The 466,063-nt window shown below is 41.0% G+C and overlaps 5 protein-coding genes, 2 long non-coding RNA genes and 1 other non-coding gene across 23 annotated transcripts; 4 read left to right on the top strand and 4 right to left on the bottom strand.

The window, feature by feature from the left end:
* Positions 1–423: 423 nt before the first annotated feature.
* TIAL1 (TIA1 cytotoxic granule associated RNA binding protein like 1) lies at positions 424–18,727 on the bottom strand. 8 transcript variants are annotated; one of them, XM_037011206.2, is made up of 14 exons: positions 18,220–18,711; positions 16,041–16,109; positions 11,594–11,690; positions 7,889–8,020; positions 6,783–6,932; positions 6,488–6,542; positions 6,242–6,329; positions 4,275–4,350; positions 3,123–3,231; positions 2,724–2,819; positions 2,524–2,608; positions 2,169–2,292; positions 1,690–1,829; positions 424–800 (listed from the first exon to the last, which is right to left on the bottom strand). In XM_037011206.2, the coding sequence occupies exons 1-14, from the start codon at positions 18,249–18,251 to the stop codon at positions 674–676; spliced, it is 1,380 nt and encodes a 459-aa protein (XP_036867101.1). In that variant the 5' UTR covers positions 18,252–18,711; the 3' UTR covers positions 424–673. The 8 variants fall into 8 exon arrangements, with proteins under 8 accessions (XP_036867101.1, XP_036867102.1, XP_036867103.1 ...); XM_037011207.2 differs by lacking the exon at positions 16,041–16,109 and having other exon boundaries at positions 18,220–18,708; XM_037011208.2 differs by lacking the exon at positions 7,889–8,020 and having other exon boundaries at positions 18,220–18,707.
* Positions 18,728–26,758: 8,031 nt separating this feature from the next.
* LOC108396058 (uncharacterized) lies at positions 26,759–36,299 on the bottom strand. The gene is made up of 4 exons (XR_001852845.3): positions 36,009–36,299; positions 31,843–32,004; positions 31,332–31,463; positions 26,759–26,896 (listed from the first exon to the last, which is right to left on the bottom strand). It is a non-coding gene; the product is annotated as an uncharacterized lncRNA (long non-coding RNA).
* Positions 36,300–53,071: 16,772 nt separating this feature from the next.
* Positions 53,072–73,993, top strand: BAG3 (BAG cochaperone 3). 2 transcript variants are annotated; one of them, XM_037011118.2, is made up of 4 exons: positions 53,072–53,553; positions 67,822–68,151; positions 69,536–69,940; positions 72,640–73,993. In XM_037011118.2, exons 1-4 carry the CDS (start codon positions 53,368–53,370, stop codon positions 73,450–73,452), a joined length of 1,734 nt encoding a protein of 577 aa, XP_036867013.2. In that variant the 5' UTR covers positions 53,072–53,367; the 3' UTR covers positions 73,453–73,993. The 2 variants fall into 2 exon arrangements, with proteins under 2 accessions (XP_036867013.2, XP_036867011.2); XM_037011116.2 differs by having other exon boundaries at positions 53,074–53,553; positions 72,637–73,993.
* On the bottom strand, positions 70,709–116,239 carry LOC108406696 (uncharacterized). Of its 3 annotated transcripts, XR_005059372.2 has the most exons (4): positions 115,795–116,239; positions 114,991–115,145; positions 96,593–96,693; positions 70,709–70,848 (listed from the first exon to the last, which is right to left on the bottom strand). It is a non-coding gene; the product is annotated as an uncharacterized lncRNA (long non-coding RNA). The 3 variants fall into 3 exon arrangements; XR_012132987.1 differs by lacking the exon at positions 96,593–96,693 and having other exon boundaries at positions 70,710–70,848; XR_012132988.1 differs by lacking the exons at positions 70,709–70,848; positions 96,593–96,693 and adding an exon at positions 110,544–114,383.
* Positions 116,240–116,399: 160 nt separating this feature from the next.
* On the top strand, positions 116,400–212,245 carry INPP5F (inositol polyphosphate-5-phosphatase F). 2 transcript variants are annotated; one of them, XM_073240307.1, is made up of 20 exons: positions 116,400–116,646; positions 143,760–143,840; positions 163,176–163,312; positions 169,700–169,828; positions 170,050–170,217; positions 170,331–170,387; positions 172,395–172,593; positions 173,135–173,314; positions 174,197–174,264; positions 177,596–177,720; positions 178,500–178,577; positions 179,486–179,606; positions 181,945–182,073; positions 187,496–187,613; positions 189,114–189,312; positions 195,504–195,575; positions 196,596–196,669; positions 197,090–197,218; positions 207,760–207,847; positions 209,953–212,245. In XM_073240307.1, the coding sequence occupies exons 1-20, from the start codon at positions 116,550–116,552 to the stop codon at positions 211,100–211,102; spliced, it is 3,399 nt and encodes a 1,132-aa protein (XP_073096408.1). In that variant the 5' UTR covers positions 116,400–116,549; the 3' UTR covers positions 211,103–212,245. The 2 variants fall into 2 exon arrangements, with proteins under 2 accessions (XP_073096408.1, XP_073096410.1); XM_073240309.1 differs by lacking the exons at positions 116,400–116,646; positions 163,176–163,312.
* Positions 212,246–212,890: 645 nt separating this feature from the next.
* Positions 212,891–256,537, bottom strand: MCMBP (minichromosome maintenance complex binding protein). 2 transcript variants are annotated; one of them, XM_037011255.2, is made up of 16 exons: positions 256,183–256,534; positions 241,047–241,132; positions 240,132–240,272; positions 239,956–239,997; positions 237,329–237,430; positions 234,479–234,623; positions 229,215–229,363; positions 227,738–227,838; positions 224,748–224,926; positions 224,302–224,425; positions 222,863–222,980; positions 219,916–220,081; positions 218,990–219,123; positions 217,897–218,061; positions 215,088–215,176; positions 212,891–214,690 (listed from the first exon to the last, which is right to left on the bottom strand). In XM_037011255.2, exons 1-16 carry the CDS (start codon positions 256,238–256,240, stop codon positions 214,564–214,566), a joined length of 1,926 nt encoding a protein of 641 aa, XP_036867150.1. In that variant the 5' UTR covers positions 256,241–256,534; the 3' UTR covers positions 212,891–214,563. The 2 variants fall into 2 exon arrangements, 1 of the variants encoding a protein (XP_036867150.1); XR_012132986.1 differs by lacking the exons at positions 212,891–214,690; positions 215,088–215,176 and adding an exon at positions 218,664–218,852 and having other exon boundaries at positions 217,896–218,061; positions 256,183–256,537.
* Positions 256,538–263,201: 6,664 nt separating this feature from the next.
* On the top strand, positions 263,202–309,576 carry SEC23IP (SEC23 interacting protein). 4 transcript variants are annotated; one of them, XM_037011153.2, is made up of 19 exons: positions 263,202–264,991; positions 269,086–269,618; positions 271,543–271,765; positions 272,561–272,754; positions 275,987–276,076; positions 279,475–279,595; positions 280,691–280,780; positions 281,629–281,770; positions 282,974–283,182; positions 283,673–283,791; positions 284,179–284,331; positions 286,589–286,684; positions 291,137–291,334; positions 295,414–295,569; positions 295,946–296,048; positions 297,233–297,418; positions 298,061–298,220; positions 298,754–298,855; positions 308,085–309,576. In XM_037011153.2, the coding sequence occupies exons 1-18, from the start codon at positions 264,829–264,831 to the stop codon at positions 298,833–298,835; spliced, it is 3,018 nt and encodes a 1,005-aa protein (XP_036867048.2). In that variant the 5' UTR covers positions 263,202–264,828; the 3' UTR covers positions 298,836–298,855; positions 308,085–309,576. The 4 variants fall into 4 exon arrangements, with proteins under 4 accessions (XP_036867048.2, XP_036867046.2, XP_036867047.2 ...); XM_037011151.2 differs by having other exon boundaries at positions 263,207–264,991; positions 298,058–298,220; positions 308,089–309,576; XM_037011152.2 differs by having other exon boundaries at positions 263,207–264,991; positions 298,058–298,220; positions 308,067–309,576.
* A 117,170-nt stretch (positions 309,577–426,746) lies between these two features.
* On the top strand, positions 426,747–426,855 carry LOC118971185 (U6 spliceosomal RNA). The gene has a single exon (XR_005059518.1). It is a non-coding gene; the product is annotated as a U6 spliceosomal RNA (small nuclear RNA).
* The last annotated feature ends 39,208 nt before the right edge of the window (positions 426,856–466,063 follow it).

Genomic DNA, 466,063 nt, shown 5'->3' with positions numbered 1-466,063 from the left:
TTAATAATCAACACTTCTTAAAGTTTTAAAAATATGTCAATGTGGACCACCGACATTCGCTCAAATAACTCAATGCTGTTCCTTATTTAAGTTGCAAAAATTCTTTATCAGTCTGGCTTCAGTTTCTTTAGGCATAAAGAAAGCAAATATTTCCTCCAAAGCGACTCCAAAATCATGCATTTCTTCTCAGTATCTCTTTTTCCTGCGGACTTCAAATGTGGTCCACCTCGGGGGTAGGGAAGGGGAGTATCAAGGTTCAGGATGAACTTATATGTGATTCCCAGTTTTCACGATTCTCCCTTTTTTGCTCTTTTAAAAACACAGTGAGTTAAAATACTGAACAGCAAGGTAAAAATGGAATAGTATCTAAGAATCAAAATGTATTACCCATTTCTCCTATTATATCAAAATTTGTAGTCAGAATTGTCTTTATTGACTTTATTTTAGTTTTTGTACACAAAGAAAAATCATGTTCATATCCATCATGAACAAAACTTAAAAAGGCAGAACTAGAAGACATGTGTCCTTCACCAAAGCAAAGCTGTGCTAAAGGTTCCAAACATTTCAATTTTTAAAATAAATATTTTCATTTTCCGATGTCTACTTTCATGTCTTCAGAGTGTCACAGGAAACTGAAGCTATCATGAATTACAATTTTGTTTAGAGTCCCAGCTCACTGTGTTTGGTAACTTGCCATACCATATCCAGCTTGGTTAGGAGGAGGTATTACAGGGGGAGGAGCTTGTCCCTGGGGAGGTTGAGCACCAAATCCGCCCATCCAAGCAGCAGAAGGTGGTTGACTTGGAAGAAAGAAAAACATCGTCAGCAAACATGAAGAAAAAATTATCTATACAGTTATACAAAACTCACAGCTGAGCCTAATTATAGATGAGAAATCAACATATCTACAACAGAATGAAGAAATGATACATATTCACGAATGCAGAATACATATTACAGTACCAGTCTCAAATTTTGTTAAGATGAGTATTACCTCAAAACTTATTTTTAAAAAATGACAAATGATTCAACACGTTATATTGAATTCAAATGATTCAACCCACCGTGGGTGTCTGTGTGTGTGTGTGTGTGTGTGTGTGTGTGTGTGTGTGTGTGTGTGTGTGTGTGTGTGTGTGTGTGTGTGTGTGTGTGTGTGTATCACAAAGTATTACCGATTTTTAAGAAATTAAAAAAACACAAGTTCCTGTCACAAACAGAAGGAAACAGTGAAGAAAATAAGGGTCTGAGCAAGCCTGGGGGAAATGTGCAAGGACCAACCCACTCTTATCAACCAAGGGAACAAAAGCAAGCTATTTTGCATCAGATAAATCTCTCAAGACTTCTCACGTGAGCCAACAGGCATAAATCATTAAATTTCTGTACATATCTAGATGAAGATCTTTCTCATGGAAAAACAAAGAAGTAGCTAAAACAGTGTATCAGAAATGTAAAGTAATTCTACCAACTGCCAGTAGAGACAATAGAGACATACCAAATGTTATTCCAACCTCCCTTTTCACCTAGATAATAAAAATTTTTAGCTTCATAAATTACTTTTCACAAGGTTTCTAAACTGCTTATAGTACCAAATAATTAAATAATTTAGAGTCTCCCTAGGAAAACACACTTCTTAATTGTTTTTGTCAGAACCGTATCTGTTTCTAAACTGGAAAAACCCAAACAACTTACTCTACTCCAAATCCTTGTTGATTCCATGGTTGCCCATATACTCCATAAGGCGGTACTTGCCACCCATTGGCCATATACTGTCCATACTGTTGTGGGTTTCCATAAACTTGGCTCCACTGGCCCCACTGACTATAGTCGACCTAGGAAAAAGCAAATTTCTATTTTAGGGAATAAGAAAGAAACACAGTATTTGAAGAAAGTCAGAGACAAGAAGAGAAAAACTAAGTAAGCACCCTTATGTGAATAGGACTCTGTTATTTATCATTGTCTAAGTTTATTGGGGTGGTGACACACCTGTGAAAAGAAAGTATTAAGATTCAGTTAATACCACAAAATAATCACTTTTGAAACAGCATTAATACAATCAAATGAAAGCAGCTATATGCTGTATTTTGTTCTTGTTTATTTTACATTTCTAAAGCTTTTATGTAGATCTGTAAGATGGAAACCTTAAAAGGTGCTGTGAAAAATCGAATTACCTGTTGGAAGTTTTTAGTCATATCAGGAGATTCTTTACCCCAATAGCATTTAACCACATGTCCTTCGATCGTAGTGCCATTCACTGAAACAATGGCATGGGCAGCACTTTCATGGGTTGAAAATCTAAGAGAAAGATAATAAGGTTTTTTGTCTTTTTTTTAAAGAAGTTATATGTAAGTACAGAAACATAGTAAAAAATAACTGTTAGTTGATATAATGTACATTTTGTAGATAAAGTTCTACCCTGCAAAGAAATACTAAAATAACAAAACTCTGATACCTGTGGGGATCACAAATATAACTGCAAGAAATGGATCAAACGGAAGACTCGTAATATTACAGGTAGAGTTTTACCTGACAAATGAATAGCCCTTCTCTGGAAAAACTCTTATTTCCATAATTTGTCCAAATGGTGAGAATGTCTGTCTCATAAGCTGATCTGAAAACAAAAACATACATATACAGTATCAAAGGCTCATGTTTATCATGACATTGACACTCAAGAGTGATGAAGCTCGGAAAGAAGGGGAGGAGAAAACCAAATACCATACTACCTGTTAACCCAGAAGCAATTCCACCACAGTACACAGTACAATTTTTTGGACTTGACTGGTTTACTACATCTTCAAATCTCAACTGCTTAGTGTTATCTATATGCAGAAAGAAAACAAAATGTTGATAGTTGCAGTGTTAGAAAATAATAGTATAAAGACATGCCTCACTGGGGGGAGAGAAGAGAATTTTTTCCTTGATGATATGATCTATAAAATTAGCTGGGTCACAGCTTTAAAATATATTTATATCAATGTCCAATTATTTTCAGACAATTAAATTTGAGATGAAATGTGTCCTGCAATTCTAATAAAGTTTAAATTTTAAGAAATCAAACCTATACTAATTACATGATTTTGTGAAGTATCCATACTTTAAAAATTTAAGTAGACGTATCTTACTTTCTTGTGTACTTTTAGGTGCAGGTGGTTTACGAGTGGCCCAGTTGGTTCTGATTTGACGACCACCCAACCACTGACCTCCCATATGCACAATTGCATTTTCTGCATCCTATGGAGACAAAAGGAAAAGAAAGAGTCATTACAAGCACAGAAAATAGTGGCATAAGACTCAGGATAAGATGAAATGAAATGCTGGCATTGATGAATCCAATAAATAAATTTACTAAGCATCCTATCCAAAACTGAGTATCACAAGAAAAAAGATTTAAACTTAAGTGATGCATATAAGCTATTTTAATTTATAGATTTCAAAATATAGGAGAGTACCATCAAGGGTAATTCATCATTAATTCAAATATGTAAGGAAAAATCACAATCCCACTAATTACCAAAAAAAAAAAGAAAGCAGAAATACCAGTTGTTTCCAAATACCTTACTTTTATGTAAGTTCACGGAATATACAAAAACTCTGTAACATCAGTCTAAATCACCTACCTCTGAAAATCTACATTCTAGTAGCAACTGATTATAACTGACACAAGATTAAAAACTCATTTGTGACTATATGGATTTGCAATGAATCTAAGCAAAGAATATCACTCCTCCCCCTTTATCTTACTGCTCCAATAAAATGCAGGTAATTTAAGTTGCTGAAATTGTTCTGAAATGCTAATATCAAAGCCCACTTTACTATTTGATGTTACAGTCAATGCAAATGCTTAATATGGCACCTCTTTCTTATAGAATATATGCAAAAATCAAGATGATTGCTTACATGTTTATTTATGTGATTTCCTATAGTCATTAATATCCTGACTATGAAAGTATGGATAATAATTAAAAAGTTAAAACTGAGATATTCATGGTTAAGACTAAACCTCCAAATTCTGTGATTTTTCCTAGGCTTAATCTTTATTCCTAACATATCTTACCTTCACCAATGCACAAATCCAACTTGAACATTCTTCCTTATAATCAGCCTATCTTTTCCCTACTTTTTATTTCCAAGTTTATAAAAAAAATGAAGTTTACTATTAATACACACAAAATTACATAAAAACTGTTTCTAGTTAACATCTAAGAACATTCAAGTTTCAGATTAATTAATGACTACATTTTGTATTAAATTTAAACTGAGTTGAAAGAACGTACCAGTTTGTTATAAAAAGATACAAAACCATAGCCTTTGGATTTTCCAGTTGCCATGTCTTTAACTACTCGGGCATCCCTGTGAAAAGAAGCACAGCTAAATGAGGGAAGTAAGAGTCATCCTCAAAATAAAAACTAAAAGGAACCACACACACTGTATTGTGAGCATTTTTTTTAAATAAAATTTCAGTTAGCCCTAATTAACTACAGCCATTCCTGAACTCTCCCTAACGCTTCTTTACCTGTTAGAAAAAAGCAGTAGGACAAAAACATGTAATAAACATGCAACCTAATCAAATAGCCTGTGCTTTCTAAACTAAATGCTCAAATTTGAAGATTAATAGGAACAATAGTTTCCTTTTCTAATATTCTATTGTCTAGTGTCCTCTAAGGTTTACTGATTCTATAAATTACTGTAACAATGCTAACTACTTTACCATGCAATCTCTAAATAGTTAAATGTCTTCTGCCTAGTGATACAAAATATATGAAATATTAAAAAATTGAAAAAGAGGAAAAAATAGGAATTAAAAAGGCATACATGGCCTGTTAACAGATTTCTTTATTTTTCTTGGTCAATTCTCTACCATCATTTTGGAGTTTGGGCAGCTGTAAATTTTGAAAAATTGACATTTTCAGAAATTTAAGAAAGGAGAATAAAAAACTAACAACAATGCTAAGCACACCAGTACGAAAACAACAAATTTACACAGAAATTTTAGTGAGTAAGTTAAAATGATTGGAAATATAGAACTCCACTGAATATAGAATGTTAAAATGTAAATACTAAAATATGTATATATAAATAATGTATAATAAGAATAAATAGAAATGAGAAAAAAATCTACAACTGAGTTCCAGTGTGCACAGTTCCTTGCAGTTAGCCTTCAAGATCCTGTCCATTCTTATGAGCAATTCTGCAAAATAACCAGAATGCTATTACTTTTAATTGTGACTTGGACTTTAGAAAAACTGCAGGTCTCAGGTATAAATAAAGATTGAAAAACAGCAACCTGTATTATTTTTATACTGATTTTTAAAACAGTACTACTTACCACATTTAGAGATTAAAAAGCAAAGCAAATATCAAAATAGAAAATTAAGAATTAAATCTTTCTTTCAAATACGTTAAATCTATATAGAACAACAAATTATATAGAGAAAAATATTGTTGTTCTCAGTTGAAACATATTCCTGTAAAGTAATACTAAAACATTTAATTTACATCTACAGGAAACATAAAATGAACGGATTTTAATCAGAAAGACAAATTGTAATAAACACTTTATAGAACTTGCAACCACTTTTAATTTTCCAATATATTTGATCAAGTAACATACAGTGAAATTTGAGCATAAATTCTGTTAGAACAACATTTGGGCCCCAACTAGCAGAATCAAGTACCACTAACAAAAAAACATCTACTAATTAATCTCATATTTATGGTTCAGACAATGAAACATTTTAACACTGTAATATTAGTACTACTTTTCCGCTAAAATATCAAATCATTTATCATTACAATTAAACATTACATTTTCAACTTAACCACAATATACCCAAAGATTTACTACTCACACCCCCACTCATAAGTTCATCCTATGAAAGTTTTATACACAATATAAATCATATTCATTTTTGGTTAATCCATTATCTTTAACCACCAGACTTTGAAAACATTTGACAATAAATTGTACTTTATAAGAGGTTTTACCACCCAAACATGTGCTTCAAAGATAACAAACAGAATCACTCAAAATTTTTTAACATATTATACACAAGATCAAATGAAAACAAGACCCCAAAACACTGAAATGACATTAACATTTTCAACAACACCTACTAATAAAAATTAAAAAAAACAAACAAAAAAAATCACACTAGGGAAAGAAAATCTTAATTCTGATACAAGTTAATCATATGCAATTTTGCCTACTGCTACTGAGTAGAGTATTGATTATGATACTTACGATATTTTACCAAAGGGGGCAAATGCTGATTTGATATCTTCTGTTGTAATTTCTGGACTCAAATCCCCAACAAACACATGGAAGTGATCTGAAATCAAAGCATTTGGTAATCAAATACTTAAGAAGTCAGGTACTAAGCCTTTTTTAGGCAACACTAAAGGAAGAAAAAACCCTATTTAATAGCTGGTATTGCTGCCAGGATAATTTCAGAATGCTTCCACAGTAAAATGCAGCAGGAGTACTTACTGGAAGTATCTTTTTTCTGGCTACTTGGTGTTGTTGCCCAGTTTACTTTGACCTCCTAAAAATAAAGATTATATTTAATACAATTATTAGGCATGCCACTGTGAATCCTAACACTTACCATTTATTAAATCACTTATCAAGCAGGATAGTATTTGTAAAAACGCTAGGCTGAATAAAGCAAAACCATCACTCGGCAGAGCTGAGTATTTGTTTGAAAACTTGCTAAGAAAGAATTTAAACTAATTTGACATGCAAATATATATACTCGTAAGGTACCATCATTTTATCATCTTACCTTTCCCAAAATTTTTCTCCCATTCATAGCAGCTAATGCAGCAGCTGCATCTCTGTGTTCATAAAATTCCACAAAGCAATATGGGTCATTGCTTGTATGCTGCAAAACAGAAAATCCAACAGAAGAGTTGACCCTTCTGCTATCGGGTTGCTGAGAAGAAAATCCAGGAAAAAACATTACTGATAGCTAGGAATATACAAGGTGAGACTGCATACGTTTACGAAAGCCTAACACTTTAAAAATATGATTTACAGCTATACCTGACTTTGCAACTCAGAATACTCAAACAGAACTATCAAAGCAGTAGAGACTATCAGTATCATATCAAAAGTGAATTCTGATGATGGTAAATATAAAAGAGAAGTCTATATTAAACCAAACAAAACCTCAAGTTCAGATTTGAGAGATAAGGACCACTCCTTACCACTGTTCTTCTCTCCCACCATTATTTTCAAAAGGATGAATTCTATTTATGCATCATAATCCTTCATAAACTGTATCCCATGACTATAAAAAATACAGAAATGAACCAACTTTACAAACTTTACTCCTGATTGAAGCTAGGATTAGTACTATATTTGATGAGATGAGAGTTGGTATTTATTTTCTGGATAAGGAAGGAATGAAAATGAAAAGGGAAAAATTTCAGATTTATAACCAGCTATTGAAACGAATTCCATCTTACAAAATACCGTAATGTACTATTCTATGTATTTTGTATTACCAGAAAAATATACAGTGATCAAGAAAAGAGTTTCTAAGTGTGTCTGAATAAATAAGTGTGTCTAGGACAGAGCTAGAATTTTATGTAACAAAAAATACCAATGTAAGATCTTTATTAAATACATTCTACAACATTATGCTTGACAGTAGTTGTCAGATATATTTATAAAGATGGTGAGAAAGTAGTACTACCTCAGTTACAGCAACTTTATCACCCAACAACAAAAAATGGAAATGAATTTTAACAAATTACAACCTATGCTGAAAGAGCTACACAACTGTACAAATGTATTTTCTATATAAATTTAAAAACATTCATCACTATTCAATGTAAAATGCCCTAAAAAATAATATTTAAAATGTGCAATTCCAGTTAGACTTACAAGGGATAAAAATACCAGATAAACTAAAGATCTTTTCAACAACCACTGTTTTTCATTCCAGGAAACTTTTAGAAGAAAAATCCAAAATAAGACGTCTAAAAGAATAGTGGCGAAGCAACCAGAAGGCATTTCCTTGAGGGGAAAAAAAGTGTGATCATTAATACTGACAAAACTATGGACTCTAATACAAAATCCTATTGTTGTAGCCACGTGAACACTGTTCTTAATAGGTAGAGAAAGGAAACAGAGGAAAAGACTCCGAACAAAAATATGCACTTAAATTCCTCTTGCAAAAGTTTTAACATTTACCAGTAGCATTCATTGAAGAAAGAATTAAAGGCAAATAATAAGCTAAAAATGTGCTAGTCAATTTTCCCTTTTACTCCTACCTTTTCTGCCCCTAAGGAAAACAACGGTAACTGTAACAAAACAGTGGATTCACATGACGACGGTCAACATGCATACTAGAGCATGCCAACCTCAAGCTTACCTAAGAAGTAGACCAAACCCCAATGTGCACACATACATGTGTATGCACATACACACACACACATGCACACACTGAATTTCATCTTATTTTATTTAGGACTCCCATCCCAACTTTCAAGAGGTATCAAAATATTTTTAACTTTTGCCTTAAAATCGATAATATGCATTTATAGTGTATCAGCAAAACTAGAGTCTAAGAAAAATAGTATCTAAACAATCATAAAACTAAGGAGAAAAAAGGATTTTTCATACTGAAATTTATGAAAGGAAAATAAATGGCTAGTCTGTACTAGAGGTTCATGCCCTTTGGAAGGTTCCCACTTACACCACAATCAAGTGACACTTCAAAAATCAACTGTGTCCTTACCTTAGTGTTGTCATTAATTTTTCTTGGATGGCATAAATGCCAAGACAGAAAAATATGAGATTTTACAACTTTCACAAGTTCAAATGTAGGAGTTACATAGAATATGAAAAAATTACAAAAATTTCTTACAAATTCCTCTACCCCTCAAATGGCTCACAGTGCGCAAGAGTTTTTTTAAAATATGCTAAAACAAATCTATCAAACGTTTCTTAATTTTCTAGTGACTCTTTCCATGTTCTCACTTTCCATTCTTTCCTAAACCCAGTCTAGTCGGCTTCCAACCCAACCAGGTCACAACTTTGTGTTGAGCTCACTACCTCTCTGCCACCTCTGTGATCCCTTTTCTGTCCTCATCTTAACTTTCAAGCATAATTCAACAGCTGACACCTCTCCTCCTCTAAATATTCTCCTTTAGATCCCACCATACTCTCATTTTCTGGTTTCCTCACTGAAGGATTTTTCAGAAGGCAGTCCCTGACCCTTAACTCAAACTCTAAACGTCACTCTAAGTGTTGAGATGCTCCACGGCTCCTACCGAGGCCCCTCTACTCTTCTCGGTAGGCACTCTCTCTAGATCCAGGAACTAGAGCTCACCTAGTCACAGGGCTTCAAACACCACCGCCAGCTGGTATCATCAGCACCGGTCTCTCTGGAGTTCGGAGCTCATTTATCCAGCTGCCTACATATAATACCCGTTTAGCTGTCTAATGTGCCTTTTAAATAAACATCACCTAAATAGAACTCCTTATTCCCATCACGCCTCAAGTCCATCCTGTGTTCCCTGTCTGTCATGTCCATTTTAAGAAATAAATAGCATTACCATCCACACAATTGCAAACAAGAATCTTAGGGTCCTTCCTGATGTCTTTCTTTCCCTTATGTCCCACAGCAAATCTAGTCTTACTGATTCCACCTCCAAAATATATCCAAAATGTATCTACCTCTATTTCCATGGCTACCACTCCAAAGAACAAGTCCCCATCATCTCTTATCTAGACTAGTGAAATAATCCCAGGTATTTTCCCTCCTTTCACTCTTGCTTCCTACAATACATTCTCCCCAACATTCTCCAAATAAAGTAATCACAAAATGCCAATCAGAGTACCTCATCACCCTGCTTAAAACCCCACTGCAACCAGAGTAAAATACAGTCTTCTCATGGCCCATACTGTCCTATACAATAATGAACCCTGCCTACCTCTTTAGATTCATTTCCCACCACTCTCTTCTACTCACTAGGCCCCTGCCATCCTGTTCTTTGGTGCCACACACACACTAACTCATTACCAACTTAAGGCCTTTGTATTTGCTGTTCCCTCTACCTCCAGCTCTTAATGTAGACGGCACCATCTTGTTATTCCTGTCTCAGCTCAGAGATGCTACATCTTCCCTTTCCAATTAGCATATATAGCACCAACCCTCCAATCATCACCACAGAACTACTTTGTTCTTTCCATAGCTCTTACCCCTATCTGGAAGTATTCTGTTTCCTTATTTACTAACAATACTCTCACTAGTATGTAATCTCATAGAGTCTCCTTTGTCTAGCTCTCCATTATAGCCTCAGTGCTTTGAATAGTGTTTACCACAAAATGTTTGATTAACGAAAGAATGAATGAATAAGCAAAGAAAGGAAGGAAAAGAGAGGTAATACACCAGAACAAAATGGTTATCATTAGTTAGGAAAGAAGATAAAAAAAGCCAATTTGCTTTACAGGCTTCTAACAGTGCCCCTCAGTCGCAGGATGTAAAACAAACTCCCTGGCGCAGTTTCTTGTCACAGCCGAACACTCCTGCCTCATCTCCTGGCATCTCTTATGATTAATCCCATTTGAAACTCCAACCATGCCAGTTTCTGTCTTTCTCTCTTTCTTCACAAGCACTCCCACTCTGTCTACCAGGCTGGATCCACATTCTTCTCCCTGTACCTGGAATCCCTTCTTCCCCACATTCCTTTCTAGTCTCTGTATTATTATCCTTTCAGTTTCAACCTAGACACTAATTCCTCCAAGAAGCCTCCCTTGAACCAAGACTGGGCCTGTGCTCCAACAGCACCTGAAGTCATCTGCTTCCACAGCATTTATTATCCTATATCACTAGTGCCTGTTAACTCCTGTCTCCTCATTAGACTGACAACTTCTGTGGGGCTAAGAACTGTCTTATTCACCATTGTACCCCCAGCACTTATCATAGTAAATAGTCCAAAAAAACCAAAAAAAAAAAAACCAAAAAACCCCAAAAATGTCAACAAGTAAGCAAACAAAAAGGAAAAAGAGAACAAACTGAATATGAGTCACTGGGCAGTGCTACATAGCCTTAGCTAGTAAAGTATAAAAAGTAAGTTTTCTTAGGGAAAAAAGGGAAAACAAAATTACTAACCTAACAATTTAAATTCCCATCTACATAAAGCTGCTCAGTCATTAGCATTTACTAAACATGCACAAAATGCATGGTGCTACACTATGTACTTCAGAATCTGATTTTTTTTTAACACCAATTCCTGTAAGTGCATGCTATCTGAATCCATAACATTCTTACTGCAATTGTATGAAATACCATCTAGTTTTTCAACAGTTAGAGATAAACATTTAACAACCTTCTACAAGCAGAATCACTTGCTAACTACATCATGAAGAATGACCATTTGAGAATACAGCACAGGAACTCTGTCCTCTCAAATCATCTCCATTGCTAAACCTAGCTTGAAGCCAAATCAGTCAACACAACAAACATGCATCTCTCCATCAGAATAACTTGAGGCTTAAAATATTTAAAAATGATACTAATCAACTCATATATCTCAAAATGTTAACATCATGCTGTTAGCACGTGGAACTGCAAGATCTTACCTCCGTTATCATTTTACAGCTTTTACAAGGTCCAATCTGACTGAATAACTGTAGTATAAGGACTTCTGTCACATCTCTGGAGAGGTTACCTACATATCTGTTCAAGAAGGAAAAAAAAAACATTATCAGCAACTTTCCTTCAGCTGTTAAACTCTAACGTGTTATCACTTAAATCACCATTTATCCTAATTTAACTTCCTCTGTCTTTAATAACATTTTTCCAATTAAGCCTAAAACTATGAAAGTAAGACTAACCCCTATTTGGGAAAAAGCAACTGTTGTTAGGTCACTGAAGTACCACTCCAAAAGGCTTTATAAAGAACAAATAAATGTGACCTTGCATACCCCAAAAGCATATTATTCTGTACCCTATATATAATTTTCTATGTAAAATAATAAACAATATTTGTTAGAATAAACCTAATAAAAACTTAAAAAGCAGTCGCAAGATTAACGGCAATTCCTCGACAATTCAGTATAATGTACACACACAGTACCACAAATATTTATCTACTAAAACACCTGATCATAAAGGAGCATTAGACACAAGGGGATTTTATCTTAGCACCGCACCACCGGCCTCCAAACAAAGCGATTACATGGACAAAGAACAGAATTAGAGTAAAGTTATAGCAAAACACACCGAAATTGGAGAGTTTTGTCTTGTCTTACTAAATAAGATTGTTACCAATGATTCACCTTCACTGTTTTGTTTTAGGAGAGCAGGGTAAAAGAAAAAATTTCCTAGTCTAAAATGCACCAGAATCAACAAGATTCATCTTTATGAAGACAACAAAGCAAATATAAAGATTTCTTTAGAAATTCAGAGAAAATTTAAGACAAATCCAGGTATTCTTTTGACTATACATATTTAAAGATTTTGGATTGTTTAAAATTACAAACTGAATACATGTATTTTGTATAAGAAATTTAAAATACAAATTCAAAAGAAAACACCATCACCCAGGTTTCTCTTGTACCATGGATTTATCTTAATTTAGCTTAATAAACTGCCGAACTTCTCCATCTTTCTGGTACTCGGTGTAGAATTCCTAAAACTTGCATCTGCTATGAACAACCCCATAAACCAAACAACACTTGTAAAATTTAACATCATTTCTTCTGAAAAGTAAAAACACGTTAGGTTTTATTTTCCTAACTATAATATGTAACATCTGGAAACTGAGTGCTGAGAACAAAATTAGGCTTGCCTCTATGGTTACCATATTAAATACATAACTGATCTAAGATGGAACACTGTAAAAGGAAAAATACACTGAGAAAGGTATGGCTAAGTGTTTAAAAAAATTATCTGATTGAGAATGAGTAGCATTTTTCCAGTTCAGCTAAAATTTCATTGCAGTGAGAACTAATAACTTTAATTCACAGGCTCTAAAACTGAAACACAAGTCCAACATTACTAAGACTAAACCAGTGACAAACTGGGTTAGGTCCATTCTGTCGTCATCTTGTCTTTACAACTAACGTAAAGCAGACCCACCCGTTGGTAGGCCATGTATTGACATATGCTTTTTCCAGCAGTAGTGAAAGATTACAGCATAATGAGGTAGCCAGACAACTGCCTATCCTTTTTTAACTTACAGGCGTTTATAAGTCTGTATGCACAGCAAATCTATCTATAAAGAAAACCAACAAGTGATCCTGGTATCCTAAATGTTATATTCATCTAAACTGAAGTGCTCACTTCTAAGAGAATAGAAGAGGAATGGATAAAAATAATTTTCACATATTGAAGCTAACCAGTAAGAAAGTTAAAGTAGAATTATCATTAATATAACAAATTTTAAATGATTTAAATAGTTTTAAATTTGTATTACTGCTTAAGCATCAATTTCTTCAGGAAAAACTGCATGGGCATTAATTACTTTCCATACCTCCAACAGCCATAATTAGAGCTGTTACTACTTAATAGAATTTTTATTCTAAGTCAGCCTATTTCCAATCAGTTACAGATTTAGAAGGCTTTCTAGAGGCCTATTTAGATATATTAATTTACATTTCAAGCATTGATACTAAAGAGCAAATGTTAATCCAAGTTTAGAATGTCATCCAATACTTACAGAAAAATCCAGTTTTAAGGTTTCCTATTTTTCAAATATCTCCACTTAAAGTTCAGAGGCAAAGCAGCAAACTAAATTCCAAAAAGTAATGTTAAAAAGCCCTTCCATAACAACATGTAAAACATCTTAATTTACCAGGACAAAAATGTTATCATTCACTGTATAACTCCACCCATTATACCCAAATCTCAGGTTGCCCTTTCCTTTACTGAGTCTGTAGTTCATTTATTTACATATTTCTTCATCTATTAATACGTAACAGATAAACATTTTACAGCCCTTAAAATAATGCCGTATATAGCTTAAGTACTTTTACATTATAAAATTATCTACAAAATAAATACTAACAAAAATATTTGAGACAAATGTTGAACACTCAACTTGGTAAGAATATCATCTCTTGGTAGTATACTGAAATGTTGTTTTTTTCTGAATTATAGTTTCTATACTTCACTTTCTGCTCTGGTTATGAACAGTCAACATATATCATTGCTCCATGTTTAAGTATAAAATTTCTACCTGAAGACACATACAAAATAACAAGAAGACAAATGGCTCAAAATCTTGTATTGAGAGATCAATTCAAAGAATAAACACTTGGGGAATTCTAAAACAATTTTTAACTCCAGACTTAAAAAAAAGGCATACCTTAGGTCTATTTTGTCTTCTAAGAATAGGAACTGTAGGAACTAAAGCATTGAATACAGAAAATGATGTCTTTATCCCAACATCAGGCTTAAAACCCAATCTGAGAACTAGAAATTGGCAGTTTCACAGTAGGCAAAAGGTCACATTGCCGAACTGCTTCCCATGTCCAACTGTGCAGACTTTCAAGTTGGGAACATCAAGCCTTCCAGAAGACTCATCCCACTTTTCAGCTCTGACTGTGCTCTCGGATGAGGGGCCCCACCAAGGCTGAAATTACCACCACTTTTACACAAGATACCATAGATAAATTTCTGTAAAAGTAACATTTTTGCTTTTGTTCTTGGTAAGTTCCTATGTAAGAAGATATTCTGCAACACTTCTCAACAGGCCTCTAATGAACGGACCAATTTGTCAATATTTCATTTTAGGAAGAAACTGAGTGGAGGAAAGGTGCAGGAGGTACACGTGAACAAACTACGTAAGGGATATTGACACACATATTTTAAAGAAACAGAGACTGTGATTAAATTGAATGAGGGGCTTGATTACACACACAATATAGCCAAATCCACGTTGAGCCAGTCAATTTTATAACGATTTAATAGTATTTTCTTCAGCTATAGCTCTTAAATGTGCAGATTATATTCAAAATTACTGATTTACATCCTCTACTTGAGTATCAGGAAAAAAGAACAGCCTTAAAGGATGGCATTGCGTAACATGGTAAAATCCCAGATCCGAAATTCCTCCTCATATTGGCACATCAATAGATTAAGAAAACAAAACTAGACTACAATAGAACCCCACTATAGTTTAGTGTTGTATCATAGACCAGCTATATCATGGATCAAATCACTGTACTCAAAACTACCCACAACACAAATCTGAAATGTGAGTCCTACAAATCAGGCAGTCCATTTGCAGCACTAGTACTACAACAGCATGATCTCGTTTGTTTTTTTAGACCACAAGTTACTCAATGTTTATTACCTCAAAATAAATGTCAAATGAGAACAAAGAACATCAGAAAACAGACCTTTAAACAACTGTATGACAAACTTGAGGCTCAACATCAAACAAATTCTATGCCACTTTAAATACCATTAAATAAATAAGTAATACTGTAGGTAATGAATATTTAAAAACCTACCTAGGCTACAAACACCATACTGTTTTCTGATGACAGAACCATGTCTTAGCTTGTGTGTGTCTGCAGGAAAAAAACCTCACTAGTAACACACAGGCATTTTAAGGAAACAGTTTGAGATAAGCTTTTTAAGAGTACATTCTTTTAAAACATACTAGCCACTTGAAAGCCTAATCCATACATCACAATGTAAAATAAAAGGATCTCCATAAACAAAACAAAACCCTAGTAACTATCTATCAACCTCTAGTCATGTTCAAAGTTTTCATCATGTTACTTGTATCTAAAAGAACCCCTTGAGGAGAAATGTAAAATGAATACTAAAAAAAAAAGAAAAAAATTACTATGCATTATTAAAATCTGACCCAAAAAATCTCAATGGTAAAACATTTGCTTTTATCTCAAAATTTTACATTTGAAGATTTAAAAATAATACATAAAAATCAACAGACCGAACCATGTACAACAGTTATGTCTGCCTATAATTTCAAATCAATCAGGACGTTTTAAAAAAAGGACTTAATACTGATTTAATGAATAGAAGTAAAATCACTGTAAAATATTTGAGTACCTCTTATGTTCCAGGCAGTGAACTAAGTGCTGCAGGGGGTAAGACCTAGGAAGATGTAGCAGTTCTTGTCTACAAAAAAAGAAGAAAAAAAAAAAAAACCCTTCCCATGGAGAAGAGCGGGAGAAGGAAAAAGGAAGACAGAATAATAAACATGTACTGACATACAGGTACAAGCTCAAGACGTTTCTTTACTCATATGTATATATGTCGTATTTCTAGTCAACTACAACCATAGACGACTTAAGTGTACTTCGGAGAAAAGAATAGGAGATTGGAGAAAGCAGAGGCAAGAAATAAATGACAACGTTAGTTTTATTAGTCTACTGGAGAAGGTCTAAGTCTGATGGAGATGAAGACAGGGCAGATGCAAAGACAGTTAAATGAATTGAAGGTACTAGCACAGCAAAACCATGAATTCCTCTTCATAAAGAATAAATAAATACACATAATTAGAAATGTGCCATGAGAATGTACCAATATTCAGTACCTGTACGATGCAGCGATGATTTCAGATTTTTAGATACAATGTAACGTTCACCCTTGTTAAATACACGGTAGCTAGGCGCTAAAGCTAAATCCAGCTTTCCCAGATGCTCCCATCGAAGTACACATCGCCAACTAAACTACCAAGCCTTCGCTTCAACATATGTTAAAAGGACAAATTTCAAGATTGTCCCAATTCTCTCTTCTGGGAGAAGAAGGCAGAAGAAACAGAAGACAGCACGAACATAAATAGAAAAGTTCTACTAAACAGGCTTTTCATTCAAGTATTGATGTGCTTACGTTGGCCTCAAATTGTCAAAACTGAATGGCAAATATTTTAGCGAGGCAGAGTAATAGGTATAAAAAGAATGCAAGACCCCCCTAAGAAACAAAAGTAAAAAACCAAAGCTGTATCAATATTAAGCGGATATCTATCTTCCTTAAGAGCGGACTTTCTTCGGTAATAGAGACGAGAGGCTGGGCAAGCTTCCTCAGTACCGTACGTACCATCCACCTTCATCTATTCCCCAAAAAGTAATTTCCCCATCAGACAGCACAGCCAAGTGAACTTCGATCACAACACCGGGCAGAGGCAAGAGAAAACAAAGCCATCTGACTCCTTGTACTCGAGGCAGGCGTGTTGAGCTGCGAGAGGCCAGAAAAACCCAAGGTGCCCAACTTAAACATTTAATTATAAATTACTCAGACTTTTTTAAATGCAGGGAAAAGAAAGGAGTGCCACACAGTCAGGAAAGGAATGCAAATGCTGAGTCATCACTCTTCTTTAGGAAACGAAGGAAATTCGAAAAAGCGGTTCGAAGATGAAATTCATTCATTAGATTGGGCTTCAGGTAAAAAGCAAGGGCAGGGTAGAAGAAAACGTGTTCAAAAGACACACACCGAATAGCGGACAGAGACATCACTTCATCCAACCCTGAAGGTCTCGACGCACGGAATAGGAGGAGGTAACACCAAAAGAGCGAAAACAGTTTAACAACTGGTTGTCAGTTTGGTGTAGGTAGCGCCCCAAGTAAACTTCGTTATCCAAGAAGGGAAAGATGCTCTAGCGGCAAGAGGCATCCCTTTAGCACTTCAAAAGCAGCGGGCGCGCGCCAAGTGTCTCTGACAGCGTGGGCGGGGGCACGTGGGGCAGAAAGAGAGCAGGGGCTTGAATGGTGGAACAGTGTCCGGCTTCCTCGGAGAGCTCGGCTTGGGGGAAGAGCAGGGAGTGACTGGGGCTGGGGAAGTGGAGGGCGTGGGTGCTAATTTCTCGGGGCCCGCAGGGGATGCGGCTGCAGTCCCACCCCCAAGGCCACCCCTATCAGGCCCTGCCCCCGTGGGGACCGGCAGCTCCCGGCCCGGCCCAGGGCCCCTAAAGCAGAGAGAGCGCTCGAGCTCTCCCGGGCCTGACAGCCTCCGCCGAGCAGAAACCGGCCTAGGAAGGGTATGCAAAGAAGGGCGCGAGAAGAAGGTCGAAACAAGCCCCAGACCCCAGGGAGTGACTGTGTTTGGGGGAAGGGAGAGCCTCCTAACCGAGGAAAAAGGGACAGATGAGGAATGCACTTTCCGTCCGCGCCACCCCGGCCAGGGAGCCGCCGGGAGTCCCAGTCCCGGTCCCGCTCGCCCGCTCCCTCCCTCAGCGTCCCGGGGTGCCCGGGCCTCTCGGCGCCTGGCACCCTCCGTCTCGGGTACTCACAGAGTTCGGGGCTGTCCGTCGTCTTCCATCATGGTGGGTGCGACGGAGCGATCCCGGGACAAGGGGGAGGGCAGGGCTGGGGAGGGGAGGGGGCGGGGAGGAAGGGGGGGGGGCTCCGGGCACCGGCTGGGGACAGAGGAAAAGGTACCGAACCCTGCTCTCGGGCTCTCTCCCCCCAGCCCGCTCCGGACACTGCGCTCCAACCAGGAGGAGCGAGAGGAGGAGGAGGATGAACAAAATGGCCACCGCCACCAGCCAGGCAGGAAACGGGAAGAGCGCAGGCGCGGCCCGCCAGGTCACCGCTCTGGCCAGCGGCGACGGCCTGTGAAGGGGATAACTGAGAGGGGTGGGGGGGGAATAGGCCGCTAAGGAAGCCCTGCGCCTGGTCACGGCGGATCACGTCGTCGCTGTGCGCCTGCTGCCGACCCAAGCCCAGCCAGAACAAGAAGAGGTCGAATGAAAAGAGAACCGCTGTGAAGCTGAAGTCTCTGGGAATTGTGGTCCTGGAAATGAGAGAGGAAATCACTTCACCAGAGGGCTTCTGGGAACTGTAGTTCGGAGGTGACGGCCGGCACCCGCGCAGTGCTGGACCGCGAAAAAGAGACTTTTGGGTAGTGTAGTTGTACGTGGGGACGTGCGGCGACCAGGAAGTCAAAATGCTGGGAGGGGAGGGGGAAAGGTGAAAAGCGACGTTAAAAGGCGGGGAAACGGGGTGTGGAACACGCTGTCGGGGACGTAAACTACAGGTCCCAGAGTGCCTCGCGCTGGGGGCTGTCCTGGGACTGCTCCAGGCATTTTAATGCTCTTCAGTTGGCTTAGCCTGAGCGGCAGCTCCGCCTCTCTCCACGCTGAGAGCGGTTTCTTTGACTGCGGCTGAAGCAGTGCTCTGCCTCCGCGTGGTGTCCGAACCCGCAGGGCCTTTACTGCCCTCCTCTGTTAATCAGAACGGCTGGCCTGTGGTCATCAGCCGCCCAACCCGCGCGACGGGTCGGAGGTGCTGAGACGAACTTAGAGGGCGGGCTGAGCTGGTCTGTGCTCTTGCCAGGGCCCCTCAGGCTTCCTTCCCAAGGGCTAGCCATCCTTTGGGCGCGTTTTCCCGCAGATAGGTATTCCTAGCCTATATATAGGCTCCTTGTAGATTGCTTTACAAGTTTCAAAGGTTTCCCCAATCCATTATGTCGTCGGATAAGGGAGTCAGAAGAACAGTCCTCCGTTAAAATGACTCACTGAGTGTATGTAAGGTGCGGTGATAATGCCCTTCTGCCTCCCTATTTAATATTAGAGTGAAAAAAAATCTTTGAGCAGATGTGTGCAGGGACATAAGGTTGTGTTTACAGACATCCCGTCATGTGGATTGAATGAAGCCTTGCTTGACGATGGGGAAAGCCATGTTCAAACTGGCTTCATACCCAGGAAAATATTTTCACCCAATTGTTGTTTGGCAGCTGCATCTGGGGAAGCCTCTCTTGGCGCACTAGGTGAAACCTCACCCTGCATGGGGGAGGGTTCTTGACTGTGATGAAGAAAGAATTCTGGAACAGGTCAGGTCAGAGGAGCGTAAGTGAGGAAGGAATTCATTAAAGCAAGAGTAGCAGCAGCCACGCAGGCAGCAGAGAGCAGGGAAGAACAGAGGGAGGAAAGCTCACTCACTGAACTGCACAGCATAGGGCAAATCCCTTGCCAACTCCTGAAGCCAGGGTTACCTGGCGTCCAGTGCCTGCTTGAATCTGCACTGTGTGGGAACTAAGCCTTTACTGTGCCAGGATTTGGGGGAGCAGCAGAGCACTGGATGGAGTGAGATTATGTTCTGAGAAGTTCCCAAAGGGGGTTTTCGGGCAGGTGACTAAAGAGCATGATCTTACTTAAAGCTGCTGTCCTGTCTGGGTCACCCAAGTGAAGGGAAGTTGCAAGTCTGAATCAGAGATCTCAGTAGCCTTTCCCTGCTTGTCTGAAGTAGGACAGAGAGAGTGAAGACTTGTGCTTAAATCTAGAAAATTGAATGAAATAGCAAAGTAACAAAGACACTTACCACTGGAAGAGCTCAGAGACAACACAATAAGTTGAGTAGCAAGACGTATTTATTTAAGGCATATTACACACTTGAGGGAAGGGGAGTGCAGGCAGCCTCAGAGAGGAGGCACACTTTAAGCCTGGGATTCATGTCTTTTAAAGGTTTCAACATGGGGCAAAGGGCCGGGGTGGTAGGCTTGACATGTGGTCTCATGATGTCTATCTCTGGTGAGAGACATCATGTCACCATCCATAGTCAGCCCTCTAGATAGTCTGCAAGATAAACTTAACACAAGGAATTTATTGATCCTGTTCTTCTCTAAGATAGTTGTGACTCTCCAGTGGTGGGAACGTGCCATGTAGGACTGCTCGCCCTGCCTTGAGGTAGGGTCAGTTGTTGGCTAGTCACCACAGAACATGTTAGGAGTCTGACCTCCTAACTCTCTGGTTTTTAAAATGGAATCTTAACCTTAAGATGGAGTTCCTCCTGTTCTTACTGTTTGTATCTCAGCATTTTTCATCACAGCAGGAAAAATTAATCATGATGCTTGTCCCATGTCCCTGCCCTGCTCACACCCACGGTGCCCAGTGTGCTTTCCCCCCACCGCTAAGCATCTTTAGGAGAACGTTGTTGAGTCTGTCCCTGCTCTTGTAGCTTCGTGAAGGGTGGTGGTGAAGAAAGGTTTTCCAGCTGTTGCCTGAGCTTACGCATCCCAGTTAAGCAGCACCTTAGGGGCTGGTTCTGCAACATGTATGGGGGACCCACTGTGCACGTAGTTGTGCTGTCGGCACCACTGGATCCTAATCCTAATACCATAATAAGGGGAGTCAACCCCACAATAAAAGGAGTTTTATCATGTTGCTGTGTGGGGAGAGGAGGATATCAACTTGGAAGGTTTCGCAGAGCCCATGGCAAGGGAGTTGAACCCCGCAAAAGTCAGTGGGAACAGCAAAAGGGCACAGAGGCTTGCATACAGGCTAGCCAGGATCCATGGCTAACAGACAAGGAGGAGACTTAAAAAATGCATATTGCTAAGTGAGAGAAGCCAGCCTGCAAAGGTTACACTGTATGATTCCAACTATGTGATGTTCTGGAAAGATGAAACTATAGAAACAGTAAAAAGATGAATGGTTGGTTCGGGGCAGTTTAGATAATCAATGGAGCACAGGGCATTTTTTACAGCGGTGAAACTGTTCTGTGTGATTTGGACCCAATAGAATGTACAACACAGAGTGAATTCTAATGTAAAAAACTATGGACTTCAGTTAATAATGTATCAGCAGTGGTTCATCAATCACAACAAATTACCATATAAATGCAAGATAGTAATAATATGGGAAACTGGTGTGGTAGGGAAGAGGTATGGAGTGCTACTTTCTGCACAATTTTTTCTATAAACCTAAAACTGCTCTAAAAAGTAAAATCTGTTACACAAATGAAAAAAATATGCCTATGTATGTATGCTCTTGAGACTTTTTTCACCTAGTGTAGCAAGGGCAAAATTCAGCCATGTTTTATGTATTTAGTTCATACATTTCCACTTTTGTATGGTACTCTAGTGTGTGACTATACCACATTTTGTCCTGATTTCTCAGTGATGGGCATTTGGGTTGCTTCCAGGTTTTTACTGTTGTGAACAGTACAGCCATGAACATTTTTGTACGTGTCTCCAGCTATAAATGAGCAACAGCTGTCTTTGGTGTTCTTGGGTTTATGCATAAAATACTGTTGGGTCACAGGCCATTTCAATTTTAAAAGGTAATATCAAATAAGTTTTCAAAGTCAATACATGGATTTGCACTCCTATTTGCATTATGTAGGTCTTATGAATGGTTCCACATTCTTCAATGCTTGTTTTAGTCAGACTTTCTACATTTTTACCAATAGAAGTGTTAGCTCAATGTGGTTTTAATTTTCATTTACCTAATCAATAAGATTGAACATCTCTTCATATTTTATTAGCCATATGTGTCTCTTTTTCTGAAAAATGCCTAACATCTTTTGCCTATTTTTCTATTAGGCTGTATTTGCTTTTCTTGTTGAGTTTAAGGAATTCTTGTATAAATCCTTTCTCGGTTATTTACATGGCAAGTATCTTCTCCCAGTTTGTAACTTGTTTCTCTTTTTAAATGCCTTTAATGAACAAAGTTCTTAATTTTGAAGTAATCAAATCTATTTACTGTATGTGTCCACATGTATGTCTTGTTTAAGAAATATTTCCTTAAGTCTAAATTACAGATGCTAAAAGTAGACCCATAGAGTCTACTAAAACTTTTAGACCTGTTTGACATTTAAGCCACCTGGAGTTAAATTTTGTATACATGTCAATCCAATTTCATGTTTTTCCATATGGATAACCATGATTTTAAACCCCACTTACTGAACAGCACCCCCCCTTTCCCAACTGGTCTGACATGCTCCCTCTGTCATTGTGCAGTTTGGGTCCTCTAAGAAGAAGACACCAAGATGGAATTAGATGTGCAAGAGGTTCACTGAAGGAAACTCATGTGAAGAATGAAAGGAGGAAGGAACTGGAACAGGCCAGGCTGCGCACAGCACAGACTGGACTCCTGTGGAAAGACAGAAGGAAGGATGGAGGGTTGGCTGACAATCGCCTCACACTTGGTGCTTAGCGGAATCCCATGGGGGCAGAAATGGCCCAGCTCCAGGGCCCCCGCCATCTCAGTCACTGGCTGAAAGCATCCCCAGAGAGAGCATGGTCTCTGCATGAGTGCTGCAGTGGATATCGAGTCGTCTTCTATCCTGGAGAAGATCTGGAGGCTGTCCACTAACTATACTCCTTGAAGCAGGTCCTCCTTGAGTAGGGCACCTTCACGGCCATCAGTGTTACGTGCCAGGTTCCATATATGCACAGGTGTGTTTCTGGGCATGCTATTCTGTTCCATTGGCCAACTTCTCTGCGACTGTGCCAGTATGGAACTGTACCTTCACAGCAAGTTCTAATCCTGGTAAGGTTAGTTTTCTCCTCCTTGCCTTTCTTTAGAACCATCCTGGGTATTCTTGATCCTTTACTCTTCCATTTGTATTCCAAGGTGTTAAGCAGAGGAGTAATATCAGGTCTGTATTGTAGCAGGCTAACTAAAGCGGCTGTGGGGATTATTTATAGGGATGAAAGATTTCAGGCTGAGAGAGCTTCTCAGACATAATTTCAATAGTCCAGGCAAGAGATAGGAGGTAGAGATTGAGTGGATATAGGTGGAAACAATGAGAAAAGACAGAATATTATGGGTACAAGTAACAGGGAGGCAGAGAGGTAGAATAAAGGCAAAACTGAGATAATTCCCATGTTAATGGCTTGGTTGTCTACACAGACTGTGGGCCTTTCACTGAGTTAGAAATTCAGGAGGAAAAACAAATGTGGGGAAAAGTCAGTTGGATTTTGTATTTGCTGTTGGGCACATAGTTAAAGCTACCCAATGTACAAATGGATATGGAAGTCTGGAGCTGATGTAGAGGCCAGACTGGCTTTGGAAGTAAGAAATCTGGAGGTGTAACTGAAGTCTTAGTATGAGAGTATCACCTAGGAAGGGTAAATAAGATAAGAGGGCTGAGAACATGAGAGGACACTACATAAGGAGAAGTCAGAGGAAGGGGAACTATCTCAAAAGACTGACAAGTACTAATCAAAAGGAAAGGCTACTATCCTTCAGATGGGTACTGTCAAAAACCAAAAGACAGAAACAGAAATCACAAGTGCTGGCAAGGCTGTGGAGAAATTGGAACCCTTGTGCACTGTTGATGAGAAGGTAAAATGGTACAGCTACTGCAGAAAAGAGTATAGTGATTCCTCAAAATTAAAAATAGAATTCACATACAATCCAGCACTCCCATTGCTGGGTGTATATCCACAAATCCACAAGAACTGAAAGCAGGGCCTCAATGAGATACTTTACATGTTCACAACAGCATTATTCACAAGAGCCAAAAGGCAAAAGCAACCCAAGGGTCCATCAATGGATGGGTGGGTAAGCAAAAGGTGGTCCTCACATACAATAGAATATTATTCAGCCTTAGAAAGGAAGAACTTCTGGCAACATGCTACAATATGGAGGAACCTTGAAGACGTAATGCTAAGTGGAATAGGCCAGTCACAAAGGACGAATACTGTGTGATTCCACTTATATAAGGTATGTAGAAGAGTCAAATTCAGAAAGACAGAAGGTAGAATGGTGGCTGCTGTGCGCTGGGGAAGGTGGGAATGGAGAGTTACTGTTTAATAGGAACAGGGTATCAGTGTAGGAAGATGAAAAAGTTCTGGAGATGGATAGTGGTGACGGTTACAGAACCCTGTACTATACTAAAAAATGGTTAAGAGTACTGGTAAAGTTTATGTTACGTGTATTTTACCACAATCATTTAAAAGGCTGTGAGAGATTTCTTCAAGAAGTTGAAATGTATTGAATACCTCAATTGTTTGATCTCACTGAAAGGAGAGCAAACAACTGCAGGCGAATTGAGGGATGCGCTGATAAAAACATATATAGCCCATTCAACAGAAAAGAAGACATTTACCAACTCCTTAAAAAGCAAGTTGTATAGGAAAGAAAAGTACTTATTTTGTATTATTTGGCTCAGCTGTGCATAGCATTTACATGGTCAGAATAAGAAAAACATTAAATATTGATTTAGCCAAAATCATAATATAACACATATTGGGGGATCAAAGGACAGAAAATGTGTTAGTGCAGGAGACAAGGAGAAAAAGAAATAAATTTTTTTATCTCCCACCATGGAAGTCGACAGATAATACCTAAAATTGAGAAACCAGGAAGGGGCAATACAGTCACAGTATTTAAAGATAGGGAGGTAAACACTAAAACTTCATTTAAGAGTTGGAAGTGGAGAGATTCTAGGGAAAACAAGAAATGAGAGTTTCCGAGAGGAAAATTTCTGGTTTTCCTAAAATCCCTAGAAGAGGAGTTGACTACAAAATGGTATGGGGAGATTTTGGGGTGTGATGGAACTGTTTTATAGCTTGGTTCTTTGACAGTTCCATTGTATGTAAATTATACCTTCATAAACTATTTTAAAAACTGAATAGACATTCATGTAGAGAAAATTATTTTATTAAAAAACAGTATGGTAACAAAGCTGCTTATTGCAATATATTAATGATATGTAGAGATTGACAACAATTTTGCAATATAATAATTATCTTAAAAATGATATGCCTAGTACCAAATGATTTCACTCATTTGTGGAGAAAACAACAAAGCTAAACTGAAGGAACAAAACAGCAGCAGACTCACAGACTCCAAGAAGGGACTAGTGGTTACAAAAGGAAAGAGTTGGGGAGGGAGAAGGGGAATAAGGGGCATTATAATCAGCACACACAGTATAGGTAGGTCTCAGGGAAGGCAGTACAGCACAGAAGACAAGTGCTGACTCCATAGCATCTTACTACGCCAATGGGCAGTGACTGCGACGGGGTGGGGGGGACTTGATAATATGGGTGAATGCTGAAGCCACAATGTTGCTCATGTGAAACCTTCATAAGGTTGTGTATCAATGATACCTTAATTTTTAAAAAATGGTATGTCTATTAAAGTTTAGATATCTAGCCTACATAAACTAAATGTTTTGATTTTTTTATTTAAATATTAAGAACTTTATAACAAAAATAAAAAAACACCAATAAACTGAGACTGATGAAAACAAAAAAACTATATTGTTACATGCAGCTGTAGTTGATTTTCACTGCTGTATAATATTCCATTGTGTGACCACTGCAATGAATTCATTTTTCTATTGTGCATTTTTATGCTATTATGAATGGTGTTACTATGAATAATAAAGTGTTATTTAATAAAGTATCTTTTTCGTGAAAATCTGCCATTATCCCCGTTGCCCACAGGGTAAAATCCAAGAGGACCTATGTGGCTGCATCAGTAGGTTGTCCTGGGTTTTGTATTCTGTCTGGGTTCAGTCAATGGGAAACACTGGCTGGGCTTGCCCAATAAAATACAGGACACCCAGTTTAAATGTGAAGTTCAGATAAACAACAACTTTTCAGCATAAGTTTTTCCCATGTAATCTGGCAACCCTCATACTAGCATGAAAGAGGAAAGAAAGGGTAGTATTTATCCTCTCAACTTCCTGCCTGCTGAGGGCTACAATAGGCTGGCTATGTCCCCAAAATCTTGTCCAGCAACCCTCAATATACAGCTCACCAAGTTCAAGTAATTGGTCCTTGCTCCGTCAGGCCTAAAAGTGGTAGTAAATAGCTCCCAGCTATTATTAGTACTTGGGTACTGTACCAACACCTCCTTGTTGCTGTTACTAAACTCTGCCCACACTTCTGTAAATAGATCCTTGATTCAGTTCTTTTCAATTCCCCACTTTGTATTATCCAGGTCCTGCTGGACATAGATGAGGGCGTTCCTGGCTCCTTGAGACCGATATGCCCAGATCTTTTCTTTCTTGGCATTCCCTCAGCAACTTGTACATACCCTTGCAACTCCGGGAGAGGCCAGAACGGGGTCCTCTCTCTCAGGCTTGATGTGTCAGATCCAGGTAAGATCCAGACCCTCTGATTCTTTCTCTTCTGTTAGGTGGTCACTATTATCTCCTTTGGGGCAGTAAAACAAAAATGTCCCCAGGAATTCACAGCTTCCTATCTGCTCTGTGCCTGTGGTACAGAAGGGGCTGGGGAGGGTAGGAGGGGAGGGAGGGAGAAGGGGATTAAGGAACATTATAATTAGCACACACAATATAGGTAGGTCACGGGGAGGGCAGTATAGCATGGAGAAGACAAGTAGTGACTCTGTCATCTGAGGCTAAGAGCCCTTAGACTCTGATATCTCAGGAAACCTTTCTTTCTGAGTAAGTCCAGCTCTTGCAGCTGAAGGGTATGGCTTTCAATTCTACTGTGTTAGATAAATGTTTGAAAAATCTACTTAGGGCTCTGTGAACTTCTGTGACAGTCCTGGCCTCTGACACACTCTCCCCTGAAACGATAAACATTACTGTTCTTATGGATGAGGGCTACAACACAATAAGAAAATACCGGGATAGAATAAAACCTCAGTTTATCTCCAAATTTTATCCCACTGCATGGTACCTAGTATAGTGAGTTCAGTGCAATTGTGCTTAAGAAAGACTGCAAAAGAGAGTTAATAGTAATTAAAAGTTATCTTTATTGAACATGTCCTCTGGGCTGAGCACCATGCAAACAATCCCAGTGTTCCTCCAGCCTGCAGGGCACTGAGTCTTGCTTCAGCTCCCACTGTTCTACCATGGGCTCTGATGCCCAGGCTGGCAGGAGGCAGCTACAGTCCTCCTTTGTCCACTGGCCAAAAGGGGGCCACTAGAGGGAGTTGGAAGGTGGAAGAGAGAAGGGACTTGTTCCTACCTATTGGCTTGCTGATCTCCCCTTCCACCTGCCTTCTCTGGCAACAGATGGTTCCAATTTCCAACTCCTTCCCACATTCCCTGCGTAGCCAGGTGGCACCCACTCTTCAGACGACTGAGCCCCGGCTCCATAAGGGCCCTCCTCCAAGCCCCAGAGGCAACAGCAGGGGCTGGGAGCCCCCTCCTCTAAACTTGTGATGGATCGTCACACCAGTGCCCTGTTGAATCATACCGTCCAAGCCCTCATGTAGTGAGTGCCTTCCGCCGTGCCCCGGCCAGCCTGGGGGATCTGCTTTGGTCAACGGGACACAAACAGGAAGCAGAGGCTGGATGAGCATTTGTGCTTTGGGGCGCCTTCTCTTGGACTATTGCTGCCATCATATGGGGGAGCCCAGTTCAGCTTCCTTGAGGAGGAAAGAGACAGAGAGAGGCCAACCCACGCAGATGTCCCCGTCTACCTTCCCACGAAGACTGCATCATGAAAGACCCCGGGTGAGACCAGCAGCAGAACTGTCTTTCCAACCCAGAGAATGCTAAGCCTCTAAGCTTTGGGGGGGATTTGTGAAGCAGCAATGGATGACTTGAAGCAGTTCTGATCATCCCTACCTCTTCCCACCACCAAAGGGAAGGTGGCTGCTTCCTGCAGTTAGTATCTGTACCCTTAAAATAACCGTTTTGTGTTTTCAGCCCTCAGGCTTAACATGTTTAGCAGCTTCCCCCCCATTCTGTCTGTTAAATCTGTGATTTCCGTTTTCCTGACCAGACCCTGACTGATACAATACTATCACATCCATTTTATAGATGAGAAAACTGAGGTTCAGAGAACTTAAGAAATATGCCAAGGGATGCCCTTCTATACTTCATACTCACATTAGTAATCTTCAGCAATAGATAACTGTACCATGTAATAAACTGGTTGTTATAAATTATCATGACCATTGAAGTTGGTGTCACTTTAGGACAGGCTCTGCTCAACCCGGGCGGCCTCCAGCTCGTGGGCCAGCAGGGGGAGCTCTGTTCCCAAGGCCCCGGACAGCCGCGGGTGGACCCCACAGGGAAAATGAGCATAACAATTCCTTTCTTGACCAAAAGGTCTGGGCAAGCACTTCATCACAGGAGACGGCAGGCTCCTTGATGGGAAGGGAAAAGAAGCGATGTAACATTTATTAAGCCCTAAGAACTGCGTCAATTTAAATTTTAAAATACTAAACGGGAGCTGCCCTGTTTGAAGTGGATTGTCCTCCAGGAGAAGGAACTCCGGGCCCCTTCCTGTCTTCCTGCCACCCTGCGCCCGATGCCACCCCAAGGTTAAGAGGAGTTTCTCTGCACTGGGACACACTGACCAGCGGACAGAGCTCCTGAGTACGCAGACCTTGGTGCCAGCGGGGCCCTCTTTCTGTGAATGGTGTCCGCAGTAAGAACGCGCACGCCTGCCCCCTCCCCGGGAGCAGGGCGCCTGGCCTTCCTCCCTTCCTCTCCAAGCCCGGCCCCAACTGCACTCGGGTACAGGGGCTTCTTTGCTCTTGCTCTCTGGGAACCTCCTCCTGAGGATGATGGGCCTGTGGGAGACAAACCGTTGCTCCCATCACAGCGGCAAATCTGAGACTCCAATCTGAGCTCCGGGGTAGTAAATACTAGACCTCAGAGCCTAGCAGGCCTCACAGCCCAACCAGCCTGGGCCAAGGGGGCAGCACCAGTCCCGCCCACTGACCTCCCTCCCTGCCCTGCGGTTGGGGGCGAACAATCAACGATCCCTTGGCCTCCCAGCTACCTATCACTGCCGCCTGTTTTGGAACTAGGTCTCGGTAGAAGTGGGCCAAAGGTAGAATTTGGGCATTCCTGACTTCGCCTAGTGAAAATGCCATTTTAAAACATGATGTTGTACAGAACAAAAAGGTTCCTTCAGTATGAGAGAATATATCTGTAAATGACATATCTGGCAAGGGGTTAACATCCAAAATATATAAAGAACTTACACACCTCAACACCCAAAAAGCAAATAACCCAATTAACAAATGGGCAGAGGATATGAAGAGACAGTTCTCCAAAGAAGAAATTCAGATGGCCAACAGACACATGAAAAGATGCTCCACATCACTAATCATCAGGGAAATACAAATTAAAACCACAATGAGATATCACCTCACACCAGTAAGGATGACGAGCATCAAAAAGACAAAGAACAACAAATGCTGGCAACGATGTGGAGAAAGGGGAACCCTCCTACACTGCTGGTGGGAATGTAAGCTAGTGCAACCATTATGGAAAGCAATATGGAGGTTCCTCAAAAAACTAAAAATAGAAATACCATTTGACCCGGGAATCCCACTGCTCGGAATTTACCCAAAGAATACAACTTCTCAGATTCAAAAAGACATATGCACCCCTATGTTTATCACAGCACTATTTACAATAGCCAAGATATGGAAGCAACCTAAGTGTCCATCTGTAGATGAATGGATAAAGATGTGGTACATATACGCAATGGAATACTATTTGGCCATAAGAAAGAAACAAATCCTACCATTTGCATCAACACGGATGGAGCTGGAGGACATTATGCTCAGTGAAATAAGCTGGGCAGAGAGAGTCAAATGCCAAATAATTTCCCTCACTTGTGGAGTATAACAATGAAACAAAACTGAAGGAACAAAATAGCAGCAGACTCAGACTCCAAGAATGAACTAGTGGTTACCAAAGGGGAGGGGTGTGGGAGGGCAGGTGGGGAGGGAGGGAGAAGGGGGATTGAGGGGTATTATGTTTAGTGCACATGGTGTGGGGGATCACGGGGGGAACAGTGTAGCACAGAGAAGGGACATAGTGGATCTGTGGCATCTTGCTGCACTGATGGACAGTGACTGCATTGGGTTATGGGTGGGGACTTGATAATATGGGTAAATGTAGTAACCACATTGTTTTTTCATGTGAAACCTTCATAAGAGTGTATATCAATCATACCTTAATAAAAAAATATATATAAAAAAACATGATGTTATATGTAACCATACTCAAGAATACATACAACATGACATTGCAAAAAATAATAAATTAACTCTAAGGAACCCGCTATCCAACCTAAGAATTAGTACATTACCCGTCCGGTGGGTGTCTAAGTATATGCTCCTCCTCTGGTCCCATCTCCCACCAGAGGTAACTTAAACTAGGCTCGGTGTATGCCTCCATTCCCTTCTTATTTCAAATAAACTTATCACAGTTGTATGTTCTTTAATTACACTGACACTTTTTAAAAACCTCAGACCCTTAATTTGGATTTGTCTTATTGTTTCCTCTCAACTGGATTCAGGCAAAATATTTTTGGTAGGAATCCGGTGCAGGTGATGCTGTGTCCTCGGTGTATCACATCAGAGCTACATGGTGTTGGTTTGTCCCATTATTCCTCAAATTAAGTCTGACGACTTGGTGAAAATAATGTCCACCAGGTTTCTCCACTGGAAAGATATCTTTTCCCCTTTGAAATTAATAAGCCATTTGTGAGGTAATAATTGGAGTCCCCGTAAATATTCACTTCCTCAACATGGTTTTACCAATGGTTTTAGCATCTATTGATGATTGTTGTCTGAATCGGTTAGTACTAATAGTATTTCCAGAATGTTCTGGTAACCTCTTTTTTCACCAATCCTCCTGCTCTCAATATTTGATTTGAAGTAATACACTTTTATCCCCTGTTAATAAGCATTATGCAGTCAAAAAGCTTGTTCTCTTATTTCACCTGTTTAGTGCACTTCTTCTCAGCATTTTGAAGGGACTGCTCCTTTCTGGCTTCTATGGTTGGGGGTGGGAAGCCTCCTGGTAGTCAGTTTTCATTCCTTTGTAAGTCTGACTTTCCTCAAGAAAAGGGAGCCTGGATTTGAAAAAGAAATGAAACTCTAAAAAATGAAAAACATAATTGTTTAAACACAATGGGCAGATTCAACACCACATTTGACACAGATACTGAGAAAAATGAGTGTGTTGGAGATAAATTGGAAGAAATTCCTCAGCATGTGCAAGAAGGAAAAGGGGATGAGACCTATGAAAGAAGTCATGAGGTATGGGCAAAAGAATAAACATCTAACATTAAGTGAAGTCTGGGAGATAACAGAAAGCAAGACTGAGAAGCAATACAGCTAAAAAGAAGTGGCTGTGACTTTTCTAGAATTTGCAAGACATGAATCCTTAGAGGTAGGTATGCTAGTTTGCTAGGGCCGCGTTGACAGTACCACAGACGGGTGGGGCTTTACCAGCAATTTCATCTTCTCACAGTTCTGGAGGCTGGAAGTCCGAGATCACGGTGTCAGTAGGACTGGTTTCCTCTGAGCCTCTCTCCTTGGCTTACACATGTGTTCTCCCTGTGTTTTCACAGGGTCTTCCCTGTGTGTGTGTCTGTGTCCTGATCTCCACTCCTGTAAGACATCAGGGTCCACCCTAAGGACCTCATTTAACTTACTCACCTCTTTAAAGATGTCTCCAAATAGAGTCACCTTCTAAGGAACTGGGGCTTAGGACCTCCACACATGTACTTTTTTGGGGGAGGACACAGCTCAGCCCATACAAACAGGCATCACAATATATACCAGGTATGACGAATAAAAAGAAGTCCACATCCCAACACAATACAGTGAAATTGCTGAATGCCAAAGACAAAGAGAGGGACTTGAAAGCAATCAGGGAAATGCCACACTTTGCTAAACTGTAGAATGGCTGCCATCAGGCATCCTCAAATCCAGCTTTTAAAAGCTGCCAAAGCTCAATCCCTACCTTCTCTCTCCAAGAGCTCTTGCCCTGAGATCTGCCTTCTCTGACCCCTGACTTTCTTTGACCTCTGACCTTGGCACTGATGTGGCCAAGTGTGTGATGTGGGCTTTCTGTTCACCTGCAGCAGAAGGGTGCTAGGAAATGTCATCAGGTAGAGCCAGGCCTTAAATCTCTCTACACAGACCAGAAAAAACAAAAACTCTTTTGGATTACACCTCCAGTTTGGAAAACATATGTGTACTGGGTAGCCAAAGCTGGTAAATGCGATCTGAGTAGTGTCAGTGTGGGAGATGGCGTCCGTCTGTATTCCTGGCTGGAGAAAGGAAGGTGGCATGGACAGTAGATGGTTTACAGCTTTGCCAGGGGTCCTGAAGGCAGGTGTCTGTGGTGCTGACACAGTCGTCCCTGCCACCAGTGACTCTAGCGCTCACGGTCACCAATGCTGGAGGCCCCAGACATCTGCCTGTGTGTTAGGCCAGTGCCCAGTGGATGACTGGTGAGCAGGCTGAGGGAACCCCCGGAGAATCCCTGGAGCCCGGAGCCTGGAGCAGTCTCCAGCCTACTGGAGGGGATTCACAACTGAGCTGTACAACTGCTGCTGCAGCCGCTGCCTCCCTCGGCCATCTCTTGCGTGGGAAACAGCCACCACCTCTCTGCTGGCCTCCTTTTTTTCAATGCATTTTTCATATAACAGTCAAGTGATCTTTTGAAAAAAATCAGAATCAGACTCCATTGCTGTTTTGCCTAAAATCTTCTGTAGCCTCCGCAGCATTGAGAACAAAATCCACTCCTTGCTGCCGTCAATACAAACCTGCAAGATAATGGGCCCCATCGATGGAGCTGCTTCTCTTCCTCTTCTCTATGATCTAGCCGTCTGGGCTTTTCTCAATCCTTGAAACCTATTGAGCTCTCTTCCACCCGCAAGGCCTTTGTCCTTGTTCCCCCTTTTCCCTAGAATGGCCCTTCTCAGCTCATCCAGGAACTGGGCCCTCCTCACATCTCAAATCTCAGCTCCCTTATCTCCTCCCTCACCTCCTATGGAAAGTGGATTCCCTGGGTACTATTTCATCATTGTTTATTTCCTACTTGATGCCAATCATAAGCTCTATTTATTTTGTTTCCTTGCTTGTTTATGTCAGTCTCCCCAAGCAGAATCTAACACGTAGAGACCCTGTCCTATCCTGTTGTCACCTGTGTCTCTAACTCCCAGCACAGTGCCTGGTGCATTCAGTCAGCTTCACATGCCAGATGCTATCCAACCTGGGCCCCTGGGCCTTTAGCAGAATTCTTTACTTATGCTCCAAGGGACCCCAAAGCTCAACAGAACCACCAGAACTGCACCTCTGGCCCAATCCAGTCCAGCTCTCAACCATCTAGTCTACTTTCAAAATTTGAATTGACCCCAGGAACCAAAAGAAGTTGAAATGCAGAGCTAGCAACAGTTTACCTCCATAAATTCGACTCCCTGTTGCTCATGGTATTAAGTCTGGTTTCAGGCACTTCCACTTCAATTAACACTTGGCACACTTCAAAATACCTCTGAACAGCAGGACGCTGATTGAATTCAAGGTGCCAGGAAGCCGAATGGAAAAATAGTAGTAAAACCACTGGTCCTTTTATATTGTAGTTAAAAGCTTGAGCAAACAACTATTACACCTCCTTCAATGTTCTATTCTGTTTCAAATTAATCTGTAATAAGTATGGCAACCACATCGCTTTTAACCTGTCCCATTAGGCACATCCAGTCTGGCCACAGTGCTTTTGATTTGAGGTTCCAGTTTGTCTCTCAGCAGCCTCTTGGTATACAATGTGGGTCAAGTTTATAAAATTTGCAAACGTTTCAAAGGATGAATGAATTATCCAAATGGTTGTTTGCATGTATTTTTGAATATAAAACCTCCAAACAAATTATATATTTTAAATGCTTTCCTTGGGTCATATCAAGCATGGTACTCCCATTCATCTCCAGTTATTTAAAAAGAACAGTGGAAAATCAATATGCATCACTATGGAGACATGCCCAAGATTAAGTGAAAACACAAAGTTGAAGAACATCAAGTATAACACCTCTCTGTGTGCATGTTTATGTAAATATATTTTCTTGTGAGCACAGAATGTTTCTGGAAGGAGATCCTGAGTCATCTCTGAAAGTAGAATGGCTATGATGATAAGTGTAACACGTGTCAGGTGCTTGTTCTCTGCCAGGCATTGCAGCAAGCATTTTTCTAATGACTTTATTTAATCTCCATAATGACCCCAAGAGGAAGATATTACTGTTATCTCTCATTTACAGATTAGGAAACTGAGGCCAGGAGAAGTAAACTAAGGTTGTCCTTTGGGGACAACCTACTCTGGTTTCCTAAGCATGTGATTATGGACGAGCTGACCCCACGGCCCACCATGGGTGACACTGATGAAGGCCTCCAAACCGAAGGCAGCCACTGTCCCCCAAGTAACCTAAACAATTCAAGATTAGCCACTGACTGCAACATTTCATTCAGCAGCACCTGTATAAAACCCATTATTATTAAACACTCAACATGATGCCAGACCTTACACGGATACCTCATTTGACACCCACAGCAACCCATGATCTCCTTCTCTCCATTTTAACAACAAAGGATCTGGCACTTTGTGAAATTCAGTAGTTTAAGTCCCAGAACAAACTGCAAGGTTAGGACCTGAACTTGAGTCTGCTGGCCCCCTGTTAACTCCTGCTCTGGATTCCTGAGGGTAAGTGGGTGGCAGCCAGGTGTCGCAGGTCTCATATATTCATCCCTCCCTTACTAAGCATTCTTCACCCTAATTGTGTAGGACAAGAAAATGAAAAGGTGCAAGGCTCCTGCCTAATGAGCCAGCCTCTGCCTGCTCCCAAGTCTTCCACTCTGGAGGAATGTTGAGCAAAGCAGCATCTGTTGTCAGATAGTCCTGACGCCACCTGCTTAATGGCCTCTGAAATTGCCCTGAATCATTCCTGTCACCTTCAGCTGAGACCTTCCTGGGTTGATTAGTGTGACCTGGAGTTTTCCCCAGGGCTGTGGAGCCTCAGTGTCCATGGACTGGCCGTCCCGCCACCCACCGAGCCCTAATTCTCGTGCTCAAGCCCCATTGCATGATAAAGATGGAAAAGCGAGTGCTTGGCCTCTGCACATCTTACAGGGCTCATCTCGCTCTGAATCGCATGCCCCAGAAATATGGTGTCTTGAAAACAAGCCCCTGCAGCAGTTCCTAAAGAACGTCCTGATGCCAAAAATGATGGTGATGAGCAAAAATGGACCCAGTTAGTCTCCTCCCTTCCTCGCACTTGAATACCAGGATGCCTGGAGTCATGCACACACACATGAACATGCACACACACACACACAGACACACACACACATGCACCCTGTACGGACCTTTGGTCTTGACTTGCTCTTCTCCTTGTTGAAATGCCCTTCCCCTCTTTCTTTACACCACTATTACTTACACTTGGAGATTCGTCTGGGATATCACATCCTCAACCCTGAGCTGGGCCAATGCTTCACATCACCAGGGTTTAACTGCCTATTACAGAGTTCCTAGCCTGTTACATTGAACTGTGGCTCCCCCTTAGGACTGCAAGGTTTTGAGGAAAGGGCCCAGGCTCGGGTCTCCTGTGGCTGCTCAGTCTCACCTAATGTCCAGCGTGCCGCAGGTGCCCGGGGCAGGTTCGTCGCTCTCGCTTTGCCCAGCCTCCAGGTGGCCTCTTTGTCTCATGGCGAGGTTCCCATTGTGCAGACTCATTACATCAGTCCCAGGGCTTGTAAATTTGCCGCGTATCAGAGGTTCATCTGCAAGAAGCTGGAATTGAAACAGTTTCTAGGATGGAAAAATCACTTCTAATATTTAATTTCCAAGCTTGCGTGCTGGATCATTCAAGCTGATTACAGGAAACGGTCGGAGTGCTAATGCTCCCTGTGCTGAATCCAGATGGGTGTGTTTACAAAGCTGAGAACCGTTAATCCGGTCTTCTGCCCCGGAAATGCCTGGCATTCACTTTGGAGGAAAGTAGAAAAATAGGGTAGTACAGCCAGCGAGGCTCAATTATATTTTTCTTAGAGAATGTTTTTTCAAAGCAAAGCGGAGAGGAGGTGGTCCGCCAATTCTGACCTGGAGCTATTGGGGGACCTTTGTCATTCTGGAGAGAGTGTGAAACCATTGTTGATTTTAGGAGTCCAGAAGAAGGATTTTGAATAGTCAGTCTTGAGCACCATCACAAGGCTGGTCAAGTGTGGAGAGGGCCTGAATGCTGACAGGTACATGCCAGCAGGAAGGAGCAGAGGTCTGAACGTGTGCTCCTCCAAAGGATATAAATGAGACTGTGTATGTGGTCAAATGACAAGAAGCACAGGTCACACATTTACTGAGCCTTGGCTTCTTGCCAAACGTTATGCTAAAAACTCTATATTCCTTACATCATTTAATCCAATGACTATTTGAGGTAGACACCAATACTGTCCCCTTTCATAGCTGAGGAAACCAAGAGGCAGGGGAGAGCTCCAAAGCAGCAGGCCTCCTGTGTGTCTGCAAACACTTTTGCAACTTTAAACAATTTTTAAAACCCCACTATGGGGGTAATGCCACCAGCCCTGCCCCAGGGCAGCCACTCTGTCCCATGTACTGAGAATTCAAGTTCCTCCACTGGAAGGTCAGCAGGTGTTCCCCTGGCAGAAGTAGGACGGCAGCTGCTCTTTTGCCCCAAGCAAACACTCTTCCACACAGTGCTCACAACAGCGAAGACAACAGGTTCAACAGCTGGAGTGACTTGCCCACCTGGCCCCAGCTCTCTGAGATTCTGTCTTCAGGTTTAAGTGCAGTGAGCAACCAGGGAGAGGAGTAGAGCTTTTTGAAGAGCTGCGGTGGCCCTGGCATGAACATATTTCTGGGCATCCCTTAGCACCTTCCCTCGGATGCTAGGAACACAGCAAGGAGGGGAAGAGTTCCTCTTTGTTGGTCAAGAATGCCCCCTCCTGAGGCTGGCTCCAGAGCGCTGAGCCCTCCCCACACCCAACTCAGTCTTGTGACTCGAGCCCACGGACCCCCTTGCAGATGCTGTTTGCGGAGCTCTCTAATTAGTTAATGAACTATCCGAATGACATTTCTCTAGTCTTTCAACCAGCCCCATCCTCAGGGTGGTAATTGTATTTGAGGTTATTTTAAAACATTATTGTATCCAAATGGAGTTTACATCAGCAGACAGCATGGTTGTAATGCTGCTATCCCTGGTGTTTCTCAGTCGTGCTATAAACTGCCTGGTGAGTCGTGCAAAGATGGCTTCTCCAGCGGCTTCCCTCTCCCCGACCCCAGCAGGGCTTCTGTGCCAGAAAGCACCACACGTCTAAGAGGGGACGTGGTCAAAGTAACTTGTGGCCAGAGTCCAGTTGGCCCTGGTTTAGAACAGACTGTTTTCAGAAGAGGTTCTCCATGAATTTGCTCATCATCTTTAGATGTGAACTAAATTTTCCTTATCTTTATAAGAAAACATTCTGACACTAATCTTAGAGGTCTACCTTCCCTCACCACCTTTTTTGGAAATATTGAGTGATACGGTTAAAAGCATGGGTGTGGCCTTCCAAACATCTAACCTCTATTTATTTGCCTGTAAAATGGGGAATCATCACAGTGAAGTAATGAGAGTAGGTATTTTCAGGCTTACCATGTGTCAGGCACTGTTCCAAGTATTTCACGTGAATTGTCTCCTATGATTCTTCTCAGTAACTCTGTGAGATACTATTATTAGGTACTGTACCGAGGTACTATTCTGGTCCTCACTTTTCATGTCAGGAAACTGAGTCACAGGAGGGTCAGTAACCTCCAGGATCACTTTCCTGCAAGTAACGGGGGCAGGCTCCAAATTCCGGAGACTTATTCTGGAACCTGCACACTGACTACTTAGCCTCCTTTGCTTTTCTCGCGAGGTTGTGAGCATTCAGGGGGATTCACTGAACAGATAGTGGCTGTGCGCCGGGTGTTAGGGATAAGGACAAAGCTCTGCCCTTGTGGAGATAATATCCTAGCTGGGAGGAATATGCATTTACAGCTTTTAGCGCATCTCAGGACAAGGCTGCACCCTGTCCCAAGTGTTAGTCCCTTAGAACTTTCTGCATAATATTTTGGCTATTTATGTACACATTTTAATGCTCCTACTAGATTATAAATTCCCTGAAGGTAAGATGAATCTCTGCTTCTTTTCTACATTTTTTTCTAAATCCTTATTCATAGTGAATACTTGTTGAATAAGCAAACCTGTTATCCTATATATATGAGAAAGAACTGCAAAAAGTTATCTATCCATGTACTAATTCAAAAGTTTTCTCAATGTAAAGTTAATCTATAGCTGTAAGTATATCTGAGATGTACAGTTACATATCCATGTCAATGCTAAGAGGAACAGATGAGATGTGTATGGAAAGTTCTTTGAAAACTGTAACATACCAAACATAGTAACACATTACTGGTATTTATAGTACAAATAGAGAGAGGGGTTCTTTCTCTTCTTCTATGCCTCCAGTAGAACAGATGATAATCCCAGGGCACAAATGGCCTAAGCATGTGGATGAGAACCCAGCAACCACACAAGGCTGCAGGGAGTAGATGGCAAGTATTTGCACACAAGTCAACAGAAATTTTTATTGTAAAGAAACAAAAAGGACACAAAAGCAAAAATGAACAAGTGTGACTACATCAAACCAAAAACCTTCTGTATGGCAAAGGACAACTTACAGTATGGGAGAATATATTTATAAATGGGGTTAATATCCAAAATATATAAAGAACTCATACAACAAATTCATACAACTCAACACCAAAAAAGCAAATAACCCAATTAAAAAATGCGCAGAGGACCTGAACAGACATTTTTCTAAAGAAATGCAGATGGCCAACAGGCATATGAAAAGATGCTCCACATCACTAATTATCAGGGAAATGCAAATAAAAACACAATGAGATATCACCTCACACCTGTCAGAATGACCACTATTCAAAAGACAAGAAATGACAAATGTTGGCAAGGATGTGGAGAAAAGGGAACCCTCCTACAAGGCTGGTGGGAATGTAAATTGGTGCAACCACTATGGGAAGCAGTATGGAGCTTCCTCAAAAAAACAAAAATAGAAATATCATTTGACCCAGGAATTCCACTCCTAGGAATTTACCCAAAGAAAAAACAAACTCTCTAATTTGAAAAGACATATGCACCCCTATATTTATTGCCACATTATTTACAATAGTCAAGATATGGAAGCAACCAAAGTGTCCATCAATAGATGAATGGATAAAGAAGAGGTGGTACATATACACAATGGAATATTATTCAGCCATAAAAAAGACAGAAATCCTGTCATTTGCAACAACATGGATGGACCTACAGGGTATTATGGTCAGTGAAATAAGCCAGGCAGAAGAGGACAAATACCACATGATTTCACTTACATGTAGAATCTAAAATCAAAACAAAACAAAATGAAGAAAATAGCAATGGACTCATAGACTCTGAGAAGTGACAGCTGGTTACCATGGAGGAGGGGGTGCAGTGGGTGAGTGGGATGGATGAGGGGGATAAAGAGGCACAAAATCTCAATCATAATATGAGTTGGTCCCAGGGATGGAAGTGCAGCATGGAGAATATAATGAATGATTCTGTAACATCTATGTTGACAGATAGTGACTACACTAGTTGGGGTAAGGATTTAATAATGTGTGTAACTGTTGAATCACTGTGTTGCATACTTGAAGCCAATCTAATATTGTATATCAGCTACACTTCAATAAAAAAGGCAATTAGTTATCTACTCCTGCATAACATATTACCAAAATTTAGTGACTTAAAACAACAGAAAACATTTATTATCTCACCGTTTCTGTAGGTCAGGAATTTGGCAGCTTGGCTAGATGGTTTTGGCTCAGTGTCTCATGCATTCAAGATGCCTACCAGTGTGCAGTCATCCAAAGGCTGGACTGGGGCCGGAGGATTCACTTCCCAGGAAGCTCAGTAACAAATTGGGGCTGGTTGTTGGTGAGACGCCTCAGCTCCTCCCCGTATGGGCCTCTCCACAAAGCTGCCCGATTGTTTTCACAATGTGGTGACTGGCTTCCTCCAGCGGGAGTGATTCAAGAGACAAAGGTAGAATCTGCAATGATTTATATTCTCTCGAAGTCACACACCCTCTCTTCCGCAGTCTCTAGTGGTCACGCGAGTCAGCCTGATTCAATGCGGGAGGGGACTATACAGGGCGAGTACCAGAGCGCGATGATCATGGAGGTCATCTTGAAGGCTGGCTACCACAAAGGGCAACAGGGCTCAGAAACCAAGAACAGTGACTGCAGCCCAGCAGGCCTCCTGGAGACATGAACAGAGGGCATCCTGGAGCCAAAGCAGCTCTGGGCACTTTCGTGGCAGGCGTCCCTAAGTCTTCACTCCTGGCCTTTCTCCTTCATCCCCAGGTTACTCAGCCTCACCCCTCCTGTCTTCCGCCAGTTCTTTCCATGTTTCTTACTCCACATTCCTAAAAGCAGAGCTGGTTGGCCCAGTTCATCTTTTCCCCAGGTCATCACAGGTCACATGGCAGCCTGTGGGTTGGATTCTGGGGGTAGCCCATACATTTGGGGGAGTCAAGGTTCACATAGTCCAAAACAGAGACACCTTAGCACAGCGCTGTGGTCAGGACAGTCTCGCTGAGATGAGAGTGGGGGGACAGAGCTCAGGAAGTGCAATCGGCCCAGTGAGCTATTTGTTGTTCACCAGGCCTTGTGCTGGATGGAGAGGCCACAGGTGGGGAGAAAGAAGAGAAATGAAGACAAATAAGTTGACCCCTGGCCTCTTTGTTTAGAGAGGACAGCACCCATACCAAATAATGATGATATGTGTATAAAAGGCTGCCAGCATCTTGAAGGATGAGGTGGACAGAATCAGATGAGAGAAGGGAGAATGGCTTTTCCAGCCGGAAGGAAGGAACCCGCATGGGTCATTTGGAAGGAAAGGGAGACTCTGTAGTGGGACCAGAAGGCAGGGTGGATGGGAGGAAAGCTGGCCAGGTGACATGACACCTTGACGGGTTTGGCAGTTGCAAAGGAGAGCTTGGGCTCTTCCTCTAGGGCAGTGGTAAGTTCTTGAAGGTTCTGAGACAGGAATGAGGACTGTGGGTGGTTCCAGGTGACAACCCAACAGCAACCCTGGAAGGGAGGTGGGGTCCAAGGCTTCGTTTGAAGGTTTGATGAGCACATGAGTATCCTTCCCCTCCTGGCTCTAGTTCCCAAGGGGCTGGGTGTGATTTGAGGAAAGCTGAAGTCTCCATTACAAACAGATGTCCGTGCTTATGAGCAACTAATGACTGCTCCTTCTCTGGTTTCCTTTCATAGCAATCCCTCCAGATAGAACACCACAGACAGCCAAATTAAGCAATGCTGTATTCAACACCAAGAAGGCTATATCTGCACAATGAAAAGATGTCATTAGGAGCCTGAGAAAAGTCTCCCAGTGGACTCCTCATCCTCCCACAAACAACTTCCTAAGCAACTCAGAAAAGTAGTGTCTGGGAAATAACCCCTTTTCAGTAGTTCAGGCCTTACCAGGGAGCAGGTTGCAGCAGACTCATGAGTCCTACCTAAGTTGAAGTATGTCAGCCACTGGTTTTATTATTTAAATGCATTAGGGCCAATCTGAAGTCTTACCATGTTTATAGAGTGACTTAAGAGGCACAAGCAAGCTTCTGGGCTTCCACTTGGAGAAATGAATTGCTTCAGTGAAGCCTGGCCTTAGGTAGGGGGCCCCTGGAAGCTGGATAGCCTGTGGCAAAGAGCCTGAATTCTTTTGCCAGCCTGCCTGGGCTTATATCCTGGCTCAGACATTTTCTGTGTTGTGACCTTGAGTAAGTTACTTGATGGAAGAGGGCTAGGGAATCTTTCTAAATGCTCTTTTAGAAGGCACTAATCCCATTCATGAGGACTCCATCCTCATGATTTAAGTACCTCCCAAAGGCCCCCATCAACAATCACCATCACCTTTGGGAGTTAGGATTTCACCTTATGAATTTGAGGCGGGACACAAATAATTAGACCACAGCAGAGATGATAACACTAACACCTCCTCATTAGGCTGCTTGTGAGGATTACGTGGACATTATGAGAGCCTGACATACGTAGAAAGCTCCATATAACTGTTCACTATTAGAGGCTGGTCATCTAGTCCCCTCTCTGTTAATATGGCTGGTGATGGGGCACTCACTCTTAGTTGTTAGCAAGTTCTTCCCTATCTCAGTCTTAATTCCCTCTCCTTAAAAGTTCCCACCCATTTGTGAGATTTTCATTTTTTTCCATTACTTCTACATTTTCCAACTTCTTTGGAGCGCATATAAATTATTTTTGTAATTAGAAGAAAAACAATAACTTTTTAAAAATTCTAACTGCAAGATCTAGTTCTGCCCTTTATATTAACAAGAAAGAAAAAGAAAAAGAGCCCCACTTGCTGACCTCCTCTCCCACATTAGATTGGAGACTGAGTCCAGCACCAGCTCAGCTTGGCCTCCCTCATCTTTAGCACATCTGCCTTCTATTTGCACGGTTGGCTGCCACTAACTAGCGAATGCCTTTGCCAACTTTCAAATGCACCTTTCCCAGCTGTGGGCCTGGAATACCATATGGCCTCCCAGGGAGCCACCAGGCCTGTCCCATAAGGTACAGGCTTCCTCACTAGCCTGTCCATACCAAGGCAAATGCCACCTGCTCCAGTTCTTGAGTTGGTCTTGGCATCTTGTGGTCAATCAATAGCATGGCATAACTGTATGGGTAATCCATAGGTTTTGAATAAAATTAACCTTGGAAACAGAAGTTTGGAAAATCGTAACAGGATTTCCGAGGTGCAAATGGGTTAAGCACTAGTCTACACCCTGTAAGATCAACTCCAAAGAAAAAGCTGGATTAAGACTTGTTGGATGCAATGCTTTGTTTACAATGAGTTTAAAATTTAAAACATATTTTCAAACAAGAACATATTGTTTATGTACTTAAAAATTATTAACACTAAAGAAGTCTCAAGCATAAACAAAAGGAATGGCTCTGATTATTCCTCTCTATTAACTGAGAATAATGCCTCTTTTTGTTAGTGAAAAGTGATAAAAACTAAACCAGTTTGGCCTGTCAGGGTGAATAGCTGCTGCCCCATAGAAGAATGTGATCTTTAAAGACAAACAACAACCAAAAAAATCATTAAACTAAGGAGGCTGAGTTTCCAGAGGAATCCAAGGAAAAAAATGAAAAAGGCCTTTAAATTTAACAACCCCTTTTTTATAAAATGAAATTGCTCCAAAGAAATGCTCTCAGAGGTTTCCTCACCACAGCCTTGGAAGGAGAGAGAAAAACGTGTATTCAAGCACAGCAACAACAAGAAAGATTGTGTCTGGCAGCCAAGTCAGGAAAAGCTTTGATTCTAGAACTTTCTCTAATCAGCTAGCTTCTCCTGGAAGGCAGGGAAACCCTGTACCTCTCTGCTTTATCTTTGTATTTCATTCCCTAATACATAGTAGCAGGGCTCAGTAAATATGAGGATCCTGGTTCAAGAGGAAGAAAAGATCTGGTAACACAGCAAATAATAATGTATCATATTTTACAGTTAATGGTGACTTAATGTTATTTCATTCACATCTCATCTCTGGCAGTGAGACTACAGATGTTCCATTTTTTATTTTTCTGCATCATCTGAATTGTTTTCTAGTATGTATTTTGAAGTGGAAAATAATAAAATTATTTTGGCATATGAAGAAAGTAATTCTCATAATCATCGCCAATTTCTCGATCCCTTTTGGAATAAGATAGGGAATTAATTCTGCCATAGATTATAATTCAATAGAGGGACAAAGTGAATTCATCATTCCATAAATATTTACTCAACATTGGCTTGTGTTAACAGATCTAGGTAGGCATGGGGGATACGTGTGGTCAAAAACTACCAGCTTTTGGCCTAAGAGGAAGACAGGTGTTCAACACATACTCTCACTAACAAGTGCCCAGTTGCAACTATGGCAGCTGCCATGGGAAAGGCACCTGGTGCTGGGATCCTGTGTTTCCGAGACTGGTCCCCTGCTTGGGTCTCGCTCCATGTGTTTGCTCTTGTTTCCCCTCCCACAAGGCCCTTCCTTTTTCTTCTGTATATTTAAACAGGACCTTATTCAGAATCCTGTGTAAGTCTCCAGTTCCTGCTCAAGGACACACTGACTGCAGGGGCACCGACTTCCTCCCTCCCCTCATCACCTCTCTCGATCAGTGCTAAGTCACATAGTCACATACTGCCTTGAGGATCATAGCAGCTGCAATATACAGGGTTCTCCAGAGGAACAGAGCCGCAAGAGTGTAATATATAAACAGTTGGCCCTTGAACAAGGCCCTTGAACTACCCACCCCCTGCATAGTCAAAAATCTGCATATAACTGTTAACTCCCCCAAAACTTACATATTAATAGCTTACTGTTGACCAGAGCCTCACTGATAGAATAGACAATCAATTAACAGGTATTTTGTATGTTATATGTATCAGATACAGATTTTTACAATAAAGTAAGCTACAGAAAAGAAAATGTTTTTTCAAATTGTTGCCAATCTCCAAAAAATTTTCCAATACATTTATTAAAAAAAATCTGTGCATAAGTGGACCACGTAGTTCAAACCTGTGTTGTTTGAGGGTCAACTATACATATGGGGGCAGGGGTGGTTTGAGGGATTTATTTTAAAAGATCGGCTCACATGGCTATGGAGGTACAAGTACAAAATCTGCAGGATAAAGCAGCAGGCTGGGGACCCAGGGAAGAGTTGTGGTCTGAGTCCAAAGGCAGTCTACTGGCAGAATTTCCTTTTGCTTAGTGGACATCCGTCTATGTTCTCTTAAGGCCTTCCACTGATTGGATGTGGCCCACCCACGTTGTAGCTGTAGATCAAAGTTCACTGATTGAAACCTTAATCTCACCTGAAAAGCATCTTTACAGAAACATCCAGATATTGGTTGACCACAGGTGTGCGCACAGTGGCCAAATGGACACATAACATCAACCATCACAGTAGTTGTATTTCTCTAATTAGAGTCTACTGTCTTAGAAAGCAAAGTCACCTTACATGTTTGAATCCTCCCACATGGCCTAGCTCAGAGATTACTGTCAGGAGGCGTTCAATAAATCCCTGAAGAGTATGAGAATAGAGCAGTGAGGCATGACCGACCCACTGGAAGTAACCTCATGCACCATGTGGAAACAACAGAGGACATGTGACCAACACTTGCTTACTCTCCAGAGGGCAAACCACATGGCAGCAGAGACCCCAAATGCACAACCCTGAACCTTTCTCCATTCTGAAAATGATCTTCAGCCATAATCAGTCATGCCTTCCTAGATAATAAAAGATTTAGATAGGAATGTACTCTTTGGAGTTTGAATTTAGCATAGTGGAGCAGGAAAAGAAAAGAAAAAGTACACCACAAAAGCATGCTGTGGCCTACGAGACATTTCTGACCCTGGTCTCAGACCATCTTTTAATGACATATGTGCCTGTTTCAAGCTTCATCTTTCTCCCAAGTCTATTACTAATCCTATGCAACAAGCCCCCATATCTTACCACCCCCTAACCAAGCTTAAATGAGTCTTTTAAGAGATAAACCCACCTCAGAGGAGGGGCCTAGTGCTCTCTCAGTCAATTCACAGTCCAAGCTCAAATTTGCAATTCTAAACCCAGAATCTCATTTCCAGGCTTCTCCTTGGTCCCTAAGCTGGCTGCTGGCCAGGCTGGAGGAGGAGGGAGGCCTGGGCCAGAAATCTCAAGCGACTCGAGAGGTGACAGGTCCTCAAGCCATTTTTCAATGTCAGTCCCTGTCTCATGTGACCCGCAATTATCTGGTGCCCTTTTCAAATTCCCTCTTTTGCATCTGTAAAAATCCTTCTCATTCCTCCGCAGTCCCAGTAGAAAAACAGGCACAGGATAGGTATCGGCTAGTCAAAGAAAAGGAATACCAAAAGTCTCTTAAACATAGGAAAAGATGCTCAATTACATTCACAGTAATAAAAATGCAAATTAAAAGTACAAGAAGATAACAGATTGGCAAATATCAGAACGTTAGTTAGATGTTGTAGTCCGGTAAGACTGTGAGCACTGCTGGTACAAACTTAACCTTCCCTGACCTCTTTTTAGAGCAGTTTGGCAAAACATCTCAAATTTTAAAATGCACTGGTCTGATGACCAAGCACTTCCATTTCCAAGTATTAATAGATGTACATTCATGCAAAATGACGTGTGCCCAAGAATATACATTGTGGCATTGTAATAGCAGAAGACTGGGAACTATCTAAATGTTTATTAATAGAGGACCAGTTTCATAAATTATAGACTATTACACAGCCGCTTAAAGGAATATGGAAGGACTGATAAGGAAAATTCCTCGGGGTACTGTTCTATGAAAAGAGTAAGGATTTCACCAATACACATGGTGTGCTAGCATTTGTGAGTGGGCAAAATGTGCCCATCTCTGTTAGTAAATGCATGGAGGACCCTTGCAAGAATATCCAGTAACCTGGGAATACTGGTTGCCTCTAGCGCAGGGACCTGGGGAGGCTTGGAAACATCTAAGAAAAGGATTTATTTTTCACTGAGTAGCCCTCAGGGAAACTACGACCTACAAAATTCATATGTGGAAGTCCTAACCCTTGGTATCTCAACATGTGACTGTATTTGGAAATACAGTCATTGTAGATGTAATTAAGATGAGGTCATACAGGAGTACGGTGGGACTCTATCCAAAAGACATGCATCCTTACGCAAAGGGGAAATTCGGACACAGACAGGACACAGGTAAACCACTGTGTGAAGATGCAGGTGGAGACTGAAGTGATTCTCTGCAAACCATGAGAAGCCAGGAGAGAGGCACGCAAGAGATTTTCCCCTTGCAGTCCTTAGAAGGTACCAACCCTGCAGACACCTCAATCTTGGACTTCAAGCACCAAGAACTATGACACAATACATTTTTATCATTCGAAACCACCCAGGCTGCGGTACTTGGCTACAGCAGCCCTAGCAAATGAATATAGTAGCATCCTTTGGGGCCTTTTGAGTTCTGTAGCATGCACGTATATTACTCATCTAAATAAAAATATTTTTTTTCTACACAAATGTCCATTCCTCCCTGAAGCCTTCCCAGATTCACCAGGCTGGGTTGATTGCTCTGTCTTTGGGGCTCCGGGAACATTTTATCTCTGCAACAGTATTTACCCTGCTATAATTTAAGGGGCCAAGCCTACATTTCATTCATCATTACGATCGTAGAGACTGGCTGGCAACTGTTTGCTGGAGTGAATGAATGAATGAATAGCCAGGCATTATTCACCCTCTTCCTGCATTTCCATCACTATTTATTGATTTTTGGCTTGATAAGCTATCAATTCATTTATGTTTAGTGAGAGTAAGTGACTAGAACCAGATCCTAAGATTTGGAAGATTATGATTGGTGGGAGTAAAAAACATTTAAAAACACATTTAAGTTTCACTGCAAATGAGGTGAGAGCTTGGTACTTCCCAGGGGAAAGAGGTTCACAAACAGGAAGAAGGTTGATTTTTGCTGGTAGAGAGATGAGGAATCAAGAAAGGCTTCCTCCTTGCCCTGCTATGCTTGTTGAGGGAGTAATGAAACAATGTGTGAGTCATGCTCCAAATGGTGGTTCTTGTGGATTACCGCAGCAACATTTCAGTTGGGCAATATTGACAGTATGGCTGCTGTATTTGTTTCCTAGGCCTGCCTTAACTACTGCAAACTGGTTGTCTTACAACAGGAATGTACCGTCTATTCCAGAGGCTGGAAATTGGAAATCAAGGTGTCAGCAGGCCATGCTTTCTCAGACCCTAGGAGAGGATCCTGCCTCCCCTGTTCCCTCTTCTGCTGTTTGCAGGCAATCCTTGGCTCATAGACGCATCACGCCATTCTCCGCCTCTGCCATCATTCTCTGTGTGTGTGTCTCTGTGTCCCCAATTTCCTCTCCTTATAAGGATACCAGTCGTCAGATTAGGGCCTACCCTAATCCAGTATGACTTCATCTTAACTTTATTACATCTGCAAAGCACGGTCACATTCTGAGGCTCTAGGTGGATATAAGCTTTGGGGGAACGCTGTCCAACCTAGTATGGCTGCTCAGCTAGAATTCACTGAGGATGGAGAAGCAGCAAAGCAAAGAAGCATTGAACCTTACAGCTAAGCACAGGCCGTGGATTCAGACAGGCTTGGCTTCAAATCTTGGTTCTACCTGCTGGTAAGCCATGTGAACTTGGGCAGGTTACTTGTCATCTCTAAGCCTGTTTCCTCATCCATGCAGTAGGTTTAATGCCTTTTATGGGTGCTGGGGGAAATAAATAAGATCAGATCCTGACCTGCTTAGCACAGAGCCTGATATTTTAAAAAAATATTTTAACAGTGGAGTTTCCATTTCCACAGCTTCTGCCATCCTTTCAGAGAAGAACAGAGACAGTTAAAAAACATAACAGGAAAATTTATGATTAAAGGCCCAGGTGCCTGGTACAGGATGTACCTGCCACAGGAGGTCAGAGAGCACAGGGCAGCTGGACTCAAGCAGGCAGACTTTAACTTTTAATAACAAACAGATGCACAGTTAGTGCTGAAATCCGAAACTCTGCAGATAAGCCGTATTGATTTTCCCTCTTGCTCTCCACCAGGATCTATTTCTAGAACTCAGGTCTCCATAGATAACCGGACCAGATATCTCCCATTTCCCTCTCTGTGGCCCCTCTGTACCGATGCACTTGACCATCAGGACATTAGAGAGAGCCACAGCTTCCATCCACGTGGTCCTGGTCTCCCCTTGTCTACGCTGATCGTGGTAGAAGGGTCTCCTTGGGAAGGGTTGGCTGGTGAAACTGCATGACCCTCTGTGTTGATCTCTGATAACATCTCAAAGGTAAACAAAAATGACTTGGGATGACCAGCATTTTGCATAGATCAGAGAGAACTGGCTCTTCTCCTGTGCCAGCTCATGTGTGCTATTAGAAATGGATTAAATTATCCAGACACAGAAATCTTTTGCGTGACATTTGCATTGAGAACTCACCGTTAGAGCTGGGCTTGACTCCCCTCTCAGTGACCTATGCTGTGAGTCCGTTAGGCCCATCCACAGCATTGGCAGGGCTCACTTGTGATCTTCCACAGCAGCCTGCGTTTGTCCTTGTTTCATCAGCATTGCAAAAAATTATGTGCACAAAGTTTTGTTTCTGAATTGTAGCTAAAAAATTTTTTTCTGTGGTGACCAGTGGGACTAAGCCATTAACTCACTCATTATATTTATTGAATGTTTGGTTAATAGCATGGGCTCTAGAATCAATTGCCTAGATTCAAGCCCCCCTCTACGAATCATGAGCTTTTTAACACGGAGCAAGTTGAATCATGAGCTTTTTAACACGGAACAAGTTACTTAGCATCTCTAAAGCTTAACTGCTTCATCTGCAAAGGGAGAAGCATAGTAAGATGCTGAGAGGATTGTTCCAGATTTGGTTCCTCGGGAAGCAAACTGTGAGATGCAGGCTAGCAAGCAAGACCGTATGAGGGAGTTTTAATAGCAGCGCCAGCGAAAGGGAGAACAGGGAGCAAAAATGGGCACAGGGAGAAGTTGAGCTGTGATGCAGTCCCAAAGAAAGTAGCAGCCAACCTCAGAGGGCGCCCTGGAGCTGGGGAACACTTTAGCCCCATCCTGAGTTGGACCATCCTTATGCCCATTGGTGGATTTGTCACTGGATACAGGTTAATCCTGGAAGGAGGTGTGACCACAGCAAGGCAGTTTTCTTCAGTTGAGCCAGTCCCCAAAGGACAACGGAGATTGGTCTTCCTGCAGTGCTCCTAGTATCTGGCGGAATAAGTCCTTCATTCCACCACAAAGGTTAAATGAGATAATCTAAATAAAAGCCCATTAACATAGTACCTGGCATGCAGTAAACGCTTAACAAACAGTAGCCACTAAATCGTTGTTTTTATAACTGTTATTTTCAGATGCTATGTTAGAGGCTGGGGTCACAATGGTGATGAAGATTCTGCTCCTGCCCTCAAGAAAGTCAGTCCATAAACAAATCAGACCATCGAACAAACAGTTGCAATGCTGGGCACTTGATAGGGTGGCACAGGATTTGTATGGGAACATTTAGAAAGGACACATGGCCCAGACTAGGACAGTGAAGGAGAGTGACACCAGGAGAGGAGGAAGAGTAGGCGGGGCAAGGTGGGTGGTGGTGGAGGTGGGGGAGAAGGTGAAAGGAGCAGCATGTGTAGATAAGAGAAAGCACAGTGTGTGCACGACACTGCTCAGCAGGGCCGGCAGGGAGTGTGCACCAGGGAGGGGAAGGAAGGGTCTTGTGTACCAGGCCAAGGAGTGCAGACTTGGTTATAGAAAGGGCAATAGGGAGCCATTAAATCAGTTTAAGGAGAGAAAGGACATGGTCCGTTTGTGCTTGAAAAGTCACTCTGGATGCCATGTGGACAGTAGGTTGAATGTGGACGAGATTAGAGGCTGTTACCAGGATTCTGATGAGAGATAAGGGTAATCAGGCCCAGCCCAAGGCACCCTAAGAGTGAGCAGAGTCAAGGAATACTGAGGAGGTGGGATCTACAGACGTGGGGACGATTGGATGGTGAGGGAGAAAGGGAGATTCACGGTCATGTTTGAGTTTATGATCTGGGCAAATGAACTCCAGAAGGCCTGGTGTCTTAGTCCATTTGGGCTGCTATGACAGAATACCATAGACTGAAGTTTATTTCTCACAATTCTGGAGGCTGGGGAAGTCCAGGACCAAGGCACCAGGAGATCTGGGCCCCCTGTCCTGGTTAACAAATGGCAGTCTTTTCACTACATTTTCACATGGCAGAAGGAGGGAGGGAGCTCTCTGGGGTCTTTTTTTCTGAGAGTACCAATCCCATTCCTGAGGGCTCCACCCTCAGGACCTATTCACCTCTTAAAGGCCACACCTCCAAATAGCATCACCCTGGGGAGCAGGCTTCAACATATGAATTGAGGGGGTGGACACATTCAGTCTATAGCACCTGGGGAATAAGTGTCCTAAGACCTAGAGGAAAAAACCACCAAAGGGGGACATGCTCATTATTCAGTATGACTCAAAGGAGCTTCTTCTAGCCATTGTTCCAAAACTTACAGCTCCATTTTAGACAAACCCATGTGAAGTCCTGATGGGAGTACAACTCTCAGCAGCTACATTAATCCCAGAGAAATCAGTTTTCTCCTTGAGTCTATCAAGAAAAAAAAACAAAGCCAGCAAAGAATGCTCTCCGTGTTTAAATTGTAGTTGTGGAAAACAATTGAGCAAAGGGAGAAGACAGAAACAAAATTTTACTTTGGATTCAAACTTCAATAAACAAAAACACTGAATATCGTTAGTAGGCTCAGCCCTGTGCTCAGGGTTTCAGATTTAAGGAAAAATAAGACACTGACCGGTGAACTTGAGGGTCCAGCTCCTTATATCTAATGGTAAATTAGTGCAATGGTTTTTGGGTTTATACATCTGTCTCTTTTGTGTTTGGTGACCTGAGTCAGTCTCTGGAACTTAATCACCTGTTTTCACAAAACTAAGTGTTTGTACTTCATAGCTGATGAGTAGACCTATGCAAGTGGGAATCATTCCATTGGAAATAATCGGCCCACCTTACTAGCATTTTCTCCAAAAGGATTGTATTACGAGATCAGGAAGAGACAAAAGGTGTTGTCTCTGAGGGCTCGAGGGTATTCTCCGAATTTGAGTCAGAAAATTGGGCCCAATGTTAGTCCAAAGCAACTTCTCAAACTGTTTCTGGAGAAGGGAATGAGTCTGCATGCCTAAGGATTTAAAATAGAATCTCCCAAACACATTCTCTCTCTCCCAGAGGAACTGGGGTGGTTGGTTGAAGTTACAAGTGCAACCATCACTGAATCAACCAACGAAAAAAATCCCATGATTCTATACGGACCCTACTTCTTAAATGAAGGTCAAGAGTTAAGACAGCAGGAATCAACCTCTACCATAAAAAAGACCAAAGGAATGTGAGTTTTCTTTAAAGTTGTTCACTACAATGATGGTTTCTATATTTGAGGTATGAGATTCAGGACTATAAAACCATGGGCTCATGCAATATTCCTTCTCTAGGTTTCAAGAGGAAGACAGGTGAGTTTCCATTTGCACTTCCATTTTCTCCCCGGCTTCCTTACGGTGTCAGATCAACATTCCAGAGCTCCTTTCGGAGGGCCCTCAAGCCATGAAGGAAGTAATTAAAATGTAACTAAGGGGCGCCAGTACCCCCGAGAATTAGTGTGTGGGCCGAGAATAAGTATGTGGGGGAACAAAAATGAGGTGGGAGAGACGAGTTTAAAACCAACGACTCTGAAGGCTGACGATGACTCCATACGAAGGGGCGGCAGCAGGCACCCCGCCCGCGGACTCCCGGTCCCACACCAACACAGTTCCAAGAGGGGCTCCGAGTCTGAAGACGGAAGCCGCCCCGGGCCCACAGACGACGCCCCGGGACCCCGCGGGTACACCCGCGCCCTGCGGCGACCTCCGCCCGGGGACACCCGCCCTGCAGAAGTGGGAGAAGGTGGAAGGGGCGGGGCCTGGCGTAGGCCCCGCCCCGCCCCGATTATAGCCCATGACTCAGGGCGGAGCTCCGCATCGAGCCCGTGTCGCCGCCAACTTCCCTGGATGGGACCAGAAGTTTCTAGCCGGCCAGTTGCTACCTCCCTTTATCTCCTCCTTCCCCGTTGGCAGCGGGGAGGCTATTTCCAGACACTTCCAGCCCTCTCCGGCCACGTCACCGCCTCCTTCAATTCATAAAGGTGCCCGGCGCCGGCTTCCCGGACACGTCGGCGGCGCGCAGGGCTTTCGCTCCGGCGGCGACAGGCGAGTGACTCGGCGCCTGGAGGCCCAGCACCCCGAGCTCCGCACCTCGCGCCCCGGCGGCCGCCCCTCCGGGCCCACCCCGAGCCAGCATGAGCGCCGCCACCCACTCGCCCATGGTGCCGATGGCGTCCGGCAGCGGCGCCGGTGACCGCGACCCCCTGCCCCCCGGCTGGGAAATCAAGATCGACCCGCAGACCGGCTGGCCCTTCTTCGTGGACCACAATAGCCGCACCACGACGTGGAACGACCCGCGCGTGCCCCCCGAGGGCCCCAAGGTGAGCCGGGCGCGCCCCGCGCCCCGGCCGGCAGCCCCCTCGGCCGTGAGCGGCGGGGCGGGGCGGGAGGGGCCGGCTGCACTGGGCCAGGCCGCGGGGACGCGAGGCGCCGGTTGCCCTCCGACCGAGCCCGCCCTGCCGGGCCGAGGGCGAGAAAGGCCGCCTGGGGCGCACGGGCCTCCGGGGATGCCAGCTCCCGGGGGGCGCCCTTCCCAGCCGCCTGTCCCTGCCCGCCCTTGGCCGGCGTCGGGGCGAAGCGGAGGCCCCCGCAGGGGACGACCCTTCCCTGGTCGCCTGTGGTTTCCGGGGGTCGGCCCGGCAAGTTCGACCTGGCGCCACTCCACCGGTTCGATTCAAGGGTCCGCGCCCGGGAGGGGTGGCCGGCCGGGTCAGCACCGAGGCCCAGGCGGGCCCCGCCGCGGTCTCTGTCGGCGCGCGGCTTCCCGAGCCGGGGGCCTGATTTCCCTGTGCTGCTGGCGCCCCGGCAGACGCCAGGGGTCATTGGCAAGCTTGGGTGCTGGTCTGTCAGGAATTTACCTCCTAAAGTTCTTCAACTTGGTTAAGGGGTATTTTGACTTTACTCTTATGTCTCGGACACAGAGTGACTCAGGAAACTAATGTTAATATATTCCCTTTTCGCATCTGTATTATTGTTTGAAACGGTTTTCAGTAAGAATATATTAGAGTATAACTACTTGAACACAAGATGCCCTTCTCCCAGGCAATTTCTAAAGATGTAAGACCCATAGTTGGCCATTACCTTAAGACATTGCCTCACACTGGCGAGAAAGAGAATGAATTCTTTTTAAACGCCGTGCATTCCCTTCTTTGTTATGGTATTAAAATACCTAGGATTTGTTTTTATTACACAAATAACTGAGTAATAATGCATTTATGAATACACCAGAGTGTGCCTTATTTACATATATGCAAGGATATATACTTAGCCTTAGGGGCATGAAAATTTGAAAATATAAATTTGGAATCAGTGTTAATTTTTAAAATTGTAACTAATAGTACTCTTGCAATTTTCAGTCAACTTGAGTGCTTTCAAAATAAAAATCTTGGCAAAAAAAATATACTTTGAGGGTAATGTTACGCTACCCAGACAGATATAAAAGGCATAAAGAGCTGGTAAGTTATTTTGAAGATTTTAAAATTCACAAAATTAAAAATGTTTTATAAATTGTTATTTAAGGAATATCTGTATTATTCCCCTTCAGTTGTGTGGTTTTGAAAAAAATACATTGATAAAACTCTGGAGCCCTACAGTGAGACACTGAACATTGAGCAACTTGTATTTATAAGAAATTAATTGTATATTTATATGTGGAATTTAGTAGGAGAGGTTGTAATTAGCTGGGATAGGCATAATTATATATACTTTTTTGTGTTCAGCTTATTATTCCGTGAAATTGAAGCGCATTTCAAACCAGTTCTGTTGCTGCGGTCTGCATGAAAGTAGATGTTTAGTGTGGGATAGAACTATCATGTGGCCTCCTTCCTCTAGAGAAAGGACCGTCAGAATCCGCTGGCACCCTTTGTTGTGAGTGAACATCAAGTTTGAACATATCCACTGGGCATTTTGTGTTTCATGTGAAACTCACCCAGTGGGTGGAGATCTTGGTACACCCATCCAGTGGCTGGGTTAGGCTGTGGTTTCATAAAACTTTTTGAGGAGGGGGCGGGGGAAGCAGGTTGAGTTGCTATTATTCTCAACAAATAAAAAATAAGAGCTACTAAATCAGAAGTCTGACCCTGGAATAGCTACTTTGAAAATTTAGCAGTCAGGATTTTAAAAGCCCTTAAAGATCTTTTTAGCTCAACTTCTTTATTTTACTAAGAGACCCAGAGAGTTCAAATGGGTTTCCAAAAGTGACTTGGCTAGCACTAAATAGCAGAGAAAACAACACCAGAAAGTCTCCTAAAAGGCAGTGTATCTGTTCAGAAGAAAGTAGAGGTGTCTTGAAGTTTTATGAAGCTGTAAAGCATGCAGGCTGGAATACTTGATTGACTATGGCCTCCTGGCCACCAGGTATTGGGTGCCTGATCTCTGCTGTGATAACTTGCATGGTGAGGACTGGATGTGATCAACTCAAGAAGTTAGTTCTCTTTACCAAATTAACTACTTGATATTGTCAGCATGGCACCAAAAACCATAAAGAGAAAACCCACATCCAATTCATTATCTCTTTGGGTTTCATTGCCTTCAAACATGTGCTTTAATACACAACACTTGGGTGACTAAATCAGTTTCACTTACATGAATTACACCTTACTTCAGACTAAATACAATAGAAAATCCTCCAGTATTATTTTATATTAGAAATGGGTTTCTTAATGCATTGTGAGGAAAGGACCCTGGCATAAAACAAAGGGCAATTTTGGAGGAGCTGAGCTGGAGGACTCTGAGTATCCTCACCTCCGAGAGGAGATGCTGTCAATCAGTAAAGAGCTATTTATTGAGCAGGAAAAACAGAGGAAACCCCTTTTGGGGGGAAGACACCTTCCAGGTGTTTACAGTCTAACCATGTTAGGGAAGCAATGGCTTTCACAGAAGGGAAGGGACTGAAGTTTGTGTTTTCTTTAGCCTATACTCGTTTCACAGTTGATCGTCCCACATCCCCCTGAAGGTGGTTAGAGTGACTGTTTATGCCCAGTTTTACAGAGGAGGCAAGGGAAAGCCAAGTGTCTTGCCCTTCTGCACAGAGGCAGGACAGCTAGTGGCAAAGACACTGGGCTTTCTGCGGCACCACTCTCAGCTGCTGAGCCTGCCCACCTGCAGTCTTCTGAAATATAAGTTTTCTGCACACCTGGGCTTCTGGCTGATCTCCTGGGCAAGTTCATTGCTGTCCAGGCCCCTTCCCTGACAGACAGGTGGATGATTGCTTTGGAGTTTGGGATGCACAGCTGCTCCTCTCAGCTCCCCTCACTGACTCAACAGAGGCCATGTACTGAGGAGTATGGCGCAGAGCTGCTCCCTCCCCAGCCTCCCTGGGACTCTCTTCCCTCGGGAGCCGGTGCTGCTGCAGCTCTGCAGATCTTGGAGTCCCTGGAACGGATTGCCAGCTGTGTCATCTCCCTACCTGCTCCACCCCCCATGTTGAATCCGAATTGCTCAGGGTAGGACCCAGTATCTGTATGTCAAAAAAGCTTCCCTGATGATTCTGATTCTGTTAGACACGTCTGGGAGTCACTGGTGGATGGCGATCCCATTTCATAGAGAGGGGAACTGTGACTCTGTAGGCCTTCCTGTAGTAGGCCCTGGAATCCCTCTAGTGGTGCCTGCTTAATGTCTGACCCGCAGAGCCTTTGCCTAACTCCCCTTCCCCCCATTTTCCTTCTTGGTGAAACTCCCAGGTGCCTGGCTTCTGGGAGGGTTCACATAGGGGGAGTGGGGAGGGATGGAGTCTGGCGGGGTGGCAGAGCCGGGCTGGGGAGGTGACCAGACTCAGGGTGGTCCTGAGGCTCTCCTGTACCCCAGAGTGAGCTAGCGCATTTCCTTCCTGCAGAGCCCTCCCAAGCAGAAGCTCACCATAATAACTGGACAGATTATACTGAAGTCCTGTGAAGGGGAGGTAGAGACACCCTTTCAGAGGAAATTGGAAGTGTTTTGAGTTGTGTTGAAGTGGATTCTGCTTCAGGTTCAGAGCCTCCTGCCTTTTCTCAAAGATGAGATCATTTTGCCCGTTGCAGATCGATGCAGGCTCTTGTGCCTCTTAGCAGAATCAAGAGCACAGTCAGGAAATGAGTGGCCATTCTCTCCTTTGTATTTCCAGCACATTGCAGTTAAAGCAGAGCAAAATCCTGTGGGACTGACGAACAGAGATTTGTTGTAGAGTGGCTGAAGAGCGTGGCCAGATGCCTTAGGAGTCCAGTTCATCCAAGACCTTCTTTTTCCCCTCTAAAGAACAGTCTGTGTTTGGCCTATGCAAGAACTGAGCATCATTTGTCCCCTGTTTTGCAGAGTAAATTTGCTCTTTACGAGGGTAGAGTCGGTCAGTACACAAGCACTGTGGCGGCTTTTGACGTTAGCCAGGGCCAGGGAAGACTTAGCTGCTTGATGCTGTTAGGGCTGGTTGTGAGTCAGAAAGCTTCATACCACCCATGAGACTTGATTAGCCCTGTCCTAATTTCTGTAATGACACACAGTTGCCTTATATAAACCACTTTACATGTTTATTACTTCCAATTGACATTTTTAAATGATCTGATGTTTATCATAAAAAATTATGCATTATAGTGTACAATCCAAACCTACTCTTTCTTTACATTTTTGCTATTTTAATGCTACTCTTAAACATTTAATACACCTTATGTAGAAAAAGTAGGAGGGGAAGACAAAGGCCTTGCTTATTAGGAACCTCTCAGGACCCTCAGTGCTGATGAACACCAAAGAAACTTCTATCAATCTGATGAATTCTTCAGCCCTTCCAGCTGCCCATGGCTCATTAATCAAGTCTTTACCCCCCAGGATCCTTTTCGGCCTCAGATCTCAGATTCAACTATATGTTTGAGGCTGAGCTCCAAATCCCCCTCCTCTTGCAGATGTGGAAGTTGATCCCCACCCTTTGCTTGGCATTGTGTGACTGTGTGAAATATCTGGTGTTATTAAGTCCTTGCATATGTCTGATGATTTCTTCAGGGGCCTTCGCAGCTTTTCAGGAAGCCAAGCAGCTTGCAAAAGCTTAATCAGAATTTCTTTAGGAAGAAATGGACCTAATATTTTATCTGCCAACATATACATACATACATTTATGGATATATGTATACATACATGAATCTATATATGCCAAACATTGGTGAGTGCTTTTACAAATATTACCTCTCTAAATTCTCTAAACAACTAAGATAGAAACTATCAAGTGCATCTTATGCCTGAGAAAACCTCTTGGAGAGGGGATGTTCCTGGCCTGAGGCCTGCCAGCTCGGGCAGAGAGATTGTTGTAGCCAGAGGTTTACCCCCACGGTGGGGGGCCTGGAGGGGTAACAGATTGGTCTCCAGTGGGCCTGGCTGCATTTCAAAACTTCTTTATGCTCAGAGCTCACCAAGCACAGCCCTGGTAATAAACAGCCTTAAGCCCATCTTAGTATAGTTGATGAGAAATGTTGCCTCGTTTCCTGAATCTGGGTCTGAATTTAGGAGATGGGCCAAACTCTTCATTCCTTCTCTTCCCATCTGAAATTTACTGGGTGCCTCTCTCTGCAAGTCATGGTGTTAAATGCCATCTGGAGGACAGCTCTGCCTCTTTCAGTGCCATTTGCCACGAAAGTATTCCTGCATCTGCGCTCCCTGGTTGGAAGTAGGCTGTCCCTGCTCTGGACTGCATGTTAATTTGAGTCTTTCTTATAAAAGGCAACATTTTTCTGCTTTGTCTTACAAAGGGGGTTACATCCCTATGGGCTGAGAATTCCAGGGGCAGATTGGTGCCTGGCAGGGTCAACAGGCTCCATAAAAATCAAATGATTCTGTGCAGAGAGGAGTAAAACCTGGGCCTGGGCTCTGGAGTGGACAGGCTGGTTAAAGAAAAGCCGCATCATTGAAGTGCAGACTCCAGCTGAGTGCGGGTGTGCTGCCAGAAACCTTCCGGTGGCTCCTCAGCACCTCAGTGTTGCCCTGGGCTCCAGATGACTCCCCAGGAGCGAGTTCCTTTTTACTGCATTTCTGAATGGCCTCTTCTCCACCAAGGACTTCAGTATTGACTCCCTAAGTTCATCCTCATGATTTGGAGAAGCTTTTTTTTGTCCCCACCAGTAACACAGGCATCTGGGAGCAGGCCTGTTGGAGAGGTTGGGAGCTGGCAGCAACCACACGCAGCTAGTCCGCAGCCGGGTGGAGAGCAGTCCCCGCACTATGAAAGGAGTTTCTTATTTTTCTTTCCTGTGTGGCTGGCAGTAAGGTCAGGCACTGCGTAGTGAATCTTATCGTTCATTGTCAATTCAGAGAAGCCCAGAATCGCAAATGGCTTTCTGCCTACGTCAGAAGCCAGTAAACAGTGTGGCTGCTCAAGAGCGCCAGCACGGAGCTGTGTCCCCAGTGACTGAGGTGAGACTTCCACTGAAAATTCCTTCACATCCTGCTGGAGAACAGACATTTCCTATTTCAAAATAACTCTCTCAGCATTCATTGCTGAGGTAGAATTGTAGTTTTTTTCAGTTATTTAAAAAATTCCTCTTGGACACTGAATAAATGAATGAAAGAAAGAATGAATTAATAGTTTAAAATCGAAACAGCAGGAGGCCAGGAAGGAACATGTGTGTGCAGAAGACAAGGCAACCGTATACCACTCCGGAATCCTCTGGACTAGCCCCACAGACCCAGAGCATCATAGGTCTGGGTCTTCTCCCTCCAGAGGCCCATGCTGGGCGGTGTGGAGCCTTGGGGCTGTGGTGACTCAGAAGTGAGCCCAGCCCTGCCTCAGCCAGGTGGTGACTCAGCAGCAGGCGCTGGCTCCCTGGCCCAGAGCACACGAACTGAATGTTCCAGGTCTTAAGCCTCAGCCCAGCTCGACTGGGTGAAACTGAATGCTTTCACTCCTGCTGCGTTTTGCTTTAGGAAGATGAAGAGTTTGAAGACATTAGCCACAAACAGTTGTTATCACACAGTGTATAGGTGTGGCAGGAATAGTGGAAGGGCTAACATTATTTGCAGCCTTGGCATCAGACACATCTGGGTTCTAGTGATCTCAGTTAAATCACTCCCCTCCCTGAGCCTCAGTCTCACCTTCTGTAAAGTGGTCGTACAGTACTATCCGGCTGTGATGATCAGGACCTGACCTGAAGAGTGTGTGCGATCTGTGGAAACAGTCAGCCTCCACTAACAAGCGGGAGGGGCTTCGCAGGCATTTGGCTTTCTGACGCGGTAGATCCCTCTGCCTGGACCTGAGTCTCCTGGCTCCCAGTCTTGTTTCTCAGAGCAAGGCCTCCTCTTATCCCCATTGTATCCTTTTTGTACACTTCAGCTGACTCTGCTTTGACCAGCATCCAGGTGCCCTCAGCACCCTTCTCTGGGGGTTCCTGTGTCCTTCGTAACTCAGAGACACAGCATGGGGATCTAATGAAGGCTGCCAGACATTTTGGAGCCTCAGTCAGACCTGCAGCCCACAGCCCCAAACCCTGTAGACACATCCCCATCCCGTCCCAAGACAGGTGCGGCGTGGGGGAATAAGGGGTGGGACGGGCGTTTCCTGCAGTCTGCTGCATGGGGCTCCGTGTTTCCCCTGAATCCTGGCTCCTTGAGGGGAGGGTCTCTCTCTGGCCTGAGGATAGTGCCAGGCAGGAATTAAGTGATGAGTTGGTATTGGGGGGAAACTGAGCCACGTTAATGAGAGGCTGGGCAACTACACAGCTGTTCTGTGTCCAGCTGTAAGCGGTGGAAATATCAACCTCAGTGGAAGGAGAGTGTGGTTTTCTGATTGCCACTGTTCTCTTTGGGGGGCTGTGGTTGTCAGCAGAAAGCTTTGAGTGGCTCTTTAGGGTGGAGAGGAGAGCCCCCTGGGAAAGTCCCCCAAGGCAGCCACCATCAGTCAGACGAGGTCTTTGCTTTTGGGAAATTATGTTTTGAATGAAATGGATGTCTAGTGGGACACTGCACCCTGTCACCAACAAACACTTGCATGGTTGGTGTCTAGCAGATGGAGGAGCCACATGATGGATAGTGTTCCACCTTAGTGTGAGACAAGTCCTTGAGAAGCCCATGGGAATGTGCCAGGAGGACGCCTGCACCTAACTTCCGACAGTTTGCTTACTGATAAGGAAGTTTCAGGTACTTTTGTCTGTGATTCGTGGCTTTAGATTGATCAAAGCAAGTGTCCCTACTCTTTTTTTTTTTCCTGAAGAGGAAGTAGGCTTTCCCTGAAGCCATGAATCCAGGAGCTGGGAGTCTGGTAACTGGGGTTCTCTGCCTGATTCTGCAGTAACTTCCCGTGTGACCTGGGGCCACATATGCTGTATGGAATCCTTGAGGAGGGTCCCAGGGGCTGGGGGCCTGGGAAGGCTGGGTGCTGACTTTGAACTCTAGGCACTCCCTCCAGCAGGGGAGAAACTGCTGCAGTTGGCGGGGCTGGCCTGGAGATGGTTTCCACTCCTGGGTGGGGGATGTGCTGAGGATGTTGGTGACACACCAGGAGATATTCTGCCAGGTAGATCCTCCTGCTCAGCCTGGCTTGGCTTTTCTCACGAGGTCCCTGGCGTGTGTGCAAGGAGACACCGTCAGTGCAAGCTGGGTGTTGATTCGCAGTGGAGAGCTTGTCCACAGTGCAGGCATCTTCAGAGCATCTTGACTGGGGCCTGGTGGAGGCAGAGGGCAGTTAAGCACTCAGCCCCCAGAGTTTTGGGCTGTGTTCACTTCCAGGTTGTGAAACAGTAGGTATAGTTCTCTGCTGAAAAGTGGCATGGTTGCTAAATCATGGTTCTAAGACTCTGAGATAAAGGGGCTCCTAACTCTAACAGGCTTATTCCCAACCTGTTGAGACACTGAGGAATTAGGCCATGTAAACAATGGGTCCAGCCAACTGTTGCTGAGAAAAGTTGGGTCCATCAGTAGCTATTTGTGGAATGAAGGAACGTGTTTATGTAGGGCACAGTGCAGCTCCGAGTTTACAAAGACTCTCATGCCTTGCTTCACTTAAATCTTGCAGAAATTCCTGGGAGCTGTGGGGATTTTTACAGCTGGGGAAACTGAGTATTAGTTTGAGTAACAAGGAGTCCTGTCCGAGGGCACATAGCTAGTGAGCAGCAGAGCTGGACTGGAGCCCAGGGTGGCAGCTTGAAGACTAGCAGGGCTCATGCTGGTTCATTTCTGCTTGTTTGGACATGGCTTGAAAGAGAAGCAATGTTGAGTTTCATCCTCTAAAGTCAAATTTTCCCCAGTCGGGGTGCCCATCTCTGTAATCCAGGATAAAGTAGATAATAATAATAATGGGCCTATCAGGTAAAGCCTCCAACCCCTTGTGACTAGACTGCTTACAGAGTTTGTGGTCAGCACGATTCTTGCCTTGCCAGGAGAGCTGTAAAACAGACTTTTCGCTTATTTCTCAGAATTTACCCAGTGTCCATTATGTGCCCAAAACAGGGCTTGGGTCCGGGGGAGAGGCCCTTTATCACACACAATCCAGTGGGAGCTGAAGGGATTTTGAGTTTGGCCTTGGGGATGCAAATGGCTGTTTTTATATTAAGTTGGCAATAATACTTAATTCATTTTGATGGCCTATAATAACAGACAGAAAATTTTAGCAGGACATAGAAGCTCAACTATTTGCACTTCAGAAAGCAGTTTTTCTTTTGTTTCTTGCCTGATAGAGGTGAGCCAAGCCACTTAATTTGTTTATTTTTATTAGGTATTATTGTATACACTCTTAATGAAGGTTTCACATGAAAAACAATGTGGTTACTACATTCACCCATATTATCGAGTCCCCCCTATACCCCATTGCAGTCACTGTCCATCAGTGTGATAAGATGCCACAGAGTCACTATTTGCCTTCTCTGTGCTGCACTGTCTTCCCCCTGATCCCCCACAGCATGTGTACTAATCATAATGCCCCTCAATCCCATCTCCCTCCCTCCCCACCCCTCCCCTTCGGTAACTGCTAGTCCCTTCTTGGAGTCTGTGAGTCTGCTGTTGTTTGGTTCCTTCAGTTTTCAAGCCACTTAATTTTGATGCAGGTCTCAGGTGTATGGGGAGCTCCAGGGTTCCTGTTTTTCCCTCCATCTTCTTTTCTTCATTTTAGAAGTTTTGAAGTGTCATTAGTAAAAGTTAGCACCTGACTGGTGGGAAGGTTCTTCCGGCCTAAAAACCCAGTTAATAGAACCTACGTCCTACTTAAGACTCCAAGCTGTCAGGTGGAAGTGCTGTGGGATGGCCCTAACCTTTGCTGCTGGTTCCCTTCATTCAGACCACACAGGTGGGAGCTGTGGTTTGTAGGTATTGAACTCACTTTTTTAAGAGTGCTGTCAGTGGGGCTGAAGTTGGGGGCATGCAGGGCAGTTATCAGGGATCACAGGCAACTCGGTGTACAGGAAACCGATTGTGGTTGGGTCTAGGCAAACACTTCTCCCAACTGTCCCCAAAGCAGCTGAGGCCAGGAACGTGCAACACCCAGCCCAGTGGTTGGCCTACGCCTTGTGGGTGCCCAAGAACTGTTGTTACGCCCTGCTTTTAAGGCACAAGGAGTTCTTTGAGGGGGTCAGAATCTTCCGCCCCTTCATTTGGGGAGTCAAACTTTGGAGGTACCTTGAGTTCTAATGATTCTGGTATGATTTAACTGAATGCGTTAAGATTGGTCATTTTTAGATTTCCATGACATCAACTTTTCCTTGCTTTTGAGCTTTATGTAGATGTTTAGAGCTGAAAGGGCTTGGAAATCAGAGACCACGAAGAATGTCAGAGCTGGAGGGAACTTCATATAGATCGGCGTTTCTCTGTGGCACTGGCTGGGTGTCCCCGCACACCTTTCTTGAATCAGACTTTCTTGGGATCGGGTTAAGAGCCTGCATTTTTTTTTTTTGCATTTTCTGGGTGCTCCTGATGCTCCCCCAGAGTCTGGGAACCACTGCTTTACAGAACATCAGGGCTTCCCCATCATTTTACATCAGAGGAGATGAAGGTCTGGAGAGGGGATGTGAGCTGCTTACATAGCACATGTATTTAGGGGCAGATGTAGAATGAGGACCAAGGGCAGCTCTTTCCCCGTCTCCTAGCTGTCCCCTTAGCTCCCACATTATTGAAAACCAGTAGCAAGTTTAAACATGCTCTGAAGCAAGCAAGACCTGTGTAAGCTCAAGGGCTCACCCAAGCTCAGAACCTGACCCCAGGCTTCTCTAATAATAATATCCTGTACTTATTAGGGCAGATTTTGGCTCATCTCTGGTGATTTTTCCTGTTTTTTTATCCTGGCCATCTCATGGAGTTGTCTTGTGCCCTGAGATACGCTTCAGAGGATGTACATATAGGGCATAAGCAAGGAAGAAAAATGAATTCATTTTACAAATTAATGCGGTAAGATCAGCAGTAAAAGTCAAGACACTGGCTCTCACTTCCTGACTGGATTTTGTGTATATGGACTCTTGATGTCTGCCCAAAGATAAGGATGAGCTGAATGCACAGAAAAGAATTCCTTTAATGTCATCACTACTCCTTAAGAAGCTGCAGGCAGGCTGTCAGGAGGAGGTGAGGATCTGCAGTTGTCGGCTTGGTCACTGTCATCGTGCCTCTGTTCCTGGTATGAGATCACACAGCCACCCCACCCCCACCCCGTCCCCACAGAGGGGGAAGCCCAGATTGCAAGTCCTGGTGGCAACCCCTTCTCACTGTTGCTGCTTCCTGCCCCCCACCCCCAGACACCCCTTCCATTCTTCCTCCTCCTGCTTGGCTTCTAGGCTGACCCTTCCTTCCCATGCCCTTGGTCCCTACTTTGGCCTGACTTCTCCCATTTCCAGACATGTCCTAGTTTCTCCATTCTCTTCTTCCTATCTTCTGAAGCATCTTGTCAGCAACGCAGGACAGTGGACTTCAAGCCTCCCTTGGGCCTCCCTGGAGGACTTCTGGGCCCAGCCTTACCTTCTTCAGCTCCGCACTTGCCTTCAAATGCCGCCCCAGCCCCACTGCCACTCTGCCTCCACGCCCCCGCCTACAGGGAGCACAGGCTTTCCTCCGCTGACATGTCGTGGCACTTCTTCAAGAGCCAGGTCAGATACCTGCTCCAGAAAGCAGTCCGCTCTGGCCGTCTCTTGGGCAGGCAGACCTGCTCTTCCTTCCTCCCTCCTTCCCTCCCTTCTCACTTTTTCTTTCTCTTTCAAGTGAGGTATGAACTATATTCAGTGAGATACATAAAGTGAACTGCTCTTGGTGAGCAGCCCCAGTGCCGCTGGACACGGGGGCTTTCCCCAGGAGGACCTAGGCCTCAGCCAGGCCTGTCTGAGGTTTCCAGGCCCTGGGAAGGCCTGAGGAGGAGGCACAGCTAACAGCTGGCTGTGTGGGGCTGGGGGTGTTGGCAGCCCTCACGTGGTAAACCCAGGAATCCAGGAAGTGTGGGTAGAGTGTGGCAGGGGCAGGGCAGTGTGAGAGTTCTCGGGAAGTGAGTCTCTGATTTGTACAAAGGTTTGCCACCATCCAGAAAAAGATAGAGCATCTCCATCCCTTGAGAAAGTTCTTTGAAAACCCTTCTTTATCACTACCGTTTCCTCTGGGGTCAACCACCAGTCTGGCTGCTGTCATCTTCAGTTCAGTTTGTTCTTCAGCTTTGATCCCTTTGACACTTTGAGGTCTGGGTAGCATAGCCACGTGCCTGTGTAGGGAGGGAACTCACATGTGTAGTGGCCTTCAGGGCATCCTTCTTAGCTGAGGATTCATAAAAACTCACGACAGTCCTGCGAAGGGGTTATAGCTAGCTCCATTTCCTAGGTTAGGGAAATGAGGCCCACAGATGACGAGGACTCTCCCAGATCACAGAACTGAGACTAACAGAGGTCAGAAGGCACTGGCATCCCATCCGGGATAGCCCCGGTCTAGCTGGAAAAGCCCATGCGGCTCCCCTTGCCGGGCCTCTCCTGCTTCCCAGGTAGCTTTGCTTCCCATTTGCTTCATGCAGCTTTAAACACTCTCCAAAGACCCTGGCTGGCAGCACCCAGCACCTAGCTTGCAGGGCATTTACCAGGGGGTACATGGTGGCCGAGGGCTTGCTAACTGCTCTGTTTGAGGACTGCACAGAGCCAGTGAGGCTTTTGGGTGCAGCCGCAAGGGAACATGGAGCCCTTAGGTGGCCAGCAGAGAAGACATCCCAGGACTCGTCCAGGCCCCCGCTTTCAGATGAGAAGAGTGAGTGAATAAAATGCTCATAACGGTGTGTAATGAACAGCACTGAGTAGCACAGGGCTTCTTCGGTGCCTCTTGCTGCCTTCCTTTTGGTGCCTGTCTGACAGCAGGAATTTGGTTCTGAAAATGAGGCCTGGACCCACTCCCTGCTCTTGGGTGACCTGAGAGTGAAGCAGGCTAAAATAATGCCACCGCCCTGAGCACGTGGGTCTTCTAATCTGAGAGTGGCTGTCTGCTGGTGTCCCCAAGGACACGGTGACACCCTTGCCTCTACTGGGTGTATGCCTGAGGCCTTTGTGGGGCAGGGTCTCAGCGGAGAGCAGCAGTTGATGGGTCTGAAGGAAAGAGCTAAATTCCAGGGTCAGCCTCCTGGTGCACACAAACCTAGAAACAAGGCAAAATTTCAGTGGACCATCACTCAGATCGCAGATGAGCCCTTTGCTTTCCTTACTGGTGATTTTGCAGCAGTGGGAATTATACCCTCAAGCTCATAGATTCTCAGTCTTTAGCATTTGTTTGCAGTTCAGAAAGATGCCTCCTTAAGGAAGGATCACTGTCCTTAATTCCACCTACTTGGATGGGTGAGGTAGCTCAGTTCCTTAACTCCTGCCTCTCCAAAAGGACCCTCTAGTGCTCAGGAGATTGTCAGGATTGAAGGCCCTGGGGGCCCTGACTTCAGTTACCCAGTCTCTGCTTGGTGGGAAATGACATTGCCCTGTGAGTGGCTGACCAGCCTTGTTGTCTGAAACAAGATCTTTCCCTGTGGTACATCTGGAACTTGGCCTTCTCAAGGGTCCCAAAATAGCCAGGCTGCAGAAGGGGAACCTCATGAAAGGGACCCCAGCTGCCCCTCGCCTGAGCAGGCTTTGTTGGCATTCTCAGACCAGCATAACTACTCCCTGGGTTTTGTTCCCATCCTGTGCTGCTTCTGCATTCCTTGTGTATCTCCCTGTCTCACAGCTTGTTCTGAAGATATTTCTGGGGAGGCAGCCTCCCCCCACTGCCCCTTTTCCACAAAGATTTCCAAGCTGTGGTCTGTGTTTGGTCCAGTATCACTCTGTATTGTTAGGAAGTAGAGGACCTTTTAGGAAGCAGAGAAACTGGCTCTCATGTAGTGATTTGGAATTGAATCATCCTTGCACCTTCTGATCTGGGTCTTTGAAGATTTGGAAGACAGTCATAGCTCTCCTACATAGGCTGCTCAGTTGTCACCCAGTAAAGAAACCTGTCTGACCAGTCTGGGAAATTGGGACCTCTTTGTGCTGAATGGATACTGTGGCTCACTTGCTTTCTCTGGGCAAAACAGCAACCGCTGGAGGGGGAGGGTTATCTGATTGACACCGAGGCCCATAAACCCTCGGAAAGATGGGAGTGCTCAGCACCATGTTTTTTCTTTTTTGAGGGTATTTCCATCCCAGTTTCTAACCAGTCTGTTTCTCCTCTTTTTATTTTAGGGAACTTCGTCCTCTGCAAATGGCCCTTCCCGGGAGGGCTCCAAGCTGCTGCCCACTAGGGAAGGCCACACAGTGTACCCCCAGCTCCGACCAGGCTACATTCCCATTCCTGTCCTCCATGAAGGCGCTGACAGCCGGCAGCCCCACTCTTTCTTTGCCTATCCCCAGCCTGGGACGCAGCGATTCCGAACCGAGGCAGCCACAGACGCTCCTCAGAGGTCCCAGTCACCTCTGCGGGGTGTGGCGGAAGCTACCCAGCCGGATAAACAGTGTAGGCAGGTGGGGGCAGCAGCTGCAGTGGCCCAGCCCCCAGCCTCCCACGGACCTGAGGTAAGGAGAAGCCTCACTCACAGCCAGTGGGGAGTGACCTGGGAGTGCAGGCTGGCCCCAGACCCTGATGCCAAGGGCCCTGGGCCAAGCTGATAAAATGCAAGGTATTTGGACCTGGCCTGCAGCATCAGAGGTCACCCGGTGGAGACAGCTGGACAGCCCATGTTGTTCCCAAGTGTTTCACAGGTGTGTTTTTTAAGTGGGCAAGGATCATGGCTTATTTTTGTAGTTAGGGAATTTGGGGGATCAGAGTATATAAACAGCTTCATCCAAATGCATAAGGCAGAAGTGGCTTCACTAAGACTGGAAACGTGGCCTTCCCGCTTCTAATCTGATGCTCCTTACTCTCACTGGGCTTTCTGTTCCACAACCACAGAGTTTCATGTTATTTCGTTCAGTTTAATACTTCGGATAGGTATGAACTGCTTGGAGCTGTGTTGGTATGAAAATGGGACAGCATACCTGTCCTCCAGTGTTCCGTGGTCTAAAAGGAAATCCAAAAGCACTTGCTTTATGGGAAGTCACTTGCTTTATGATAGGATTTAAAGCCTGAACCAACACTTTAGGCACCTTCTAAAGAATAGTTCTTAATCCAGCTCTTAGCCGAGATTTGAGGGCTCGTGGACCCCAGTAGGGTCCCTGCACATTAGGCTCTCTTGGTTTTCCTGTCTGCAGACCTCTGTGTCTGCTTGCACTCACAGTGGGGATTGCCTCGCTAGTCTCTATTCTGGATCTGTTTAGCTCCACTTCTTTCTGGGGGGTGAAAAATAGTTAATGGGGTGCTTTTCATTTCTTAGAGAAGCAGTACCTATATTTGTTAGGTTTTTGTTGTGAAATCAAAAGGCACATATCAGTCAGAGAAATCTTAACACATTTGGGTCAACAGGGTCCTTAGAAGGTAGGAGGAAACACCCTCGTGATTTTCTAGGTAGAAAGAACGTGGTTCCAAAAGGGAAAGGGGCCTGGCCTGCCTCAGGCCACACAGTGGACACAGCTCCCAGCGTCCCGCTGGGTTCTCTGCATCAGGGAAAGGGTTAAGGAAGAAGAAATGAGGTGATGGGCAGTGACAACAAATATAGCATATTGAGCACTTCCTGTGTGTGGCTCATGCTAAAGCACATACACAGGTTACTTTACTTAACCTTCAGGCCAGCTCATTGAGGGAAGGGCCATTCTTTTCCGTATTTCTAGATGAGGCTCTGAAAGCTGGTAAGAACTTGAACCCAGAGCTCCCAGTCTAACACTGTCTTTTGAAAACGGAAAGGTTTACGGATGGGAGGTTCTACTGAACACACTACTCTGAGCAGGCACATAACAGAGGTAGGTGGGAGTGCCGGGGCAGAGGGTCGTTCATGGGGCCATGCATCTCCCTTATATCTTGCAGCGATCCCAGTCTCCAGCTGCCTCAGACTGCTCATCCTCATCCTCCTCGGCCAGCCTGCCCTCTTCTTCTGGCAGGAGCAGCCTGGGTAGTCACCAGCTTCCCCGGGGCTACATCCCCATCCCAGTGATACATGAGCAGAATGTCACCCGGCCGGCAGCCCAGCCCTCCCTCCACCAAGCCCAGAAGACCCACTACCCAGCTCAGCAGGGTGAATACCAGACCCACCAGCCTGTGTACCACAGGATCCAAGGTGATGACTGGGAGCCCCGGTCCCTGCCGACAGCGTCCCCGTTCCGGTCACCCGTCCGGAGCGTGTCCAGCCGGGAGGGCTCTCCAGCCAGAAGCAGCACACCTGTGCACTCCCCATCACCCCTCCGTGTGCATGCTGTGGTTGACAGGCCTCAGGTATGGAAGCTGGCCTCAGCATACTGACTCTGTGGCATCTCTCCCAGGGCTGAGATGCTCTGTGCAGGTGCTCTGGGTTCCTCTGTCAGTCATAACCAGTTCACACGCATGCAGCTGGGAAAGGTGACATCTAGGAAGTGGCAGGTCGTCAGCAGAAATGCAGGACCAGGAGTGTGAACCTTCAGCACTTTCTACAGCTTTTGCTAATTTTCCACTGCACCTGCCTTAGGGGCAGAACACCAACCACCACGAAGGGAAACAGCTAGGCAGCATTTATCTTGCAGCGATCTCAGGTGTCCCAGTGCCCACCATACTATTTCAGGGCCCTTCAAACTCCCCTGCCCCAGTCACAGCTCATCTCCAGTCTCCCACGCAGCCCATCTCCTTCCTCAATGATACCCCATCTCCACTGTGCCAGCCCATTCTGCTCTGACCGCCTCTGTGCCTTCGCTTCTGCTGAACCCACTCCCTGTGAAATGCCCTCAGAGTCCACGTTCTCCCCATACCCTGAAGGACAGGCCAGTCCCTTGAAACCTGCACATCCTTCTCATGGCACCTCCTGTGAGACCCTTAGAGTTCAAGTTCAGCATGTGATCATCTGTGCATTTCAGAAGTGTTGTATCTTACCTCATCAGCTCATTCTTGATGACAGGGAGCACATCTAAACACCTTTCTCCTCCTCTGTTAGAGGTCTGTGTTACCTGGCAGATGACAAGCCAGTGGCCTGGGTAGCTGGGGAACAGGCCTGCTCATCCTTTAGTGGCATCCTGCGGGGCACAGCCTGGAGGAGGAGGTCATCTAGTGCAGCAGCTTGGAGCTTAGCAGCGGAGCACTCGGCAGCCCTGGGTCTCTTTGGTTGCGGCTTGAGCAGTTGAATTCTCTGCCGCAGTTTTTAGAAGGAAAACCCCCTGTAGAGAAATGCAAAGTATCTTTTTATTGCAAATGGTGATACTGTCCAGGGCCCTGAACCCTCCTTTTACTGTTTTTAGTGGGGGTTTTTACTTGGAAATAATTTCAGTCTTACAGAGGCGTTATAAGCATCATACAAAGAAATCCAGTATACCCTTCATCTAGATTCACTGCTAACATTCTGCTACATTTGCTCTGTTATTTCTCTCTATATATATTATTATTTGAGATTTAGTTGTAGATAATGCCCCTTTACCTCTAAATATTTCAGCACATAGTTTCCTAAGAAAAAGACCTTCTCATTCATAATCACAGGAGAATTATCAGATTCAGGAAATGTAACATTATGACCTCATACACAGTCCCTTTTCAGATCTCCTTTATAGCAGTTTCTGTCTGTCTCAGGATCTAACCTAGGATCATGAGCACTGCATTAGAGTTCATTTCTCTTTAGTCTCTTTCAGTCTGGAACAGTTCTCAGCCTTTCTTTGCTTTCATGACCTTGACATTTTTTAAGATTACAGACTATACAACAACTCCTAAGCGCTTCTAAAGTCATTTCTTACTCAGCCACTGTCATCAAACCCAAAGTGGGTACATGTGGCTGGTGCATGTGTGGTAGGGGCCACACTTGGAGGTGTCTAGGTTGGCAAGAGATTTGATGAAAAAGGTTATTGGTGTTCAGATAGCAGGTATAACCAGATCCATACTTGAGCTCAGTAATCCTAGGAGAGAAGTGCCCGTTTGCAGAGGCATTTACCCTCATGTCTTGTCCATCTATTTCCCATGACCAGTAAAACAATATTTAATCCTATTTCTTCTTCCCATCACCTTGTTTGCTTGTGGTGCCTTCCCTTTTAAAAGCTTGTTCGAGAATCCCTTTTTGGTTGTACCTACCTGAACATTGTAGTAGAATTTGGTTTTTTAAATTGGGAATACTTTAGAAATAATGTAGTATAACTCTTATTTTCTAATGGATGAAATTAGGGTATGTTTCATCACCCCTGAATATCCCAAAGTTTTTTTAAGGAGTTTGAGATACTTAAATGATGGAAGAGCTAAGATGCTTGAGTTTTAAGAATAGCTCATTTTTAAAAATATGGCTAGTAGCTTAGAATCACATTAAAGAGTATCTCAGCCTGTGCAGCCAGAAGTCACTGTAGAGATGCACAGCTGGGCATTGGCTCTGGCACAGGTGTGCCCAGCAAAAACTCTTACAGGGTTAACTGTTTTGGGCATCTTGCTTATTCTCAAAAAATACATCAGTACAGGCAGAAACCACTAGGCTGTCATAGGTTTAAAAAAAATAAAAGATCTTAACTTCTCTGAAACAGGAGAGCAGAGACTGTCCACACAGTGTAAGGAAGGGGACAAGTGGCAGTTTTTCCCCCATGGCTGCATCACCTGTGAGTCTGCGTCACCCAGGACTTTGCCTTGAGCTAAATTAGCTCAGCAGTCAGCATGAGTTTTTGGTATTTTCATTTTTTAAAATGACACTGATTTTCTTTTCATTGCCTTAAGAATACCACATACAGAAAAATTCAGTGAGAGATAATAGACTGGTAGACCAAAGTGATGAATGGAAGCACATAAATGGCTTGGTCACATACATGATTAATACATTTTTATTTTCTCACAGCTGTTGGTTGACTCAGAAAGACTTTTATACTGTTAAACTTTAAAAAAGCCATTTCCCAGTTTTCTTTTTAGTCTGTACTAGCTATAAACAATTGCCTATGATTGTCAGCCATTATTAAAGATATATTTGTATCCTTGCCTCTTTTCAGCAGCCCATGACCCATCAAGAATCTTCACCTGTTCCCCAACCTGAAAACAAACCAGAGAGCAAGCCAGGCCCAGTTGGACCAGATCTCTTTCCTGGACACATCCCAATTCAGGTGATGCGCAAGGAGGCGGATGCGCAACCTATTTCCCAGAAGCCTCCACCTCCCGCTGAGAAAGTAGAAGTAAAGGTTCCCTCTGCCCCAGTTCCTTGTCCTCCCAGCCCTGCCCCTTCTGCTGTCCCTTCATCTCCCAAGAATGTGGCTGCAGAAGAGAGGGCAGCCCCCAGCCCTGCCCCTGCAGAAGCCCCACCCACAAAACCAGGAGAAGCTGAGGTGCCCCCAAAACATCCAGGTGTGCTGAAAGTGGAAGCCATCCTGCAGAATGTGCAAGGGCTGGAGCAGGCTGTGGACAACTTTGAAGGCAAGAAGACGGACAAAAAGTACCTGATGATAGAAGAGTATCTGACCAAAGAGCTACTGGCCCTGGATTCAGTAGACCCTGAAGGGCGAGCTGATGTCCGTCAGGCCAGGAGAGATGGTGTCAGGAAGGTCCAGACCATCTTGGAAAAACTGGAGCAGAAAGCAATAGATGTCCCAGGTCAGGTCCAGGTTTATGAACTCCAGCCTCGCTCCCTTGAAACTGATCAGCCCTTGCAGGAAATCATGGAGATGGGTGCCATGGCAGCAGACAAGAGTAAGAAAAGTGCTGGAAATGGAGAAGATCCCAAAGCTGAGGCCCAACAGCCAGAAGCCAAAGCAGCACCAACTCTCAACCCCAGCAGCACGACAGACACAGCTGGTAACGCAGCAGCACCATAGTCTCGCTCAGGAAAGCTCAGGCCCAGAGACTGAGAACTGACTGCGCTTTAGGGAATAGAAAGTTGCATGCATTTCAGAACTTCAAGTCAGTTGGTTTTTACTATTTGTAGCCGCTTGGTACGCAGTAACTTGAGTGGAGGCAAACCGCACTAATAAAAGGGTGAGAAGGAAAAGGATGCTTTTCTTCTGTATTCTTATTCTATACAAAGAGATTGCTTCTTTCAAAAGTTTAACCCCATCGCTTGTCAATTTGGGGCCCTCTCTGCATAGCCACCATATGTTAGCCATTGTGAGCCATCTTCCTGTAGCTCTGGACTGAAGGAATTTTTTGGCTGGTAGATGGGGAATCGAATTCTCATCACATGAATATGAAACATTTTTCAGAAATGTTGCTGTTTTAATGGGATGATTTTCTACATCTCATAGCTAAAGTACCTAACCTTAGATAGGATAGGATAAAAGGTGTAAGGAGCCAGGGGAATATCTGTATGTGGATGACTTTAATGCTACATTAAAAAAAATAAAGTAATATAACTCAAAATTTTTTGTGTGCTTTCTAGAATTTCAGAGCAGCGGCCAATGTTGTGTCTCACTGCCTTCAGTAAAACTAAATGTAAGATGCATTTATGAGCCTGCTTTGGGATTCGTAACATCTCTACCGGCCCAGCTTGTGCGAGAATGAGTCTTGGTTGCTTTTCAGTCACAGATTGCAGCTGGAACCTGGGAAGACTCAGGGTTGGGATTCAGGTGGTGGGGATGTGCTCACTGCACGTCCTCAGTCCGCCCCATCTGGGATCCCACTTGGGCACTGTCTCCGCTCCACTGCAGGCCATCCTCACCAAGGGGCTGAAATGGTTCAAAGATGCACAGGGAAATGGGTTCCTGGTCTTGCCCAAGGCTGGTCAAAGCGCTCTGTGGAGTCCAGGTCACTGGGGTTTGGGAATACGTCTGTGAGTCTTAAGGTCGTCTTTATCTGACACTGAGTCACCAAACCTGTCCAGGTTTATCTTCCCAGTGGGTTCCTAGAAACCACGGGCTAGGGATCTGATGCACTGCAGAGCCACTGGGTGGAAGAAGATCCTTGATTTGCCATTGCTTTTAAAAGCTTGGAAAGGACCAAGTGCCAGAATGTGCTAGATTTTGGTTTTTAACTGCTTTCTGAATGAACCTGAGAATGAAAAGGAAGTGGAAGATAGGCTGAGATCTTGGAATTCCCAGGAAGCATGCTGACTTAGAGGCCCCAAGCTGAATTCCTCATGACTGTATTGAGTTTAATATTGGTGCCTGACGAGGCTGCACAAAAATACACACTGGTGTGCTTGCCACTCTTAGCTTGCTGAGAAAGGCTGAAGTCATTCGGATGGGAATCTGTCAGCATCATTCCTGGGTGAACTCATTGGGGAGTACAAGCTGACTGCTTAAAGATACATCACAGATTCTAGAAACATGGATGTGTTAACAGGAGAAACTACTTGGACTATTTTAAATGAACTAAAGATAAAGAATGTGACCATTTCTTTTTGACTTGGACATCTATTCTCAGTGGACCTCAAGATTAAGGCTCCTTGAGTGGTTATGAATTAGCTTGGTGTGGTTTTTATCACTAAACATCAATAGGAAGCCCTTTACAGTAGTTAGAATATTTTCAATCATTCAAATTACATGGTACATGGATTTCAGGGCCAAAGTTATGTGGCCTGTATCAGTGGTTCCTGGGCCTTTCAGGGGACAACAGGCTGAACGTAGAGCTGGCTGCAAGTCTTTTACTAATAATGTAACTGTTTGCCTCTGTAGGAGTCAGGGGACAGATACCCACTGACTGCCCATGTCAGGGCTTTGGCTTATGTAATCATCCTTATGCCCTTCAGAGAGCATCATAGTTTAGAACAGAGGCTTGAATCAGAACTCCTGGGTTCAAATCACAGCTTCATGTAATAGCTCTGGACCCAAGGGTAGGTCCGTTCTGACACCTCCTCATTCCCACATTCTTGTCCAGACCTGGGCACAGAGGTGGCCAGGAGGCCCTTAAAATCCCTTCGACTTAAGATCTTATGATTCTAAGGATAAACTGACACTGAGAAAGAAACATCATTAGTTGAGAGTTAACAGTCAGCTCTTGCCTACTATCTTTTGTAGTCCCCAGATGTGTAAGTGTGGGCAAGGTGTTTCTCTCTTTGGGCCTTTTTGTCCCCACCCATGAAAGGTGGGCATCGACCAGGGGCCCTTAGTTGTCTAAGTGGTTGTGAGTTCGCACCTCTTACTGTCCGGGACTCTGAGCTTGGTATTTCTCACTCCTGGTGCGACCACGCAGCAGGGAGCTCCATTACATGTGGTGCATTCCTGTAACTCCCGTGTGAGCGTGGCCGCTGTGCCCACTGTTCTGTAACGTTAGACACACGTAGTCATATGCCAAGGGAAAGCATCCAGGGGCGCAGTTATTTTGGGATGTGCTGGAGCCTGTGGGAAAATGCTGGAACATGTCTGAGTCACTCAGGCAAATACCTTTCTTTCCATGTTCCAGCGTGTTTTGAACTTTCAGGCAGCACAAAAAAAAGCTCAAGCAAGCATACACACCCTTTGTGCTTTGGCTTGCCTGTCCTGAGCGGCACTCCCATCCCTAGGCTGTGCCATCACATCCTCTGAGCTCTGGACAGCTGGAGTGCGGAAGGGTGAGAGCCAGAGCTGGATTAGGCCCCTGGAGGCCCTAAGCATGGAGAAAATGGCAGTACCTCTCCTTATATGTAATTCAAAATAAAAACAATAGTAAGCCCCAAATAAGCACAAGGATTATCTGAACTTGCCATGTTCTACTTTGTTGCTGAAGAGTTAAAAGTTAAATTCTGCGTGTATGCTGGGGTGTGTCCTCGCTTTCCTGGTTGTCAGGCTGCCCAGTTCGGAACCAGTGGTGACCAGGAAGAGCTTCCTTCAGTCCCCGGGGATGCACTGAGCAGGGTGAGCAGGGGCCAAGATCCGAGGGGAGAGCTGGAGAAGCTGGCAGCGGCACCGTGCTGCTTGCAGAGGAAGGGAGGGGAAGGCAGGCACCGGTCCTGTGGACTCAGAACAATGGGGCCAGAGTTCCCAGTGCCACTGGAAACCAGCCTGAAGGGGGTGCGAGAGCGTATTGGAAAAAGCACCCCTGGTAGAAGGGGCCTTTTTCCAGAACACTCCTTTCCTGGTCCTTGCCTGCCCTGGGCAGAGCTGAGCCCTGATGTCCTGCATTGCCCACATGGAGGCTGTGCTTTTCTCAGCAGCCCCATCGCTGAGAAAGACATCTCCTCCTGTCCAGAGAGAAATCCTGCCACCAGCTCCTCTCCCATTCTCCTCCACTTCATCTCTCTGTCTTTCCCAGCTGGGTCCTTCCCTCCTCCTTAGCCTATGAAAAGTGCAGACCAAAAGGAAACCTGTCCTCACTCCTCAATTTATCCCCTTTATTATCAAATATCTTTAAAGAGCCAAAATCCCCACCTGGCCTCCCATGAGCTTCTCTGCCCGCTCCTGGGGGTGCCGTGCTTCAGGGCTATTGCCAGGGCTGCTCCCCCACAGCTGCGGCCCCCCCCCCCGACTCAGTGTACACACATTCTTACACTTCCACACTCCCTTCCTCAGCCACTGCTCTGTTCGCCCTGTGATGGTCAAGATTTATGTGTCACCTTGGCAAAGTGACGGGATGCAGACATTTAATCAGACCCTAGTCTGGGAATCATGGATGGGTTAAACATTTCACAATTACTCGACCTTAAATAGCATAGATTATCATCAATAATGGGGGCAGGCCTCATCCAATCAGTTGAAGACTAAGAGCAAGAACATGATTTTTTGGAAAAGAAGAAATTTGGCCTCAAGACTGTAGCATCAGTTCCTGCCTGAGTTTCTAGCCTACCAGCCTGAGTTAGAACTTGCCTGTCCCCACAATCGTGTGAGCCAAGTCCTTAAAGTAAATCTCTTAAAAAATATAATACACAATAGAACAAAAAGGTACCCTACAGTATGGGAGAATATATTTGTAAATGACAGATCCGATAAAGGCTTGACATCCAAAATATATAAAGAGCTCACGCACCTCAACAAACAAAAAGCAAATAATCCAATTAAAAAATGGGCAGAGGAGCCGAACAGGCAGTTCTCCAAAGAAGAAATTCAGATGGCCAACAGACACATGAAAAGATGCTCCACATCGCTAGTCATCAGAGAAATGCAAATTAAAACCACAATGAGCTATCACCTCACACCAGTAAGGATGGCCACCATCCAAAAGACAAACAACAACAAATGTTGGCGAGTTTGTGGAGAAAAGGGAACCCTCCTACACTGCTGGTGGGAATGTAAATTAGTTCAACCATTGTGGAAAGCAGTATGAAGGTTCCTCAAAATGCTCAAAATAGACATACTATTTGACCCAGGAATTCCACTTCTAGGAATTTACCCTAAGAATGCAGCAGCCCAGTTTGAAAAAGACAGATGCACCCCTATGTTTATCGCAGCACTATTTTTCAATAGCCAAGAAATGGAAACAACCTAAGTGTCCATCAGTAGATGAATGGATAAAGAAGAGGTGGTACATACACACAATGGAATATTATTCAGCCATAAGAAGAAAACAAATCCTACCATTTGCAACAACACAGATGGAGCTAGAGGGTAGTATGCTCAGTGAAATAAGCCAGGCGGAGAAAGACAAGTACCAAATGATTTCACTCATCTGTGGAGTATAAGAACAAAGGAAAACTGAAGGAACAAAACAGCAGCAGAATCACAGAACCCAAGAATGGACTAACAGTTACCAAAGGGAAAGGGACTGGGGAGGATGGGTGTATAGGGAGGGATAAGGGGGGGGAAGAAGAAAGGGGGTATTATGATTAGCATGTATAATGTGGGGGATGGGGGAAAGGGGAGGGCTGTGCAACACAGAGAAGACAAGTAGTGATTCTACAACATGTTACTATGCTGATGGGCAGTGACTGTAATGGGGTTTGTGGGGGGTACTTGGTGAAGGGGAGAGTCTAGTAAACATAATGTTCTTCATGTAACTGCAGATTAATGATAACAACAACAACAACAAAATATATATATATATGTGTGTATATATAACACACACACAGTGTGTTTCTCTGGAGAACCCTGACTGATACATACTGTTTATGCTCTCAGAGGAGCAGCAGCTTCCACTTCCCAGACCCCTGCCCCTCTGGGTCTGTGTCTGGTATCCTCTCTCTCCTGAACTTACCAAACTTACGTGCACCATTGCCTACAGGGCACAGGGGCAGATGAATATTCACCTACTATCCAACAGGAACTCAAGTTCAAATTCTGGGGTTTCCTCAGCACTGAGTCCGCTCTGTCACAGCACAGGCTATCCATAGGTGCAATCTCAGATGCCCACAGAGGCCACCAGGTGGAGGAACGGCAGCCAGCAGCCGCAGTGGGGGATAGGGCAGGAAGCACAGAAGGCCTGCTCTCAGCCCCAGCCAGGGGCTGCGCCTACGGGGACATGGGTCCACTGTTGTAAGAGCTTTCCAATGTTTAAGAAAAGCCAGAATCTGTCTGTTCATGTGAAATCTCTCAGTTTAAACATTTGTTTAATGTTTTCAAAGCCCTACCAGGCCCAACAAAACCCAACGGCAGGCCAGATTTGGCCTTCAGGCTGCCAGTTAGCAAGTTCCAAATCCCGCAGAGCTGTCTGTCTCCAGTCTTTCTGTCCTTCTGTCCACTTTGAGTTAAGAGAGTGAGGACTGTGGCCAGGCTGCCTTCCACTCTGCTGTCCCCATTTGGGGCGCAGTGCATGAATGGGAAAAATGGGGCACCAGAGAGAGGACTTGGCTTCCTGCTCCCATTCTCTCCCTCCTGCTGAAATTCTTCTTTATTGCCCCACCGCACCCAAGGCTCTCATCCTGTCACTCAAAGGCCACCAGCGGCCCCCTGTGGCATCTAGTTCACAGCCCCCAGCCCCTGACCACTGGCTCTGAAGAAGTCTGTGAGCCCCCGGGCTCCCTTGTCTCAACAGAACTCACTCCAATCCCTCCTCCTCCTTCCCCAGCCACGCTGTTCGCAGGCACTGTAAGGGTGCCAGCTGAGAGTCGCTCCTGACGTCAGACAGGCTGCGTTCCAGCCTGTTTCCTCACTCAGTAACTCTGCGACTTTCAGCAAGTTCTTAATCTTTCTGAGTTCAGTCTCTCTCCTAGTTTCCTAATTAACTGGTGACAATAAGAGTACCTAACTATACATGATTAACACCTTTAATCTGAGGACAACTTGCCCAAGACAGTCAGTGACAGGGAGTACTGTGTCTACCAATCTCCCCTTCATACCACCCTGTGACAAAGGGGAGAGGGCCAAGGAACAGGTCCAGGGTGCTGGTCCTTCTGCTCTCCAACCTCAAGATGCTACCTGGGCAGAGTCCAGGGCGCAGTCACCCATCACTCCCTGCCATCACTACCCATCTCTGTGACCTGCTCAAGTCTGGATGACATGTTTCTATAGTGCGTTCCTGGCAGGGATTTTATGGGTGCAAGGAACAGGGAGCAGAGCCCCCTAAAAGGACCTCAAGCAATTGGGTTTACTGCAGAGATCTCTGAGCCCTGGAACCCAGGAAATGGCCAGGCCATAGGTCTTGAGGGGAGCAGGAGCTGGAGGGAGGCACCAGTCCAGTGGCCCAGGTCTGGCATTGAACTAAACTGCCAGCCCTTCCTGAACTGCCCTGCTCTCCTCTCGCCACTCATGATTAGGACAAAATCGGGGCCCATGGTGCTATCAGGTTGGTACCTCACTCAAGTTGGTATCAGGTTACCACACTCAAGTTGGTAAGCACGGGCCATTCCAGAGATGGGGCCTTCAGGGAACATGACCTTGGCAGAGGGAGACTAGGAAGCAGTGTGGCTCCAGAGAGCTGGAACCTGCTGTTGTATCCCAGAGGAACAGAGAGGGGGCAGTAAGAGCACAGACCTTTAGTGCTCCCGGCGCTTGGCACGTCACTATGGCAGTCACCCTTTGGAGCCCCTCGGCAGTATATATATGGTAATGAGTAAGAGGGAAAGTCCAACTTGAAGACTGAGACACAGAAAGGATGACACTTTATACACTTCTAAACAAGATATAAGGAAAGCCAATCCTAAGTGGTGGGGTCTGAGCAGTGTGGGAGCCAGGTCCTGCCTGTCCTACAGCCTTAAAGGATATGTGCTGAGCCTCATGAAACGCCATCTGCCCCCCTTCCTAGCATTCCCCCGGTACAGGAAGGGTGGGACAGAATTGGCAAACCTCCAGCAAAAAGGACTAGGTTGGAAATCACACAGAAATTCAAAGTGGACAGCTCCAGGAATGTCTATAATAGGGCTCTTTAGGAGCTGCAGATTTTTGGAACTTCTTAGCTTCAAATGACCACTGCAGTGTGGGAACAACATGGACAGTGGAGTTAACCCTCAAGTGAGGGAGGCTTTGTTGGAGCTGATTCCTTGCATTCTGGAGGACAAAGATGTGCTTCTGCCAGCCTATGGCTGTGTGAGGCAGAGAGTTCTAGAAAGTCATAGCAGACTAGAGATGGTGGCAACTGCTTTGGTAGCAGTGAAATCATACAGCGTTAGAGGGCCTTATCACCTACCTCCTTCAGTCCCTCTCTAGAGACACAGCTTCTGTGCACTCGGCCTCTGGCTCACACAGCCTCTCCATGCCACATGGGGTCTGTATCCGAACCTTTCAGCTTCCTCTCCCACTGTTCACTGTTTCATTTACTACAAACCTATATATTTTTAACTTCAGCCTTATTGAGCTGTTACAATTCACATACCATACAATTAACCCATTTAAAGCATACAGTTCAATGTTTTTAGTATAGCACAGGCATCTCCACAATCACTATTTGGAACATTTTCATCACCCCAAAAAGAAACCCCATATTCATTAGCATTAGCTCCCTATTACCCCCAACCCTCCCCTTGACAACCACTAATCTACTTTCTGTGTCTATAGATTTGCCTATTTTGGCCATTTCATAATAACAGAATCATATAATATGTGGTCTTTTGTGACTGGCTTCTTTTCATTTAGTGCAATGCTTTCAACTTTCACCATGTTGTATTACCTAAGAGTACTTTGCTCCATTTTATTGCTGAAAAACATTTACTGTGTGGATAGGCCACATTTTACTTATCCATTCATCACCTGATGGACATTTGGGTTGTTTCCACTTTTTGGCTATTAGGGATAATGCTGCTATGAACATGCATGTACAAATGTTTGTGTGGATGTATGTTTTCATTTCAGTTGGATGAATAGCAGTGGGATTCCTGGGTCATATGGTAAGTTTATGCTTTAACTTCATAAGACATTTTCAAGCTCATATGGTAACTCTATGTTTAACTTTTTGAGGAACTGCAAGACTGTTTTCCAAAGTGACTACCATTTGACCTTCCCACCAGTAGTGTAGGGAGGTTCTAATTTCTTCACATCTCATTCTCTACATATCTTTGTTAAAATGTTTAAGAGTATAGATTTGACTCACAGCTCATCTCTTAGCACCAGGTGATAGAGTTCACTCTCTCATGTATTGTCTGCCTTGGGTCAGGAACCCCTGGTCAAATCAGCTAAGGCCAGAGCAATGAAACAGAAAATCAAAACATGGCTGTTGAATGCCCGTCCCTTCAGCAGAGCCTCTGGCGAAGAGAAGAGGTCTTGACATGATTCCCTGAAGGCAGAGGACTTGAGGATGATACCAGCTTCATCCCAGGGGCATATATGCACAAAGAGGGTGCTGACTAAAGAACGAAAAAGGTACTGATTTTCTTGGGACTCTAACGCAAATCAGGAAACCTTGTAACTAGTCATCTGCTTCAGCCAACATTTTGGGGTCCACATACAGTCAGGTCTCTAATTTTTCCAACTAGTTGCTGGAGCACCTGCATGGCCTTATGAGTGAAAAGTCCAGTGTCTCCACTGCAAGACCTCTTGCTTCCTCCTTGAGTTGTCCCAGAACCTCAGGTTAGTGGGAGTCAATCCTGCCGTAGGTGTGGCAGAGAAAGAGAACAGCAGATGTGACTTGTTCACCAGCTAGCGCTTCAGAGGCACCCTTAGCGTTTCTGTTGAAAGTGGGCTCTTCCTTGTTGGGTGGACACTAGCTTCTTTTACAGAGACCTGCCTGGATCCCTGAGGCTGCATTACAGGCTCCAAGTTCAAACATCTCTTAGATCACGTTGATACATCCAGCAGTTGGATCCAGAGCTTCCTCCTCAGCTATACCCTGTGCAGAAACCAGCATGTGGTCCCCAGGAAGAGTCAGCCCAGGCTTGAGGCCCAGGAGCAATGGACCTTTGCAGTTCACTGAATTGCAAACTCACACACCTATTAGTATAAGCAGATAAACACTTAGCATAAAAATACAGTTGCTGGGAGGAGTAATAAGAGGATGTGCAAACTATGTTCTGCTAACAAAGGAGTCTGCCAACCCATGCCATTTGTCAAGTAGCAAAACCAGGAGGGGCCCTGAGACGCCTTCCCCTGGGCTGTGCATTGGCCTTTTACATCCTCTAGTCAGGATGCTCTGGAGCTGGTTAGCACCGTAACAAGACTCTTCTGAACACCTGAACAAGAGTTAGCCAACTTTAACAGAACACGGCAGAATATAGTCAACTCATTTTTACCTGCAAAATTTCACCCTTGGGCCCCCAGGTATCTCCTCCAGGAACCCTCCCTACGCTCCCCACCACCTCCCAACCATCCCCTGCACTCCTGGCCCCCAGTTCAGATTCCTCTCCTGGAGTTGCCCTTGGGGCTTTTGATACTCTTTTTGACCCTATGTCTATCCCAGCAGGGTCTCCTGTCCTTGAATCTCTGAGAGGAAGGACTGGATCTGGAGATTTTGCCCCCAACAGGTTCCTGACTTTAGACAAGTTCATACTCTTTCCTCCTGACAACCGGATTTGCTTATCAAAAGGTATTAAGGGAGGGGGGCAGGCTTCATCAGCTCTTTAAAAAAACTTTATGCCACTTTCCAGTCAGGGCAATGAATACCCACTTGCCTTACATTTTCATAACTAAAATCATCCACTCAAAGATTCTTGCTTGAATAATGAAAGTTCTAAGATGACCTGGGGTCCACCCTCTGGCATAGAAGCAGCTGGCATAATTTGGACAGTTCTCCCAATAGATGCCCAGGTATATTAACATTTTTCTGAGACAATTTTGATGAATTATTGGGCCATGAATTTCTCTTAGACAAAAAAAGACAGAAAGATGACTACCCCAAATACATTTTTAAACCCTCAGGATTTAAAAATACTAAAACTATGAGAACTCTTCCATTTTGATTTTTTGTTCATTATATTTCAGCCTGCTGATCAAGATATCAGAAAATATATGGTCTAAAAATAAAATATTTCATAATCATTTCTTGAACAGTTTTAAGGATAAATTTTCTCAGAATGACAAGAAAAAGAGAAGAAAAAGGGAGGGGAGGGGAGGAAGGAAGTGGGTCCCAAGAATAACTGATCATTAATTAGTACAAAATTAATTAGTGATGGTTGAATAATATAAATGTGATTTTTTTGTGTGATTCATTTTTTTGGAATGTGAAACTCAAAATCTTCCTTTAGAGCTAAAGCTTTACCAAAGCTATCTGAAGGCTTGAGATATCCAGGGGGATTAATTAATGAGTTACAGGTTAAGGCTGGCAGCCTCTGGCCTTGCTGACTGTGGCTGCTAAATTAGGCCCTGGAGCCCTGAGGTTCGGGGTCTTCAGCCCAGCATCCCGCGAGCGCACTGCGTGTTTTAGCAAGCCGCTTCCCCTTGGACTCAGGAAATTCTGCTTCCGCGCTGTGATTCTCAGTGAAGGACTCAAGCGCGCCAATTTTTAAATCTGAGGTGAGGGGTTTTCACCTCATTGACCAGTAGGGGGCAACTCGTGACTGTGCCTTCCATTTTTACCCCAGCCCAGACAAATCCTTTCCTGTTTTCTCAGGAAGTCAGTCATTCCTATGATCGTTGACTCCATTTCAGAAGGAATCCCTCCTTTTGCTGTTTTTTTATTTCTTATAATATGTGATACACTGACAGAGACTAGGGCCCTTTTTGAAGACCAAGTAAAAGAAGCAAGTACAGGATGTTAGATGAGAACACAACAGCATTCATTCACTCTTTCATTCCATGAATAAATGAGACACCCCCTTTTTCTAAAAGGGGAGGTTTCTTTCTAAATGGGGAGATTTGTGAATCAGGAATAATGTCATTTACAATCTGATTAGCATCCTATTCTAATAATGGGAACTGACCCCACCATCTGAGATCTGGCCTAGTCACATCTCAGTTGGTTTTCCGGCAACGTAAGCCAGACTGTGGGGGAAAAAGGCAAATGTCAGCATTTTAATGCCACATTTATTTTTTCATAGGGGGCAGAATCAAAATAGCGTTAACGGGAAAAATAGAATTTCCTTGTATGAAACTGGACTTTTTATCCTTGTATGAGAAAGGAAAAATTAATGATGAAGCATGTTTGTTTCTCAGATAACTAGGAAAAAAACCCACCTATCCACTTATTACAGAGCTATTGCTGGTGGCAGTAATTATGGGAAGTCAGAGTGCCCACCATCATTCATCCTCTTGGGACTACAGCTGCCCCTCTCCATGCAGAGGAGGCAAGGGGTGGGCAGAGGAACTGAACATCATGCGTCAAGCCTGCATCCAGAGGACAACAAAAGAGTTCTTAGAAGCAACTTTTTCCTTCTGTGGAGAGAGGAGGTCCTAGTAGGCAGACTGGCAGCACAAGCCTCCCGTCAAGAGCAGCTAGAAACGCTGGACAACACGTAAGACATGTGTATGAAGGTGGACTACCGAGGAGGTGAGGGTTTGAGGGCCAAGACCCTGGAGGTAAGGCTTAGCAGAGAGATGAGCAGTTGCCATTCTCGAGAGACAGAGAAACTTCCAGCGTCTTATGCTAAGGAGACAAAAATTGGAGTTCAAGGAGGAGGAACCCAAGTAAACACCTTAGGCCTTCATCTGGGACTTCCAGAGAACTACACCCAAGGAGAAGGGGTGAAAATAGAGAAACCCCCATAAAGATTGAAAGCCAACTGCAATCAGCTCAATTTTTGATTGGATTAAGGCAAGGTTTCTCAGCCTATTGTCACTTGGGGCCAGCTAATTCTCTGTTGTGGGGACTGTCTGTCTCCACCGTAGGATGCTTTGCAGTGTCCCTGACCTTTACCTGACAGATGTCAGCAGCAGCCCCCTCCCAAACTCTGACAACCAAAACATCAAATGTCTCCTGGTAGGCAAAATCACCTTTGGTTTAAAACCAGAGTTTAAGGATATCTGCCCAGACCCTAACTGCCTGCCAGAGCAAAAATAAATCTTACCATCACACAGAACCTCAAATTATATCTATATTTTCATGCATGATATCTAGTACCTAATAAATAACATTGCTTCCAAATAGATGATCAAGTTGACAGACATAAAAAGAAATGGACACACCACAATCAAAGCAGGCTATTTTAGGATATTCTCAGGAGTTAATGGAATAAGTAGAAAAAAATTCAACCAGGTTTGGACAGTAGGGTTAAACTGTGAAGAAGGGAGAATTTCAGCAGGGAAAGAGTAAGACATCAGGTCTGGTTGCTTCAGAGAAGGTACTGGGAGAAAGGGGGGCTGTTACCATGTGATGTATAACAAGAAATAAGGTATTTGGTCTTAATCCCTGGCACAGAGTTAGTTTTTATTAAACACTTGGAATTTCCTAAGTGAGGAGAGTGATAAAAAGTGCCTTTTGTTATGTTAATGAGTGACTTTTTGACAGCTGCTAAGTCACCTAAGGCTGGGGGATGACTCCAGAGGAACTAACCCTGTGATTCGAGGGGTAGAACTTTCAATCCCCATCCCCAGACCTCTGAGGAGGGCAGAAGGGCTAGAAATTGCATTCAGTCTCTAATGGCCAATGATTTTATCACTGTACCTACATAATGAAGCCTCCGGAAAAACTCAAAAGGATGGAGTTGGAGGGTTTTCCACTTAGTTGAACACATGGAGTTTCAGGAGCGCGGCCCACTTGGAGAGGGTGTGGCAGCCCTGTGCCCTTTCCCCATACCTTGCCTTATGCATCTCCTCCAGCCGGCTGTTCCATCTGGCTATTCCTGGCTGTTACTGCTTTTATAATAAACCAGTAGTCTAGTAAGTAAAATATTTCTCTGAGTTTTGTGAGCTGCTCTAGGAAACTAATTGAACCCAAAGAGGAGTCATGGGAAGCTCTGATCTATGGCCAGTTGGTAGGAGGCATGGGTGACAACCTGGACTTTTGATTGGCATCTGAAGTGGGGTTGGGGAGGAAGTCTTGTGTGACTGAGCCCTTAACCTGTGAGATCCGATGGCTGTCTCCAGGTAGAGTGTCTGAATCGAGTTGAATTGTAGGACACCCAGCTGGTGTCAGAGAATTGCTTGGTGGTGTAGGAAAAAACCCACACACATGAGAATTAGGTGCAGGAGAATAGGGGCGATGAGGAGAAACAGACAGAGATGGAGACAAAAGGAGTCTCTTTGGGGCCCCGCTTTCTGGAGGTCTGCTGTAAGACCTCTTCACCATGGCTGGTACAAGGGAGTTACTTAAGTGCAGACACTTCTGTTGTCCTTGACTCTAAAGACCACACTGGTGGCTCTGTGAGCCCCACCTGCACCTTCAGTCCACAGCTGTGGACCCCATCATAGCTCAGTGATGTTTGGGTTATCAGCTAGTAAGGCAGGTGAAGGCAGGTAAGCACGTTCTGATCAACTGGGTGGGGGACTCACAGAGCGGCAGCTGAAGTCCTCCTCCTCCACCCCTGCCATTGGGGTGCCACCAGGTGTCACCAGCCTTAGTCCTTGGAAGGCAGTAGGACTATGGGAGACAATAGGACTAAATAAACATCTGTTTCCTGCCCTCACCCCCAACATTTGGGCAAGAAGCACCCCTACACACAAGAGGGGCCTGTACCATCCGGGTTATGCATGTATTAATGAATGATAACTGCCTTAAGGTGGACATTATTCTACTTGCTGCTACACAGAGAGCACAAGAGTGGGATATAGAGATGGGTAACCCTATCTTTTGCCTTCAGGGAGCTCCTCACAGCCTCGAAGGCATGAGGAGGTGAGTGGCAATAAACAAGTAAACCAGTAGTTTGATGCACATGCAATGCATGACAGAATGTGACTTTGCTAATAGGTGCAGATATAATCAGGACTTTTACAGGTGGTTCATGGAGAGAGAGGATAGTAAGTTAGGGGAATCTAGTTTAGACTTTGGGGGTCTTCTGAGGGAGCAGGAGTAACATGAACCAGAAAAGTCTGCAGGTGAAAAAGCATAAAGTACATTCAAGGAAAATTTTATTCAACAACTTGTTCCAATGACAAACTAACCAGGATATACATAATTCATCATTTTTGCACCTTGTTTACAAATATATATGTTTTACATATATATATGTACATGTGTGCAGGTATATATATTATACATATATATGTGTATAATATATATGTATACATCAATGTATTGTGTATATATATATATACATACACACACACATATATTCTAATTTTAGAAGTAATGTGCTTTCATTGCATACATTTCAGAAGACAAAAAATATATATAAACAAAAAACTCTTTCATAATGTTAACACCCAGGGATAATCACTACTATTGGCCTCATATTTCCTTTCATTATTTCTTTCTATGCATGAATACTTTACAAAATTAGTAGGTGACAGACGAGAAGGTGAATGAGAGCACTTATGCTGAACATCTGTGTATATCTTATGTTAGTACTCTCAGGTCTGGGAAATATATGTCGAAGTATAAATAGGGATTTTCTCTGGACATGAAATACAGAAAACTTTTGTTTTCTAAGTCCTACATTTCTACATTCTTTGAACTTTTGGGGAAAACTATGGGTTTCCTTTGTAACCTGAATAAATAAAGATAAATAGCAATGTCTTTAGCATCAATTCCTCATTCCTTGTTTAATATCACATATACAAGTAAACATTGCTATTTATTCCCCAACTCATCTATTAAACCCAGTATTTATAATGTTTAAGTAAGCTTATCATAGAGCATAAATTTTAGAGGATAACAGCTAGAAACAGCCAGAATACAGCCAATTCTACCTTTGAAGCTCTACTAGAGCCAGGTGCTGCTCAAGTACAATGGTAAGTAATCACCCAGAGTGGTCAAATGCCATAAGGCAGTGACTTAGCAAGTCTGTGAGGCATTTGACATGACACATGATACATGGAACCAAGCTGCTAACTCTTGCTACAGTGGTTTGGTGAATTAGGACAGCACAGTCATGTGTTTCCTGTCTTACCCGAAGACTGATCAGAAGGAGCAGCTGAGAGGAGCCCCACTCTGTTCTGGGGAGCAGAGCCCAGGGCACCAGAGGCAGTGACACTGAGCTCATGGGCTGTGTTGGAGGATGACCTCACTATCCACCTCTTCTGACACCTTGCTTTATCTGTTATCCCATCAATCTTGTGTGTCCAACTTCTCTCTCTTGATTTTCCCAACAGCAGTAAAATATCTTTAGGATGCTGTCATCACTCTTTCCATTGTCTCTCCTCCCTTGCAAAACCAAATTTCGTGAAGGAATTGTCTACACTTTACCACCTCTGCTTTCTTAGTTGCTGTTTTGCTCAAGTTTCTTTGGAATAGAGACCCACCTGGCTGGCTCAAGGGAGCTGCTGCTTTTAAGAATACACTGGAAATCATGTGGAAATCCAGAGATAAGACACAGAAGCACAACTGGGCTCATAGAAACTTGGAATGGGGACTGTAAGCCCATCAAGATCACATGCTCCATGTCTTCCCTCCACTCCTCTCTCTGTTTCTCTCTGACCATCTCTTCCATTCTCTCCCCTCTCCTCTTCTAGCACCAGCTATCCTCAGGATCGTTAGCCCAGATCCCACTGTCAAGAGACTGATGCCCACGAAAGATGGAATTTAAATAGCCTGGTAGTTTCTTCTTGAGGAGACAAGTCATAGGTCCCTGGCCTCACATTATAGGATACAGCTATTTAGGGCCATAGAATCATGGACAAGACATCCTCCCTTAGAAGGGCTGTGGAGGGGAGAGCAGACCATGAGAAGTATCTTTGTTTTCCTCCCATTCATTCTTTAACCCAAGGCAATTGGCTTATGTTCTCAGCAGCCTGGAAGCTGCTCTCTCTGAGGTCATAAACATCTTTGTTCTCGAAGTCAATGGATGGTTTCATTTCTTTCCATATATGAGTGTTCAGAGGCTTTTGAAACTGTTGGCTTCTGCTCTTTCTGCTGTGACTGCCATGAAGTTTACATTCTTTTAGTTCTACTTTTCTGATGGCTTCTATTGAGCCTGCCTTGTGGGCACCTGTTTCTCTGCCTCTCCTTTCAAAGCTGGCCTTTTTCCTCTGAGCCCAGATTTTCCTTTCTTCTCCAAAATCTTTCTGTCCTTTCTATTCCTTCTCTAGACATCTTGTTCTCCCACATGGCTGCAATCATCCACTCTATACTAAGGTTCCAACTTACTATATCTGCCCACCTTCCTCCCAGACCTCTTCACCAAATGGACAGGTCCACCTGGATGTCCCACATGAACCTCAGAGTCACTGTGTGCACACTTGAACTCACCACCTTCTCCCTCAAATTTTCTTCTCCCTTGATGTTTTCTACTTCAGCAGCTAGCACCAGTCATTCATTCATGCCAGAAACTGAGCATCACATTCAATGTCCACCTGTCTGTCACTCTCCATACCCAACCAAATACCAAACATAAAAGAATCGACTATAATTTCTTAATATTTCAAAAACCCACTGGCCCACTTTCTATGCATCTCTTTTTTCTTTTGCTTCCTGCCAGTACCATCATTCCTGGGACCATTCAAACAGCCTCCTTCCTGGGCTCCACCATCAGTTTCCCATCCCTTCAGTCAGTCACCCCCAAGCCTCAACAACCATCCACCCAGCCAGGCCTGCCCCATCCTTATCCCAATCTACTCCTCCCTTACATCATATTTTTGAAGCAAATCCCATATATGCTGTCATCTCATTCATAAATATTTCAGTAGGATTTCTAAAAGATAAAGATTTTTAAAATACCATTATCATTACCTAGAAGAGTTAATAATAATTCCTTAATATCATTAAGTAGCTTGTGTTCAGATTTCCAATTTCCTCATAAATGTCCTAAGTTTTTTAAACAGTAGGGTCTAAATAAGGTCAGTACATTGTGATGTGTTCAAATGTATTTTAATCTGTTGGTTCTCCTTCTGTCTCATTCTTCTTGCAGTTTGTTCACAGAAACAAAAGCAGAAACATGTTGTCTGCCCTGTGGAGTTTCCCAGAGTCTAAGTTTTATTGATTGACTCTCCATGTGTCATTTAACTAGATCCTCAGCCTTCTGTATTACCTAAAAATTGGTAAGTAGACTTAAAGAATATTTTAGATTGGGCTGCCACAGAAAAATACTATGGATTAACCAATAGAAATTTATTTCTCACCATTCTGGAGGCTGCAAAGTCTAAGAGCAGGGTGCCAGCACGGTCAGGTTTTATAAGGGCTCTCTTCCTGGCTTGGAGACAACTGCCTTCTTGCTGTGTCCTCACATGGTGGGGAGAGAGCTCTATCTCCCTTTCTCTCCTGATAAGAATACTAATCTCATCATGGGAGCCACATCCTCACATCCTCATCTAAACCTAATCACCTCCTAAAGGTCCCAACACCATCACACTGAGGCTTAGAGTTTCAACACAGGAATTATGAGGGGACAAAACATTCAGTCTGTAACAGAGAATATCTTTTTTATTAACAGCATTGTATCAGATTCTTAATTCACTGGGTCTTGAGGTTAATTGATTTTCCTTAGCAGTTTAAACTTACCAGACAAGTAAAATGTTTCTAAATCTGATTATGTTCTCCCCCACTTAAAATCCTTCAAAAATTCCCCATTTTTCGTAGGCTAAAGTTCAAATGAGTGATCATGTGATTATTCCCTGGCCACTGTGATTGGCCAAGGGGAGAATATGTGAACAAAGCAGGGCCAATCAGAGCCCTTTAGCAGCTTTTTCTGCTGGAGCTTCTGGGAATCTCTTTGGCTCTTGGTTGACTCCCCATTGGTGCCCAGAGGATTCCTCTGTGGATTCTCATTTCTCTGGAAAGACTTATGCCAACACAGTGGTTCTTAGTCCTGGCTGCACAGCCAGAGAGACAAAAAAAAAATGCAAGCCCATGAAAGAAGTGAAACACAAACACTCAGACCATAGCAGATACTTTTCTCCAAATTAATCAGTCTTGACAAACTGCCCTGCTCCTGCCCACCTGTCTAGGAACTTCTTCCTCCACTCACTATGCCACAAACAAAATGACCTATAGACAGAGAGAATTAAAGATGGTGGCATGAGAGGTGAGACAGAGAACTCCTCCCCAAACCACATATAATACAGAAATATAGTTAATACAACTAATCCTAAAAGAGCAACAGGAAAGAAGGCTGCATCAGACTGCATACACATGGAGAACAGAGCAGACCTCACGAAACAGGACACCAGGACCACTCCTCTGCGACCCCTCACATCACTCCAGGGAATGAGAAGCTCCAGAGACTAGAGATTCTGGGCACCAGAGGGTGCCACATACAAATATGAAACATCAAAGGAACCCAGTTCAAACCAAAATCCCATGAACCCCAGAAAAAGGCCCAAATGAAACTGAACTCACCAATCTTCTGAAAGAGAGTTTGAAATAAGAATCATAAACCCTAGAAAATGAACTAAGATACGATATGAAGAAGAACTTCCAACATCAGCACTCTCTGGAAGACTCATACCAGAAGATGATCATCGAAAAACCTCCACAAAGATCCAGGTGATGCTGCAGTTGTAGCTGCATTCATCCCACCGTTTCCTGGACTTGCCATTGGAATGAAGAAGGAGATATCTAAGCTGGCCTGTGCATACAGTAAAACAACAAATTTGACTGGATCTATACTGTTGGAACTCAACCAAGAATTAGGAGAAGTACAAGTTGTAGCACTCCAAAATCTTACGACTACAGACTATTTACAGTTAAAAGAACATATGGGATGTGAACAGTTCCCAGGAATGGGTTGTTTTAATTTGTCTGATTTCTCTCAGACTGTCCAAGTACAGTTGGACAATATCCATCATATCATAGACAAATTTTCACAAATGCCTAGGGTGCCTAACTGGTTTTCTTGGCTTCACTGGAGATGGCTGGTAATTATAGATCTGCTTTGGTTATGTAACTGTATTCCTATTATGTTAATGTGTGTGTGCAATTTAGTTAGTAGTTTAAAACCTGTACATGCTTAAGTTACTCTACAAGAAGATATGTCAAAGAAATAATCAATCCTCCCATGTTTTCTTCCATCTGCTACCTCTATAGCTTTTCTTCTTCCTTCCTAATTACAACCCTTAAATAGAATTCGTGCCTCATATCGAATTTACTGAGTATCATAATTCCTCCAAGTGGTAAAGATACCTCAAGACAAATTCTGGGCATAAAAGCCACAGGGCATAAATCTGCAAAGAAGTAAAAAGCTAACCTTTTCAAACAATATGGCTTCTCTCTCACTTAACAACTTTACATCTCCCTGTATGGCCCCGGAAGATGACTGGTTAGCCAGAGACGGGTAAGATTCCTCAAGGGAGGAACAACCTAAGACAGGCACAGTCGCAGGGGGGCCATCAGGTGAGAAATTGGGGATCAACAGTGGTGAAGCTTAGAACCTCACCCCCACTGTTTTGAGAGAAATCTTCTGCATCTGTGGATGTTTTAATGCCCTTGTCTAGCTTGGATTAACACATAGTCTACAGGCACACACCTGATCATCTACAATTGCTCTCTTACAACACTAAACTATGTTTTCTACCTTTATCTTGCATCTACCTACCACTTCAGCATTTTATTAAAAATAAAAATAATAATAATAATAAAGGGAGAAATGAGGGACCCACATATAAATCAAGTATAAAAATCAAATGAATATTCATATTTGACCTGATTGTTTATGGTTCATAATGTGTGATCAAAACCGAAAGTTTCTGTGATGACTGCCCTTGTACTGTTCACCATGTAAGAACTTATTCACTATGTAAGAATTCGTTCACCATGTAAGAACTTGTTCGTTATGCTTCAGAAGATTGGAGACTGACGAGAATTAGGTTTGAGATGGATTAATGATTGTGCATTGAGCATTGACTCCCCTATACAGAATTTTATTGTTGTTAACAACCATTTGATCAATAAATATGAGAGATGCCCTTTAAAAAAAAAAAAAAGAATCATAAACATGCTCAAGGAGGTACAGAAAAATATTCAAGAACTCAGGGAGGAATTTAGGACAGAGATTCAATCATTAAGAAATTCCATATCTGAACTGGAACATACAACAGAGGGATTTAAAAGCAGATTAGATGTAGTAGAAGGCCTGGTAAATAGAATAGAAATTAGAGACGAGGAATACAAAGAAGCTGAGGCACAGAGAGAAAAAAGGATCTCTAGGAGTGAAAGAATATTGAGAGAACTGTGTGACCAATCCAAATGGAACAATATTCACATTATAGGGGTACCAGAAGAAGAAGAGAGAGAAAAAGGGATAGAAAGTATTTTTGAGGAGGTAATTGCTGAAAATTTCCCCAATCTGGGGAAGGAGATGGTCTCTCAAGCCATGGAGGTACACACATCTCTCAACACAAGGGACCCAAAGAAGACAACATCAAGACATATAATAATTAAAATGGCAAAGATCAAGGATAAAGACAGACTTTTAAAAGCAGCTAGAGAGAGAAAACAAGATAACATACAAAGGAAAACCCATCAGGCTATCATCAGACTTCCCAGTAGAAACCTTACAGGCCAGAAGGGAGTGGCATGATGTATTTAATGCAAAGAGGGCCTGGAAACAAGAACACTTTATCTGGAAAGATTATCATTTAAATTTGAAGGAGGGATTAAATAATTTTCAGATAAGCAAATGCTGAGAGAATTTACCTCCCACAAACCACCTCTACAGTGTATTTTGGAGGGACTGCTATAGATGGAAGTGTTCCTAAGGCTAAACAGCTGTCATCAGGAGAAATAAAACCACAGTAAAGATAGTAGAACAAATTACTAAGCAGATGCAAAATCAAATGAACTACCCCCAAAGTCAATCAAGGGTTAGACAAAGAGTACAAATATGATACCTAATATATAAAGAATGGAGGAGGAAGAAAAAGGAGAGAAAAAAAAAAGAACCTTTAGGTTGTGTTTGTAATTGCATACTAAGTCCGTTAAATTAGACTCTTAGATAGTAAGGAAGTTAATCTTGAACCTTGGTAACCATGAATCTAAAGCCTACAATGGCAATAAGTACATATCTATCAATAATCGCCCTAAATGTAAATGGACCAAATGCATCAATCAAGACACAGAGTTACTAAATAGATAAAAAAACAAGACCTGTCTATATGCTGGCTACAAGAGACTTGCTTCAAACCCAAAGACATCCACAAACTAAAAGTGAAGGGTTGGAAAAATATTTTATGGAAATAATAGGGAAAAAAAAGCAGGAGTTGCAGTACTTGTATCAGACAAAATAGACTTCAAAACAAAGAAAATAACAAGAGACAAAGAAGAACATTACAAAATGATAAAAGGGTCAGTCCAACAAGAGGATATAACCATTATAAATATCTGTGCACCCCAAATAGGAGCACCTACAGGGAAATAGAATGCAATGCATTCATTTTTGGAGACTTCAACCACTAATTCCAAAGGGAAGATGTACTGGACAAAAAATAAGCAAGGAGACAGAGGCACTGAACAACACATTAGAACAGATGGACCTAACAGACAGCTACACAACATTCCACCCAAAAGCAGCAGGATACACATTCTTCTCAAGTACACATGGAACATTTTCAAGAATAGATCATATACTAGGTCACAAAAAGACCTTCAGTAAATTAAAAAAGACAGAAATTGTACCAACCAGCTTTTCAGACCACAAAGGTATGAAACTAGAAATAAATTATAAAAAGAAAACAAAAAAGCCCACAAATACATGGAGGCTTAACAATATGCTCCTAAATAATCAATGGATCAATGACCAATAAAAAGAGAAATCAAGCAATGTATAGAGACAAACGAAAACAATAATTCAACACTGCAAAAATCTGTGGGACGCAGTGAAGGCCATGCTAAGAGGGAAGTATATTGCAATACAGGTCTACCTCAGGAAAGAAAAACAATTCTGTATGAACAGTCTAAACTCACAATTAATGAAACTAGAAAAAGAAGAACAAATGTGGCCCAAAGTCAGTAGAAGGAGGGACATAATAAAGATTAGAGCAGAAATAAATAAAATGAAGAAAGGGCAACCCTCCTACACTGCTGGTGGGAATGTAAACTAGTTTAACCATTGTGGAAAGCAATATGGAGGTTCCTCAAAAAACTAAAATAGAAATACCATTTGACCCAGGAATTCCACTTCTTGGAATTACCCAAAGAATACAACTTCTCAGATTCAAAAAGACATATGCACCCCTATGTTTCTCGCAGAACTATTTACAATAGCCAAGATATGGAAGCAACCTAAGTGTACACCAGTAGATGAATGGATAAAGAAGAGGTGGTACATATACACAATGGAATACTATTCAGCCATAAGAAAGAAACAAATCCTACCATTTGCAACAAGATGGGTGCAGCTAGAGGGTATTATGCTCAGTGAAATAAGTCAGGCAGAGAAAGACAAATACCAAATGATTTCCCTCATTTGTGGAACAAAATAGCAGCAGACTCAGAGACTCCAAGAAGGGACTAGTGGTTACCAAAGGGGAGGGCTTGGGGAGGGTGGGTGGGAGGGAGGGAGAAGGGAATTGTGGGGTATTTTGATTATACACATGGTGTGGGGGGATCATGGGGAAGACAGTGTAGCACAGAGAAGACAAGTAGGGACTCTGTGGCAACTTACTACACCGATGGACAGTGATTGCAATGGGGCATGGGGGGGACTTGATAATAAGGGTGAATGTAATAACCACATTGTTTTTCTTGTGAAACCTTCATATGAGTGTGTATCAATGGTACCTTAATAAAAAAATTAAGTAATTTCTCTAACAAAATAGAACAAAACAACTAAACAAAATGACCTACAGACAATTGTGGACTTGACATGCTCTTTCTTGGCTCCTTGCCTTTGTACATCCTCTTCTTCATCCCAGGAACATCCTCCCCAACTGGCAAATATCTGGAAGCTTAAACAGAAACAGATAAATTTTAGTTCCTCTTGAGACCCGGGATGTAAGGAAGAAGAGTCCTGCTTCTCTCTGCATTTGGGAGAATGTCAGAGACACATTCCCACTACCCTTCTCTCCTTTAACTGCTCCTCCATCAGTGGGTGGGGTTGCTGGTCTTAAAGGCGGGACCCCGCGCTCCACCCTCTTTCACTTCCTGAGTTCACACAGGATGCTCTTGTGTGGTTAACGCTCCTTGATGGGAGGCGGGTGGGGGCTCCCAGGATGGGGAAGTGGGGATCTGTCATTCTCTTTCCCAGCATCTGCACTGTAACTAGGGGGTAGGTCTAGTGACTTTTGCCTGTGGGTCTTATGCATTTAGTTCAGTGGAGAGAGAGGAAGACTATGTCTCCCTAAGTGTAGGTTTAAGCATGTTCAAATCTAGCTTTTACTGGAGCTTTGCATGAAGGTTGGATTTCAGCTTCCCATTTGGCTAGAAATCCTTGGACGTAGATTCTACTGGTTGTGGAATCACCACCGTGGAGAGGGTGAGGGTGAGTTACTATCTCACCAACTCACTTGGCCCTCTCCAAATATTTGACAGATAAATGAGTGTACTGATTATGGACCCCTGCCTCTTCCCTCCTCGGAAATAACTACTGTTTACTGAGTACCTTCCAGAGCTGCACACGGATACCTCACTGCAGTCTCCAAACAACCCTGTCAAATATGCATCATTGTTTCTATTTTATAAAGGAGGAAATCCTGTACACCAATACCCTATTAACTATCCTAAGGCAAATCTGTGCTTTAAAAAGTAGCACCTGCCCACCCTACCCCCCACTGCCCCATTCCTCAGAAATTCTCTGCACAGTCTCTGGTCAGTCTTCATTCCAGCCTACTTCAGGGCAGCTCAGAACCCCAGGCACCTCTGATCTGTGTCACTGATCTTGCTGAGGCTTTTAACCTCCTGCCTTAGTTCCTGCGTTCATTCAATCACAAATATTTATTAAGCACCTACTGTGTGCTGGGTACTGAGCCAAGTGCTGGGGCCGGTGATCAAGAGAGATGTGATCCCTGCCCTTAACAAGTTTTCCTTTACTAGGTCAACAGACTTGAACAAGCACAGAGAGTGCTACAGAGGAGAACGTGGGTTGCATGGTGTGAGACACAGGGAGAGAACCTAATTTGGGAGCCAGGGAAGGCTTTCCTGAAAAAGAGATCAATTTAAGCTAAGGTCCCATTGTGCTTGCTTAGGCCACCTTACAGCCTGAAACGCCCTTCCCACTGGTTTTCTTTACTTCCCCTTCCATCATTCAACATCTAGGTCCAGTAAAATCTCTAGAAGTCTTCCCTTGATCTTTTTGTTAAAACATAAAATATTAGGAAGTTGAAAAAAAAAACTTTAGAATTAATTCCATCATAAGGGTAGAGACTGTTACTTGTCTCCCAACATCTTTTCTCCTGCTTGTCCTTGGCAACAGAAACCTAAATTTTAGCTGAGCTTTTGGCCACCCAGAGTAAAGATTATTTCTTCACATCCTTTGTGCTGAATGTCGCTTTTGGATAAAGGTGGAGGTAATGGGTTTTACAAGGTGTGTACTTAAAAGGGGTGTGAGTGCCTTTTTCTCTCTTTCCCATTCTACTAGGAAGACTGGAGATCCATCTTGGGCCGTGATGATGAGGACCACCTTCTTGGAATCATGCAAAGGAAGCTGGGAGTAGCCTGGGTCCTGGATGCCTGGAGAAATATTTTAATAGTTTCCTGGAGCTGCCATAACAATCATCACTAACTGTGTGACTTAAAACAACAGAAACTTATTCTCTCACAGTTCTGGAGACTAGAAGTCTGAAATCAAGGTGAAGGTCATGCTCCCTCTGAAGACCCTAAGCACGAATCCTTCCCTGCATCTTCCAGCTTCTGCTGGCTTGTAGTTGCATCTGTCTAATTTCTGCTTCCATGTCCACATGACCTTCTTCTCTGTCTCCTCTTCTTATAAAGATGCCAGTTATTGGATTTAGGGCCTGTCCTAAATCAAGGATGATTTCTCTTGAGATCCTTCACTAATTACATCCACAAGGACCCTATTTACAAATAAGGTTACATTCTGAGGTTCCATGTGGACATGAATTTTTGGGAGACATTATTCAACCCATTACACCTATTATACAAATTCTGAAGTGCCTATATGCAGCTGCTCAAAGGAGGGGAAAAGACTGTTCTCTCTTGTTTATGCTATTATTATTTTGGGTCTTTGAATCCACCCCTAACCATTCAAGCCATTCATCAGGGCATGCCCTGTGCAGTCTGCTGGTGAGTGCTTGTGGGTGACTGCCAGCCCTGCTCATGACAGGGGCTGCAGGGTGGTGGGACCCTCCCCCAGGGACCATATTATTGAACTATGAATAGGCACTTGTCTCAAGCTAAGCTAATAACATCTCAATCAACATTGATTAGACACAATGCATGGAGCATTTATGATGCTTCAAGAACTGTGAAGACTGTGGGGACACAACATTTGACAAACATGGTCCCACTCTAGTTAATGGAAACATCATCTTTCCTCTGTTGATTATGACTTAGTTGACCTATGACCTTAATGTTTTATTATTAAATTGTGCCCACAAGGGACATTTGTGAGTATACCACAATTGAGTTGTATAACTTCACTTCCTTTTTGTTTATTAACAATTTTACAGGTTCCCTATTTTTCTTTTCTTCTTTTCTTTGTATTTCTCTTTTTTAGTCAAATTAAATAACATGGATGCCACATTTCACAGACTTTTACGAAATCTGCCACCCACCCAGGAATGACTTCTCAAAAATTTTAAACACCAGAATAAATCCTCTAAATCTGTTCTTGATGACCTAGAGCCTATGATTTGACATTATTGTACAGCATAAGAGATCAGCAAGCAGGGGAGGGATATGAACATTTCCTATATGAATGTGGAATTAGGTACAAAGAAGGAATCAGTGCTGTGTCAAGACAATCAAGACATCTGGATTCTAGGGCTGGGTACTTCCACAAATTACTGCATTAATTTAGGCAAATTCCTTAAATTCCCTGGGCCTTGGCCCTTAATCTGTAAAATGATGCTGTGAAACTAACTGAAAGTCTCTTTTATGATTCTAGAGAAAACCACAAGGAAAAGAGAGTCAAACATCTGGGGCAGTTAGGAAACTATTTGGAGAAAGAAAAAAGAAAATAAAGGAAAAGGAAAATTCCAAGGGTAAAGAAGGTAATATAAAATAATTCAGAACAGTAGAAAGTGAAGGGGTAAAGTAACACAAGGTTAAAAGGAGGAAATGGAACATTAAATGTTCTTTTGCAATTGAAAAGATAAATCATATGAAATTTCATATTAAAGCCTGAAGAGAAAAAAGAAATTTGGTTATTTATATTGCTCTTGCATTAAGATGAAATCTTCAGGAGTTATTATCCCTTGCCTCTATAGGGTTTAGTAATTACAAAAAAAAGGAAGAGCTGATATCTTGTCAAAATTAGCACATAGTAGTTATTGAGTGAATAAATGTTTTTTAAGGAAAAGGTAGAAAAGAATGCTGTGGGGTAAAATGACACAAGGGGGGATCACTCAGGAATGAATCACTCAGTTTTGCTGGTTTTCCTTCAGACTTTGAATGATTACATTTCATGATTTCCTCCAGCCTTGCAACAACGCATGCTACAGACGAGGGGAATAATGCTTAGCTCACAGTCACCTGACTGACAGGACAATGGGCCTCTGTTGTGGGGTGTTGTATGAGTGGCTTATTCGGATTCTATTGGTGGGTCAGAGGCAGCACTGCACAGAGACAGCAGCTCCTAAACAAACCATTGCTTAGTACAGAGTGAAGGAAGGAAGCTTATTCTATTTCTGGCTTTTCGCACCCCATCCTGTTCCCACCTCTAGCCCCAGTTGTCTTGCTGTTGAGGTCAGAAGTATGCTGCATCTGTCTGTAGTTGATCCTTTACCCTCTTAGGGCCTGTGAGACCTTGGCAAGTTCCTTTTGTGGTCTGTCTCCATCATTCAAGTCCCTAAATGAGGATGGTTGTGTCCATTATATTAAGTAGCCTGATGGTGCCTACCGGTCTTATGAAGAATGGAAACTAAAAAAGGTTAATTATTCTTATTATGTTTTTCCCACTATAGACATTCTTCTTTCCTTCTAAAGAATAGATGAATTGTTTAGAGATGAATTTGTTAGAGCATTTTGGAAGAAGTTTCCCTTGAAAAACATTGTTACCAGCTTTAGGGATGGGAATGTGAAAATTTTGTAATGGAAAAGTCATGAGACATTATAGATAGATTGTGTAGGACAACACATTTCAAGTCATAGAATCATGAATCTAGAGAGAGCTTTTTCAGAAAGAGACTCTGGGCCATTTCACGGGTAAACACGGTATTATCTCCCTTTTTGCTCAGAGAGACATGGCCTTTGGTGGTTTTGAATATTTTTACCTCTAGATAGCAATATCTTGTTCTTACATTGACTGTTGTGGGTTTAACTGTATCCCCCTCAAAACAAATGTGCAAGTCTTTACCCCAGTACTTGTGACCTTACATGGAAATAGGGCTTTTGCAAGTTAAGATGGGGTCATACTGGAGCCCTAATCCAATGTCTGGTGTCTTTATAATAAGAGGAAGATCTGGACATGGACACCTAGTAACAATGGAGACAGAAATTGGAGTGATGTGTCTATAAGCCAAGAATTGCCAGCAACCACCAGACGCTGGAAGAGGCAAGGAAGGATTCTCTCCTAAAGTCTTTCAAGGGAACGTGGACCTGCAAGCCCTTGATTTTGTACTTCTAGATCTCAAAACTGTGAAAGAATAAATTTATATTGTTTTAAGCCCCTCAGTGTGTGATAATGTGTTGTAGCAGCCCTAGGAAACTAACACACTGACCAAATGATCACATCTCCTGTACCCTCCCTTATTTCAGTCTGTGGAATAGGACTAATTCTTGTGCTTAATAGCATTGAGATTTCTGATGGAAATTTTAAATATAATTCTTAACACATAGCATTTTTATATTAAAACAAAAAATATTTGGATGAGGACACTTTCCGATGACTGAGTTGGGAAGATCCTGGGAAGAAGAGAGACACTCTCTTGAAGTCCTCTTCCAAGCTGCCCCATTCAGGACTGGAGATACTGCTAGGAGAACCCGAGCACCACCCACATTATCCGTAACCAGTATTGATATTTACTTCCTGCTGTCTCAGAATAAAAATATGGCTTTTAATTATTTTGAGCTCTACAGAGGCTGCTGTGGAAGATCAGAGGTAGCATTATTACCTTCCTTGGCCTCCTGTTTATTTTTCTTAATAGACTTTCCGTGCTTCAGATCTCATTATATTTTTTCCCTCAAGACATCTTGTTTGGTACCTGACAGTAATTCTTGTTCTGACGTCATCAGTGATTCTACACCTACACAAAGGTGTTATTTTTCCAATATTCTATCAGGGACTCAGCTACTTATCTCAATCCATTCAAAGACTTGTTGCAAAGAAGGCTATTTTGGTTTAATATATTCTCTTACTTATTAGGTTGTGGAGATAAGTGTAAATGGAATGCATACTTGGAACTGTGGGTTTATTATAATTTGTGAAATTGATATAAACCCTGTTGGCCCCCTGCTTTCTGTTATTTGCATCTCTCACTACTACATCGAGTCACATAGAACCTGTAACTGACACTGAGCTGAGACCTGAAAAACATCGTTGCTTAATTATATCATTATTAGTGATAAGCTCTCTGGTCTCATACTTTCTAACTCCAAAAAAGGTATTGTTTTGCCTGTTGAAAGAGGGATGCTTTGTCCCAGTATTGGGGACTTTTGCGTGCTTATTTCCAGCTTCAGTGTTTAACCCTTCTCTAGAGCATTATCAATGTTCTTTTTCCTTAAACCCTAGAGAAAAACATGAAAAGCTGTTTGGTTTTATTTTTCTATGCACACACCCTTTGGCTCTCATTCTGTCTCTGAAATTTAAACTGTTTTATTGCCCACTGTTGATGTTTTTTTTTTTTTGTGACTTAAGAAGACAACATTTTCTCACATTAGGTGTTAGTTGTTATTGAGGTTTTTAAGATTTTTTTTTAAACCCATGATTAGTCTTAGTCATTCTTGCTCATTCAGATGCTTGGTGCTATTTTAAGCATACAGAAAACCTGTTGTTTTCAATTAGGTTAATAATGGAACTAATTTTTCAACTGTTTTTTTCCATTTCCTCAGTTAATAAAATATTTGCCATCTGTGTCTAAGATGATCATTTTTCATGGGTACTCTCATTTACCCAAGAACTTACTGAATGTATCTATCATGGGTAGATTGTTGCAAGTATCTGGTTTAGGTGTGCCTATATTATTTCACATTGTGCTTGGAGAAAAGGTTCTACGTCTTGTAGGATGGACCCCAAGGATGGGCAGGGGATGATGGGAAGAGAGAAGGGTAGGTGGACTGATGATGAGATATTTGGCTGGTGCTATTGGCTGAACTGTCTCCCCCAAAATTCTTATATTGAATTTCTCAGACTATGACTATATTTGGAGATAGGGCCTTTCAACAGGTATTAAAGTACAAAAATTAGGTAGGCCCTAATCCCATATGACCAGTGTCCTTATAAGAGGAGGGGATTAGGACACAGACAACACATGACAGAGAGACAATCGTGTGAGGGCACAGCGAGGTGGCGGCCAAATGCAAGGAGAGAGGCCTCAGAAGAAATCAACCCTGATAACACCTTGACCTTGGAATTCCAGTCCCCAGAACTGTGAGGAAATATCTGTTGTCTAAGCCACCCAATCAGTGGCCCTTTGTTGTGGCAGTCTGACCTGCTAATACAGTCCTTCCCTGCCTTGAAGCTCAGCTGGAGGGGCAGTGGGAAGGGGTGGGTAAAACTGCAGTATTTCCAGAATCTCTCTCCAGGCCTTAGTTCATCTCCATATCAATAGGTGTTTCCAAGGGGTGGAGAGAAGTACATCTCCATATGAATAGGTGATTATAAGGGTGGGGGGGGAGCCAGGGCATACCAGGACCAGGATGGGGTCCCTTTTCACAGTCTGGTCGTGAGAGATACGGGTGAGCAGAAGTGGACAACTGCTTGTAAGCAACAGATTTGTCCTACTTTGTTTCTTCCTTTGACTGATTTTGGCTTCAAAGGTAACTTGCCCTGGGCTGGGAACATATTTGCCCCCTGGAGTTGTTACAGTGGGGCATGGATGGAGGAGAAGGGTGCATGGCGGAACCATTGGTGTGGAGGTCTACTTGGTACAACTCTGAAAGCTCTAGGCTGGCTGGCAGAGATGGGACCCTTCTTGAAGGGAGGAAGGGGAAGCAGTGTGGGTAACAACGCAGACTCCTGGAACAGATGGAGACAGCTGTGAGGAGTCACATGTGAATGGTTTGGTTGCTGTTGTTCGGGGAGCATTGTGTATTTCCCTCAGTCCTTGGCCCCGCCATGACAAAGAATTGGAGGGCAGAGACACAGTAGTGAAGCAGAGTAAAAGTTTTATTTAAAGTTACTTAAAGAGAGAAAAAGTACAGGCCACCTTAGCAAGGAGAGGCACCCTGAAAGGTTTGGAGAGAAAGTTTAATATTAAAAGGTTACACACTTAGAAAGTGCGGGCGACAGCAGAGAGAGGAGCACCCCGAAAGGTTGGGGGGTCCCCCTTTTAAGGATTCTTTAGGAATATGACTAAGGGCTGGGGGTGTAGACTTATTAAGTGGTCTTTGAATACTTAGAATTAACTTAACACAAGGAAGTTCCTGCTCTGATTTCTCCCTGGGATACCGGCATCTTGGTCTGGGAGCATATCAGACTGCCTGTCCAGCCCACAAGGTGGGCTGAGTTATTGTCTGTTTTCTAAAGAGTAAGTTAAGTATCTTCTCATTTTCCTGGGTATTAAAAGACAATCTTTGAGATGGAATCCTTTCTGCCTTTTACTATGTTGTTTATTACTGGGCCTGTATGATTAACACACTAAAGACGGGCTATACTGAGGTACCCTCCTTTATCTGGGGAATATTCAAACATTCCAGGAGAAGTTGCTCCTGGCTTTTTGAGCTTTAATTAATTAATTTTGGGTCTTTTTAGTGGACTTTCCTGGTCTTTTTCTCTTTCCACCCTGCTTATATCTATTTTCCTGCCTAACACTGTCATACTTGATTCCCTGATGGCTGATGTTTTACATTTCCTTAAGAGTAAATAAATATGTAGTCTCTAGCAACAAAAGGAAACAATTCAGTTCTCTTGTTCAGACATCTATTACTCTTTATATGGCTTTTGCTTTCTGAGTGACATGAGGAATTGGCTTACTAAGAGGGGCAGGAAAAGAAAATCAGGCCATCCAAAGAGACCTACAAATCTCCCTTGGGCAAGAGTACTTGGTTTAATTATGTTCCCCTCCAAAACTGATGTCCCTGAGAAATCTGTGATTGTGAGCTTATTTGGAAACAAGGCTTATTGCAGATGTAATCAGTTGTTAAGATGATGTCATACTGGATTAGGGTGGGCCCTAAATCCAATATGACTAGAGTCCTTATAAGAAGAACAGAAGAGACCACAGACACAGAGGCAGAAAGGCCGTGTGACAATGGGGGCGAAGACTGGAGTGATGCAGCTGCAAGCCAAGAAATGTCAAGGACTGCCAGAAGTCATAGAAGCTAGGGAAGAGGCAAGGAGGGATCCTTCCCCACAGCCTTCAGAGAGGGCATGGGCCCTGCTAATACCTTTGCTTAGGACTTCTAGCCTCTGGAATTGCGTGAGAATAGGTTTCCGTGGTTGCAAGGCACCCAGTTTGTGGGACCTGATTTCAGTAGCTCCAGGAAGCTGATACAGGAAGTGAGCTGGGCAGGGACAAGCACAGTGCTTGACAAGTGCTCTGTGGCTTCTACATGCCCTACAGTAGCTACACGTCCCAGTGAGAGATACCAATCCTGTGGGATTATGTAAGTGGTAAAAGTGTCTGGCACTGGCCTTCAGAAATAGTTCTCCCCTTCCTTTCAAACACATGGTAAATGGAAACCACTGACTCAAGTTCCATGAGGACATCTTGAAGGTATCTATTGTCTCAAATAAGATAATACATATAAGGAGCACTAGAAAATGTCTCATAAACTGTGACTTGACTGTAATACTTCTAGTGTAAAGAATCTTCTACATTCTGAAACATCAGAATAGCTGCTTTGGGATGCAAAACCAGCTACCTTTTGAGAAATCTTTCCCTTCATGAGAAGAATTATCATTTAGCTGCAGGTACAGGAAGGTAAGTAATATTTTCTTAAATATTTTCTTAAACCTTTCAGATGTTGACATGAAATATGAATCCTTGGTTTTCATATTTAATGTATGGTATGTTTGTCTTTTCTGCCAGAGGTATCACATGAAGATTGGTGAGGTGTATACTTGAAGCTGATTGAAATAGCATCATTCATAGGCAGGGAATTATTGTGGGGGTAGGTGATGTGGAGAGAATCTTGCTGGATTGGAAATTCCAAGGTTGGGTTCTATCAGACATTTGCTGCCTGTTCCTAGGCAAGTTGCTGCACCTTACTGAGTCCCATCAGGCTAGATTATTGCTGGAGTCCTCTATTATCCCCCAGCCCAGGGAAAGGGATGGCCGTTGGTCCCTTACTGGGTTGAAAAGTGTCCCCCCAAAGAATATGTCCAAGTCCCCAACACTCAGTGCCTGTGAATAGGAAACAGGAAATGGGTCTTTCAGATGTAATTAACTTAAAGCGCTCTCAATGAGATCATCATGGATTAGGGTGGGCCCTAAATCCAATCACCTAATCCTTTTAAGAGACAGAAAAGGAGAAGATATGCAGAGACACAGTAAGGAAGGTAGGCCATGTGTAGATCCCTGAAGGAGAGAGGCAGAGGGAGACTGCAGGGATGCAGCCAGGAGCCAAGAATCATAGAAGGCACCAGAAGGTAGGAGAGAGGCACGGAACAGATTCTCCTCCCCGCCTCCACAAGGAGGCGGATGACAACACCTTGATTTTATACTTCTGGCCTCCAGAACTGTGACAGAAAAATTTCTGTTGTTTAAGTCACCAAGTTCATGGTAATCTGTATGGCAGAGTTTGGGAGGGCCCTGGCACAATAGATCCTCTCCACTAGGGAGCACAAGTAATCACAGCTGCAGCTGATGATCAGCAGGTGCTGCTGCCCATCGCCGCCAATCTTTGCCAGCCCAAACACCTGCAGAATTCCAATGGAGGCTGCATTAGTTTCCTGGGGTGACTTAAAACAACACACTTTTCTCTCTTACTGTTCGGAAGCTACAAAGATCAGACTCACTGGTCCAAAATCAAGGTGTCAGCAGGGTCCTGCTCCCTCCAGAAGCTCTAGGACAGAAATAGTTCCTCGCCTTGAGCTGCTCGTGGCTGCCAGCATTCTTGGGCTTGTGGACGTATCACTTCCACCTTTGAGTCTCTGTTCTGTCTTCAGATCACCTTCTCTGTGAGTGTAAAATATCCTCCATCCTTTTTATTTTTAAATTGAGATATAATTTATGTATAACACCGTATTAGTTCAGGTGTACACTAATGATTTGATATAGGTGTATACTAGGAAATGATCATAATAAGTTTAATGTTCATCACCATATAATTACACTTTTTTTTTTTAATAAGAACTTTTAAGATTCCTCAGCCTTCTTCTTATAAGGCTACATAGGATTGTATTTAGAGACCACCTGAATAATTCAGGATGGAATCCTTAATTTTATCTGCAAAGACACTTTTTTCATATAAGGTAACATTTACAGGCTCCAGGCATTAGGGTCTGATACCTTTGAGGGCCTTTGTTCAGCAGCTACATGGGTTTCAACTGCGCTTGAATCAAAATGTCAGTTAAGCAACTTAAAACAGTCCAAGAGGCTGGAGGTTTTGCCTCCATCTAACTTACTTTTCCTCATCCACTGGGAGGGAAAGGCCTCTCAGTTCAGGCCTTCAGAGAATATACTGGATGGACACTAGCAGTCTCTTCAGTTCTATACTCCCAATTTTTTAGTCTGTTTTTTGCCCTCTTTTAATCCCCTTCCCAGTCTGATGTCTCCCAATCTCTATTTTGAAAATTCCAACCCTTCCAACAGAGTGGGACCTGCCCTCTCTCTCCCCAAGTATTTACCTTCAGGCATCAGAGGTACCTGAAGATGTTTGCCTGTTGGCTTTGAGTGAGAGTGTGTATGTGTGTGTGTGTGTGTCTAGTGGACAGTGAGCTTGGGTTCCTATGAGTTGATGGGGGACTGCAGTGCCTTGCTTGCTTCCAGGGAGTTCCCAGACCAGGAATAGCAGCAGACAGGTTCCTTCTGAATCACCCAAGGCAAGCACACCTTGCCACAAGGAGTGTTACATTTCCTCCAAAGACAACATAGTCTAATATTAATATCTACATGATGAAAACACTTTCTTCCTATTGATAGTACTTTGGAATCACTCCTGGAAATACTATAACCCTAGCATTATTGAATCAAAGAAGTCTTCCTGGCTCCACTTTAACTGTATGGGTTCCTCAGTAACTGGGAATAGCTCTGAGTCATTTGGGATGAATGGTGCTATAATGGACATGTTATTTCTGATCTCCAAATTTATCCCTTGATAGAAGTGACTGAGTAAGAGAGAGAGAGAGAGAGAAAGAGTGTGTGTGTGTGTGTTCACCCAGCTACATGACTGTTGACCCAGATACATGAATCGTGGATTGGAGGTATCAGGAAGAATATCTGAGTTTAGAAAGGGGAGGGGCTAAAATGACACACAGTGTGATCACAGAGGGAAGGACAAACTAAGAGGAGACAAAGGGCAGGCACAAAACTCTCCTGGAATGTGAAAGCACAGAATGTTCTTTTATGCTAGTGTTGGAAGAAATGTTTGTGGCACCTGAAGCTTTTTAAACTATGGAGGGTCCTCTTCAGAAAGAAGAATACAAAATCACAAAGACAGAAATAGGCCCAGGGCTTTGAAAGAAATCCAAGTCTTGAAGCTTAAGTTTCTTAGCCTCAGGGTGAATCCTTTGTCCCTGACTGGGAATCAAGGACAACAGCTACCTTCTGGTTATATGATTAATGTCTATTACTATTCCACACTGATGTGATCTGAGCTAAAAGCATCTGAATCGTAAAGTGAACGTAACATATATACACACATATATGTGTATTTAGAATGTTAGGAATCTAATAATCTTGAGACCTACAAGGGAAAACTTTACACAAAAACTAGACTTTTAAACAATTATGAAATAACATTCCTATAACACTTTATAATTTAGGATACTTTTTCAAAGATCTGACTTTATGTAATCTGAACAAGAAACTTGTGAAAAAATTGTATATTTTATCCAAATTTTACATAAGGGAAACTGACCTTGGAGATTTGGGAGATTTCGCAAAGTACATGTGGTTTATGTTAATAGGAGAGGTGGCCAAGACCCAGGGCTTGGCACTGGTCAGCACTGATGGGGGGTTGGTGGTGGGTAAACACTTCTGCTTACCAGCGCTGGGGTAGGCAGTGGGAGAACAAGACAGGAGAGATCTTCTCAACAGCCTGCCTCTCACACTAATCCTTCCTGTCTCTCTCCATCCCCTGTGGATTTCTCAGCTCCAACCTGGACAGGCAGAACAACAAGTAATTTGCTCCAAATAGGCCAGTCAACAGAAAACAAGGGATTGGTGTTGCTTTGGGAAATGTCTTCAGATCCAGAGCAGATTATCTGCATCCCCAGAATTCACTGTCCTCCTCTGAGCCAGACACTCGAGTTCTAATGATGATAAGGGAAGAAAAGTCCAGTGCTAGTCCTCGGCCTTTGAATGTAAGGGCTCAAATAAAATTGTTTATAGGGCATTCAAAATGAAAATAGTCTTGGTGAATCCCAGGGGAGAAATATGCTCAAGCTGAAAAATGGGATAGACTGTTAATGTCTGAGCGTCCCCAGCCTGTCTCCTACCCCCACAGCTGGAGAGCTTTTCTCCTTACCCTCAGAGGGCCAGGCCTTTCCAGGGGAAACAGCCCTGGTGCACTGTCAGATTTCACAGCAAAGAGCTAAAAAAAGGGGAGGGTGTCTGGAGAGGAGAGGTATGGGAGTATCTGTGCTGTATGAGGACAATGGTGAGAGAAAGATTGAAAAGCCTACAGAGGCTTTATAGTATTTGAGAAATATAAAGGGCTGGCAGTTCCCTTTAATTTTTTAATTGCATGGGATGGATTTTTTTACTTCAGGGCTGCCCTGGACTGAGTCCTTTGGGTTGTAGCTTTGTAAGCATAACCCCTGCAACCTAGAATCTCTACTTGATTAAGTCCTCAACAGAAGATCAATTGTGAGGAATGACGTACACTTGCATGCAACTGAAATGTCGGCATCCTGCCATAGTGGAGAAGCAGTAACAGCATCTCCATCCTAAAATTAGAGAGCCAGATTTTGAAAATATATTTGCCACATCTGCAGCTGGTCTCTGGTTACCCATCAGGAGCCACCTTAAAAACATAATCCTGGAGACTTCGCAAATCACATTCCATAGCTTACTGCCCCAGCTATGTACCCCCTCCCCCTACCTGTCCAGTCAGGGGCCACACACCCTTCAGGCTCACTGAAGGATTGCTGTTAATACTGAGAGAAAAGGATGAGCAGTATTAGGATAACCAAAACCCTGCATTTCCTTGTCACTACATGCTGCTCTCAAAAAATGGTGAAGCACTGAGAGGTGTTATTTTTCTTTAACCAGGAGATGAAACAATAAGTTTAAATTCTAGTGGGCAGCTTTTCTAAGGATACACCATGTTTGCACAGGAGCAACCCCCACCCATTGTTTTCTGGTGCAGTACAAAATATTCTTTGAAAAATCGCTAACACGATTATCCAACAGAAGGCATTTTTGACAATTTATTGATTTAAGATGGTACAGGCCCCAAGTCATCCGCCTGAGACCTGGAATCAGCAGAGAGCAAGAAAAGCCACTGCTATTGCCATGGCTTAGAAAAGATGCTAAAGAAAAAACCCTGCTCCTTATACTCAATCTAAAAGAGTATATAGTGCAGAAAAATGGCTTATATACTTAACTATACCTTGCTTTGATAGCATTTTAAGGTGTTGGGAAAGCTCAAAAATATTAAGCAGTGTATGAAGAATAAAAAGAGCTATGCCTTGGACTCCTGACTTATAAAGACAAAAGGTCCTTGATATTTGGGTAATAAATTACCTAAAAATATGTTTGTGTGTGTGGTAGAAGAATGAGTTCTACACACACACACACACACACACACACACACACACATAAATTTAACTAGGTTTTTAAAAAATTTAAAGCATTAAAAGCACATTGTTCAAAAATTCATATGGAAATACCAAAGACCCCAAATAGCCAAAGCAATCCTGAGAAGGAAGAATAAAGTTGGGGGGTATCTCGCTCCCCAACTTCAAGCTCTACTACAAAGCCACAGTAATCAAGACAATTTGGTACTGGCACAAGAACAGACCCACAGACCAGTGGAACAAAGTAGAGACTCCAGACATTAACCCAAATATATATGGTCAATTAATATACGATAAAGGAACCATGAATATACAATGGGGAAATGACAGTCCCTTCAACAGATGGTGCTGGCAAAACTGGACAGCTACATGTAAGAGAATGAAACTGGATCACTGTGTAATCCCATACACAAAAGTAAATTCAAAATGGATCAAAGACCTGAATGTAAGTCATGAAACCAGAAAACTCTTAGAAAAAAGCATAGGCAAAAATCTCTTGGACATAAACATGAGCGACTTCTTCATGAACATATCTCCCCGGGCAAGGGAAACAAAAGCAAAAATGAACAAGTGGGACTACATCAAGCTGAAAAGCTTCTGTCCAGCAAAGGACACCATCAGTAGAACAAAAAGGTACCCTACAGTATGGGAGAATATATTTATAAATGACAGATCCGATAAAGGCTTGACATCCAAAATGTATAAATGTAAAAACCTCAACAAACAAAAAGCAAATAATCCAATTAAAAAATGGACAGAGGAGCTGAACAGACAGTTCTCCAAAGAAGAAATTCAGATGGCCAACAGACACATGAAAACATGCTCCACATCGCTAGTTATCAGAGAAATGCAAATTAAAACTGCAATGAGATATCTCCTCATACCAGTAAGGATAGCTACCATCCAAAAGACAGACAAAAACAAATGTTGGCGAGGTTGTGGAGAAAGGGGAACCCTCCTGTACTGCTGGTGGGAATGTAAATTAGTTCAACCACTATGGAAAGCAGTATGGAGGCTCCTCAAAAAGCTCAAAATAGAAATACCATTTGACTCAGGAATTCCACTTTTAGGAATTTACCCTAAGGATGCAGCAGCCCAGTATGAAAAAGATAGATGCACCCCTATGTTTATCGCTGCACTATTTACAATAGCCAAGAAATGGAAGCAACCTAAGTGTCCATCAGTAGATGAATGGATAAAGAAGAGGTGGTATATATAACAAATGGAATACTATTCAGCTACAGAAAAAAAGCAGATCCTACCATTTGCAACAACATGGATGGAGCTAGAAGGTATTATGCTAAGTGAAATAAGCCAGGCGAAGAAAGACAAATTCCAAATGATTTCACTCATATGTGGAGAATAAGAACAAAGAAAAACTGAAGGAACAAAATAGCAGCAGAATCACAGAACCCAAGAATGGACTAACAGTTACCAAAGGGAAAGAGACTGAGGAGGATGGGTGGAAAGGGAGGGATAAGGGCAGGGAAAAAGAAAGGGGGCATTACAATTAGCATCTATAATGTGGGGGAGGGGCAAGGGGGGTGCTGTGCTGCACAAAGAAGACAAGTAGTGATTCTACAACATCTTACTTTGCTGATGGACAGTTACTGTAATGGGGTTTGTCAGGGGGATTTGGTGAAGGGGGGACCCTAGTAAATATAATGTTCTTCATGTAATTGTAGATTAATGATAACAAAATAATAAAAGAAAAAAAAGCAAAAAAAAGCACATGGTTTAAAAAAAAAAGTCAACAGTGTACAGGAATATAAAGTGAAAAGGAAAAGTTTCTACCCTCCATGGTTCTTGCTTCACTTCCACTGCCACACCCTGACCCCTCCATTTTCATTCCCAGGGGTAACCCCACTTTGTTATGTTTTGTTTCAGAAATGTTCTGGGCTTATAAAAACATAGTATCTCTCCCAGTCTCCCCTTTTAAAAACCCAAATGGGATACTTTAAAACACTATGCTGCAGGTTGGACTTTTCTATTTAAAAATATACCTTGGACATTTTTTTCAAATTAGCTTATTTAGAACTAATTTTTTAAACTACTTTTTTGGTTTTTAATTGAACAGTAAATGCATAACAGAGGAAGTGAGAGACAACAGGCTTTAGACAAATATGAAATTACTACTGTAAAAGGCTAACTACATTCCCTCAGGAAGGAGATTAGATGCAAAAAATTCCATTTTCTCCCTCTCACATATGATAGAATTATTATAGCTGGTTAAAACAATAACTTGGGTCTGTGACAATTTTATCATGCCATACAACTAAAAAGCCAGTACTTTTTAATCCTCTGCAGTATAGAAATGAAGGAAAGATGGTCTTCTCCATTGAACAAAGTGATGTCTTTCTTTTAGACCAATGTGACACTTTCCTGAGTGGTTTTCCCTTTTTGTTCTGATTCTTCTCAAATAGGCGGTTTCAGCCCAGGCAAGGTCACTGTAGATTCCCTACAATGTCACAGTGCTCCGAAATGGTTGCTACAATTTCCAATTGTCCTTAAGTTAAGGAAAGAGGTAGGGCAAGTTTACCAGCAGACAAATCCATGACAAATGGGCTAATGATTGGTCAAATGTAAAAAGCTGGCTTGCAAGTCTCTTGGGCCCTTAACTGCCCTGACTGCTGATGTATGAAATTAGCAGCCTCCTGGCAGGCAGGATACCTATTTAAAAAATTCCCCCTTTGGGGGACTTCTCATACACAAACAAGACGGAAGAAAGTTCTCATAGACAAAACAACACAAAGACTGTGGACAAGTGGACAGGAGATGATGTTAAAAGTCAAATTTCACCAGAAGATACTGGAGTCTAATCAGAACCTGCAAATCTGAGTCAAACCTGACATTGAAGGCCAAATGGATAATCAGAGTTGAGTCATTTGCCATCATTATTTGTGTAGGTGTAAATATGTGCACACATTTCCTCACATTCATTGATTTTAGGGCTGGAAGTGATCATCTCTCTTAATAAATATATAAACAGACTAAAAGAGATTATGTAATGACTGAGATCACACAAAACTGGCTAGAACCTAGCTCTCTGGTGAATACAGTTAGTGTAAATATGCCATATATGTAAAAGATGATATATCATATGCATTATGGTCATTCATGTTTGAAAAAAACAGCATCACATGAACTTTCTACTAAAACCTGAGTAAAACCATTCAAGGGCAGGAAGGCCTTGAATTAGGAAGCTGGAAGAGAGTGATGAATGTGTCAGGTAGCCTCAAAGCCAACGGGACGTCAGCCAGGGAGTGGAGATGCCGCAAGGTCGGGGGCACCTGGCAGGCGAGCAGGGTCTGAGGTTCAGGAAGTCTATATAACAGGATCAAGGCCAGGCAGCTGTGGCAGGAGACTGGGGACATGATGTCACCTAGGTCCGAGTATTTACTCTCTTCACTCATTCTGCTCAGCCAGGCCAGGGCTCTGACTACTCCAAAGCCAAGCCTGCATTTAGGGGAAGAGGGAAAGAACAGTGTGTGTCTGGGTCAGAAAGATTCTAGAAGCATCTTTCCTTCAGGTTTTCTCTTTCCTAAGGACTCTCCTTGTTAACTGTGGATTTATAGGTAACCAACTCCATACAATAGTATTAGTTAATGATTGCTGGTTTCTGCTAAGCTGCTTGCTGTCAGGCAGATTTTTCCAATTAATTTCATTTAAAATAGTGGTGCTTAATCCTGGCTGCACATTAAAACCGTCAGGGGAGTTGAGAAAAAAAATACTGATGCCAGAGTCCCACCTCAATCTGGGTTAATTGGTCTGGGCCTAAGTATTGCTATGTTTGAAAAACTCCCCAGGTGATTCTAACAGGTAGCTAGGATTGGAACTAGCGATTCAGAACATCAGGGAAAGTTTTAATTGTCTAATGAATTGTTTTAACAGTTAAAGTAGCATTGTTTACTCCACATCTGGCATGAGTCATTAAAAAGTATTGAAATAATTTTCAGAACATACTGTCTTAGGATTTTCTCATTATCCATTTTTGCTAAGTAAAATCAACATATGGCAGAATTCAGTAATAAATGAAACTGATGGTTCCACTGAACCTCATTACCTTATCTCCATTATCTTCTGTGTCCAAGTCACATCACAAAGATTTGACACAGTAATCATGCCTCTTGACCTTAATGTTGATGTGTTTGAACAGCCTAGAAGGCATGGTACTTAGAGGAGATTCCAGGACATTTTGTCATCATGGGACTTTCTGTGCTGTGGAAATTCAACCAAGAAATCAGTGTGGGCTAGAATAATTAGTAATGTGGAATTCCTGCTTTCCTCTCACTTTTATTTTATCAGGTTAAAAGCACTGCCTCTCTTGTCTCCTAACCTCATCTATTTTTTTCCTTTCCTTTCCTGTTAAGGTATTAGAGAATATAGGAGTAGAAAGACTCACTGATTTATAAAACTGGAAGTATAATTAAAAATCATTCGGTTCAACCACCATCTGAGACCAGAGACAGTCTCAAGATCACATAACTAGGTAATATCCGGAGCTGGTTTTGGACCTGGGTGGCAGACTCCCAAGCCCCGTTCTGTTCAAGATGCCACCTGGTCTTTCAAGGTAGAAAGCTCAAATGTACTCGGGAGGGATTCGTCCTTGCACAACAGGTTCTCCAGCCATCTTATCCTTATTAGAGTAGATCCTTCCACTTCATTATTAACTTATTTTACAGACTTCTCAGACTCATCCTGCTCAATTCGGGACACAATATCTTCTGAACTTTGCTCACTTCTCCCTGCTATTTAGAACCCTGTGCAATATTTTTGTATTTTCTATTGTTATATGCTCCTAGTTGATGTGCATTTATTGAATGCCTGCTGTTGTTAAAAACGTCATAAGGGTTCTAAGGGGAAATACCCGAACAGATGATGCCGCCAGTCGGTGGAGAGCCTGGTTGGGGCTAGACCTGCCGCAGCCCGGCCTCTTCGGTCGCATTTCCCGGCTCGCCCAGTCTGGGTCTCTGCGGGCAGCTCAGGCCCGGGGAGGAGGGCGCTTCAGGCTGGACTTAGGCAGTGGGCCGGGCTTTCCTCGGGGCAGGTGAAGGAACGGCTAACCCTTCAGCGCAGGAGGGGAGGCCCTACGAAGGGGCTTCTGCTCCAGAGGCCGCACGGGAGGAGGGCGGACGGCCTGGCTCAGCCGTGCCCGGGTTCCGCCAGCGGCCTCTCAGGGTGGAGAGGTGGGCCCGGCCGGCGGGGTCGACGGGGCGGAGAGGAGGAGCCCAGGGGAGGGGCCAGGAGGAGGGCCCGGGAGAAGCTGCAGGCTAAGCCTGCGGGAAAGGGCAGGAAGGGGCGCGGACCGGAAGAGGCGGGAGGAGGGGCCTGGAGCAGCCGGGAGAGGAGCCAGCCAGGGGCGGGGGCCGGGGCGGGGCCGGGCCGGAGGCGGTGGGCCGGGCAAGGGGAGGAGCCGGGAGAGGCCCCCAAGGCCGCCGCCGCCGTCGCCCGGGCGCGTTCTCCGGCGCGCCGGGCTTTCCCTTCGCCAGCTGCTCCCCGAGGCGCGGGCTCTGGTGGCCCCGGGCGACCAAGACCGCCCGCGCGCCGCCGCCGGAGCCGCGGTGCCGCGGAGGCGCGGGCGCGCCCGGGCCGTCGCCGCCTCCCTCGGCGCCCGGGGCCGGCATGGAGCTCTTCCAAGCCAAGGACCACTACATCCTGCAGCAGGGCGAGCGCGCGCTGTGGTGCAGCCGCCGCGACGGCAGCCTCCAGCTGCGACCGGGTGAGGCCGGCGGCGCGGGCCCGCGGGGCCGGGCCGGGCGGGGGGCGCGGAGGGGGCGCGGCTAGGGCGGGCGGGCGGCGGGTACGGGCGCGCGAACTGTCATCATTCCCCGAAGCGAGGGGGCTCGCCTCGGCCCGACCCCTCCGCGGGGATAAAGGGCCGGCGCCCCTCGTTGCCAGCAGCGCGCCTCCGCCTCGGGGTCTGCTCTGCTGCCCTGGGGAGCGGTCCCGACCCGCGCCGGCGCCCACCGGAAAGTTCGGGCGAGGCGCGCCAGGCCTTAGAGGCCTCTTCAACCCTGGAGTGGCCTCCGGCAAGTCCTTCGCGATAAGTTCTGGGTTCGAATCCCGGTCTCGGGCCAGAGTGATCGCGCCAGTTCTGTGGGAAGTCCTGCCGGAGCTACACTCTCTGTGACATCTTTATGTTTCTGGTCCCTTATTATTAAAGGCGTGACTTCATGCTGGTCACTTAATAGGAACCCTATTTAGGTGCCTTCTCTTTCATTTTATTCTTACAGTTAAACTGCATTGTAATGTAAACTTTCAGCATTTTTGTGTGCCTCGGTATTGTGCGATACAGGGTGTTTGCGGATCCATATCTGAGTGTCTTGTAAGCTGGTGTGAGATGCGTTAGGAAACAATTAGTTTGCGTTAGGAAAACTAATGGTTAGTAAAATAGAGAGTCGCTGCCTTCAGAGAGCTGCCAGTCCGGGGCGGTTTCCGTTATGAGGCCTCTCCCTCCCCTTTCAGATCGCCAGTCCTTTTTCCTGATCACCGCAGCGATCTTTCACTTTAGAAGTGAGAGAATAGGGTTCTTCAAATAAATGGCCATATCATTTCAAATTTATTTGTGATTCTTCTGTGTAATCTAGATACCCTGCGGGTCTGGCCAATCCATGGTATAAATTGAAAAGTATAAAAGGTCTAAATGAGCTTTTCTTATGAGAGCAATTATTGTTTATAGGATGGTTTCCAAGGATCTTTTCCTTAATATGTAATTCCCAATCCCACAACAACCTTACAAACTAGGTAGTGCTATTCTCTTTTCAGGTGAGGAGACAGGTGTAAAAGGTTGACTAACTTGCTCAAGGTCACAGGGAGTAGAGGTTTGCTAGTGTCTAGAACAATGAAGGAGAACTTAACCAATTTTTTGTAGATTTTTGGTGTATTTTCTTGCTATTACATTTTATATCCTCTGTTCGGAATGGAGGAGAAACTACTACACCCAGATAAGGTTCTTGATGATTTTAGGACAAAAGTTGTTGGAGATAGGCTAATTTTGGCCAGTCTTCTCTTTTCTTTTTCCTGATTTGACCATTTGCCTACCCCTGCCCCCAGTTTGAGTAGGGAACTCAAGTGCAGCTTGAAGTTAGATTGCAAGATTCCCCAGGCTGTCAAAAGAGTCAACTCTTCAGTTTGTAAGGGGTTAAGCATTACAGATAAGGGGTTAAACTTAAAATCATCTCCAGCTCATCAGACCACACTTTTCTGTGCCTCTTTCCTCAGTTTAAAAGGAGAGTTGGGCTTCTTAGTCCTTGTTTGTAATGAAAATGCATTTAAAATAATACCATTTTTTAAAATGTTCAGTGCCTGTCTTGGAGGACAAGAGTTAGTGTGTTCATAAAAACTCAGGAAATCGCTAGGAAGTCACCTGTGTATTTGGGCAGAGAATTGAGACACATATAAATAGGGTGGACTTGGTTGACTCCATTTCTAGGGCTAGTCTCTCTTTTCTCTCAGCTTTTAAGATGGACGGAAATGAACCAAGCTGGTGGAATTGAATGGAATGAGGTGAGGTCACAGGAATCCTGAATAGGAGGGGTCTTAAATAGATTATTTGTCATTCTGCTGGTTTGTGTTGGTTTATTGATGGGAAACTCCAATCCCACTGATTGCTTGGGGATAAATTACTCCCCTCAAGTGAAGTAAGTCAACATCATTGGATGCTGGCTAGTGGAGGGATGCTTAAACCTATACTTTTGAGCTAAAGAGCGTGGATGAGCTTTAGGCTTAAGCCTTCCAGAAATATTCACAAAGTAACCAGGGCCTAGATTTTGGATTAAGTCATGTGTTTTGAATGACTGTTTATCTGTTCAAAGTCCAGATCAGAAGGCAAATTTAAAAACTTTTTTTCTGAAGAAAATGATTGTAGTCTTTGCAGTTAAAGTTTATCTCACTTAGGGGTTAGCAGACCACAGTCTGAAATACACCAAAAATCTAGGAGGAAGAGGCCATTATGTTTCAGAAGTAACAGCTTGTTTTGAGCTTCAGTGTTCAAGTGTAGCCAGTGAATGAAGAATCCCATGCACTTGACTTTACGAAATGGTTTTTCTGATCCAGTACTCAAGATCCTTTCTAAAGAACGTCTATCAATAATGGTTCTTTAATTAGATAAGTGCTTTTCAGATCTTTTTCTATAGCATTTAAAATTCTCTTCATTTTATTGAATCTTTTTCCTCTGCTTTTGTGAAAGTTTTGCTATTGTTTGTAATGACAGCATTTAAAATCTTACGTGGTGTCCTATTGGTTATTCAACTGAATAGATTACTGACCAGGTCTTATTTTCCAAAGGACAGTATTATAAAACCAAAAAAGCCTGCTGACATTAATGGTTTTTGCCTGTACTGAGAAATTGAAGCAAGATTTTTCTTTTTCCTAGAGACATCAGTAGAATCAGTATTGATATTTAAGTTTTAAAAGACCATTTCCTTAGCCTGGAATGTTTGTTACTGTCAGCTCCTTTTCCTGCCTCGTTTATTTGGGAGGACCCAGCTCACCCTGTGCTCACCCTAGCTCACATTCCTGGGGCAAGATTTTTGGTCATCTGTATTTTGTTCCAGGTGCTTTATAAACTTAGTACACACTTTGGGTGTAGCCCTTACTACATCATATAATAATAGTTTGCTTGCTTCTTCCCCAGTGGAGAGTACATCCTCCAAGGTAAGGACTACACTTACCTTGGGATCTCTGGGCTTAGGAGGAAGAAGGCATTTTTGGTTGAGTTGAGAGAAATTAAATTGAAGTCCAAGTGTTGTCTCAGTAATATGACTGCCATAAACATAGATTGTTGTGTTATGCTTATTACTCATTTTGGATCCTGATTTGAATATCTTCTAATTGGGGTGGAAAATCTCTGTCCATCTGGGTGAGAAAATAAATATGAGGAAAGGTGCATTTCCACTTGTGTTATTTTCTATCTGGTTTAGCATCACCTTTTTTTTTTTGAATCTCTGAGGTAGTATTCCTTATTTTTTTCAACATTGTTTAATGTTTTTCAACTTCTTCTAGCTAAACAGTTGAGTTATTATATTTTTCTAATGTTTCTGTTTCTTCAAGGGTACTGAGTAGACTATTTATACACAGGCTTTTTCGTGGATGCTCATGTCTTGCAAGGGAATGACTATTAGAGAAAAATAATCAGGTTGTTTATTTTATTCTCTACCAGGGAAAATGTTAAACAGTGTAAACATTCAGTAATCTCCTGAGAAAGGAGTTTTACTATGAGAATAAGGACTGTAATTTAAAGATGTAAAAATGTAAAAAGAAATATAATACAGTCCACTGTTGGCAAAGGGTGATGTGATCTTATCTCTTCAGTCTTAAAATTACTTCCACTAGTCACTGTGGCTTTGTCTGATATGATGGTGTTATATAACTTATTGCTGTCTATTCCTTCATTCTATTCTGAGCCCAAATGACCACAAAAAGATGGCAAAGCATCTGTCATCTGTGCAACATTCATAAGCATGTAAACTATACAGAGAGATGATAACTCTGAATGATGAATACCTAGTGAACAGTGCTTTGAAGGGGATACTAGCTATTGGTTAAAATTTGTAGAAACATAGAAGAGTGTTCCTTTTCTTCTAGTTATTTTTTGATAGTGGAATTATTTTTATGAACTTTTTTGAATGAGAAATTATGGTTATGGAATTGAAATCCACATAGAACATTTATCTCTTTTCAAGAATCATTTATTAAACAATATTTAGTTCAGAGTTTTGTGTCATTTGCTATTTACCTTGAAAAAAAGATTTTGAACTTTACCTTTTTTAAAAATCATGTTTGCCAAAAAAATTCACAAATGACAATGACAAAATATAACAGCTTTTAAAAATTTTATTTCATTAAAGTATAGTTGATGTACTATACTGGTTTCAGATATAGAACATATAGTGATTTGACAATTATGTATATTACTAAATGCTCACCACTACAATTATGTATATTACTAAATGCTCACCACTACAAGTATAGTTACCATCTGTTCTCATAGGAAGATGCTACAATAGTATTGACTATATTCCCTATGCTGTACTTTCATCCCCATTTTTAAAAAGTTTTAGGTACATTTATTTTTTGATTTTTTTATTGCTCTACAGTCTTAGTTTCAAATATACAATGATTAATTTATAATTAGAAGTTTATAACTCTGTCCTCTTTACCTATTTCACACCCCCTCCCCCTCTCCCCGCCAACTACCCCCCATATGGCAACACCAGTCTATTTTCTGTGTTTATGAGTCTATTTCTGTTTCATTTGATCATTTATAACCACGTGTAAGTGAAATCATATGGTATTTGTCTTTCTCTGTCTTATTTCACTTAGCATAATACCCTCTAATTCTACCCATGTTGTCACAAATTGCAAGATTTTATTTTTCTCTATGTTATGGCTAATATTCCATTGCATATATGTACCACATTTTATCCATTTATCTACCGATGGATGCTTAGGTTGCTTCCATATGTTGGCTGTTGTAAGTCATACTGTAGTAAACTCAGGAGTGCATATATCTTTTTGAATTAGTGATTTTGTTTTCTTCAGGTAAATTCCCAGAAATAACTAGGTTGTATGGTATTTCAATTAAAAATTTTTGAGACACCTCATACTGTCTTCCATAGTGGCCGCCCGATTTATATTCCCACCAGTAGTGTGCAAGAGTTTCCTTTTCTCTATATCCTCATTGACACTTCTTATTTCTTATCTTTTTGATAATAGCCATTCTGCCTGGTGTGAAGTGGTATCTCATTGTGGTTTTGACTTGCTTTATTTATTTATTTATTTATTTATCTATCTATCAATCAATCAATCAATTAATTATTTTGGTGTCATTAATATACAGTTGCATGAGCAACATTGTGGTTACTCGATTCCCCCCCTTATCAAGTCCCCCCCACATACCCCATTACAGTCACTGCTCCATCAGCATAGTAAGATGCTATAGGGTCACTGCTTGTCTTCTCTGTGCTATACTGCCTTCCCCGAGCCTCTCCCCCTACATTATGTGTGATAATTGAAATGCCCCTTATTCCCCTTATCCCTCACTTCCACCCATCCTCCCCAGTCCCTTTCCCTTTGGTAACTGTTAGTCCATTCTTGGGTTCTGTGAATCTGCTGCTGTTTTGTTCCTTCAGTTTTTTCTTTGTTCTTATACTCCACAGAAGAGTGAAATCATTTGGTACTTGTCTTTCTCCACCTGGCTTATTTCACTGAGCATAATACCCTCTAGCTCCATCCATGTTGCAAATGGTAGGATTTGTTTTCTTCTTATGGCTGAATAATATTCCATTGTGTATATGTACCACATCTTCTTTATCCATTCATCTACTGATGGGCACTTAGGTTGCTTCCATTTCCTGGCTGTTGTAAATAGTGCTGCGATAAACATAGGGGTGCATATGTCTTTTTCAAACTGGGCTCCTGCATTCATACGGTAAATGCCTAACAGTGGAATTCCTGGATCAAATGGTATTTCTGTTTTGAGTTTTTTGAAGAACCTCCATGTTGCTTTCCACAATGGTTGTACTAATTTACATTTCCACCAGCAGTACAGGAGGGTTCCCCTTTCTCCACATCCTCACCAACATTTGTTATTGTTTCTTTTGGATGGTGGCCATCCTAACTGGTGTGAGGTGATACCTCATTGTGGTTTTAATATGCATTTCTCTGATAACTAGTGGTGTGGAGCATCTTTTCATGTGTCTGTTGGCCATCTGAATTTCTTCTTTGGAGAACTGTCTATTCAGCTCCTCTGCCCAGTTTTTAATTGGTTTATTTGCTTTATGTTTGTTGAGGAGCCTGAGCTCTTTGTATATTTTGAATGTCAACCCCTTATCGGATATGTCATTTATGAATATATTCTCCCATACCGTAGGATGCCTTTTTGTTCTACTGATGGTGTCCTTTGCTGTACAGAAGCTTTTTAGTTTGATATAGTCCCACTTGTTCATTTTTGCTTTTGTTTCCCATGCCCGTGGAGATATGTTCATGTTTATATTCAAGAAAGTTTTGCTTATGTTTTTTTCTAAGAGTTTTATGGTTTCATGACTTACATTCAGGTCTTTGATCCATTTTGAGTTTACTTTTGTATATGGGGTTAGACAGTAATCCAGTTTCATTCTCTTACATATAACTGTCCGATTTTGCCCACACCAGCTGTTGAAGAGGATGTCATTTCCCCATTGTATATCCATGGCTCCTTTATTGTATATTAACTGACCATATATATTTGGGTTAATGTCTGGAGTCTCTAATCTGTTCCACTGGTCTGTGGGTCTGTTCTTGTGCCAGTACCAAATTGTCTTGATTACTGTGGCTTTGTAGTAGAGCTTGAAGTTGGGGAGCGAGATCCCTCCCACTTTATTCTTCCTTCTCAGGATTGCTTTGGCTATTCGGGGTCTTTTGTGGTTCCATATGAATTTTTGAACTGTTTGTCCCAGTTCATTGAAGAATGCTCTTGGTATTTTGATAGGGATTGCGTTAGGCAAGATTGCCATTTTGACAATACTAATTCTTCCTACCCAAGTTCATGGGATGAATTTCCATTTATTAGTGTCCTCCTTAATTTCTCTTAAGAGTATCTAACAGTTTTCAGGGTCTTTCACTTCCTTGGTTAGGTTTATTCCTAGGTATTTTATTCTTTTTGATGCAATTGTGAATGGAATTGTTTTCCTGATTTCTCTTTCTGCTAGTTCATTGTTAGGGTATAGGAATGTAACAGATTTCTGTGTATTAAGTTTGTTTCCTGCAACTTTGCTGAATTACAATAGATCTAGTAGTTTTGGAGTGGATTCTTTAAGGTTTTTTATGTACAATATCATTATCATCTGCAAACAGGGACAGTTTGACTTCTTTCTTACCAATCTGGATGCCTTGACTTGCATTTTTAACAGGACATTAAAATTTTTTTTATCTCCAGCAGCCCCCACCTCCTGCAATGGCATATTAATTTAAAAAGTAATTATTAAATATATTGCAAAAACCTTTTAAGCCATTTTTGTTGTTGAATAACCAGATTTTTTCCTGGTGTCTTTAGTCCATGGGTTCTTTTAAATGGCTTAACTAGTTTTATAACTGTGAACTGCTTTTTACCCCATATATTATATTTCTGACAAGGTAACAGTTGGATTGATTGTATATTTATTTTTATGAACATTTATTTTATGCATGCAAATTAGAAAGGACTCATCTTTTAAAGTCTCCCCTGCCATTTTATTTTTCAGAACCAGACATTGTCCTAAGCCTTTTATATGTACTGTTTTATTTCATCCCCACAGTAAACCCCAGGAGTAAGGCTGTATTATTCTGATTTTACAAGTGCGGATATTGAGGCATAAAGAAGTAATTTGTGCAAATTCAGAGTAAGGGAGCCAGGCTTCTAACACTGTATGGGATTCCAAAGCTGTTTCCTTAATATTGACAAAACTGTCCTGTATATCTTTCTACCCACCCTCTTGACTACAGAGTTATAGAATGTATAATTTTGTGGGTCATATCTGAAATGTATTTTTAGTTATCATAATCTTTACAGTGCAGCCCATGTAAACAATAAAATAGCCTCTCAAATGTCAATGCACGCATGTTGAGGATGGATATATATAGGCAGAAAGGCTGATAATGGGACTGCTGGTTGGTTTTTTGATGCCACACCTGCCCTGACTCCTTTCTTACAAAATTAGTTATATAGTTACAGGGTGTATTGTTTTATAACAGATCGACTAGATGTTTTTCCAGTTACAGTCAGTTTATCAGGTTCCTTAAGTTTTTTAAAACAATTTTGTTATCATTAATCTACAATTACATGAAGAATAGTATGTTTACTAGGGTCCCCTCTTCACCGAGTCCCCCCCCAAAACGCCATTACAGTCACTGTCCATCAGCGTAGTAAGATGCTGTAGAATCCCTACTCATCTTCTCTGTGTTGTACAGCCCTCCCCGTGTGCACCCTGCCCCACATTACACATGCTAATCATAATGCCCCCTTTCTTTTTCCCTGCCCTTATCCCTCCTTTCCCACCCCTCCTCCTCAGTCCCTTTCCCTTTGATAACTGTTAGTCCATTCTTGGGTTCTGTGATTGTGCTGCTGTTTTGTTCCTTCAATTTTTCTTTGTTCTTATTCTCCACATATGAGTGAAATCATTTGGTACTTGTCTCTCTCCACCTGGCTTATTTCACTGAGCATAATACTCTCTAGTTCCATCCATGTTGTTGCAAATGGTAGGATTTGTTTTCTTCTTATGGCTGAATAATATTCCATTGTGTATGTGTACCACATCTTCTTTATCCATTCATCTACTGATGGACACTTAGGTTGCTTCCATTTCTTGGCTGTTATAAATAGTGCTGTGATAAACATTATAGGGGTGCATCTATCGTTTTCAAACTGGGCTCCTGCATTCATAGGTTAAATTCCTAGAAGTGGAATTCCTGGGTCAAATGGTATGTCTGTTTTGAGCTTTTTGAGGAACCTCCATACTGCTTTCCATAGTGGTTGAACTAATTTACATTCCCACAAGCAGTACAGGAGGGTTCCCCTTTCTCCACAACCTCACCAACATTTGTTTTGTTTTTCTTTTGGATGGTAGCCATCCTTACTGGTGTGAGGTGATATCTCATTGTGTTTTTAATATGCATTTCTCTGATAACTAGTGATGTGGAGCATGTTTTCATGTGTCTGTTGGCCATCTGAATTTCTTCTTTGGAGAACTGTCTGTTCAGCTCCTATGTCCATTTTTTAATTGGATTATTTGCTTTTTGTTTGTTGAGGTGCGTGAGCTCTTTATATATTTTGGATGTCAAACCTTTGTCGGATCTGTCATTTATGAATATATTCTCCCATGCTGTAGGGTACCTTTTTTTTCTACTGATGGTGTCCTTTGCTGTACAGAAGCTTTTTAGTTTGATACAGTCCCATTTGTTCATTTTTGCTTTTGTTTCCCTTGCCTGGGGAGATATGTTCATGAAGAAGTTGCTCATGTTTATGTCCAAGAGATTTTTGCTTATTTTTTTTTCTAAGAGTTTTCTGGTTTCATGGCTTACATTCAGGTCTTTGATCCATTTCGAATTTACTTTTATGTATGGGATTAGACAGTGATCCAGTTTCATTCTCTTACGTGTAGCTGTCCAGTTTTGCCAGCACCGTCTGTTGAAGAGACTGTCATTTCCCTGTTGAATGTCCATGGCTCCTTTATCATATATTAATTGACCATATATATTTGGGTTAATGTCTGGAGTCTCTACTTTGTTCCACTGGTCTGTGGCTCTGTTCTTGTGCCAGTACCAAATTGTCTTGATCACTGTGGCTTTGTAGTAGAGCTTGAAGTTGGGGAGCGAGATCCCTCCCACTTTATTCTTCCTTCTCAGGATTGCATTGGCTTTTTGGGGTCTTTTGTGTTTCCATATATGAATTTTTGAACTATTTGTCCCAGTTCATTGAAGAATGCTGTTGGTGATTTGATAGGGATTGCACCAAATCTGTATATTGCTTTGGGCCAGATGGCCATTTTGATGATATTAATTCTTCCTAGCCAAGAGCATGGGATGAGTTTCCATTTGTTAGTGTCCTCTTTAATTTCTCTTAGGAGTGTCTTATAGTTTTCAGGGTATAGGTCTTTCACTTTCTTGGTTAGATTTATTCCTAGGTATTTTTTTCTTTTTGATGCAATTGTGAATGGAATTGTTTTCCTGATTTCTCTTTCTATTAGTTCATTGTTAGTGTATAGGAAAGCCACAGATTTCTGTGTGTTAATTTTGTATCCTGCAACTTTGCTGTATTCCGATACCTGTTCTAGTACTTTTGGAGTGGAGTCTTTAGGGTTTTTTATGTGCAATATCATGTCATCTGCACATAGTGACAGTTTGACTTCTTTACCAATCTGGATTCCTTGTATTTCTTTGTTTTGTCTGGTTGCCGTGGCTAGGACCTCCAGCACTATGTTGAATAACAGTGGGGAGAGTGGGCATCCCTGTCTTGTTCCCGATCTCAGAGGAAAAGCTTTCAGTTTCTCGCTGTTCAGTATTATGTTGGCTGTGGGTTTATCATATATGGCCTTTATTATGTTGAGGTACTTGCCCTCTATATCCATTTTGTTGAGAGTTTTTATCATGAATAGATGTTGAATTTTGTCACATGCTTTTTCAGCATCTATGGAGATGATCATGTGGTTTTTGTCCTTCTTTTTTGTTGATGTGGTGGCTGATGTTGATGGATTTTTGAATGTTGTACCATCCTTGCATCCCTAGGATGAATCCCACTTGGTCGTGGTGTATGATCCTTTTGATATATTTTTGAATTCGGTTTGCTAATATTTTGTTGAGTATTTTTGCATCTGCGTTCATCAGGGATATTGGTCTGTAATTTTCTCTTTTGGTGGGGTCTTTGCCTGGTTTTGGTATTAGGGTGATGTTGGCTTCATAGAATGAGTTTGGGAGTATTCCCTCCTCTTCTATTTTTTGGAAAACTTTAAGGAGAATGCATATTATGTCTTCTCTGTATGTCTGATAAAATTCTGAGGTAAATCCATCTGGCCCAGGGGTTTTGTTCTTGGGTAGTTTTTTAATTGCCACTTCAATTTCTTTGCTCGTAATCGCTTTGTTTAAATTTTGTGTGTCTTCCTTGGTCAGTCTTGGAAGGTTGTATTTTTCTAGGAAGTTGTCCATTTCTTCTAGGTTTTCCAGCTTGTTGGCATATAGGTTTTCATAGTATTCTCTAATAATTCTTTGTATTTCTGTGGGGTCTGTCGTGATTTTTCCTTTCTTGTTTCTGATTCTGTTGATGTGTTTGATTCTCTTTTTTTCTTAATAAGTTTGGCTAGAGGTTTATCTATTTTGTTAATTTTCTCAAAGAACCAGCTCTTGGTTTCATTGATTTTTTCTATTGTTTTATTCTTCTCAATTATACTTATTTCTTCTCTGATCTTTATTATGTCCCTCCTTCTGGTCCCTTCAGGCCTCATTTGTTTTTATTTTTCCAATTTTGATAATTATGACTTTAGACTGTTCATTTGGGATTGTTCTTTCTTCCTTAAGTGTGCCTGGATTGCTATGTACTTTCCTGTTAAGACTGCTTTCGCTGTGTCCCACAGAAGTTGGGGCTTTGTGTTGTTGTCATTTGTTTCCATATATTCTTTGATCTCTATTTTAATTTGTTCGTTGATCCATTGATTATTTAGGAGCATGTTGTTAAGCCTCCATGTGTTTGTGAGCCTTTTTGTTTTCTTTGTACAATTTATTTTTAGTTTTATGCCTTTGTAGTCTGAGAAGTTGATTGGTAGAATTTCAATCTTTTTGAATTTTCTGAGGCTCTTTTTGTGGCCTAGTATGTGGTCTCTTCTGAGAAATGTTCCATGTGCACTGGAGAAGAATGTGTATCCTGCTGCTTTTGGGTGTAGAGTTCTGTAGATGTCTGTTAAGTCCATCTGTTCTAGTGTGTTGTTCAGTGCCTCTGTGTCCTTACTTATTTTCTGTCTGGTAGATCTGTCCCTTGGAGTGAGTGGTGTGTTGAAGTCTCCTAGAACGAATGCATTGCATTCTATTTCCTCCTTTAATTCTGTTAGTATTTGTTTCACACATATTGGTGCTCCTGTATTGGGTGCATATATATTTATAATGGTTATATCCTCTTGTTGGACTGCCCTTTATCATTATGTAATGTCCTTCTTTATCTCTTGTTACTTTCTTTGTTTTGAAGTCTATTTTGTCTGATACTAGTACTGCAACACCTGCTTTTTTCTCCTTGTTTGCATGAAATATCTTTTTCCATCTCTGGACTTTTAGTCTGTGCATGTCTTTGGGTTTGAGGTGAGTCTCTTGTAAACAGCATATAGATGGGTCTTGATTTTTTATCCATTCTATTATTCTGTGTCTTTTGATTGTTGCATTCAGTCCATTTATATTTAGGGTGATTATTGAAAGATACGTACTTATTGCCATTGCAAGCTTTAATTTTCTGGTTACCAAAGGTTCATGGTTATCTTCTTTAGTATCTTACTGTCTAACTTAACTTGCTTATTGAGTTATTATAAACACTGTCTGGTGATTCCTTATTTCTCTCCCCTCTTTTTCCTCCTCCTCCATTCTTTGTATGTTGGTTGTTTTATTCTGTGCTCCTTTGTGTTTTCTTTAACTGCTTTTGTGGGTAGTTGATTTTATTTTTTGCCTTTAGTTAGTATTTGGTTGGTCTGCTTTCTTTGCTGTGATTTTATTTTCTCTGGTGACATCTATTTAGTCTTAGGAGTGCTCCTGTCTAGAATAGTCCCTCTAAAATACCCTGTAGAGGTGGTTTGTGGGAGGGAAATTCCTTCAGCTTTTGCTTGTCTGGGAATTATTTAATCCCTCCTTCATATTTAAATGACAATTGTGCTGGATACAGTATTCTTGGTTCAAGGCCCTTCTATTTCATTGCATTAAATATGTCATGCCATTCTCTTCTGGCCTGTAAGGTTTCTGTTGAGAAGTCTGATGGTAGCCTGATGTGTTTCCTTTGTAGGTGACCTTTTTCCTCTCTCTAGCTGCCTTTAAAATTCTGTCCTTGTGCTTGATCTTTGCCATTTTAATTATTATGTGTCTTGGTGTTGTCCTCGTTGGGTCCCTTCTGTTGGGAGTTTTGTGTACTTCCGTCATCTGATCGATGATTTCCTCCTGCAGTTTGGGGAAGTTTTCAGGCATTATTTCTTCGAAGACACTTTCCATCCCTTTTTCTCTTTCTTCTTCTGCTGGTATACTTATAATGCGGATATTATTCCTTTTGGATTGGTCCCACAGTTCTCTTAATATTGTTTCATTCCTGGAGATCCTTTTCTCTCTCTCTGCGTCAGCTTCTCTGTGTTCCTGTTCTCTGGTTTCTATTCCATCAATGGCCTCTTGCATCTTATCCATTCTGTTTATAAATCCTTCCAGAGATTGTTTCATTTCTGCAATCTCCCTCCGGACTTCATCCCTTAGCTCTTGCATATTTCTCTGAAGATCCGTCAGCATGGTTATGACCTTTATTTTGAATTCTTTTTCAGAGAGATTGGTTTGGTCTGTCTCCCCAGATTCCTTCTCAGGGGGGGATGTCTGGGTTAGTTTGGTTTCTATCAAATTCGTCTGCCTTTTCATGGTGATAGAGGTAGTTTTGGGGAGCTGGTGTGTGTGTCGGCTGGTAGAACATCCCTTCTTGCTGGTTTGTGGCCTTCCTCTCATGGGAGAACAGCGATCCCTAGCTGTTTGTGCTGGGCAGGTGCGCGCAGACAGGACGTCTGATTCTTGCCCTGCCGCTGTGGAGTAAGCTCCGCGGTTACTGTGGGCGTGGCTGGCCTCAGGCTGCTGCTCCAATATGGCGGAGCCATGTCGGCGGGGAAACGGGCTGGAGGCTGTTTATTGCCGTGAGGGGCCTCCAAGCTGCGCTGCTGCCCAGGGGGTTAGGGCGCCCGGAGTTCCTTGGGATTCCCAGCTGCTGGGCTAAGTTTCCCAGGGCGCTTCCGTCCAGTTTTTGGGTCCCTGTCCCTTTAAGACTTTCAAAAAGCACTCGCTTTTCTTTGTCCTGGGGGTGCTGGCTGCGGGGACCCGCTCACAGGTCTTACTGTCCGGTTTCCCTACTTTCCAGCACCCCACGCACTGTGTGTCTGCGCTCTGGTGCGGATGGCTAGGGCTGGGTGTTCAGCAGTCCCGGGCTCCCACTCCCTCCCTGCTCGGACTCCTCTCCACTGGCTGGGAGCTGGGGGGAGGGGCGCTCGGGTCCCGCCGGGCTGCGGCTTGTATCTTACCCCCTTCGTGAGGCGCTGGGTTCTCGCAGGTGTGGATGTAGTCTGACTGTTGTCCTGTGTTTTCTGGTCTCTCTTTTAGGAATAGTTGTATTTGTTGTATTTTCAAAAATATATATGGTTTTGGGAGGAGATTTCTCCTGCGCCGCCATCTTGGCTCCGCCTCCTGGTTCCTTAAGTTTTTAGAACATCTGAAGTTTGGTAAGGGAACAGATACAATGTAGATCTTTGAGGAAAAACATTGATATGTACTAGATGGGTACTGTTTCAGCCAAGCATGAGCAACCTGAAGCCTTTCCCAGTCTAGTCTAAGAACCCTGGATCTAATTTCACAGCATCCTTTCAGAACTCATAGAGCAGAGAGGGAATGAAGAAGAGAAGTCTTCAGGGTAAAACCAAGTTCAGAGAGGAGTTCTGAAACCTTTGTAGTGTCAGTGGCTCATAGATGCTTATTTCTGACCAGGCTTTAGCCAGCAGAGGCCAAGACTTGCCAAAGGCTGGCCTCAGAAGAGAGACAGTATCAAGGCCTAGGGTAGGGTGTTCAGGTGTCAGTAACCAGGGTGCCCTGACACTTGGTCTTCCAGGATTGGTTGCCGTTCCAGGGTGCCCAGCAGTGTGGCTCACCCTTGCCTACCTGCTCAGCCCAACTCAGCCTCACAAGTAGAACAAGATGTAGATTCCCTGACATGTCCCTAGCAGTTGGCCCACAGCAGCTCTTCTGTTAATTAAAAAAAAATAAAGTATTGTATGAATTGAGATAATTCTAGTCCCTGCTCGGCCCCGTGTACCTTGAGAGGTAAAGGGTTTGCTGGTAGGATTAAATGGAGGATATATGAACAGAAGACTACACTGACTATATTGCCAACTAAAAAAACCATGCTGATTTCTCATTATTTTATTCAGTAAAGGGGGAGAACCTGTTAAGTCTGTGGGATCCTGTAAATCTTCATTTTGAATGAAAATAAATGGGACTGAAAGACATTTTTATGTTTCTTGAGCTGGCCCTTATGTGAAAAAAAGTGGTGTGTTACTGTTTTTGGACCTTGTGATTTGTGACCCAATTAGCTGATGTATTTGCAGAAAGACAGTAGACAATTGGAAGATCAAACTAGTTTGCTGTTCTGTTCTTATCTGTGCATTCTCACCACCGTCGTCTAACCTTGGGATGGTTTTATGGGGATTTAAATGTGTTACTTCTTTAGAAGCTGTATTGCTTTCTGTGAATCGTTTTATAAACTGTTCCATTTCTGGTCAAATGTCTTAAAATATAACATTTTAAAAATCTAGTCTTGCAAACACAAGTGAGAAGTAACAGCAATATCATAGAATCTCTAACAAATAATTACATGTTGGCTCATCTAAGTCATAATCATTGTGTCAACTGTCCAAAATTGAGCTGAGAAGAATGTTTGGATTAGAGTATGTTTAACAAAATAAAGAAATATTTTCATACTATCAGTAGCTGTTGATAATAAGTAACGTATATATAGTATTCTAAAATTGAGGATAAACACTGAACATTTAGCACTATAATACTATCACAACACACACTGGTAGTATTTTAATTAAATCCCATGCTCTGTTAGGGTTGACTCTTTTTCTGGTTGCAGTGAGACCCTTAAAGGAACTGCTCTCATTCACAAAAAAAGCATGCACACCTGCCTGCTTTCTTTGGTAAGACTGGTTGAGTGAAATGTGGGTTGATTTTAGGTCAGTGTTCCTTGTTGTTTTTCTTTTAAGTTACTTCATTTTAATTTCAGATTCTTTCAAGTTTAATCTTGCATTTCTTTAACTTGGTAGTGGAATATTTAAAAGTACTTTCATTTTTATGAATCTTTGAAACTGCTTTTCATTTACTTGAACTTCAAATTCCACAGTTTCTGCGATGCTCTATTTATATGATTTGAAACAGTCGTAACATCTAACTGAAATGTTGGGAAATTTTAAACGTTGCCATAATGCTTTTAATTTTAGTAATTTGTGTGTGTAATATTAATGATGCGTCACCATATTGTTACTCAGTGCTTTTATGCCAGATACAAGCATTCTTCTCCCTTCCTATTTCCAGCATAAGATATTCTAGCCTCCAGGGAACAGCTGTTGTGGGCAGACCAGTGAGATCAGCAGAGTAACAGTTTGCTAGTCTCCCTTCCAAGCAGTTATGCTTCTTAACCTCTAGGATTCATCTCTAGTAGCTTTTATATTTATCCCCCTTTGCACCTTTCAAATACAGATCTTCCTTGATGTACAGAGTTACGACCCTGTAATAAGATGAAAATATCGTAAGTTGAAAATGCATTTAATAGAGCTAACATCATAGCTTAGCCCAGCCTTCTTTAAATGTGCTCACTACAGTAGCCTACAGTTGGGCAAAGCTATCTAACTCAAAGCTTATTTATAATAAAGTGTTGAATATCTCATGCAATTTATTGTCTGCTGTGTTGAAAGTGAAAAGCAGAATGGTCGTAAGTGTACTCGTTGTGACCATCATGATTGTGTGTGGCTGTCTTGTAGCTGCTACCGCTGGCCACATAGCAACACTGAATATTACTAACCTGGGAAAAGATCCAAATTCAAAATTCAAAGTATGGTTTCTACTAAATGTGCATTGTTTTTACACCATAGTGAAGTGGAAAAATTGTAATTCAGAGACTGTTAATTTCAAAGAAGCAGCCCCATCTCCCCCCATGTAATTTAGTATTCTATTTCTTTCTCCTTACAAATTTTATCAAGTCTGAAATTCTGTGGTCATTTATTCTTTCAGTAAACTTTTATTGAAGACCTGTCTGCTGCACTTTGCATTAAAATAAAAAGATGGATAAAACACTGTCTACCCTAGCCAAGGATATGGGCCAATGATGGAGAGAGGCTTAAACAGGTTTTAGAGTGACAAACACTGCAGTAAAGCTGGGTCTTGAAGTTCGAGGTCTCGGTGTTTTTTAAAGGTGGTGAAAATTATTTTTCTTCCCAATAAAGTAAATGGGAAGAAAGTTGCTTCCATCTTAAATAGTTCTTGATTATTTCTCTCTGTAAAGTGGGAAGCCCTGGAAGAAACTGGCTGTATGCACTATTGGAGTTTTATGGACTTTTTTTGTCTTGCCAGAAATAATTCTTTGTATGCACAATGCCTTCATTCTAACTGGGTACTGAAAAAAGAAAAGTTTATGAGAATGAATAAAGCCTAACTAGGCAGACTGAAATAGTACAGATCTGCTCCCCCAACACCCGCACCCCACAGGACACTGCTGTGGCTTTGTTTGATCTAGGAGCAGTTCCTCCTTTGAGGCCAGTTAACATGGCGAATTGGGTTTGAAGGCAGAGCTTCTGTTGGTGAGGACCTAGGGGGCCAGAGTGATTATACAAACAATCGTAGACGGAAGAGATTAAGTTAGTTTTGAACAGTGTTCAGGAAAAGCTAGGGAATTATTTAAACTCCAGCTGGGAGAAAGGTTGTGTCTTTTTAATAAACAAAGTGCTAATTTTATGCATCTTGGTTAAGAACTTCAAAATAAGGAAAGGAAAAATAGCAATTGTTAGCTCATCTCTGCTCTGATTTAGCTCTGAGAGCCTATTTCTGAAAGCTCTATGAGAGAACAGTTTTGGGGATCACAGAAAGTGAGGGGTAGATAGTAAACACATTGCTGTTTCTTGGATGATGCATTATGAATTTATTATGCAAGGATTTATCAGATCCTTGTTTGAATTGGTTATATTTTCAGCTTTTTAAGGTAATGAGTTTGGGAAGTTGTAATTTAAGCTGTACTTCCCTTCATTTATTCCCAAGCCATGTCTTTTAAATATGTTTCTCCTATCCTGATACTCTGAGTGTTCTGTGAAGTCCACACCTTTTATAATTTTATACATTTCCACCAGGTTTTCCTGGGTTTAATTACACTGTCTGACCTTTCACAAAAATTTGTTTTTCTGGGTGTCTTCTGCTCTTTTTGAGTTGCATTGGGTCTTTCTTGAGATGTAACAACTAGGACTTTATGCTTCATATAGAGACTCATACTTTTTTTTTTCATAGTTTTTTAATTAAAAGAAATTTTTTTATTAAAGTATAGTTGACCTAAAAGTACATTAATTTCAAATGTACAACATAATGATTCAACATTATACGTTATAAAATGCTCAGCACAGTAAGTGTAGTTATCTATCACCGTACAGTTATTACAATAGTACTGACTGTATTCCTTATGCTGTACCATTCATCCCTGTGACTAATTTATTTTATTTTATTTTATTTTTTTATTATGGTATCATTAATATACAATCACATGAGCAACATTGTGGTTACTAGATTTCCCCCATTAGCAAGTCCCCACCACATACCCCGTTACAGTCACTGTCCATAAGCATAGTAAGATGCTATAGTCACTTCTTGTCTTCTTTGTGAGATTCATAATTTTTAGTGTGGTTATTATGGAGTTAAAAAATTTCTAATATCCTTCATGATCAAAATTCTGTGGCTGTCTTACTGCACTGTAATTCGATCTCTGTTTTAATAAGAAAAGTCTAGGAATTCTTAAGATCCCTTTTCCAGATAGTTTATCTCATTTTTAAAGTATTCATAGGGTTTCTTTTTAAAAAAAAAAAGTACAGTTCTTTATATTAACTTAGACCAGCTTTTATGCCAACTCACTCTATATGGGATCTTTAGGCAGTTTATGGTTCTTTATTATATGAGACAGTTTAAAGTTGTACGTGGCACAGGCATCATCTTTGAGTCAGACTGATAGGATGAAACTAAGCTACTAATGCAGGTTCCACCCAGTAACCTATAACCACTTAGACCAGTCATTCTCAGCCTGCCTGTACATTAGAATCACTTAAGAGAGATTTAGAACATGCCTATGCCAGGGCCCTACCCTAATAGGGCAGGGGCCCAGGTATCAGTATTTTCTAAAGCTCCCAAATGATGGTAAGTGGCATCCAGGATCTGACATCTGTTGGAATTCACACTGGGAAGTCATCAGCTGTTAGAATTTATAAGTTTATATAAGCTCTCTAGCTTGTTGAATGCTGGAAAATTATTACCATTAGAGTTCAAAGAGATGTGTATCAAACTTTGCATTTGTAAGATGGCACCTGAATGAAATTATTCCTTAACCTGTTTAAGGATTAAATTACTGGCCTGATTAAATTCTCAGAACTGAAGCATGGATGAGTAACAATTGGAACTTTCACATCCTCATTTAGAAACCTTTTCCTCATCTGTTTTAATTTGGTGATTTGTCTTTTCAGAACAAGAATATTCTTTGTCTTTAGCAGGAAGTGAAACTTGGGTCTGATTATATATACCCTAGCACCTTTTTTTTTTTTTTAAGACACAAATGAAAGTGCCTATAAATTTCAGCAGCCATGCACAACCCAGACTTGTTCTTGGGCTGAGGGAGTGCAGTCACTCTTGGAATGAATGACTCATGCACTCGGCAAGTGTTTGCTGTGTATCAGGAAGGTGAGGGCATATGAAAATAGAAGCCATGTACTGCCAAATGAATTTGAAATAAGAGTGGAAATGTTGACCTCTTTCAGTTGGTCAGTTGAGCTTATGACAAAACACTTATGTCTTTGGGTGTATGTTACTTTTAATTATTTCACTAATTAGATTTTGGCATTATTTAAAAAATACTATACTCTTGTAATTGGTAAGCAACTCTTTACTAGATAACTGAAAATCCTAGAATCTAAAACCTATTTGCAAATTTCAAATGTTTTTCATTTGAATTTGTATGCCACATTGGAATATACTTTTTCACACTGGAAAGATTAGAAACAATATATTTGTTGGAGCAGATCAATTAATTACATGGCTGTCATTTTCTCTGCCTTTCCAGTGCCTTCTGCCTCCAGGGTAGCCATTAATATTGGTGACAGGGTGTCCGTTACTAAATGTAGTAGCTCTCTCTGTGTGGCTGTCTTGTAACTGCCACATGTCATCTACACATTTCCTCTATACCAACAGCCTCTCCTAATGCCAGCTTGTTTTATTTCTTTAGAGAAGAATAACAGATTAAAAAAAAATGCACACACATTTTGAAGTGTCTCATGTGTGCAAGGTACCGTACCAGGCAGTAAAGTCACAGCAGTTCAAAAAGACTCTTCTTGTTCCAGTTATATTACCTGCTTCAGGTTTTTCTTTATTGTCTGGGTTTCTTGTCTCTCTATTGGGAAGAAAAGCCATGTGCAGCTGTTGGAGGTTTTAAGGTAAAGTTTCCTAGAATTTTTAGGTAAGTGAGAAAGCACACATTTAACATTTATTGTATTTAAATGCTTTTACTACTAAAAGTGCCATATAGCAAAGACTGGTATTTTGGGGCTTCCTTTAAAAACAGCAAAAACTTAAGATGCTGGTCTCATTAAAAGTCAATGAAGACAAGCAATTGTAGGAGAAATCCATTTTTTCAATTTACTTTTTCATGCTTACTTTTACTCATTTATTCATTTTGTTTAGTAACTATTAAATGAGTGCCTACTGTCCGTGGTAAACAAAATAGACATAGAAGTAAATAGAGAGGTTGAGACTTAAAAGTCTTTTAATTGGCTAGCTGAAACTTTACACATAATCATTAGTAAAATAGGAGTTATTTCTATCTTTATCCATGTTTTCTGTTTATTGTGCTTTTTTTTTTTTTTACTTTCATCTCTTTCTTGTCTTCCATTGGATAGCTTGAATTTTTGTCAGGTGTCTTTTCTTTGCTGATTAAAAGTTACACATTCTGTTTATATTCTTTTATAGTTTCTCCAGACTTAATACCCTTTACATATTATTTTTTTATTAAGGTATCATTGATATACACTTTTGTGAAGGTTTCACAAGAAAAACAATGTGGTTATTACATTGACCATTATTATCAAGTCCGTCCCCATACCCCATTGCAGTCACTGTCCATCAGTGTAGTAAGATGCCACAGAGTCCCTGTTTTCTCTGAGCTACACTGTCTTCCCCATGACCCCACACATACCATGTGCACCAATCATGATACTCCACAATCCTATTCTCCCTCCCTCGACACCCAGCGTTTACTTATTTTTACATACATAACTAATATCTACCTATACCTGCATCTTCCATGTATATTTTTACCTCCCTTTAGACTCAGCCTCTTCTAGCTTCTTCTCTCCCATATAGAGGATTCGGGGCAGGGGAGGAAGCTGGCAGTTCACTTGATGTTACTTGGACCTGAATTGAGGACCTGAGACTGGATGCCTGGTTTTGAGCCACATCAGATCTAAAGATCTGTTTCATATTTTGAGGAAACAGAATTCTGAGGGCATATTTAGGCAATGAGAGATTTTCATAAACTATTACTCTGAGAAGGCTTTCAGGAATTATGGTTCTACCATAAGATTTAATAAGAAAAAAACATTAAAGTTTTTCTCTTTCATCCTTTTTCTTTTTTTAAAGCCAAATGCAAACCATTGGAATAAAAATCCATGGAGATTTTTGAGTGGTAGGAATCGGGAATTTTAAATGCATATAGGTTTCCCAGTTTGAGCTAAACATTTATGTGCCCAGATTTTGTGCTAGGAACTTTCACACATTTCTCTCATTTAATCCTCATTTTAAAAAACCCTGTAAGTTAGATGGAACTCCCCCTTGTAAAAGCCAAAGCCGAGAAGGGTTGCAGACTGCAATAGAGCTGAATACAGGCCATGCCCCCATCACAGCCACATCTCTTGACTATCCAGCCTTCCCGTTCCAGAGTCAGCCCCAGGTCACTCTGTGCACACTCCTGTCTGTCACCTGGATCTGTGGCTTATTTTCTCATGTTCATCCTTTACACACTGTTTCCCATGTTCAGTGTCAAATGTGCACCTGCCCTGACTGGAAGGAATGGCTCCTGAATTTCCTCTCTTGTCTCCTGAATTGGTCCCTGTGTCTTCAGCCTTGTTCTTACAACTCTCCCTACCTTTTACCTTGGGCCCCACGGTACCAAACTGTCTAGAGTCCTCGTTGCATTCAATAAATATTTGCTTGCCTGTTATGTGTTAATAAGCTACCTGCTAGATGTGGGGCAGACAAGAGCTTTCGTCATAATCCAGATGGGGAAATTTTGTCCTGCCCAAGGATAGTGTGGCATTGAAGATGGAGAGAAATTAAACATTCAGCAGATACTGAGGAGAAAGCATCAATAGGACTTGGTGAGGAATAAAAGCATTTTGGATGTCTCCTGGGTTCTGGCTTGTGCAGCTGGAATGATGTTGGGAGCTGAAAGCCCCATATAAATGTAAAATGAGAGTATTACACCCAAGAACATTTAGTAGGGAAATTTAGAGTGTTAGAGATATGTTAGAAAGAGCCCTGGACTGAGAGTGCAAAATGGTGTTTTGATTTTGACAAGCTATGTAGCATTGGGTAGTAACTTTATCTCTGTCAGCCCTGAGGTCTTTGTCTCACATGCATCAGATGACTTTAATTTTGCCACTTCAGATTAGTGAAACCTTTGAATGTGATTTAGTGCAAATTAGCTGACTTCAGCTTGCCTCTCCATTCCTGTACCATTCGCCCATTTGTCCATTCAGCATTTTGGAGCCTGCTGTGTACATGCACTGGAGACATAAAACTAAATGTGATGAGGTCTCAATAAGCTTCCTGCTCAGTTAGGGAGACAGACAAGTAAATAATTAGATGCACTGCACCAAAATAAGGTGCCATGATAGAAATATGAGCAGAGTTTGGGAGGGCCACAAAAGCGAGTGGTTTCTACTGAATGGGTGGAGTGGGGAATGTGTCAGGGAACAGCAGTGACTGGAATGAAAAGCAGGCAGAAGTGGGTGGGGAGCAGCATTCCAGACCCAGCCTGTGCACACTCCTGGATGACTGAAAGAATAGGATACTGGGGGGAGGGAGGTTGGAGGAGGTTGGACAGGACCAGCCCGTGCAGGGCCTTATAAATCTTTTCAAGGAATTTAAACTTCATCCCTAAGCCTGTGGGGAGTAGGAGAAGTAATACAATCGGATTAGCAATGTTCCTGTTTATCCCTTTGTAATGCTTAATGTGTTTCTTTCACAATATTAATGATAGACAAATGACTTTATGGCAAAGAGCATTCTTTGAAATAAAAGCAGTTATTACATCCTGATAAATAGAGCAGTTCACCAGGGAGATACAATAATCCTGAATCTATATGTTTGATAAGTCTCAAAACATATAAAGAAAAAATCTGGAAAAAAATGGAAAAAAATATACAAAGCATGAGACTTAAAAATCAGCCTTCTCTCAAAAGTTAATTAAATAGTCAGAAATGTTAGCAAGTACCTATAGATGATGAACAAAATAACCACAAAGTTGGTGTAATGATCCCTCGCCCCAAAGTTAGTGTGTTCAGATGTTTAAGGTCCATAAAAACAAACACTTTTTAAATCGTGACTTGGTGACTGCATGCATAGGTGTATGTGTCAGAAAGGAAAGTTTCGTGGTATTTTTCCTCTTGGTACAATTTTCCTGGTTTATTCTCTTTCATTGCTGGTAGTGCTGATCTCATTTACAGAATTGATTTCATGACCCATTAATGGACTGACACCCCTTTTCTTGAAAAATCTGAGTTTAAAAAAATATACATGCTTTTCAAGCACACTTTAGAAACTGACTTTCTGGATTCCCCCTTCCCCCCAAGTCAAGCCCCGGGTGCCCCTCTGCGGCCCTTCTGTCCTTCCCCTGCTAATGCTTCGACTCTTGTTTTTACTGAGTCTAGGCTCTCGAAAGCATTCATCTGCTTCTCTTCTCCATTCCTCCATAGCCTTTCATCTTTTCTTCCAGACTTAGAGGAAAGCGGTATCCTTTATTGCCAAGGCTAATTTTTACACCTGTGGTTTTGATTTTATCGTCTTCTGTTTTCTTGTCCTCTAATACCTCCTTTGGTTCTTACATCTAGTTATTTCTCCTTGATCATCCCATCATGACCTCAGCCATAATGGGTTTAACTGCTTCTCTCTGTGTGGCTCAAAGATTATCAGTGACTATTAATTTTAGTCATCAGAACACAAAACCTGGTCATCTGGATAGCTTCTCCTAGTTTATTTTTTAAGTTAAAATTCTGTTTTAATGAATGGCTGAAGCATTCACAAGGTTCAAAATTCCAAATATAAAAAAGGGTGTTGAGTTAGGAGGTTCTCACCCACCTGCCTCCCCGCTGCTGCCGTACCCCATCCTTTCTGCCTTGCTCCCTCCTGCTCCTCTTGGCCATGTCCTCATCTTCTCCCACTCAGGAGAGAATAGATGTTTCAGTGTCAATTTTTTTACTGTCTTCTTGTCCTTTATATAGATTCCTTTGAGGGGTTTTGTGTTAATCTCCTGTGCGTTCTCCACCTACCACCCCGCCACTCCCCAAGCTAGGGTAGCTCCAAGTCCTTTCAAGCCCAGATACATATAAACATTCTAGCTCCTTTCTCTTCCCTCAGCCTCCACCTCCTTTTAGTGCTGTCACCTGACCCCTGGCTGCAGTCTTGTTTTACTTATGACATGATCTGCCTGCCATGGTCTCCAGGAACGGCAGGTGCATTAGTCTTTAATTCATCTCTCTCCACAATTGGCCTCAGTTTACTTTTTCCCGTCTTAGTAATTAGATATCCACTGTACGCTTTGGTCTTCTGTTGCAGACTGTTTGCTCCTTTATTTGTGTGTCTTCTTAGCCTGATACAGTGCCTGGTTCCTGGCAGGTACTTGGTAAGTGTTTCTCTCATGAAGGGACACATTCCAGAACAATGCACTTGCCTCTGCATTTTTTTCACACTACTTTCCTTATGTTTGAAGTTCCATTTCTTCTGTGTAGCTGTGTGACCTTGACTGCTTTAGCTCTGACTTTTTCTTCCTCCTCCATATTCCTAGAGCTCATTTGGTACCCAAGGGGTAGTCTTACAACTGTGGTCTGAGTCCAGGGTTACAACTTGGCCTGCCTGATACAGGGATTTTGGTTCACTGTTTCAAAAGAAATCAGGGTGTTTTTAGTTTGTACACTAACATGAATTCTAGTGAAATTACACTTAGATTTTTTAAAATTGACAAAGACGTACAATTAATAGTTAACTGATACTGGGTAAACAACTTTTTAAGCATAAAGGTAAAACAGATTTGTATAAAAATTAAAAATGGAAAATTTTGCAAGCATGTCAAAGAGTTGATTTCCTTAATATAAAAGTAACTCAAATCAATAAGGAATGTAAAGAAGAATGGTTATGATATGAATAAGAAAATCATAGAAAAAACACAAGTAGCCAATTTTATATTTAATTTTGTCAGCAATGAAGAGAAACATATTTAGGCAATGAGTGCCATCAAATAAGCAAAGTTAAATTCTAAATGATGGCAAGACTTTAAGCATTTTCATATGCTTCTGGCAGAAATCTAACTTGGTATATAACCTTGGTAGAAAGCAATTTGGTAATACTTGGAAGCTTTAAAATTTTGTTTCACCTACTAATTTCATTAGGAATCTGTCCTAAAGCTATTAATTATAGAGGTGAATAAAATATTTGCATGACAATTGTCATTCATCACAGTACTTTTATCGTAGGGGAAAACTGGAAATCACATGCCCAAGAGTGAGGAAGTGCTTCCTTTCATGGAAAATTATGCAGCCGTGAAGTTTTAAGTTTAAAGAATATTTTAAAGACATGAGAAAATACTCATGAGATGTTATAAGAAAAATTTGGCATATAATGTGATATTTGCAGTATTGCAATCAGGTATGCACACAAACATCTTACCTGAAATACAGCAAAATAATGTTATTCCTGAGGTGTGGGATAGGAGTGATGAAATACTTTTCCCAGTTTTACACGGTATTGCTTTTATAAAACAATGCATGTTATTTAAAATGGAAATATTGTTTTATTGAATTAGTTCTAGTAAGGTCCTGAGGGAGGTACTGTAGCAGAATGGTTGAGAGCCCAGGTGAGTCATGCAGACCTGGCTTTGAACGGCAGCTCTGCCGCTGACCCACTGTATGACCATGTAACTTTTCTACGGCTCCCTTTCTTCATCTGTAGAATAGGACTTCTAAAACATGACTCAGAGCTGTAAGGATTAGAAATGATAATATGTAGTACCGGCTTTTAAAAAAATTAATTATCTTACTTTGATTCTTGTATTAAAAACAAAGAGAAGCCAACTTTATTTTTGCCTCCCACTGAGTATATCATTAACAAAAAAGACGTTCAAGATATAATAGTCAAAACTCAAATGAATTTGGAGACTATTAAGTCTGTAATTACCCCATGAATTACAGATTGATTTAAAATTTTACTAAAATAAAATCTAAGTGGTAATTAAAATGTAATTTTAGTTTTCTGTCAAGAGAAATATGTTCTCATTCTTGCTCATCTTGTCCAGCTATTGAATGACAACTAATGTACATTTATTTCCATGTATACATAACAGCCTTTTGCAACTTGGGTTCCACAAGGGAATTAAGCTCTAATGTCCTCAGGCATCCATTGTGTATACTGAAATAACTTCTTGCCTATTCATCTAGAATGGTACCAGTTATGTGCCATCATTGGGAGAATTGAGAAAACAGTCACTCAAAAATCATTCTGTTTTGTGGTTCAGGTAAGGAATCCCTATTGGGATACCTGGCACATAGTAGGTGCTAAGTAAATAGAGACGGTTCCTGTTGTTTTGGCTATAGAAGTCACATAAAAGAGCATTGGCTTTCTGGGTTTGCTTGGTTTAAGCTTCTTTGGGAAAGGGTTCTTTTCAGAGTGTGCTCCAGTAAGTGGACATCCCTGTGGCAACTTCCCAGGCCTTGTTGGGACTGGCTATGGCAGTAGGATGGCAGGTAACTCCTCTTTGCCCTCTTGTAGTGTAGCAGCCTCTTTCTTCCACTGCAGGGCGCCAAAGTACTGCCTCCGTCTATGCAGTTTCAGACTATTGGGTTCTCTCCCTGTAACTGTTCTTTTATCAGAAGCCTTATTCAGTCCTCGGATTTAAGACTTTCTCACACGTTGCTTTATAGTAATGTATCAGTTCTCAATGTTCGTAAGTGCCCTTTGGGACATTGATAATTTTTTAATACACTGCTAAAGATACTGTTTTAATAAGGTTTTCTGATGAATATTTTCTCATGACTGCTTCTTATTTTGTTTTAGCTACTGATCTACTTCTTGCCTGGAATCCCATTTGTTTGGGATTGGTAGAAGGTGTTATTGGGAAAATTCAACTTCATTCAGGTATGTTTCTGTGAACTCCTTCAGTTTGTCAAATTTAATGTGGCACTGTGATGTCCTTTCTTTGAGGATAAATATAGATTCTATATGGCTTTGATTCCTTTGCCTTAACTTTGAGTCGGCCTAAAATGGATGTATTGCCATGTAAGTTTCATGAAATACAAATCTTTAGAAAAAGGGAGGTAATATTACAACCTTTTCTTCCTCTTTAAAAAGAAAACATATTGAATGCATACTGTAGTATATCAGGAACTACGCTAGTTGGTAGAACACAGTGAGAAAGAAGTGACCCATTCTCACCCTTATGGAGCTTACAGTTTAGGAGGGAAGACATACATCGGTAAGTAATCACTGAAATAAATGTATAATTGACAATTGTGGTAGGTGCTCTGATGGAAAGATACAGCAACTACACTGATTTCAAGGGAGAGGATGGGAATAAAACTGCAGAAGTCGGCATGTGGCAGATCATGACTGGTCGGATTGGGTCAGCTGTCCTTTCCTGATCCAGTCAATTCTGGCTGGGAAAAGTACGGGTCTCTTGCTGCACAGTGTTGTCTTCCAGGCACCCTTCCCAGGCAGCAAACGGATGGAAGGCCTAGGTTGTGCACCAGGCCCTCTCTTGGAAGGACAGGCACCTGTGCCGGGGTTCAGAGGGAGTTTTGTTGGTGAGAGAATTGATGTGATATAGTCAAGTTCCAGAAAATCCTGAAAAGGGCTTAATATAAGCACTATATACCTGCTTTTCCTTTAGCATCCATTTTAGTATGAGCCACGAACTACAGGAAGCCTTACCGTTATTACCATGTAGTTGGGGGCACAGTTACTCTGTACTGTGCCTGTTTTTATTCTTTCAGAATAAAATTATCGAGCATTTAGGAGCTATATTGATTTTGGTATATTATAAAGCACGTATTGCTGGAGACAATCTAGTTTTCCTTTGCTAGATTCTTTGGTTGTTTTTAAAATTTGATTTTGTTACGAAATATTTTAGATACAAAAAAGTTGTTTATCACAGATGTATGGTATACGTTATGCAAAACACACATCTGCCAGCCAAATTAAGAAATGAAACATGAACAGTGTCTTTGGAAACCTGTGGCCTTTTCCAAGTGTGCTTGCTTCTTCCCCTTCAAGAGAACATACTTTGAATTTGTATTTATCATTCCCTTGATTTGCACTATTGCTTTATTACATATGTATCCCTAAACAATATATTGCTGAGGTGTGTTTTGGGGAATTTTTAATATAAATGATATTAAGCTGTTTGTATTTTTATACTTTTTTTCTCCCCAGATATTTTTGAGATTTACCCATGTTGATATATGAAATTTTAGTTACTGATTTTCACTTTTGTATGAATATATACATTTTTTCCTTTTTCCTGTCACTGGGTAGTTTTTTAATTCTTTTAATATAAGAAGAAAAGCATTTAGACGTGTAACCATGCAAAGTATTTTAGTAACACTCTCCTACCTGTCCACATTTACTTGCATATATTTTAAATTCATTTATATGCTGACAGGATAATTTCATAGCTGAGTGTTCTGAGCTAAAATGCATTTTATGTTATTTAAATGAAGCACAGGAAACTTTTGAGTGATTTTTCTTCAGTTTTAGTCACATCTTGGAGCAGTGAATAATTCACTGAAATGAGTCAGGAGACCTGTATTCAAGCTTTATTTATTAGCTTTGAGATATAGAGGAAGTTATTTAACATCTGTTTGATTTATCTCTTACTTTATCATGAGTAAAAGTAAGTTTGTGCCTTAAAACAGCAATGTATAATATCTAATGATCTGTGGACTGACTGTGAGCAGCCCTCCCTCCCTTTCCTTCTGTTGACTGGCCTCCTGGGGCTGGAGGTTTGCCTGGGGCATTTTGGTTGTCCTTCCTGTGGCATCTCTGTCCATGTGTCTCATCCCCCAGAGCCTCTCATTGGGTTCCCTCTCTTCCCTTCCCTCTGTCTCTCCCTTCTCTTCCCCTCTCCCTCTCTCTCTCCCGTCCTCTCCCCTTCTTTCCCTCCCTTCCTCCCTCTCCTGGATACATGGACGTCCTTTCAGGGTGGTGTCTGGGTGCAAGGAAGACAAGTCCCAGTGTGCAGGGGCTTATCAAGCCTCTGCTGTGTCACCGAGCTTGCCAGTACCCATTGGCCAAGGAAGTCACATAGACAAGCCCGGAGCCAGTGTGGGAGGGGACTTCACAGGGCTTGCATGGCAGGAGGCCAGTGCCTTGGGGCCACAGTGCATTTAAGCCTCTACTTTGTAAGCTGTAAAATGAGTGAAATTGCCTGCCATCTTTTCTCTCCTGTAGGGTATTGTCTCAATGAGATACCTGAAGGCACTTGATAAATTACCACTATCTTATCAAGGCTTTTCAGGTTGTGAATGTAGACTATCACGTAATGCAAAACAAATCTTTATTAGGAACCCAAGGGACCAAAACCAAGAAATAGAAGTTTAACAGGCTCTAAGTTTACACTTTGGGGACAGGTGGTCTCTGAGTACCACTTCTCCCTCTGTGTCTCCTCTTTTGGCTCTGTCTGTTTCTGTGTATGTAGGACAAAATTCCTGCTCTTAGATGGTGCCTGCAGCCCTCCAACGAACATCTGATGTCCCCTACAATCACCAGACTGACTAGCCATCAAGGATTGAGTAGTACGTCTAATTCAGATCCTTAGGAGAGAGACTCATATGGCCACTTTGGGCTAAGGGCCTTCCTGGTCACAGAGTTCAAACATGTTCTAGAAGCCCACCCCTCTAGGTAGGAGGGGCAGCCAGAGCAGCCCCAAAAGTTACCTTCCACGGCACTTACAAATATAAGTTACTAGCATGGGAGTGTGTGGCCCAGTGCTGGTGTGGGCATGTAGGAGGCTGTGAAGTATGATCGCCTCCTGCGGTTGGCCTCTGTTTACATGCACTTCCCTTCCTTGCACCGGTTGCCTTTCTGTGGACCAAAAACAAATGGTTAGCAGTCAGTGGGGGTACCTATTGAAGAGAATATTTTGGAAGAGGGACAGGTGGGGAATAAACTGGAGAAACAATATAAACTAAAAAGCAAGGAAAGTGTCTTAAATTTTACTAATCTCTGGACTTTTCATTTTCTCTTGTCACATCACTAGCAAGTTTGACTCTTAAGAAAGGCAGTGGTCAGGAAGCAAAAGGAAACCATTCCTGGGCCCCCTCTGCCTTCCTCCGTCGCCCTCACAGAGAACTGCAGCCCCCTCACCGTGCATCTCTGTCCAAGCTCCTGGTCCTTCCCATCCGTCTTCCTCTCTTGCTTGCCCGTTCTGCACCCTCTGTCCCAGGTGCCTCAGCCCTCCCCTCCCTGTGCTCCATTAAACCTTTGCTCTGGCCACACATCAGCTTGTCCGATGGGAGGCGTGCTCCTGGGAGGTGTTAGAACTGACGAGACTTAAGGTGTGCCCCTCCGGGTGCAGAGGGTGAGGGGAATAAAACATCCGTACTTAAATTCCTTCTCACTCCTGTTTCCCTCCTACTTATTCTCTACATATTAATGCACAAGTTTTTATTCTCACCTAGTGAGATGGGAACATAAGTTTATTTGAACAGATGTCATTGACAGTCTAAAACACAGCGTGGGTGAGCTATGCCCTGTACCTGTCACTGAACTCTGAGCTCTGTGGCATGTAAGCGGGTGTGACACAGGAACTGTATGAGTTTGCTTGGGCTGTCACAGCAAAGGGCCACATACTGGGGGCTTACACAGCAGTTACTTCCTCACCGTTCTGGAGGCTGACAGTCCGAGGTCAAGGTGTTGCCAGGCTTGGTTTCTTCTGAGGCCTCTCTCCTGGGCTTGTGGATGGCTGTCTTCGCCCTGTGTCTTCACTGGCTTCACTGTCTTTTCTCTGCTGTGTCTGTGTCCGAATTTCCTCACAAGGACGCCAGTCATAGTGGATTAGGGCCCACCCTAATGATCTCATTTTAACTTAATTACCTCTTTAAAGACTCTTGTCTTTAAAGTAGGGTCACATTATGGGGTACTGGGGGTTAGGACTCCAATATATGAATTTTGAGGGGACTTATAAGAGGAACCTAATGTCCGTCCACTGGAGTGTTTATTACAAAAGCAGGTCAAAGAGAATTCCTGCTGTTGCTTCCTACCCGTATTTCCTGGTGTGCTAGGCCATTTATCAAGTATCATTGACTAGGCACCTGGCCCAGAGGGGAACTAATCCTGAAGATCAAACAGATGCTTTGGGTCAGTTTATTCATCTAAGCATCAGTTGCAACTATACGACAAAGATAACACCTGCTTGACATACTTATTGTGGGATTTAATAAAATTCACATAAAGTACTTAGCATGGTTCCTGGTAATAGTAAACATTGAATAGATGTTGGCTATTGTTTTTTTACCTTGGGGTCAGATATTCCACTAAAGAACCACTTAAACTCTAGCAATATAATTTTGAACAAATTTTTACTTGGGCTTTTTTTTCCAAAAATGTTAATATTTGCTGAAACTGTAATGATATTAACATGTCACTAAAAGACTACATGGTGGGAGTCTATAGAAAGAAATGATTTTAGTAGTATGGTAATAGCATTAGTGGAGGCTATATTTCACAATTCATGTGCCCCTTTAAAAAAATGTATGGTGGAAGAATTTAAAGTATTGTTTAGTTGTGGAATCCTTTGATTCCTTCCTTTTTAGCAAGCTCTGCCAGAGAAGGGTTCTGCTGACCCTGGTGCCTAGGAAATACCCTTTGAGTACCCTTCGCCTTTCTTTGGTTTGGAAGGCCTCTTCCTTAGACATTTGCAGACAGGTGGACTATCAGCAAGGGTGTAATGTAGTTTACCTCTTGACAGCTTGGGTGCATCTGCCTTTGATTTGATCTGTTGGGATTCATTAATATGAGGAACAGCAAGTAAAGGGGACCTGTAATGTGCTAAATAAATGAAAGAAGAGTAAAGCTCCATGAAACATCAATATTCTTTATCCTTTGTGAGTCTAGGAGGAAGTAAGAATGATAGGTTCTTATCACAATTGTAACTGCACATTTTTTGTCCTTCTCTCTTTTGTCTGTCCCCTCTGAAGGATAAGCTTTAAGAAGACAGGGCTGTCTCTGCCCACTGCTGTGTCCTGCTGTGCTGGCCCATAGCAGGGGCTATTCAGAAATATTCAGCAAACCCTTATTAATTTAACACATACTTACGGAGTGCCTCCTGAGTGCCAAGGCCTGCACTCAGTGCTGGGAGCTGCAGGGTTAACAAAACATGAAGCTTGCAGGAGTGTACACTTGAATCCAAGACATAGACATTAATTACCAGATCACACAGTTTTATCACTAAACTTCAGCTTCTGAAGACAAGCATGGGATGTTGTAAAGCACATAACAGAAGGGCCTAATGGACAGGGGTGCGGGCAGTGGGGTCCTGTATGGAATGTATCCCTGAGGAAGTGATGTCTTAGTTGAGGCCTCAAAAATGAGTAAGATCATGTGGACAGGGCTGGGGTGAGAGACAGGGAGTGAGAGGTGAGATGCTTCTTGGCAGAGTAAGCAGCTGTGTGAAAGGCCCACACTATTCATGTGTTTTCTCTATTTTCTGTTTAATGTTGGGGAGATCTCTGTATCTTCACACAGATCTGTATGGAAAGATTGCTTTCGGTCAGAGACTTTAAATGGATCACTAAAACTCTTTAAATTAAAATCTGATCTGAAGATTGAGACAAGGATAAGCTCAGGATAAGAAGTATCAATATAAAAAGCAAAAATATGTATATTCCATGATACGTTCAGAAGTAATTTGAAAACTGAGGAATCTTGATGAATTTGGCAATAGAAGCTCTTGGTTTAGGGATTAAGTGAATTACTGCTCACAGTATTGAACAGCCATGGACAATTCACCGCAGTAGCTCCTAGTCATTAAAATAGTACTCACCATCTGCTGTTTCTCTACTTTTGAAGTGGTGAAGGTATCTCAGTCATTAAAATGGTAAAATGTATTATGCACATGATTTCAAAACTGTGACATCAGTCTGCTGCTGTCTGTGGAGACTTTGCTATGGCACTAATGACATGAAGTATTTTATATAGTTGAGTAATGAGTGGATTGAGTGTCTCTAGCCCTGCTTTAGTACTTTCCTAAAAAGCCATTAGGAAATCCAATCTTCAAGGATGCTGGAGAAGAGAGAAGCCTGGCAGGGCCTCTGCAGAGCTCTCAGCCTCTGCTGGAGGCCTAGTTCTTGGGGCACACCGTTTAGTCACTGCTCTGTTTAAATAACAAATTTAATTTTTATGTACAGTTAATTGCATTGTGAGAGAAGTAGGCCTTTATTGTCTACTGACAAACTCACCTTATTAAAAACATGTAAAGATTGTGATGACAGTTACACAACTATAAATTTATTAAAATGATGTTGTTACTTAAAATGGGCAAATTTTATGGCACATAGATTATATCTCAGTGAAGCCATTATAAACATTTAAGTCAGAAGATAACTTTTGTTGTGGTCTGTTACCATTACTTCTGATTTTATCTTAATTAAAAGATTAAATACAACACAGGAGCTTGGGGTGTAAATGTCAGCCTCTTCCCCAAGTTGAAAACCCAAGTACAACTTTTGGATCCCCAAAAACTTAACTACTAATAGCCTCTTGTTGAATGGAATTCTTATTGATGTCATCACTAGTCAACTATTTTGTGTTATATAGATTATATACTTTCTACTTTCTTACACTAAAGAAAGCCAGGATGGGTGAATATTGTAACCCCAATGTTGCTCACTGAAATCTTCATAAGATTATATATCAATGATACCTTAATAAAAAATGAAAAATGAACAACAAAAAAAAAAGGCCAGGGAGAAGATGTTTTCTCTAATTTGCAGATCTCCAAAAAATTTTCCAATGTATTTATTGAAAAAAATCTGTGTATAGGTGGATCTACACAGTTCAAACCTGTACTGTTCAAGGGTCAACTGTACATCTATCTTTTGGTACTTATACGTAATTTTTTTCATATACTAAAGTTGTTTTGAGGGAGATATTCTAAAGAAACAGTATTATTTGCAGCATAACATTTCTACCCAAATAGGAATGATTTAAAATGTAATTCAAATACAGTCCTTTAATATTCATTTTATCATTCATGAGACTCTTAGAATTATTCATTTTAGTGATAAGACTTTTATCGATGACTAGGTTCCTGGGTAGTAGCCCTGAAAAGATTTCAGTGCTTATAGTTTAGTGGGCCTATTCTGTTAATGGCTTTGGGTCTTGGAAGCAGGCGACTGAGTGGTGTGGGAAACTCCTTCCTCTGGCATCTTCTTGCTCTTTTTTGCTTCCTTCTCCTTCCCTTTACTCTCTCCTTGGGGACATAGGTGCTGAAAGGCCCCTATGTTCTCTGCTCCCTTTGGCCTGTTGCATCACTGTATGCCTCAGATTTTCCCATCACTTCCGTTTCCTCAATCTGATCTCCCGTTTCCTTGGTGCAGATGGTTCCACCTCCCTGCTAGGAGCAGTGCTTGAACTAGACATGTGAATGTGACCCACAGTTCCAAGCTCTCCAAATACTCGTCAGACTAAGCATGCTTCTTATTTTTTTAACACATCTCTAACTGGCGGATTTATATTCAGACACAGATACTTTAGAGACAGGCTGGCTTGCCCCTTAGGCCATTCCATCATCATGCCATTTTCTATTTATAAACCCATTTGCTCTTAAACTCCAGCTGTGTTCTCAGTGTTTCCTATGGCAATGATATTAAAAGTTTTTAGCTTCAGAGAGAGAAGAGGATTGCTGTGGTGAGGGGGCTAGTACTTGTGGGCCATGTATGGAGGTACTTTCCGCATTTATTTTCTCCCTTACATTCCTTCTGAACTTCCTCTCCTTTGGAGCACTTTGAAGTGATTACCGTCAGATTATTGTGAGGTCTAATTGTGTTTAAGGAAAGAGATCCTTGATAAATATAGTAAGTCCTCATTACTTAGACATGGCCAGTACTAGCCATCTGAGTAGAAATGAAAGTTTTTCATTTAATTGACTTGGTTACCAGGTTTGTTACAGCCTGTGGGTCCCCCTCACCTGGGGCCAGTAGCCTCCAGCCTTGAGACATACTTAATCTCTTCTCGATGCAGTAATTTATCTGTAGGATGATAAACCTGTTCCATGGATAAAAATCTCAATTATACTTAGTATGCTTAATATACTTAGTTATAGTTAGTAAGTAGGAAAGTATGAACTATATTAGTTTTCAAGAAACATAAGAAAACATCTTAGCATTTTAGGGGGTAAGCTATAGTTATGTGGAAGATGTACTTTTTTTTTTAAGGTATCATTGATATACAATCTAATGAAGGTTTCACATGAGCAACATTGTGGTTATTACAGTCACCCATATTATCAAGTCCCCCCCACACCCCATTGCAGTCACTGTCCATCTGTACAGTAAGATCCTGTAGAGTCATTACATGTCTTCTCTATGCTAAACTGCCTTCCCCGTGACACCCCTACGTTATTATGTGTGCTAATCATAATGCCCCTTAATCCCCTTCTCCCTCCCTCCTCACCCAGCCTACCCAAACCCATCTCTTCTGTAACCACTAGTCCCTTCTTGGAGTCTGTGAGTCTGCTGCTGTTTTGTTCCTTCAGTTTTGCTTTGTTGTTATATTCCACAAATGCGTGAAATCATTTGATACTTGTCTTTCTCCGCCTGGTTTATTTCACTGAGCATAATCCCCTCTAGCTCCATCCATGTTGTTGCAACTGGTAGGATTTGTGTTCTTCTTATGGCTGAATAATATTCCATTGTGTTTATGTACCATATTGGAAGATGTACTTTTATATAGAAATGAATTTTGCCAATGATACTTTGTAAGATAGACTTTTCTAGTTTTCTAAAACTATTACAGATATAAAACTTTATATTTTTATAGAGTATGAGTTTATTTTATTTTATTTTATTTTATTTTATTTTATTTTTATTTTTATTTTATTTATTTTATTTTATTTTATTTTATTTTATTTTATTTTATTTTATTTTATATTTTATTTTATTTTATGGGAGGTCATTATTAGGGATTTAAATTCATCTTAAGTGTCATATAGAGTAAGCTGAAATGCTTCTGATATCACCACTTGTTATTTTTGAAATGGAGCCTATTAAAAGTACCTCTTGGCCTGCATGCTCTCCTTATGAGTCATTGTTAATTTTTATAAATCCAGATTTAGGAAACTTTAGTAGGCAAAAGAGCAGCCAGTCAAGAAACATTGAGTAGCTACTCTGTATGAAAGATGAACAAATTAATAATTGGCTCTTTAGTTGCTGAGAGTATTAGAAGCTCAGTGTGATGTGCTTTTAGCTGCCAGATACCTGACATAGAAAACCAGCAGGGTGTTGTGGTGTTATAGTATTACTTTTAATTCCACTTGATGTATGATTCTCCATGGAATACATTCAGGGTTATATAGTGCTCCATTCCCATGGGGTGGGCAGGGGTCAGCATTTCTCTTAATGAAATTAAAAATAGAAATGGTTTAAATATAAAACAAAGTTATATTAAACTTACGAATTCATATTTTTACTAGAAATTTAAATACATGTATAGGTTTGCATAAAACCTGCTTTATAAAAGATTCAAATTCATATTCATTTAAAAGTGCTAAATGGCCAATTAATAGCTTTGTAACTCTGGGGGGAAAAAACCCGGGGCAAAATACCTTTGAAACTGAAATCAGTCAAAGGGAGAAATAAAGTTTAAGAAACCCATTTATTGCTTACAAGTAGTTGTCCTGCATCTCTCTCGACCAGGCTCCAGCCAAAGAGGCAAGCTTCCCTCAACCTCTCTCCGGTCCAGATGCTTGCCCAAGTAATTGCCTGTTGATGTGGAGATGAACTACCTCTATCCACCCCTTGGAAACACCTGTCAGTATGGAGATACACTAAAGCCAGGCGAAAGATTCTGGAAATATTGCAATTTTACCCTCATGGCTTATGCAGTGAATACCAATAAAGTGGATTTTATGCACATATGGGGCTGAATTTAAATTCCTGTCAAAGTTTTGTGTGTTTTTTTTTTAAAAAGGCAGGATCCTTCAAATGGGAACATAATTTATCTTGAGATAAGCCAGTAAGGTACCCCAATTATTAGATTGTCTAGAATGTATAGTGTGTTAATATTATATTATGGATTGTTCAAAGATACATCATTTAAAAAAATGAGATCAAGAGAAACTAGAGATTTCACTTCTGACAGCAGTAGACAAGCAATATTTGAAGAGATAATTGCCAAGAATTTTCCAAAACCAACTATAAGTACAAGTCAGTTTCAAGAAGTACTTTGAACCAGAAGGAGAAAAATTAATAAAGAAAATCATACTTAGGCACTTAGTAATAAGACTGATGAAAACTAAAGACAAAGAAAACATCCTAAAAGCACACAGTTCTTCAGGCAAAGGGGAAATTATTCCAGATGGGGATGTGGAGATGTAGGAAGCAATGGAGATGCACAGGAAGGGCAAGTATTTTGGTAAATTTAAATAGATTTTGGCTTTTCATAGGATTTAAAATTAACATAGAATTAAAATACACAACAATAATTGTAAAACAGTTTAAGAGAGATTGGTGTTCTAAGGTGTTTTCACTGCCCAGGAACTGGTGAAAGTACTAATATACCTTGGGCTTTCTTAAGTTAGGGTTTATGTATCATCCCCTACAATGTAACCACTAACAGAATAATAAAAGACTGTAAAAAGTTAATAAGCCATGCAAATGCTAATGTTGCCGGGTAGCTGCCTCTGGGGAGGTCTCTCCTGCTCACTAGGTGAGGCAGGAGGAGAAACCTCAACCTGGACCAGGGAGGGTTCTTGACTCTGGATGAGAAAGAATTCTCAAACTGGTCAGATGAGTGTAGGTAAGGAAGGAGTTCCTTAAAGCAAGAGCAGCAGGGAAAGGCAGCTGCCCTGCAGGCAGCAGAGAACAGGAAAGAGCCAAGGCAAAGACGGTAAGGTCTCGGCCTAGGGCAGATTCTCTTGCCACCTCCTGAAGCCAGGGTCACCTGGCATCCTTTGTCTGCTTGGATCTGCAGGGCATGGGGATTAGCTCTCAACACCCCAGGATTTGGGGGAGCCACGGAGCACGGGATGGAGTGAGATTATGTTTTGAGAACTTCCCAAAGAAAGATTTTCAGGCAGGCTACTAAGAGCAGCTCACACAGCTGTAGTTCTGTCTGGGTCACCCAGGTGATGGAAACATGTAGGTCCAAATCTGAGCTCTTAGCAGCCCCTTCCTACTTATCAGGAGTAAAGCAGAGACAGAAATAGCAAAGAGACAAAATGCAATAATTTGAGCAGTGAGAAAGCTTTATTTGAAAGTACACCCTTAAGGGAAAGTGCAGACGTCCTCAGGAGGAGCACTGAAGGTTTGGGGATTCTGTCTTTAAGACTTTCAAGAGTGGGGTGAAGGGCAGAGGGGGGTTGTTGGTTGTACGGTTGACTTGTGGTCTCAAGATGCTTATCTCTGGTGAGAGACACCATGTCTCCTTTCCTTTATTATCAGTCGTCCAGCTAATCCTGCTAAATAAACCCAACACAAGGAATTTATTTATCCTGTTCTTCTCCAAGATAGTAGTTACCCTTAAGTAGTGGGGATATATCAGTTAAGACTGCTTACCCTGCCTTAAGATAGGCTGTTGGGTTATTGTCTGATTACCAGAGACTCTCTGCTTTTTATTGTCTTATTTTATTGTCTTATTTCTCAACTCTCTGCTTTCTAAAATGGAATCTTAGCCTTAGGATGGAGTCCCTTCTGTTCTTACCATACTGTTTATATCTCAGCATTTTTCATCATAGGCAGGAAAAGTTAATCATGATGCTTGTCCCATGTGTCTGCCCTGCCTCATTAACCTAATGTAAACTAGTATATCAAAGCCGACTTGAAAGTAAGAAGTGTAGAGAGGTACACGTTTCAAAAATAACAAAAGATTCAAGTCACCAGAACATGGAACAACTCTGAATTTGTATGCGCTGAGAGATGGCCTCAGTACACAGAAAGAGCAGTGAGTCATTTGTCTTCAGTTTATTGTTCAGACCGTCAGTCTGAAATGACAGAGAAACATTTAAGTTTTCTTATTAGCTTGACGTAGAAGAAAGGAAAGGTGAGTCTACTATAATCTCCTTTCCTAATTCTCTTTTAACTTCTTGACCAACGTATCTCCATTCTCTGATTGCATACGCCTCTGTGGCTTTCTGAGGCATCATCTTCAGAAGCCCCTCAAGAGTGTAGATATTTGAATGTTGTATTACAGACAACTTTGGAGTATATAGTAACACCTGTGTCTTTGGGTTCGTATTTATTGGCAAGTGGATGTGATTATATATTCTGTGCTGGCTCCTTCATTCACGGTGGACCATGACTGTGAGCGATAAGGCAGCGGGGTGGTCTCCACCTCACCATTTCCCAGCCTCTCCTCCATGGGCCCTCCAGGAGCAGTGGACCTAGGAGAGGAGAAGAGAGTGCTTTGTTCTCAGGAATGTAGTTGGCTGTTTGGGGCAAGATAAAGGAGGTAAACATGTAAGAGTTGATTGCAGACCCACCTTCTCTTTTTATTTTTACCTTTGGTCATATGTGAATGTTTAGAGAGATACAGTATGAGAAACTGGCAGGTGTCCAAAAAAGCAGTGGAAACAGGACCTACAGAATAAGTTATGGTTGTGTGCTACAAAAAATTAAGTCTTTTCTTTTTTCTCTTGAAAAATTTCTGCTGAACCCATTTGGGGTAGAAACAGTCTTTGGAAAAAGGTGAGCCAGAAGAAAAAAGATCAGGAAAGCAAAATCTGTACCACACAGGTATTTCATTGACTTAAAGTGTCTGGCACATAAATATGTGCTGTGTCATGCGTATTTCTATCAGTGGGAGCTCTGAATTGAATCTCAGGTTCCCCAGATGAACCAGCATGCCCTGGTCCCCTGCAGAGCCTGTTGGTGGTGAATGGGATGCTCTGAAGGCTGGTGGCTGTTGGGACACTGGGTAGGAAACCTCCTTTTTTGTGGTGGATTGTGGGTTGTATTTGTTCCCAGACCTATTTTACTTGCTATTTTAAGTACACAGTCTAATTAGATATTAAATAAATCCATCAACTCCTAAGTGCAAAAGGAAAGACTTCTTGTTTCTATGAAAGCTAAATTGGATGCTTTTCAAAGAGTACATAAAGCTGTGTTGCATTAAAATGAATTAAAGACAACAATGAATACCCACCAGTGGCTCATTCTCAAAAACAAAGTTCTCAGGAAATCAGTGTACATTTGAATGTTTCATATGAAAAAAATTACCTTTAAAAAAAAGTCATTTTTTTAAGCCCTCAAAATTAAAATGACCAATGCCAAGAATGGTAACCAATTGCTCATTTCTGCTAATCTTACATGAGTGAACTCACGAAGTGCAGTTTGGATTAGATTTAAAGAATTTCCATTGAACGGGGAATAAGGGTCAAAGGGAACTGTAGTTTCATCTGTAATGTTTACATTTTTAAACAAATGAAATGTATTCATATATTCCTTATATAATTAACATTAATAGGAATGACTGCTGGACACTCGGATCAAATACTTATCTTTTCTGTATGTTGGTAGGATGGATGCTGAGAAATGTGTAGATGCAGTTACTTCCTAGAGGTGAAGTCATGAGTAGAGAGGAAAAAATTAGTTTTTCCAAAATTGGATGAAAAAAAATTTTTTTCAATGAAAATGTTTATCCTGCAATTGTTTAATCCCTTCCAAGTCAGTCAGTGGTATAGGACAAGCAGTTGAATCTTTTCCAGGTTATTGTTTCAGCTTGCCCTAGTGGTCATAATTTCAAGATAATCACTTCCTAAGCATTTTTCTTATCTTGTTGAGGAAGTCAGATTTCCATGTATGTCTTTTCCTGGAGGAGCCAGGGTTACAAAACCGACCTTTTTCTCATTCTAATATATTTAAAAAGTTGAAAAAAATCTTCATGCTAAGGACCTTGCCAGACTACGTTACCTTTAATTTTTGGTCATACCACATGCCCAGATCTTAGTGTGGCAGGTTTACTTGAGCCAAGTTCCTTTCTGGTGGTGATATAAATTAAATTAATACAATAGCTTGGGTTGGTGCTTTTAATTTTTTTATTACAGAATTATTCTTGATGGATAATGGGATTGCTAAACAATAATGATATTGTACATTTGCATTTTTCTTATATTAAAACTCAGACTATGAAAACTATATTTGGATCATTTAACACTGTAACTAACATGCTCGTTCTTTCCAGACTTCTGAGCATTGTTGTGTTTTCACTTAAGGCAAATAATTACAAAAATAGAGATTGCTGTTATTTCCCATAAAGTTTTTCATTTGTTTGTTTTGTTTTCTGGAGTCAGTGATTTTTTTGCCTGGAAATAATCTCAGTGTCCAATTCAAAGTTCTCCTTTTCTTTCCATTGTGATAATTACTCCTTTGAACACTACTCCATACACTTCTCCAGATGCTGTTTACATCTTTTCACTAATGTTGATACATTTCAAGAATTAATAGACTTAGATTAATCTCTGTCTTTGGCAGAAAATATACTTTTTAATTTTTTATTCTCTGCTAGGTAAGACTCCTAACAAGTTCTTGTTCTTTATAAGCTTTTTTATTGAGATGTAATTCACATGCCATAAAACTCAACCTTTTAAAATAAATGGACAATTCACTGGTTTTAGTATAATCACAAGGTTGTACAACCGTCACTACTCTCTTAATTCCAGAACATTTTCATTATCCCTACCTACTTAGATTATAACTAATAGATATCTATCTGCATATCAGTTACACACTTAGTTTTTTCTTTTTTATCAATGTGTGAGAATGAAAACTGTAAGACAGGAAACTACATATTAAAAGACTTTTGAAACATTCTAAATCAATGCTTTGTAAATCTGATTAGAAGTCAATTATAAAAAAACAATTTTATCCATGGCCCCTATACTCCCCGCTGCTCAATTATTTCAGATTATTTCAGATTCCAGATATCATATTTATCCGCAAATGCTTCAGTGTGTATTTTAACACATCTGTTAACACACCTTCTGTTCCCTGACTTTATCATGATTTAGTAGATGCCCATGTTTACATGGGTCTGTGTCTGTCTTCTCGCTCTGTTCTACTATTCCTTTGTCTGTTCCTATACCAGTAGCACATTGTCTCATTTCCAGTAGCTTTACAGTATGTTTTGCTGGCTGGTAAACATTACTTAGTAATGATAACATGGATTGTAAAAGTTATTGTTTAATCCTTATAGCTACTCTCTGAGGTAGGCAGTTTTATCCTTTTCTATAGACAAGGAAACCCAGAATCAGAGCAGTTATATGTTGTGCTGCGAAGTACATGGCAAATAAGCGGTAGAGTTAGAATTTGAGTCTTGAGTTCTGACCTCAAAGTCTAGAACATAGAAGACTCCAGAACAGGGAAGGCTGCTGTTTATAAAATTGTTTATCTGTTGTTTGAGATCATTTACATTATATTTCCTCAGATTTAATCATCATTACTCGCCAGGTATACTGAACTGTAATCTGTATTGTTTTAAAAGAAGCACTTCAATTTTTCATGGTTTTTTCCTCTGAGTATTTCACTAAACTCTAAAAACGTGTATTTTATTTTAAAATATATTTGAGTTCATAAGTTGAATTTCAATATTGGCAATACCAATGTTTTTAATGGAAAAAAAGGATACCTTTTGGTTTCCCAAGGAAGTTTATGTGTTTCAAACCTCTGTGTTTAAAATTAATACTATATTTTGGTACTATGCCATTAGATGGTTCATTTGAAAGACCATTTATTACATTTGATTATGCACATTATCAATTTTTTTGTCATTGCTGTAATTTATTATAATCATAGTTCCCAATGTTAATGTAAAATGAATCCAAAGTAAACTGCAACAAGAAGACATAAACTTAGGGAGAGGGTGTCCTGCTGTTGGCTGGTCAACTGCCAGCTCTAAATGGTTCAGTGTGAAATAGAAATTACTCCTGGAGGTTAAGAAACCTGTGGTAAGGATTTCTTTTTTTTTTATTTTAATTTTTTATTAAGGTATGATTGATATACACTCTTAATGAAGGTTTCACATGAAAAAACAATGTGGTTACTACATTTACCCATATTATCAAGTCCTCACCCATACCCCAATGCAGTCACTGTCCATCAGTGCAGCAAGATGCTGCAGATTGATTATGTGCCTTCTCTGTGCTTCACTGTACTCCCCATGAGCCCCCACACCACGTGTACTAAACATAATACCCTCAATCCCCTTCTCCCTCCCTCCCCACCCGCCCTTCCACACCCCTCCCCTTTGGTAACCACTAGTTCATTCTTGGAATCTCTGTGAGTCGGCTGCCATTTTGTTCCTTCAGTTTTGCTTCATTGTTATACTCCACAAATGAGGGAAATCATTTGGCATTTGTCTTTCTCTGCCTGGCTTATTTCACTGAGCGTAATACCCTCTAGCTCCATCCATGTTGTTGCAAATGGTAGGATTTGTTTCTTTCTTATGGCTGAATAGTATTCCATTGTGTATATGTACCACATCTTCTTTATCATTCATCTACTGATGGACACTTAGGTTGCTTCCATATTTTGGCTATTGTCAATAGTTCTGCGAGAAACATTTTTTTTAAAATTTTTTAATTTTGGTATCATTAATCTACAATTACATGAAGAACATTATGTTTACTAGGCTCCCCTCCTTCACCAAGTCCCCCCCCCCCCATACCCCTTCACAGTCACTGTCCATCAGCGTAGTAAGATGCTGTAAAATCACTACTTGTCTGCTCTGTGTTGCACAGCCCTCCCCGCACCCCCCACGCACTATACATGCTAATCGTAATGCCCCCTTTCTTTTTCCCCACCCTTGTCCCTCCCTCCCTTCCCACCCATCCTCCCCAGTCCCTTTCCCTTTGGTAACTATTAGTCCATTCTTCGGTTCTGTGATTCTGCTGCTGTTTTGTTCCTTCAGTTTTCCTTTGTTCTTATGCTCCACATATGAGTGAAATCATTTGGTACTTGTCTTTCTCTGCCTGGCTTATTTCACTGAGCAAAATACCCTCTAGCTCCATCCATGTTGTTGCAAATGGTAGGATCTGTTTTTTCTTATAGAAGTTGTGTTTTTTGGGTAAATTCCAAGCAGTGGGCTTTCTGGGTCAAATGGTATTTCTATTTTTAGTGTTTTTAGGAACCTCCATATTGCTTTCCACAATGGTTGAACTAGCTTACATTCCCACCAGTAGTGTAGGAGGGTTCCCCTTTTCTCCACATCGTCGCTAGCATTTGTTGTTCTTAGTCTTTTTGATGCTGGCCATCCTTACTGGTGTGAGGTGATATCTCATTGTGGTTTTAATTTGCATTTCCCTGATGATTAGTGAAAGGATTTCTTTTTATTAAAAAAAAAAGTACTTATATTCAACAGTGTACTTATGTGTTATGTGCTTTATTTATTATGTGTTAAGTTTATTATATGTTGGGTGCTTGGCAACCTTGATCCATGCCTGACATACTTCCAGCACATGGTAGGTCCTTGGTTAATGTTTAATGATAATAATGAAATGACGTGTAGAAGCCTTGAAACTTTGGAGTAAATTTCCACCTTACTTTATGAACAATTATGAAAACTCTTTCAAACTCCTGTATTTATAAAATGGCTTAAGAACATCTTCAAAGCACTGTCTCTAAAATGAGAGTTGATTAATATGTAGGGGAAAAAATAGAGGAAATTGAAATACTATATATCTTTTAAAAAAGCATTTTTTTCATATGGGGAATTATATATCCATCATGTTATTTTTCTGTACTTATAATATCCTGAAACACTATTTCAATTATTTTTATTTTGGGTACTAATTAGGTAGTATTTTTTTAAGGATATAACCTTATAAACTGAAAAATTGCTTTTACATGTTGCCTTTCTTAGACTATTTCTCATTTAATTAAAAATATTTCATGAGAAGTAAAAATTTGGATTGGAAACATAACTTTTGGGCCTCTGGATGTTTTTTTTCCTTTTCTCCTGTATTTATTAAAGATTTCTTTCATTTGTTTACCATCTCCACACCCCCTTCCCTTTCTCCTCAATGTATTTATTTGCTCAGTCCTAGTGTACACATAAAGTAATCTGGAATTACTAACCCCTGCCCTCCTGAAAAAACAAATTCACTAACTGGAGTATAATATTGTATATAATTCTTTTTGTCTTTGCCCCTACAAAATAGTGTTTCTAAATAAAGTTATTGGGGTGAGTTCCCCCGATCCCATCCTGTTTCCTACAGTGTTTGTAGCAGAGTTGGATTCTCTGCCTTTGTGGTTGATTTGACTAATTTCTTTATTTTTGACAAGATGTGAAACCATACCATGGTTCTAAGAGACAGCACTATACAAAAGGGTGTACTCAGAGAACTGGCATTTCTTCTGATCCCTTTTATCATTCCCTCTTCCCCATTCTTCTATCCCATTTCTGCCTACCTTCTGTAGGTAGCTGATCTCATTTCTAATTTATCTGCCCTCTTGTTTTTTTGTACAAATGAGCAGATATATGCATGTCTTTTCATATCTTCTTTCTTACATAAAGGATGGCATACCCTAGATATTCTTTTGTATTTTGATTTAATGTATCTTATTATATGTCCTTATATATCCATATTTGATCCTTATTATGTTATATTGATAGTATAACCAGCTTATCCACTTAAATAAATCCAGGAATCACTCCTTTCAGTTCATAGAACACTTCTAGTTCTTTTTTATAGCTGCATAGTACTCCACCAAGTAGATGTGCAAAAGTTTATTCAACCATTTTCCTATGTCTGGGCAGTCAAGTTGTTTGCAGTATTTTGCAATTACAAAATGTTGCAGTAAGTAGACTTAAGTGTATATACTTTTATGTTGCTGGGTATCTTCAGGGTGAATTCACAAGAGTAGGATTGCTAGGTTAAAAGGTAAGTGCTTATGTTTTATCATTAGGTATCACTAAATTTCTCTCCAGAGAACTTGTATGCATTTGTATTCCCAAAAGCCCTAAACAAGAGTGCCTGTTTCCCCACAGATTTGCCAGTCAGTGTGTTGTCATACTTTATGTTCCCCAGTCTAATGGGGTGGGAATGGTATCACTACATTTTAATTTGCATTTCTCTAATTATAAGTGAGATAGAACATCTTTTTCAGTATTTAAGGCCATCTTTATATCTTTGTCACATGCTTTACTTCAAAAGGTTATGTCTAATGCATATTTTGTTGTTGTTAGATCATCTACCTTCAGCGTGCCAGGACTCTATGTATCACTTTATAGATACCAGGCATTACTTTGACTTTTCTCTTTCAGATCTTCCATGGTGGCTTATTTTAATTCGGCAGAAAGCATTGGTGGGCAAACTTCCAGGAGACCATGAGGTCTGTAAAATTACCAAAATTGCTGTGCTATCACTTTCTGAAATGGAACCTCAGGATCTTGAGCTGGAGGTAAGGGGAAGTCTCAGGAAATTTTATAGAAACTTGATATTATAATCACAAATACGAGGATTTGGTTTAATAGACTAGAATCATAAAATTTTAGAGCTGGCAATCATCTTTAAAGGAATTTAGTCCTGTGGTTTTCCAGCTTCATTTTAGTAGTGGAGCCTTTGTTTCAAAAGTTGTGAAATCGAACATGTAAGATGCATAAAAGGAGAGCTGCTTTGTTTGAGGTGGGGATGGGGGCAGAGGGATCTTTGGGGCCCTGCCCACTTGGCCTGTATTGGAAATAAAGTATCTTCTGTTTCCAGGGGCCATAGGACTCTGCACAGCATAGTTTGAAAACTATAATTTTTGGAGGGGAGAGGAGAGTCAAGAAGGCAAGATACAACTTTTCCTGTATCTTCTTCTATCTGTATTTCCTGAAAATTTTTAAGCATGTATTTCTTTTGTAATATTTTAAAGTTTTTTTTTTTTTTTAAAGAAGGTAAACCACTAATCTTTTTATTTATGCAGGAGGAAACCAAGCCCACAATAGAGTGGTTTAAGGCCTAAATAATGAGCTTGCCCAGGGCCAGTGTTTTTCACCACCGTGTACTGCTGCTGCCTGGTGAACATAACCCATGAAAGTATTTGTAGCATGTCTGCTGTTGGTGTGGGATGTGGCATCAATGATATCATCACTCTGCCATAGTCCTAGCCTGTTTGGATTACTGTGTGGTGTGCTAGGCAGGTCCTAAGGGTTACATGGATTGTTATATTTAATCCTTCGGGCCACTCTAGAAGGTAGGCACTGTACGATCCATGTTATACAGATGAACAAAGGAGGCCTGACAAGGGTTAAGTCACAGCTGGCATGTGGTGGGGTCCGAACCTGGACTCAGGCCATCTGGTCCTATGTCACTCTGCTGAGCTGTCTCCTTGTTACCTGAACACCAGGTAATAGGAACATAGTACCTACCAGCCCTCAACTCAGTACTTGTTTTACCAGGCTGAGTTCTTGAAGGGGAAGTTTGGGGATAGGGTTAAATTGTTTAAAATAGATGTTCTTTGTTTTGAAAAAAACAGCCCTTAAAGTTTTATAGGCTTCTGTTTCATGCCTGCATATTTTATTTGCTATATCTTGTTGCCTTACTAGATAACCATTTTCCAGAGTTAGTTTCTCATTAGATATCTGTTTAAAATTGTAGCTCCAGATGAAGATAGATAGATGCCAACTTTTAAAGTAAAAACATTTACTCTCCTTTTCTTAAGCACCAACATCATCCCTAATCTTGGTTGTGAAATGTAAGTTGCTAGAATAATAGAAGAATTAGTGGGGCACCCTGGGGCTTGTGGTGATGGTGTTCTTTTTGTGTATTAAGGTTGTGAGAAGGGCCTGTGCACAAACTGCATACAACTGTCTGGGCTTCTGGAAAAGGGAAGGTGATTCCTCTGTCAATGTCTTATGTTGTAATCCCAAGAGCTCTGTCTAAACAAAGCATGTTAGGACTGTAAGGGATTTTAGGAAGTAATTTTCTCTATCTCTGTTTTATGGTAGGAATGAATTTAATGTTTTAAAAAATAGTGGTGTATACTTTCTTTTTTAAAGTTAACTATATGGGCAATTCAAAAATATTCTTTGAAAATGTTTCCATATTTAATTTTAAATTACTATTTAGAAAAATCTGTTCAGAGATAGAGACTTCTGGGTAAGATGAGGTCATGCTTTGAGAACTGTGATAAGATCACAGTCCTTATCTGAAACCTTTTTTGGGGGGTCTAATTGTTTTAGTGCCCTTTAATCCCCTTCTCCCTCCCCACCCACCGTTCCTGAACTCCTCCCCTTTGGTAACCAGTAGTTCCTTCTTGGAGTCTGTGAATGCTGCTGTTTTAACACATTCATATTTTTAAAGAATCATATGAATATGCATACTAAGGGAGGTAAATGATGACTATCAATAGCAGTTAGGGCATATTTTGCTATTAAATGAATTTGTACAAACTTTTTTAAAAAAATTTTATTTTGGTATCATTAATCTACAATTACATGAAGGACATTATGTTTACTAGGCTCTCCCCTTCACCAAGTCCCCCCCACATCCCCGTTCACAGTCACTGTCCATCAACATAGTAAGATGCTGTAAAATCATTACAATTTGTACAAACTTAAAAATAAACTTTCAGGTTTGAGTTTTTTTGGATTTTGGAATTGTTGATGAGGAACTTGATATATTGAACGCATATCAGCTCAAGTCCTTGCCCAGGAAGAGGATAGATTTATAAGAAAAGAAAAAAATAAGACATTGCCAGGCCTTAGAGAGGAGAAACATTTTCATGGACCGTAAATGGTAGATCGAACTGCGGCCATAGGCCTCCTAGGTTCTGGTTCCAGAAGCAAGTAATGGGAGAAGATTTGGCCTCTATGCTGTGAAGGGAACTAAAGGGGCTACATGTGGGCCTGGAGTCATGCGCAGGACTGGAAGCATGTTGCTGGGTGGGATACCCTAGCTCATAAAAGGAGGCCATTGGGTTGCCTGCTCTAAGTGGACAATTATGTGTAAAGAATTCTCTTAAGCCGTTAGCACTTCCCTTGAAAATCTGTGGTCTGGGCAAAAGAAAAGGATCTGAATGAACATAATAGCAGTCAGCAAGGAGTAGTTGGGGTTGGCACGGGAGATACTAAGAAGGAGAATTGTGGAAGATGACTCCGACGTTCTTGTGTAAGTAATCCAGTGGTTGTGCAGTCATTGCCTAAACTTGGTCATATCAGAGAAGGAACAAGATCTTGGAAGCAGATGTTTATCAGTTTTGGAGATGCTGAGTTTGCAGGACTAGTGTATCAGTATTGGGGAAATGTTATATTCTTGGGCTATGAGCTCAGAGCAAAAGACTGGAGTTAGCAATGTGGAGCTAACAGAGTGGTAGTTAAAATGAGGGAAGAGGATGAAATTTTCTAGACAGTATGAAGGACAGGAAGAAAGCTGTTGGGAACCGTCATCACTAGAGACAGAAAGAAATACCAACGGAAGAAGACTGACAAAGAGGCCGGGGAGGAACGCAGAGAGATTGGTGTCATGGAGATCAGAGGGAGGGGCAGCAGGAAGAGACCATTCGTAGAGATAAGGTTTATCCTCTTCAGAGCTGAGTGAGCTCTGAGGTCGAGTGTTTCCTCGCCCCAACCAGTTTCCTTGAGCCTTTGCTCCGCGCTACTCCAGCAGACTACAGCCCTCCCAGTTCCAGGGACTGCACTGTACCTGTTAACTCACGGAGGAGATTCCAGGGTTGAGGAATGGATTAAAAAAGAAAAAAGATTCTGTTAATGTTGAACGGTATTAAAGGTGGTAGAAAAGGGGTTTCTAGAGAGAGAGAGGGAGAGGTTGAAACAGAGGAGAAGGGGTGCATGATGGGTCAAGGGCCTGGTCCTAGAGGAGACCCAGTGGGAAACCAGCTGTGTAGAGAAAAATGACTCCCAGGCTTCTGAGATGAGGAATGCGGACTAGAGTGCTGCTGTGAGATTACTTCCAGATGCTTAGGTCTTTAGGACTGTCATATGTATTCCTGGAGGGCGCGGGGGAGGGGTGGGGAGTTTTGCTGGCTTGAATGCTCTTAAGGAATAACTGTGTCTAACAGATGCATAATATCCTGTTTTGAATATTAAAATTGCAACAATCTAGAACTGGGTTTGGGGCATATTTTCATTTTTTAAAGAAAGTGTTAGTAACTGCAATGGGGTATGGGTGGGGACTTGATAATATGGGATAATATGGGTGAATGTAGTAACATTGTTTTTTCATATGAAACCTTCATAAGAGTGTATAACAATAATACCTTAATAAAAAAAATAAAGAAAAAAATAAGAAAGTTAGTAATACGTCTAGATATTCTGTATAAAAATTGCTACCCAACTATTGCTCACAGGAGGGCATCCTTTTATAATTGCCAGTGATTCTGCACCAATAGAGGTGGGGCTGAGTAACAAACGTTCATGCAAGAAGGGGAGTGATGGTTCTTCCAGGACTAATATGTCCCTGTGTGAATCTGGAGGTTACCACTTATATCTGTAGCATAAGAACCCATTCACTCACTTAACAAATACTTATTGAGCCTACGTGTGCCAGGTATTGCTAAGGTACCGGAGATGTGAGTCAGTACAACAGAGATCTCTGCCATTATGGAGCGTAATCATAGTAGGGGGAACAGCCAGTAACCACCAACATACGAACTGTGGTATGCATTATGTTCCAAGGCAATAAATACTCTGGAAATAAAGGTGAGCACAGTAAAGCTTGGGGGGATGCCCAGGGCTGGAGACTGTGGTAAGGTATCTGGGGAGAGGGTGTCTGGGTAGAGAGAAGCACTAGAACAGAGGCCCTGATGTGAAAGCATTTGTGACATGGGGACAAGCAGCAAGAAAGCAAGTGTGGGCAGAGTAGGGTAAGCAAAGGGAGGAAAGAGTAGGAGAGAACCGCAGTGGAAGGGAGATGAGGTCTAGTTTGGGACATGTTGAGTTTGAGGTGCCTGGTGGAAATCCAAGTGGCAGTGTTGGGATTCGTGAGTCTAGAATTTGCGGAGAGTACTGGGCCAGAAAGATTTTGGGAGGGAAGGGTTGGCATATAGATGGTATTTGAAGCCATGTGATGCTGGAAAATCACTGAGGGAGTGAATGTAGATAAAGGGGTCAGAGACTGAGCCTTGGGGTGCCAAGACACCCAGGAGTCAAATGGTCAGAAAAGAACCAGTAAAAGAGATAAAGAAGGAGTGAGCAGTGGAGCAAGTGAATACAAGTAGCTGGGAGAAGGAGGGAGTGATGGACAGAATCAGATGCTACTGAGAAGTTGAGATGAGGACCAAGTATCCACCATTGAGTTTAGCACAGCAGAGGTCACAGGTCACACTGAAGATAGCAGTGCGGGTGGAGTGGCATGGAGACAACACCAAATGGGAATGGGCTGGGGAGAGAGAATGGGAGGGGACGGGTGGGAGGCAGTGAAGAATATGACTAGGACACTAGCTGATGGAAGAGGCGGCCTCAAGCAAAGTTTTAGAGAGAAAAGTCAGTATGTTTCTATGCTGATGGGAACGGGCTGGCAGAAAGAGGAAAGAGGAAGAATTGCTGGTGCAGCCCATGGCTTAATTCTTCTCTCCTTCCCCAGCAACTCACCATGGAGCTGGTTTTGCTTATTTGAAGGAAAATTAAGTTAGCTCAGTTTTAGCAGGGCAACTAAAAACTTCATCTTTAGTTCCCCTGCGTTCACTGGTAGGATAGGCATAGTGTAAAGTTGTAATATATACATGAAAGTTATGGGAATTGAATTTCTGATAGCCATAATTTTGAAAAGTCATAAAAATCTCTGATTCCATTACATCTGAATACTTGGTTTTATCTTTAGTTTCCATTTCCAGTTTTTCCCCAGCTTTATTGAGGTATCATTGACAAATAAAATTGTCCTCACTTCCAAATTTGAGTACAATTTATAATCAAAACTTGAACTAGGTTTTGTTCTCATTAAGCCTTTTGATCTGATAATAGTTATTTTGTTAGTAAGACACTAATAATAATCATAGAATAACTGTTACCTCTTAACAGGAGTCTACCACTTAGTATAGCAATAAAATTAGTGTGTTGAAAAATGGAATTAGTCTGCATTTGGTTAATAGAATCCTTGTGTACTTTTCAAAATAATTGCTTAGTGTGTTAATACATGAAATTCTATGTAAAATCCTTGACTTTAACCAGGTAGTCTTAGGATCTCTGTGCCTTTCTCTTGTCTTAACATGTTCCCTTCCTCTTCCTCACCTTTGTCAGTTGGACTGTACATTTCCTGCAGCCCCTACTTACTGCTTCTTCAAATTTAACAAATCTCTGGACCCAAAGTATGTTTTTATGCTGATTTCATTAGCGTGTGTGAGGATAGGAGGAGAGAGGTTGAAATGTCCAACTTTTGAGATTCCCAGTAGAACTTGACATCTTAACTTCCCTTGACATCTTAACCAAACACTCCATCAACTAGCATGAATATTTAGCATAGAGAACTGTAAAGTAGTGCCCCTGAAGCATAGTAGGTGTGTATTTTGCAGTATTTTAAATCTTAGATGCCAAATTTCAGAGGATTAATAAACCAGACCATTTTATTTTTAGTTATATTAGATAAGAACTTAGCATGATTATGATCCTACCCTGAATTTTCTACCTGTAAATTCTAAGTATACACTGTCCTATAGTCTTTGCTCATCCTCTCTTTTAATCCTTAAAACCACAGTGTGTGTACTTGGTCCTTTTACTAACCTTAAGGGTTTTGTTTTGTTTTTTAACCACAATACATAAGCAGTAGCATTCACTTCTGCTCTCATAGTTGAACATTTGTAACAAGCATTTAATGATAACAAATTCTTTTTCTCTTCCTAATTTTGTAGCTCTGTAAGAAGCATCATTTTGGAATTAACAAACCAGAGAAGATTATACCATCTCCTGAAGACTCAAAGTTTCTACTGAAGACCTTTACGCATATTAAATCCAATGTGTCTGCTCCTAATAAAAAAAAGGTAAGAGTTTAATTGATATGGGCTTGGAATTCATCTTTGATTAGTTTTAAATTGAGGGGTAATTTTCCTGCCTGTAAACTTATTTTCAAACCACTTGTCATGTTAAAGCACTGTCTGCATATCCTTGGAATTATTTTCACTTCTCTCCTAGGAAGTTGTGTATTATTCACATGATGCTTTACATTTAGTTTCTGCAGTAATGGTTGATTCATTTCTTATAGGTCAAGGAAAATAAGGAAAAGGAGAAATTGGAGAGAAGATTACTTGAGGAGTTGCTGAAGATGTTCATGGACTCAGAATCCTTTTACTACAGCCTGACATATGATCTGACCAATTCGGTGCAGAGGCAGCACTCGGGGGAAGAGGCCCCCCGGCCCCTCTGGCAGAAGGTACCCCTCCCAGCTCAGAGCAGGGTCTGCCCTCTAGAACAGTTTATGGGCCTGTTTGGCTTCCATAGGAAAACTCAGCATGTTTCTGAACTGTTTATTCTCTACTTTTTCAGGTTGATGACCGATTTTTTTGGAATAAATATATGATGCAAGATCTTACTGAGATTGGTGTGAGTAGTGGTTCCTAAAATATCCTGAGGCAGTCACAGTTGTCAAGAAATGTTTTTATCTTGTATTAAAATAAATTGAAATATAATATTTTCCCTTTTAGAATGGGAATCACTTTGCTGGGAAAACCAAGGCATTATTTTTAAGGCAGTTCACTGTTCCCCTGTCCAGCCACAGGCCTGTCTTTTTAGCAGGTTTCCATATGGTACTAGAAATCTAAGGCTGTGGAATTAATGTCCACAGAGTTTTGTTTGTATCCACTGGAAATGTTGAAACCTAGTTTTCCTTTAATGATACCAGTCATTAGCTTACCTGTTTCCTCATCTGGGAATTGGAGTAGACAGATCTCTGAGTACATCCAGTACTGCCAGTATTTGAATCAGGAAAGACAGGGATTATGATGAGATTGTTTTATGAGGTTTGCTCTGCTTTAATGATTACTTTGCCCTTTACTCGGTCACTTAATGTCATAGCTTATGATTGTCCCAGGACAGTTCATTAGTCAGTCAACAAATATTTGTGGAAGGCCTGCTATGAGCCAGTTATTGTTTTAGACACAAAGTGGACAAGTAGCTGAATAGGGTGACATATTTTTCTTAACCTTTCAGAAGTTGCAAACCTTTTTTTCTTCTTGCTGTTTCTCCCCCTTGGTAGTATAAATGATTTTGACTGTCTCTGATGGTATCTGGGTGTCTGTCATGCCTCTGCTGAGAGTGAGGCATGAAAATGTTCTCACTTCTCTTTATGATGCTGATCAAACCGTCATCACCAAAGCTCAGTGATAGGGGAGGAAAATAAAGGTGTGTACAGTGCGTATTTGTCCTGTTTGTTGACATACTAAGTTCTAATATGTTTTGCCGAATTTTTGTCAGCCACTTGGCATTGCCATTTAAAACTGACGACTTGCAATAAAGGTAGCATTTGGCAGCACATTTTTCTCTGTTCCTGTCAAGAGTTTTGCATTCATTGCCAGCACAAAAATACCAATAAGAATGCGGATAAGAATAATGAATGCAAATAGACCCTTCACTTCACTATTTTCAACTCTAACCACCTTCCTAAGCTCTTATCTGCAGCCTCCATCAAACAAAACAGAACTGTGAGGTAGGACCTGGAGTATAGGGCTCTGGAAGAGGAGGTAGATTTGAAATTGACGCTGATAGGCAGTCTCGATAGATGCTGTTGTGGAGACGGGAGAGACAGGGATCAGGAACAGCTCTCTCTCCAGCGCCTGGCTTCATGCAGTCAGTTGAGGAATCGGTATACTGTCTTAGTCTGAAAGACATAGAAGATTAAATCTCTAACTTTAATACTCTCCTGATTATGTTGGATGAGTTCTTAAAATAAGATGTTTAGGGCAAGGATTTTTTTTTTGGCTCACTTACTACTGGATTTAAGCTTGCTGAAGCAAGTTTTCTTCCAAACTTAGAAAATGACTAGAATTCTATGTTTCGTAATAAAGCGATAAAAGTTGGTTGTATTTCATTAAAACCTTAATACAATTGGGAATTGAAAATCAACCTGTAGATTAATTTTTTTCTATACCAACAGGAATAATAATAATAGCTATATTAAGTACTTACTAGAAGGCAGGCACTAGGCTAAACACTTTTTACATTTTACTCAATCATCACAACCTTATGAGGCCATAGTTTTTCCTATTTCTCAAAGCAGAATGTCAGGCATGGTGAGGTTAGGTGATTCACTGGATTGAGTAAGCTGTGGAGCTTGAATTTGTACCCAGGCAGTCTGGCTTCTATGCTGTGGTCCCTCTCAGACAGCTCTTTTTGAATGGTCACCATGAAAGAAAGGATTCTCCCCTCCACCCACGCTTTCCCTCCCTCCCTTCACTCACTCCTTAATGTTCCCCAGTAATCAGAGCACATGGTTAAAGAATGGGAAGTTTCTGCTCTAATAAACTGACAAATGGATACTAGCTACCGTTTGGGCTTAAGAAAGCACTGGTGCTGTACAGAATAGGATCAACATGGTGTTTATATTGTTTTCAGACACCAGATGTGGACTTTTGGATTACCCCCATTATCCAAGGTTTTGTGCAGATTGAAGAACTTGTGGTTAATTATAATGAATCATCTGACGATGAGAAAAGCAGCCCAGAGACTCCCCCTCAGGAGTCCACCTGTGTAGATGACATTCATCCACGATTTCTAGTGGCTCTCATTTCACGCCGAAGTAGGCACAGAGCAGGTGAGTAGAGGGATATAATAGTGTGAAAATCAACTCCAGGCAAGAGTCGGGGACATCCACAGATGTGTTGAAATGCTAACAACAATAATGGATTCAGAAACACGGTTGGCTTCAAAGTACCCGATGACTCTAAATAGTGTTGTGGTGATTGGGGACCAATTTTTGGAGAGACGTGAATGAGAGAGAGTGAGCAGAAGGAGAAAGAAAAGGAAGTCTGTATATGGAGAAGAGAAGAAAGACACTTGGGGTGTGCTTCTAAGTACCGTTGTTCTTACGACGGCCTGTATTACAGTAATAAATCCTTCCTGAGTGTTTGCACCTTTGGGAAAACTCCACTTTTTCAGATCACAGGAATTACCTTAGCTTCACCTTTTAAAAAGCACTGATGCATACAGTTAGGGTTCTGGGTAAGGTGATACTGTTACTGCACACTGGATTCCTAAGATAATCCTGAGAGACATAGAATTGGTTAAGAAGCGTATCTAGTCAGACTAAGTACTTAAAACAAAAATTGTTGTTTTCTTTTTTAATTTCCTTTTAGGAATGCGTTATAAACGAAGAGGAGTAGATAAAAACGGAAATGTTGCAAATTATGTGGAGACTGAGCAGTTAATTCATGTTCATAATCATACCTTGTCATTTATTCAAACACGAGGCTCTGTGCCTGTCTTTTGGAGCCAGGTTGGGTATCGATATAATCCAAGACCTCGGCTGGACAAAAGTAAGCATGTCAATTACTTGGCTTACAAATGATTTCAGAGAGAATATTTTTTAAAATATTGGATACTTTATAGATATGGATTTGCTTTGCCAAATACTTTATTTAAAATAACAACTCATACAGGATTTAATAGTGATATAATAATCACAAAAGAGTAATTATGGTTGTCAAAAATTTAAGTATTTTTAACAATAAAAACTTCCCTGACAATTGAATAAAACATTATCTCATAGATTTTAAATTGTGGTTTCTTTAAAGAATACTTTACATTAAATGCTTAATTTTGGAAAAGGGTAAATGTAGCCAATATTTGTAAAAAGAGAAAATATCTTAACAAGATAATATCTACAAGAAATAGATAAGATGGCTTTACTCAAATGTCTTGCTGTGAAAGGTTTGCTGTATTAAATATTGAAACTTAATTTCTTCTAGTATTATCACTTTAGCACTGGTGTAGCTAAGCCATGTCAATCTAATTAAAATACTAAATGAGGTAGATTTTAAAAGTTGTTTCCAGAATATTTCTTTCTCAAAACTTATATTTGTGAGAATTCTGTTAAACTTCAGTTTGTAGTATCCTTGTTTCAGAGGGGTTTTTATTCTTTTATTATAAACCACATGACACCTTTCTGACAAGTAGGCTGGATTATAAATGACAAATGTAATTTCACAGTTTGAACTTGCGGTGGGTTTCACTTTAGGCTAATTGGGGGGAAAAGATCTCTGGCTTAGAATTTCATTTTAAAGTACTGGTTTTAGACAAGCTTTGTTACATTTGGGCTGCCAATAAGTTATTTAAAAGTAAGAATAAAGAAGGAATAGACCCTAATTTCTGTCATAAACATGGGAAGGAAAAATAGATTTTGTGTCACTTCTTTGTAGGTGAAAAGGACACTGTTGCCTATTTCTGTGCCCATTTCGAAGAACAACTGAAAATTTACAAAAAACAGGTGGGCTTTGATCTGTAATAATGGAATGTTCCTTCATATTTAGAACTGGTTGTATATCTCTTTCTTTAAATTTAATGAAAGGACTATGTACTGTTAATGATTAAGCAAAATGGCAATTGTCATGAAGTGAGAGAGCACATATAAGCCAATAGTATTCTTGACATTCTTTAATTATCATTACTGAGTCAGCTCCTTTAGACTGTTTTTAGATAAGAGATTAGTCTATTGTCAATTAGTTATTACAGTCTAAGAAGAATGGGAGTAAGAAATAAAAGGCATCACAAACCATCTACAGTTCCCCCTCCTGAGATAACAATTTGATATGTATCTTTCAATATCTTTTTTATTTGCCCATCTTTCTTATATATTCATACATGTATATATTTGTAGGAATATGATCATGTAAACCAAAATCAATTAAGAACTGTTGGGCAATTAAGAACAAGTGCAATAAGATGACCAGATTTCAGATAGAAGATTAATATAGAGTAATCAGTGACTCTTATTCATTAGCAATGACTGGTCTAAACATGTAATGCCATGGAATACATTTTTCTAACAGCAAAATAAAGTAGAATAGGAAGAAATAACCTAAATTCTAATAAACATACAAAAAAGATAGCATGTGTGTGGGGTGGGGTGGGGAGAAGAATTCCTGAAGAACAAAAAAGGAAACCTAAATGAATGGAGGGAAAATATCATGTTCCTGGCAGGGAAGACTCAATATTGAATAGATTTTAGTTCTTCCAAAATCAATATATAAATTTTGTGCCATTTTAAATTCCAAGCAGGAAATTAAAAGGCAAACCACCTAAAAATCATAAGGCTTGGTAATAAGAAATAAAGGCAGGTATTGGGGAATTGAGAGTTCTTATACATGGCTAGAGGGAGTCTAAGTTGGGATAGCCATTTTGAGTGGTATTACTTGTCAAAATAAAATATGCTTATTCTGTTAACCCTGGAGTTTTGCTTTTTAATACCTATCCTACATACCATATACAAAAATCAATTCCAGATTGGCTATATTCCATGTCTTACACATTCAGACTGGTCATTGCTGTCAGATAAGAGCCACTGATTATTACAAGTATCATTACAGAGAATAAATCACAATTTAAACACCTGGTCACTGTAAAAGTTGAAATAAGACTGAGTTGTGTAAAGGAAGAAGCAGAAATAACCTCCTTGCCACCCTCATCTCTTCGCCATATTGACTTTTAAGACCTGTTTGTGCACATCCTTTCAATAGGTATGTGTACTGAGCAGACACATCCTTGTTGCTAGCTGTACTCTTAATGTCCGTCTGTCCATTCTTCCCCGGGTGATTGCTGTCTGGGAGGCAGGCCCACTGGCAGTCTGACTGTTGCGGTGGCCCTGCTGTTGCTTTAGCCAGTGGTTGGTTTAGATATTTGCTTGTGTATGTTTATGGGCAGTTTGGCCAATGACGTATGATGGGAGGGCAGTCCTCTGGGAGGCTTCTGGGAAAGATTTCCTGCTCTAATAAAAAGAGATACAGGAACCAGCAGGAACCGTCTGTAGTGGTTGTGTCTGGATTTGATGCGGTGCTATAGCTGTTTCAAGGTCATGAAAGAACTAGCCTGTGTGTTACACCAATGTGCTGAGGATGGCAGACCAAAAAGGTGTAAAGAACTGGTATGAGTAACCACTGAAGTAAGCAGTTCTGGACCCCCAGACTTCTTGTTCTGAGTCAGTGATTTGTCGTTTGCAGTGAAAGCCATCCTGAGACATGCTTATGTACACATTCGAAATTTAAGTCAAAAAAGGGCTGTACCATATGTACAGTTCAGCTGTTTCCACTTAGTATCTCATTAAATAAATATCTAATCATTTTACCACTGATGGGCCTTTAAGGTTTAGTTTTTGCTATAATAAACAGTCTCCAGAAAACATCCTTTGGGTCACTTATGTAGTTTCTAGAATAAATTTCTAGAAGTGAAATGGCTCAATCAAATGGTATATCATTGAAAGTTGATGCCGACTACTCTGTTGCTCCCAAAAAGATCGTACCAGTTTCCACTCTCAGCAGCAGTGGGAGTCAGTGACCATTTCTCCATATATTCTCCAATGCTGCCTATATTTAGTAGTCAGTTTTTGCCTGTGCATAGGTAAAAACTAGTTTTCTGTTTTAAAATTTTATTTCATATTTTCTCTTGTGACTTTCCTCTGTATCCTTTACCCTTTTTTCTTACTGAATTTATTAGCACTCTATGCATTTTTGGTTTTTATGTTGCAAGTATATTGCCCTAGGTAGGCCTTTGTTTTTTGTTGTCTTTGACTGTTTACATGATCATTTGGTGTGGAGGTTTTAAATTTTTTGATTGTCACGCCTGTCCATCTTTTAGGTCCTCTTGTTTTTGTGTTGTGCTTATTAGAAAGTCATGTCCCATCCTACAGTTGTGGAAACATCATTTGAAATGTTGTAGCTTTTTTATAACTTGATGAAAAAATATTTAGGTCATTAATGCATGTAGATGTGAAGAGCTAAAGTAAGCTTTTTCCCCACTCTATAGACATATCACAGTACCATTTATAGACTAGTCTGTATTTCTCCCAGAATAAGTTGTCATACCTTAGATTCTTCAGTGTACATAGGTCTATTTCTAGGCTGTCAGTCCTGTCCTGCTGAGTCTTTCACTTTTTGCTACACGAGTACGAGTATCACAGTTTTAATTGTTACAGATTTGGAATATGTTTTGCTCTCCAGTGGGGCAAGTCCTCCTTTATTATTGTTCAATTTCAAAAATTTGCCCATATATTTATCCTTCCAGAAAAATTTTACAATTGCCAAGTCCATAGAAAGATCCTGATTGAATTTTGATTAGGATTTCTTCCCAATAGGGAAGTTGACTATATAGTTTAATCTGTGGAGATTTGACATCGTTGAAATATTGATTCTTGCCGTTTAGCACTATGGTATGTCTCTCCATTTATTCGGGTTTTCTTTTATGCATTTCAGCCAAGTTTTACAGTATCCAGTATGCAAGTCTTGTATATTTCTTAAAAATTATTCTAGATATTTTAAATATTAGCTATTATAAAGGACCTTGTTTTCATTATGTATTCTGATTGGTTGTTACAAATATATAATGTATTAAAAAGTTGCCAATGCCATTGATATAAATGGTTCTCATAAACCTAAATTTAACAAATGAAAATTTAGTTTTATAGAGAGAAGATTGATGCTTGAGTGGATTAATTTCTAAGCATGGATATAAAATATTTCTAAGACATAATTCCAAATAACACCATTAAAAATCATGAGTCTAGCATCTGATTAAATGGAGTTTTTTTTCCCCCTTTCCTCTTCCAGGTTATTATTAACTTGGTAGACCAGGCAGGAAGAGAGAAGATTATCGGTGATGCATTCCTGAAGCAGGTGTTGCTCTTTAACCATTCACACCTCACCTATGTCTCATTTGACTTCCATGAGCACTGGTAAGGGGCTTCCTGAGGTGAGCTTCGATCAGCTCCAGTGTTAATGGCCTATGCAGCCACAGGGGCCTTAGTTCTCTTCTCCTTATTGGGAAGAAACATCTCTTTTGCTCGTCAGTTTTAGAAAGGGAGGGAGTGTCATTTTTTACTTTTAATTTTCATTTGGGCTTTATTTTGGCTAAAAATATAAATGAATTGTCCCTGAAATATTGACAGTCTTTCTGTTCAAAAATGACTTGGAGACTTAGAGTTCCATTTTCCCTTAACCATTCAGTTAAAGAGCTTCTGGACCTTTCCTTTCTGCTTGAGTCTGAGGCTGGCAGAAGTGATAGAGTCCCCTTAAGAATCATCCGTTGGCTTGTCTTCATAGTCTATTAGTAATAGTTCTTTCTCCATGAATAAACTTTGCTAGAGTTGGCTCTGGAAAAACAATAGTTGGTGAGTCTTTTTGATGGTAACTTTAGCTTGTGTGTATTCTGAAAGCAAGGTTCTTTTGTCATAATCCTGGCTCTCATGTGGGTTCATTTACTTCGATATTGAAAATTTGTTGGGGAAAGCAGCTTCTGATAACCTGTGATGTATTTCAGTGTATTGTTAAGTATATCTTATTTCACTTTTTGCTACTAATGCAGATGAGTTATAAACATATAATTGTATTTTATAGTAGTATTAGCCTCATGTACTTAGAGTAATAATTTAATTTTTCCAAGCTTCCTTAAATACCATGTAAATTAAAAAAAATACTATTAAAGATTTTTTTCTTTCTTTTGGCATTTTTTTAGCCGAGGAATGAAGTTTGAGAATGTTCAAACACTAACTGATGCCATTTATGACATTATTCTTGACATGAAGTGGTGTTGGTAGGTATTTCATAACAGGTCAGTTTGACAGACTCATGATTTGTGAAATCATATGTATTTGTCTAGAACCGCTAAACATGAAAATAATTTTGCAGCAAGCTGAGAAAGCATTTTTATTTTTCATGTTTTGCTTCCCAGTTCCTATTATTTTTAAGAGAGAGTGTTGGTCACTAGGCAGTGCTAGCTTTGAACAGGGAAAAGGCACCGGATGTTCAGGCAAAATGGAGTGAAGTGCTCTGTGACTATTCTTTACTTCTGTCTAGTGGTCTGCATTTCCTCTGTCTCCTCTTTCTCACTGCCCCTAATATGGGAAGGTGCGCTTTAGACACTTGGTCTTAGTGTTCAAGCATTTCAAGATCATTAGAGAAAGAAAATGATTCTCAGAGTATAGGTGGGAGACATAGGAAGAAGAAATTGGTTTAAAGGACAGGAGAGAACATTTGATCAGACTTCAGGGCCACAGGTGGCCAGAGAAATGAGATGAGCAAGGAGTGCTGCCTGCCCCTTCAGGGCGTGGAGAAGTGGGTTTGTTCAAGCCAGTTTACATGCACTGCTTCTTCGAGTCAAAAAGGAGGGACAGGTTCGTGTTTTAAATGTGTGGAAAAGCACAACTTGGGGTGATGGCAGCTTGCCCAGTAGTCAGTCCTGTGACTTGGGCAAGTCGCTCTTTCTGCACCTTGGTTTGTTTTGTTTTTTTTTTCCCAAAATGATGACAAAAAATATCTTCCTTGTCAAACTATTATGTAAATCAACAACAGCATCTACGAAGGACTCAATAATGCCTGCCATGTAATGATATTACAAGCAAATTGATAGCCAGCACTGCTGTTATTATTGTTAAGATTCTGGTTTTTGGAAACTTAAAACTATTTCATATTGTAAAATAATCACATATTATTTTGGAAAAGGGTTGATCAAGCTGGAGTAATATGTAAACAAGAAGGGATTTTTCGTGTTAATTGCATGGACTGCCTGGATCGCACCAATGTAGTTCAAGCTGCCATTGCACGAGTGGTCATGGAACAGCAGGTAATTTGTAGTACATTAGATTATAAATAATCCCTTTCTAAAGTTTTTTCACGTATAAACAAATAACTGAAATTTTTGTTCAATAGAGCATTTATAGCATACAAATATCTTCATTGCTTATTAAAACCTGGAAAGCACAACTTTCATTAAAAAGTTGAATCAAGTAGCATTTTCTAAATTATCATTTCAAAAATATGAGGTCCAACATTTAAAAATTTATTGGGTGGCAGTGTGCCTTCATTTACCTTTTTTCTCTCAGCCCCAAACTCTTCCTTCTGTGATTGGGTCTGGGAGACTGTGTATCACATTTCTCCTGGGTCTCTCAGTAGGAGGTGCTAACGGAAAACCATGGGGCTGGAGGAAGAGAAGGGACAGGCTTCTTTCCCTGTGTTACCTTCCTGTGGGCAGCCCCCTCTCTGGGGCTGTCGGTTTCTTCGGCACCACAGACCCACCCTCTTCCCTTTATGCCCCAATTGGTGGCAACTGCTTCCTGTACTCATCATGTCTGCTACTCAGTGTCCTCTTTTGGATCATTCAGCCCTCTAACACCTGAGTAACAAATTTTCTAGGAAAGTCCTATCGCAGTTTCTGTTTTGTTTTTTTTTTTGTTTTTTTTTATAGAACCTAGCAACCATCCTTAGAGGATGTGAGTCTGCTCCTTCTAATGTCACTTTGCAGCAGCCAGGCTTCTGAGTCCAAAGCCGTGGCTGTACCACATACTGGGTGCTGACCCCATGTAAAAAACTCAATCCCTCTAAATTTTTGTCTCCTCATCTTTAAATAGAGGTCTAGATACTGACTACATAAAGTTGTTATGAGGAGTAAATGAGACAATTTATGTAAAAAATCTGTTAAAACCCTGGCCCTAGCACAGAGTTAACAATTATTGGGCACTTAACTGTTCTGCTTATTGTTTCATTGTGCTTTTTTGCTAGTTTTACTTCATAGGCAAATTTAAAGACAAATATAGAGTGAGGCTACATACTAAAAATTACACCAAAACAGTATAAATGTTTCATTCTATTTATTTACCTGAAGCAATTCATAAGACTGTCTCTCAAGTGTTGTTTTATTTTGAAAAAGTCTGAAACACCATTTCTTTTTTTTCTTTTCTTTCTTTCTTTTTTTTTTTTTTGAGAGGACATCTCTCATATTTATTGATCAAATGGTTGTTAACAACAATAAAATTCTGTATAGGGGAGTCAGTGCTCAATGCACAATCACTAATCCACCCCAAGCCTAATTCTTGTCAGTCTCCAGTCTTCTGAAGCATAACGAACAAGTTCTTACATAGTGAATAAGTTCTTACATGGTGAACAGTACAAGGGCAGTCATCACAGAAACTTTCGGTTTTGATCATGCATTATGAACTATAAACAATCAGGTCAAATATGAATATTCGTTTGATTTTTATACTTGATTTATATGTGGATCCTACATTTCTCCCTTTATTATTATTATTATTTTAAATAAAATGCTGAAGTGGTAGATAGATGCAAGGTAAAGGTAGAAAACATACTTTAGTATTGTAAGAGAGCAAATGTAGATGATCAGGTGTGTGCCTGTAGACTATGTGTTAATCCAAGCTAGACAAGGGCATTAAAACATCCACGGATACAGCAGTTTTCTCTCAGAACAAGGGGGGAGAGGTTCTAAGCCTCACCTCTGTTGATCCCCAATTTCTCACCTGATGGCCCCCCTGCGACTGTGCCTGTCTTAGGTTGTTCCTCCCTTGAGGAATCTTACCCGTCTCTGGCTAACCAGTCATCTTCCGGGGCCATACAGGGAGATGTAAAGTTGGTAAGTGAGAGAGAAGCCATATTGTTTGAAAAGGTTAGCTTTTTACTTCTTTGCAATTTATGCCCTGTGGCTTCTATGCCCAGCATTTGTCTTGAGGTATCTTTACCACTTGGAGGAATTATGATACTCGATAAATTCGATATGAGGCATGAATTCTATTTAAGGGTTGTAATTAGAAAGGAAGAAGAAAAGCTATAGAGATAGTAGACGGAAGAAAACATGTGAGGATTGATTATTTCTTTGACATATCTTCTTGTAGAGTAACTTCAGCATATATAGGTTTTAAACTACTAATTAAATTGCGCACACACATTAACATAATAGGAATACAGTTACATAACCAAAGCAGATCTATAATTACCAGCCATCTCCAGTGAAGCCAAGAAAACCAGTTAGGCACCCTAGGCATTTGTGAAACACCATTTCTTTTAAGAGTCCTAATACATATATGAACATGCTTCCTTTTTCTGCAGTATACATTTTATGTTATAGTTTGCTGGCTTCCTATGTAGTTAATCTACCAATATGTACATTTTAGCTGAAGAAATTAGGTGTGATGCCCCCAGAACAGCCACTACCAGTGAAATGCAATCGGATCTATCAGATAATGTGGGCCAATAACGGAGACTCCATCAGCAGGCAGTATGCTGGGACAGCAGCTCTGAAGGTAAATGCCTGTAGCAAGCATTAGTGGATCATTCTTTGGGACACAGAATGTGGTTTAAAACCAACTTTGCTTTTGAGAGAAAGGTATGTGGGCTACAGGTGGTAGGTTTATACAGTTGACTCCTTTCTGGAATGTTTGGCTAAGGTATGGGTCACATATTGAAATTGCTTCTGGGGCCAGGTAATGTGCCTCAATCAGGCCACTCATTAGATTAAAGGGAGAGATGGATATGTGTGGACCTACGTAAGAGCTTATGTTGTCTTGGGAGGGTGCTGTTCTGCTGCTTCCTTGTGGGGATGAAGGCCCAGTGTTGCTAGATCGCTCAGTTTTTCAAGAGAATTTAGAAATCTGGAATTTTATGTGAACTACTTGGTTTAAAAAACTTTATATGAATGTTAATGGGATTTGGTTGCTAATTTGCCTCCTTTGAATGTGAATTCCAACCCTACTTCTTACTAGCTCTGTGACATTGGGCAAGTCACTTAACCTCTCTGTGTTCATCTCTTCATCTGTAAAACAGGATTAGTACAAGGCTCACTTCAAAAAAATTGTCATGTAATCATAGGAGTTAATGCACATGAGGGCTTAAACCATTGCCTGGCACATAGTAAATGGTAAAGAAATGCTTTATTATCTTTTTGTGGTTGTAGTAAATAGTCTTTTGAGGATCTTCTAGAACTAATCTTCACAGAATTTAAATGTAAAATATAGTCACTGGTCACTAAATACTCCCTCTTTGGGCAATTGGACATGGTCTAATTAGTTTAAATTAGGTCTATGTTAATTTTACTTCAAGGTAATAGTTCATCTCAAGATATTTCTTAAAATAAATTGTACTGTTAAGGAAACTGAACTTTAGACGTCTGTGTATATAAATTATTGTTTAAGGAGAAATAACTTCTGCACTCACCATTGGAACACCTAAATATATAACACAGATACTAGCAGAACTAAAAGGAGAAATAAACCACAATACAGTAATAGGGGGGACTTTAATACACCTTTTTTCAACAATGGATAGATCATGTAGGCAGAAAATCAGGAAACAGTGAACTTGAACAACACTATAGACCAAGTGGATCTAACAGACAGAAAGAACATTCCATCCAACAACAAAATACACATTCTTCAGAAGTGCAAATGAAACATTTTCCAGGATAGATCGTATGTTAGGCCACAAAACAAGTCTCAACAAGTTCAAGAAGATAGTAATTATATCTGGTATATTTTCTGACTGCAGTGGTATGAAACTAGAAATCAATAATAGGAGGAAAATTGGAAAATACACAAAGTGTGGAGGTGAAACAACACATTCTCGAACCACAAATGGATCAAAGAAGAAATCAAAAGGAAATGAAAAAATATTTTGAAACAAATGAAATGGAAGTACAATATACCAAAACTTATAAGACACAGCAAAAGCAATTCCTTTTTTTATTTTTATTAAAGCATTGATATATAATCTTATGATGGTTTCACATACACAAAACAGTGATTCAGCATTCACCCATATTATCAAGCCCTCACCCCCTCCATTGTGGTCACTGTCTATCAACATAGTAAGATGTTACAGTTATTAATTGTATTCTCTGCTGTAATACTGTCCCAGTGAACTATGTTGTGATTGTGAATTATAGTGCCCCTTAATCCCCTTCTCCCTCCCCACCCACCATCTCCAACCCTTCCCCTTTGGTAACCATTAGTCCCTTCTCAGTGTTTATGAGTCTGCAGCAAAAGCAATTCTAAGATGAAAGTTTATAGCTATAAATGCCTATATTAAGAAAAAAGAAAGATCTCAAACAACCTAACATTGCAACTGAAGGAACTAGGAGAAAAAAAGGAAACTAAGCCCAAAGTTAACAGAAATAAGGAAATAATAAAGATTAGAGCGGAAATAGATAAAATAGAAAATAAGAAAACAATAGAAAGATCAGCAAAACTAAGAGTTGGTTTTTTGAAGAAATAAAATTGATAAACCTTTAGCTAGACTAAACAAGAAGAAAAGAGCACTCAAAATTATGAGACATTACAACCAATAGCACAGAAATACATAGGATCATAAGAGACTACTCTGAACAATTATATGCCCAACATATTGGACAATTTAGAAGAAATGGATAAATTCCGAGAAACATACAATCTACCAAGACCGAATCATGAAGAAATAGAACATCTAAGCAGACCAATGAATGAGTAAGGAGATTGAATCAGTAACAAAAACCTCTCAAGTAGAAAATTCCAGTACCAGATGGTTTCACTGGTGAATTTCACCAAACATTTAAAGAAGTAACATCAAATCCAAAAAATAAAAATGAAAAAAAAAAGAGGAGGAGGGAACACTCCCAAATTCATTTTATGAGACCCAGTTCAGCATACACAAATCAATAAATGTGATATACCACATTGATGGAGTGAAAGATAAAGATCATATGATCATCTCAATAAATGCAGAAAAAATATTTGGCAAAATTCATCATCCTTTCGTGATAAAAAACTTAAGAAACTGGGTATAGAAGGAACATGCCTCAACATAATAAAGTCTATGTATGACAGACCCCCAGCTAACATCATACTCAATGGTGAAAGGCTAAAAATTTTCCTCTAAGAACAGGAACAATACAAGGGTGCCTTTTCTCACCATCTTATTCATCATAGTGCCAGAAGTTCTAGTCAGAGCAATCAGGCAAGAAAAAGAAATTAAAATCATCCAAATTGGAAATTTGGAAAGGAAGAAGTAAAACTGTAGATGACATGATCTTTTATATATAGAAAATCCTAAAGACTCCACCAGAAAACTGCTAGAATATATGAATTCAGTAAAATTGCATCATGCAAAATCAACATACAAAAACCAGTTGTATTTCTCTATGCTAACAACAGCTTACATGAAAAATAAAATCCCACTTAAAATATCATCAAAAACAATAAAATTAGGAGTATTTTAATCAAGATGGTGAAAGATCTTCAAACTGAAAACTGTAAGACATTGGTGAAAGAAATTAAGATGAATAAATGGAAAGACAGCCTGTGTTCATGGATTGGGGAAATTAATATTGTTAAAATTATATTACCCAACACTGTAGATTCAGTGTAATCTCTGCCAAAATTCCAGTGGCATTTTTCACAGAAATAGATAAAACAATCCTAGAATTTGTATGGAACCACAAAATCCCTGATAGCCAAACAATCCTGAGAAAGAACAAAACTGGAAGCACCATGCTCCCTGATTTCAAAGTATATTACAAAGCTATAGTAATCAAAACAATCTGGTGCTGGCATAGAAACAGACATACAGACTGAAGGAATTAAACCAAGAGCCCAGAAATAAATTCGTATTTGACAAGGGAGTCAAGAATACCCAATTAGGGAAAGCATAGTCTCTTTAGTAAATGTTTTGGGAAAATTGGATATTCACGTGCAAAAGAATTAAGTTGAACTCTTATGTTACATGACTCACAAAATTAATTAAAATGGATTAATGACTTAAATATAAAACCTGAAACTTTATAGTTTTTTTTTATAAGAAAACATAGTGGAAAAGCTGTGACATTGCTCTTGGCAATGATTTTTTTTGGATATGACACCAAAAGGATAAGGCAGAAAAGTAAAAATAAACAAATGGGACTACATCAAATGAGAAAGCTCCTGCACAGCAAAAGAAACCAACAAAGTAGGCAACCTACAGATGGGAGAGAATATTGGCAAGCCGTGTATCTGATAAGGGGTTAGTATGTATACAACTCAATAGCAAAACAAACAAATAATGTGATCAAAAAGTGGGCAAAGGACTTGAAGACATTTTTCCAAAGGAAGAGACACAAATGGCCAACACACGAAAAGTTGCTCAACATCAGCAATCGTGAGAGACATGGAAAGCAAAACCATAATGAGCTATCACCTCATACCCATTAGAATGACTTATCAAAAAAGACGAGATAAAAGGTGTCGGCAAGGATGTGGAGAAAAGGGAACCCTTGCGCACTGTTGGTGGGAATGTAACTGGCATGGCCATTATGGAAACTGAAAATTCCTCAAGAGGTTAAAAATAGAAGTACCATATCATCCAGCAATCCCATTTATGGGTATATATCTGAAGGAAATCAGATGCATCCCCATGTTCACTGCAGCATTGTTCACAATAGCCAAGACATTGGAAACAACCTTAGTGTTCAGTGACAGATCAATGGCTAAAGAAAGTGTGTGTGTGTTGGAATATTATTCAGCTATAAAAAAAGGAAATCCTACCGTTTGCAAATACATGGGTGAAACCTTGAGGGCAAGTGAGATAAGCCACACAGAGAAAGATAAATATTGCATGATCTCACTTACATGTGGAATCTAAGGAAGTCATCTCATACAAACAGAAGGGATTGGTGGTTAATGGCAGGTGGAAGAAAATGGGGAGGTGTTGGTCAAAGAGTACAAACTTTAGTTAAAAGATGAAAAAGTTCTGACGATCTAATGCACATTATTGTGACTATAGTTAACAACAATGTATTATATACCTGAAATCTGCTAAGAGAGTAGACCTTACATGGGAACTGTGTGGTGATGTGAAGTGATTACATTAAGATTAACATAATACATGCATACATCGAATCATCCCACTGTATACCTTGAACTTACATAATGCTGCTCATCAATTATAACTCAATAAAGCTAGAAAAAATGCTTTTTCTCCTTTGATATTAAACTTGTTTGGACTCAGCATTCAGGTGTCTTGTGTAATAGATTCTTGTTGCAAAATTATATTTCCTGTGAGTGATTTAATAGTTGGCAAAATGTTCTTCCTAAATTACCAGTTTTAGGACAAGGCCTTTTTCTGAGATTGCCTTGGATTGAAATAGTGGGATTGGGATGGAGAAAAAAAAGACTATGTTTTCCTTGCCTTAAGTATAAGTCACTGCCTCTCTAGGGACTTGCTTTGACACCTTTGTTGTGAAAAGCAAAGAAACAACTTAAATCTTCACTGGATCATTGTACGCTGAGTATAATGTGCAGTGAGGCACAGAAAGCTCTGCACTCTCTACACACATCCACATCCACAAGTTAAATCCTATAAATTATAATAAACTCTAGGAAATTGTCCATATTTTCACGTATCAGAAATTTGTGGGTTTTGAATATCATACCAGTTTGAGACTTGAAAATCTTTTTGGTGTTTGCTATATAAGTTGTGACCAATAAATTCTACAAATACTACAGATTGCCAAATAAAGCACCATCTAACTGTGAAGATGCCACAGACGGCAGGTTTAATTATTTGACATCCTTGGGTCAGTGTCAAATACTGGTAGATACTTTACATTATTTAGAAGTTATAAAAGCCTGTATAATTCCAGTATTGAAACGAAAGCCTACATTGACTTTGGAAACTTTATTGTGTTTGGATAAATTGTCAAAATGACTTTTCCCTTGACAGGGTGACTTTACAAGGACAGGAGAAAGGAAGTTAGCAGGAGTTATGAAAGATGGAGTTAACTCAGCAAATAGGTATTACCTGAATCGATTTAAGGATGCTTATAGGCAGGCTGTTATAGGTAAGAATCATAAATGTCTTTCTTTAAAGTGTGTTATTCCTTCTGTGACTAACATTTTATAGAAACCAATTTCATTAAGGGAGTTTGTGTTTTATAATATATTTGTGTTTCTGTATTGAGCATCTTACCCATTAAATCAAATTCAAAGTTTTCAAGATTAGAATTTGACAGATTTTTTAAGGCCAGAGCAACAAAAGAAACCACTCATTTCCATATGTTCGTCAGCTTACTATTCATGTAACAGAAGACAGGGTTGAAGCTTCTGAAGTATGGAATAAGGTAAAACCTCATCAACTAGAAGTCCCACATTCTATTTGTTTTTCCATTGCTCAGGACTGCAAGATGTTTAACAAGATGATTTTCTTTCCCCATATGACATTTTTCATAAGTTCTTGCTGTGTACAAACACATAATCCTTTCCTATAAGCATGAATTAACTTGATACAGGGTATCAGATTTAGAGATTATCCTAACCAATTCTTACTATTTAGAAAAGGAAATGCAGGCTAGTTTGCCCAGCGGATTCACGCAGTGAATTCATGAAAGTATTACCTATGGAATTAAAGTAAATGTAGAGTGTTCTGATTTAGTATTCAGTGTAAGTGTTCAAATGTAATACCTTTTCCTATGGTCTTTAAGAATATCTTTAAAATCTTATTTTTAACCTGAGTAGTTATCATACACGAAATAGTGCAGCCTAGACACAGGCCAGTTAGGAATTTGAGAAGTCAGGGGTAAGGAAGTTGGGTTCATGTGCCACACACATAAGGTGTTTTTTGACTGGAAAATTGGATTTTAACAGTTTACTTAGGATAAGATATTTTTCTTCTGTTGGTTGATTTAGGGACAGTTATGTCATGAAGGACCCAGGTTCTGTCCCTCTCGGTTTGGCCTCACACAGCATCAGCTTCATCTTAGTCCTGAAGCTGGCGCTCTTCGCAGGCGAGAAGGCCAGTAGCAGTCTGGGTTTGTAGTCTCCCCTTGTAGGGCGGTTGGCAGGTCTCTCCCAGAAGCCTCCTCCAGTCTCACTGTCCCAGACAACTACAGGGCGTGGGATCATGATGATTTGTTAAGGCTTGAGCCACCTGTCACACCAGGAAGAAATTAGTTCTGTTCAGATACTTTGCTCATTTTAAAATTGGCTTGTCTTTTTATTGAGTTGTGGTAATTCTTTATATATCCTGGGAACAAATCCCTTATCAGGTAGATGATTTGTAAATATTCCCTTCCATTCTGTGGGTTGTCTTGTTCACTTTTGTGATATTGCCCTTTGAAGCACATACAAAAAATTAATTGGGTGCTGTCCAGTTTGTCTGTTTTTTTCTTTTAGTTGCTTGTAATTTTTGTGTCATATCTTAACAAATATGCCTAATCCAAGGCCACAAGATTTATACCTGTGTTTCCTTAAGAGTGCTCTTGTTTTAGGTCTTATATTCTCTTTTGTTTAAAAATGTGTTAGTAAGCTAAGATGATGATAGATATTAATAATTTCTACTCTAGATTTGATGCAAGGCATCCCAGTGACAGAAGATCTGTATTCCATATTTACCAAGGAGAAGGAGCACGAAGCTCTGCATAAGGAAAATCAGAGAAGCCACCAGGAACTAATCAGCCAGCTTTTACAAAGTTACATGAAGTTACTGCTGCCTGATAATGAGAAGTTCCATGGGGGCTGGGCCCTCATTGACTGTGACCCCAGGTAAGCTGGAGTGGTGTCCTGGTAACGATGTGCTTAACTTTCTCCTGTTGCCCTTGTGATGAATGCTAGTAGTTGTCCATAAAGCTGTGGGCAGGATGTGTATTGCGTGGCAGTTTTCAGATACAGGGCTGCTTCTAAGGCAAGCTGACTCAGGTATTCATCTTGGGTGCAAAATCGAGGAGGCACTAAAAACTCGGTAATAAATATTTTAATGCAGTATTTGATTTGAAAAAAAATGTAGAACTGTCATTCACAGCTGACTGTGTGTTCTCCCTACAGAATCTGGGTTTATCCTATTAACACACGTAAGTGAGCACAGTGAGAGGTGCAGAGATGCTAGTTACTCTGACAGGTTGTGAAGTGGTCCTGGTCTTTTATAAAAAGAATAGGCCAACTAATATAAAAATCATCCAGTGTCAAGTGGTTCTTCATAATGCACAACAGGATCTATATCCATCTGATTGAACACGTGCTTTTAGGCCAACATCTAAAATGATCTTCAATATTATGAATGAGAAACATTTCAGGAAATTCTAGACAAACCTCTGAGTATAAAAGGTTCTGTTTGGATTTTTATCTCATTTTACATTTCATGTATTTTTAATAAAGGCATATAACAAGTTTGAAAGAACGAGTTAATGCAAGGTAGCATTTACATACATTAAAATGAAATAAAAAACAATATTGACTGCAGGTTCATAGGGAAACCTATGACTTTAATTTCATGGATTATTTTGCTTTGTTAGTACTGAATGTATGGATGTGAATTGTAGACTCTTAAAATTTAAGAGATGAGGCTTTTCTTGCAATTTAGCAGAAAATTTCTATGCTCTTATAAGCCATTTGGTAAAATGTTTTGATTCACATACCTTAGGTTTTTTAAAAATAGCAGCAGCTCAACTTAATGCAGCACCAAAAAAGGTAATACTTTTAATTCCCATTCAGAGATAACTGCAGGCAGTACACCTGCATTTTGCTTGAGTTTTAACTTTGCACTTAAATTATTAAGTGTCATCTTCCTTAGATCAGGTATTTTTATTTCTACTTTGGAGGTAACTGAATAGGGAATGACCAAAAGGCTTAGTTCTAAAGCTGATAACCATTATGTAAGGTCACATTACATCTGATTTAATTTACAGTCCTATAATTCTTGTGTGAAGTTGGTGTTCTGGGTTAGGAGTTTGAGAAAAATGTAGTGTGTATTTATGTATGCTGTTTAAAGCTTGCAACAAAATTTAGGCAAGCACACTTGTTAAGAGTCAGAAGTTTCTTGCACTTAAGAAAAAGATAAATGAAAACACTCAGACTTCTGGCAACTGGACTTACTGGGACAACATAGATTGCTGGTACTATATTGTACCAAAATACTGCTGAAACAAGACTAGTCTTCTAGGACCCAGTCTTTAAGAAATCCTTGTTGGGTAGTTAGATTCCCAAATTGAGATTCCCAAATTCCCAGCTTCCAAGTGCCTATTTCAGAAATATAGTTGTGCTTCAGTTTTCTCTTTTCCTCATTAACATGATGAAATACTTCTCTTTCTAATTGATTTTTTGACTTCTACCCCTCTGTAGTGCCCAGCAATTGCACTCCTCATTTTTCTTTAATTCTGCACTATAAAGTTTGGCTTTCTGATACCAGGGAGTCAGTGATTGTCTTCTCTTCTCTTCTCTGGTTAAAGCTCCTGATGAAGAATAGCTTACATCATCAGTAACATATGCCAGACAGCATCCTTCCCTTTGCTCACTGGGCCCTTTTGGGTTATACAGATGAGGGGCATATTGCAAAAAAGCAGAGCCCATTCTTCCTTTACTGCAAGTTAAACTTTGAAATTCAAGTGCATTATGAGGTTTTCAGTAAGTGGTGCTTCCCATTAAGATTATCAGTGTCTGTTTCCAAATAGTCTCACATTTCCTGATGAGTGATGACACCTTTTTTTGCTTCCATTTCTGTGCTATTAAGTGCGTTCTGTACCTATTGCTGCCTTGTCTATATGTCTTAACCTGGCCCAGCATTTGTGTGTCTAGTGGTCATGGCTTGTGGGCTGTTTGTTACAGAACCTTTTTGGACAGTCTGTCAGCTGAGCCAGGGAGATGGACCCAGAGAGGGCGGTCCCTAATGGAGGACAGCCAGAGGTTGTTTGGGAATGGCGGTGGGGCTCAGACCTCCAGCCAGCCAGCCAGCGGTAGGTGTGGCACCATCAACAGTCCACACCTGCCTGCCTCCGCCATGTACTCCTGGGCTGTGTATGTGGTTTTTTTTTTAAACCTTTGAGATGAAATCCATATACAATTCAGTGGTTTTTAGAATATTCAGAGTTGTGAGGCCATAACCACAGTCAATTTTAGAACATTTTTATTACCACAAAAAGAAGCCTCAGACTCTTTAGCCGTCACTCCCCTATCCACCAACACCCCCAGTGTTAAGCAACTGCTACTTTGTGTTTCTCTAGATTTGCCTCTTCTGGAAATTGCCTATCAGTGGAATCGTATGTGGCCTTTTGTGACTGGTTTCATTCACTTAGCATAATATTTTCATGGTTCATGCACATTGTGCATATATCAGAACTTCATTCTTTTTTGTAGCTGAGTAATATTTCATTGTGTGGATATACCACATTTTGTTTATCCATCTGTTGATGGGCATTTAAGTTGTTTATGGGTATTCTGGGCATTGTAAATACTTATGGTGTGAATACTTGTGTGCACGTTTTTGTTTGGACATCTGTTTTTCTTTTTGGGTATATGCCTAGGAGTAGAAATTGCTGGATCATGCATAATGCTATGTTTAACTTTTGAGAAAGTACCATTTTACGTTCCCACCAGCCATGTATGAGGGTTCCAATTTTTCCATGTCTTCACCAACACTTATTTTCTGTTTTTAAAATTGTAGTCATGCTAGTGGGTGTGAAGTGGTATGTCACTGTGGTTTTGATTTGTGTTTTCCTAGTGACAGTGTTGAGGATTTGTGTGTGTATGAGGTTGTTGGCCATTCATGTATTTTCCTTAGAAAAATGTCTTCAAATCTTTTACCCATTTTTAGAAATTGGTCTGTGTGTCATTGTTGTTACACATTTTTGTAAATAAAGCTTTTCAGGGCCCACAAGTGGATAGAGCTGCTAAGTGGGATAGGGTTGTACAAGTGCAGGAGCGAATCCTGTCCTTACTTCAAGTGTTACATTTTGTTCATCATATTTTTGCATCAATTTTGATTTTTTAAAAAATATTGCACCAAATTATCTCCATAGCTGAGTTTTTTGGTACCCCCCTAAGTTTTGTGTTGGAGACCAGTCAGTGCCTGCCTCACCTCACTGCAGTCCCAAGCCTGTTGAAGTATCTGGCAGAAAAGCAGTTAAAGCGAGCAGTTTACAAACACGCAGGCCTACACAGGGCAGCAAGAATGCCTGGTTCCTTCCCTGGGCCTCCCAAAGGCCCAGCTGGAACTGTCCAGCGCGGCTCTGGCTGGAGTGCCGTGGCCCCGCGTGGCGTGCACTCGGTGGCTGCCCTCTTTCTGTTCAGACGCGAGCACGTCTCCTTCCGGGTGTCCTCGCCTGCAGCCAGCCACTGGCGCCCACAGGCCGGACCTCTCCGGCTCTGTTGAGTCCTCCCCAGTCTCTCCCTTGCAGCCGCCTTGCCGCGGGAAAAGCTGGCTTGAATGACAGTGATCAGCCCCTGCTGCGGCACCGCGGCTGGAAGAGGAGCCTCAGATCAAAGGAGTCGGACGTACTGTCCTGGTGCGCCTCAGCATCTCCGCAAAGCTCACTGTTTTGTCCAACTCTGTATTTAACCCACTTTTCTACACCGGGAATAGATGACCACTTCTCTCTGCATCGTAGTTTAGTGAGTGTTTTACAGCCGTGTTGTTAGGCATGTCATAGTGCAGGGGACCTGTTTGTCTCGGTGCTGCAGCCGCCCACCCGTGTGCCCTCGAGCAGTAGGGAGCATCCCTCAGGAAGGGGCATGCGCGCTCCTTGGAACCAGCGGGCCGCCCCCCCTACTCCCCTGCGGAGGCTCGGCACGCATGCGCACTTGGCAAGTGCCGCGGCAGCGTGGGCGGCCTGCCGCGTTGCGAGCGGGGCGGGGCTTGGTGCGGCTGCGCTGCAGTCGCTGCAGTGAGCAGTGAGCGCGGGCTTGGGTGCAAGTGGCGCTGACTGGCTGCCACTCCTAGACGGACGACAGACGGACGGACTGACAATGCCGCGCTCCCACAGGCCCCCGCCGTCGGCCCAGCGGCCCGCCAACGCCACGGGCAATGCCGCGGGCAGCACCGCCGAGCCCAAGCCTGAGGGTGGCAGCCTGGCCACGACTTTCAAGATTTTTCTCCTTTTTGCAGGACTTATGGTTAAAGTTCCTGTGGGGTTGTATTTTTCGTGTAAACTACTCCTTTTCCAGAGTCTCCTGTTAATGTCGGCTGACGACAGTGGCTTTTACGCGACGATCGTCGCAGTGGTGGGGCTGCACGTGGTGCTGGCCGTGTTTGTCTTCATCGTGTGGAAGGAGGGCTTGCCTGACTGGCAGGAGACCAAGGACGAGTAGGGCGGCCTCCCCAGAGCTGCCGCGGGCCGGGCGCACCGGGGTCCTCCTCTTCCTGTGGTGGTGAAAACGCGCCTCCTTTTTGTTGGCGGGCGGGGAGGGCCGCCAAGTCCGGGGCAGCCGAGGCTTCAGCACCGGCGCGGGAGGGGTTGAGGGGGGCATTTTGCGGACCGCCTGTTCCATGCCAAGTGCTTTTTCCTTTCGGACATAACGTTTGTGACTGAGGATCACGTTTGATGTAAATATCGATGCCAAAATATGAAGCTCGGTTGAAGTAACACTAATCAGTAGGAGTAGAATTTACTTCATAGTAGTCTGTGTGTCGTGACGTGATTTTTGTGGCTCGGCTCAAGCGACAGTTTTCAGTGCACGTAAGTATTGCCGTGCAAAGCCACCTGCCGGTTCCCGGTGTTGTTCCGTGTCGGCCCCCGTGACGCTGCCGGCTTCGTTGAATTTCTGGTTTTCTTTTCCCTGTTGATTGATTGGTCCGTACTCATCTATGTGTTGTCGGGTCTCGGCATCTTAGCATTCGTTGTATTTTTTGGTATATTACTTGAGGTGACAACTGAGGCGAATTTGTTATTTGAAATTACGACCGTCAGTCAAGTCGCAGCAAGGTGCCGCCGATGTAAAATGCCGCAGTTTCATTTTGGTAAAATATCCTCTGCAAGTACGCGTTAAATAATGACATCATTCTGACGCAGATGGTACCTGACTTAAATTCCTTCTACAAGTGGTTTCCCCCCACTGCTTTCCATTTGTTTTTCGGTAGCATTTTAATAAGTCTTGGCAAATAGGTCTGAATTCCTCATACAGTGGAATTTCGAGACCAATTATAAGAACGTAGGCTGATTTTCACCTTTTCATTGGAAAGGCTGTTACTCATGTTGGATGGATATTAGATTTGAGTTTTATTTGAATTCAGATTCTGCCTGTGCTATCTGTTGATTAGTAATCTTAGAAAGATATATATTTTACTGTAGTTTTTGATTTAATAGCTCAAAACTACTGGTTTAGTTTCTAACCCTTATTCTGATAGTTTTAGAGTAGAGGTAAAATATGGCAAAACGTACTTAGAATAAGGAAATGCTTACTTGTTCCTTAAAAGTCAAGTAAATTAACCTATAGTAAGAAAAATGTAAAGTAGCTTGGGGCTTGGTTCCAATTTTGCACATAAATGTTAACATTTATATAAAATTCTTTCAAAGGATGCTTTCCATATGAACGTAAAAATGTCTGAATATGCAATGTCATTTTGAAGATTTAGTTGTGATATAATTAGAGAATATCTCCATTTTCAGCCTCACATTTTCTTTTTTTCCCAGCCCCCACCAGTCCCCTCCCTACCTCCCCACCTCCCCTCCCTGCACCCCCAGAGTTACCCATTTCCCCTGAGTCCTCCCCTCCTGGGTCACCTCTCTGAGAAGGGACTGCTCCTCACCTGCAGCCCCTCCCTCCACCTACCCACCCCCTTCCCTGAGTTCCTTTTTTTTTTTTTAATTGCTAAATGGATAGATTGTATACATTTCACTTAATCTTATTTTATTTCTCCTCCCATCCCAGCCAGTCTTTTATCTAAGTGGCTGTACTGTAGAAATAAGCTTGGCAAAAATGCAGATGCAAATGAAATTATTTAATTCCCTCTTGTCATACCTGTTTAGCCTCATTGATGCTACTCACAGAGATGTGGATGTGCTCTTACTGCTTTCTAACTCTGCCTACTACGTGGCCTAGTAAGTTGCTTATTGATTTAAAGCTTTTAATTTTAAGTTTGAGTAAATTTCCTTTTTAGAATTCATAACACAAAAAGCTTAAGAATCTGGCTTTATTATATATTTTAAGAAACTTTATTAAACCCCTTATACACTTACTTAATGGTTACATCATTGACTTCCTTTTATCAATATGAAAATGTAATTTGAGTTATAATCAGTGTGTTTATATGATACTGTTAGCATTTAGTGGTAGTTCCTATGTATATCTCCCACGTTTTCAGGTGCTCCATTTGTTTTTACTGTTATTGACCATATATCCGTATTTATATTACTGTGCCATAGTTATATGTCCCCCTTATTAGGCATTGAAATACTTAGATATTTTTGTTATTATGAATGATACAGCTGTCTCTGTGTAGATAATCGTGTGTACATGTGCACGCACTTCTCTTTTGTTGTAGGGTATGATGAATTATATGGCTTTTGTGGTTTATTGCCACCTTTCTAGGAAGACTACCAATAAACAATGCTGCTGGCAGAAATACAAGTACTTCTCATAGCCTTACCAGAACTGAGAGGTTTTTTTTCCTAAGTAAATATGCACTTTCTTTTTGGCCTTGGTTGAAGAATCATTTTTTAGTCTTTGGCGCAGGTGCCCATTGGTACTGATCATATAGATTTTTCATTATTGGTCTTAAATATCAAGATTTTTCTGCTGTGTTACATAGCTTCACAAATACATAGCTTCAGTGTGTGTGTATGTGTTTTCATTTTAGGTTTGTTTTTATTTCACAAAAGTTTTTATAAATCTGATTTTTGCTTTGTAATTTATTTTAGTGTGAGATCTATAAACTGATTTTCCTTTTCTATTGAACTATGTATGTGATGTTTCATCTAGTTTTCAAAATATTTATGTTTAACTCTACCCCAGAATGTATTGTGCCATGGAAGATTTTTAGCTGTGTAGTAGATGGTACTATTATATCTAATCTAGAAATATACTTTTTATTTTAATCCTGTTTTTATCCCTTTATCTAGTTATGATGATGAAGTTGATAAAGTAAACCAATATCAACGACTAAGTCTAGAAGACCTGGAAAAAATAGAAATAGGTAAATTTTAACATACTAACCAAATCATAGAAAGCAAGTTGTGGTCTTTTTCCTAGAGTGTATCAAATTATTATAACCAATATAACATTTTATTAGAACCACAAAGGGATATTCTTTTCTTAGGATTCTTCTATTTTTGAGAGATTGGTGATGGATATAGTCTAATAATAACTGTATTTCTTTTATTACCTTATGAAGATTAACCCAGGGAGTAACAAAGTGTAAATATTTGAGACTGAAGAATTTTTATTTATAGTCTCATCAAATGAAATTGTCATAAGCTTATATTTTATGTCCTTTTGTTTAGATTATGAAGAATGTGCTAAATACCTAATTGATAAATGTATGTTGGTCTTTTGAAGATACAGATGGAAGTGAATATTACAGGAAAAATTTACACATACTCATTTTGGTCTTTAGGTCCTGAACCCACTCTTTTTGGTAAGCCAAAGTTCTCATGCATGCGACTGCACTATAGATACAAAGAAGCAAGTGGCTATTTCCATACACTGAGAGCTGTGATGCGCAATCCAGAAGAGGATGGAAAAGGTAATGGAGAGAGATGAAAATATTCAGTGATGACTTCTTACCTGCTTTTTTTAAGTCCAAGGGGCATTGTGGATGGCACATACCATTTCTAACAAAATGATCCACGGACACAGCTTTGTGATTTGAGACCTTGAAGTAGATTTTGTTCCCAGCTACACAAGATTATTTGACCCCATGTAGTTTAGGGTAAGGGAATCTATAATGGGAATTCTGAGTGTTTGGCCATATGGATGCCAGGGCTTTTCCCACCACAAATGCCACTCGTGGATAGTAGTCAGAGACCATGGCTGTTGCTTTGGTATCTAGCACAGTGTTTGGACAAGTAAGAGTTAGAATAAACTTGTAACTCCAGCTGACTTGGTGCTTTAGCTCTTTATTTACTCTTTCATTAAAATTTGTTTTAGAACATTTTTCTTTAGTGGTGAAGGTAATGAACAAGTAGCAGATTTCTGTAAATTGCAGCAAATAAATGTATTTAATTAATTATTTATTTATTTATTTTGGTATCATTAATCTACAATGACATGAAGAACATTATGTTTACTAGGCCCCCCCCCTTCACCAAGTCCCCCACACAAACCCCTTCACAGTCACTATCCATCAGTGTAGTAAGATGCTGTAAAATCACTACTTGTCTTCTCTGTGTTACACAGCCCTCCCCGTGCCGCGCACCCCCCACTATACTAATGCTAATCGTAATGCCCCCTTTCTTTTTCCCCACCCTTGTCCCTCCCTTCCCACCCATCACCCCCAGTCCCTTTCCCTTTGGTAACTGTTAGTCCATTCTTGGGTTCTGTGAGTCTGCTGCTGTTTTCTTCCTTCAGTTTTCCTTTGTTCTTATACTCCACATATGAGTGAAATCATTTGGTACTTGTCTTTCTCTGCCTGGCTTATTTCAGTGAGCATCATACCCTCTAGCTCCATCCATGTTGTTGCTAATGGTAGGATCTGTTTTTTTCTTATGGCTGAGTAATATTCCATTGTGTATATGTACCACCTCTTCTTTATCCATTCATCTACTGATGGACACTTAGGTCACTTCCATTTCTTGGCTATTGTAAATAGTGCAGCGATAAACGTAGGGGTGTGTCTGTCTTTTTCAAACTGGAGTGCTGCATTCTTAGGGTAAATTCCTAGAAGTAGAATTCCTGGGTCAAATGGTATTTCTATTTTGAGCATTTTGAGGAACCTCCATACTGCTCTCCACAATGGTTGAACTAATTTACATTCCCACCAGCAGTGTAGGAGGGTTCCCCTTTCTCCACAACCTCATCAACATTTGTTGTTGTTTGTCTTTTGCATGGTATCCATCCTTACTGGTGTGAGGTGATATCTCATTGTGGTTTTAATTTGCATTTCTCTGATGACAAGCGATGTGGAGCATCTTTTCATGTGTCTGTTGGCCATCTGAATTTCTTCTTTAGAGAACTGCCTGTTCAGCTCTTCTGCCCATTTTTTAATTTGCTTTTTGTTTGTTGAGGTGTGTGAGCTCTTTATATATTTTGGATGTCAACCCTTTATCGGATCTGTCATTTATGAATATATTCTCCCATACTGTAGGATACCTTTTTGTTCTATTGGTGGTGTCCTTTACTGTACAGAAACTTTTCAGCTTGATATAGTCCCACTTGTTCATTTTTGCTTTTGTTTCCCTTGCCCGGGGAGATAAGTTCAAGAAGAGGTCACTCATGTTTATGTCTAAGAGTAAGAGATTTTTGCCTATGTTTTTTTCTAAGAGCTTTCTGGTTTCATGACTTACATTCAGGTCTTTGATCCATTTCTAATTTACTTTTGTGTATGGGGTTAGACAGTGATCCAGTTTCATTCTCCTACATGTAGCTGTCCAGTTTTGCCAGCACCATCTGTTGAAGAGACTGTCATTTTGTCAGTGTATGTCCATGGCTCCTTTATTGAATATTAGTTGACCATATATGTTTGGGTTAATGTCTGGAGTCTCTATTCTGTTCCATTGGTCTGTAGCTCTGTTCTTGTGCCAGTACCAAATTGTCTTGATTACTATGGCTTTGTAGTAGAGCTTGAAGTTGGGGAGTGAGATCCCCCCCACTTTATTCTTCCTTCTCAGGATTGCTTTAGCTGTTCGGGGTGTTTGGTGTTTCCATATGAATTTTTGAACTATTTATTCCAGTTCATTGAAGAATGCTGTTGGTAATTTGACAGGGATTGCATCAAATCTGTATATTGTTTTGGGCAGGATGGCCATTTTGACAATATTAATTCTTCCTAGCAATGTGTATTTAATTTTTTTTTTTTACAATTGATGAAAAGTATTTATTTCTTCAGTACTCACTGAGCAACTGTTAAAATATTCAGTAAAGTAGGTGCTAAATAACCTGATGCTGATTCCAAAGTCCCTTCTTCTGATATGTTAGTAGATAGGTGGAGCCATCTACTTGGCTTTTTTTTTTTGAGAGGGCATCTCTCATATTTATTGATCAAATGATTGTTAACAACAATAGAATTCTGTAGAGGGGACTCAATGCACAATCATTAATCAACTCCAAGCCTAATTCTCAACAGTCTCCAATCTTCTGAAGCATAACGAACAAGTTCTTACATGGTGAACAAGTTCTTACATAGTGAATAAGTTCTTACATGGTGAACAGTACAAGGGCAGTCATCACAGAAACTTTCAGTTTTGATCACGCATTATGAACTATAAACAATCAGGTCAAATATGAATATTCATTTGATTTTTATACTTGATTTATATGTGAATCCCACATTTCTCCCTTATTATTATTATTATTATTATTTTTAATAAAATGCTGAAGTGGTAGGTGGATGCAAGATAAAGGTAGAAAACATAGTTTAGTGCTGTAAGAGGGGAAATGTAGATGATCAGGTGTGTGCTTCTAGACTAAGTATTAATCCAAGCTAGACAATGGCAACAAGACATCCACAGATGCAGATTTCTCTCAAAACAGGGGGGTGAGGTTCTAAGCCTCACCACTGTTGATCCCCAATTTCTCACGTGATGGCCCCCCTGCGACTGTGCCTGTCTTAGGTTGTTCCTCCCTTGAGGAATCTTACCCGTCTCTGGCCAACCAGTCATCTTCTGGGGCCATACAGGGAAATGTAAAGTTGGTAAGTGAGAGAGAAGCAATATTGCTTGAAAAGGTTAGGTTTTTACTTTGCAGATTTATGCCCTGTGGCTTCTATGCCCAGCATTTGTCTTGAGGTATCTTTACCAGTTGGAGGAATTATGATGCTCGGTAATTTTGATATGAGGCTTGAATTCTACTTAAGGGTTGTAATTAGGAAGGAAGAAGAAAAGCTATAGAACTAGCTGATGGGAGAAAACATGGGAAGATTGATTATTTCTTTCACATATCTTCTTGTAGTGTAACATAAGCATGTATAGGTTTTAAACAACTAATTAAATTGCATGCACACATTAACATAATAGGAATACAGCTACATAACCAAAGCAGACCTACAATTACCAGCCATATCCAGTGAAACCAAAAAAACCAGTTAGGCACCCTAGGCATTTGTGAAAACTTATCAGTGATATGATGGATATTGTCTAACTGAATTTGAATAGTTTGAGAAAAATCAGACAAATTAAAACAACACATTCCTGGCAACTGTTCACATCCCATATGTTCTTTTAACAGTAGATAGTCTGTAGTCGCAAGATTTTGGAGCGCTGCAACTTGCACTTCTCCTAATTCTTGGTTGAGTTCCAACAGTATAGATCCAGTCAAATCTGTTGTTTTACTGTATGCACAGGCCAGCTTAGATATCTCCTTCTTCATTCCAATGGCAAGTCCAGGATCTGGTGGGATGAATGCAGCTACAACTGCAACAGCGCTAGGATCTTTATTGAAGTATTTTGATGATCATCTTCTGGAACGAGTCTTCCAGAGAATGTTGATATTGGAAGTTCTTTTTCATATCATATCTTAATTCTTTTTCTGGGTAGCCAAATTAGGCTTTAATCCTCTGTTTAAACACAAACAAACCCTTTGCCCACACTTTGATATGTTCTTTATACCACTGTGAAGAACTTATTGGAGATGACCACACAGGAACTGCTTTTTTTTTTTTAAGAGAGAGGAATATTATCAGAAAAATGTGTTTCCATAGCTGATCATCTGACACCCTTTAAGTGATCAAAATTAAGGATACTTAAAGCATGCATTAATCGTTGATTTACAGTTAGTTTTATCCCATCATGGAGTAATCCCCCTTTTCTTTCCTTTTTTTTTATCATTAATCTACAATTACATGAAAAATATTATGTTTACTAGGCTCTCCCCTATACCAGATCCTCCCCACAAACCCCTTTACAGTCACTGTCCATCAGCATAGCAAAATGTTGTAGAATCACTACTTGTCTTCTCTGTGTTGTACAGCCCTCCCCTTTCTCCCACTCCCCCCATTATGTATGCTAATCATAATACCCCCTTTCTTCTCCACCCCCCACCCCTTATCCCTCCCTACCCACCCATCCTCCCCAGTCCCTTTCCCTTTGGTACCTGTTAGTCCATTGTTGGGTTCTGTGATTCTGCTGCTGTTTTGTTCCTTCAGTTTTTCCTTTGTCCTTATACTCCACATATGAGTGAAATCATTTGGTATTTCTCTTTCTCGGCTTGGCTTATTTCACTTAGCATAATACCCTCTAGCTCCATCCATGTTGTTGCAAATGGTAGGATTTCTTTTCTTCTTACAGCTGAGTAATATTCCATTGTGTATGTGTACCACATTTTCTTTATCCATTCATCTACTGATGGACACTTAGGTTGCTTCCAGTTCTTGGCTATTGTAAATAGTGCTGCGATAAACATAGGGGTGCATCTTTTTCCAAACTTGAGTGCTGCGTTCTTAGGGTAAATTCCTAGGAGTGGAATTCCTGGGTCAAATGGTATTTCTATTTTGAGCGTTTTGAAGAACCTCCATACTGCTTTCCACAATGGTTGAACTAATTTACATTCCCACCAGCAGTGTAGGAGGGTTCCCCTTTTCCACAACCTCGCCAACATTTGTTGTTGTTTGTCTTTTGGATGGTAGCCATCCTTACTGGTGTGAGGTGATATGGTTTTAATTTGCATATCTCTGATAATTAGTGATGTGGAGCATCTTTTCATGTGTCTGTTGGCCATCTGTATTTCTTTTTTGGAAAACTGTTCAGTTCCTCTGCCCATTTTTTAATTGGGTTATTTGTTTTTTGTTTGTTGAGGTGGGTGAGCTCTTTATATATTTTGGACATCAAGCCTTTATCGGATCTGTCATTTTCTGTCATACTGTAGGGTACCTTTTTGTTCTATTGATGGTGTCTATTGCTATACAGAAGCCTTTCAGCTTAATATAGTCCCACTTGGTCATTTTTGCTGTTGTTCTCCTTACCCGGGAGATATGTTCAAGAAGAGGTCACTCATGTTTATGTCTAAGAGGTTTTTGCCTATGTTTTTTTCTAAGAGTTTTATGGTTTCATGACTTACATTCACGTCTTTGATCCATTTTGAGTTTACCTTTGTATATGGGGTGAGACAATGGTCCAGTTTCATTCTCCTACATGTAGCTGTCCAATTTTGCCAGCACCATCTGTTGAAGAGAGTGTCATTTCGCCATTGTATGTCCATGGCTCCTTTATCAAATATTAATTGACTGCATATGTTTGGGTTAATGTCTGGAGTCTCTAATCTGTTCCGCTGGTCTGTGGCTCTGTTCTTGTGCCAGTACCAAATTGTCTTGATTACTATGGCCTTGTAGTAGAGCTTGAAGTTGGGGAGTGAGATCCCCCCTACTTTATTCTTCTTTCTCAGGATTGCTTTGGCTATTTGGGGTCTTTGGTGTTTCCATATGAATTTTTGAACTATTTGTTCCAGTTCGTTGAAGAATGTTGCTGGTAATTTGATAGGGATTGCATCAAATCTGTATTTTTTTTGGGCAGAATGGCCATTTTGACGATATTAATTCTTCCTAGCCATGAGAATGGGGTGAGTTTCCATTTGTTAGTGCCCCCTTTAATTTCTCTTAAGAGTGACTTGTAGTTTTCAGGGTATAGGTCTTTCACTTCTTTGGTTAGGTTTATTCCTAGGTATTTTATTCTTTTTGATGCAATTGTGAATGGAGTTGTTTTCCTCATTTCTCTTTCTATTGGTTCATTGTTAGTATATAGGAAAGCCACAGATTTCTGTGTGTTAATTTTGTATCCTGCAACTTTGCTGTATTCCGATATCAGTTCTAGTAGTTTTGGAGTGGAGTCTTTGGGGTTTTTTATGTACAATATCATGTCATCTGCAAATAGTGACAGTTTAACTTTTTCTTTACCAGTCTGGATTCCTTGTATTTTTTTGTTTTGTCTGATTGCCATGGCTAGGACCTCCAGTACTCTGTTAAATAACAGTGGGTAGAGTGGGCATCCCTGTCTGGTTCCTGATCTCAGAGGAAAAGCTTTCAGCTCCTTGCTGTTCACTATAATGTTGGCTGTGGGTTTATCATATATGGCCTTTATGATGTTGAGGTACTTGCCCTCTATACCCATTTTGTTGAGAGTTTTTATCATGAATAGATGTTGAATTTTGTCGAATGCTTTTTCAGCATCTATGGAGATGATCATGTGGTTTTTGTCTTTCTTTTCGTTGATGTGGTGGATGATGTTGATGGGTTTTTGAATGTTGAACCATCCTGCATCCCTGGGATGAATCCCACTTGGTCATGGTATATGATCCTTTTGATATATTTTTGAATTCAGTTTGCTAATATTTTATTGAGTATTTTTGCATCTACATTCATCGGGGATGTTGGTCTGTAATTTTCTTTTTTGGTGGGGTCTTTGCCTGGTTTTGGTATTAGGGTGATGTTGGCTTCATAGAATGAGTTTGGGACTCATTTTCTATTTTTTAGAAAACTCCCTCCTTTTCTATTTTTTGGAAAACTTTAAGGAGAATAGGTATTATGTCTTCTCTGTATGTCTTATAAAATTCCGAGGTAAATCCATCTGGCCTGCGGGTTTTGTTCTTGGGTAGTTTTTGATTACCGTTACAATTTCTTTGCTCGTAATTGGTTTGTTTAACTTTTGTGTTTCTTCCTTGGTCAGTCTTGGAAGGTTGTATATTTCTAGGAAGTTGTCCATTTCTTCTAGGTTTTCCAGCTTGTTGGCATATAGGTTTTCATAGTAGTCTTTAATAATTCTTTGTATTTCTGTGGTGTCTGTTATGACATTCAGATTTTGTGGTTCTATTGATTTGTGTTGATTCTCTTTTTCTCTTAATAAGTTTGGGTAGAGGCTTATCCATTTTGTTTATTTTCTCAAAGAACCAGCTCTTGGTTTCATTGATTTTTGCTATTGTTTTATTCTTTTCAATTTTGTTTATTTCTTCTCTAATCTTTATTATGTCCCTCCTTCTGCTGACTTTAGGCCTCATTTGTTTTTCTTTTTCCAGTTTCGATAATTGTGATGTTAGACTATTCATTTGGGATTGTTCTTCCTTCTTCAAGTGTGCCTGGATCGCTATATACTTTCCTCTTAAGACTGCTTTCACTGCGTCCCACAAAAGTTGGGGCTTTGTGTTGTTGTTGTCATTTGTTTCCATATATTCCTTGATCTCTATTTTAATTTGTTTGTTGATCCATTGATTATTTAGGAGCATGTTGTTAAGCCTCCATGTGTTTGTGAGCCTTTTTGTTTTCTTTGTAGAATTGATTTCTAGTTTTATACCTTTGTGGTCTGAAAAGTTGGTTGGTAGAATTTCAATATTTTGGAATTTACTGAGGCTCTTTTTGTGGGCTAGTATGTGGTTTATTCTGTAGAATGTTCCATGTGCACTTGAGAAGAATGTATATCCTGTTGCTTTTGGATGTAGAGTTCTGTAGATGTCTATTAGGTCCATCTGTTCCAGTGTGTTGTTCAGTGCCTCCGTGTCCTTACTTATTTTCTGCCTGGTGGATCTATCCTTTGGGGTGAGTGGTGTGTTGAAGTCTCCTAAAATGAATGCATTGCAGTCTATTTCCCCCTTTAGTTCTATTAGTATTTGTTACACATATGCTGGTGCTCCTGTGTTGGGTGCATATATATTTAGAATGGTTATATCCTCTTGTTGGACTGAGCCCTTTATCATTATGTAGTGTCCTTCTTTATCTCTTGTTACTTTGTTTGTTTTGATGTCTATTTTGTCTGATATTAGTACTGCAACCCCTGCTTTCTTTTCTCTGTTGTTTGCCTGAAATATGTTTTTCTATCCCTTGACTTTTAGTCTGTGCATGTCTTTGGGTTTGAGGTGAGTTTCTCACCCCAAAGGATAGATCCACCGGGCAGAAAATAAGTAAGGACACGGAGGCACTGAACAACACACTAGAACAGATGGACCTAATAGACATCTATAGAACTCTACATCCAAAAGCAACAGGATATACATTCTTCTCATGATATAGATGGGTCTTGCTTTTTTATCCATTCTATTACTCTGTGTCTTTGATTGGTGCATTCAGTCTATTTACATTTAGGGTGACTATTGAAAGATATGTACTTGTTGCCATTGCAGGCTTTAGATTCGTGGTTACCAAAGGTTCAAGGTTAACTTCTTTAGTATCTTACTGCCTAACTTAGCTTGCTTATTGAGCTGTTATATACACTGTCTGGAGATTCTTTTCTTCTCTCCCTTCTTATTCCTCCTCCTCCATTCTTCATATGTTGTGTGTTTTTTTCTGTGCTCTTTTTAGGGGTGCTCCCATCTAGAGCAGTCCCTGTAAGATGGCCCTGTAGAGGTGGTTTGTGGGAGGCAAATTCCCTCAACTTTTGCTTGTCTGGGAATTGTTTAATCCCTTCTTCATATTTAAATGGTAATCGTGCTGGATACAGTATCCTTGGTTCAAGGCCCTTCTGTTTCATTGCATTAAATATATCATGCCCTTCTCTTATGGCCTGTAAGGTTTCTGTCGAGAAGTCTGATGATAGCCTGATGGGTTTTCCTTTATAGGTGACCTTTTTCTCTCTAGCTGCCTTTAAAACTCTCTCCTTGTCCTTGATCTTTGCCATTTTAATTATTTTGTGTCTTGGTGTTGTCTTCCTTGGAACCTTTCTGTTGGGAGTTCTGTGTATTTCCGTGGTCTGTTCGATTATTTCCTCCCCCAGTTTAGGGAAGTTTTCAGCAATTATTTCTTCAAAGACACTTTCTATCCCTTCTTCTCTCTCTTCTTCTTCTGGTACCCCTATAATACGGATATTGTTCCTTTTGGATTGGTCACACAGTTCTCTTAATATTGTTTCATTCCTGGAGATCCTTTTATCTCTCTCTATGTCAGCTTCTATGCATTCCTGCTCTCTGGTTTCTATTCCATCAATGGCCTCTTGTGTCTTATCCATTCTGCTTATAAATCCTTCCAGAATTTGTTTCACTTCTGTGATCTCCTTCCTGACATCTGTGATATCCCTCTCGACTTCATCCTTTAGCTCTTTCATATTTCTCTGCATCTCTGTCAGCATGTTTATGATTTTTATTTTGAATTCTTTTTCAGTAAGACTGGTTAGGTCTGCCGCTTTCTCTGGTGTTGTCTCTGTCATCTTGGTTTGCCTTTAATTTTGCCTTTTCATGGTGATAGAGATAGTTTGCAGAGCTGGGACGAGTGACGGCTGGAAGAACTTTCCTTCTTGTTGGTTTGTGGCCTTCCTCTCCTGGGAGAACAGCGACCTCTAGTGGCTTGTGCTGGGCAGCTGCGCGCAGACAGGGCTTCTGCTTCCTGCCCGGCTGCTATGGAATTTATCTCTGCTGTTGCTGTGGGCGTGGCTTGCCTTGGGCTGTCGCTCCAATATGGTGGATCTGCGTTGGAGGGGGAGCGGCTGGGAGGCTATTTATCTCCATGAGGGGCCTCCATGCTCCCTGCTGCCCAGGGGGTTAGAGTCCCCAGAGATCCCCAGTTTCCCTGCCTTTGGACTAAGTGTCCCGGGGCACTTCAGTCTGGTTTTGGGGTGTCTGTCCCTCTAAGACTTCCAAAAAGCACTCGCAAAAAAAAAAAAAAAGATTAAAAAGTAATTTAAAAAAACAACAAAAAAAGCCGCTCCCGTTTCTTTGTTCTCTGGCGTCAGCCTCAGGCACCTGCTCACCGGTCCTGCCACCCTGTTTCCCTAGTATCGAGGACCCCACACATGCACTGTGTCTGCGCTCTGGTGCGGATGGCTGGGGCTGGGTGCTTAGCAGTCCCGGACTCCTTCTCCCTCCTGCTCAGATCTCTCTCCTCCCACCGGGAGCTGGGGGGAGGGGTGCTCGGGTCCTGCGGGGCCGGGGCTTGTATCTTACCCCCTTCGGGAGGCGCTGTGTTCTCGCAGGTGTGGATGTGGTCTGGATGTTGTCCTATGTCCTCTGGTCTCTATTTTAGGAAGAGTTGTCTTTGTTATATTTTCATAAATGTATGTGGTTTTGGGAGAAGATTTCCGCTGCTCTACTCACGCCGCCATCTTGGCTCCCTCTCTGTATTTAATTTTAAGACCACAAATTTCATTTAGTATCTGAGTTAGAGCTGCTATTTTTTTAGTGTGTTTTTGGAGAAATTTTTGAGCAGTTATATTTGAGTTTCAGATACCCTTCAGTGCATCGCAGAGATGCTACAGATCACCAAGCAAGCCATGGGATTAGATGTACCAATAATCGAGAAAAAACTTGAGAGGTGAGTATACTGCTTTGATTTTCTCTCACAAGTAAAGGCATTATCATCCAAAATCTTATCCTATTTAAAATTATTTTCAAGGAGGAGGAGGTGGGGGGCAAGGGGAAGGAACCACATTATGATAATTAATATGTTGGTATTTAGGGAGGGGGAGGTATCACATTTCTGTGAATCAAAAATAATACTTTCTGTTTAAATTATGGCCACAAGCTATGTATTTTAAAACAAATATACTCAAGAGACGAATAATTCATATTTAAGTAAATAAACAACCAACATATTTTAAACACTAGGTTTTTGAATTTTCGAAAAGAATGCCCATAAACATTTCTTATCATTTAAAATTTATAGCTTTTTCCATCTAATGAGCAGGTTTCATAGTCCACATTCTATTAAAGAGAGCCAGTCATCTAAAGAACAGCATTCTCTTTGTTAGTAGAGACTTTAATGTCTGTTTCACTAGTCTTGTAACATCATAATTTTTATGAAATAGTCTCATGACCAGCAATACTGTATGACTGGCCAGAATCAAATGTTTGTACTGAGATATGTGACAAATAGCACTGACTTTTTCTCATAGCTCTCGTGAGGGGTGCCAAAAGGAAAAACAGAGTTTAATTATGTTAAATGTAACCAAGCTTTTTAGAAAAATTATGGTAACCCATAGAAAACTGAATTCACCTCCATCTGAATTTAGTCGAATTGGAATGTTTATAGACCGCTTTAGGTGAGATGCAGTAGGTTCCCATTTATAGTCAGCATTGCCTTTGCTGGCTGTTGAGGTTGTAGTTTGGTAGACCTGCACTCCCCCAAATGGTAGCCACTTACTGCATGTGACTGGACTCTTTAAAATGTGGCTACTATAGCAGTTCCCCCTTTGCCACGGTTTCAGTTACCCCTGTCAACCAGAGTCCAGATGCAGATGGTCCTACTTCTGATGTATTATTGTCAGGAGGTCAATAAGAGCCTTATGCTGTATCACAGTGCCTACCTCATTCACCTCCCTTCATCTCACCACATAGGAATTTTATCTCACATCGTCACACAAAGGGTGAGTACAGTACAAAAGTATTTTGAGAGACACCACATTCACATAACATAGTACATTGTTGTAATTTTTGTTAGTAGTTATTGTTGTTAATCTTTTACTGGGCCTAATTTGTGAGTTAAACTTTATCATAGTTGTTTAAGTATAGGAAAAGCATAGTGTACAGAGGGCCCAGCGTTATTCAGTTCCAGGAACCCACTGGAGGTCCTTGAAAAAATCCTTGCAGTTAAGGGGAGAGGAGTACTGTCAGTCTGAATTTTGGTGTGGGTTTTTGAAACAAATTTATTCTAATACACAAGACCCAGGCTGGGGCCCATCCTTTCTCCACCGCCTCCGCCTCTGAGTACCAGGGAGAAGCAGTTGAAGGAAACATGCAGTAACAATGATCAGTTACAAAAGTTTGATCCAAAAGAACTCAACAAAATTAATGCAGTTATTGTGAAGAGCATCACCCATCACTGAGTAGAATTAGGATATTGCAGACACAGTGTTTCCATAGGGTGGCTCTTGAGGGCACCAGGTGGCCTGTTTGAGGAAGACGAGGACAGAGTACATGGTAGGAGACATCTGTGGCCTACTTGCTGGACTTAGAAGCAGCCCAGCCAGTTCCCACGCAGTACCTGGGGATGACTCAGCAGCATCCTGAACAAAGGCTCCCGCTGCCTGTTGCAATACTATACTCATTGACTGTCTCAAAGACTTACAACAAAAAAAGAGTAAGATAGCTCAAAAAAGGAAAAAGATAGCTCAGTCGTCTTTTAATATTGATATATGTACATAAGAGATGATAACATTTTTGTATGTATTGGCTATGTAAAGTACTACCAAAATTTCACATTTTTTAATGTGGCTGCTAGAAAATTTTAAATTACATATATAGCTCATATATTTATTTCTATTGGACAGTACTGTTTTAGCATCAATTCTAAGGAGTTATCTGAATTTATTAATTAGCAATGCACTGTTTTCAAAGAAATTAGGGCTGAATTTCATTTTAATAATTGGAGTGATATATTGGATTCTATGGGAACTAACTTTTTTCTCCTTTGATTTGTAGGAAGAGCAGTAAACCTCATGAAGACATCATTGGCATCAGATCTAAAAACCAAGGCTCTTTGGCCCAGGGAAAAAAATTTTTAATGAGCAAATTTTCATCGCTAAATCAAAAAGTGAAACAGACCAAATCCAATGTAAATATTGGCAATCTACGAAAGCTAGGAAACTTTACGAAACCTGAAATGAAAGTTAACTTTCTAAAACCGAACTTAAAAGTAAATCTTTGGAAATCAGATAGTAGCCTTGAAACCATGGAAAACACAGGTGTGATGGATAATAAAGTCCAGGGAGAGTCTGATGGGGAAATGTCTTCAGATAATGACTCATACCATTCTGATGAATTCCTTACAAATTCCAAGTCTGATGAAGAAAAGCAGCTAGGTAATTCTTTAGAGAACGTAGCGCCAGTGGACTATGTTCTTCCTAGTTGTGGTATTATTGCTTCAGCACCTCGACTAGGCAGTCGATCCCAGTCCATTGGCAGCACTGATACCAGCATTCACGGTCCTTCGGAGGTTGCTCTTGCTCATGGAAGTGGCCTTGGAAAAGACCATGAGTCTCCTTTGAAGAAAAGTCCTTCTGCTGACAGCCTGTTGACGGGCTTTTTCAAGCCCATGGATGTTTACTGCCACAGATTTGTGCAAGATGCACAAAACAAAATGACCCATCTATCAGAAACCATGTCTGTTTCTCAGCAGGCTAGTGAGGAAGGAAATCAAATGACCAATCAAGTTTCTAATGAAGAAAGCCAATCTGAGTCAACAGAACAGGTACCTTCTCGGCCGTCTCAGTTAGATGTGTCTTTTTCTGCAACAGGCCCACAGTTTTTGTCTGTTGAACCGGTGCATTCAGTCTTATCTCAAAAGACCCCCAGCTCCACACCCAGCATGCATGAATCGGAGACTGGGCTTCGTGTGACTCCTTCTCCTTCAGAGAGCGCCAGCAGCAGGGCCGCCTCTCCCTTTGCAAAGATTCGAAGTTCCATGGTCCAAGTTGCCAGTATTACCCAAGCTGGGTTAACACAGGGGATAAACTTTGCAGTGGCAAAGGTTCAGAAGAGCCCTGCTGAACCTGAAGTGGTTAATGAAGTCCAGCACAATGAACTTAAAAATATGTTTACACAATGCCAGACACGAATAATTCAGATTTAGGTTTTAGCCACAAAGAATCCTCCTGTGGCTTTTATTTAATCCAAAAAAAAGGTTTCATGTATTGGGCTATTTTAACCTGTACTGTCTTTGAACCTAGGGATCACAAATCCTGTTCATTGGGGAAAGGTTTTAGAGGGAGTCTGAACTTAATCAGATTTCCAGAATTGGGAACGAGGTAACAGAAGTGCTTCATCCTAGAATGTGTGAACCTAAGTAGCTTATACACTACGGAGCAATTTGTTTCTTTGAAAGTAATAGAAATAGATGACTTTGGTTTATAATAACCTGAACCTTTTTTGGAGCGGGGTGGGTGGGTGGAGTGTGTGAAATTTGATGCATAACAGATGGACATGTGTACATTTAGGGGATTAGCATTTTTCATAATTTTTGTTCTACTTGTCAGTTTGTTTCTGGGTATAACCCTCTACAAGGTAAATACATTTAGTTTTTAGTGACTTCCAAGTGTTACTAGTACAGAGAAGCATCTGAGTATAAAAACTTGGTTTAGTTTTGTTGTCTTAATCATTCCCTATGAAGAGTTAAGAGGGTTATTGGCACTACATTCAAGAAAGTATGCCTATTTGATCCTAAATTCCCCTATATTGTTTACACAGTTCTAAAATGTCCTGTCACCTTGTATATTCCAAAGTCTAGGACCATTAAGACTTCTTAGTCATAAAACCTGAGGTATTAGATGTGAATACCAGCACATATTTAATTTTGCTCTTTTCAGGAATGTACACTTATTAGAATACTAGTAAATCTTTAAAGATGTCTTCAGGCTGTTAATTTTTTACAGGGGGCATTCCTTAACGTCTTATATAGACTGTCGTACAACTACTGAAAATACAGTCTGATGCACATTTGTGCTAAAACTGATTTTATTACTGTAACCCTGACCACTGACCAAGGCCTCTCCTATAATCCATAGAAGAAGAAAAATTTGCACACTTTATTCCAAGTAAGTATTTGGTTTGTCTGGTATCTTTAGAGCCTTACTCTGTTGAAGTAATTCTCAGCCAAACATTATGTCTCTTGTAAATTTGATAAGTATTTCCACTTTTGTTATTTATTAGTGGTATCTTTTTTTTTTTGAGGTGTCTAATCTTGTGACTATTTAAAATAAAGTAATTATAATTTAAAGTGACAGTGTGTATGAGAATTTCTTGAATATCATTTTAAGATAAGGGTTTGACTTTTAAATCAAAGAATTCATAAGCAAGTTTGTTACAATTGAACACTTGGTCCCAGTCTAATACTTTTGAAGTTAAGTTAAAAGTGTTAAAATGTATCACAAACTATTAAATTTTAAAACCCAAGCGTTGAAACTGAATGCTTTACTCTGATCTTTACCAGCTTTTCTTCTGAGTCCTGAAAATATCAAGGGAAATAAGAGAATATAAACCAAGATCATGTGATAAAATGTTTTTAAGCTCCATAGTAATTAATTCCAAAGAGGTTCTTGAAAACTGAAATAAATGTGATGTTTAATTCCAATCAGGGTAATGACACATCTGTTCAGTTTCCTGGTTATTCAAACAGGATTAACATCACATTACATCAACAAATGTAATGTCTGAGTATGTAGGCAGGAGGGATAAAGGGTTTCTGAAGCCCAGAATTCCTCTCCTACCTGAGTAGGGTTTTCAGGAGGAGGACGCTGCAGTACCACCTCCCATACGTAAGTTTACCTATTATTGGTTTTCCATCAAGAGGACACAGGATCTTTTTCCACACAGATTACATGGGGTGAGTCTTTAATTCATGAAAAACAGCCCAAAGAACTAGTAATTTGGAAGTTTTATTTATTCGAAAGAGGGTTTTATGTTCAAGGGAACTTTTCTGCAAGCCCAAACAAATTATGTAATTCTTTGGCAAATTACAGTTCACATTGGCACAATAAACACATGGTAACAACTATCTACTCTGATGAATTTTATTCTCACAAACTCAGTTGAGCCTTTATTTCTGAAAGTTTAAGGAATATCTGGTCTAACAGTTGTAAAAATGAAAACCAGTTAGAATTCTAAATATAAACATATTTACATTAGTTTATAAAAATAGATTTGCATTTAGGAAAAGTTAAACTAGTTTTTACTTCATTAGGCATAATAAATTCCTCAAATTTTAAAGCTGACCCTGTTTCCTTGGTTATCAATGTCAATTTAGGCCTGGGGTCAGGGGGTGATTTATGGATAATTTAACTGATTTCTATTGTTTCCAAATAGGTAAGTTACTAAAGAAATTTATATATAACCGTGATAGCTTAAAGAAGTAATGTTCTAACCTCTCCAAAGATTCCTGATGCCACAGTTATACTACTGTACTTTCATTAGTTTGATTTCTAGCTATGGGTAACAGTATTTTTGCTCCTTTAAAAACTTCTGTTAAAATTGTCAATGGTCTGGGGAAAAACCTTTACTTACAATTTTATGGGCATTCCTGGGCTAGCAGACAATGTTAGTTGATCCTGACATATCTGGAACTAATTGATAAATAGTTCAAAATACAACCATCAAAGCAAGTAAATGACATTTATTAGGAAAAGAAAACTTTTTTTCCTAAATAAGGCATTTAAAAAAAATTAACTATTTTGCTCTCTTATGTGGGCAAAACAACTCCACAGGGCAGCATTCCCTTAAGTGAGTCCCATAAAACAGTGGTTCCCAAATGCACTGGGAAAAATGAGAAAGGACAATGAGTGTTCTTTCCAAAAGCTACATTTATTCCATTTAAAGGACTACCCTTGTTCTGAGATTGTCCTTTTATGGAAAAAAAAAAAATGATAACATTTCTTTCTTTCAGATTACTTGGCAAAATAAATTGGCAGCCCTGTCCCAAAATTTTTTGGAAATTTTACTGGTCTGTGAAATTCAAAAGTTTGGGAACCACTGACTAGTTTTGCAGATTGTTAACAACTGTTAAATGGGGAAAAGCTTCTGTGGTCACATTTGGGAAATAATACAGAATCTCACATGGTCATGTGAATTAGTGGCAAGTATACCCCATTCCCCAAACCTGAACCACTGAATATTCAGATCTACTATTAATTGTAAAGACTCAAAAATCTGAAGTGAACAACTCTTAGTTCAGAATTTCAACAATTTTCTTCAAATGAAGTTGATATTAGCATTTCAACAGTCTGGCCTATGACTTAATTGAAGCTAAGGAAATGGTATAATCAGCAACATTATCAATATTAAACCTTTAATATCAAATACATTTTTGTACATTGTTACTAATTTATATTACTATAAAACAAACTTCAAAAGCTCCATAAAATCAGTAAGGTAAAAGCCCTTACTGAATATTATATAAACTTCAGATGTTACCAGGATGGATTTCAGGAAAAGTCATTGGTGTTTGATACAAATTATCTACAAAACAATGTGGTATAAATGATATTTGAATTTTACAGTAATGTGGCTACAATCTGTCCATCTTTCACAGGAATCAGCTCTTTAAAGTTCATTTCCATTCATACATTTCTGCTGCTGAAGCCTGGTTCTTCTTAAAGACTCCAGCTGTTTTGCTCTTATCCACCGTTCTCTTGACAGCGTTGTCTGACCAGCACTCAGAGACAGAAACCTGGTTTGAAATACAGAAACAAAGTCAAGTCTACACCTAAGATGATCTCTTTTCTCTCTTTTTTAAGACCTAGGAATTCTGGGAGACAGGACCGTCTGGTAGCTACACACAAGTGAAGTGCCAAGTTAAGAGTTCTACAAAGGACTCTTTTATTGAGAGTCAAGTCTGGAGGATGACTTACTCTTTGAAGCTTAGAGAAGCACTGGTATGGCTGCTCCGTGGAAGTGATCCCCCCGCCAAATACAATTCCCCCCAAGTGAGCTATTTCACAAGGCATTTTATTTAAAAGGAAAGAGTTCCTTTCCAGTTGTAGAAGTCTGCCTCAGTTACTCCTAAATAGATTAGAAGGTTCATAAATAACTGGCTGAAGAAGCAGGCTTGGACGCATACCACTCACCGAGCTACCACGAGCAGCTGGTGAAGATCGTCAGCAGTGATGCTCTGGGGATCGTTCTTGCGCATCTCCACAAAGTCATCTTCAACTGCCTTTATCAAAAGAGCAAATGGACTTTAAAACTGTTCCTGATGAGCAGACACTTAATATTTTGTAGGGAAAAGAAACTAACATGGTTCCTTGACTGATGGAAAAAATGAAGTCAGCCTTGCCTCTTAGACAAATGAGACAATGTGGGTTAAGGGACTGAGAGCCACACTTCACACAGATCAGTAATACTACTGATGAAAGTATTCTAAACGAAATAACAAAACTCAGATTTGTTTCAGAGGGCCAGGAAAATAGGTAAGTCAGCAACTTGTATAGCAAAAATGATGCCTTAAACAGGGAAGAGTGACATCAAAAACGGCAGAGTAAGGACCTCTGAAAATTCTCTTCTCCATTGTAGGGAATGAGAACACAAGCAAAAATGATCAAAATCAGCTTCTTCAAAAGTCAAGAAATTAACCGGACAGTTGTAGCAATCCCAGGAGCATGTATTCAAGACAGTAAGAACTTTGAGCTTTGAGGCATTTTAAAACATGCCCTATTCCACCACTCCTCCAAGCAACTCTGAAAACAGCCTGGCAAACACTGGAGAGGGTACTGGCTAGAGCTCTTTCTAAGCACCATTCCCAGAGAACTGTCAACATTTGATTGATTGGTGTGGAAGAATCTGCGAGGTTGTCTTTTATTTTACCTGACTGGGAGCCTGTCCAGAGCTCCAGTGTAAACAGCCTCTTCCCCTAGAACATTTATCAAAAGTAATCAGAAGCAATTATTGATCATCTTGGCTGCCTCAGGCATTAAATGAAAAGAAAAACTAGGGAATGAAATGTCTATAGGAGGCTTTGAAAGCTACACACACACACACACACACACACACTCTCTCTCTCTCTTTCTCTCTCTCTCCCCCCTAGGAATTTAAAGGCCACCCACATGCACGGGCCTGTGTGTATGCTCTGAGGATCTAAGAAAGACTTAAGGTCTCTCCTTTGAATAACCCTGAGGCTCTGTGCAAAATTAAAGTGAAAGCTAGAGCATAGTTATAAACTGCATGGCTGAGTTTCAAAGGCTTGCCCCAACATGGTAACAGGGCCTTTTGGCTTAGATTGGGAGACTTAACTGCTTCCAGACATCTATGGAAATTAAATTTCTATGTAATTACTGATTGGCCACTAAGCTAACAGACACTTCAGTCCCTGCATACTCCAAAGAATAGAATACAGAATTCATAAAAGTCACCAAACAAGCAACAAGAGCAAACAGCAGTAACACACCTTAGGAAGTGGGGAGAATTGGCCAGAGCAGAGTTGCCACATCATATTACTTAACAGGTCTGGCTTTCAACACAAAAATTAGGACACATACAAAGCAACAAGAACATACGGCCCCCTTCACTGGGAAAACAGTTAATAGGAGCCATCCTTGAGGAAACCCAAATACTGGACTTACTAGACAACAACTTTAAACCAGTTTTTCTATATACATTCAAATAACTAAATGACACCACATATAAAGAACTAAAAGAAAGTATGAGAATGATGTCTCATCAAATAGAAAATATCAATAGAGGCAGAAATTATTTAAAAAACATATTTCTAAATGAAATAAACTCACTAGAAAAGCTCAAGAGCATATTTGAGCACAAAGAGGAAAGATTCTGCAAAACGGAAGATGGGTGGGCTGATCTTACTCAGCCTCTGGAACAGAAAGCAAAAAGACTGAGGAAACCTGAACAGAGACCCTAAAACGTGAGCCACCATCAGATGCACCAACATCCATACATGGGAGTGACCAAGGGAAGGGAGAAATGAGCAGAAAGAAACTAAAGAAATAATGGCCAAAAACTTGCAAAGTATTTCCTGAAACCTTACCCCAGGTGTGCAATAATCTCTATATCCAAGAATCTCAACAAAGTCCAAGTGAGATGAGCTTAAGAGATCCACACCTAGATACACCACAGTTAAACTGTCAAAAGCTAAAGAATCTTGAAACAAAACAAAAATGCCTCCTTGTGTACAAAGAATCCTCTCACCAGAAACTAGCTGACTTCTCATCAAAAGAGGTTAGAAGGTAGTTGTAGGACATACTGAAAGTGCTGAAAGAAAAAGCTTATAAACCAAGAATTCCACACCCAGCAAAACTAGTCTTCATAAATGAAGGAGAAATTAAGACATTGCCAGATAGGAAACACTTTAAAGAGACCTGCCCTGCAAGAAATACCAAAGACAGTCCTTCAGGCTGAAATGAAAGGGGGACATGGTAAATGGAATCCATGTAAAGATCACTGGTAACAGTAACAACAGAGGGGAATGTGAAAAGCAGCATAATGTTTTTTTCTTTGTGCTTTTAAAGACAAACAGCATAAAGTAACCATTATAAATGTACTTATGGACACATACCAAGATACAGTCTGTATTATGATAAAGCACAAAGTGGGGGAGAAGGAATAGAATGATAAAGCAGAAACTTTTCTGTGTATGTTGTGATGACATTAGAATTAATTCTAAATAAACTGTTGTAGTTTTTTAAGACGTGAACGGTAGTCCCAAGGACAAATACCAAAAACGAAAAGACATGGAAATTAAAACTGTACACTAGAAATATCTATTTCACACAAAAGAAGACAATAATGGAGGAACAGAGGAACAAAAAAAGACCTAAGATACATAGAAAACAAAGAGCAAAATTACTTTATCAGTAATTACAGTAAATGTAAATTGATCAAACACTCAAAGCAGGGAAATCCTTTAATTATATCCCCAATTACCTTGGTTATTTCATCAGATATGCTATAATCCAGGAACCTCAAAAGGGTCAGATAGATGCGGAATTTATTCAGCACGGAAGGCAGCACTGCCGAGAGCAGGCTGTTCATGTGCTCCTCCATGTTTGGTGGGATGAGCTGTGGCTGTAAGTGGATCTGGCAGTCTGCCTAAAAAGAGAGACAGCACACGGTATTTTCCAAATTCTTCAGTTAATCTAAATGTCAGGAGGATGTATGACCTCTATCAGCCCCTGAGGGAATTAGAAAACACTACTTATTATTGAGGAGAGATTGCTATTTAACATTAATTTACATGCAATCTAACTCCAGCAGTAATTATAAAAGTTAGCCTTTTCTTGATTACTTATGTTTCCTCAACAGTATCAGTAAACATATAAAAAGGAGCTCTGAAAAGCAGCTAACTGCAACGTTTTAGATATTTCCTTAATCATGGCGTATGTACTCCACCTTACTGAACTGCAATTCTAGAAACCACATAAAGCAAACCACTTTCCCACAGAAAACTTACAAACGGCCGTTTCACTCTCATTCACAGGCAGTTTCTCATAAATGACAAGTGAACACTATTATACAGAGAAACTATGTATCTTTTAAACAAATGGGCATAGTTCCCATCATTAAAAGGCTCAGAATTAAAAGCTCTCTTCATCCGTCACTCTGATGATTTACCAGAGCAGTTCACAAAAAGCATAAAAATAATTACCAAGTTATCAGGAATATTTTAAAAGGAACTCTAAAGTATTTCTTACATAAGATTGGCAGAAAACGGTGGGATAGAGGCAGCAAGAACAAAGGACTGGATGTTAATCAGGCAATTTATAGACAGTTTCTACTTTCAATGCCTGCATGTGGGAGTTTTGCTGCCAACAGCTTTCTCTGCTTGTCTTGTGATCTGCTGATAGCTGGTTCTTCAAAGATACAAGGTTGTCATCCAAAGGCTAGAGCAAAATAATCCCTTATTAATAACCAGCAGCCACAATTTTGGAACAAGCTTAACTTATTAATAAGCAGTACCAAGAAACAAAACAAAAACACAGGTATCTTTGCAATGTCATCTCCATAAAATGACTCATACCGGCAGAAGTGATCTCCCCTCGGAAGTAATAAAAACATTAATGTTGCACGGGAATTCCATTTGGTGGTAACTGAAGTCATAATCCACCTTCTGCCAAGTTATTAGGTTGCTCAGGGCAGTCACATTATGAACACCTGGAAAAGCAAGGAAAAGTTATTTAATTTTAATCACCTAAACAAATTAGTTTTGTTGACATTAATTGTAAGACATCAAGTTTCTACTGCTTTAAAAGAGTATAGGAGCTGCCGTCCAATTTACTAAGCTAAGTGTTCATTAGGCAACAGACTTTATAGATATTGTTCCCATGTATGATTACTTTCCAGGCGGTATGTTCATCACAGGGCTAAAATAATATGGCAGAACCAGAACTATTTTTATACAAAGATAAAATTGTTGAGTTTATTGATTTCATGCTCAGCTTTACCTTAAATGTACCCAGTCTACCCTGGTTTTCATTTGACCTTTACCTCTTAAATATATGACCAACAAAGTGTCTTAATTCTCATGTGAGCACAGATAAAGCAATCTGCTTTCTTGTAATTTTATAACATATCCCATAGCTGAGGTTAGTTCAAACCACCCAATATACTAAATATTTTTTTCAGAGATTCTTTGAAAAAATAAACTGCACTGGCAGTAAGAAATATTTCATTAGGTCTTTTCTATACTTTTCTTTTGAGGTAATAAATGACTAAAGGCAAAATCTCCTCCCTTTTCAGCCTTTTGAAAACTACTTGCTATTTCCTTATTCTACTGTACTATTTTCACAACACAACAAAACATAGCTGGTTTACACACTGACCAGTTTATATATATGCTTTAACCAAATTCACAGGGCAGGCCTATGAAATGCGAAGTCTTTACAGAGCCGTGCCCAGCTCTGGCTGTAATGGGAGGTCAGAACCGACAGCAGCACCCACACGTACCCGGCGCGTCCAGCTGCCCCTGCTCCAGGAGAGTCTCATCGATTATCAGAGAGGTGTTGCTGGGGAGCTGCAGGAGCCCACTGACCAGGCGATTGGCTGTATAGTCTTTGTGGGGAATGAATTTCAGATGGTTCATGTTCTCTATAGTCATCTGTAGACGAAAAGACTGCAGAGAGAAATTTTTTAATGAGCAAGGAACTAAGTGTCCCTGTTTTAAGAAAATACGTATTTGGGGTAAACACTGTGTTTTATACAGACAGAAAAACCTCAATTTCTAAGGAAGTGTTGTCACAGTTTCTTAAGCTCTTAGAAACAAAATACTGTCTACATTCTAAATAAGAATTTCACTGATTCTATGAGCTGCTGCATTCTTGCTGTCTTGTTTGGTATTCTTGAAGAATAATTTTTACTTTACCAGTGAACCTGAAACAAATGATAGACAAGTGAGACATATATGCCTCAAATATCCAGAAGCTTAACTTCTTTCTCCTACCACAGGCTAAGAAAATAGAAAATGAAATGTTTATTAATCAGGATGGGGAGGGAAAAGCATAATTTTCCTCCATGCTTCCTGAATTAACAGTAGCATTTCCTCATCACAGACTACAGCAGACTTCTGGACAACCTGCTCTGAGAACCCTGGGGCAGAGCACGCTGAGCTGCGGCTGGGCGCTGCACGGGTGGCAGCTTGCTGCACCCTGCCTGTGTGCCACCTCCTCACCCGGGCCTCACAGAGTGAAGGACCTGTTACCCACCCACACCTCCTCCCGTGCCTGAGCCCACTTCTCAACACCCTCGGCACCCTGCGTCCTCTTCTACCTTTCCAGCCTGAAGGGACCTATGTGTGATGGGGGCAGAGACGGGGTTGGGGAGAAGGGTGTTGTGGAAGAGTTAAGATATATTATCCAAATTTGGAGGATTTTTTACTTTGGCTCAGTAATTTGAAGAAAATGGGGTGCGGGAGGGAACTGTATTACAGATACAAGCAAATGACTGTAAAGTAGCAGAGCCCGATGAAACAGGGTGACGTAGAGCGGAGCCTAGTGCCGTACAAGCATGAGCAGGTCACTAATGATATGTTGTGAAAACTAAAAGGTGTTAAGGAAGACAAGTGTGTAGAAATTTCTGAAACTCAGTGTCAGCTACACATAAACAAGTAATACGGGGAGTGGGCCACAGTAACAGTGAAAGTGTAAATAAGGCCACTACAAATTTGATGTAGGATAAAAAGAACAAAAAAAGAAACCCCTGTCTGTGCTATAACTTTGAACACCCTTCTCGGGCAACTTTCCCACTTAATGTACCTCCTGTCCCAAGTCCGGGCTACCTAACCCTCAGCCTCCCCGCTGGGAGCAGCCCTAGGCTCTCCTCACACCGCACCTCCGACCCTTCGGCCCAGGGCTCATCCCACCCAGCCTCTCGGCTGGCATTCCCCAGTGGTGCCCCCACCGCTCCCTCAGGGGTGCTGCACGGGAGGGACGCATCCTGCACAGCCACCTGGCCTCCTCCACCCGCTTCAGGCCTCCCCCTGAACACCCTGTGGGTGCGGCCTTCCCCGACCACTGTACGCAGCAGCTCCTCGCTGGCCCCCCGCTCAGCACTCTCCCTCCTCCAGGGCCCCTGCTCCATGGCACTGCAGCGACATACTGCGTATTTATTTATTACTTGGTCTTCCACAGTAATTCAAAATAAAATCTGACTATTTCAGTGTTTCTCAAAACGTGGTCCAGGGGACTCCCAGGGTTGCCGAGTCCCTTTTGTGGAACCCATGAGGTCAAAATCATGCACCGATAAAGCCATTCCAGATGCAAGGTGGAGCAGTGCGTTCACTACAGCAGAGTATGACAAGATTGCTGAGGTCACACATGCAACTACCTTTAAGGACAGTTTTGGTCTAGTCTCAAAGAATGTCTAGTTATCTGAAATGGCTATTAAAACAGTCCTTCCTTTGCCAACTGCTCTTCTGCCCCTGTAAAGGCAGCTTTCATTCACATCCGTCAATCAAAACATAATAAACTGAATAAAGAAATAGGCAGGACAATCCAGCTCTCCTGTATTAATCAGGACATTAAAGAGACTGGCAAAAATGTAAAACAGTGTCACTCATATCACTAAATTTTTTGTTTGAAAAACAAGTTATTTTTACTAAAATATTTTATGTTCATATGTAATTTTTTATTTTTAATGAATATTTTAATGTTTTAATTTCTAATATGGTATATTAATGATAATAACCACCCACATAAACTGAGTCCTTAGTAATTTTTTAAGAGTGTAAAAAGTGAGTCACGGTGTGTGAGAAATGCTGGCCTCTTTGGTCCACCGCTGTGTCTACAGGGCCGAGGAGGGTGCTCATAGACACTCGGTAAACATTGGCTGAATGAATGACCTGCTTCAACCTCTTAAATTCCGCAAGTAAGAAGGAACCAGCATTCCTGGCCACGTGATTAGTCAGAAGCAATGCCCCCATTCCTAAGATCTGACTATGACACGAACACTGCATTCCAGATGCCCTGGCAAAAAAAAAAAAAAATCAACTTTCCCAAACTGGAATTAAAATTGGGGCAGCAGTGATAAAGATCTTTATTACCTCAGCTAAAAGTATTATGCTCCTATGATTTAAGTTTTCTAGATTTACGATTTTAATGCACATACAGAATACCAAATTTCAGAAAAGAAATTGGTATCAACCAAGTGTAAAATTTTAAGGGAATTCCTGCCATCATGTTAATTGTTAGACTTACAGAAATTTGTGCTAAGGCAATAAAATAAAAGTAAAAAGGTTTGCAGCAACTACACTTTAAATAATGAAGCTTGACAGACCTTGTTTCCCCTTAACAAGATCTACTAAAATCAAAGTTAAATATCTGGGGTCCATGAAAGACACCTGGATGGATTTTCAAGGGTGCTTAGGTTTATAATACATATATATCTATGTTGATCTTACTGCTGGAACAAGATGTTGAATAATCCGATATAAGTGCTCTGTGAAGGTACTGTTCCGTGGGCAACCACTCAAGTTAACTGTAAATTTTCCTAGTGGAAGAACATCTCTTCTTGTGTATCTAGAAAAAAAAGATATCAACCAATAAGATACTCAGGTGATTTCCATCAAAAAAGCAAAGAAAAATTAGCATTATGTTGTCATTAAAAATGAAGCTTTGATCAGTCATTCTTTCAGAGTAACAGCAATAAAAATATTTTAGCCAATAATTATATACAAGTGCTGATTACGTGCTAGAGACTATTCTGAGCACTTAAATGCTTTCTCATGTAACTCCCCAACACTCTGAGGTAGTTAGCTTTGTTTCACAGGAAAGGAATCAGGGGCACAGAAATTTTAAGTAACATGCCCTGTTCACATAGCCAACAGCTTAGCCATCAAACAGTTGAAGAATTACTAAGGGACAATGTTTAATATACATTAAATGATAAAAGCATGACATGGCTCTGCGTTTAGAGTATAACAGATCAATGTAGGAACGGAAATCTATATAGACAAAGATGGTATGAACATGTACCAAAAAATGTGTTGACGGAGATCATCTTTAAGTGAAAGGATTATAGATAATATCTATTTCCTTCTTATGCTCTCAGAACTTGCCGAAGGCACACGGTACTTTTGAAATTAGAAAACAGACCTATGGTGAAATGAGAGGGAGAGGTGCTCTGGTCCACAGACAAGTTAGACATGCACACACCAGGCCTCTCAGAGCCTCAGGGCGCACGCACACCAGGCCTCCCAGAACCTCGGGGCACACACACTGGGCCTCCCAGAGTCTCGGGGTGCACGCACACAGGGTCTCCCAGAGCCTCGGGGTGCACGCACACAGGGTCTCCCAGAGCCTCGGGGCACGCACTCCGGGCCTCCCAGAGCCTCGGGGCACACACTCCGGGCCTCCCAGAGCCTCGGGGCGCACGCACACAGGGTCTCCCAGAGCCTCGGGGCACGCACTCCGGGCCTCCCAGAGCCTCGGGGTGCACGCACACAGGGTCTCCCAGAGCCTCAGGGCACACACTCCGGGCCTCCCAGAGCCTCGGGGCGCACGCACACAGGGCCTCCCAGAGCCTCGGGGCACGCACATGGAATTCAGGTCGCCAAAGGATAAAGGAGCACATCTTATGCATCAGTCAGGTTCTTTATCTCATTTTGGCTCTTAAATTTAAGGAGATTTAATCAGAATGCTAAATGTGAAACTCAGAAAAAATAAGAAAAGGAATTTGCCTGTGATACGGTGTAACACTTCTTACACCGAACAATAAAAATCCATTTGATGATGCAGCCTAATAAACTGAAACAAATGACTCCAGAAACCCTCCTGCTCTTTGCCACGTTGAACAAAAACACCAAACTCCCTTACTTCCCACCAGAAACACAACACTTACACTGTAGAGATGAGATGTAATATAAGGTACTCAGCAGCCAAACTGTCCCCCAAAAGGGCATGAGTGAGGAACCCCAGCAGCTCCGCTCGGACTGGAGACAGCTCAGACATGAAACCTGAAACGACTGGAGAGGGAAGGGGACCAGGGTCAGGACACACACACCAGCGCCTCTCGAGCAACCCAGGTGGAAAAATGGCGATGCGGAGCAAAGCCCTATGGGCAGCAGACGACTCGGACAGACTCAACATACCAGTCTCTAAGGGATGCCAACCTTCAAAATAGAACAGCTTGATACTTTTTCTTGGCCTCACTTTAATGAGGAGAATTAACATAAAGGCAAATGGGGCACAGAAACATTGATCACTAGTGAAACCTATTCTGACGAACAGGGACTGACTCCAGCACCCCTGGAGCCCTCACACGCTGGCCACCAGCTCTGCACTTACGCTTGCAGGCCCCGCTCTCCCCCTTGCTCAGGCAGGCAGGCAGTAATGGGTTGATGTGCTGCAGCTTCTGGGCCAGAACCACATGGATTCTTGGCACTAAGGACGCAGGAGGGCTGTGCACCCTCTGTTCCTCAGCTGTGTCTGTGCACTCCATGGGGTCCAGGAGAGAAGAGGTGTCCCTGTAGAGAGATGATAAAGCGTCAGCTCACAGACACAGCAGCTGTACAGGAGTAAAAATAACATGCATCTCTGAAAATAAAATGAGACGTCAAGCCAAGAACAGTCCCACCTGTGCGTCTCCTTAAAGAACAGAAAACGGCTCCTCATTCTAAACTGTTTCAGCACATGGACTTCAGGCTAGTTAGGTCCTATTATGATATAGTTCATTTATTTTGTTCTTCAAGAACAGTAAGATTTTTACTCAGTATGCTCTAAGTGCAGTAAACAGCATGCAGTATGTCCTCATAGGGTTATTTTGAAAAACACTCTTTTTTAAGCCATCATCAGCTGGGGACATCAAATCCTTCATAGCATGTTTGAAAACTGAGGTCCTTATCTGAACAGCCAAGCATCTCATTCAGTGTGTGAAGAATTCCTCATCTCTATCTTGTTTAACTGTTTCTCCTAAATTTTGGTCTTACATGATAACCTCCCTTGGACAGACAGTGAGCATGGAAAATAAAGTGTGAGTTTTTCAGCTTTGCTAAATAAATTAGCAAATGACAGATTTATTGTGAGATGATTGAAACAATAACTGAAATGTTTTCTTAGATCTTCAGACTTTACAGACTGACTGCAGAGCCATCAATTCATATTACTATCCTCCTTAAATACGAGAAGGATGAAAACCACCTTTAGTGTGTACCATGTGCTGGGCAGTGTTCTTTGCTTTGCACACAGATTCATTAAAACCTCACAACCATCCTCATTTGCAAAGAGGAAACCAAGGCCCTGCGAAGTCAGTTCCAAGGTCACACAGCCAGTAAGGGCCCAAACCAGGGTTCCGACCCAGGGTTCCGACTCAGTCTGTGAATGAAGAGACTGCAGCAGGAAAATCATCGTAACCAGAAACAGCCAGGACAAGCAATTTTATATACTATTATTAAGGAACTGTTGTCTCCTAAAGTTGTTTAAAATTTTTGTTTTACATCATTTTTAAAATGTGAAAATATTAAGTTCTTCCTATGGAGAAACCAGCATGAATGTTCAATATTCAACAAGATATCTCTACAGTAGGGGGGCAGGATTCCTTGCTTTTGGCAACCTCAAAACAAAACAAAAAAAAGAGTAAGGAAGATATGGATTTGGGGGATATACTGTTAAGTGGGAAATATGTAAGAGTACATGTACCATGGCACCTCTTGTAAGACCGAAGGGGGAGTAAAACACACACCTATTTACTTTTTGCAAAAAGAAACACAGGAAGGATAAAAGCAGAAACTGAGATTGGCTCCCTATGGGAGATGAATGGGAACAGGGTTTTTGATATACAGACTTGGAAATATATGAAGATATTTGTAAATGTGTGTATGTGTGGGTATGTGTATGTTTCCTAGTTCTGTCTGCTAAAAGGGCATAGAAGCAAAGCCAACACAGTACCAATGAGCATGGCATATTCAGATCTTGATTTTTAAATATTATCCCTCAACTAAAAGAAACTGGTGCTCCTTGTAAAAATGGCCACTATTAGGGCTGGAGTGTGGGAAGAACAAGACAAGGCTGATCCCGCATAATATGTCATAAAATATATATTCAGAAATGATGAAGGTCATGTCAGAAAGGACCCAGAATCTGCTTATATTAGATCCCACTACCCAAATATGGGAAAATTTGAATCTCAAAATAAATAACAGATTAGCATCCATGCTGATATAAACACATTACTTGAGTAAATAAATGAGAAGGGAAATCTCTCTTCTGGTAGAACGCTAATAAGTAAATGGAGAAGGAATGATTAAGACTGAAAATCACAATCACAGTAATGATTGATTCAAGCAAGAATCACCAATGGACACTAAAAATAACTGGGGGAAAGTTAAATGAAACTAGATGTTTATACAGTCTCAAAGTATCTCCCTCCAAATTACATGTTAACTACAAAGTGAAAAATATTAACTTTACAGGGCTAGAAACCTGGTAGATACCAGCTTAACCAAGTGATCAAAATGAGCATCACCAGGAATGGGACAACCTGACATCACACGCCTCCTGATACAATACACTGGGAAGGAAACATCACTTATGTGCTATTTATACCCTAAACGGGTAATGTGAAGCTAACTGTGAGAACCATCCGAAAAACCCAAGCTGAGAGACAGCCTACCAATAACTGCTTTGTACCCGTCAAAAGGGCCCAGGCCCTCTGCTCTCTCCCACGGGAGGGCGTGACAAAAGGACGGCCACCTGCGGACTGGGAAATGGCCCTCAGCAGATGTCCCATTCACTGGCACCCTAATCTTGGACTTCCCAGCCTCTGCAACTGTGAGAAATGAATTGTCATTGTTTAAGTAAAAAAGAAAAAAAAAAAGTCTCAAGGCCATAGAAGACAAAAGCTGAGGACTGCCCAAGGTTAATGCAAGAAGTACCCTGCACCAGGGGGAAAAACCTGCCAGAAAGAATAGGAATGAGACAATGAGGGAAATGAAGTACAGCCTGAGGGTTGGTGTATTGTGTACTCATGGCAAATTTCCTAATTTTGATAGCTGTATTCTGATTATACCTGAGAAAGCCTTCATTCCTAGGAAACAGGAACTCAAGTATTTGGGACATGATGTATGCAACTTACTCCCATGTGTTTCAGAAAAATGTACACATGTGGACAAAAGTGTGTGTATGACAGCACAAATGAATTACAAAGGAACTGACGCACAAGTGTTAACAGCCAACAAATACGAGTAAAGGAAAAGAGTTCTTTGTAACTGTCCTACTTTTCTGAAAGTTTAAAGTTAGATCAAAATAACGTTACCAAGAAAAGAGTGAGTAAGACTCACCTTTCATCATTATTCAGTATACTTAGCACAGGATCCACAGACAGTATGCCGTATAACTCAAGAACATCGTTTACTTTGAAACAATCCCAGTCTTCATAGACCTAAGAAGACCACATGAAATCAAACCGTTAGGGACTAAAAAAATACTAAAAAGCATAAAATATTAGTGAAGTTAAAGTGATAATAAAAATAGTATCTTAGAACTATCAGGAAATGGACCTTTATTTCATAACTGGGACTAAGAGAGGTTAGTAAAGTATGTGCCGAAGTCATTCTGCTAACTAGAAGTAAGTTAATAAAACACAGGACTCCTGATGCCCAGACCAATTTGTTTTCAAAATACCACACTACTTCAAAGAAAACATTTTTCCTAAAGGATGAAGGTCAACTAAAACTAGAAACATGCATTATCTCAAAATCTGTTAACTATACTAAGGGGGGAAAAAACAGGACTACTAATTTTGGATTTATTCACAAAGTTTACAACATCAGGATTAACAGAAAACTTAGAGCGGCCACGAGGTTCTTCACAATAAAAAAAAAAAACTTTCGAAGTTGTCTGTCACAATGGACCTCAGTACTTAAAGCCTCCTGGTTGGTAAGACCTAACAGAAGTATGGCAGGAAGAATATTGTAATTCTGGCCCCCAAGTCACATAATTCAAGTGCCATTTAATTTAAAGCCACAATAAATAAGAATGGAAATTCACACTGATCATTCTGGCAACTTGAATCACTTAACTGTTTATCAGGATTAAAATGCCAGGATAAGCAAGAGAGGAGACCAAACTATTCATGGTTTTCCTATTTAATTTTAAATACAAATGAGAAATGGATTTTGATAAGAGAAGGAAAAATGGTGAAAATGAAGTAGATATTAAGAAGGTAGAAATGATGTAGGAAAGCAGACATGAATTTAAAAATTGCTCCACCTCTGTGTTTCAAATATTCTTTAATTCTTTAAGAATGCCGTGGTAGGCAGAAAACGCCTTCTAAAGATGTCTACATGCCAGTCCCCAAAATCTGTAAATGTTACCTTACAAGCAAAAGGGACTCGAATCAGTTAAGGACCTTGGTATGGGGAGTATTCTGCATCACCTGGGCAGGCCCAGTCTAACCGCACAGGTCCTTAAAATTGGAGACTCCTTCCTACCTATGGTCAGAGGGAGATGTGACTATGAAAGAACGGCCAGGGAGATGCCCTGTGGCTGGTTTGAAGATGCAGGAAGGGGCCACAAGCCATGGACTGTGGGCACTTCCAGAAAGAATGCAGCCCTGCCCACGCCCTGGGTTCACCCCCAGGGAGGTTCCTGTTGGGCTTGGGACCTAAAGCCTGTAAGGTGATACATTTTTGTTTTAAGCCATTAAGTTTGTGGTGATTGTTACACCAGCAACAGAAAACTAATACAAATTCTAAGAGTTTTCCATTTAATTTCTGGTACACACAACACTTCTGTATCAACGTCAGGGCTAATTACCTTCACAAGGCATGCAGGGCCCTTCTCCCCTGGCAATGGGAAGTTCAAGTCAAATGGAGAAGAGAGGTTCAGGGAGCTCAGCTGTTGCCCCGTGGAAGCTTCAGTTTCTAACCGTTTTGGCTCTCCACACCACTGAAGACCAACACTCCCTAAATACAAAGGATAGCACTGCACTGAGTCATTTCCGTAGAGATAAAGAACTTTTCTAAAGAGCCTTTCAAGTTTGATATAAATGATACTTCTGACCTCACAAACTTCAGATTGTTACTTTTTTTTAAAGAAATAATATATACTAACAAAGCCCTCTGACCTAAAACAAGAATATTTAGAAAATCTGAAAAATTTACACCTTTCTTCCCCCTATGATAAAATGGCAACAAGTTCCTCCCATCAACTCTCAAGTGTAAGTACTTTAAAAAGTTTGTACTTAATATGGTTACTTTGACATTTTTGACCTGAGGAATATGTGGCCTACTGACAACAAAACTACCTTGGTAGAACCATCTTTTTTCTACTCATTAAGCAGAATAAAGTGGCATATGGCAATCAATTCATTTACCAAATATTCATTAACATCCACTGTATACCAGGAATCAGACTAGTTGGGGATACAAATATGATTAAAAGATACCCTCTATCCCCAAAGTAGTCACAATTTAGGTCTGATAACTAATTAAAATCAATGTATAGCCTGCCATATCATAGAATATTGTTCAGCAATAAAAAGAAATAAACTACTTAAATACACAAAACAACTTGGAATTTTGCTGAATGAAAAAAGCCAATCCATAATGTTTATGTACTTTATGACTCCACTCATCTAACATTCTTGAAATGATAAAATTATAGATACAGAGAATTGATTAGTATCTGCCAGGGTTAGGGACTTGGGGAGAAGGGAGAGACAAGAGGAGGTGCACATAGAAGGGCAGCATGAGAGATCTAGGCGGTGGATATTGTTCTCTATCTTGAGTGTGGTAGTAGTTACATGAATCTATGCATGTGCTGAAATTGCACAGAACTAAATACACACACACACAAATAATACATGTGAAAAATATGAATTCTGAATAAGTTCAATGGATTATACCAACATCCACTGTTATGATATTCTACAACAGTTACACAAGACGTTACCATCAGGGGAAACGGGGTTAGGGGTATCCAGGATTTCCCCATATCATTTCTTACAATTACATGTGAATCTACACGTACACAAAGAAGTTACAAATATATATAGCTTGAATGATTGCCTAGAAACAAACAAGTCAGACTTTACATATATGATGCATTCAAATGTATAAAAAGCCCTGCGGTGTGACATTCAAACAGAGGGGCCAGAAACTGAGAGGAGCAACAGTTGTTTAAGTGATAAGAAAGAATTACCACAGATCCTGGGTTCTAACATGTCACTCACTGTCATTACATACCGTTAATTTTAATAAACATTGGGGGGTTCAGAGAGAAAATAAGGGTATTATCACATTTGTATGTATTTACTGTCAGACACTCCAATTTAAAAACATTAACATATGCCTCAGCATTAAGGAAATACAATATGAACTTATAAAATAGAATTGCGCACAGTTGAAGAAACTAAACAGAAACTCTTTGTTGTATTTGCCCTCTTTGTACAATTTATTTCTAGTTTTATACCTTTGTGGTCTGAGAAGGTGGTTGGTAGAATTTCAGTCTTTTGGAATTTACTGAGGCTCTTTTTGTGGCCTAGTATGTGGTCTATTCTGGAGAATGTTCCATGTGCACTTGAGAAGAATGTGTATCCTGCTGCTTTTGGGTGTAGAGTTCTGTAGATGTCTGTTAGGTCCATCTGTTCTAGGGTGTTGTTCAGTGCCTCTGTGTCCTTACTTATTTTCTGTCTGGTGGATCTGTCCTTTGGAGCGAGTGGTGTGTTGAAGTCTCCTAGAACAAATGTATTGCGTTCTATTTCCTCCTTTAGTTCTGTTAGTATTTGTTTCACATACATAGGTGCTCCTGTATTGGGTGCATATATATTTATAATGGTTATATCCTCTTGTTGGAATGCTCCCTTTATCATTATGTAATGTCCTTATTATGTCTTGTTACTTTCTTTGTTTTGAAGTGTATTTTGTCTGATACAAGTACTGCAACACCTGCTCTTTTCTCCTTATTGTTTGCATGAAATATTTTTTTCCATCCCTTGACTTTTAGTCTGTGCATGTCTTTGGGTTTGAGGTCTCTTGTAAGCAGCATATAGAAGGGTCTTGCTTTTTTATCCATTCTATTACTCTGTGTCTTTTCATTGGTGCATTCAGTCCATTTACATTTAGGGTGATTATTGAAAGGTATGTACTTATTGCCATTGCAGGCTTTAGATTCGTGGTTACCAAAGGTTCAAGGGTAGCTTCTTTACTATCTAACTGTCCAACTTAACTTGCTTATTAAGCTATTATAAACACAGTCTGATGATTCTTTATTTCTCTCCCTTCTTATTCCTCCTCCTCCATTCTTTATGTTAGGTGTTTTATTCTGTACTCTTTTGTGTTTCCTTTGACTGCTTTTGTGAATAGTTGATTTTATTTTTTTGCCTTTAGTTAGTATTTGGTTGGTCTGCTTTCTTTGGTGTGATTTTATTTTCTCTGGTGACATCTCTTTAGCCTTAGGAGTGCTCCCATCTAGAGCAGTCCCTTTAAAATATCCTGTAGAGGTGGTTTGTGGGAGGCAAATTCCTTCAGCTTTTGCTTGTCTGGGAATTATTTAATCCCACCTTCATATTTAAATGATAATCATGCTGGATGCAGTATCCTTGGTTCAAGGCCCTTCTGTTTCATTGCATTAAATAGATCATGCCATTCTCTTCTGGCCTGTAAGGTTTCTGTCGAGAAGTCTGATGATAGCCTGATGGGTTTCCTTCATAGGTGACCTTTTTTCTCTCTCTAGCTGCCTTTAATACTCTTTCCTTGTCCTTGATCTTTGCCATTTTAATTATTATATGTCTTGGTGTTGTCTTCCTTGCGTCCCTTCTGTTGGGAGATCTGTGGGCTTCCATGGTCTGAGAGACTATTTCCTCCACCAGTTTGGGGAAGTGTTCAGCAATTATTTCTTCAAAGACACTTTCTATCCCTTTTTCTCTCTCTTCTTCTTCTGGTACCCTTATAATGCAAATATTGTTCCGTTTGGATTGGTCACACAGTTCTCTTTAATATTCTTTCATTCCTGGAGATCCTTTCATCTCTCTCTGCCTCAGCTTCTCTGTGTTCCTGTTCTCTGATTTCTATTCCATTAACAGTCTCTTGCACCTCATCCAGTCTGCTCTTAAGTCCTTCTAGGGATTGTTTTAGTTCTGTATTCTCCCTTCTAACTTGATCCTTTAGCTCTTGCATATTTCTCTGCAGGTCCATCAGCATGGTTATGACCTTTATTTTGAATTCCTTTTCAGGAAGATTGGTTGTATCTGTCTCCCCAGGCCCTCTCTCAGGGGTTGTCTGGGTGATTGTGGACTGGACCAAATTCTTCTGCCTTTTCATGGTGATAGAGGTAGTTGTAGGCAGGTGGCGTGTGTGTCAGCTGGGAGAACAAAGTCCCTTCCTGCTTGCTGGTTGCCCTGGCCCTCTCCACTGCCTGTGTCAGTTATCCACACACCAGGAGCAGCCATCCGGGCAGCTCAGAGCCCTGCGGGGAGAGGCATGTGCACCCGGTGTGCTCTCCTGCGAGAATGGTGCCCCTTCACGCCCTGCCCGGCTTCCTCTGCCTGCACTGGGGAGCTGCGCACCGTCGGTGGCCCTGGGTCTAGCCCGGGCGGCTGCATGCTGGGAGGACGCTCCGGGTGGCTGCTGTGGCTGGGCTGCTCCCAGGCTGCTCGGCTGCTGTGGCGGGGCCACACCATTGGGGGATATGAACGGTAGGCTGTTTATCACCATGAGGGGCTTCAGAGCTGCACTGCCACCCTGGGGTTAGGGCCCCCAGAGTTCCCTGGGATTCCCAGCCGCTGGGCTGAGTGCGCCGGCACGATTCCATCCAGCTGTGGGGCCCCTGTCCCTTTAAGACTTTCAGAAAGCACTCGCTTTTCTTTTGTCCGGGGGAGCCGGCTGCGGGGACCCCTCGCAGATTTTACTTTTCCATTTCCCTAATATCCAGCACACCGTGCAATGTGTGTCTGCGCTCCTGGTGCGGATTCCTAGCGCTGGTTATTTAGCAGCCCTGGGCTCCCACTCCCTCCCCATTCTGACTCCTCTCCTCCTGCTGGAGCGCTGGTGTTGGGGGTGCACTCAGGTCCTGCTGAGTCGCAGCTTGTATCTCACTCCCTTTGTGAGATGCTGAGTTCTCGCAGATGTAGATATAGCCTGGCTGTTGTACTGTATCCTCTGGTCTCTCTCTTAGGCGTAGTTGTGTTTGTTGTATTTTCAAAAATATATATGGTTTTTGGAGGAGATTTCCGCTGCCCTACTCACGCCACCATCTTGGCTCCTCTCTGTATTTGCCTATCCCAGTCTTACAGACACCAGTTGACAAGACTAATTTGTTTTACCTCCTCTCCTCCCTCTTTAACCTGCCCTCTGACTAAAGGTGCTAAAGAGACGTGACTGAACTAACAGGAGAAATAAAGACAAAGGTCCACCTGCCATAATAAAATCACTGCTCATAAAAACTGTGAATGGTAATATATGCTACTAATGCAATTCTGTCATGCTCTTAGGAAATTTCCACTTTTGGTTTCCTTGTTTGAATCAGAATCAGTTGTGTTTTAAGAAATAAACCACCACAAATGTATGTAAATACAACAAACAGAACTGTGACTAGTCTAAGGATTATCTGCTTTAAACTTTAGGAATAAGTACTAGTATATCACCATTTCATGTTTTCCTCTGGTATTTTCACTCTTACTAATTAAAGTATCATTATTTCAAAAAGAAAATAAGGATGTTTTCAAATACAAATAAATCATTTTTAGAATACAGTACTATATATACTTCCATATTATGTAAGAGCTGAGGTAAAAATAAATAGGAAGGAAGAGAAACAACCTTTCCCGGCTAACCACTGAGACTGGAGGCTCCTAAAACCTGAGAGTAGAGCAGCCCCTTCTCACTAAGCAAAGCCTCATCGCTCAGACTGACGCGGTCTGACCTATAAAATCCTTTGGAACTGTCCATAATCCTGATAAACTTAAAAGCAAGGTTGTCAAATCACTCCAGCTCCTAAATCTAGAGGTGTACCATACAGTTAGTTCTGGAAAGCAATCTACTGAGAGTAGAAGTCTGCAGGAAGCCTGCTGCACACACTACCTGCTTGTCTGGCACTTGCATTCTGGTCTTTCTGTTTATGAGGCTGTAGGTCCATGTCCTCATCATCTTCGTAACTCCTCTTGTGGCGACTGGGAGTGTAGGATGTTGAAGGACTGACTCGAGCTTGGTTTGCATTAACATAAGCGTTAAATGAAAGGTTAAGAAAAGACTACCATCAGCAGCAGAATAGCCTGAGTTATGCTAATTATATGACTATTAAAAGACTACTAGTTTGGCAATTTGGTTAAAATAAAAATGTATTTTTTAAAAAAATGCTGAACTTCCAGTTCTGATCATGAGAGTAAAAGTTTAGCCCCCATACCCTGCTGTAAAGAGATGAAAAACTGGACAGAAAATAGTATGTCTTTGGATAGCAAGGAGCATAAGGTTATGATCTTTAAATGAAAAGAATGAGATACCAGGGAAACTCCATATTCTCCCCCAACTCTCTTGGGGGCCATTTCCCAAACTGCAATAAAGAGAAGTAGAGGCCCTGCTTTTACTGGGTAGAGAGAACAGCACACAGTTCAGGGCTACTGAGCAACTGGAATTTGCAGAACAATACTAGAGAGGAAGGAGCTGCTGGTAAAAGACCCAGAAATCTGTGCAGATTGCGTTTGGGTCTTTGGCTGAATACAAAGCTGTGGATGTGCAAGTTAAGATTCCTTGAGGCCTAGCAGAGAACAGGTGCTGGTTGTTAAAATGGCTGAGAACTAAAGGAAGATGCTGGAAGTCATACAATACTAGCACCGGATCCTGCTGAACATCTAAGGCACTCAGGGGAGACCCAGAAACAGCACATCTCCTAAGTAAGAACTGTGTCCTACACAGAAGGGCTACTCCGTACCCACCCTAACAAAGCCCTAAACCAAGCCCTTACAAGGTCAAAGCGATCCACTTAAATCACCTGCCTGTCAGAACAAACACAACATTCTTGAAATGCAGATAAAAATTTCTGTAATGCTGTATATCAGCATACAATAACATATTATTAGTTATATATGAAGAAGCAAGAAAATATGACTTATAACTAGAGTTAAAAATAGTCAACAGAAATAAACCCAGAGATAAACTGGATAGTGGAATTAGCACACAAGCTCACTGAAACACAATGATAAAATTTACAATTTTAAAAGAAAAGATGGATATGAGTCAAACATGAAGACTAGCAGAGAAACGGGAACAATGAAGAAGCATCAAATGAAAAATCTAGAACTAAAAAACATCTGAAATGGAAAAAACAAAGACAGTCTCAGTCACACAGAGGACAGTAACAAGTAGTCTAATGATCATGTGACTGGAATCCCAGAAAATGAGACAAGAAAGTCTTGGACAGGAAAATATATGAAGGAATAAAGACTGAAATCTGAAAAATATCCACACATAGATCCTAAACTTAAAAAAAAAATAGCCCAAGTAAGATAAACACAAAAATACTCACACCACGGCACATCACAGTCAAACTGCCAAAAATCAGAGAGAGAACACTAGAAGCAGCCAAGGAGATGGTATATATGGGGGAACCATAAGATGATGGCTAGCCTTCCCAAAAAACAGTGGAGGCCAGAAGACAATGCAGTATCATTCAAGTGCTGGAGAGGGATCTACCTGTCAGTCAAGAATTCTATATCCAGTGAAAATATCCTTCAAAAATAAAGGTGAAATAAAGATATTTCCAGTTGAGCCAAAGCTGAGAGAATTCATCACCAACAAGTTAATATTAAAACAAAAAAAAAGTTAGTAAAATGATTTCCAATAAAAAATAAAGAACAGAGAGAGATAATGGTAAATATGTACACAAATATACAAAAGATGTTTTTTCTTTTTTCTTCATTTATGCAGAAAACATCTACTTATAGCTATTTTAAAATAATGATACATGGTTGGCCTTATAAGCACAAGTCAAGTAATAGCACAACATCAGAACAGAAAATGGGAGGGGATAAATGGAAGCAAGCTGTTGCAATGATGGAGGATGAAAGAAGAGATCACAAAGGAAATTAGAAAATATTTTGAACTGAATGACAGTAAAAACATCAAAATTTGCAGAAAACAACTAAAGCAGTGATGTAAGAGAAACTTAAAGCCCTAAGTGCTAATATTAGAAAAGAAGGAAGATTGAAATTAATAATCTGAGCACCCACTTTGAAAGAATTAAAACTAAACTAGTAAGGAAGGAAATAATAAAAGCAGAAATCAATGAAAAAAAATAGAAAATTTAAGTAAAAATTTAGTTCTCTGACAAACCAGGAACACTGATCAAGGATAAAAGAAAAAAACTTAACGTTACTGGAAATGAAGAGATCATTGCTCGATATCCCCCAGAGAAAATAAGAAAATACTATGAAAAGCTTTATGCTAATTGACACAAATTCAAATACTAAGATTAAATAACACAACTTATCACAACTGACACACAAACAAAAACGGTCCAAAAACTGAACTGAAAATGTTCTTACAAAGAAAATGCCAGGTCCAAAACTGGAAACAACCTAACTGCTCAACAAGTGGAGACAAATAAACAAAATACCATCAGCAATAAAAAGGAATGAACTACTGATACACACACACAGATGAATCTCAAATGCATTATACTGAATGAAAGAAATCAAGACACAAAAGACTCTATATTATATGACTGATTTGTATGATATACAAGAATAGGTAAAATGAAGCTACAGTGAAAGAAACTGGGACAGGACAATGGTTACAACAGAACCATTTACTAGCTAACTTCATTGGGGTAAAAAGACTAAGTTCTTATAAACTCAAAATCCAAATTGTGGTCTATTCAATTAAGGAAATATAATCAGGAACCATTTAACTCAAGAAAGTTCCAAAAAAGGATATTTCTTTTACCCACACAGATTCCCCAGGCACTGGAACACAATAGAAAGTCTGTCTTTCCAAAGTGGTAGTTCGTGGAGAGTTTATATCAACTTCTTGTTGAGGCTGTAATGTATACAAAAATGTATTTAAACATTTTATTAGGAAAAAAAAATTTTTTTTTTGATTAGCAACCACATTTTCATGTTATTTATAAAGCCATAGTAAATATTTCACATTAAGAGTTAACTTATTTAACAAGTAAATCCAAACTAAATTCAAACTATCACTCATATTTTACAAGAAAACTAACATAAAATCATCTCACACACAATAATCAATATACTACCTTCCCTGAAATCCCTAACACATAGCACTTGGTTACCAAATAAATCCTTTTGAATAAATAAGATGTTATTAGTTTTTTCCAAAGACTTACAATAAGCACATTGTGATCCCACTGTCTCTTTCATAGAAAACTATCAGATTCAGCCTATAAAATAGGAATTTAATGAAATACTCATTATGATATAGCTGTGACATGAGATTTAAGAATCAGATATCATTCCCTAGAAAAGACATGTTCTTTATTTCAAATATACTTAGAATACAGTAAGAGGTACAAAGGACCCAAGAAGTATCATTAAAAAGTTACGTTAATAAACACGTATTACTTTTATGGTAAAAAAAATCCCCTTAAAAGTAAAATAAAATGTATAATCCATTTTGTAGAGAGGAAATAAACCACCCAAGAGACATAAAATCTGAGCCCGAGACGACATGTACATGCTGGATTTTCTGTTTGTTTCTTTCTAGGCCCGAAGTCCCCCTTTTCAGGTATACATTGCTTTTCCTCAGGACTCTTTAGCAAGACAGTAACAAACTCTCTCTGCCTTTGGTTGTGTCACAGATGGACAGCTGCAGCTATTTTATTTTCTCATTTCCATAGGCTGAGATTATTGCATTACCATACACTAAAAAAGGCTGTGTATTAGCATATTAGCCTCACATGCCTAAGGGCTCCTTAGACAAGGAATGTGGTAGCATTTACAAAGCCTGATTGGACTTGGCACCACATTTTTGCTCATGGAAACACTAGTGGAAACCAATGCTGGGAGACCTGAAGACCCTCACATGCTGGGACAGAGGAGGCCCGACCTTCCTGAGTCTGTCACTCTGAATAGCTGTAGGAAGTTACGCTTCTGTTCAATATAATCTTTGTGGCAACCTTCCAAGTTAGGGATATTCTTCTGTCCAGATTGGCCCACTGAACTAGAGCACTTTAATCAGAACAACAGTTCCTGTGAATGAACGGGCTGGCACTGGGGTTTGTATGGGAATCCCTTCAAGTTTCGGTAATTACGCAGGAGGCCGACTCCCAGAGAGTAAAGAGCCCCACATAACCTGATCAAATGACATTCTGGATCTGCAGAGAACCTGCGACACTTGTTGTTTTTCCAGCAACTGACAATTACAGTCTGTGTTTCAACAGAACCCCATGAAAAACACAAAAAGCAAAACATGGGAGACATTTGTGATGAATACACTTTGACATGCTGATAATCTTATTTTACTATTAAATGAAAGATAATTCTAAACTTTTCCCAGTTATGTGGCAGGCATATTGAACAGGTAGGTGTCTGAATGAAATTTAACTTAATATTGCATGTTGTTCATCTATTCTCAGAAAAGCTATAAAAAAAGTAGACAGACTCTCGTTTCTCTCTAATTGTTTGTCTAGTTAAGTTATCATCTCAAGACTATCCCTTTCACAACAATTATTATATCCAGTGTTCTGACTTCTGCCACTATTGATATGTAAGAGTTTCTATTACCTCCTTTTATCAAAGCTTAAATTTATTAAAAAGTTTTTTCATCCCAGGAAAAAAAGGGCAGGATTTAAACCAATTTAATTAAGCAAGTGTTAAGCCCTCAGTTAATCTTCCCCTTCCATTTTAAAAGAATTTATAATAACCTGTAATTTTTTTAACCAAGTATAAAGATACTGGGAAAAGAAAGGTATCAGTTTTTTTCTCCTTCACATTTTTTTATTTTGGTATCATTAATATACAATTACATGAGTAACACTGTGGTTCTTAGATTGCCCCCATTATCAAGTCCCCACCACATACCCCATTACAGTCACTGTCCATCAGTGTAGTAAGATGCTCTAGAATCACTACTTGTCTTCTCTGTGCTGTACTGCCTTCCCTGTGCACCCCCACCCCCATTATGTGTGCTAATTGTAATGCCCCTTTTTCCACTTATCCCTCCCTTCCCACCCACCCTCCCCAGTCCCTTTCCCTTTGGTAACTGTTAGTTCATTCTTGGGTTCTGTGAGTCTGCTGCTGTTTCGTTCCTTCAGTTTTTCTTTGTTATTATACTCCACAGGTGAGTGAAGGAATCAGTTTTGTCATTTGCAATATACCACATTTTAAGAAATTTTTAGAAAATTGGAAATATTATCAGAGAAACTCTCAAAAGGAAAACACTTAACATGACTTCTCAGAACTTATTTACACACAAGATAAATAACTTTAACATCAACCAAAGGTAAATAATAAATTTTATTTTTTATTTGTTTTTTATATATAAATTTCTGCTTAGGAAAAAAATGCTTATTAAAATGTATATATCTTAAGGATACATACCCCACACTCTGCTACATCTCTGTATTTGCCAAAATGAAGAACCTATGACCCAAAACAAAGGATAACAGTATTTTATTAGTATATCCAAATCAAATCTACCATAAACAATGCAAGGACAAAATTAATACTAATACTACCAATTATAAACCAAGTTTCATGAAGAAAGTACCACATACACGTGCTTTTGTGTTCCGGTTGACTGTTTCATACACTCCCATGTAAAACTCAGGGTCAAACATATCCTGAACCATGCAGCGAAACTTCACAAAACTGTTAGGTTTCAAATAATGAAGGGGAACTTCATTTAGTGATGGTACCTTAAAGGAAAACAAGTCAATCAAATCTTGTTTATAAAACATAAAGCACATATACACAGACTATACACCCAGATCCAAACTCCAAAACACACACGCGCACACGCACACATACCCCAAGCGCCATTAAGGAGCCGATGTCTCAAAGTCAGTGTAACGTAACTGCTGGACAAGAGAACTTCCTGAGTTCTAGCAAGTTTGTGTAATGACATTCGACTATAATGTGAAAAGATGCTCCTCCTCTAGAACACTTTTCAAGTAGCACAAAGGCATTTGCTTTTTTGAACTCTCCTCTTAAAACTAGTATATGCCGTCTTACTACACTGATGGACAGTGACTGCACTGGGGTGTGGGTGGGGACTTGATAATATGGGTGAATGTAGTAACCATATTGTTTTTTCATGTGAAACCTTCATAAGAGTGAATATCAATAATACCTTACTAAAAAATTTTTTACTAGAAAAGAAAAAAACTAGTACATGCCAATCTTTAAAAATAAAGATAATAAAGATAATTGAAGCTCTCATAAGAACCAATTTTTTTGTTTTAGAAAGTAATGTGGTTGGGTACTGCCACCTAGAGGCACCAATATCGGAAGCATTCAACTGCTTTGATTAAAGCTGAAAACAAGGCCACAGAGACCACAGCCTTTTAACACTCGCACACTTGAGGCAGCAGGCAGTACAGTCAGCTGTACGGTTTAAAACTGTACGCAGATCATACTCTGAGACTGGACATTGGCCCAACCATCTCTCCATCAAACAGCAGTAAGCTTACCCATTTAGGAGCATTATTTTCCTTCAGTTTCTCCTTAAAATATTCAATTACTTTCTTCTCCCAGTCAGGATTAACTCCATTTTGGGCTGAAAGAAAAATATACTTTTCAAAGGTGAACGTAAAATATATAATAATAGACGATGTGCAGGCGAGTCACGTATTCAGGTGACTTGCCCAAAGCACAGGGCTGCCCGGCGGGCAGGTTGGAGATCCCAGACCGGGGCGAGGCCGCCTTCCTGCACGCTCTCCCGCGCCAACAGCCCAGCTGGGAGCGCCCACGAGTGGGAGGGCGAGCCGGGCAGAGCAGCACCGGAACCACCACCTGTACAGAACACCGCTCTTGAAAACACTGCTCTATAGCATTTTTTTTTTCTTTACACCTACCCTGAAATGAAGAGCGGAAGCTGTTCTTTTAAATTTTTTATTTGGGAATAATCTCAAACTTTCCATAAAGTCCACATGAACAGTACAAAGAACACCCCTATTGTTGCTCCATTTGCTTTATCATTTACTCTGTTTTTCTGACCTGTGTGAGATTAATTTACACACATCATATATTTTTACCATTAAGTTTTCCAATGTGTGTTTCCAATTAGATTATGTTACGTAACCACAGTACTGGTATCGACCTCAGAAAATTCAAAATAGATGCAGCATTCTTCATCTTTGCTACCATCCACATCCCATTTCTATCTGGCCCAACGCTCCTTCTGTCGCACTTTTCCCCGCCAGCAGAAGACCCTGTCTAGGATCACATCTTGCTTTTAGCTATCATGTCTCTTTAATCTGGAACAGCTTCTCAACCTTTCTTTTGTGATACTCATATTTAAGAAGAATACAGGCCCTTAACAAAGATTAAAAAACCAGAAGGCCCCTCACTTGGGCTTTGTCTGCCTCTTCCTTCTGACTGACCGCAGCGATGTGTGGCCAGCCAGATTCTCTGTGATGCTGTGCCCCTGTAACGGTATCAGCCGGGGGCACAACGTCCATCTTTCCCCTTAGTGGTAACTGGGATGGCCAATGTTTCCCCTTACAACTAATAAGTCACCTGCAGGAGATGAACTTCAAGACTCTGCAAATAATTTTTATGAAATTTATTCCTCCCTCTTAGAAATACCCTGCACTGATGATTCCTGCAAAGATGAATGCAAAATGATGAGAAAGGTGTTTTTAATGTCACAGTAAAAGAAAGAAAACCAAGGTATTAGCTATGGACAGATGGAAGGACAGCCAAAGCAAAGAAAGGAAACTAATGCAGGTCAAAGAATCAGAAAGGGAGCTTCTGATGGAGGTTGTATTTGAGCTCGGCCTTGAAAGAGGGGTGACACTGACACATGCTGAGGTGTGAGGGCTTGGCATATTCTGGATGAGGAGCAAGGATGAGGGCACAGGCACTACCAGAAATACCAACACATGGAGGCACGAGTGCTGGCAGCTGCGTGAGGTGCTGTGATCAAGGTCTGTGAGGAAAACACGGCAGAGGCACAATCCTGTAGACACAGTTCAATAATGTGGCTGCAGCTGAACCTGATAACTACCTCACTCATCAATTGTGTGACCTGAGATAAAGTATTCAGCTTTTTTGGTTTAAGCGGGACCAAGTCGGGTTATTTGCAACCAAGAATCCTGCTTAGAAAGCACATATATATACTTTATCATGTTTCCCCATGAATTCTTGGCTATCTGAATTTGAGCACCACCGCATTCAATCTTGATCTAGTTTATGGGGTCAGGGGGATTGAGGAATAAAATATATATAGGCTTTTCTGCTCTCACCAACACTGTATGAGGGCTCTAGCTCTTCTACCTTATCGATTCTTGGTCCTATCAATCCTTTCAGTCCTAGTCACTGTGCTGGGTATGCACTGCTATCTCACTATGGGTCTTAGCAGGAATTTCCCTAATGACTAATGATGCTGTGAAACTTTTCATGTTTCTTGACCATTCCAATAATCCTCTTGTGAAGTGCCTACTCATAATTTTGCCTATTTTTAAAAATTGGTATTTTTTTGTGGCATTAATGATTGTACTAATTATTTGTGTATTTTACATGTAAGTCTTTCATCAGATTCATGTAGGGCAAATATTTTCTCCTCATCTGTAGCTTTCCTTTTGACATTCTTAGTGGTGTCTCTTAATGAGAAGTTTTTCATTTTGATGGAAGTCCAATTTGTCAATTTCTTTCTTTAATGGTTAATGACCCCACAGTCATGAAGATAGTCTCCTTTGTTTTTTATTTTTCACATTTAGGTCTGTAATCTACATCAAATTCAGTTTTTGTTTATATTGTGACATAGGAGGGGTCAAGACTCATTTTTTCCAAAAAAGTATCCACTTGTTACAGCATCATTTAACTAAAAAGACACTTTCTAACACTGAACTGCTTTGGCACTTTTGTCAAAAATAAACTCACTAAGTTTATGTTAGTCTATTTCTAGATTCTCTATTATGTTACAGTGATCTATTTATCTATCCTTATATGCCAATACCATACTGTCTTAATCACTACAGCCTGACATTAGGTCTTAAAACCAGGTAGTTAAAATCTTTAGGCTTTTCTTAATTATTCTAATCCTCCACATTTCTATATAATTTTGAAGACCAACTTGTCCACTTTTATGTAAAGTCTGCTGAAATTTTTATTAAGGTTGTATTGAATCTATAGGTTTATTTGGGGAGAACTAACATCTCAACAACACTGAGTCTTCCAATCTGTGAACTTTTCCATGGGGGGCACATAATCAATAAGCCTATATAGATCCCATCTGTGTGTTTTCCTCATGATTCACTGTGTGTCCTTATTTTGCTGCCGTAATAAACCTTAGCCATGAGTATAACTACATACTGAGTCAAGTAAGTCCTAGGCAATCTCTAAAAGGGTGGGGGTCTTTGGAAACCCAATCCACAAGTGTATCAATACTTCACTTCTTTCAGTTGCTGAGTAGTATTCCAAGTACAGTTGAACCACAATTTGTTTTTCCATTTACCCACTGAAGGACATTCCTCCAGGTTTTGATAGCTATGACCAAAACAACTATAAACATTTGTGTACAAGTATGTGAACATAAGTTTTAGGTTCTCTAGGTAAAAACCTAGCAACAGGATGACCGAGTATATGGTAAATGTATGATTAACTTTTAAGATTCTGCCTGTTCCCCAGAGTGGCTGTACTTAATTCTGCACTCTCATGAGCCCTGTATAAGAGAGCCAATGTATTTGGGACCTTGCCAGTACTTGGTATTGTCACTGCTGTTTTTTTCAATTTTAGCTGTTCTAATAGATATGAGTAGCTCATCCCGGTTTAAACTTATTTTCCTTGTTGCTAACAATGTTCAACTAGGTGTCTATGTATGTCTTTTGCTCCTTTTAAAAACTGGGTTAATGATCATTGTGTTTTCTTTATATACTCTGGGTACAAGTCCTTTATATGACTTTCAAATATATTCTCCTGGTCTATAGCTTGTCTTTTCATTCTTCTAATATAGTACCTTTTGTAGAAGAAAGTTTTTAGTTTTGATGATGCCCAATTTATCAAGTTTTGTTTTATGCATTGTGCATCTGGTATATGTCTAAGAACTCATTGTCAAACCCTGGGTCACAAAGATCTTCTATTTTCTTATAGTTTTATACTTAGATCTATGATCCATTTTGAGTTAATTTTTGTATAACATGAGATTTGTAGGTTAAAACTCACATTTTTGTATATAAATGTCTAACTACTCCAACACCTTCATTGAAAAGAATATTCTTTTCCATTGAATTGCCTTTGTACTTTGTCAAAATACAATTAAGGCCAACAGGGATGAACCTTAAAAATATTATGCTAAGGTAAATAATCTAGACAGAAGAGGACAAATATTGTATAATTCCACTTATATGAGGTACCTGGAATAGGCAAATATATAGAAACAAAAATGAGAATACAGGTGTGGGTAGGAGACACAGGAGAGAGGGAGATGAGTCAGGAAAGTGGTATCTTGGGTGAATCTGGATAATATGTGGTTGTGACAGACAAAAGCCTGTCATCACATCCCCTCTGCAATGTCCACAACCTAATTCCCAGAACCTGCGAATATATTATATTACAAGGCAAAGAGGAATTTAGGTAGAGGATGGAATTAGAGTTGATAATCAGCTGTCTTTAAAACAGGAAGATAATCTATATGGTTCACTGTAATGTCAAGAGTCCTTAAATGCAGAAGAGGAAGTCAGAGTAAGATGTGAAGAGAACTCAACCAGCTACCGCTGGCTTTGAAGATGGAAGGGGGAATTCTTGCCTACAGCATCCATAAGGGAACACAGTCCTGTCAATAACTTGATTTTATCCCAGTAAGACCCCCATTATTCTGGCCTCCAGAACTATAAATAAATCTATATTGTTTTGAGCAAAGTGGTGATTTGTTACAGCAGAAAAAAGAAACTAACATTGTTTTTTCAGGAATTGGTCCATTTCATCTAAGTTGTTGAATTTATATCCACAGAACTATCTAATACTATCCTTTTCATGTCTATGCAATCATAGTGATAGCTCCTGCTTCATTCCTGATATTGGTAATTTGTGTCTTTTTTTTTTCCTTTGCTAGTCTGGCTATAGGCTTATGAATTTTACTGATCCTTTTTGTTTAAAAAAAACAACAACCCACAGCTTTGGTTTTCATTGATTTTCTTTTTTTCTTCTGTATTCAACTTCATTTCTGCTCGATGTTTATGAGTTCCTTTCCTCTCTTTGACTTGGGTTTATTTGCTCTTCACTTCTATTTCCATAAGATAGAAGCTTATGTAAGGTAGAAGACCATCTCTTCTAGTAAATGCACTAATGCCTCTTGGTACATCTTCGGCTATATCCCACAAGGTTTGATGTACTGTGTTTTCATTTTTGTTTAGTTCAAAATAATTTAAAATTTCCCTTGAGGCTTCTTTTCAATCCATAAATTGTTCAGAGGTGTTATTTCCACAAGTCTGAATATTCTTGTCATCTTTTTGTTACTGATTTCTAATTTTATTATGCCCAAAGAACGTATTTGGTGATCTCAGTTCTTTCAGGTCAATGTGTTTTATGACCCAGGATGTGACTTATCTCGGTAAATGTTCCACACGCATTTGCTCTGCTGTTGTTGAGTGGTGTTCTGGTTGACAGTGGTGTCCAGTTCTTCTGTATCTTTGCTAATTTTCTACCCACTAGTTTTATAGAGTACTAAAAAAGGAGTAGTAAAATCTCCAATTATAATTACAGATTTGCCTATTTCTCCTTTCATTTCTGTCAGTTTTTATTTCACATATTTTGAAGCTCTCTTGTTAGGTGAATTTACATTTATGTCTTCTTGGTGAATTGATTATTTTATCATTATGTGATATATCTCTTACTCTCCTTTCACACAACTTTTCTTAAAAATATTTTAAAGTTTAAAAAGAGAATCCAATAAAGAGGAAGACATAAGATCCAAGAAACAAAATTAACTCATGAATGCAATGGAAAAAAAACCCCAAACATGACAATTAAGCAATAAACCTAAAAAACTGGCACAAATTAGAGGAATCATTTGGAGAATTCATTGAAGAACATCCACAAAACCATAACAGTTTTGAGTAAATGACATAATAACATGTTGGAAGAACTTAGTGAAAATGATGTAAAATTTCTGTTCAATAAAAAGAAATGCAATAATACAAATATAAGTAAATCAAATTTAAACACACTACTGCTCAAGAAAATACAAGAAACATGCACCCAAAAGCATAGCCTCAAAGTACATAAACAACTCTTAGAACTAAAGAGAAAAACAAACCAAACAGCAATCACAATTAGAGACTTTAATACAGCCCTCTCAGAAATGTAAATCAAGCACAAAACACAAAAATATATATAACAGATATAGGATAATCAGCTCCCCAATATACACATACATCTAAACACAGAGTGTATTTTTTAGTATGTGTAATGGTCACAAAAGTTCTATGCACTAGTCATAGAGGAAACCTCCATAGGTGTCAGATGTATATGCTCTATCCAAAATGTGACAACAACTCAATATAGGAAAGCTTAAAACATCAACACCCTCATGTCTGTATGAATTTAGGAAACAAACCCACATTACCAAATAATCCTTAATTTAGAGAGGAATTTGTAATTACAAAATTATAACAGATGAATAACAAAGAAATCCATTAATGACAATAATAAACAAAACAAGTTAACTGTTTGTGGAATACTAAATAAGTATTGAGAAAGTTACAGCTTTGAATACATTTATCAAGTACCAAGAAAGAATATGGAAATAGATGAGTGTATCAGTAGTCAACTTAAGAAACTAGTAAAGAGAAATAGAACAAACTCAAAGAATAAGAAAAGAAATAAAACTAAGGGCACACATCAATGACATGAAGGCAAAAACACCAATACAAATGATTAATATTAAGATAGACAAATTTTCTGGTAAGCTTATTCAGGTGAAAAAGAAAAGATAATATAAACAAAGAATGAACACAATCACACAAATAAATAAGATACAAATAAAAAACAATACTAATAGGAAAAAAGAAGAAATGCTACAGATGAAATACTAAAAACTCTTATGAACCATATACTAATAAATCTGAAAATTCAGATGAAATGGGTAAATTTCTGAAAGAATGCTAATTGCCAAACTTGGCACAAGACTGGAAGACTTAGTTCTTTTTTTATCACAAATTGACCAAAGAACATTATATGTCTAATATCAGTATGAGAAAAATAAAAGAAACATTAGCTGATTCTTCTTCCCAACCCCTTAAAGTTCCAAGTCCATATAATTTTGCAGTTTCTGGCCAAGTTCATAAAAGATAAAGATTCAAAAATCCTATATAAACCATTACAATGGAGTACTCATAAAAGAGATAGTAGTCAAGTGGTGCTTACTGCAATAACATGAGAAGAGTTTATTATCAGAACACCTATTAGTGCAATCTACCACATTATAACATTAAAGAAAAAAAAATATGACCACCCAAAAGAATAAAAAACTAAACATTCAATAAAGTATAAAACCTATCTTATGATGAAAAATGACAAACTATGGCTTGAGAATAAATTTTGATATAAGAGATTTGACCCTGATTCTTGAAATACTGTCCTTAAAGAAAAATAATTTAATGACAGATTACATTTTCTTCCCTAATGGTCTAAATACCCTAGTATATCCTTCAGGGAAAAAAATTATACAATCACATTATAAAGGCTATTCACTAGATTTTTAACCTTTTAATACAATCAAAGCACTAAGGAATTGTAGTTACAGAGTGTAAAAGTGTTATGAACTTTTGTAACTCAATGACTGACACAAATTGGGTAGAAGCAATGAAGGGCAGTATAGAGACACTAATTTCCTCATCAAGTAAAAGTCCTGAAATTGTACCTAAAGTTGTTGGAGGGAAACAGATTTTTAGAATATGCCTTTAAATTTAGAAGAAAAGCAATAGAAGAATTAAAAATAAGTGAGAAGCCAGGAGCTTCCCATTAAGATTGAGAACAAGACAAAATGTTCTCTCTCACTACTCCCTTCCAGCACTGTACTGGAAGTCCTAATGCATTAAGGGGGGAAAAAAAAGAAATAAAAGGTATACTGATAGAGAAGAAAATATAAAGCTGTCTTTGTTTACAAATAACATGATTTTCTATGTAGAAAATCCAAAAGACTCAAAAAAAACCCTCCTAAAACTAGTAAGTTACAACAGCAAGGTTGTAAGAAGTAAGGTTATACAAAAATATACAAGTCAATCACTTTCCTATATACTACCATGAACAAGTGCAATTTGAAATTTAAAACAATACTATTTAGATTTGCATTCCCCAAATGAAATTCTCTATAAATCTAACAAAATGTAAGAGCTAAATGAGGAAAACTTACTGAACTCTAATGAAAAAAATGAAGGAACTAAATAAATGGAGAGATGTTCCATGTTCATGGATAGGAGGACCCATATATTGAATGTCAATTCTTCCCAACTTGATCTACAGATTCAACACAATTCCAATCAAAACACCAACAAATTATTTTGTGGGTATCAACAAACTGATTCTTAAGTTTATATGGAAAAGCAAGAGATCCTAATGACCAACACAATATTGAAGAACAACCAACTCAAACTCAACAATGAGAAAATGAACTCAATGAAAAAATGGGCCAAAACTCTGAACACCTTATCAAAGAAAATATACAGGTGGCAAATAAGTATATGAAAAGATGTTTCACATTATATATCATTAGGGTAATGCAAATTAAAATGAGAACACTACACACCAAAATCCAGAACAAATGACAACACCAAATGCTGGAGAGAATGTGGAACAGGAACACTCATTCATTGCTGGTGGGAATGTAAAATGGCACAGCCACTCTCTGGAAGACAGTTTGATAATTTCTTACAAAACTGAACATACATACTCTTAACGTACTACTACCCAGCAATCACACTCCTTGGTATTTACTCAAAGGACTTGAAAACTTATGTTCACACAAAAAAGAAACTCTATATGGATGTTTACAGCAGCTTTATTAGTAACTGCCACAACTTGGAAGCACCCAAAATGTCCTTCAGTAGGCAAATGAATAAGTAAACTGTGGTACATTCAAATGATGGCAGAGTATTCAGTGCTAAAAAGATATGAGTATTAAGCTATGAAAAGACATGGAGGAAACCTAAATGGATATTACTAAATGAAAGAAGTAATGTAGCCAATCTGAAAATGGTACATGCTACAACCATATGACACTGGAAAAGGCAAAACTATGAAAAACAATAAAAAGACCAGTGATTGCCAGGGGTTAGAGGGGAGAGAGGGACGGATGGCTGGAGCACAGAGGATTTTTTAGGGCAGTAAAACTGTTCTGTATTATACCATGATTATGGACAAACGTGTAAAACACATACCCCTTATTATCCCTCATATAGCCTCCCCTAATTATCAATATCCTTCACCAGAGTGGTACATTTGTTACAGTTGATGTTCAGAATGCTCAGTATTTAAAACAGTGAAAGAATGTGAAATGAGATACAGTAGGTGCAAATTTTAGTTCATAGATGAAATACTTTACTGAATTTGAATAGTATATTTAATACTCAAATATATTCTTTCACTGTTGTTTGCTTTAAACTAAAGAATAAATTGAGAAAACACATTAGTGACAAACATCAGTGACATGACTTGAGAATTGCCTAACTTGGGACTTTTGCAGATATTTCAATTTTATTAGAATTCACCTATAAGTCACCAAACAATTGTATATATAAAATATTATTATATCAAACTATAACCTAAAGATCAACATTCAAACCATTACATTGATATAAATACTGAGTAAATAGTTGAGCTTTTTTGTCCTGCAGGAACTTGGAAAGTTCTTCTTAATTCAAAGAATCATATAATTAAAATAAAATCATTTCAAATCTGAAATGCAGAACTCACCAACAAGAAACACCATCTACACAGTGGAAGTCACACACACAATTCTCAAATGAGGGTGGATGGGAGAAGAAGGGGATAGAGGCAATGTCTGGATCAAATTTTAAATATGTAATACCTTAGTGTATAGTTTCACCTCATGATTATTACTGAAAATAATTCTGTAGTAGAAAAAAGGGAGGTATTTAAAAAAAATGACCACTCAGCCAAGCACCCAGAGTATGATCTCAATGATAAGTCTGGGTTTGGAGGTCTATAACCTTATCTGCTATTACCAAAAGAACTAAAAGCACTGCAGATTCAGTGTAATCTTTATCGAAATGCTCACTGCCTTTTTTTCAGAAATGAACAATCTGATTCTAAATTCAGACGGAAACGCAAGGGACTCTGACGAGCCAAAAAGGAACAAAGTTGGAGGATGCACACTTCCTGATTTCAAAACTTGTCGCAAAGTTACAATAATCAAGACAAAATGATACTGACATAATAAATATATAGACCAATGGAACTGAGAGTTCAGATGTGAAGTCACACATCTACAGTCAAATGATTTTTTTGACAAACGTGCCAAAACTATTCAGTAGGGAAAGAACAGTCTTTTCAACAAAAGGTGCTGGAGAGCTTCCAGGTTGGTGAATATATTACATGCTGGGAGGGTAGCCCTGTTCCCAGAAGACAGAAGTTTCTGTAGGAGGTACTCTTTCGGACTTCACCCTCTGTACCTCTTTATCTAGCTATTCACCTATATACTTTACAATATCCTTTATAATAAACTAGTAAATGCAAAAAGTAAACTAAAAACAAATGGTGCAGGACAAGTAGATAGCCACATGCAAAGTATGAACCTGGATCCCTATCTCAAACCCTATACAAAAATTAATTCAAAATGAATCAAACACCTAAATGTAAGAGCTAAAACTATAAAACTCCTAGAAAGAACATAGGTGTGAATCCTTGTAACCTCCCATTACACAGTGGGTTTTGAAACATGGCACCAAAAGCAACCAAGGGAAAAAGATAAATTGGACTTCATCAAAATCAAACACTTGTGCTTTCAGACATTATCAAGAAAGTGAGAAGATAATCCACAGAATGGGAAAAAAGATTTCCAAATCATATATCTAATAAGGGTCTAGTATACAGAATAAAGAACTCAACAAAAAATGACAAAACCCAAATTAAAAATTTTGCAAAGGGTTTGAATTGACATTTCTCCAGAAAAGATATACGAATGGCCAATATGCATATTAAAAGATGCTATTATCATTAGTTACTAGGGAAATGCAATCAAAATCACAATTGAGATATCACTTCACACCCATTAAGACTGCTACAATAAAACAACAGAAAATAATAAGTGTTGTAGAGGACCTAAGCAATTGGAAACCTCATCCATTATTGGTGGACATATAAAATAATGCAGACACTTCGGAAAACAATTCAACAGTTACTCAAAAAAATTAAATATCAAATTACCATATGACCCAACAATACTACTCTTAACTATAAACTCAAGAGATGTGAAAACATGTATTCACACAACATGTACACAAGTATTTGTAGCAGCGCTATTCACAATAGCCAAAAACCTTCCAGTGTCTACACATGTGAAGAACAGATAAACAAAATGTGGTACTATCCATACAATGGAATAGCATTTTCAGTCATAAAAAGAAGGCAATGCTGATACATGGATGAATCGTGAAAATACGATGCTAAGTGAAAATCCAGACACAAAAGGCCACATGTTGTATGATTCCATTTACATGACATGTCCAGAATAGGTAAGTCATCAACAGAAGTAGATTAGTGAGTGCCAGAGGATATAGGGAATTAGCAGTGACTGTAACAGTTACAGGGTTTCTTTTTGGGGGACAGAAATGATAGTGCTGACAGTTGCACACCATTGTGAATTGTACATTTTAAGATGGTGAATTTTATGTTATGTGAGTTATATCTCAATGAGAAAAGTTGCAAAGAAAAAAGAACTAAAAGCAGAAACAATTAAAAGTGGTTACTCCAGCAGGGTAAGAGCACACTTTTACTCTTCATTTAATACCATCACGTTGTTTTTTTGTAACCTACAAATTATTTACAAATTTAAAATTCATATGTATGCATTTATGTCTTTAGCCACAGCTGCCCAATCCATTCTTCTCTGAGAACTTGCCCCACTGCTGAGGTGTGGCCCTCAACAGACATCAGTGTCCCACATAACTCTGTGCCCGGGTCAGAGCTGACTGGCACATGAATGTACTCCTGAATCCAGGCTGGGCCAATCAGATGCTCTAAACCGAGAATCTGGCATTAAGAAAAAGATGCTTTAACTACTGTGGGTTGGGACTGTGAACAGGGGATTTGGGAGCTGTGTGGTTGAGTTAGACAAAGTTCTTGTACAGAGAACATAGCCTAAGGTTGAAAACTGAGAAGATGTGCTGGGATTCCCGCTAGTTTTCCAGTTCAACTCTACTCAGCAGTCTCTTGGGATACTCAGACACTCTCTCTGCCTTTGGGTTCTGTAGCCTTACAACAAATTCCTCTATTTTAGTGCCTACCAAGGGCTGGATGGTAGGAGTGAGACACAGTGGGTACAGATAAAAGGGGGTGAATTATCTGTTTAGAATCATGGTGACAACAGAAAAGTAGACTTTCAGTTGATTTTATTATTGCTTTAAATTCTATAAAATGCTAGTGATAAAGTACTCTTCCCTGCCCTCCTCCCACACTACTGATCTTTTTTGCATGAGCTAGTCTATTTTAGTTGTTAGATTCAACCAAAGTACTTTGAATGTTCATGATCTTGACTCAACCAATAATCAAAAGAGAAAACAGTGAAAGAAAACTAGAGTTGATAAGCATTCCCACATATTCTGAAATTAACAGTTATCAGTTCAAGTAAGGAAATTTCTTTTAAATAAAAAATGAGTTAAAAAAAAGGAAGCATACAAAACTTTTTTAAACTTAACATTCCTGCCTTTGTTTAAGGTCATCAATTTGATATGTGTCCCTAAATTAACAATTACTGTGGGGACTAAGCCACTACTTTATGCACATAACAAGAGCCCCACAGAGATATGCTGAACTGAAGTATTTCTAAATCTTAATTTAAGCCTTTGGACTTCAATGCCCTGTACATAAAATCTTTTAAACTGGAACTGAAAGACTGAAGGCACTTTATGAACACTTACAGGGAAAAAAACATGTGAACAACTGTAATACGACAGATACAAATTCAAAACACAGACTGATTCACAGAGATGAATTATGACTCATATAATTATGATTGAGCATTCACAGAATTTCAAAGTTTCTTATCTGAACCAAGAAGAAAGAATTATAATTTGCATGTGAAAATAACTCATACCTGGTATGATCACAAATTCTCTGAATCAATGTAAGGTCCACTAGGGCTGTCCTAAGTTTGAGATTTGTAGTAACCATCCCAATGGACACCACTTCTGATCCTCTGTTCAACAAACATTCACTGAATACTTTCATTGGACAGGTGTAATCTAGACAATGAGGGCACACTGGTGAATAAGGCAGCAGGCTCTGAATTCACAAAATCTAGGAAAGGAACCTAAGAAACCAGTGATCTTAACAATGCTTTACATGCTCATTTCCAGGACACACAGGACCTTCAGTAACAGGGAGCTAGGGGTTCCCAAGGAAGAGAAAGAGTTAGCCAGGAAAGTGGAAGTGAAACGGGAAGCAGGAACCAAGCAAAGTAAACAGCCAGGGCAGAACCTAAAGGCGGGGTTAAAAATGAGGGCGAATGTACTGATGAGTCTGAGAGGTAGACGGGTAGAGCTAACAAAGGCCTTACAAACCACAACAGACATACATTACTTTTCTATCTGGGGAAAAAAATCACTTTAAAACAACTTCCTACTAAACCAAAAACTGTTTACAAGTTTAACACCTGACTTGACTCCTCACACAAACTTACTGGTAATGCTGTTATTATAAAGGTATTAAATATATTCACAGTGATAGGAAAATATAGCAAAAATATATACTTATCTTTCAGGATCGCTTTTACAAAAATCATGACTGTTAAGACAGTATTAGTTTCTTTTCTATAAGACACAACCTATATGGGGAAATAAGACATTCTAAGAGGAGTGTATCAATAAGGTCCAGGTCTTCCCACAACAATTCATAAAATTTACAAAATACTGTAAAGTCAGTGTTTAATATCCAAATTATACCTTCTCTGCACTAATGAGATGTGCCCTTAAGATCACACATAAAATGTCATACAAATACATTCAAATCTTTATCAAAATAAAATTATCTCACTTATACAGCAAGACTACAGTAATGGAGTATTTCTCATGAACTTTCTAAGTTTCAGTAACTGGAGCTTCACCACATAAGCAACAAAACTTGTTACTTTTGAAGGATTTTTCTAAAAACTATCTATGCATCTGCACCCTTGCAAACCAACTGTGCAGGTTTAACCTTCACTCCACATTTTGGGGCCATTATTTTTGGACATCAGTTATGGATTTATTGGAGGGATATATGCTCTTCCTTAAAGCACCCTTGATGAATATACAGTGATTTCCCCCCCCACCTTTTTAGAAGATATATACATCGCTTTTCATTTCTTCTTTATCAGGTTGTCAGTGCTCAGTGGCTTTAATCCTGATGCCTACCCGGACCGTCTTCTGATTTGCTGCCTCCTAGTTTCAGCTCGGGAAACCAGGTAACTAAATTAGTTCAAATTATAGGGAAAATGAATGAAGAGTTGTGCGGTGAGTCTCTCCTACAAGAAATAATATACATTTTCTGCCCGTGGTTTTGGCTGCTAGGGACTACTTAGCTTCTTACTCGGCGTTCTCACTTAATGTCCCACGATGTCTTAAACGAGCTAAGCCCACCCTACAACTCTACCTTCCCTTCCGACAAGTCAGGTGCTACGATCTACAGTGATTTCTGGTTGGACTTGCCTCCAACCACACCTACGTGTAAAAAGACATTGCGGGGGAGGGTTTCAAAATGCCCAATTTACTGCAAACAAATCTAAATTTTCCTTCGTATACCCCAGCACAAAAGCAGCATTAACAGTAACAAGTAAAAGGTACTAAGCGTGCCTGTAGCATTCCAAGCTTTCTGTGTAGGAACTCATCTGAGCAGTTTAACATTTCTGGCTAGCTCTGGCACAAGAGCAGATGTGTTGATGGGCAGGTTTTAAAGTCATGCTAACAGAAAAATTAAGCTCTTACACCAAGTCTTATCTTGAAAAGAAAGGATGCGTGTAATACAGTAGTTAGAGCCAACTTCTGCCGCGAGCGAGCACTCCCCCGACACACCGGAAGTTTTGAAATATCCTGCAGGCTTCCCACAGGCAAAGTGCTTTTCCTTCACCCCATCTCTGCGGGGCCTCCCGGAGGTCCGAGGACCGGTCGGAGGACGGCTGCATGCGGGGCTCGGGCCCCCAGTGATGCCACCCAAGGGAGCGAGGCCGGCAATCACGGCCGCCTCCCGCAGCGTAACCTCGGGAGCTCGCGAATCCCGAGTCGGGCAGGTGGGAAGCACCTGCGGCCGGGCCGGGGTGTCTCGGCGCCCGCTGAGCAGGCCCGCCTGGCCGTCTCGGCGGCGCGAGCCCTCGAGGTAGCCCCGCGTGGGGCCGAGCCCCGGGCTCCGCAAACTCGCCGGCCCGCGCGGTCGGCGCCCAGCGCCGCCACTCACCGAAGAATCCCTGCACGATCCCGAGCGGGTGGCTGAGCCAATCCTCCCCACAGGGCATCTCGCCGAAGGGCCGGGGCCGGCACGGCCCGGCGTCCCGCGCCGCGGGTCCTCTTCGCGGGCTCGGCCGCTCCTCGCCGGGAGCGCCCTCCCACGCAGGGTGATCCTGGGGCGCGGGCCGCCCGGCCTCCCGCGCGCTGGGAACGGCGGCTGTAGCGGAGGCAGACAAGGAACTGCTGGCGACTGGCGGGCGGCGCGTGCGGGCCCCCAGCCTCTACTTCGCACAATGGCGGGAAATAGGCGCCGCCGACCGCGCTGCCTGCGACCTGGGTGGAGCTCGCGCGGGGAGGGGCGCCGGGAGCGCGCTGCGCGGCCCCGAGGGGCGGGAGGAGGGGCGGGCCGGATCGCGGGGGCGGGGGTGACAGCCTGGGTGGGGCGTGGCCGCGACGCGGCGGCGGGGCGGCCGCCATCTTGGAGACGGGCAAAGAGAACGGCACGTCCGACCTCGGCGATGCTTACGCGCGGAGGCCCGCCTCTGAGAGCCAGAGCGGCGTGGTGCCATTTGGCACCCCGTGTTAGTGTGAAGGGGCAAACTCCCGAAGTCGGGTTTATTGATTACCCACTGCGAGGCCTTGCATACGTCAGAGTTCGCAGCAGCCTGAAAGCACAAGCTCAAAGAAATCACAGCGTCATCTCTGGGCAAAATTAGTGGGTGAAGCAGCCTATGGTGCACGCCCATCTCCTGGTGGCAACTGTTCTCTGGTATGTGGCCCGAAACCCTACGTAGGGACTTTCCCCTCAGCTGGAAACATTCAGATAAGGGGGACTTTGAAAGATTCCAAGCTTAAGAATAAAGCTGTCAGTTATTTTTACAAGCAAAGTGGGCTTTTTCAGGAACAGCAAAGAATTGCAATATGCGACAAGAATGCAATGGTAAAACCACAAGCGTGTCTGGAGGACAAAGCAGAAGAGGACTTTTCATAGAAGAAAGGGGGAGTTTTGGGGGACTGTTTTAAGCAAAAAGTCCATTGGAGGAAACTCACCTATCTTGACTGCTCATTGGCTGAGTTGTAATAACAGTCTTTCACTGGCTGGGCTGTTGCCAGGGCAGGCAGAAACTCTTCCTTCCTCTTACTGGGTGGTAAAGTAGCCAAAATAGTGTAGTGTGGGTGGAAAGCTGTCTTTGTTGTGCTGTTGACAAGGGAGGGATGAGGGAAGTGGCGGGGAGGTTATGCAATTGGTCAGGAGTGGTAGGGCCTGGGAGCTCCTCCTGCAGTCTCCCAACTCTACCTCTGTGAGGCTTCCCTCTTACCAATTTTCACACTCCCATTGCTGTCATCTTAGACACTGCGGTTGAGACAAGTTCCTACTTGAGCCAAGCTCATAACTGCGAAAACACTCTGGTCCACCCCTTCAAAGAAGCTGGAAACAACCAGGGAGCCTTGGAGAGGTTCCTGCAGAAGGTGTGTCTGAGGATAGCCTCAGAATAAAGATGGTGGGCATCTACATACACACAAGGTCAAACCTATGGTAACCTTTTAATGAGCAACTCTGGAAAACATCCAAGTTCAATAATGAAACTGTGTTCCCTGTAGGTCTGGAATGCATCTGAGAAAACCCTAGTCTCATCTGCTGAAAATAAGGTGTTGTTAACAGAAGGAGGGTGATATCAGTGGAGTCTAGAAAGTGGGGAGCTGAAAAACAAGAACTGAACTCATATCTTAAGCCTTCCGTAGGGCAAAGGGGGGTGATTTATATTTCTCATTGTTAACTAATTAATTGGCATCCTAGATTTGACATCTGTCTCTTGTGAGTTTGGGTGAGTTGAGAAAACTGAATTTTAAATCCGGGACATTACCACTACTTTGTTCATTCATTCATCCATAGCAGAGATTGTTGCCAACCCCTTAACACTGAATGGAGAAATCGCATATCTTAACTTCGTGCCCAGTAGTACACAAATTAAATGTATGGCTTGAAAATGCCTGCTTTTAAATCATAATTTCAGGTTTGCTTAATATGAAGTTGCAGCTGGATACCAATTCATCAGTAGCTAGGCACACTTCAGCTTTTAATTCCTCCCTGTGTACAGTATTTAGTGAGTTATAAACAATTACTTGTTTTGCTTAGACAGTTGATCCTTCTGAAATGTGATTGTTTTGTAATGTGAATAATTTCACCCTCTAATTTTTCTGTGGCATGACATGTGGAAATGACTACTAAGTAGTTACGAAAGTGTAAGTGGCCCAGGGAGAGTCCATGAGGGTACAATCTCTATAGCAAGATTTTTTCCCCCCACCATCAGTAATGGCACTTCCCCCTCCCCCTCCAACCTCAAGTCAGTATTTTTAAGGAGGGTATTGAGTAACCCTGTCTGCAAGTGATTATTAAGGCCAGTAAAGAAAATGTGGCATTACACTAGGACTTGAAAGATAAATAAGAGCTAGGTGAAAAGTGTGAGGGAAAAGTGTGTTTAGTTTAGGAAGACAAAAACTTGTACAGAAAAATTAAAATAATCTCACCTTATTATATGACATGGCTATTAATAGTGTTTACATAGTCCCCAAAATGTTAAAATTTGTTGATCTAACCAACATTATAATTTAACTTTTGTGGAAGGCTAAAAGGGTGAGAAAGATTCATTTATGTAATAAGGACAGAGAAGATCGAAAGGAGAAGTCTTCATCTTTCATCTGGGAAGTCAACACAGAACGCAAAGGGGGAGAAAAGGAAAAGTTAGAGGTGGTGATGTGATCATGTTCATTTAGAAATATAGCAATACTGAAAAAAATCAGGTGAAAGAGTTGAATGTAGTTGCCTCCAGGATGGAGTAAATGCTTCTTTTAAATATTTGCTAGTTTTCTATGTTATAGTACTATTTACTACTAAGTCAACCTCAACTGCACTAGCATTTCCACTAGATTTTAAAATCTCTGAAGCAGTGATTTGGTATCTGTATGCTGCTTTATTTCCTAGCACCTAGACCAGTGCCTAGCATACCATAGGTGCTCAACCAATAAATTGTCACTGAATGGATAATGCAAACTTCCCATCAAGTGCCTAAATCTCTCTAGGTATTTAGACCCATCAGTTATTCTATATACTTCATTTTCTTGGATATCTTTTCCAGAGCCTTTTGACCTTTTCCAATCTGGACTTGTTGCTCTCTACTTCTGGTGCAAAACTGTCTTCCTAGATCTCCTACCACCAGTATCCTAAAGATTCTTTTTTCCTCTTTCATCTTTTCATTGACTTTGAAAAACTCTGTTCCCTCCTTCTTCCATAGCTATAGACAGGTTGACCAGGAAAGAATTGCATTTCCTAGCTATACTATAGAGGTATAGCTGAGCCTGGTTGCCAGCTAGGGAATATGTTTCCCAGCCATCTTTGCAGCTAGGTAGGGCTCTGTTCTTACCAGTGAATCCTGAATGAGCGAGATGTCTGGAATTTCCACCTCAATTTCTTAGAAAAGATTTGGCCATGGTTATATTCTTTCCCCCTTTCTGACAGATGGGATGGTAAAGACTAGGATGAAGTTATGTTAAAGGCATCCTGGATTTTTATATGAATATTGCATTCTGAGGTCTCTGTTACAGCTCCTAGCATTACTCTGAAATCCTGTATTTTACACTTAAAGTATATCTCAGTTCAGATAGCCACATTCTAGTGCTCAATAGCTACAGGCCAGTGCTACCAGAGTAGATGCATAGGAGAAATAGGAAAAAGTCAATCAATTTGGTATTCAAATCAGACGAGGTAAGAATATTTGCAAAAGCATTTTCAACGGTTCTGTAAGGCTTATAAACTAGAGGATCTAGCCCTGTGGCAAAAGCCAGATCACAGATTTCCCACCCAAGCCCATTGTTTCAGGTGGTTTGAAGTTAACTGCCATTAGGCTGAGAGAAAATTGAACTCAGGTCAGACACGGAAGAACATGGAACTGAGTGAAAGTTAAAATACCAAGAGCCTGGCCTGAAAAAGCCTTCCAGTGTTCTGGCTTTAATGCAGGTCTCAGGCCCCAACCTCGTACAAGCAGGAAGTGGATCACCAAAGCTGTATACAGCCCACAGAGAGGACAGGCTTCCTAATGCCACTTTAGATATGGCCATGGCTGGTCATGAACAAAGAAAAACCTCCCAGAGGGCAAAGCTAGGGTTGTGGAGGATGTGACCTGGGGAGGTATTTCCAGAGGGCCAAACCAGAGGTAACCCAGAAAAACTATAAAAGTTCTCCACTGTCAGGGCAGGGAGTATTTTCTATTTTTGCGTCGGAAGATAGGCATTTCATCTATCAATCATTTCTATGGCCTTCTAAATAGGCACTCATCAATCATTCTATGGAACACTGATTGTTGTGTTTTCCATTCCTCCTTTCTCCCAGTGGGAGTGTCCACTGCAGTTACTCTGTTTTGCTTCATGACTGTCCATTGGGCGTCTTATAGTCACAGCCTGTGAGCAACCACATCTGGACACAATGGAAAGGGCTGAGCTGCCTGAGATCCTGGACCTTCAAGCTGGATGCAGCTGGTTGCCTCCCTTGGTGAAGGAGTGCGTTCTATATTTGGGAAGAAAGGTTGGTGTTTGGTGACCAGCAGGGCGACTGTGATGGTGATTGTCATTTCCCACCCAAAACCTTCCTCCATAGTCAGAAAATTATAGTTAGGATGTGGTTACTCAGGTGGGGCCTGTATTTCCCAGCTCTTTTGCCCCCAGAGTGCCTACTGTTGAAATTCTCACTGGTGAAATATGAACAGAAATGCCTTGTGCAACTTTTGCCTCGCTTGTTAAGAGAAGATATTTGTGCCTGAACTGCTCTGACCCTTTCCTGATGTTTCCTGCTGGCAACAGCTAGAGCAACCTTGGAAGCCCTATGTTGAAGATGAAAGGCTGGACACCAACGTGTGTTCTTACATGAGTGAGAAATTAATTTGTATTTTGTTTGAGCCATTGCATTTTAGGGTCTTTTTGTTAAACAGCTTGCATTCCCCTGTTCACCTGTGTTGGACATCATGTTTCCTGTATCCCACACAGGATGACTTTCTTAGCTTATTCCTTTATTTTGGTGGAGCCCCTTGCCTTCTTCCATTTGCTTTTGTGGAAAGTGTGCTCGACAGGTAAGTATTATGAGCTGAGTTCCTTTGCATTTGATCTATTTTTATCCTTCTGGAAACTTTAAGGATCTTCTGTTTGTCTCCAGTGGTCCAGTTTGTATCTATTTTCAACTATTGGGCTGGGAACCCAACCCTTTCAGTCTGGAAACTTGCATTCTTCATTTGTGGAAATGAAATGTTTTTCTTAATGATTCCCTGTTCTGCATTTTCTCTGTCTCTATTCTTTGCAGAACTTTTAGTATTCAGATATTGGAGTTCCTTGCCTTGTACTCTACTTTTCTTACATCTCTCCTTCTTTCCATGTGTGTATCTGTGGAGGAAGTTTACTTTTTGGGAAATTTCCTTATATTTATCTTCCTTCTACTGACTTTCTTGTTACCTGAATATTTCTTTTCTTTTTAAAATAGCACCCTGATCTTGTTTCTTAGTTGCAGATTCTTTTATCCTTCTGAGGATATTATTGATAGATTTTTTTCAAGAGTTTTTCTTCCTGTGTGGGCTGTTTCTTTCAGTTGCCATTTCCTGTTCCTTCTATGTGTGTCTTGTTTTGGTCTCTATCTTTGATTTAAATGATCTCAAGTATGAGGTGATCATATTACAAGTGTGGGGACTAAAAGGTGACTAAAAGGTTCAGAGCCTATACATGGGGCTCGCTGATTGTGAACTTCATTAGGGGCAATTTGGCTTAGCTGTCTTATTGGGGAACCCTGATTTCAGTATCTATACATCTTTCATTCCCCTGCCCCAAAGAAGATTCTTCTAATTTTCTTCCTAGAGATTGAGGACCTGGCAGCTACTGTTCTTGGAGCTCAATGGAAAAATTGGACTGAGGTTGTTGGAGAGATTGATTTAGTATTCAGTATGTACATATTTTTTAAATTTTCCTTCTGCTTTACCCACTCCAGAAGGGAAAAACTTACAGAATTTTTCCCAGAAAGTGGATGGACAGTGGTTGAGTTACTCAGAGTTGAGGAAGGGATCTAACTGCTTCTTAAACAGTTTTAACCAATCTTAATTATAGGACCTTTCTCTCCAGCTTCACTGTGACTTCCAGAGGACCCTGAGGTTATCAGGTCCTAAAATTTTTGGTGGGTCTATGGTACAAATAAAGTTGCATGTGGGATTTTTCCCATTACTAGTTTGCTAACTCATCTGTTACTGGTCCTTTTTTTTTTTTGGTGCCTTCCCAGATCTTGTTGCTATTGAATCTTCTCCCATTCTCCTCATCCTTATGGGGTTAAAAACCAGACAAACCTATTTTTATTCTCAACAGTTTCAGAAGGAAGAAAATGAAGATACCTTTGTTCAACCTGACATCTTTTCCCAGAAGTTATTCCTCTTTCTGCCCACTGCTACTGCAGTCATTCTGATTTGACCTGCCGTCTTTGCTCTCCTGGTCCACTGCAGCAGCCTGCCAACTGCTCTTTCTACTTCCAGGCTTGTTCTTTCATTATCTCTTTTATTACTCTGATGTCAGAGTGGACTTCCCAGAGCAAATGTTATTTCTCCACCATCCTTTAAACTCTTCTTTGACTCCCTTTTGCTCTTACCTTGTAAGACCCTGAATCTGGCCTTGGTCTACTTTTCATTTTCATCTGCCAACTTCGCTAGTTCCTCACTGGGCTCCAGCTATACTCTCAACTACTTTTCTCTTAACACCCAAACATGGCATCTCAGGGTATCCCTACATATTGTAACTTAAGTGAAATTGTCTCTTACTACTTCCTCCAGCACTTTCCCCCCAAGTTTTTCCAGTTAACTTCTATTCGCTCTTTCAGTTCTCAACTTTGATATTTTTTGTCTTTGGGGAAGCGTTTCATGTCATTCCAGACTGGGTAGGTCCCTTGTTGATGGTTTGATTGGTTGAAATATTTGCTATCTTTCTCCATAGACCTGTATACCTTCTTCCCCAGTGAGTGTCAGTATTTCATGTAACACATTTTGAGAAATTCTACAACTTTCATCACACTTTTTAGTTTATTGTTATTATGGGTTTACTTGTCTGTCTTCTTCACCAGACTCCAAACTCCAAGAAGGAAGCATCTTGTGTCTTACACATCACTGCACCTTCATGTTTAGTATACTGCCTTGCCCACCCCTTGTATTAACAAAGACTCTTCCAGACCAAAGTTCTAGGATAAGGCCAAGTCCCTAGGCTAGCCCCAATCCCCCTTAAAATATCTACCTGAGAAAGCTTAACACTGCCAGGAAGATTTACTGTTTGTTTCAGCCAAAACTTGGTGATAGGAGACTCTGAACCTTCTTTCAGAGCAGGTATTTTGAAAACTTGCAATTATAAATCCCTTTTCCGCCCCTTTGAGATGTAAAGCTGTATTACTAGAGCTTACTTCTTCGGGCGCGGAGAGCAGTCTCCTCCCAGTTGTGGTGGGTGCATTGCTCTAGCTTGTGCCACTTCCTGTCACAAAGATACGAGAAGTTTGTTTCTCCTCCAGATATGTGCCAATTAACAAACCTAGGTGGCCCAATCACATGGGCCAGCACCCTTTGGCACCTTTAGCACAGCCCAGTCTTTAAAAAGTCTCCAGCCTTTTGTTTTGGGGAGGTTCAGTTCAGTTTACTATGTACCCTCTTTCCTACTGCAATAGTTTTTACTGGGTAAGATCTAGCCTTACTGCTGTATAACTAGTGTCTGGCTTTGTTTTTCTTTGACAGTAAACACACTAAATGCTATATAGGCAGGTTCTATATAGGTGTGAACAGCTTGGGATGAGGGATGTTTCATCATTTCAAAGCTTCTTTTGGGATCTCTTCCATTTCCTTCTCCCACCTTCCAAGAAGCTAATTATTTGTTTTTTTCTTTAATAATCTCTAAGTGAAAGATGACAATTATATCCAAATCATCCGTAGTGCATTTTGGATTGAACTACTCATTATTATGGACATACTAAAACTATTTAATAAATCACACCCCTTAATTAATTTCCTGGTTTCTCTTTTAAACACTTTTTTCTACCTATGGCTTAAAAATTTCAAGTTTTCCATTTCAATTTCTGGGCCAACGACAAGAGTTCAGCGCAGTCCAGAAAGACACGTGGGCAGGTTTAGATGTGGGGCAGTGTTGCTCCGCCTTGGCTACAAATGGCCCACGGTGGGCAACATTCTGCTACCTCCTCCTGCGGACTTCGGCTCTTCCGCCAGAACCGTTGCCAGTTCAAGGGTCCGTCTGGTACTTTTGGGAAGCCCTCCGCAATCCATGTCTTTCAGTGTCAGCTGGTACCTGGATTCGTAACTGGAAGCGCTCTGTACCTCACGCAGTAACCCCAGCCTCGCGTCTGCTTCCAGCCGCGCCCGCGCCGCGGCAGAGCATGTCACATGCTAGGGCTCGGGCGTGAAGCCGACGACGCCATGTGTATTTCTGGCGGCGCCTCCCAGGGGAAGGGAGAAGCCGCTGGCCAGCAGCCCGAATTCCGGCCCTTGTGCGCAAGTGCGGAAGTGTGTTGGCCCCCGTGTGACCGGTTTCCGGCCAGTGGTGCTGCACCGGCTGTCCGAAGACGTGTAACGGACGGTGGGCCGCAGCCATGGCCGAGAGGAAACCTAACGGTGGCGGCGGCGCCGCTTCCACCTCTTCGTCTGGCACTAATTTACTCTTCTCTTCCTCGGCCACGGAGTTCAGTTTCAACGTGCCCTTCATCCCAGTCACCCAAGCCACCGCTGCCTCAGCCTCCTTGCTCCTGCCCGGAGGTAAAGAGGAGGGCGGGGGAGGGGGACCGTGGGGGTGATTGCGGGGAGGCGGGCAGGGAGCGTGGGGTGACCAGCGTCGGAGGAGAGGTTTTCCTTCTGCCTCGACAGGACCCTCTGGGCAGCTTGCCTGGGTCATCACTTGCCAGGTTTGAGAGGCCCCAGGGCTTTGGGATCTTGGGTGCAGGGGCCAGGTCATGAGGCTTGCTCTTAGTCAAAGGAACCCTCTTCCGAGTGCTGAGCATTCCTGCACTGGTATTACACAAATTTTTGTTAAAACACCTTTTGTGCAGGTGCAAAGTGGAGGTACAAAGTGCAGTCCTCATCTTTCAAAACAGTGCATTACTTCCTCTTAGGTCCCCACTCTTCTGTGCACTCTAGCTCTTTGTTCATATCTTTATTATTTTCCAGGGAGATTGCTTTTTAAGGTTTATGTGGCATAACTCAGAGCGTGCTGTTTAGGACCACAGACTGCTCCAGCCCTGGCCCTGTGTGACCAGGCGTGTTACTGTGCTTCAGTTTCATTTATGTACAGCCTCACTGAGCTGTAATGTGAAGTGAATTTTTGTAAAGCACTGAGTGTAGCACCCGACACCTATTGTTATATAAACATGTTGTGACATGAGCATATCTGCCTCTTTGGACTGTGGGTTTGGTGATGTTTGCAGCTATGACTTACTTACTTTTTTATTTTAGGATCTTGTTTAGTTCCTAGCACATAGATCCTACAGAAATACTGAATATTTTCTAATTGAATAATCTATTCTTGCTTGAAAGACTAAGGAATGTTTCATGGAGAAGTGAGGAATGGCAAACTGGAGGCAGCCATACTTGAAGGTTCACTTTCCCTTGTGCTATGTTTCTTCTTAGTGCGTATCATCACCTGACATGTACACGTATTTGTTTCTCTTATCCTACTAGAATGTAAGCTCCATGAGAGCAGGAACTTGTACCTAGAACAGTGCCTGGAGTTGTGCTGTAGACCAGGTTTTCAATAGATATTGAATGAATGAAAGGATGGGCATCAGGAATTTGTCTGTCTCAGTTTGACAGTGTGGCTGAAAGGTTAGGCCTTGCCATTGTTGGAGAAGGGTTCTCATGGCTGGAGCAAAATGCTTTGGGAAGTTGTGGGAATAAATGAGGCCGTACACGGGGTTTTGTATCATCCTGTGCTTCACAAGTGTTTAGTTCATGCCCATCTTCCTTGCTATCTAGTATTTGTTTTTTGTGTGTCAATTAATGCTAAACATTTTCATTGTCAAGTATAGGACAATTATACCTGTCTTGAAAACTTGTTGGCAATAGCCTATTTTTTACAATAAAATTAATAGTTTTTGAAGTATAATTCTGTAACAAGTATTATTCCACCTCTTAAAAAAAGATTTGACCACTAGAGACCCATTCAGAGACAAAAGAACTTGTTTCATTGGAAGCAACAGTTAATCATGTCAGTGAAAGAGACACATAGGCAATTTCACTCATTTAGTAAACAAGGACTGAACAGCTTGTATTTGTCAGTCCCTGTTTGAGATGTCAGGGAGACACGGAAGAGCAGATAGCATTGCTTTCAATGACAGCATGTATGTGATACACAGTGTACCCAATTGTGTGAGCAGTGGTGATATAGGTTTATAAGAGTTGGAAAGAGGAATTAAAGAAGTAGGCTGCTATGAAAACTTTGGGTTCCAGGCCTCACAGAGGAGGTGATTCTTGAGCTGAGTGTTGAAAGGTACATAGAAATTAGGGAGTCTGGAGAGACAGTCATATTTAAAAGTCTGAAGGTGGGAGAAAACCTGCAGATTTGGTGGGATTCGGTGGAAGGTGCTCACATATTCCCACTCTGTCTCTGCCCGAGTAGATCAGTGCAAACAGACTGTGTGAGGGGAGTGGCTCTAGTGGTCTGTTGGGACCAGATCACAGAAGGCCTCATATACCATACTGAGGAGTTTGTAGTTCATCCTCTGGGGTGTGGGAGAGCCTTTGAAGCATTTTAAATAAGGCCTGAAATTAGAGGTGTGCTTGAGAAAGATTGGAATTTTCCAAGATTGCACTGGAGTAAAGCTGACTGGAGCAAATTGTTCAGTCTGGAGGCTACTGGGAGTCAAGTGGGAGCAGAGCGATGGCACTCCTGCCCTGCTTAGCCACATTGGGTATGAAGGGCAGGGAACAGATGTGAGAGCTGGTTAGACTCTAAGGTTTTTGAGACTTGGTGCCTCCCAGAAGGTCAGACTGTCAACTCTGTCAGCCCAGGGGCCCCTTCTCTTCATTTGTAGCCCAAGACCTAGCTCCTTGCCTGGTGTATGGTGTACGCTGTGTACATACTTCTGGAATGAGGATCTGAATGATTAAATGAAGGGCAGGAGAGAGAGGGAGGAGTCTGAAAGACAGGTTTCTGGTTTGAGTGGATGGATGGATGTTGGCAAACATCTGTTGAGACAGTGAGACGGTAAAAGGAGCACATAGAGGGGGTGGTTAAGATGATAAAAGTCAATTTTGGGCTTACTAAGCTTGAGGTGTATGTGGCTGAGTTGGCAAAAATATTGAGGAGACAGTTGGAAAATAGGTTCTAGAACACCTGTGAGACAGAGTTGGGAATGTCACAAGTATACAAGTGCTCATTAAAGTTGCAGGTCTTAATGCCATATGTGTCCACGTGTAATTAGCAAGTGCCTCTGACTTGAGGTTGGCAGCATGTTGAGATCAGTGTTTCATTTGTTGTTGATGCTAATCAGAAAAAAGTTCCTTTGATAAGGTTGATTTCAAGTTCCTTTAAGGGATGAAAGATACCACAGAGGTTTTTTCCATGCTTTTAGTTGTTGAGAGATGAAGTATAAAATAAAGGTGAGTCTAAGTGAGGTTCACTGACTGAAAAGAGAGGGTGGCAACTGGAAATACATCAGGAAAGCAGAGTGATACAAGCAGACAAAGGACCTTGTGCAGGAAGTGCTGTTTTATTTTTAGTTACAAAGACACAGTGAGAGGAGTATTTTGCATAGTGGAATGCCTTAGTTAAGTTAAGTTGCTGTGTGTGAAATATAATGGGAGCAACTTAGAAGCCCAAACCAGAATCACTGTGAGCTATGGCAGCCTTCAGCAGAGATTAAGGAGCCCAGAGCTTGAAAGATGGCCCCTTTGGGCAGGTGTCCAGGGCAGGGATCAAGGTGTGCCTGTGTGCTGGGAATGGGTCCACCCCTCTGTTCGGCTCCATGCCTCTCACAGTAGGAGATAAGAGGGAATGAGACAGAAGGAAAGGTTAGGAAGAGTAGAGGAAAGTTTAAACAAGCTGAGGGTCATAAAAGTTTAGTAAGGAAGAGTAGGCTGGACTTTTGGGACCATGTAGAGGGAAAATGTTTTTATTTTGTAACTTGGGAGTAGAAAAGAGAAATAGTTTGTTGTTGATAATACTGTCAGTGAAGATTAATTTGGCAGAGGGAAGTAAGAAGAACTTCCTTTCGTGAGAAAATGACTTTCCTAGCGATTTGTCATTCTCTAATGATTAATTATCTGTTTGTGACACTGTGATTTTAGGGATGGCAATTAGTGGTTGACCTACTTTGCCTTGGGAGTACAAATGCCACATATTCATTTGTACAATGAGTGCTTTGTAGGTAAGAGTCCTGACACACCCCTTCTTGTCAATAGAGTTAATACGTGAACTTTAGTTTCCGTCATTACACAGAAATAATTCACGATAACATGGAAAAAAGTAGGTTTAGATTTTATTTCTTTTATTTTAAGCTTCTGTGTACAAATATGTGTAACTTACATATATTTACAAGCCAAGTAACACATAACGATTTGTATTTATTTAAAAAGTAAGGAAGAGTATATACCAAAATGTGAACAGTGTTAGCAGTGATTGTCTTTGGGAGGTGGGCTTATGAATGAAGTATAACTTTTCCTTCTTTTTGTTGTTTCTTATTCTCATTTTCTAGATTTTTATGTCAAAGACCGAAGTTTTCAAAGAAAAAACAAAAAAGCTTTTAAATTTTTTTCTGTAATGCCGAAATATAACAGTACAATAGGAGGTATAGTTGCTAGATCTGCTGTGTAATCATATCTACAGAATTACAGAATGCTCTCCTGTTTCCTTTCAGAGGACTCCACAGATGTTGGTGAGGAGGACAGCTTTCTTGGTCAGACTTCTGCTCACACATCTACCCCACAGACATTTAGTTACTTCTCTCAGGTATCGAACAGTAGTGATCCTTTTGGGAATATTGGACAGTCACCGTTAACAACTGCGGCAGCTTCTGCTGAACAGTCAGCATTTTCCAAGCCCCCAGCTGCTCTCGCTTTTACAACTGGATCCCAAGATGTGTTGAATGCATTTTCACCATCCATTTCGAAGGCTCACTATGGTGCTTCACCCTCTTCACAGATGGGAATAAATACTTACCTGCCTTCTCAGCCAAGTAGTCTCCCTCCTTCTGATTTTGGGAGCCTGTCCCAAGGAACACCGCAGCAAGGATACAATCCTTATCGCCATACTCCTGAAAGCAGCAAGGCTAATCCTTATATTGCACCACCACAGCTGCAGCAGTGCCAAACACCAGGCCACCCCACCCATCCTCCACCCTCCGGACCCCCTGTTCAGATGTACCAGCTGCCTCCAGGATCTCTGCCACCAGTATGGAGACATGTTTTTATATCCTAAGTATTCATGCTAATTTGTAATCTCTCTCTCTCATCTTATCCTATGTTTTTAAAACTGTGCTTTTTTAATAATCAATATAATTACAGATTATTTTCAGCGGCTATTCTTTGTAAGCTACATGCTTTGAAGTAAACATTGTTTTAAAGGTATCTCATGGAATGGTTCATATTTTAGTTTTATCATATCTATTTATGAAGTAGTAATTGATTTTAATTAGTTAACTACATGCCAGTATTTCCAGATTTTAGTGTACAATACCAATAATAAGGTCATCAGGGACATATGAGAGTGAAAGCAATTATTAACAGACTGCCAGCTTCTCATTTTTTATTTATACTATTCAATCAAAACATTCAGTTACAGGAACTAAAATTAATTACTTCAATAATTTATTTACATTTATGAAATTTGGATGTAGGCAGTCAAACTCTATCTCCGGAGGGTGATGGAATAACATTTGCACTGAGTAAATTTTATGAAATTCCCTTATGTTTTTTTTCCCAGCTAATTATTCAGCTGACTTCCAAAGGGAAATCAACTAAATTAAAAAAAGGGAATTGATTAAATAGAGGAATTCAGAACTCAACCCAGCATGGCGGAGATAGCTGTATTACAGAGTGGAACCTAACTTCTTTCTTAGAGATAAAGTGGGCTTCATTTTATTATTCAATTTAAATCGTATCAATACCAAACTCTTGATAATGTTGAATGTCAGCATATTGAAAACTAACCAGATTTATAGCATGTAGTACAAATGAATATACTAGTTCACTGATTAAATATTTGAAAAGATTTCTAGATTTATGATTCTATCTCAAAAAGTGATAATTTCAAATTTAAAGAAAAGTTAAAAAAATAAAAGTAGCGCAAGGAACACACCAATACTCTTAACCCAGATTTATCTATCATTAACACTTTTTACCCCATTTGTTGTATTGTTTGTGTATGTATGTGCACTTCCACATGTTTAAGCATTCTTCCCTGCTTTCCCTTCTCACTCTGTATATGTGCAGTTTTTTTGAGAAACGTTTGGAGGTCAGTTAAATATATTACTCCTAAATACTTCAGTACTTCCCAAGAATAAGGATATTCTTTTTACATTAGCACTGTATGGTTATCAACCTCAGTAAATTTAACATTGATACTACATTCCAAAATGATTTTTAGTTTAAAAATGTTTAAATACTTGTATTCTGATTTTAAAAATATTTTCAGGGCACAAAAGTTGAAGAATGGAGAATAATCAAGTAAATAAAAATTGCCCCTAGATAACCCTTCTTTTCATTTTGTTATATGTTTCTCATTATTTTTCTATAAAAACAAACATAGTTTTTCTGGATAATCATTATATGTGATTTTTGTGAACATATTTTAGATGTTAAAAGGTTATTTTTCTAAAACATTTTTAATGGCTAGAGAATTCCACTATGTGAGTAAAAGATAATTTAATCAGGTTTCTGTTAGACATTTAGTGTCCAGTGATTTTCTACAATACATAACCTTTTGGTACACATCTTTGTAGGTCAATTTTTACTTGTTTGTATAATCATAGCTATAGGATGAATTTTTAGAAATGAAATGGCTAGGTCAAGGCTATGCACATTTAAAAAATTAAATAAGTTACAGGAGACATGTTATTAGATTGATTTCTGTAAAAGTGGTAAAAGTGTTACTTTACTTTGCCATCAGTTTGAGAAAGTCCGGTTCACTTTGTGACTGATTTGGGGTTTTGCTAGATTAAAAAAAAATAATTGCTTTAGGATCTAGTTATTAAACTAAATAGTTATCCAGAAATATACATATGAAAATTATTACTAATGGCTGTTGGAGTCTGAGGCATATACAGCATTGTTCCTTTGGACAAACATGACAGTCCAAACTTTTTTGTCCCCTCCAGGGTCCTCCTCCAGTGCAGTCAGGGTTGCCCCCTCCGACACAGCAGCAGGCACTTGCTCGACCTGCAGGTCCTTCTCTGCAAGGGCCGCCTCCTTTTCTACTTCAAAACCAATACGAACCTGTTCAACCCCACTGGTTTTACTGCAAGGAGGTAGAATACAAACAACTGTGGATGCCTTTCAGTGTGTTTGACTCTTTGAATCTTGAAGAAATCTATAATTCAGGTAAGCACTGATCATGCATTATTTGTATCTGGTTTTAGGAAGGGAATAAATGAGGAGTATTTATCCCTGGCCTGCTTTTTGTGAATGTCAAACTCCTTAATCCTTATAGACGCCACCAGACACTGTCCCTTAGGATGATTTTATTGATATAAGTCCTAAGTAAGTCACCTTATTTGAATAAGGTGGTCGAAAAAATGTTTTAGTAATTTTCTTTTGTGTAGAGTAATTCATGTAATCCTGGCATCAATTTTCCTATTTCCCTAATTTGTTTATAATTATTTATAAATGGGGCACTTATAAAGCTTTTCTGTGGAACTCTTGTTCCCAGAGATACTCTGAAAAAAAGTGCTTTGTTCTGTGGTAGATGAGTTTTGGGACTGGTTTAACTGCATCCACCTCTCGAGACGTAGAGGGTCCAGGAGCATGTAAGGCTTGAGAAGGCTTGCAGTATAGAAACGTGTTTGTATACCCTGATGATACTTCATCATGGGGCTGAAAAATCACCTATTAATATCCTTCAGAAACATACTTCATGGAGCATTGCTGCTTTGACTTAAAAAAACCCACCAGTTACTGAATTATTTTATGATCATGTTTTGAAATTATGCTGTGGCTATTTCTTTTTCACTTAAGGAGAGTCATTATTTTGAGTAGCACACATGAATTTTAAACTTCTATTTCTAAACAAAAATGAGCTTCTTTGTCTTTAAGGATTGACTAGTGACCATATTCATTATTTATTACTTTGAATATGCCTTGTAACTCTTGGCTTAAAATGTGGACTTTCTGCTCCAGTCCAGCCAGACCCTGAGAGTGTGGTTCTAGGCACAGATGGAGGGCGCTACGATGTTTACCTCTATGACCGAGTGAGGAAAGCCGTGTACTGGGAAGAGGAGCCAACGGAAGTGAGACGCTGTACTTGGTTTTACAAAGGGGACACAGATAGCAGGTTTATTCCCTATACAGAGGAGTTCAGTGAAAAACTAGAGGTATGTGGTCTTTATTCCTTTACGTTTTCATTTAAAAAATGTAGGTCCTATATACAATGGTGCCTCTTTAACACCACTGGCACAACGGAGCCCACTTTATTTATATTTTCACACAGGAGATCACTTTTTAAGTGGTGCCACTGTTTTTGAGGTGCTGATTGTGGCCTCAGTGTCTTAAGGTAGAACGTTTTTCAGGGAACATCACAAATCTAATAAGGTACTTGTAACAAACCTTCAAAAAAATTTAGTCTGCTGGGATCTGTTGTAGACAATACATGCCAAGCATGTGGGTGCATTTCAAACTAATATTCAGTAAAAGGCTTGAAATTCACATCTAATTTATGAAATAAAAAACAGAGTAGGAACAAACATCATGAGACTTATTAGCCATCTTTAAACTGGTGGCTAATGTTTTATATAATTACATTAATTTTTTGTGATAATTTTACTTAATAGTTGCATATTAAATATTTGAAATAAGTTGAATTCAATTGCATATATGGGAAATGAGAAAGAACATTTTAATTACTATTTTTTAATGGATAACCAACTTTGATAACCAACACTAACGTTAAACATTAAAACAACATTAATATTAGTATTAAAAGGGACCTCTAAAATGTTAATCTTTCCTAGATTGATATTTTGAAGAGCTTCAAGCGTGGACTAGGCTTTATGTTCTGTTTTAGGAGCTGACAGTCAAGTTTAACAGCTGACTAATATAATTACTAAAATTTTTTGTCCCTGTAGACCATAATATAATTAATAGAAGAAAAAATTATTCAATTTTGTTATCTTTTCAAACCAAACTTTACACTTAAAAAATATTTTCTTAGACTGCTATCTATCCATATATACATACCTATTTCTAACAATATTAGTAGTATAGATGTTTTTTTGTGGAGTATTTTGCTTTTTTAAAAAAATTATAAATGCAGTTCTTAGGTATTATCAATTGTGCCTGCTTTGGAAATATTAATCTGTAATCTATGCTATTCTATAACCAAATTAATACCAAAAGGTAAGTGTGGATTTAAAGTAAGGCAGTGATTAGTTGGGGTTAAGTAAATTGGAAAAGAAGCTTGTTGAGGGCAGAGGCTTCAGATTTTGTCCATTTCAATCCATAGTAAGAAATACATTGTACCTTGAGATATAGTATGCACATTTTAGACACACACACATATATTTATTTATAAGAAACAGTGGTATTTGGTAAACTGGCTCTTCAGGGAAAATAGCCCCTGATTTATAGCATTTGCTGATTTCCATGGTGTAAGTATTCCCTCCATGATCATTTTAAGCCAACCGTGGTGTTCTTGTACAGAGATGGGAAAAGATATGTGTGATTAACTCTAATGAGATTAGCTCTCATGAGTTGGCATGGGCCAGCTCTTAACACACCACTAAATACAAAGTTTTGTTTTAGTACCAAAGTACCACAGAATAGTACTTGCCTTTACTAAGTGTCATTCATTTTGATATTTTATATTTTATTTAAAACATTCATTTTATAGTTTATTAGTAGTCATGACCCACAGTTTGGAAAACACTGATTTAGAGCAGAATCAGCACCCAGTTAAGGAGAGCAACGAGTTAAAGGGCATAAAATTAATTTTGTTCTTAGAAATACCAAGTTTTAGGAGGCAAGTCTCCTAAAACCTAATTTTAGTTATTTGAATAAGGAAAATGTATAAAGGACTGCTTATATGTATAGCTTCATTTTACTTCTAAATAATTAAACAAATGTATTTTTAAAACTTTTAAGTTACTGTAATTTTTAATAACTTTGGTAGGATTCAACTGAAGGGATATCCCACAGTGAATGTTTGGTCCTATTATTTTGAAGCTAAAGTATTTTCAAGTTTAAGCAGTATCTGTAAACGTATACACTTCCAGATATTTTCAAGATTAAGCAGTATCTGAAAGCATATACACTTTCAGATATTTTCAAGTTTAAGCAGAATCTGAAAGCGTATACACTTTATCTTAACTGTATTTGATTATGCAGTTGACCCTAGAACCACATGAGTGTGAACTATGCAGGTTCATTTGTATGTGGTATTTTTTTTTAGTAAATATATTGAAAGAATTTTTGGAGAATTGCAACAACTTGAAAAAAAAGCACTTTTTCTCTAGTTTTATTGTAAAAATACAGTATATAATATATTAACATACAAATATGTGTTAGAGATGTTATTAGTAAGGCTTCCAGTCAGTGATAGGCTATTAGTAGTCAAGTTTTTGGGGAATCAGAAGGTATACATGGGTTTTTCACTGCATGGGATGTTGATGCCCCTAACCTCCACATTGTTCAAGGGCGCACTGTAAATGGGTGACACACGCTTTGAGGGTGGGATTGCTATCCACATCTCAACAGCACATGACTGTTCTTTACCTAGGGAGACCTTAACTCCTGTTCAGCCTTTTCCGTGAAACAAACCAGATCAGGGAAGAGGCAGAGGAGATTAGGAAGTGAGAAATCCAGTGAGAACCAGATGATACATATTGCTCAGTATTATAAAGGTAATACTGTCCTATCAGAGCAGTAAAAGAGTGTAGTCTCGTGCAACTGTGAACTTAAAATGTCTGGTAGGGGCTGAATTGTGTGCCCCACACCCTAAAAGATGTGTTGAAGTCCTAACCTCCAGTACCTCAGAATGTAACTATTTGGAAATAGGGTCCTTACAGATATAATTAGTTGAGATCATACTGGAATAGAATGCGCTCCTAATCCAATGTGCTTGGTGTTCTTATAAGAAGACATAGAGGGAGAACGCCATGTGAAATTAGTGGATTTGACTGATGGATCTGTAAGCCAAAGAACACTGAAGGTTGGCAGCCATCTGCTGGAAGCTAGGGAGAGGCCTGGAAGGAGCCCTCTGGAGGTTTCAGAGGGAGCGTGGCCCTGCAGACACCTTGGCGTCACACTTCTAGCCTCCAGAACTGAGGCGATAAATTTCAGTTGCTTTAAGCCACTCAGTCTGTGGCAGCCCTAGACCATCTAAACCTTGTTTTCGTCTCTATATAATGGGGTAATATTATTTAGGAATGAGTAAGAGTAATTAATTAAATGAGGTAATGTATGTAAAGTGATAAACATACACGGTAACCAGTTGGTACATGAGATGAGAGTTGCTACTATTTTTATTACCATAATAGTTTTAATTTTTTTCCACACTTAGTGTGGTATAGATTTGTCTTACTGGATTATGTGTTATTTCCATTATTATAGGCTGAATATAAAAAAGCTGTAACCACAAATCAGTGGCACCGAAGATTAGAGTTTCCTAGTGGAGAGACAATTGTTATGCACAATCCAAAGGTAATGATATTGTTTAAGATGTTAAAGGTTCACTTTAATAATTTTTTGCTGAATGTGTTTGATAAATGTTCATTTTTATTAGTGCAGATATATTTATAACAAGTGTTTTGCTTTTTTTTTATGAAGTATCATCAATATATAATCTTACGAAGGTTTCACATGAGCAACATTGTGCTTACTACATTCCCCCCTATTATCAAGTCCCCATCACATACCCCATTACAGTCACTGTCCATCTGCATAGTAAGATGCTATAGAGTCACTACTTGTCTTCTCTGTGCTATACTGCCTTTCCCGTGACCACCCTACATTCTGTGTGCTAATCATAGTACCCCTTAATCCCCTTATCTCTGCTTCCTCCCACCCCCCAACCCCTTTCCCTTTGGTAACTGCTAGTCCATTCTTGGGTTCTGTGATTCTGCTGCTGTTGTGTTCCTTCAGTTTTTTCTTTGTTCTTATACTCCACAGATGAGTGAAATCATTTGGTACTTGTCTTTCTCCACCTGGCTTATTTCACTGAGCACAATACCCTCTAGCTCCATCCATGTTGTTGCAAATGGTAGGATTTGTTTTCTTCTTATGGCTGAATAATATTCCATTGTATATATGTACCACATCTTCTTTATCCATTATCCATTCATCTACTGATGGGCACTTAGGTTGCTTCCATTTCTTGGCTATTGTAAATAGTGCTGTGATAAACATAGGGGTGCATATGTCTTTTTCAAACTGGGCTGCTGCATTCTTAGGGTAAATTCCATGGAGTGGAATTCCTGGGTCAAATGGTATTTCTATTTTTAGTTTTTTGAGGAACCTCCATACTGCTTTCCACAATGGTTGAACTAATTTACATTCCCACCAGCAGTGTAGGAGGGTTCCCCTTTCTCCACATCCTTGCCAACATTTGTTGTTGTTTGTCTTTTGATGTTGGCCAACCTAACTGGTGTGAGGTGATATCTCATTGTGGTTTTAGTTTGCATTTCTCTGATAAGTGATGTGGAGCATGTTTTCATGTGCCTATTGGCCATATGAATTTCTGCTTTGAAGAAGTGTCTGTTCAACTCCTCTGCCCATTTTTTAATTGGCTTATTTGCTTTTTGTTTGTTGAGGTGTCTGAGTTCTTTATATAATTTGGATGTCAACTCCTTATTGGATATGTCATTTATGAATATATTCTCCCATACTGTAGGATGTCTTTTTGTTCTACTGATGGTGTCCTTTGCTGTACAGAAGCTTTTTAGTTTAATATAGTCCCACTTGTTCATTTTTGCTTTTGTTTCCCTTGCCAGGGGAGATATGTTCATGAAGAAGTTGCTCATGTTTATGTTCAAGATATTTTTGCCCAAATGTTTTCTAAGAGTTTTATGGTTTCATGACTTACATTCAGGTCTTTGATCCATTTTGCATTTACTTTTGTGTATGGGGTTAGACAATCCAGTTTCATGCTCTTACATGTAGCTGTTCAGGTTTGCCAACACTAGCTGTTGAAGAGGCTGTTATTTCCCCATTGTATATCCACGGCTCCTTTATCATATATTAATTGACCATATATGTTTGGGTTAATATCTGGACTCTTTATTCTGTTCCACTGGTCTGTGGGTCTGTTCTTGTGCCAGTACCAAATTATCTTGATTACTGTGGCTTTGTAGTAGAGCTTGAAGTTGGGAATCGAGATCCCCCCTGGTTTATTCTTCCTTCTCAGCATTGCTTTGGCTATTTGGGGTCTTTTGTGGATCCATATGAATTTTAAAACTATTTGTTCTAGTTGGTTGAAGAATGCTGTTGGTATTTTGATAGGGATTGCATTGAATCTATAGATTGCTTTAGGCAGGATGGCCATTTTGACAGTATCAATTCTTCCTAGCCAAGAGCATGGGATGAGTTTCCATTTGTTAGTGTCCTCTTTAATTTGTCTTAAGAGTGTCTTATAGTTTTCAGGGTATAGGTCTTTCACTTCCTTGGTTAGGTTTATTCCTAGGTATTTTATTCTTTTTGATGCAATTGTGAATGGAATTATTTACTTGATTTCTCTTTCTGCTAGTTCATCGTTAGTGTATCAGAAAGTAACAGATTTCTGTGTATTAATTTTGTATCCCACAACTTTGCTGAATTCAGATATTACTTCCAGTAGTATTGGAGTGGTGTCTTTAGGGTTTTTTATGTACAATATCATGTCATCTGCAAAGAGTGACAGTTTGACTTCTTCCTTACCAATCTGGATGCCTTTTATTTCTTTGTTGAGATTTTTCTCCTGAATGGATATTGAATTTTGTCGAATGCTTTTTCAGCATCTGTGGAGAAGTTCCTTAGGATTCCCAGCCTGCTGGGCTTAGTGTGCCGGGATGATTCCGTCCCGCTGTTAAGCCCCTTGTCCCTGTAAGACTTTCAAAAAGCACCCGCTTTTCTTTTGTCCCAGGGGAACAGGCTGTGGGGACCTGCTCGCAGTCTCCATCTCATATTTTACTTTTCTGGTTCTCTGATATCCAGTACACCGTACAATGTGTGTCTGTGCTCCCGGTGCAGATTACTAGGGCTGGTTACTCAGCAGTCCTGTGCTTCCACTCCTTCCCCACTCTGATTCTTTTCCTCTCGCCGATGAGCTGGGGTGGGGGGAGAGCTTGGGTCCCGCTGGGTCACAGCCTTGTATCTTACCCTTTTTGTGAGATGCTGAGTTCTTGCAGATGTAGATGTAGCCTGACTCTTGTACTATATCTTCTGGTCTCTCTTTTGGGCGTAGTTGTATTTGTTGTATTTTCAAAAATATGTATGGTTTTGGGAAATTTCCGCCACCCTACCTGTTTGTTTTTCATACAAAAATTTTACACACTATCTTGCATACATTTTGTTTTTTGTTTTTTAAAGAAAAATTTTTATATGACACTAGGCTAAGTTTAATACAGTTGACTTAATAGAATACTATGTCTTCCTAAAAAGTGATGGATAAATCAGTTTTTGGCATGGATATTGAATTTGTAAATTAATTGGGATTCTTGCTATTTAGGTGATTTTGCATTAAATATTTTTATGAGAAAGTGATTCTTCTATTACAGGTTACTTTTCCTTAATTTCTTATGTGGAAATCTGGATTTTTATGTCACATTTTTTAAGATGAAGGTGTACTGCTTCTGATTTAGTTTTTATTTTCCCAATATAAGCATTGGAATAATGGTATTGATTTGCTTTGTTTCAATAGCTAATGAATAGTAACAGGACTGTTACAAATTCAGTTTGGGAGAACAGTACCAGTTCTTTATATTTTTACTACATTTATTTTGTTTACACTTAGTAATTTTCCATACTATGAAGTAGTTTATTATGTATTGTGTTAAATTATTTGGTCTTTAGTGAAAATGAATTTGGAGTGAGCTCTGTCATAATCTTTCTGTTTTATCTTGAAGGTTATTGTTCAGTTCCAGCCTTCATCAGTGCCAGATGAATGGGGAACCACGCAAGATGGACAGACAAGGCCCAGGGTTGTAAAGCGTGGAGTTGATGATAACCTTGATGAAATTCCTGCTGGTGTGTATAATTTATTTAGGACCAAGGTTGTTTTTACACTTTATTGGGCATCTTTTTTAGAACCATGAAAAAAGAAACGATTATTAAGATTACTTGCCATAACTTGCAGAAATCAGCCAGGTTGGTGCACATCTTTCTTTTTAATTTTATTACTTTAATATCTGTTTTTTTTTTTTGAAGTTTAGAATTCTGTTGAAGGTACACAAACCAGGTGATACTGATTATAAAATTTTTACTTTTATGAAGAAGCACTTTTCTGGTTGAAACTAGGCTTCTGGTAGTATTTCTGGGCTTGTTTTGTCCTGCTTCATCTAGTTTGTATTATTCTAGTGCAGAAGTTGGCAAACAGGGCCAAATAGTAAATAATTTAGGCTTTGCCGGCAAATGGACTTTGTAACATCTGCTCTGCCATTGTAGTGTGAGAGCATCTGTAGATGGCATGTAAACCAATGGGCATAGCTGTGTTCCAGTAAAACTCTTTGGGAGTGAGCAGGATTTGACTCATGGGGTCATTGGTTTGCCATTACGCTATTTAAAGTATGGATTTTGTATTGTCGGTTACATACTTCATGTTTGTATCATTGTCTTATGAACTTATGGAATAAATGTATTCATAGTGAATGAAATAATGAACGTAAAATAGTAGATTTACCTTAGAGATGTTCCTATATAGTGAGTGTGAATCTAACAAATCAAAGGGAAGGATTTTGGGAAAAGATGTAAAAGTTTTATATTGGCAAATTGCTTTTCCATGTGGGGAGTTCTGAAGAAATCATAAGGCGATGGGGCTTTTAAGGTACAAAACTGCTGGTCATCATATGCTGTTAGCCTCAGGGACCAGACAGAGGCAGCCTGCTTCTTCCACTTCTTGATTCAGTTCACTGTTCTTTGCCAAGACAGACTATGAGGTTTGTTCCTCTCTTGTTGGCTTGGAAGAGTCATGAATTTCTTGGGCAAGTTTGTGATGGCAAAAGAGATATCTAGAATATTGCTATTCAAATAAGAAAATCCAAATAATTTCCCAGCTTGTGTGTGTGTGTGTGTGTGTGTGTGTGTGCATGTATGTATGTATGTCTGTATATATTTCTTTTGTAGGGGAAATGCCTCAGGTTGACCATTTGGTGTTCATGGTGCATGGCATTGGACCTGTGTGTGACTTGCGTTTTAGAAGCATTATTGGATGTGGTAAGTGTTAGTCATTTTATTTCATGGAATGATTTGAGAACTAATGGAAGAACTTTTAAGTGTTCATTTTAAAGGTAGTTTCCAACTGTTTACTACTAGCTGAAGAACTGTAAGCATTTAAATGATCACTGAGAAACTAATTTCTAGATTTGCTATTAGGAGATATATAACTTAGTCTTCGACTGAATAATTAGAAGGGATCTTGAAAATAATTTAGCTTTTCTGATAAACAGCCTTTGTCTAAGCACTTCCAACAATGAGGAGCACGTGTGTGTTGGGCTTATTTACAATGAATTAGTTGTAAGAAGTTGTTTAATGGAGCTATGAATCTGTGTGGTTTACTTACATGTTTGAAGTTTTATTTTTATGTCTGTATAATAGTTCATATTTATTGACTATGTGATATGTACTAAATACCTTGCATGTATTACATCATTCAGCACTCACAATAAAGCTTTGGGATAGAGGTGCTTGTCAGTGTTACCCACTAGTAGGTGAGGAGTTGAGGCCCACAGGGTAAGTTAACCTCTGCTGTATCAAGGTCTGTGGGTTCCGCCAACCGGGATCCTGTGGCAGGTAGTTTGATTCCAGAGTCTACCCAGAGTGCCATGCTGCCTCCCAAAAGTGTTGTTAAACTAATATTTTTCAGTCATTTATACATTCCTCTAAAATAATTAATCACCTTCCTAAAGTTTGAATTTTTTCTTTTTTGGACTAATATTGTCATCCTTTTTTTTTTGCCGTGAATAGTTTATTATAAAATATGCTGGCATATTTGAAGAAATTGGTAATTACCCATTAAGTTAGGAGAATTTAATCAATTTGTCTTCCCTGATTTTTTTTTTAAGTGGATGATTTTAGGATGGTTTCTCTCAAATTGCTGCAGACACATTTCAAGAAATCTTTAGATGATGGGAAAGTAAGCAGAGTGGAATTCCTTCCGGTTCACTGGCATAGTTCCTTGGGTGGGCATGCCACAGGCGTTGACAGGTTGGTGGACTTTGATAACTCATTTTTCACAGTAGTCAAACTTAGATTCAAAATTTAAACCATAAAATGAAATAGTTTATTATAACTTCAACAGATATATTTATTTTAATTATATATTTCCTCTGACATACGATTAAATACTAGCTATTAAGTTTATATGCTGCTTTACTCTGTGTTTGTTGGTGTGGGGGGGCATGTGCATGCATATATATGCATTCCTATGGTAAATAATTTTAAGAGACTCTTAAGAAATTTAAGCCAGTTTCAAAATACCTTTCTGCTCTGTAGTGGTTGAGATGGGGTGTCCTACATTGTGGGATGTTAAGCAGCACCCTGGCCTCTACCATCACCCCAAAATGTCTCCCGGCATTGTTAATGTCTCCTGGGGGTGAAATTGTCCCTAGTTGAGAACCTTGAACTTAGATTATTGTTTCTCAATAGAGACTCACTTGGCAGGATAATTATTTGTTGTGCAGGGTTGTTGTGGCCATTGTAGGAGGGACATTGGCATCCTTAGACTGAAGGCCAACAGCACTCACCAGGCACTGTGACAGCTGAAATTGCCTCACTCAATTTTCAATGCACCCAGTTGAGAACCACAGATAAGCTAATATTTATGCTGAGACACAGGGCTAATAGCCTATCTGGATTTTAGTGAACATCATGTTTCAGGGCACATGGTTTAATGAAACTAATTCTACAAACAGCATTCTGTCTTATTTCATCTGTTACTCTACTTAGGCCCTATTATGAGGGTGTTTTGTTTTTCTGTGGAATGTTCATGAACTCCACTGTGCCTTTTCTCAAATTAGGAAAGATTTTCATTCTATGAAGCTCTTTTCTTACTCCTTGCTGTGTGCGCTGTGTTCTTTCTGTCACCATTTTTGACAGGTATCCGGATTTCCAATTAATTGGAAGAAAAATAGAAGAGCAGGCTTTCCTCTTTAAAAACAAAATCCTTGTATAGGTCTCATTTTGTATGATAACTTTTCAGAGAATCCCCAAATTCATAGTACAGTTATAGGCATACATAACTATTTGCTTTATCTTGGTTTGTTTATAATGATTGGCTACAGGAGGAACTCGTAATTAGTCTCACATTCTTTTACTCATTATGTTTTTAGAAATCAGAGTCCGAATTTTTAAAAATCCATAGTTTAAGGTAGTTACTGACTCAGTATACTTTTTTTCTTTTCTAAACAGGAATATTAAGAAAATCACGTTATCAAGTATTGGTCGGTTTCGTCACTTTACCAATGAAACCTTGCTAGATATTTTATTTTACAATAGCCCCACCTACTGTCAGACAATTGTTGAAAAAGTGGGAATGGAGATAAACCGCCTGCATGCACTCTTTAGAAGTCGGAACCCAGAGTTCAAAGGAGGAGTCTCTGTTGCTGGTCACAGTTTAGGTAAAACTGCAAAATATCCACATTTTACAAAATTTTTGTTGAGCCATCACTGCTTTCAGTGTGGGGGGTGGTGTTAGTCCATGATATAGAATTAGAAATTTTAAATTTTATAAAGGGTAGAAATGAATGCTTTGAGTTTAGATTCTGCCTTTGCTGGTCGCTTCTCCTGTGAGTTACCTAATTGAAGTATATGGTTGATACACAATATTATTTTTGGTTTCAAGTGTATAGCATAGTGATTCATTTATACATTAAAAAATAGTCACCACAATAAGTGCAGTTACTAACAATTTGCCATACAAAGATAATCACAGTATTATTGACTATAACGAATGCTTTCTTCTACTTGATGAAACAAGAATATTGATTATTAGATCTTGATTAACATCTAACTTTTGTATGACTAATGCTTCAGGATTTTGGAAAAAAAATTTATTTAGTGTTATGAAAGTACTTAGACATTATAAAGTAAAATGCTTCTTTTTCTCAGGTTCTTTAATATTATTTGACATCCTGTCTAATCAAAATGATTTGAATTTATCAAAGTCTGCTGGGCCTTTTGCTGTTGCTAATGGAGTTGTGAAGCAGCCACATTTTCAGGAAAAACAGGTATGACCCAGTTAACATTTAAACTTAGAGTTGGAGCTGCACAGTTTTCCAAAACCTAAACTGTTTCCTGAAATGTTTTTGTATATCAGAATACACTGAAGTTTACAGGGCAATAGAATCATGTAGCTTATTGTTTGAGTTTCTCTTCTTCCTTAAGGATTATAAATTCAAATATGAGAGTTTCATGATTAAAAAAAGTTAATGGGTGCATGAGTGATTTGTTACATTTATATCCTTTTTTTTCAGAGTATTTAAACTTTGGGTGACAAACTACCTAAAATTATGATTTGTGTATAGAACAAAATTTAAGATTTTCTGTTGATCAAAAGACATTTTGTGGGAGTTTTTCTGAGCTTTGCAATGTTCCCCTGCCTTTTTTTTTTAAAGATGCCTGAAGAGCCAAAGCTGACTTTGGATGAGTCTTGTGACCTTGATGTTGAAAATGAGGAAGTCCTAACTTTGCAAGAAACTCTGGAAGCACTTAGCCTCTCTGAATACATTAGCACTTTTGAAAGGGAAAAGATTGATATGGAGTCTCTGGTACTGATAATAATTTTGCTCATTTTTTTGTTTAAAATTGTTTTTCCTCTGTATAAGATTGAAAATTAAGAATGATTTAAACACTCTTATAATACATTCCAAATAAGGCAGAGACTTAAATGTTTAACAAATTGAAAAACACAGGGGAACTTTTTAGTATATAATCTGGGAAGGCTTTTCTAAGTGTGACAAAAAATCCAGAAACCATAAATGAAAAATTACATAGTAGGAGCCACCATAAACAACATCTAAAGGCCAGTGGTAGATTAAGAATATTTGGAACACACATTGTAAGCAAAGGGCTTATTTTCATACTATTCAAAGCTCCTACAAATTAGTTACACAAAGGCCATCAACACAATAGGAAAATAGTCAAAATATGAACCGGTGATCTACAGAAAAGGAATAACAAATGGCTTCTTATGTGAAAATTCATAAGGGAAAATAGAAACTAAAAGTAGGGTAAGTTTTTTAATCTACAGGTTTGGCAAAAGTAAAGAGTTTGGTGATCTCTGTGGACAGGATGAAGGGAAGTAGGCATTGTTAAATATTGGTAAGAATGTAAATTGGTACAGCCTCAATTGAGGGCAATTTGGCAATATCTTTTAAAATATAAAAAATACATACCTTTTTGCTCCAGATATAATTCTTTTTTGTCATGAATAATTGCTTTGGAGAAATAGTCACATAAGAGTATTTACAAGGAGACTCATTGCAGCACTGTTTGTAATAGCAAAACCTTAGGAATACCTTCTGAGGTCGCTTATGACATCATTCATGGGGGCCTCAGTGTGATGGAATGCCTGTGTAGTTGAATGAATGAGGTGGTGTCAGAGACGTGATGTGAAGTGATTTCTTTTTTTTTTTTTTAAGGTATCACTGATACACAATCACATGAGCAACATTGTGGTTACTATATTTCCCCGTATTATCAAGTCCCCACCACATAACCCATTACAGTCACTGTCCATCAGTGTAGTAAGATGCTATAGAGTCACTACTTGTCTTCTCTGTGCTGTACTGCCTTCCCTGTGCACCCCCACCCCCATTATGTGTGCTAACTGTAATGCCCCTTTTTCCACTTATCCCTCCCTTCCCACCCACCCTCCCCAGTCCCTTTCCCTTTGGTAACTGTTAGTCCATTGTTGGGTTCTGTGATTCTGCTGCTGTTTTGTTCCTTCAGTTTTTCCTTTGTCCTTATATTCCACATATGAGTGAAATCATTTGGTACTTGTCTTTCTCCACCTGGCTTATTTCACTGAGCATAATACCCTCTAGCTCCATCCATGTTGTTGCAAATGGTAGGATTTGTTTTCTTATGGCTGAATAATATTCCATTGTGTATATGTACCACATCTTCTTTATCTGTTGATCTACTAATGGACACTTAGGTTGCTTCCATATCTTGGCTATTGAAAATAGTGCTGTGATAAACATAAGGGTGCATATATCTTTTTGAATCTGTGATCCTGTTTTCTTCGGGTGAATTGCTGGGTCAAATGGTATTTCTATTTGGAGTTTTTCGAGGAACCTTCATACTGCTTCCCACAATGGTTGAATTAATTTACATTCTCACCAACAGTGTAGGAGGGTTCCCCTTTTTCCACATCCTTGCAGCATTTGTTGTTGTCTGTGTTTTGGATGTTGGCCATCCTAACTGGAGTGAGGTGATATCTCATTGTGGTTTTAGTTTGCATTTTCATGGTGATTAGTGATGTGGAGCATGTTTTCATGTGCCTGTTGGCCATCTGAATTTCTTCTTTGGAGAAGTGTGTGTTCAGATCCTGTGCTCATTTTTTAATCGGTTTATTTGTGAACTGATTTCTAAGATATGTAAAAGGAGCAAAGTTCAGTCCTGTTGTATGGCAGGCTACACACACACACGGAAGAACCTAGATGCTCCATATACAGATGATTTCTGGGAGGAGAGCAAATTGCTGACATTGCTGTTCAGAGAAGTGCTTGGTTGGGACAGGAGTGGGCAGGAGAGACTTCATCGTATACATCACTATAGCTTTTGAAATTTGTACAACCTGCATATATTTTCTGTTAAAAATTAGTAGATAGAATGATTTAGATGTGGAGGCCTAGGGGTTTACAACCTAAATTAATCTGTGATTTAAAAAGAAAATTAACTTAAAAAAGAGTGGATCTTAATTGTTCTAGATGATATGCTTTATTTTTATAATTTTCCTATTTAATTTCCAGTTCATTTATCACTAGATTAATCAGTATGCTTGTTTGTTTTCTTTTAAAGCTTATGTGTACAGTCGATGACCTGAAGGAAATGGGCATACCCCTTGGACCCAGAAAGAAGATAGCTAACTTTGTAAAACATAAAGCGGTTAAACTGGTAAACTTCATTTCTGCCCTCAAGAAGAAACCAGAACTCATCTGTGACTAGCTTATTTGTATTTTGGAAGTTATTGTTATAACATTATGGTAACGCTAGCTAGTGTTCTTCCTCTCTGAGGGCACAGTAGTGGAGTAGATGGAAGCCCAGACTTTGGGATCAGCCAGAACTGGATTAAATTTCAATTAGGATAACCTACTATCCTGGTTTTCCCAAGGCTGAGAGAATTACCAGAATGAAGGAGTTTCAATTTTAACATTGGTATTTGGGGGGATTTCCCAAGTGAGTCTTAGACAAATAGATGAATTGGTCACCCTAATTCCCAGTTGAACCACTTATTAACTACATATTGATGAGCAATTTGCTTAACTTTTCTGATCCTTGATTTTCTTCATTTCTAAAATGGGCAAGATAATACCTTCCTTTTAGAGTTGTAATGAGGACAAAGTCATGCATGTGAAGCTTAGTCCCCAATAAATATTAGCTCATTTTTTTTCTTCCCAATCTTCTCATTCACTAAGGAGATGAGAACACACCCATTAAAATATTAATAAATAAAAACTAAAAAGCAAAAGTTTTTAGCAATACAAAACAAAGCAACAATAGCAACAACTAAAAAGCATTTGGAAAGAATTGAAACAACTGGGAAAAATTCACTTGTGCCATTTAATTTCACTTGCTAATCAAATTAATTTTGCAGAGATTTTCTGAATGTTTAATTAGAAAACCTAGTACTTAGGGTGGTTATTTTGTTTTTGTTAATAATGGTCTTTATTGATCTCTCCATCTTTTGAACTTCTGTGGTTCTTATATTCATGTTAACGTACTGGAACTGTGTATATGCTTCTTTGTATGTAATGTAACTATAAAGTCATAAGGTGAACTCGTTATGATTAGCCTAAGCAGTTGAATTAGTTAACATTTTATGAATACCTTTTGGGTTAGGCACTCTGCTCAATTTTGGGGGTTTGGAGATGAACTAAGGATATGTGGTCCAGTTAAGGGGAGATTTGACCACAGTGATGACCCATCAGCCCTGTAGAAAAGTGCTGTGTGTGCTGTCATAGCCACACGAGGGCTGGGAAAGGGTCGGGTTGGTGAGAGAAGACTTCCCCAGGGTGTTGATGTTTGAGCTTGAAGGGGAGGTAGACCAGGGGAAATGGCCTTCTAGGAGCGGACTTGTGTTTTCCTGTTGCTGAAACAGCAGGTGAGCTGGGGATAGGATGGGGCAGAGGCTCCTGGAGGCCTGAATGGCAGGTGTGGAAGTTTGGGTTTTCTCTTGTAAGGGAGTCGTTCTCAAGCATGTTTTTATGGCCATAAAACTCACAGCATTTTTAAGTAAACATGAAATGCTGACCTGCTCCTGCTTTAATTCTATTACAATTATGATTTAGCAGATGATCAAGTCATCCACTTAAGTTTTAACCTTAGAAATTTTAAAATTAAAAAATATATGCCATAAACCACACTATGAAATTTCAGTCATTGACAACTGTGTCTGTAATAACTATTTTTGAGCACATTGGCTCCTTCCTGATTTTTCCATTAATATTTGCTTGTTTTTGCTATGAGCTGATACATAGTACTAAAGGGAAAAAATTGTAACAGTTTATAGAGATAATTCTTTATTAACTTAATTTTAAATATTTTAAAATTGTTTTGTGAGTTGGGCTACAGTTTCATTTTAGCAGCAGTAAACCTTTTGGTTCAGTTTCTGAGGGGACACTGAGAACCACTCCTGTGGGGCATTGGGGCACTGATGGCTGGTGTTTTAGCTTTCACTTGCTTATAGTGCAGAGGTGGAGTTGGAAGGGGGATGAAGCTGGAGGCTCTAAAGATTCTCTTAGAGTGGTCATCAATCACGCAGTGACTCAGAGGATTGGGGTGTAATAGGAAATAGAAAAGAAGGGTACAACTCAGAAGACCTTTAGACATAGGACTGTTTTTGAGAATTGATTGAGGGTGACGAAGAGTCAGAGTTGATAAAGAGGTTATTAGCTTTGGTAGTTGAGTTTAATTTCACTTTCCCTGTATCTCTGTATTTTGAATCATATGCTTTCAGGATACAGGCAGCTGTCCATTTCACTTGAGCCTCACAGCAGCCCTTGAGGTAGATCCAAGGATGAGCATGGTGGTCTAAGTGAAACCAGGACCAAGTGCACTGGTATTGTTCCTTCCTGTCAGGCTGGGTGCTCCGTGCATAAGCACATTCATCTTCATGTGCACATCAGTGAAGCCCAAGCCGGCGGAAACAAAAACAAGATCAGGCATTACATCATGTCCTTGATTTTATTCTGTAATAAAAGGAAAAGAGTAGGAAACTATTCTATAGTTCTTAAAGTTTCTAGGAGTCAGATTTATATACTCTTGCTTGGATGTGTAAGTCATGGTATAAGAATGTTTTAAAAGGAGTAAAGGTCTGTACAAAGTTATTTTTTAAATTTAAAAGTAATTGCTCTGGATGAACTATGAAACTTTCTCTCCCGTGTTGTCATTGATTGCTCTACATTTAATACAGTCAGTAAATGCCACCAGATCACTAATAAGATAATACTGTGTGTCTTGTTGATTTGCTGTTAACTGAAATAGTGGGACCGAAATTAGCCAATTATTTTATAATATGGAGATCAAGTATTTGTAGCTTGAGTGCATTTCTTCCCTTTGTAAACCATCTTAGTGATTTTCATTTAAGGAATAGTTTTTAATGTTGGATATATTGATAGTGAAGTATGTGAGTGTTGGTTTACTTCATTTTAAATATATTGCATGTGTCTAGGGAAAACAAAACAGCAATTCCCGATAGGACAGTTTGTGATCTGTATACATAGCTCTCGTAGCAATTTAAGAATGTTAAATAAGTTCTGTGAATGTGATAGGAGGTACTTCTGAGTGAGAAAACAAATTTAAACTGAAGAACCCTGCACATGTTTTTGATTTTTGATTTTAGGTTTAATCTTGCACTGCCTCCAAAGGGCAGAGATAACCGAACATTCTAAAACATTAGCGCTGAAATCAGTTCCAAATTGGTTGGCAGTTCTTTTTTCTTCATTGCCTTTTAAATTAACCAATTGGACTTGTTTCCTGAATTCCTACTGTTTGGAATTCATTAATAGACAGGATCAGTTTGGCCAGATGTTTTGTTTAGGCACTGTTGACAGCTGTTTAAACAGAGGCTCACGCAGTCATTCACCTCCTGGTGAATGAGGATCGCTGAAACGTGTGCTTTTGGGGAATGGACAAGTCCACCCACAACAGCTGGTCACATTCCTTTGACATATTTGCAGCTGTAGCAGGTGTGAACACAAACCAACATAAATGGATCTTATTACCACAGAGATGCACCTGTTCCGTAGATGCTCCCAAAGCTTTTGTTTACTTAGTTACTTATGGAAATGCACACATTTTATGTGCTAAGTACAATAAGTATTTTTTCTTTTTTTAATTAAGGTATCATTGATACATACTCTTAAGAAGGTTTCACATGAGCAACATTGTGGTTTCAACTTCCACCCATATTATCACGTTCCTCCCCCCCCTTGCCATGCAGCCACTGTCCATCAGCATAGTAAGATGCTATAGAGTCACTACTTGTCTTCTCCATGCTGTGCTAAGTGCAATAAGTTTTGACGGTGTTTTGCATCTGTGTAATCACCACCTAAAACAAGAAATAGAGCATTTATGTTACTTGGATAGCTCCCTCATGCTTCTTTCTATTCAACTCCCTCCTCTGTTCAACTATTCTTTGATTTCTGTCACCACTGAAAAGTTTTGCCTGTGATAGAATTTCATATACATGGAATCGATCAATGCTATGTACTTTTTTGTATCTGGCTTCTTTTACTTAAAATAATGTTTTTGAGCAAAAACGTCCAATAGCTGATCATTTCAAGCTCATTCCTTTTTTTTTTTTCTGAGTAATCATTCCATTGTATGGGTATACTACAGTGTACTTATCTGTTCTTCCCAAAATGCTTTTGAGGAAAATTTGTCAGGACTCCTTGCAGACAAAATAGGTGTAGATATGTTGAATGAGGAAATTTCTTCTAAAATACACATCATTATAGGAAGTGTGTATTTTACAACTATATAGTACTTTTAAACTGTCTAAAGTTGAAATTATAAAGAAGTTTTTTACTTTTTAATAATTAAAATTTAAAGTTATATAGAAAAGTAGAGCAGATAGCATAATGATAACCAATATTTAGACTTCATTGTACTTGTTTTGCTGTATTTTTCTTTGCCTCTTAGTTTATTATAGACAGTATGGCATTATTTACTTAAAGATTTAGTATGTGTCTCTAAAAAGGACATTTCTCTAATCACTGTAATGCCACTGTAGTGCCTTAGAAATTAGTAATCATTCCTTAGTATTGAAGTAGCATAATTTTGTAGCGGCACCTATTAATTGAACTTATGCTCAAATTTATGTTTTGAAATGTTGGTATTTCACAGGAACAGAAAAAAGCAGCATCAGAAAAGAAGGCAATGATGGCTGCTTCAACAAAAGTACATGAGGAAAGTGCTCAGAAAGCTAAAGAAATGGCTTCTCTCCCCTCAGAATCTAACAGCTCCAAGAGGAAACTTCCAGTCGGTGCTTATGTTTCTTCTATGCATGTTAATTATGAGTCTTTTGAAGTTGGCACTGGACAGGTAAGTTTACATACTGACTAGGGCTGCATATTTTATGTTGGAATCACATATCTTTATTCCTTGGATTGGCTTGAAATTCTTAAAATACTTATTCATCATTTAGGGGTGTGTGAAGAAAACTGATTTTCTCTTAAAAAATTGTATGCTTCTTTCATACTGTGCGAAATAAGGGATTGAATGTGTACTGAACCTATTATCTAATTTTGAAATTGTCTTTATTTCAGTTTTTCCGCTAATCATTTTATAGCCTTAGTCTCATAGCCTCTAGCAAAAGTGGCACTAATTAGTAAATTATGTTCAGAATATACTTAAGTTTCTGTGAGAAAAACTTGTTGCATTCACTCAACTTATGTTTTTTAGCATAATTATATTCACAGTTCGTTCTTTAGGGAAAAATTCCCACAGAAATGGATCAAGTAGTTGATAATGTTGCATTTAGTAGTATAATTTAATATGCTTGTGTCTCAATGGCTTAGAATAATGAGAATCTGTTTAGGTCTGTTATTTTCAGTGTATTTATAGTTGTTTATATTATAAAGTTCCATCATCATAAATGAGTTCATGATTGATTTAAAGAATGCAGAAAATGGAACTGGATGTTTGCTATAGCCTGTTCAAGCTTTGAAGTCCAATTCATTGATAAAGATTCCATCTTAAAAATGTGTCTCTTTACGGGTAAGATTCCTCAAGGGAGGAACAACCTAAGACAGGCACAGTCGCAGGGGGGCCATCAGGTGAGAATTTGGGGATCAACAGAGGTGAGGCTCAGAAACTCACCCCCCCTGCTTTGAGAGAAATCTGCATCCGTGGATGTTTTGCTGCCCTTGTCTAGCCTGGATTAATACTTAGTCCATAGGCACACACCTGATCATCTGATCATCTACATTTGCCTTCCTGCAGCACTAAACTATGTTTTCTACCTTTATCTTGCATCTACCTACCACTTCAGCATTTTATTAAAAATAAAAATAATAATAATAAAGGGAGAAATGTGGGATCCACATATAAATCAAGTACAAAAATCAAACGAATATTCATATTTGACCTGATTGTTTATAGGTCATAATGCGTGATCAAAACCGAAAGTTTCTGTGATGACTGCCCTTGTACTGTTCACCATGTAAGAATTTATTCACTATGTAAGAATTCGTTCACCATGTAAGAACTTGTTCGTTATGCTTCAGAAGATTGGAGACTGACGAGAATTAGACTTGAGATGGATTAATGATTGTACATTGAGCGTTGACCCCCCTATACTGAATTTTATTGTTGTTAACAACCATTTGATCAATAAATATGAGAGATGCCCTCTCAAAAAAAAAAAAATGTGTCTCTTTAAACATGAGCAAATTTGAATAGATTCTAGCAAATAAAGGCTGATACTTCCTCGCCTAACCATGGAGAATCAGTGTAAAAGGAGATGTGTGGAGTCAGGGGCTCAAGGCCACCAGGACATTGTTAGTGTGTGACCCTCTCTGGCAGTTGGCCTTCTCCATGAAACTGGAACCATGGGTGTTGGTGGCTCTGGACTTACCTCCTTACACTTTTATGAACACAGAGGAAAAGGAATCTCCCCTAGTATGTTCAGTTAGGAAAATAATCAAGGAGGGATTTTACTTGACCTGGTTTGAGTCACAAGTTCATTCTGGACCAATTCTTGTTGTCTGAGGAATGGGGCACAGGTTGATTTACCCAGGCCAGGTCACATGCCACTTCCATGGTGGATGGGCCAAGGTCAGGTCGTATCTGTACTAAAGGGTTGTTGTGCAGTCTAAACGGTAGCCACAGTGTGTGTCATCCATTGCAAGAAAGCCAAGAAATACTGGTTAAGCAAAAGAAGAGTGAAATACAGCATCTGATAGTCTCCTTAATCAGAACTAACTACTGTTAACTATTTGAAAAGGATTTCTGGATTTTTATTTGTTTATTTATACATACTTTAACAGAAATGGGAAAATGCTCTGTATAATGTTTCACTAAAACCCTGTACTGCTGTTTTGAACAGTATATTGTGCATGTACTCCCATGTTAGTAAATACTCCTCTACAACTTCATTTTTTAATGATTACTGTGTTTCACTGGACAGACAATGACCTACTCTTGTCATTTCCTTATCAATGGATGTATTAGTTTTTTAGGACTACTACAACAAAGCACCACAAACTGGGTGGCTTTACACAGTAGAAGCTTAATATCTCACCGTTCTGGAAGCTGGGAGTCAGGAGCAAGGTGTCAGGAGGGCCGTATTCTGAAACCTGTAGGGAGGATCCTTCCTGGCCTCTTCCTGGCCTCTGCTGCTCTGCCAGGTGTGCCGAGGCTTGTAGGTGCATCACCCAGTCCTCCATTTTTACATGGTATCCTCCCAGGGTGTTCACATCAGCTTCCTTCTGTGTGTATCTGTGTCTTGTGTCCAAAGTTCCCCTTTTTGTAATAACACCAATCATGTTGGATTAAGGCCCGTCCTAATTTTAACTTGATTACCCCCTTTCCCTGTACCCTTATTTCCAAGTAAGCTCTGAGGTACTGGTATGTATCTCTTTTTGGGGGACACAATTCAGCCCATAACATTGGACATGTAAGCAATTTCTAATTTTTCACTTATTTAAGCAATCCAGTGATAAACAGTTTTAAGTGAATTTTCTGTACACATTCTTTGTAATTTCTTTCAGTTAAATAAGTGGAAGAGTGAAGAACAGCTTTAAGTGAATTTTCTGTATACATTCTTTATTATTTCTTTCAGTTAAATAAGTGGAAGTAGGATAGCTGGGCCAAAGAGTGTGCACATGAAAACTTTGTGCTCACGAGGGTTATTGCTGCCCAGCCTGCGCTCCCACCGGCTGTTTATAAGATCACCTCCCATCTCTGGTTCTGGTATTATCTCACCTTTGAAAGAATGTAGTGTGCTCACTCTGTAACTCTCTTTTCATGAAAATAGGAGATTTTCACTTTCTTTTTAGTACTTCATTTATATCTCTGGTAACCTTGTGGGGAAAATGGTATCTCACTATATTTCTTTAAGCAGTTAGAAAGGTTAGTTATTTTCTCGTATGTTTTGTAGGCATTTTTCTTTCATGAAGTACTGGTTTCGCCCATTTTTCTACAGAGTTACTTTTTTCTTTACTGATATTTTAAGAATTCCTTATATACTAAGGATTGTAGCCCTTTGTCATACATAGTGTATTTTTTCCAGTTTGTCATTTTTCTTTTCACCTTATTTTTTCTGGAACTTGGGGAAAATGCATAAAATTGACAGCACCTCCTGTGTGGCCCTCCTCAGTAGCAGAAACTATTGGGTTTGCAGATATAAGGCAAGCAAAGAGATGTCAAATCTAGATTTTGTTACAAGAGGCAGCCTAATGTAGTAGAAAGAGCATTGGTTTTGATATTAGAAGTCCTCATTCTGCCACCCACTGGCTGTGTGCTCTTGGGTAGGTGATGTCACCTGTCTGAGCTTCACTATGTTCATCTGAGAAGTGGGCATCATGATTGTTGCTGTACGACCTCTGTCATGCTCTTGGATTATGCCATCCATTGTTTAAAGTGACAGAGGCACATATCTTGCCGCTGAGCAACACATGAAAGAGCTTTGTAAGCTATTGTGTGCCATGCGAATGCAGTGCTTTCTCTTACCTTTGGCAGTTCTTAGTGAGCTGAGAGGCTACATGCAAGCTACCCCAAAACAGAGGCTCTTTTGGGACAAATCATTCTTCCTAATGGAAAGAAACTTGCCTAACAAATTAGGTTGGTAGTTAGAGTAGAATTAACAGTTGTTGAATACTTAAAATATGCTAGGGTCTGTGTTAAGAACTTTAGATTAGTTTATTTTTCATCCACATTATGAGTTTGGTATTGTTATGATCCCTGTTTCATAAATAAGGAAACAGACTGAAGCACGAGAGGTTAGGAAACTTGCCCAAGGTCACACAGTAAAATGTGGAGCCAGGATTCAAACCCAGATAGTTTGATTCTAGAGTCTGCAGTTTTGACTACTTAATGTAAAAGCTTGAGCTTTTGCATTTTGTATTATGTAACATGAGAATGATCATATTTTGTTGTTTTTTTCTTCTAATTTTTTCTAGGTTTCTGTTGTTTACAACCCATTAGACTTTGAACCTGAGATTTTCTTTGCCTTGGGATCTCCAATTGGTATGTTTCTCACGATTCGAGGAGTGGATAAGATAGATGAGAACTACAGGCTTCCTACCTGTAAGGGATTCTTCAATATTTATCATCCAGTGAGTGAACTGAATTTATTTCCTGTTTTGAAGAGGATGAAGCACTGGTTCTCTTTATCCTAGTAGATTGTCAGATTCTTACTTCCTAGGAATTAATACTAATTTTGATTTTGTACAACTCAGCATTCTGTCTTAGTAGATATAGCCTGATACTTTCCCGTAAACTTCCTACCAAAAAGCCTTTGTTCAAGGAAATAATTCCATTGTTTTGCTTGCAGGGTAGTTTTACCCACAAACTTGAAAGTCTACTTATAATTACCAGTATTTGAATAATGTGAAAAAAAAACTGGTTTACCAGTTATCTGATTTCTCACCCAACTAAGATACCTAACTCAAAATAGCTTTTCATAAATTTCCAATTCTTCTATTTATATAGCTTGATCCAGTGGCATACAGATTAGAACCTATGATTGTTCCAGATTTGGACCTAAAAGCAGTTCTCATTCCACATCACAAAGGCAGAAAAAGACTTCACTTAGGTAAAAAGCAAATACTGTATAAAAACTTATTTCCTTTCTGTCACTGTATAGTCTGTCATTTGTAATAAATTATGTCCTTTCTGTCTTCCCTGTCATTTGTAATGAATTATAAAAGTTTTAACAGTTCAGTCCTTTCTGATGGAATTAAGGTTAAGTGCTTACTGTGTTCACAGTCTGTTTGCTAAATATTTGGAGGAGTTATAAAAGTTATGAATGAGTCCCTTTTCTGTGATAATATTTCTAATTGTTGGGATAGTTAGGATTGGAGGAAGTCGGTAAATAAAGTGATGAGTTGCATAGATTTTGATAGAATTTGGTTATGATTTTTGAAATTAGGAGCCAGAGTAACATTGGAAGTAATGACCAAACTATCAAAAAATAAATGTGAGACTAAGTCAAGTGAGCTTTTATTTCCCCACTAGCTAGACAAACTCTTCCTATTAAAAAAGTTCAATAAGCATAATTGCCAATTCCAAGTGGGTTTAGATTTCTCTTATGCCTATTAAGGTGTGTATTGCTTATCCGTCAATTAAAAAGCTTGGGTGGAAGGGATGGGAATGCAACAGGAAAAAGAGAAGGAAAAGTGACCATGCCTTTTTTTTTAAAGTATTTTTTTCTTTTTTTGTGTGGTTTACATCATGCTTTTAAATAATATTTAACTCTTTTAAAGGTCAAATGAGAAATTTGATATATAGTCCTTTAAATTCAAATAGGATTTATTAAATAAAAGAAAAATCCAGGGGCAGGAGTTTCTTCCTTTTTAAATTAGAAGTTTAAATCGTGGTTAAATCAGAATCTCTGATTTTCAAAGCTATATCATCATTGTAGATTAGAAAAACAGTCATCTTTTTAATCTTGTGGGTCTGTTTTTTTAACTTAGAGTAAAAAAAAGTACATGAGTGTGCTTATTTTTTTATGGCATTTGAACTCCTTTTTTTGAAAAGAGGAAATTTATAGGTTTTGGCTGGATCAAGTTCAGAAAAAAAATGACAGATTAAGACTCCTCAAAACACTTTAATGTGTTGAGAGTTCTTGGCTGAGAAACTCCATGTATATGACATTGAAGAGAAGACTTAACAGGTTTTGTCTTATCTGAGAATAGTATTAACTTTAGTTTTAATATTTGTGGTGCAGAATTTTACCCATTGACTAATCAACTTGATGTATCATCTTAATCTCTTTAGAGTTGAAAGAAAGTCTTTCTCGTATGGGATCTGATTTGAAGCAGGGTTTTATTAGCTCTCTGAAAAGTGCTTGGCAGACATTAAATGAGTTTGCTCGTGCTCATACCTCTTCAACTCAATTGCGAGAAGAATTGGAGAAGGTAGCCAATCAAATCAAAGAAGAAGAAGAAAAACAAGTAGTTGAAGGTAAATTTGACATTCGAGGCATTTTTAGTATGAATATTATTTGTGAACATAACAAATTATTTAATGATACTTTTCCATTCTAGTCTTTTGTTAAAATGTAGAGGCTCTTCCTGCAGAGGAAAATCTGTGATGATACACTATTGTCCTTTCTCACTACGTTTTTGCCTGATAGTTGCAGAACTTTTTACTCTGCGATCTTAAATTTTGTCAAGATTCGTAAGGCCAGAGTGAAATTTCAGAGTTGAGAACAAAGTTTGCAGTCAGGCATTTTAAAGACCCACTGTGAGAAACGACCTTCCTGATGCTGTTCCGCTGTGCTGTTACAGACTTACGTGCAGTGTCAGGTCATCGTGCCGTGATGTTTTTGACTTTCAGATTCTAATTCTATTTCCTTTCTTTCTGCAATGTTCTCTCACCCCTTTTCTTCAAAACTTCTGTCAGCTCGCTGGCTCTGTCTCCTCTCTCTCGGGTAACCAGCCCCTCTTCCCCTGGCTCTTCGGAGGAATGGGAAGTGAGCCTGGTAGCTCCCCAGGTTGCTACGTGTGTCAAGCAATATTCTGTTGAGCCCAGAAAGTCAGCTAAAGTCAAAGGATAATGATTAAGTGATTGACTTTGATATTGAAATGGTTTAAATTCTAGCAGAAAAGATTGTTGAAAGTCCAGATTTTCCCAAGGATGAGGACTACTTAGGAAAGGTTGGAATGCTAAATGGAGGCCGCCGAATTGACTACGTTCTTCAAGAAAAGCCAATAGAGAGTTTTAATGAATATCTTTTCGCTCTTCAGAGTCATTTATGCTATTGGTAAGTATTTTCATCTCTGATAACATTCATGTGACATTTAGGTGCTAGCACATAAAGCAGTTTTAATGAGACTCATTTCCTCATTTATCATTTGTTATGGGTATCAGTTTGAACACCCATGTATTCAGAATTTCTTTGATTCAAAATAAACCCACGTTGTTTTCCTCTAGTGTGGTTATCCACGAGATGGCAGTATGTCATCTGCCTTTAACCAAAGGCCTTTGGTACGTGCACACTCCTTTAACAGAGTGGGATGGTAGGGACTTTGAAAAGCCATCCTTTTATACATCCCCCTGTCATCAAGGAGCATTGCAATACAACTATTCTGGAGTTGGTTGGTATCCATCCAGCTTTTAAGGACAACTTTCAAGGTTATACTGCTTTATTTTCATTTGCTTTTCTTAGGTAGAATTTAGTAGAACAAAAGTTACATTTTCCACCTTTATGCATAAAGGTTAATATCTACTAATATCTACTAATATTTTGGCTACTACTAATATCTACTAATAGTAAGTATTCTTTTCTCATAATAGGGAATCTGAAGATACTGCCCTGTTGCTACTTAAAGAAATATACCGAACAATCAACATTAGTCCAGAACAGCCCCAGCATTGATTGAACTTCAGTTTCACTGTGTGAGTTTATCTTTATTGTGTGTATGAATTCTGGATATTTCATTCTGACATCTTTTTTTTGTTGAGTTGGGGTTGACTATAATGTTCTCTTCTTTTTTCTCTTGAGTTTTTTTTTTTTAATCTTTTAAAAGAAATTCAGAATAGAGACATTAAAGAAGGGAGTTTGCATCTACTTTTCTGACTTGTTTAAATCTTCTTTCTAATTCTGCATAGAATTTGAGTTCATTTATTTTCAGTTTCTTTTGAAGATAGATTCCCAGGAATATTCCTTTGGCAATAGGTAATAGAACTTAACTCACAATACCTTAAACAATAGAGGTTTATATTTCTTATATAATGGGAAGGGTCCGTCTGTTGAATGATGCCACCAGATTGTTTGCATCTTTTCATCTCCATGTTGGCTCTTGCCGCCTTATAGTTACAAATGGCTCCCATAGTTCCGGATGGCATGTCTGTATTCAAGGCATGACTAAGGGAGGGAAGGGTGGTCAGCTATATGTGTTCCTTTTCATTGGGAAAACAAAAGCCTATCCCTGTCACTCAGTGCCAACTGACTGAGCCTGTGCCACATGCCCCATATGTCCCCCCAGTTCCAAACTGCATGAAGGGTCATAAAAGCAATGTTTTAAGAATTCCCAGTATTTATTATAGAGGAAACGAATAGGGATAGATAAGCTAGTGTGCAAGTTGGCCACACTCTGTATTCCTGACTTTTCTCCTGACACCTGTTTTTCCTCCCTAGATAGATAATGTGTTTTTAAAAAGCTAAAATTTTAAAACCTTTGAAAGAGTGAAATACAATTGGTGAGCTTTAAATTGCTGAAGCCAAAAGTAGTTCCTGGCACTTTTTCCTTTTATAATAATAAGTGATAAGGTCAGCTGCCTTCTTATTTTGGAAGGTAACCACTTTTAGTAGGATTTCCTTAGATTTTCATGTGTATATCCAATCAGATATTTATGCACATTACAAAGGGCTTTCCATTGAATGTATTGTTCTGCAGTGTGATGTTTTTAATCAGCCGTATAGCTTGCACAACTTTCTCTTAGCATGTGTAGATCATGTGTTTGTTTATTTATTGATTTTTATTTTGATATTGTTAATGTACAATTACAATTACTTGAACAACATTATGGTTACTAGACTCCCCCTACTATCAAGTCCCCCCACATACCCCATTACAGTCACATGTAGATCGTTTTCATTCTATCTTTAATGGCTATGTCGTAAAACATTTTATGACTATAGCCCATCTTATTTAGGCAGTTTCCTAATAATGGACATTTAGATAATTCTTAATATTAGGGAGTTTTAGTCATTAGAGTAGGTAAAAGCTGTTTCATATTCAGATTCTTGATACAGTTTTACTAGTTCTCATCATTTCTGGTAATATAGTATTAAAATAAGTTAATAAAATTTCAAAACTATTCTAGTCCAGATTTTCAATTATAAAATAGTCATTTAGTTGGTTGACAAATACTTGCTTAGTACCTACCATAAGTTTTCATGGTGGGAATAAGTGATAAGTAAGATTGCATCCTCACCTTTAAGAAATACACCTTCTACTAGGAGGAGAGCCACAGTGAACCTGTACTCTGATCCATAAGTAAATTTTGGATGCTGGTAATTTTTGGAGAAGATAAAATGGAAGATGTCTAGAGTGATGGGTTGCTTCTGGGGAAGGCCTTGTTGAGTTGATGACCTCTGAGTTGAAATTTGAATGATAAGGAGTTGGATTGAAGATGTGGGAAGAGTAGTCCAGGCAGAAAGAACAGCTGCAGAGCCATGGGGTGGGAACAGACATGTCATGTGTGTGGGACAGAAAGCAGACCAGCGTGGCTAAGGGTAAAATGAAAGGGAGAACAGACAGAGGAGAGTCAGAGGTGGGGTCTGGTAAGGTGTTAATAGTTTGTCTACGTGTGATGGAAACATTGGATGTTTTTAAGAAGAAGTGTGATATGATTTAGTTTAGACTTCAGAAGGAATGTTCTGGGTGCTGGGTGGAGGGTAGGCTATTGATGGAGGAAGGAGAATAGTTAGGGCTGGTGGGGACCCTGACTGTGGATGCAGTGGTAAGGTTGGGGAAAGAGGATTTAAGTCAGTCTCTTCTGGAGGTGGAGTTGTCCAGGACTGTGGATGAATCCCTTGTGGGGTTTGAGGGGAAAGAAGAGGTAAGGGTGACTCAGGATGTTGATTTGAGCAACTGGGTGAGTGGTGGTCCCTTTTCCTTGGAAGGCTTGTGGAAGGAGCAGGTTTTTCGAGGGCTATGGGGATGGGAAATCAGTAGTTCTGTTTTGGCAAGTCAGTAGTTGATGTTGGTCTGAAGTTCAGAAGAAACCTCAGAGCTGAAGAATCATCAGCATCTAATTGCCATTTGAAACCAGAAGCTGGATGTGATCACCTAGGAATATGTAGGTGAAGAGTATAGAGGTCTTGTGGAGAAGGAGTCAATGAGGTGAAAGAAAATTCAGGGGCTTGTGATCCCAGGGAAGCTGAGAGAAGATTGCTTCAAGGAGAGAGTCCTCCTCAAGTAAGAGGAGGACCACGAATTGACACGTTGGCTTGAGGAGGACATAGGGCCCCACTGGTAACCTTGAGCAAACTGTTTTTTTTTTTTCCCATTATCATAATTATTACCGTTTTGGTTGTGACCATTTTTTCGTATTTGAGCAAAGCTGTTTTAATATCATGGCAGAGGTAAAGTGGGTTGAGAGGTAAGGGATCAGAGAGGAAAAAGTTTTGCTGTAAGGGTAATAGAAATAAGACAGGGTGACATTTTATGATATTAAGGTATGTTTCCTAACAAGAACAATCTAGTATTAAGGGAGAAATAGATAATGCAAATACAAAAGGGGAAAATTGTTGGAAGAAATACTTAAAAAGGTGGTGTGGGGCAGGGCCAGAGCAAAATGAAGGGTTAGCTTTAGTAGAGGAGCTGGGATGCGTCTTTCATAGTACCAGAGAAGGTAGAGTGTGTGGGCACAGATTTGGGTTGGTGAAATTGGCTGTGGGAAGGGGAAGGTATTCTGGTTACTTCAGCTTCCTCTCTGATGTGTGTACGAGTAAGGTCACCACTCCAGGGCTTGTGGGAGATGTGAGGTAAGAATGTACTCAGGCAGGATTATATTGCAGGCTTGAATGCCCATTTGTTATTTTGGCCATAAATTTTAACTGAGTACTGTTAGCACAATTCCCTGACTTCTCTAGCCATGACTTGGGTGAGGCTTAAGGTAAGCAAATGTTTGGGTTTACTAGGATTAGGGTTTTGCTCTCTAAGATAGGAAGAGAAAGACAAGGGAGCTCTGGGAGGTGATGGAGAATGAAAAAAGTGAGAGATTGGTGGTAGGATGAGGTTGGAGAATTGCAGGAGTGAGGAGTACCCTAGGTTGGGATTGGAGGTTCAGAGTGGGGACTGTGGAGGCAGTTCAGAGCATCACCATGTCTTAGGATCCAGTGCAGGTGCTGTTACTAAACAAATGCTCTGTGTACCTAAAAAGCAATTAGAAAAACTATGAAAAAAAATAGTGCCTCATGCAGAAATGTGGAAAATAAACAGAAGAACACAAAGGAGCAGAAATCGCCTAAAATGTTAGAAGTTAATCCTTCTAAGCCTTTTCTAGGTCTGATACATTTCATATTATTATTTGCCATTTTGTAGCCTGTTTTTTTCCAACTTAAGAATGTTGTGTGATTTTTCTCACATCTGCTTAGAGGCAACCAGTGTTTTAAGTTTTGTGTATCCTTCCAGACACCTGCTAACACATATGCATACACATATGATTTTATATTTTTAAAGAAAAATTATAGCAAAGTAGACACACTGTTCTTTTTGTATCTTCTTATCTTTGAGTTTTTTCCATATCCATCCACCCGTCTACCATGCATCCATCCAGTATTTGTTTAGTACCTTACTAAGTGCCAGGTACTTGTTGTAGGCACTGGGGTTCACAGTAGTCTACCACAGAAAGTCTGCCCTTAATGATCTTTCCTCTGGGGGAGAATAGACAGCAAATAAACAGCATTGGTGTTCCATATGGTAAAAGTAGAGTAGCAGGGTCAGGGGGAAAGGGAGTGCATTTGGGGCGAGAGCAAGTTGCTATGGTATATTCGATGTCCAGGGATCTTTATCACCCTCACTGATAAAGTGTCTTTTGAGAAGTGAGCCAGGTGGATATCTGGGGTAAGATTTCAAGCAGAGAGAATAATATATATCAGAACATAAGCATGCCTTATTCTTTTCAATGATTGTATCCTTCTCTTTGGACTGTTACACTGTAATTTGTTAAGTAGTTCCTTACTGGTAGGCATTTAGGTTATTCTAATCTTTTAATACATTAAGCAGTGCTTCAGTGATACATGACATTTAATAGTTGGGTTATATTCCATTTTGTAGTTCTATTATTAAAATACTTAGTTTATCCATCATTGTTGGGTGTTTAGGTGATTTTCCTGATTTTTTCACTATTATAAATAATTTTGACATTTAGTTGTGTACTTTTTGTACATCTCTGCTTGGGTAAATTCCCAGAAGTGATATTGTTAGATCTAAGAATATTACACATTATAAAATGCTTTTGATCCATATCTATTGCTAAACTGCATTTCAGGAAGGTTGCTCACTTTTCCTATCTATCATCAATATGTAAGTGCTGGTTTTCTTTTTTTTTTTTTATTGAAGTGTAATTACCATACATTATTATTTAGTTTCAGGTGTACAGCATAGTGATTTGACAATTTGTATACATTGCAGAATGATCACCACAATAAGTCTAGTTACCATACAAAGTTAATACAGTATTATTGACTCAGTTTCCCATGCTGTATGTTATAGCTCCATGACTTACTTATTTTATAACCGGAGGTATGTACTTCTTGATCCTCTTCACCCATTTCACACTCTATCACCCCTAACTTCACTCCCCACTAGCAACCACTGATCTGTTCTTTTTTTAAAATTAATTAATTATTTTATTTAGTAATCATTGATATACAATCTTATAAAAGTTTCACATGAGCAACATTGTGGTTATTATATTCACCCATATTATCAAGCCACCCCCCCCGACTACCCCATTGCAGTTACTGTCCATCAGCATAGTAAGACACTATGTCTTACTATGTTCTTATATCTGTGAATATATGGAATATATAAAATCATATCATCTGTATATAGTGACAGTTTTACTACTACTTTTCCAAATTGTATGCCTTTTGTTTCTTTTTCTTGCCTAATTGCTGTGGCTAGAACTTCAGTACTATACGTTGAGTAGAAGTGGGGGGAGTGGGCATCCTTACCTTGTTCTTGATCTTAGAGGAAAAGTGTTTAGCTTTTCACTGTTAAGTATGATATAAACTTTCTTGTCATTTTATGTTAACATAAACAACATTTTGTTTGTCATATTATGTTGAGGTATGTTGTTCCTGTACCCACTTTATTTAGAAAGGTTTTATCATAAGTGGATGTTGAATCTTGTCATAGGCTTTTCTGCATCTATTGAGATGATCATGTGATTTCTTTATGTTTCATTTTGTAAAAATGGTAAATCACATTGATAGTTTTATGAATGTTGAACCATCCTTGCACCCCTGGAATAAATCCCACTTGATCATGGTGTATGATCCTTTCAATGCATTGTGGAACTTGGTTTGCTTTTATTTTGCTGGGGATTTTTGCATTTAAGTTCTTTAAGGAAATTAGTGTGTAATTTTCTTTTTTTATGTCTTTATCTGGTTTTGGTATCAGGGTAATGCTGGTCTCATAAAATGAGTTAGGAAGTGTTCCCTCACTTAAATTTTCTGGAAGAATTTGAGAGGAGTAGGATAGGTATTAAATCTTCTTTGTATGTGTGGTAGAATTCACCAATAATGCTGTCTGATCCTCCACTTTTATTTGTTGGGAGGTCTGTGATAACTGGTGAAATCTTTTTGCTAGTAATCAGTCTATTCAGATTTTCTATTTCATTGTGGTTCGGTCATGGAAGATTGTTAAGTCTCTTGGAATTTATCCATTTCTTCTAGGTTGTTCAATATGCCAGTTGGCATATAATTATTCACAGTGGTCTCTTATCCTTTGTATTTCTCTGGTATCAGTTGTAATTTCTCTTTCATTTCTGATTTTATTTCCCTGAGCCCTCTTTCCTTTTTTCTTGGTGAGTCTAGCTAAAGGTTTGTCAGTTTTGTTTCTTTTCAAAGAGCCAGCTTTTAGTTTCATTGATCTTTTCTATTGTCTTTTTAGTCTCTATTTCTTTTATTTTCACTCTTATTTTCTTCCTTTTACTAGCTTTGGGCTTTGTTCTTTTTTGAGTTCCTTTAGGTATAAAGTTACATTGTTTATTGGAAATTCCTCTTGTTTCTTGAGGTAGGCCTGTATCACTATGAACTTCCCTCTTAGAGCTGTTTTTCCAGCATCCCATAGATTTTGTCATATTTCTGTTTTCATTTGTGTCTAGGTATTTTTTATTTCTGCTTTGATTTCGTCTGTGACACAGTAGTTGTTCAGTAATATGCTGTTTAATCTCCATGTATTTGTAGTTTTTCCAAGTTTCTTCTTGTAACTGATTTCTAATGTCATACCATTGTGTTCAGAAAAGATGCCAGATATAATTTCAGTCTTCTTGAATTGACTGGGACTTCTTTGTGGCCTAACATCTGTCCTGGAGGATGTTCTGTGTATACTTGAGAAGAATGTATATTCCATCATTTTTAGGTGGAATGTTCTGTATATGGATCTTTCTTGACATAGGATGGGGATATGTCCTGTAAACTCATTATAAATTGAAATTACCAAAAATGCATTTAATACACTTAATATACCAAACATCGTAGCTTAGTTTAGCCTATCTTAAATGTGCTCAGAATACTTAGGTTAGCCTGCAGTTCGGCAAACTCAGAGAACACAAAATTTATTTTTATAATAAAGTGTTGAATATGAATTGAATACTACAGGGAAAGTGAAAAACAGATGGGTTTATGGGTTTTAAGTGTATCAGTTGCTTACCCTGGTGATTGCTTTGGCTGAGTAAGGAGCTCTGACTCACTGACACTACCCCGTATCATGAGAGAGTATTGTACCACATATCATTAGCCTGGGAAAAGGTAAAAATTCAAAATTTGAAGTATAATTTCTATTGAATACATAGCAATTTCGTACCATTGTAAAGTAGAAAAATTGTATGTTGAACCATTGTAGGTCAGGGACCATCTGTTTATTTATTAAGTCCATCTGGTGTAATGTGTTACTTAATCATGTTTCCTTCCTGGCTTCTGTCTGGATGATCTGCCTACTGATGTAAGTGAGGTGTTAAAGTCCACTTCTATTAGTATATTGCTGTCAGTTTCACTCTTAAGTGCTAGTTTTCCTATACCCTTGACAACACTGGGTATTATTATCATTTAAAAAAATTTTGCCAATTTGATAGCCAGAAATTGTTACATCATTGTTTTACCATTTTACATTCCCATTGCTAGTGAAATTGAACATTTTTGGTATATTTAACTGGCCATTCTGTTTCTTTTGTTAATTACCATTCTTGACCTTTGTGAATTTTCAGAGGTGTGGGATATTTTTGTTTCTTAGTGATTTATAATTATAGTATTTAAGGATATACACTTTTTGCCATCACAAATGCATATATATTTTTCTAGTTTGATATTTGCCTTTTATTTTTGCTTAGGCTTTCGATTATTTGGGAGTTGGGTGGAGAACATAGTATGAAAATATGTAGGTCAGTCTTTTAAGATTATATAGGTAACTACATCTATTTTATTTTTGTTATTACATGGTTTTGTTTTTCATTTGATTTTATAGTTTAGAAGACTATGGTATAGAGAGGAATTTAACTTTTTCTTAAATGATTAAAAGCTTTTTGTGCCATATGTTGAATAAGGTACAGTTTTGTCATTGGCTTGATGTATTTATTATATTCTGTTGTTTGGTATTTTTTTATCATATACCCAGTATTTGTTTTCTAGGGTTTCTGATGACATATTTATCTATCCACCCTATTTCACTGAATTCAAGTACTATTTTTCTATATTGTAGCATTTTTAACTTTGGAATGCAGTTTAAAATCAGCAGTTGCCTGGATGGAAGTTGAATTCTTCTTGAGATGGTTTGCATTTTCTTCTGCCAGTCACTGGGGGGGCACTACCAACCTGAGACTGCTTAAGCTAATTTCTCTTGGATTTTTCTGAGACTACACTTGTAGTGTGAATTCAGGCCACAAAATTTCTGGGCAGGGGTCGGGGTACTAGTTCAAATATAAAGAACTTTTTCCCCCTTCTTCTCATCATCAAGGTAGAGGTTTGCAGACTTCTTTGTTGTCCCTTCTGAAAGAGTTGTTTTTTTACCCCTCATTGAGGCCATAGTCATTCAGTGTCCCCACTCTTTGTGAGGGTCTCTGTCTACTTTTAGACTCCCTATCATGGACATCTTTTCTCTGCATGGTACAAAAATTAATGGTGTGTCTTAAAATTGATGGTATCTTAGAATCAATGAAATATGGTGTATTAGCGATTATAACTTACAGATTGTACTATCTGGCAGTACAGGTTCTTAGTATACTATAGTCTTAGCTGTTCCAAATGAATTTTGAAATAATATAAGCTTCCTGACACTTTAAACGAACAAAACTTGAACAGTATTGTTGTAGGATTTTAGTATCATCTAATGTGAAAAACCAAGTACCTTTTCATTTTACACATTGTTTGTTCACTATTCATTGTTTTATTTCTTCTTATACTTGGCTGGAAAATTTGAGCAAGAATTTAAGTTCCTAATACTGTATTAATATTATAAAATAATTTAGAATAACAGCAGTTCTTTTATACATGGTTCAGTCAAGCATAGATCAGTTTCTCTGAATAATTCTTTTATGTTTATCTCCTGTAGTCCTTTTTAGGATTGTTATTTTAAAAACCTCAGATTAGTCTAACAAAATTTTATCTTTTATCTTGTATGCTCTTTTAGTTATGAAGATGGTCATGCTAGTTAATCTCACTGAATGTTTTCCTGGTGCACTTTTTTCCCTTTGGAAGGCCTGTCTGAGGACTGCTCACTGGGTGGGTTCTTTGGAGGCAGTTCAAGGTGTTTGTTCAGGAAAGTTGAGCACTAGACAGTGTATTCTTATACTTCACAAGGGAATAACAATGCATTATTACATTATTACTATAAGTTTGTGAAGATCACCAAGGATTCGTTTTTTTCTTTTAAAGACTTTCTTGTTTTTCCAGAAAGTCGCAGTATAAATTACGTTGCTGAGAAAATCCTCAGAGGACATCTCCAGTTTGCTCCTGTGATGGATGACAGAAAAGTGATTCTTCGACAGTTGCTCAGATATAATTCTCAAATGTAGGGATTCACTTAAAAGAAAACATACAGAACACAAAGACAATGAAAAAATCAGTACCACATTTGGACAGTATAGGTGAGAAAATGTAATTAAAATGATGCAATTAAAAACTTCTCAGATCAGTTTAGTTGTACAGTTACCAAAGTAAATAATGTGATATCAGTGAAGAAATGTTTGTAGCATGCAGATGGTTATTCCTATTTTTGAAAAGCTATTGTCAATGGGCTATTAAACTTTTTTAAATTAATATAGTATGTACTTTTAAGTATGGACTTTTGAGAAATTATAGTAATATGATTTTCAAAAAATTTCTGTTCTACTTTAAATGTGAATTGTAGTTCTGAGCTGCTTTAATGTGGGGCCATTTGTATTTGTTAAGGGGAATTAATAACCAAGATCACTTATATTCCAAGTTGAATGTAAGGTCTTTATGAAGCCTTCTGAGTTGTTTCTGAGAACAGTTGTGGAAGGAAGTAGAATGCTGCTTACCTGCACACAAGTCCTAGAAGGCGCCCTCCCAGCATGTCCATTTCCATAGGAGAGGGGAGCAAATGAGAGGTTTTCCATCTTGTTGTCTGAAGTAGCTGTGCAGAGTGTGGCCTCATTGCTAAAGTTCCAATTAATGTGAGAACCAAAGTAGAGTTTTTTTTTGTTTTTGGCTTTTTTGCTTTGTATTAATTTCACTTAGACCAAAGTGTTTGAATGTATGAAATGTATTGCTTCTAGATAAATATACTTCATGAAAGACTGTTCTATAATATTTTACTTTGTTTTACTATAACTTCAAATTACCTTAAATATTTTCCTAATACTACATGGAATGCTGATACTTCTTTTGTTATGCAGCAGAAACATTTTACACTGTTTACATAGTTCTCATGGAACATAGAATTTTTTGAAAGCAACAAATGATGCATTTTTTTGTGTATATATTCTAATTAATGTGAATAAAATGATAACAGCAATGCATTTTTTAAAGCAGCAAACTTATGTATTTCTCTTTTCTTTCTTAAAAGTATTCCTAAGAGTTCAGTGTTCATTTACTTTTCATTGTGAGGACCTAATATATACAGTTAACACATAACATTTGTTCCCAATAATAGAATTAGGACAGTAGAATTTTGGAGTTTCAACTGACCCCCCAGCCACCACCTCATTCTACAACTGAGGATATACTAAATGCCTCTCAGGCTGCTTAGTGGCACAACTAGGCTGGTCTGCAGTTTCACTTACTCCCTTTTGGTCTTCATTTCTCTGTACCAGAACTCTATTTCTCACGTAATTTCTAACTTCCCAAAACTGATGAAATAAAGAAAAATGAGGGCTCTTTATGTATATTTTAATAAAATCCAGTTTGATTTTTCAATTTACAACTGTTTTGTCTGTATTATTCAGCCTCCGTCTTCTGAATATTGGGCAGAGGAGAAGAAATATTGAACCAATGTCCATAGAAGAAACGCGTACCAGCTGAGTTTCAGGAGTCTTGTGATTTTATTTTAACACTTGAGGAAACTTAAATTAGAGTTTTTGGTGAGTCTGCTTGTGGACATACATTTATATCACTCTTCAGTTTCTTAAATAAAAACTAACCAGTTAGTAGGTCCCCTGGGGGGCAGAATCTGTATTTATTAGCGTATTGGTTACTGTTGTAACCATCATGCCTAGCACAAAGTCTTGTCACTTAGTAAGGTACTTTCCAGATATCTGTTGATTGAAAGAATTAAAAAAATAAATAATAAATTTTAGCCCTTGGAAGAGACCTTGGGAGATCATACAGATCAGTGCAGAACAGTTACAAGTGGAAATTTTCATTACATTTCTGTATATAAACTAGATGAGAATATAATTATTGAGTAAAGCTTGATTCCCCCTTTTCCCTAAGGACAGTTCATTCTACCCTGGAAGCCCCTAATTTAAATTAATACCCTCATTTTCCCAGATGAGGTAAGTCAATAGTTATTCTGAAAGGGTTTTTATATGCACAGGTTAGGACGCAAATTAAAAAGTGTCAGTTATCTGAAATCAAAGGTCAGACAGTCATCATAAAACTGGTGATAATCCAGGCCTGACTTGGTAACGTGGTATACATAACGAGAGGAAACTACTTTCCAAGCCTGACAGGCTTGTATGTCTCTTGCATCTACCAGACAAGGGTGCTTTCTCAAAGCCAGAGGGTGATTATAATAAAAAGAAATTAAACGAATGATTTTGGTTTTTGAGGTAAGTATATATTGGAAAGGTGTGATTTGACATTGAGCCTTGAAAATGAGATTAGAGAGTAGATAACCACTATTCTAGCATGGATGATCATATATGTGAAATAGTAACTCACAGCATGTGATCTGACTTTTAGAGAACTGGAGATAAAAGACTGTTTCAGAAAACCCAGGATGATTGGTCTTGGCATTTATATTACCGTTGTGTTGGGTTTTTATGACTTGTGGCCTCTTACTACCTTAGTGCTGTACCTTAGTGTTTAGGTTTACTAAGCAGCATTCTGGTGGTGACTTGTTTTTCCTATGTAGATTTTGCTCACTGGGGGAGGGTGAATTGAACTGCAGACGCTGAGTGTTTTAGTTTTCTTCCAAGTTACAGTTCTTGTTTTTATCCAAGTTACAGTAACTTTATAAGTTGGCATTTGGCATAGTCTGAGTCAGTTCCCCAGGGCTGGGTCCCCTAAGGAGAGTTGATAGGATTCAGTTCCTCTATGAGCTGAGGTGCTGACATAGTCCTGCTGTTGTCCATCTCTCTGCAAACTACTGGATGGACTGTCAGCTGGCATGTCTCCTTGATGTTTCTGTAATATTTTATCAGTATTGTCCTGATTTTACCTCCAAATTGAGCTTAACAAAAACCTGGTAGCATAATAAAGAGCTCTGGTACCCACTTGCCTTTATTTGTGACTAAGCTCTACGTCTTAGCTGGGGGTCCTTATGCAAGGTCTTTTCCTTCTACTGTCTCGGCAAAGTGTGTTTTGTTTTTGGTCCATTTCCCCTGTCATAAAATGCCTCAACTTTAGAGTTGTTGTGAGACCTAACTCACAGTGTGTGTCAGCCAGGGCACATGGAAGCAGTCAGAATGTCAGCTAATGATACCGTCGCTGTTCTTTTGAGCCCTCAGGGTCAGGGGAGGCCCTTCACTTCCAGCTCACTGCCACTTGCTGTCCTCCCTGGGTTGTCCTCTGGCCAGGTTTCTTGTAGCTGAGAGCTGCCAGAGAGGCTGTATGGCAGCTCTGGAGACCTGGTGTTGGCAGGCGCGTGGGGTGTGGCAGCCTGAGGAGGGCAGGTCATTGGGAAGCAGGATGAGGAGCTGTGGAACCAGCTGGGGTGGGGTACCGGGGGGTTGCTGGCCATGTTTATTTGCTTGCTTCGTGCAGGTCAGTGGACTCTGAGAAATCACCTTTCAGGAACTTCTGCGTGCTTTAATTCTCTGTTCTCAGTTCATTTTGTTTTTCTTTCCTAAATTCTAACCCCTTTTCTCCCTGATATATTTTTTTTCCTGCTTTAAAACATCAACTTTGTTGCAGATTTTCCCAAACCTGTTGGCTCCCCAGAACACTTTGAAAATGACTTCATGTTGTTAGCACTAGAGGGAGCTCATGAAATGTAATGCAGCCTCTTCATTAAACATTTCCTTTTTTTATTCTTAGATCATGTGAAGTGATTTTGGGCAGTGTATATGATTACTATTATAGTAAACCATCATAATATATGCTCGGTATATGAAATGGTATGATGACATATAAAGCAAACTGGGGATTATGCAGGACCCAGTGATGAGATGGTAGGTCAGTGCTGCGCATTCCTTAGGGAGGGAGCTACAGTTTGGGTTCATGGACAGGTGGAATTGGTGTACTTGGGGTGACTCCATGTGTTTTTCTTTCATTTCTTATATTAAAGAGTGACTTTTAAGAGACTTTGTTATGGAAACTTTTACATATCCTCAAAAGCATAGAGAATGGTATAATGACTCCCCATGCACCCTCCCGCTAGCTTCAGTGCTGGTGTCAGGGACGGCCTTTCTGAGGGGGGAACTGAAGGACAGGTAAGTAGTAGCAGCTCAGTGAAAGGGGCAGGTGCATTCAGGACACGTGGAAAGACGTGAGGTGGGGAAGAGCATCACACACCTGGACAACTGTAGAAATGAAGTAGGTATGAAATGCAAACGGCTTTATGATGTGCTGAGTATGATTTTTATTAAAAGTGTTTTAAAGACAACATTTCTAGTGGTGCCTTTTGTTTTTATAGCCACTTACCAGCATTCACTCCTGTTGAAAGGAGTGTAATCTGGAATATCGGAAAGTGCTTGCTACCAGCTCAAATGCATTACCTTCCTGTGCCTCGCAAAATGCAGGCCCAGCTGTTTCTCTGAAACTCATTTGCTTCTCCTTCCAGGGCATATTAATTAGGAGTTGCAAAGCTATTTTGAAGAACACTTCTGACTCCTGGCTGCTATAGTTCTCTGAATGTTACTCCCTGGAGCATACGGGGGGCGTGAGGCATTTGTTTTCTGGGTGTCAACTGTGTTTCAGGTGCTGTGCAAGCTTTTTCATGTCATCTTTGCGGAAGCCTGATGGACGTAGGTATTATCCACCCCGTTTCACAGGTGAGAACGGAGGCTCGTAGAATCTAACCATCTTAACAGTTCATGGCGGGGCAGAATAAAGTATGTTTAAACCTCAAAAACAAAAATACAGGGAAGCCTCTACTAGAGAAAGTGGTCCTTTCAAATGCTTGCACACTTACTGCCTGCCTCTTTTTGGAAACACATAGGCAGTCAGTCCCAAAGCCCATTTCATTTTTTTTTCCCCCATAAGCAGAACATTTTCAAAGAATACTGTAGAAAGAAAAGGATGTTTTGCTTTGTTTTTACTTGAAGTGCGCCTTTTTTGATGTGGGGGTAAGCCTCATGTTAGAAGATTTCAAAATATCGGTCTTAATAGGACGTAGATGTTTTCATAGCCTTTGAACTGAAAAGGGAGGGATAAGTGCACAATGGATTATTTGTCTTTACAAGAGTGTAGAACATGTCCTAGTCTTTGTCCCACCCTGAGTTTCTCCCTGAGCGCTGCCAGGGTTTATTGTTCCTGTGGGTGATTCTGCATCCCCACTTCCACCACCCTGGTTCTCTGTAAGTCCAGTGGAGCCAAGATACCATCCTGACCCAGCAGCCCTTCCTGAGGCCTCTGCCCTCCCAGCGTGTCCTCAAAAGCCATCCCTGGCTCCCCTTTTCCACCTGGGGCTTCTGTTCAGAATTTCATGTCCTCCCTTGTCATCTTCCCTAGTCTCTCTGTGGCCTTGCCTTCCACTCCCTTTGTATGAACCAAGCCAGTTACTCATTCTTGCAGTTTGCTTTGCCTTTGTTTGCTGTGTTGCCCTGAGTTATGTGTCCCTGCCACTGTTAGAAACCAGAGCCTTGGCCTCCCATCTCCCAGAACCTCTACCCCATGGAAACCCTGAGTGGGCGCTACTCTCCCTGACCCGGTGCTCCTCAGTTGATAAGTCAGTGACATTGATTTTACCCTGTTTGGTTTCAGGTATGTCCTGTTCAAAAAGCACAGCTAACAGGGAAATGACTTAACCGGGGATTCCATCTTTTGCCCCCACAGATCATTCAAGGGAGGCAAACAAATACTAGTTCACATCCTCTTCCTCTTCCTCTCTCCTTCCCCGGCCCCTGCAGCCTCTCCATGTTGTCCTCAGCCTGGCCTCCTCCACAAAGTGGGAATGCTGGCATTAAAATTTCTCACAGTTACATCTTGGCCCAGGGGAACATCCATAAGCTGAGAAAGAGACAGCAAACAGTGTCTTCACCTTCTGCTTTCCCGTGCCTGTGTACTCCCGTTACCTGTGTGCATAGATTTCAGCAAGCAGCTGGCAAGGGAAAGAGGTGCCTTGTTCCAAAACATAGTTACTTGGGTAGGTGTCCTTTTTGGGCTGGGAAGTTCACATTCACTCTTCAGGACCTGGATTTAATGGGTTCTGTTCTTCAGAATAAAAAAAGACTTTAATACAAAGCTTTCCTTGTGGAAAGATAAAAAACTTACCCCCAAAATATCATCTTATGTCAAAACAGTAAGTTTCTTTAAATAATACCCACAGTAGCTTTTACTAGATAGACTTTTCTGGCGACCCTCCAGAAAACCTTAGTCTGCTTGTTTTGAAGGGTTCCTTTTGTAAAATTTTCTTTTAGGTCATGTTTTGGGCATGTGTATGAAAGGGAGAGATTTTGTTACTCCTTCAGCATTTGCTTCGGCAACTCTGCCTCTTGCATTTTGAACATGGCTGTGATACAAAGGTATCTTTTTTCTCCCTGAGACTATGTCTCATTTCTTTTAGTTCAAACACCTTTCACCTAACTTCTTTCAAAGTTCATTTTCTGATGCTACTTTTCATTTTCTAAGAAATTTAGAATTGAGCCTTAGATGTCCCTACATTTTTCCCATTCTCCCAAATCAGTTTTGTCAGCATCTGAATCCAGCGTGGCTGTAGTCTGAACGACTGTCTATGAATATCTCCCTCTGCCATCACTTTTTATTGCCTATGCCCTGGGGGGTTTTATTCTCTCTGAAATGACAATATTTTCTTATCTGAAAATGATAGTTTACCTCAACTGTTGTCAAAAGACAGCAGTTTTGAATCAGTGTTTTTGAGTCTTGGTAAGTCTTCAGCAGAAGAAATACGTATAGATCAAGGTTTCTGATCCTTGGGCATCTTCAGTCAAACATGTGCTGCTTATAAGCAGAGAAAAAGCCAGTGTGCAGGCTGGATCTCAGAGCCGCGTCTGTTACTGCTTTCTTCCATGCTGACCGTAGAGCATCAGCGCTCTATTCTTTGGCGTATCTTAAAGTCCTGGAAAGCTTCCTTGACTTGCATGAGTGATCATGTGCAGTAAACTGGAACTAAGTTCCCATTTGCCAAACCCCAAAGGGAAATGAATATTTAAAGCTTTTATTATTATTTTTTTCTGGTTATTGATTTTTTAAAATTGTAGTTGATATATAACCTTATATTTGTTTCAAGTATGCAACACAGTGGTGATTCAACAGTTACATTATTAAATCCTTACCCCAACTAGTGCAGTTACTGTCTGTCTGCATAGGAAGATGTGTCAGAATCATTGGCTATATTATCCATGCCGCACTACTGTCCCTGTGACCTACTTACTTATGATTGAGATTTTGTGCCTCTATCCCCCTCATGCACCCCACTCACCTACCCCAACCACAACCCTCCCGACCCCACAGTACCCAGCAGTCACTTCTCGGTGTCTGTGAGCCTACTGCTATTTTGTTCATTTTGTTTTGCTTTTATACTCCACAAATAAATGAAACCATGGTATTCTCCATGTGGCTTATTTACTGAGCATCTACCCTCTAGATCCATCCATGTTGTTGCAAATGGCAGGATTTCTTTTTATGGCTGAATAATACTACATTGTATATATGTACCACCTCTTCTTTATCCATTCATTTATTGATGGACACTTTGGTCCAAACTTCCAAATCTTGGCTGTTGTAAATAATGTGGCAATAAACATAGGGTTATATATATATTTTTGAATCAGGATTTTGTTTTCTTCAGGTAAAGTCCTAGGAGTGGAATTACTAGGTCATATGGTATTTCTATTTTTAGTGTTTTGAGGAAGCTCCATACTGCTTTCCACAGTGACTGCACCAATTTACATTCCCACCAGCCTGGTGGGAGGGTTCCCATTTCTCCTCATCCTCGCCAAACTTGTTATTTCTTGTCTTTTGGATAGTGGCCATTCTGACTGGTGTGAGGTGATATTTCATTGTGTGGTTTTGATAAAGTATTTTATAGATGTTCTGTTTTGCAAAAATGGTCACTTTTTATTTTATATCTAGAATTAAGTCTCACACCCTTAATAGCTGTGGAAGAAATTGCTTCATGGATTTCCTATGGTGAACTTACAGCAACTTAACTATGTAAGAGACATGAACAGATAATTCAGTAAAAAAACAAAGCAAAACCCAAAAAACCAGTATACTTCAAATGTTCATCCTCATTACTTTTCTCAATACAAACTAATGTAATGGAAAAAATACAAGAAAATGTAAAAATGATTTTTTAACTACTCAAAGTATCAAAAAAAAAAACCGATGGGCATATAGCTTCTTACATTGCTAGCAGGAGTATCAATTGATACTTTTTCAGAAAATAATTTGGTATAATATGTATGTAGAGCCATAAAATGATCTTTAAATTTTTTTTTTTTTTTGAGAGGGCATCTCTAATATTTATTGATCAAATGGTTGTTAACAACAATAAAATTCAGTATAGGGGGGTCAATGCTCAATGTACAATCATTAATCCATCTCATGATCTTTAAATTTTGACCAGTAATTTCACTTTCAGAAATAATGTTTTAAAAAAAAAGAAACTGTTGGAAGATTTATATACACTGGATTGTTCACGGGAGAGTTACAGGGTAAAAACCTGGAAACATGTTCTGTGTAGCTTAAGATGGTCAGTTGGGGAAGAAGTTGAAGGAGCAGAGGGAGGAAGACTTGAAACTTCACAATCTCTAGTCTTGGCTAAAAGGAGTCTTTTTGGACAGTAAGAGCCTGAGGACAAATCGGCGCAAATATGTTTCTGTAATAACTATAGCAACAAGGCAAATGCTTCCATGTCAGTGGCAGGCTGGCAGCACTATCAGCATGTCAGAGTAGTGTCTTGGCAGAGTGCCACCTGAAGTAGCGGAGTGGTCACTTACATATAAACAGATCAGTGTGGGAGAACGGTGGGTGTACACAGCTCGAACCATGGCGGAGTTGTGGGCTCAGAAACTCCCTAACCAGTGCTGAGCAATCTGAGGATCAGAGAGGGGCAGAGGCTTGGTTACTGTGCAGGTAATGACAAGAGCAGTGTGACAGTCCAGTCTCCACAGTCCATTTGCATCCATCTGGAATCCAAAACTGAATTACACCTTCATATGTCACTTTGATGTTTATAGCACAGGAATGGCACAAGTCCATTTTTTTTTTTTGTAGATAATTATTTTTTATTGAAGGGTAGTTGACACACAGTATTACATTAGTTTCAGGTGTACAACACAGTGATTCAACATTTATATACATGATAATTCTAGGTACCAGCTATCACCATACCAAGTTGTTACAATATTTTGACTATATTCCTTATGCTATACATTACATCCCGGTTACTTATTTATTTTACAATTGGAAGTGTGTACTTTTTGTGTGTGTGTGTGAGGGCATCTCTCCTATTTATTGATCAAATGGTTGTTAACAACAATAAAATTCTGTATAGGGGAGTCAATGCTCAATGCACAATCATTAATCCACCGCAAGCCTAATTTTCATCAGTCTCCAATCTTCTGAAGCATAACGAACAAGTTCTTAGATGGAGAACAAATTCTTACATAGTGAATAAGTTACATGGTGAACAGTACAGGGGCAGTCATCACAGAGGCTTTTGGTTTTGATCATGCATTATGAACTATAAACAATCAGCCCAAATATGAATATTCATTTGATTTTTATACTTGATTTATATGTGGATACCACATTTCTCTCTTTATTATTAGTATTTTTAATAAAATGCTGAAGTGGTAGGTAGATGCAAGATAAAGGTAGAAAGCATAGTTTAGTGTTGTAAGAGAGCAAATGTAGATGATCGGGTGTGTGCCTGTAGACTATGTGTTAATCCAAGCTAGACAAGGGCAATAAAACATCCATGGATGCAGCAGATTTTCTCTCAGAACAGGGGGGAAGAGGTTCTAAGCCTCACCTCTGTTGATCCCCAATTTCTCACCTGATGGCCCCCCTGCAACTGTGCCTGTCTTAGGTTGTTCCTCCCTTGAGGAATCTTATCTGTCTCTGGGTAACCAGTCATCTTCCGGGGCCATACAGGGAAATGTAAAGTTGGTAAGTGAGAGAGAAGCCTTATTGTTTGAAAAGGTTAGTTTTTTACTTCTTTGCAGATTTATGCCCTGTGGCTTCTATGCCCAGCATTTGTCTTGAGGTATCTTTACCACTTGGAAGAATTATGATACATGGTAAATTCGATATGAGGCACAAATTCTATTTAAGGGTTGTAATTAGGAAGGAAGAAGAAAAGCTATAGAAGTAGCAGGTGGAAGAAAACATGGGAGGATTGATTATTTCTTTGACATATCTTCTTGTAGAGTAACATAAGCATGTATAGGGTTTAAACTACTAATTAAATTGCACACACACATTAACATAATAGGAGTACAGTTACATAGCCAAAGCATACCTATAATTACCAGCCATCTCCAGTGAAACCAAGAAAACCAGTTAGGCCCCTAGGCATTTGTGAAAACTTATCTATGATATGGTGGATATTATCCAACTGAACTTGAACAGTCTGAGAGAAATAAGACAAATTAAAACAGCCCATTCCTGGGGACTGTTCACATCCCATATGTTCTTTTAACAGTAAATAGTCTGTAGTTGTAAGATTTTGGAGCGCTACAATTTGCACTTCTCCTAATTCTTGGTTGAGTTCTAACAGTATAGATCCAGTCAAATTTGTTGTTTTACTGTATGTACAGGCCAGCTTAGATACCTCCTTCTTCATTCCCATGGCAAGTCCAGGAACCAGTGGGATGAGTGCATCTACACCTGTAGCAGCGCGTGGATCTTTGTTGGGGTTTTTTGATGATCATCTTCTGGCATGAGTCTTCCAGCTAGTGCTGATGTTGGAAGTTCTTTTTCATATCGTATCTTAGTTCATTTTTGGGGTAGCCAACTTAGGCTTTGATCCTCTGTATAACCAGGTCCCCCCTATAGACCCCTTTACAGTCACTGTCCATCAGCATAGCAAAATGTTGTAGAATCACTACTTGTCTTCTCTGTGTTGTACAGCCCTCCCCTTTCTCCCACACCCCCATGCATGCTAATCTTAATACCCCCCTTCCCTTCCGTCCCCCCTTATCCCTCCCTACCCACCCATCCTCCCCAGTTCCTTTCCCTTTGGTACCTGTTAGTCCATTTTTGGGTTCTGTGATTCTGCTGCTGTTTTGTTCCTTCAGTTTTTCCTTTGTTCTTATACTCCACAGATGAGTGAAGTCATTTGGTATTTCTCTTTCTCTGCTTGGCTTATTTCGCTGAGCATAATACCCTCCATCTCCATCCATGTTGCTGTAAATGGTAGGATTTGCCCTTTTCTTATGGCTGAGTAGTATTCCATTTTGTATATGTACCACACTTCTTTATCCATTCATCTATCGATGGACATTTAGGTTGCTTCCAGTTCTTGGCTATTGTAAATAGTGCTGTGATAAACATAGGGGTGCATCTGTCTTTCTCAAACTTGATTGCTGCGTTTGTAGGGTAAATTCCTAGGAGTGGAATTCCTGGGTAAGTCTGTTTTGAGCATTTTGATGTACCTCCATACTGCTTTCCACAATAGTTGAACTAATCTACATTCCCACCAGCAGTGTAGGAGGGTTCCCCTTTCTCCACAGCCTCACCAACATTTGTTGTTGTTTGTCTTTTGGATGGCAGCCATCCTTACTGGTGTGAGGTGATACCTCATTGTAGTTTTCATTTGCATTTCTCTGATAATTAGCGATGTGGAGCATCTTTTCATGTGTCTGTTGGCCATCTGTATTTCTTTTTTAGAGAACTGTCTGTTCAGTTCCTCTGCCCATTTTTTAATTGGGTTATTTGGTTTTTGTTTGTTGAGGCGTGTGAGCTCTTTATATATTCTGGACGTCAAGCCTTTATCGGATGTGTCATTTTCAAATATATTCTCCCATACTGTAGGGTTCCTTTTTGTTCTATTGATGGTGTCTTTCGCTGTACAGAAGCTTTTCAGCTTAATATAGTCCCACTTGTTCATTTTTGCTGTTGTTTTCCTTGCCCGGGGAGATATGCTCAAGAAGAGGTCACTCATGTTTATGTCTAAGAGGTTTTTGCTTATGTTTTTTTCCAAGAGTTTAATGGTTTCATGACTTACATTCAGGTCTTTGATCCATTTTGAGTTTACTTTTGTATATGGGGTTAGACAATGGTCCAGTTTCATTCTCCTACATGTAGCTGTCCAGTTTTGCCAGCACCATCTGTTGAAGAGACTGTCGTTTCGCCATTGTATGTCCATGGCTCCTTTATCAAATATTAATTGACCATATATGTCTGGGTTAATGTCTGGATTCTCTAGTCTGTTACATTGGTCTGTGGCTCTATTCTTGTGCCAGTACCAAATTGTCTTGATTACTATGGCTTTGTAGTAGAGCTTGAAGTTGGGGAGTGAGATCCCCCCTACTTTATTCTTCTTTCTCAGGATTGCTTTGGCTATTTGGGGTCTTTGGTGTTTCCATATGAATTTTTGAATTATTTGTTCCAGTTCATTGAAGAATGTTGCTGGTAGTTTCATAGGGATTGCATCAAATCTGTATATTGCTTTGGGCAGGATGGCCATTTTGACGATATTAATTCTTCCTAGCCACGAGCATGGGATGAGTTTCCATCTGTTAGTGTCCCCTTTAATTTCTCTTAAGAGTGACTTGTAGTTTTCAGAGTATAAGCCTTTCACTTCTTTGGTTAGGTTTATTCCTAGGTATTTTATTTTTTTTGATGCAATTGTGAATGGAGTTGTTTTCCTTATTTCTCTTTCTGTTGGTTCATTGTTAGTGTATAGGAAAGCCACAGATTTCTGTGTGTTGATTTTGTATCCTGCAACTTTGCTGTATTCCGATATCAGTTCTAATAGTTTTGGGGAAGAGTCTTTAGGTTTTTTTATGTATAGTATCATGTCATCTGCAAATAGTGACAGTTTAACTTCTTCTTTATCAATCTGGATTCCCTGTATTTCTTTGTTTTGTCTGATTGCCATGGCTAGGACCTCCAGTACTATGTTAAATAACAGTGGGGAGAGTGGGCATCCTTGTCTAGTTCCTGATCTCAGAGGAAAAGCTTTCAGGTTCTCGCTGTTCAATATAACGTTGGCTGTGGATTTATCATAGATGGCCTTTATTATGTTGAGGTACTTGCCCTCTATTCCCATTTTGCCGAGAGTTTTTATCATGAATGGATGTTGAACTTTGTCAAATGCTTTTTCAGCATCTATGGAGATCATGTGGTTTTTGTCTTTCTTTTTGTTGATGTGGTGGATGATGTTGATGCACTTTTGAATGTTGTGCCATCCTTGCATCCCTAGGATGAATCCCACTTGACCATGGTGTGCAATCCTTTTGATGTATTTTTGAATTCGGTTTGCTAATATTTTGTTGACTATTTTTGCATCTACGTTCATCAGGGATATTGGTCTGTATTTGGTGGGGTCTTTGCCTGGTTTTGGTATTAGGGTGATGTTAGCTTCATAGAATGAGTTTGGGAGTATTCCCTCCTCTTCTATTTTTTGGAAAACTTTAAGGAGAATGGGTATTATGTCTTCCCTGTATGTCTGAAAAAATTCCGAGGTGAATCTATCTGGCCCGGGGGTTTTATTCTTTGGTAGTTTTTTGATAACCACTTCAATTTCGTTGCTGGTAATTGGTCTGTTTAGATTTTCTGTTTCTTTCTGGGTCAGTCTTGGAAGGTTGTATTTTTCTAGGAAGTTGTCCATTTCTCCTAGGTTTCCCAGCTTGTTAGCATATAGATTTTCATAGTACTCACTAATAATTCTTTGTATTTCTGTGGGGTCTGTCATCATTTTTCCTTTCTTGTTTCTGATACTGTTGATTTGTGTTGACTCTCTTTTTCTCTTAATACGTCTGGCTAGAGGCTTATCTATTTTGTTTATTTTCTTGAAGAACCAGCTCTTGGTTTCATTGATTTTTGCTATTGTTTTATTCTTCTCAATTTTGTTTATTTCTTCTCTGATCTTTATTATGTCCCTCCTTCTGCTGACCTTAGGCCTCATTTGTTCTTCTTTTTCCAATTTCGATAATCGTGACAGACCATTTATTTGGGATTGTTCTTCCTTTTTTTTTTTTTTTGAGAGGGCATCTCTCATATTTATTGATGAAATGGTTGTTAACAACAATAAAATTCTGTATAGGGGAGTCAATGCTCAATGCACAATCATTAATCCATCTCAAGCCTAATTCTCATCAGTCTCCAATCTTCTGAAGCATAACGAACAAGTTCTTACATGGTGAACGAATTCTTACATAGTGAATAAGTTCTTACATGGTGAACAGTACAGGGCAGTCATCACAGAAACTTTCGGTTTTGATCACGCATTATGAACTATAAACAATCAGGTCAAATAAGAATATTGTTTGATTTTTATACTTGATTTATATGTGGATACCACATTTCTCCCTTTATTATTATTATTATTTTTATTTTTAATAAAATGCTGAAGTGGTAGGTAGATGAAGATAAAGGTAGAAAACATAGTTTAGTGTTGTAAGAGAGCAATTGTAGATGATCAGGTGTGTGCCTGTAGACTATGTGCTAATCCGAGCTAGACAAGGGCAATAAAACATCCACGGATGCAGAAGATTTCTCTCAAAACAGGGGTGGTGAGGTTCTAAGCTTCACCACTGTTGATCCCCAATTGTTCTTCCTTTTTTAAATATGCCTGGATTGCTATATACTTTCCTCTTAAGATTGCTTTTGCTGTGTCCCACAGTAGTTGGGGCTTAGTGTTGTTGTTGTCGTTTGTTTCTATATATTGCTGGATCTCCATTTTGATTTGGTTATTGATCCATTGATTATTTAGGAGCGTGTTGTTAAGCCTCCATGTGTTTGTGAGCCTTTTTGCTTTCTTTGTACAGTTTATTTCTAGTTTTATGCTTTTGTGGTCTGAAAAGTTGGTTGTAGGATTTCAATCTTTTGGAATTTACTGAGGCTCTTTTTGTGGCCTAGTATGTTGTCTATTCTGGAGAATGTTCCATGTGCACTTGAGAAGAATGTGTATCCTGTTGCTTTTGGATGTAGAGTTCTGTAGATGTCTATTAGGTCCATCTGTTCTAGTGTGTTGTTCAGTGCCTCTGTGTCCTTACTTATTTTCTGTCTGGTGGATCTGTCCTTTGGAGTGAGTGGTGTGTTGAAGTCTCCTAGAATGAATGCATTGCATTCTATTTCCTCCTTTAGTTCTGTTAGTATTTGTTTCAGGTATGTTGGTGCTCCTGTGTTGGGTGCATATATATTTATCATTATGTAATGTCCTTCTTTGTCTTTTGTTACTTTCTTTGTTTTGAAGTCTGTTTCATCTGCTACCAGAATTGCAACACCTGATTTCTTCTCTCTGTTGTTTGCATGAAATATCTTTTTCCATCCCTTGACTTTAAGTCTGTGCATGTCTTTGGGTTTGAGGTGAGTCTCTTGTAAGCAGCATATGGATGGATCTTGCTTTTTTAGACATTCTATTACTCTGTGTCTTTTGATTGGTGCATTCAGTCCATTTACATTTAGGGTGATTGTTGAGAGGTATGAACTTATTGCCATTGCAGGCTTTAAGTTTGTGGTTACCAAAGGTTACCAAAGGGTTAGCTTCTTTACTATCTTACTATCTAACTTAACTTGCTTGTTGAGCTATTATAAAAGCGGTCTGATGATTCTTTATTTCTCTCCCTTCTTATTCCTCCTCCTCTGTTCTTCATATGTTGGGTGTTTTGTTCTGTGCTCTTTTTAGGAGTGCTCCCATCTAGAGAAGTCCCTGTAGGATGATGCCCTGTAGAGGTGGTTTGTGGGAGGCAAATTCCCTCAACTTTTGCTTGTCTGGGAATTGTTTAATCCCTCCTTCATATATAAATGATATTCGTGCTGGATACAGTAGTCTTGGTTCAAGGCCCTTCTGTTTCATTGCATTAAATATATCATGCCATTCTCTTCTGGCCTGTAGGGTTTCTGTTGAGAAGTCTGATGATAGCCTGATGGGTTTTCCTTTGTAGGTAACCTTTTTTTTCTCTCTGGCTGCCTTTAATACTTTGTCCTTGTCTTTGATCTTTGCCATTTTAATTATTATGTGTCTTGGTGTTGCCCTCCTTGGATCCCTTATCATGGGAGTTCTGTGTACCTCTGTGATCTGAGAGGCCATTTCTTCCCCTAGTTTGGGGAAGTTTTCGGCAATTATTTCTTCAAAGACACTTTCTATCCCTTTTTTTCTCTCTTCTTCTTCTGGTACCCCTATAATGCGGGTATTGTTCCGTTTTGATTGGTCACTCAGCTCTCTTAGAATTCTTTCATTCCTGTAGATCCTTTTCTCTCTCTCTGCATCAGCTTCTCTGTGTTCCTGTTCTCTGTTTTCTAGTCCATTAATGGTCTCTTGCATCTCGTCCATTCTGTTTTGAAGTCCTTCCAGAGGTTGTTTTATTTCTGTATTCTCCTTCCTTAGTTCTTGCATATTTCTCTGCAAGTCCATCAGCATGGTTATGACTTTTGTTTTGAATTCTTTTTCAGGAAGACTGGTTAAATCTATCTCCCCAGGGTCTTTCTCAGGGGAAGATGTAGCAGATGCCGAAGCTGTCTGGGTTAGTCTTGTATGGATCATATTTTTTTGCCTTTTCATGTTGACAGGTGCTATTGACTGTCAGCTGGGAGGGCCAAACTTTTCACTTGCTACTGGCCTTTCTTTACTGGGACAACTGCGACCTCTAGTGGCTTGTGTTGGGTAATTGCGTGTAGACTGTGTCTTTGTGTCTTGCCCGGCCGATATGGAGGAATTTCCCTTTCTCTGGCCATGCTCTGCCTTAGGCTGTTTCTCTTCTATCGCAGCGCCCGGAGGGGTAATGGACCGGGGAGCTGTTTGGCTGTTTACCCCCTGAGGGGTCTCAGAGCTGTTGCCCAGGGGGTTAGTGCACCTGGTTTTCCCTGTAATTTCCAGCCACTGGGCTGTGACCTGTGTTTTATCCGTCCAGCTGTTATGTCCCTGTCCCTTTAAGACTTTCAAAAAGCACTCGCTTTTCTTTGTCACAGGGGCATCAGCTTCAGAACCCTCTCAGAGGTCTTGTTGCCCTATTTCTCTAGTTTCCAGCCCTCCACGCATGCACTGTGTCTACGCTCTGGTGCAGGTGGCTGGGGCTGGGTGTTTAGCAGTCCTGGGCTCCCTCTCCCTCCTGCCGGGAGCTGGGGGGAGGTGTGCTCGGGTCCCACTGGGCCGGGGGTTGTATCTTACCCCTTTCACCAGGCGCTGGGCTCTCGCACATGTGGATGTAGTCTGGCTGTTGTTCTGTGTCTTCTGGTCTCTCTTTTAGGATTAGTTGTATTTGTTGTATTTTCAAAAATATATATGTTTTTGGGAGGAGATTCCCACTGTCCTACTCACGCCGCCATGTTGGCTCAAGAGGGCCACAAGTCCATTTTATAGGTAAGAAAACTGAGATCAGAAAAGTGGAGTGACCTGTCCAAGATACATTAAATTGTGGAATTATGGTCAGATGATGAAAGAAATTTTAAAATGAGATGAAAATTCAAGCTTTTCCTTAGGGCTTTTCCTCCAACATTTGGAGAAAAGCTTTTAGCTTGTTGATACTCTTTTTTTTTTTTTTTAGTGGATTTGGAAGGGAGAGCACTATGTTATCATCTAGAAACGTTCACGCTATCCTTCATAGGTGGAATGTGTCTCTCGCAACATCCTTACCTTGTCTTTTTCTGCCTCATGTAACAATTGTCAATGTGCCACTGGGGACTTGCGACAGCTGATTCTTCACTGTCGTAGGTTTTATAAACATTTTTCTCTATTGGCTGGTGCTATCTACCTGGCCAATACTCCTGCTTTGGTGCTCCATGCAGGGTCCTGCATTTGTATTTGAGGGAACAGGTGCATAGTAAGGTGGATATCTTAACTGATGTAAAATGCAGAGCCTGAACTTTATAAGCTTGAGTCAGATGCACAGGAACTGTAAGAGCTTCACTAGTAGTTAGAATTATTCCTTGTTTCTAATTGCTTTTTCCTCTTGCCGGAAGGCTTTCATGGACTGTGTTGCATTTGATCTTCATGCTGACTAAGGGAGGAATGCAGAACAGGGATGGTCATCTCCATCCTTGCAGACGAGGGAACCAAGGTTCCCAGAGGTGATTTGACTTGTCCAAAGTGACTTAGATTTGTGGGTGACAGTGCTGGGATTTGGACTCAAGTCTTCCCACTCTTAGTACCCACTTCTGTGGCACTATATGTTTTTCTAGGGAAGTGTATTATTTATCAATATAATTTAGGTGACTGACAGGCCCTAAAACGTGTATGTATGAAATAGCTCTTGGTATCACAACATTGCATTAAAATATTTGGAAAATGTGAAGCATAAATGAGAAAATTAAAATCACACATAATTCTACCTCACCATTTTGCAGTTTTTCCATATAAAAATGGTATCCCATTGTAATGTTTGGAACTTGCTTTTTTCATTTATTATTTCTTTTATTAAACAAATCTTGTAGAAAATTAAAAAAATTTTTACTTAGCCAGTCACCTATTATTTGATTTTTGGATTGTTTCCAATTTTCCAAATATATGTATGTGTATATGTACATATGTGTGTGTGTGTATGTGTGTGTGTGTGTATGGTTAGAAAAATAGATACATCAGGTAGACCAACCTCTTGATGAACTTCCATTCAGAGAAAGCTTTGTGAACATTTGAATTAGGCTTTAAATTTAGTCACTGAACATATAAGATTTCTCTGAGGTCAAATCAAATGGCAAAGTCACTAAGGAAATAAGACTTCATTTTATTTGAGTCTTTGTACACCTTCTCTGAAGGCTCAAAATCATCCTCAAAATTCTGATCTCTGAACAGCAGTATTGGTATCCATCAAAGTAGAGATTTAAGTCTTAGTGCCTTAGGTAGTAAAATGGTTTTCTATTTTTCAGCCAAAAACTAACTCTGCTAAAGAACCAAAAATAAAAAAAATAGAGAGACAGCTATGGAAAATGTGAATTCCATAAGGTATTCCTCTGGTAGAACACAGTGGCCATTTAACATACCTACCTGGGCTTTCAAGTCTGATTCACCTACAAGGGAAATGTTTACAAAAAGTGTTTTGGTTTTTTTTTGTCTAAATCCACCAACTGGTTTGACCAGTGGATGCCATTTAAATGTGGCTTGCACATATGATCATATAAGGCTAAAAATCAGGTTTCTGAATCTTTTTGCATCTTCTGGAAAGGCTTTAAATTTCAGAAAGCTTTGAATTATTTTGTTTATGCTGTATATTTGATTTGTATTGCATTTATTTGTTTTCATTCAGATCCATATGTCTTATTTTAGTACCTGGTCTGATTCATGTACCTAGTGTTAGCAATATGTTAAATTTCGTTTGCAGTATCTGTGGCATTTCATTTATATACTCTTTTTAAAAATGAATTTTGCCCTTGAACATAAAGCTCTCTAATATCAGAAAAGACAGTTATTGGCTGTAGGTATTGTTTCCTCACAAACTTGTTGAGATTCTCTATAATTTACCTTCTAAAAGCTCTTAAATCCAAATCATGCATGTGAAGGGGAAAGGGAGAGCTGAGTGGCCGTCCGGTGTTTCCTCTTGACAAGCAGTCTGGACTTCTGGAATATACTTGTTCTCTCGTTGGCTTTTATCCCCCCAAGTTTTAGTTTCCAACTTATCCCATTTTCCATTTGCATTGCCATGAGGGGGATTTCTCTTTCAGTAATGGCAGAGACTAGCTTATTAGACACCAACCCTTTCACCAAAAATAACTAGAAAAAATATAAAAACATAATGTTTGAATGTAGCAGAGACCTACTACAGAAGCAAGGACTTGAGGGACCAAGATCTCAGAGAGAAAGGAATTTCAGCAAAGTAAGTCAGACATTTGGTGCCATTTCCCCCCTTGAGGTAATTGCTAAAGCAGAAGATACAGTTGAGGTGAGAGCAGAGCTTCTGGCATTCTTATGGGACTGGGCACAAAAATTACATTTTAGAGAACACCAAGGATGAGGGATTCTGCTAAATACCCCAAGATTTCAGCTGGGACTTCTGATGGCCTACTCTTTCAGATAGGGATGAGCCGGCGGTACAGAAACCCTCACGAAGACTGGAGCTCAGATTTAAGTCAGCTTAATCCCTGGTTGAATTAAGGTGATTTCCCATTAACCGGACTGCCCGCAAGAAGCAAAATAAATTCTTTAGGGAGGAATATAACATCACCTAGAGCTTCAGTTTTTCTGTAATTTCTCATACACAAAAGCCAGCCCATGTGACTGAAAACAAAAGTAAAATACACAGTAAAGACAGACTTACAGCTGATCAGCACATTGGAGTTATTAGACACAGACTTTAATGTAATGGTGATTAGTATCATCAAGAAATCAGATGGCCATTTGGAGATGTCTAGTAGGGAACTGAAAATTCTAGAACTGAAAAACACAGTAATGGAAGATAAAAGAGTTCAACAGTGAGTTTCACAACAAGACAGTTGAGAGAAATAGTGAATTGGAAGGTAGGTTAGAAAGAACTAAAGTGAAGAACATGGAAGAAAAGGATAGAAAATAGGAAAGAGTGTAAAACACTCACCATGGGAGTCCTTGAAGACAAGGCAGGCAGAGAAGAGGACAGGAGCAATATTTCAAGAGATAATGGGGATTTTCCAAAACAAATGGTTTCAGGAAACACTGTAAACTCTTAAGTGAAAGAAATATAAAGACAGCCACACACTAAGGTACATTACGGAAAATGCTGGGTGGCTTTAAACCACCCCCTAAGACCCTCCTACAGAAGAATGCCTTCCACTGAGCAGACCTTCACCTAAGTGGGCGACCACCGTTGCTGTGAATTTCCACAGCTTTGCCTTTAGAATTCTCACCAGACACATCTCCCTCTGGGGGACATTTTCCAAAGAACAGCTTTTGTTCGCCCTTAGGTCTCTGTGCACCCAGAGCTGTTGTTGGTTCTCCTCTCGGTGCACCTTTGTGTATAGTCCTAATCCCACGGGAGAGCTGCTTAGTGCCTAGGCTCTGTGGCAGAGCTCCCGTGGAGGGGCTGGATGCAGTACAGGGGAATGGCTGAGAGCGCAGGCTCTGGAAACATGGTCTATTCTTGTTTAAGTTCTTGTTCCACCACTATTACATAATCTTACCTCTCAAAGCTTTAGTGTCCAAAATGTACAATAAGGATTACAACAGTAATTTATACACTTCTAAGGCGGTTAGGAGATTTTACACGAGTTCATGGATGTGACGTGTTTGACTTATAAAAAAAACAATTATGGATGGGTTTCTAGTTAAATCTCCTTGACCCATTTCTTCAGCCTGACATGCAGCCGCATAGTTCTTCTTTAATAATAGCTAAGGCTTCTTCAAACTTTTTGTGCCTGGTTTACCCCAGTGGGAACTGAACATGAAAAGAGAGGAGGTGGTGTACATTTTATATCAGAGGAGAAAGCTTAAAAATTAATCTCTTTAAGTATATACAAGAGTTGGTGAACTACACCCTTCAAAGGAAGAAGGGAACATCAAAGTTTGAAAAGTTTCCAAAGAGCCAGAGAAATCAGACCCTGATAGGATCGAATAAACCACCTGGATTGGTTAAAGGATTTTTCTCCTTATAGAAAGTTTGCTTTCACTACTCTGATCCAATTTAAACTTTGCTTCCTATTTCTGCCTTAAAAAAAAAAAATCGATGCATTAAACGTGCCATTTTCTCTATCAGGAAATTCTTTAACAACGATTTCCATTAATTGAATCCTGTATTCCTGATTCAACTTCCTGTTAATCTGACTTCTCAGTTAATGCATTTTTAAAATACATTCATAGAAATTCATATGTGATATTTATGTCTCCACATACTAGGTATTTTACTCCAGTTTTTTTCCTCATGCTGTATTCCTTCTTGGGCAAATGCATATTTATCCAATTTAAATAGTAATTTTAGCTACATTGCAGAAAACTGGAAAATAAATGTCACATAGAAAATGATATTTTGGCTCTTCTGGATCAGCACCGAGGGGCACTCATAAAAATTAAAGATGTAAGTGTGCTTTCCAGAGCACTGACTGTGCGCCAGGCACTGGGAGAGGCTGTTTCCCTGCCCGGACCCCATCTAGTCCTCATAACAACCACAAAGGCCCCAAGCCTTTACTTTGGGCAAAGGGCATCATTTATTTATTTTTCGCTAGGCAGAAATATGATTTTAACACGATTATAAATTTGCGTCCTGCAGTGGGTGGCCATCTTCACTTAAAAGGTAGACTTCTGCTGTCAGGTAGATGACAGAATGGATAACTTTTCCTCCTCTTTCCCAAAATGACAGAAAACTTGCTGTTGCCTTAGGAGGAGAGTATAGGCTTTTGTGATACAGGCTTGTATTCATTGATTCTGCAAAGATTTCCTGCAAGCCTGTCAGGAGCCAGGCTTCATTCTAGGCACTTAGGATGCAGCCATGAGCGAAACAGATCTCTGTTCTTGAGAACTTACATTCTCGTGGGAAGGGAGGTAGACAATAAGCAATCAACGTAAATCAAGAGATACAGATGGTATTCTAGACTATGATGCATGCGACAGAAAAACAAAGCACCTGAGGGAGATGAACATGCTGGGCAGGTGTCATAACTTGAGAAGGGTGGGCAGGCTTGTCTTCGTACACAGGTGACATGGAGCAGACACTAGATGGAGGTGAGGGCAGGAGCACGGAGAGAGCGGGGACAGCAGCCCACTGTGTGTAAACTGAGGCTCCCAGCAGGGCAGGGGCCTTGGGAGGCTGTGGGAGGGGAGTGGTCATGGGCAAATTGCTGGGGCCTTGGAACCATTATTAGGACTTCGACTTTTATCCTGAGAGAAATGGGGAGCCACTGGGGAGATCTGAGCAGAGGTTTGACATGATGGGATTTACGTTTTCAAAGTACCCTTCTGGCTGCTTCAGTAAGAAAGGCCAGTAGGGGGTGTCATAGTTGAACCTCCCCAGAAAAGACTGACAGGGAGGAACGTGTGCAGGGTGTGCCCTTGGGAGCAAGGTCTGGGGAGAGTGAGGGAGGTGGGTGGGGAGGGGCCTGCGTGTTGCCGTGGCAGCTCTGGCTCAGTAGGATGGCCTTTGGGGGGTTCCCGAATTGCAGCAAGGGGCCCAGACTTTATGTCCCCACATTGACCAGCCATTACATGTGCACAGGCCGGGCGGCTTCTTCAGAGGGCAGTTCCTGCGAGGCACTCACCTGAGAGCCATTGGCAGCTGACCCTCCTGGCAGCTGGAGGTGGAGCTGGGTGGAAAGCAGGAAGAACTTGCTTTTGAGCCATTGGTAGCCGAGACTCCTTATCAGGAGAGTAAAGCCCCTATACCTGAAGATGCTTGGTACACAGACGGCTCCAGTCGTGGGTAGCCCCCAGTGTGGAGGGCTGTGGCTTTCCATCCTAAGACTGAGACAATATGGATAGAGGGTGGAGAGGGGAAGAGCAGTCAGTGGGCTGAGTTGCGGGCAGTACGGCTCGTGATCAGCCAGGAGCCCTCCCCCATAGTTGTCCGCACTGACAGCTGGGCTGTCTGTCGGGGCTTGACTCTGTGGCTACCGACATGGGATTATGCCAACTGGATGGTTGGTCTGAAGGTGGATCTCGGTGGCACTTCATGGCATCCACTACAGGGTAAGGGAGAAGCAGGGAGGCCACATGGAGGGCTCTTACAGGGTCCGGGAGAGAGGGTGGTGGGGTGACCCCTGTTGTAGCAGGGGAGGGTGGGAGGTGGCTAGATCCTGGACCACCAGGATTTTGAAGGTAGAGGCCATGGGATTTTCTGTTAAATTGGGTTTAGGTGGGAGAGAAAAACATGAGTGAAAATGACTTCAGGGCCACACAGAGCAGACCGGAGGGAAGGAAGAGCTGTCACTGGGGTTAGGTTAGTGTAGTACTGAGGGGCTCCAAGAGCGGGAGGTGGGAGCTCTGGGGTCTACTGAGGGGATCCACAGAAATTAGGGGGACAAGAAAAGGGGATAAGAGAAATATTGCTGGATGTTGCACATTGGATCTCTTAATATTTTTAGAAATGCTCAAGTTAAACAGTAAAAGAATTTCTTTTAAGTGTATTTGGACTGTTTGGACTGTTTTCTGCCCCAAATGATTAGTCTGATCTTATCATGGCACTTATCCCTTTGCCAGTGTTCAGTTTAGGGATGGTTATGTACTCCCCAGTGCTCTGGGGGAGACAGATGGCTAGGGTGGGGGTAGGAAGCTTCTGGGGAGGTGGCCTCCCTCCTAAGCAGGGGCCCTAAATGATTCACTACCCTGATCATAGCACTACAACAGCATTCAAAGCTGCTGCGCCCCATGCTATGTGCCATTTGTGCTTCCTCTCATTTATCTCTAGAACAGCCCTGCGATTGGGCATTGTCATCTCATTTTACAAGTGACAAAAGTGGGCATTGGGGAAGTTGGGAGACTTGACTGTCCCTAAGTCACACATCTAGGAAGAAGAAGCACACACAAAATTCCTAGGCCTGGCGCAGCGTAGATGCTGCTTAAATTGCATCAGTAGTTGTAAATATACTACCTCAGCTCCAGGTCCTTTGTCCAGATTTATGTGCTTACCGAATCCATTCATTTCTGAATTTTATATTTTTTTCTCTTTCCTACCTCACTGTGCATTGGCATTTCTATCACCATATCTACCTGAATGACAGTGTAACAAAGAACTTCAAAGAGCTGGGTTGGAATCCCAGCTCTACCACTTAGTAGCTGTGTTACCTTGGGAAAGTTACTTAACATCTCTGAGCATTGGTGTCCTTACTGGTAGAGTGCGGATAATAATAACTCTTAGGCCATGAGGGTGAAGCCCCCTGAGTGGGATTAGTGCCCTCTTGAAAGGGACTTAAAGAGTGGTTTGAAGGTTAAATGAGATAATGTGTATTATTAGCATATTGCCTAAAACACAGTCAGCACTCAATAATGCTAGGTATTATTACCATTGTTCATGCATAGATGCCCGTCCAGGAAGATCATATGTCTACCTAACAGGGTTTCTGTGAGGGCTAACTGAAACAAGAATGCAAGTGTGCTTTGCAAATGTTACATTTTTAGAGAAATTCAACCGTATGGGAAGAATTTGCTGTACATAAAATGGATATGTATAAAAGATGTGAGTGCCTAGTGGACTGGAAATCTGGGTGTGAGGAGTAGAAAGAATAGCACAAAAGAGCAACTGGGTGTTGTTTTCTGCACGTTCTGGGCCATGCATTGCTGTGGGTCTTGTAAAGAGCTGAGGATTTGGGAAGGAACTAAGTATTAAAATTGAGAGGGATTCTTGCAGAGAATGTGCTCTTCCAAAGAGGTAAGGGGTGGGTTATTTGTGGAGCACCCTTAGGAGTTGTCTGGAATCTTCTCTCACGAAAGTGGAGTCTGGCCTGTTACAGGGTGGGTCCAAAGTTGCAAGGCTCAGGGCAGACGGGAAGCAGAGGTTGTGCCCAGGGTGAAGGTGAACAGTATGAGGAAAGGTCTGTCTAAAAAGCCTGGGTGGGAGAACATTGAGCAAGTCATTGGGGACATTGGGTAGGAAATTGGGCCCAGAGCAATGGCTCTGCATTGATTTGTGGTCCAGAGGGTGCCACTCACATAGAATACTGTGTATTGTGACCTCCCACCAACTCTGTCCCCAAGTACCACGCCCTGTGTGCCACTCTGTGGCCTTGGCTTGGAAAGTTCCTAAATCAGAGAACCGTTTATACCAACATAATTCACACTGGAGTCCCAGCATGGCATGCCTGTGGACCACAGGGATTTTTAGATCTTGTGTTTTCATTTTGACAATGATCTTTAAAAAACTAAACGGGTCATCCTGGGTGGATTTGAGGGCGGTGGATGGAGTATAAAGGAATCCTTTGGATTCAGACTATTTGCTTTCAAATCCTGACTCTGGAGAATTTTCTTAACCTCACTTTTACCTTAATGCCTTTTTTATTGTTAAAATAACTTACAAAAATTAGATTACACATAGGTAATAATAAGTGTCTTAATCATTTAGGTTGCTGTAACAAACTACCATAAAAAGGATGGATTTTAAACATCAGAAACTTATTTCATGTATTTCTGGAGGTGGGGAAGTCCATGTGGAGGCCTGGGTAGTTCAAGTTTCTGCTGAGAGCCCACATCCAGGTTCACAGAGGGCCGTCTTCTCACTGTCCTCACGAGGCAGAAGGGGTGAGGGAGGAGCTCTCTGGGGTCCCTCTTATGAGGGCACTAATCCCATTCAGGGGGCTTCACCCTCATGGGCTAATCACCTTCCAAGGGCCCCACCTCCTAATGCCATCACATTTATTAGGACTGAACATATGAATTTGGGGGGTACATACATATCAGTCCATTGCACCAGGTAAAAAGTGAGTTTTATCACTCCATCCTTGTGTCCCAATCCTGGTCTTATTTGTATTTCTTTGGTAGCTGTTTACAGTGCTTCTCCAGTATTTGTAGTTTTAATTGTCGCTGTGAATGGGATGATTTTTTAGAACAATTTCAAGTTGGCTATTGTTAGTACATGGGAAGGTACTGATTATTTTTATTTCATGCCCATCCATCTTAACCCCTTGTTCTTACTGCTCATAACCCCTTGTTTTTTTGTTGGATTTGCTGAACATCAGTTTTCTCATCTACAAAACACAGATAATGTTGGCCTTGCAGAGCTTTAGTAAGGATTAAACGAGCTAAAGTAAGCAGTCTCGCTTAGTGCCTGGCTCAGTGGGGGCCTGATTAGTATTGACCTGCATTTTCACTACGGTCATCCTCAAGCATCTGTAGGACTCCCTTCACTAATTGTGGAGACATGGATCATGGAGAAAAATGATTTGATCAGAAAACGCTCTGCTTACAATTGCCTATACAGAAAGACCAACATCAGTCAAGGGGCTGCCAGTAGTTTTTTTTTTTAAACTCTTTAAAAAAGTTCTAAATTGTTGTAAAATGCGCACAACATGAAACATACCATCTTAACCATTTAAAATGTACAATTTAGTCACATTAAGTACGTTCACATTATTGTGCAACCTTCGTCATCATCCATCTCCAGAGCTCTTTTCAGCTTAATAAAACTGAAACTCCCCTTCCCCACTCCCTTCCTCCCAACCCCGGCATCCACCTTTCTACTTTCTGTCTCTATGAATTTGACAACTCTAGATACCTCATGTAAGTGGGATCATATAGTATTTGTCCTTTCGTACTGGCTTATTTCGTTTAACATGATGCTCTCAAGTTCATCCATATTGTAGTATTTGCCAGAATTTCTTTCCTTTTTAAGGCTGAACAACATTTCATTGGATGTATGTACTACATTTTGCTTATCTAATCATCAGCCACCAGATGCTGGGTTTGTGCCTACCCCTAGCTATTAGGAATAATGCTTTGAGCATGGGCGCACAAATACCACTCTAAGTCCCCGCTTTCAGTTCTTTTGGGTGTATATATCAGTGGGGTGAGGAAAAAGTCCTGTGTGCCTTCCAAGGAGTCAGTAGCTATGGGATGCATGGCCTGACTAGCACACCCTGGGCTGCTTAGGCTGCTGCGTCTGCATCTGATCCTGTCACTGTGTGTGGAGCCTGCAAAGCCCCCAGAAACTTGCCCTCTCAGCACTAGGGGCCACGGAAGGCACTGGACGAAAAGGCAAGATTTGCTGCTCTTGTTACTACTTTCAGTACTTCCACAAATGTACATTTTTCTATTTTATTGTGTAGTTCCAACTGCTAAAATGCTCCTGAACAATGGGCAAACTGCAGTAAAGCATCAGCATTTGGCTTCCAGGAAAATAAAAATGCAGGAAGAAGAAGAAATCATTGGGAAACCCTCACGTAATGAAATGCCTTGGCATTTTTTTACATTTCCCCCTGTTGTTTAAACTCTTTCTGTTATTCAGTGCAGCATTATTTGTAATGGTGGAACGTTGTAAACAACCTTGATGTCATCAGTGGGAGATGGTTAGATAAATCACAGTCCTCCACACCATGGAATACTGTTTAGCTGTAAAAATGATCAACCTCTCTGTAGAGAAAGAACTACATTTTAAAGTGAAGCCACAAAGGCAAAATACTGAGTAGATTGTATAGTATGCTGTCCTCTGTGGAAAAAGGAAGTAAATAAGACTGTGTATCACATATATATATATATATATATATATATATATATATATATATATATATAATAAAACTGGAAAGAAACCAGTATAAGTGGTTATAATGGGGGTGGGAAGGAGATTCTGACAGTATCACTTTATATATATTAAAAAATTTTGAACCATGTTGGAAATAGAGAAAAGACTTATATTCCCCACCAGCCTAATCATAGGAGAGCCTCAAAATCTAAAGTTGATTTATATGCAACAAACAGTTGCACAATTTCTTGCAAGAATAACAAATCTCTGTTAAAGGCTATTCAGAATTTTTCTTCTGGTCAAGGAAGCCAACAATTCCTTCTGATCCCACCCCTGGAGACACCTGGGAGGAGGAAGGCAGTGGGGTGATGCTCACAAGCTCACTCTGCAAATGGCCCTAAGCTCTTTGGACAAAGAGGAGTGTTGGATGCTGGGCATGGGGTCTGCAGTTTGGCAGGGCAGGAAACCAAAGCCAGGATGGACGAGGACTGGGTTTTACTCAGGGCCTTTTTTTCTCTCCCTCACATTGCCCTGGGTGAGCCAGGCAGAAGCTGGGAGGCGCCCCCCAGGGCCGTAGTGAACCTTGGCTTGTACGGCTGGACCAGAGCTCAGTTTGCCCAGCACCTTAAACCCAGGAACCTTTCTCAGCAGAGGGAGATGGGGCTACAGAAGAACAGTCAGGTGTGAGAAGGGCTCCATCTGCCGCTGCTGGCTTTGAAGATAGAGGAAGGTGGCCATAAGTCAAGAACTGTGTGGGGCCAGTAGAAGCTGGGAATGACCCTCAACTGACAGGCAGCAAGGAAGTGGGGTCTCAGTCCAATACCATCAAGAAACTGAATTCTGCCAGCACCCCGAAGGAGCAAGGAAACATCCTCTAGAGGCTCTGGAAAGGGACGCAGCCCTCCTGACATCTTGACTTCAGCTCAGTGAGATCAGCAGTGGCCACCTTCCGACTTCAGAACTGTAAAATAAACCTGTGTTGTTTTAAAGCTACTAAGCTGGTGGTAACTTGTCACAGCAGCAAGAGAAAACTAATACAGAGGAGTAGCTAAAAACAAATCTTATATGACTGGATTTAAAAATGTACCACAAAATAATTCCTGGGTTAAAGAATATATAGGGATGTGTTAATCATCTATTGCTGTATTACAAATTATACAAAAACTTAGTGGGTATTTATGGAGAAAGCGTTTTTTTTTTTTTTAAAAACAGAGCAAATGAAATAGAATCATAAAATAGATGAATGACCACCAAAAATGTTTTAATAATTTCCCTTTGCAAAATAATGTGGACCTGATGGTCACTTCTACCAAACTTTCAAGGGGTACTTAATATTTTATACAAGTTTTTCCAGAAAACAGTCAAAGAGGCAAAGTAACTATGCTCACTTCATTCAGTCAGTATAATCTTGACAGGGAAACTGGATGAGGACAGGGCAGGAAGAGAACGGTCACAACTTCAGATACAAAGATGCAAAAATCTTAAAATAAAAATACCAGCTCATGAAATTCAATGGTGTATTTAAAAAGAAACACATTATGAACAGGATGGGTTTTTCTCGAGTATGAAAGGATGGTTAACAGCAGAAAATCTTACCAAAGTATGTCCAGACCCTCATGATATCTCACTGAACAACCATTATCTTCCTTCTTGGTAGCCTCAGTTTTATTTTTACACATAGGTTGTCATTGTGCTCAAGGAAGATGGTTCTTTCTCCCAGCTGTTTGGGTTGCGCTGTCATGTAACGTAATCCCATTGCCTGTTGTTAATTGTTCAGGAGTGGGTTTATGACCAGTTCTCACCAAGGAGGAGAGTCTGCTGGGAAAGGGAAAAGAGAGAGTGATCCGTGAGGATCCCCACCCTCTTCATCCTTGCTTTTTGCTTTTAGGCAGAATTACATGAAGAAATGATCTTTGGACTGTGACCATGAGGGGACACCCGAGAGAGTCAACCAACCTTAATATCTTCCTTGTTGGCCTTATTGTCATGTAAAATGATTAATCTCTGTTATTTCAGTTATTCTAGTTGGTCATTTTATTACTCGTATCCAGAAACATCCTGATTCAATATAATTTATGATATTATGGTCATTTGAATATATTTTTTAAACAGCACTTGAAAATGGGTAGGCACAAAAAACCCCCATGGTAAACATCCCATGAAATAGAATCAGCGGTCGTGGCCAACATGGTAAAATGAGGAGAGAGAGTAAGAGGCCTTGAAAAATATGATGACATCTTCTAGCTGTCCTTTTCCTCTTATTCTATAATAAGAGTTTTTGAATTTTAGCTGAGGCCATGGCCACCTGGAATGAAGGCTACATTTCCCAGCTTCCCTCATAACTACGTTTTGGCCAGTAGGTTGTAAATAGGAGTGGTGTAGGTAATATTTTGAGACATTTCTTTTGTGTATCTACAGGGAATGTGGACTTAATGCCAAGAGCATCATTGAATGTGAGGATGAGGGACACATTCTAAGGCTGGTGGACTAGCCTGGGTCCTAGATGACTGTAGAGCCATCCTTCCAGACCCAGACTTCCAACATCCCAACTTCTACATGAGAGAGAAATAAATTTCTAGCTTTTTAAAACCACTTTTGTGTCTCTGTTAGATGCAGCTGAACCTAAATCATAACTAATACAGAGTTGAAGAGAGAATCGTCCTCATCTAAAGGTAGAAAGCAAGGGTGAAGAAAGAGGGTGGGGATCCTCATGGATTGCTTTTTCTGCTCGCTTGCCTGTTCCCCACTGGTGAGAACTGGTCATATACCCACTCCTAACCAATCAACAACAGCCAGTGGGTGTACAGTGCATGGCTCAGAGCATCATGGCTCAGCCCAAACAACTGGGAGGATGAATCACCTTCCTTTAGCATGATGTCAGCCTATGTATATAAATGTTCTGAGAATTTATACAGTAAACCCAAAAGAGTAAATAAAGCATTAAAACTAATAAGAGAATTAAAAGTTCATCAAGCTTTGGGTACAAAATCAGTGGAACTTTCTACTGTAGAAATGAACAAGTGGGACTATATCGAACTAAAAAGCTTCTGTACAGCAGAGGACACCATCAGTAGAACAAAAAGGCATCCTACTGTATGGGAGAATATATTCATAAATGACATATCCGATAAGGGGTTGACATCCAAAATATACAAAGAGCTCACACACCTCAACAAACAAAAAGCAAATAAGCCAATTAAAAAATGGGCAGAGGATCTGAACAGACACTTCTCCAAAGAAGAAATTCAGATGGCTAACAGGCACATGAAAACATGCTCCCCATCGCTAATCATTGGTGAAATGAAAATTAAAACCACAATGAGGTATCACCCTCATACCAGTTAGGATGGCCAACCTCCAAAAGACAACAACAAATGTTGGCAAGGATGTGGGGAAAGGGGAACCTTCCTACACTGCTGGTAGGGATGTAAATGAGTTCAACCATTGTGGAAAGCAGTATGGAGGTTCCTCAAAAAACTAAAAATAGAAATACCATTTGACCCAGGAATTTCACTCCTAGGAATTTACCCTAAGAATGCAGCAGCCCAGTTTGAAAAAGACAGATGCACCCCTATGTTTATCGCAGCACTATTTACAATAGCCAAGAAATGGAAGCAACCTAAGTGTCCATCAGTAGATGAATGGATAAAGAAGATGTGGTACATATACACAATGGAATATTATTCAGCCATAAGAAGAAAACAAATCCTACCATTTGCAACAACATGGATGGAGCTATAGGGTATTATGCTCAGTGAAAAGTCAGGTGGAGAAAGACAAGTACCAAATGATTTCACTCATCTGTGGAGTATAAGAACAAAGGAAAAACTGAAGGAACAAATCAGCAGCAGAATCACAGAACCCAAGAATGGACTAACAGGTACCAAAGGGAAAGGGACTGGGGAGGGTGGGTGGGAAGGGAGGGATAAAGGGAAAAAGGGGCGTTATGATTAGCACACATAATGTAGTGGCAAGGGATATGGAAAAGGCAGTATATACAGAGAAGACAAGTAGTGATTCTATAGCATCTTACTACGCTGATGGACAGTGACTGTAATGGGGTATGTGGAGGAGACTTGATAATAGGGGGAGTGTAGTAACCATAATGTTGTTCAAGTTATTGTACATTAATGATATAAAAAAAAGAAATGTATTTGACTTGATGAAGGACAAGATAAATATAATTTAAAATTTTCACCATAAAAATCTAATAAAACAATGTTAAGTAGTATGGAAAGTGATTTCTTTTGAAAACTAAACACACTTGGAAAATAAAAAGATAACAATTAAAAAAGAAAAAAAAAATAACCCAAACCCCACAAACCTATAAATTTTCTGATAATTAGCATAATAAAAAGTCTGAAGATATTTATGCAGAAAAATTTGGAACCCTATTAAAGGATATAAAATAAGATGTAAATAAATGAAGAACTATGGCTGGGATGACAATATTGTAAAACTATTGATTTTCATGTAAATTAATCTATAAATTCAATACAACTCCCATTAAAATGCCAAGAGTATTTTTAGAGGACCTAATAAACTGATCCTACAAATTAGAGAGTTGAATAAAGTTTTGTGAATAAAACACTTTTGGGGAAAAAACAAAGAAAGGGGACTTATATTAGAGATATTAACAGATAGAACCAGGGCAAAACCAGGCCCATTGGAACAGAAGAGCACCCAGAAATAGACCCGGAACATATGGGAACCTTATATTTTATAGAGATAGAGAAAAGAGGGATTATTTGGTAAGTTATCTTGGGAAAATTCGGTTATTATCTGGGAAAAAAAGTTGGATCCTCATAACATATCCAGGAGTAAGTTCCCGGTAGATTAAAGACCTAAATTTAAAGATAAGTGCACCAGACAATAGAGTTTCAACAGAGTTAATATTCCTTCTATTTCCATACATATTTTAAGAAATCCTTCTCCACCCAAGATTGTAAATAATGATCTCAATTTTTTTCCATAGTGTTGCTCTTTTATCTTTATTTTTTTAAAACACCAATAAACATTTATTATCTCTCGCATTTTTGAAACGTCCTTCAGAGGTCTCCATTTAGGAGATGAAGCACACACCTCCCCGGCCTGCATCTGGACAGAATACCTATCTGCCCCTTTGCTTCCTCACGGCAGATTTGCATTTTAGTCTCACTGATGACAATGGAGGTTGTAGAGAAGATACTAGGAGTAGAATGTCTCGCGAGAAGAACAGGAAGGAGATGCCTAGATTAGGATATAGAGGAGGGGTTCAAGTGAAGGAATACCTAGGAGGAAATGGATGTTTTGAGGGACGGGCAGTGGTGAGTGATTTCTGAGGTTTGCCTTAGGCTCCTTGTTGCAGGGCAGAGCCATTCACTGAGATCAGAAGGAAGTGGTATAGTTTGAGAGGTAAGACAAGATCAGTTTTCCATAGGTGGGGCCTGAGGTACCCATAGGACCTTCAGGACATGTACGGTCGCAGCTGGCCATGAAGGCTTGGGATTTAGGAGTGACCTGGCCAGAGCTGTTGGTCCGGGTGTCACCCATCCAGAGGAGGTGGTTAACACATTAGATCCAGTGGGACTGTTGCCTGAATCTAAAGCACATAGCTTGTCTTTGTTATGTAGAGGATCCTTTCTAACTACTGTTGTGACTATGTTGTTTTTTTTCCCACGAGTAGGTGATTCTCCCCCCTGCCCCCCAATTTGACTACCACCCTATTTTTTTTTTTTTGTCACATAAAACTTGCCTCTTGTTTTAGAGTCAGATTTAATAGGTTTGAAAAATAACTGAAGTTAATGATGGAGATTATGACAGTGGAGCTGATTTAAGTGGTATACTGGGACATTTAAATTCATGACCTTGGCCTCTTTAGTAATACTAGACTTTAACCAGCCAGAGACCTAAAAGCTGAATCTCTTGAATGAAAAGTGATCCTGAAAGTGAAGGAGCCTTCTTAATGTATTTGGTTATTAGATGACATTTTGAGTGAGTTGTAGGCTAAACCAGTAATTGCTGTTATTATAATTTCCAGGCTATTGATATACAAAAATTTATGATTGACAGTTTCTAGTACTAATAAGTATACAAGTTCAAGTTGCAGAGGGTCCAGAAAAGTGCCAAGAGCTAAGTACAGGCACTTGGTGTATGAACTATTATAACATAATAGGAGCACAGTTATGATTTTTTCCGTCAGGCTCTTATCCCTGGTTAGTCTCTCAGTGTAAACTGTGAGCTAAGTTAAGAACATGAGATTTGGAGTCAGATTTAAGACCAGACCTGCTTACCCATGTGTGTCCTCTTTGGCTGTCTGCTCTTGTGGTTCAAAGATGGCTAAGGCAGTTCCAGACATCCAGAAGCAGCAAAAAGGCAGTCTCGTCCTGCATCTGTGTGGGTTATTAAGAAACCTTTCCCAGAAAGCACACTTACTGTCATGTCTCATTCGTTAGGATTGCACTGCATGCCCTCTTCTAAGCCAGTCATGGCAAAGGGAAGGGAATTATGTTTGGCTAGACTGTGTTGCTTATGTTTCAAAATGTCATGATCCTGTTCTCAGTGTGGTTCTGTTTGCATCCACTATCAGCTGGCCCCTTCAATCTGCAGACACATTCTTTAAAATTCTGGAAACTGTTCTTGAAATATAATTTCAAATAGATTATTTATCTTCCCTTTGGTTTTTCTGTACTACTTCTGGCACCCCTATTTTTTGGGTGTTGGACCTCCTGGACTGGTCTACTGCTACTATTCTTCATATTCCTCTATTTTTCACCCCTTTTTCATTTTATTTTCTAAGTTTTTCATTTTGGCTGCTAAAAATTTAATTTCCAAGAGCCCTTTTGTTCTTCTTTGTGTTCATTTTTATAGCATCCTATTCTTATTTCATGGAGATAAAATATTCTCTTATTGCTCTGAGAACATTAAGTATGGCTTTGAAGCTTTTGTTCTCCTTGTAGTGTCTGTTTCTTCTAAACAGTTTTTCACTGTTCTTGGCATCTTCCATGTGAAGGGTTTCCTCCAGTATCTGGTGGTGATTTTTAAGGCTGAGGCACTAAAAACCCCAGGTGTGGGATGGGACTTGTTCAGTGTGAGCTCACCATGAAATGGGTTATTTCACTGGGGAGATTTTCTACTCTCCTAAGTTAGTATCTTTGTGTCTTTTGATTTGGCCAGAGGAGAATTTTTAAATCTCCTTCACAGGGCATAAAAACCTGGTTTCCCCAGGGTTCTGAGTGAGGGAGGAGAGCTTAGTGTTTCAACGTTAATATGTAAACTCCTACTTAATCTTATTTTCAGTATCTTACTCTTTCAGCTGTGGCTAGTGCCTGGGTCTGTTTTAGTCACACCAGTGAATAAACCTTGAATTTTCTGCCTGAGTGGGGCGGGGGCAGCTGCTGGGTTGCACAGAGTTGGAGATGGCATCTAGGGGATCTAACCACTTCTTTTTTGAACAGAGTTTTAGATTTACAGAAAAACTGAGAAGATAGTAGAGAGTGTTCCTGGATCTCCCTCGCTCAGTTCCCACTAGCATCTAACATTGGTGTGATATGTTCGTTACAGTTAATTAACTGATACTGGTACATTATTATTATTATTTTTACTGGTACATTATTATTAACTCAAGTCCATAGTTTACATTTCTTTACTTTCTTCCTTAATATCCTTTTTCCATGCCAGGATCCCATTTGAGATAGCGTATTGCATTTATCTGTCCTGTCTTTTTAGGCTCCTTTCAACTATGGATGTTTCTCAGACTTCCCTTGTTTTCGATGGGAACACTTGAGGAGTACTGGGAAAGTCTTGTAGGGTGTCCCACTGTTGAAATCTGTCTGATACTTTCCACGTAAGACTGGGGTTATGGGCTATTGGGAGGAAGACCACAGGGATGAAGTGCCATTTTTATCACCTCGTATCAGTGTGCATGCTGTCAACATGACTTCTGGCTCTTGGTGCTGCTCTCGATCACCTGGATGAGGTAGTGCTTGTCAGGTTTCTTCATTGTAAAAGTTTCCTTTTTTTCTCCATTTCCATATCATGTCCTTGGGAAGGAAGCCACCATGCACAGGCCAGACCCAAGGAGTGGGGGGCTGTGCTAACTACTCCTTAAACAGATTTGCATCCTAGTTTTCCAGAGGCACCTGGCACTGCCAATTTATGAGTCTTTTTGAGGCTTTGTGGTACAAATTATGTGACCTCATGGCTTCTCCCACTCTTGGCTTATGATTCATCCTGCTTGTATGTCCTGTTTGGTTCGATGTCCTGAATTCCTGGTTCTCAATTGTTGCTGTTGTCTCCTCTGTTTTCCTTGTACTTGAGGATTTATGCTGTTTTTGGGGTCCTTGTTGTAATTTTAGTGGGGTTATTTGGAGGGAGGAGAGGTGTGGTACTTTTAAAAACATGTCTATAAATTTTGGGATACTGCACCTGTCAAGAGGTGGAGCTTAATGCCACTCTTCTTGTGTGTGGGCTGGAATTAGTGTTTTGCCTTTAATGAATAGAATATGGCAGATGTGATGATATATTGCTTTGGAGATTAGGTTATAAAAAGACTGTGGCTTCTGTCCTGGGTCTGTGTTCTTGCTCTGTTGATCACTGGCTTTGGCGGAAGTCAGCTGCCATGTTTGTGGAGAGGCTGGTATGAAGAAGAACTGATGCCTCCAGCAAACAGCCAGCCAAGAAACTGATGCTTAAAAGCAACCACATGGGTGGGCTTGGAGTCTGGTTCTGCAGTCCCAGCTGAGCCTTGAGATGACTGTAGCCTCAGCCTACAGCTTGACTGCAACCTCACCAGAGACTGAGACAGATGCACTCAGCTAAGCCACCCTCAGATTGCTGATTTTTAGAACCTGTGTGGGATAATAAGTATCTGTTGTTTTAAGCTGGTAAGTTTTGGGTTGATTTGTTACACAGCAACATACAACTAATATGAGGTGAATCACAAATGATTGTAAGTATGAACTATTACTGTATTTGGATACCACCATGAATTTTTGAGAATTCAAGTAAAGCTATGAGTTCATTTTTTAATTACATTTTTTATTTTGGAATAATTTTAGATTTACACAAGAGTTGCAAAGATAGTAGAGAGGGTTTCCATACACCTCTCATCCAGTTTTCACCATTTTTGACATCTTACATCACCACAGTACATTTGTTAAAACTAAGAAACTGACACTGGCACATTACCATTAACCAAACTCCTTACTTTATTTGGATTTACAAGTTTTTCCATTAATGCTCTCTTTCTATTCCAGGATCCCACCCAGGGCACCATACCGCATTTAGCTATCATATCTCTGCAGCCTTCTGGCGTGACAGTTTCTTAGTCTTTCCTTGTTTTTCATCACTTTGACAGAGATCTAAGCTACACTGAAATTACTTTTGTTTGTTGGTTGTATTTTTTTGACTGTGACACTGCTAGGAAATTGAACTGCAGGAACCCAGGCTTTATAAGGATTATAAAACTTATCCCATTTGGTAATTAGTTTTACATATATTTGTGCAATTATTTGGTTGTCTGCCTTCCTCACAAGCCCGTAAAGTCCATGAAGGTAGGGACTGTGTTTGCTTTTATAAACCTAGCATGATGTCTGGCACATAGTAGGTGGTCTGTAAAATATATGTTGAATTAATATATTCATTCACACACATAGGCACACATACATGGTTCATGATCCATAATTATTTTTAATGAATGACTGAGTCTTAGTATTCTTCAGAGGACTTAGAATTATGCCTTAATTATACTAAGTCCTAAACCAATCGTAAGTATTTGCAAGACACACTGCCAAATACTTTCCCTACACTAGCTGAACAAATATGCATACAATTCAGTTACATGCAATGAAAATAGCAAAATTCTAAAAGAAAATGCTCAGCCTCCTCTAGATGAAGAATTCTTATTTAGTGCCTAGCGATTATTCCTTCCAGTCATGCCTAGTGCAGTTGGAGGGATGGAAGCTTCCAGCACATGCACAGTGGTGCTCCCCGAGAAGCAAGTACAGTGTGTCGGGTGCCAAGGAGAGGAAGGAGAAATCAAGTCAGGCTGTCAGGAGCAATGTATACAGAGCAAAACATCACAAGTTAACAACAAGAGGGAAGAAAATACAGATTCCTAGGACTCACCTTTGCCTCTTTGAAACCTAAAGCCTAAGTTCAGAAAACTATTCTAATTGAGTCCAACTTCATTTTAGTGTAGTACAAAACTTTCATCCATCTCTTAACATTTGAATTTTAAAATTTCATGCTTTAATATTACTATTGGCATTTCAATTAAAATGCTAAGTGCAAATCATTTGTTGGACTTTTTTATGGTGGGGAGAGGTGGAGGGGGTGATGATACTATCTGGGAAATTCCGTCTTAATGGAATTTGGGAAATGAGAAAAGCCAGGTAGGTGACGTCTATGGCTGAAAACAATAATACATTCCAGTGGCAGCTTAACTGATGTTAAAGGCTTTGTGTGGTGCTTTATATGTAATTTAGAAATAATAAATTGGAGCTGGACTTTTGGCTCCTCTCCCAGATTAGATCCCTTGAATGTTTATCTTAAGACACAGAAAGAATTCAATTTTAGACCTACATATTTATCTACCCTGTGTCAATTTTTTATTTTTGTTTTTTTGTTTTGTATAGGGAAAAAATAAAAATGTATCTCAGAGTAAGATACAGAAAAAGCCATGACAGTAAAAATTTAGGATTGGGACTCTGTAATATATTTTGCTAGTGGCAGGATAGCCCAATTAATTAGGTCTGTATGTTTACTTTCTTTATAATTGATTTTCTGTATTTTTCAGCAAGCCACAAAAAATTCAGCTTTGAATATGTCTGTTTTTATCTATGACCTCCTATGGGAAGAAATTACTTGTGTCCGTATTTTAAGTTATTTGCCTTCATGAAATTTTCATGGCCGTACCTCCAGATTGCTGTTCTACAAAAGGGCTCTTTCATTTCTTCATCCATTGTTTGTAAACGCCTTGCACTGGATTCCCAATGAAGAGCTCAGTGTCTGACATAAGGTGGCATTTCATACGTATTTGTTGAACAAAGAAAGATCTGCAGGCTCATAACACTTTTTGAATGTATTTCTTGAGTCACAGTCACTTGAGATAGCCAGTTTTCTTTCACTATATGCTCTCCCTTTCTTTGATAATAAAAAGAACTTTTCACTTGGTTCTGTCTGTAGAAGGCAAGGACCTGCCCTCTCTGCCACCTGTTCCCCTTCTCACCTGTTGGAATGTAGACAAGGTGTTGAGCCATTGTAGACCGATTAAGGCAATCCTCTGAGGATGGATGGCAGAGTCACAGACACGGGGTCCCTGGGTTGCATCACACAGTGTAGCAGAGCTGTGCTCCAGCTCCATGTCCTGCACCTGTACGATTACGTGGTGAAAAGCTAACACCCATCTTGTTTAAGCCCTTGTTATTTGGCGATGTCTCTTATAAAGCAGCCAAATCTATCTCAGCAATATAGTTCTCAAGGTGCTTCACTGGAGAAGGGGTGAGAAGACCAGTTTTTAAATAACCATAATGGAAGTCAGGATATGAGAAATTCCATGAGAAGTTCAATAAATACTCTGAGGGTTTGGAGGAGGGAGCAGTCACATACATTAGGAGAGCAAATTAGCTTTGCTTCAGAAACTAGGATGTCTGACTGTTGAGAGCAGCATTACTCGAGTCAGATGGACATGAATATATTATTCACGGTACCTTAACAGCACAGCCTGTCTTGTCTGTCTGGCACAGAGTTGCCCCCCTGGAGACTTGGGAATAAGCAGACAGATATTCCAGAGGGCCTAGGGGGTCAGTGTGCATTCAACCCCCGCCAGAACAAAGAAACTGACTGAGTTTTCTCCAAGTAAATGAATTACGGCCCTTGAAAATTATCAAGGTGCTCAAGAGCTTTGGCGTCAGACAGATGTGGGGTTTGAATTCTGCCTCTGCCACTCACGGGCTGTGAGCAGAACTGAAGATTGTAGTAGCTGAGATCTGACTCTTGGGGCTCAAATCTCTGTGCCACCTCTTGGGAACTATGTGACCAAGGCAATTCAACCTCCCTGTGGCCTGATTTCTTCATGCGCAAAGTGAGGATGATACAAGTTCCTACTTGGGATTGTTAGGGGGAGAGTCAGGGAAAAACTCGTGATCATATTAAGTCATTGTCACACGTTTAATTCTTAGTATGTGCCAGGTGCACAAATCTATACCTATTTAATGGAGTGGTGTCTAGTATATAGCAAATACCTAACAAACAGCAAACAGTACCTATTGTTTTTTTTAATGATGTAACATCTTGAAACTTAATGGCCTCAGCTTACACATGTGTAAAACAGAGGCAGTAATGCTTACCTCCTCATCCTCATTTATGGAATGAGGACCCTTTATAAGATTATGTCTATAAAGCACTTGCAAATGCCTGGTAAATAGTAAGATCAATAAATTATTAAACACATTTTAAAGTAAGTTTCAAAAAAACATTTCCCTGCACATTTCCTATGTTCTTTTAAGGCAAAGAGTCACATGCTGTTTTGTTAAATGCAGACTTGAGGGAGGAGGCCGTGGCGTAAGTAAAATAGTGTTTGGCCTTTATACTCTGCTGTGTTGACTCTCTTTGTAAGGATGCTGCTGGGAGGATTCAGAGAATTGCAGCTGGTGTCAGAAAGAGGGACATAGGAGTAGCTATCATTTATTGAGGCCTTTTGTGTGATTTACGAAGGAGGGACAAAGGAGTAGCTGTCATTTACTGAGGCTTTTTGTGTGGTTTACAGAAGCCCTGGAAAGTTCCTGCATCTCTCTTGACAGACAAGGCAAGTAGGGTCCAAGAAGGTTCCTTACCTGTCCACATTCCCCAGCTGGCTCGTGGCAGATCTAGAACCTAACTGTATCCCTCCCTGGAAATCCTGTCTGGCTTAAGTGCCAGGAGCAGGGCCAAGGATCCCAGCAGGAATGGTGGATAGTGAGCTTAGCATACCCTTCCTGGAGGTCTCTACCTGCCCGTGGGTGTCAGCAAGCCTCCTGCCCCTCTGACTGTCCCAGAAAGTGCCCAACCAAAATAACCCAACCTGCAGTGGCCCTAAAGGGGTTTCCCCTCCTCCTAATCTTCCCAGCCCTGCTTTCTCCACCCTTTGGGGACAAACACCGCTTTCCCTGTCAGCCCAAGGGGGAGAGCTGGCATTGCCGTGACCAGGTGGACACGTGGGGTCTTGTGTCGGCGCCAGGGGTACTGAAATTGTAGGGAAGAGGGCTCTGAGGTGACCACACGTGTCAGGAGCTCTTTGAAAGCTCGGTTCTCTTCCTCTTGTCTTTCTGCATCTTTGGGAGGGTTGTGGCCAATTGTGAGGACCCTCTCGGTTCCAGACCACCCTGGCTGCCCTCCCTGTGCTGTTATTTCCTGGCCTTTGTGGCACAGGGAACAAAGTAGAAGATGCCTAGTTCCAGGCAAGACAGGCAAGACTTGGTTCCCTCTGCCCTGGGCTTTCTGATCTGTGTGGGTCTCTGCCACCAGCCTTCAGTACCTTCTCTCCTGGAGCAGGGCCCAACGATAGACTGCTCCAGCACCCTCCTTCCCCTCGGCCTCTCTGCCTCCTTCCTAATTAGCTCCAAGGGTGGGCCTGGGGGCTATGGGACAGGAACACTTCTACCAGATGACAACTCTTTTCAGGTATTTTCTGTCTTTTATTTGGATTATGCCTTTTGAACTTAGGAGCAAGTAATTGGTTGACTCTGTTCTCTGGAATTGATCTAGTCATGGCCTCTGGGACATGAACATGGCCCACTTTCCATGATCCACAGAGACTGGGTAGAGGAAGCATGGGGCCAAGGAGCACAATTCCTGTCTCACAAGGCCTCCGGCCGCATTTCTTCACTTGCAGCCTGTGTGTGTGCATGTGCTTGTGCTTGCAACCTCCTGTTGTCTCGTGTACCCTTAAATGATATTCCAAGTGGCACAACTGTACAGAAATTTCACTGTGACTATATGTTTCTGTTACGTGGTAATCTTTAGGATTTAGCATGTGTGAATTTTTCTGTGTTAGAGAGTTTTTGAGGAATTTTCCCAGGCACCCATAGGCTATCTTTCATATCAAGAATGTTCTTCAGAGGTTTATTGGTTTTAAGACAACGCCCCAGAAATAGGTTTCATGAGTGAAGGTTGCACATTGTTCAGCTGCATTATCTAGTAGAGATTGGCCATACTCTCTTTATCTGGAATCCACTGTAGATAAAGCCATTAGAAGCACCACCATTCCCAGACTGGGACATATAAAAGAGGACTTCTGGATTGGGGGAGTGGGGGTTGCTCTTTACCTGATGGTCTGTAGTCATCTTGAGCGAGATGTATCTTTGAGTCACAGGACTAATGAACCCAATGGGTGTGAACAATTGGGGCACTGAGGGAACTTGATGAACATTACTTTTAGGGGCCAGCTGCCTCTAAACATTTACTTCTGAGCCAGTCTTAATGCTGAGATTTGGTTGAAATGTTGTCACTTATTGGCCATGTCAACAGATGTTGTCTCAAGATGAATAGCTTTGAGTGATGAAATTTGCAGTGGGGTACAAGATCCGGAAAAATGGTGGGGCTTGGCAGGAGGCAAGTGGGAGCCTTCTGTTTCAATTAATTTTTAGGAGTGAGTGTGAGAGATGATTAAAAAAACAAAAATTTATCTTAAAATGTACTGCTAAAATTTATCCTTTTTTCCAAATAATGAAAGTAGAAAATTTGGAGGGTACCAACAATTATAAAGAAGAGAACAATTGTTCATCATTTCACCACCTAGAGATAAGCTTTTTCCTATGTAAATATTCCTACACAGAGCGTATATTATAGAATACCTTATACTTAATATTTCACAAATATTTTATTTAAAAAGCTTTTATAATTATGAAAGCAACATATGCTTGCTATAAAAGTTTAACAGAGCAAACTCTGTAAGCTCCCAGTGTTCCTGACCACTTCCCAGAGGGTGAGTGTACACATTCGGTGTGTATCCTTCTAGATATTCCTTCACGCACGTACTGCTGCAAATCCTTTTTTCACTTAGCCGTTCTTTCCCATAGGCAGTTGGCCATAGATTTCCAATATCTTCTTCCTGTTTCCTGTGCTGTTGCCAGATTGGCTCAATTAATGAGCTCACCATGCTAAACCAATTAGTGTCCTTGGGGTCACAGTTCATGAGAGCAGTCTTATTGGGCTGGCCACTTACTGTGGGTGAGATGGTTTCCAAGACACCACATGAGAGCAGTGATGTCTGTAGAGGACCCCCGGGAGCAAGGTTGGTCCTTCTGTACACTGCTGCCATGCTCATTAATTCCCACCCTGTCACAGCCATACTCAGTGTGGTGATCATGGCTTGCTTAGGAGGTGCTATCTGCATTTAAGTTGACTTAAATGAAAGATGTGATGAGTCTCATATCTCAATGTTTGTAGTCGCACATTCATACATGTTCCAAATTTTCACTTGAACAGCTTCCCAGAAACTCTGTAAGGATAGCTTCTGAGTTGGCTGCTAACTTGTCTGATACGTTTTGGTGGTGTCTGGAAGCATGGGAGAGTTGGACAATCTAATCTAACCTGGCAGCGCATTGTTTCCAAACATTACCCATTCCTAGGAAGGCTGGTGGCAAGAAATTAACACTGGGTTGGCTGCTGACAGAAGGATAGGTGACTTCTCAGGGGCTCTCAATTTTTTCACTAGCTGGACTTGTGCTTTCTCCCTCCCTCCCTTCCTCTCACCCTGACATGCGGGAGGGTGGGCTCAGTGTTGCCAGAAATGTGTTTTTAAAGTATAGTTTGAAATCTGCATTTTTTCTGTGAACTCTCCCAATTTTTGATTGCGGAAAATTAACTCAATTTTCCAAAACTCTATGCAGGTGGAAAAACTCACATCTGTGGGCTGCATTTGACATCTATGGCACTGTAAGTAAGGACAAAATTTCAACTACCGATCAGGTTACATTGTTTTTTAATAGATTTTTAAAATCTGTCTCTGAAATCACAAAGTCCTTAGCCTATATTATGTGATTTATGGACCAACCAGTTAAGTAGTTATATTAAACTTCTTTTAGTTTATTGTCTGCGAGGACTGATGGGCTGACTTTAAAACACTTAAACAAAAGGTGACTGTTCTTCTGGATGAACTTTTAATGTGTGCTAATGGATTTGGCTTAAGGAACAAGCTGTGCGGTCTTATAAAGAGAGGCTGAATGGAAATTAAACTTATTATGGAAATATCAGTGGTCACGTTTACCTTCCTAACCAAAATTAAAATCTAATTGATTTAAGAATGTTACGATGTCATTTATCTTTTTGAACAGAGTAAAATGGTAACATAAATTATAAAACTAGAAGGTTGTACAGTTGGATTTTCCATTATTATATAAAACTCCTCCTTTTTTATGTGAAATAAAGATGACAGTTATAGAGAAAAAAATCAGAACCTCCCGCCCTGATATATATCTTCCTCTTGCTTCCTCAGTACATTCTAAAGCTGCCTACAAAGTCAGCAGGAAATATATTGTGGCCTCATGGCTGTCAGCACTAACTGCAATTCATCCATTTTCTGGCTCATCATCCTTTTCTTCTGAGGGATTAACCAGCTCTCAGGACTCAAAGAACTATGACTAGGTCTGATTCTATAAGGATAATAAGGAAAATGAGTGAATGGAATGTGGCCATAGTTTCTGCCTTCACTTCTTTATGTTCTTGTCACTGGGTGATGTGTTATGATAAAAGTCATTTCTTTGATGAGAATTTCTTCTTACAAGAATCTAGAGGTTTGAAGTGTCAGTAACTTAGTCCCCAGACCAATGGAGACTTTAAAACCCTGGACTTCATTGAACAGTGGGAAGTTACCCTTTCAAGTCAACTCAAATATCTGACAGTTAGAAAAAATTGCTAATTTGGGGGTAAAATAGAGAATAATAAGATCCAATTCCCAATGATACACTATATTACATTTAATGTGAAGACAAACCGTGCCATAGAGGGCCACAGAAACTGTTCCTTGGGTCCATATTTATTTCTTCATAGTTCATGACAATTGATTTAGATTTAAAAGTCACAGATGGTTGGGTTGAACTCATTCTTGTGTTGATTTCTGTTGGTAAAGACATTCTCATAAATACAAGGTTCCTATTGACTTCCAGTAAAGACCTTGCTGTTGATATCTTTCAACTATCATAGTTCTAGAAGCCTCAGGTTTTCAACTGCAGTGTGTCCTTACTGTGGCATATATTGCCACTAGTACATAAATTTGAGTGGCTATCTATTTATTTTAAAGTTAGCTGAAAAAATATGGCACACCAAATCAGTGAATTCAAAGATATTATAACTTCATTTGAAATAAAATAGATAATTTAAATGAAAGTATCAAGTAAATAATAGTTTGGGTGATAGATGAATATGGGAAAAATCACACAGATGATACAGAAATGACAAGTCCAGGAAATTATGAATTGATGACATTTGATGACATCATCTGTCAGGGTGGTACTTTCTTTTAAAATTTCAGTCAGACTAGGACTAGTTGGACCTCAAAGCTCAACATAGATAATCCCAATGATATAACATCTCGAGGAGCCTAAAGACAATTATCAGATCAGCTGGTGGCCTTAGTGTCCCCTTACCTTCTGCTGTACCTTAGGTCCTATTCTTGCAGGGCACCTTTTTAGTGTAATAGTGTAGGTTCTGGATTCCTGACTCTACCACCTTATTTGTTGTGTGAACTGAAACAAGTTGTTTAACCACTTTGAGTTTATTTTTCTCATCTGTAAAATGGGGAAAAAGTAGTACCTAGCCTGGGAGGGTCTTCTTAAGATTAATAAGTCAAAACACATCAAGGATTTAAGCTGTCTCCCCATGAAGCACTGAATAAATACTCACTATTATTATTTTGTGTTTCTGAAAAGTTGTGTAAAGGTAATGATTTATAGATAAAATTTTATTTATGATGCCATGAAATAGTTTATTTAAAAGAAGTACTTGGTGAGTCTCATTGTGCAGCAAATAATTACTATGAAATGTACTGCTTTTTAAAGTCTGTAGTTTTTGGATAGAATGGGTTTCAGGTAAGTTTGTTTTTAGAAATATTTAAGTCTCATTAGTTTTGAAATACCTTTTCACAAGTTCTCACTATGATTTGTCACAAAGAAAGTTACTTTGAAAGATAGTGTAAATAAATTAGCTTACAGTCCTTGAAGGCAAATATTCCATACTGTATATGGAATACTTTAGGTTGGGGTATGTACGTCTAGAAAAAGAACTACTCCATTTCTCTTGGGAACTTTCAGAGGAACTCTAGGTTAAGGCCCTTGGAAAGGAGCTTTTGGTTTCCATTCTCTTTAGCACTGCCTGAATAGGATGCAATTTCATGTTCTTTTATTTTTATTATTAAGGTATTATTGATATGCACTCTTATGAAGGTTTCACATGAAAAAACAATGTGGTTGCTACATTTACCTGTATTATCAGGTCCCCACCCACACCCCAATGCAGTCGCTGTCCATCAGTGTAGTAAGATGCCACAGATTCACAATTTGCCTTCTCTGTGTGACACTGTTTTCCCTGTGATGCCCCACCCCATTTGTACTAAACGTAATACCCCTCAATCCCTTCTCCCTCCCTCCCAACCCACCCTCCCACACCCCTCCTCCCACATCCCTCCCCTTTGGTAACCGCTAGTCCCTTCTTGGAGTCTCTGAATCTGCTGTTATTTTGTTCCTTCAGTTTTGCTTCATTGTTGTACTCCACAAATGAGGGAAATCATTGGGCACTTGTCTTTCTCTGCCTGGCTTATTTCGTTGAGCATAATAAACTCCAGCACCATCCATGTTGTTGCAAATGGTAGGATTTGTTTCTTTCTTATGGCTGAATAGTATTCTGTTGTGTATATGTACCATCTCTTTATCCATTCATCTACTGATGGGCACTTAGGTTGTTTCCATATCTTGGCTATTGTAAGAAGTGCTGCAATAAACATAGGGTTACATAAGTCTTTTTGAATCTGAGAAGTTGTATTCTTTGGGTAAATTCCAAGGAGTGGGATTCCTGGGTCAAATGGTATTTCTATTTTGATATTTTTGAGGAACCTCCATAGTGTTTTCCACAATGGTTGAACTAGCTTACATTCCCACCAGCAGTGTAGGAGGGTTTCCTTCTCTCTGCATCCTTGCCAGCATTTATTGTTCTTAGTCTTTTCGATGCTGGCCATCCTTACTGGTGTGAGGTGATATCTCATTGTGGTTTTAATTTGCATTTCCCTGATGATTAGTGATGAGGAGCATCTTTTCATGTGTCTGTTGGCCATCTGGATTTCTTCTCTGGAGAACTGTCTCTTCATATCCTCTACCCATTTTTTTATTGGGTTATTTGCTTTTTGGTTGTTGGGGTGTGTAAGTTCTTTATATATTTTGGATGTTAACCCCTCATTTACAAATATATTCTCCCATACTGTAGGATGACTTTTTGTTCTGTTTATGGTGTCCTTTGCCATACAGAAACTTTTTTGTTTGATGTAGTCCCATGAGTTCATTTTTGCTTTTGTATCCCTTGCTTGAGGAGATGCTTTCAGGAAGAAGTTGCTCATGCTTATATTCAGGAGATTTTTGCCTATGTTGTCTTCTAAGAGTTTTATGGTTTCATGACTTACATTCAGGTCTTTGATCAATTTTGAGCTTACTTTTGTGTATGGGGTTGGACAGTAATCCAGTTTCATTCTCTTACATGTAGCTGTCCAGTTTTGCCAACACCAGCTGTTGAAGAGGCTGTCATTTCCCCATTGTATGTCTATGGCTCCTTTATCATATATGAATTGACCATGTATGGTTGGGTTTATATCAGGCTCTCTAGTCTGTTCCATTGGTCTATGAGTCTGTTCTTGTGCCAGTACCAAATTGTCTTGATTACTGTGGCTTTGTAGCAGAGCTTGAAGTTGGGGAGCATAATACCCCCTGCTTTATTCTTCCTTCTCAGGATTGCTTTGGCTATTTGGGGTCTTTTGTGGTTCCATTTGAATTTTAGAACAGTTTCTCGAGTTCGTTGAAGAATGCTGTTGGTATTTTGATAGGAATTGCATTGAAGCTGTAGATTCCTTTAGGCAAGATGGCCATTTTGATAATATTAATTCTTCCTATCCATGAGCATGGGATGTTTCTATTTATTGGTATCTTCTTTAATTTCTTGAGTGTCTTGTAGTTTTCAGAGTGTAGGTCTTTCACTTCCTTGGTTAGGTTTATTCCTAGGTAATTTATTTCTTTTGATGCGACTGTGAATGGAATTGTTTTCCTGATTTCTCTCTCTGCTAGTTCATTGTTAGCGTATAGGAAAGCAACAGATTTCTGTGTATTAATTTTGTATCCTGCAACTTTGCTGAATTCAGATATTAGATCTAGTAGTTTTGGAGTGGAGTCTTCAGGGTTTTTTATATACAATATCATGTCATCTGCAAACAGGGACAGTTTAACTTCTTCCTTGCCCATCTGGATGCCTTTTATTTCTTTGTGTTGTCTGAGTGCCGTGGCTAGGACCTCCAGTACTATACTGAATACAAATGGGGAGAGTGGGCATCCTTGTCTTGTTACCAATCTTAAAGGAAAAGCTTTCAGCTTCTCGCTGTTATGTATAATGTTGGCTGTGGGTTTGTCATACATGGCCTTTATGTTGAGGTACTTGCCCTCCATATCCATTTTGTTGAGAGTTTTTATCATGAATGGATGTTGAATTTTGTCAAATGCTTTTTCAGCATCTATGGAGATGATCATATGGTTTTTGTCCTTTTTGTTGTGGTGGATGATGTTGATGGATTTTCGAATGTTGTACCATCCTTCCATCCCTGGAATAAATCCTACTTGATCATGATGGATGATCTTTTTGATGTATTTTTGAGTTTGATTTGCTAATATTTTGTTGAGTATTTTTGCATTTATGTTCATCAGGGATATTGGTCTGTCATTTTCTTTTTTTGTGGTGTCTGCCTGGTTTGGGTATTAGAGTGATGCTGGCCTCAGAATGAGTTTGGAAGTACTTCCGTCTTCTTTTACTATTTGGAAAACTTAAAGAGGATAGGTATTAGGTGTTCACTAAATGTTTGATATAATTTAGCAGTGAAGCCATCTGGTCCAGGGGTTTTGTTCTTAGGTATGTTTTTGATTACCAGCTCTATTTCATTGATGGTAATTGGTCTGTTCAGATATTCTGTTTCTTTCTGGGTCAGCCTTGGAAGGTTGTAGTTTTCTAGAAAGTTGTCCATTTCTTTAGGTTATTCAGTTCATTAACATACAATTTTTCATAGTATTCTTTAGCAATTTCATTCTTAAAAACGTTTGTAAGATAGCAGATCTTTTGCAATTATGTCATATGCTCTTACTTGGAAGAGTTTTTTGATTGTAGCTATTTAGGTAGACTACAGAAATGTACCTATGTATTTAGTGAGGGCATAGAATTTTTAGAGTTAGAAGAAACCTGAGGTATTGTTGAGTTATCTTCTCCCTCCCATTCTCTCTCTACAGAGCCCTAGAAAAGTTTATGTGTCCAAGGGTGCCTGGCTAATTGGTGTCAGGCTCAACTAGGGAACAAGTGCAAGTAACTCAGCAGCATCCCCCAGCTGAATTCCTTCCCTGAACAGCAAGCCTCTGGAGGGCTAGAGCTGCATCTTACCTTTGTGTTCCTCACTTTCAGACCAATTTCTGGTACACAGTAGGTCTTCACTGAGAGTTTGATGACTCAGTAGAAATTACCTCCTCCCTACCCAGGAGCCCATTGAAATTCTGGTGATAATTAGATAACAGTGACATGATTTCCACTTTGGAAGGATCTTTTTACTAAAGTCACACATATATATATATACATATATATATGTGTATATATATATATTTAAAATTAAGGTAGCATTGATATACAATCACATGAGCAACATTGTGGTTACTAGATTCCCCCCATTATCAAGTCCCCACCATATATCCCATTACAGTCACTGTCCATCAGCACAGTAAGATGCTATAGAGTCACTACTTGTCTTCTCTGTGCTATACTTCCTTCCCTGTGCTCCCCCTACATTATGTGTTCTAATCATAATGCCCCTTAATCCCCTTATCCCTCCCTTCCCACCCACCCTCCCTAGTCCCTTTCCCTTTGGTAACTGTTAGTCTATTCTTGGGTTCTGTGAGTCTGCTGTTGTTTTGTTCCTTCAGTTTTTCCTTTGTTGTTATATTCCACAGAGGAGTGAAATCATTTGGTATTTGTCTTTCTCTGCCAGCTTATTTCACTGAGCATAATACCCTCTAGCTCCATCCATGTTGGTAGGATTTGTTTTCTTCTTATGGCTGAATAATATTCCATTGTGTATATGTACCACCTCTTCTTTATCCATTCATCTACTGATGGACACTTAGGTTGCTTCCATTTCTTGACTATTGTAAATAATGCTGCAATAAACATAGGGGTGCATATGTCTTTTTGAATCTGGGATCCTTTATTCTTAGGGTAAATTCATAGGAGTGAAATTCCTGTGTCAAATGGTATTTCTATTTTTAGTTTTTTGAAGAACCACCATAGTGCTTTCCACAATGGTTGAACTAGCTTACATTCCCACCAGCAGTGTAGGAGTGTTTCCCTTTCTCCACATCCTTACCAGCATTTGTTGTTATGAATATGCATCTTACCTTTGTGTTCCTCGCTTTCAGACCAATTTCTGGTACACAGTAGGTCTTCACTGAGAGTTTGATAACTCAGTAGAAATTACCTCCTCCCTACCCAGGAGCCCATTGAAATTCTGGTGATAATTAGATCTCCCATACCATAGGATACCTTTTTTTTCTACTGATGGTGTCCTTTGCTGTACAGAAGCTTTTTAGTTTGATATAGTCCCACTGTTCATTTTTGCTTTTGTTTCCCTTGCTTGAGGAGATATGTTCATGAAGAAGTTGTTCATGTTTCTATTCAAGAGAATTTTGCCTATGTTGTCTTGTAAGTGTTTTATGGTTTCATGACTTACATTCAGATCTTTGCTCTATTGCAAGTTTACTTTTGTGTATGGAGTTAGACAGTAATCTAGTTTCATTCTCTTACGTGTGCTGTCCTTTGCCAACACCAGCTGTTCTCATTTCCCCATTGTATATCCATGGCTCTATAATCATACATTAATTGACCATATATGGTTGGGTTTATATCAGAGCTCTCTAGTGTGTTCCATTAGTCTATGGGTCTGTTCTTGTGCCAGTACCAAATTGCCTTGATTACTGTGGCTTTGTAGCAGAGCTTGAAGTTGGGGAGTGTAATACCCCCTGCTTTATTCTTCCTTCTCAGAATTGCCTTGGCTATTTGGGGTCTTTTTTGCTTCCATATGAAATTTAGAACTATTTGTTCCAGTTTGTTGAAGAATGCTGTTGGTATTTTAATAGGCATTGCATGGAATCTGTAGATTGCTTTAAGCAGGATGGTTATTTTGATAATGTTAATTCTTAATACCCAGGAACATGGGATGAGTTTCCATTTATTAATGTCCTTTTTAATTTCTCTCAAGAGTGTCTTGTAGTTTTCAGGGTGTAGGTCTTTCACTTTTATTTAGGTTTTCACTATTTATTAGGTTAGGTTTATTCCTAGGTAATTTATTCTTTTTGATGCAGTTGTGAATGGAATTGTTTTCCTGACTTCTCTTTCTGCTAGTTCATCATTAGTGTATAGGAATGCCACAGATTTCTGTGTATTAATTTTGTATCCTGCAACTTTGCTGAATTCAGGTATTAGTTCTAGTAGCTTTGGAGTGGATTCCTTAGGGTTTTTTTATGTATAGTATCATGTCATCTGCAAACAGTGATGGTTTCACTTCTTCCTTGCCATTCTGGATGCCTTTTCTTTCTTTGTGTTGTCTGATTGCCATGTCTAGGACCTCCAGTACTATGTTGAATAAAAGTGGGGAGAGTGGGCATCCTTGTCTTGTTCCCGATCTTAAAGGAAAAGCTTTTAAGTATATTAAGTATGATGTTAGCTGTGGGTTTGTCATATATGGCTTTTATTATGTTGAGGTACTTCTCCTCTATACCCATTTTGTTGGGAGTTTTTATCATGAATGGGTGTTGAATTTTGTTGAATGCTTTTTCAGCATCTATCTAGATAATCATGTGATTTTTGTCCTTCTTTTTATTGATATAGCAGATGATATTGATGGATTTTCGAATGTTTTACCATCCTTGCATCCCTGGGATGAATCCCTCTTGATCATGGTGTATGATCCTCTTGATGTATTTTTGAATTTTGTTTGCTAATATTTTGTTGAATATTTTTGCATCTGTGTTCATCAGGGATATTGGTCTGTAGTTTTCTTTTTTTGTGGTGTCTTTGCCTGGTTTTGATATTAGAGTGATGCTGGGTTCATCGAATGATTTTGGAAGTATTGCCTCCTCTTCTATTTTTTGGAAAACTTTAAGGAGAATGGGTATAAGGTCTTCTGTAAATGTGTAATAAAATTCAGTGGTGCATCCCTGTGGTCAAGGGGTTTTGTCCTTGAGTAGTTCTTAAATTACTGATTCAGTTTCATTGCTGGTTATTGGTCTGTTCAGATTTTCTGTTTCTTTCTGGGTCAGTCTTGAAAGGTTGTATTATTCTAGAAAGTTGCCCATTCCTTCTAGATTTTCTGGTTTATTTGGATATTATTTTTCATAGTATTCTCTAATAATTCTTTGTATTTCTGTGGTATCTGTAGTGATTTTTCCTTTCTCATTTCTGATTCTATTTATGTGTGTAGACTCTCTTTTTTTTCTTGATAAGTCTGGCTAGAGGTTTATCTATTTTGTTTTTTTTCTCAAAGAACCAGCTCTTGGTTTCATTAATTTTCTCTCTTTTTTTATTCTTCTCCATTTTATTTATTTATTCTCTGATTTTTATTATGTCCCTCCTTCTACTATCTTTGGGCCTCATTTGTTCTTCTTTTTCCAGTTTCAATAATTGTGAATTTAGACTGTTCATTTGGGATTGTTCTTCTTTCTTTAAATAGGCCTGGATTCCTATATACTTTCCTCTTAGAACTGCCTTCGCTGTGTCCCACAGAAGTTGAGGTGTTGTGCTGTTGTTATCATTTGTCTTCATATATTGCTTGATCTTTGTTTTAATTTGGTCTTTGATCCATTGATTATTTAGGAGCATGTTGTTAAGCCTCCATGTGTTTGTGAGCCTTTTTGTTTTCTTTGTACAATTTATTTCTAGTTTCATACCTTTGTGATCTGCGATGTTGGTTGGTACAATTTCAATCTTTTTGAATTTGCTAAGACTCTTTTTGTGGCCTAGTATGTGGTCTATTCTGGAAAATGTTCCATGTGCACTTCAGAAGAATGTGTATCCTGCTGCTTTTGGATAGAATGTTGTATAGGTGTCTGTTAGGTCCATCTGTTCTTATGTGTTGTTCAGTGCCTCTGTGTCCTTACTTATTTTCTGTCTGGTGCATCTGTCATTTGGAGTGAGTGGAGTGTTGAAGTCTCCTAAAATAAATGCATTGAATTCTATTTCCTCCTTTAATTCTGTTAGTATTTGTTTCACATATGTAGGTGCTCCTGTTTTGGGAGCATAGATATTTATAATGGTCATAAACCTCTTGTTGGACTGACCCCTTTATCATTACGTTATGTCTTTCTTTATCTCTTTTTACTTTCTTTGTTTTGAAGTCTATTTTGTCTGATACAAGTACTGCAACACCTGCTTTTATCTCCCTATTGTTTGCATGAAATATCTTTTTCCATCCCTTCACTTTTATCTGTTTATGTCTTTGGGTTTGAAATGAGTCTCTTGTAGGTAGCATATAGATGGGTCTTGCTTTTTTATCCATTCTGTATCTCTATGTCTTTTGATTGGTCATTCAGTCCATTTACTTTTAAGGTGATTATCGATAGATATGTACTTATTGCCATTGCAGGCTTTGGATTCATGGTTACCAAAGGTTCAAGGGCAGCTTCTTTAATATCTAGCAGTCTACCTTAACTCACTTATTATGCTATTATGAACACAGTCTGATGATTCTTTTTTTTTCTCCCTTCTTTTTCTTCCTCCTTCACTCTTTATATGTTAGGTGTCATATTCTGTATTCTTTATGTATCCCTTGACTGACTTGTGGATTGCTGATTTAATTTTGCACTTGGTTAGTATTTAGTTGGTCTACTTCCTTTGCTGTGGTTTTATTTTTCTCTGGTGACAGCTATTTAATATTAGGCACACTTCCATCTGGAGCAGTCCCTTTAAAAAACACTGTAGAGATTGTTTATTGGAGGTCAATTCCCTCCACTTTTACTTATTGGAGAATTATTTAATCCCTCCTTCAAATTTAAATGATAATCTTGCTGGGTAGAGTGTTCTTGGTTCTAGGCCCTTCTGTTTCATTGCATTGAGTGTATCATGACACCCGCTTCTGGCCTGTATGCATATATTTTTTTAGTAAAATGCTTTCCCAGATATTTCTAGAGAATTAGGTTGTAATGTGTTTTTAAAATTATGATCCATGGGCTACTTACAGCAGAATCTTCTAGAGCCCTTGTTAGAACCACATTTCTAACTTCAGAATCTTAGAGGTGTCTCAGAATCAGCATTTGGAATCCCCTGGCTATTTCAATGTTTGCTAAGATCTGAGGACCCCTGCTGTATGGACTTTTTAAAAGAGTATTTGTATAGCACTATTTTTCAAGTAATGTAGAATCCTGCATGCTAAGTACAGATTTGAAGAGGAGTTCTTTAATATTTTAAATACAAAATAGACATTTTCTAGAAGGAATGGGGGAATAGTGCAGGAGATTTACCTTTCATGTTCCATGCATGGGCTACCTTGAACCAAGTTGTTTGGAGCAAGGCTAGACACTGGTAAGTGCCTCTAGGACCAAGGCACTCTTGACAGGAGGAGTCCCAGCCTTTAAAATGGGCTTTATTTGGAAAACCAACCACTCCTTCTGGAAGTGTGGTGGGTGTTGACTTCCCCCACATGCATTTCCTCTTGTCTTTTTACTGGTTGCCTTTGGGTTGTAGGACCTCAGGAATAGTCCCCATCATGCCCCCTTCATTTTCTACCTGCAGGAGTACACCGTGGGCACAGCCCCAGTTTGCTTCCTGTCCTGGGCCTAAAGTCTAGGTTTTCCTGCACAATCACTCTTTGATGTTTGGTAGTTCTAGTTGCCCACACTGAATGCTGATTGGATAATGAGAACAATAAACATTTATGGAGCACTAAAGGTTTCACATGCATTAGTTCACTTAATTCTCACAAGGACTTAAAATTAACTACTGACTATTACCTCCATTTTGCAGAAGAGGAAACTGAGGTTCAGAGAAGTTCAAGGTCCCCCAGCTGGTGGGTTGCAGAGCTGGGACTAGAATACAGACATACCCAGTTATGAGGCTTGTTTCCTTTTCCACCACGTTAGACTATTTTGGATGGCCAGCTTACATCATCCCCACCCTGGGGTGGGGGGACCAGTCCTGCTCTCCTCTCAGTCAAAGCTGGGTGCCATCTGCACTTCTCTTGTTGAGAAGGCAGCTTGGCTCCCTGTGTTGAGAGCTGCCTTGAGGTGGAGGTAGCCAAGTGATGGATGGGCAACTCAGAGTATGCTCTGCAGGACAGCTCAGGGCCCCATGGGACATTTGCTGGGCCTGCAGCTAGGAAGCTTGTGCCAGAAAAAAGGTGGCAGGGAGAAGAGTTGGGTTTGGCTACCAGAGAAATGGCAGTTTCTCAGGGAAGGCAAGCCATCTGGAGGGGGTGTTCCTGCACACTGCCAAGTCTGGAGTCAGTCTGTGAGCAGACCAGTGTGGGCCAGGTACTTCCTGCCTGGGCTGTGGGGGACCAAAGCCAGTGTGTTCGTTTGGTTATGACAAACTGAGGACCGTGCAGGCTGCTGGGGTGCGTGACGTCTGGGAAGAGATGGGGCTAGAGTGGCTGGGGGAGGGTTGTGGGTGTCCCTAGCAGATTGCCCAGAATTCAGTACCCCCATAGAGCCTGTGCACACGATGTTTCTGCTGATTAAACTTAACAGAACGGCATGAGGTGTCCTGGGTCTCTGTTTTAGAGCAGCTGGGAGTGAATGTTAGAAAGCAGCTTTATGCATAAGGGTGAGAGCCTTAAAACCACAGAGAATCACTTAGACATGGACCTTGAGGGCCCAGGTGTTAAGGAATTTTATTTTCCTGATTCTAAAACTTCCCTAATGAGAATCTCAGGGCAAATAAGTGTTAGAAAAGTTATCCTGGTACTTCTTTTCATAAAGAAACAGAAAGGTTCTAGCATGTGACAAACCAAATCCTTGATTTAGAGAGGAGTTACATTGTACTTGGCTGTCACAAAGACAAAAGGATAAAAAATATCCATGTTCATGAAATCTCTGCATATTTTGTGCCCCATTTCTCCTTTCATCTCTAGCCTACAGGGTTATGGTTCCAGCAGCCTTGGTTAGTTCATGACGTTCACTTTGTTTATTTGTCAGCCTCCTCTGCACTACTCCCTGGTGCCAGCCTGTTTGATGCTCATAAATACTAATGAGCTTATCTGTCTTCCCTACTGATAACTATAAAGAGAAATAAGTAGTTGAGTGTTCCCTGTGTCCCCGAATGTCTCCCTAAACCAGCCTCAATTTGCCAAACAGAGACTTTGGATTAAAACAAGCCATCCTTTGGATAGTTATGAAAGGGGCCATGTCAGCCATTCACATATTAGTGTAAAATACTGAGAGATTATTTTTCTTCTAATACCAAGTTGAAAGTTACATTCTGGAAGAGATGTATCTGTTGATGTGGTGGAGAAGAAAGTGAGCCTGGGGAAGAAGGAGCAGTCATCAGGGAGCTTCTGACAATCCACAAGGCGAGACACAATTGCTGGTGGAACTGGGGTGTAGTGCTGGGAAGGAGAGGAGGCCGAGATGAATTTCTGCTCTTTAGTAATTTAGTCCAGAGTAGGAAGAGCTTCTTCAATTAAAGAATACTTGTATGGACATTACCATTTCTGCTCCTTCATATGTATTTATTAGAAAATCATCCTGAAATAGCCTGGTGGGACTTTTGTCCTTTTCTCATTTGGAGAGTTGTCTAGTGGGAGAAAAATTACGCTCAGCAAATTGGAGTTTCTGCACCGGAAAGCGTTTGCCTTGACCAGCTGTGCAGCTGACCTTTCACCTGGTGGCTAATTAACTGTGGATCTCGGAAATGAAAACTAATTAAAAAGCAGGAAATTAGAATTTCATGCATAGTAAAAGGAACATTCTGAAGGTGTTTAGAAAACTTTTGTTTCTCTCCCAAAGCAAATTTTGCTTACATGCACCTCTTACTGTTATGAAGGCGTGCACGATCTATATGCCCCAACACGAGTAGGTCTCCAAGATAAATTTGGAGAACAAAATGTTTCAGGACTAAGCCTTAAGTGTGATATATTTTGTGTCACACACACACTGCTATAGATCCTTTATATGAATTTATGAATATATATGAACATAAGTATGATTATATGTGGATATATAAAAATATATGTGCATATATGTATGTAAAGCTGTCTCATGAGGTTGTTACAAAGATTAAAAAAAGATGGTGGGTGTACAGTGCTTAGAACAATGTCTAGCACAGGGTAAATGTGTCACAAGTGTTAGCTATTGCTATAATGTAACGCATTTGGAATGATTTGTGCAAAACTCAGAGCCAAACTTACTACAGTGAGGTGGGTAGATGAAAAAGTAGTATTTTAACCTTATCCTTAATGTTTAAATACTCTTAAAATAAAGAAAAATGTTCACAAATTACTTGTATAATTAAGAATTAAGTTAACAGATCCTCAGAAAACAAGAGGATATATCTGACTAAAAATTTAAGGAAGTTATCACAGGCAGAGCTGCTCCTTGAGCTGGACGGGGGCCCCTGCCCTGAGCTTGGTGCTGGGCGGTCCTGCGCATCACACGTACACACACAGTGGGCAGCTCCGTCACTGAGGAACTGGCTTTCACCCTGGCCCTAGCATGATTTAACACTGATTTAAACATTAATTTAAGCCCTAAACACCTGCCTTTATAACTGGCTCCGTGCAGGCCCCAGGGAAATGCTTTTCCACGTCTCTTGCCCTGTGCCCCTGAGAGGCAGCTGCCCGTAAATGCCAGGAATGGTGCGGGCTGAGCTGCTGCCGGTTGGAGCTGCCTTGGAGAGCAAGAGTGATTCGAGCAGCAGAGCACTGAGCTAAAGACAATTTAATTAATTTATCTTTAATTAACTTCCAATGGATTCTGGTGTAAAGAGTTATTGTTTCCCAGGGGTGCCAAGTGTTCATTTTCTTGCTTCTCTTTGTGTTCCAATTCTTAGTTCCACAGATCCTCATACATTAACACAGTGTTTGCAGTTGCTTTGCATGGCAGCTGACGAATATTTCCCAATATAAAAACAGTGTATCTTATTCTTAAATTTGTATATATGTAGGCCTAGATATAACATGCATGAAGTATCTATTCTTTATATACGCAACTAGATGGAAATTGAATGCTAGAATTATAAATAGTTTTACCAATATATTTAACAAGATTTGATTACATTTTCAAAAATTAAAACTTCAGTTTTAAGTACTTTTGGTGTACAAGTTTTGTGTTCATTGATTACATTTTTTCTTTTGCTTGTACATACCCTTCCAACTCTGGAATATTTTGGAAGAAAGTCAACCTATTTTGAAAGCATAAAAAGAACCTTAATTTTCAAATTCTATTTTTTTCTTTTAACTTACATTTTTAAATGAAAACATTTTTGAAATTTTGTACACTTTGAGTATTGTTACATTTTGATTATTATAGATGACACACAAGATTATTGAAAATTTTGACTACAAAAATATAATTGTGATTTTACTGAAGTCAAGAAAAACAGAATTTATGAAATAAATGTACTTTATGAATGATGTATAACTTTGTTGCTTATCAAACATTACTGACTGTTAATTGAACACCCTGACATGTGCAATAATAAATTCAGTTTTGTGGATTGATTTATAACTTTAAATATGTAGTCAGAAAGAACAGGAGCCTCCCTCTGCACGTTCAGCCTGAAGCCGTGATATCAGGGCTGGGTCTGAGAGTACGTACGTCTCAGCCACCAGGGCTGCTTGTTCTGGAATACTCTTGCTGAGTTCCTGCTCTACCCCAACCTGCCCAGGTTGCCCTGTGGGGAAACCAAGCTGTCAACCCCCTGAGCACAGCCAAGAGTCTGAGCCTGACCAAGGGGCTGGGCACTAAGAGGACAGAAGCTTCTGCCTTCTCTCTTCTCTTTACCCCCAGTTTCTTCACTTCCCTTCTCCTCACAGCTTATGGGGGTGCTCTCCTGAACCTTTAGGCGAAATCATAGCCTCTTCCTCTCTTCTGTTCCACTTCCACAAAAGCCTGCCCTCTCTGACGACTACCAGCTAATTCCTGCTAAATTGTTAGCTGATAATCCAAAATCTGAACCCAAAATGGGTGTAAGGGAAGCTCTTTCCAGAGATAGTTGAAATTACAAAGGTCGGTACTGCTCACTATGTTTTCCTAGTTGATTTTAGACATTAAAAACATTGATTCAAATAATGAAAAGTTACCCTCTTTTTATTTCTTTTGTCCCCTGATTAAGGGAGAAACTTTCAGTTTGCTGCCAGTATGTATTTTAATGTCTCTTCTTGGTAATTCCCATCCCTCCCATCCCTTTTTATTTAAAAATCAACCTTATTGAGGTAAATTTACATAAAACAGATCGCATCAATTTTAATTGTGGTGAATAGGGTGAACGTATACCAATCACCACTACCAAGACAGAATGTATCATGCATGCCCTTTCTGTGCTCTTAACTGCCAATCTCTCTCTCTACGTTTGGCCTCAGGCAACCATCCATTTGTTTCTATCACTACAGATTTGATTGCATTTTCTAGAATTTCAAATGTATGGAGCCATGGTCTGCATAATATTTTTCAGATTCAGCTAGGTTGTTGTGTGTCAATAGTTTGTTCATTTTTATTGCTGACTAGTAGTATTACTTTCCACTGCAACTATTTTTTTTAATTAGTAAATTGGACTGCATTGAAATTTAAATCTTTTGCCCATTTGTCTTCTTACTGAGTTGCAAGAGTTTGAATATCTGCATGAAAGTTTTGTGTGGACATATGATTTCATTTCTTTTGGGTAAATAATTAAAAGTAGAATTGGTTGATCTTATAGTAGCTCTATGTTAATTTTATAAGAAACTGCCTGTTTTTCCAAGTGTCTTCATCTTACATTCCTATTAGCAGTATACAAGGTTCAAGTTGCTCCACATCTTTGTCAACACTTCTTATTGTTAAGTCTTTTAAATTTTAGCTATGCTAGTGGGTGTGATTAGTGGTATCTCATTGTGATTTTTAATTTGTATTTCCCTGATGACTAATGTGTTTATTTGCCATCCATGTATCTTATTTAGTGAGGCATCTGTTCAAATCTTTTGCCCATTTGTCTTCTTAATGAGTTGCAACAGTTTGTTACATATTTTGGGTAGATTTAAGTTTTATAAATATTTTCTTCCAGCCTCTGGCTTGCCTTTTTATTGTTTTTTGAACAGCAAAAGATTTAAATTTTAGTGCAGTCCAATTTACTAATTTTAAAAAATAGTCCAGCTTTTTGTGTTTTGCTTAAGAAATCTTTGCTGAATGCAAACTCTAAGATTTTCTACTGTGTTTTTCTTTTAGAAGTTTTATAGTTTAATCCTCATATTTAGGTCTATGATCTATTTTGAGTTGTTTTTATTCTGTGTGGTCTGAAGTAAAAGCTGAAGTTCTGTTTTCTTTTTTTTTCTTCCATTTGGGTGATCAGTTGTTCCAGTACCACTTGTTGACGTGATTGTTTTTTACCCATTGAGTTGCCACAACACCTTTATTAAAACCCAATTGATCACATATGTATGTGCTTAATTCTGGACAGTATTCTATTTTATTGATATCTGTGCTTATCCTTCTGTGAGTGCCACACTGTCTTAAATGACTGAAGTTTGGGAAGATACTATAACAGGAGAGTAAAAAGCATTGGGTACCTCAGAAATAAAATTCTTATGAAAGAATGTCATGTGGCTGGTGTGTATTTTGGGGCATCCCAAATCTCACTGACAATCCCATTTGCAGTGAAGAGAATTTTTAGTCTGGCATTAAATCTTCAGTTATGTTTTTCTACAAGGATGCTCTGTGCCATCCAGACTCAGGTCTGTGTCTGTATTTAGGAGTACCTAAAATAAACCAGAACTTGGGCACTTACACTGAACTTGGAGATATGAAATGTCAGGAAGTTAGTGCTTGCTGCCCATCAGAGAGGGCATGTTAGGGGTTAAATTGCAGTCTCACTGCAGAACAAATTCTTATCAAGTACAGAAAGATGAGGTAGCCCTCTCGTTGATATGAAAAGTAAAAATATTTATTGCTCTGTTTACCGGATGTCTAGGATCCAACTCTGTTCTCTTTGATTGACAGTGTGACCCTTACCTGAGATGATCCCAGATGGGACAACATAATTGTGTGTTTGTTTGCCACCTGTCTTCCTTAGAAGGAGGTTGAACCTAGGAGCTAAATACAAAGCTGAGTTGGGTCAGAAGGTTATCAGTGTTCATAGTCTGAATCTATTCTGCAGAGCGTATGGTCTGTTTGAGGAGACAAATACATGATTAGCCAGGTTGGCCCTGTGATCCTTTGGAAAACACTGAGCAAGGCTGGAATTACAGGAGGGCACAGAGAAAAGGTGAGCAGGTCACATGAATTTTATTTGGTAATATGTGCATAGTGTAGGCTTTGTTTTAAACTGTTTCTTTTCAAAAGGCTGTCTTTCTCTTATTTGAATCTAACAGGCAGGCAACTAACCATCTGGTTTGCCTAGAACTCACAGGGTCCCTGGGACTCAGGACTTCAGTGCTAAAACTGGGACTGTCCAGAAAACCAGGGTGAGTTGGTGACCCCAGATACAGGGGTTTGCAGCTATTCACCTGGGTGGGTTTTCATGTGTTTCCTGCTGACCTATGGCTTCTGGTCCACGCTACATGAGAGGAGACAGCTGACTGTTCTGCGGCCAAGAAGAGACAAGTGGTGACTCTGGGTAGTGAGCTGTCATAAACCCAGCTGTCTGTAGCCCACCCCTGTCTGTCCTTCCAGGCCCAGTCTCCTCCTTTCCCACCCGCCCTGACCACTAAAGTGATCATCACACACTTTGCTGATCTCTAGGGCTGACTTCTGTATGAATCACTGCACCATGTGCCATCAAACACTGTTTGATGATTTCATATGGACAGGGTTTATCTCATCAGAGATCTCATGAGACCCCTGAAGGCAGGGGATCAGGTCTCCGTGTCCCAAGCAAGTGAAGGCCAGGGACTCTGGGGCTAGTGCAGGTCAGAGCCCTGTTGCTCTGCGCCTTGTGGGTGATCTGGGCAAGCCTCATAGCCTCTCTGTTTCTCAGTTTACTTCTGTAAAATGGGGGATAATAGTACCCACCCCATAGGGGTGATGTGAGAATTAACTTGGTTGATATCCACAGCACATACCTGACACATGACGCGTTAGCTATTACGAGTTAGGTCTCAGTAGGTTCTGTTTGTTGACTGATTTGAATGCATATTCACGCAGCTAATTTTCTTACCTTTAACCTATGCTAGCAAGCTGTGCATTTGAAAAGTGAATATGGTTGTGGAGAACATTCCTTGCTGTCTGTGTGGTTCATTAGAATTCTGACTGTAGTGGGGCCTGCCTTGAAATAGACTCTTTAAGAACAAGGCCATCTGATAATGTCTGCTTGACGATTACTCTTCATAAATAATGCTTTGCTATCTTTGAACTGACCATTTAATATTAGCATGTTATCAATTAAAAGTAGTTTAAAAGCACATTAAAATGACAACTAATTTCAATTCTTTGGAACAGATCTTTATTATATTTGATACATAATTTGAATTTTATGGCCAAGGTAAAGGTTAAATCTGATAGGTAAGTGAAATAGAATATGTGCTTCACAGGAACTTAATTTTAATTTTTTATGTACCTGTGTAATTATTAAAACATTTCTTACAGCAGAATCATACAACTGAATGAATCCATGAGCTCCCTGAGTGTCAAAACCAATCAAGCTACTTCAATCATTATTTAAAGAATAAAACTGTTCAGATTGTAGAAGCTTGTAGATTCCTGACTTTGGATGAAGGAATCTGCACTCTTCGGAAGAAGGAATAAGCATTTTCTGCAATGCAAATGACATTCCATTCTCTTTACCTTCAGGAAATCCAGCCAAAGATTATGACAGTGTATGTCAGTGTAGTGGCTGCTGTGCTTTCCTGCCCAGCCCCTCTTTGGCCCTCCTGACTTTGTTAATGGAGCTCCTCCCCATTTTTTGAGGTACAGCCCTGTCTTCTCCTCCAGGCATGTATTGGGGGCTGCCATTCATAGTGTCTCGCCTCCATGACTACTGCACTGGCACCTGTTTGGCCGGGGCCCTGCTTTCCTGTAGGAGTTTCCTAGGGCTGCTGTGACAAAATACCACAACAGAAACTTATTCTCTCACAGTTCTGGAGACTTGAGGTCCAAAATCAAGGTCTTGGCAAGGTTGGCATCCTCTGGAGGCCTTCCTCGCCTCGCACCTGGCTTCTGGTAGTTGCTGGCAATCCTTGTGTTCCTTTGATTGTGGATGAATCGTTCCAGTCTCTGCCTCTCATGGTGTTCTCCCTGTGTGTTATTTGTGCCCCAATTCCCCTCCTCTGATGAGGATACCAGTCTTATGTGATATATTCCTATAATATATGGTACATGTCATATACTTAATATATTAACATTTAAGATACTAAAAAAAGAGGCTCAACATTAATGAACTAACCATCAAACTTAAGTTAGTAGAACAAAGTAGAATAAACTGATAGGAAGAGTCCAAGTGATGGAAGTAAAGCTTAAGAACGGATGTTAACACGGTGGAAAACATTAGAGTAACAGCAACAAAAGTCCATTTTTTATGGAGAGATCAACAAAGCTAATTTGGTTCTTTGAAAAGACTAAAGAGTTATTTAAATTATGGTCAGAATGATCTAGAAAAAATGAAAGAAGCACTAATATTAGCAGTGAAAAAAGCAGACATTGTAAGATAATATAAACCACTTCAAGCCTGTGAAAATTAAAATTTAGATGAAATGGACAAATTTGTAGAAAAATATAGCCCACCAAAATTTATTCAAGAAGAAATATATACCAAATAGTTTTATAATCTAAGGAAATCGAACCATTTGTTAAAAATCTTCTCACAAAGGATATTCCCAGATGGTTTGTCCTGAAAAGCTCTATCAGATATTCAAGAGAAAAATAATTCATTTTACACATACTATTCCAGAACATAGGAAAAGGGGGAACAATCCTTAAGTCGCTTGAGAGTTGGAGAACTTTGATTACACAACCTGATGAGATCTGAATGGGAAAAGAAATCACTCATAAACATAGTAAGAAACATCCTAAAGAAAATATCAGCAAACAAAACCCTGCATCCTTCAAATGTGTAAATCACCTAACAATTTGGATTCGGCTTAACATTATACACTCAATGTAAATGACCACATTCACAGATTAAAGGAGAAAAGTCTTGGGGTCATCTCAACACAAGCTAAAAAAGCCTCTGATGAAATTCAGTACCTGTTCATGATAAAAACTCAGTGAACCAAAGACTGACAGTGCCAGTTTGGCTGGCCCATTGGCTAACCTAAGTAGCGTTTTCTCAGGATGGTCCCCTGGTGATCAGTGGAAAGCTGACCACAGAATTTCCCTGTCCTTTGGGGCTCCTTTCCCCGTTTTTGCCATTGTGTAGTTGTGTGAAAATCTGGTACCTCTTTAAGTATAATGATCTTTTATTTTTTTAAAAATAAAAATAGGCATATGGTTACGCTGTTTTCCTTCTTGCTTAGTTTCATTTGACATACTATAAACATATTTTCTTTTTGGTATATACAGATCTACTGCAGTCTTTAGTAGCTACATAGAATTTCATTGTACATAAGGCATCATTCATGAACTTTAAGAAAATATAATTCAGCAGCCTGAAGACAGAGTGTAACTAAATGTGTATAGAATCAGAACACAGTTGGATGGAATTAAAACCACGTAATATAAAAAACTGGGAATTCAGTAGATTTCTGCCCCCAGGAAAAATGTGGGCTCCTTTGGGCTGTGAAATCATAGCCCTGTGAATGAGGATTTGGGAGAATGTGACCAAGAAGCTTTTGAAGGTCCTCTTTGTCTGGGTCCAAATGTGAGAGTGGAGATCAGCAGTGCTTTTGGGGTTGTGATCCGACAGAGGGAACTTGGTTACACAAAATCCATGAAGAAAAGGTGTTTTCATTCTAGAAAAATCTTATATAAAGGAAATTTGAAAGTGTGTTTGTTTAAATCAATATAGTCTATGAATTCCAGTTCGGGGGGCTGACTGTGGGGCACGAAGGGTCTGGGTAAGCATGTTTTGGAGCAAAGGGCAGCTGGAAAGGTGGGGTGAGAATCCACGTTCCCCAGCACATCACCACCCTCCTTGGCAAGTGACTGGGTCTCTCTAGAGCTTTCTTTGCTCACCTTTAAAGCGGGCAGGGAGGTGCACACCTCCAGTGGCGCTTGTGAAACAAGACATGCCTCCCTGCCCACAGAAGGATGGTAGGAATGTAGCAAACATCTTGCAGTTTTAGGCCTGTGTTATTCCAGAGAATAGCGTTACATGGCTTCAGGCTGCGTTCTTGTGCACATGCCTTGCAATCAGAGTGATCAATGATAGGAAAAGTATCATAAAATAGTTTCTGGGCTAACCCAGCTTCAGTTCTTCATTTTCCTTTTTCACTGTGTTGTCTCCTAAGTGCCTCTTCAAAGTGTCAAGGATCAATGGGGTGGTCACTGGAAAATTCCCAGGGGAGACTGGGGGTGGACTTAAGCACCCTATCTTGTAAACAACTTAAGAAATCCAATTAGACATTTCTATCCTGTCCTTAAGGTCTGTTCTCTTGCCCTGCCACTGGCTCAACTGGATGGAAAACTGCAGTTAATAGACCCTGTCCTCACCTGAAGCCAGTTTAGTGACCCAAGTCTTACTGGAGCATCACCTTTGGGGTTTAATGGTAGTTGCCCATGCCCAATTCTTAGCAAAATGTCTTAGAAGATGTCATGCCAGTTGCTACTAGATAATGTTTTTCCTCCATATTTTTTGCATCAGCAACATTGTCGTGGGCATATGAAGCTGGCAGGATGCTCCTCCGTCACTGCCAGACTCCTGACGATGTTGCGTCTGTCACTGTGGCCACCTCTGGCTCTGCAGTTATGTGCAGCTGCTCCTGGTCACATGCAGATCGCTCGTGGGCCATGGCCAAGCTCTTCGTGGCTCCCCCTCCTCTTTCCAAAGCACTCGCCCTGGCTGCAGGGAACCGGTGCTGAGGCTTGGGTGTCTGTGTGGCGGGACCACTGTAGCCCCAGAAACAAATCTGTGGAACAAATCCATGTATACTGATGGACCACGTAGTGTTGTATATTACCTTTCCTGTAAGCCTTCACTTTCTGGTTGTGGAAGGGTGTGTTAGTCCGCTAGGGCTGCTCACCCAGCTGGGTGGCTCGAACAACACAACTTGTCTCACAGTTCTGGAGGTCAGAGGTCCAAGGTCCAGGTGTCAGCAGGATTGGTTCCTCCTGAGGGTGGAGAGGAGGAACTGCTCCAGGATTCTGACTTGGTTTCTGGCAATCATTTGCATTCCTTGGCTGGTAGATGCATCACCCTGATCTCTGCTTCATATTTGTGTGGCCTTCTCCCTGTGTGTGTGTCTGTGTCCAGATTTCCCCTCTTGGTTAGGACACTAGTCATATTGAGTTAAGAGCCCACTCTATTCCAGGATGACTTCATCTTAACTGATCACTTCTGCAATGATCCTGTTTCTAAATAAGGTCACATTTTGACATATTGCAGGTTAGGACTTGAACATGAGATTTTTTGGGGGACACAATTCAACCCATAACAAGGGGCTACCAAGTGGTGTAGTTACTTTTTCTTTTTCTCAATTCTCTGTTGCTCTTTCTCTATTTATGTTAGCAAGGGTTGAACTTAAATATTAGATTTCTGTAAAGTAAGACCACAGCTAGGTGGAACAAGGACATGTTACATTGACAGAGTTTATGGAATTCTGGATTTTGTCTGAAAATGACAACTGAAGCTGAAAATCTTAGTGATGAGATAAAAAATACTATTCCATCCCAACCTTGTGTATCCATGTTAGTGAACCGTATTTTCTCTTTGGAGCCAGTCAATTGTTTGCATCAGAATACCTCATTTTTAGCTGCCTGCCTTTGGGGAAATGAAATGTGATGTTGGCTTGTGATTGGAAGGACACAGGCAGCACAAGGTTTGTTAGAAGAAACCAGAAATGATAGAAATAACAAACCTTTTCTCTAGTGCTTACTTGACTGGCACTGCTCTAAGCCTGGACTCATTCAAGGGCCCACAACCCCGCCGGGAAGCTGCTGTTTCCACCACCCCGTTGCCTGCCTCCGGGACGATGCGCGCAGAGCGGCCCGCAGATGGCGCCAGCCGGGTATGGAGCCTGGTGCGCTGGGTCCAAGATCTGCGTGGTCGGGAGACCGGTAAAGGGAAGGTTGGTTCTGACACCTCACTCTAATCTTGGCCACTGCCCACATCCTCTTCGGGACCCCAAAGCCCCGAAGAAGGAGGACTACAGCTGCAGGGGCCCTTTCAAGAGCATGGTGCCGGGTGGAAACTGTTCTTCTTGTTGACCTGCTTGTGGTTCATTTTTGCCACCCGCATTGCTGACCCAGACACTGTCCTAAGAAGATGCACAGTCGGTCATGTGCCTGCCAACGGCTTCTCTCCAGTGCACCTGCGCAGAGCTGCTGGCGTCAGGCAGCTGTGCCGTTGGCCTGCCCCACGCAGGCCCTGGAGGTGTCACCTCTCCGTGCGCCTGGAGGACCTGCCCTCTCTGGAGGTCCTCCAGCCTCCCTGCTTCCACGGCCCGTGGCCGCTGCTCTGTGGGCAGGTCTCCATTCCTTAATTAAACCCCCCTCAGGGTTTGAGGCAGAGAAAACACAAGGAACTAATACCTCTTGTTGCATCTGGCGGAGGAGAGGCTGGCAGAAGCGAGCCTGGGACCAGTGGCTTAAATGCCCAGAGATGTGCGGCGCTGGGAGGTCAGTGCCCTCCCCGCCGGCACCGGCTCGCCTGGTGGCGCCATCACTGCCCCAGGAGCCTTACTGTCAGACCGACACTCCCCGCTCCTGGGAAACAAAATGAAGGCTTGGTCTCCAAGGTGCCACAGGGAAGATGCACGTGTGTGGCTTGGTGACAGAGGGGAAAAAGAGCTAATTGTGGAGGACAGCTCTGCTGTACCTGGAAATGACAGAGAACAAGTGCCAGGGAACCTTAGGGATGCGCCAGGAGGTGGGGCAGTTTCCAGGGCAAGGAGTCCGTGCTTAGAGAGTGTGCTTTTGGAGAATGGGTAGCTGGGGACGAAGTGGATGGGGAGGGGCTGTCTTGGGTGAAGAAAGCAGAGCCCAATGGGGCCAGCCTCACCATCCAGCCTGGGTCTGATCAGGAAGTCCTGCCTTAGGGCTGACTCATTGTTATGGTCAACAGTTACAGAGGAATGGGAAAAACACTGACCAGTGGGTACTAAGTCACTTTGTGGACATACTGTGCCTCTATTCTCTTATCCATAAAGTGGAATGACACTTACCCAAAATGGCATCAGGTGGGAGTGTGGGTTTTGCAGCCACAGCACCGGTTCTGTTCCCATGTAGCTGTGCTGCGTTCCGTGTGAATCTGAACGTCTCTGAGTCTAGACAATCTCTCAGCAGCTAGTGAGAGAACACCTGGGTTTGCCGGTAGGGGGATCTCTATGGGACCTCCATGCTTTTGCCATTATGGAACATGATTTTTAAAAACCCAGCCCATTTGGGTCTGACTCATGCTTTCTGGGTTTGTGTGGATGAGACAGAATCTGGGCAGAGCAGTTTCTAGAGAACTGGTTCCATCTGGAGTCATGTGAGACAAATCAACAGTGGCTTGTCCAAAAATTGTATGTAGGGTTAGAATCTTGGGAGATGACAATATGCTAATGACTTCATTTAGTCTTGTGACTATCTGCAGATGTGTGATGTGGATTTAAATTGTAACCTTCTCACAGCACTCTATCTACCTGTGTAGGTTAAACTCAGGGAAGGCTGAAGGATTTAAGAGGTTTATTCCAACTAATACTAATCTAAACTCAAATCTCGACGGCCAGGCCAACTTCACTCACCTCTGACTCAAAGCAAGCAGTGTGCTCCTAAAACATCCCTGATTTGGTTTCCCATTGTGAGTCTTCCTGTATGATGTTTGCCTCATTTTGGGAGACCTGATTTCAAGTGTTAAAATGGTTCTCTGCCCTACCCTCTATTCTGGCACCTAGTAGACACAACAAAAATGGGATGAACAGACCAATGGAATGAAATTCTAAATATGGTGAAGTTGGTGGCAACTCCAAAGCATGAATCCAAAGTCATTTCTGCTCATTCAGTCTTTGGTGGGAGCATTACAAATAGAGTCTAGAGCTTTTTGGGGTCAGGGATCTCTCTGAGAGCCTGATAAAATCATTTAGTCCCCTCTTTAGATGTTGCACATAAACACAATGTTTTGTAAAAAATCTGGAGAGTTGACAAACTCAGGAGATCCTTCTCTACTTAAGAACCTCTGTCTTTATCATGTTCCGTGATGTGAACAGAGATACTTAGAGTGGAATGCTGTGTTCATGGCTGGAGGCAAGTAGGGATGAACTGTCAGCACCTTATTATTTTAATGGGTTCCCTCACCCCTCCCTCTGCAAAGTGTGCAGAAAATTCTAGAGTGAGGAGAGGAAGACAAATATAATGGTATCCAATCCTTGGGGCTTGTTTTGTTCACCGATTTTCTAATCATCAGTGTGATGTACAGGTGTTTGTTTTCTTGGCTTATTTCCTCCCTTCTTCTCAAGGAAGGTAACAGCAGGAGTTTGCCCTGTTGTTGGAAGCTCCAAACAGTTTGGACTGTATGTATTATGGTGCATTCTGTACCTGCACCTGCTGAAAATGGGCCCCAAGGTAAAGTAGCTTTTAGGATGAATAGCCATGTGTGTTTTCCTGTGTACACTGACAGATTTTCTCCCCCCTGCAATATCTAGGAATTTCTAAGTGAAGATGCTGCACAAATGGAGCTTTTGGGTTTGCATTCAGGTCTTGCCTCTCTCCTTGCACAAATGCTCATGGATTACCTTCTGTGTGCCCTCAGATATGTCTGTTTTACAGGCACTATCCTGAGCAAATACTCAGCTTGAAAAGTGTGTGTAAGGAATGGCAGTGTGTTCAGGCAACGCTCCCAGATCATCCCACGTGGAAAGAATTGTGCTGGGAAACACATCCATTCTTTCTTCTAGCTACTCGGCTTCTAACATGCTTAATCCAACTTGATGCCATTCTGATCATGGTTGGCAGAGTTATTTTAAAGGCCTGATAAATCATTTTACAGGTCAGGCAGTTTCAAAAGCTCAGGTATTACTTTCTGGGGAGAAAGGCTTGGGATTCATAATTGATATATGTCTCGTGTATAGTACCTTTTATTAAAGAACAAGAATTTAACCAAGTACATTTGAAGATTAACCAAGTACATTCAAATATTAAAGGCTTTATTCAATGACTCATGAGCTAAAAGTGTGCTTGAGGAGTTGAACAGAATGGAGAGCTGGCAAGACAAGGAAGCTATTAGAGAAAGAAAAGAAAAGATTATTTCAGGCAAGGCCACCTTCTCTTAGGTGCAGGGCAGGGGTCGTCTTATACAGATTACCTCATTCATGCTGCCTGGAAGTTCTAGTCTGATTGGTCTTAAATTCCACTCCTGGGAGAGGCTGAAACTGCAGTTAGGTATTGATTGGGTCTTGGTGGGACTTAGCAAAGGTGATTCCATTTTGGGCCTGTTTCTTTGTTACAGCCTCCTCTGAGTAGGGTCTTGAGCAGTCATGCTATAAAGTAAATCTCGTGAAGTCTGGAGCAGCCCAGAGCTGTCCAGAGTTCTTAGCTTCCTTGATGTGGTTAAAATGCAGGCCTTTCTCTTTCTCTGTGGGGAGGTGGTCCCCTGAGTGTGGGGGCAGGTTTAGACTTCAGGTGAGTGTGGGTGTGCTACCGTGCCCCGTGTGTCCATGATGCCAGCGAGCCGTCTCTGGTGGCGATGAGGGACAGCTTTGATCTTGTATCCCCGAGGGGCTTAACAAGAGACACACATAACAAACCACACCTTCAAAGAAAGGACCTTGGGAGGTGTTGCCATCTGCGAGTTTCTGGCATAGCAGGTCGTGGATAGAATATGGTGGCTGGAAGTTTTCCTCAACTAAATCCATAGTTCTTTGATTATGGCCATATCTCCTCAGAAGATTATGACCCATCCCAAAGATTTTATGCTCCACTTTTGAGGGCTGTGGAAGACAAGAGGCCTGCTCTCATAATTTTGTTTTTAGTGGAAGCATTTATCACACTGTCCAACTCTTACTTTTGCATAGAAATTTCCATATTGCATTTTTTAAAAAACGTAAATGCCTTGTCTTATGGCAGATTTTTTTTGATTGAGGTGAAGTTCACAGAACATACAATTAACCATTTTAAAGTGAAAAATTCAGTGGGATTCAGTTCATTCACAGTGTTGTGCAATCACCACCTCTACTTAGTTCCAAAATATTTTCATTACCTCACAAGGAAACCTTGTACCTGTGAGGCAACTGCTCTCTAGTCCCTTCTCTGCCCAGCCCCTGCGGCCATCAGTCTGCATTCTGGCTCTACATGTTTATCTATTCTGATAGATATTTCATATAGATGGAATCATATAATATGTGTTTTTTGTGGGTGTGTCTGGCTTCTTTCACTCAGCATAATGTTTTCAAGGCTCATCCACATTGTGACACATTTCAGAACTCCATTCCTTTTTAAGGCTGAATACCATTCCGTTGTGTGGAGACGCCATTTGTTTATCCATTCATCCACTGATGGGCACCTGGGCTATTTCTATCTTTGCTTGAGTGCTTTGTTTCGAAATAAGACACAAGAACAAAGAACATTAATGTGGCAACTCATAGCATGGTAGCATTCTTTTTCTGGGAAAAGTCAGCCTGTAGTACACATGGCAAAAGAGTAATGATAAATCTTCAGGAGGAGGAATTGTAGAGAGAAAGAAATTTCCTGTTAAGTGGTAAGTTAGTGGTGCAGCCTGGACTGGCTCTGCTCTATTGCCCTTTGGCACACCTTGGTTCTGGAGATTAATTACGCACGGTGTAACACACAATAATCAGTACTATTTCCAACCCTGCCTTGCTTTACAGTTACCATTTTTAAAAATCATCAGCAGTTCAGTGGGACTTAAACATTTCCTTTCATTTGTATTACTCGCCCTCCACAAAACATTTGTCTTTATTTCAATAGATTTTTTTCAAGTCAACTTTCTTCAAAGCAATCCACAGTGACATTCTACAAATAAGCCACATTTCCTGTCACTTGGAGAGATAGGGAATCAACGATGGAGGAAGCCCTTAGGCCTCAGTTTCAATTCCTCTAATGGTAATATTTTTCATTGTATGGCATATTCCAAGGCCTTACCACTGAGACCTTTTTCTTAAGGAAAAATAGGAGCTGACCTATTTTATCCCATTAATTTTTGATATGTTCTTTTCATGCATTTAAAAAACCCGGTCTCAGCGCTTTTAAAACTTTTCTTTTCTGACTCAATGGAGAAATCTGCCTGGATGAGAACCAGTCAAGCAGGTGTGTGCTCAGACTCAGACGTCGTTTTTTGACCCATCTATGTCAGTTAACCTGAATGAAAGTTTCGCTGGATATTTGTTAGAGCATCGCTGTAATTTTTAGGGATGTGTCCATAGGAAGCCCAGGTGGGGTTGTGTAGAACAATGCCTCAGCTTACTGAGTCCAGAGGGGGCCCTCAAAGAGCCTTCCTTATTTTTAGAAGTCTTTTTGATTTACAGTTTGCATTCTAGTCTCTGAGAACACAGACCTCCTGAACCCCTCAAGATGGTTTGCTTTACTACTGGTAATCTAGTCTGCAAACTTACTGCTTTCAAGAGATTCCTAATGTGGTCTTAGATATATAGTCTTATATCAAATTCCCATGGAGAAGTGAAGAATAATGCTCTCCCAGTCACTCCTAGCCTAAGGATCCAGCTTCCAGTTTTATGATTGACAACAAGAGAATAATGAAGGAAACAAATATTCTTAGAGCAATAAAAAGTTGCATGGGAACATAATGAAACGCAGCACTTGTTTTTCAGTTAATCTTCTCACCCTCCTTTTGGGTCCTTACCACACCCATTCTCAGTGTCTTTTTCTCAGGCCCCATAGATATGAACTCTGGGTGATTTTAAATCTGATATCCTTGGTTCCGGGCTCTACCACTTACCATCTGCATCATACTGAGCAAGTGACTTAACCACTCTAACCATCAACCTCCTCATGTATAAAATGACAATAATTCCTTGGGGTTATTGTGAGGATTAAATGAGATCATACATGGAAAATGCTTAGCCCTGTCCCAGCTACTTAAGTAAGGTTGCACTAAAAGGTTTTTATTGTTATTTAAGTAACTGCCTAGATGTCATTCAACTTGAGTTCTTTGAGTGAAACATCCTGAAATCTGAAGCATTAGTTTCTAATTAACTGTTCATGTCACCAGGTAACTTTGAGTCCACAGTGAGAACAGCCTCATATTCCAGAGCAACGTAATGTTGATAAATGGAGCAATTCCAAATTTGAATGGAAAATCTGCTTTGCTGGAGGAGAAGGTGCCAGAGATGAATGTGTGTGAAATTGACTCGAATTGATTGCTGAGAAATAGGATTTTGTGAGCAAGAACAAGTGCTCACGAATTTAAAAAAACATTTATGGTTGACAGTGATTAATATCCATTGTATAGGTCACCAGCAAGAATTTGCCTTCTTGATAATTCATACATTGTGTCCAACCGACATTTACCGAATTCGCAAGACCAGTCATACAAGGTACTGACTCTGGGGATGGAGTTCCTGCCCTCAGGGAGCTCACGATCTCACTTTGTGCGGGGCACAGTGGGGACACACAGGTGCGGCACGTGACCCAGCAGGGCCCCAAAGGCTTTCTGGGGTGGGGGACCCATGACCTGAGGGCTGAAGGAATGAAATGCTGAATGAGCCAGGTGGGGTTGGAGGGCAGTGTCCTCCCAGTGAATTCTTTCTCTGCTGAAGGGAGCTCAAGCGGCTTTTATTTGTTGCAGCGGAGAGTGTTAATTGGAAGAGACATCTAAGGAGGCGAAGTTGATTGTTAGAGGAACTTGAAGTGAAAAGAATAAAGTGATTAAAACAAACTCAGGGAAACCAAATCTGCCTCAGTGAGGAGGGAGATGGGCTGGAGGCTGACCACCGGGAACAGAGGTGTGGGGCCCCGGTGGTGAGGTGTGGAACCCTCAGCATTTGATGTTGCTGGTGCATGGAAGGGAAGGTTGGGCGGGTCACTGAGGAAGTGGGCCAAGTGGCGGGGGCCACACGTACAGGTCTTGGACCCCATCATAGGCACAGGAAGTCCCAGAAAGGTCTTGACACACAGGACCCGTGGGACCAGACTTCTGGGTACTGCTGACTTTTTGTTTTCATTTTAGAAAATTGTTTCTCTCTCATTAGTTTCCCTTTTTCTCTTCTTATCCTTCTACATATTCAGTAAGGTAATCAGGCGATGGAAACTAAATGGTGATTTCTCTCCCTTGCACTGGAGGGGTGACTGAGACTTTGCAAGACGTCTTCCCCCTGCCACTTCCTGGGCTCCTTCCTCTCTGACGCGGTGTTGTTAGCTGAGAGATTTGGGAATAGTTTTGAGCCCTAAGTAAGGGAGGCCACCTGTGGGACAATACTGATGACAGGACTTACCTGATGCATGGTGGGTGTGTAGGCACAAGGTCAAATATAATTTATGCGACTCTGCTTTCTGGAAGCAGGGCACTTAGGATAAGGCAGTCTCTGATGGTTCCCTAAGCCTTAACTTTTAAAACTGGCCCCTTTCAAGTGCTGCTAGGACACTTGCTGGTGCTGGCCTGTTTCTCATGGTAATTGCTCTTTTCTGTCATCTTGACATTATTAGTTTTGGGGAGAGTTCTGTGCCCTGGTCCCATGTCTGTCACCCTGCCTCCAGGACCTCTCCTTTCCTGTAGACTCGGAATCGGTCTCATTATTTATTTAGGATCCTTTGCTCTTTTCATTGCATGTTCCTCTAGCAATCATCTTTGGCTCATTAGGTATCTTTTGAAGTAATAGTTCATTGGAAGGGTATTGGGGTTGACGGCAGAACCCACGAACGGGGATGGGACTGGGTGTCAGCATGGATTAGAGCCAGAAACCCAGAAGCTAGACAGTTTCTGCTAACAGCCGCTGCAGTTTACACAGAACTCCCCCGCACCCACCCTGGTGAGGCCGAGCTGCCTGTTGGTCTTCAGTACAAACTCCTGGGTAGCAGCTTTGGCCTGCGGTCAGGGCGCGGGAGGGAGGTCGTCCTGTGCGAGCACGGCTGCTCCTGTTGCAAGCCTGTGGATAAAGAGGAGGGGAGATTTCTCAAAAGTGAGGGATTACCCGGCAGAAGCCAATTAGGCAATGAATTCAACTTACAGTTGGGCTGTTTTTAAATTGAGGCTGGACACTTTTTTTTTTGGATGGCATTTGAGGAGAAGAACTTACTATTCTTTCTATGTCTGGTAAAAGTCATTCAAGTTACTATATTTATTCTTCTCTTCATTGTCTTTGCATGGATCTCCTTCCTCTTGACCCTTCCAATCAAAACATTCTACAACCTTTCCCTTGCTTCTTTCTCATTACTTTAAATTTAGAAGGATGTGTGTTGGTGTGTGTGCACATTTGCAGACTGAGCTGCACCTGGTGTTCGACGTGCCTGAACGTGAGTGACAAAGGGTGGGAGGAGGGCAATTGACTGGAAGGGGTCGGAGAGATTTCTGCGTTGGAGCCGAGGGACAGCCTGCATGGAGGACAGCAAGCCCTTTGCATATTTGCCTCCAATTCAGATTCAAGAATTCGATCTCAGCCTTGCAGAGAGTGTGAGCGCTGGCAGACGCTGCAGGAACTGGTGAGCTTCTGGGGAGCAAACTGCGCTTCAGCATGTGGTACCGGGAGGAGGGCACCCTTGCCTCTCCTGCGTGGAACAGGGTGGCCCGCGTGGCGAAGACCCCGGGGACCTGGGTGTGGGCTCCGCTCCTGGAGGGGAGCAGGACCAAGAGCACCAGGAGATGGCACTCTTGGCATGGACAACTATGTTTTGGTTACAAATGAAGAAACCCACATCCACTGGCTCCATCACAAAGGTGGACGAACTGGGGCTGTTCCTGTCCAGCCCAGGCCTGGATGGATGAGGAGGTACAAGTGGTGGTACCTGGGCTCCATCTCCCTGAGGACTGGCCTCATTTTAAAGAAACATGCGGCCTGTGCTCCAGATGAACATCCTTCCAGGATGACAGACTCAGTGGAAAGATACCTCTTCTCTCATTATTTGTGGAGGAGAGCTCTGAGTGACAGGCTTGCTGCTGGGGAACGGGAGTCTGGCCGGCTGAGTCCAAGCTGGATGCCTGCTTCTAGGGCTGCGGGTACTGTGAATGCAGCCCTATGGGCACTACAGGGACTGGGGAGGAGCCCTAAGCCGACAAAATGATTTTCCACTACAGCATCATCCTGAAGGCATCTGATCCGTGCAGCTGCAGGCACCAGCTCAAGTGGCTTTTGGATAGCAGATCTCATGAGAGGAGGATGAAGAGGATAAATGTTGAGAGGACGGAACATGAGCACATGTGAAGTGCCCCCGGGGAGCCCCAGAAATGCAGGAGGGGCTGAGCCCCCACACTATCCTGCAAAATCTGATTGATTATTGTAATCAGACTCCCCTGGCAGCCAGCCACCATCTGGGTAGCCTGGGAAACGATGCTCACTTATGGCCTGGATCGTCTTAGGTTATGGCACCCGAGAGTGGGAAAGCACATTTATTTGGGAAGTGTAGATGAGTGCCTGTTAGTGTTGAGTGCATATTTAATGTTAGTGAGCATAAAAATTTGAAGTGACTCCAGTCATCCCAGCCATGTAAGTCTCTCCAGAAATGTTCCATTATGTGCTTGGGGTCAGCAGGGTTTGGATTTTGCTAACAGAGTACAGTGGAAGGAGAGAAAAATCCAGGGAGGTAAGGATATTTGCAAGGGAGGGTTTCTAATGCTGGACTGTGGAATTGGAGTGGGCAAGGAGGTGAGGATGGGGTGGGGGTGGTTTCTGGATAGCAAACAAATGGTCAGCTCCTTGTGGACTGAATGAGGCCTTCACTGGAGGGGGAGTTCTGGGGAAGGTGCATGGAAAGAAAGAGTTGGATATTTGACACTGAGATTTTGGAGGTGGCAACATTATTGGTGATGACTTCAGTTACGAGGCTGTGGTGAGGTAAAGGAAAAATGATTGAAACTTAGATCAAAAGAAAAATCCTGGATGGCCTGAGTGTGGGGTGGGTCATGCAGGTGGACATTGAAATCAGCATAATTATAACAGTAGTGGGAGGAGAAAGATGAGATGCGTGCGGAAGTCATTAGCGAAGGGGAGGAGCGGCCAGAGGTCGGGAGGCGAACGTGGTAACGAATGGTCAAGTCTGGTAGGGGGTGCTCTGTTCCCAAGAGCTTCAGCACCCTCAGGCTTTGGGGGACGCGGAGTGCAGAGGGAAGAGCACCCTCCTCTCGGGCGGCTGCAGCCAGGGCTGTCTCCGCAGGGTCATGTAGCTTGATCCTGGTCCGGCATCGTCATCTATGTGGATGGCATCCTCTGAGCCCTCCCAGATGGTGGCCTTGGCTTTAGAGAAGGAGTATGACTAGAGGCCATGTGATTCCCAAAGGAACAAGAAGGAAGTGTTCTGAGAAGTGGCTGAGGGATTTGGGGGTGTGCTGGTAATGGACACAAGAGAAGAATTCTACAGGGCAGTGAGGGGAGAGCTGGGGTTGTAGAGGGGATGCATGGAGTGGTGTTGAAACCCACTTAATTGAACACTGAAAAGAATTACCCCTGGAAGAAGCAGCTTTTTGCAGGTGGACAGCTGAACCTAGAGCATCTGACCTAATGCATCTGACTTGACGCTCACATTGGAAGCCCCCATGTGTTTCCTTTGTTCCTGTCATCCTAGAACATCTTTTCCAAAAGGCCATGACATGAACTTCTTGCTGGGGTGGGGTCTCAGTAGTCTTGGGGGTGACCTTAGGAACCTCAGAACCAAACTCTGAGAATGCTGCAGGTCCATATTTTAAGTTGGGTCATAAAAATGCACCCCCATATCACATGGTAGCAAACTGCCAAAAACCTTAAATGTATTTATGTAGATTCCATGCCTTGTTCCATAAGACATTAGACCCTCCATAATATAGTTAAATAAAATAAGATAAAAAAAAGTGAGTGAAGAAATTGGGATCAAAGGCAAATAAGGGTATGAGAAAGCCAATGAAGTCCAAGGTAAGGGTAGCACAGGAAGTGCCTATGGTGTGATCCCAGGTGTGTGTCTCTGAGCTTCTTAGCCTCCAAAACAAAGGAATAAACAAGATTCATGGCATATAAGAGATTAAAAACAAACCAGTGATTCAGAGAAACACTGCTATTCTTGTTTCTAAGACCTGAGAAATTTGTCCTGTGAGTCTTCAATAGGAGGCCCAGTGTGGTGTAGCAAATAATATCCTCAAAACATTCACATAGAATATGTAAAAATATGTAATAATGAGCTTCCCAGGGTTGGTTCTCACAGTATCTTTCAATGTAGGTCAATAATACAGTGAAAAAGTAGAGTTTAGTAAAAACTATTTTTTTGGAAGCAAAAGTGCTTCCATTATTCTTTCTGTGGGTCTGGCTGACTGAAAAGGGTACATTTAAAATGTAAGAAGAAAATGGACAGCTTGTACTCCAGGCAGCCTCCGCCAATAGTATGTCTTGCGCCTAAGAGTTGCTAAGTGTAGGGTAGCAGTGAGTTTGATGTTCAGCCCTCTGACAAATGACCATGTAGCATCAACTAAATCACCCTTTAAGGGTAGGTTCCTGGGGTGGAGAAAGGGTGAGCATCCCTCAAACTGGTGAGTCTGACCAGGACCTGTGCCTGAACTGAGGGCTGGCGTATCTGTCCATGGAGGTGGGTTATAGAAGCACATGTCAGCAGAGCCAAAATTTTCCTTAGAAAACAATTCTGGGTCTGTTCTAATGCACAGATAATGGGTAAAGCCCCAAAGTTTTATGTTGGTCTTAGCTAGAAGGACACTGAAAGCATGTTCATTCACTGTGTGCATTACTGAGGTCCTGCACTGTGCACTGTACTGTTAGTGAGAGAGGTGGACCCCCTGTCTTGCTGGAGTTTGCTTTCTAGTGGGTGGGAGATGGAGAGGAATGATGTAAATGAATAAATAGATAAAAAGATAATTACAAGCTTGGCTAAGTGCCTAAGAGGGAGATAGGATGACATGGGAGGGGAGGTCATCAGATTGAATGAGGGGAGAAGGCCTTTCTGAGGAGGGGTGTTAAGCCTATGACCCGAACAAGACACTGGCCTGCAAAGGTCTGGGAGAAGAGCCCTCAGAAAGAGGCAGTGTCACAGCACAGCCCAAGGCAGGAAGGGTTTGGTGGAGAGGGCACCGAGGGTGGGTGTGTAGCTGGGACCCAGGAGCTTTGAAGGTCTGAGATGGGGTGGGGAGGCAGGGGGCCCATTGGAGGCACTTGCTGGACCACAACACAGTCTTTGTCCCTAACTTTGTGTCTTGTTTGTCACTTCAAAATGATTGCAAAGTGTACCCTTAGGGAACTCAATGGGTAAATTCACTGTCCCAAGTTGGTTAGTGTAACAGTTATAGTTCAGAGTTGGAGGCAGAAAGTAAATTTTATGGTATTTGAATTAGATCTTAATTAAAATTAAAACAAACTGTAAAGGCAAGGGTCACATTTTTGTGACCAATGTGGCATATATCCAGTTGGTGCTCAATAAATTATTTTCCTGATTATAAACAACAGGTTGAAAGAAGCCTATAAAAAATAATAATTCTGACTTTGAAAGAGTTACTATTCAGTCCTCTGATAGTCCTTATCTAGCCTGGCCAATTGTCTATTTGGACGTCTCCTTGTTTGTGAGAACATCTTGTGTGTCCAGAACATTCTGTCTTTTGGTTCGGTTGGAGTTGTTCTGAAGGTTTTCAGCCTTCCACAGGAGGTGTCAGGGAATAGAGAGAGGGGGGTGTGGAGAGAGAGAGAGGGAGGGAGCAAGGAGAAAAAGGGTGGGGGTTGGGGCAGAACCTATTCGTGTATCAGCTGACTGGAAAACACGTACTTTGTTAAAGGGATATTTTTGCCAAAATGGTTAAGTAAACGATGTGCATCACGTTGCAATAACCCAAAGCTGGCTTTATAGACTGAAAGGGGTTTGTGTTCCTCCTTTTGACTTGTACAGAGAGGTGCTAGGGGCTGTCCTGCGCCTGAGATAAGGTGTGGCAGTAGCGGGGAGAGGGGAGAGGGATGGTGTTGGGTGGTTCCTCAGATTTGGAGACCTTGCTGACTATAATGCTGTAATGCCTTACCCGAGCAAGAGTCCCTGGAGAAATGTGTGCCAGGATATTCTCACCCTGGACAGCAGACTGTCACTGTGCCCTGGGTCTAATTACAGGTTCCCCTTCTGACTCAACTGTCTGGGGACACACCTTTAGTGCTTTCACTATGTAGTTGCTGTTGTGACACGAAGCACGTCTAAAAAAAATTAAGTCAAATTGAAATGCATTCAAGAGGCCAGTGTTCAAACTGGGCAAAACCTGATAAGGATTCCCCTGAGAGAATTCAACCAGTCTAGTAGGGCCCATTTAGGCCCAGTATCAAATATATAGATATCAGAGGAAGGCTGTGGCTGAGGTCTTTATGACAAGGACAAAAGCATGAGTTGAGACTAACAAGCCTGTGCTCTGAAATAGCGATCTTAACAGAGCACTCTTACGTGCTAGCGTTAGAGTAGGTAGGTAGCTGGGCATGAGCACGGAAGCGGGGTGGGCACTTCTGCCGGTGTTTACACTGGGCTGGATGCCTATATTCTACACACTCTGTGTAAACTGTTCTCTCGGGATGTGGGGACTGAGAATACAGATAATAGACCAGCTGCGACCGACTTGTTCCAACATGGAGAAGTTGACCCAAGCTACACCCCAAAATACGTTATATACTCATTAACATAGTAAAAACAGGCCCCTCCATCCTTTACATAGTAAAAATCATGCCTCCCAGCAACATGACAGTTCTGATGAGAACCAAATACAGCCCCAAACTCCCCTGCTTGATGTGAGGGTGGAGCGACCCTGGACTCCAAGAAGTCCTGCTCCATTTGATGCCTATTCCCACTTAATGAATATTAATAAATAAATAATAAATATTCATCTCCCTTTACATAAAAAGCCTGCTTTTCCCTTGGTGAGGAGACTGCTTCTGGGTCACCAACTCTCGGGCTTTCCTCTATACTCTTGTTTTCCAAATAAACCCTTAAAGCTCAACTGCTTTTTATATCTGTTCTTGGATTCTTACTTGAGACGAGACCAAGAACTTGTCTCCAGTAACACTAGGTGCTGATCTAAGCACTTGATGCATGTAAACCCACTTAATCATCACAATATTCCTGCAAAACAGGTTCTCTTAATGACTCCAATAGTCAAGTACACTGGGAAGGAAAAAACAATCTTTTTCCTCTACCTACCTTAGGTCCCCCAGCTTGGGGGCCTGTAAATTAGACTGAGACAGACTGACAGGAGAAAGACAGTCTATTACTGCCTGCAGCACACGTCCTGCAGGAGAAACCTCAGCGGTGAGTGCTCCAAGGGGGTGCTTAGCACTTGGGCTTACGTAGCATTTTAGCAAAGAACAATAAATGTGTAGAGAAGTAACGAGGCAAAGGAAAATGTTTTAGGCTTCCGAGGGAAGCAAGCTGCAGGAAGGTAAATACATGGGGGAGACGAATGGACGATCAGGGTTATTTATGCAGGTCCATCTCGGCACCAACTTTCTGTCTTCCTTACGGCCATGAAACTTCCCTGTGAGAAGGGATTTATGACAGTCTTAATTTCTCAGAAGTTTCCGCTTTTAGTCAGAGAAAGGAAGCTCTGGCAAGGCTTCATATACATATATGTCGATTCTTAATTGCCCCCAGCTCAAAAGAGTCCTAGTGCCAAAGTCGTATATTTTGTTCTTCTACAACTTTCTCTTGGAGAGTCCTGACTTGGAAGCTGGCAGTCACTGACCAAGCCCTGAGCAATCTGGGCAGGTTCCTGCAGAGGCGCTGGGTCAGAATTCTACCATCAGATACGGCCTGGCCCTCGTCTGTTTGCATATATGGTCTCTCAAATGTCATCAACAGTGGGGTCTGACGGAACATTAGGAGTTCTCCTTACTGAGGAGTCAAGGCAATAAGCCTTCGCCTCTGTGGTTAAAGAAACAGTTTGAGTCTAAGTTGGGGTCTTCTCTCGCTGCGCGTGGTCCTGTCTCATGGCTCTGGCTGTGCCCCCGGGCCCTGATTACTGTGCAGTGGCTTGAAGGGCTGTGCATCTATCAGTTGCTTGCTTTGGCAGGCTGGGCTTCCTTTCAGTTTTCTCTGTGAGAGAATCTTCTCCATGGCTGTGTGATGCTGGAGCTCTGCCTCCATTGTCCAAGTCCACCACGGTTACCGGCAGCCTCTTTCTCAGCACGTGGGGCAATGTTCTCTTAGATGTGGTACTGGGAGGATCTCGTCCTGTTCTGAGGAAACACAGATGTCTAAACCCTGGGTTTTATGCCTGGGGCTTTGCTATTAAATCAGCCACATGGAATATTGCAGGGCCTCTGCTTACAGTTTTGTCTAGGTTTTTGTTTTACTTCTGTGCTCTTCCCTCGCTGTGATATATAACGGAGTCTCCCCACATGTGGGGAGCCAGGGAAAACCCAAACTCTCTGGCTGTTGTCACCTCTGGGCATGTAAGGTTTGAATACAGCTGATGTATTTGAGATTTTCAGAGCTGGAAAATAACTCTCCTTGATGAATGAATGAGAGATTTATAACAAGAATGTTTTAAATCAGCTGATATTTATAGGGGGTTCCCTGGATCTGGGGTAAGACTGGTGGGTAGAGAGCTGGCAACGTAGGTCAGGAACCTTGATGACCTCAGTATTTGCTTAAGGAGAGAGACAAAAACACCAATGTCTGTTTGATCTTAGGGACCACCGTGTGGAAGAGGGTCACCTTTCTGAAAGCCAGTTTGCTGAAACACCATTCTGAGAGTGCCCAATTAGTCAAAATTCAATTGTTCCAAGAAAACAAAGCGTCGCTGTATGAAGGTTGTCAGTTATTATTTTAAAAGTAACTGTTTTTGTTTTGGCACATGGCAGCCTGCAAGGGGCTTGCCAGGATTGGGTTTAGTTTTTGGGGAGATGATGGGGACTCAGGCATTAGTGACAATGTTGAGTGAGAAATCTCCCAGCCTATTGTATTCTGAGGAAGCCCTACCTGTAAATGACCACTCTGCTCTCACATATTCCAGAATATTCCAAGATAAGACCCACTTCCACCCTCCTCATGATTCCCTTAGCTACTTGCCTCTAGGGAACCTCAGGCCCCCTTGTGTTTCTTTGACACATTCCTCATTAATGGACATCTTCTTTATAACAATAGCTTGAATAAAATAATCCCCTTAATTGTTCTGGGAATTTTATCTTCTCCCCAGATGGATATCAGCAGGGCCTGGAATGGGGTAGTCAGATGGTCAGCAAGGAGACTCAGGGGCATATCATTTGGAGCATCTGTAAGCAGGTGCCATATTCAGTAAGGAAGTTGGTGAGGAGGTGGCTGACATCGGACCAGAGATAGGCATTAACTGGAAGAACTTTTATCTAACAAGACCAGGCAGTACTCCAGTCATGTTAGGGGGGTGTTGTGTATTTTCCTCAGTTCTTGTCCCTGCTGCAACCAAGAATTGAAGGGCAGAGACACAGTAGTGAAGGAGAGTAAAAGTTTCATTCAAAGTTACTTACTTAAAGAGAGAAAATGTGCAGGCGACTTCAGGGAGGAGAAGTGCCTTGAAAGGTAGAAGTTCTATTTATAGAGAGAAAGGGCATACTCAGAGAAAGGGGAGTGTGGGCTTCTTCAGAGAGAGAGGTGTGCTGAAAGATTGGGAAAAAGTTAAAGTTACGCACTTAGAAAATGCTGGTGACCTCAGAGAGAGAAGCATAATGAAAGGTTGGGGGTTCCCGCTTTTAAGGATTTTTCAGGATGTGACAAAGAGCTAGGGGTGTGGACTTGTTAAGTGGTCCCTGAATGTTTAAAATTAACTTAACACAAGAAATTTACTGCTTTGCTTTCTCGCTGAGATACCATCTTCTTGGTCTGGGAGCCTATCAAATAAGACTGCCTGCCCGGCCTCCAAGACGGGCTGAGTTATTGCCTGTTTGCGAAAGAGGAAGTTAAGAATCTTACTTCTTAACTTCCTGGGTTTTAAAATGCAATCTTATCTTTAAGACGGAATCATTCCTGCCTTTTGCTATGTTGTTTATGGCTGGGCCTGCTTGCTAAATTAGCTGCCCAGGTTGCATATTGATTAGGGCTGAAGGAGGAAAAAGAGCATATAGGTAAAGTTAAAGAAATAAACTGGGCCTGCATATTAACACAATAAAGACATGGGCTATGCTGAGATACCCTCCTTTATCTGGGGAATATTCAAACACTTCCTGGCCAAGTTGCTCCTGGCTTTTTGAGCTTTAACTGATTAACTGATTAACTCTGTCTTTTCTGGGTTTCTAGTTTTCACTGGTTAACTTTTTGAGTAGCGGGCTTTACTGGTCTTAATTCTCTCTCCACCCTGCTCATATCTACTTTCCTGCCTAACAGTCATAGAAAAACCAAGAGCTGAGCTTTCTAACAGGCAGTACCTACAGTTGTGCTTAAGCCAAACAGCTAGAAAGTGAGTACAGATAGATTGGTTAAAGTTAGTTAAGTTAGGTGTAAATATGCCATTGAGTTGGCTCACTGAATATAACTTTCAGTTTCGTACCTGGTGTGAGGTAGAGGCAGACTTAGCAACTTATTGTTGATTTTTAGTTGGGAGAAAACAAGGGGAGAAAGTGAGATTTTTGTTTCCTTCTGTCAAGGACAGAGTTCCCTGGACAACTGAGATGATTTTATGTAGCCCATTACAACAGGGAGAATGTTCATTATTGAGGGAATATATCAAAGAAGAGAGAAAAATTGGGGCTCCATAAAATAAGGGAGTCACAGAGGAAGGGTGGAGGTTGGTAGAGATGTGAAATGGGCCAGAGAAGGGTGGTTCTTTCCTGTTAGGCTCTCTTAGAGCACAGCGGGTGGGGGTTTCTCAGTCATAGCTTGCCAGGAGCATGGGACTCAGGTAAGCGTCGATATTGTCACTTCCAGCATTCATCCTTTGAAATGAAAAACTGATCACTGTCTTTTTTTCTGGCACTTCCAATACCAAGTGTTTGGACATCCTTCAAAAAGGTGTAAATGTTTCCACAGGGCTGTCATAATATATATTTTTAAAAGCAGAATCATGTTGTTCCCTAGAAACAGTTCTGGCACCTGCATTATCTGCTAGCAAATGAATCCTTTGTCTCCAAATGTATAGTGATTGAACCTTTTCCCCCACATATAATTATTTCTTTACAAAAGCTACCTTCATAATTAGCATTTCTTTAGAATAGAATGAAAATAATTATGGTTAAATTTCCAAATGTTTTCTCTATAATGTTTTTAACTAGAGTTTACATCTCTAAATTCATAGGTGCAACAAATTCAAATCCCTTAGTAATTAAGGGCATTTTAATTCTCTTTGTCTCTTTTGATGAGTCACCATCTATTCAGCTTGAACCTCTGGCGCATTCACAAAGAAGTCAAGTTAGTCAAAGGTACCGGATGACAATGACTAACACATCAATGGCTTGGGAGTCAGCTCAAAAAGCTCTAGTTGGAGATTTCTCTTTGATGGGGATGATTTTAACTGGGATAATTTGGCATTTAGTTCTCGCCGATGTTGGGAATCACTGTGTCCTCATATGGCACCGATGACAGCTGAACATCGACAGCTTCATCCTCCTTAAATTGAGGAATTGGCCTGCTGTCTCTTGTAAACGCAATTTCATGGAGGCACAGGGCCAGAAGACAATGTCCCCAAGGAGATTTTGATTTTGTAAATGTCTGCTTTTTATTTCTAAGACAGGCACCTGGGGATTGGACTGAACTCACTGGACATAATGTCCTGAGGTCTTGGATCTCCTTCAGAGCTCTGCTCTTGTGACCCAAGAAAGTTAGTGAAAATGAATAGTGCATGGCATATGAAAACTTTGAACTCCTGAAGAGAGCAGGTCCAGAGGATGAAATCCTGATTATATTTAAAACAGAAAAAATGCTTAATGAGTGATTTAACATGTTCAGTTGCACTGGGTCAGATGCTGTAAGATGAAGTAATGGCCCTAGTGTTCCTGATACCTTGCTGGCAGTGGGCCAGGCACTGTGCCAAGTGCTTTACATCTAGTGGTATTTCATTTTTGCATCAACACTGTGGAGTGAGTGAGTATTATCAATTCTGTCTTCACATGAGAAAACTGAGTCTTAGAGAGGTTAAGGCTCTTGTTGGGCAGCTGCTTCTGGGGAGGGCTCTCCCTACACACCAGGCGAAACCTCAACTGGACTAGGGAGGGTTCTTGACTCTGATTGAGAAAGAATTCATGTACAGGTCTGTCAAGTGTAGGTAAGTGTATGGAAAATGGAAGTTCCAAGGCCAGGATCCTTACCTGATCCTAATCTACTTGCCCACTGTGTGCATTCAATGATGTAATACTTAGCCTGCTGTGCAGGCACATGCTTGCATACCCATTGGCAATAAGCCATTACTGGCTGCATTGCTATAAAAAGAGTTCTGCCTGGTGCAAAGAGCAGAGAAGAGCAGAGGCTGGAGGCAAGAGCAGAGGCTGGAGTGGAGGCAGAGACAGAGATGGACTTGCTACTTGCAGACTGCCCTGGAGGTAGATGGGATTCTAGCGTTTGACCTACTGGCTGTGAGAATAAAGCTTAGTATAAGCCCCTTTTTACCCTCCATGTTCCATTGTCATTTTCAGTCTCATTACCAGAGTGAACTTGTCCAGAACTGGAACCTCCTTCAGCCCAGAGCTACAGTAAGGAAGGAATTCATTAAAGTGAGAATAGTAATGAATGGCAGCAGCTGTGCAAGCAGTAGAACGCAAGAGAGAACAGAGGGAGGTAAGGAAAGTTCATTGAACTCTTGCTCGGCATAGGGCAAATCCCTTGCCAACTGCTAAAGCCAGGGTCACCTGGCCTCCAGCGTCCACCTGAATCTTCATAGCATGGGAACTAAGCCCCTAATACCCCAGGTTTTGGGGGAGCCACATAGCACTGGATGGAGTGAGATTATGTTCTGAGAACTTCTTGAAGCAAAGAAAGGAGATTTTCAGGCAGGCTCCTAAGGAGCATCATTATACAGCTGCAGTGCCATCTGGGTCACCCAGGCAATGGGAACTTGCAAGCCCAAGTCAGAGATCTTGGTATAAGCCTTTTCTTACTTGTCTGAAGTAGAACAGAGAGAGAGAGAGAGAGAACACTAATGCTTAAATCTAGATAATTGAATGAAATATCAAAGTAACAAAGACACCACTGGAGGAGTACAGAGACAAAAATGCAATAAGTTGAGAAGTGAGAAGGCTTTATTTAAGGTGAAGTATACACTTGAAGAAAAGGGAATATGGGCAGCCTCAGAAAGGAGATGTGCTTAAAGGTTTGGGATTTGGTCTTTTAAGGATTTTCAAGAATGAGATAAAGGGCCAGGGTGGGTAGAGGTTTGACATATGGCCTCATGGTGTCTGTCTAGGTGAGAGACTTCAAGTCACCATCTATGGCCAGTCCTCTAGATGTTCTGCAAGATAAACTTAACACAAGGAATCCATCCATCCTATTCTACTCCGAGTTAATGGTGACCCTCAAGCAGTGGGAACATATCATTCAGGACCACTTGTCTTGCTCCAAGATAGGGTCAATTTTTTGCCAATTACCATGAAGTATGTTAGGAATTTTAGCCCCCAATTCTCTGGTTTTTAAAATGGAATCTTAGCCTTAAGATGGAGTCCCTGCTATTCTTACTCTACTATTTATATCTTGGCATTTTTCATTATAGGCAGGAAAAGTTAATCCTGATGCTTGTCCCATGTCCCTGCTCTATCCCAAGGCCATGTACTTAGTAAGGGGCATAGCTAGGATTGGAACTTAGGTCCTCTGACTTCCATGGTAAATGGCCTGATGACTAGTGTCTACAGTTGGTTGGGGAGTAAGATACAGTAATATGAAAATGTTATATTACTGTGTATTCACAGTATAATAATTCACAGAATGAGTGATAAATGCTATGAGAGGAAGTGGAGAGACAGTTTTAGCTGGGGGAGGGGCTGGCAGAGAGCATTCTAGATGGTATCTGCACTAGGCTTAAAAATAGGAGCAGAGTCAAGTGTCCTCTTCAAGGGCAGGAGGTTGGGGAGGGGTACTCTAAGTCAGTGCTTTTTATATTTAAACGTGTATCAGAATTAACTGGCAGGCTTATCAAAACAGATTACTGAACTCCAACCCCAGAGATTCTGATCCAATAAGTCTTGGACAAGGACTTGGAATTTGTGTTTTTAACCAGTTCACAGGTAATGCCAGTGTTGCTGGTCCAGGAAAAACAGTTTGAGAACCATGTTCTCAGCAAAGGTGAGAAGGTGTAGAATCATGGGCTATATTTGGAAACCAGTAATTTGGCCAGCTGGGTTCCACTGGAAGGTTTGCGCAAGCTAGGGCATTCACGGAGAGGCTGGGAAGGTAGTTTAGAGCCACATGTATTCCTATCACCTTTAAATAAGTATTTTCATAATTGAAAAGAAATGAAGGAAGTGTGTCCAGCTGTAGGAGGAAACTTCTGTTAATACGTATTATGGGGAAAATGTATTCTTCCTTATGGTAGATTGCATTATGGACCCCAACCTGTATCCATACTCTGTGTCACGTGACTTTGGATTTCTTCCCTGAAAGTAGAATGCATTTCCCTGTCCCTTAACTTTGGGTTTAACTATGTGCTTGTGTTTGGCCATTAGAATGAGGCAGAAGTGACAGTGCCAGGTCTGAACCTAGGCCAGGTGACCTTGTTGGTTTCCACTTGACCCTTTTATGCCTCAGCTACCACCATGAGAATACTGTGCCTGGGTGGCCCACTAGTCCAAGGAGCATGAGAGACATGGGGAGCAGGGCTGTGCCAGCTGAGGGCAGACTAGAATAGTCATTCCCCAACCCCAAACATGTGAGCAAATAATAACTGATTGCTAGCCACTGAATTTTGGGGATGGTTTATTTATTCAGCAATAACTTACTGATACATCTACTTTAAAACACATATATGACTTAAATGTATGTTTTTTTGAGGCTACATAATCAAAACAACAATTTCATTATTCATTTTTCTTTGTATAAAAGAATCCTAAATGAAACTTATTATGCTTACAAAGTTGATGATAATCTTCTGCAAAATGTCAAGTACATCACCCAGACAGTTCCCTTATAAGAGGATCTGCTGCAGCCTCTGAGAGGGGTTTTCACATCTCCCTCGGTGGTTTTCTTGATTTCAGGCTCAGCAGAGCCCTCTCACTTGGCTGGGACTTCATATTCTTGAAGGATCTAATGAGCAGTCCATTATATTGTCAGCTCATTAATTATGAGTATCTTTAGCAGGAGAGAAGATCATTGTTATGGAAATTTCCCTGCTCCTGTCTATTTTTTCTAATAAACTGGGTACACATGAGAACCTGAGCTTGAGGAGAAAGAAAAGTGAGCTGTTAAGCCAAGTAGTGGTCCAAGCCAAATTGTGTTTTAGCATTTATAAAACATTGCCCTTTAATTTTTCATTAATACTTTTAAGTTGATGTATCACTTAGGTCCTTGATTTGTGTTCTGTTACTGACTTCAGGGATCAGCGTGTTGTTGCTGGTAGGAGCCCAGTTGGTTGCCTGTGAGAGATGGCAGAGGGCAACTGGGCAATATGGTTCATTCTGGAAGCTAAAAGACCTTGACATATTTTGTTTTTGCTGACAAGTCTCTACACTCTGATCTTTCACTGGAGTGCAGTGTTTCTGGTTAGCGTCTTGGTTACCCATGTGGGCTCTGAGTAGCTCAGTGAAGTGACCCTTTGGTGCCTTTGGAGCTGTGACCCTCTTTACCCCAGTGACTGCTGTTTCCCAGTGTGCAACCGTACAGTCATCATCTCTGTGGGTTCCTCTTGGACCTTCCTCATTCCTATTTCATGATATCCTGCTGCTCCTTGGAGGATGTGAATTCTTTACACTGGCACTTCTCACATTTCAGTGGGGATAAGATCACCTAGAAAGCTTGTTAAATCACAAATTACTGGTCTCACCTGACAGACTCTGATTCAGTGGGTCTAGGGCAGAGCCAGAGGATTTGTTTCTCTAATGAGCTCCCACATGATGGTCAGCTGCAGGTTGGCAGACCTCACTTCAAATAGTACTATTCTACCTGCCTTTTGAATTCTTACCCCAAATTCCTTCTCACTCAGTTCTCTGAGCTGTGTCCTTCACAGATTTTGTCATCTCCAAACTCATTTCTGATGGAGGAAAGCTCTAACTCCATTGGCTCTTCAACTTTTAACAGAGTCTTAATCTGTCCTTTCTCTGAGTGTCTGTGGACCAAGGGCCTCAATGAAAAGCATTTTTCTTCTCTGTGCAAGGTACATGCTAAATAATAAGAATATGGGGAAATTTATGGTATTTCTGCTCTCAGGAGCTAGAAAATCAAAATGAGAGGATAATTTTTCAGTAAGGGATTAACTTTGCCCAAAAAAAGGTTTGGCTTGGCACATGGGAGGTAACTTCTAAGTCTCTGGAATATCTTGTCTGGAAAGAGGATCTGTTTTTACTTGGGGACCTTGGGTAATACCAGCTAGTCTCTGCTATTGGTATGATTTGTGGTGAGGGCATCGGGTCACACAGTATCAGCTGGACATCTGGATGTCAGGCACATAGGTGGACAGCCATGCCTACGTGACTGAACCCCAAATAAAACCCTCAACACCAGGCTAGGGTGAGCTTCCCTGGTTGCCTCTCTGTGTGTGGCCATACACTGTTGATGGGAGAAGTAAGTACTATCCACATGGCTCCATGGGAGAGGATGACCGGATGCTCATGCGTGGTCTCTCCTGGATACTCTATGAGTCCTTGTTGGCTGATTTTATTTTAAATCTGAATCCTCTCATTGTAATAAACTGTAACTGTGAGTGTAATGACTTTTCTGAGTGCTGTGAGTCCTTCTAATGAAAAATTAAATGTGTGGGTGGTCTTGGAAACTTCTAAACTGCAGTAATAATACATATAAAATAAATAGCCAAAGGTAACACATGCCAACTGCTAATGGGAAGGTGCAGTGGTCTCTTTTATAGGTGCTCAGTGGGAGAAGCAAACCTTTGGTGGGAAGGGTAAGGCTAGGCTCTTGGAGAGAGAAGACTGGAGTTAGCCCTTGAAGGCTGGATGATATTAAAACAATAAAAAAAACCCTAACGCATTCATGTCCTAAAAAATCTTTTGATAACAGAAAAGCATGGAGAAAAAAATGGAAATCACAATAATTCTAAAACCCATCAGCAACTTAATATATTGCTGACTTTCCTTTCAGTCCTTTTAATGTATAATTAGTTTTAAGTTTTTAATACAAAAATTTCAAACATACAAAAAAGTAAAGGGAAGAGTATAATGATCCCCTTGTGTCTATCACCCAATTATTGTGGCCAATCTAATTTCCTTTATATCTCCTTTAATTTTACATATCCCCTGAATGATTTTGAAGTAAGTTCCAGACATTATATAATGTAATTTGAGAACATTTTATGATGAATCTAAAAGAGGATTCCCCTTTTTAAATGTACCACAATACTATCACCACACATACACCAAATAACCAGCAATTCCTTAGTCATAAAATACCCAGATAAGTGTTCTTATTTTCCAACTTGTCTATAATTTTGTTTTTGTCAACTGTTTGAATCAGGAACCAAAGAAGATCCATGTATTTCAAGTTGTTACTATGTTTCTTAAATCTTTTTTTTAATAAAGAAACAACTTTACTAAGTGAGAGACCGAATATACAAATAGACAATGTTCAGACCATATATATAAAAATAGAACTTTGACCCACAGCCTGCAGTACCTACATGCCAAGGAAGCCAATCCTTAATACAAGCCAATTGCTAATCTACAATAAATGACCCAAGAAGCCAGCCTGCTCTAAATGAGACTTACAGGAAACCAGGTTGTTATCTCTAGTGACAATTCAGGCAGCTAAACAGTAACTTCTGTAACAATTGGCCAGGATTTGACAGTAATTTACAGCTTCCTTAATTTTTGTCTCTACCTCAAATTTAGGACCAGAAAAAGCCAAATATTCACCCCTACTGAAGCTCAGAGGGTACCCCACTTCCACTTAGCCCGCTGCCACCTTCCCCAGGCCAACGGCTTCTAATCAGCATACCTGAAGGCTTCTCTTTTTTCCACTATAAAGCTTTCCTGCCCATTTGCTTATCTTTGAGTCTCTGCCAAATGCAAGTGATGGTGGCTGACTCCCTTGTTGTAGCAAGCTCTGACTGAATAGTCTTTGCTTTTCTCATTTGGTTGGTTTTCATTTTGTTTCCCATTTAATTTATAGTTTACATATAACAAAACACACCCACTTTATGTGTATAGTCTATGTAGCTGTGCAACCACCCTCCCAATCAAGATATAGAACATGTTCATTACTCCCGGAAGTTCCCTTGTGCCTCTTTGAAATCAATTTCCACCCTCCCTCAACAGCTCCGGGCAGGCACTGATTAGCCCTCTGTCACTGTGGGTCTGAATGTAGCTCTTTGTTTTTTCTCTTCTGCTACTTCGAAATTCTCTAGAGTTCTTGAGATGAAGCCTCATTTGTCTCAGGGATCTTGGGTGGGATGTTCTTAGTTCTGGTTTTTCTACTACTCTAACTCTATCTGCTATCTTCTGGGGGTTTTAAAAAAATTTATAGGCTTTTGATGGCTTTTTTCTGTGCTATCATGGTTTTGGTGTTAAAATAAAAGAAGCTGTAATCTGTCAAACTCAGTGAAGATATAAACAAGAAATCATTTTTATTTCTTTCAGTCATTGCCTCTAGCTGTACCTTGTCAGTTTGTACTTTCCTGTCCCTTCATAAAATCCTGGGCAAATTCCTTAACTTCACTTACTGTCGACTTGGTCTAGTCTGAGTTAGAACTGTAATCTATAGTTGATTTAAACTCTACCACTTCAGCGGGCTGCGGCTCCAGGGACCTGGAATGTAGTGGGGATGGTGGCTTAATCTGCTCAGGAAGTATGTTCTTCTTTCCCTGCGGCTGCTTCTCCCTGAATTGGGAGCAGGTAGAGGGACAATGGAACGAAGTCTGATGCAGATGATTGTGTAAGGGAGTGCAGAGAGCATCAAGAGTCAGGAAAAAGAACTAATGACACTTAATCTGACTGCCTAGAGCGAGAGCCACCCAGTCTTTTCTTGTGTAAATTACCCGAGGCTTCTGAGAAATGCGCCTACCCTAAGTTAGATAACTAGAAGTGGGCAACAGCCAGGGAACGCCTGGGGATGTAACCCGTGATAAGTCACATAGACAAGCTTGGGTAAGCAAGAGATAACAATTGAAGCGGGCAGGCAACTGGCGCGGTCCCTAAAAAGGTTACAATGTTTCCCATTGGTTACAATATAGAGTGTGTTTTAAACCTATTAGTTGTAGAACTGCACCGGCTTTGGTGTAACTGCTGTGAAGATCCTATATAATCAGTACCCAAAGTTGCTTCAGGGTCGGCAGCTCGGACTCGGCCTGCGTGTCAGGGGAGGTGCTGTCCACCCCAGCTTGCTGGCTGAATAAAGACTTTGCTTGGATTTTCATCTCCGTGTCCATGTGTCTTGTTCTCTGGGAAACCCTGGAGTCCTAGACCCTAACAGATTGCTCATGAGTGGAGGAAGACACCTGAGTTTGCTTTGACTTGGAAAGATTCTCTCTGGAGAAGGTGGCCTTCTTTAACATAGGGGTCTCCCTGCAGGAAGTGTGTGGGTTTTTTTTGAGGGGCAATGATTTCCTGGAGAGAATGGCAGCTGGATCTCCCTTCAGCCCCTCCTGGTGGTCCGGTTGTATTGCTAACGGGGTGAGGATGTGTGTGTGTATGAGTGAATTTTGCCTAAATCGCATGGCTCAGGATGGAAAGGTGTAGAACCTCATAGGAAATATTCTTAACGTATACATGAAGAAAATGGAGCTGAATCAACAGATGTCCAACTTACATGTTTTTGAACAGTTGGGTATGGAAAAAGAGAAGCAATTTTCCCAAAAGAAAATGGTATGGTCCATGTTAGAATCCTGATTTTTAATCTGCAACTGATATGTATTTTACCTTTCTGGAGAAATATGGTTAGCAAAAAGTTTGGGATTTAAACTCAAAGTGTGGCATTTTTCTTTTTACACTAACAGCACCCTTTCTTTCATAAAGGTGATGGTAAGAAAATGTTTTGTTTTTGTTTTTACAATTGGAGGGTCATCTCATATTTGAATTACAGCTAGTCTCTTCCTGGATTTATTGTTCTTTCTAGAGTTGATTTGTAAGTTGTCTTTAATTGTCTACGGCATCTGAGACCCTGAGTAATCTTCACTCACGAGCCTTCTTAGAACTGCCCCAGAGGAGACGGCAGCTTTCATTCTCTGCTTTTCTTGATGTCATTAAATGCAAGACTGAAAGGCTCTTTGGCCGGGCTTATGAACCAGGGATGAATTTCTCCTCTCTCAAAAATGAATTATCATGAGACTGTATCGATGCTAGAAACAGATTTAATAAAGGAGCTTCTCCATATGATTGAAAGGAGATAGTTTTAAATTCAGAACATTTTTCATTTTAATTTCAGCACCATGCACAGATTTAAACTGACACTGTGGGGAGCTGAAAATTGAGATGCACTGTAATCTGCTACCAGGTATCCTCATGGTCACTAAGTTTTATTGTTTCAGAAATAGCATAATGACTGTTGAGAAGCACTAATTGTGTACAGTTTGGTGTGACAGAAGAACATAATGCATTTGTTCTGCCCTGTAGACCCTTGTTGCACAAAACAATTTAAGGTTTGTAGGAAAACAATCACATATTGTTCTAATCTCCGTGGCATTTGCAAATGACTCTTCTTCAATCAAAGGGCATTCCGAATATTGTTTTTGGCATTTCAAATTCTTCCCTCAACAGCAAAATATAGTGGGAAGAGCAACAGACTGGATTTGGATTCCAGTTTTTCAACAGCAAAATATAGTGGGAAGAGCAACAGACTGGATTTGGATTCCAGTTTTTATCTGGCTTCTTATGGGCTGTATGAACATAGATTGTTCAAACTCTCTGGGTAACCATTTGCTTTTCAGTGAATAAGGGGGTTAGATTAGGTAATTTCTAAGGTCTCTTGTAGCCACAAAATCCATTGATTCTATATTGAATTAAAAAAATTAAAAAAACCATTAAATATCTTGATTATTAAATAACACTAACATCCTGTTGATTATTAAATAACAAGTCTCTATTTTATTAGTTTCATTTTTCAGCATTTTATATGTTTTTAATATTTTGAGAGTGATGTACTATTCCATTTGGTCATCTAACTGATTATTGCTGTGGAAAAGGAAAGCTTTGATTTTTTTCTACATTTAGCATATATCCAGTTGTGTTACTGAATGCTTTTGTACTAAAAGATTTTTAGTTGAGGTGCTTAGATTTCTGGGAATAAAATCTATAAATAATAATTTTAGAACTTCAAGAACAATGTTGAAGAACATTTGTGATGTCAGAGATCTTTCCTTGTTTTTAGATTGAGTACTATGTCCTTGTTTAATATGATATTTATTAATGGTATATGAATATTCTATCAAATTTAGGGTTCTTTCCTATTTTAATTTTATATAGAATTTTTATGAAATGCTCTTCCAGCATCTGTCAAAATAAGCAGGTGGATTTTTTTTCTTCTGTAATCAACTGACATAATGAATTATGTTAATGGATTACCTGTTGTTAAACCATCCCAGATTTTTAAACCATCATAAAATAACTGTAATAAGCCCAACTTGGTCACTGTGCTTCAAAAATATACTTTCAAATCCATTTTGTTAATATATTATGTAAAGTTTTGCTGCTTATGTTGCTGGTAATGTAGGTCTATACTTCCTTTGTACTTAAAACAACTGTATTTTGAGTCAGGATTATGCTTACCCCCCAAAATGATTTGGAAAGGTTTTTCATCTTCTTTTGTGCTCTGTCATAATTTGAACAGTGTAAGAATGAACTGTTCTTTGCATTAATTTGTGGGCAAAACCATCCTGGGCCTACAGTGGGTGTTCGGTAAATTTTTTCCCAGTAGTTCCATGGTTATTGTTCAGTTCTACTCTGTTCTTGAGTCTGTTTTGGTAATTTATATTTTCCTAACAGTCATTAATTTCATGTTAGTATTCAAATTTATTGGCCTGTGCAGTTATTTTCCTTGATCATTTTAATTGCCCTTATGTTTGCAGTCTCAGTCCTGATATTTATTACTTCCCTTCTCTTCTCTTCCCTTCTCTTGTTTCTTTTGAAAAGAAAAGAACCTAACATTTAATTGTGGTATACTTGACATAAAAGATTACATTAGTTTTCGGTGTATACCGTAATGATCCAGTGTTTGTGTATATTGTGAGATGGTCACTACAGTAAGTCTGGTTAACAGCCATCACCATACATATTCCCCCTATTTATTGAATTGTTTTGCAAGGGCTTTGTCTTTTTCATCCAGTGTTTCAAAGAACCTACTCTTGGTTGTCCCAAAATCCTTGGATTTTTAAACAGCAAATGAATTTAATTTTGGGGTTAACTATTTATTTGGTCCCTTAAATGTAGGATATTCCACACGGGTCATTTGTTGCCTGGTCTGGAGCACCCAACCTAAAGTTCCAAAGTAGCGTTTAGGAAACAGTGAAGACAGGGGGTCAGGGGCCGGGAAGCAGTCCTAGTTGGACTGTGAGCCATCCGGAGGGCTTTGAGAGTGGGCTTTGTGACTTCACTGCCAGGTAACGTTGATGAATTACGTAGCCTGCAGCTGATTGCTGGGGAGAGCATGGGTGGCAGCTTGAACATAGTGCGTGTTTTGTTTTAAGGTTAAAACTTTGGACAGACCAGTGTTGAGTCCTGGCTGTGCCACTCACAAATGGTGTCGCTTTGGGCAAGTCTTTTGGATTCTGTGTCCTCATCTGCTTATTTAAGGAGGATTAAATGAAATACCATGTGAAGAGTTTTTAGCTCAGTGCCTGGCACATTATTAGTCTCAGTGGGTGGTAATAGCATTGGTACTGCTATTGCTCTCGAGTCTGGTTGAATCGTAGTCTCAGTTTCTCACTCCCAAAAGGTAAGGCTCTGTCCTTTGGAATCTACTCAGCAGGCAGATCTAGAAACACTTTCCTTTTAGCAGCATGAGCTGTTTTCCCATCCTCTGCCGGAGTAGGGCAGGCGTGGACGCCAGATGAGGGATGCCAGCCTGTGTCTGCACCTTCCCAGCTAGCTCACCGAGTTAGGCTACCTCTGTTAGATAGCCTTGCTTCCATACCTTGAATTCAGCAGTAATATGTGGGCAATAAGGCTGTACGGGGATGTGTGTGTGTGTGTGTGTGTGTGTGTGTGTGTGTGTAAAATGATATATGCTTCCACCTGGGCTATAAATTTAGGACTTTTGAGGTTTGACATGTTATTAAGGAGTCCATTATGGTCTCTTTGGAATAGCAGAGGAGGACACAGGGCCTCTGGGCCCCTTGACAGAAGGACGGGTGGCAGTGAAGTTTTGTCCCCTGGAAGGTTTCCCACCCTCCCTTTCTTTCCTCTTCTGACGTGGTTACTGTGTTGTATCTGAAGGGAGACAAATCGGGAGAGGTCTTGGAAATCTGCTATAATGGTGGTGCTCATGAGATAGAGCAGGGACATGGGACAAGCATCAGGATTAATTTTTCCTGCCTATAATGAAAAATGCTGAGATATAAACAGTATGGTAAGAATAGAACATCTTAAGGCTAAGATTCCATTTTGAAAACCAGAGAGTAGGAGGTAAGATTCCTAACATATTTTATGGTAATTAGCCAACAACTCACCCGATCCTCAGACAGGGCGAGCAGTCCTAAATGATATGTTCCCAGTGCTTGAGTGTCACCAATGTCTTGGAGAAGAACAGGGTCAATGGATTCCTTGTGCTAAGTTTATATTACAGAGTATCTAGAGGACTGACCGTGGATGGTGACAGAGTGTCTCTCACCAGAGAGCGACATCATGAGACACAGGTCAAGTCTATGCTCCTCCGTGGCCCTTTGCTCTGTTCTTAAAGCCTGAAAAGGCAGAATCCTAAGCGCCTCCTTTCTGAGGGTGCCTGCACTCCGCTTTCTTTGAGTGGGTACCTTGCCTTAAATAAAGGCTTCTTGCTGCTCAATCTCTCTGTGCTCGTCCAGTGGTGTCTTTGTTACTTTGCTATTTCATTCAGTTTTCTAGACTTAAGCACAAGTCTTCACTCTCTCTGTCCTACTTCAGACACGTAGGGAAGAGCTACTGAGAGCTCTGATCTGGGCTTGCAAGTTCCTGGCGCCTGGGTGACTCGGGCAGGACTGTGGCTGTACCATCATGCTCTTTTGTACCCTGCCCAGAAGTCTCCTTTCTTTGCTTTTGGGAAGTTCTCAGAACATAATCTCAATCCAGTGCTCTGTGGCTTCCCCAACTCCTGGGGTGGTAGGGGCTTAGTTCCCACATATTGCAGATTCAAGCGCACCCTGGACACCAGGTGACCCGGGCTTTAGGAGCTGGCAGGGGATCTGCCCTGTGCTGAGCAGGAGCTCAATGACCTTGCCTTCTCCCTCTGCTCTTCCTTGCTCTCTGCTGCCTGCACGCTGCTGCCATCCACTACTGCTCCTGCCTTAACGAGTTCCTTCTTTACCTGCACTAGCCCCATCTGAGAATTCTTTCTTGATCAGAGAACCCTCCCCTGACCAAGCTGAGGTTTCACCTGCTGTGCAGGGAGAGACCTCCCAGACTCAGCTGCCCAACAGCACTTAACACATCTTTATGAAATCTTAGCTCCCATTCCATGGGACATGCTACATGGCCAAAAATTCTGTTCATGTTTCTCTTGCTGGTCTTATTATCACTCCTCGGGATTGTTAGGCCCATGGTCGTTGAAGGGGGTGAGTCCTAGGGCCACAGCAGCTTGTATCAGAGGTTGAGCCAGTGATTTCCTGCAATTTATGGAGCCCAACACCAACACCGTGCCTCCGGTTTCTTAGAATGGCCCTACGAGGTCATCGGAGCACATACAGTTTCTGTGCATTTCATAAGTGAGGAAACTGAGACCCAGGGAGGCTGAGAACTTTCACCCAAGGTCACACCTGGGAGACCTGAAGCAGACCCGGAGTTGCTGCTGCTAAGTCTAGGGCTGCTTCCACCTACAGGTTAGTCTCTCCTCTGCAGGGACCCAAAGTCAGCTCAGAGAGAGATCTGGCACCTGAAAGTTCTTAACACTTCCTGCCCAGAGTCCCCAGCTTGGCTCAATTTCCCCTCGTGAAGGAGAGGGAGGGGAGGGAGAGGAGGGAGAGGAAAAGGCCGAGGGGGGGACGAAGAAGGGGAGAAGGAATACTCTAGCAGCCCAAATGAGAGAAACTCGGCCCTCAGCTCAAAGTCTTCAGCTACCCAAACCATTCCCGGAGATGCCATCTTCTGGGGCTTCTGATTTCTGATAGTTTCTCAATAGTTCCCTGTGTGGTTTAGCTCTTCGCATCTTCTTCTGGCAGAACAGATAATATAAATGTAAACCGTCATCACTGTTGCATTGGACCCAGGGGAAAGAGATGACATTTCCTTATGAGCCTGAAGGGGAGCAGCAGCAGATATGGGAAAGGCTTGTTTTGCAAACCAAATATTGTGGATTGTTTTTTAAGGTCCTGGTAGAGACAAATGTTTGCTGAGAGGCAGTGGATGATGTTCCTCTGGTGGTTGCCTCTATCCCAGAAGGGAATTCGTGGATCTAGCTCACGGTCCAGCTTCGTGCTCTCCATGCATTTCCTCCCTGCCCCAGACTGATGCTGGCTTTGCACAGCAGCAAGAGCCATAAAGTTGGCAGCCCCTTTAAAAAAAGGTGGCAATCACTGGCTCATTTTCATAAAATGGGCAAACAGTAGCTTTCAACTAGGGTGATTCCCATCTCCCCCCAACTCCAGGATGTTTGGTAATATCTGTGGACATTTTTGGCTGTCACAAGTGGGGAAGTCCCAGCGGCAGCTAAAGGGTAGAGGCCAGGGATGCTGTCAGTCATAATGCACAGGAGAAACCCCCACAAGATAGAATATGCGGCCCAAACGCCACTAGGGCAGAGGACGAGAAGCTGAGGGCCAGAGAGGGGCCCAGGATGCAACAGTCATGCTGGAAATGCTGGTCCAGTGGTCGGTTGCTGGTATGTTTGTGAGTTTTGAGTAGGGCAACCCTGGTCAGCATGATATTTTGGGGTCAATTTTTGTAATTGTTTTCTTCTTAGTTTTTAAATCCATAAATGAGACATGATGGATTCCTACTGGAAAAGATTCGCTTACAGGAGTGAAGTGACCAAAATGTGATAGTTCTGCTTATCTTCCTCCTGCTTTTACCCTTTTCCTCCCATTCGCTCTCTCCTCATCTGTCTGGAAGATGTTCTAGGTACCTTCAGGGTACATAAACGTTTTTTTCTTACACACATGGTATCCTTCCACGCATACTCTGTTGTCACTTACTTTGTTCATTTACCATTTTAATAAATAAACTTTTGAGGTTGCTTAAAGTTTGACAATGCAAAGATAGTCGTATTACCGAAGTAATAGCAGCAGCAACACTTTGCGGCAGTTACTCTATGCCGGGCAGCATTCCAGAGGCTTTGCATGTAGCTCATTTAATCCTCAGAAACACTGTGAGTTAGGTGCTATTATGGGTCAGGAACGTAAGTGCTCAGAGGCCGTCTGGGGGAGTTGTTGCTTTTTGCCCCTGCATTAGTCTGTCCAGAAAATGACCTGGGAGTTGGGAAAACTAATGACATCCATGGATGTGATTTTTATAATCTAATGAGAAATATATATTCAGTCTTTGTCCTTGGTTCATGGCACCAAGCTCCTAAAACCCTCGTGAAGGGGTGATAGGAGCATTTTTCTGTTGTAATATTTGGTCTTAGTCCTTGGATCCTGCCATAAGCCCTTCTAACGGCTAGGAATCTCCAGAGTGGAAAGTGTCTTTTGTGTGCTTAATGAGATGGCTGGAGGCCCTACCTAGCTTCATATGGCGGCTGGTCTCCACAAAGACCAAGACATGATTAGAAGGTTGAAACTTCCATTTCCATGCCCTGACCTCCCGGGAGAGGGGCTGGAGATTGAGTCAATCACCAACGTCCAAGGTTTTAGTCAATGACGCTTAAGTAACAAAGCCAATGATTTAATCAGCCTTGCCTAGGTAATAGGACCTGCTTAAAATGCCTAAACTTTGGGCCTTTGGGGAGCTTCTGGGATGGTGAACATATTGAGGTGCTGGGAGGGGGGTGTGCCTGGAGAGGGTGTGGAAGCCTTGTCCTTTATTTCCCTGCATGTCTTATCCTATGCATCTCTTCTATTTGGCTGCTCCTGAGTTGTATCCTTTATAATGAACTGTAACAGTAAGTGAAGAGCTTTCATGAGTTCTGGGAGCCATTCTAGCAAATTATTGAGCCTGAGGAATGGGTTTTGGGAACCCCCTGACTTTATAGCTGGTAGGTCAGAAGTATGGGCAGCCAGGACTTGTGGCTTCTGATGTGGGGCTGTCTTGTAGACTAAGTCCTTAACTTGTGGGGTCTGCACTTAGTGTCCAAATTAAACTGAATTGTAGAATATCCAGTTGACGTCTGGAGAGTTGAATTGGTTATTTTGAGGAAAAAACACACACATCTGTTGTCATAAGTATTGTAAGAGAAAAAATAGGTCACAATGGATGTTTAGCACTGTGGCAGGTGTCCCTGCCCTCCAGGAACTCCTGGTCTCAGAGTAATAACAGACAGGTAGGCAGATGACAGTAGTCACAGCAGGTCAGTGTGGTAAGGGTAGCAATAAGGACAAACTTCGGGTGACCATTTGATTTATGCCCCAACTCCAGGAGTGAAGCCCAGAACCAATCTTAATTAAAATGGTCTGTCCGTATTAGTTGGCTTTTGTGCCTCTGCCTTTTGAAGCATGCCTAATCATAATTTGCTTTACGATCTCGCTCCCAAGTTTTATAGCAGGAGATGTCAGTAATCAAAATAACTCTTCAGGAGGCTTTGTGAAATGGCAAGGTTTGGAATGCTGCTGTCTAAACTTTTCCTATCTAGAGTAGCTTATTAGACATACTTCTCATTATTTCCTAACTTTCAAATGTGTTTTGCTAAATATGTCAGTCTTTTCTGTCACTTCCCTATGATGTCATTTTTCTTTTGTACCAATGATGGTATTTCAGTAGTTTAAGAGTAGAAAACACATGGGCACCCACTAGAATGTAATTGAGTTCAAGAATTCCTTAGTAAGCCAGGCACTGTGATGGGAGCTGGGAGGAGCTCACAGGCTTGTGTACAGTATATTGTGACAGTGGGTTGAGTGAAATGATAAAGATAACCCACAAGGTGCTCCAGGAGTCCAAGTAGGATGTGGATGCATGTCCACACTCCAGGACTGCATCATGTAAGGTGGCGAACTGTCCTTGGTGCCTGGGAGTGAGGAGTTTATGGGCTACAAGATGCTCCGTACTAACATCAGGAAAATCTTGACAAACTGGGGCAAGTTGGTCACCTGGGCGTTATGGATCAGGAGGAAGACGGCCCTTCCTGTGAGCATGCTGACCAAGTCACTCAGCCGCCCATTGTTAAAAGGGGGAAGGAGGCAGATGAACATTCATCTCTTTGGCGACAGTGAGAGAGCATCTCTGGTTATTCGGGTTCTTTGAGGGAGTCCTGGCAGCACCTCTAAAGCCAGTGTTATGGGAACATCTCAACATCCTTTATGTCACTCGAGCTGCTTTTATTGCTGTCGGGCTGAGCGCTTTTCGCAGGCACCTGGAATCTGGGGAATCTGCTCCGAGCCTTGGCTGGCAGGCGGGCTGTGGAGGGCTGCAGCTTTGTGGCTGACCACTTGTGTATCAGTCACATGAAGTAAGGGGGGTGAACGTGTGCAGCTTCCTATAGAGGGAAATTTACATGGAATATCAGTCCGGATATGGGTCCAATTGAATGAGACACGATCCAAATTTCATTGTAGTTCAAATGTAATAGAAGTTCATTTTTTTCTGCATGAAAGTCTAAGCCTAGAGAAGACCTTAAGGACCCAGTTTCCTTCTATTCTATTTATTTCTCATCTCTTGGGTGTGCCCTCATCTATATTGTCCAAGAATGCCTCCCTTTCTGCCTACCAGACAGGGAGAAGGAGAAAAAAAAAAGAAGAAAAGGGAAATGTATTCCCCCTGGGAGTGGGACCCAGTAGCAGCCCATAACTTTTCTCACATTCCATTGGCCAGAATTAAGTCATGTGACAATCCTGACTGCAAGGGTGCCTGGGAAATGTCTTCATTCTAGGTGGCCATATAACAAGCAATATGTTTCATTATTAAGCAAGGAGGGGAACATAAGTATTAGGAATGTAATGAATGGTCTCTGCCATATCTGGAAAGTCAAATTATGAAAAGGACATTATTTTCTGAGCAAAGAATTGAAGAAAGGGGTGAGATTTGGATGTTTAACAGTGTTAGAGCCCCCAAAACTGGCACATACCAGCTTTGGGACCAGGCAACACAAGTGTGTGGACCGTGATGGAGAGGACACGGTGCACACTGCTCCGTCTTCCTGCTGCTCATTTTGTTTGTTGCATTTTGTCCTGTCCAGCTTTTCCTTTTCATGAAAATCCCTGAAAAGAATCCCTGCCCATCATGTGGAGCCTAGCGTTTGATTTTTTGATGGAATGACAAGTACTTGCCTGTATGAAGCTCCATGAAGCCAGAGCTCTCTCTTGTTTATCGCTGCACTAGATCTCCAGATCTTACTTCCCTTTCATAACTGAAACTCTGTGCCCTTGACCAATATCTCATTTCTTCCACCCCCAACCCCTAGCAACCACCATTCTCCTCTCTGCTTTTATGAGTTTGACTATTTTAGATTCCACGTGTAAATGAGATTGTGTATTACTTGTTTTTCCATGTCTGGCTTATTTCACTTAGCATAATATCCTCTAGGTTCATCCATGTTGTTGCTAATGGCTGGATTTCCATCTTTTTAAAAGGCAGAATATTCCATTGTATATGTACATACTGTGTCTGTGCGTGTATATATATATATATATATACACACATACACATATATACACATACTATGTTTATATATATGCATATTATATATAGTGTATGTATATGTGTGTATATATATGTATTCTATTGTATGTATTGTGTGTATACACACACACACACATAAGCAAATGACCTTTCGTCTTCTGATCTCTTCACTCCTTAGGAGTATTATGCCCATTGATTCTCTGGCAGGTGTTTTCTGGTAGACCTGGACTTCACTTGCTCTCCTTTTTCCTGACCTTGGGAGACAGTCTTCTAAGGCATTATTCAAATATGTCTGTTCAGATTTCACACTTCAGCTCTGTATGTTTGGATAAACTTGACATTCTCCACCCTTAGTTATTGCTTTTGAAATAATGTGATGTGCAATTTGCTGCTGAACTTAATCTCTTTTAGTTTGTTCCTGATTCTCTAGGTATTAGAAAGAAAAACTTTGCTGTTTAAGGCCAGATTAAACAAGATAATGCCCCTGAGTTTTTGACATGTCAAACTTTCATTGAAGTGGCTGAATTGTCTAATGGCATCCAGAGATCTCCAGGATTTGGGAACATGAGTTTTTTCTAATATTTTATTTGTAGGTGTAAACTGTAAAGGGCTTGGGTTTTCCTCCTTAAACACATGTTTGGAGAGGGCGCTGTCCTTGGTAGGAGAGCAACTTTGCAAAATTATTGGATAAGCTTAGAGCTTGTTTGAAATGAAATCTTTATGATATTGTCAGGAAAAGACTGATACGGGTTTGTAAGAACAATGCCTGATGTGAGGCCCACAGGCCAAATCCTGATGTGGGAGAGGGTGAAATAATTACCAAAAATGTACATACTATTAGCATGTCCCTGAACAATGGAACTCACATTCCAGGAATTTTTCTAGATTTCTTATTAAAAAGTAATTCTCTATTTCCTACCATGAGGTTCTCTCAGAGGAGATGGAAGCTGAATAAGGGGAGGAGTGAGGGAAAGTGAACAGGAGCGGGGGCTCTCAGTAGAGCTCTGAGAGTTCTTTGCTGTGGCTCTTGGATACGAGCTTGGAGGATTTGGTTTTAATGAATAAGGATGAGGATTGGGCTTCCTCGTAACTAGGTGATTGAGACAGACTTTTTTCATTTATACTCCTAATCACTGAGTGCTTATTCTGTGCAAGGTGCTAATTAAATTTTGATTAAAAAGTTTTGAGTCTCCACTTTCTAGGAGTTTACAAGATAGAGTGCAAATGACAGACCCAGAAGACTTATTGTACACAGGCTCATTGAATTTGCTCTGTTTTCTCTTAAAACAGATCGTGGTTGCTTCAGATCGTGGTTACTTTTAGTTCAGAGCTAGGTTTAGCTGGACGCAGGAAATGATGGGGGATGCGGTCTGTTCAGTCATTTACGGTAAATTTCAGACTCAGGTGGACCGGTGCAGTGAAGTCTGGATTTGTCTCCCCTGTGAGCAGTGGGCAGTCTTTAAATGCCACCGCATCTGTAATGATTGCAATGTCCACAGAGTTCTTTTATGCATGGCAATGGGCTAAGTGCTTTTGTGGCTTCTATCATTTAACAGCTTTAGCTGGGAAATACCATTTTTGGACACATTTTGCAGATGAGAAAACTGAAGGTGAGAGAGGTCGAGCAAAGTTCCATAGCTAGGAAGTAGCTGGGTCAGATTTCAAACCTTGGAAGATGGCATGCTCAAATGCCGTGCTGGACTGCTGTTTCAGGCAAATAGTGGATTTTATCCATAGTCTTACTATCTATTCAATTATCTGAATGATCTCATTCTACACTCTCGTAAGTGAACAATAACACTTTATTCTGCAATGCTAGATCCTATGGCTATTAAAGGGGAACTAGCTCCTATTTAAGGGAAATAGTACTGCTAAAAGTGAAGCTGGCTCTGTGCTAAATATAAACAATACATAACCCTTCTCAGAAATCAGCAGGGCTGGTGAGGAAAGCCATTTAGGACCATGCATGTGAGGATGAAAGAACTGAGTCATCAGGGTGTTTTCAGGCAAGGCTCCACAGGGCCAGGTGGAAAAAATGGCTGCAAATTTCCCAGATGGCCCTGAGGTACACTAGGCAGGATTCAGGGCTTAACTAGCTGCTGCCTGCGGGGCGCTTAGCTGTAGACACAGTGTCTGAGCAGTCCTTTGCTTGTCGGGGTGGAGGTCATCCTTCCAGAGGTCAGAGGGGGCCACACGCTGAACTCTCATTCACATCCCAGTCCTGAGGGGAGATTGGACAGTGAAGTACAGGGGAGGCAACCTTAGGAAAAAGATGTGTCTTTGGTGTCCCCAAGGGTGGGTTTTGTGTACAGAAACATGTTCTTCCTCTACCTTTATGTCCAAGTCACACACCTGACTATTTTAAGTCTGGCAAATTCAAAATAATTCCAAACTTAATTCTTACTATTCCTGAGACTGAAAGGTATCCTACTAAGAAAACTAATACGTCACCACATACAATTATGGGAGCTGCCTTCTCAGCTGGCGCAATGACCAGATCTTGATCTGGACCCTGCTGGATATGTGTCAGGATGCCCTGAGCACTCTATTTATGAAGGTGTGTTGTCAAACACTCCACAGCTCCCAGAGGGATATGGTCACTTAGCCCATGTCCTTGGATTCATGTTGTGCACTGTGCATTGCTTCATGCTTCTGTCTACCTATGGTCCCACCCAACTTGATGCCTGATTGGATTTTGCATTTCACTGGCTCTTAAAATATGTAAATATCTCTCCCACCTAACTCTAAAGCCCTTTGGCCTTGATGAAATGTTACATGTTTTCACCACATAATTCCCACATGATTCACCCAGCTCTTTGCAGGTTTAAAAATGATCTCTGACTGGCTTTGTTTATTTGATCACCACCTTCATCCTACTGATATCAGAGAAAGGCAGGACATAATGTGCACGTTGTAGACTTGAAGGAGGTGATTGTGCAAGTTTTAGAGAAAATGTAGGCACAATTCCATGGTCAGACACCACAAGATCAGTGTTAAGGGGGAGGGAAATGGAAACATTTAAGGCATCTCTGAAGAGGGACATAGCACTTAAAGGAATGGCCATCCAAAAAGAGGAGAGTAAAGGCACAAAATTGAGCATGACACTGTAAACATAGCATCAGAAAGGTCAAAGTCAAGAATGATTTAAGATTTGACACAAAATTGCCAAGGGCTTTCTAGTGATACGCACAGCAAGACCGACAAGCATGGCTTGGGTTCAAGGGTATTGTTAGCCGCATTGCTCTCTAGGGGACACTCCAGGATTGCCTCTGCTCCTTGGATGGCTTTCTGGTGTGAGTCTGAACTAAAAGGGATCCCTGAGGTGCACACAACAATGCTATTATTCTTAGAAGAAGAGGTTTAGATGGGAGGAATTGCAAGTAAAATGGACTTTGACACCTCACTTCTCTCTTTTGTGTCATTTTCCTTGCTCATTCTTCCTTTTCTCTCTCTGACCTAATGCTGCTGGGTTAGTAGGGCCTGGGGTTTGAAGGGAAAGCATGGGAAGTCCCTGCTGTCCACCAGCCTCGACCTGGCATTGAAGGCATTGCTCTGAAACCGGTGCTTTTGCCCACTGGGGGGTAGAGGCCAGCCCTAGTTACTGGTAAAGAGTGTGCCGCTGTTGGTGTGTCTCCCGCACCAATTCCCCAAGAAGCTGGCATTGAGCTGGGACACATATGGGAGGTAGAAAGACTCAAGGAGTCAGGAATCTGACATTTCTTTCCAAGGGAAACAGCGAACTGCTCTGGAAGACGCGCGCAGTAGACATAGTTGACGCGGGGGAAGTAGAATGGCTGTGTTCTTATTTTCTTTCTCTTTTCTCTTAAGGGAGAGGTTCTCAAGAAGAATCATAGAATCCATACTGAGAAAAAGGGAATAGAAGCTAAGAGCCTGTTTCTCTAAATGATTTCAAGTATTTTGAGGCGAAGGAAATATTTCCCAAGGGATCTCCAGTTGGGGTCACCAACAACTGTGTGTGGATTTGAGGAATTATGGAAGATGGCTATGTGCTGGAAGTTTGGAGACTTACAAAAAATAGTTTTGATGTTTGAAAAGGGAAATATGTCTTTCTCCCACAAATTATAGAATGGTGAGCTTGGTCACTGAAACCAGTTGAGATTCCAGAATTATGGAAATTATTAAGGGAATTACTTGTGACCACTTAGAACTGAAAGTGATCCAGAGACTTAGTGTGGATTTACTAGGAATATACTCAAAGCTGATCTTATTTCCTTCTTTTCTAACAGAGTTAGTAGACCCAACTGTCATTTACCCAGTTAGAGTTTAGCAAGGCATCTGACAGGGACCTAATAATCTCCCGACAGAGCGATGCTGTGGCAGAGGTTAGTGTAACTCAGGTGGGTTCATAACAGAATCACTTCTCAAAGGGTATTGATGAATTGACTTGGTCTCCTTGTAGAAGGTTCCTAATGGTGGCTATAGGACATTGTCTAGCCTTTTAAAATGCCTGGCATTTTCATTGCAAAGCGCAAATGCTACAATGCACACATAACCAAAGGAGGGAAAGTGATTTGCATGAAAGATTAATTTTGGAAATATCCCATAGGTTAAGTTATGGGCTAAGGCCAAAGTATTTATTGCTGTATTTTATATGTAGAAGAGGCTGTGGAAACAAGTAAACCTAAAATGTTACAGTAGCTCATACACAATAGAAATTTATTTCTGATTTACTTGAACAGTCTGAGCCAACAAATGGTTGGCTGGTAACTTTCCATGAGGCCCCAACTCCTTCCATGTCGTGGCTCCTTCTGTCCTCAAGGCCTCATTAACGTCTGCCTCTGATGTACATTCCAAAGAGGAAGAGCGTGCTTTTTTTTTTAACTCTTTTTTTCAGTACAGAATATGTCAAACATATACAAAAGGAGAGAGATACCAAAGTTCATCCCAAAGTGCGGGAGTCCAGCTCCAGCCTAGGGGTGGGATGCCGGAAGGTGCAGGACGGAGTTGGTGTATGGAGAGACAGGACACGGAGTCAGATGGAGGTGGTCTCTCGACAAAGTGTCGATGACAGCTTTATTTATACTATTTTGCACAAGGGTATGATTATTTTTTATTATTCTGATGATTAATTAGTATAGGCAGTTGGTTAATAAGTATAGGCAAGCTTTTTTCTTTCTTTTACTTTCTAATCTATTCATGGTTGGTCAAGCATTAGACAGGTGATTGTTTTTCTGTTCTTTGAAACTTTTCTTATAACATGTACTCTATTGTGTTTTACATTTCTATGCAACGCAGTTTCTAAGTAGTGCATGTGACTGTAGGAGCGACTATGGAGTCTATCAGCTCAGGGTGAAATACAGGTCACCTAGTGCCACACTTAGCTAGGATTCTTTCCCACAAAAATTTTCTTAGAGGCTTTAATAAATTTATAATCAATCTAAAATCATAAACTCATATCTTCACTTTATACTCCTTTATAGGGCACAGTAGGCAGCAAACTAAATTTCTCCTTCTTGTCTACATTTCTCTTTCTCCTGTGTAGATACCAAAATCTCCCTGACATATGCTACACAGGTCTCCATGACTCCACTACTTCAGGGACTAAACAAGTTCTTAGATGGTGAACAATGCAAGGGCATTCATATTATAGAAACTGTTTCTCTTTTAACTACAAACCTTAAACTATAAACAATCAAGTCAAATATGATGTATGATTATTCATTTGATTTTTATACTCTATATGTGAATCTAATAAAATGTTAACGTAGTAGGTAAATGCAAGATATAGATAGAAAGCATGATTTACAACTGTAAGAAGGCAGGTGTAGATGATCAGGTTTGTGCCTACAGACCAGGTCTTAATCCAAGCTGAACAAGGGCAACAAAACATCCACAGGTGTAGAAGATTTCTCTCAAAACTGGGGGGGTGAGGTTCTAAGTCTCACCTCTGTTGGCCCCCTTTTTCTCACCTGATGGCCCCCCTGCGACTGTGCCTGTCTTAGGTTGTTCCTCCCTTGAGGAATCTTACCCGTCTCTGGCTAACCAGCCATCTTCCGGGGCCATACAGGGAGATACAAATCTGGTAAGTGAGAGAGAAGTAATATTCTTTGAAAAGGTTAGTTTTTCACTTCTTTGCAGATTTATGCTCCATGGCTTCTATGCCCAGCACTTGTTTTGAGGTATCTTTACTTCCTGGAAAATTATGGTACTTGGTAATTTCACGTATGAGGCACAAATTCTAGTAAAGGGCTGTGGTTAGGAAAGAAGAAAAACAAACTATAGAAGTAGTAGAGGGAAGAAAACATGAGATGATTAATTAAGTGTCAACAGAGTTATTCTATTCAATATTTTCTCACGACTCTATTTCTATAAAACTTTCCATCACTAGTTTCACTAGCATTGTAAACAAGGGGGGCATTCTCAGTGGAAATGGGGTGGTCAATGTTTGACTAACTAACAGCAGGTTTCGGTACTTTTATGCTAAGATTGCCATTTGGCCCCTGCGTGTTCTATTCTTCAGGAGCACCGTCCTGAAAAGCTTTTGGGAGGTTTATGTTCTCACCCTTTCCACACTGCTCAGCAAAGGTTAGTTAACCCTTGGCAACAGTGTAAGCAAAAACAAAGCCAATAGTATAATGGAAAATAACAAAATCAAGGTGGGTAATAGAGGGAGCCAGCTGCCAAGGCCCCTGATTTGTGGGGGTCTTCCTCCAGCCTGAGCTTTGCTACACAGCTTGAGTAGCATGGCTCCCAGCACCAAAGACTCATCATTCAGATTCAACAATGATTAATTTAAGGCCATTCTTCTTTAATCTATATTTCTCTGGCTACTTCCTTCCCCTCCCCAGTGAGATTATTTTGAAGCCAACCTCTGACATCATGTTATTTTATATGTATGTATTTAGTTCTAAAAGAGGACTCTATTTTTTTTAAAAAGCATAAATACAACATCATTATCCCACTCCTAGAATACTGACATCAGTTCTTTAATATCATTAATATCTATTTGGTGTTTGATTCCCCTGATTCATATTCTCTCTCTCCCTCTCCATAGTTTATTTGAATCAAGGAGGTACCATTGCAGTTGGTCAATGTGTCTCTTAGATGTCTCTTAATTTAATAGGCCCCCCATCCCCACTGTTGACCTTTGTGATTTATTTGTTGTTTGGTCATTTGTCCTGTAGAGTTTCCCAGAGTCTGGATTTTGCTGATTATATCTCCACTGTCTGGTTTAACATGTTCCTCCGTATTTCCTCTAAACTGATAATTATATCTAGGGTCTTGTCCAGACTCAGGTTGATTTTTGGGGCAAATCATAGATGTTGGTGTGTGTTTTGACTGTCGATGATCACTATTATAAATTCATTATTTCATGAAGGGTTTGTGAAGGGGTGATATTCTGTCATTTCTTCCTCACCTGTTAGCCAGTGTTTCTCTATGAAGAGAAACATTCCTACTAAGTATTGTTATTCTGTTGTCATACTTGTTTATTAAGTACCTGGCTTGTGTTCACCGTACATTGTCTTGGACTAAGTCACATGGCCACACCTACCTGCAAGGGAGGCCGGGAGTGTAATCCATCTGTGTGCCTCGGAAGAAGAGGAAATGGATTTTGACCAACAACTAGCAGTGTCTGCAGCAATTCCATAAACAAAGGGAAATTTGACAGTGATATAGTTAAGGTCCATGAATCTAGCTGCCCTGTTTAGAGAAAGAGGGACATGACTTGACAGCAGCATGAGGAAGAAAGACTTGAATAACATGAGGGAGAAAGACAAAAATAACAAGCAGATTATTCAGTGATTGTGAAAATCTAGGCAAACAAATAAATCATTGTTAGGGAAAAATTGTGATTAAATAAGCTTTTCAATTTTTGTAGGAAATTCAAATGAAGTGTTTTGGGAACATCATGCAAGGAATGACTATTGTTCTCGGAAAATTGGCAAAATGGAATCATGGCTCCATGAACAAGAAGCCCGGGGACAGCTTCTCTGGGACATTGCTAGCTCTGACTCAGAGGAGTTGGGGAAAGAGGAGTTGCGGGGGAGATGAAGGCTGAGCTTCCCTGGGACTCCCTTCTCTGGGGACAAGTCGAGGAAAGGGATTGCAGATGTGAGTGCGGTGTCTTCAGGACCCGGTGGTCCAGGTGCACGACCAAGACAGGCACGGGGGAGGCTGACGGTATTCTGAGGGGCTGGCAGGGATCTGGACCTGAAGGAGTTGGTTGACCAGGAGCTCCGTAAGGAAACACTGGCTGTAGCTGCCAGAAGAGCTGACGTAATCCTGGGTGGTGCCACCAGCAGCTGTCTGTGCCACCTGGGGAGTCGTGCACAGCCGTAGTTGCTGCGAAGGCAGCCAGGATGGTGGGGGCAGAGCAAGGAATATTTAATCCAAAGATTCTGACGGGACTGGAAAGGGTTCTGGAGGACTGTTTTCTAGAAAAGGGTTAAGCCTGGATCTGAGCGGACCAGGGTGTGACCCGGAAGTACTGGGGAAGAATTACACAGAAGCAGATTATTGAGTATAGGCTGCTTTTCCTTGTTTGCTGTGATTTATTTTAGCAGTCATAACTATGTTTCAGGAGAATGAGCTGCCTTGGAGAGGCTGTGGCACCCTGGTCCTGTGGGGTGAGAGGATTGACGGAGATGCAGGTGGGGAGCTCAAGAGTGGCCAGGTGGCTGAGCCTGTCCCTTCTGCCTGTGAGGCTGAAGGTCAGACGAGCCGTGGAGAATCTAGTATGTGTTAATTGAGTGGAGCTCCATGTTCAGAAAAGGGCATGCAGTCCATGGGCAAAAGTATATATTTAATCATTCTGCTGTCAGTGTTTTTTTTTTTCTGTAAAGAAAGCAATTCTTGTTTAACTTTTGACTGCATTTTTTACTTAGAGAAATTAAAAAACTGGGGGGCATTCAAAATATACTTGACGGCCAGATAGCCAGTTATTGTTGAGTGTAATCTCAATGGCCATTGGCTTATTCATTCCTTCTCCATGGAGCGTGCCTCAGTGCCAGTTCTGTGCTAGGCTCAGGGTGCAAAGGTGAGTAACGTGTGGGCCTTGTGCACTTGTAGCTTTGGCCAGAGGGAGAGGCAGACGTGCCCGGGAGGGCAGACGCTTCCGTGCAGTGGAGCGTGTGCCCAGTTAGAGGGGTGAGGAGGAAAGGTGCACCAGCGGGTGGGGTGTATGTGGGGGGCCAGGAGAGTCAGGGGAGCCCCGTGGCATCCTGCGGGGGAGATGAAGGCTGAGCTTCCCTGGGACTCCCTTCTCTGGGGACAAGTCGAGGAAAGGGATTGCAGATGTGAGTGCAGTGTCTTCAGGACCCGGTGGTCCCGGTGCACGACCAAGACGGGCACGGGGGAGGCTGATGGTATTCTGAGGGGCTGGTGGGGATCTGGACCTGAAGGCTTGGGGAACCACACACAGACTGGGGCTTCTTCCCGTGACGTGAACCCCAGGCTGGGGGTCAGCACTCCCAGGTCTGGGTCCCGACCTGCAGCCCTCAACCTCCTGACCTCACACAGACCACTTCCTGTGATCAGTCTTGGTCTCAGGGTCTGCGGGACAGGCAGGACGAATTAGCAGAAACATGATGGCTGGTGTGGAATCAGATAGCCTGGGTTCGAATCCTGCTTCCAACTTACTAGCTGTTATTTAACCCGCGTGCCCCATAATTGGTAAAGTGGGAATAAAAATGGCACCAACCCCAGAGGGGTTATTGTGAGGAGTAAATGAGAGAATCCTTGTGAAGTGTTTACATTTCACAGTGCTGGCATTTCATTGAGTATTAGTTGCTCAATACATGGTAGCTGTTATTAAAGTAAGGATTTAACACCAATAGGAACCATTTCAGACCACACAGAAGTGTGGGGCAGCAGTTGCCAGCGTGTGTGGAGAAGTCCCAGTTCCTTGGCCACACCAAGGGGCTGCCAGGGGGAGCTGGGCGTGCAGAGCGCTGAGCCTCCTCTGTGTGTTACTAAAGCAACTTCCCTTTCACCTGTTTTTAATATTAGGGTTCCAGGAACATTTATGTGAAAAGTAAATTGCCAACATTACTTAGAAACCCATTGTGCTAGATGATACCCAGGTTTCTTGCCAGTTTTAAAATTCTATGATTTAAAATTATAAAGAGGTTAAGTTACTTTTGGCTCCTCAGCTCCTGTTTATAAACTCCTCTGTCTGCTCCTGTTTCCTTCCCTTCTGTCTGCTCTCCCAGCTCTCACATCTCCATTCCTCAGAGTATCTCCTTTTAAAAATATTTCTTCATCTTATAGCTACATTAACAAGGAGAACCTTTATGTCAGCCTCCTAATAAAATCACTTCCCACAAAGGAATTAACATCTGATAACAGTTAGGTATTTGTTTTTAGCTCTTAAAAGAGGAGGTTTAGAGATACAATGCCTTTTAACCAAAGGAATGAGTCTCTAATGGTGAATTTTCAGACTCAGACTTGTGTGGGGGTGTTTTGGGGGATGAGCAGGCTTTCAGACTACAGCCTGTTAGCAGCTAATGCCTCAGCTGGGATTTGTCCTTTTTTCCACCAATGGTCCTGTGTGTGCAGAGCTGAGACAGAGGTGTGTGTGATCCAGGTGTCAGTGTTTACATTCAGCTTGATGATAATTCTGGTTGTACCTCGGGACATGCCTTCCTTTCAGAAACAGACCCTGAGCCCAGGATTCAGGTGCAAGTGATTCATGAAAGATGCACGCTCAAGAGCAGGGAGCTGGGGAAGCGGAACAAGGAAGGAGACAGATCCAAGCAAAAGCCCTTTTCAGCCTGCTTCTAAGGGGAGCTGTGGAGTGTTGATTGCATTGCTGAGTTTGTCTCTTGGAAGAAAGGGGGCTGGGTGCCTGCACCAGTCAGCCATTGGCTAGGGCCTCCTTGGTGGTGGTGGACACAGAGGCCCAGATATTTCCACTCCTCACATGCGTGAGGCAGCTCCCGTAGCCCAAGGGGAATCCTCTGAGCAGGCTGTAGTTGGGAGCTCTCAGCAGCAGAGCACACAGGAGCTGGAGTGTGGGCGCGCAGCACCAGACAGGGGGCCTGGGGCGTCGGGTGGGTACCTGCAAATGTCCCCTCACCCCACCCCCACAGTGCAGCTGCAACGGGCTCATTCAGTGTGGTTAAAACCTGCTTGACATGCAGGTAGCGGACTGTGAGTCATCACGTGCACGTTTCTAGGGATGCTGAAATAGGACATAATAATTGAGATGGTGAACAAAAGCTGAACTCTCTTCACAAAGCCTGACAAAGGAGAAGGTTCAATTCTGGGATGATTATTCTGTAAAGACAAAAAACGATAGCTCAGGGGAAATGTCACTCTCCTGTGTCTGGGCTCTCTCCCCACCAGGCTGTGGTTGTATATGGGAGGGCGCAGGGGCTGGTGCATAGAAGGTGTGGAGGAAGGAAGTTTAGGGTTGGCATGGTGCCTCTGTGGAGTTACCAGCGCCCCAGGCCCTTCTCCAGTCACTCCTCTGCTGCCCGGAGTGTGGCCCTCACCTTCGTGTTTAGGATGGCTGTTGGACTCCAGTCTTTACACCAGAGTTCTGGGTAACAGAGGGAGAAAGAAGGGCATATACCTCTCTTCAAGGCACTTCTGGGAAAGTTCATAGGACACTTACATTCATGTATCATTAGTTAGAATATAGTCACGTGAGCTCAGCTGGCTGCAAGAGAGGGTGAGACATACGGCCTGTTAGATTGTTAATAACGTTCACAGCCAAGTTAGGTTTGCCAGACAAGGAAGGAGGAGCAAACAGATGTTGCATATGCAGTTAGCAGACCCTACAGTTTCCAGATGTTGCCACGTTTTCTGTGGCACCGACCCTGGTCTGTATCAGGTGCTGGACGGCCTCCTCAGTGGTGCTGGGGACTTGGGAGAATCATGAACTGTGTTTAAGTCATTGTGTCCACATGGCTGCTTTCCTTGGACTGAGACCTGCTCACTGGAAAGGAGCCAAATTGCAAATCCACACCTATACCCTAGATGCTGAGACTTTAGATTTGGGGCTTTTATTTGAAACCGCTATTTGACTTCTCTGTCTGTGGACTCTGTGTGCGGCAGCAGGAGCTCCCTGCAGACGGGCAGCCCTGTGGGCGTCTCGTTGTTCCAACCTTGGTTTTGTGGCCCTGGAGGATGGCTGCTCTCTAAGCCCCTGCAGAGGGAATTTCTGGGATGCCATATGACTCATATTTGATGACAAATCATTCACCCCAAACTCTCCAAATTTGGAAGCCTGAGAATCATATTCATGGGATGCTGCCCAAAACTAGGCACAGGCTTAGTTTTATTTGTACAGACTGCCAGGAAGTCCAGCCTGGCCTTGCTTCTGGTTTGGCCCCAGGATAAACCTCATCTCAACCCCAGGAGTGTCCCTCCCAGCATGCTTCCGGAGCTGCCCTGCTCCGCTGTCCAGCCTGGTGCCCGAGCCACCTCCAGACACACCCTGAACCCAGAGCTCACCAGCTTCCTCATCTTTGCTACCTTTGTGCTTGCCTTGGTTTGCAGGTGCCAAGTCCACTTTCCTCCTTTACATGCTGCCCAGCTGTCCCTTACCTGAGGCTCCTCAAGTAAGAACATCAGTCTCTGGGCCTTAATTTTCCCATCTTTAAAAAGGAGCAAACAGAAAACTTGAATGTCTCTTCAAGGATTGCAATTCTGCTTCTAATACCACCTTTTGAGCAGGAAACACACTGTACTAGAGAAATTTTATTGTCCATTTTCTCAAAGGGGAGAAACAAGGTACTTGTAAGTGAATGAAAGACCTATTAACAACCGTGACTTACCGATTACCTGGAACTATGCTAAGCATTTTACACATATTGTTTCTTTTTTAAAAAAATAACAGCTTTCTTGAGATATAATTTACATACCATACAATTCACCCACTTAAAGTGTACGATTCTATGGTTTTTAGGATATTCACAGATGTGCGCAGCCATCACCACAGTCAATTTTGGCTTTCATTCCTGATGCTGTCCCATTAGCTGCTTTCAGTCTGTATAGAACTGTGTATTCTGGACATTCATATACATGGAATCATATAATCTGTGGTCTTCATGTCTGAGTTCTTTCTCTTAGTATGCTTTCAGGATTCATCCCCATTGTAGCATGTATCAGTATTTCATTCCTTTTAAAGGCTGGCTTGGATAATGTCTCATCGTATGCATATACCACATTTTGTTTATCCATTCCTCATCTGATAGACATTTGGGTTGTTTCTACTTGTTTGGCTATTATGAATAATGCTGCTATAAATATGCATATTCAAGTCTTTGTATTGACTTATGTTTTCACTTCTTTTGGGTAGCTTCCTAGGAGCAGAATTGATGGGTCGTATGGTAACTCATGCTTACATGTATCATTTCTTATCCTCCTAAGAATTTTGTAAGACAGAGGTTATTATTCCCACTTTACTGATGATAAAACTGAGGCTGAGGGAGGTTAAGCATCTTGCCAATGAGACAGAGCTAGTAGGTGGCTGAGGCTGGATTTGAACCAATCTTTTTAATTCCAAAGCTGGGGGTTCTTTCTATTGTGCCCAGCAGCCAAGGTTTAGTTCTGTTTCTGGTCTTGCACCTATTGATGTAGGAAGGCTCGCATGAACCATGAGCTTGTGGAATCAGCTTCCTGTATGTGGTTCTCACCTCCCTTAAATCACATGGCTGTTGTAGAATCCCACAGTGTAAAGTCCAAAGTAAACTGGGCTTAAATGGAATTCTCTCTCTGCAGTTTAGATGTTTAGATGTTTAAAATATGGTGGACCACACACTTTCCTTATGAATAACCAAGTTGTGAGTTGCTGATCACTGACTGTTAATAGCATTTTTGTCCTCTCTTTTCATCCTTTCTTCCAGCAGTTCTGGTCCAGTAGCTGCTACACCATGACTATGAAAACAAACTCCTGTTTCCTCAGCTCCACTGCCACCACCAGATTGTTATTACAATAACACACACCTCTGACAATTCTTGGCAGCTTCATGTACCACTTGTTGAGTCATTGTGATTCACAACTCTGGGAGAGTATGCAGCAAATGGCACAGACATAGACAGTGCTGACTCCATAACTGTGTGTTCAGGAGTCACTGAGTGGAGGTTCTAGACATGGGAGGAAAGCTAGATAAAATGTGCAGTATGGTGCTCACTTCGGCTGCACATATTCTAAAAAATTGGAACGATACAGAGAAGATTAGCATGGCCCCTGCACAAGAATGTCATACAAATTCGTGAAAAAAAAATGTGCTGTATGATTTCAGAGGTGAACATATCCAACTGGATTAACTTTTTTCCCAGCATATTGCTATGTGTAAACAGATGATTTTGGTAAAAGAGCTTCACAATAAAAATCATAATGATATTTCACACTTATGTATCATAGTAGCCCTCTCTAAGGAGCCAGCTGCTTTGCTAATATTTAGGATGGTTAATTCTATGAGCTGAGGCAGGGAGCAGATTGGATTATTAGGCAACCTTATTTTTATTGTGAAATTTATGTGAGATAGGGAAATAGGGAAAATTTAAATAAGCCTATCCCAACACAATCATTTTAGCATTTTGGTGCATTTCCTTCTAGTCTTTTTCTCTTTAAGCACAAGCTTCAAAACAAATTTCATTCTAGGCATATTGTTTACACTATTTTATATCACCCCATTCTTTAGTATAATTTCCCCCATATTATGACATTATTTTTATGAACATTTAAAATGGCACCAACATTTGATTAGATGTAATCATCTATTTTATTATTTGTCTATATTGGACGTTTAGATTGTGCTTGTGCATTTAGAATTATTTCCGTAGGACAAATTCCAAGAGGTGGAATTTAGAAGGATCTCTAATACCTATTGTCAAATTATTTTCCCCAAATGGTCAAGCTTGTTGACACTTCTTTATGCAGAATGAGACTGCTGGCTTCACATCTTCACCAGCCCAGCCTGGCTGGTGTTGGAAAGTTCAGGGATAGAGGATAAAGTGCTCAAAGAGAAGATAAAAACCCATCCTCTGTCTCTGGGGAGGGTGTTCTGGGGAGGCAGGAAACCCATCCTGAGGAGAGGAAATTGGGTTATGTATATAATAAAAAATAATTTGTATCAACTCTGCTAGAGGAAAGACTGAACTCTCTCTGTTCTCTCTCTAGAAAATAAAGTCGGTGTCTCATATAAAGGTGAACACAGGCTATGCAACCAGTAAGGGAGGAAAATAGGATTATAGACACATGATAGGCATTTAGTAATAAAAAAATGTGCTTTTATAAATGGTTCTGGATGTTTTTCAGATTTTAAAAAATCATAATTTGTCATTTCTTCTCTTCTTCTGAATATCCAGTTTTGCATTTGCATTTTTTAAAACTGTGGTAAGAAAACATAACACGAAATGTACCCTCTTAAAAGGTAACAAAATTTTAAGTGTAATATATAGTATTGTTAACTCTATGCACATTGCTGTACAATGTTTTTATACTTTAAAAATTATTTTTCTTGAAGAGGATTCCCCAAATTGTATAAATTTGAGGACACTCAAATGTGAATCTGCTCCTGTCCTAGGGCCTTTCCCTGTTGTAGCTCTTTCAAGACCACATATCTCTCTATGCTTTCTTTTCTTTTCTCAATAACACTTTTATTGAGTTTACATCTGTAAAGTTCACTCTTTTAAAATGTGCAAGTCAGTGGTTTTTGGTTTGTTTGCAGAATTGTGCAACCATCACCATCTCTAACTTCAGAACATTTTTATTACTTCCCAGAAGAACGCTGTACCTATTAAAGGCCACTCTGTTTCTCTCTCTCCTCAGTCCTTGGACACCACTAATCATCTACTTCCTGTCTTTGTGGCTTTACTTATTTTGGACATTTTATATAACCAGAATCATATAGCGTGTGGTTCTTTGTGCCTGGCTTCTTTGACCTGGCATGATGTTTTCAAGTGTCAACACATTGTACCATGTGTCAGTACTTTTTTTTGATTTTTATTACTGAATAAGATTCCATTGCATGGATATACCACATTTTAAAAATCCGTTAATCAGTTGGTGGATATTTGGGTTGTTTTCACCTTTTGGCTATTATGAATAACATTGCTATGAACATTTACGTGCCAGTCTTGGTGTAAATGTTTTCATTTCTCTTATGTAGATAACTGGAGGGGAATTGCTGGTTATATGGTAGTTCTGTCTTTAATATTTGAGTCACTGCCAGACTATTTTCCAAAGTGGCTGTACCATCTTACAACCTCACCTGTTTTCACCAGTATTTATTATTATCTGTCTTTTTGAACTTAGCTGTCTCAGTGGGTATGAAGTTGTATCTTCCTCCATCTTCAACTGATGTTTAATTAATATGCTTACAGTTCTTAATGACATTAACACATGGAACAGCTTCCATTATACCCTGACTTTAGGGTCAAGACATATACGTTCATAAATTGTTCTGAATACATATAGTATTAACATACAAATAAATTAAAACTTGCATTAAACTCTCTTTGAGCCCTTGGCTCTATTGGTTAAAACTAAAACTATATTCTTGTCTTATTTTATTCTTATGGTTTTAAATATCCAAATGATAGGCAGACCCCTTTATATTTCATGGCAGGGCAGTCTTTTTGAGCAGAGAATATCCCATCAACCCCACCCAAATTTCCAGCCCAGTGCATCTTATTTTCATTAGTACCAGTTTCACAGGACTGTTGTGAGAATTAAATGAGGGTATGTATGTCAAATGCATAACATAGTATGTCTTTGATAAATATTAGCTAAAAAAACCCAGATTGGGTGTGTTGGATGTAAGGAGAGTGGCCTCATACCAGGTCAGTTCCAAAGCTTTTGCACCCAGATTACATCAACAATGCTGAAATAGAAACCAGTGTATAGACCAGTGGTGGCCTTTCAAGTGACCTGGCTCAGGAACTTTAGCCAGTAGGGCACTCCATGTTGGGAGATGACTAGCTGATAAAGCAAATTCTTTCTCCAGGTAAGTTTTTAATGTGAGTCGTGGAGGGTAGCCTAAATGGAGGCCATCACAGGATGAAAGCTGAGGATGGAGGAGCCCTGGGGAGGGAGAGCAGATGCCTACTTTTGCGGAGGTGACAAGATGGATGATGGGCTGCCAGAGCTGTTCTTGGGTCACTGCCGTGACTTGAGCTAATGCAGAGGAGAAGCTGCTTCATTACACCTCTTCAGTACGCCGCAGTCCTGCAGCAGACCTGGGTTGCAGGAGAGGCTGCGAGGACTTGCATTTTCAGTCTCTCCAAGACAACAGCAAAGCAAGTGATGCTCGTGTGGCGAGAGGACCATGAGCCGAGTGCAGGAAGGGTCCTGAGCCTCAGGAAGCCAGATGCCCACGCATACAGGCTTGGTCTGTTCCTGGGACCCTGAGCCTGACTGCTTCTCTGGGTCGGCAACCACAGGACAGGGTATCTTGTTCATGCCCCTCGGGCTGGTGTGGCTGGTTTACAGGCATCGAGCTGAGTGGCTGCAGAAACTGTAGCCCTTCTCTCAGGCTCCCCGAAGCAGCATGTCAGCTCGCTGTTGGCAGGTGGCCCAAAGAGATCATCCAGCTCAGGTGATGTTGTAAGGGGACTCCAGGTCAAAACAAAAATTAGACCACTATAGGAATAGTACTTCTCTATGTAGGGGCTGGGGTGCACAGCCGGGGCTCCGTGCTGCCACTTACCTGGTTTGGAAAGACAGGAGACATGTTTCTGCCCACATAAATTATACATCAGGTTAATGGCAAAGTACTTGTTTCAGGCTCAGTGGAACACCATGGTTCTTGCTGCAGTGGCCCCCTGAGATGCAAGCTGCCATCTAAGCATTCTTAATTAGCAGAGTGTGGTGATGCAGTTTGCTGTGAGCTGTGCCCAGTTCCCTGGGGCGAGTCTATCTTCCATAAAGCTCTTTTCTACAGTTTTTTTTTTCTTCAGTAGTTTGATCCTCTGCAATGTTCTTTCGGCTGAAGCATCATAATAGACCTCAGTTTAAGTCAAGAAAAGACATGATCATTAATGTCACTTTTTCAGTGGTCTGACATAGGGTCCCATCAAGATACAGGAAGACTTCACGGTGCGACCCAACCTCCCACTCAAGAGGAAAAATCAAGTGGGGTAACTCACGACTGTCGGGTTCCTTCAGACTGCAATTTGGTTCTTGTTTCGTTTTCTAGCTGTGTGCCCTTTACTAGGTTGTGAAAGCATATTACACAAATTTGTCACACAGTATAGGGTCACTACATGTTTATTATTATTATTAATTTGAGAAGCTCTCAGTACAGTGTCTGGCACGTGGTGGGCATTCCAACGCTGTTCTCTCTTTCCTCCCCTTTTACCTCTTACAGATGGTTCTCTTTTGCCTCGTGGGGGGAATCACAAACCCTAGGGGCTGGAAGGAAGTCCAGTCCTCCACCCTAGGGGTAAATTCTTGAATCCTTAGCATCATTTCCAGGGGTCTGATAGCCTGTTTTGAACACCTAATATGATGAGAAACTCACTTCTGCCAAAAGGCACCTTATTACCTCGTTAGGCAGCTCTGATGAAGAAATTCAGCTCCATCACCAAAGCCGTCTTCCTGCTCCTTCTGTGATAAAAATCAACACGTTTATTGAGCAATAAATATTCATTGTGTAAGAGGTACCCGTAGAGGATACAAAAGGTTAACCAATGCTCCTTGACCTTAAAGGGAATAAAACTTATACTCAAGGAAAGAGAAATGGGGAAGAAAGGTAGTGCTGGACACAAAAGGAGCCATGGAAGCTGATCACCTGCAGGAAGGAGGCAGGAATTTAGCTTTCCTGACAGGATCTGCAGATCCAGTAACTTGGGATCCTGGGTTACTGCAAAGGATTATTAAAAAAAGGTTTTTCCCCTTTATTATTATTTAAAAAATTCATCTAAGGATTATGATCGTGATGTATCTTAGCCTGGGATCTTAGAAAAATAGGTTCGAAGCAAAGCTTACATGCTAACGCAGGGACTGGTAAACTTTGGCCAATGTCACCTGTTTTTGTATAATTTGTAAGCTAAGAAACCTAATAGCTCAGTGATTTAAATCAGGGGTCGGAAAACTATGGCTCAGGGTCTAAATTTAGCCCACTGCTTGTGTTGTATGACCCATTCTCCAGTTTTAAATGGCTGGAAAAGAATTAAAAGAAGAATAATATTTTGTGACGTATGAATATTCTATGGAATTCAAATGTCAGTGTCTATAAATAAAGTTTTATTGAACACACACCCACTCATGTATGGATTGTGTCACTCCTGTTTTTGGGCTACAGTGGCAGAACTGAGTAGTTGTGACAGAAATTGTATGGCCTGCAGAGCTTGAAGTATTTACTCTCTGGACATTTACAGAGAAAGCTTGCTGACCCCTGTTCTAAAGCTTTATTGGGCTGGTTGTGGTGAAATCCTCAGGAGGAAATGTGACTTACAGGAGCAAGCAATGACGGTAAATATGTAGTGGTGTTTTACAGAGTAGCCAGAGTTTGTAAGAAAACTGTGGGACATCACTGGAGCAGAGGCACAGAGTCACACTGCATCTCAGAACCATCCAGAGGTCACCAGCTGGCTGCTTCCTGTGTTCTGGCTTCATGGCTCAAAGTGTGTCCAACAGGGCACTGACACCTCTAGGGAGGTGCTGCGGAGACAGAGCCTCTGTGGGTCTGTTCTGGCTGGTGTGCTGGCCGAGTAGACTTTGCTAGTTGATGCCGCACATGGGGCTCCTATCTGATGACAGCAGAGGGGGTGGTGTGAGCCCTTTCAAGAACAGCCCTGGAAAGCAGGAGGGTCGGGGAAGGTCTGGAGTGGTGCATAAACAGGTCTAGTTTATGAAATCAGTTCTAGGAGACACACTTTTGTCAATTGCAAAAAAGGGTCATGTGATGCTTGCTAGAATTAAAAATATATGAAGTTTGGACACAGGACGATACTTGGGGTGTTAGGTGAGGTTCAGATGGGGCAGTCTTGCTGAGTCTGGGCTTAGGACGTGAAAAAAGCTTCTTAACTTGACCTCACCAGCATCCCATGCCCCATGGATGTCAGAAGGAAAAAGCAAGCTTTTGCCAAATGGAGTTTGTTTTTAAAGAAACTTCAGTTCGAGAAGCAGGTGGGCTAACTGAGAAGAAGGGACTCTTTTTTCCAGGGCAGTCTGTAGATATGGAAGCTTTAGGAGTTGGAGCATTGACTTTTTTCCCCAAGGGACCAATGGATAGTGTTGTATTTGCCAGCAGTGGGTGGATACACATAGCAATGTGTGATGTGGCCTTTTTAAATAAAAGACTTTTTATAGAGCAGTTTTTGATTCATAGCCAAATGAAGCAGAAAGTACAGAGATTTCCCTTATGCCCCCTGCCTCCACACATGTAGACCCTCCCCGACTATCAACTTCTCCCACCAGAGTATAAAACTGTTTTAATTGATGACCCTACACTGACACATCATTATCACCAATGTCCATAGTTTACATTAAGATTCGCTCTTGGTGTTGCACATTCTGTGGATTTGGACAAGAGTATAATGCCATGTGTCCATCATTATACTATTAAACAATATTTTCACTGACTTAAAAATCTGTGCTCTGCCTATTCATCCCTCCCTCTCCTTTAAGCTCCCGATCTTCTTGCTGTGTCTGTAGTTTCGCATTTTCTAGAATGTCACATAGTTGGAATCATGTAATATGTAGACTTTACAGAATGGCGTCTTTCTGTTAGTAATATGCACTGAAGTTTCCTCCATGTCTTTTCATGGCTTGGGGTGGCTCATTCTTTTTTTAGCACAACAGTCCAATGTTTAGATGAACCATAGTTCATCCTCTCACCTGAAGAGACATCTTTATTTCTTCCAAGTTGAGGTCGCATCTTCATGGCTTCAGTTTCCCCTCTATGTGGGGTTGAACAAGTCGTTGTGTTTATTCCTGGCTCTGATGTACTTTGCTTCCAGCATGCCAAGGCCAAAGATAGGACCCAGGCTGCCTTGCACGGAGTCCTTGGCAATGGGCAACGTCCGTGACGGGACAAATGACTGTGGGAGCATTTCCAGAGCAACTTGAATCACTTGGAAGATTGTTGCCACTTTCTGAATTTAATGAGAAAACCCTAATGCCTCGAGAATTTTATGCTGGCAGTTTCATTTCTCTAGTAATAAGTGTTTTGTTTTAAAGAAATTGAGCCAAACATAAAACAAGGGAAAGGATAAAACACCAAAAATCCCCAATGTTTTTTGCTAGACGATACATAATCCAGAAACAATCCAAATAGATTTACAGACTTCCTGGAGAGGGTTTATAGTGTTTGGGATCACTGTTGTCAGCATTTGTAGAATTATAAAATTTAGCAAGGAAAAGAATAGGTTTGCCTGTTTAGCAAATAATAAATCAAATAACTCAAACAGAGCCAAAGGCTGAGAAAGAGAAAGAGAACAAGCAATATAGAGAAGGAAACAAGGGATAATGAAAAGGCTTGGGGCAAGTAACCACTAGGGAAGTGAATGTTTCCTGCAGGAGCCTTTGTCCTCCAATAACATGTGGGGGCTAGGGGCCAGGTGGCCGAGCCATCCCATGGCCCTTCACAGTGGATGACAATGTTAATAATAATGGCCAACATTCCTTGCACACTTGTTCTGGGTCAGGCACTGGCTGAGAGTTTCCCGTGTATTAATGTCCCTGAATTTCCAGCCGGTCTTCCTGATCTCTGATCTCCAGCATCATTGCTGTGTGCCATTCAATGTAGCATTCCTGCCTCGTTCTCTGGATGTTTCACCTGTTCCAGGTGTGTTTCCTCGGTGACACTTGGTGAACAATGTGTTTTTTCCCCCCAGCACAGAGTCAAGCCCAAAATGCATGCTCAAAATAGACTTGATGGAAGACCTGACAGACTTCATGTATCTACTGATGGCACCCAACGTTTACGGAGGGCTGTGTGCTTGACACTGAACTCATTACTTTATAAGTATGACCTCATTTCATCCCTACAACAGTCCCAAGAAGTAGGTAGTTTTGTCTGTAGTTTCCATGTAGGGGGTTAAGGATCAAAGAGGTATGCTATCTGTCCAAGATCACAGCCAGGAATTGATCAAGATAGGTTTTGGACCCGGGTTGACTTGACTCCCCAGTTTAAGTTTTTTCACCATGAGGATACATGCTTTTGCTTGGGGAAGCCCCTGAAAGGTGGAATAGAGAGTTCTTTTGTAGTTAATGAAGCACTAGGGTATATATGCAGGAACTTTTTATCAGACCCTGAAATGTAATCCTAAACACTCTACCTGCTTTTGCTGAGAATTTATTACCTGGAATAGTTTAGGAGTGAATTGAAGTGTGAATGATACCAGTTGCTGGCAAGGTGGAAGGACAATGCAATGGAGAAACAGAACTAAAAAAAGCTGTGCAAGTCATGATTCAGTGCTTACTTCACTTTAAACAAACAAACAACAAGTTGTGCATAAAGAATTCATACAAAGTGTGTGCAGGTGTACAAGCACATACATGTTTCTACACAATGCATAGGAAACAAGCCTGTGGGTTCCAGAAATAATTCAAATGATAGATGGTCTCTGTCTACACATATTATATGCAAGGATGCCAAATTATTGGGACAAGTTTGCTAACAGATGTGATCTGTTTAGCTAAACAGATATTAATTTTCCAGCTTTTTGACCCGCTGATAAATTATATCCTGTTGGAGATACATCACAAATTACAGTAAAACCTGATGTTGCATGTGATTGTCAAGACATAATTCAAATGAGATGAAGACTCACTGTGTATGATGTCCTTTGGTTAGAAAATATCCACAATGCTTTTAATACTGTAGTTTTTTTTTTAATTTTGATATCATTAATTTACAATTACTTGAACAACATTGTGGTTACTAGACTCCCCCTATTATGAAGTCCCCCCCACATACCCCATTATAGTCACTGTCCATCAGCGTAGTAAGATGCTATAGAATAATTACCTGTCTTCTCTGTATATACTGCCTTTCCCGTGTTCCCCCCTGCCCCCTCCTACATTATGTCTGCTAATCGTAATGCCCCCTTTCCCCCCTTATCCCTCCCTTCCCACCCATCCTCCCCACTCCCTTTCCCTTTGGTAACTGTTAGTCCATTCTTGGGTTCTGTGAGTCTGCTGCTGTTTTGCTCCTTCAGTTTTTTCTTTGTTGTTATACCCCACAGATGAGTGTGATTATCGATAGGTGTGTACTTACTGACATTGCAGGCTTTAGATTCATGCTTACCAAAGGTTCAAGGGTAACTCCCTTACTATCTAACAGTCTAATTTAACTCACTTCATGTGCTATTACAAACACAACCTAAAGGTTCTTTTTTTTTTTCCTCCTTTTTCTTCCTCCTCCCATTCTTTGTATGTTATGAATCACATTGTGTACTCTTAGTCTATCCCTTGGGTGAGATCTATTTAGCCTTAGGAATATTTCCATCTATAGCAGTCCCTCCAAAATGCACTGTAGAGGTGATTTGTGGGAGGTAAATTCTCTCAACTTTTTCTTATCTGAAAAATTTTTAATCCCTCCTTCAAATTTAAATGATAACCTTGCCAGGTAGAGTATTCTTGGTTTGAGGCCCCTCTGCTTCATTGCATTAAATATATCATGCCACTCTCTTCTGGCCTGTAAGGTTTCTGTTGAGAAGTCTGATGATAGCCTGATGGGTTTTCCTTTGTATGTGTCTTTTTTCTCTCTCTATCTGCTTTTAAAGTTTGTCTTTATCCTTCATCTTTGCCATTTTAATTATTATCTGTCTTGATGTTTTCTTCCTTGGGTCCCTTGTGTTAGGAGATCTGTGCACCTCCATGGCTTGAGAGACTATCATCTTCCCCAGATTGGGGAAATTTTCAGCAATTACCTCCTCAAAAACACTTTTTATCCCTTTTTCTCTCTCTTCTTCTTCTGGTACCCCTATAATGTGAATATTGTTCCGTTTGGATTGGTCACATAGTTCTCTCAATATTCTTTCATTCTTAGAGATTCTTTTTTTCTCTCTGTGCCTCAGCTTCTTTGTATTCCTCTTCTCTTGTTTCTGTTCCATTTACCCTCTCTTCTACTAAATCTAATCTGCTTTTAAATCCCTCCATTGTGTGTTTCATTTCAGATATGGAATTTCTTAATGATTGGATCTTTAACTTAAATTCATTCCTGAGTCCTTGAATATTTTTCTGTACCTCCCTGAGCATGTTTATGATTTTTATTTTGAACTCTCAATATTATAGGTTTTTAAAAAATAATATATTGTGTAACTCAGTAATAAAGGCATTTATTATACTTAAAAATGATATTTTAGTCCCATTGGGTTTTTCAGTATTTTGAGCCATTTATTATTTCTGGGATAGGTTTTGGAATTTGTGACCCACCTAGAAAAAGTGCTAGAAATAGGTATGGTGCTTTTCTTTAGCACTTCTGCAGAATCTTTTGACACCACACAGCTGCCTTGAAATGTTGCTAGGCTACACAATAAAGTCTCCTGGGGGAGGTCTAAATGCGTGCTGTTTTTGTGTGATGTATGGTCACGATCTGGAGTTCCCAGTGATTAAAAAGCTCCAGTCACTGTCAGCTGATGCTTTTTTCAACTCTGGAAAGCAGAATTCTCAAATATGGCACTGGCCGTGCATTAGGTTAGATAATACTGTGCTGTGTGTGTCTGTCCTGTGCAGTGTAGGATTTTTGGTATCATCCCTGTTCTTTTCCCACTTGATGCCAGTAGCACTCCCCCAGTTGGAACAATTAGAATATTTCCAAGTGTTACCAGATGACCCCTGGGGGCAAAAATCCCACCACCCTTGGGAATCACTGATAAAAAGCTGCAGAGAGTTAGCTGTCTGCAAACCTACATGTTGCCCTGATTTTACTGAGAGCTGCAGAGCATTTCACATGTGTTTTTCTCCTTGCAGCAGCTATTAGCATAAATATTCCTATTTGTAATTCTGGCAACAGCCTGACAGGGAAGATTAATGGAGGGAATAAAAGCAAAAATATCCTCCTGTGATATTGCCGTGCACTGAATTACATGCTATTTAGGTGCCAATGAAGAAGACGATGATAAACAGAATACCCTTCAGTTAAATACTGTGTTCCCTGAAGATGCCTGCTTCCTGTTTCATAGCGTCCCTCACTATAGCTTATCCTTCCAGATCAATTAATTGTATGTTTTTTTTAACCTTCGTTAATATCACCCAGCGTCGACTCCCTAGGATTTCATTTTTATTCTTGTAATCAATAAAGCTTTGCTACCCATTTGTCATTAAAAGTGTCAGTTTGTTTTTCATTCTGCATATCTGGCTGACTTCCTGCTTCCATGGATGGAAAAATCTATTTGACATTGACGGAGCCAAGATGACATTACTATTGATCAGTATCTATTGCATGACAGCTCTTGTTCAAGTAAAATAATAGATTTTTTAGCCTGTGCAGGTGAGCAGTAATACTAAGTACAAACACAATAAATATTCTCTTCAGGCTAATAATCTTTTCAACTAGATTGTAGGATGTATCTTTTGGTTTACATAGTAATATACATTCTGTGAATGTAAGAATTTTGTAGTTCTAAAGAACTACTCCAGCCTCCTCACATTGTAAAGGAAAAATTTAAGGTCAGGTGAGAAAAAGGTGATATCAAGACCACACAACCAGGTAGTTCCAGAATTAGGACTAGAACACCTTGTGGAATACAGCAATGATGGCTTTAATTCAGGTTGGCAAACTATAGCTCTCGTGGCAAATCTGGCCCACTGTCTTGTGTTTCTAAATAAAGGTTTACTGGAGCACAGCCACACCCATCAGTTTACTTATTGTCTATGGCTGCTTTCATGCCACAATCACAGAGTTGATAGCTGTGAAAGAAAACAGTATGATTTACAAAGCAAACAATATTTACTACATGGCTTTTTACAGAAAAAGTTTGCATATAGCTAGATTATTTCTTCACTACATTTCCTATCTAGTATTACGGTGCTTCTCCCCTTCCCGCCCCACTTCCAGCTCTGTGCTCCACCTTGTGGCTTGCTTTGGGCCTGCTTGCTCTTTTACCTCCGCTGTGGCAGTGAAAACTGCTTGAGCGAGCACGCTGGAGGATGGCAGGCACTGGGAGCAGAGTCAGGTTACCCAGTTTCTCCCAACCAAGACCAGATCAGATCAGCTATCAGCTGGCAACCCTCAGACAAGTGAGTGAGGTCAGCCAAGATCAGCAGATCCACTATCCAGTAAGCACTAAGTGCCTACTATTCATATGGCGTAACAGTGGCATATAAAATGGATATAGTTCTCTTGAGAATTGTGCGGTAGTTAAGGACACTCAGATCTGAGATAAACTTGGGTTTGGGTCTTGACTCTGCCCTTTTTAGCTGCACGACCTTCTTACCTCTCAAATCTCTCATGTTACCTTTGAAATCATGTTGCCTTTCAAATCACATTTTTTTTCACTGGTTGTAGTAGATATTACTACTTTCTTGACATCTGGTTTTTCTCACTTCTGGACAACCAGGAAGATTGTATTACTCCGTTTTTTTGAAGATGGGCTTGGGCATGTGACTTGCTCTGGCCAACAGACTGTGGGCAAAAGTAATCGTGTCACTTCTGGGTGGAAGCAGCAATTGCTGATGCTTGCTTTCCTCCTAATTCTTCCTGATGCAGCATCTGTGGGTTGATGTGGAAGTCAGCACTGAGGCACTATATGGTGGACACTTTTCTTGAGGATCATCTGGATGCATGAGTGAGAACTTAACTTTTGTTGGGTTAAGCCATTGAAGTTTGGGAGGTGCTTGTTATTCACAGCTGAGCAGATAATTTTTAGAGAATTTTAACTGTTTTTGAACTAGAAATTACTACAGATGGAAAAAGTTGTGGTAGAGAGAATGGCATCTCTGTGAGTTAATCAACAACCATTTATTGGAGACCTATCGTGTGCCAAAGAGTAATGGGGAAAACAGTGCAAATCCTGGGGTCAAATCCAAGAATTGCCACTAACTCAGTTGCGTGATCTGAGTCACTTCATTCATCCTTTTTGATCCTCAATTTCTAGTAAAATAGGGATAAATCTGTGCCCTTTTAAGGATGTTGTGGGGGATTCAATGAGATAATATTATGATGAAGTATCCAGGGTCTTAGAGGAACTGGTAGGACTGTTGTTTGCAAGGCAGACAATGAACATTCTGGGGCCTGGGTCAAGCTGGGACACATAATGACCCAGTTGTGCTGTGAAATCTGAGTTGTAGTTGGAGAGAACCTAGTTGCTTCCAGGGAAAGCTAAGAAGGTGTTGAAGAACTCTGAGCGGATGTGGAGGTAACAAGGCCAGTGCAGAGGGAGTGAGAAGGGTCCGAGAGCACCAGTGGGCACATTAGGAACCACGAGAGGCAGACTAGAGGCCAAGGGCGGGCCTTGGGAGTCAAAGACACCTGGGTTTGAATCCTGGTTTTGCTCTATTCACTTGTTATGTGACCATGGCAGCTTATTTAACCTCTTTGGACCTTAACTTCTTCATCTGTGAAATATGGATAAAATAGTATCAACCTTATAGGGTTGATATGAAGAGAAAAATGAGAGAATATCTGTAAAGTACACATGGTAAGTATTTAATTATTGGGTGCTTTTCTTACTTTATTATTGATGTTAATCTATAAATTTGGTGGATATGCAGGCATGCCCGGTTCAAGTGGTATTCATACATATCCACCCAGTACACAGCTGAGGTTTTTGAAAAGGAACATATTGGCTGGGGAGAAAGTGTATTGGGAGTGGGCAACTAGCCTGTTTCTTGGGTACAGTGATGGTAAGATTGCTTGGCCAATATTTAGACTTTAGGAGAAGAATATATTGGAAATTGACTGAACTTGCCAAATTATGATAGGTTCCTTGCCTGATGATGCTAAACAGAGCTAAGCCCTGTGGGAGCTGTGAAAACCAAACACCCTAGTTTGGTCCAGCCTGAATGTCCCTGTAAAGGATGTGTGAATGCCCACTCATGATCTATAGCTCCCAGCACAGAGGAATTCAGTGTGAACTTGAAATTTCTTTGTGGCTTTAAATTTTAAATTTATTTGGGAAGAAAAATAAGAATAAAAACTTCTTACTTTATTCTCTTCTAGTAGCATGAAGGTAAAAATACTGCACAGATCAAATTCTGTGGCAGTTCCCATTTCTAGTTGGGCAACATGAGCAATATGGCACCCATGAAAAAGAATAATTAGATTTTATACACCATGTATGTGTTCCAACTGAAGGCCTCTGGTCCCTTCTTTTAATTGTTAAGTGCCTCTGGGGTTTTAACTTATTGGATGGATCAGGAAGCAATATTCTAAGTGGGCCAAGTTCCAGAAAGGGAAGAAGAGAACAGGAAAGTTATTTTCCCTTGCATTTCCCTGGCAGGTACTACATGGGATGCACGTGGAAAACATCAACTTAGACCTAAGCAAGGACTAGCAGGTGGAACGCTGGCAGCCTGCGCGGCAGGCAGAACAGGGTCTCTGTTGAGGGCTCTGATGTGGTTCCCAACTCAGTAGCCACGAGCCGGCATTTGGGGGGGCCCCTTTCAAGTTTGCAATGACATTCTAGGGAGCAAAGTTATATACCACCTAATTAAAGATGTTGCGGTTAAATTAGCTTGAAACCAACAGTCTGTGCGTTATGTCATTAGGAGGAAGAAAACACTTTTCATAGCAAGACAAAGACATCCTATGAATCGATTTTCCAAGCACTCCTCGCTGTGGATATTGCCCCTGCCTGAGAGACGAGGTACAAAACTCAAAGGACTGAAGCAAGGAAACAAAAACTCCCTGTGGTTTTTAAGCTAATGTGGTGGGATTGTATTCATTTCCGAAGTCTTCGAATCTAGAAGCATTCCTCCTCGGTGCTATGCTGGTAATGTGTTCTAAGTAGATATTAAAATACTTTCATGCTTAAAACATAAAAGTGGATATAGATCTGGCCATGTCCTGGATTCATCAGCAGAACTCCTACCAAAAGAGCTGTCACCACCTAGGAATTCAGATAGATATTTTAAAGAATATTCCAAAAAAGTAAGCAATACCATAAAATAAAAATACCTCCTATTTGGGGATATGACTTCTAAGGGTGAATTTTATTTTTGTCTTTTTATTTTGTTTCTCTTCTCCTTTTTATTTCTTTTCAGTTGTTTTGGGGTATGTGATCCTTTTGAATTGTTTTTCTAACTTAGTGTAAATTCTAGATGAAATGGGTTTGCCTAGGGGACCCCAAGAATGGTCTTGGCGTACAACTTTCTTTTATTCTGGCTTCAGATAATTCAGAAAGTATTTCACCACTGTGGAGAAGTCTAAGTAATGCGATTAAATTGCTTTTCAATTTCAAGAGGAAGCATCCAGGTAAGCATGAAATTGTGGGCCAGGTTCCTGTCCCCTGTAGCTCAGCAGAAGTGTGTGCACACACAGTCACTGAGATGGAAACTAGTTGACTTTCCTACCACTTGATTTCTATTCTACCTGCTGCCAAGACTTTAAAGTGCGCACACGTGTGGGCACATGCCCATGTGTGTGTTTGCGTATTTTCAAGCAAAGTTTTGTTATGTTAAGACAGACGTTCCCTGAATCTCTTTAGTTGGTCCCAAGTAAGGCAGTTATGATTGTTACAGGCATTATCCTTAGTTTTCACAGTATCTCACACATACGATCATGGAAAATGAATTCAGAGTAGAAAAAGTCAGTGTGATTGGCAATTCTGTGCTTTTGAAATTGGAATGTGATCCTCAGAGATGGGAAGGAAATGGGCTCTGTATTTTGGGTAGCCTTGAGACCCAGACTAAATCAGTGTGAGGTATGGCATTCAGGCAAAGGCCGTGGGAAACACTGCCCCTCTCCTTCCAGCTCCGGACGGCTTCCCAGTGTTCCTGAGACCCAGGGGGCCGGAGGAAGAAAAACAATGAGCACATTGCGGAAATAGGAACATCAGTTTAAGGTCTGTGATTAATATTTTAATTAAGAGGCTGTCAGGTGCAAAACTCTAAACCTGAAATGTGAATGTGCCAGAGATACTTGGTTTTCTGAATATATGCAAGAAGTGGCAGGCTCTAGTGAGTACTTTCCCCAAAACAACGAATGCTGGCATTTCAACATGCTTAATCACCTCTTAGCTCTTCCTCTGGGAAGCATCAGCGAGGTTTCCTCTCCCCAGGGCTTGGCCTTAGGAAAGCTGCCCACCAGACCAGGTCTCACTGCACAAGAGGCTGTTCACCATCAAAGGAAAGCAGGTTCAGGGTTTCTAGAGCTGACATCACCACAGCTAGTTTGGTTTTGTGGCTGTGTCATGTTCTGCCGTCTCTTGAGCCTTCAAAAAAGTGCCTTGTGTGATGTGACCCCTTTTAAACCTTCAGATTAATTGAAATTGTGTTGGGGCTGCTAGCTTATAAGTATGTCTCCCTTTTATGTGATTTTAACTGCTCTAGGGTATCATAAACCTAGGGGTGGAATCATTGAATTGCAGAGGAGAATTTTATTTATTTGTCCTTGTGATAATTTGAGTTTTTGCCAAGAACTTGTATTTCTTTCTTTTTAAAAAATTTTACCTTTGAGACTCCTTTCCTTGAGAATTGTTAACAGTATTCACTCTTCTACCCAAATTAGTCTTTAATCTTCTTGAGAGCAGAGACAGTGCCTTTAAATTTTTCAGCAAGTTATGTTACAAACGGCCTGTGGTGGTAATTTTTTGTGTGGGAGCAATGGAATTTGTTTCTCCTTCAGGCATAGCAGGGGGCCAGCCCAGCATCAGCACAGAACTGGGGGCTCTCATCTCCCTGTGGGGAAGGAGGCCCCCAAGAGCCGGCTGAGGCTGAGGGCAGACACCCAGGCCCTCTGTGCACCGGTGACAGGCAGGTGCCAGCTGCACATGGCAGAGCTGGAGGCCAGGCCCTGGGAAGGGCGGGCGGCAGGTGCCTCCAGCCCTGGTGTGTCCTAGATACTCACTCCTGCCACACTGTTATGACCCAGGGTTCCTGCAGGCGGCAGGGGCACCTGAGCAGCTTTGGGGTTGGACCTGCTGGGGTTCAAACTGCTCCAATAGGCTGGGTCACCCAGAGCACATCACTGTCCCCCTCAGGCTCTGCTCTAAGTGACATTCTGTGTTCTCACTTAGTGACATGTTGGGGCTTCATGCAGGACCAGGGCCCAGAGGCCCTTCCCAGGGTGTGACAAGGGAGGCAACTGGGCTGGGGAACCAGGGACAATCCCAGGAGGACTGGGTAGCGCCGGTGGGGTGGGGCCAGGCTGGAGGCCGCACAGCAGGGTCACCTCTCCCTGGTTGCTGGGCCAGCTCCGCCCTGGTGGCAGTGGGGAGGCAGGGCTGGGCTCTTGGCCTCGGTAGGGGACAGGCTGGCCCGCACACTGTGACGCAGCACGGTGCCCCTGGCCCTTCTCCTCTGAACCTTTACTCCCCCACCTCCATTCTTGCCCGGGGCCATTCAGGAAGGGGTTAGATGCTGGGCCCTGCCACCTGCACCCCTAGCCTCAAACCCACTCAACATCCATGGCACTTGATACAGTTCTGGGTTCATGATAGATATTTCGGAAATAATGTTTAACACTCTACACACGACCTCATGTGTGTACTTCAGGTTGTTTTTCCTGGGCTCTCGCAGTTTCCTCAGAGAAGTGAAATCAGATCAATTTTAAATCCGTAGCTCACCTAGACTGTGGGCTCTCCAGTCTCATGCACCCTGGGAAAAATCCCCCAAGAGCTTCTGCAAAGAGGTGCTGCTTCTCTTTCATCTGCAGATTATGCACGTCAGGATTTTACAGCCCATCTCTGGATGTAAAATCTGGTCAAGGGAAAGAAAACCCACCTGGACTATAGGGGCCTTTTCCGTTCCTTTCTTGGAACGGACGGGATCTATTCTTCACAGGCTGGGCATTTCACAACTAATAGTTTTGCTTCTGGAAACGCAGAGCATCTTGAGAGACAGGTGTTCTGGTGACTGAAGTCATTTTGCGGTGATATCCTGGGTGCTGCCTGACATGGACGCTTGCTCGGTATCGAAACGCATACTTTAAAAGCCATTTCTGGCTGACATTCTGAGCCCAGCACCGACATTCGGAAGAATGACAGCAAGTCCTGTTGGAACCCTGGCGTGCTGGCTGCAGTCAGGACCTGAGCAGCTTCGCCCTGGGCTGGGCTTCCTTGGGGCCAAGAGGGGCGCTGTCTCTTGGAAGGGTCTCCAGGGGCAGGGAGCCAGGGTGTAGAGCCCGCGTCGGCTACGTGGCGGCTCCTTCCGAGCTCCTCACCTTCTCACTTGCTGACCCGGCCTCTCCCATCATTGGCTGCCTCTTGCTTTGCTATTTTATGGGATCTCATCACGGGAAGCTCAGAGGTGCCTAAAGTGGATTTTTTTTTCTGGAAAACCAACGTATTTTCTTTACATCTGTACCCAAGAGTAACTGTTAGGAAAGCCAGTCCGACCACATGGAGTGTGGTGCTGGGACACATGTGGCACCAGGAGTGAAGAGACTTGGCTGTGTGACCTTGGGCTAATGCCCAAGCCTCACTTTCCTCATCTGTAAAACAGTGCCTCACTTTCCTCACCTGTCCTCCCAATATAATGGGGCTCTTGGAAGGATCATGGGAAGTAACACATGAATAATGATAAATGGAAGGGCAGCCTGAAGCTCTGACCTGCTATTGCCTGAGAGGAAGTACAGCAGGAAGTTCCCACATCCAAGAATCATGGCAAAGCACACCCCCCTCCAGCCCCGACAGAACCGACTCATGAAGTCCAAGGCTGTTGCCAGACAATCAACTGAGTCTTGTGGACACAGGAGAGCAGTCATGTTCTTGTCAACCAGTTGCTAATGTCCTCTGATCTGGGGACCCGGGTGCCTGCTGGGGCTCAGCCAGGGACCATCAGCAAAGTGGCTGAAAGAGGTGTCCAGACAGAGGTGGCACACGGACAACTGAGAGAGGAGGCTGGTGGATCGGCGGGCAGAGTGGCCGAGGGTGACCGTGGCTGGGCTCTGGGGTGGATTTCCACCAGGGCGCCGGGCTGGCTCTGCCTACTGTTCTGTCTATGGTGGCATCTCTCTTCCTTCTTTTCTTTTTTCTGGAGAAAGAGTCTAGAACCCCAGGGCTGCTGGAATCTGAGTGACCCTGAAGGAGCTTTGTCTTTGGAGCATGGCCAGGTGTCATGACCAGATCAACCATTATCCCAGGGTGTGGCTGATCTCAGAGGTGGCCTTGCTGGGGATGCAGCCATCTGGCCAGAGGGCAGGGAGGCCAAGGAGATGAAGATGGGGAGCCAGGATATTGATAGCTAAGAACCACAGTGTTTTTTTCCCAACCATATTCAGTTATGATTGACAAGTAAATATTGCATATATTAAGATGTATAATGTGACATTTTGATATATGTGTACATTGTAAAATGGTCATCACAATCAAGCTAATTAATGTATCCATCCCCTCACATAGTTCTCTGTGTGTGTCTGTGCGAAGAACACTTGAGATCTACTCTCTCGGCAGATTCCGAGTATATGCCACATTATTATTAACTATAGTCCCCAGGTTGTGAATTATGTCTCCAGGACTTCTGTGATTTCTTTTAAGCTCATTTTGGAAGGAGATAATTCCACTGTGCTACCGAATTGTTTAGCTTCTGTCCCAATGTGTGTTGTTCTGAAGGAGGCTGTACCCTCAGCCCTGATCAGCAAATGGAGAGTACAGCAGCAGGTATGACGGATGTATTTCATCCTCTGGCTTTTAGGATTCTGGGCACTTGGACTGTCTCAGCAGAGCACAGGGGCCGTACGCGCACACTGTGCCGCCGGGGATGGGTGGGATGGGCTGTGGCAGCATCGCAGGGTCGGAGGGGAAGGCTGGTGTCTGCATGAGGCCTCCACATGCCACCTTGTCCTGGGCATGCTCCCTGCCACTGGTCTCTGCTGGCTGCTGCCCAGATTACCGCCTGTCCTCTCGACCTATGAACTGAGCACTGCTACCCTGGGCTGAGTCAACAGACCCTCACTGAAGTGTGTCTGTGTGTGTCCATACGTCTGTGTGCTCTAGGGTGGACTCTAGGTGGGAGACCCTAGAAACAAACCCTGCACTAAGCAGGGGTGTAGGAAATAAGCCCTAAACCCTCCAGACCCCAGGAAGTCTGGGAGGAGCAGGAGGACTGAGGGCCTGCTGGGTGACTCTCCCGTTGCTGCAGAACATGTGCTCTTTGTCCTTACGAGCTGGGGGCTGTCCTGGGGCACTTCTGTGCGTTGGGAGAGCAGCACGAGGAGGTGGGACCCGGAGGGTCTGGCAGCTTAGTGCACATCCCAAGATGTGGGCTCAGGAGGGAAAATGAGAGGGGCACCTGCCAAGAAGCCCCCGCTCAGGGGTGGGGCAGGAGGTACAGGCAGACTCGCGGGGCCCCTGCACCCCTGGGCAAGCTTTGTCCCCGTGGCTGTCCCTTTTGCCCTGGCGGGGAGCCCTGTGGGACCTCAGAGGGTCCTCCTGGGAGTCGGAGGAGGGGGTGTGGGGAGCTCAGGGCTGCATAGCTCTCCAGTGTGAGGAGCGGGTGGCTGCAGAGTTCCCCCCAGGGTCTTGGAGGGTCTTGGAGGGCTGGGGGCGGGACCACCAGCTTCTCGGTTTCCTTCTCTGCGCCTTCCTTTTCCTCTTCTTGCCTTTTCTTTCTGTTTATGCTCTGTCTCCTGCTGCCATCATTTTTTCTTGTTTATCCACTCTTCTCAAATGAAAATATCGCCTCCCTGGGTAAAAACTTGCTCCTTAAAGTAGGATCATTTCCTCCTTTCTCACCTCCTCTACCTTCTGATGGAACCGAGGAATTGTGCTTACACCACTTTTCAATTTTCAAGCCTCCAGGTGTGGGCCAGGACTGGAAGAGCAGTCTTAGCTGGGCTGGGGTTCTTCTGGAATGTACTCTCAGCAGAGACATCACGAAGATTGTGACAGCATTTCCCCGTATGTCGAAAGCCCTGGCCCCTCGGTGCTCTTGGCGATGAACGCAGTGCACTTGAGAAAAGGTGGCAAGCTGTCTGCCTCGTGGCCACTCACAGCACATGCTGGAGTTTTAAAGTCTCTGGGAGCAGTAGCCCCACCGCTTGGTAGGGCCTGTCACCGCTGGCCCCCAGCTTATGAAAAGCCAGAGCCTTTTAGGGGCTCAATGTAAATGGAACTGTTTTCTGCAGACTAGCTCTGCTTTTGAGCATATGAACATGAGTAGGACATACGATTAAAGGGCTATGTGATATCATGAGTCATAAGAAATACATGTCTGGTCATTCATATGACCAAATATATACTCCCCAGTGTCTTCATCCCCAGTTCCTGAAAATACTGCAGAGTCTTAAAGGTGAAATGGGTATTTTGTCATGTTAATGAGAGACTTTTGGACCCCACGCACAGGCACAGAGGTTGAGTCAGCCAGTGGCCAATAATGTGGTCAATCCTGACTATGCAATGAAGCCCTCATGAAAACCCCTGGGAAGGTTTATCCTCTCTTGGATCCCGCTTCTCTATCAGGTGGAGCAGGGAACCAGAAACTTCCACATGCCACTGAGCCAGGCCCCAAACTCCACAAGGATAGAAGCTCCTTTATTTGCGTCCTTGCCCTGTGCATCTCTTCATCTGGCTGTTAACTTGTGTCCTTTATGGTATCCTTTATTAAACTGATAAATGTGTTTTCCTGAGTTCTGTGAGTCACTCTAGCAAGTGAAATGAACCTAAGCAGGAGGCTTTTGGGAGCCTCCAACCCACAGCTGGTAAGTCAGAAGCACAGGGAACTGCCTGGGGCCCGCGACCGGCATCTGGAATCGGGGGTGGAGGGCAGTCTTGTAGGACAGAGCCCTTAACCTGGGAATCTGGCACCGTCTCCATAGCACCAGAATTGAGATGAGCTCTTGGACACCATGCTGGTGTCTGAGAATTGCCTGGTGTTGTGTGTGTGGGGAGACCCATCTCCCCATCCCACACACATTGGGATCAGGTCTGGGAACCTTAAAGGAGTTATAAAACTGTTACACAGCCTGACACTAATGTTATACAGGAAGAAAAGACACCATCCTAGGCTGTAACCATGACTGCAATTGACTAAAATTCAGATGAAGTCTTCATCATTTTTTTATTCTCATAATAAACTTTCTTATCAAAGTTTTCTTTGTAAAAGCAGGTGTTTCTTCTGAGAAGGAAACTTGTGTCACAACGTTTAAAGGTCTGTAACTTGTGGAAGGGTTCCTAGACTTTCTTTTCTTCCACATTTTCCTCTTTTTTTACTCTCTTTTGCACACACACATTGTATCTTCATAAATTAATAAAGAATATCATAAAAGTAGGCAAAGGTAGCCTATAAATGATAAATTCTGCTCAAAATGGAAGAAAAGAAATGCCTGACTAATGTGATTGAGTAAAACAGGCTTTTAAAAAAATTGCTAAGAAGAGAGTCCAAGTCTCAGAATTAAGGTAGAGGTGCCACCATCTGTATTGACAAAGAGCAGAGTATCACGAGTTCTTGATGGGGACAAACAACGTGTGAGGGAGATTTCACTTCTGTTCCATGCTAGGCATGGCTTGCATAGCCCTCAACAGGCTGGTGTCCCTTCTGGATCCTTTTCCAGGAACTTTTGGTCCAAGAATAAACACAACAGGGATGACTTCCCAGAAGCTCTCTGGACGAGCCCTTTGTCAAGGGAGCAGTGCTTGAGTACTTAGCCCAAGGGATACCCTGCAGGAGACAAGGTGGGTCAAGGCATGTTTCCTCTACTCAAGGAGGTTATTGTCTTGGAGAGGCTGAAAGGTAAGGAAACAAAACCCTCAATCCAAGGAAAACAGTCCAATCCAAGCATCCAGGCCCAGGGAAGTAGCACTCGTCATGACGGAGGGTCAGGGTGGGCTTCGTGGGTGAGAGCCCCTGGAGTTGAGCACTGAAGAGTGTGCGCGTTTCCAGGGAGGGCGGGTGGTGGTGGTGGTGGCGGTGGCGGCGTCAGCTCAGATGCAGGATGGTGCCTGCAAAGGGAAGAGAAACAGACTGAACTGTTCTGGTGCAGATTTCCTAAGTAGAGAAATAATGTGAGATAAGACTGGGAAGGTCAGTCGGGTCTTTCTTTTGGAGGTTCTTGAATCCTGGGGAAGAGGAAGGAGAGTCTATTCAGTAGGCAATGGATGCTCTCAGAGGACACTGAAAGGGTGCTCTGCAGCCCAAAGTAACCTTGTATGCCACACGCAGCCATTCTGGCTTGCCCCTCTGCTGGCCTTTTAATTGTAAGTGCAGCCATTCAGGGCTGGCTTAGAGAGAATAGTGAGAAGGTCAGGTAAGAGAGTGGACCAGGCTGCCCATTACAGCTGTCCGCACGGGACCAAGGGCAGTGGGGGCGGGAGGAGTGCCGGGAAGGGATTCAAGGGGAAGCCAAGCCCAGGCGGGCCCCTGGATTTTGGGCCTGGGTGCCTGCAGTATGGTGGGGCAGAAATCGGGAAGCCTGGAGGTGCTGTTCCAAGGGAAAGAAATGAGCTGGACTCGCACAGGTCAAGTTTAAGCGCCGAAGCAGTGTTGGGAACAGCCGTCACTGGGTTTCTAGGGAAGAGCAGAGGCTGTGTGAGTGCCCCAGAGAGAGCCCAGGGAGAGAATGACAGAGGGCCATGGGCAGACCCTGTCCTGGAGAAAGCCTGGGAGGGAAATGAGTTAATAATAGGAAGGAGAAAAGCAGTGCAAAGAAGTGGAAAGCCAGCCAGCAGCAAACAAGGTCTTAAAAGCTTGAGGAAGAGAAATTTTTCATAAACGTGCATACATGTGTGTGCATGTGAATTTTCTCAATTGCTGCTGAAAGACTTGGGATGAGGAGGATGGAGAGTGGGGTTCTGGATTGGAGTCTGGGAGGTCTCGGGGGGCCCTCCTGGAGAGTTCAGTTTCAGGGGGTGGTAGAGGGAGAATTGGATTGAAGGTGGTGAGGAGAGTTATACATCCCCTTTGGAGAGGTGTTTTTTATCTTTCCCTTTAAAAATACCTCCCATTTCCACAATGTCATTTGAAAAACTGGCTGGCATACTGCAATGACAAAAGTGAGCAATATAATACCCTAAATGTGAGTAGTGCACTTTAGTAGATCCAGGAGATTGTTTAATGTACTGGAGAATTATTTTTCAGGCATTCCATGGTGTCCAAATTGGGTTAATGTACCCCTGAAAAGTAAATCAGTTACCCTTCGTTTACTGGTAAGCTTAGGCCAACTGTTCCTGAAACCTTAAGACACTAGCTAACTAGATAACTGTTGCTCATAATGTCTGTTTATTGGGTCAGCACTCTATAAATCCTGAACTTTCAGGCCAAATAGCTCTTCAAAGCTACAAAAATATACTATAACTTAGAAGTGGTGATTAGTTTGATAAAAGATATTGAGTGCCTTGTCTTGTGGGAGTGACCTTTGGTATAAGAGTACCATCAGTGAGCAGACTTAGATGTCCCATGGCTCACACACCAGAATACATGTGTGTCTTGTGATTGTTGGTTGGTAATCAGGAGCAATGGCTTTTTCAGAGAGGCAGGCTTTGTGGTTAGCTGAGTGTTCTTTTCTCTCCAGGCCATGGGAAAAATCTAATCATGGCATTCTTGAGCCTCTGGTCTCAAAAAAAAAGATAATTATTTAAAAAGGCCTTTTTCTTCTAATTTTGTCCTGATCTCCATATAAGCTAGGTCTTTGAGGTTTTATGAACATGTTCTGTACAGTAAAATATTAAAACTATAATTTATGGAAGAAATCTTCATTCCCGATCTCTCAACTTTATGAAGCAGTTAGATCAAGGAATAGAATTCCATTACTACATCTCTCTGTTGGATATTGGAGAGAGAGAAGAAGGATATGTGTTTCGGAGAAAGGTCTGCTTTATGCCATGGGGCAGAGGAGAAACAAAGCCAGGAGGAGGAGAGAGCAGGGTTGTAACTTGCTTTCTTCATCCTGACTTCAGCTCTTGAGAGGGGAGATTACACGTTTAGTTAGACTGTCCCTTGGATTCCCATGTAGTTCTCAGGAGAGAGTGTCTTGGTGAGATATGTCCAATGGTTTCCTGGTAAATGTTCAGTAGAAGGCTCTGCAAAAAAATAAAGAAGTGCTTATTTTTATTTAACCCATTTCCGTCATGTGAATATTCCTTCTACGGCTGATTTCAGTCTGTCAACAAGATGTCATTGAATGAAGATCTGGGAAAAACACATTCCGGCCATGAGGTCCCGGACAAACTGGTGGTAGCCTGCCGTGGGGTCTGTCTCTTCTACTGCTGGTCACACGATGGAAGAAATGTCTGTGAATGTCCTTCAGGAATACAGGATAGGACAGGAGAGGGCACTCATCTTCTTGAAAGCTAGGAGTGTAGCTTTTCTTCATAAACATAATCTGAATTGCTGAGCAATGTTGAAAGTAAGCACAAAACACACAGATAATGTAACTCATATATTTTCAATTTTATAATGACCACAGAGTGCCAAATAATGAGGCCTAATCTCTTTTCACATTTCACCATCTGCTCCTATTCACACCCAAAATTGCTCTCATTGTCTAAGCGTGTCTTCCTTCTGTCATCCATGCCTTTGAGCTAAATTTCCCTTTTGCCTGGAATGCCTTTCCTTTCCCTGTCCCCTGGCCATCTAGAAACCTATGCCCAACCTTCAAGACCCAGCTTGGGTGTTACCTCCTGTCATCGTTCTGGCCCCAGCAGGCCAACGTCCCCCCTTCCTTGGCATTCCCATTACACTTCCCTCTCACTGCATCATAATAGTGGGTCTCTTTGTCTTTCCCACTGGCCTGTGACCTTCTTGAGGACAGAGATTGTGCCCTCAGTGGCCCCATGCCGAGTGTGACCCACATGATCTGGGCTTTGTCCATGCCTCTGGTCTCATCTCATGCCTGCTCTCCACCCTCCATCACTTTGGCCCTTCTGGAACTTTCTCATCTCCTCATACATGGTGTGCTCTCTTCCACTCCAGAGCTTTGGTCCATATTGCCACCTCCACTGGGGATCAGCTCTTCCCCTGCCTTTTTGCTCAGCTAATACCTGTTTATCCTTAGGTCTCACCTCCGCAGGAAAACTTTTTACTTCCCCAGATTAAATGAGATTCTGTGTTTTCATCACCACACCCACTGCATTTTTGGTTAATGTCCATCTTTCCTGCTAGACTTGCAGCTGCATAAGGACAGGGACCTGAGTCTATCTTTTCCATCCTTTTCCCATGCCTAACACATCTGAGGAGATCTGATGCTTGCCACGTGATTGGTTGCTGGAGAAACAGTCCATTTGGCTACCAAGAATAAGAAGCTAAGAAGTAATTTCAACACTCAAAGAAGCTCCAAGAGTAAAAGTCAAATCTAGGGAGGCAACTTGGTCATGGAAGGTTGGTGAATCATGTCTATGGGTCCAGTTTATTTAATTACCTGGTGTGACTGCTTCATTTAAAATGGTTTTTTCATTCACTGAGCTGGCTAAATTAAGTTCTTCTCATTCGCCACCTCATTTTACTACCCTGGAGATCAGAGCCATAGATCTCTAGCATGTTTGTAAGAATGAATTAAACTGCCCTTCTAATACAATGCAGGCCTCCATGCATGGAACGCTTGTTCAGCCACTCTCCCTGACCCTGGGAGGCTGTTCTGGGAAAAGGGGAGCACGCACTTACCTTGCTCCTTACGTATTTCCTTTGTAAGTTGTTGTTAATGCATGGACTCCCCTCCTTCTGCTAGTTTCATTTAAGTTGGGGAAGAGATTTAAGGCACTGAATATAAAATGGAACACAGCATTTTGACTTTTCCTTCGTCTGGGAGCTGGGCTGCTGTTAGATGCTGTGAGGCCCTGGGCACTGCATGTATGGGGAGTGGTGGCATCCTCTGCACTTCTGTCCTGTCTGCTCCTCTCCCTATGCACCCACCTCTGAAAGGGCCTCTGTCCCCACACACGCAGAGGTGGTCGGGCATCATGAACCCGGCTCCTCCCAGCCTGCTGTGGCATGAAGGCTTGGTCTGGGGGAGGCTTGGGAAAGTATCATGCTATACAAGCTTGGAATTAGAGGAAAGTTGAACAGTTTCCTAGCCCAAGCTCCCGACCCTGGGCGGAGTCCCTGCATTCCTGGCTCCGGACTCTCACCAAGTGGAAGCTGGGCCAGCGCAGTCAACAGACTTCACATCACTCAAATGCTCTTATTAATAAGACTTTCCTGCCCTGGCTGCCTCAGTAGCTTATTCAAATTCCCTTATGTTCTGGTAGCTCTTCAGAACAATACTCATCTTTTCTTCGCTATTCTTTCTTGGAATCAGCCAGAAGCAACTTTTATTGAGCCCCATTTGTCCTCTGAGGGCCTCCGAGTAAAGTCCCAGAGGAGTATGTGGCCTCCATTCCTCTTGAATCTAACCACTCCAAATGTAAGAATGGAAATAGGTTAGCATAAGCGTAGCCATCTTAAGGGCCTAGAAGCCATTTTCTGAGTATGTGACTTAGAAAGAAAAAACTGGAACTGGGTAAGGCCTTGAAAAACAAGCCAATCATGAGCACCGGGTGGTGGGCAGCTGTGACCCCTGGTCAGCTAACCTTGGTCAGCTAATCTTACATACCAAGCTTATCGTGCGGAACCTCCCTGACAATCGAGGAGTGGTCTTATCTTGCTCCTGCCTAACCCCAGGATGTATGACTCGCAAAAATAATGTGCAGCTGTGGAAAATTACTACGAGTTAAGTGCCTTGAAAATGCTATATAAACCCTTGGCTTTGAGTGCTTGGGGTCCTTGTTGAAACCCGCTGTGCCGGGCAGACACTTGGACCCCAGCTAGCGGGGACAATAAACCTCTTGCTTGTTGCATCGATCTGCCGTGGCCCTCGTCTCCTCACTGGGGGGGAAGCGCAGACCGGAATAAGGCCGGTAGGTCTTACACAAACCCTTCTAGAACTTCGCATTTACCCCCGTTATAGCTTTAATGCAATGTGATTCCACTTGCTGGGGGACATTTGTCAGTTTTGGGAGACATTTTTGCTTGTCATAACTGGCAGAGCACAGGCATCCAGTGGGTAGAGGCCAGGGACGCGGTCAAACATCCTGCACCACCTGGGACAGCCCCGCAGCCAAGAAGTATCTGGCCCAAAATGTCAGAGCGAAGGTTGCCTAGCCCTGCCCTAGCACTGTCAGAGAAATGTCGTAACTGTAGTCTTGCATTTATGTAAACAAGTGTGGAGCAGGACAGAGTCCTAGGCATGTGGTGTCTCCAGTGGCCAGCCCAGAGCTAAGCCCACACTGGGGATGCTTATACTGAGAGACCCTCTCTGCCTTCTGGGACCTCACAGGCGCAGTGTGACTTGATGTTTTCTTGAACCTTCCAAGTGAGGAACGGGAATCTTTTGAAGCTGATGCTTCCCCCAAATTTTCCCCGTTCATTATTTTCTTTTTTTTTTGAGAGGGCATCTCTCGTATTTATTGATCAAATGGTTGTTAACAGTTAACAACAATAAAATTCTGTACAGGGGACTCAATGCACAATCATTAATCCATCCCAAGCCTAATTCTCATCAGTCTCTGATCTTCTGAAGCACAACGAACAAGTTCTTACATGGTGAACAAATTCTTATATAGTGAATAAGTTCTTACATGGTGAACAGTACAAGGGCAGTCATCACAGAAACTTTCAGTTTTGATCACGCATTATGAACTACAAACAATCAGGTCAGATATGAATATTTGTTTGATTTTTTTTTTTTTTGAGAGGGCATCTCTCATATTTATTGATCAAATGGTTGTTAACAACAATAAAATTCAGTATAGGGGGGTCAATGCTCAATGTACAATCATTAATCCATCTCAAGTCTAATTTTCATCAGTTTCCAATCTTCTGAAGCATAACAAACAAGTTCTTACATGGTGAACGAATTCTTACATAGTGAATAAATTCTTACATGGTGAACAGTGCAAGGGCATTCATCACAGAAACTTTCGGTTTTGATCACACATTATGACCTATAAACAATCAGGTCAAATATGAATATTCGTTTGATTTTTATACTTGATTTATATATGAATCCCACATTTCTCCCTTATTATTATTATTATTTTTAATAAAATGCTGAAATGGTAGGTAGATGCAAGATAAAGGTAGAAAACAGTTTAGTGCTGTAAGAAAGCAAATGTAGATGATCAGGTGTGTGCCTATAGGCTAAGTATTAATCCAAGCTAGACAAGGGCAACAAAATATCCACAGATGCAGATGATTTCTCTCAAAACAGGGGGAGTGAGGTTCTAAGCCTCACCTCTGTTGATCCCCAAATTCTCACCTGATGGCCCCTCTGCAACTGTGCCTGTCTTAGGTTGTTCCTCCCTTGAGGAATCTTACCCGTCTCTGGCTAATCAGTCATCTTCCGGGGCCATACAGGGAAATGTAAAGTTGGTAAGTGAGAGAGAAGCCATATTGTTTGAAAAGGTTAGCTTTTTACTTCTTTGCAGATTTATGCCCTGTGGGTTTTATGCCCAGCATTTGTCTTGAGGTATCTTTACCACTTGGAAGAATTATGATACTCAATAAATTCGATATGAGGTACAAATTCTATTTAAGGGTTGTAATTAGGAAGGAAGAAGAAAAGCTATCGAAGTAGCAGATGGAAGAAAACATGGGAAGATTGGTTATTTCTTTGACATATCTTCTTGTAGAGTAACTTAAGCATGTATAGGTTTTAAACTACTAATTAAATTGTGCACACACATTAACATAATAGGAATACAGTTACATAACCAAAGCAGACCTACAATTACCAGCCATCTCCAGTGAAACCAAGAAAACCAGTTAGACACCCTAAGCATTTGTGAAAACTTACTATGATATGATGGATATTGTCTAACTGAATTTGAATAGTTTGAGAAAAATCAGACAATTTAAAACAACACATTCCTGGGAACTGTTCACATCCCACATGTTCTTTTAACAGTAGATAGTCTGTAGTTGTAAGATTTTGGAGCGCTGCAACTTGCACTTCTCCTAATTCTTGGTTGAGTTCCAACAGTATAGATCCAGTCAGATTTGTTGTTTCACTGAAAGCACAGGCCAGCTTAGATATCTCCTTCTTCATTCCAATGGCAAGTCCAGAAACCGGTGGGATGGATGCAGCTACAACTGCAGCATCACCTGGATCTTTGTTGAGGTTTTTTGATGATCATCTTCTGGTATGACTCTTCCAGAGAGTGCTGATGTTGGAAGTTCTTCTTCATATCGTATCTTAGTTCATTTTCTGGGTAGCCAAATTAGGCTTTGATCCTCTGTATAAACACAAAGGACCCTTTGCCCACACTTTGATATGCCCTTTATACCATTGTGAAGAACTTATTGGAGGTCACCACACAGGAACTGCTTTTTTTTTTTAAGAGAAAGGAATATTATCAGAAAAATGTACTTCCATAGCTGATCATCTGACATCCTTTAAATGATCAAAATTAAGGATATTTAAAGCATGCATTAATCATTGATTTACAGTTAGTTTTATCCTATCAGGGAGTAATCCCCCTTTCTTTTTTTATTGTTATCATTAATCTACAATTACTTGCAGAATATTATGTTTACTAGGCTCTCCCCTGTACCAGGTCCCCCCCTATAAACCCCTTTACAGTCACTGTCCATCAGAATAGCAAAATGCTGTAGAATCACTACTTGTCTTCTCTTTGTTGTACAGCCCTCCCCTTTCTCCCCCCCTTTATGCATGCTAATCTTAATACCCCCTTTGTCTTCCCCCCCTCTTATCCCTCCCTACCCACCCATCCTCCCCAGTCCCTTTCCCTTTGGTTCCTGTTAGTCCATTCTTGGGTTCTATGATTCTGCTGCTGTTTTCTTCTTTTAGTTTTTCCTTTGTTCTTATACTCCACAGATGAGTGAAATCATTTGGTATTTCTCTTTCTCTGCTTGGCTTATTTCACTGAGCATAATACCCTCTAGCTCCATCCATGCTGCTGCAAATGGTAAGATTTGTTTTCTTCTTATGGCTGAGTAGTATTCCATTGTGTATATGTACCACATTTTCTTTATCCAATCATCTACTGATGGACACTTAGGTTGCTTCCAATTCTTGGCTATTGTAAATAGTGCTGCGATAAACATAGGGGTGCATCTGTCTTTTTCAAACTTGAGTGCTGCGTTCTTAGGGTAAATTCTTAGGAGTGGAATTCCTGGGTCAAATGGTAAGTTTATTTTGAGCATTTTGAGGAACCTCCATACTGCTTTCCACAATGGTTGAAGTATCTTACATTCCCACCAGCAGTGTAGGAAGGTTCCCCTTTCTCCACAGCCTCGCCAACATTTGTTGTTGTTTGTCTTTTGGATGGTAGCCATCCTTACTGGTGTGAGGTGATACCTCATTGTAGTTTTAATTTGCATTTCTCTGATAATTAGCGATGTGGAACATCTTTTCATATGTCTGTTGGCCATCTGTATTTCTTTTTTACAGAACTGTTCAGTTCCTCTTCCCATTTTTTAAGTGGATTGTTTGTTTTTTGTTTGTTGAGGTGGGTGAGCTCTTTATATATTTTGGACGTCAAGCCTTTATCGGATCTGTCATTTTCAAATATATTCTCCCATACTGTAGGGTTCCTTTTTGTTCTATTGATGGTGTCTTTTGCTGTACAGAAGCTTTTCAGCTTAATATAGTCCCACTTGTTCATTTTTGCTGTTGTTTTCCTTGCCTGGGGAGATATGTTCAAGAAGAGGTCACTCATGTTTATGTCTAAGAGGTTTTTGCCTATGTTTTTTTCTAAGAGTTTTATGGTTTCATGACTTACATTCAAGTCTTTGATCCGTTTTGAACTTACTTTTGTATATGGGGTTAGACAGTGGTCCAGTTTCATTCTCCTACATGTAGCTGTCCAGTTTTGCCAGCACCAACTGTTGAAGAGGCTGTCATTTCCCCATTGTATGTCCATGGCTCCTTTATCAAATATTAATTGCCGGTTCATTATTTTCAAAGCCAATGGAAAAATGGGCTATTTTTTTCCTTCAAAAATAGGGGAAAACAAAATATGACTGATTTCTTTTGGCACCAAAGACTGTGACTTTCTGCAAGTCAATAAAACTGAGTAATCTTGTTACAGAGATTTCAGTTTCCACCCTGCAGCCACTTTCCTTCTTTGCAGTTCCAAGAAGAATAGCAGGAACTGTTGTCTAAGAAGATGGAAATGTGCTGCTTCTTTGCATCTTGATGCAAACACAAGATATTGTCTGAGAGTTCCGAGTGCCCGGGGCTGTGATAGCGCCTTGTCCTAGCCTTCCAGGGAGACACCGGGTGGCCCATCTGCAGGCTGAGCCAGGAGAGTAAGGAGAAAGGTGGGGGGGATACAAAGCTGTCATTCTGGGTTGTTTAGAACTTGGATAAATATTTTTAAATGTTACAGAGAGATTAAAGAGTGCTGAGAACAGGAAAGTCTAGCAGGGATTTACGTTTAAAAATCACTCTGCATTAAAAAAAAATAGGTGTGGCATTTTAATTCTACTGCTTTTGAAAACTTAGCCGACAGTGTGACAGCTGGCAACATTTCATCACTTGGTTGCCAAGTGGGTTAGAAATCAGATTGAACCTTCTGCTTGCTAAAGTTATAACTCTTCCCTGCCAGGCATTCTTATATTCTGCATTTTCTTCTGTGACAGTCAGGTCTAAACATATACTTTAGTTCAATTCCTGTCCTGCAGCCAGGAAAAGAGGATGATGTAGACACAGTGACTTAACTGAGACAGTGAGCCCACTACGGGGTCCACTCGTGCTTCATGAGGACTGATTTAGACAAACAGGAGTGGTTGGAAAATATGTCATCATTAGCATTTCTGTTAGTAGGTTTTTCTCAGAAAAGTCAATCTGATGAGAAGTAAGGCACAAAAAAAGGCGATGGTAAATTCCTAGGATTTTGGTGTGGATTTTGGTGTGATGCTGAGGTCAGGTTTTTATTATTTTTGTAACAGCTTTATTGAGATGTAAGTCACATATTATACATTTCACCCGTTGAAAGTGTACAATTCAATGGTTTTCAGTCTGTTGGCAAAAGTGTGCTACCATTATCACAGTCAGTTTTAGAACATTCTCATCAGCTTACAAAGAAACTCTGTGTCCTTAAGTTATCACCTCCCATCCTCCCAACCCCACTGGCAGCCCCTGGCAACCACTGATCTACTCTACTTCCTGTCTTTATGGATTTGCTTATTTTGGACAATTCATTTGCATGGAATTGACCAGCATGTGGCCTTTTGTGTCTGGCTTCTTTCACTGCATGTTTTCAAGGTTCGTGGGTATTGCAGCATGGACCAGTAGTTCGTCTGTTTTTATGACCAAAACGTATTCCACTGCATGGATATGCCATATATTCTGTTCGTCCAGTCATCAGATGTATGCAGATCACGTGGCAAAATTCCCAGATGCCTGGTGAGTGCTCAGTGAATGAAGGGGTGAATCCATTCACTCAACACACATTTTTGATTGACCTGCCATGTGCCAGCAGTTGGGGATTTAGAAGTGAACAAAACAAAGCTTTTACTGTCAGAAGGCTTACTGGTACTCTGGGGGAGGCTGTCATGGGACGAATGAGCATGCTGGGCGATGGTGAGTGCTACGAAAACCACAAAGCAGGGTTGGGAGGACAGAGCTTGGAAGGGTCATGATTCTATATACGAATGTAGGTTTGTTTGCCTTACTTGATCCACATACTTCCCAAGGAAATGGTGGCAGAGCAGGGGGGGAAACCAGGTGTCCCATTTCTCGAATCCTAAGATTGGCCTGGATGCCAGTGAGCAATCAGGTCCATATTTCTCTGCTTTTCACATGACTTCAGTTGTCCCGGAGAAGGTGCTAACCATTTTCTCCCTTTCTTTGCCCTGTACACTCTATATTCTAAAGTATAAATCATGCACATGAAAAGCTTACTGTCATTTTGCCATTGGTGTTTTTGTGCTATTGAATATTCCCTGTTTTATTAATGGGATTTAATTTTTAATCAATGAACCGTGGGGGGGCTTGGTTGGGGTGCCTTCTCTGAGGCTGGCATTTGCAAGTGTCTAGAGGATTAGCCGGTGCTCTAAGCACGTGCCTCACGCCTGTGTGGGCAGGACAGGAGCTGCTGACTTCGCTGTGCATGTACACTTGCCGCAAACGGTGCTCAAGGAACACCTACCTAAATGCCTTGAAGAGTGTTCACTTTCGTCTATCTACCGCCCCTCTCAATACTGACTTCTGGTTTTTAAGACTTAATGGGACTTTGCAAAAATGATCAGGTGTAGGCTGTGAACAGAATTTCAAAAAAAGTGATAGTTTCTTCTCTGACTACAGAAATGTGTGTCTGAGATAACTAGCAATGAAGGGTTGAAGTCCACTTATGAGGAAACAACTCTGTCACCATGACATTCCTCTCTCATGAAAGTATCTTCTTCTCCTTTAAAATGTAAAGCTAACTCTAACTCTGCTGGTACATAGTCTTATACCTTGGGCTTGAGGATGGGGGATGTGACAGCTGACATTTGGAGCCACTAATAAGATTCCCACCAGTCAGTAGACTCAGATGAAAGGCTCCACCCAGTGGGTCCAGGATGCAGTGGAGAAGTTTCCTGTTTTTCCCTCCGACTCCGTTTGGGGGACTAAACACGCTCTGGGGTCAGTCAGTCATCCAAGTAAGATCTGCTTACTGCCTCAGGGAGATGCACAGGCCATGCAGCTCATGGAAAGCCCTGCATCCGAGCCTCCCTGGGCATTTTCTCCTGATTTAACTGGTTAGGGTCCTTGAATGGGAAAGTGAGACTATTTATTAATCATCAGTGGGTAACCAAGGTCCATGTTCTGAACAGGGAATATACTCCCAACAAAAAGAAATAAAATCACATTAGTAGTAATAGGTACAGCCACTTTCATTGACAAAGCACTAAGGTCAATAAAAATCTATTCACCAAAATTGGCTATTGCAACCATCTTTATTTTCAGACTAACTTATATAAATGAGAAAAAGTAGGTTATACATGTACATTGTTAAAAAAACAATTCCAGCAGTACAGGTGAAAGATAAACAATGAAAAGTAATTCTTTCTCTCACCTCCGATTCCCAATTTTTCTCCCCAAAGACAAAGAGAGTTCTGTGCATAATGTCAAAAGATATCTGATGCATTTTCAATAGTGTAACAATGTCTAAGTGACAGTCTGTAAATAGCTGCAGCTCATCAAGCCTGGACTTCTAGCATCACTGCTCTCTAGCTCAGCACCTGGTCTCTGGAAGCCTCTGTCTTTACCTCCCTCATAAGGCTGTAGGCATCAAATGAGATCATTTTTGTAAATCTCAGGGCCTAGTCATAGCCAATGGTCAGAAAGTGGCAGGCATATTAATGATTATTTATGATTTATGCACTAAATTAGGGCTGCCAGATAAAATACAGGACTCCCAGTTGAATTTTTAGATACCCAATAAGTACATTTTTAGTAGAAGTATATCCCACATATTGCATGGGACATACTTACACCAAAAAAATTTGTCATTTATCTGCAAGTGTAATTGAACTGGGTATCTATCTGTACCGTTATTTGTTCAATCTGGCAACTCTGCCCTAAATACCAAATGCTGAGTGAGCACATGTAGAGAACCACATTCTAGAATGTTAGAGTTGGTGGGAGACTCTGGTCTCAGGTCCTCATTTCACATGTATAGGGCCCAACCTGAGCACCCTGAGTTCCAGCCACCCTAGCCAGATTCTTAACTGCAAAAGCAGCGTGGAAGTAGGCGTTCTGCACCTCAGGTATAGGCTGTAACCTCAGGCCCAGCCTCCCGCCAGCCCCACTCAGGCGCTCTCTGCTTCTCTCTGCCCTTCCCCAGCTCCGCATCCTTCCTGTGAAAGTCTGTTACCAAGAAGGAATCTCCGCTCACGGCTGTGGGGTTCCTCCAGTGGGGGAAGGGAAGCGAAGGGAGAGGAAGACCCTTCAGCATGCTCAGGGGCGAAGTGACGGACCTTCAGCTCAGTGGGGCGGAGTGGGAGGGAAGGAGGCAGAACACTGATGCCGTCGCAAACGTCTGGACACAAAAGGACGTTTTTGGTCAGGCTTTCAGGGTTCATGGAACTCAGGACTGTCACAGACAGGGCATGCCACCCGCCCCCCACCCCACATGAGTGGTGTCTCCCCTTCTCTTTCTCGGAATAAAACATGAAATGTTGGTGAAGGAGGAGAAGGAGGAGGAAGTATGTGACATTTGCAGATGTTAGCTCAGCTCTTAAAAGCATGTTGTGAGTATGATTCTCATGAATAATATGGATACTAGGTACACAACCTGAAGTGGAAAAAATATAAGTAAACCTCCCTTTTCCTAAGCATCTGCCACCCTATAATTTAGATTTCAAAATATTTTTAGAGCCTGATTTTAATGAGAAAACCATTCTCTTTCTTGTACTGTCTATCTCAGTCTGTCTCCTTTCTCTCTGCAAGTGCCTCTTTCCCTCTCCCCCACTCTACCCTAAGTCATTTCTAGAGCACCTCTGGGATTCCCATAAGCTTCAGGTTTCATAAAGCCCAAGAGAAATTCATGTCATTGCATTGAGTGTATGGTAGTCCTACCAAGTGGCAGACTGAGAGACAGACAGTAGGGGACAATTGGTTTGGAGACTGTTGTCTTCCCATCCTCTCCCGTAGAGGATGCTGATGGTCACTCAAGGGAAGCCATTGGAATACATGTATCTATGGCGGGGAGGAGTGTTTTCTAATCAAGTGGCTGCTGCAGTTTGCAGGAGGGGCACATTGAGGAAACAGAATACTCTGAGAAAGAGGTCTGATTTATTCATGAAACAGAAAAGAAACAACAAGAGACATTTCATGACACAAGTAAGTCTGGGAATGGTTGCCAAAATTACTTTGATTTTGTAAATTATCTTGAGAGCTTACTCATCTTTTGAGATATTGAATGTTTTTCTTCTTGTTTCCTTCCAATTATAATGATCAACTTGGGGAAATTGTTTCTATACAGTAACTAATAAAATACTAAGGTTAGTTTGGACTCTTAAAAGGTTTTGAATTTTTTGATTTGTGTTTATTTCATACCTTTCATCAGACTTTTTAAAGGATGATTAAACAGTAAATAATTCCTTTTAGGGATGGTAGATGTAAAGATGATGTGCACAGTGCAATACAATCTATCTTTGTGAATTCTGGAAGAAAAATCTCACTGATCAGCATGATATATTATAACACTTCCAAAGGTCTGTAGGGGAAGAAGACGTAAGAATCACAGGCCTGGAATTTTACCATCAGTATGTTTGGAGTTTAATGAAGTAAAACACAGTCTTCCCTTGATGGTGCCAATTAATTAATCTTCATTAAACTCAGTAAATTTAACTATTGCAAAGTCATGGTTTTCTTCTGTAAGATCTGGGACAAAGGTAGATCATCTTACTCTCTAATTTATCTTTGATTAAAAAGTAAAATGAACTGGAAAGTGCCTTTTGCATATTGGTCATTAATAAAGCAAAAGTATTTGCATGTAACAATAAACTTATCTGTTTAAGAGTTGGTATGAATGATAACTACTGGTCATGTGACTGCTGGCATACCATTTAAAGACTTAACAAGAGTTATTAATAAGAGTTTTGAGCTACTTTATATGATAAGAGATGAGCTATCAGTTCCTTGTAAATGCAGGCTACAGAGATTATAGGTTGGGCATATTGTTACATTATAGTAACTCAGATATAGATGCATTATGGTCCAAGTGTTTTTATTTTGAAACTTGTAAGAATTTCCAATTTATGTCCCAAGATAACTTAGGTCTAGCATACCTAATTTTCCTTGACTTTTTAGAAATATCTTGCTTTTTAAAATTAATCATCAAATATATACCATAAAGAAGCTGACATAAATTAAAGGAAAGAAAAACTACTAGCAAGAGATAGTGAGAAGCTTTGGAATGTTTGTATGTTGTACCTGGATCCTTTGGCATTTGTACCAGAGTTATTTTAGAGTTTATGTCTGACAGTTTCAACTTCCAGGCCATCTCTCTTTCTATGTCTATTGACTATTTCTTCTCTTGTTCATGGATTACATTTTCTTGCTTCTTTGTGTGTATTGTAGTTTTTTGATGAATGCCAGGTATTTTGTATTAAAAGAGCAGAAGGGACTTAAGTAAACAAAATTTACCTCCCGAGGAGGGCATGTAGTTTCTTACTTTGGGCTGCTAGACTGGGATGATTGAGTCAGTCTTACCTGTACATGAGCTAAGTCTGAGATTTTTTAGCTTCTTTTCAGTTCATCACATGCTTCAAATGTTTTGTGAATAGGATTGAGACATTCTCGTCTGTGGGACTTAAGGTCTGACCGCTGCTGAGATCCAGAGGTCTCTTTGTTTATTCCAGCTGAACAGCCTGCTTCCCTAATGCTAGGAGCATTCTCTCTGTTTTACCCTCTACTCCTAGCTTTTTGAGATTCTAGAGACCTCACTTTGTTCTCCAGTGCTACCCTAGGCATTTTGCAGTTGGGGAGTTGTGTCTGCTTCCTGTTATGCTTTAGGGAGGTTGCTATAGCTCAGCTTCCCTGCCCTCCAGCTATTCTCAGCTGAAAGCCTTTGTGTCTTGGATTCTTTTTCTCAATTTCCCTGCTCTTCTTCCCACCTTTCAGCGGTTGGCTGTCTTGCAGAGGGAGGCCCTATGTGCCTCGGGGGAAACATCCCTCAGTTCTGTTCTGTCCCCGGCTCTTAGTATGCCCCCCTGAGCACTCGGTGCAGAAGCATGTGCAGGTAGGCAGACCTGCTCTGGGGCCAGGGCTTCTGGAATTCTAATCCGTCACTCCAGTCACACATGCCCATTAGACGTTCATTCAGGGTTCGGCTGGTTCCTCTTGATTCCCAGCCTTGGAGGAGTCTTTTTCCTCTTGCTGCTTAGATAGGGAGGAGAACAGCCTTGGGTTTCTTTTCTCCTCAGAAAGGCTGGTCATTATCTAGAACTGAAGTTCGGTTCACTCTGCATTGATAGCTTATCCCTCTTGTTTGGTTGTTAGACAAAGGGAATGGGCTCTTGCAACTTTCTACATAGTTACCAGAAACATAACCTCTTCATATTATTTCTAAATATAAATAAATTTAAATTCATTTAGTCAAATACCCACCTTAACTTCTTGGAATACTCTGCTGTCAGTGTTAATGCTGCTGCTTCTCTGCCTATTGAAATACTAGTAGATTTTTTTAGAACCAGATCAAATCCTCTCTCTGACACTTACCTAATCTCCTGGGGCAGTGTCGTTGTCTCACCTCGCATCTCTTTTCTTACTTAATGTTTCTACAACTCCCTTGACATTGAAAACATGTAGTTGTGCATTTTTAGTTATTTTGCCTGGATATGTCCTGTTCCCCACCCAGCATGTCCCTGTTTTGAAACGTTGGACATATTCCCAGCAGCAGAACTGGCTGACTTGTATGTTCATTGATTTGGTCCCCAAGTGCAAAGGCACTAACCAGCACTTAGAAGAAGCCAAGATCAGCAGAGGTCCAAGAGGACTACAGAAGTGAAAGATGTGTCT

The sequence above is a fragment of the Manis javanica genome, chromosome 7 (genome assembly GCF_040802235.1).
Source record: "Manis javanica isolate MJ-LG chromosome 7, MJ_LKY, whole genome shotgun sequence".
Taxonomy (NCBI): Eukaryota; Metazoa; Chordata; class Mammalia; order Pholidota; family Manidae; genus Manis; species Manis javanica.
The sequence above is the reverse complement of the archived record's forward strand: the minus strand, read 5'-3'. Positions and strand labels throughout refer to the sequence as shown.

Excerpts from the sequence above, each read along its gene's own strand:
- TIAL1 (XM_037011206.2), bottom strand. The coding sequence starts at position 18,251 with ATGATGGAAGACGACGGACAGCCCCGAACTCT. Across the intron at positions 3,232-4,274 it reads TATCTTTTTATAACAAACTG|GATGCAGAAAATGCAATTGT; the intron begins GTACGTTCTTTC and ends TTGTCTCCATAG. Across the intron at positions 1,830-2,168 it reads TGACTAAAAACTTCCAACAG|GTCGACTATAGTCAGTGGGG; the intron begins GTAATTCGATTT and ends GCTTTTTCCTAG.
- BAG3 (XM_037011116.2), top strand. The coding sequence starts at position 53,368 with ATGAGCGCCGCCACCCACTCGCCCATGGTGCCGATGGCGTCCGGCAGC. Across the intron at positions 53,554-67,821 it reads TGCCCCCCGAGGGCCCCAAG|GGAACTTCGTCCTCTGCAAA; the intron begins GTGAGCCGGGCG and ends TTTTTATTTTAG. Across the intron at positions 68,152-69,535 it reads CAGCCTCCCACGGACCTGAG|CGATCCCAGTCTCCAGCTGC; the intron begins GTAAGGAGAAGC and ends TATATCTTGCAG.
- INPP5F (XM_073240307.1), top strand. The coding sequence starts at position 116,550 with ATGGAGCTCTTCCAAGCCAAGGACCACTACATCCTGCAGCAGGGCGAG. Across the intron at positions 173,315-174,196 it reads AAGACCTCGGCTGGACAAAA|GTGAAAAGGACACTGTTGCC; the intron begins GTAAGCATGTCA and ends ACTTCTTTGTAG. Across the intron at positions 177,721-178,499 it reads TTTGACTTCCATGAGCACTG|CCGAGGAATGAAGTTTGAGA; the intron begins GTAAGGGGCTTC and ends GCATTTTTTTAG.
- MCMBP (XM_037011255.2), bottom strand. The coding sequence starts at position 256,240 with ATGCCCTGTGGGGAGGATTGGCTCAGCCACCCGCTCGGGATCGTGCAG. Across the intron at positions 241,133-256,182 it reads GATCGTGCAGGGATTCTTCG|CCCAAAATGGAGTTAATCCT; the intron begins GTGAGTGGCGGC and ends TTTTTCTTTCAG. Across the intron at positions 224,927-227,737 it reads ATACTGAATAATGATGAAAG|GGACACCTCTTCTCTCCTGG; the intron begins GTGAGTCTTACT and ends ATCTCTCTACAG.
- SEC23IP (XM_037011151.2), top strand. The coding sequence starts at position 264,829 with ATGGCCGAGAGGAAACCTAACGGTGGCGGCGGCGCCGCTTCCACCTCT. Across the intron at positions 279,596-280,690 it reads CCTTGATGAAATTCCTGCTG|GGGAAATGCCTCAGGTTGAC; the intron begins GTGTGTATAATT and ends TTTCTTTTGTAG. Across the intron at positions 284,332-286,588 it reads AGATTGATATGGAGTCTCTG|CTTATGTGTACAGTCGATGA; the intron begins GTACTGATAATA and ends TTTCTTTTAAAG.